This window comes from Sinohyriopsis cumingii, chromosome 1 (genome assembly GCF_028554795.1).
Source record: "Sinohyriopsis cumingii isolate HCF-2022 chromosome 1, ASM2855479v2, whole genome shotgun sequence".
NCBI lineage: Eukaryota > Metazoa > Mollusca > Bivalvia > Unionida > Unionidae > Sinohyriopsis > Sinohyriopsis cumingii.
The window spans coordinates 46,556,080-47,016,624 of NC_142961.1; the positions used below are offsets into that span (position 1 = coordinate 46,556,080).

The following is a 460,545-nucleotide window of genomic DNA, read 5'->3' on the forward strand; positions in this document are numbered from 1 at the left end:
TTATGTTGGGGTGTAGAGTCAGAGCGCATTCCATATCAAAAAGTTGGAATTTGCCGACACCATTTGGTGTTGGCATGGGGTAGCCGCTTTCTAGCCGACCCAGCACACTTTAACGACCTTTCATCGAGATATACCTGCATGAAATCGATAGGAATATGATTTATTTTCCCAAAAATCGCGAGCCTAGCATTCGTCATGTCTTTAATCCCCTGATACACGAGACGAAAGCACGTCGTTGCTAAAATTTGACCTGGATCTGGCCATTTGTATTCCTAGTCACATGACTACACAACTCTCGCAGCCGACATCTGAATGACATCAGAGGTCATCAGTCACGTGATATCAACAACAGATCTTTTCTAGTGTTGCTGTAGGAAAACAAATCGAACATATAAATAAAAGTAATGTAATTTTTATAGAAAAATTAAAAAACAAACTTCTCAAAATATTTATTGTGAAAACAACGACGAAAATCTGTAAATGTTGCATAAATTTTGAAGAAAACCAGATTCACTATGAAGAGCACGTGTCAATGTGATAGTCACGTGACACCGACAAAAACATCGCTGACACGTGTTGGGTACTTCTTGAAAACGGTTTTCTCCACCCTGCTGCGATTCCGACAGGTTTCTGTTCGTTGCTCTCAGAATAAATATGTTGAGAATTAAGTGTGCATTATATTTATTTACAAATATTAAGTGACTTCTATATAATATGTCCAAATTCTATGTACAACAACTTGGGAAATTTGTTTATTTCGATATCACGTGACTATATGACCTCTGATGTCATTGACATGTAGGTTCCGAGATTTGTATAGTCATGTGACTCGGAATGCAAATGACCAGATCCAGGTCAAATTTCAGCAACGACGTACTTTCGACTAGTCTGTCAGCGGATTAAAGACATGACGACTGCTATGCTCACGATTTTTGAGAAAATAAATCATATTCCTATCGATTTCATGCAGGTATATCTCGATGAAAGGTCGTTAAAGTGTGCTGGGTCGGCTAGAAAGCGGCTTCCCCATGCCGACACCAAATGGTGTCGGCGAATTCCAACTTTTCAATAGGGAATGCGCTCTGACCCTACACCCCAACATAAATGTCCAAATATCAAAAAATGGGGTGGCAAGGGTCAGAGGAAACTCGGACTACAAGCGAGCCAGCTGTTAGTACCATTTTTTGAAGTTTTTGGATGCTCTAACCACTAGGCCACCAGAGCGGTCACCTGTATATTATATAATAATGTATGTACTGGTAAATCTTGTGATAATGACACGATTAGTTCATTCTGTCACTTTATTTTTTCTGTGACACTAAATAGTCGTGCATAAAGTATGTATTCACTGAGTGGAGGTGGGAGGTGTTGAAAAAAATTCAAAAAGCATTAGCCAGTGTATGTGGCAGGGTAACTGCCAAGTACGTTCTGCAGTGGTAGGGTCAATATTCCTTGATAACTGTGATGTTTATGAAGAGTAGTCAAGTCAGAAACATAACTAGCAGATGAGTTAGATGCAAAGTGGCTGGTATGCCATGTCAGGCAGAACCAATATCTGCTTAGAATGATGAAGTGTGATATGTTGTAGTTTTATTGCACATGGTGCACTTTGCAGAAGACAATTTTTCCTCTTCATTTTCTGACTTGACCAGTTATTTTATCTCATGATTCCAACAGATTATGCATTCCAGACCCTGGTGCATCATGCGAATTTGTGAAGCCATACCTTGCCAGATTGGGACATTATTGTATTTGGATAGACACATGGATTGCCTTTATGACACCTATTGTCCTTTACTTTTATAAGAGTGAAATTCAGAAGCGTGTCTTAAATTTATTACTCATCCTAAGCCAACATGAAATGTCACATGAACGCACACACCTTACAAAAATTGTCACCTGAGAAAAGAACTGTTATGGTTCATGATTTGGATGATATCGAAGCTTATGATAAAAATTTGATGATAAGGCTGATAATATTCCAATTTTCCACAGTTGATATCAAAATTTTAGTCACTGGCTGATATTTGACGATTAAAGTTAAGGTCTACTAAATATTAGCTGCTGTCACTTGTTTAAAACTAGTATTAGAGATAAATATTTATATTTGCCTTAGAAAAGCATTGGTTACGATTTCTGTAAAATTCAGCCTATGTATCACTATTATAGTTGATGTTAATACTTTCCTACTTTCATTTTCAAAGTTTGTTTTACATGGTATTAATTTAAACCTCTGCTTATTTTTAATGACTGTACTAATAACTTCATCTTTTAAAATTCAATTCTCCCAGCTTATCTTGGAAAGGGGGTGGTGACTCAGCAATGTACATACACAAGGGTGGGATACAAAAATGTATGCTTTGCAATGACTAATCGGAATGGGGGTAAAAAATCACCAATTGTTTGCATATGTGCTTTATGGACAACCCCTAACATCACAAGTAGAACAAACTTTTACCAGAAGTTCGGAGTGAAAGCAATTTTACGTTGTAGGTAATAAGTACAGAGAGAGAGAGAGTTCACAGGCACTGGCCAAACTGAAAAACAGCTTAATATGATGTGTCTCAAAAGATTACCATCTAGCAGAGAATCTTGCAATTGCCAGTCACGAAAATATATAATGTGTTAATTCTACCAGAGTCAAAGAACTCTTTCGTCCTATGTCCAGAAAGCTTAGAAATAGACAATATTGTAATAAGTCCCAGATGAAATCAAAGCACAAAGTATTGTGATGAAACTTAATGTAGCAACACAGTTTTGATTCAAAAAGATGCTTTATCACTGATTGTGCACAGCTTCTAACTTACAGACAATTGTACCAAAGCGACATTGTTACAAAGTGTAACCAAAATACCTTCCAGTCAATAAACAAACAATATGATTACACTGTTGAGCCAGCAGCAGGTGGGGTATATGTTAAGAAAGGTAGGGACTAAATTCTGAGTACTGACTTAATGTTAACTCAGATGTAAATATTAATCACCTAGATTTTCTGATAGTTACAAATAGACTTGCAATTAAATGTGACCTCTGCTTTATGTTGGTGAAATAAATTATGTAAGATGGGTATGTTTTGATTCCTTTTTGTTTCCACCAATGGTATGCAAGGTGTACAGATATCTAATGCAAAATGTTTCTTTTTTTTTCATTTGTTCAGTGATCCAATAAAGGCAGTGTGCAGTTCCAGAAGGATTACATCATCAAAGGTAAAGGGAAATGCTGCGTTACCAGATTACATTCGATTTTTTGGGTAAGTTAATCAGCATGATGAATGTTGATTTGGATGTTAAGATTTTTGTTTGTTGAACACACTGGATACAGCACTTTGACTGCAATCATTCCGGTTCAATTGTATGGATAACACTCCAATTTCATGTATTTGAATGCAGTTAAAGCAAGTTTTGATCTAAGTTTAGATTATGCAAGTTACAGGCAACATTTGTCTCAGTAGCAATGTAATGAGCATTGTTGACAGCACTTTGATTTTAGTTTACTTTTTTAACATCAATTTTTATAATTTAAACTGCAGAAAAAAATTAGTTAAGTTTATCAGTGTTCAATGTTGCTTCATTACAAGGTATATATTTATGAGATACTTTTTGTCTCTGTATTATATAATCAAAAAATTAAACTAACATGAACAATCTACTACATTTCACAGCATTTTAGAGAGAAAATTTTGGTGGTTCTAATAAATGGATGATCTATTTTGAACATATACATTATTGTTTTTGCAGAGGCTTCATTGTCTATCAATATTACTATAAATTAGTGCTACTTGACTTTTAATAATAACTGTATATTGGATACAATAAAATAATTATTTTTTCCTGTACTAGAACTTATGTTGAAACTTTTTGACACCTAGGTCATATGTTCCAAGACTTAAAAAATGAAATAAATTTGTGTTTAATTTGTACCCCCATGTTGCATTAAAATTGATAAACAAAATGCTTATTTGATAATAAAATGAAAGAAATTAACATTGTATTGTTATCAATTAACATTGTATTGTTTTCACTTATTCCTCTCTTTTTTCCATCATGAGCATTAAAGAAAATGTATCCACAAATTCCATATATGCAGCATAGACATCTATACTGTAGCATGTTTCACTTACATCATATTATACAAGACACAATGTTTACTGACATGAACATAGAGAAACAAATCGTATTTGGTTGTACTCAGAGGTTTGAATGTATTATCTGATTGGAAACTGGATCCATCAAAATCACAAACGAGAGTGAAAAAGTGAAATGATTGCTTGAAGGTATGTGCCATTCACACATGACGTAGTGTTATGTGCAAAATAACCAAGATTGTGTTATATCCAGTTCAATTATATGACAGTATCTTGCAAATAAAAAACATTATTTGTCATTTTGCCAGCAGGATATTGAAGACAAAGGTTATTTTTTATTGCAAAGCAAGCTGACCTTGGAAGCCGACTTTGGATACTTTTAAGTCGATTATTTTTTAAAGGATATCAATAAAAAGGTTATTTTTTTCAAAGTAATCCGACTTTGGATTATTTTAAGTGTGCTGATTTTTTTATATGGGGAGACATATAATGTAACCCCGCGACTGGGATTTCCTTGTCTCAGTCCAAACCCAACGTAGATTATTTTTCTCACCCAATATTTTCCTTTAAAGTAAAAAGAACTCTTCACTAGTGTAAAATAGTTCATGTGCAAATGTTTACATGTGGCTCATTAATAAATAATATGTTAATGAGGGCTGTGGTGTGACCATTGCATCCGAAGTACACAGGTTATACGCGTGAGCAAAGAAAAATAACAACATAAAACGTCACATAGTAATCAGGTATTATTACATTTAATATATGGATGTTATATGAAATTGACAATAAATAATTAATATTTATTACAAAAAACTTTCATTTTCATCAGTTTTAATTTTGGAAAGTTATATTGTAAATAATGATATGATACTGGCTACTCAGCTCTACTGTAGTTATACTTAGTACAAGCTGTAACGAAGAGTAACATCTTGCTTTAGATTATTCATGGGTACTTAGAGATCTGTGTCACTACTGTATTTAAATCTTCCTTTTCTTTGTAGGAGTGAAACTGATTGTGACATACTTATGTTGTCCTTAGTATTAATTGTAAAATTACCCCTATATATAAAAGACCCTCCAAATACGGACCCTAGCAGATAAACATGTGCTAAAACTTTCAAGTTCACAGATTCTTTGAAAGTTTATTCTTTTGTCTTGGAAATATGGCAAGTGATACAGTGAAAGTTGCTTTTGGATTAATGATTCCTTCTGGCTGCTAAGTGCATTATTTGTCATTAAATATTGTAGGTTTATCTTTCAGATCCAGTGCTGAATGTCATTCTCATGATTGAGAGGAACAAAGTTATGCTCCACTGAAATCCATGTACCTGCTACAGATTGCAGATTTACACAGAGAATGCGACCTCTGCTATGTCTGTCAGAGCAGAAGCAGAATTCATCAGTCTTCAACAGCACAAATTTTCAAGAATCACCAATTATTAGTACTAAACATGTTATTTGTATTGCTAATTCAATATACAGTAATACATTTCTGACCACACTTTCTGCTGTTCCCATGATTTCACTATTAACAAAGCAGTGCTGGTTTACTAATGGTATAATGTTGCTCTGTTGCAAGAGCAAGTAATAGAGTTCCATTTTTCATCATTGTTTACCTTTCTTGTTTAGCAAAGGCATCTGCTCCAATTGTGTTTTACATGATTGTGTTATTGAGTAATGGTCAAGATGTTGCTTATTATTTCAGCTTGGTAAAAAATGTAAGGGAAATGTAAAAACATAATACAGATTACTTCTGATTGCTGATTAAACTTAAATGATGGCAGCCAGATTAATTGCTATTCCATTAAAACATACGTGGGACACAGGAAGGCACTTTCAAAGTAGGATACTCACCCATTGATGCAGTTTAGAATTTTCTTATCATTTTAATATGAAATCTGTGAAATCAGTGACATATATTTTTATTAAACTGCCTTCCCTGGGTACTATGTATGTTTAAATGGAACAGCCCTAAAAGCAAAGCTTACAAATATGGAACATACAGTGAATATGCTAAATTTGAAAGAATCTTGGGGGGGGGGGGAGCTCCTCTATTTAAAAAATTAGATTATCATATGTGCATGCTTTATATCTTGTACTTGTGTCAGTAATTGGCTTAAAGCACTAAATATGTATATATGTTCATAAATATATGAAACATGAACAGGCATCAAACCATGGGCAATAATTGTTGTCCAAAGAGTATTCACATAAAATATTTTGGTGGCTATCTGGGTAGAAAGTAGTTGCCTATGGGCACGAAATGGTGGGTAGCGGATGTGTTCCTCCTTTCAAGTAACAAAGTGAACAATATGTACATGCATGATAGAATGTTGCCTTTGCAACAATAAACCACTTTTGGATACCATAAATTTCATTTTGATTTTCTAGAAAAATGACATCCAAATTACCAATGTTTCGTTTTGAAAATTTAGTCCGATGAATTTCCCAGAAAAATTATTCTTTTGGTAACAAAAATCAGTTGTGTATAAAACATGTACACTGTTGTCTCATAATTTACTTAACCTAGTTTAACATGTTTTGAAATGTATATATTTCTGTATTCAGTCCAAACATTGTCCTTGAGATTTTCTAATCATGACTGCAGGCCATTTGCAATTGCAAATTGTACAGTTCTTTAATGTAAGAGTACAGTATATGTGTTAAGTATTTCGCCTGAACTTTTTAAATAATGGTACAATGTACGTCTGCAAACAAAAAACGTAGGTGCAGATTAAAATTATTGAGATACATTCCTTGTTAGTGTAAATTTTCTTTTCAGTATGTATACAGTATTTGGCTTTTAATTGCTTTATAGACTTTAAATCTCTACAGAGTAATGCAGTGAAAGTTACACTGAGTGTTTGCAAATCAATAAATGAGGAATTAAGGTTAAAAAATTTATGCCCAATAAATGCAGAAGCTGTACGCCAATTTTACCATTAGAAATATTTAGAATTGGCTTTTTGTCACAGCCACCATTATATGGCTTCCCTGGACACTATGAAAGGCTTTATCCCAGCCTACAAATGCATACCATGTCTGTCCTTTAGGTCTACAACAGTGATTTAAATGAATGGCAAGTTGTACTACGTTCTTCATAATCTGCTACCATTTCATTCAGTGTATGCTTTAATACTGTTTTCAAGTAGATAAGATGCTGTACATAAAAGATGTCCTGCTTTTCAAAAACTTTTTACGTCTCCCACCTCCATTGACCCCCATTGTGTTCCAAATGTTTTTCAAGAATTTACGCATCTGGACAGCCTCTGACTAAAATATGAGTTATATTATGATTTGTAAACACCATTAATTTCATTGTAACCATAATTAAAATTTATATACTAAGAAGTTGCATTTTTGGTGCTTGAGTTTTTGCATTTAAATAAAAACTTGTTTTATATGTTAAGAGGTCTTGTAATAAGTATTAAGAAAAGAAATGAAAAAATAGCAATGTCTGTCTTAGTTATATTTGAAATCTTTTTCATTGCATGATTTCAAATTCATTTTGTATTCAGATGTTGTGGTCTTTAATGTTTCTGTGTGAAATATATATATTAGCCAAAATGCGACCTTTGGTAGACATACGAGCAACCTTTAGACGACCACAGTTGCCTAAAGGATATATCTAGTGTCGCCCAAATGTCAGACAAGATTTTCTACGGTTTCTGTGAAAATAAAACTGTACTAGTCACTTGGTATATATAAATGAGATAGTAATAAGGTTAAAACTTAGCCAACTTTATTTAAAAGGATATTAGATGTTTAAATTTTAATTTTTTCATATATATTTGCGGTGCAACCTTTTGGTGACATCATGTATATTACGTATATCTTTGTTGGTAGCGTGTATGTTTATATCACTAAAATAGATTTTAAGTTTATTTTTTTGATCATCATTGATTTATGTATCGCACCGTTAGCATATATAATGAAATACCATAGCCCCACATATTAGCTAAATATTTTGCCCACTTCTAGGTTTAATCTCTGAAGTGATACCTTCGAGCGTAATGCGCATGCTTTTATATTGGCCTAGTCAGCTTCCAGAAAAGCCGTCTCTGTATTTTAAAAAATAATTGCGGGTTTGCAGTTACTTTACAGAAAGCACATTGTAATTACTGCAAATGTAATGCAGGGATTTGTAGGCGTAACACGGATCTAGCAGTGTATCCAGTAGGAAGAATATTCCAAAGTCTGGAAGAGGTTGATTGATCATGCAGTTTGACAGAATGTGACTGTTGATTGTTTATTCCGTCAAGAACTCCTGTTGCAAACTGGGCCAAAATAGCTCGCAGTGACTTGCATCATTCCTAGATATAGTGAATAATGTAGATTAAAGATTGGCTTTTGATTTAATCTACATGCAATTTAGGTGCTGGAGATACTACACAATGCTACACCATTATAGGGGTGGGGTGTGTCTCGTATCGTTGCTTAGGGTAGTTTACCTATAAATGACTGACTATTTGGATTAACATCGTTTTCACCTGTCAGGACATGCACGACGATTACCTATAAAGAATATTGGGTTCAGATAACTACTCCCAGGACAACACCCACCTCCCACCTCTTAAAAATAAAAGACAAGACATAATTCCCTCCCCCAGTACAAGTTTATCCCCTTCTAAACTTTTTTTTAACCAACACAATATATATATATATATACATCTTTTTGTGTCACCATGCACCATTTGATTCTGAAACTTAGTGTGGGCCTCCCTTGAGTAGATAAATGAAATTTGTTGTGCCTATTAGATGTTTGATCATAACTGTAATAGGTAAGGAGATTAAGATGCCTAATGATATAAGGACTTGTTGCACGCACTTTTGTTTTTCACCTCACTTTTATAAGCATCATTGCACACTCTTTTAATCCATTGCATTAAATCCTTCAGCTGTTCTTTAACACTTGCATTTTTAAAGTATACCATATCCATTGGAAATAGAGCATTCCTAGCACAGAGATAGACTAAGAATTGATTGTACTGTATTTGACTATTATTTTGTGAATTACATAAAATCTGAGCCATAATATTATTGTATTATCATGAAATTCCTTAATTAAATTAAATATTAATATTTCTGATTTTTTTTTCTTCCTCCTATCCCATTTTAAAATAGGCTAGTGTATTTCTGATGGTTTAAAAAGTTAAAACTTGTTCTGGCAGAGGGATTATGTCCTATCCTTCATTTCTTTGTGTGGATTTCATCCTACACGAAATAACATATGGGTTATTAAATATAATTTGTCGGTATATCATAAGCAACGAATATGTGTCTGTGGTGCCAGGAATGATAAGGTTTCTCACATATCAGAAAAATGGCAGTACAATTTTAGTTGTAAGTAGTAGGAATTTTTTACACTTAATCCCAATAATACAATGTAAGGTGTACAGCCTGATATTGATGTTGTATGGGTCTTTCTTACAAAATAAACAGTGTTGGGTAGCATGTTCCCTGATTGATAGATAATGAAATACCATAGCCCGACATATTAGCTAGATATTTTGCCCACTTCTAGGTTTAACCTCCAAAGTGATACTTTCAAGTGTGATGCACATGCTTATATATTGGCCTAATCAGCTTCCGAAAAAGCCGTCTCAATATTTTCAAAAATAATTGCGGGTTTGCAATTGCCTTACCGAAAGCACATTGTAATTATTGCAAATGTAATGCAGGGATTTGGATTTGTAGAAGTAACAGGGATCTAGCAGTGTATCCAGTCGGAAGAATATTCCAAAATATGGAAGAGGTTGGTTGATCATGCAGTTTGCTGAATGTGACTGTTACTTGTTTATTCCGTCAGTAACAAAAATTCAGTCGTATCTACCTGAGATACCCATTTCACAACTAAGCTTGCATAACAGTAGGCATTTCAGTTGAAATGCAAATTGATGATATCACATATGATGGATGTCCAGGAGGAATTACAAATACCTGCAGTTACAATATGAATTTTTTTTATATAAAAATGCCCACTATATGCACATACTGACTGGCCCCAACCTTGTTTCTATCTTGTTTACATGCATATCTTCAGGCTTTTAACCTTTGATTATTACCGTTTTTAATTGAACTTTTACTTTACAAAGTAATGATCACATTAGTTATAAAAATGTTGATCCACAATTTCAGTTCGCTACATAAAAGATGGTATGGTTTGACTGTTGAATATTTGTGACCATCTTTGAAGTCCAGCAAGGAACCAGCCAGTAGTGGGGGGAGGGTGCTTTCAATAGGATGTTTTGTTTTCTTTTAACTCAAGATAAATTTGTTTTTAAAATAATTAAATTTGTTTTTAAACTGATAGATACATGTATTATGTTGTTGTTGTTTTTAGCTCTGCTGGTCATAGACCAGATGTGAGTTTGGATGGTCTGTTGACTGTCTTCAGTAGTCTATTATTTGTGTGTGTTAACACAAGTTTGTTGTTGCTGCTTCTCCTAAGCTACTTATAGGGTTGACCTGAAACTTTACAGTCACATTCATCCCAGGGTCTAAAAAATGGTGCTACTCTGACATCCAATATGGCGACCACAGTGGCCATCTTAAAAATATTGTTATCACTATTCCTAAATGGATGGTCTTATCACCATTCTGTTTTCACATGGCATCTAGCTGGTCCCTAATGAAAATGGTACCACCAGTATGGCTGCCACTGACCATCTTGAAATTCTTGTTACTGGCCCAAATGACAGCCATCATGGAAATCTTGTTATTGCTACTTCTTCTGATTGTATGTCCATATCAACATAGCGTTTTCACTAAGAGACTTTGTATAATGTCTAGTTGGTCCTAGCTAAAATGGTGCTGATCTGATATCCAATATGGCCACTACATTAGACATCTTGAAAGTCTTGTCATTGCTACTTTTGAATGGATGGTCATATCATCATGGAGCTTTAACTAAAAAACCTCTTGGGCTTAAATGACAGTGGTACTGATAATAAGTTCAGTATGGCAACTACTGTGGCCATTTTTAAAATATTGTTATTTCTAATCATCCATTATGAATGGTTGTGTCAATATGGGGTATTCACCAAAAGACTACTTAAGATGTCTAGCTGATCTTAAATAAAAATGGTTCCAATCTGACATCCAATATGGCCACCACGGCAGCCATATTAAAACTTTTGTTATTGCATCTCTACTTAAACAGAAAGTAATAATGAATTGGGGTTTTCACCATATGCCTTTGTATGATGTCCAGTTGGTCTTAAATGAAAGCTGTGCTAATCTGATGACCAAAATGTCCATCACAGCAGGGCTTATCATTGGAAAAGTACAGTAAATTTATTTGCTTGATATATTTAACAGTTGAAAGTACTGTGTATTCTCACTGGGCCCAAAATTGTGGTAGCTTTCCTACTGCGCTATCATTTTAGCCATGTGACACTTTAGAACCCACTGTTATACTTTATTTGTCCTGACATCCATTAAAAAGTACTCAGTTAATTAAACACCCTATCACCAAATACTAAATCCCCATCATTCAAATAACACCTGTTCTTTTCTTTTCTTATAGGGGCCCCGAGTGGTCTAAAGTAAAGTGCTCTCCGTTGCAGATCACTGCCATCTCACTTCTGTCTGCGTAGGTTCGAGTCTCGGATTCGGCCAATGTGGGTATGTGAGAAAGCTTGCCAGTAGCTTCTCGAGGGTCGGTGGTTTTATCCTTGTATTTCCTGGATTCTTCCTCCACCATTAATACTGGCCGTCATGTATAGCCTATCGTGTGCTGAAAAATATCGTTAAACCCTACAACAACAACAACTTTTCTTATATGTGTGATTATTAATATAATCCTGGATAATTACTGGCTCACTTGGCCACTACATGTATCTGTTGTACCTGACTTGACCATGCTTCAGGTGCATGACCTTGTGTTTGGATTTGCACTGACATGGTCACATGATTGGCCTGCCATGATGGAGTCCACTGGTATCGTGTGTTATATATTTCAGTGATTTCCATTATCAACTCGTAATGTGTGACACATATTTTCAAATTAAACAAATGATGAATGATCATTCTGAAAAATGAACACTGCACCTTCAGAACAAGCATACAATTACCTAGCTAGCCCCATCTAGATCTGTCATTGATGATCAAACATTGGTGATTCCAAATCAGATAGTGGAAATTACCTGAAGAAAGATCGTACGAAAGAGAAGACAGTTTTCAGTAGGGAATGGGAGATTTAATTTACTTCAGTGAAAATCAGTGGATCACATAAATTTTCTTTACTGCTAAACTTTTGTTTAGATCTGCTTAGTTACAAATGGGTGATAGGGTGTGGGTTGCCATGGTTTACACTACCTTAGGCACTATTAAAACTTGTTATTAGCTTTACTTGTCATACAACAGAAGAGGTTATATGATTGTCTATGATGCATCACTTGTTATCCATCCATTTGTCTGTTACTGCTAATTTGTTATCACATCTCCTAAACTACATTGATGATGGCAGTGATCCTTTTCTTATACACACATTCATCTCATGGTCTAGTTGGTCCTAAATGAAGACGCTGCTGCTCAGACATTCAATATGACAACAGAGTTTTCACCAGAAGTTTTTACAGGTATCATTTAGTTTAAAATCTTGTCATTACTTCTCAATGGATGGTGATATAATGTTTTAACTAAAAGTCTTCTCATGATGTCTAGTTAGTCTTAAATTAAAAGGGTGCTGATCTGAGTTCCATTATAGCTGTCACAGCCTTGATCGATCTTATAAGCTTTTTATCATTACTCTTCCATAGCAAATAGTTTTGTAACAATGATGCTGTTCACAAATCCAATATGGCTATCATAGTGGCCATTTTGAGAACTTTGTCATCATTTCTTGTGCTAAATGGATTTTTTATTAACATGTGGATTTTACTAAAAACTTAAGATGTCTAATGAAAATGGTGCCACTCAGGCCACCAAAGTGACCAATTTAATGGTCATACCAGCATGGTGTTTTAACTGAAAGACTTGTGTGATGTCTAGTTGGTCATAAATGACAATGATGCTAAACTGATGACCCAAATGGTCATTTGGAAATTCTTGCTCTACTCTTCAATGGAAAGTCATTTTGAGATGGTTGTTCGTCAGAAGAGTTCCTCTGATGTCTATTTAGTCCTGAATGAAAACAATGCAAACTGACTCACAGTATGACCACCATGCTGGCCATGTTGAAAGTGTTGTTATCTCTGCCCCTCCTAAATGTATGCCTATATCAACATAGGTTTCTACCAACAGACTTCTTACGATACCTGTTTTTAAGTGCAAATGTTGCCATTGGTAGGTCCAATATTGACGTTACTTGATGGTCTTGAAAATGTTGCTGTCACTACCCTCCCCCAAGCATGGATGGTTATTTTGTCATCAGGATTTCACTAAAAGACTTTTAATGTTGTCTTGTTACAACTCTATGGTCTTCAACTAAGTAAAAGAAAAGATAAAAAAATCACCAAGTTTTGTAAAATTCAGCAGATAATTTATTTCCTTTTAAGAAAAAGAACTTAACAGTATTGTGAATTAAATCCCAAATAGTCCTATAAATTCTATCACATTTCCAAAAGTGTGATGTTCCAAATGAAATTTAGTGGTGTTCTAAATAAATTCTAATCTTGCATTTTCTGATATGTGAATGGTCTTGAATTTGCAAATGGTCTTGCTGTTTCAAATTGATGTAACCTAGAATATGCCCTTGAATTAATTCACAATAATCCTTAAAGAGTAATTTTATCCTAAAGTCAATGAAAACTTTGTAATTCCAATGAATGTGGTAATTAAAATAAATAAATCTCCTCAGATAATAATTGAACACTTATAAAAGACCAATTCCACTACAAATAATAGTAATTCTGATTTAAACAACATTACATGTATGATGTATATACCTTTCTTCTTGAGCTATGTTGCAATAAATCATTTTTGGGAAATAGTCTGTCATCTTAGTAGAATTTTCATCAAATTTCTGAGAGAAAAATGTCAGGTCTGTTTACATAAATATTTGCAAGCTCTTAAGAAAAGGCAGATAGATCCTGTTTTTGTGGCGGGAATACCAATGTCCCGAATTAACATCCAAGTTAACATGTTTACAAACAAAATTAACATTATCTTAAAGTAAAAGCCCACAATAACGGACAAAATGGCCCATAACAGTGTATAATCATTAAAAAATTAATATAGTACAGTGCAACCCCGCTATAACGCGCAAAGCTATAACGCAAATTCGGATATAACGCGGTCGTGGCGTGGCTACCGAAATTGTGTATATTCATTCGCACATGAAAAACTATTTTTATTCAAAAAACATTAAATAGTGAATACAAAATTTATTATCATTATGGCGAAGAGATCGCGTATGAATTTGAATTTAATATGATCGTGGCGTGGTTAATGAAATTTTAAATACATGTATGTGCATTATTCTCGTACCGGGACAATTTTTTTTTTTTTTTAAGTACGAGAAATAGTATGTAAAACGTTTATTATCGTTTTGGGGATTAGTTCTCGGATGAATTTTAATATAATACGATCGTGACGTTGCTTCGAAAATGTAACATTATCACCAGGTTCTTGAAGTGTTATGCCAAAATCAACATTATCGGACATGTTACCAGTAAATAATGTCCGCTTTTTTATTTTTTATAAAAGTGTCTCGTGATTATTGCAGGCCTACTGCACTTAGTTCTCGGGTTTTACATGTGTATGGGGTTTACTTATGAACTCGTTATAAATTTTCTATTTTTTTATAAAAATAATTTACCGTTGGTAACCCAAGTTCACAGACGCAATTAGTTCTCTGCACTTTGCGCAAAAAAATATCATTTTGGGGAAGAGATCGTGTATGAATTCGAGTATAGTGCGATATATATATATATATATATATATATATATATATATATATATATATATATATATATATAATACGATCGTGGCTTGGTAACTGAAATTTTAAATACATGTTCGTGTATTTTTCTCGTACTCGGAAAAATACTTTTACGAGAAATAGTGTGTAAAGCGTTTATTATCATTTTGGGGAAGAGTTCTAGTATGAATTCGAATTATTCTCGTGGCTTGGCTTCTGAAATTTAACAATTTCAAATGGTTCTTGAAGTGTTATGCCAAAATAAACATTATCGGAAATGTTACTTGTTACTGATTAATGAGTAAAGCCAGTAAGTCATCTTTGTGATTGTCTTCAATAAATTCTGTATATCATCGTTGCTCGAACAATAGCCGACATGTGTTTCTTTAACTGCATACACAAACAAGCATCAGACAATGCGGTGCTTGATAAAAGATTCTTACAATTTAATAAATATCAAAAAACGAAAGCTGCCAACATGTTTGCTGGGCTTGGCGGTGTTATTAGACGCAATCAGTTGACCAGTAAATAATGTCCACTTTATTAGCTGGAAATTGAAAGGGTATGAAATTGTACATGCGTTCAGCTTTACATTTTTTTTTAAAAAGTGACTCGTGACCATTGCAGGCCTACTGCACTTAGTTCTCGCGTTTTAAATGGGTATAGTGTTTGTTTTCGAACTCGTTATTAATTTCCTATTTTTTATAAAAATACTTTACCGTTATGGAAAAGCAAGTTCATAAACGCAAATAGTTCTCAGGACTTTGCGCCATGATTAGTATAGTAGTTTTCACACGTTTCTTTCTATATTCACAAAATCTGAAGTAAAAGTTATATGCATGCTGAAAGCATGTGTTGATTTTTAATTATTCTTATTGTAGTCGTTCAAACGAATAGGCGTACTAGCTTTAGTTATTGGAAATTTGCAATGGTTAAATGTACACGGAAACGCATAAGAGAAAATTTTAGCAGTATGAAATTTGTACAGACACCGTTCGTAGACCCTGGAACGTAATGAACCGTACCGTGCTTCATCTTTCTTTACCTAATTTTGCTGTTAATTTTTCCCACTGAATTCAGACACATAATGATGTGTGAAAAAATGATTGAATAGTTTAAATATAGCAGCAGAGAGGCTGAGCCCACCAAGTTTTCGGACAAAAAGTACCCCCTATCGAAAACATTTTTGATAGAAGATCTTATTTCACAAAATAAACCCTCTATTCAGAAAACTATGATAAATAACTTCTCTGACGACTAGATGAGTTATTTCATGAAAAATAACTCACTATAAAAATATTTCTTGACCGGGGTGGGGTCGACGAACTTCTCGTGGGGCTCAGTCTCTCTGCTGCTAGCTATGTAAATATTTTTAATCTTAAAGGATTTCTATTTAAAAATTGTATCTAATCCTATTCGATACCGTGTCCGAGGATCATGTATGTTTATCGTCACAAAACCGTGTGGTTTTCGTTGAGCATGACTAAAGAAATTTCTGAATTTATTAAAGTCCATGTCACCGCCGCACCAGGTTCGATGAATATTTTGTAACGTGTGTGCGTCAACACCGTTAAACACTGCAAGAACGTTACAGTTATCTCTGATCACTTTCGGAATTTGTGTATACCGTTGAGTTACATAAATCACATCAACGTTTTTTTTTGTGCCTGCCGCGGGAAAATATCTTGGCAGGATTTAATTGTTTGTCCAACATGATGTCGTCATACACGACTAAATTATTAATCGATCCATCGATATCATCGATACTCGGTGCTTCATCGATATCGGTTATAAAATTATTAACATCTTCGTTGTTTATCGATTTTGCACTTTCGTTAAAATCTTTTAGCACTTGATAACATCGCTGATCATCCACAGACGGGGCTATCAAATATAATTTATCCCACTTCATCCACTTCATTATTAAATTAAGTAACAACTGCGTCTTACCCGACCCAGATGGACCTATGATAATCATTCGGATTGAATTTGGTAGCACTGAGTTATGTTTGATTGGCTCTCGTCGCTTTGTCGCAGAAAAGTCAGTAATCTCCATTAGATATATCATAAAATAAATATGAATTTATATTGTGTGAAATGCCGAGCACATACCCCAACTGGGGATACAACAACAATTACAACAAAAAATAATCGACAAGCGCTCACGGGCAAGTGTGAACGATGCGGTATAAAAAGTTTTAGATTTATAAAAAAAAAAACGAGGCAGTGACATCGCAGCCAAGTTAACAAAATTACCAGGAACACCGTGGGCTAAATACCCAGGAGAAAAACATCTTCCAGGATATAATTACTGTGGTCCAGGAACCCGACTTGATATCAGACTTAATGCTCAGGATCAACCAAAACCCGGTGAGTATCCGATAAACGCTATTGATAAGGCGTGTCATGCTCATGATGTAGCTTACCGAAGCAAGGATTTGCAACAGCGCCATCTCGCGGACGTGAAATTAATTCACGCGTTAAATGCCATCCCTGATATATCTTTCAAAGAAAAGTTAGCATCCTGGTTAGTAAAATCCGCAATGAAATTGAAACTTGTATTAGGCGCTGGGTAATTAATAGAAATGCAAGCATTTCCAATGGAGTCGATTTATTATTCCCCAAGCGGATACTGGAGAGGTAACGCAGCAATTAGTAAACTTGCCAGTGCAGCAAAAGTTACGGCGGTTACTGCCAAAAATTGGTTATCCCGACAGGCAATATGGCAAATTTATCTACCACGCCCTAAACAAATCAACTTTGCACATTTCGATGTTAGTGTACCAAATGAGGTTCATCAAGCTGATATATTATTTCTACCACATGGCACTATCCGAAGACGCACATACAAGTACGCGTTAACCATAGTTGATGTTGCCAGTAGATACAAAGATGCTGAACCGTTAACGACTAAAACAGCATCTGAGGTTGCTTCTGCGTTTGAAAGAATTTATCGGCGAGGACCTCTGCGATGGCCAAATTTATTACAAGTTGATCCTGGCAAAGAATTTCAAGGTGCAGTATCATCGTTGATGAAACTACATAACGTCACCATACGACGAGGACACACTGAAATTCACCGTGATCAGGCAATTGTTGAGCGATTCAATCGAACACTTGCTGAGCGGTTATTTGGATATCAATACGCGAAGGAATTTATTCAGGATACGAGATCGCGCGAATGGGTTGCAAGATTACCAAGTGCGATAACTGCGCTAAATAATGAAATAACTCGAACAACCAACATGAAACCTTTCATCGCGATCACGAAAAAAAAATATACCATTACAACGAAAGAAAGAAAAACAGCAAATACTGGGTAATGTTACTGTAAGATATTTATATGAACCAGGTGAACTTGAAGGTGGTAAACGAAGAGCGACTGATCCCATTTGGAGTGTTACCACACATAAGATATCCACCGTGACAAGATCCACTGGCAGACCAGCAATCTATAGATTAGATTCAACTGCTCCTCAACGCGGATTCACCCGTAAGCAACTTCAGGTAATTCCCGAGGACACACAATTGCCGCCAAAATCACTGAAGTGACTTAACTAGCGCTGGCACCCCGACGTCGATTACACTCAAGACAGGTCAACATGATATTATCACGTGTATGACCGCGACTGTTATCTTTTCTATCTACGGTAAATTGTCTTGAATTTTTATTCGAATACTGCCATAGTATTATACAATTACAGCTCGCACAGTGATTATTCTGCTGTTGTTTCAACGCGTTAATAAATTCAACATCAAGATCAAAATCGCGATTATTTTTTTTTTCACTCTGTTTGTAACCGGCGAGTTTTTTTCTTATTACATCACCATCGCTGTTGTTTTCATTGTTTTTATCAGCGTTTGATTCATTCAAGACAATTCTTCGCAGTTGAGATATTCTTCTGACTCTGGACACAGCCAAGTAAACTAAATTTGACCATTCGATTCGATCATCAATGATCCAGACAGTTGTATCAGAGATAGTCAGTCCTTGAGAACAATGAATGGTCATAGCGTATCCTAGCGTCCACGGGGATTTGTTCATCGCTAGTGCATCCTCGACAGCATCGATGTCAACTAGCACAATATCATTCAATACTAAATTCTGTTTCTCTGTCTTTCCTGGAATATCAACATCTATATTTTGTAACCGCGTATCAGCTGGTGTATAACATAACGGCGTTGGCAACATTGGAAACTTTTTTTTTTGCAACCGAAATAGCTGTTGTTGAAGTGTGTCTCTGACTATCTATTTACTTGCCACTATCAAATCGTCTGGTTTCCACACTCGTAAAAAGTCACTCATCGAAGTTTCAGGAATCATCTCGCGCATAATTTCACATTGAATTTTATTCGGTTGTAGCCTGATTAGTGTTTTAAATTCTTTCAACGTTGCATCAAGTGCTCGGTAATCATCAGACACTTCCTGGTAATAGTCAACAAATTCATCTTTCAGCCATTCGTGTGGAGACTGACCTGCAAACGGAGGTGGTTGACCGTGATCGCCGCACATAATCACTGCAGTATTTTTCGTTAGCAGCCAATCAAGAAATGTTTTTAACGTTTCCAGCGGTACCGTACATATCTCATCCCAAATTATTATATCATTGATATATTTTGTTCCCATTCGCTCTGGCGTCCACACACCGCCGCTGTATTTGAAAAAGCTGTGATAAGTACAAGAATTGACTCCTCCCTGTTTCATCTCTCTGGCAAGTCTGTGTGTAGGTGTTAGCATAATCATATCTGATTTTCCAAATAATTCAATCGCTCGAGTTGTCTTACCAGACCCGCCCGGCCCGTTTAAATAAACAGTTTTATGTCTGGTGATTGGATCATCCACAGACGGTGCGTAAGATATTTCTGGCATTGTTGATTTACAATAATCATCCTCGATTGCAACATCAGCGGATTCACAATACTCGTGTAACATCTCCGCTTTTATTCTCCACGAACTCCATTCATCTCCGCCGCAGAATTTCATTATACCGGTCAGTGATTCTGAATATTTTTTATCGATATAAAATGAATCCGTGGCAACTCTGACTGCCATACCAGTATGGTATGGGTCAGGAAATCGATTTACCATCGATAACAAATTTATAGAAACATAAGCCAGCATTGAAGATCTCAAATGTGTGTATTGAGGCGATTCTCCGTCGATATGACTTACAATTGTGCCCAACTTTTTCCCGTCGGACAAGAACACATCCTCCCTGTTACAAAATATGTCTCTGGCAACCGCGTCGGCGATTATAAAATCCAATTCAGCTTCATCGATAATCAACCGCGAGTGATGCATTTTATGATCAAATGCTGCACCCTGAGTAAATTTACCGATTATTCTTCGTCCGAGATCTTTCGCTGTGCTTTCACTGTTTTTGATTCTAATCTTGAGAATTTCAGGAGCTCCTTCGCGGATAGCATCAATAGGAGTTTCTGGACGTGATTGTGTCCATTCTTCGATAACTTCATCGAGGGTAATACGCTCCGGTGTTGGTAACCAAACTGAGGTCTGCGGTTGATAACATATGATTGCTTCACTGACGGTCAATGATACCAGTATTCCGCTGTCAAGCATAAAGCACAATAACACTATTGGTACCCAGCGCTTTTCGACGAAGTGTCTGCCAAACCAAACATAACCAATCGGATGAAGTCCCGTGGCAAATTCAAACGAAGTCACACGAGCAAATCCTGTCAAATCAAAATCGGGTAAAACGCCGTTTACGGCGACTCGTGTCATCGAGTTCGTGGGATGTCCGAATCGCTTAAAGTATTCGCGGAACTCGCCGTTCCCGAGAAAGCTTCCTGGGTAGCAGACAATCATATCCACGGAAATCATATCCCGGTAGTCATATCGGGTATTCCACAACCCGCCATGACCATACTCGACACAACTTAATTGTATATCTGAAAGAAACTGACTTCGGGTTGGTCTCCACGAATTTCTTTCTCTGGCGGCGTGAGCGGCAACACTTGGAACTGTAAAACAATTAACCAATAATTGCTCATCGCTAGCATTTCTCATATACGTTTTTGCGAGTTTTTTCATTTCGTGGTGCACCGATTCCGTTCTGTATAATTCTCCGTTTGGTCTCACAAATTGATCATAGTCGCCATCTTCAGAGCTCCTAAATAACCACACTGACACAGGATCGGTTTTACTCAGCGCGTAAATAACCTCGTATATGTTTTCGCGATAAAACTTGACAACACGATCTCGTGGGAATATTGTAACCGCATCAGTCCACGCGTGCGAATTATGATCAATAATTTCAATCGGTGATCCTGACTTTTTATAATGCTTCGAATAATATAATATTTCTCCGGTTAGTGTTTTTACTGTTATTGAACATTTTAATTTACTTGATAGCACAGCAACATCATTTATTGTTGCCCCAGTATCCTTAACCGATTCACCCCATGATGTTATTTTTTCACGTCGCAGGTCGGTTAAACCGTTTCCTCGTTTTGCGTTTTTAAAATGTTCCATTACTCGCTCTGCTACACAATTCAACACCGTCGAAGTTTTCATCGGAGCGAGTTTATCAATTTTTGTTTTTTTTACCGGATATATTCCATAAACGACTGCGGTCACAGGATACGCTCGAGCGTAATATGGTTTATCAATCCCGGTCAGCATTCCTGGTTTGGAATTGCTACTTAACAGAATTGTCTTTCCGTTAGCAAGAACAGGGTCAAGTTTGTCACGGATAATCCACTCATCGGAATCTACCTTCACGATAAATTTTATTCTGTAAAAATATTTCATTTTACCCTGATGAAAATCAATATAATCAATAATTGTTTTTGCTCGGGCATCAGTCATTGTAGCATCGATGATGACCTCATCACCGAAGAAGAGTTCGTCAATGATATTGACCTTGTTAATATCGCGGATAATTTTAAATGTCGACCATACATGAGATGCGCCGTCGTCGTGGAATTCCTTTTTACCCTCGTTGATAATATTAAACAGATCAGTTAGATGCCGTCGTCGTGGACCCCTTTTTAGCCTGTCAAGATCGAATCTCCCAGCGCCAACTGCGGATAATTTCGAAAACTCTTCCATATTATATTTAAGACAAATATTTAAATAAGAAAATATTATATATAATGAACAACTGCAAGTGGTTAAAGGTTGGATCTGTAACAGTCTGTGGTAAGTCCTGCAGGAAGGAATTCTGCGGTGAACACATACAGAGCATCAAACGAGGAAGCACAGGACCTATTCCCTGCCTGCGATGTGGCATTGGTGTCAGGGGTAAAACATAATTATGTGCAGGGTGCGGGGGGAAACGATACCGTGAACTCAAGCGATATTACAATAAAAAAAAATAACGGAGACGCGCTGCAATCCGAGAGTGATTATATAACTAGGTTTTCAGACAAATTATAAATTAGACAAATATATTATATAATGAGCCAAGAATTTGTCCCACATCCAACCATTAAAAATTATGAAGCATCACGTGAGGGAATAGTGAGACACTGCAGGTTGAAAAAACCAGTTGGTACTGTTAGTAATTCTGGTTACCTCCGATTTAAGGTTGCTGGTGGAAAGAAACATTATTATAATCACAGGATCGTGTTCGAGTGTTTCTTTGGGATAATCAAAAAAGGTCTTGTAATTGATCATGTTGATGCACAGAAACTTAATAATAATTTATCCAATTTGAGAGCTGTGACGCAGAGTGAAAATTGCAAGGCTGGTAATACTGGCCATAACAATAAAAGAGCCAAGAACGTTGTTTCCATAAACTTAAATACAAATGAAGAAATAATATTTCAATCGATATATGCAGCTGGCAAGTATTTTGATATTTGTGCGCCCTCAGTACAAAAAGTTGCAGAAAATATTACCAAATCAGCTCTGGCAAAAAAGTATAATAATCAGAAAATTATATTTCGTTATTGTTAGGTAATTTACTGTAATCGAGAGAGAATTTTTCAGCGGAGATAACTCTGCAGCGACTGTGTGAAAGTCAATGATACAATTATTTCCCCGTTGTTACCTTGACGCTATCAAGATGACAGCGCGCAATAACACTTTACAGGTGCAAGCAGACGATTTTCTGCGCAAGGAAGTAAATAACTACTTGTATAAATTTCACAGGTAGATCAGTAATTTTTAACCTTGTATTATCAGATTGGAAAGTGGCACAATGGTAACGCGTTTGACTTTCGTCCCGATGCTATCAAACGCCATTGTTCGAATCCTCGTTACCGACATATTGTTCGACGGGCCCGATTTATAGGGTTTTTATAATAGTTGGGGGCTCCAAGCAGGGGCCTTGTGTGCATATCCTCCTCCACGTCTAATCGTGGAGGTACGTTTTACCCCTGGGATTCGATTTGGGGGGGTATGCACACAGGCAGTTTCACTTTCGCTTGGAGATGCCCCCAGTGCTAGGCATCACTATAAACTGCCACACTTCACTACTGTAAATAATATAAATACTATGTGTTTGTACCGTCCTAGGATAAGTTATATATACAATTGTAAATACAATCGCTGTAAATAGCTTCTACTGCTGTAAATAGCTTTTACTGCTGTAAATAGCTTCTACTGTAAATATTGTAAATACTATATGTTTGTGCCGTCTTAAGATAAGTTAGAATTAAGTTATACTACTGTGTAAGCTTGCTAAAATGCGGTGGCAATTTAGAAGCTTTACAGATCTAAATACTACATGTTATGTGTTGTCCCCATATGAACCTTGCTAGCATATCAAATGGTAAGCTAGGAGGTTCACAAACTGGGAATGTCTCGTCGTTTCGCAAACACATCTTCTGGGCTTTCTAGACTGTTATTTGGCAGTTTAGGAGTTCATATGGGGGTAGTGTTTCCGCTCCCTCCTGAGTTTGGTAGCCTATCATATGATAAGCTAGAAGCTCAAGGAGATGTGATGTTTTTTTATTTTAAATATATAAAAATATATATAAATATGAATCGAGAAAATATCAATAATGTGATTGATGCTATTTAAAATTAGAAAAACAAGGATTTAAAATATTACTAAATGTTGAAACTATTCTGTCAGATTTTGAATCATTATACGAAGCTAAATGCGCAGGGCGTTATATTCTTCCTGCTCAATATCGATTATAAAGATGATCCAAAATAATTTGTATAAATCGCTGGCCAGCGTAGCGGAGACACAAATAAATGAATTTGTTCCACTGTCTCGTGCAATCGAAAAGATCAGGCTGGCACTGGCAGCCGAGTATGAAACAAAGAAGATAATTAATAATCGGGTCAGAAAATTGAAACATTGTATGTCCGCTGAAAATCCAGAGAATTTTTAAGTCAATGATAGCTTCGTCACTGACGAGGAAGTCATTCACGAGGAAGTAAATACCTCACTTTGATTGCATTACTTGGAAGTGAAATCGAAAGTAAAAAAAAATATTACTTTTTTTTTTACTGTCCAAATTGTGCAATTGTCCGATTTCACTGATTGCTACTAGCAAATACCCTGTCAGGATCAGTGAAATGGTCAGTGTTAAAAAAATATATATATAATAAAATTATGCAATTGTCCGATTTCGTTGATTTTTACTAGCAATTACCCTATCAAATCAAGGAAAATGGACGATTTCGTTGATTTTTACTAGCAAATACCCCTATGAATCTGTGACTTTGGACAATTTCTCTGATTTTTACTAGCAATTACCCCTATCAAAATCAGCGAAATGGACAATTTCTCTGGTTTTTACTAGCAAATACCCTATAAAAATCAGCGAAATTGTCAGTGGTAAAAAAAAATATATAAAGTAAAATATTTTCAAAGACTTTTTTAAAAATCCTAAAGGATGGAAATATCGAAGATATTTTTAAAAATCCTAAAGGATTTTCACTGCAGTATTTTATCGAGATGATCCCGTGAAATGCACGAGTGAGCATAATTAAGGATTTGGTCTGCGTCACAATTAATCATCGTGATATTGTTTTCGCGGAATTGCTTCAGCTGAAAATCTGTCAGTAAAAAATCATCACTGCCGTACTTATCGATGATTATTTTAACATAACCCGGTAAATGGTTTCCGGTAAATAATTTTCGGATGAATTCTTCAAGCGCGCGCTTGTCAACGATGGAACATTTCACGTGCTGATACATACTATATTTTTTTTAATCATTTGATGTAATTTATTACGACAGTGCTGCCGCTGATGGCGATATCTCTGGAAACGCTAGCGTTTCCCACCGGGCTATCATCGTCGTCGCTGTCAGAGACATCTTCATCACTGACAACAAAATCACTGTCGTCGGAAACATATTGTGTTTCTACGCTAGCGTCAGAACTGTCAGAGAGATTTTCATCATCCTCATCATGCTTCTGGTAATTCGAAGATTTTTTGGACATTATTATGATATGATATTATTAATTGAAAGTCTTAAGATGGAAATCGTTTCACGATGAAAGTCCTTAGGACGAAAATCCTTTAGGATTTCACCAGCAAATTAATACTAACCGTCTCGCCACGTAGGTCCAAAAGTCTGCCCTGTTGGTCAGTGACTTTAAAATTCATCCTTGTCAGCGTCGGGTTATGACACCGCAGAAATACTGGATTGATTGGCTCTTGCACAATCAAAAACCCAGGTGGTTCTTTAGGAGTAAATGAATACAGTATAAACCCTTGCTGGGCTTGATTCGATGTTGTCGTGTCTATGTTGTAACTGCCATCGATGACATCACACACAAGATTGACCGCGACGACATCAGTGATATTTACTACGCCTGGAGAAATATGTCTGCCATCGCTCGCTGTGGAATTATTGTGTGTTAAGATAGCGGGTTCTGGTAGTATTTTTTTCCATTGTGCAAGTATGTCATCGAAGTAATCATCGACGATATTAGTGACGTATTTTCGTAAGATGACCGGGGAAACATATCCTGGTAATTTAAAATTCGGTAGTTCAGCTTCGGTCAGCGAGTACTTATTTAGAAATATTCGTTTATAGCTGGGTTTACTGTCAATTACTACCTGAATCATTCGCTGGTTATAATATTCCATATCTGCGGCAATCTGATTTAATATCTCAATTCGTTTAATAATTTCTTCACGCGAACCTGTTACATCGGAAAGATGTTCTTGGAAGCGTTGCCGTAGATGCGCCAGTTGTGCTCGGTGCGACACATTAATAATTTTAAAAAATTCAGTAATTTCGCTTGGACGAACAATAATTGTCAAACCTTCCCCCCGCCCCCGTCTTGGGTTTAAAATATTCCACTCAATATCACTGCCATCTTTAGAGGAGGAAATCCAGATACCAACCGCCCCTACACTTTTTAGAACATCCAGTTGTTCTTTGTATAACGGTGTAATTCCGTGATATGACTGCGCGTCAGTGATATAATCAGACTTCGCTGGTTCTGGTGGTGTAGGTGGTGCCGGCGGTGGGTTTTCAGGCCATCCTAATACTGCTCTGATTGAGCTGTTATAAATGTCTACGGCGTAATCCGGTGTTGAGATTTCGATGATCGTGGACAACGTTGGCTCGTGTGCTGATATATTGATCTTTGATTCTTTTTCGGTGACACGCCTCATTTGACGCTGTATTTCTTTGTTGATTTCTTCTATCTGATAACTCGCAGTGGGAAGTGTGATAGTATTCCAATCTGGAGTACCGTCAGCGCTATTCTGATACGAAAAAACAAATGAGTTATTCGGCGATTGTATGTGAAATGATGTCGACCTGATGTTGGGCCAACTGTGATATACTCCTAATTGTGCCAGCGCGATTTCTTTTGCTGGAATTGCAGTTGGAAAATCAATATTGAATTCTGGCTGCGTCGAAGATATTGTTATCATTGATGTATTTACCGAAGCTGTATTCGCGGCTATTTCTTGAAGTATCTCCGTCATTATTTATCTTCACCGTTTTCAAATTAAAATTCCTTGTGCGCTCGTAATCGTTGTATGCGCTGGACATCAGCGTGAATTCGGAATCGGATATAACTGTATCGTCAAGGCTGGATGATATCAACGAGGACAATTTCGAGTAGGTGCTCATGGCCGGGTTGATTAACTTTTCATATTCGTGTAATTTTGTTATCGCGCACGAGGATATTTTTTTTGCAATTATATTAGCAACTCCTGCAATCGTCGTTGATGCTGAAATTGTGATTGTAATCGCGATTGCAGTTGTCACTGGTGTCAGCGCTGATAATAGCACCCCAGTAGATGCAACTACCGCGGATACCGAATACACTATTGTGTCTAATACAGTTACACGCCGCTTGTATTTTTTTATTTTTGTTGTGCATTTGTCAATAGTGTTTTTTTAGCGTTGATTGCCATTCGCGTACCTGATCGTATCTATATTGCTGAGCATCTAATGTTGTCGTTGATGCTGATTTCATTTTATTAATTTACGCGGTAACCAATTGAGGTGTTTCTGCGACGAATTCCAAACACCACCAGTAAGATGTTGCGGTTAATTTCCTCTCTGCGGCTTCCAGTATAAATATTTCTTCGGTCCCGCTGTTTAGTATTACAGTTACAACCCCGGAATATTTGTCAGTGGAATGTCTCCAAGGATATGTTATGAATATTTCAAATTTAGCGGCGGAAAACACAGACAACCTGTACACGCCAGTGGCTGTTGCTGTATATTTGATAGTATTATTTTGTTGGGACCATGTTGCGAATCCAGATGATACCGTGAATACGATGTTGGTGATATGCCCGGGGGTAACTCCAGTGGGGACTTTAATCAGACTGGTTTTGTTAACGATCTCAGGAATTCCCGATACGATATCCTGCTGTGTTTGTTTGATCGTGTCAATGTCGGTCCTGATTTCAGAAAGTGTCATGTCGATTTTAAATGGCGTTTTGCCAAAGAATTTTTCTATGGCATTTTTGCGAACGCTTCTAAAAGTATTTACGTGATCATCATACTCGTCCCGCAACGTGGTTAGTTTACTGTCAATGGCGCTAGTGCTTGTGTGGACACTAGTGTCTACATATTGTTTGTTCGCGGCATCTTCCGACGATGTTGGATCCGCTAAAACGGTTATTTTGTTACCGTTCATACTGAGTTCACCTGTCATTGTATCACCGGTCTTCGCTACACGTCTTTCTGCAGCTTTCTGTGCATCATCTCGAAGCGCCGCGATTGATATCAACGAATCTCTGATTCGGCCGCTGTCAGTGAATACAACTATGTTGTCCGCGGTAGCTCCAAGGACCCTGCGAATTATGTCATTCCACTTAATGTTACTGGCTTTTAGTTTGCCGTGCCTGTCCTGAAAAATAACAACCTCATCTGGGTCTATCCCGGTTAACGTTAAAAGATTATCAATTTCATCTTTGGTCGCATACTTTGATAAATCGATATCTTTTTTTTCTTCCTTGGTTCTGCTTGATCTTCCGTAAATATCTACCATTATTAGTTATGGGGTTGTTTAAATTTGGAAATCACATCTGTGGTGTATTCATGCACGACTTTATGTGGAGGAATTTTTGGGTGTTTTGTTATCGCGTCAAGAACGTTTAAAACCTCCTGACCACAAATGGGTGGATCAATCAGTGTTTGTGTTGGTAACGTTGACTGCCATAGGAGTCTTCGTCGCTGTGAAGTATTATTTGCGTACCTGAGAAACTCAACTGGCGGTGCTAGCCCGTACGAATCAAAATATACATTTCCACGTGGATCGATCGCGTAAGCAACCCAGTGAGTTCCAGGACCTTCCTTGTTGTCGAGATTAATAATACCGGTTTCTGTGCTATTCGGTCGTGCTGGCAATTCATCTCGCATAAATACACCTCTGAAATTCTTTATACGTAATTGTTTAACAGCATCAAGCAAATCAAAATTTGACATCGGAGTGAAAACGCTAGCGTTTTTCAAAACACTTAGAACTTTTTTGGGTACCATGACGCTGGAGTTCCCGGTAGTCTTAACCCGGATCCCTTCTTTTTTTTTGTATCCTCGCCCAGTGGCTTTCTTTAGTGCCATTCCAGCAGCGGTTCCAACTGCACCAAGTGCTGCAGCTTTTGCGACTGCGGGAGCAGCAGCAGCTATTAGTGCTGGTATCGCGGCGAGAAGAGGAAATATACCACCGGTTTTAACCATATCTTTGACCGCGGCTGGAGAGAGATCAAGTCGAACTCCAGTCGTTGCTTGCTTCGCTTTATTGAAATGTTTTAGTTGGGTTTAAGTTAATGACAGTTTGTTTGAACCACCCGCTCTCTGATCGTGTTTTAGTGTTATTGATGTCCCACATGTGCTCGCGTTTCTCGATTGTAATTTCTTCACCTGACCAGGAGTCACAGTGACATTAACATGACTGTATGACATTTTATTTAATATGAGATTGATCTAATTGCGTTACTTTCAGTAATGTTACAGGTTTTCCACGGGAGCGTCGACGAGTATCATTCGGCCGTCAGCACCTTCAAGCAACATTGCTTTATCGGAAAGTATGACCGCGACGGCTCTGTAATTAGCTATAGCTCCTACTTCTCTATTCACGGTAGCTCGAAAGTGAATATCAACGACAGACTGTCTGGTTAAATCAAGATGTTCCAGCGAGAAGTAATAGATTGGATAATGAGATATAAAATCCAACTGTGATATTTGCAAACCAGTATCGATATTTAGATCACGCGCTAGATATTTTGTCAATCGTTGATATGCACGTGCAACATGGTTGTTAGCAAAATTTAACATTATGTCCTCAGATGGTTCCTGATGTCCGTTTATTCTCAGAGAAACGTTGGTGATACCAAGTTGATCAAATATCATATGCGAACGTGTTTCATTACCCACCCGTGCAGCATCCTGAAGAGCAATGAAAATATGTCGCGGCGCTGCTACTTCCTGCTGTGTTGCTATATTCCATGTAAATAAACCATTGATGTTACTTTGAATACTATCTGTGGTTGTTGTAAGCCACGATAGCAACGTTTTACCACCTTGATCCATAAAAGAAAGCAGTCGTGGTTCTTCAGTAATTGCAGGAGTCATTACCGGCATCCACAGTGATAGTTTTGTTATGTTTACCTTACCAGCGTCACCTAGAGGTCGCCATAGCGCATCATTGTCGTTGGCTTTTCTAACAAGCACGACTGTGTGTTTTGCTCCGAAAATTACCTTTCTGACATCTCTGCAAAATCCAAAGATGTGCGACAGCGGAATGGCACATGAAAAATTTCTACGATTATCTTTTAGCATTTGTCTACGTGCAGCGAAACCTAAATTAAATTCTGTATTAGCGCTAATAATCATGTCTTCCACATCGATATCAACAGGATTAGGAGCAGCACGGTTTTGTGGTCGTCTAACAATAAACTGAACACTGTTAGGAAAATTAGAAGTGTCCTTTTGCTTTGCGGCGTCATTTATTACTTTACTGACATTTGCTGGCATGTCTGCGGTGGCTGGTAATTTTACCGGAGGAGGTTTTCTACGTATCAGTCGTGCTAGGCTATCCTTGACTGTCGTGAATGCTTTACCGGCAGCGCTACCAGCAGCGCCAATAGCTTTATCTTTAATAACATCAATGGCTTTCATCGATAATTGTTTTGCGATCGGTATTGCTTTAGGTGCCATTCTCGCAAATAAACCCTGAACAACATCACCTAATTCGTTTCTATAAGACATTTTGTATACAGGTACTCGTGAATTTACAACCCTGACCATGACTGGTCTACGATGAGAATTGTGTACTATCATTTATTTAATTGTTATTTCTCTAATCGCTGTCGACGAGTTCATCAATAAGTTCCCGATAGATGTGAGTATCCATGATACCGCCGCGAAATAATCGCTGACAGATATCAGCTGCTTCATTAATTATTTCTGGTGAGTTATTTCCAGCTAGTTTTCCTCCGATGAGAACTTCTAGCCGTGATACATTATTGATGATATTATCAGGACAAACAGCTAGACCAGATCCGGTTTTTGGTTGTTGTCTTACAATTCTTGGGGCTAAAACATCTTGCGGTAAACTTTCAGGAGATGTTGTTAAACCAATTATCGGCGACCTAGTTTGCTCGGATTTTTGACGACGTGGACTTTGTTCAGATGCAACCTCATATTCACCTAACGGGACTAGGTCAGTATCTATTATCCTCCGCCGTTGTAAAGGTGTAGAATGTTTCTGCTGGAAGGATTCAAGTTGTTTTACATGTTCGTTATAAACTCCTCTTACTTCTTCAAGGAGACCTCTGTATTCTAAATCATCGTCTCTGGCTTGTTTTTTGTTTATATATACAAGATATATCCATTTAATAAAATTATCATCATTCACGTTTTCAAAACCGGGTTTTAATATACTAGATTTATTAAACATACCAATTAATATTTTTCTGGGCAATTCTTCTCTTGTAGTATTTTTAATATCTTCAGCAAAACCCTCCCTAAATTTTGCAATCAGTCCAGTATTTTCCTTTATTGGTTTGGACGCGAGTTCAGTACGAATTTGCCCAATACCTTCAAGTATTTCTTCGCCGACGGGTGGAGGTTGAGCTGCAGCTATATCATTTGGAAGATCTCGTAAAATCTTTTGTGTTTGTTTGGTAGTAGTGAATGGGGATACCCTAGCCTCAATGGGAATTAGCATTACAGGACCCCCCTGGGACAATCTAGCCTCAATGGAAATTTAACATGGAGAAAAATCGTGGGACAATCTAGCCTCAAGGGGAATTTAACATGGGAAAAAGTCTTGGGTCACTCTAGCCTCAAGGGGAATTGAACATGGGAAAAAGTCTTGGGTCACTCTAGCCTCAAGGAGAATTGAACATGGGATTTTTTTCTTTTTAAATTTTTTTTAAATTTAAATTTAAATTTAAATTTTAAAAAGGGGTAGGCAATTGAAAAGTCATTCTCTTTTCGAGAAATATGGCTGGCCCTGAAAAGGGCCTTTGGGTTTGTGTTAATGTATCCTTTAACATAAAGGGCACCGCATTGGTCTTCTTCTTGTCCTTAGGCTGCGTCTCACTGTTGGTCCGTAAATCAGCACTCTTTTCAGGCATCCTTGTCTTTCAACGTAGATCCTACGTATCCACAGACTGGTGTTTGTCCTGTGGACAACGGTTCACTTGGATCGGACATACATGGGTATGTCCGTCCTAAACATCATGGAAGACACAAGTGTAGAAGATTGCACATCGGTCCACATCTTGAAGCGACGAGAACAGGTGAATCAATGCAGTGAACTGCGTTTATTTATAGGTAGAGGTAGGATTGAAACGGATTGAGTTCATTCACCAATCCGAACACGCGTTACAAAATTCAGTCAGCCCGCATCCAATTCGAAGAGAGCAGTCTGTGACGTCACGTAGTCTATATAGATTCGCTAGCGCTTGTGTGAAGTCAATCTATGCGACAGTGATTCAACATGATGGAAACTCAGAAAACGATCCATTGGGGTGCACCAACAGGGGAGACTGCCCAAGGGAACCCGGACTTACTTTCAGAAGAGGTGAATTGGAATTTTGTGGATTTTCTCTCCTCGCAAGAATTTGTTCCGGAACTTTCGTTACCTTCTTCATTACCGCAAGTGGAGAATTTTAGACAGAGACAGAAAGAAGAATTGGAGAAATTTATACAACGACAAAAGGAAGCGGAACAAGCTTTTCTCCTACAGCAACAGCAGCAAGAAGAAGAGGTAAGAAAAAAACAACAGCAAGAAGAAGTAGCAGCAAAGAAACAGGAGGGTGAAAATCAAACGGTCACGGTACTGTTGGACATTTTAGCGGAGTTAAGAAGTCTGAAACAAATGTATCAGACTTCTTTATTACGACCGAAGAGAATACGACCTTCCCGAGCTAAACACGTCAACCCTGTGACTAAGCCTACCGTACCACCCTTAGTGATTTCAATCGATTCATCATCAACATTACGCAGTCCAGAAGTAGGCCTTGGCCGTGGCAAAGGCTTAAGGCAGTTAAAGTTGATTGCTTAAACTCACCCCTACACCGAAATAAAAAGGCCCTTTTCAGGGCCACCCACATTTCTCGAAAAGAGATAGCCCTTCAATTTTGCCAATAACTCAAAAAAATAACCCACCCATTTTACCCTTATAGTACGTGTCTTTTTGCATGAGTGCGTGAGTGTACGTTCTTATTTTAAAATCAAAACTCAAAGACACTTACCTTATATCATTAATTTATTCTTTTCTCCATTGTTACAATCCAATTCACAATTCACAACAGAACACTTTAATAAAAAGTTCATTGACTTCTTCTTTCTCCTTGTTTAGTCTCTCTGTTTTTTAAATTTCTTCACCCTCTTTTCCTCATTTTCTTCCCTTCTTCTTTTCTTCTCCTGTTTCTTTGCCTCTTGTAAATAGAATTGTCTTCTTTCTTCCTCTTCTTCCTCTGAAGAATCCCTCTCTTCTTCCTCTGAAGAATCCCTCTCTTCTTCTGAAGAATCCTTCTTTTCTTCTGACTCCTCTTGTTTCTTTTTTGGGCAATCTGGAGACCAATGTCCTTTTTCTTTACAATAATAACAGGTATCTTGACTTTTGTCTTTTTTAGCCCCTGTTTTTTTTCTTTTTTGACGGTCTGGACACTCTGAAGACCAATGCCCTTTCTTCTGACAGATATAGCAAGTATCCTGACTTTTATCTCGAAAGGAAGGAGAGTAATCCGTAGGCTGGTCTGAAGAGAATTTTCTAATGACCCCTCGCAAAGCTCTGACGAAACGTTCGATTTGGTTAGTCTCTTCCACCGTTGTGCTCGGCTTGAGAGTGAAATGAATAGTGAAAGGACAAGACACACACCCTTTTATATACGCTGGTCTGCCATGACTATAAATTAGTCTATGGTGTTTAAACTTGAGTCATTTGACGTTTTCACTCAAGATGAAACGATCCTATTCATTCGAGAAGAAATAAGAAGAAGAAGAAAGTAAGAGGCAGAAACGTGATCTATCGCCTCGAACCAGGGCTGAAATCTTCGCACAAATTCATGCCAGTGATTTTGAAGAGGACATGAGTGAACCAGAATTTGAAACCTCTAAACCAAGTTCACCACCCTTAGTCAACCCTGAAAAGTACTATTCCATTCGAGAGACGGAAAAGCGCTCCTCTAGAAAATTTAGAACCACGGCTTACAAATTCACGGTGAAGTTTAAAGATTTCAAGGCTGAAGTGCCGTTAGAGAAAGCAGAAGTGTTTATCACTGGGGTGTGGGATTCTTTGCTCACTGCACTCAAGCGACAATGTCAACCCAAAGAAGACGATCGCTTGAGACTTTCCATACAACACGACGGTTTGAAATCCCCTGTTTGGATCGAGTTTAGCACCCCTGCAGAATTGACCGCTTCCAAAGTCATGGACAAGATTCAACACGTGCAACAATCTAATGACCAGTTTGACATCACCGATGGAAAAGCCACATTGGACATGACCCACGTCTCTCCTCCTCAAGGGACTGGACGCAAAAAGATGTTATTGGTGAACGAGCTTCGCAGCATTAAGCGTAGCCTTGTCCAAATTCACAATACTCATGACCAGATGTGTTTAGCCCGTGCCATCGTGATGGGACGAACCTATGCCAACAAGAACGACACGGTAGAATGGAAAAGAACGTGGAACACTATTCAACGTTCTTATCGAGCCAAACAACGAAACGAAGCAGAACTCCTGTTGCAACAAGCTGGCCTGTGCAAAGACACACCCTGTGGCATTCCTGAAATGCAAAAATTGTAAGATGTCCTAGCTCCACGCTACACCTTGAAAGTGCACCCTCAAGAAGTGCGTGGGCCTCTGTTGTTTCGAGGCCAAGATTTTAAGGACGGAAAATACATTCATGTTTATTATCACGATGACCATTTCGATACCATTACCACCATACGGTTATTATTGTGAGAAATGTGATTATGGTTATAACAATCGAGAGCAACACAAGCATTGTGGCATGAAATGTCCAGGATGTTTGGCCTCTCCACCCTGTCTGAGCGAAGAACCAGTGCCTTGTTCAACTTGTCTGCGCACGTTTGTCAGCCCTACCTGTTACCAACAACATTTGAAAACACAAGGTTCACAGCAGAAATGTGCTTGTCAACTGCTGAGATTATGCCCTACCTGTGGACAAGGCCTACGTTCCAATAGTACCAAGGCACACGTATGTTCAGGAAAAACAAATGTCACATTTGTCACCACATCGTGGACTTGGAACACCAAAGCTACGTGCAAAACTACCAACCCCCACCAGAGATAGAGGACGGTCACAAGAAGAAAGGCAATTTCATCTTTTTCGATTTCGAATGCATGCAAGAGACCGACATTCACATTCCTAATTTCTGCGTGGCTCATCGAGCGTGCGAGAAGTGCATTCAAGAACCTATCTTCAATCATTGCCCTCACTGCAGCAAGATTCCTGGAGGGCGTGAAAAAATCTTTCGGGGACCGAACACGTTAGCCGATTTTGCCCAATGGGTCTTAGACCCCATCGACAAGACGTGGAGCCAAGAGGACATCGAACGTTACGGAGATTGTCATCGTCATGCCACAGTGATGGCTCACAATTTCTCCGGATACGATGGACAGTTTCTTCTCAGATACTATACGGAACAAGGCACCGAGCGTCCTAAAGTGACTTTGAACGGAGCCAAAATCATTTTCATGCAAGTGGGACAAGTACAGTTTAAAGATTCGATGAGCTATTTGGCCATGCCTTTGAGTCGAATGCCTAAAACGTTTGGAATGACAGAAATGGCTAAAGGGTACTTTCCACACTTTTTCAATACGGAAGCCAATCAACATGCCGTTCTACCCCATTTGCCTGAGGCTCACTATTACGACCCCGACAACATGCGTACCGAACAACGAGAAGCTTTCTACGCTTGGTACCAGGCTCACGCCTCGGACCCTTTCGACTTTCAGGAAGAAATGCTAAAGTATTGTCGTTCCGACGTGGACATTTTACGACGTTGCTGTGGAAAATTTCGAGAACTGTTCATGGAACACGGAGGGGTCGATCCTTTGAAAGAAGCTTGCACCATTGCCAAAGCGTGTTCCTTAGTGTATCGACAACGATTCATGCCTGAAAACACCGTGGCTGTCATCAGCCCTCAAACGACCCACTTTGTCAAACGTCAATACTCGGTCAAAGCCCTACGTTGGTTACATTACTTGTGCGACAAGGAAGACAAGTGGATTCAGCATGCCCGCAACGGAGGGGGTGAAAAGACCATCGGAACGTATTCGGTCGATGGCTGGGACTTCGTGTACGAGTTTAACGGTTGCTTATTTCACGGATGTCCCGTCTGTTACCCTGACCGTGACACTAAAAATCAGTTTTTACAACGGACCATGGAAGACTTGTACCAGGACACTTGTCAGCGACGCCTAAAGTTAGAACAGCAAGGATACCAAGTGGTTGAAATGTGGGAACACGAATACGATCACCGTATGAAATCCGATCCCGAGTTTAAACGCCTCGTGGAAAGTTACCAGTTCATGGACCCGTTGAACCCGAGGGATAGTTTGTACGGAGGAAGGACCAATGCCACCTGTTTGCTGTACCAAGCCGACGAAGAGAAAGGAGAAAAAATCAAATACTTGGACGTGTGTTCGCTTTATCCCTACGTGTGCAAATATTGTCGCTTTCCTGTAGGGCACCCGGAATTGCTGACGGAACACATCGACCTGAAAAACATTCGACAATACGAAGGCTTGATCAAGTGTAAAGTTTTGCCTCCCACGAACCTATACCATTCCGTCTTACCTCACCATTGTCAAGGCAAACTGATGTTTCCCTTGTGCCGTACTTGTGCCGAAACGTGCAACCAAGATCAGCCTTGCCATCACAGCCAGGAAGAACGTGCCTTGACGGGAACCTGGGTCAGCGTAGAATTGTTCAAAGCTCTGGACATGGGATACCAACTGTTAGAAGTGTACGAAATTTGCCACTTTCCCAAGACAGAACAATACCACAAGGGTGGCCCTACTCAGAAAGGCATTTTCGCCGACTACGTGGATGCCTTTTTGAAACTGAAACAAGAAGCCAGTGGCTATCCGTCCTGGTGTCACACTCCCGAAGACCAAATACAATTCAAAGAGAAATACTATGAACAAGAAGGCATCTCTTTAGACCACATCGAGAAAAACGAAGGCAGGCGATCGTTTGCCAAACTGATGTTAAATTGCTTGTGGGGTAAAATGGCACAACGACCGTGTTTACCCAAGACGGAATATTTGACAGAACCTTCCCGCTACTTCCAGATGATTCACGACAAAACCAAATACATGAAACACGTTGACGTCGTTCGAGAGGATTTGATCTTGGTCAATTACGAAGAAGATCTGTACTTTGTACAAGACGACCCTTTTGGAAATGTCATCATTGCAGCTTACTTGACAGCCCATGCTCGCTTAAAATTGTACGAAGCTTTAGAACTGTTAGGGGAACGCGTCCTGTACTTTGACACGGACAGTTGCATTTACATCCATCACCCGATTCAAGATCACCCTGACATCGAAGGAGACCGTTTATGAGCCTGGAGAGACAAGCATCCCGACGACAAGATTCTAAGTTTCGTCAGTGGCGGTCCCAAAAATTACGGCTACGAATACCGTGACAAACAAGGAGAAGTGCACACGACGTGCAAAGTGAAAGGACTGAATCTGAATTATCGTACCAGTCGAGTGGTCAACTTTGGGGTATTGAAAGAAGCCTTGCAATCGGGAGAGGATGGAAACTTTAAAGTGACCACCTACCAACCGAACAAGATTGTACGTTTACCCACTCACCACATCGTCAGTCGACCCTTGGAGAAAGTCTATCAAATCGTGTACCAGAAGCGAGTGCGACTACCCAACCACTTCACTTTACCGTATGGACACGTTGGTATAAAACATTGGTTGTAAGAAGATAGTCACCCACCAGAAAGATGACTTCGCCACAGCAAGAATCGAGTGAGAAACCCGATGAGAACTCCAAGTTCAAACCCTACCATTTTCCAGTCTTCTTACCTAACTATTGTGATTGTGCCCGTCGATTGGACACGTTTCAGAAATGGCCTACGGATAGGGAAGGATTACCTTCTTCGCATGTTTTAGCTAGAACAGGATTTGTCTCCTTGGGACCTGAGTCAGGATTGGGATACGAGGTACAGTGTTTCGCTTGCGGACTGAAGTTACGAATGGATCTATGTATCTATAAAGATTCAGCTATTCTGGAACATACTCGATGATGTCCGCACTGCCCTTACCTTTCTATGGCCTTTCCACCCATCACACTACGGTACAATGTTGACGGTACCTTAGAGACGGTACCTTCCAGAACAAGACATAAAAAACGTAAAAAAGGAAAGATGTACAAGCTGGAGACTGCATTGCGACTAGTATAAAAAGGGGGCTATGGTCAGGATCGATAGTTCATTGCGACTACCAAGATCGAGCAAACAAGATGAATACTTTCAGAGAAACACAGAACAAGTTGTTTAGAAAGGCACAATTCAAGTGTGAGGCTTTTGAAGTGGAATGCGATTGTGAGCCTTGCGATGGGTACGATGCTGTACGTTGTGACCTTAGCGATGCCGTAAAGCATCATGGGAACTTTGTTCTCACTGCCCCTATCATGGAAAGTGATGCTGTGCGAGTCAAACCTGAGGGATGCGAAAGTGATGCCGCTCGTCCTCTTGGACATTTTACTGGGTTTCGTTTTAAAGGGGAATGTTCACCTTCACGTCTACCCCCCTACGGATGTCATCCAGCCCTGAGCAAACTCCTGCCCATGTCACTCAACCCTCATCGAAACGAACCTGTGAAAGACGAATATTCGTTCCCTATGCGTTTGTCGGAATACTGCGACTTTGAAAATCGTCTTCAATCGTTCAAAGGAAAATGGCCTAAATATCTGGGAGGACCGACCCCCGAAGAATTAGCCAGAGCCGCATTTTTCTACTTAGGCGAAGGAGATAAAGTCAAGTGCTTCAGTTGCGTTGTGTCACTTCACCACTGGGAACCGCAAGATTCGGCCTACGTAGAACATGCTCGATGGTCACTGAATTGTCATTACTTACCCTTAGTGGGACCGAGACATTGAAGTAACTTACCATAATCTGTTCATGGATACTTTACAAGAGAACATTCGTGCTTTGCCTGTGGAGTTGAGAGAACGCATTTACCGAGAGCTGGTCAAAATACAAGTGAAACGTAAAGAACAATTGCATCCGTTACGTCACCGGTGTTTGAACCACTGGTACCTGAAGGCTATACAAGGATTGATTCAATTGAAAGTGTTCCATCGGACAGACATTGATCAACGATCCTCTAGTTTTAAAAAGGATTGGTTTGTTATGGACGATTCTATCTACATCATTGTAAACTTACTGCATCGAATTCCAGAGGAAGAGTTAACGAATTACCAACATCTTGAACACAATGTCAGTTTAGTGAAAGAGGAAACTTCTGAACGAATTGTAATGTGCAAATTAGTGACTAAACGATTTAAATTCGACACTGAAGTAAAACCATGTTTGTGCAAAGAGTACATTTCTTGTGTCAGACCAAAGAGGATTTAGTATGACCTATTCATGGATACTTTGCTAGAGAACATTCGTGCTTTGACTGTGGAGTTGAGAGAACGCATTTACCGAGAACTGATCAAAATACAAGTGAAACGCAAACGCAAAGTTATTCATCCGTTTTTAAATTATGCTCTGTTCCAAAGTACAAGAAGACTGATTATGAATGGATATTACATTAGGCACAAAGTTAAACGAGGCTATTGGCCACCACCCAAGGATTCCAAAAACGGTGTATATACTTATGGATACTTTACAAGAGAACATTTTGGGCTTGCCTGAGGAGTTGAGAGAAAGGATTTACCGAGAGCTGTATTGCTTCCGAAACAAAGAGACTATAAAATCAGGCTGCCATGCCACGGCTTATGTCACATGTCATTGAACAGATTCCGTGGAAGGAACTCAATGACCATATTCAAACCGTGGATCATTACCATCGATTATTACAAGAACTGTATCCATTCAATTTGGGACGACAAGTGGTGTGTGTCTTAGTGACTTGTTTTCTGGGATTTCGTTTACCAGCCGATTCCTTGTGGACTCTTTACGATCAGTACTTACCACCTCAATGGCCTTAAATGGTCACGAAAAACTCCTTTTGCTCAAAGCCTTGCGTTTTCATCTGGATACTTATCGACCTCAACAGGAAAAAAAGATTCGTCAACTTTTAGCTACCCAAGACGTGTATGACGATGTGTGTGTAGCTTGTGACTTACATCCCCATTGGACAGATGTCCGTGCCTGGAAAGAATGGGGTTTTGAGGCTTGGACCCAAGAAGTGGCCCAGTATGCACGAGAGTTGTTCAAGGAAAAAAGTTACTTTTCAACCCGTGTTAGTGACGGTGCCAGAAGAACCCGTCACCCAGGACGGGACTGTCGTGGACAGGCCTGAAAGACCCTTTCGGGAGGACACTTGTGTAACCTTACCCCCTACTATAGAACTGGTCAGAATATTACCCAAAACATGTTGTACAGACACTTGTTTTTATTCCACGTTAATGGTTATCATGTGCCTTTTATCCTTGTACTTAAGCCTTTGGCTTTTATGTATTTTTGTCTTTCGTATTCATGTTTGAAAAAAACATTCAATAAACATGTTCTGAAAAAAGTATATAAACTCTTGTCTTGTTTGTTTTCATGTCACAAGTGACATTTCTCACACAATGGCTACCTCTGCTGTCTCTGCTCCCTCTTTCTCTACTGTCAAAGCCATCGACGAACACTTAGATCGTGCCAATTGGGAGGCTTTGTATCTTCGCCATCCCTTTAACATGCTCATTGCTGGACCTAGCGGTTCAGGCAAAACCGAATTCGTCAAACGTTTGATCGAACATAAACATCATTTGATCGATCGGCCACCTCAACGGATCGTGTGGTGTTACAAAGAGTGGCAATCGGCGTACAGCCTCTTGCGAGAAAGTCAAGGCGATTTCATCGTGTTTGTGGAAGGCATTCCTAAAGAAGACGATGGCATCGTCTCTGACTCCCGTCAAACCCATTTGGTCATTTTCGACGACATGTTAGGAGAAGACGAAGAAGAAATTAAACTGTGGTTCACGCGTAAACGGCATCACCGTAATGCCAGTGTCGTTTACATCACCCAAAATTTGTTTCAACAAAGTAAAGCCCATCGCACCATCAGTCTCAATACGCATTACGTGGTCTTGTTTAAAAGCCCTCGAGATAAATCGCAAGTGCAAGTCTTAGCTAAACAGTTAGGAACGCCTTTGCTGACTCAGGCGTACGACGATGCCACTCAAACGAAACACGCCTATTTACTCGTCGATTTGAAACCTACGACCCCCGAGGATTTGCGATTTCGTACCCACTTGTTTCACCACTGGTGCCAAGACGGAGGGCCTGTCCTGTACACGTCTCCGTCCTCGACTTTATTTCACTCCACATAAAAAAATCTATTAAAACCTCAGACCCTTTTTCGTCTGTCTCACACAGTGTGAACATGACGTCCCTTCAGTCGCATCTTCCCGTCAAATTGATTCGTGTCTTGTACCGCATCAGTCGAGAAAAAAAATCCACAAACACGAGCTCGTGTCTTAGAAGCTAGTCTCAAAGAAGTCTTACGATGGTTCACGGTGACGGCACGTCAATTACTCCAAGGAATCATTCAGATTCCTCATCAAACCAAACGCTTTTTCGATCGAAACAAAGTCGCTTTGGTCCAACTGGCCGATGCCCGTATCGACACTCAAACCAAAAAACAAATCATTTTGAAACCTGGAGGGAGCGGTACTCTAGGAGGGGTCATCATTCGCTCACTCTTAAGATGGGATCCTAATGCCCCCAAAGTTATACCCAAGAAAAAGTCCAACGAAGCCCCAAGAAGAAAAAGAAAAAGACCAGGTCCCCAAGGAGAACTTCTCCAGTGGCGGGACCCTCCTCTGATCAGACACCACCACCCCGGAAAAAGAAAAGAAGCCCCCAGAAAAAGAAACAGAGAAAAAGTCCCCAGAAAAAGAAAAGCCCACAGAAGAAAACTAGTCGCAAGAGAGGCACTACGGCCAGGACGCAACTTTACACTCGCAAAACACGACCTGCCACGGCAGTGACACGGTCACCGGCAGCCTCACGTTCATCCACTTCTCCGTTGATGACACCAAGAACTGAAGAGTACTTGGAGACGTTGATCACACCAAGAACTTCTCCGTTAATGACCCCAAAAAGAACTTCCCCAGTGGCAGGACCCTCCAATTTAGTGGCAGTGGCTGCTGCTCACAAAGTACCTTCTCCCAAAATCAAAGTCCAAGAAAGATCGGGCATGTTACAAAGTTTACTGGATTTGTCCAAGCAAGAACTGGCTCGATTTAGTCCGTTACGTACCCCTGCACGACGTGTCATGCCTGTCTTCAAACTGATACGACGTAAAGACAATCAGTGGCGACGCGTTCCAGTATAAAAAAGGCGTGTGACCAAGTAGGGTATCAGTGTTTTTTGGTGCTCCTGAAGACTCAAAGATGTCACCCTCCAGAAAACCCCAAGGAAAGAAAAGGAAAGGACTATCACCACGTTTAGTCAAACATGGGGACATGTTATCTGTCCTGTCCAAAACTTCTCCACCTCTACGAAAAAAGCTCATTCAATCGGCCTCCAAAGAGGTCATCGATACCGTGTGCGAATGTTGTTTGAACGTCTTGAAAGGCACGATCCCTTTGTCCAAACACCAGAAACAATGCTTAGGAAAACATCGTCACGTTCTTCGCCAAATGGTTCAAAAGAAAATTCCCATTCGTCAAAAAAGAAGATGTTGGTCCAACGTGGAGGCATTTTACCCCTCTTGTTAGGTCCCATACTGAAAGGAGTCTTGGGAACCATGTTGGGAGGACTGGTGGGAGCAAGATAAAAAGGCCCTCGGAAGTCCCAAGATCTCAGAATCGACCCCTGACAACCCCATGGAAGGACGAAAACTAGCTTTAGTGCCTTACAAACGATGGATGGAATACCATCGGTGGCAAGAACAACGCACCCCGCATTTACCTCCTAATCCCCATTTGAGCGAGATGTCCCAGTTACAACACGAATTGCAGTCCTTGATGGATCGCCAAGATTTGTCCGAAACAGAAAAATCGCAAAAGTACGGTCAACTCTTGCAACGACTGCAACTCTTTCACCAGAAAGCTTTAGACGAAACAGCTCTACCCACTCTGAAAGATTTTAAGACCTTGAAGAAAAGTCCAGCACCATCACCAGTACCAGTACCAGTACCAGAGCAGCAGAGGGGGCGAATCCGACATTTTGTCCAATGGTTATTTTGCTTAATTATTACTTTCTGCACTCAGCGGATCCGGTGTAGTCAGCGCTGGTAAAAAAAAAACGACGACGTCGTTGGGGGATCGTCGCGTCGTCATTTGGTTTAATTAACACCTTCTGCGCGTCGATCCCCAGCGTCGTCAGCGTCCGGTAAGCACATCGACGACCGCGTCGATGTCATTGCCCCCTCTGCTGCTAAGTGGTTATTTACAATGAGGGTCTTTATGATCTTACAAACAGAGTGATCACTAACTCCTCTTCCTGTAGATCAATTAGGTTATTTGACTGATCGGTGAGTTTAAAATTAATTCTCGTTAAAAACCGATCATGGCATCGCATATAGACCGGATTAATCGGACTCTCAACGATTAAAAATCCGGGAGGGGCTGTTGGTGAAAATGAATAAAGGATATATCCCTGTTGAGCTTGATTTGATTGATTGGTATCTACCTGGTAACTCCCTTCGATAACATCACACACTAGATTGATTGCTATCACCGATGCGATATTTACGTTGTACGGGGCAATATGCCTACCATCATCCCCGTTATCGTGTCTGAGGATATGAGTTGATGGACTGAGAAAATCATTAAGAGACTTTCTTAGTTCTGGCGCGTTGTATCCTGGAAACTTGAAATCGGGTAAATCGGCTTCTGTGATATTATACTCGGTTAGGAATTTTTGTTTATTATCATCGCTGCTATCGGATATTGCTTTAACGATTCGTTCATTGATATATTCCATGTCTGATATAAGTTGATTTAATGCCTCAACGTGTTTTTGTGCTTTTGTTGCCCGTAGCCGTCCTAGTTGTAATTGGTAATCACGATTAATCTCGGCAAAATAACTATTAATATCACTTAAACTAATTATGGCCGCGTCGGACAATTTAGGAGTTTCCTTATACGAAAATATCCATTGCATGGTATTCCTGTCTTGAAATGTAAACCTACTGGGTAATAATAACACGCTTTTTATAATAGGCAAATCAAATTGATAAGTGGAATCAATCTTATGATACGATTGCGCATTCGTGTGTGAGTCCGTGGGGATTTCATGAGGTGGATTCTCAGGCCATCCTAGTATGGTTCTTATTGAACTGTTATAAATATCAACCATATACCCCGGTGTGCTTATTTCAATCGTCGACGATAACGTCGGTTCATGAACCGTAATAGAGATTTTTGATTCTTTTCCTGTGATCGATTTTATTCTGCGTTGAAATTCTTTATTGATTTGTTCTATTTGGTATGACCCAGTTGGTATTGTAACCTCCTCCCAGTCTGGGGTCCCATCGGGTTTATTTGTCCGTGCAAAAACCAGCGAGTTATTAGGTTGTTGTCCGTTAAATGCGTCCGCTCGGATATTAGGCCAACTGTGATATACTCGCAATTTTGCCAGCGCTATTTCCTTCACTGGAACTGGCGATGGGAAGTTCACACTGAATTCGGGTTTCGTTGACGTTATTGATATCATATTTGTTTGTACCGGAGTGGTGTTCTCCGCGATCCGCTGAAGTAATTGAAACCCTTCGGGGTTCAGCGACATTATTATTATTCGTTGTCTTTAGTGTCTAATTTCAGCAACCAGGTGGTTCCGGCTTCCAGTTGAAAATCCTCGATTTTTGACATCGCGGAGCTATACAACTGGACCATTGTGGAGAATTCAACATCGGATACGAACAAATTATCAATCGATAACGAGATCAACCCGGATAATTTCGAGTATGCGTCGGATACTATTTGATGTTTTACTGTGTACTCGTTGAGTTTTTTCTGAAAACACGATGATATCTTCCTAGTGATTGCGTTGGCGACTCCAGCAATTGTTGTCATCGCGGAGACGGCGATTGGAACAGCGATCGGGGCTATCGTGGTTACCGTGGATAAAATAACACCGGCGCCAGCTACTATACCCGACACCGAGTACACGACCGCGTCGATGGCGGTTATTTTACGACGGTATTTTTTTATTTTTGCACGGTATTGTTCGGAAAGCGTTTTTAAGTTCGCGGAGAATTCTTTTGCGGTATCGAATCGATATTGATGTGACGTCGGTGATACCTCTGATTCAATTTCCTTGGTGGTCATTTTTATTTTAAAAGAGCTAGTGTTTTTAATTACTTAGATTCGCTGCAAATTCCACATACCATGTAATGTTTGCCCCGGCTAGATTTCTATCAACGGCATAAATTGTAAACTGTTCAGTTGCGTTCTTGTCTATAATTGTTGATATTGTATTGTTAAACCCGGATGAACTCGACGATAATATATTAAACTGCATCATTGAAACCAGTGTCAATCGATAAATACCCTTAACAGTTGCGGTGATATTTACTGTATTCTGTGTAGGAGTCCAATCGAATGATCCATGCCGAATTGTGTATACTGTGTTGATGATGTTTTCATGAAGGGTTTTTATTTTTTCGAGTTGCTCTGCCATTCTCGGTAGTCTGTCTTTAATCGCTTCAACATCAGTTATAACTATTCCTACTCCCCGCCAACTCGCGTCTATATTATTCTTGTTCGCTGCAACATTAGTTTTGATTGTTTCTATTTCCCGTGTATTCTCGGTCATACTTTTTTTGTTCGCTGCAACATCAAGTTTGATTGTTCCTATTTCATATGTATGCACGTCTATACCTTTTTTGTTCGCTGCAACATCAGTTTTGATTATTCCTATTCCCCGCCAATACGCGTCTATATTTTTTTTGTTCGCTTCAATATCAGTTTTGATTGTTCCTATTTCCTGTGTATGCGCGTCTACACCCTTTTTGTTCGCTTCAACATCAGTTTTGATTATTCCTATTTCCTGTGTATGCGTGTCCACACTCTTTTTGTTCGCTTCAATATCAGTTTTGATTGTTCCTATTTCCTGTGTATGCGCGTCCATATTATTTATGATCGTTGTAACATCAGTTTTGATTGTTTCTATTTTCCGTCCATGCGCGTCCACATTATTTATGATCGTTGTAACATTAGTAATGAGTGTATTTATTTCCCGTTCATGCACGTCTATACTCCTTTTGTTCGTTGCAACATTAGTTTTGATTGTTTCTATTTCCTGTCTATACGCAATGATATCATTTATAGTTATTGTGATTTCATCCGGCCTGGTATTTTTTTTACCAAAGAATTTATCAAAGTTGTCATCGATCCTGTTAACATTTTTTCGTAACGTGTAAAATTGGCCCGACAGCGTCGTAAACTCCGAAATAGTATTCTTTATTGTTGCAAGATTTGGTTCGGTTACCGTCGGGGTCCCAAAAAAACTAGCGGTAGTGAGTTGTATATCGGTGACAGATTTTTTCACCCGCGCGTCGAATTCGATCATAGATATATTCAACGATGTAAGTCTGTCTCGAACGGATGTTATCTCATTCGTCACCTCCGATATATGTTTACCCGGTTTGAGTCGTCCGTCGCCGGTATACAACGCGATAGTGCCATTGGCGACATTAGGATGTCGCATTAAAACGTCATCCAGCGACACATTACTGGATTTCAATTTACCCTGGCGGTCTTGAAATACAACTATTTCACCTGGGTCAACACTTGTTAAATTCAACGTATCAGCGATTTCATCCTCGATTAGTTTTTTTATGTCATCGGTGGCGGCCGTTTCCGTGGGCTTTTTCAGCGCCGAAACCGGTCGTCCCCAAATATCAATCATTATTATCTAATGTAATTGTCTCTAAATTTCCCACTAGTGTATTCGTTTACAACCATATGAGGTGGTTTTCGCGATGATGAAATCGCCGCGAGTACGTTCAATACCTCACGGCCACATATCGGTGGGTCACTTAATTGCTGTGTTGGCAGCGTGGAATAAAAAACCGGGGCTGAACACGCCCGGGTTGAACACGCCCGGACATACCGCATGAACTCTTTCGGCGGGGCTAACCCGTATGAATCAAAATAGACGATCGCACGCGGATCAATCGCGTACGCAACCCAATGAGTTCCCGCTCCGGAGGATCCATCGAGGTTAATTATACCGGTTTCAATATTCCTTGGTTTTGTCGGTAATTGATCCCTCATAAAAACACCTCTGAAGTTTTTTATCGCTAACGCGTTTGCGGCATCTATTAAATCAAAATTAGACATAGGAGTCATAGACTCGGGAGTCAATGACTCCTGAGTCAATAAACGGTTCCCGGTAGTCTTAGACCCTTCCCCGAGTACCATGAATACGGGGTCCCCGGTAGTCTTAGACCCTTTCCGGCCACGGGTCGTTTTTTTTTTGTAGCCTTTCCCGGTTGCCTTCTTTAATGCCATTCCCGCCGCGGTACCAACGGCCCCCAACGCCGCCGCCTTAGCCACTGCTGGTGCGGCCGCGGCAATCAACGCTGGAATCGCAGCTAACAGCGGAAATATCCCACCGGTCTTTTCCATGTTTTTAATTGCTGCGGCTGAAAAATCTATTTGAACACCTTTTTTATTCTTCATCGCGTCATTGAAATGTTTTATTTGACGCGCCGTCAACGATATCTTATGATTACCACCTGCCATCTGTGACGGCTTCAGCGTTATTGTGGTCCCGCATTGTTTAGCCGACTTTGATCGTAATTTCTTGACTTGACCATCAGTCAACTCTACACTGACGACACTATACGACATTTTATTGTAAACGCGTTTGTGTTTTCAATTACATGTTTTCCACTGGCGCATCAACGATTCTCATTCGTCCACCAACACCTTCTAGCAGCATTGATTTATCGCTGAGAATGACAGCAACCGCTCTGTAATTAACACCACCCGGGGGGGCTATACGAGCTCGGAAGTGTATATCAACGACGGATTGTCTCGTTAAATCAAGATGTTCCAACGAAAAATAATAAATCGGATACAGCTTTTTAAAATCAAGTTGTGATATTTGCAAACCAGTGTCGACGTTATGATCACGACCCATATATGACAGCAATCGATGGTACACACGTGCGATATGGTTGTCGTCGTAATTAAGCTGTATATCCTCGGATGGTTCCTGTTGTCCGTTTATTCTCAGCGAAACATCCCTGACTCCTAATTGATCAAATATCATATGGCTGTGTTCTTGACTGCCCAATCGTTCCCTATTCTGTAGCGCTATGAATATATGACGCGGGGCTGAAACGCCTTGTTTTGATGCTAGGTGCCATGTAAACGTATCGGCGACGTTATCCTCTTTAGCATCAGTTGTTACCGCTAGCCAACTCAACAACGATTTCCCTCCCTGTTCCATAAATGCTAACAATCGTGCTTCCGTGGTAACTGATGGAGTCAGCACCGGCATCCACAATGCCATTTTAGTTAAAACGACTTTACCGGCAGCGACGCCAGCAGCATGCCATATTGCATTGTTATCATCGCCCCTTCGCGTCAGCGCGATTGTATGCTTAGCCCCATAGATAACCTTCCTGACATTTCTGCAGAATCCAAATATGTGATGGAGTGGAATCGCGCATGAAAACTTTCGGCGTGGTCTTTTTAGCATCGACATTCGTGCTGCGAATCCCATATTGTAATTATCGTTAAGACTTTTTATAACAGTGAACTCAGCGCCCGGTCTTGCTCTGCGGTCTGGATTGGCTGCTTCAGCTTGATTAGCAATTGCGGTATCTCTTTCCACCAGCACGTTGATGTACTGAAAATGGTCAGCATTATTGGTGGTGTCCTTCGCAAACATCATAGATGGGCCCGCCGATCTCGTGTAATCGTCCGAGTATCTCGCTAACCCAATTATCGTCGTTGCAACATCAACCTCGCGTTCTATTGATTCAATTTCTCGCCCGTCAATAAGATATCTGGCGCTCTCAAATAACGCCATGATACCGTTGTTGACGAAACCAACTCGAACATGATCGTCATCTGCGTATGGTGCATTATCGGCAGCATTTGTCACGAGTTCTCCCTCGATTTCGATAAACGCTTCACACGGCAGAAAGTATTTACTGGTATCTTGGACTTGAAGTTCAATTCGCGATCGTAGGTCGGGTTGCGCTGCATAATAAGAATAATATTGATAATCACGGACAGAATCATCCCTGCGCACTGGGGCATCCATATCAAACGCGGGATCAGCGGTACGCGCAAACATTCTATTATTTATCATGTTGATGTTTTCAATTGCGATTTTTTCGTCGTAAATTCTTTGAATTTAAACCACTTCCCGCTATCGCGTTCATGAGCGCGTTGGTTGCCGCATCGGCGGATGGCGAAGTCGCCAACGACGGAGTCGTCGCCAACGACTGAGTCGTCGCCAATGACTCTAATTTTTCTTCCACGGCGTTATTTATTACTTTACTGACATTTGCAGGCATCACTGTCGTTGATGGCATTACCGGTGGTTTCTGTTTTCTTTTTGAGAATCTCTTAGATTTCACCAACGACATTAGTTTGTCCCGCGCGGCTGAAAGCGCCTTTCCGGCAACATCTCCAATGGCACTAATACCCTTATCACGAATAACATCAATAGCCTTCATTCCTAATTGTTTGGCTAACGGCGCTACTTTTGGAGCCATTCTTGTAAATAACCCCGCAATGGTGCTACCGAGACCATCTCCATAGTACGCGCGGTAAACAGGCAATCGCGAGTTTACCACGTAGACGAGTACTGGTTTATCGTGGTTGTAGTGTATGATCATCTTTATTATAAAAACACCGGTTTTTCAATTAATCATCCACGAGTTCGTCTATGAGCGTTCGATATGCATTAATGTCCATAATACCGCCTGCAAATAACCGCTTGCAAATATCAGCGGCTTCATTGATTATTTCCGGAGAGTTATTTCCGGCTCGTTTTCCTCCAATTAGTACCTCTAGCCGTGATATATCACTGAGAACACTACCAGGACAGGTAACGCCGTAGGATTCTTTACCAACAGAGTATCCTTTTCCTTTTTTTGGTGTTATACTCTTAACTTCCTTGTGGAATTCATCGTAATCGGGATCACCACGATGTGGTAATGCTTCTTTATGTTTACTCGCTAAATACACTATTCTTGCCCAGTCCTTTAACGACTTTATATTTTTCTCGTAACCGCTATTGATATGCTTCTTATCTCGTATGCTCTTAGCAAAATTGTTGGCAGCAAAATTAATTAATTCTTCCCTGCTGCTGAAGCCTCTAATTTCATCTATTGTGCTCTTCTTGAGTACAATACGGGGTATATTCCCCTCTTTTTCTTCCGGTATTTCTTCTTCTGGTATTTCTTCTTCCGGTTCTTTCGCAGTAGCACCTAGTTCTTCTTCATCGGCCATTGTAACATAGGGTTCTTGTGGTTCGGTTATAGCGAGTGGTGGCGGCCTCCGTGTTGTAGCAGCCGCTATTTTTGCAGGAAGTGTTTCTAAAGACCTTTTTGTTTGTTCGGTCTGAGCCGCTATCTTTTCAAGCGCACCAAGAACGGGTACAGTTGCCGCCGTAACATCTTTGGTCGCTTTAGTTACCGGGGCAAAGAGTTGCTCGCTTCCAACAGTAAAATCGGTTTGTAGTTGCTGCCGCGTTTGAAGTTGTTCTCGGACCCTATCTCGTAACGGTATAAACTTTTTAAGCGCTGCTAGCCGCTCTCTGGCTAGCCGAGTAGTAAGTGATTCGCCTACCATTATTGCAATTGCGAAGCAATTTCTAATTTCTCGCCGGAGTTTTCGTCTATAATCCTTCTAATGTTTTTGATCTTGCTAGAAATCTCCCGGCGTCGTTCATAAACACGTCCGAGTTTTTTTCGTATTATTTCAACGGCAGTAAATAGTCCAATGAATGCATTTGCGTCATTGTGGTACAAGTTTTCATTAATCGTATGTTGTAATCGTTTTATAAAAAAATACTCGCGGGCCAGGGTAAAACGCCCCCGTTTCGACTGTTCGTTAATAATCTCATAATCGGATAATATTTTTTCACTGTCGAGACCATCAGATAATTCAATTCCTTGATTTTTTAATTTTGAAATCTCGGCTAATATATTATTGATGTCTTCGATATTCATTATTCTTATAGAACATCTTATTTCTAATATCAAAAATTTTAATAAAATTTAAGTTAAAATTTAATAAAATTATTGGGGTCATTTTTGACCCCGTTTTTTGTATGGACAGTACAATGCCGTAAATCTCCACTCGAGTGTTGTGGCAGATTACAGGCATACACATATACTTAATTAAGGACATTCACATCTTGGAACCCTAAACATACATCTCCGGGGGGGAGGCCTAGGGTGACAAACGTCATCGTAGACCTCCCAGAAGATATGTTTAGGGACATCACTACATGGATGAATATATTTACAATGAAATGATTGATGGATGATGGGACGGCACAAGACAGCACAAACATAAAACGACGGGGCGGAACTCTACGGCCAATTCAACCAATCAAAAGCAACCCAATTAAATTAACCCGGTTGCATGATTGTAAACAAAAGACAACCACACGCCCGGGTTAAGAGCGTGGGTTAGTTTTGATTAGTTGAATTGGCTTTCGAAAGCCCCAGGCTTATAACGAGTCATCTTATATATAAAGTGACTAATACAGCGGCGTCAGTCACAAGGTGTGTGTTAATTTGAATTCCCTTGAATCGTTAAATCCTTAAATACTTATTAATGGTGTTTCACGGCATTTAAATGAAACCAAATACTCAAATAAAACATTAAAAAAAAGAATACAGCTGTTAGATAATAGCGTGTATTTCATTAGTTTTCATCGTAAAATGATTAATTAATCGCAACATTAATTGGACTTCAAGGGACATAACTCTTGTCATGAGACGCTATCACAAAACGAGTTATCTCCCTTTGATGTTATATATGAAAATCGAATTCTGTGACCCGTCTTTTTTGAGATCGCTGTTTTAATTATATTCTCCGCAACATCTAGAACTGATTTACTACAAATATCGAAGTATTTACCAGCCGCATTCATAGAGCGAAATATTTTTTCCTCGTGCGTTATTGTATCAAATGACTTTACGGGTTTTGCCTTTCTCATCCCTCCTGTTTTTCCAAATTTGGAATTTTGACTCGGTGTAACAGCTCTTAGATTACACAGTCTGTTATTTTGAGGACATCCATCAATGTGATCAATAACGAGACCGTCGTTGATCAGTCCGTTAAACGCTTCATACACCATCCTGTGAATAAGACAGATTTTTTTCCCAGCATTAAATCGCAAGTATCCGTGATTATTTACGGTACCAACCGGCTTCTTCAGTCTGCGGTTTCTAACAATACCGTCGCGAGATGCCTCGTAATTAACAAACACAGGGTGAGGTCTGAACTCTTGGTCCATTTGTATAATAATACTACTTGTCTAATTTATTATTTGGTTTAATTATAAACCTTGCAATGTAGTCCTGAGGAGTTTTGATGACGAAGTCTGCGGTGGGGTCAATGACGGCGTTTTTAATTCGCTTGTCATAATAGCGTTTTAGTTCCCTGTATCGCTTTCCGCCACAATTGATACACAACTGCGATTTTCCTCTTACACCGACGTGGCAAACCAAGCACGGTAGGGGGCCAAGAGAGCCATTACGAACGCTTTGTAAATGATATCCGCAGAATTCACCTCTACATGATTTATTGCACGGGGTTGTCGACCCAATCATCAACCATTTGCATTTATTCATTATACTATATTCTTTCATTTAAATACTTGTTTTAATTATATGGATGAGTTCGAGAGATTAGCAGTAATTAAGCCCCGGAAAAATATTAAGTTCAATCTCGATAGAGTCCTCAAGGACACACCAAAAGCGTTAATAAACGATAGAACCCTGTTGAATAAAATACGCGATTGTATCGATGAATTCAAACGTGATGGTGCATCTCATAGTTGGTCAACATTTCGAATTGATGGCGTTGTTGATGCTACCATGAACGACAACCGCGCAGCAATGATAATATCACAACTTGACGGTAAAAGGTATTTCTTCAGAGTAAAATTCATTGTCCGGGTGAAATCAGGCGATTGGATCATACGTGATAAATTTGAACCAGTTCTCAGCGACAAGAAAACAGTCACTGTCAGCCGCGACTCCAAGCCGGGGTTGTTAACCGGAATTGACAGACCATACTATGAACGAGCGTATCCTGAAACAGCAGTTGTTTATGGAATATACCCGTTAAATAAGAAACCTGATATCGGAAAACTGAAACCGATGAAACAGTCAACGGGGATAAATTGTGTAGCAGAACGAATAATAGAGCATTTTACAAATGCATGTCGAGGAAACAAATTGACTGATTTACGACGTAGCAAAATCAACCAGTGGGAACTAACCGTAAAAGAGCGTGGAGCAACCATCAGCGACATAGCGAGATTAGAAACGTCGTTGAGATTTCCAATAACCGTTACAACGATAACCGGTGAAGTATTATACGAATCAAAGTACAAATCAAATGGGGCCCCAATCAAAATTATTGATCATAACGAACACGCATGGACGCCCGCGATCACAATATTTCCACGGGATAGAACAGTAAAGTATATCCCGGGGGAATTTTTAGGAGAGGACGGTTTTCTCGCGGAGAGGAAACTATTTGATTCTATTGCTTGCTTGTGTAAAAATGACCCTGTATCAGTGTGGTTACTTCGCAGCGCTGAAAACGACATGGATACCTTTGATCAGTTTGTAAGACCAAACGGCGAATTATATCGCACTGAAGCATTTCACAACAGGATGAAAAAAACCGCCATGGAATTTGAAGAGCATGATGAACAACTGCTAACAAATTGTTTTACGATTCCATCGGTTGTAGCTCATGTTGCAGCAAGGAAAAATGCGTGGAGACCAACGCGCAAGGAATTTCTACCGGATGTACAATCCAGTTGTTTGGAATACTATCACGGTGGACTATGGAACACTGAATACAACCGCGACGCTATGATCTCGGTTGATATGGTTGCCTGTTATCCAGCGAGTTTTCTCGGGTATGGATCCGCCGCTGAATATTTCAAACGATTTGGACACCCCAGTCATGAAATGACTCGTGTTGCTATTAATGGACCACTGCCTAATTTTGATTTAACCGGATTCGCTCGCATAGTATCATTTGAATTCGCGACAGGACTCCATCGCTGTTGCTATATTTGGATCGGTAGACACATAGCTGAAAAGAAGTGGCTGCCAATAGCGCTGCTACGGTATATGATTGATTGTAGCATGCTAGTTTCGTTGATTGTCAGTGACGCGATTATATCATACCGGGCGCAGACTGAAGTCTGGTTACCAGAACCGGAGCGTCTAGATAGCATAATTGACGAATCCAGAAAAAACATTGATGCCGACGAGGAATATATCATCGAATGGTCCAGGAGGATATTTAACCAACGAAACCGCGAGGCAAAAGATCTCGGTAGAAGAATAATTGGTAAGTTCACACAAGGTGGAAAAAACCACGACTACAAACGATATTGCTCACGGCTGATTATAGATGACGCAGAATATGATTTCGTAATCAAGGACGCAGTGGCAAAAAATAGATACGTGAACTGCAAAACAGCTTTCTTGTCCAATGGAACAAAGTTGGGTACAGTTGTTACCTACGGCGATGGAGACAGCCCCGCGTATCCGCATTTGAGGGCGTCTATGCTGGGTTATGCCGCTATCAATTTATTCTCGATGATAAATAGATTCCCCGATACCGCGGTTAGAGTAGCCGTTGATTCATTTTATGTTGACGTAGCGTATAAGGAAAACGTAGCCGGGTTTACTAATCCGGACGAGAGTTGGGGTACATGGAGAATTAAAAATGAAATACGACGCGATTATTCCCCGTCAGCAGATGTCACCGTTGAGAACAACTACTTACGCGGTGATAAATTGTCAGAATGGTCTAATGCACCATCGTGTTCTGATCCAATTTGTAGACACAAAACAGTTTATTTAAGTGGCTGTGGCGGGTCAGGAAAGACGACTCGGACAATTGAATTATTTCGAACGCGGGCAAGTATAATCGTGCTTACACCGACTCATAGACTAGCGCGAGAGATAAAACAACGAAATGTTGACGCCGTTACTTATCACAGCTTTTTTCGATACAGCGGCGGTGAGTGGACTCCTGATCGAATGGGTGAAAAATTTATTCCCGACATTATCATCTGGGACGAAATATGTACTGTTTCGTTAGATACTTTACAAATGTTTCTTGATTGGTTGCTGCGCGCGAATACAGCGGTAATCATGTGTGGGGACCATGGCCAACCACCACCATTTGTCGGCGAGGGTCCACATGATTGGTTAAGAGGTTTTGTGGACTATTATGAAGAAACCGATACTGATTACCGAGCACTTGATGAACAACTGCGCGAGGTTAAAAAACTAATCAGATTACAGCCGGATAAAATTCAATGTGAAATAATCCGCGAGGTGATTCCGGAAACGCCGTTGAATGAATTCTGGGAAACATGGAGACCAAACGATTTGATTGTAGCGAGTAGAAAGATAGTCAGAGACACACTTCAGCGGAAGTTGTTTGCGTTGCATAAGGAAAAGTTTCCAACGCGTCCAGTGCCGTTATGTTATAGACCCGCGGACACACGGCAGCAGAACATTGAAGTTGAAATCCCGGGCCCGACAGCGTCAGGGACAAAAAAACAAATTCTCGTGCTGAATGATATCGTGCTCGTTGATATCAGCGTCGTCGAGGACGCGCTACGTGCTAATAAATCCCCGTGGACGCTAGGATACGCAACAACAATACATTCCTCGCAGGGACTAACCATCACGGACACAATTGTTTGGATGGTTGATAATCGCATCGAATGGTCGAATCTAGTCTATCTTGCAGTGTCCCGAGTACGAAGGATAAATCAGCTTCGAAGAATTGTTATTGACGGAGTCAGTGACGAAGCCAGTGACGGAGTCATCGATGCAAGCGTCATTGATAGAAAACTCTCGGGTTACCGCCAACAGGATAAAAAAAAAACAGCGGCGTTTTGATATTGATGCCGAATTAATAATTGCGTTACGACAACAACAGAATAATCACTGCGCGAGTTGTAATTGTGTAATGCGCTGGCGTTATTCGGATAAAGACGCTCGCCAATTTACCGTGGACAGGATCGATAACAGTCTCGGTCATGTCAAAAACAATGTGAGGTTGACATGTCTTGAGTGCAATAGACGCAACGGCGCTAGTTAAGACCACGCGGGGGTAATTGAGTATCGTCAGGTATCACTTGTAGTTGCTCGCGTGTAAATCCGCGCTGAGGAGCAGTTGAATCCAGTCTGTAGATCGGTGGTCTACCAGTTGATCGTGTTATCGTTGATATGTTATGTGTGGTAACACTCCAAATAGGATCAGTAGCTCTTTTTTTACCGCCTTCAAGCTCTCCTGGTTCATATAGATATCTCACGGTGACATTGCCGAGAATCGGCTTGGAAACGCTATTTATTTTTGATTTTCCGGGTATATACTCGTATTTAATCGCGTCGCTGGGTTTAATGTTGATTGCTCGGGTAATCTCGTTATTTAACGCTGCAATTACACCTGGCAACCTTTTAACCCATTCACGAGATCGTTTTTCCTGAATGAATTCCTTCGCGTATTGATATCCAAATAACCGTTCAGCGAGAGTCCGATTGAATCGTTCAACAATTGCCTGATCACGATGTAGCGCAGTATGACCTCGTCGTACCGCGACGCTATGATGTTTCAGCGTTGATAAAACAGCGCCGCGAAATTCACTACCGGGATCAACTTGTAATAGATTTGGCCAGCGCAGAGGGCCTCTTCGATAAATTCTTTCAAACGCAGCGGCTACTTCAGTTGCCGACTTTGTTTTTAACGGTTCCGCTTGTTTGTATCGACTCGCAACATCAACTACGGTTAGCGCGTATTTGTTACCGTTGTCATGCGGCAAAAATAGTATATCAGCCTGATGAACTTCATTAGGTACGCTGACATCAAAGCGCGAAAAGTTGATTTGTTTAGGCGGTGGTAGATAAATTTGCCATATAGCCTGTTTGGATAACCAATTAGCCGCAGTGGCCTTTGTTACCTTTGCAGCGCTTGCGAGTTTACCAATTGCGGCCTTCCCCTTCCAGTATCCTCTCGGAGAATAATAGATGGATTCCATGTTGTTATTATAAACGCTAGCGTTTTCAATTACCAGCGCGAGAAGCTCCGCTTCCAATCATTAATTTACCTTTCATAGCCGATTTTACCAACCATGAGGCCAATTTTTCTTTGACGGATTTATCAGGAATAGCATTTAATGCGTGAATTAATTTTACATCCGCGATATGACGCTGTTGCAGATCGCTACTTTTGTAAGCAACATCATGAACATGACACGCCTTATCGATAGCGTTTATTGGATACTCACCGGGTTTGGGCTGATTTTGATCATCGAGTCTGATATCTAATCGTGTTCCGGGGCCACAGTAGCTATATCCTGGGAGGTGTTTTTCTCCTGGATACTTTGCCCACGGTGTTCCGGGGAGGTTTGCCAATTTGGCTGCAATATCACCTCCTCGCTTTTTTTTAAAGCGTCCCCGGGTTTAATAGAAATAAATCTAAATTTCTTTGTACCGCATTGTACACACTTACCAGTAAGCGCCGATCTGTTATTTCTTGTTGTAGCGGTTGTCATATCATTTGTGCCAGTACGCACTCTACACTTCACACAATATAGATCCATAATTTATGTATAGAGATATGGATATAATTGATTTTTCGGCGACTAAAACAAGAGAACCAGTTAAGCATGTTGCAGCGTTACCAAACTCGATCCGGATGATTATCATCGGACCATCTGGATCCGGTAAGACGCAATTGTTACTCAATTTAATAATGAGATGGATGAAGTGGGATAAGTTGTATTTGGTTGCTCCTAGCGTAGATGATCAACGATGCTACGAGGTGTTGAAAGATTTCAACGAGAATGCATCAGCGATCGCTAAAAAAAATGTCATCGAGTTTATTACAGATATCAATGATGCACCGGGTATTGATGATATTGATGGCGACGTTAACAATCTAGTCGTGTACGATGATGTTATGTTAGACAATCAAAAAAACCCAGCTAGGATATTTTCCAGAGGCAGGCATAAAAACACTGACGTGATATATGTCACTCAACGATACACTCAGATTCCAAAAGTAATTAGAGACAACTGTAATATTCTTGCTGTATTCAACGGCGTTGATACACACACGCTACGAAATATTTGGCAGACATGGTGCGGCGGTGACATGGACTTTAATACTTTTCGAAACTTTTTTAGTCATGCTCAGTCAACCCCACATGGATTCGTAACGATAAATTTACACGATCCTCGGACACGATATCGTATCGGACTTGACCAAATATTCGGTTAGTTGTAACTAATTTTCATTGTAAATAACTTCTTAGCAGCAGAGGGGGCGATGACATCGACGCGGTCGTCGATGTGCTTACCGGACGCTGACGACGCTGGGGATCGACGCGCAGAAGGTGTTAATTAAACCAAATGACGACGCGACGATCCCCCAACGACGTCGTCGTTTTTTTTTTACCAGCGCTGACTACACCGGATCCGCTGAGTGCAGAAAGTAATAATTAAGCAAAATAACGATTGGACAAAATGTCGGATCCGCCCCCTCTGCTGCTACCAGTACCATCACTACCAGTGACCAAGACAGAAAAAGGAAAAGAAGAAGAAGATGAATTGTTTCAAACTCCACCAGAAAAAGTACGCAAGTTAACAACACCACCTACCTCCAGAATTGGATGGATTAAAAAGATGATGGCCACCCCTTCTTCATCACAGGAGAAAAAGAAAGTGAAGACAGAAGTGAAACAAGAACCGATATCCCCCGCTCAGACATGCTCCTCTTCAACACCTTTTGCCGGGCGCACACGCAAAGCATTGCAATCCAAGAAAATACCCCAAGAGAAAAAGAGTAGCATCCTCCAAGAGTGGGTGTCTTATTAACACACCAACCAACGCATCAAAAATGGAAAAAGTCTTAGCTAGCATTTACTACGATCCCTCGCATCCTGCAGGTTACGCAGGAGTTCAAAAATTGTATCGTGCTGCCAAAACGCGACTGAAAAGTCTCCGTTTACCTCAAGTGCAACGATGGTTACAAGAATAAGCTACCTACACTTTACACAAACCCATTCGACGCAAGTTTGCCAGAAGTCGCACCCGAGTGGAAGGCATCGATCATCAATGGCAAGCCGATTTAGCCGATGTCTCTCATTTAGCCAGCTACAATCGTGGCTACAAATATTTGTTTTGTGTCATCGACGTCTTTACCAAATTTTCCTGGGTCGTGCCCTTGACTTCCAAATCCAGCAGCGAGTTAGTGCGAGCCCTGCAACGGGTGTTGAAACAAAGCGGTCGTCACCCTCTTCGATGGCAAACGGACAAAGGTACCGAATTTCTGAACCAAGCTTTCCAAAAAGAATTAAAGAAACGTGACATTCATTTTTTTACCACCGAGAATCCCGAAACCAAAGCCAGCATCGTGGAACGTTTTCAACGCACTTTGAAAGAACGCATGTGGAAATATTTTACGCATCACCACACTCTGAAGTACATCGACATCTTACCGCACCTGGTGCAAGCGTACAACCAATCTTACCATCGAAGCATCGGACGTGCCCCGCAAGACGTGACTCCCGAGAACGAAGTGTTGGTGTTTGAGCGTCTGTTTGGTACGTCCCCGACGAGGGCTGTCCCCAAGAAAAGTGGAATGTTGGCCGTAGGAGATTGGGTGCGCATTGGCAAAACCAAACGCACTTTCGACAAAGGTTACTTACCTAACTGGACAACCGAATTGTTTCGCGTCACTGGACGAGTGCATGGCCGTCATCCTGCCGTCTATAAATTGGAAGACATGAACGGAGAAGTGTTCAAAGGAACGTTTTATTTGCCCGAGTTACAACGTGTGACCAAAAAAGAAGACGACGTGTACGACATCGAAAGCATTCTCGAACGCAGAACCCGTAAAGTGGGCAAACGACGTGTCAAAGAAGTCAAAGTACGTTGGAAAGGATATCCAGCCAGTTTTGATTCTTGGATCGACGCTTCGCAAGTCATCGACTATAAAAAGAGTGACCATCATGCCCTTTCACACAGCAGACGCAGCTACGTCGACCACTCCTCCTTCACCCAGTTCTTCTGTGCAAGATTTACAAAAACAACCTTTGTGGGTGTGGTGCGGAGAACGTGTGCCTAAAACGCAAATCGTCTTTTTCTGCCAAATCTTCGTGGTGTATTGTGTCATCGGGGCAGCCATCGCCAATTTGAGTTTGCAACAAGGAGACAAACAATTGTGGACCATTTTATTGAGCAGTTGCATCGGTTACCTGCTTCCCAATCCCTCCCTGAAATTCTCTTCCAACGGGAACCTTGTGTCCAGTGCCAGTCACCACTCCAACAACAACCACAACAACAACAACAACCCCATTTTGGGCGGAGACACACCTCTGACGCCCAGTAACCCCTGGGACAGCCACAGAACTCTGGAATTATGAGTCACCAAAACCAATTTTACTTAACCTTACCCAATTACAGTTCCATGGAGGTGTTTCCCAACAACACGTTGTGCTGTTACACGGCCAAATTACCTCAGGCCATCCCCTTAGATCACGAAGCCCATTGGGAAGTGGCTTTAGTAGAAATGATTCACCCGACCCAAGTCCTCAATGTCCTTTCCAATCAAAATATTTCATGACGAGCAAGTAAAAAAGCACTTGAATGATGTCAAATATGATCACAAAAAATATAATGAAACAACTCGAACGTGGACCTACCAGTTGTTGATTCCCCCAGGCTATTAATTTAGTTGTCAACATTTGGTCAGCACCATAAGCTCCAGGTTTAATGCCGTGTTTCTGAAAGCGTTGGAGCTTGCCCAAAAAAGGTCACCATGGAGTACTACAAAGCAGCTCGTCTCTTCTTGATGAAATTTGAGCTGAGTAAAATCGTGTCCATTGTATTTTGTCCTGAATTGTTTGACATGTTGGGCGGAGACATGGAGCTGAGGAAGAAAGTAGAAAAAGAAAAAAACGAATTACCAATCATTTACGACAACGAGACTTTTGCCCAGTATTTTTGTACCCCGGTAGAACTGAACCAAGGACTGAATTTGATGTTTGTGTACTCCGATGTGGTGGAGTACAACGTGGTGGGACACACCTCCGTGCCGTTACTGCGTGTCATTCCTTTCAAAGTAAATTCTGCCACGATCACTGACGAGGAAGGTGGAAACACTTACCACGTCCACCGCGAATTTGTACATCCTCACTATTTGCCGGTCAGCAAGTCGTATTTGGACACGATCAACATTACTATAAAAGGAGATTTGGGACAAAATATTCTATTCACCAAAGGAAAAGTCACGGTGAAACTCCATTTTCGAAAACGGTTTTCTCACGACTCGTAAGTCATGTATCCAGTGTACCGAGGGGTTGCACGACAGCGAGGAAACGGTTTAGGAGATATGTTAAAATCGGCCTTTCGTTCGGTGGCCCCGGTGTTAAAACCGATGGTGACACGCGGATTGCACGCTTTGAAAGATGCGGCACTGACGAAAGGCAAAGAATTTCTCCAAAATGTCATCCTCGACAAACAAAACCCTAAAGAAGCCTTCATGAGGGCAGGCAAAAATGTCTTGCTGCAAACGGGTAAAGACATTTTAGTCCGACGAGACACACCTGTAAATGCCCTGCACGCTACCGAGTCAGGCATTCAGCAAGGACAAGGCAGAAAGAGACGACGAAGAAAACACCCTTTCACCAGACTTCAAGCTAGAAAGGCCAAGAAAAGAAGAACCGTTCGAGACTTAGACGTTTTCGATTATTGAGAAAGAACAGAACAAAATGATGCACCGAGAGTCTTGCGCTTGTTCCAAGACGGAACTGGATCTGTTTGCCATGCCCCCCACCATGATGACGATGCAAGAATCCCAGTGGGTGGAATTTCACCCCGTCTCCTCATTGACCGATTCCGCTCCCATCGAGTTTGAAATCAAAGGACAGCCCGAAGATTACATCGATCTGAATAGCAGTTACTTGTACTTGAAAGTCCAAGTTCTAGATAAGGATAATGATAAAATAGAGGACAGTGACAATATAGCTCCCGTCAACAATTTCATGCATTCCTTGTTCAGCTCAGTGGATTTGTACTTGAATAACAAACTAGTTAGCAGCAGCATGGATACATACCTTAACCGTGCCTACCTGGAAAATCTCTTGACGTACGGAATAGATGCCAAGGTTACTCATCTCAATGCCTGTGTGCTGTGGGAACCTGACGAAGCGACCAAGTTCGACGCATTGGATGGAACCAATTCCGACTTTGAGCAAAGAGAAAGCAAAATCTTAGATAAGAAGAGTTTAGAACTGATGGATCGTTTGCATTTGGACATGTGGTTGCAAGAGAAATATTTGCTGAACGGTGTCAATGTCCGCTTGAGACTGAATCGCAGCAGTACCGCTTTCCATTTGTTGGCTGATCCTACTAAGCCTCCTAAAAGCAAAATCGAAGAGGCCAAACTCTACGTACGACGCGTGGAAGTGTTACCCAAAGTAGGTAACGAAATCAGTCAAACGTTGAGCAGAGCGACCGCCAAGTATCCCATACGACGTGTGGAAGTGAAAACGTTCACCATTCCCAAGGGACAGCATTCTATGATCGAAGATCATCTGTTTCAAGGACAGTTACCCAAGCGTTTAATCCTTGGCATGGTCTCGAATTCAGCCTTCAACGGACACTTCGCTGAAAATCCATTCAACTTTCAACACTTCGACGTGAAGAAAATCGAAGTCAGTCGCGATGGCAAGACCTTGTGTACCCGACCTTTCGAACCTGACTTTACCAAGATGAATTACTTGAGATCGTACTTGTCCCTGTACGAAGCCACCGGCCAGTTAGGAACCAACACCAGTCACGGCATTACGTACGAAGATTACGCAGGAGGCTATGCTGTGTGTGCTTTCGATTTTACTCCAGACCAAGGCAGCGACGAGGGACATTTCCACCCTATAAAATCCGGCCAGATTCGTGTGGAACTTCAGTTTGCAAAAGAACTACCAGCAACAGTGAACGTCATCCTGTATGCCGAATTCGATAATACCATAGAAATCAACAGATTGAGAGAAGTCATTCTAGATTTTTAGAAACCATGGAAGACTGTTATCCCTCTTTACCTAGTGGAGAAACTTTGGAGATGGAATGTGAGGAGACCGTGGAAAAAGAAGAAGAAGTGATCATGATGAAATCGAGATGGCCAGAACAAGAAGCCCATTTAGTCTCCTGTTTTGCCAAACACTTGGTCGAAAAAATGACGGAATTGATCAAGAAAAATTGTTATGGATGTCAAAACAATCATCCCAGTCAAATTCAACACGATAAATGCCTGATGTTGAGTCAAGACGAAAAATTGGACGAGTATCTGGACGAAGCTTGGAGTCTCATCTCGGACAAAGACGTGTTGCACCAGTGGTATAAAGACTTGCGTGAACATTCTTGTCCACCATTAACCACTCAAGAGATCCATCGTATCGAAGCTCTCCTGAATCAAAGTGAGGAGACGAAACGAAGAAACGGTTATTTGTCAGACATTTTCAAGCAAAAAGTCAGGATCGAATTGACGACTTATTATTATCTGTGAAGAAGAAAACAACACACACACACACACACACACACACACACACACACACACACACACACACACACACACAAATCAATGGATACCTGGGAACTTTGTTACCTTTTGAACCACAGTTCGTATACGTCTTCTTGGAATCCTGTCGTCTGTGCTAAAGATGAACTCCCTCATCGCAAACCTAAAGACCATCTAGCTTACGTGATCAACACGGACGACAGTCATCTCCCAGGAACCCACTGGGTAGCCGTCTACTTTCCTCAAGAAGGATGTGTGGAATATTTCGATTCGTACGGATTGCCCCCTTTGGAAGACGATATCATTGACTTTATGAGAAGAAATGCTCAGACCACCCGATTCAATAATGTGAAATTACAAGGCACAGATTCCTTGGTGTGTGGACAGTACTGTGTGTATTTTCTGCATCATCGCAGCCTAGGTTATTCCTTAGAACATTTAGTGACTCATTTTGATCCTCGTTCTTCTTCTAGAAACGATGTGAAAGTAGATCGATGGTTTTGTGACCATTATGCTTATCTTTTGTCTCAAGCTAGGAAACGTAGTGTCAATCAATGGCCTAATGACTTCCAACAGTGGAAATCACAATTTCATTCACAACGTTGTCAGCCCTGTTTAAAGTAGACTGTGAATTGAGAAAAAATGTTTGTCATATTTGAAACAATTGTTTGATGTTATATTGTTGGATTATTGTTAAAAATGTTAGAGTTGTTGTTTAGTGTTAAGTGGTTTTTGAATAAAAAATGTTGTGTTTTGAAAAAAACGCCTTTGTCTTTTGTTTAGCTATAAGAATGTTTGATTGATGCTCTTTAATGTCTTACTATCCCTCTCATAACACTCATTGAACGTTGCTACTCGAAATCCGTGTGGGGATGTTTTCCTTTACGTCCGCGCTTTGACTTTAAGAACCGGGGTTGTTTCCAGTCTAACCATCCATTGTCGACTCATCCTCCTACGAAGATGTGCTCCAAACTAGCTAAGCTAAACGAAGCCTACGTGAATTTGCATAGGGTCAGACACAGTCTGATACCGAAGCCAGAAGAAATAGAGAATGTGAGAATGTTAAAAGTCACTGAAGACCTGATAGAAGAGCTCTTCAGAGAAGAAGTGAACAGGGAGAAAGAAGAATGGACAGAGAAGTACAGACTTCAGAGACAGCAGCAACTGCAGCAACAGCAGCAGCAACAACAGCAGCAGCAGCAGCAGCAGCAGCAACCTGAACCTGACAGAGGCTTTGTCGATTGTCGTATCGACACCAAAGAGTTCTTCTTCTCTTTCCGAAGAAGCAGACCTATCGCCAGAAAGTCTATCCTCAGAGGACATCGCATTCTTAGAAAACTAAAAAGATTGCCATAACAAACAAAAAAACCAAAAAAAAAAAACAGTCCTTCTCAGGGCTACCCAATACTCTAGAAAAGAAATAACGATAAATTTGCCAATGTGTGTAGGTAGAGTAGTGTGAATATAAACACTAACTCTTTTTTAAAAAATGTGAGGGAATGTGTTTGTGTGTTTGTAAGTGCTCACGTACGTTGGTGTGGATATTAGATTAAAATGATGTCTTTTTTATGGTGTTAGAGGTGTAGATTTGGGGTTAGATTGGATTGCTTTGCGTATGTGAATAGTCTATTGAAGTGATTAATAAAAATTTTTTTACAATAGTAATGGGTAGCATAAAAAAGTGAGTGAGTGTTTCTTTTAGGTCCGCGCGTTTTTGTTTTTGGTCATGATCTAGGTAAGATCAATTTTATGTTTTTTAGGGGGATGTTTTCCTTCACGTCCGCGCTTTCACTATAAATTGAAACTCGTTCGGCAGTCTAGCTACCCTTGTTGATTGATCAACACCAAAAATGAACACGAGACTGGAGAAACTGTTGGAACTTCATGTGCATCTGGAATATGCCAGGCGCCTGTTGAACGAACTGGCCGCGGAGGCCATTGTGGAAGAGGGAAGGATAAGAGAGAAGGAGGAAAGAAGAAACAAAGAAAAGGAGGAGAGAAAATACAAAGAAGAGGAGGAGGAGAGAAGAAACAAAGAAGAGGAGGAGGAAAAGGAGAGAAGAAGAAGAAGAAATTTCAGAATCCCAGAAACCGAAAATTGGGATTCTGAAGCCACATATCCTGCCTCTGCTCTCTCCACCCAAAAGGTAAAAAGTAACTGGGGGACAAGATGTGTATGTGGCGCCAGGCCTGGAAGGTGCCACCATTAACCAGGTGTCCATGAAGTTCCAAAAAAAAAACCCAGCCCTTTTCAGGGCTACCCAATACTCTAGAAAAGAAATAACCATCCATTTGCCAATGTGTGTAGGTAGAGTAGTGTGAATATAAACACTAACTCTTTATTCATAGTGTGAGTGTATGTGTTTGTGTTTGTAACGGCTCGCGTACGTTTGTGTGAATAGTAGATTATGGGTTTCTTTATTGTTTCTTAGCGTATGTGGAGAGTATAGTTTGGGTTTTATTATATGAAATGAGAAAGTAGGGGATGTTTTCCTTCACGTCCGCGCGATGTTTGGTCATGATCTAGGTAAGATCAATTTTATGTTTTGGGGGATGTTTTCCATCACGTCCGCGCTTTCACTATAAGAACCCACCACGTTCGTCGTTGGAACCATTCTACGGAATAAAGACAAGGAAGATGGTAGCTGTAACAGAATTGTTTAACCAGTTGAAAGACATTTGGTATTGGATGGTGGATGGAGCTTATGCAGTGGAAAGGATTGAACGAGAATGGAAGCATGAACTTACCCGAGATTTTGTCAGAAGACAAGTGACCAACCTAAAATTAGCTATGGATCTGGTGAAAGAGATGATAGAAGAAGTAAAAAGACTAAGAGGCTTTACAGATCCAGAGTATGTAAAGATTGGTCACTTAAAGGAAGCCATGGATAATGTGATAGAAGTCAGGTGCTTTTTGGAAGACGTAATGGAATGGACAGAGTGGTCCTTTGTCAAAAAAGGCCTAGACCAGCTGAAGAAATCAGAACAACTTATGAGAAAAGTAATGGAGGAAGAAGTGAAAAAGATCAAAGACAAGTGGAATAAAGAACGAAAGGAGAAAGAAAACTTAAGGAAAAAAGAGGCATTTGACAAACTCAACAACAATTGGATCAAGATACAAGAGAAGTTCAGGGCTATGGGTCACTCAGACTGGTTACCTGAAAAAGAAAAAAGGAAGAACAAAGGAATTTGGGGAAAGATTAGGGGATGGATGAGGAAATGGAGGAAATAGAAGAAGAAGCAGAAGAAAGCCAAAGGCCCTTTTCAGGGCCAGCCATATTTCTCGAAAAGAGAATGACCTTTCAATTGCCTACCCCTTTTTTTTAAAAAAATTTTTAAAAAAAATAAATAATCCCATATTCAATTCCCCTTGTCCCTAAACAAGCCCAAACTCTATTCCCCATGTTAAATTCCCCTTGTACGTATGTTGACCCACGATTTATTCCCATGTTAAATTCCCCTTGTACGTATATTGACCCACGATTTATTCCCATGTTAAATTCCCCTTGTACGTATATTGACCCACGATTTTTCGCCATGTTAAATTCCCCTTGTACGTATATTGACCCGGGGGTGGGTGGGTCTGTAATGCTAATTCCCATTGTACGTATAGTATCCCCATATACTACTACCGTATCTTGTCATATTGCCCATAAAATGCGAAAGAACTCTCTAACAAAGGTTTAGTAAGACCTATTTTAGAATACGCGTGTACAGTACGGGACCCCAATTCCCAGGGATTAGAAGATGAAATTGAAAAGAATACAGAAAACGAGCAGCCAGGTTTGTTACATCCAATTATGACTATATGCCAGGAAGTATGACCTCGATATTGGATAAGTTGTCTTGGAAACCGTTATAAATACGTAGATTGAAAAATGGATTAGTATTTTACTACAAAGGTCTAAAAGCAAAGCAAATATACCCTTCCATAATTTAATGAAGCCTAAAGGAACCAGAGAATAAATCAAGACAATATACATATATGATATCATGCGCACGAACTGAGAGTTACAAATTCAGCTTTATACCCCCCCCCCCATATTAATCACAACTGCCGAATCCTCAGAAAACCCAATTAAGAAAGTTTGTGGGGACACTTTTTTTTTTTTTAAAGTAAGTTTTTTTTTTGCTGTTGTTGTAGGGTTTAACGCCATTTTTCAGCACACGATAGGCTATACGTGGCGGTCAGTACTAATGGTGGAGGAAGAACCCGGGAAAACCCCAGACCCACGAGAAGCTACTGGCAAGCTTTCTCACATACCAACATTGGCTGAATCCGAGACTCAAACCTACGCAGACAGAGGTGAGATGGCAGTGATCCGTAACGGAGAGCGCTTTAGACCACTCGGCCACTCGGGGCCCCCAGTTCTTTTTGTAATGAAGCAAAAACAACATTATGATGTATGATGTAGCAACGAACGAATCATGATACACGAAGAACGAGCTTATAAGACTCAGTTTTGTACATCCTACTCTGCGACCGCTCCGGTGGTCTAGTGGTTAGAGATGCAGGAGGTAGCGGGTTCAAACCCCGGCCGAATCATATCAAAGACATAAAAATGGTACAAACGACTGCCTCGCTATACACTAAGCATTACGAGGTTAGTGTTAGGACTGGTCGGCCTGGTGTCAGGATAATGTGACTGGGTGGGACATCATGCTACATGTCTGCCATATGATTCCTCAGTGCTAGACATCACTATAAACGACCACACATCGTAGCGATATGACTGAATAATTGTTAAAGCTACGTTAAAAATCCAAATCACACACACACACACACACACACACACACACACACACCATAATCTGCGACCCTATCACTTTTCATTTCAAGAGACATGAACTGATTGTTTACATAAAATTATAAGTAGTCATAAAGCTGCTTTTAGATACTGTTAAGACGTTTTCTTGTTCATGTAAAACTTAATGAGATCCAAACTGAATCTATACTTTACAGTCACTATCAAACTTAAATTCAATTTCTACCAATTGACATTATGTCGATTAGCCGGTTTACAGGTATATTGGATTCGCGGTACTAATTATATGCGCAACTATGGACCAATCTAGAAATGGACGACCATAACATAGAGTATATTAGTTTTAATGGCCATTAATTAATTCTGAAATGTAAAGTTTTAGCGAAAGAAAGTGACAATATACTTTTGATGTAAATTTAGTATTTGTATAGACTTGACTTAGGGACTAGCACCTGATTCGTTGGGCACGGTATGTATAAAGCATTTCATGCGCATGAAGATGACAAAAATATCGTTTTCACCACAGGGGCTCGTATCGTTGCTTACAATTGACTACAAGGGAGGACCCTTGTCTCCTTGCTTGCGCGACCTATTTAAGAATAAACGCTGATATTTCAAGCTACGCATTGCGTAGCTTGATAAATTGGGTAACGATATTTAGCTATCAAACGTTCGACTTAATATCATAATGTCAAATCATTTTCCCACGCTACTGCTCGACATGGCCGTGATCGCGCCCGCTTTATATGTGAGATCCCGCTGAATGGAATACTGTCCTCTCATTGGTTAAAAAAAAATGACGTCCTGTATTTATCTATAACTGATTTTCAGTTGGCCAATGAGTCGGTAGTATTCCATTCAGCGCGTTGCTATTGTGTTGGTTTTGCTTCTTTCTGTTACTTATTTTAAGACCAATTAGTTCTAACAAGCCAGATAACTTTGAAAATATGAGCAGCAGAGAGACTGAGCCCACCAACTATTCCGTCCAACAGAACCCTCTATCGAGAACACTTTTGATAGAGGATCTTATTTCACAAAATAAACCCTCTATTCAGAAAACTATGATAAATAAGCCTTCTCTGCTGACTAGAAGAGTTATTTCATGAAAAATAACTAACTATAAAAATACTTCTTGACTCCGGGGTCTACTAGACGAAACACTTGGTGGCTCAGTCTCTCTGCTGCTATTGATTTAAAAATTCTAGGATTTCTGCTGTGAATTAAAAATTTAAGTTAACAATAATGGCCAACATTGGAGAAGCACATTCTGCTAGACTAGCTCGAGAGCGACTTCAAGCAATAAAAAAATTTCTTCCTGTGAGAGATTCTGTAAGACAAAAATTACAAGCGCGGCAGCAAGCACAAGTTGAATTTGCAACAGGTGCAGACGAATTATTTAAACCCGTTACAACAGCTACTGAAAGGGCTGCGGCGGTCACCAAAGAAGCTTTACTGGGAGATCCAGGTGATATAACAAAACCGGGTATTCTTCCAGTGCTAAAACAAACCGCTACGCAGGCTGAAAAGATTACAAAAAGAACCAAACAAACAAAAAAGATTTTACGAGATCTTCCAACTGATATAGCTGCAGCTCAACCTCCGCCCGTCGGCGAAGAAATACTTAAAAATGTCAGTGAAATTCGTACTGAAGTAGCTGGAGCAAAAGAAAAACTTACACCTAAACCAATAAAAGAAAATGTTGCAATGATTAAAAAATTTAGAGAAGGGTTTGTCGAAGATATTAGAAATAATGAAAGTGAAGAATTACCTGAAAAAACATTAATTAGTATATTTAATAAATCCAGTATCTTAAAGCCTGGCTTTGAAAAAATAAACGATGATAGTCTTATCAAATGGATATATCGTATATATATAAATAAAAAGCAAGCCAGAGATGATGATTTAGAATTCAGAGGGGTTTTTTTTTGAGAAAGTAGAGAGACTTTATAATGACAAAGTGAAACAAGTAGAACAACAACTTTCCACTCAGTCACCTCCGCCATCAGTAGAAAGACAGCTACCGCCTTCACTTCAACGTATTCCATAGCTGCAGCCTTTACATCAGCTTGATACATCTCTACCGTCTTTATATCAACTTACTACACCTCGGCCACCATTAGAAAAACGACGGCGGGAGTTAGCTAAGGAATTTGAAGAAGAGGGACCTCCCGGTGCTACAGGTAGTGGTCTTGGTGGTCACATTACTTGTCCTGATAATATCATCAATGATGTATCACTGCTAGAAGTTCTCATCGGAGGAAAACGAGCTGGAAATAACTCACCAGAAATAATTAATGAAGCAGCTGATATCTGTCAGCGACTATTTCGCGGCGGCATCATGGATGCTCACATCTATCGAGAACTTATTTATGAACTCGTGGACAGCGATTAGAGAAATAACTAATTAAATAAAATGATAGTACACAATTCTCATCGTAGACCAGTCATGGTCAGGGTGGTAAAGTCACGAGTCCCCGTATACAGGATGACTTATGGAAACTCATTAGGCGATGTTGTCAAGGGTTTATTTGCGAGGATGGCACCTAAAGCAATACCGATCGCAAAACAATTATCGATGAAAGCCATTGATGTTATTAAAGATAAAGCTATTGGCGCTGTTGGTAGCGCTGCCGGTAAAGCATTCATGGCAATCAAGGACAGACTAGCACGACTGATACGTAGAAAACCTCCGCCGGTAAAATTACCAGCCACCGCAGACATGCCAGAAAATGTCAGGAAAGTAATAAATGAAGCCGCAAATCAAAAACTAGCAGCGCTGATAAATCCTGAACAAATAAATACAAGTTTGATTGCGGGAAGTGGTCTTCGTTTTAGACGATAACTTCTATAATAAAATGTTTAAACAGGAATCCGACCCAGCATTCGACATAGACGAACCGGTTCTTAAAAATGAATCAGTGCGTGATTATCAGTATTATTCTTATGACGCACGAGAACCAAATAAACGAGGACGAATTGAACTTCAGGTTCAGGATACCAGTAGATATTTCCTGCCCGCTGAAGCATTTATTGAGGTAGAAGGTGAAATTATAAAAGCCGATGACACAGAATACGGACCCAATGTTAAAATCGGTTTTGTCAATAACGGAATTATGGCCTTGTTTGATAGTGCTATCTACATGATTGATGGAAAAAATATTGAATCAATTCAGAAGGATGTCGATGTTGCTACAACAATAATTGGTCTGGCAAGATATTCTGATGATTATACAAGATCAGCCAGTCCATCAATGGTGTTTGCCAAGGACACTTCTAATTTTCCTAAAAGTGATCAGTACGATATTAGACGACCACGAAACTTTGCCGATAACGCTGACCCTGATGTGTGGCCGGTGGTTCGTGGTGTTAATGCAGAATTTAATTTAGGTTTCGCTGTCCGTAGACAAATGCTAAAAGGTAATGTAGAAATTTTTCATGTGCCATTCCGCTGTCGCACATCTTTGGATTTTGCAGAGATGTCAGAAAGGTGATTTTTGGAGCAAAACATACAGTCGTGCTTGTTAGAAAAGCCAACGACAATGATGCTATATGGCGACCTCTAGGTGACGCTGGTAAGGTAAACATAACAAAACTATCACTGTGGATGCCGGTAATGACTCCTGCAATTATTGAAGAACAGCGACCGCTTTCTTTTATGGATCAAGGTGGCACAAATGCTGCTATCGTGGCTTACAACAAACACAGATAGTATTCAAAGTGCCATCAATGGTTTATTCACATGGCATATAGCATCACAGCAGGGGGTTGCCGCGCCGCGACATATTTTCATTGCTCTTCAGGATGCTGCACGGGTGGGTAATGAAACATGTTCGCATATGATATTTGATCAACTTGGTATCACTGACGTTTCTCTGAGAATAAACGGACATCAGGAACCATCCGAGAACATAATGCTAAATTTTGCTAACAACCATGTTGCACGTGCATATCAACGATTGACAAAATATCTAGCGCGTGATCTAAATATCGACACTGGTTTGCAAATATCACAATTGGATTTTATATCTCATTATCCAATCTATTACTTCTCGCTGGAGCATCTTGATTTAACCAGACAGTCTGTCGTTGATATTCACTTTCGGGCTACCGTAAATAGAGACGCAGGAGTTATAGCTAATTACAGAGCAATCGCGGTTATACTTTCCGATAAAGCAATGTTGCTTGAAGGTGCTGGCGGCCGAATGATACTCGTTGATGCCCCAGTGGAAAATATGTAATATTTTCCGAAGATACGTAACAATTAGATCAATCGCTAGCAAAATAATGTCATATAATCAAGTGAATGTTACTCTGACTCCTGGTCAGATCAAGAAATTAAAATCAAAGCAAGCAAATGCCACAGGGATATCAATAACACTCAAACATGGACAATTAAGTGGTGGTCAAAATAAGATATCGGTTACTCAAACACAGCTTAATCAAATCAACCACGCTAAATCGACAGGAAGAGGAATCAGACTTGATTTTAGTGCCGCAGCTGTCCATGATATGATCAAATCCGGTGGAATATTTCCGCTTCTTGCAGCAATACCAGCGATGATTGCCACAGCAGCACCAGCAGTAGCAAAAGCTGCAGCGTTAGGCGCAGTTGGAACCTCAGCTGGAATGGCACTAAAGAAAGCAACTGGAGGAAAATATAAGAAACAAGGAGGAAATATGCCAGCAGCAGCACTCATGGGTGCTTAGCTCTGCCAGTGGTACAAAAATTACTTTCCCATCCTGAAGCAGCGGCAAGAGTGCCACCCCTTGCTCTCTTCACAAGATTACAAAGAGCTCAAACAGGATCCGGATATAAAAAAAAACGGGCCGAGGGCTAAGACTTCCAGGAACTCCGCCATCATGGTACCCAAAAAGGTTTTGAAAACACAAGGTGTTTCTGTTTCACTTCCAGCGTCCAACTTTGATTTACTTGAAGCCGCTAAACGATTACGCATAAAACATTTCAGAGGTGTCTTTATGCGAGATCAATTACCGAAACAACCGCGCAATCCAGAAAAAGGAATTATTAATCTTGATAACAGCGATGGTACAGGAACTCACTGGGTTGCTTACACGATCGATCCACGTGGGATTATCTATTTTGATTCGTACGGGCTAGCACCGCCAATTGAGTTTCTTCGATATGTATCCCCGCTGACTTCGTCAGCAGCGGTTTGGTATTCAACGTTACCAACACAAACACTAACCGATCCTCCGATATGTGGCCGTGAAGTATTAAATGTTCTTGATGCGATCTCGAAATCAGCAAATTCTCCTCATAAAGTCGTGCATGAATACACGTTGAAATCACAGATGTGATTTCCAAATTTAAACAACCCCATTACTAATAATGGTTGATATTAACGGAAGATGAAGCAGAACAAAGGAAGAAAATAAAGATATCGATTTATCAAAGTATGCGACCAAAGATGAAATTGATAATCTTTTAACGTTAACCGGAATAGACCCAGATGAGGTTGTAATTTTTCAAGATCGACATGGCAAGCTAAAAACCAGTAACATTAGGTGGAATGACATAATTCGCAGGGTCCTTGGAGCTACCGCGGACAACATCGTTGTATTCACTGACAGCGGCAGAATCAGAGATTCGTTGATATCAATTGCGATGCTGCGAGATGATGCACGAAAAGCCGCAGGGGAACGTGTAGCGAAGACCGGTGATACAATGACAGGTGAACTCAGCATGAACGGTAACAAAATAACCGTTTTAAGAGATCCAACATCCCCGGAAGATGCCGCAAACAAACAATATGTAGACACGAGTGTCCAAACAAGCACTAGCGCCACTGACGGTAAACTAGCCACGTTGCGGGCAGAGTATGATGTTCACGTGAGCGCGTTTACAAGACTTCGAAGAAACTTCGCAAAAGCTGATGAGTCCATTGATAAGTTCTTTGGGGTTCCTCCAGTCATCGACATGAAACGTTCTGAAATCATACCAAATCTTACTAATAACGCCAACGATATCAACAAGATTAATACCCGGTTAGGTGTAGTCAGAACAGATAGCAGTTTTTCAGATCAAATCCAGATAATAGAAAATAACATTAACACGATCAAACAAACACAGCAGGATATCGTATCGGGAATTCCTGATATCGTTAACAAAACCAGCTTGATTAAAGTCCCCACTGGAGTTACCCCCGGGCATATCACCAACATCGTATACACGGTATCATCGGGATTCGCAACATGGTCCCGAAAAAATAATACTATCAAATATACAGCAACAGCCACTGGCGTGTACAGGTTGTCTGTATTCAGTGCTGCAAAATTTGAAATCTTCACAACATATCCCTGGAGACATTCCACTGACAAATATTCCAGGGTTGTGACTATCATACTAAACAAGGAAACCGAAGAAACATTTATACTTGAAGCCGCAGACAAAAAATTAACCGCAACATCTTACTAGTGGTGTTTGGAATTTGTAGCTGAAACGCCTGAATTGGTTACCGCGTAAAATAATAAATGCAAGGTGTTTCGGCATCAACGACAACACTAAATGCTCAGCAATATAGGTATGATCAAGTACGCGAATGGCAGTCAGAGTTAAAAACCACTATTGACAATTATGCAACAAAGATAAAAAAATACAAACGGCGTATAACTGTATTAGACACAATAGTGTATTCGGTATCCGCGGTAGTTGCATCCACGGGTGTGCTATTATCAGCGCTGACACCAGTGACAACTGCAATCGCGATTACAATCACAATTTCAGCATCAACGACGATTGCAGGAGTTGCTAATATAATTGCAAAAAAATATCCTCGTGCGCGCTAAAAAAACTGCACGAATATGAAAAGTTAAACAGCGCGGCCACAAGCACCTACTCGAAATTGTCCTCGTTGATATCATCCAGCATTGACGATACAACAATATCTGATTCCGAATTCACGTTGATGTCCAGCGCATACAACGATTACAAAAACAAAAAGTACTTTGATTTGAAAACGATGAAGATAAATAATGACGGAATTATTTCAGCAGATAGCCGCAAACACAGCTCCGGTAAAAACATCAATGATAACAATATCTTCAACGCAACCAGAGTTTAATATTAATTTTCCAACTGCGATTCCAGTAAGCGAAATCGCGTTGGCACAATTACGAGTCTATCACAGTTGGCCCAAGATCAGGTCGACATCATTTCACGGACAGATGCCAGATAATTCATTTGTATTTTCGTATCAGAATAAACCTGACGGTACCCCCGACTGGAACGTTGTCACGTTACCAACAGGGTCTTATCAGATAGAAGAAATCACCAAAGAAATACAGCGTCAAATAAAGCGTATCACCGGAAAAGAAGCAAAAATATCAATAGCCGCCCACGAGCCAACGTTGTCAGCGACCATCGAAGTCGCTTCACCGGGTTACGCCGTAGACATTTATAACAATTCAATCAGAACAGTATTAGGATGGCCTGAAAATCCACCACCGACACCACCGATACCACCTGAACCTAAAAAGTCTGATTATATCACTGACGCGCAGTCATATCACGAAATTACCCTGACATACAAACAACATCTTGATAATATAAAACGTACAGCGGACGAAGGCATGAATATCTATAAAGATGACAGCGATATTGAGTGGTGGTTCGGTGGCCCCCCACCCTCTCCAAGTGTGGGATATTATATATTTCATTTTCGCCTGAGTGAATTTACTGAATATTTTAAACTTATCAATGTGGCGTATCAATCGCAACTAGCGCATCTACGGCAACGCTTCCAAGAACATCTTGGAAATGTACACATTTCCGATATGAGTTCACGTGGAGAAATCATCAAACAAATTGAGATATTAAATCAACTTGCCGCAGATATGGAATATATTAACCAGCGAGTAATTCAAGCAACAATTAACAGTGAACCCCATTTTAAACAACTATTTTTGGATAAGTACTCGCTGAAAGAAGCTGATCTACCGAATTTTAAATTACCAGGATACGTTTCCCCGGTCATCTTGAGAAAATACGTCACTGATATCATCGATGAATACTTCGATGACATACTTGAACAGCACAAGCGAATACTGCCATCACCAACTATCCTCAGACATGATAATTCCACAGCGGGCAATGGCAAACATATTTCTCCGGGCATCGTAAATATCACTGATGTCGTCGCGGTCAATCTTGTGTGTGACGTAATCGATGGCAGTTACAACATAGACACAACAGTATCAAATCAAGCCCAGCAAGGGTTTATACTATACTCATTTACTCCTGAAGAACCACCTGGGTTTTTGATTGTACAAGAGCCAATCAATCCATTATTTCTGCAGTGTTTGAGTCCAACGCTGACAAGGATAAATTTTAAAGTCACTGACCAACAGGGTAGACTTTTGGACTATTAGTATTAATTTGCTGGTGAAATCGTAGACTTTCAATTAATAATATCATATCATAATAATGTCCCAAAAATCTTCGACTTACAAGAAATGCAAAGCGTTTCCGAGAAATTCGAAGAATTACCAGAAGTATGATGATGATGATAGAAATCTCTCTGACAGTGATTTTATTGTTAGTGACAGTGAACCACAAAGTGTTTCCACTGACAGTGATTTTATTGTTAGTGATGAAGATGTCTCTTACAGTGATTTTATTGTTAGTGACAGCGACGACGATGATGTCACTGTTGGTAACATCACCATCAATGACAGCACTGTCACAATAAATTATATTAAATGATTAAAAAATATAGCATGTATCAGCACGTGAAATGTTTCATATACGACAAACAAACACTTGAAGAATATATCAGGAAAATATTCAGCGGAACGTCGTCTATTTCATCAATGATGAAATTAGGTGAAGTTAAAATAGTTATTGATAAATACGGCAATGATAATTTTTTACTGACAGAATCGCAGTTGAAACAACTACAAGAAAATCATATCATAGCGATTACATGTTTTCCAGACCAAATCATGAATTATGCTCACTCGTGCATTTCACGGGATCATCTTGATAAGATACTGCAGTGAAAGTCAACGGGGGAAAAATCACAGAAATCGGATGATAATTTTATTTTTTTGTGCAGTAAAAATATTTGAAAATTCTAAAGAATTTTTACTTTTTACTTTGTATATATGATTTTTACACCACTGATCTTTTCGATTGCACGAGACAGTGGAACAAATTCATTTATTTGTGCCTCCGCTACGCTGGCCAGTGATTTATACAAATTATTTTGGATCATCTTTATGAATTGATATTGAGCAGGAAGAATATAACGCCCTGCGCATTTAGATTCATATAACGATTCAAAATCGGACAGAATTGTTTCAGGATTTAGTAATATATTAAATCCTTGTTTTTCTAATTTTTTAATAGCATCAATCACATTATTGATATTTTAGTGATTCATATTTATATATATTTTTATATATTTAAAATAAAAAAATAAACAGCAGTCATTGATGAGCGGTTAGTCTTATATTGGCTTATGGGTCTCCACGAGGTCCTTTCAGAATAGATTTTTTACTTCCTTGATTTTGTCAAGGTGATTTTGTCACTTTGTGTTTTGAAACACTTCGTGTTTTAGGTGACCTTTTTATTTTTCAGATTTTTTTATCTCAGTCTTACAGAGCTTTTCTTATAGCTTCTCGGCATCCTCGTTGTCGGTTCTTTTAGCCATTTTGTTTTTGACCGTAGAGCTTATACATCCAATGACTGCTGTTTATTTTTGGGAGCTCCAAGCGAACTGTCTGTGTGCATACCCCCTCAAATCGAATCCCAGGGGTAAAACGTACCCCCACGATTCGACGTGGAGGAGATATGCACACAAGGCCCTGCTGGAGCCCCCACTATTATAAAAAAACCCACATGGGCCCGTCGACAATATGTCCGTAACGAGGATTCGAGGATTTGGTAGCGTCGGGACGAAACGTGTTACCATTGTCCCACTGTCTAATCTGATAATACAGGGTTTAAAAATTATTATATACCGATCTACCTGTTGTGAAATTTATACAGGTAGGTTATTTGCAGAGAATCGTCTGCTCGTTACCTGTGAATGCGGAAGTGTTATAGCGTGACAAGGGGGAAATAATTGTATCATTGACTTCAAAAATCCTTCGGATTTTCACACAGTCGCTGCAGAGTTATCTCCGTTTGGAAAATCCTCGGATTATAGTAAATTACCTAACAATAACGAAAAATAATTTTCTGCTTATTATATGTTTCTGACAACGCGGATTTATATACATTTTCTGCGACTTTTCGTACTGAGGGTGCACAAATACCGAAATACTTGCCAGCTGCATTCATCGATTGAAATATTATTTGTTCATTCGTGTCTAAATTTATGGAAACAACTGCCCTAGACTCTCTCTTTCCCCCAGTATTACCAGCTTTGCAATTTTCGCTCTGCGTCACAGCTCTCAAATTGGATAAATTATTATTAAGTTTCTGTCCGTCAATATGATCAATTACAAGACCGTCTTTGATCTCTCCGCGGAAACACTCGAACACGAACTTGTGATTATAATAATGTTTCTTTCCAACAGTAAATCGGAAATAACCAGTATTACTAACAACACCAACTGGGTTTTTCAATCTGCTATTTCTGACTATTCCCTCGCGAGATGCTTCATAATTTTTAACGGTTGGATGTCGGACAAATTCTTGATTCATTTATGTAATAATATATTTGTCTAATTTATAATTTGTCTGAAAACTTAGTTATATAATCGCTCTCGGATTTCAACGCATCTCCGTTATTTTTTTTTATTGTAATATCGCTTGAGTTTCCGGTATCGTTTCCCCTCGCATCCGGCACATAATTGTGTTTTACCCCTGACACCAATGCCACATCGCAGACATGGGATAGGTCATGTGCTTCCTCGTTTGATGCTTTGTGTATGTTCACCGCAGAATTCCTTCCTGCAGGGCTTATTACAGACTGTTACAGATCCAACTTTTAACCACTTGCAGTTATTCATTTATATATAAATATTTCTTATTTAAATATTTGTCTTAAATATATTATGAAGGGTTTATTTGGCGCTGGGAGATTTGATCTTGACAGGCTAAACAGAGACTCACGACGACGGAATCTAACTAATCTGTTTAATATTATCAGGGAGGGTAAAAAAGAATTCCGCGACGACGGCGCATCTCATGTATGGTCGTCATTTAAAATTATCCGCGACACTGACTTTGTTGACACCGACGAAGTCATCGATGCTACAATGACTGATGCCCGAGCAAAAACAATTATTGATTACCTCGCTGATGGATATGAAAGCGATGGACACAGTAAGACATATTTTCTCAGAATAAAATTTATCGTCAGCGTTGAAGACGTGACAAACTCGACCCCGTTCTTGCTAACGGAAAGACCATTCTGTTAAGTAAAGATTCCAAACCAGGAACGCTGACCGGGATTGATAAACCATATTACGCTCGAGCGTATCCTGTAATCGCAGTCGTTTATGGAATCTATCTGGTAAAAAAAAAAAAAAAAATTGATAAACTCACCCCGATGAAGACGTCATCAATGACTACGTTACATTGTGTAGCCGAGCGAGTAATGGAACATTTTAAAAATGCAAAACGAGGAAACGGTTTAACCGATCTGCCACATGAAAAAATAACAGCATGGGCTGAGCAAGTCAAAGATACTGGGGCAACAATAAATGATGTTGCTGTGCTATCAAGTAAATTAAAATGTTCAATAACAGTAAAAACACTAACCGGGGAAATATTATATAATTCAAAACATTATAAAAAGTCAGGACCACCGATTGAAATTATTGATCATAACTCTTATGCCTGGACTGATGCAGTTACAATATTTCCACGAGATCGTGTTGTCAAACTTTATTCCGGAAACATATTTGATGCTATTTACACACTGAGTAAAACCGACCCTGTGTCGGTGTGGTTATTTAAGAGTTCCGAAGATTCCGAGTATGATCAATTTGTAAAACCCAACGGTAAATTATACCGGCCAGAGTCGTTGCAGCAACAAATGAAAAAACTCGCAGAGAAATATGTGAAAGAAAACACTGAGCAGTTATTGGTTAATTGTTTTACAGTTCCAAGTGTTGCCGCTCACGCCGCCAGAGAAAGAAATTCGTGGAGACCAACCCGAAGTCAGTTTCTTTCGGATACACAATTAAGTTGTGTCGAGTATGGGCATGGCGGGTGGTGGAATACCCGGTATGACTACCGGGATATGATTTCCATGGATATGATTGCTTGCTACCCAGGAAGCTTTCTCGGGAACGGCGAGCGCAACGAATATTTTAAGCGATATGGACATTCCACGAACTCGATGACACGAGTTGCTATAAACGGCGTTTTACCCGACTTTGACCTGACAGGATTTGCTCGTGTGACTTCGTTTGAATTCGCCGTGGGACTTCATCCGTGCTGTTATGTTTGGTTTGGCAGACACTTCAGTGAAAAGCGCTGGGTACCAATAGTGTTATTGCGATATATGCTTGACAGCCGAATAATGGTATCGTTGATTGTCAGTGAAGCAATCATATCATATCGACCGCAGACCTCAGTTTGGTTGCCAACACCGGAGCGTGTCAGTGTAGATGAAGTTATCGGCGAGTATGCACGAGAGAGTCCAAATACCCCGATGGATGTCATTGTCAGTGAGGCTTCTAAAGTTCTCAAGATCAAACTCAGCAATAGTGAAAAAGCAGCAAAAGATCTTGGACGAAGAATAATCGGTAAATTTACTCAGGGTGCAGCATTTGATCATAAAATGCATCACTCGCGACTGATTATCGATGATGCTGAATTGGATTTTATAATTGCTGACGCTGTTGCGAGAAATATATTTTGTAATCGGGAGGATGTGTTTTTGTCCGACGGAAGAAAGTTGGGCACAATTGTAAGTTATATCGACGGAGAATCGCCTCAATACACACATTTAAGATCTTCATTGCTGGGTTATGTTTCTATAAATTTACAATCAATGATAAATCGATTTCCTGACACCGCAGTTAGAGTTGCAACGGATTCATTTTACATCAATAAAAGATATTCAGAATCATTGGCTCGTTTTACAAAGAGCGTCGAAGACTTTTACGATGAATCATGGAGTTCGTGGAGAATAAAAGCGGAGATGTTACACGAATATTGTGAATCCGCTAATGTTGCAATTAAAGATGATTATTGTAAATCAGAAATGTCAGAAATATCTTCCGCACCATCTGTGTATGATCCAATCACTAGACACAAAACCGTTTATTTGAACGGACCGGGCGGGTCTGGTAAAACAACTCGAGCGATTGAATTATTTGGAAAATCGGATATGATTGTGCTAACACCTACACACAGGCTTGCCAGGGAGATGAAACAGCGAGGAGTCAATTCTTGTACTTATCACAGCTTTTTCAAATACAGCGGCGGTGTGTGGACTCCTGACCGAATGGGAACAAAATATATTCCCGAGAAAATAATTTGGGATGAGATATGTACGGTACCGCTGGAAACATTGAAAACATTTCTTGATTGGCTGCTAACGAAAAATACTGCAGTGATAATGTGCGGCGATCACGGTCAACCACCTCCGTTTGTCGTCGCATCTCCGCATGATTGGCTGAGGGATTTTGTTGATTATTACGAAGAAGTGTCTGATGATCATAGAGCACTTGATGCAACGTTGAAAGAATTTAAAACATTAATCAGATTACAACCGAATAAAATTCAATGTGAAATTATGCGCGAGATGATTCCTGAAACTTCAATGAGTGACTTTTTACGCGTATGGAAACCAGACGATTTGATAGTAGCAAGTAGAAAGATAGTCAGAGACACACTTCAACAGCAGCTATTTCAATTACAACAAGAACAGTTTCCAATGCTGCCAACGCCGTTATGTTATAGACCAGCTGATACGCGGTTGCAGAATATAGATGTTGATATACCAGGGAAAACAGAGAAACAGAATTTAGTACTGAATGATATTGTGTTAGTTGATATTAATGCTGTCAAAGATGCACTAAAAATAAATAAATCCCCGTGGACGCTAGGATACGCAATGACCATTCATTCGTCTCAAGGACTGACTATTTCAGATACAACTGTCTGGATCGTTGATGATCGAATCGAATGGTCAAACTTAGTTTACTTGGCTGTGTCCAGAGTCAGAAGAATATCTCAACTGCGAAGAATTGTCTTGGAAGATTCAAACGCTGATAAAATTAATAATGAAAACAACAGCGATGATGATGTAATAAGAAAAAAACTCGCCGGTTACAAACAGAGTGACAAAAAAAAATAATCGCGATTTTGATCTTGATGTTGAATTTATCAGAGCGCAAAAACAACAGCAGAATAATCACTGCGCGAGCTGTGATTGTATAATGCTATGGCAGTATTCGAATAAAAATTCAAAACAATTTACCGTAGACAGAAAAGATAACAATCGCTGTCATACACGTGATAATATCATGTTGACCTGTCTTGAGTGCAATCGACGTAGAGGCGCCAGCGCTAGTTAAGTGATCGAAATCACTGAAGTGATTTTGGCGGTAATTTCGTATCCTCGGGAATTACCTGTATTTGCTCACGTGTGAATCCACGCTGAGGAGCAGTTGAATCCAACCTGTAGATTGCTGGTCTACCAGTGGATCTTGTCACGGTGGTTATCTTGGTTGTGGTAACACTCCAGAGAGGATCAGTCGCTCTTTTTTTACCACCTTCAAGTTCACCTGGTTCATATAAATATCTTACAGTGACATTACCCAGTATTGGCTGCGCTGAAGAATCACGTCGTACGGGTATATGTTTTTTTTGTGATCGCGATGGCAGGTTTCATGTTGGTTGTTCGTGTGATCTCGTTATTTAGTGCAGTTATCACACTTGGTAATCTTGCAACCCATTCGCGAGATCTCGTATCCTGAATGAATTCCTTCGCGTATTGATATCCAAATAACCGCTCAGCAAGAGTTCGATTAAATCGCTCAACAATTGCCTGATCACGGTGAATTTCAGTATGTCCTCATCTGATGGTGACGTTATGCTGTTACACCTTGAAATTCTTTGCCAGGATCAACTTGTAATAGATTTGGCCAACGTAGACCACGTTGATAAATTCGTTTAAACTCAGAAGAAACCTCAGATGCTGTTTTAGTCGTTAACGGTTCAGCATCTTTGTATCTACTTGCAACATCAACTACAGTTAACGCGTACTTGTATGTGCGTCTTCGGATAGTATCATGTGGCAGAAATAATATATCAGCCTGATGAATCTCATTTGGCACACTAACATTGAAATGTGCAAAGTGAATTTGTTTTGGGCGCGGTAGATAAATTTGCCATATTGCCTGTCGGGATAACCAATTTTTAGCAGCAACTTTTGTAACTTTTGCTGCTTCAGCGAGTTTACTAATTGCTGCGTTACCTCTCCAGTATCCGCGTGGGGAATAATAAATCGACTCCATTATAATTAATTACCAGCGCCTAATACAAGCTTAGATTTCATTGCAGTTTTTATTAACCAGGATGCTAACTTTTCTTTGAAAGATTTATCAGTGATGGCATCCAACGCATGAATTAATTTCACGTCCGCGAGATGGAGCTGTTGCAAATCCTTGCTTCGGTAAGCTACATCATGAGCATGACACGCCTTATCAATAGCATTTATCGGATACTCACCTGGATTGGGCTGATCCTGAGCATCAAGTCTGATATCAAGTCGGGTTCCAGGACCACAATAATTATATCCTGGAAGATGTTTTTCTCCTGGGTATTTAGCCCACGGTGTTCCTGGTAATTTGGCTAACTTGGCTGCGACATCACCTCCCTTTTTTTTAATAAATCTAAACTTCGCTATACCGCATCGTTCACACTTGCCTGTAAGCGCTTGTCGATTATTTTTTGTTGTAATTGTTGTCATATCCGCAGTTGGGTTATGTGCTCGGCATTTCACACAATATAAATTCATATTTATTTTATGATATATCTAATGGAGATCACTGACTTCTCTGCGTCAAAGCGACGAGAGCCAATTAAACATAACTCAGTGCTACCAAATTCAATTCGAATGATTATTATAGGCCCATCTGGGTCGGGTAAGACACAGTTGTTACTTAATTTAATAATGAAGTGGATGAAGTGGGATAAATTATATTTGATAGCACCATCAGTGGACGATCAGCGATGTTATCAGGTATTAAAAGATTTTAACGAAAGTGTAAACTCGATAAGTGAAGATGTTGTTGATTTTATAACTGATATTGATGAAGCACCAAGTATCGATGATATTGATGGGAGCATTAATAATTTAGTCGTGTACGATGATATCATGCTGGACAAACAATCAAACCCTGCCAGGATATTCTCACGCGGCAGGCATAAAAACACCGATGTGATTTATGTAACTCAACGGTATACACAAATACCAAAAGTGATCAGAGATAACTGTAACGTTCTCGCGGTATTTAACGGCGTTGACGCACACACATTACAAAATATTCATCGAACTTGCTGCAGCGGTGACATGGACATAAATAGATTCAGAAATTTCTTTAGTCATGCTCAACGAAAACCATACGGATTTGTAACGATAAATTTACATGATCCTCGGACACGGTATCGAGTTGGGTTAGATGCAATTTTTAATTAGAAATCCTAGAACTTTTAAATCAAAAGCAGCAGAGAGACTGAGCACCAAGTGTTTCGTCTAGTAGACCCCGGAGTCTAGAAGTATTTTTATAGTTAGTTATTTTTCATGAAATAACTCTTCTAGTCAGCAGAGAAGGCTTATTTATCATAGTTTTCTGAATAGAGGGTTTATTTTGTGAAATAAGACCCTCTATCAAAAGTGTTCTCGATAGAGGGTTCTGTTGGACGGAATAGTTGGTGGGCTCAGTCCCTCTGCTGCTATATGACTCTTAATTTTGACCTGAGTAGCAATAACAAGAACAACAATATGTTGTTGCTATAGATATATAATATATTCAATCTTAAATGATAACTAATATTTTCAGTTTAATGTTCATTTATAAGAAGTGAATTGATTCAGTTTTCGGATCCTTGGGGAAATGCATCCAGGATCACTCGTAGATAGTCGTATTGCATCATAGCGATTGCCGAAATGAAGGAAACCATCGGGGTATGTTTATTATTGTTGTTGGTGGTGGTGGTGTTGTTGTAGGGTTTAACATCATTTTTCAGCACAAGGGAGGCTATACATGGCGGCCAGTATTAATGGAAGAGGAAGAATCCGGGAGAACCCGGCAAAGAATCACCGACCCACGAGATGCTACTGGCAAGCTTTCTCACATACCCACATTGGCCGAACCCGAGACTCGAACCCACGCAGACAGAGGTGGTATTGCAGTGATCCATAATGGTTAGCGCTTTAGACCGCTCGGGGCCCCTGAGTATGTTTGAAAAGTACACTCCCATAGCTACATATATAAAGGGAAACATCTTGTGTCTGTTGTTTTTTTTTTTGTTTTGTGCGTGGAGGTGCTGTGTATAGTTTATATACATGAAACTATTTTTTTATGCAACTATGAAACTTTTTTGTCATGTACCTAACTCGATGCCTAATGCAAAATCTCTTAATGGAGGAAATAAAAGATTAATAGTAGTAAGGTTGGACACCCTACGAACAATGGAAATTAGGATTACAGGGACCTCTGGGCAAATCTACGTACAATGGAAATTTAACATGGCGAAAAATCGTGGGCAAATCTACGTACAAGGGGAATTAACATGGGAATAAATCGTGGGCCACTTTACGTACAAGGGGAATTTAACATGGGGAATAGAGTTTGGGCTTGTTTAGGGACAAGGGGAATTGAACATGGGATTTTTTTATTAAAAAAATTGAAAAAAAGGGGTAGGCAGTTGAAAAGTCATTCTCTTTTCGAGAAATATGGCTGGCCCTGAAAAGGGCCTTTGGGTTTCTTCTTCTTTTAACACTTCCACTTCTTCAACCATCTTCTCACTTTTGTCACTATTCCTGTCTTCTTTTTCTCCTTTTCTGGCATCCAGTCTGGATGGCCCAAGGCTCTAAACTTTTCCTGGACTTTCATCCAATTCTGATTTAGCCTCTCGAACTCTTCCTTTTTCTTTTTGTTTTCTTTTTCTTTTCTTTCTACAGTCCAAATGTCTTTTATTATCTTGACTTGTTCGCTCATCACTTTCCTCATCATCTCCTCTGCTTTCATCATTTGGTTTAAACCCCATTTCACATAGGACCACTCAGTCCACTCCAAAATATCTTTTAAAAAACACCTCACTTCAATAGCATAATCAAGGGCCTCTTTCAGTTTACCTACTTTCACATAGTCAAGTTTTATGAAGCCTCTTAACTTTTTAACCTCCTCTTCAATCATGTCCTCAATCAGATCCCTGGCAAGTTTTAGACTCGTCACTTGACGTTTTGCAAAGTCCTTAGTAACTTCATGCATCCACTCCTTCTCTAGCCTTTCCACCACATAGGCTGCATCTGTCATCCAGTACCAACTATCCTTTAGCTCATTAAATAGTTCAATACTCATTTTCTTGGGTCTTCCGTAGAATGGTTCCAACGACGAACGTGGTGGGTTCTTATAGTGAAAGCGCGGACGTGATGGAAAACATCCCCCTAAAAACATAAAATTGATCTTACCTAGATCATGACCTAACAACGCGCGGAGGTGAAGGAAAACATCCCCCTACTTTTCTCATTTCATTTAATAAAACCCTAACTATACACTCCACATACGCTAAGAAACAAAAAAGGAACCCATAATCTACTATTCACACAAACTTACGTGAACTGTTACAAACACAAACACAAACACACAAACACATACACTCTCACTATCAATAAAGAGTTAGTGTTTATATTCACACTACTCTACCTACACACATTGGCAAATTGATGGTTATTTCTTTTCTAGAGTATTGGGTAGCCCTGAAAAGGGCTGTTTTTTGGAACTTCATGGACACCTGGTTAATGGTGGCACCTTCCAGGCCTGGCGCCACATACACATCTTGTCCCCCAGTTACTTTTTACCTTTTGGGGGGAGAGAGCAGAGGCAGGATATGTGGCTTCAGAATCCCAATTTTCGCTCTCTGTGATTCTGAAATTTCTTCTTCTTCTCTCCTTTTCCTCTTCCTCTTCTTTGTTTATTCTCTCCTCCTCCTCTTCTTTGTATTTTCTCTCCTCCTCTTCTTTGTTTCTTCTTTCCTCCTCCTCTCTCATCCTTCCGTCTTCCACAATGGCTTCCGCGGCCAGTTCATTTAACAGTCTCCTGGCATATTCCAGATGCACATGAAGTTTCAACAGTTTCGCCAGTCTCGTGTTCATTTTTGGTGTTGATCAATCAACAAGGGTAGTTGGACTGCCGAACGAGTTTCAATTTATACTGAAAGCGCGGACGTGAAGGAAAACATCCCCTAAAAAGATAAAATTGATCTTACCTAGATTATGGCCAAAAAAAACAACGCGCGGACCTAAAAGAAACACTCAATCACTTTTTTATGCTACCCATTACTATTCTAAAAATTTTTTTCATAAATCACTTCAATCGACTATCCACATACGCAAAGCAATCCAATCTAACCCAAAATCTACACCTCAAACAGCCAAAAAACAAACATCATTTTAATCTACTATCCATACCAACTTACGTGAGCACTTACAAACACAAACACACAAGCACACAAACACATACCCTCACATTTTTAAAAAAGAGTTAGTGTTTATATTCACACTACTCTATCTACACACATTGGCAAATGGATCGTTATTTCCTTTCTAGTGTATTGGGGTAGCCCTGAAAAGGGCTGTTCATTTTGTTTTTTTGTTTGCTATGGCAATCTTTTTTTAGTTTCTAAGAATGCGATGTCCTCTGAGGATAGACTTTCTGGCGATAGGTCTGCTTCTTCGGAAAGAGAAGAAGAACTCTTTGGTGTCGATACGGCAATCGACAAAGCCTCTGTCAGGTTCAGGTTGCTGCTGTTGTTGTTGCTGCTGTTGCTGCTGTTGCTGCTGTCTCTGAAGTCTGTACTTCTCTGTCCATTCTTCTTTCTCCCTGTTCACTTCTTCTCTGAAGAGCTCTTCTATCAGGTCTTCAGTGACTTTTAGCATTCTCACATTCTCTATCTCTTCTGGCTTCGGTATCAGACTGTGTCTGACCCTATGCAAATTCACGTAGGCTTCGTTGAGCTTAGCTAGTTTGGAGCACATCTTCGTAGGAGGATGAGTCGACAATGGATGGTTAGACTGGAAACAACCCGGTTCTTAAAGTCAAAGCGCGGACGTGAAGGAAAACATCCCCCACACGGATTTCGAGTCGCAACGTTCAGTGATTGTCATGAGAGGGATAGTAAGAAATGAAAGAGCATGAATCCAACATTCTTATAGCTAAACAAACCACAAAGGCATTTTTTCAAAACACAACATTTTTTATTCAAAAATCACTTAACACTAACCAACAACAACTCTAACATATTTTAAACAATAATCCAACATGATAACATCAAACATTTTTTCTTCAAATACATTCTACTTTAAACAGGGCTGACAACGTTGTGAATGAAATTGTGATTTCCACTGTTGGAAGTCATTAGGCCATTGATTGACACTACGTTTCCTAGCATGAGACAAAAGATAAGCATAATGGTCACAAAACCATCGATCTACTTTCACATCGTTTCTAGAAGAAGAACGAGGATCAAAATGAGTCACTAAATGTTCTAAGGAATAACCTAGGCTGCGATGATGCAGAAAATACACACAGTACTGTCCACACAAAAAGGAATCTGTGCCTTGTAATTTCACATTATTGAATCGGGTGGTCTGAGCATTTCTTCTCATAAAGTCAATGATATCGTCTTCCAAAGGAGGCAATCCGTACGAATCGAAATATTCCACACATCCTTCTTGAGGAAAGTAGACGGCTACCCAGTGGGTTCCTGGGAGATGACTGTCGTCCGTGTTGATCACATAAGCTAGATGGTCTTTAGGTTTGCGATGAGGGAGTTCATCTTTAGCACAGACAACAGGATTCCAGGAAGACGTATACGAACTGTGGTTCAAACGGTAATAAAGTTCCCAGGTATCCATTTGTGTTGTTTTTTCTTCTTCACAGGTAATAATAAGTCGTCAATTCGATCATGACTTTTTTGCTTGAAAATATCTGACAAATAACCGTTTCTTCTTTTCGTCTCCTCACTCTGATTCAGGAGAGCTTCGATACGATGGATCTCTTGAGTGGTTAATGGTGGACAAGAATGTTCACGCAAGTCTTTATACCACTGGTGTAACACGTCTTCGTCCGACATGAGACTCCAAGCCTCGTCCAGATACTCGTCCAATTTTTCTTCTTGACTCAACATCAGGCATTTATCGTGTTGAATTTGACTGGGATGAGCGTTTTGACATCCATAGCAATTTTTCTTGATCAATTCTGTCATTTTTTCGACCAAGTGTTTGGCAAAACAGGAGACTAAATGGGCTTCTTGTTCTGGCCATCTCGATTTCATCATGATCACTTCTTCTTCTTTTTCCACGGTCTCCTCACATTCCATCTTTAAAGTTTCTCCACTAGGTAAAGAGGGATAACAGTCTTCCATGGCTTCTAAAAATCTAGAATGACTTCTCTCAAACTGTTGATTTCTATGGTATTATCGAATTCGGCATACAGGATGACGTTCACTGTTGCTGGTAGTTCTTTTGCAAACTGAAGTTCCACACGAATCTGGCCAGATTTTATAGGGTGGAAATGTCCCTCGTCGCTGCCTTGGTCTGGAGTGAAATCGAAAGCCCACAAAGCATAGCCTCCTGCGTAATCGTCGTACGTAATGCCGTGACTGGTGTTGGTTCCTAACTGGCCGGTGGCTTCGTACAGGGACAAGTACGATCTCAAGTAATTAATCTTTGTGGGATCAAAGTCAAGTTCGAAAGGTCTGGTACACAAGGTCTTGCCATCGCGACTGACTTCGATTTTCTTCACGTCGAAATGTTTAAAGTTGAAAGGATTTTCAGCTAAGGCTCCGTTGAAGGCTGAATTCGAGACCATACCAAGGATTAAACGCTTGGGTAACTGTCCTTGAAACAGATGATCTTCGATCATAGAATGCTGTCCCTTGGGAATGGTGAACGTTTTCACTTCCACACGTCGTATGGGATACTTGGCGGTCGTTCTGCTCAACGTTTGACTGATTTCGTTACCTACTTTGGGTAACACTTCCACGCGTCCTACGTAGAGTTTGGCCTCCTCGATTTTGCTTTTAGGATTGCCAGCAGCAGTAACAGCCAACAAATGGAAAGCGGCACTGCTACGATTCAGTCTCAAGCGGACATTGACCCCGTTCAGCAAATATTTCTCTTGCAACCACATGTCCAAATGCAAACGATCCATCAGTTCTAAACTCTTTCCACCTAGGATTTTGCTTCGTCTTTCCACAAAGCCGTCATTGTCTTTATCTGTTTCCTCAAACGCCTTCGCTTCGTCAGGTTCCCATAGCACACAGGCATTGAGATGAGTATTCTTGGCATCTATTCCGTACGTCAAGAGATTTTCCAGGTAGGCACGGTAAGGGTAAGTATCCATGCTGCTGCTAACCAGTTTGTTGTTCAAGTAAAAGTCCACTGAGCTGAACAAGGAATGCATGAAATTGTTGACGGGAGCTATATTCTCAGTGTCTGCTACATCACCATTATCCTTATCTAGAACTTTGACTTTCAAGTACAAGTAACTGCTATTCAGATCGATGTAATCTTCGGGTTGTCCTTTGATTTCAAACTCGATGGGAGCGGAATCGGTCAATGAGGAGACGGGGTGAAATTCCACCCACTGGGATTCTTGCATCGTCATCATGGTGGGGGGCATGGCAAACAGATCCAGTTCCGTCTTGGAACAAGCGCAAGACTCTCGGTGCATCATTTTGTTCTGTTCTTTCTCAATAATCGAAAACGTCTAAGTCTCGAACCGTTCTTCTTTTCTTGGCCTTTCTAGCTTGAAGTCTGGTGAAAGGGTGTTTTCTTCGTCGTCTCTTTCTGCCTTGTCCTTGCTGAATGCCTGACTCGGTAGCGTGCAGGGCATTTATAGGTGTGTCTCGGCGACCCAAAAGGTCTTTACCTGTTTGCAGCAAGACATTTTTGCCAGCCCTCATGAAGGCTTCTTTAGGGTTTTGTTTGTCGAGGATGACATTTTGGAGAAATTCTTTGCCTTGCGTCAGTGCCGCTTCTTTCAAAGCGTGCAGTCCGCGTGTCACCATCGGTTTTAACACCGGGGCCACCGAACGAAAGGCCGATTTTAACATATCTCCTAAACCGTGTCCTCGCTGTCGAGCAACCCCTCGGTACACTGGATACATGACTTACGAGTCGTGAGAAAACCGTTTTCGAAAATGGAGTTTCACCGTGACTTTTCCTTTGGTGAATGAAATATTTTGTCCCAGATCTCCTTTTATAGCAATGTTGACCGTGTCCAAATACGACTTGCTGACGGGTAAATAATGAGGATGGACAAATTCGCGGTGGACGTGGTAAGTGTTCCCACCTTCCTCGTCAGTGGCCGTGGCAGAATTTACTTTGAAAGGAATGACACGCAGTAATGGTACGGAGGTGTGTCCCACCACGTTGTACTCCAGCACATCGGAGTACACGAAGATGAAATTCAGTCCTTGGTTCAGTTCTACCGGGTAACGAAAATACCTTGCAAAATGCATGTCGTTGTCAATGTCTGCCATTTTAATTTTTTTGGTGTCCGTATCCGTGACCATTTTGAGGTCTCCACCCAAAATGTCATACAATTCAGGGTAAAATTTAAGACGTGTACTTCTTTCCTCACTTTCAAATTTGATGAGTAGACGGTGAGACAGTTTGTGGTACTCGATGGTGACACGTTTACCTTCTTTGGTCAGAACTTTGTCAAAGGTTGCATAGAATTTGTCAGCGATGGCTTCCACCAGATGTTGACCACTAAAATAATGGCCTGGGTTAATTTTAAAGTGATAAACAAAAAGAGGAGGAGAAGAAGAGTCACTGCTGCGGGGTAATAGGTCCTTTGCAAGATGTGAGTTATGTTGAGGACTGCCCGTCATCTTTTGCTGCAGTGCTGGGTCCAGAATTTCGACGTCAAAAGTGTTTTGAGTTTCAGTGATGTTTTTGATTTGTGTTGGGTGAATCATTTCTACCAAAGCCACTTCCCAATGGGCTTCGTGATCTAAGGGGATGGCCTGAGGTAATTTGGCCGTGTAACAGCACAACGTGTTGTTGGGAAACACCTCCATGGAACTGTCACTGGGTAAGGTTAAGTAAAATTGGTTTTGGTGACTCATAATTCCAGAGTTCTGTGGCTGTCCGAGGGGTTACTGGACGTCAGAGGCGTGTCTCCGCCCAAAATGGGGTTCTGGTTGTGATTGTGGCTGGAGTGGTGACTGGCACTGGCACTGGACACAAGGTTCCCGTGGTTCCCGTTCGAGAAGAATTTCAGGGAGGGATTGGGAAGTAGGTAACCCATGCAACTGCTCAATAAAATGGTCCACAATTGTTTGTCTCCTTGTTGCAAACTCAAATTGGCAATGGCTGCCCCGATGACACAATACACCACCAAGATTTGGCAGAAAAAGACGATTTGCGTTTTAGGCACACGTTCTCCACACCACACCCACAAGGGTTGTTTTTGTAAATCTTGCACAGAAGAACTAGGTGAAGCAGTGGTCGACGTAGCTGCGTCTGTGTGAAAGGGCATGATGGTCACTTCTTTTTATAGTCGATGACTTGCGAAGCGTCGATCCAAGAATCAAAACTGGGTGGATATCCTTTCCAACGTACTTTGACTTCTTTGACACGTCGTTTGCCTACTTTACGGGTTCTGCGTTCGAGAATGCTTTCGATGTCGTACACGTCGTCTTCTTTTTTGGTCACACGTTGTAACTCGGGCCAATAAAACGTTCCTTTGAGCACTTCTCCGTTCATGTCTTCCAATTTATAGACGGCAGGATGACGGCCATGCACTCGTCCAGTGACGCGAAACAATTCGGTCGTCCAATTAGGTAAGTAACCTTTGTCGAAAGTGCGTTTGGTTTTGCCAATGCGCACCCAGTCTCCTACGGCCAACTCTCCACTTTTCTTGGGGACAGCCCTCGTCGGGGACGTACCAAACAGGCGCTCAAACACCAACACTTCGTTCTCGGGAGTCACGTCTTGCGGGGCACGTCCGATGCTTCGATGGTAAGATTGGTTGTACGCTTGCACCAGGTGTGGTAAGATGTCGATGTACTTCAGAGTGTGGTGATGCATAAAATATTTCCACATGCGTTCTTTCAAAGTGCGTTGAAAACGTTCCACCATGCTGGCTTTGGTTTCGGGATTCTCGGTGGTAAAAAATGAATGTCACGTTTCTTTAATTCTTTCTGGAAAGCTTGGTTCAGAAATTCGGTGCCTTTGTCCGTTTGCCATCGAAGAGGGTGACGACCGCTTTGTTTCAACACCCGTTGCAGGGCTCGCACTAACTCGCTGCTGGATTTGGAAGTCAAGGGCACGACCCAGGAAAATTTGGTAAAGACGTCGATGACACAAAACAAATATTTGTAGCCACGACTGTAGCTGGCCAAATGAGAGACATCGGCTAAATCGGCTTGCCATTGATGATCGATGCCTTCCACTCGGGTGCGACTTCTGGCAAACTTGCGTCGAATGGGTTTGTGTAAAGTGTAGGTAGCTTGTTCTTGTAACCATCGTTGCACTTGAGGTAAACGGAGACTTTTCAGTCGCGTTTTGGCAGCACGATACAATTTTTGAACTCCTGCGTAACCTGCAGGATGCGAGGGATCGTAGTAAATGCTGGACTTTTTCCATTTTTTATTTATTTTTTTTGTGTTGAGTGGTGTGTTAATAAGACACACACTCTTGGAGGATGCTACTCTTTTTCTCTTGGGGTATTTTTTTGGATTACAATGCTTTGCGTGTGCGACCGGCAATAGGTGTTGAAGAGGAGGATGTCTGAGCGGGGGATATCGGTTCTTGTTTCACTTCTGTCTTCACTTCTGTCTTCACTTTCTTTTTCTCTTGTGATGAAGAAGGGGTGGCCATCATCTTTTTAATCCATCCAATTCTGGAGGTACTTGGTGTTGTTAACTTGCGTACTTTTTCTGGTGGAGTTTGAAACCCTTCTTCTTCTTCTTCTTTTCCTTTTTCTGTCTTGGTCACTGGTACTGGTGGTACTGGTACTGGTACTGGTACTGGTGATGGTGCTGGACTTTTCTTCAAGGTCTTAAAATCTTTCAAAGTGGGTAGAGCTGTTTCGTCTAAAGCTTTCTGGTGAAAGAGTTGCAGTCGTTGCAAGAGTTGACCGTACTTTTGCGATTTTTCTGTTTCGGACAAATCTTGGCGATTCATCAAGGACTGCAATTCGTGTTGTAAGTGGGACATCTCGCTCAAATGGGGATTGGGAGGTAAATGCGGTGTGCGTTGTTCTTGCCACCGATGGTATTCCATCCATCGTTTGTAAGGCACTAAAGCTAGTTTTCGTCCTTCCATGGGGTTGTCAGGGGTTGATTCTGAGATCTTGGGACTTCCGAGGGCCTTTTTATCTTGCTCCCACCAGTCCTCCAAACATGGTTCCCAAGACTCCTTTCAGTATGGGGCCTAACAAGAGAGGCAAAATGCCTCCACGTTGGACCAACATCTTCTTCTTTTGACGAATGGGAATTTTCTTTTGAACCATTTGGCGAAGAACGTGACGATGTTTGCTTAAGCATTGTTTCTGGTGTTTGGACAAAGGGATTGTGCCTTTCAAAACGTTCAAACAACATTCGCACACGGTATTGATGACCTCTTTGGAGGCCGATTGAATGAGTTTTTTTCGTAGAGGTGGAGAAGCTTTGGACAGGACAGATAACATGTCCCCATGTTTGACTAAACGTGGTGGTAGTCCTTTTCTTTTCTTTCCTTGGGGTTTTCTGGAGGGTTACATCTTTGAGTCTTCAGGAGCACCAAAAAAACACTGATACCCCCGACTTATTCACACACCTTTTTTATACTGGAACGCGTCGCCACTGATTGTCTTTACGTCGTATCAGTTTGAGGACAGGCATGACACGTCGCACAGAGGTACGCAACGGACTAAATCGAGCCAGTTCTTGCTTGGACAAATCCAGTAAACTTTGTAACATGCCCGATCTTTCTTGAACTTTGATTTTGGGAGAAGGTACTTTGTGAGCAGCAGCCACTGCCACTAAATTGTAGGATCCTGCTACTGGGGAAGTTCTTCTTAGGGTCATCAACGGAGAAGTTCTTGGTGTGATCAACGTCTCCAAGTACTCTTCAGTTCTTGGTGTCATCAACGGAGAAGTGGATGAACGTGAGGCTGCCGGTGACCGTGTCACTACCGTGGCAGGTCGTGTTTTGCGAGTGTAAAGTTGCGTCCTGGCCGAAGTGCCTCTCTTGCGACTAGTTTTCTTCTGTGGGCTTTTCTTTTTCTGGGGACTTTTTCTCTGTTTCTTTTTCTGGGGGCTTCTTTTCTTTTCCCGAGGTGGTGTCTGGTAAGAGGAGGGTCTTGCCACTAGAGAAGTTCTCCTTGGGGACCTGGTCTTTTTCTTTTTCTTCTTGGGGCTTCGTTGGACTTTTTTCTTGGGTATAGCTTTGGGGGCATTAGGATCCCATCTTAAGAGCGAGCGAATGATGACCCCTCCTAGAGTACCGCTCCCTCCAGGTTTCAAAATGATTTGTTTTTTGGTTTGAGTGTCGACGCGGGGATCGTCCAGTTGGACCAAAGCGACTTTGTTTCGATCGAAAAAGCGTTTGGTTTGATGAGAAATCTGAATGATTCATTGGACTATTTTATGTGCCCTCACTGTGAACCATCGTAAGACTTCTTTGAGACTAGCTTCTAAGACACGAGCTCGTGTTTGTGGATTTTTTTCTCGACTGATGCCATACAAGGCACGAATCAATTTGACGGGAAGATGCGACTGAAGGGACGTCATGTTCACACTGTGTGTGAGACAGACAAAAAGGGTCTGAGGTTTTTATAGATTTTTTGATGTGGAGTGAAATGAAGTCGAGGAAGGAGACGTGTACAGGACAGGCCCTCCGTCTTGGCACCAGTGGTGAAACAAGTGGGTACGAAATCGCAAATCCTCGGGGGTGGTAGGTTTCAAATCGACGAGTAAATATGCATGTGGCGTTTGAGTGGCATCGTCGTACGCTTGAGTCAGCCAAGGCGTTCCTAACTGTTTGGCTAAGACTTGCACTTGCGATTTATCTCGAGGGCTTTTAAACAAGACCACGTAATGCGCATTGAGACTGATGGTGCGATGAGCTTTACTTTGTTGAAACAAATTTTGGGTGATGTAAACGACACTGGCATTACGATGATGCCCTTTGCGCGTGAACCACAGTTTAATTTCTTCTTCGTCTTCTCCTAACATGTCGTCAAAAATGACCAAATGGGTTTGACGGGAGTCAGAGACGATGCCGTCGTCTTCTTTAGGAATGCCTTCCACAAACACGATGGAATCGCCTTGACTTTCTCGCAAGAGGCTGTACGCCGATTGCCACTCTTTGTAACACCACACGATCCGTTGAGGTGGTCGATCGATCAAATGATGTTTATGTTCGATCAAACGTTTGACGAATTCGGTTTTGCCTGAACCGCTAGGTCCAGCAATGAGCATGTTAAAGGGATGGCAAAGATACAAAGCCTCCCAACTGGCACGATCTAAGTGTTCGTCGATGACTTTGACAGTGGAGGAAGAGGGAGCAGAGACAGCAGAGGTAGCCATTGTGTGAGAAATGTCACTTGTGACACGAAAACAAACAAGACAAGAGTTTATATACTTTTTTCAGAACACGTTTATTGAATGTTTTTTTCAAACATGAATACGAAAGACAAAAATACATAAAAGCCAAAGGCTTAAGTACAAGGATAAAAGGCACATGATAACCATTAACGTGGAATAAACACAAGTGTCTGTACAACATGTTTTGGGTAATGTTCTAACCAGTTCTATAGTAGGGGGTAGTAAGGTCACACAAGTGTCCTCCCGAAAGGGTCTTTCAGGCCTGTCCACGACAGTCCCGTCCTGGGTGATGGGTTCTTCTGGCACCGTCACTAACACGGGTTGAAAAGTAACTTTTTTCCTTGAACAACTCTCGTGCATACTGGGCCACTTCTTGGGTCCAAGCCTGAAAATCCCATTCTTTCCAGGCACGGACATCAGTCCAATGGGGATGTAAGTCACAAGCTACACACACATCGTCATGCACGTCTTGGGTAGCTAAAAGTTGACGAATATTTTTTTCCCGTAGTGGTCGAGAAGTATCCAGATGAAACCGCAAGGCTTTGAGCAAAAGTTTCCTCTTCCGCTAAGTAGATTCCACGTAAAATATGTCTGTAATCCTTTACCTTGTCTTCCTTAATGTGTTGTAATAGGTAAATCTCGAAGTAACCAAATTGATCAACACGTGGATCATCGGGGGCCTGGAAGTATTGAACAAGGTCTGACCACTGAAACAATTTCTGACGAATCAGTTCTCTTATACCGTTCAGGTACCAGTGCTTAAAGATCTGGTGACGTAACGGATGCAATTGTTCTTTACGTTTCACTTGTATTTTGACCAGCTCTCGGTAAATGCGTTCTCTCAACTCCACAGGCAAAGCACGAATGTTCTCTAGCAAAGTATCCATGAATAGGTCATACTAAATCCTCTTTGGTCTGACACAAGAAATGTACTGTTTGCACAAACATGGTTTTAATTCATTGTCGAATCTAAATCGTTTCACCACTAATCTACACATTACAATTCGTTCAGAAGTTTCACCAAGTTGACATTGCCTGAAAGATGTTGGTAATTCGTTAACTCTTCCTCTGGAATTCGATGCAGTACGTTTACAATGTAGTAGATAGAATCGTCAATACCAAACCATTCCTTTTATAACCAGGAGGTCGTTGATCAATGTCTGTCCAATGGAACAGTTTCAACTCAATCAGTCCTTGTATAGCATTCAGGTACCAGTGGTTCAAACACCGGTGACGTAACGGATGCAATTGTTCTTTACGTTTCACTTGTATTTTGACCAGCTCTCGGTAAATGCGTTCTCTCAACTCCACAGGCAAAGCACGAATGTTCTCTTGTAAAGTATCCATGAACAGATTATGGTAAGAAGTTACTTCAATGTCTCGGTCCCACTAAGGGTAAGTAATGACAATTCGGTGACCATCGAGCATGTTCTACGTAGGCCGAATCTTGCGGTTCCCAGTGGTGAAGTGATACACCGCAACTGAAGCACTTGACTTTATCTCCTTCGCCCAAGTAGAAAAATCCTGCTGTGGCTAATTCTTCGGGGGTCGGTCCTCCCAGATACTTAGGCCATTTTCCTTTGAACGATTGAAGACGATTTTGAAAGTCGCAGTATTCCGACAAACGCACAGGGAACGAATATTCATCTTTCACAGGTTCGTTTCGATGAGGGTTGGGTGACATGAACAGGAGTTTGCTCAGGGCTGGACGACATCCGTAGGGGGGTAGACGTGAAGGTGAACATTCCCATTTAAAACGAAACCCAGTAAACTGTCCAAGAGGACGAGTGGCATCGCTTTCGCATCCCTCAGGTTTGACACGCACAGCATCACTTTCCATGATAGGGGTAGTGACACTAAAGTTCCCATGATGCTTTACGGCATCGCTAAGGTCACAACGTACAGCATCGTACCCATCGCAAGGCTCACAATCGCATTCCACTTCCGAAGCCTCACACTTGAATTGTGCCTTTCTAAACAACTTGTTCTGTGTTTCTCTGAAAGTATTCATCTTGTTTGCTCGGTCTTGGTAGTCACAATGAACTATCGATCTTAATCATAGCCCCCTTTTTATACTAGTCGCAATGCAGTCTCCAGCTTGTACATCTTTCCTTTTTTACGTTTTTTATGTCTTGTTTCGGAAGGTACCGTCTCTAAGGTACCGTCAACATTGTACCGTAGTGTGATGGGTGGAAAGGCGATAGAAAGGTAAGGGCAATGCGGACACCATCGAGTATGTTCCAGAATAGCTGAATCTTTATAGATACATAGATCCATTCGTAACTTCAGTCCGCAAGCGAAACACTGTACCTCGTATCCCAATCCTGAATCAGGTCCCAAGTAGACAAATCCTGTTCTAGCTAAAACATGCGAAGAAGGTAATCCTTCCCTATCCGTAGGCCATTTCTGAAACGTGTCCAATCGACGGGCACAATCACAATAGTCAGGTAAGAAGACTGGAAAATGGTAGGGTTAGAACTTGGAGTTCTCATCGGGTTTCTCACTCGATTCTTGCTGTGGCGAAGTCATCCTTCTAGCGTGTGACTATCCTCTTACAACCAATGTTTTATACTAACGTGTCCATACGGCAAAGTAAAGTGGTTGGGTAGTCGCACTCGCTTCTGGTACACGATTTGATAGACTTTTTCCAAGGGTCCACTGACGATGTGGTGAGTGGGTAAACGTACAATCTTGTTCGGTTGAAAGGTGGTCACTTTAAAGTTTCCATCCTCTCCCGATTGCAAGGCTTCTTTCAATGCCCCAAAGTTGACCACACGACTGGTACGATGATTCAGAGTCAGTCCTTTCACTTTGCACGTCGTGTGCACTTCTCCTTGTTTGTCACGGTATTCGTAGCCGTAACTTTTGGGACCGCCACTGACGAAACTTAGAATCTTGTCGTCGGGATGCTCGTCTGTCCAGGCTCCTAAACGGTCTCCTTCGATGTCAGGGTGCTGTTGACTCGGGTGATGGATGTAAATGCAACTGTCCGTGTCAAAGTACAGGACGCGTTCTCCTAACAGTTCTAAAGCTTCGTACAATTTTAAGCGAGCATGAGCTGTCACGTAGGCCGCAATGATGACATTTCCAAAAGGGTCGTCTTGTACAAAGTCCAGATCATCTTCGTAACTGACCAAGATCAAATCCTCTCGAACGACGTCCACGTGTTTCATGTATTTGGTTTTGTCGTGAATCATGTGGAAGTAGCGGGAAGGTTCTGTCAAATATTCCGTCTTGGGTAAACACGGGCGTTGTGCCATTTTACCCCACAAGCAATTTAACATCACTTTGGCAAACGATCGCCTGCCTTCGTTTTTTTCGATGTGGTCTAAAGTGATGCCGTCTTGTTCATAGTATTTCTCTTTGAATTGTATTAGGTCTTGGGGAGTGTGACACCAGGAAGGATAGCCGCTGGCTTCTTGTTTCAGTTTCAAAAAGGCATCCACGTAGTCAGCGAAAATGTCTTTCTGACTGGGATCACCCTTGTGGTACTGTTGTGTCTTGGGAAAGTGGCAAGTTTCGTACACTTCTAACAGTTGGTATCCCATGTGCAGAGCTTTGAACAATTCTACGCTGACCCAGGTTCCCGTCAAGGCCCGTTCTTCCTGGGTGCGCTGACAAGGCTGGTCTTGGTTGCACGTTTCGGCACAAGTACGGCACAAGGGAAACATCAGTTTGTCTTGGCAATGGTGAGGTAACACGGGATTGTACAGGTTCGTGGGAGGCAACACTTTATACTTGATCAAGCCTTCGTATTGTCGAATGTTTTCAGGTCGATGTGTTCCGTCAGCAATTGCGGGTGCCCTGTAGGAAAGTGACAATATTTGCACACGTAGGGATACAGCGAACACACGTCCAAGTATTTGATTTCTTCTCCTTTCTCTTCGTCGGCTTGGTACAGCAAACAGGTGGCATTGGTCCTTCCTCCGTACAAACTATCCCTCGGGTTCAACGGGTCCATGAACTGGTAACTTTCCACGAGGCGTTTAAACTCGGGATCGGTTTTCATACGGTGATCGTACTCGTGTTCCCACATTTCCACCACTTGGTATCCTTGCTGTTCTAACTTTAGGCGTCGCTGACAAGTGTCCTGGTACAAGTCTTCCATGGTTCGTTGCAAAAACTGATTTTTAGTGCTACGATCAGGGTAACAGACGGGACATCCATGAAATAAGCAACCGTTAAACTCGTACACGATCTTGGGGTTTTCTAAGTCCCAGCCATCGATGGTCTTTTCACCCCCTCCGTTGCGGGCATGCTGAATCCACTTGTCTTCCTTGTCGCACAAGTAATGTAACCAACGTAGGGCTTTGACCGTGTATTGACGTTTGACAAAGTGGGTCGTTTGAGGGCTGATGACAGCCACGGTGTTTTCAGGCATGAATCGTTGTCGATCCACTAAGGAACACGCTTTGGCAATGGTGCAAGCTTCTTTCAAAGGATCGACCCCTCCGTGTTCCATGAACAGTTCTCGAAATTTTCCACAGCAACGCCGTAAAATGTCCACGTCGGAACGACAATACTTTAGCATTTCTTCCTGAAAGTCGAAAGGGTCCGAGGCGTGAGCCTGGTACCAAGCGTAGAAAGCTTCTCGTTGTTCGGTACGCATGTTGTCGGGGTCGTAATAGTGAGCCTCAGGTAAATGGGGTAGAACGGCGTGTTGATTGGCTTCCGTATTGAAAAAGTGTGGAAAGTACCCTTTAGCCATTTCTGTCATTCCAAACGATTTAGGCATTCGACTCAAAGGCATGGCCAAATAGCTCATCGAATCTTTAAACTGTACTTGTCCCACTTGCATAAAAATGATTTTGGCTCCGTTCAAAGTCACTTTAGGACGCTCGGTGCCTTGTTCCGTATAGTATCTGAGAAGAAACTGTCCATCGTATCCGGAGAAATTGTGAGCCATCACCGTGGCATGACGATGACAATCTCCGTAACGTTCGATGTCCTCTTGGTTCCACGTCTTGTCGATGGGGTCTAAAACCCATTGGGCAAAATCGGCTAACGTGTTCGGTCCCCGAAAGATTTTTTCACGCCCTCCAGGAATCTTGCTGCAGTGAGGGAAATGATTCAAGATAGGTTCTTGAATGCACTTCTCGCACGCTCGATGAGCCACGCAGAAATTAGGAATGTGAATGCCAGTCTCTTGCATGCATTCGAAATCGAAAAAGATGAAATTGCCTTTCTTCTTGTAACCGTCCTTTTTCTCTGGTGGGGCTTGGTATTTTTGCACGTAGCATTGGTGTTCCAAGTCCACGATGTAGTGACAAATGTGACATTTTTTCTTTCCTCGACATACGTGTCCCTTGGCATTATTGGTAAGTATGTCTTGTCCACAGGTAGGGCACAATTTCAGGAGTTGACAAGCACATTTCTTCTGTGAACCTTGCGTTTTCAAATGTTGTTGGTAACAGGTAGGGCTGACAAACGTGCGCAGACAAGTTGAACAAGGCACTGGTTCTTCGCTCATACAGGGTGGAGAGGCCAAACATCCTGGCATTTCATTCCACAATGCTTGTGTTGCTCTCGATTGCTATAACCATAATCACATTTCATACAATAAAAAGTGTATGCCAGGAATCCGGTGATACTGGTAATGGTATCGAAATGGTCATCGTGATAATAAACATGAATGTATTTTCCGTCCTTAAAATCGTGGCCTCGAAACAACAGAGGCCCGCGCATTTCTTGAGGGTGCACTTTCAAGGTGTAGCGTGGAGCTAGGACATCTTGCAATTTTTGCATCTCAGGAATGCCACAGGGTGTGTCTTTGGACAGGCCGGCTTGTTGCAACAGGAGTTCTGCTTCGTTTCGTTGTTTGGCTCGATAGGAACGTTGAATACTGTTCCAGGTTCTTTTCCATTCTACCGTGTCGTTCTTGTTGGCATAGGTTCGTCCCACCACGATGGCACGGGCTAAACACATCTGGTCATGAGTGTTGTTAATTCGGACGAGACTTGTTTTGGTGTTGCGAAGGTCGTCCACCAATAACATCTTTTTGCGTCCAGTCCCTTGAGGAGGAGAGACGTGGGCCATTTTCAGTGCGGCTTTACCATCGGTGATGTCAAACTGATCATTAGATTGTTGTTCGTGTTGAATCTTGTCCATGACTTTGGAATTGGTTAGTTCTGCGGGTCTGCTAAACTCGATCCAAACAGGGGATTTCAAGCTGTCGTGATCTATGGATAGTGTCAAGCGATCGTCTTCTTTGGGTTGACATTGTCGCTTGAGTGCGGTGAGCAAAGAATCCCGCATCTCGTTGATAAACCCTTCTGCTTTCTCCAATGGTACGTCAGCCTTGAAATCTTTAAACTTCACTGTGTAGGTGTAAGCCGTGGTTCTAAATTTTCTAGAGGAGCGCTTTTCCGTCTCTCGAATGGAATAGTACTTTTCAGGGTTGACTAAGGTTGGTGAACTTGGTTTAGAGGGTTCGGATTCTGGTTCAATCATGTCCTCTTCAAAATCACTGGCATGGATTTGTGCCAAGATTTCAGCTCTGGTACGAGGCGATAGATCACGTTTCTGCCTCTTACTTTCTTCTTTCTTCTCGAATGAATAGGATCGTTTCATCTTGAGTGCAAAACGTCAAATGACTCAAGTTTAAACACCATAGACTAATTTATAGTCATGGCAGACCAGCGTATATAAAAGGGTGTGTGTCTTGTCCTTTCACTGTTCATTTCACTCTCAAGCCGAGCACAACGATGGAAGAGACTAACCAAATCGAACGTTTCGTCAGAGCTTTGCGAGGGGTCATTAGAAAATTCTCTTCAGACCAGCCGACGGACTACTCTCCTCCCTTTCGAGATAAAAGTCAAGATACTTGCTACATCTGTCAGAAGAAAGTACATTGGTCTTCAGAGTGTCCAGACCATCAAAAAAGAACAAAAACAGGGGCTAAAAAAGACAAAAGTCAAGATACCTGTTATTATTGTAAAGAAAAAGGACATTGGTCTCCAGATTGCCCAAAAAAGAAACAAGAGGAGTCAGAAGAAAAGAAGAATTCTTCAGAAGAAGAGAGGGATTCTTCGGAAGAAGAGAGGGATTATTCAGAGGAAGAAAGCAGACAGGTGAAGAAAAAGAAACAGGAGAAGAAAAAGAAGAAGAGAAGAAAGCGAGGAGGAAGAAGAGGAAAAGAGTGTGACGGTGAAGAAATTTAAAAAACAGAGAGACTAAACAAGGAGAAAGAAGAAGTCAATGAACTTTTTATTAAAGTGTTGTGTTGTGAATTGTGAATTGGATTGTAACAATGGATAAAAGAATAAATTAATGATATAAGGTAAGTGTCTTTGAGTTTTGATTTTAAAATAAGAAGCTACACTCACGCACTCATACAAAGACACGTACTATAGGGGCTAAAATGGGTTGGTTTATTTTTTTTTTCTGAGTTATTGGCAAATTGAAAGGCTATCTCTTTTCGAGAAATGTGGGTGGCCCTGAAAAGGGTCTTTTTATTTTGGTGTGGGGGTGAGTTTAAGCAATCAACTTTAACTGCCTTAAGCCTTTGCCACGGCCAAGGCCTACTTCTGGACTGCGTAACGTTGATGATGATGATGATTGGGTTGAAATCACTAAGGGTGGTACGGTAGGCTTAGTCACAGGGTTGACGTGTTTAGCTCGGGAAGGTCGTATTCTCTTCGGTCGTGATAAAGAAGTCTGATACATTTGTTTCAGACTTCTTAACTCCGCTAAAATGTCCAACAGTACCGTGACCGTTTGATTTTCACCCTCTTGTTTCTTTGCTGCTACTTCTTCTTGCTGTTGTTGCTGTTGTTTTTTTCTTACCTCTTCTTCTTGCTGCTGCTGCTGTAGGAGAAAAGCTTGTTCCGCTTCCTTTTGTCGTTGTATAAATTTCTCCAATTCTTCTTTCTGTCTTTGTCTAAAATTCTCAACTTGCGGTAATGAAGAAGGTAACGAAGGTTCCGGAACAAATTCTTGCGAGGAAAGAAAATCCACAAAATCCCAATTCACCTCTTCTGAAAGTAAGTCCGGGTTCCCTTGGGCAGTCTCCCCTGTTGGTGCACCCCAATGGATCGTTTTCTGAATTTCCGTCATGTTGAATCACTGTCGCATAGATTGACTGCACACAAGCGCTAGCGAATCTATATAGACGAACTGACGTCACAGACTACTCTCTTCGGATTGGATGCGGGCTGACTGAATTTTGTAACGCGTGTTTGGATTGGTGAATGAACTCAATCCGTTTCAATCCTACCTCTACCTATAAATAAGCGCAGTTCAGTGCATTGATTCACCTGTTCTCGTCGCTTCAAGATGTGGACCGATGTGCAATCTTCTACGCTTTTGTCTTCCATGATGTTCCGGACGGACATACCCATGTATGTCCGATCCAAGTGAACCGTTGTCCACAGGACAAACACCAGTCTGTGGATACGTAGGATCTACGTAGAAAGACAAGGATGCCCCAAAAGAGTCCTGATTTACGGTCCTACAGTGAGACGCAGCCTAAGGACAAGAAGAAGACCAATGCGGTGCCCTTTATGTTAATGGATACATTAACATAAACCCAAAGGCCCTTTTCAGGGCCAGCCATATTTCTCGAAAAGAGAATGACTGTTCAATTGCCTACCCCTTTTTTTTCAAAATTTTTAATAAAAAAAAAATCCCATGTTCAATTCCCCTTGTCCCTAAACAAGCCCAAACTCTATTCCCCATGTTAAATTCCCCTTGTACGTAAAGTGGCCAACGATTTATTCCCATGTTAATTCCCCTTGTACGTAGATTTGCCCACGATTTTTCGCCATGTTAAATTTCCATTGTACGTAGATTTGCCCAGAGGTCCCTGTAATGCTAATTTCCATTGTACGTAGGGTGCCCCACCTTACTACTATTAATGAGCGAAGAAATAATCTATACCTAAATATTGTTAATGTCAGCCGTGTTAGAAAGAAACATGTCGATACGACTATTATCTTCGGATGGTAGAGACAATATAATTTCCAAAATATCGTCCCTAGTGACCATATACAATGGATATTATTTCTATATAGAAGTACATAGACATCAAGACAAACATTGCATATAATTTCATTACGTTTTAACATATATATTTGATGCTGGTGAAATGGCCATTTTTGTTTGCTCCGGTTTGATTGGGGTTTAGTGAAATGTGATTGTGTACGAGTTAGGGATTGAGTTTAGGTATAATCGATTTTTATAATCACGTCCCCCCCAACACAAAACCTTCCAACCCCATAACCTTCTGTCCGAGTCTGAGTTGAATCTCTTTTGACGGAAGTCCTTCCAGTTTACCAACTGGATTGTTTTATAGTAAAGTTTACATATAACATATAATCCAACCCCCACCGCACACCCCGACCTCCCCATTATATTTTGGTCATAAGAGTTAACGTTGGTGTAGTATAAACATGAGAAACACCATGGCCAAGTGTGTTAATCAACAACATTCGTAATTTCAGAATGGTTGATTATTAGAAATTTACACACAATGAGGTTACCTCTACTGATGTCAAAACTCTGCTGATAACCCTTCATACCATTTCTATATTTCTTCAAAGTTACAAATCGGAGATCACGTCTGAGTGGTATGGTATTTTGACGTAACAATAGTTTCTCTCATACATAATGCACAAGTCAATTAGGAAAGGAACCCCGAGCATTAACGCATGTTAAAGCACTTTGTTTCTTTGTTTGTGTTGTTGTTGTTATTATTATTGTTTATCTGATTCGACGCGTTGGTGGTCGTAACGATGGATATGATTTCTTAAATTCGTGATGGTCTCTTGCGTAAAGAAATCCATTTACAATATTGTGTGGTTATGGTGAAGGCCATTTTAAGTTTTAAATTATATTTTAGTCAAATTTGAGATTATATGAGGACAATATATAGAACAGTATCAAAGCTTTACTCGGACAGTAAACTTGCAAAGGACATTATACATAAATGATAGAAAATGGCATGTTGATCCAACGTGAAATTCGATTTGTTTCTTCGAAGAATCAGTGTTCATGACCCCAAGAAAAAAAATGAATTTTATGTTCCCTCAAAATCAATTCGATATAAGTGCAGATAGCACCACCAAATTTGAAAGCTATGTCGCATTTCCGACCATTTCCTTATATTACACTCTCCATCTCAAATGGAAAAAGAATTCATGCAAACCGTGTCCTAAGAGAAATTAAGGAATATATGCTCAGCAATTGGTCTGATTCCTTTTCATACCAGCAGATGGTGTGTCTCCAAAAGATCAAGTTCAAGCCTTAGGTAAGATTAGAGAAGAAAACAAAACAATCTGTAAATTCAATTTCAACTAATTTAATATTAGTTTGTCAACTATACTGCAGCTTTAAAACATTAAACCTGACTCCACCCATTGTGTTGTATTTCGGGTTTTATTCGTGTGCAGCAAATTGAGAACCCTGTTTCCATTCTGTATAAATCGCTTCTTTTATTTTTGGTTTTTGTGAGATTTATTCTTCTTCTGTTTCCTCCCACAGAATTATAAAAAACTCCACAGAGTCGTCGAATCAATTATGAAACTATCAGTCATACATTTGCTCACTCTCAATGAAATCCAAAGATACATTTTTGACTCCGTTTGCTCGCTCTTATTACAAAATCACAAAAGTCCAACATGAAATTATGCAAACATTTTCATATCTATCTATCTATCTATCTATCTATCTATCTATCTATCTATCTATCTATCTATCTATCTATCTATCTATCTATCTATCTATCTATCACAGTCTTCGTAAAGCATATACCTTAACATGTTTCAGCCTTTATTTGCTTTTCAAAATGGGCTGTACATAGTACATATTTAAATTTTAGTCGGGGGGGGGGGGGACAACGCAGGACTGGATGTATGAAAGTTGGGAGGAACTGAGAGGATAGTGGAGGGATGATAAAATATGCTTAACTCATATACAGGTTGACAGTGATTATATCCCGGGTCTTTTGTTTAAACCAGGCAATGGACAGTTTGCAGACCTTTTCGAGATGTTGGACTCGTAATTCCCACTCAACCTGCAACCTCCCGCATCCTAGGCGGACGCTCTACCACTAGGCCACCGTAGCGGTTTGAATGAGTTCAAAATAATCCCAACCTGTTTCTTTAGTCCTTACATTAATTTGACAATAAGTAATTCAAATAAATGATTCCTCTCAAATAAATCTAAACACAACATTAAATAGATCTGCATATTGATATTAACAATAATAGGAATAGATATAATTGTTCGCATCTGTCTTCATATACATCTCCACGATTCTATTATGACACTTTATTGCAATATATCAATACGTGAAATCCCCTGAATGGAATATTGTCCTCTCATTCGTTAAAAGAAAACGTCCTACGTTTATTTATAACTTATTTTCAGTTGGCCAATGAGAAGACAGAATTTCATTCAGCGTTCTGTTCTTGTATGTTATGAGGGCGCGATCATGGTTATATCAAGCAGTAGCGTGGGAAAATGGTCTGGCATTCCTTAAAATTATGATAGCAAGCCAAACTGTGGAGCAGCAGAGAGGGTGAACAGACCATAAAATTCCGACAAAACAAATAAAACAAACAAATAAAATCATCTCGTAGAAAGGTCAAGATTTTACAAATAAACTTTTCCTTGAGATGTTTTATTTCTGTAATGACCGATTGTACTAATAAAACCTCAGTTCGAAATAGTAGCTGAAAAAATAAAGTACTCTACGTGTTTATTTATTCTTGTTTATTTTTTTGACGACCAACGTTGGTAGGTACCCTCTCTGCTGCTCCCCTTCTGCTGATATTAATTAAATTATTATGTTATAATAAAATGATACATCCAGAATCTCATACTGCAAGAACAGCTCGAGAACGATTAGAAGCAATTAAAAAATTTCTTCCTGTCAGAGACTCATTCAGAAAAAATCTACAAGCGCAGCAAGAAGCACAAGTTGAGTATGAAGAAGAAACTAAAAAACTATTTAAACCCGTCACTGCAGCTACTGAGAAAGTTACAACTGTCATCAAAGAAGATCTTCTTCCGGTATCAGAAAAAATAGCAAGAAGAACTAAACAGGCAAAGAAGATTTTACGAGACCTTCCAACTGACATAGCTGCAGCTCAACCTCCACCTGTTGGTGAGGAAATACTTGAAGGTATTGGAGAACTTCGTACTGAAGTCGCCGATGTGAGAAAAAAAACTTGCATCTAAATCCAAATCAGCAGGAGAAAGCTTAAAATTAATTGCAAGATTTAACGAAGGAGTTGTTGAGGAAATTAGAAAAACTGAAAGAGAGAAATTACCTAAGATGATATTAGATAATATATCTGATAAATCTAATTTTTTAAAACCCTTTTATGGAAAAACAGGTGATGATGATTTCATTAAATGGATATATCGCGTATATTACAATAGAAAACAAGCTAGAGGTCAAGAATTTAAAAGATTTAATGAAGAAGTAAATAGACTTAGAGGGAGACGGGAACAACTAGGACAAGGAGAGTCCTCCCAGTATCAGCTTCCTCCACCTCTGCAACAAATAGAACAACAGCAATCTTCTTCGCCGCAGCAAAGGTTGAAGTCGGAAATTAAAAGGGCTAAAGAGTCACTTAAATCACCCTCCTCGAAGAAAATTTCTTCACCTTTACGTAAAATTTCTGCACCGGATATAACATTTACACCGATAGATTCACCACATGGATTTCGAGAAGGTGACTCACCCCCGGCCACCACTGAAGTACTTACTCCGGTAATGCAACCACCAGTATTTAAAACACCTCAAGATCAACCTAAAACAGGATCTGGTTTATGTCCTGATAATATCATCAATGACGTGTCACGGTTAGAAGTTCTCATAGGAGGAAAACGTGCCGGAAATAATTCACCAGAAATAACCAATGAAGCAGCTGATATTTGTCGGCGACTATTTCAAGGTGGTATCATGGATATTGGCGTTTACCGAGAACTTATTGATGAGCTCGTTGATGATTAGTCACCGCGATTAGATAAATGGTAAATAAAATAAGATGATTGTGCATGATAATCATCGTAAACCCACACAGGTTAGAGCGGTAAACTCACGATTACCAATCTATAGTGTTATTTACGGAAATGGACTTGGTGATGTCATTCGGGGATTATTCACGAGGATAGCTCCAAAAGTAGCACCTGTTGCAAAACAATTATCGATGAAGGCTATTGATATTGTTCGTGATAAAGCTCCTGGTGCAATTGTCAATGTTGCTGGTAAGGCGTTCTCGGCGATCAAGGAAAGATTAGCACGATTATTGCGACGAAAACAACAACCACCGGTGAAACTGGCAAGTACTGAGGTGATGCCCGCGAACGTAAGTAAAATAATAAATCAGGCTGCAAATCAAAAACTAGCGGCGATATCTGAAGAAGCGGAAAAAAATATAACAGCAAATTTAATAGCAGGAAGCGGTCTTCGTCGACGGTGATCATCATTTGAAAAATGGTAACTATAATAAAAATGTTCAGGCGCGAATCAGACCCAGCATTTGATATGTAGGCACCTGTCCTTAAGTATGAATCTATACGTGATTATCAATTTTATTCTTATGACGCAAGACTACCAAATCAGCGGAGGAGAATCGAATTACAGGTTCATGATACAAGTAGATATTTCTTGCCCGCTGAGGCGTTTATTGAAGTAGAAGGTAGACTTGTAACGAATGTTGTAGCTAATACGCCATATGCTGCTAATTTACGTGTTGGTTTTGTCAACAACGGGATTATGGCATTTTTTAGTGGCGCCACATACATGATTGATGGAAAAAATATTGAATCAATTCAGAATGATGTCGACGTTGCTACAACAATAATTGGTCTAGCGAGATATTCTGACGACTTTACAAGATCGGCTGGTCCAACAATGATGTTTGCTAAGGATATTACCAACAACGCTGATCATGTTCAGTATACCAAAGTACTAGCACCACAAAATACTGCAGTTAATCCACAACCAGTTGATTTTGAGCACGCAGACAGACCAGGTGCTGATTTTGATATTAAAAAAAGTGTTAATGCGACTTACAACCTAGGATTTGCAACACGCCGAGCGGCGCTGTTAGGAAATGATAGAAATTTTTCGTGTGCAATTCCATTATCTCACATCTTTGGATTTTGCAGAAATGTTAGAAAGGTCATCTTTGGAGCTAAACACACAATTGTGCTCGTAAGAAAAGGTGATGATAATGATGCAAACTGGCGAGGTGATGGTGTTGCTGAAGGTAAAGTAAATATATCAAAACTTTCATTGTGGATGCCAGTAATGACTCCATCTATTACTGAGGAACAAAAATTACTATCTTTTATGGATCAAGGCGGTAAATCATTGCTATCATGGTTAACAGTAACCAGCAATATTAATGGTTTATTTACATGGCATATAGCATCACAACAGGGTGTTTCTGCACCACGACATATTTTTATTGCACTGCAAAATATTGACCGGATAAATAATCAACAACTTTCACATATAATATTTGATAACCTTGGAGTTAATGAAGTTTCCTTACGGATAAATGGACATCAAGAACCAGCCGAGGATATATTGTTAAATTTTAATCAAAATCATGTAGCGCGCGCATATCATCGTTTAATGTCATTCATGGGACGTGATCAAAATATAGATACCGGTTTGCAAATATCACAATTAGATTTTACAGGTCTATATCCGATTTATTATTTTTCACTAGAACATCTTGATTTATCCAAACAATCTGTTGTTGATATACACTTTCGAGCTCATGTTACTAACCCACCACCTGGTGGTGCCTTCTACAGAGCGATCGCGGTCATACTTAGTGACAAAGCCATGTTACTTGAAGGTGGTAGTGGTCGAATGAGGGTCGTTGATGCACCAGTGGAAAATATTTAATCGTGTTATTTAGAAAAATATTATTTATATAAAAAATGTCGTATAGTCATGTTAATGTTACTCTGACCCCCGGTCAGGTAAAAAAGCTTCAATCAAAAACCGCCAACAAATGCGGAACTAAAATATCACTAAAACGAGATCATATTAGTGGTGGTCCAAACAAATTATCGTTGACAAATAATCAGATTAAACATTTCAATAAAGCCCTAGAATCAAAAACTGGAGTTCAATTCCATCTCTCCCCGATCGCCATCAAAGACATGTTTAAAACCGGTGGTATATTCCCACTTCTTGCGGCCATTCCGGCATTAATAGCTGCAGCTGCTCCAGCCGTAGCAAAAGCAGCCGCGTTAGGTGCTGTTGGAACAGCTGCTGGAATGGCACTAAAGAAAGCAACAGGGCGAGGATACAAAAAAAAGGGACGCGGTCTAAGATTGCCAGGATCTCGTTGGGGGAGAGGCCTAAGGCTTCCAGGATCATTTCGTTAGACGTTCCAGCATCAAATTTTGATTTACTTGATGCTGCTAAAAAATTAAAAATATCTGCCTTTAGAGGTGTTTTTATGCGAGATCAATTACCGAAACAACCAAACAAACTAGAAACAGGTATTATTAATCTCGATGAACGTTCTGGACCTGGTACTCATTGGGTATCATACGCGGTTGATCCACGTGGAATCGTTTATTTTGATTCGTACGGGTTAGCTCCACCTGTTGAATTTATCAAGTATGTCGCACCACTTCACGCAACAACCAGAGTTTGGTATTCAACGCTACCCACACAAACAATGACAGATCCGCCAATATGCGGCCGTGAAGTAATTAATGTACTCGACGCTATATCAAAATCATCCAGGCCGCCACATAAAGTCGTGCACGATTATACAAGCAACCGATCTGTTGCGCGTAAGGCGTTTTAAACAGATCTTAGATTTTTATATAATGGTTGATATTTACGGAAGATCTTCTTCACGCGTTAAGAAAAAGCCCGGTGACGTTGATCTGTCGAAGTATGTGACTAAGGATGACCTCGCTGATATTATGAACCTGGCTGGAGTTGACCCAGATGAAGTTGTTATTTTTCAGGATCGATATGGTAAACTAAAAACCAGCAATATCAAATGGAATGATATAGTCCGGCGAGTACTTGGTGCAGTTACGGATAATATTCCCGTGTTTACTGACGGTGGTAGAATCAGAGATTCAAGTATGTCACTTAAAACCATCAGAGATGAAATTGCAAAAAGTGTTGCTAATCGCGTGAGAAACACCGGTGACACAATGATGGGTGAACTTAGCATGAACGGGAACAAAATAGTAGTTTTAAGAGATCCAACATCTGACGAAGACGCAGCAACAAAAAAATACGTCGACGTCAACTATGGCACCGTAGACGGTACATTATCCACGTTACGGGCTGAATATGATGTTCACGTAACCGGTTTTTTAAGGCTTCGAAGAAATTTTCAAAAAACCGATGATTCCATTGATAAGTTCTTTGGCACTCCTCCAGTCATCAATATGAAACTTTCTGATATCAAAACTGACCTAGACACGATCAAACAAACACAGCAAGACATCGTAGCGGGAATTCCTGAGATTATCAATAAAACCAATTTGATTAAAATTCCAGCTGGAATAACTCCCGGGCATATCACAAACATCGTATGCACGGTATCATCGGGATTTGCAACATGGTCGCAGCAAAATAATACTATCAAATATACCGCAACAGTCACTGGCGTGTACAGGCTGTCTGTGTTTAGTGCTGCAAAATTTGAAATATTTACAACGTTTCCATGGCGTCATTCCACCGACAGGTTTTCCGGGGTTGTATCTGTTATATTAAATAACGGAACCGAAGAAATTTTTATTCTGGAAGCAGCTGATAAGAAATTAACCGCAACATCCTTCTCGTGGTGTTTGGAATTTGTAGCTGAAACACCTCAATTGGTTACTGCATAAAAATATATATGGACGGTGCACAATACAGGTACAATCAAGCACGTGAATGGCAGGCGGCGCTAAAAGATCAAGTCGATCAATATACAGTAAAAGTAAAAAAATATCGACGACGATTGGTTATCGTTGATGTGATTGTTTATTCAGTATCCGCTGTTGTTGCTGGAACCGGTGTAATATTATCAGCGTTGACAACGATGGCACCAGTAGCTGTAACTATTTGTATTTCAGCAGCAACAACTATTGCAGGTGTGCTTAATATCATCACAAAAAAAATATGTACTTGCACGAACGAAAAATTATCCGATTACAAAATAAAATTACATACAGCGACGGTAGCATACTCGAAATTATCCTCGTTGTTATCAGCGAGTCTCAGTGATGGAATTATATCTGATTTCGAATTTTCAATGATAACCAATATAAACGACGAAGGTATCGGTATTAAAGATACAAGTATCAATAATGACAGAATTACTCTAGCAGATCGTGACCAACACAACTCCGCCAAAGATAACGATGATCTCGGTAAGTTCAATTAATTGTGAATTTAGTGTTAATTTTCCCACTGCAATTCCAGTAAAAGAAATAGCACTAGCACAATTACGAGTATATTACAGCTGGCCAAATATCAGATCAAAATCATTTAATGGTACACCAGCAAATAATTCGCTTATATTTGCTAACAACAACAAACCCGATGGAACACCTGACTGGGTTGTTGTTGGAATACCAACTGGCAGTTATGAGATTGAAGAGATCAGTGAGGAATTTGCGCGTAGAATAAAATCAATAACGGGAAAAGAAGCAAAAATATCAATTAATGTTCATGAACCCACCCTGTCCTCGACGATTGAAATAAACTCGCCTGATTATGCCGTTGATATTTATCAATCCACGATAAGATCCGTGCTAGGATGGCCTGAAATATCACCACCGATAACACCGATACCACCAGAACCGAAAAAGTCTGATTATGTCACGGATAGGCAATCATATCATGAAATTAATCCATCATACGGGGAAGAACTACGTATTTTAAAAAATAAATCAATGCTTAGCAGTTTTATCTTTCTCAGTTATGATGAGGCATGGACTTTTAGAAATTCGGGGGAAAGAGGATGTACTTTTGGTCTTTATCGGAGTGATATTATTGAATATTTTCAGGAAATCAATCAAGAATGTAACAAACAACTAGATCAACTGAATCAATATTTTAACGAACATATTTTTGACATATCAGCGTCATCACGTGAAAAAATCATCACGCGTGTGGAAATATTAAATCAGCTTATATCAGATATGGAATATATTAATAACCGAATAGTTCAAGCGATGCTTAGTTTAGAATCATTTAAAAAATTTGGTGCAGATGGATGGTTAGAAAGATATAAATTAACAGAAGCAGATGTACCAAATTTTAAATTTTCCGGGTATAGTGTAACCGAGTTAAGAAAATCTGTCAATGATGTCATTGATGAGTTTTTTCCTAAAATACTCGATGCATGGAGAAAATTAATTCCACCAGCAGCTGTTCTTAGACATGATCCACATGGCGGCGGAAGACACATATCTCCGGGAATCGTTAATATAACACCGACGGTCGCGGTCAATCTGGTTTGTGACGTAATCGATGGCAGCTATCAAATAGATCTCGGAAGATCAAATCAAGCTCAACAAGGATACATCCTGTACACGTTCACACCACAAGTCCCCCCTGGAAGTTTAATCGTGCAAGAACCAACTAATCCCGTGTATCTGCGGTGTCACAATAATATGTTAACACGAATCAATTTTAAGCTCACAGACCACCTTAATCGCTTAATTGACATACGTGGAGAAGAACTTGTGATAAATCTGTATGTAAAGTCGTAAGACTTTATCGTAGATCTTTGATTTTAAAGATCCAGTAATGTACCAGCACATGAGGGTTTTATACACTTGAAAACGCGCGTTTTCACAATTTAGTCATTGATGAACACGGAAACAAGGATTTCTTATTAACACAAGAACAGTTAGATGAACTCCGGCACACTCCTGCATCAAAGTCGAATAAATATATCTGATGAGGTAATTCATCTTTTTTAAAATGTTTTATTTTTTCTGAAAATTTGATCATTTTACATAAATAAGAATCTTCGATTCTAAGTACCAACTCACCCATCAAAATTGCAAATTGCATAAATCTGAGTACCAACTCACCCATCAGAGTTATAAATAAATAATAATTCAGAAATAAAATAATAATTCAGAAATAAATAATTTGTAAAATTAAGAAATTTGTACAATTTTATGTTTTTGATGGGGTAAATGGTACTCAAATTAAGAAATTTGTACAATTTGTAAATTTGATGGGGTAAATGGTACTCAAATTAAGAAATTTGTACAATTTTATGTTTTTGATGGGGTAAATGGTAGTCAAAATTAAGAAATTTGTACAATTTTGTTAAATTTCAGTAAAAAAAACAAATTAATTTAGTAAATAAATAAATTAATTCAGTAAATAAATAAATTAATTCAGTAAATAAATAATTTGTAAAATTAAGAAATTTGTACAATTTTGTAAATTTGATGGGGTAAATGGTAGTCAAAATTAAGAAATTTGTACAATTTTATGTTTTTGATGGGGTAAATGGTACTCAAATTAAGAAATTTGTACAATTTTGTAAATTTGATGGGGTAAATGGTAGTCAAAATTAAGAAATTTGCACAATTTTGTTAAATTTCAGTAAAAAAAAAACAAAATTGATTCAGTAAATAAATACATTAATTCAGAAATAAATAATAAATAAGAATCTTCGATTCTAAGTACCAACTCACCCATCAAAATTGCAAATTGCATGAATCTAAGTACCAACTAACCCATCAAATTCAGAATAATATTTCTGATCAAAGATCTCAGTCATCTTCAAAATTACTACTTTGGACGAAGTTACTCTGGATCGTTTCACCAGTAACGAAGTTACTTTCTGAGATAATTTTTCTTAATTGTCTTATACGGGTACTAATCGTTTTCTTTTCCTCGTACTCGTGGGATAATAACGATTTAATTCTTTCTACGGCGGCAGAGAGAGGAACGAACTCCTTCACATGATCATCTTCTACGGTAGCTAGCGACTGAAACATTGCCGACTGAATCCGTTTCATGAGCTTGTATTCAGATGATAGTGTGTGTGTCCCCTGGGTTTTACGTTCTTGTAAAATCTCAAAGTCAGAAACTATTTTTTCAGGATTAAGTTCATCAGATATATTAATTCCATCTGTTTTCAATTTTTTAATGGCAACAATTACATCATTGATATTTTCATGGTTCATTATATAATATATAAATCTTTAAAATAAAAAAAAATCCCTAGAACCCCTATCGAGTGTTTAGCGAGTTCGTCGGTATGTTTCAGGGACAGCACAACCAAGAACTCGTAGCTTGCCACCGCAATCTACCAAGTTCATTAGGCAAATATTCCCTCTACGAGAGCCCCTAACCCGCCAAACAACGGTCTAGAAGGCCCAAGAGGGAGGACGGCACAATCCTCATTAAACTCGTAGCTTGCCACCGCAATCTACCAAGTTAAGAGGATATACACATAGCATATAACTAACTAAGGACGGCACAAGGACAGCACAATCCTCATTAAACTCGTAGCTTGCCAGCGCAATCTACCAAGTTTAGAGGATATACACATAACATATAACTAACTAAGGACGGCACAATCCTCATTAAACTCGTAGCTTGCCACCGCAATCTACCAAGTTTAGAGGATATACACATAACATATATACAATGAAATGGATATATACAATGAAATGGATATATACAATGAAATGGTTATATACAATGAATGAAGAGCCCCTATCGAGTGTATTAGCGAGCTCAGATTATGAATGAAGAGCCCCTATCGAGTGTATTAGCGAGCTCAGATTATGCATGGACGGCACAAACATATAACTAACTAAGGACAGTACAAACATATACGCTCAGCAAAAATCCCACCCACAATAATTAATCCAGTGGGTGATACGAAAATATGTATCAACCACAAGTCAATATTGTGGTTGAATTTTGCTGAGCGGGGGGTTTTTCGGTTCCCCCACTATTATAAAAATCGCAATTATGCGCGCACCACCGACAAATTGTCAGCCATGGGGGTTCGATCCTGGACCGCGAGCGTCACAGTCCAATACCATACTGATTGAGCTATCAAACCTTGTTACGAACATATATTTCGGAAGTTAATATATAGTTAAGCTATATAGCTAAGGAACCAATATTTACACTAAAACAGCGGTTTCTGAATTATAACAGTTTCTGAATATAAAACAGCGGTTTTCCTAAGCAGACTGCGAATCAATAATAACAGTGGCATGAACACACCTGCAGATCGATTACCATGACAACGGTTTCTGTTCTGTACCTACACAGCTTCCTTGCGGATCAATAACATTATCATGATTTCTCGTAATGTTGTATGATGGGAAATATTTAAAAACCATAAATAATACTTCTACGAGTAATTAATTACGATGTAATTAGTTAAACTGACTAATTACGATCATAAAAAAATCAAAAATCTACGAAGAAAACTATATATTACAAAGTAATCTCCCTTTTATATAATCAAAATTCAGTAGTGTATGGAGGACCTACTGTGACATAAATTAAAAAAATTAATTCAATGTGGTGATGATAGTTATTGATACTGAAAGGTAATTTTCTGTTTATATTTTTTCGAGAAAGCGGTTTTATATATATTTTCTGCCACTCTTTGTACTGATTGTGGGTGAATATCAAAATATTTCGCAGCAGAAGATATTGAACGAAATATAACTTTTTCGCCAGTTTCTATGTTTGTGGAAATTACCGCCCTCTTTCCGATTGTCTTACATCTTCCAGTATTACCACATGCAGAGTTCACGCTTCGTGTGACAACTCGAAGGTTGTGTAGGGAGTTATTTTGAGGATCCCCGTCAATATGATCAATAACAAGACCGTCATTGATCATCCCATTATGACATTCATACGTAAATCTATGACATAGATAATGTTTTCTCTCCCCAGCAGTAAACCTTAGATAACCATGATTATTAATACAACCAACTTGTCTCTTCAACTTGCAGTGTCTGATGATACCATTAATATTTGATTCATAGTTTGTTATGACAGGATGTGGGACAAATATATTTTGCTCCATTATAATACTATTATTTGTTTAAATCATTGTTTGTCTGAAATCTTGATATATAATCCTCCACGGATTTTATAGCGTTTTCACCGCTATTATTTTTTTTGTCATAATATCTTTTAAGTTCTCTGAACCGTTTTCCGCCGCACTTTCCACATAATTCTGTTTTTCTCGCACTCCAATACCACACCGCAGACACGGTATTGGTCCTAGACTTCCTCGTCGTATGTTTTGTGAGTGTATCCAACAAAATTCCTTTCTGCAGGATTTGTTGCATCGATTTACTGAGCCGATCATCAACCATCTGCATTGAGACATTGTATATATATATATGTATAATATTTTTTATTTTAAATATTTGTTTTAATTATATGAACGAGTTTGAGAGATTATCCCAAACTAGGCCTGTTAAATATAAATTCAACCTCGACAGATTATCTTCTGACTTGCCAGTGCGAGATTTGGTTGATCCGAAAAATAAAAGTTTGATCTCGAAAATTCACGACGCCAAGAAGGAATTTTACACAGATGGTGCATCTCATACATGGTCAACGTTCAAGATTATACGCCTTGACAAAGTCACGGTTGCCACAATGAACGACAAGTGAGCGGCAACTATCATTAACTACATCGCTGAATACGAGGGCAATCAAAAATATTTCTTCAGAGTAAAATTTATTGTATTAACAGAAACAGGTAGTTGGATTATCCGTGACAAATATGATCCTGTCCTTGGCAATAATAAAACTGTCATATTAAGTAAAAATTCCAGTCCGGGTCTACTGACGGGTATTGACAAACCGTATTATGAGCGAGCATATCCTGTAACAGCGGTTATTTATGGAATTTATGAGATAAATAAAAAACCCAACGTTGATAAACTAGCGCCGATGAAATTTTCAAGGTTAAATTGTGTAGCCGAACGAGTAATAGAACACTTTACAAACGCGATGCGTGGAAATGGATTAACTGATTTAAGGCGTGAAAAAATAAACTCGTGGGCTGATACAGTTAAGGATACCGGTGCTACAATAAAAGATGTTGCTGAGTTAGGAAAAATATTAAAATTTCCAATAACCGTAGCGACAATAACGGGAGAAGTACTGTACCAATCGAAATATAAATCGAAAGGAGCTCCAATAAATATTATCGATCATAACGCGCACGCATGGACTAACGCGGTAACAATATTTCCACGAGATCGAACTGTTAGATTTTACCCCACAGATAATTCTGGGGCAGATAATTCTGATGGAGGCATGTTTGATTTTATCAACGAAATAAGTAAAAATGATCCTGTATCGGTGTGGTTATTTAAAAGTAATGAGGAAGGTGAATTTGATCAGTTTGTCAAACCAAACGGTGAAATATATCGCACAGAATCCCTCCATGACGAGATGAAAAATCTCGCGAAGTTTTTACAGTGCAAGCACGCGGAAAATACTGACAAATTGCTAACTAATTGTTTTACCGTTCCATCTGTTGCGGCTCATTTCGCCAGAGAGAGAAATTCATGGAAACCAACACGATTTGATTTACTCGAGGACGTACGCGCAAGTTGCGTCGAATATGGACATGGCGGATTATGGAATACCAAATATAATTACAATGATGTTATTTCGGTTGATATGGTTGCATGTTATCCAGGAAGTTTTCTGGGATACGGAGATTGTTCTGTGTACTTTGAAAGATTTGGTCACCCAACAAACGAGATGACGCGAGTGGCAATTAATGGACCATTACCTGATTTTGATCTGACTGGATTCGCCTGTATTGAATCATTCGAGTTTAACGAAAATCTTCACAAGATTTGTTATGTTTGGTTTGGTAGACATTTTTGTGAAAAACTTTGGGCACCTATAGTTTGGTTACGATATATGCTAGATTGTATGATACTGACATCGTTGGTGGTCAGTGAGGCAATTATATCATATCATGCACAGACCAAAGTTTGGTTGCCCATGTCAGATTCTGAAGTTATTAGCGAGTTTAAGGAAAAATGTCCTGATGTTTCCGAAGATGATATTCCTAATAAACTCAAAACCGCAAAAGATCTCGGTAGAAAAATTATAGGTAAATTTACTCAAGGTGGTGCATATGATTATAAAAGACATCACGCACGATTAATTCTAGATGATGCCGAGTACGATTTTATAATCGCTGACACAACAGCGAAAAATATATTTGTAAATCAAGAAAGTGTTTATTTATCCGACGGAACAAAATTGGGTACGATCGTTAGTTACATAAATGATGTATCCCCGCAATATACTCATCTAAGATCTTCCATGTTGGCTTATGTTTCTATAAATTTATTATCGATGATTAATAGATTTCCTGAGACCGCAGTCAGAGTCGCAACCGATTCGTTTTATATTTCGAGTAAATATTTAGAACCTGTTATGAAATTTACAAGTAATGATGAACGATGGGGTTCGTGGAGAATAAAAAAGGAACTATTACACAATTATGCAGAATCAGCAGATGTTACAATGAGATATTTTTATCGTAGGGGTAATAAAATATCAGAAATGTCGAAAGCACCATCGTTGAGTGATCCAATAACCAGATATAAGACAGTATATCTCAATGGACCTGGTGGATGCGGCAAAACAACTCGAACGATTAATGTTTTTAGAAATTCAGATATAATCGTGCTGACACCCACACATAGACTTGCACGTGAGATGAAACAGCGGCAAGTACAATCGTGTACGTATCATAGTTTCTTTCGGTGGCGCGGAGATACATGGACTCCTGAACGGATGGGAGAAAAATATATACCTAAAATAATTATTTGGGATGAGATATGCACGGTCTCATTGGATACATTAAAAACGTTTCTTGATTGGTTGTTGACGAAAAATACCGCTATAATAATGTGTGGCGATCATGGTCAACCGCCGCCCTTTGTTGGACCATCTCCACATGATTGGTTAAAAAATTTCGTTGATTATTACGAAGAAATAGATGATGATCACAGAGCTCGTTATGCAAATTTGAAGGAATTTAAAAAATTAATCAGATTACAATCAAACAAAATTCAGTGTGAAATAATACGTGGAGTGATCTCAGAGACCTCAATGAGTGATTTTTTGAAATTATGGAGACCCACCGATTTGATCGTAGCAAGTAGAAAAATAATCAGAGACGCTTTACAACAACAGTTATTTCAACTACATAAAGAAAAACACTCAGAATTACCCGTACCGTTGTGTTATAGACCATCAGATACACGAAAACAGAATATTAATGTCGATATTCCAGGACCCTTGACAGAGTCAAGGAAACAGAATCTCGTATTAAATGATATTGTCGCTGTTGATATCAGTGTGGTCGAAGATGCAATACACGCTGACAAATCTCCATGGGTGTTGGGATACGCTATGACGATCCACTCGTCTCAGGGATTAACTATTTCTGATACACGAGTCTGGATTGTAGACGATCGCATCGAGTGGTCAAATTTAGTTTATTTAGCGGTATCGAGGGTCAGAAATATATCTCAATTACGTAGAATTATAATTCCTGAAATCGTTGATAAATTTAACATCATCGATGATGATATAATAAGAAAAATATTAATCTGATACAAACAATCTGACAAAAAAAATAAACACGACTTTGATCTTGATGTTGAATTTATTATTGAGTTAAAACAGCAGCAGAACAATCATTGCGCCAGTTGTAATTGTATAATGTTATGGCGATATTCGAGTAATGATTCAAGACAATTTACCGTAGATAGAAAAGATAATAGTCGAGGTCATACACGAGAAAATACCATGTTAACCTGTCTCGAATGTAATCGACTTAGAGGCGCTAGCGCCTTGAGTGCAGGCACCGTTAGCGCTAGCGCCTTGGGTGCTAGTTAAGTGATCGCGGTGGTAGTTGTGTATCCGCGGGAATTATTTGTAGTTGTTCACGTGTAAATCCACGCTGAGGAGCAGCTGAATCTAATCTGTAGATTGCAGGTCTGGAAACGCCTGCGTTTCTCCCAGTGGATCTTGTCACGGTAGATATTTTGTGTGTGGTAACACTCCAAATAGGATCAGTCGCTCTTCGTTTAAAACCTTCAAGTTCACCAGGCTCATATAAATATCTGACTGTAACATCACCTAATATTTTTTGTTTTTCAACATCTTTTCGTTGTGTTGGTATATTTTTTTTTGTAATTGCATTAATGGGTTTCATGTTGGTTGTTCGTGTGATCTCATTATTTAATGCAGCTATCACGTTTGGTAATCTTGCCACCCATTCGCGAGATCTTTTATCCTGAATAAATTCCCTCGCGTATTGATATCCAAATAACCGCTCAGCAAGTGTTCGATTAAATCGCTCAACAATTGCCTGATCACGATGAATTGCAGTATGACCTCGTCGTATTTTGGTATTATGTCGTTTCATCAGCGATGATACTGGACCAAGAAATTCCTTACCAGGATCAACCTGTAGTAGCTGTGGCCATCGCAGACCACCTTGTGGTCCGAGTCCTCGTTGATAAATTCGTTCAAACGCATCGGCTACTTCAGATGATGTTTTCGCTGATAGCGGCTCTGCTTCTTTGTATCTACTTGCAACATCAACTACGGTTAGCGCGTATTTGTACGTTTTTCCACGCACAGTATCATGCGGTAAAAACAGAATATCTGCTTGATGAACTTCATTAGGAACACTGACATCGAAATACGCTTACTGAATTTGTTTAGGACGTGGTAGATAAATTTGCCATATTGCCTGCCTGGACAACCACGCTTTAGCAGTAGAATGTTTAACGGCTGCTGCATCAGCGAGTTTACCAATTGCTGCTTTGCCTCTCCAGTATCCTCTTGGTGAATAATAAATTAATTCCATTATTAATTACCAGCTCCAAGCGCTAATTTACCTTTCATCGAGGATCTTACTAACCAATTAGCTAATGATTCTCTAATATTTTTATTTTTTATAGAATTTAATGCATGAATTAATTTCACATCTGCAATATGCCTATGTTGTAGATTTTGACTTTTATAAGCTACATCATGAGCATGACAAGCTCGATCAGTAGCGTTTATTGGTTCCTCGCCTGGTTTTGGTTGATCTTGATTATCGAGCCTGATATCGAGTCGAGTACCAGGACCGCAATAATTATATCCTGGTAGATGTTTTTCTCCGCTGTATTTAGCCCATGGAGCACCTGGAAACTTTGACATCAAATTAGCAATATCACCACCGCGCTTATTAGGTAAAAATGAAAATTTCTTTCTACCGCATATAGAACATTTTCCACCGTACGCTATTTTTTTATTTTTTGTTGTAACCGTAGCTAAATCAGTAGTTGGAGTTTTAACTTTACAGCGTAAACAATATAGATTCATGTTATAACATATATGGATATAATTGATTTCTCAGCAACTCGGCAACGAGAGCCAGTTAAACACCACCCTGCGTTACCGAACTCCATCAGAATGATTATCATAGGACCATCTGGATCGGGTAAGACGCAGTTATTACTTAATCTGATAATGAGATGGTTGAAATGGGATAAATTATATTTAGTAGCACCATCCGTTGATGATCAACGATGCTATGATGTACTTAAAGATTTCAATGAAAACGCGCGATTACTGGATGAAGATAATGATGTTATAGAGTTTATAACCGATATTGATGAAGCACCATCCGTAGATTCCATAGACGGATTTATTAATAATTTAGTTGTATACGACGATGTGATGCTAGATAAACAATCAAATCCAGCCAGAATATTTTCCCGAGGGAGACATAAAAATACAGACGTGATCTATGTTACTCAACGATACACACAAATTCCGAAGGTGATCAGAGACAACTGCAACATTTTAGTTTTGTTTAATGGCGTAGACACACACACGTTGCGAAATATTCATCAAACTTGGTGTGGTGGTGACATGGATATAATTAAATTCAAAAATTTCTTCGCACGAGCGCAAGCTACTCCGCATGGATTTATAACAATAAATTTACATGATCCAAGAACAAGATATCGTGTGGGTCTTGATAAAATATTTGGGTAACAGGGGTGATGATAAAATTAAATTGAATTAAACAGATATCATTAATATAATGAACAACTGTGCGTGGTTACGTCAAGGAACAACAGATAAATGCAACAAAAGGTGCCGTGGAGAATATTGCAAGAAACATAATTATCTTATAAAGAAAAATTCTCATGCTGGTCCACGAAGTTGTGTTGGATGTAACAACGGCGTTAGAGGATTAGATCAGATTTGCAAAAATTGCGGTGGAGATCGATACAGAAGTTTGATGAACTATTACAGAAAAAGAAAGAACATAAATCCAAAAATAGAAAAACCACCATCAGAACTTGAATATTACTTGAAACATAGAACAAATTCCGAAGATTCAGATGAAGATGAAACAGATGAGGAAAAACGACAGCGAGAACGCGTTGAAAAATATTCATCAAACTTGGTATGGTGGTAAATTAATAGCAGCAGAGAGGGTACCTACCAACGTTGGTCGTCAAAAAAATAAACAAGAATAAATAAACACGTAGAGTACTTCATTTTTTCAGCTACTATTTCGAACTGAGGTTTTATTAGTACAATCGGTCATTACAGAAATAAAACATCTCAAGGAAAAGTTTATTTGTAAAATCTTGACCTTTCTACGAGATGATTTTATTTGTTTGTTTTATTTGTTTTGTCGGAATTTTATGGTCTGTTCACCCTCTCTGCTGCTTGTGGATACACATACAAAGTCGAATGCCCGAGCTAAACATGGGTACCAACTTTATTACGCTACGCGAAATATAGCTTGAAATATCAGCGTTTATTCTGATAAATCGCGCGATTAAGGAAAGAAGTGTCCTCTCTTCCCTTGTAGTTATTATATAGTACATGTATGACAGGTAAATTGTAAGGAACGATACCAGACTGTGTGGTTTGGCCCGTACTACCGCGCGTTAGCCAGTAGCATTGGCATAACACCATCATTTCTTACTGAAAGGGGCACTTCTGTTGTTACATAGTTTATTGTATATAGCGCTCGTATTAATTAATGCTGGGATCTGCAATTTTCCTATTCTTGTCGTTGTTGTTGGTGTTCTTGATGTGGCCTTAACGCAATTTTCAGCACAGGATAAGCTAAACATAGCGGCCAGTATATATGGTGATGGAAGAACCGGGTAAACCCATGGGAAGGTCCACTGAACAACTGGAAATTGCTGTCAACCTTCCTCAAATACACACTTTCGCCGAGCCCGAAATTCGAGTCACCCGAAGCGAGCGAGATGAGAATATTTTGTGATTTCAAAAGCGAGCATCTTAGAACACTCGGGTACCTGAGCCCATGATTTTCCTTTTTTTATTTGTTAAATTGTTATTCAAAATGTTTCTTTCCTCACATTCCGGAGGAGGGGGGAGCCGTGCAGTTCCTATCTTAGGGCCCCTCTCTTCTACTGGAACAGGTATGTCTGACTGCCCTTTCTGGAAATGCACCAACCCAACCATCATCCACCCCCTCTGTGTTTCGGCGAACAGGACCACTCTGATTTAATTTACTAGGTAAATTGCCCGTCCTTGGACGGGAATAAAAAAAAGTAAAATATTTTGGGATCAGTGACTTTAAAAGAAAGTTTGAACATACAAATACAAATAAAGTTTTAAAAGAATTGTGATGCCGCCGCTCGTTTCGAACTCGCGACCTCTTGTTTGGCAGCCTGGATTTCACAGAAGAGCAAATGTGGGTGTTTATATATGACTAGGTTGATTGCCCGTCCTAGGACGGGAATTAAAAAAGTAAAATAAATAAATAAATAAACTCGGGGAGAGAGTTTAAAAGAAGTTTGAAGATAAATATAAAAAGTAATTAAAGAAATATATTGCGAATGCCACTACGAGTTTCAAACTCGTAACCTCTTGTTTGGCAGCCGGAACATATAGAAAGACAAATATGGTTGTTTATATATAAGATATACCAGGGTTTCTACAATGGCGTGGTGTTTTTTTTTCTTTCAAGTCGGAAAAGATGTTCTACCACATCTGATCATGACATCTGTAATGCAATTTATTATTTCTTTGTATAGGTCTTTGCTATTTTTATCCGTTGTGTATAGTAGGCTTTCTATCTGAAAGGTACGATGCTGAGTTTTTATTTTTGCAGTTAATTTCTTTCTCTCCCTTATTTGTTTTTTCAGTTCAATATCGAATGATTTTTTTGTGTATAAACTTTGTTTTACAAAAAGTGATATACTGGTAATTTTTTAAAATATCTTCTAAATGCTACATCTCCAGTTAGCCAAACAAATATTTTTCCTCAGTCCATATTTTCTTGATCTGACTATATATGTAAGAACTATAGTTTTGATATATCTCATTTTTGTTGGTGGTTCTATTAATTTCCTTATATTGTTGTTTCTGCATATCCCATGCATTTGTTTCAACGTATACACAAAGAAATATATATTTTTTACACAGACTCCCTTTTATCTAATTTGTTTTTAATGCTTTTTCAAATATTTTCTAATTTACAATGTCAATGATGTTGGATTACTTAGTCATCCCTCCATCATTATTTTATGAGTTCGCTGCGGAGGTAATGTAACTTCCCTCCTAAATGAACAGGATTATTTCTTTGTCAAACGTATCTATCATACTGTCTTTTAAATCTACCTAGTTAAACATATACCATATGTTAATATACATATGTCTGAGCGACCTGCATTCGATCCATTATATTCAAATTTGCATGTGCCTAGATTTGTAAGTTAGTTCGTAGTTTTTCTCAATTGTGTTGAATTTGTATACTCTTAGATTCCCCACCCCCTCCCACGCACACACACACACACACACACACACACACACACACACACACACAAAAGTCACTCCTAAACCTTTTACACATGTTGTTACAAGTTCTGGTTCGAGTCCAGGGTTGTTACATCGCCAGTTACTTATTAACAGAATTTCAGTTTTTGCATGCTTAATTTTAGATCTTATTGCTTTCCCGGAGTCCATAAATTATTTTTCTAAATGTTTGAAGCTGTAGGCATCGGATGTACAATTTGTATTAGTGACGAACATGCTGTACCATTTTTAGTTTCTTTCTGAGGTTTGGGAGTTAAATTCCCTTCATATTTTTATTGTTATGTATTTTTTTTTGAGGGCTTCTATTACTAATTCATATAATATCATCGATAAGGAACAATCCTGTGTCGCGGAACGTTCTATATTAAATTTCATCGTGCATATATAAGAAACTATATCTATGTAACTATATTATATTCTGTCAAAAGCCTTTTCTTGACATATAAAATCAAGGCCCCCTCCTCTCCTTTAGTTTCCAAAAAATCAATCGCTGTTTTTAAGGTTAGAATTTGGTTATGAATATTATGGTAATTATGTTTCCGACACATGTTTTAATTCTGTTAGCAAGGATCTTACTACGTATTTTATAGTCTGTATTTAAAAACGATATCGATATCCAACTCTTTATGTCTTTTACATCTCCTTTCCCATATACATACATGTTTCTATCCCTTCTTTCATCGTGGACGTCATTTCATTATTCAATACAATATTAACATATGATATCTTTAATACTGAAATTAAGAGATATTTTAAGGTAATATAAAAATATGTCTTTAATTCACCAGAACCAATTGATTTTCCTTTATGGAGTTGCTTGAATGCTGCAATCATTTCATTTGATATTATAAGTTTTTCGCATTGAGACCTAGAGTCATGTGAGATGTGCGACAATTCCCAGCGTATACTTCTGTCACCCCCTCAGTGATATATTTGTGTAATGTTTAGTTCTTTTAAAAGCTGTATATTTCTTCCATTATGTATGTTGGTTTAGTTATGCTAACTTTATCTTGTTTAGTTTTTCCATATGCCTGCTATTTCCTTTGCTTATTTCTTCCATGATTTGCATCTTTCTTGCTTTAATATATAAACTGGAGAATTCTCCTGCCATTATTTTGTGCCAGTTAATTGGTAATCTTATAAAGCTTCGTACTTTCATCACTTTAATTTTATCCTCTTCCTTTGTATTTAAATATTTATTATCGTATTGCATTCTCTTTGCCTTCTCCGTCTTATGTTTTGTTTGACTTGACAATATGTTTTGGTTATTGATTTAATTTTCTTCTTAATTCCACTCCCCAACTCTTCCATCATGTTGTAATATTCCCTATTTAGAAAGGATTATAAGTAGTTTAAGTATGGTTTTGTATTCTTAGTCTTCTACAACAGAGTTGTTTAATTACTATAGGTTCTGATCCAATCATGTCCAGCTTCACTTGGCAACAAGTAAATTGTAGCTAAATTAACGGTCGAATAATTCAGTTTTCTTGTATTTCTTTGCAGTTTTGACTGCATTATACAAATCTGTATTTCAGGATGCCTGAAACGACTGCGATCAGTACACGTACTGATGAAAATAAAATTCAAACTTTCACTTGTTATTATTGTGTATTTTTGTAACAGCTATACAAACTGTATGTGAATTGGACGGTGACGACTACATTTGAAACTATGGAAGTCAGCCAAGTCTAAAACTTTCATCAAACGTTTAAGAAAATCATTTATTTATCAGTAAATTGTTTTAAGATTGTATATATCCTTTGGGTTGTCCCCTTGCCACACAACTTTGGAAATAGTTCAGAGAGCTTCTCCATTTACCATCATGGATATAAAATAAAGGTATGCTGTTTATCGATAGAGGGTATTTGTTTCTATCGAGTGAATAATGGATATATTTCATTCATTTCCAGCTGTATTTTTCTTGATATTTGTATAGAGAATAGTAGTATTAACAGAGCCTGCTTTTTGGCTAATTGGACCGATGTGGCCCAATTGGGCCCCGCATTCAAGGTGCCCGGCGCGTTAGTAATTTTTAAAAATATATTTACAGAGAGAAAGTAACTTTAAATCGATGGAAGAAATGTTAAGTTAGATATTGCATAAAACTTGTTTAAAAGTTTATTTCCAAATGCAGTGCTCACAGGAGGCCCCTCGCGTAAATCCAGGGGTCCCGCCAAAATAATCCAAATCCAGCCCCGCGTTTGCCGAGGCCACTGCTTAGGAATAACATAGTTCTCTTTCATAACTCATCGTTGAATACACATAATCAAAAGGAAAAATGAAAAGTAGGTTGCTGGATTTCAACCTGGTACACCTGCGTGATATGTGGATATGTTTACAATTAAATTAATAATATTACGATGTTCTTGGTCATAATGTTATCAACGTTTATCGATTACATTAGGACATACACCAGTTTAATTTGATTGGTTGGTTGGTTGGTATGTGTACGTTTATAACACCAATTTATGTGGCTCTACATAGCGGCCAGTATTTGTGGTGGAAGAAGAACCCGGGAAGAACCACTGACCCACATGAAGCTACTGGCAAGTTTTCTCGAAAGCCCACGTAGGAAGAGTCGAGACTCGAACCCATGCGGACGTAGGGTAGTGTCAGTGATATAATAAAGGTGAGCGCATTAGACCACTCGGCCACGCGTGACCCGATTCATAACTGACTCCAGAGAATTATGAAAAATATTTTTTAAATGGAAAATCCACTGATTCGCAGACCTGCATATAATAAAAAATATGTATAATCATCTGAAATTCATGAACATAATGATTGCTATATACAGTAAAAAAAATAAATAAAAAAAATAAAAAACAATCTCTCCTACAAAATATTTGCAAAATCGATCTATATCTAAATAGCCAAGCCTATCTTTAAGATTAAAACTTTATACAGTCCGAATTAAAACCATTACGCTATTCCGGATTACGGCCAGTTATTCCAGTCCCGTTTAATAAGTATACTAAAACAGTCGCCTAATTACAAGAAGTGATCACATCAGCCAATATTGTATGGATGCCGACAGCAGAACCCCGATATTCAGACCGTCCAACGCATGCGATCACTTTATTTCCGTTTCGCTGGTAATCGTAATACTTAAATACACTGTATATAACACTGTTAGGTGACACATATAAATTATACCTGAGCGAGATATATACTAAACCTCTGGGCGACACATGAACCATTCGGCGACCGGTCGCCCAAAGGTTGGTTTTTTGCATGAGCGTACATAGTTTTACCTTTCGGCGACAGTAAATAGGCGACAAAATATCTATGTTTGTCATTTATTTTATTTTACCACTTTTTCGTGTATTTTCATATTCCTTTCAGTATTCTATACAGTATTCACTATATAGGCACAATCATGACTCACAAATATTCAGTATACAACGATGTCGCCGAAACGTTGCAATTCAGACGCTGTCGCCTATATGCTGACATTGACCAGTAATGTCAGAAAGGAACAAAAAGAAAGGAAATCCTGTTGTTGGTCTACGCTCGATCCCACCAATTATATTTTATTAGCAAAAAAAAATTGTATTTTTACCTTGCAATGTTGTTGATTCATCACAACAGTGTAACATGAGGGTCCAGAATGCATAGAACAAATATAAGTTTTTCAGCATAGCGTTTATCATTTATGTAGCAATTAGTGTATTGTAGTCCAGGGTCTAGTTTAGCAGCAGAGAGACTGAGCCCACCAACTGTTTCGTTCCAACAGAACCCTTTATCGAAAACACTCTTGATAGAGGGTCTTATTTCACAAAATAAACCCTCTATTCAGAAAACTATGATAAATAACTCTTCTCTGCTGACCAAAGAAGTTATTTCAACAAATATAACTCACTATAAAAATATTTCTTGACCGGGGGGACGGTCGACGAAACACTTGGGCTCAGTCTCTCTGCTGCTTCATGTAAATATTTTTAATCCTAAAGGATTTCTGCTGTGAATTAAAAATTTAAGTTAACAATAATGGCTAACATTGGAGAAGCACATTCCGCTAGACTAGCTCGAGAACGACTCGAAGCAATTAAAAAATTTCTTCCTGTCCGTGATAGTGTCAGAGAAAAATTACAAGCGCAACAGCAAGCAAAAGTTGAATTCATGGAAGGTACAACATAATTATTTAAACCCATTACAGCAGCTACTGAAACAATAAAAACCGCTATCGTAGGAAAACCTGATCCTGATAAACCGCAACAAAGTCTTCTTCAGGCAAAAGAAGAACTTAAGCGGACTCAACCGAAACCGATTAAAGGATTTAATATAAAACAGACTTTATTGAAGATTTTGTGGATCAAATCAAAAATCGTCCAGTCAGAAACAAAGATGAAATAATTGCTTTTGGTGTTGACGCTGCTAGGGCTTATCACTCTCGAGAAAAGTTTATAAAAGATCCTAATCAAAACGTATCTAAACAACAATTTCTCGATGGAATTTATAAAATAAAACAGGGTATCGAACGGTTAGATACCAGTGATGTATTTTATCGAGAGTATATGTCAGGATCAGATCGATTTGATGTCCAAATGCGACAGACAAAGCGACATAAAAAACCAACTCCGAAAAAAATAGCTGAACCGCAAGTCGTCATAGATCCAACAGGAAAAGAATCAAAAGAATTATATCGACTTCCTCCTCCGTTGCAGCAGACCCAATAAGAAACTCCTCGAGGTTTGTTTACGAAATTCGGTCTTGATAAAATGGAAAAGACTATGTCTCTTCCCGCTTTTACTTTTAATAATTTTGATAACAGAGAAAAATTTTTAAGAAAAAACAGTAAACAAAAAATTAACGCCTTCGAGGAATGGGTAAGTGGGGTATATTTTGGTAGACATGATTTACTGTTGATCCAAACCATCCTGGTTATGCAAGATTTAATGAGAGACTGGCAGAGTTAGCAGAGATAGAACAACGACAACGATCACCCCCCAAGGAGGAAATCATTCCAGAGGAATTTTTCGATGAACCTAAAACTGGATCGGGTTTTATTCCCTGCCCTGATAATGTTCTCAATGATGTATCACGGCTAGAAGTTCTCTTAGGAGGAAAACGAGCTGGAAATAACTCACCAGAAATAATTAATGAAGCGGCTGATATCTGTCAGCGATTATTTCGCGGCGGCATCATGGATACTCACATCTATCGAGAACTTATTGATAAGCTCATCGACGATTAGAGAAATAACAATTAAATTGCATGATATTACACAATTCTCATCGTCAAGGTGGTAAATTCACGACTACCAGTATACCGGATGACTTATGGAAACGGATTCGGCGATGTTGTTCAGGGTTTGTTCGCAAGGATGGCACCTAAAGCAATACCGATCGCAAAACAATTAGGCATGAAAGCCATTGATGTTATTAAAGATAAAGATATTGGCGCTGTTGGTAGCGTTGCCGGTAAAGCATTCGTGGCAATCAAGGACAGACTAGCACGACTGATACGTAGAAAACCGCCGCCGGTAAAGTTACCAGCCACCGCAGACATGCCAGCAAATGTCGGCAAAGTAATAAATGAAGCCGCAAATCAAAAACTAGCAGCGCTGATAAATCCTGAACAAATAAATACAAGTTTGATTGCGGGAAGTGGTCTTCGCTTTAGACGATAACTTCTATAATAAAATGTTTAAACGGGAATCCGACCCTGCATTCGACATAGACGAACCGGTTCTCAAAAATGAATCAGTGCGTGATCATCAGTATTATTCTTATGATGCACGAGAACCAAACAGACCAGGACGAATTGAACTTCAGGTTCAGGATACACTGGACAACAAATTTTTACAAAAGTCATGTTACTGAAATAAAATTAGTCAATTCTTATCAATTTTTATGTGCTGAACACGAATATGACAGTCAAATTGCAAAATTGGCTCTAGTTTTTTTGTAATCTGCAAGAAATTAATGTTTACATAACGAAATGCATTCCAATAGTTAAAGGTCAACTGTAATAGCCTACCTATAAAAAATCAAGTCATTGACTACATCTTAGATTTCTTCGCCTGTCTCTTGTACAGCTGTTCGGGAGTATCTCTGAGGAGTGTCCAGCAGTAGTCAGCCAGCATTGTAGTGGACCATTTTCCCTGGTATCTTTGTTCCATTGTTGCGATATCTTGATGAAAACGTTCGCCGTGTTCATCACTAACAATACCACAGTTGCTAGGAAAGAAATCCAAATGGGAATGAAGGAAGTGAATCTTTAGAGACATATTGCAGCCAAGTTTCTTATACTTCATCAACATGTCTTCTACTAGTTCCTTATAGTTTTCTGCCCTAACATTTCCGAGGAAGTTTGTAGAAACTAGGCGAAAAGCATTCCATGCTTGTTTCGCGTCACCTTCCAGCAAGTTGTTGAACCGGTCATCTTTGAAAAGCTCTCGAATCTGAGGACCCACAAAAACTCCCTCTTTAATATTTGCTTCGCTGAGTCGAGGGAATTTTTCATGCAGGTATCGGAATGCTGGCAAAGTCCGGTCAATGGCTTTCACGAAGTTCTTCATCAAACCTAGTTTGATGTGAAGGGGTGGTAGCAAGATTTTCTGAGCCTCAACCAGAGCTGGGTGTTGGATATTCTTCTCTCCAATGGCTACATTCTGCCTGTGAGTCCATTCCTTCCTCATGTAGTGCATTTCCCTTTGCCGGCTATCCCACTCGCATAAGAAACACATGTATTTTGTATATCCTTGCTGCAGTCCCATTAAAAGGGCAACTACCTTCAAATCACCACAGAGGTGCCAGCTGTACTTGTTATACTCAATGGAATTCAGTAGCTGCCTTAAGTTATCGTATGTCTCTTTCATGTGGACAGCATACGCTACTGGAATAGATGGAAGAATGTTTCCATTGTGCAAAAGCACAGCCTTGAGACTCAGTTTCGAAGAGTCCACAAATAGTCTCCATTCTTGAGTGATTTTTAAAGCATTCATGAGGCCCTCAATATCGGAACAGAATATCAGATTACTTTCCTTTCTGAAGAAAGGCTCCAATTGCTGGTGGCGCTTTCGATATGCAGTAATTGTGACATCTTCTTCTAGAAGATTCCATTGTTGGAGTCTTGATCCTAGCAATTCTGCCTTGTTCTTTGATAAGTCCAAATCACGAATCAGGTCATTTAGTTCTTCCTGTGTTATTCTGTGTGGGGTTGATGATGCACCACAGTGAAAATCTGGATCACTGCATGCTGATGGACCAGGAGAAGAACAGGTCGACTCGCCTTTGTCTTCGTCAGATGAATCAAGAGAATATTCTGCTGGAGGTTCTGGAATAGGAAGTCCCTCACCATGTGGAACTGGTCTCAATGCAGACGGAATGTTTGGGTAGACTATGACGGAAAGAGGAGGAACCAAGCAGAAGTAACAGTCATTTAGGTGGTTGCTTGGCTCTCTCCACACCATTGGGACTGCAAACGGCATTGATGACCTTTTGCAATTCAACCACTGTGAAAGCTGTGTTGTACATGTAGCACAGCATATATGCGGAGCCCAAGGCTTGTCTTGGTCACCAACCTTGCATCCGAAGTAAAGATGATATGCCTTCTTCACTTGAGAATTGATACTTTTCTTCTGGTTGGCAAATGTCACTTCCCCACAAATATAGCAAAAATTGTCCGCGGTATTAACACACTTTCGAGGCATTACTGTTCTTTATTGTACGTAAATGGATAAAATAATAAGTTTTATGTAACAGTAGCTTGAACTGTCTCGCACAACGTCTAAAATATTTTAAATGCTGACCCTATCTGATTGGGCTTTATATAGTACACTGCTTACGTCAGCTTCAGCAGCCGCCTGGCATTAGTATAATAGGCCTACACATGTATAGTACACTGCTGACGTCAACTTACTTCAGCAGCCGCATGGCATTAGTATTGCATTGCATCAGAAAATGATGCAATCAACTGTGGATGATGTGAGCATGATGGTATTATGCAATGTTACATCATTATTCCGGATGTTGCTGCAGTCCTACTGGAGAAATTTGCACAGTGAAACATAGAAAATGAGGTATATGAATATCTTCAAAACGAGAGCCAATACAAATTTTTCACGGTTATATTCGTGTTCGGCACACCAAAATACTACAGATTAGGGCCTTTTCAAGTCAGTAATGATTTCACTGTTGACCAGTGATACAGGTAGATATTTCCTGCCTGCTGAAGCATTTATTGAAATAGAAGGTGAAATTAAAAAAAAACAGATAACACAGACTACGATGCTGCATTTAAAATCGGTTTTGTCAATAACGGAATTATGGCCTTGTTTGATAGTGCTATCTACATGATTGATGGAAAAAAATATTGAATCAGTTCAGAAGGATGTCGATGTTGCTACAACAATAATTGGTCTGGCAAGATATTCTGATGATTATACAAGATCAGCCGGTCCATCAATGATGTTTGCCAAGGATAATTCTAATCATCCTGACAGTGATCAGTACAATATTAGACGACCAAGAAACATTGCCGGCAATGCCGACGCTGATGTGAATCCGGTGGTTCATGGTGCTAATGAAAATTACAATTTAGGTTTTCATACGCGTAAATTAATGTTGAGCGGAGATAGCAGAAAATTTTCTTGTGCGATTCCGCTGTCTCATATCTTTGGATTTTGCCGGGATGTCAGAAAGGTAAATTTCGGAGCAAAACATACAGTCGTGCTTGTTAGAAAAGGCGACGACAATGATGCGCTATGGCGAGAAGCTGGTGGTGCTGGTGATGCTGGTAAAGTATTAATAACAAAACTATCACCGTGGATGCCGGTAATGATTCCTGCAATTGCCGAAGAACAGCGACTGCTTTCTTTTATGGATCAAGGTGGTAAAACGCTGCTATCGTGGCTTACAACAACCACAGATAGTACTCAAAGTACCGTCAATGATTTATTCACATGGCATATAGCATCACAGCAGGGAGTTGCAGCGCCGCGACATATTTTCATTGCTCTTCAAAATACTGCACGAGTAAACTCACAAACACATTCGCATATGATATTTGATCAACTTGGTATCACTGACGTTTCTCTGAGAATAAACGGACATCAGGAACCATCCGAGAACATAATGCTAAATTTTGGTAATAATCATGTTGCACGTGCATATCAACGATTGACAAAATGTCTAGCGCACGATCTAAATATCGATACTGGTTTGCAAATATCACAATTGGATTTTACAACTCGTTATCCAATCTATTATTTCTCGCTGGAACACCTTGATCTAACCAGACAGTCTGTCGTTGATATTCACTTCAGGGCTACCGTAAATAGACCCGTAGTATGAGCAGCAGCTATAGCTAATTACAGAGCAATCGCGGTTATACTTTCCGATAAAGCAATGTTGCTTGAAGGTGCTGGCGGCCGAATGAGAGTCATCGATGCCCCAGTGGAAAATATGTAGTTTCAAAAACATGTCAATTAGATCAATCTCTGATAAATAAAATGTCATATCATCACGCTAACGTCGCTCTGTCCCCTGGTCAGATCAACAAACTAAAATCAAAGAAAGCATCAGCGTCAGGGACGTCAATAACACTTAAACACGGACAACTTAGTGGTGGTCAAAATAAATTATCGGTTACTCAAACACAGCTTAATCAAATCAACAAAGCCAGAACATCAGGAAAAGGAATCAGACTTGATTTTACTTCCACAGCTGTCCGTGACATGGTTAAGTCCGGTGGAATATTTCCACTTCTTGCAGCAATACCAGGAATAATCGCCGCAGCGGGACCAGCCGTAGCAAAAGCCGCAGCACTTGGTGCAGTTGGAACCGCAGCAGGAATGACACTTAAGAAAGCGGTCGGAAAAGGATATACAAAACGAGGAGGAAATATATCACAAATAGCACCACTCCTAGCGGGACCGTTGCTTGCTGCTAGAGGAGGTCAAAAAGCACTTTTCCCAATACTCAGTGCTGCTGCTGATGCAGCAAGTCGGCATCCACTTGGTATGAAGTTTGCTTCTTTGATGCAATGAATACCTAAATCAGGATCAGGATATAAAAAAAACAGGCCGCGGTCTAAGACTTCCAGGAACTCCGGCGTCATGGTACCCAAAAAGGTTTTAAAAACGCTTCCAGCAAGCAATTTTGATTTACTTGATGCTGTTAAGCAATTACGTATACACAATTTCAGAGGTGTATTTATGCGGGATGAATTACCAGCACGACCGAATAGCACAGAAACCGGAATTATTAATCTCGACAACAAAGAAGGTCCTGGAACTCACTGGGTTGCTTACGCGATAGATCCACGTGGAATTATCTATTTTGACTCGTACGGTTTAGCACCGCCAATTGAGTTTTTCAGGTATATTCGCAGATTTTCCAACATTCCAGTTTGGCAGTCAACGTTACCAACACAAACACTGATTGATCCTCCCATTTGTGGTCAACAGGTATTGAACCTTCTTGATGCGATAACAAAACACCCAAAAATTCCTCCTCACAAAGTCGTGCATGAATACACCACAGATGTGATTTCCAAATTTAAACAACCCCATAACTAATAATGGTTGATATTTACGGAAGATCAAGCAGAACAAAGGAAGAAAAAAAAGATATCGATTTATCAAAGTATGCGACCAAAGATGAAATTGATAATCTTTTAACGTTAACCGGGATAGACCCAGATGAGGTTGCTATTTTTCAGGACAGGCACGGCAAGCTAAAAACCAGTAACATTAGGTGGAATGACATAATTCGCAGGGTTATTGGAGCTACCACGGACAACATCGTTGTATTCACTGACAGCGGCAGAATCAGAGATTCACTGATATCAATCGCGGCGCTTCGAGATGATGCACGAAAAATCGCAGAAGGACGTGTAGCGAAGACCGGTGATACAATGACAGGTGAACGCAGCATGAACGGTAACAAAATAACCGTTTTAAGAGATCCAACCTCGATATAACAGGCCCCCGTGATGATATCATCAGCGAAATCAAAAAATTAAATAAAATCGCAAATTACATGAACACTTTGAACAGCAGAGCAGTTGAAAGCAAAGTCGATGCGATCAAGTACGAAAAAGCCCAAATAGAGAGAGATGAAGAAGAGGTAAGAGCACTGACGTCGTTCCTTGAACAGCATGGATTCGAAAGAGAACCTAATAAATTAGCATATCTTGTGGAAAAAATAAAAAACGAAAAAAATCTACGTGCTCTCCGAGAAGCATTAGATAAACTTAAAATCAGCGAAGCTGAACTTGCAAATTATAAGTTTCCCGGATACGTTTCCCCGGTCATCTTACGAAAACACGTCACTGATGTCATCGATGAATACTTCCCGGATATTCTTGCCGCGTACAACAAGCGAACATTACCACAACCCGTTATCTTCAGCGTTGACAATTCCACCAGCGGTGATGGCAGACATATTTCTCCAGGCGTAGTAAATATCACTGATGGCGTCGCGGTCAATCTTGTATGTGATGTCATCGATGGCAGTTACAGCACAGACACAACAATATCAAATCAAGCCCAGCAAGGGTTTATATTGTATTCATTTACTCCTAAAGAACCACCTGGGTTTTTGATTGTGCAAGAGCCAATCAATCCAGTATTTCTGCGGTGTCATAACCCGACGCTGACAAGGATGAATTTTAAACTTACTAACCTATTCAGGAAATTTACTAGATATACGTGGCGAGACTGTTAGTATAAACTTGCTGGTGAAATCGTGAAACGATTTTCAAGTCGTAAAAATCGAAGATTTTTTCAAGGACTTTCAATTAATAATATCATATCATAATAATGTCCAAACAATCTTCAAATTACCAGAAGTATGATGATGACGAAGATGTCTCTGACAGTGAAACACAGTGTTTCCGACGACAGTGATTTTATTGTTAGTGATGATGATGAAGATCTCTCTGACTGTGATTTTATTGACAGTGACAGTGAAACACAAAGTGTTTCCGACGATGATAGCACTGTCAGCGACATCACCATCAGCGACAGCACTGTCGTAATAAATTGTATTAAATGAACGCGAATAACATAGCAAATGTATCAGCACGTGAAATGTTCCACCGTTGACAAGCGCGCGCTTGAAGAATTCATCCGAAAATTATTTACCGGAAATCATTTCCCGGGTTATGTTAAAATAATCATCGATAAGTACGGCAATGATAGTTTTTGACTGACAGATTTTCAGCTGAAGCAGCTCAGCGAAAACAATATCACGATGATTACTTGTGACGCAGACCAAATCTTCAGTTATGTTCACTCGTGCATTTCACGGGATCATCTTGATAAGATACTGCAGTAGAAATGTCTTTGACATTTCCATTCTTTGAAAATATTTTACTTTATATATATTTTTTTTACCACTGACAATTTCGCTGATTTCATAGGGGTATTTGCTAGTAAAAATTAACAAAACAGACCAAAGTCACAGATTTGATAGGGTAATTGCTAGTAAAAATTAACAAAACAGACCAAAGTCACAGATTTGATAGGGTATTTTGCTATGAAAATCAACGAAATCATCCAAAGTCGCAGATTTGATAGGGTAATTGCTATGAAAACCAGTGAAAATCATGCAGTTTATATAAATTTCATATAATAATTATTTCCTCTGCGGGATTTTATTTTTTATTATAGTATTTTTCTGCAACAGACCAAAGTCACGGATTTGATAGGGTAATTAATAGTAAAAATTAACAAAACAGACCAAAGTCACAAATTTGATAGGTTAATTGCTAGTAAAAATTAACAAAACAGACCAAAGTCACAAATTTGATAGGGTAATTGCTAGTAAAAATTAACAAAACAGACCAAAGTCACGGATTTGATAGGGTATTTTGCTGTGAAAATCAACAACCGCGGACAGTTGCAGAATTTTATTATAATATAATTTTTTTCACTGACAATTTTCGCTGGTATTTGCTAGTAGCAACCAGAAAAATCGGACAATTGCATATTTTGGACGGTAAAAAAAGTAATATTATTTTTTTTACTTTCGATTTCACTTCCAAGTATTTCACTTCCAAGTATTTGACGAAGTCAAGGTGAGGTATTTACTTCCTCGTGAATGACTTCGTCATTCGTGACAAAGTTATCATTGACTTCAAAATTCTCTGGATTTTCATCCTTGACTTCATCAGCGGACATACAATGCTTTAATTTTCTGACCCGATTATTTATTATCTTCTTTGTTTCATACTCAGCTGCCAGTGCCAGCCTGATCTTTTCGATTGCACGAGACAGTGGGACAAATTCATTTATTTGTGCCTCCGCTACGCTGGCCAGCGATTTATACAAATTATTTTGAATCATCATTATGAATCGATATTGAGCAGGAAGAATATAACGCCCAACACATTTGGCCTCGTATAATGATTCAAAATCAGACAGAATAGTTTCAACATTTAGTAATATATTAAATCCTTGTTTTTCTAATTTTTTAATAGCATCAATCACATTATTGATATTTTCTTGATTCATATTTATATATATTTTTATATATTTAAAACAAAAAAACATCACATCTCCTTGAGCTTCTAGCTTATATATATGATAACCTACCAAACTCAGGAGGGAGCGGAAACACTACCCCCATATGAGCTCCTAAACTGCCAAATAACAGTCTAGAAAGCCCAGATGGTGTGTTTGTGAACGACGAGACATTCCCCATTTGTGAACCTCCTAGCTTACCATTTGATATGCTAGCAAGGCTCATATGGGGACAACACATAACATTAACTTATCCTAGTACATAATTCTAACTTATCCTAGTGACGGCACAAACATATAACTTAATTCTAACTTATCTTAAAACGGCACAAACACATAGTATTTACAATATTTACAGTAGAAGCATATTTACAGCAGTTGTATACAGTAGAAGCATATTTACAGCAGTAGAAGCTATTTACAGCAGTTGTATTTACAATTGTATATATAACTTATCCTAGGACGGTACAACCATATAACTTAATTCTAACTTATCTTAAGACGGCACAAACATCGATGCGGGGTTATACTCTACGTCCAACAAGTTGCACACCCACCCGGAAATCAACCCTGTTTTGGGGTAAAAGATTACCCCGGAACGGGGCGATAACGGAGAAAGTTGTGCAACTTCGTTGGGTTTCGAAACCCCAATATGGTATCGGGACGATATTGTATATAAACCGACTGATACCTGAAAGTTCAGAAATAGCTCAGCGTGATTTGTTTAAAACGTATTTTCTTAAATATGATCGTGTGGAAACCACAGATGAGCCATAAACCCGAACAAGTGTAATAAAATAGCGATATTGTCTGTGAAAAAAAAAGATAAATACACGTTTGCTTTGATAAAATCAAAGGGATAAAATCATTCTTGCGCTGTCACCTTGACGCAGTCAAGGGGAAATAAAGGAAAGTTATTTACTTCCTTGTGCAGAAAATCGTCTGCTGTTACCTGTCGGTGACAACGGGGAAATAATTGTATCATTGACTTTCACGCAGTCGCTGCAGAGTTATCTCCGTTTGGAAAATTCTCTGATTACAGTAAATTACCTAACAATAACGAAATATAATTTTCTGATTATTATACTTTTTTGCCAGAGCTGATTTGGTAATATTTTCTGCAACTTTTTGAACTGAGGGCGCACAAATATCAAAATACTTGCCAGCTGCATATATCGATTGAAATATTATTTGTTCATTCGTACCTAAATTTATTGAAACAACTGCCCTAGACTCTCTCCCCCCCCCCCAGTATTACCAGCCCTACAATTTTCACTCTGCGTCACAGCTCTCAGATTGGATAAATTATTATTAAGTTTCTGTCCATCAATGTGATCAATTACAAGACCTTTTTGATCTCTCCGCGGAAACACACTCGAACACAAACCTATGAATATAATAGTTTTTACCGCCAGCAACCCTAAATCGGAGATAACCAGCATTAGTAACAACACCAACTGGTTTTTTCAACCTGCTATTTCTAACTATTCCCTCGCAAGATGCTTCGTAATTCTTGATGGTTGGATGTGAGACAAATTCTTGATTCATTTATATAATAATATATTTGTCTAATTTATAATTTGTCTGAAAACTTAGTTATATAATCACTTTCGGATTTTAGCGCGTCTCCGTTATTTTTTTTTTATTGTAATATCGCTTGAGTTCCCGGTATCGTTTTCCCCGCATCCCGCACATAATTGTGTTTTACCCCTGACACCAATGCCACATCGCAGACAGGGAGTAGGTCCTGTGCTTCCTCGTTGATGCTCTGTATGTGTTCACCGCAGAATTCCTTTCTGCAGGACTTACCACAGACTGTTACGGATCCAACTTTTAACCACTTGCAGTTGTTCATTGTATATATAATATTTCTTATTTAAATATTTGTCTTAAATATAATATGGTGGTGTTTTCGAAATTATCCGCAGTTGACGCCGGGAGATTCGATCTTGACAGGCTAAACCCGGATCCACGACGACGGTATCTAACTGATCTGTTTAATATTATCAACGAGGGTAAAAAAGAATTCCGCGACGACGGCGCCTCTCATGTATGGTCGTCATTTAAAATTATCCGCGACGTTGACTCAGTCAATATCATTGACGAACTCTTCTTCTTTGATGAGGTCATCATCGATGCTACAATGACTGATGCCCGAGCAAAAACAATTATTGATTATATTGATTTTCATCAGGGTAAAAAGAAATATTTTTTCAGAATAAAATTTATTGTGCAAATAGATTCCGATGAGTGGATTATCCGTGACAAACTTGACCCTGTTCTTGCTAACGGAAAGACAATTCTGTTAAGTAGCAATTCCAAACCAGAAATGCTGACCGGGATTGATATGCCATATTACGCTCAATCGTATCCTGTAACCGCAGTCATTTATGAAATATATCCTGTAAAAAAACCAAAAATTGATAAACTCACCCCGATGAAAACTTCGACGATGTTGAATTGTGTAGCCGAGCGAGTAATGGGACATTTTAAAAACGCAAAACAAGGGAACGGTTTAACCGACCTGCGACGTAAAAAAATAACAGCGTGGACTTAATCGGTTAAAGATACCGGGGCAACAATAAATGATGTTGCTGTGCTATCAAGTAAATTAAAATGCTCAATAACAGTAAAAACACTAACCGGAGAAATATTATACAGTTCGAATCATTATAAAAAGTCAGGAAAATCGATTGAAATTATTGATCATAATTCGCACGCGTGGACTGATGCAGTTACAATATTTCCACGAGACCGTGTTGTCAAGTTTTATTCTGGAAACATATACGATGTTATTTACGCGCTGAGTAAAACCGACCCTGTGTCAGTGTGGTTATTTAGGAGCTCTGAAGATGGCGACTATGATCAATTTGTGAGACCCAACGGAGAATTATACAGAACAGAATCGTTGCACCAGGAAAAGAAAAAGCTCGCAAAAACGTATATGAGAAGTGCTAGCGATGAGCAGTTATTGGTTAATTGTTTTACAGTTCCAAGTGTTGCCGCTCACGCCGCAAGAGAAAGAAATTCGTGGAGACCAACCCGAAGTCAGTTTCTTTCAGATATACAATTAAGTTGTGTCGAGTATGGTCATGGCGGGTTGTGGAATACCCGATATGACCATCGGGATATGATTTCCGTGGATATGATTGTTTGCTACCCAGGAAGCTTTCTCGGGAACGGCGAGTGCCGCGAATACTTTGCGCGGTTTGGACATCCCACGAACTCGATGACACGAGTCGCCGTAAACGGCAGTTTACCCGACGCTGATTTGACAGGATTTGCTCGTGTGACTTCGTTTGAATTTGCTACGGGGCTTCATCAGATTTGTTATGTTTGGTTTGGCAGACACTTCGTCGAAAAGCGCTGGGTACCAATAGTGTTATTGCGATATATGCTTGACATCGGAATACTGGTATCGTTGACTGTCAGTGAAGCAATCATATGTTATCGACCGCAGACCTCAGTTCGGTTGCCAACACCTGAGCGTATTACCCTCGATGAAGTTATCGAAGAATGGACACAAGCACGTCCAGAAACTCCTCTTGATGCTATCCGCGAAGGAGCTCCTGAAATTCTCAAGATTAGACTCAAAAACAGTGAAAGTACAGCGAAAGATCTTGGACGAAGAATAATCGGTAAATTTACTCAGGGCGCAGCATTTGATCATAAAATGCATCACTCACGGTTGATAATCGATGAAGCTGAACTAGATTTTATAATCGCCGACGCGGTTGCCAGAGACATATTTTGTAACAGGGAGGATGTGTTCTTGTCCGACGGAAAAAAGTTGGGCACAATTGTAAGTTATATCGACGGAGAATCGCCTCAATACACACATTTGAGATCTTCAATGCTGGCTTATGTTTCTATAAATTTGTCATCGATGGTAAATCGATTTCCTGACACCGCAGTTAGAGTTGCCACGGATTCATTTTATACCGATAAAAAATATTCAGAATCACTGACCGATATAATGAAATTCTGCGGCGGAAATGAATGGAGTTCGTGGAGAATAAAAGCGGAGATGTTACACGAGTATTGTGAATCCGCTGATGTTGCAATAGAGGATAATTATTATAAATCCAAGATGCCAGAAATATCGTCCGCACCGTCTGTATATGATCCAATCACCAGACACAAAACTGTTTATCTGAACGGACCGGGCGGGTCTGGTAAGACAACTCGAGCGATCGAATTATTTGGAAAATCGGATATGATTGTGCTAACACCTACACACAGGCTTGCCAGGGAGATGAAACAGCGAGGAGTCAATTCTTGTACTTATCACAGTTTTTCAAATATAGCGGCGGTGTGTGGACGTCAGATCGAATGGGAGCAAAATATATCAATGATATAATAATTTGGGATGAGATATGTACGGTACCGTTAGATACATTAAAAACATTTCTTGATTGGCTGCTAACGAAAAATACTGCGGTGATTATGTGCGGCGATCACGGTCAACCACCTCCGTTTGTCGGCGCATCTCCGCATGATTGGCTGAGGAATTTTGTTGATTATTACGAAGAAGTGTCTGATGATTACCGAGCACTTGATGCAACATTGAAATAATTTAAAACATTAATCAGGCTACAACCGAATAAAATTCAATGTGAAATTATGCGCGAGATGATTACTGAAACTTCGATGAGTGACTTTTTACGCGTGTGGAAACCAGACGATTTGATAGTGGCGAGTAGAAAGATAGTCAGAGACACACTTCAACAACAGCTATTTCAATTACAACAAGAAAAGTTTCCAATGCTGCCAACGTCGTTATGTTATAGACCAGCTGACACGCGGTTACAAAATATAGATGTTGATATCCCTGGAAAAACAGAAACAGAATTTAGTATTGAATGATATTGTGTTAGTTGACATCGATACTGTCGAGGATGCACTAGCGATGAATAAATCCCCGTGGACGCTAGGATACGCTATGACCATTCATTGTTCTCAAGGACTGACTATCTCTGATACAACTGTCTGGATCATTGATAATCGAATCGAATGGTCAAACTTAGTTTGCTTAGCTGTGTCCAGAGTCAGAAGAATATCTCAACTGCGAAGAATTGTCTTGGAAGATTCAAACGCTGATAAAATTAATAATAAAAACAACAGCGATGGTGATGTAATAAGAAAAAAACTCGCCGGTTACAAACAGAATGACAAAAAAAAAATAATCGCGATTTTGATCTTGATGTTGAATTTATTAACGCGTTGAAACAACAGCAGAATAATCACTGTGCGAGCTATAATTGTATAATGCTATGGCAGTATTCGAATAAAAATTCAAGACAATTTACCGTAGACAGAAAAGATAACAATCGCTGTCATACACGTGATAATGTCATGTTGACCTGTCTTGAGTGTAATTGACGTCGGGGTGCCAGCGCTAGTTGTCATTGAAATCACTTCAGTGATTTTGGCGGCAATTGTGTATCCTCGGGAATTACCTGAAATTGTTCACAGGTGAATCCACGTTGAGGAGCAGTTGAATTTAATCTATAGATTGCTGGTCTGCCAGTGGATCTTGTCACGGTGGATATCTTATGTGTGGTAACACTCCAAATGGGATCAGTAGCTCTTCGTTTACCACCTTCAAGTTCACCTGGTTCATATAAATATCTTACAGTAACATTACCCAGTATTTGCTGTTTTTCTTTCTTTCGTTGTGGTGGTATATTTTTTTTCGTGATCGCGATGGCAGGTTTCATGTTGGTTGTTCGAGTTATTTCATTATTTAGCGCAGTTATCACACTTGGTAATCTTGCAACCCATTCGCGCGATCTCGTATCCTGAATAAATTCCTTCGCGTATTGATATCCAAATAACCGCTCAGCAAGTGTTCTGTTGAATCGCTCAACAATTGCCTGATCACGGTGAATTTCAGTATGCCCACGTCTGATGGTGACGTTATGTTGCTTCATCAACGATGATACTACACCTTGAAATTCTTTGCCAGGATCAACTTGTAATAAATTTGGCCATCGTAGAGGTCCTCGCCGATAAATTCTTTCAAACGCAGAAGCAACCTCAAATGCTGTTTTAGTCGTTAACGGTTCCGCATCTTTGTATCTACTGGCAACATCAACTATGGTTAACGCGTACTTGTATGTGCGTCTTCGGATAGTATCATGTGGCAGAAATAATATATCAGCTTGATGAACCTCATTTGGTACACTAACATCGAAATGCGCGAAGTGAATTTGTTTAGGGCGCGGTAGATAAATTTGCCATATTGCCTGTCGGGATAACCAATTTTTGGCAGTAACTGCTGTAACTTTTGCTGCTTCAGCGAGTTTACTAATCGCTGCGTTACCTCTCCAGTATCCGCTTGGGGAATAATAAATCGACTCCATTATAATTAATTACCAGCGCCTAATACAAGCTTAGATTTCATTGCAGTTTTTATTAACCAGGATGCTAACTATTCTTGAAAGATTTATCAGGGATGGCATCCAACGCATGAATTAATTTCACGTCCGCGAGATGACGCTGTTGCAAATCCTTGCTTCGGTAAGCTACATCATGAGCATGACACGCCTTATCAATAGCGTTTATCGGATACTCACCTGGTTTTGGCTGATCCTGGTCGTCAAGTCTGATATCAAGTCGGGTTCCAGGACCACAGTAATTATATCCTGGAAGATGTTTTTCTCCTGGATATTTAGCCCACGGAGCCCCTGGTAATTTTCCTAACTTGGCTGCGATATCACCTCCGTTTTTTTTTTTAATAAATCTAAATTTTTTTGTGCCACATCGTTCACACCTGCCTGTAAGCGCTTATCGATTATATTTTGTTGTAATTGTTGTTGTATCTGTAGTTGGGGTATGTGCTCGACATTTCACACAATATAAATTCATATTTATTTTATGATATATCTAATGGAGATCACTGACTTTTCTGCGTCAAAGCGACGAGAGCCAATCAAACATGACTCAGTGCTACCAAATTCTATTCGAATGATTATTATAGGTCCATCTGGGTCGGGTAAGACACAGTTGTTACTTAATTTAATAATGAAGTGGATGAAGTGGGATAAATTATATTTGATAGCCCCGTCTGTGGACGATCAGCGGTGTTATCAGGTGTTAAAAGATTTTAAGGAAAGTGCAAAATCGATAATGGAAAATCAAAGTGATTTTCACGAAGATGTTATTGATTTTATAACCGATATCAATGAAGCACCGAGTATCGATGATATTGATGGGAGTATTAATAATTTAGTCGTGTACGATGATATCATGCTGGACAAACAATCAAACCCTGCCAGGATATTTTCACGCGGCAGGCACAAAAACGTTGACGTGATTTATGTAACTCAACGGTATACACAAATTCCGAAAGTGATCAGAGATAACTGTAACATTCTCGCGGTATTTAACGGCGTTGACGCAGATACGTTACAAAATATTCATCGAACATGGTGCAGCGGTGACATGGACATCAATAAATTCAGAAATTTCTTTAGTCGTGCTCAGGCAAAACCACACGGATTTGTAACAATAAATTTACATGATCCTCGGACACGCTATCGAGTTGGGTTAGAAACAATTTTTAACTAGAAATCCTAGAATATTTACATGAAGCAGCAGAGAGACTGAGCCCAAGAGTGTTTCGTCGACCGTCCCCCCGGTCAAGAAATATTTTTATAGTGAGTTATATTTGTTGAAATAACTTCTTTGGTCAGCAGAGAAGAGTTATTTATCATAGTTTTCTGAATAGAGGGTTTATTTTGTGAAATAAGACCCTCTATCAAGAGTGTTTTCGATAAAGGGTTCTGTTGGAACGAAATAGTTGGTGGGCTCAGTCTCTCTGCTGCTAGTTTTCAAGCTCCTTTTGCGACCTGTCTTAATTGTAACTTTGCCGTGTTTCGATGATGAATTTGCCAAATCGGAGAAAACATCATTAGGTGGTAATTTACACTTAGTACATGTATAGTTTTTGCTTCTTTTTTATTCTTGTTTAATTTCTTTTTGTTTATTTTGTTTGTTTAATTTCTTTTTCTTCGCGAATACAGGGCCCAGTACTCTAACCGGCGGGTTAAGCAACCAGAATATTCTTTGCTTTTGTTATTGCATTCTAGAAACAATGTATCTTTTTATACGAAGGTTAGATTTGTCTTTTGGCATATGGGTATTTTGGGGCCGTAAGTAGTGAATGGGGATACCCTAGCGACAATGGGAATTAGCATTACAGCCCCCCCCCCCGGACAATCTGGCGACAATGGAAAATTAACATGGAGAAAAATCGTGGGACAATCTGGCGACAAGGGAAATTAACATGGAGAAAAATCGTGGGACTGTTTAGCGACAAAGGAATTTAAACAGGGTGGGACTGTATAGCGTCAAGGGAAATTGAACATGGGATTTTATTTTTTAATTTTTTTTTTAAAAAAAGGGAAAGGCAATCGAAAGTCATTCTCTTTTCGAGACCTATGAGTGGCCCTGAAAAGGGCCTTTGGGTTTCTTCTGCTTCTAATTTCTTCTTTTTCTCCACCAACTTCTTATTTTCTCTCCTACACTCTTTCTCTTCTTTTCTTCCTTTTTTCTCTTCTTTCTTCTTCTCCTCTTCTTCTTTCTTCCTCTTCTCATTTTCTTCTTCTTTTTCAATTTTTTCATTCCATGTTCTTATCCTTATCCTTTCCACTTCATCCTCCTTCTCCTCCTTTATTTCTTTCATCACACCACTTATCATGTCCTTTACTTTTCTTAAGTTATTAATCTCCATCTTTACTCGATGGGGACTATAAGAATAGTGGTCTTCATTTAGTCTCACTAGCATTTGTTCCATCATGCCCAAATTGTCCAGGACGTCTTGCAATGTTTGCATTTTATCCAGGTGGTTTGAAGCCATCTTCTCTGTAGAATGGTTTGAACGACGAATACTGTGGGTTCTTATACGAAAAGCGCGGACGTGATGGAAAACATCCCCCTAAGACATAAAATTGATCTTACCTAGATCATGACCAAACAACGCGCGGACGTGAAGGAAAACATCCCCTACTTTTCTCATTTCATATGATCTACTATCCACATACGTGAACCATCAATAAACAATCCCCAAATCTACTATTTACACACGCAAATCATTAAAACTAAATCCATAATCTACTATCCACACAATCGTACGTGAGCGGTTACAAAACCCAAACTATACTCTCCACATACGCTAAGAAACAATAAACTAACCCATAATCTACTATTCACACAAACGTACGTGAGCACTTACAAACACAAACACACAAACACATACCCTCACACTAAAAAAGAGTCAGTGTTTATATTCACACTACTCTACCTACACACATTGGCAAATTGATTGTTATTTCTTTTCTAGAGTATTGGGGTAGCCCTGAAAAGGGCTGTTTTTTTTGTTTTTTTTTTTAGTTCCAGATGCACCTATCTAATGCTGACACCATCCTGGCCTGGCGCCACACAGGCATCTTCTTCCCCAGTCTCCTTTCACCTTTCTTCTTGGGAGTGCAGAGGCGGGATATGTGGCTTCAGAATCCCAATTTTCTGACGCTGGGATTCTGAAATTTCCTCTCTCCTCTTCTTTGTTTCTTCTCTCCTCCTCTTCTTGTTTTCTTCTTTCCTCCTCCTCTTTCATCCTTGCCTCTTCGACAATGGCCTCCGCGGCCAGTTCATTTAGTATTCGCCTGGCATATTCCAGGTGCATCTGGAGTTCTAGCAGTTTCACAATTCTGGTATTCATTGTTTTGTCAACGAATGAACAGGGTAGCTAGACTGCCCAGCGAGTTTCAAGTTATAGTAAAAGCGCGGACGTGAAGGAAAGCATCCCCCTAAAAAAACATAAAATTGATCTTACCTACATCATAGCCAAACAAACGTGCGGACCTAAAAGAAACACTCACTCACTTTTTATACTGCCCATCACTATTCTAAAAATATTTTTCATTAATCACTTCAATATACTATCCACATACTCAAAGCAATCAAACCCCAAATCTACTCTCCTCACACCTCAAACAGCAAAAAAACCATGATCTTAATCTACTATCCACACCAACGTACGTGAGCACTTACAAACACACAATCCTATACACAAATACATACACTCACACTATAAAAAAGAGTCAATGTTTATATTCACACTACTCTACCCACACATATTGGCAAATCGATTGTTATTTCTTTTCTAGAGTATTGGGTAGCCCTGAAAAGGGCTGTTTTTTTTTGTTTGCTATGGCAATCTTTTAGTTTCTAGGAATGCGATGTCCTCTGAGGATAGACTTTCTGGCGATAGGTCTGCTTCTTCGGAAAGAGAAGAAGAACTCTTTGGTGTCGATACGACAATCGACAAAGCCTCTGTCAGGTTCAGGTTGCTGCTGCTGCTGTTGTTGTTGTTGTTGTTGTTGTTGCTGTTGCTGCTGTCTCTGAAGTCTGTACTTCTCTGTCCATTCTTCTTTCTCCCTGTTCACTTCTTCTCTGAAGAGCTCTTCTATCAGGTCTTCAGTGACTTTTAACATTCTCACATTCTCTATCTCTTCAGCTTTTGGTATCAGACTGTGTCTGACCCTATGCAAATTCACGTAGGCTTCGTTTAGCTTAGCTAGTTTGGAGCACGTCTTCGTAGGAGGATGAGTCGAGAATGGATGGTTAGACTGGAAACTCCCCCCGGTTCTTAAAGTCAAAGCGCGGACGTGAAGGAAAAATCCCTCCACGGTTTTCGAGCCGCAACGTTCAATGAGTGTCATGAGAGGGATAGTAAGAAGTCAAAGAGCATCAATCAACATTCTTATAGCCAAACAAAAGACAAAGGCATTTGTTTCAAAATACAAAATTTTTTATTCAAAAATCACTTAACACTAACCATCAACTCTAACATTTTTTTAACAATAATCCAACAATATAACATCAAACATTTTTTTTCAAAACACAACATTTTTTTATTCAAAAATCACTTAACACTAACCATCAACTCTAACATTTTTTTAACAATAATCCAACACTATAACAACAAACATTTTTTTTCAAATCACAAATATTTTTTTCAATTTACACTCTACTTTAAACAGGGCTGACAACGTTGTGAATGAAATTGTGATTTAAACTGTTGGAAATCATTAGGCCATTGATGGACACTACGTTTCCTAGCTTGAGACAAAAGATAAGCATAATGGTCACAAAACCAATGATCTACTTTCACATCGTTTCTAGAAGATGAACGAGGATCAAAATGAGTCACTAAATGTTCTAAGGAATAGCCCAGGCTGCGATGATGCAGAAAATACACACAATATTGTCCACACACCAAGGAATCTGTGCCTTGTAATTTCACATTATTGAATCGGGTGGTCTGAGCATTTCTTCTCATAAAGTCGATGATATCGTCTTCCAAAGGGGGCAATCCGTACGAATCGAAATATTCCACAAATCCTTCTTGAGGAAAGTAAACGGCTACCCAGTGGGTTCCTGGGAGATGACTGTCGTCCGTGTTGATCACATAAGCTAGATGGTCTTGAGGTTTGCGATGAGGGAGTTCATCTTTAGCACAGACGACAGGATTCCAAGAAGACGTGTACGATCTGTGGTTCAAAAGGTAATAAAGTTCCCAGGTATCCATTGATTTGTGTGTGTTTTTTTTTTTTCTTCTTCTTCACAGGTAATAATATGTCATCAATTCGATCCTGACTTTTTGCTTGAAAATGACTGACAAATAACCGTTTCTTCGTTTCGTCTCCTCACTCTGATTCAGGAGAGCTTCGATACGATGGATCTCTTGAGTGGCTAATGGTGGACAAGAATGTTCATGCAAGTCTTTATACCACTGATGCAACACGACTTCGTCCGAGATGAGACTCCAAGCTTCGTCCAGATACTCGTCCAATTTTTCTTCTTGACTCAGCATCAGGCATTGAATTTGACTGGGATGATCGTTTTGACATCCATAGCAATCTTTCTTGATCAATTCCGTCATTTTTTCGACCAAGTGTTTGGCAAAACAGGAGACTAAGTGCGCTTCTTGTTCTGGCCATCTTGACTTCATCATAACTTCGTCGTCTTTGTCTTGAGATTCTTTTTCCACGGTCTCCTCACATTCCATCTCCAAAGTTTCTCCACTAGGTAAGGAGGGATAACAGTCTTCCATAGCTTCTAATAATCTAGAATGAGTTCTCCCAAACTGTTGATTTCTATGGTATTATCGAATTCGGCATACAGGATGACGTTCACTGTCTCTGGCAGCTCTTTTGCAAACTGAAGTTCCACACGAATCTGGCCTGATTTTAAAGGGTGAAAATGTCCCCCGTCACTGCCTTAGTCTGGAGTGAAATCGAAAGCCCACAAAGCATAACCTCCTGCGTAATCTTCGTACGTAATGCCGTGACTGGTGTTGGTTCCTAACTGACCGGTGGCTTCGTACAGGGACAAGTACGATCTCAAGTAATTCATCTTCTCGTCACTAAAGTCAGGTTCGAAAGGTCGGGTACACAAGGTCTTGCCATCGCGACTGACCTCGATTTTCTTCACCTTGAAGTGTTGAAAGTTGAAAGGATTTTTATTGAAGGCTCCGTTGAAGGCTGAATTCTCGACCATACCAAGGATTAAACGCTTTGGTAACTGTCCTTGAAACAGATGATCTTGGATCATGGAATGATGGTTGGCGGAAATGGTGAACGTTTTCACTTCCACGTGTCGTATGGGATACTTGGCGGTCGTTCTGCTCAACGTCTGATTGATGCCATTTCCCACTTTAGGTAATACTTCCACGCGTCGTACGTAGAGTTTGGCCTCCTCGATTTTGCTTTTAGGATTGCCACCAGTAGTAGCATCAGCATAAGCCAACAAATGGAAAGCGGTACTGCTCCGATTCAGTCTCAAGCGAACATCCACCCCATTCAGCAAATATTTCTCTTGCAACCACATGTCCAAATGCAAACCATCCATCGGTTCTAAACTCTTTCCACCTAGGATTTTGTTTTGTCTTTCCACAAAGCCGTCATTGTCTTTATCTGTTTCCTCAAACGCCTTCGCTTCGTCAGGTTCCCATAGCACACAGGCATTGAGATGAGTATTCTTGGCATCTATTCCGTATGTCAAGAGATTTTCCAGGTAGGCACGGTAAGGGTAAGTATCCATGCTGCTGCTGACCAGTTTGTTATTCAAGTACAAATCCACTGAGCTGAACAAGGAATGCATGAAATTGTTGACGGGAGCTACTTTCTCGTCACCGTCTATAGCACTTCCATTCTTATCTAGAACTTTGACTTTCAAGTACAAGTAACTGCTATTCAGATCGATGTAATCTTCGGGCTGTCTTTTGATTTCAAACTCGATGGGAGCGGAATCTGTCAATTAGGAGACGGGGTTAAATTCCACCCACTGGGATTCTTGCATGGTCATCATCGTCGGGGGCATGGCAAACAGATCCAGTTCCGACTTGAAACAGGCGCAAGACTCTCGGTGCATCATTTTTTGTTGCTGTGTTTCAATAACCGAAAATGTCTAAGTTTCGAACGGTTCATCTTTTCTTTGTCTTTCTCGCTTTAGACGTGTGAAGTCTGGTGAAAGGGTGTTTTCTTCGTCGTCTCTTTCTGCCTTGTCCTTGCTGAATGCCTGACTCGGTAGTGTGCAGGGCATTTATAGGTGTTTCTCGGCGACCCAAAAGGTCTTTGCCCGTTTGCAGCAAGACATTTTTGCCTGCCCTCAGGAAAGCTTCTTTAGGGTTTTGTTTGTCGATGATGACATTTTGGAGAAATTCTTTGCCAAGTGTCAGTGCTGCATCTTTCAAGGCGTGCAATCCGCGTGTCACCATCGGTTTCAACACCGGAGCCACCGAACGAAAGGCCGATTTCAACATATCTCCTAAACCGTGTCCTCGCTGTCGAGCAACCCCTCGGTACACTGGATACATGACTTACGAGTCGTGAGAGAACCGTTTTCGAAAATGGAGTTTCACCGTGACTTTTCCTTTGGTGAATGGAATATTTTGTCCCAAATCTCCTTTTATAGCAATGTTGACCGTGTCCAAATACGACTTGCTGACAGGCAAATAATGAGGATGTACAAATTCGCGGTGGACGTGGTAAGTGTTTCCACCTTCCTCGTCAGTGGCCGTGGCAGAATTTACTTGGAAAGGAATGACACGCAGTAACGGCACAGAAGTGTGTCCCACCACGTTGTACTCCACCACATCGGAGTACACAAAGATCAAATTCAGTCCCTGGTTCAGTTCTACCGGGAAACGAAAGTACCTTGCAAAATGCCCGTTGTTGTCAATCTCTCCTTTCTCATTTTTTTGACCATATTGAGGTCTCCGCCCAAAATGTCATACAATCCATTGCTAAATTTAATACGTATATTTCCTCACTTTCAAATTTAATGAGTAGACGGTGAGACAGTTTGTGGTACTCAATGGTGACACGTTTATTTAGTTTGGTGAGAACTTTGTCAAAGGCTGCATATAATTTGTCAGCGATGGCCTCCACCAGATGTTGACCACTAAAATAATGGCCTGAGTTAATTTTAAATTCATAAACGTAAAAAGGAGGAGAAGTGTCACTGCTGCTGCTACGGTGTATTAGGGTCTTCGCAAGTGATTTATGTTGAGGAGTGGTGATCATGGTTTGCTGCAATGTTGGGTCCAGAATTTCGACGTCAAAAGTGTTTTGAGTTTCAGTGATGGTTTTGATTTGTGTTGGGTGAATCATTTCTACCAAAGCCACTTCCCAATGGGCTTCGTGATCTAAGGGGATGGCCTGAGGTAATTTGGCCGTGTAACAGCACAACTTGTTGTGGGGAAACACCTGCATGGAACTGTCACTGGGTAAGGTTAAGTAAAATTGGTTTTGGTGACTCATAATTCCAGAGTTCTGTGGCTGTCCGAGGGGTTACTGGACGTCAGAGGTGTGTCTCCGCCCAAAATGGGGTTCTGGTTGTGGTTGTTGTTGGAGTGGTGACTGGCACTGGCACTGGACACAAGGTTCCCGTTCGAGCAGAATTTCAGGGAGGGATTGGGAAGCAGGTAACCGATGCAACTGCTCAATAAAATGGTCCACAATTGTTTGTCTCCTTGTTGCAAACTCAAATTGGCGATGGCTGCCCCGATGACACAATACACCATGAAGATTTGGCAGAAAAAGACGATTTGCGTTTTAGGCACACGTTCTCCGTACCACACCCACAAGGGTTGTTTTTGTAAATCTTGCACAGAAGAACTAGGTGAAGGAGTGGTCGACGTAGCTGCGTCTGTGTGAAAGGGCATGATGGTCACTTCTTTTTATAGTCGATGACTTGCGAAGCGTCGATCCAAGAATCAAAACTGGGTGGATATCCTTTCCAACGTACTTTGACTTCTTTGACACGTCGTTTGCCTACTTTACGGGTTCTGCGTTCGAGAATGCTTTCGATGTCGTACACGTCGTCTTCTTTTTTGGTCACACGTTGTAACTCGGGCGAATAAAACGTTCCTTTGAGCACTTCTCCGTTCATGTCTTCCAATTTATAGACGGCAGGATGACGGCCATGCACTCGTCCAGTGACACGAAACAATTCGGTGGTCCATTTAGGTAAGTAACCTTTGTCGAAAGTGCGTTTGGTTTTGCCAATGCGTACCCAATCTCCTACGGTCAACTCTCCACTTTTCTTGGGGACAGCCCTCGTCGGGGACGTTCAAAACAGGCGCTCAAACACCAGCACTTCGTTGTCGGGAGTGACGTCTTGCGGGGCACGTCCGATGCTTCGATGGTAAGATTGGTTGTACGCTTGCACCAGGTGCGGTAAGATGTCGATGTACTTCAGAGTGTGGTGATGCGTAAAATATTTCCACATGCGTTCTTTCAAAGTGCGTTGAAAACGTTCCACGATGCTGGCTTTGGTTTCGGGATTCTCGGTGGTAAAAAAATGAATGTCACGTTTCTTTAATTCTTTTTGGAAAGCTTGGTTCAGAAATTCGGTGCCTTTGTCCGTTTGCCATCGAAGAGGGTGACGACCGCTTTGTTTCAACACCACTTCACTTCTGTCTTCACTTTCTTTTTCTCTTGTGATAAAGAAGGGGTGGTCATCATCTTTTTAATCCATCCAATTCTGGAGGTAGGTGGTGTTGTTAACTTGCTTACTTTTTCTGGTGGAGTTTGAAACCCTTCTTCTTCTTCTTCTTCTTCTTCTTCTCCTTTTTCTGTCTTGGTCACTGGTACTGGTACTGGTACTGGTGATGGTGCTGGACTTTTCATCAAGGTCTTAAAATCTTTCAGAGTGGGTAGAGCTGTTTCGTCTAAAGATTTCTGGTGAAAGAGTTGCAGTCGTTGCAAGAGTTGACCGTACTTTTGCGATTTTTCTGTTTCGGACAAATCTTGGCGATCCATCAAGGACTGCAATTCGTGTTGTAACTGGGACATCTCGCTCAAATGGTGATTGGGAGGTAAATGCGGGGTGCGTTGTTCTTGCCAACGATGGTATTCCATCCATCGTTTGTAAGGTACCAAAGCTAGTTTTCGTCCTTCCATAGGGTTGTCAGGGGTCGATTCTGAGATCTTGGGACTTCCGAGGGCCTTTTTATCTTGCTCCCACCAGTCCTCCCAACATGGCTCCCAAGACTCCTTTCAGCAAGGGACCTAACAAGAGAGGTAAAACGCCTCCACGTTGGACCAACATCTTCATCTTTTGACGAATGGGAATTTTCTTTTGAACCATTTGGCGAAGAACGTGACGAAGTTTGCTTAAGCATTGTTTCTGGTGTTTGAACAAAGGGATCGTGCCTTTCAAGATGTTCAAACAACATTCGCACACGGATCGATGACCTCTTTGGAGGCTGATTGAATGGGTTTTCTCGTAGAGGTGGAGAAGCTTTGGACAGGACAGATAACATGTCCCCATTTTTGACTAAACGAGGAGGCAGTCCTTTCCTTTTCTTTCCTTGGGGATGTTTAGAAGGGGGATGTTTTCTTGAGGGTGACATCTTTGAGTGTTCAGGAGCACCAGAAAACACTGATACCCTACTTGGTCACACACCTTTTTTATGCTGGAACGCGTCGCCACTGATTGTTTTTACGTCGTATCAATTTGAGGACAGGCATGACACGTCGTGCAGGGGTACGCAACGGACTAAATCGAGCCAGTTCTTGCTTGGACAATTCCAGTAAACTTTGTAACATGCCCGATCTTTCTTGGACTTTGATTTTGGGAGAAGGTACTTTGTGAGCAGCAGCCACTGCCACTAAATTGGAGGGTCCTGCCACTGGGGAAGTTCTTCTTGGGGTCATCAACGAAGAAGTTCTTGGTGTGATCAACTTCTCTAAGTACTCTTCAGTTCTTGGTGTCATCAACGGAGAAGTGGATGAACGTGAGGCTGCCGGTGACCGTGTCACTGCCGTGGCAGGTCGTGCTTTGCGAGTGTAAAGTTGCGTCCTGGCCGAAGTGCCTCTCTTGCGACTAGTTTTCTTCTGTGGACTTTTCTTTTTCTGGGGATTTTTTCTCTGTTTCTTTTTTTGAGGGCTTCTTTTCTTTTTCCGGGGTGGTGGTGTCTGGTAAGAGGAGGGTCCCGCCACTGGAGAAGTTCTCCTTGGGGTCCTGGTCTTTTTCTTCTTCTTGGGGCTTCGTTTGACTTTTTTCTTGGGGAGAAGTTTGGGGGCATTAGGATCCCATCTTAAGAGAAAGCTAATGATGACCCCTCCTAGAGTACCGCTCCCTCCAGGTTTCAAAATGATTTGTTTTTTGGTTTGAGTGTCGATGCGAGAATCGGCCAGTTGGACCAAAGCAACTTTGTTTCGATCGAAAAAGCGTTTGGTTTGATGAGGAATCTGAATGATTCCTTGGAGAATCACCGTGAACCATCGTAAGACTTCTTTGAGACTAGCTTCTAAGACACGAACTCGTATTTGTGGATTTTTTTCTCGACTGATGCCATACAAGGCACGAATCAATTTGATGGGAAGATGCGACTGAAGGGACGTCATGTTGACGTTGTGTGAGACAGACGAAAAGGGTTTGAGGTTTTTATAGATTTTTGTTGTGGAGTGAAATTAAGTCGAGGACGGAAACGTGTACAGGACAGGCCCTCCGTCTTGGCCCTAGTGGTGAAACAAGTGGGTACGAAATCGTAAATCCTCGGGGGTCGTAGGTCTCAAATCGACGAGTAAATAGGCGTGTGGAGTTTGAGTGGCATCGTCGTACGTCTGCGTCAGCCAAGGCGTTCCTAACTATTTGGCTTTTAAACAAGACCACCTAATGCGCATTGAGACAGATGGTGCGATGGGCTTTACTTTGTTGAAACAAATTTTGAGTGATGTAAACGACACTGGCATTACGGTGATGCCCTTTGCGCGTGAACCACAGTTTAATTTCTTCTTCGTCTTCTCCTAACATGTCGTCGAAAATGACCAAATGGGTTTGACGGGAGTCAGAGACGATGCCATCGTCTTCTTTAGGAATGCCTTCCACAAACACGATGGAATCGCCTTGACTTTCTCGCAAGAGGCTGTACGCCGATTGCCACTCTTTGTAACACCACACGATCCGTTGAGGTTGTCGATCGATCAAATGATGTTTATGTTCGATCAAACGTTTGACGAATTCTGTTTTGCCTGAACCGCTAGGTCCAGCAATCAGCATGTCAAAGGGATGACGAAGATACAAAGCCTCCCAACTGGCACGATCTAAGTGTTCGTCGATGACTTTGACAGTAGAGGAAGAGGGAGCAGAGACAGCAGAGGTACCCATAGTGTGAGGAATGTCACTTGTGACACGAAAACAAACAAGACGAGAGTTTATATACTTTTTTTCAGAACACGTTTATTGAATGTTTTAAACATGAATACGAAAGACAAAAATACATAAAAGCCAAAGGCTTAAGTACAAGGATAAAAGGCACATGATAACCATTAACGTGGAATAAACACAAGTGTCTGTACAACATGTTTTGGGTAAAGTTCTGACCAGTTCTATAGGGGATAAGGTCACACAAGTGTCCTCCCGAAAGGGTCTTTCAGGCCTGTCCACGACAGTCCTGTCCTGGGTGACGGGTTCTTCTGGCACCGTCACTAACACGGGTTGAAAAGTAACTTTTTTCCTTGAACAACTCTCGTGCATACTGGGCCACTTCTTGGGTCCAAGCCTCAAAATCCCATTCTTTCCATGCACGGACATCTGTCCAATGGGGGTGTAAGTCACAAGCTACACACACATCGTCATACACGTCTTGGGTAGCTAAAAGTTGACGAATCTTTTTTTCCCGTAGAGGTCGAGAAGTATCCAAATGAAACCGCAAGGCTTTGAGCAAAAGGAGTTTTTCGTGACCATTTAAGGCCATGGGGGATGTGGTAAGTACTGATCGTAATGAGTCCAGAAAGAATCGGCTGGTAAACGAAATCCCAGAAAACAAGTCACTAAGGACACACACCACTTGTCGACCCAAATTGAATGGATACAGTTCTTGTAATAATCGATGGTAATGATCCACGGTTTGAATATGGTCATTGAGTTCCTTCCACGGAATCTGTTCAATAATATGTGACATGATCCGAGGCATGGCAGCCTGATTTTATAGTCTCTTTGTTTCGGAAGCAATAAAGGTAATTTCTAACTAGACATGTTCGTTCTCCAGTAGGGAATTTAAATGTTACATACTGTAACCGAAACGTCAAAGTTTGTCTAGATGTTTCGTCTTTCGCTATGCAGATTCCACATAACAAATGTTGGTAATCCTTTAACTCGTCTTCCTCAATACGTTGCAGTAGGTGAATTTCGAAGTAACCAAAATTACGAACGTCTAGTTCATCATTCACAAACTGAAAGTGTTCAACAAGGTCTGACCACTGAAAGAATTTCTGACGAATCAGTCCTCTTATACCATTCAGGTACCAGTGGTTAAAGATCTGGTGACGTAACGGATGCAATTGTTCTTTACGTTTGACTTGTATTTTCACCAGCTCTCGGTAAATCCTTTCTCTCAACTCCACAGGCAAGCCCAAAATGTTCTCTTGTAAAGTATCCATAAGTATGTACACTGTTTTTGGAATCCATGGGTGGTGGCCAATAGCCTCGTTTACCTTTGTGCCTGATGTAATATCCACTCATAATCAGTCTTGTTATACTTTGAAACAGCGCATAATTTAAAAACGGTTGAATAACTTTGCGTTTGCGTTTCACATGTATTTTGATCAGTTCTCGGTAAATGCGTTTTCTCAACTCCACAGGCAAGGCACGAATGTTCTCTAGGAAAGTATCCATGAATAGGTCATACTAAATCCTCTTTTGTCTGACACAAGAAATGTACCGTTTGCACAGACATGGTTTTACTTCAGTGTCGAATTTAAATCGTTTAGTCACTAATTTACACATTACAATTCGTTCAGAAGTTTCCTCTTTCACCAAGTTGACATTGTGAACAAGATGTTGGTAATTCGTTAACTCTTCCTCTGGAATTCGATGCTGTAAGTTTACAATGTAGTAGATAGAATCATTCATAGCAAACCAATCCTTTTTAAAACTAGGCGATCGTTGATCAATGTCTGTCCAATGGAACACTTTCAACTGAATCAGTCCTTGTATAGCATTCAGGTACCAGTGGTTCAAACACCGGTGACGTAACGGATGCAATTGTTCTTTACGTTTCGCTTGTATTTTCACCAGCTCTCGGTAAATGCGTTCTCTCAACTCCACAGGCAAAGCACGAATGTTCTCGTGTAAAGTATCCATGAACAGATTATGGTAAGTTACTTCAATGTCTCGGTCCCACTAAGGGTAAGTAATGACAATTCGGTGACCATCGAGCATGTTCTACGTAGGCCGAATCTTGCGGTTCCCAGTGGTGAAGTGACACACCGCAACTGAAGCACTTGACTTTATCTCCTTCGCCCAAGTAGAACAATCCGGCTCTGGCTAATTCTTCGGGGGTCGGTCCTCACAGATACTTAGGCCATTTTCCTTTGAACGATTGAAGACGATTTTCAAAGTCGCAGTATTCCGATAAACGCACAGGAAACGAATATTCGTCTTTCACAGGTTCGTTTCGATGAGGGTTGGGTGACATGGACAGGAGTTTGCTCAGAGTTGCATGACATCCGTAGGGGGTAGACGTGCAGGTGAACATTCCCCTTTAAAACGAAACCCAGTAAAATGTCCAAGAGGACGAGCGGTATCGCTTTCGCATCCCTCAGGTTTGACAGGCATAGCATCACTTTCCATGATAGGGGTAGTGAGAACAAAGTTCCCACGATGCTTTACGGCATCGCTAAGGCCACAACGTACAGCATCGTACCCATCGCAAGGCTCACAATCGCATTCCACTTCAGAAGCCTCACACTTGAATTGTGCCTGTCTAAACTTCTTTTGTGTTTCTCTGAAAGTATTCATCTTGTTCGTTTGGTCTTGGTAGTCACAATGAACTATCGATCTTGCCTAGGGTTCCTTTTTATATACAGACCAATACCGACGGGTCCATACGGTAAGGTGAAATGATTGGGAAGTCGCACTCGCTTCTGGTACACGATTTGATAGACTTTTTCCAAGGGTCGACTGACGATGTGGTGAGTGGGTAAACGTACAATCTTGTTCGGTTGATAGGTGATCATTTTAAAGTTTCCATCCTCTCCCGATTGCAAGGCATCTTTCAATACCCCAAAGTTGACCACACGACTGGTACGATAATTCAGAGTCAGTCCTTTTACTTTGCACGTCGTGTGCACTTCTCCTTGTGGGTCCCGGTATTCGTAGCCGTAATTTTTGGGACCGCCACTGACGAAACTTAGAATCTTGTCGTCGGGATGCTCGTCTGTCCAGGCTCCTAAACGGTCCCCTTCGATGTCAGGGTGCTGTTGACTCCGGTGATCGATGTAAATGCAATTGTCCGTGTCAAAGTACAGGACGCGTTCCCCTAACAGTTCTAAAGCTTCGTACAATTTTAAGCGAGCATGAGCTGTCACGTAAGCCGCAATGATGACATTTCCAAAAGGGTCGTCTTGTACAAAGTCCAGATCTTCTTCGTAATTCACTAAGATCAAATCCTCTCGAACGACGTCCACGTGTTTCATGAATTTGGTTTTGTCGTGAATCATCTGAAAGTAGCGAGAAGGTTCAGTCAAATACTCCGTCTTGGGTAAACATGGCCGCTGTGCCATTTTACCCCACAAGCAATTTAACATCACTTTGGCAAACGACCGCCTGCCTTCGTTTTTCTCGATGTTGTCTAAAGAGATGCCTTCTTGTGCCCAGTATTTCTCTTTGAATGGCTTTTCGTCTTCGGAAGTGTGACACTAGGAAGGATAGCCGCTGGCTTCTTGCTTCAGTTTCAAAAAGGCATCCACGTAGTCGGCGAAAATGCCTTTCTGACTGGGGTCACCCTTGTGGTATTGTTGTGTCTTGGGAAAGTGGCAAATTTCGTACACTTCTAACAGTTGGTATCCCATGTCCAGAGCTTTGAACAATTCTACGCTGACCCAGGTTCCCGTCAAGTCCCGTTCTTCCTGGGTGTGCTGACAGGGTTGGTCTTGGTTGCACGTTTCGGCACAAGTACGGCACAAAGGAAACATCAGTTTGTCTTGGCAATGGTGAGGTAGGACGGGATGGTACAAGTCCGTGGGAGGCAAAACTTTACACTTGATCAGACCTTCGTATTGTCGAATGTTTTTCAGGTCGATGTGTTCCGTGAACAATTGTGGGTGCCCTGCAGGAAAGCGACAATATTTGCACACGTAGGGATACAGTGAACACACGTCCAAGTATTTGATTTCTTCTCCTTTCTCTTCGTCGGCTTGGTACAGCAAACAGGTGGCATTGGTCCTTCATCCGTACAAACTATCCCTCTAGTTCAGGGGGTCCATAAACTGGTAACTTTCCACGAGGCGTTTAAACTCGGGATCGGTTTTCAAACGGTGATCGTATGCGTGTTCCGACATTTCCACCACTTGGTATCCTTCCTGTTCTAACTTTAGGCGCCGCTGACAAGTGTACTGGTACAAGTCTTCCATGGTTCGTTGCAAAAACTGATTTTTAGTGCCACGGCCAGGGTAACAGACGGGACATCCGTGAAATAAGCAACCGTTAAACTCGTACACGATCTTGGGGTTTTCTAAGTCCAAGCCATCGACCGAATGCGTTCCGATGGTCTTTTCGCCCCCTCCGTTGCGGGCATGCTGAATCCACTTGTCTTCCTTGTCGCACAAGTAATGCAACCAGCGTAGGGCTTTGACCGAGTATTGACGTTTGACATAGTTGGTCGTTTGAGGACTGATGACAGCCACGGTGTTTTCAGGCATGAATCGTTGTCGATACACTAAGGAACACGCTTTGGCAATGGTGCAAGCTTCTTTCAAAGGATCGACCCCTCCGTGTTCCATGAACAGTTCTCGAAATTTTCCACATCAACGTCGTAAAATGTCCACGTCGGAACGACAATACTTTAACATTTCTTCCTGAAGGTCGAAAGGGTCGGAGGCGTGAGCCTGGTACCAAGCGTAGAAAGCTTCTCGTTGTACGCATATTGTCGGGGTCGTAATAGTGAGCCTCAGGTAAATGGGGTAGAACGGCGTGTTGATTGGAAAGTACCCTTTAGCCATTTCTGTCATTCCAAACCTTTTAGACATTCGGCTCAAAGGCATGGCCAAATAGCTCATCGAATCTTTAAACTGTACTTGTCCCACTTGCATAAAAATGATTTTGGCTCCGTTCAAAGTCACTTTAGGACGCTCGGTGCCTTGTTCTGTATAGTATCTCAAAAGAAACTGTCCATCGTATCCGGAGAAATTGTGAGCCATCACCGTGGCATGACGATGAAAATCTCCGTAACGTTCGATGTCCTCTTGGCTCCACGTCTTGTCGATGGGGTCTAAAACCCATTGGGCAAAATCGGCTAACGTGTTCGGTCCCCGAAAGATTTTTTCACGCCCTCCAGGAATCTTGCTGCAGTGAGGGCAATGACTGAAGATAGGTTCCTGAATGCACTTCTCGCACGCTTGATGAGCCACGCAGAAATTAGGAATGTGAATGCCAGTCTCTTGCATGCATTCGAAATCGAAAAAGATGAAATTGCCTTTCTTCTTGTGACCGTCCTCTTTCTCTGGTGGGGGTTGGTATATTTGCACGTAGCATTGGTGTTCCAAGTCCACGATGTCATGACAAATGTGACATTTTTTCTTTCTTGAACATACGTGTGCCTTGGCACTGTTGGTACGTATGCCTTGTCCACACGTAGGGCACAATCTCAGGAGTTGACAAGCACATTTCTGCTGTGAACCTTGCGTCTTCAAATGTTGTTGGTAACAAGTAGGGCTGACAAACGTGCGCAGACAAGTTGAACAAGGCACTGGTCTTTCGCTCAGACAGGGAGGCGAGGCCAAACATCCTGAGCATTTCCATCCGCAATGCTTGTGTTGCTCTCGATTGTTATAACCATGGTCACATTTCTCACAGTAATAACCGTATCCTAGGAATCCGGTGATACTGGTAATGGTATCGAAATGGTCATCGTGATAAAAGACATGAAGGTATTTTCCGTCCTTAAAGTCTTGCCCTCGAAACAACAGAGGTCCGCGCATTTCTTGAGGGTACACTTTCAAGGTGTATCGTGGAGCTAGGGCATCTTGGAAGTTTTGCATCTCAGGAATGCCACAGGGTGTGTCTTTGGACAGTCTGGCTTGTTGTAACAGGAGTTCTGCTTCATTCCGTTGTTTGGCTCGGTCGGATCGTTGAATAGTTTTCCAGGTTCTTTTCCATTCTACCGTGTCGTTCTTGTTGGCATAGGTTCGTCCCACCACGATGGCACGGGCTAAACAGATATGGTCTTGAGGGTTGTTAATTCGGACGAGACTTGTTTTGGTGTTGCGAAGGTCGTCCACCAATAACATCTTTTTGCGTCCAGTCCCTTGAGGAGGAGAGACGTGGGTCGTGTCCAGTGTGGCTTTTCCATCGGTGATGTCAAACTGGTCATTAGATTGTTGCACGTGTTGAATCTTGTCCATGACTTTGGAAGCGGTCAATTCTGCAGGGGTGCTAAACTCGATCCAAACAGGGGATTTCAAACCGTCGTGTTGTATGGAAAGTCTCAAGCGATCGTCTTCTTTGGGTTGACATTGTCCCTTGAGTGAGGTGAGCAAAGAATCCCACACCCAAGTGATGAACCCTTCTGCTTTCTCTAACGGTACTTCAGCCTTGAAATCTTTAAACTTCACCGTGTATTTGTAAGCCGTGGTTCTAAATTTTCTAGAGGAGCGCTTTTCCGTCTCTCGAATGGTATAGTACTTTTCAGGATTGACTAAGGGTGGTGAACTTGGTTTAGAGGGTTCGGATTCTGGTTCACTCATGTCCTCTTCAAAATCACTGGCATGAATTTGTGCCAAGACTTCAGCCCTGGTACGAGGCGATAGATCACGTTTCTGCCTCTTACTTTCTTCTTCTTCTTCTTTCTTCTCGAATGAATAGGATCGTTTCATTTTGAGTAAAAAACGTCAAATGACTCAAGTTTAAACACCATAAACTAATTTATAGTCATGGCAGACCAGCGTATATAAAAGGGTGTGTGTCTTGTCCTTTCACTATTCATTTCACTCTCAAACCGAGCACAACGATGGAAGAGACTAGCCAAATCGAACGTTTCATCAGAGCTTTGCGAGGGGTCATTAGAAAATTCTTTTCAGACCAGCCCACGGACTACTCTCCTTCCTTTCGAGATAAAAGTCAAGATACTTGCTATATCTGTCAGAAGAAAGGACATTGGTCTTCAGAGTGTCCAGACCGTCAAAAAAGAAAAAAAAGGGCTAAAAAGACAGAAGTCAAGATACCTGTTATTATTGTCAAGAAAAAGGACATTGGTCTCCAGATTGCCCAAAAAAGAAACAAGAGGAGTCAGAAGAAAAGAGGGATTCTTCAGAAGAAGAGAGGGATTTTTCAGAGGAAGAATCAGACAGGTGAAGAAAAAGAAACAGGAGAAGAAAAGAAGAAGGGAAGAAAGCGAGGAGGAAGAAGAGGAAAAGAGTGTGACGGTGAAGAAATTAAAAAAAAACAGAGAGACTAAACAAGGAGACAGAAGGAGTGTATGAACTTTTTAAAGTGATCTGTTGTGAATTGTGAATTGGATTGTAACTATGGATAAAAGAATAAATTAATTATATAAGGTAAGTGTCTTTGAGTTTTGATTTTAAAATAAGAAGCTACACTCACGCACTCATATACACGTACTATAGGGGTAAAATGGTTTTTTTTTTTTTTTTTTTAGTTATTGGCAATTGAAATTGTATTTCTTTTCGAGAAATGTGGGTGGCCCTGAAAAGGGCCTTTTTTTGGTGTAGGAGTGAGTTTAAGCAATCAACTTTAACTGCCTTAAGCCTTTGCCACGGCCAAGGCCTACTTCTGGACTGCGTACTGTTGATGATGATGATGATGATTTGGTTGAAATCACTAAGGGTGGTACGACAGGCTTAGCCACAGGATTGACTTGTTTAGCTCGGGAAGGTCGTATTCTCTTCGGTCGTAATAAAGAAGTCTGATACATTTGTTTCAGACTCCTTAACTCCGATAAAATGTCCAACAGTACCGTGACCGTTTGATTTTCACCCTCTTGTTTCTTTGCTGCTACTTCTTCTTGTTGTTGTTGTTTTTTTTCTTACCTCTTCTTCTTGCTGCTGTTGCTGTAGGAGAAAAGCTTGTTCCGCTTCCTTTTGTCGTTGTATAAATTTCTCCAATTCTTCTTTCTGCTCTGTCTAAAATTCTCCACTTGCGGTAATGAAGAAGGTAACGAAGGTTCCGGAACAAATTCTTGCGAGATAAGAAAATTCACAAAATCCCAATTTACCTCTTCTGAAAGTATGTCCGGGTTCCCTTGGGCGGTCTCCACTGCTGGTGCACCCCAATGGATCGTTTTCTGAGTTTCCGTCATGTTGAATCACTGTCGCATAGATTGACAGCACACAAGCGCTAGCGAATCTATATAGACCACGTGACGTCACAGACTACTCTCTTCGGATTGGATGCGGGCTGACTGAATTTTGTAACGCGTGTTCGGATTGGTGAATGAACTCAATCCGTTTCAATCCTTCCTGTACCTATAAATAAGCGCAGTTCACTGCATTGATTCACCTGTTCTCGTTGCCTCAAGATGTGGACCACAGTTGAATCATCCACCCTTGTGTCTTCAATGATGTTTAGGACGGACATGCTCATGTATATCCGGTCCAAGTGGACTGTTGTTGATAGGACAGATACTAGTCTATGGATGAGAAGAGTTTACATACAAAGACAAGGATGTCTCAAGAGGGTACTTGTGTATGGACCTGCAGTTAGAAGGAGTTTAAGAAGAAGAAGAAGATGTGACAGATGCCATCTATATTAATATTAACATAAATCCAAAGGCCCTTTTCAGGGCCACTCATAGGTCTCGAAAAGAGAATGACTTTCGATTGCCTACCCCTTTTTTTAAAAATTATTTTTTTTTAAAAAAAATCCCATGTTTAATTTCCCTTTACGCTATACAGTCCCACCCTGTTTAAATTCCTTTGTCGCTCAACAGTCCCACGATTTTTCTCCATGTTAATTTCCCTTGTCGCCACATTGTCCCACGATTTTTCTCCATGTTAATTTTCCATTGTCGCCAGATTGTCCCGGGGGGGGGGGTCTGTAATTCTAATTCCGATTGTCGCTAGGGTATCCCCATTCACTACTGCCGTATTTATTTATACAGTAGATTACTTCTTGTAGAGTTCAAAACGGCCATTATTTACAACTAAATATTTTTAGCATTCAATGTAAAAAGGCCAAAGATATTCCGATTTAGCACAACAGAAAAGTTAGGTTTCATTTAATTAACTCGTAGTTTGACCCCAACTCCACGTTATTTCAGGTACAGAGTTTGAGCCTAAATATGATATTAAAGCCTTGCCTTTATGAATTCATCCAGAACACAAAAATCTGCAAGTTGGATTAGATTAGTTTGAGTTCGGTTTGAAAATGGATCGATTCATTTGGTGACTACCATTTGAAGTTTTGACAGTTCGATTAGAGCATGAGATCACCTGCATAACTTTGGCTTAAAATAAACGGCCAATCTGGTTTACGTATTTATGAATGTCTACTACAAGTGTAAATATCTAAAAATAGAATGACTGAGAGGATAATTCGATCCAAGAAAATCTGTGACAATGACTGAACTTCATGCATAAGGCAGATGTTTGTTTCAGAAACTTTTGTCAGATGAAAATTCGTTCCCTTGATTTTGGAAGTTAACAATGTCTTTAAATAGTATAATTGCAGTTAATTAACAATAATACCTTAATTAAAATCTGACAAGCACGCTTTTCGCAAAATCATTGGAAAATTGTTATTTATGGATTTAATGTAGATTTATTCTCGCTGTTTTTCTGCAATCTTAGTAGGATGAAAATTAGCACCAAAAAAAAAGAAAACCTAATCAGTGAGACAATTGGCGTAAGGCTAGAACAAGGAACTACGTGATCTGCAGATATAATTAATGTTATTTTTGGATTTTGTTTGAGTGATGCTTCTTAAAAAGTGTTCATACGACTAAGGAAACATTTCAGGACTATTTGTACATTTGTTCAAAGACGTTGTGGACAATGTCATTGTGATATTTCAAGATTGTTGGTGTTACATATATCTGATTTAATTCATATTTATTTAACTGTTTGACAGTTTTAATTTTTTAAAATTCTATTACATGCTATTAGAGCCTTGCTTTTTTATAGACTTGAATTCCTCTAGTCTTTTAAATCTTTAGTGAGATCGACAAGCTTGCTCTAAAATATCATCAAAAGTAGAGAATTTTTAATATTTTTACTCAGGAGTGGTTGGAAATTTTGAAAATGGAAGTACAGCTAAAAAAGTTGGAATTAGAGATAAGACAGGTTCAGTTTCAGATCGAAAAGATACAAATTAATAGAGAGATGGAAATAAGACGAATGGAGTCTCAGAAAGAGAGAGAGATGAAAGACATGCCGTTTCAGAAGTGATGGAAGTAAGACGAATGGAGTTGCAAAAAGAGAGTGAAGAGCGAGAAAGAAAATGGCAAATGCAGAGAGAGAAGAATGAAAGAGAATTTGAAATTGGTTTAATAGAATTAGAGCTGGCAAATGGAAATCACTCCCCTACTTTTGATGTTTTAAAACATATCAAGTTAGTTCCTCCTTTTTTGGAGAAGAAGTAAACAGATATTTTGTTCGTTTTGAAAGAATTGCTGAGGGTTTTAAGTTTCCAAGAGAGTACTGGACTTTATTATTGCAATATGTGCTCACTGGTAGAGCTAGTGATATTTACAATTCAATGTCATTAGAGCAGAGCGCTGACTACGATACAGTATAGGACTATATCTTAATGGATTATGAGCAAGTCCCTGAGACTTATCGGCAAAAATTCAGAAACTATAAAAAAAGAAGCTGACCAAACCTATGTTGAATTTGCTTGGGAAAAAGCACGACAATTTGATAGATGGTGCACTTCTATAAAGGTTAATAGAGATTACAAAAGTCTCAGATAATTCATATTGGTTGAAGAGTATAAGAACTGTGTTCATAGTGTCATTAGAGTCTATCTTGACGAGCATAGGATCGAAATCTAGGAAAAAGCTGCTCGTGCCACTGACAATTATGCTTTGGCCCATAATGTTTCTTTTGTAAATAAGACTTCTACTCAATGTTCTTATGACAGATAGGTATTTTAGCCTAATACAAACCCTTCTAAATCTCAAACTGGCACAGCTTCTAAAGATCAAACTTCGGAGAAGCTCGATTCAATATCATTGTCTCTTCCTACGCGTACCTACTGCACGAATTTCTGATTGCTACAAATTGTAAAATAGGCGTCAGAATCAAGACAGACCTCTTCCAACTGCTATCATTTCTATGAGGTCAAGGTCACGGTCATGTATTGAAAACAATACATTCGTTGGGTCTAACAAACCCAAGTCTGATTTGATTATGGAGAATTATGAACCAGTCATATCTAAGGGTTCTATATCAGTCTAGGGTGATTCGGCGAATCCTATACCTATTAAAATTTTAAGAGACAAAGGAGCTTCTCAGAGTCTTTTATTGTCAGGTACTTTGCCTTTTTCTGAGAAGTCTTCTTCTAATGAGAGTGTTCTTATTCAGGGAGTAGAGTGCGGCTTTGTTAATGTTCCTCTCCATTGTGTGAATTTGTCATCAGACTTAGTTTCAGGACCCTTGACAGTCTGAATGGTCTCTGTTTTGCCCCTTGAGGCCATTCATTTATTACTAAGCAACGACCTAGCTGGAGACAAGGTTGTGGTTAATCCACTTGTAACTGACAAGCCTTGCTTGGTTCACAAAGTCGATCCAATTGAAAAAAGAATTCCCTGATTTATACACAGCTTGTGCCGTTACTAGAGCTATGGCAAAGAAAGCTCTTGAGAATGATGTTCATAAAGAAACAATTCCTTTAGCTGACACATTTATTGGTCAGGCTTTTAATGTGGTCACTTTCGCTCCATATTTGGATCAATCAGAAGGTATTGATCACAGTGATCCTCTTTTAACGACTGATTCTCTTTATTCTAATCAGGGTGATAAACGACAATCACTTGTCGTTGAACAGGAAAAAGATCCTGAGATCTCCTCTTTGTTTCAGACGGCCATTAGTGAAACTGAAGCCACTGAAGTTCCTGTCTGTTATTTTATCAAAAATGCAATTCTTATGAGAAAACGAAGACCTCACGAGGTACCTGCTGATGACGAATGGTCGGTGAACTATCAAATTGTAGTTCCAAAACCTTACAGGCAGGAAATACTTAGTCTGGCCCATGAAACTCCATTGGCTGTTCATTTAGGAATCAATAAAACTTAGCGCAAGATCGTAACTCACTTTTATTGGCCAAAAATCAAGTGTGATATTTGTAAATACTGTAGATCTTGTCATATCTGTCAAATGGTAGGAAAACCAAATCAGAACATTACCAAGGCTCATCTACCACCTATTACTGCCTTTGACGAACAATTCAGTAGAATTATGGTAGATTGTGTTGGTCCCTTATCTAAGACCATGTCAGGTAACTAATATCTGTTGACCATCATGTGTGCGTCAACACGGTCTCCAGAGGCATTTCCCTTGAGGAATATAAAATCTAAAATAATAGCAAAAGCATTGATAAAGTCTTTTACTCAATTCGGCCTTTCTAACTCTATCCACTTGGGTCAAGGGTGAAATTTTAGGCCTGGAACTTTCCAACCTATATTGCTTGAATTAGGCTTTCAGCAATTCAAGTCAGAAGTGAAGTTATGGTTTGACATAAATGTAGTGGAGAGAACGTTTGAGTTTGATAATAATGGGGTTATGTCTCTCTTGCTCATTCTTCAAATTTTTCTTCAGTTTAGATACTATAGCACTTACAAGGTTAAGAAGACAATGAATGAGCTAAATTATAATATTAGTGCTCCTGGGATCTAAATAAATTATAAGAGTACCAGTATATTTTGAAAGGGATAGCCAGGTTAAACATGCAATTAATTTAGCAAAACCTGTCCCACTCAGTGAAGATTTAAGTGAAGGAATATCATCAGATTCTATTAATATTGGAGTGACAAATCTTCGAAATTCAGAAATTATGAAAGATCTGGACCAGAACCTTTCACATTTGCAAGAGCAAGAAAGAAATGAACTTAGTTATTATTTGAATATGAGGACAAACACAATTTTCCACGACGTTGAAATTGTAAATTCCAAACCTGTCAAAAACAGGATGAACCCTCTCAAACAGGAATACTTGAAAAAGGAAATTCAATATTTGCTGGATAATGATTTTATAGAGCCCAGTGAAAGTCACCATGCATAATTGTTCCAAAACCAGATAAAACTTTCCGTATTTGTACTGATTATAGGAAGGTGAATAGTGTGACAAAAACATATTCATTCCCATAACAACGAGTCGATGACTGTATTTATAAGATCAGGAATGCAATTATGTCACCAAATTTGACCTTCTGAAAGGATTTTGGCAGATTCCACTAACGGAAAGAGCAATGGAAATTTCGGCATTCTTGACACCAGATGGACTTACCAATATAAAGTAATGCCATTTGGGATGAAAGGGTCGCCAAGTACATTTCAACCATTCATGAATATGATTGCCTCTGGTCTAGACAATTGTGATGCTTACATCGATGATGTCATCATCTACAACGACACCTGGAAAGAACATTTAGCAACAATTCGGAAATTCTTTGACAGACTCACAGATGCATGTTTCAAAATTAATTTATCTAAATGTGAGTTTTGCCGTGTTAGTGTAACTTTCCTAGGACACATCGTGGGACATGGAAAAGTTAAACCTTTAGATGCTAAGGTCAAGGCTATCTCTGAATTTCCCGTGCCTGTAAATAAAAAGCAACTGATGCGATTTTGGAGTATGGCCGGATACTATCGAAACATTTGTTCCAATTTTTCTATAATTGCTGAACCCCTGACAAATTTACTGAGTAAGAAAAACAAGTTCCTTTGGGCTAAAAATGTTAGGAGGCTTTTTACAAGCTGAAAGCCATACTTAAGAGTGCGCCGGTTCTTACAGCTACAAATTTCAACCAATCATTTAAATTGTCTGTTGATGCAAGTGATGTTGGGGTTGGAGCAGTTTTGATTCAAGAAGAAGTAAGTGGTATTGCTTATCCAGTGTGCTGTTTTTCCAAGAAATTAAATAAACACCAAGGGAATTATTCAACAATCGAGTAGAAATGTTTGGCTTTGATATTGGCATTACAACATTTTGAAGTTTACCTTGGATCAGCTCCGTCTTCGATTGTTGTATTTAGTGACCACAACCCCCTTACTTTCATCGGCAAGATGAAAAATAAAAATCAAAGACTACTAAGGTGAAGTCTGTTGTTACAGGAATATAACATTGACGTCAGGCACGTCAAGGGAAATAATAATAAATAGCAGATGCACTTTCTTGTGTATATAAATGTATTATTTCATGTACACTGTTTGTAATTCACAAGAGTACTTCATATGTTTTTCTTAAAACTCAGGTAGTATTAATCTATGGTAAAAATAAAACTTAATCATATCTTTATTTCTTATGGGGAAGGATTTAATCCATATTTATGTAATTGTTTGCCAATTTAATTTTTTTTATTCTATTATATGCTTTTATAATTTAAATTTATTCACTGGAGATGATATTTTTCCAGAAAATCAGTTGACCTGAATCATTCTTTTGTAAACACCAGGTGTTGATCTAATTCCTGACCTTGTTTCAGAATTTGTAGCAACCTTCGTAAACAAGTTCTATTTTATTTTAAAATTATTGGTTTTCGTCAGGGTCATTTTTGGTGTACGTGACATAAACACAATCACGTGACCACTCTTTCGATTTCGCAATTCTGGTTTTTCCATTAATGCGCATTTGTTAGTTTTAATAAAGATGCGTAGAAAGAGATTTCTCAGTTTTGGGCTTTTTACACTGATGTCCAGTTATTTCGTTGTAGCCAGATTTTGAGTTAAAATTTTCATCATATCGATTGGATTTCAAAAGGATTAATTCTTTTTTCGCTGGAAATATTTTGAGGAGTGGTCACACAGACATTTTGGAAAGACATTGCTTACAAATTTAATTTGGATTTCTAACACCGGAGTGTCATTATTTGTATTTCTACAATGAACTGTAGATAAGCACAGTATTGACTACAGCATACGTCGTCGTCATCCATCTTAGATTTTCCATCAGGAGTCGAACTTGAAATTATTAGAACATTTATTACTAGGACTTTTGCAATTTAATTCGTGGCTTATTCGTGGATTATTTTTGGATTAGTTTCTTGAAACCGTAAGTTCTTCTCCTTTATTCATTTTAACAGAATTTGTCCAGGGAAATAAATTATTTGTTAAATTAAAACAAGCTTGTTGTTTTCACTCTTTCTGTGTTGCTGTTTATTCGAGCCTAAACACGTAACAGTTGGTACTTCAACACGTTCATGGCTGTTAGCACTTACTTTGAACTTTTGATAGAACTTCAGCATATTCAAGGATATTGGTACATCAGCACATTCAGAACATCTAATTCATTCGGAACACTCTATTCTTTTGTACTTGTGATATAACTTTTATGATCATTTTAGATTTGCTTCATACTGATGTAAGTTCCTCTTAAATTTTCATTTTATAACTTAGAGAATTAAATTTTATCTTCAGTTTTAAAAACATTTGTTGGTTTTGCTTCTTTCTGTTACTTAGTTTATGACTATAAAGCCGTAACATTAGTACTTTTCTATACACGTGAAAGTGTATCTGCAATCAAACTATCGTTTCCCTTGATGTGCCTAATGACGATTTTGTATTCTTGTAACATCAAACATTACATCAAAAGTCTTATTTTGCTTTTCTTTTGTTAGTAAAAGTAAGGAGGTTGTTATAATTGCATACAATATAAGATAAACAGCTGAATTAAGTTACACTTCAAACTGTTTTAAAGATAAAATTAAAGCTATGCACACCTTGATGATGGAATAATTTCTCTGGTGCTTGTTTAATTTTCTAGAGAAATAGCACATTGGATGATCCACATCATGTGTGCCTTCTTGAATTAATACGCCACCAGGGTCTACAGCACTTGCATCAACATACATTTTAAATGAATGGTTGAAATATGGAGCTGAAAGAATTTGTGCAGTCTTAAGTATGGCCTTTCACTTATAGAAAGTCTTCTGATATTGGTTTCTTACTCAACAAATTTGTCAGGGTTTCAGGAATGATAGAAAGATTGGAGCAAACTGTCCAAGTAATATTCAGACCATAGCTATCCAGTGCCCGATACTGGGAATTCAGAGATAGCCTTAACCTTTAACGCCTCCAGATTTAACTTTACCATGCCCCATGATATATCATATAATTGTAACACAAGAATTGCACAATAATGGCAGAATTCACTTTTACTATACGTAACTGTCACATCTGCATAACTCAGTCGATCAAAAATCTCGCAAGTGGTTTCGAGGCGATCTATAAAATGCTGGAATGCTGAGGCATAATATTACATGCCAATGTCAAAAGTTCTTTTGCTTTCGCCGTGTTATGTATATTTAATTTGTAATATTTGTTTCTTTTTGTCCATTGATTATATGTTATTTACAATTTTATTAAATATTTGACCTTGTCCAAAACCAGGTTGATGTTATCCCTGACTAAAGACACTAATGTTTTTTGGGGTTTTTTTTGTAAACAAATAATGCACAGTTAATGTTACTCTAGGAGTATCTGTTAAATATTACGAACAATTTCTTAGTCTGAGTCAAGGACATTATGTTTACAACGCAAAATGTTCTACAATGAAAAATTGCACTAAGCAGACATAATATATCGAGAAATATTAATTCTCACCTAGGTCAGGAAGAAGGGTTTATGATCTCGTTTTTTGGAGAAACGAGTCATTCCAGGGTGTACATCTTGAAGCAAAATGATTTGCATTATTGTGGTCAGTTTTAATTTGGATTTAATTATTTATTGAAATTATTATTCACTGGAAATACAAAGTGCTCTTTGGACTTGGAATTATAGTGAATTCAGACGAGGACATAATCGATTATATTATTGTTATTCAAGTAAAGAATGTTTGTACATTTCCACGTTACAGGCCACTACAGACACATCAACATATTCAGTGCTGGATCTTAATAAGAAAAAACTACTCTCAGGCACCTTTTATGCCATCCAGCACCCCATACACACACTACCCCAAACTCAATATGTTAGCGTAGACTGTAAGAGCAGGAGATGAAACCACACAAATATACAATCACGTACAACCTAATTCATCCCACATCTCGTACATATACTATCCAAAACGCCTCGTGTTAGTTTAGAATTAAAAAAATCAAAATCTCACAAACTTATTATCCAGCACACCACCGATACCAGCCAACATCCATACACACTACCCAAAATTCCTTGTATTAGCTTAGAGTTAAAAGAATTCTCAAACATACTATTTATCATGCCACACATATTATTCATCAAGCCTCCTATACCATCCCATAAACCATACACACACGATCTAAAGCACTTGTTAGCATTTGGTGTAAGAGTATGAGATGAAATCTTGCAAACATACAATTACACATCACTTATATAATCTAACATCCCATTCACGCACTATCCAGAACACAAAGGGTTAGCTTAGAGAGTAAAAGAAGGAGATGAAATCTCACAAACAATTACACACCACCTATACCATCCCAAACCCCATTCAAGCACTATCCAAAGCACCTTGGCGTTAGCATCGACTATAAATAAAGGAGAAGAAATCTCACGAACACACTATCCAGCACACCATCTATACAATCCATTACCCATGCATACAATCCTAAACTCCTTGTGTTGTCTCCTAAATGGAAATGAAATCTCACAAACATGCTATCCATCATGCCATCTATACCATCCAAAACATACACACACATACGTGCACGCACACACACATACATGTGCGCACACACACATACACACATGCAAGCACACACACAGACACACACACACGCACACACACACACACACACACACACACACACACACACATGGTGTGTGTGTGTGTGTTTATCCGTACTATAAAAAATGAAGACATAGAACCACTTATTTTTCTTTGGTATATTCGTGTTTGAAAATCGGAATTAAATTTCACAACACATCATTAAAGTCCATTTTCTTCTTCTTTCACTCTGTCTCTCCATTTAAATGTCTTCAGCAACAGGGATTCTTCCTCATAACTTTCTTCTCACAGTCTGGACTTTTGGGATTTCTTGAAGGGGAGGGGTTCTTGATCCTCTCAGACCTCTTCTCTTCCTCCTCTTGCTTCATTTGTTTGCTATCTTTTTCTTAGAGCACTCTGAAGACCAGTATCCTTTCTCCTCACAAGGATAACACGTATCTTGACCCTGGCGTCTATTTTCTCCTATTGTTCCTTTGCTTTGACATTGTGGGCATTCTGGGGCCCAATGTCCTTTCTCCTGATAGATATAGCAAGTATCTTTTATCTCAAGAACAGGAGTTATCCATCTTCTCTGAAGTAAAATTTTGAATGATTTATTTTTGAAATTTTTTATGGCAACAGCTATTTCTTGTGCTAAATCCCTAACCAGAAGGGTAGGCTGTTTACTCTTCCATCTAGATCATTTGGGAGATTAATAAATACTCTGACTCTATTACACTTCCCTTATATACAGGGACCTGCTGCATATAAAACAAAATTTTGCACCCAAGATGAAATAATTCCAGTCAACATGTTGTATGTCAATCTATTTTATCAATTTTGTTCCCATTTAATAACCTGTGTTATTATCTATCCACATTTATGAAACTTTGAATGGCTTGAACTTGAGGTAAGTATGAACTAAACTGATATTGGGGTAGAAAGTCAAGATGTTTGAAACTGAAAGAAGATAACTAATTTTATGCACAATAACTTTAATTTGAGACTGTGTATATTAATTAAGGTTGAATATTAAGGAAGTGGCATGCTGATTGTAGGGATAAAAGATCAACAGTCATGTTGACGAGAAAAAAAATGTGTTTTTCAGAATAGCTTTGGTTCTAAATGTAAGATTCTTGACCAAACTCTCTAGATGGACATGCAGTAGGTTAATAAAAAAAAGAGTCTGGGTATAATGGTCAAAGATCAAAGGTATGGTATCATGAGAAGCCTCAAGCCAATTTCTCCTAAATTCACCAGGTTGCTCTCCGCAGACACTGTATCATAGGGTACTAAAATAATAATCAGCAGGGGTAGGTGTGTGAACTCATATACTGATTGCTCCTGAAACTCTGCCCTGGCTGAGGTCTAATAACCTTTATAAACATTACTAATTTAATATAGTCAAACCTGTCTCAGGCAGTCATCTATGTGATGTAAGAAAAGTATCCACTGAAGACAGGTGACATCCAATTCCCAAATTTTGTTGAAACTGATGATAGATTTGTGAGTATGATGTCCTCCATGAAAATCTTTCTGGAACACACATGTGTACAGTTGAGATACCTACCAATATTTGGTAACAGCTATATCTAGCATGAAATTCAAAAAGGCCACATGACATAGGCTAGAATTATAAAAAGTGGATTCGCAAGTTGCCAAACATAGAATTTCATTTGGAAATATAGTGTACATATTGCCAAAGAACCATTCAACCAACGGTAACTCAACAATTGTGTGAAATCCTGGTAAGTATAAAATGTACACTGATGTGTAAAGATGAGAATGTCCGCAAATATCTGCATGTTTTAATAAATAGATGAGATATTCCCATAAAACTTCAGTTAAAATCATTACAGAAGTGGGCTGATATATCTGATTGTGTAATAGAGGTGACCACTATAAACATGGATATCTTAATTCAATACAGTCTGTCTTAAGCATCAACCTTTGGAAAGTAAGAAAAGTATCCACTGAAAATGGGTGACTGCTTTAAATATAGGTGTTCTTTAGGGCACGTTTGCCTTCACTATTGACAAGATTTTCATTTTTGTCTTGTTGATATTGGTTTTTAAAGGATATCCTAATTTAAAGCAAATAACACACAAGAGCAGATTCACATTATGAAGTGAGGTTTCATTGGATACGACACTAAAACTTCTTAAAAAGTGAAATCTTATTGGACAGAGTGCTGCGTCTTTGTAAATGAGATCTTGTTGGACAAAGTGCTGCATCTTTGTAAGTGAGCTTGTATTGGGCACTGTACTAAATCTTAAGAATTTAAATTTTATTGAATATCATGTCATTTGCCATAAAAAATCATAATATCTACATATGTACATGTACCTGTTTTTTATATTTTGACGTACAATGCCCCGACAGTTAACAGAGACTGACGGTTGATTGGGTGACAAATAACTGAAGTTCTACTGTACTTGAGTAGAAAAATATCAAACATAACACACACAGAACCCATACATACAGGAATTATAATTATCTAGAATAATGAGAGTATGATGAATTAATTTATCACAGAACATAATCATTATAATGAATCTCTGAGTGATTTATACCAATAGATGCCTTTTTCTTAATGTTGGTAGTGATGTGTACATCTTTGTGGGAGGTCATTCCAGACCCTTGACTCATGTCCCTTGAGAAATTAATATGAGTTCTAACAGTACATACATCCAGATTTGGGACTGATCTAGTACCAGGGTGTAAAATAACAAGACAATTTAATGTGAATTAGTCTGTTATGTGTCTAGGAGCCAAGTCATGCACGACATTCCACATTAATTAGTAAAGTGTCTGGAAGAAAAGTCATGTATGACATTCCACAGTAAATAGTAAAGTGTCTAGAAGCATGGCATTCCACATTGATTAGTAAAGTGTCTGGAAGCCAAGTCATGCATGACATTCCACATTAATTAATAAAGTATCTGGAAGCCAAGTCATGAATGACATTCCACATTGATTAGTAAAGTGCCTGGAAGCCAAGCCATCCATGACATTCCACATTAAGCAGCATCTGTTGCAGTTACTTTATTCAGAAATAAATTGAATATTTAGCTGGTGTGCATAATTGTAGTGCGAGTGTGGATATCTTTTTAATTCTATCCATTTTTTTCTTTAGCAGACTACGTTGAATATTAAAACAATAATGAGAATGAGTGTTATGTACGTTTAAGGATGAAAGAAGCGGTCTATTTAAAATTCTAAGTAGATTTATTTAATTTGCTAAAATTTTTATATAATTTTTGCTTGAAAGTTAAGTTTTGTCTAAATTAAAACCCAAGTAGTCACATTTCACAGCTCTTGATATGTTCAAATTTGTTCAGGTTAAGAGATGTGTTAGTGTCAAGTGTGTTGGTGTCAGGTGTGTTAGTGCCAGGTGTGTCCTGGCAAACCACAGTGTCCTTAATGTAATAATGCTGGAATTAATGCAAAAGAATGGAGTGATTAGCATTGTCATAATCTATCTTTAAATCAAAGGCAACCAATTCCAACATCATGCCAATCTTGAATTTGTCTAAACATACTCAGTCACACCAAGAAGTCCAGACTCAGTTGAATGTCCCTTTCTAAAACGTGACTGAATATAGGAAAAGAGTTCATTATATATAAAAAAGATTATAGCTGTGAATGAACAACTATCTCTAAACCTCTGGAACAAAATTTGTAATTTACATAACTGATGTTAGTTGACTGGATCTGATGTACTACCTTTCTTACAGATGCCTGAAACTCATTTTCCACACTGTAAATATTTTACACTTTATTCATGAAAGGTTAATTATCTATGTAAGACTATCAGAAATAGCAGAGGCAGTTATTTTCAGTAGTTCAGATATGGAGTTATAAATTCCTGCAGCATTATTGTCAAGGACATTTTTCAATATTTTAGAAATGTCAAATGCCATGAAATGTATGTTTCAAAATACATTTTACAGTTTATGCATTGACCTATTTGCATATTTTTAATGAATTAATTAACTGTACATAATCCTAAAATGGTTTAACCCCTCAACCAAATACCTTGAATGACAGTAACATAAAGTGCTCTACAGGATAAGAATTTAATTCCAAACACATAGTATTATAGTATTTAAAGCTACCTAGTCAAAATTTGCATTTAAAGACAGGGCTGACCTTGTATTAAAGTGGTGCATTCCATTTAGTCACGTGCCTTTTTTGCAGCAACTCTAAATGTAGATGGTTTTAAAATTTTGCATTATTACTGTTATCAAGCAAACAGGTGGTTGGTGATTAGGGAACCTTCTAGCAAGTTTGATGTTGCACTCTCCATTTTCTTGCTTATATTTGTACAAATCCTTTTGTTCTTTCTACTCCATTGAAGGGAAATAGACTGCAATTAACCATTAGGTAGCTCTTCTTAGTGTCTTATCACTATCTACCCCTACCCTTCCAAAGGTGAAATTTTATCATACACACTCTGTTCTGTGTTTCCTTTATTCAGTTCCTCATAAATTGGTTTTACAGTCTGTTGATTCATTTCAGTATTTGAATATGGATGCATTTCTTCATTTGTCTTTCCTCTGCTGAAGGAAAAAATATGCCTGCATCAGTAAAATTAGTAACTGAACATACAGAAGCGTGTTCATTTCATATTTATATTTTTAATTAATTTTCATTTCATTTTGAAATTCCGTTTGAGCATCAGGTTGAAATTGTCAGGTGAACTTAAATAGCTTAAACTCAGTTGAAATGCAAGCATGAAATGGTCATTTATGAAAGATGTTGATTTCTTCCTGGAATAAACAGCAAGTACTGTTACCAATTGACCATGAATCATATTTTAAACCTTGAACCTTATATCATGTACTAGCATCATATAAAAAACAACATTGGTATACATCATTTCAAGCATTTTAGAATTACAGACTGTTCCTATGGATATGGGTTATGGTGTCAATTAGTTTTGGATATATTTTACTGTGTTAAATATTTGTTTTACTTTTCAAACTTCAAAATTATATTATGGTGTATGTAAGTTCAGTCTATGAGGATATGTGTCTAATAGTTATTAGTAGACATGATTTGTCTCCCTTTGTCCTCAAGGGTATATTGTAAAAAAAAATGATTCACTTCCACATGCTCTTAAGGGCAATTTCCTTTCATATAAGGATATGAAAGCAAAGCAAAATGAGACATCATTTGCCTCCTTGCCAGAATAGATACTTCGTTTTCATATAAAGATATGAAAAGTTACTCAATAAATTTTATCAACTTGTGATACACTAAAATTAGTGGAACAGTCTATTTAAGCTATGTTTGCTTGCCCAAGGCTGATGGATTATTTTATAACCCAGAGAATTAAATTATTTCTTGAGTTTTCAAAACTTATTGGTTTTGCTACTTTCTGTTACTTAATTTAAGACCATAGAGTTGTAATTAACACACAGTTTCTCCATTTCACTATAATTCATGTTGATTAACCTGTCCTCTTGTCCTGTGGAAGGAATCCTGAATTTTACACATACTATACTCATCTAAACAAATCTTCTATTATCTGATCCAACTGACGTGCAGAAGGAACCGTGTAGCAGTAATCCTGATTATTATACATACTACGATCATATATTATGCTAAACTGTTGTTTGTACCCTGATTGCTACACATGACATACCCGTATGATCTAAGTTTTCTATACAACAGTTGTATTACATTATCCTGTTCCCGTTGGCATGCAGAAGGAATCCTACCACAGTATACAATCCCTGGCAATGATGTATATAGTATACAGTCACTGACAATGATATTTACAGTATAAGGTCACCAGTAATGAAGTTTACAGTATACAGACCCTGGTAATTATGACAGCATTTTAGCTGAAACATTGTTACATTTTCAAACTGATAATTAGAAAACATTGACATAATCCAAAAATATATCAGTCTAGCTATTTTGAAGTTGACATAGGTAATTACACTCATGTTATCTACTCACACTCACCTCCTGAAGCAGGAGTTTGTAGGTCCTGAAAATGAACAACATTTAAGTGAGGCAACATTATACCAAGTATATATACATATATATGTTTGTGCGTGTGTGTGTGTGTATTAGCAGCAGTAGATTGAATTGATACTCAAATGCAAAATATAAAGATTTTTTAACTTTTATTGATTTGAAATTAAAATAAAATGCACAATGTATCTTTCATTCTCTTTATATTCTGACATGCACATTGTCAATGATGATTAAATAGGCATTTTGAGTCAGAGTTTATATGCCATATTTAGGTTGTCCCACTCTTTATCAGAAATGTAAGATACAATTGTTAGGAGAAAACACATTTTTTAGAGCATAGGAATTTCACTAGACAAAATGCCACTTTATTTCCTATAGGTGTTTTGATATATTTTTAAAAAAAAAAGGCTTCTGTGAGGTGTCGAATTCTGAATTGCAGCGAACTTTAAAGTTGGATGCATTGAGCATTTAATTGTATCGCATTTAAGAATGAAAAGTCTTTGTGAAGGGTCACTTTTACCTTACTTCATTCATCTACCCCCATATCAGTGTAAACTTCAAACGGGCAATATTCCAACTCAGTGAAATTGACCGGGGTATCTTAGCATGGTCCTTAGAAAGTAAACGTTTGAGCTACCAACCCTAACGGCTTGGTAGGAACCTATGTCCGCTTATCATTTTTTCAAAGGGAAATTGTCACGCACTGTCGTTCACAGATTCTCAGCTGTCTAAACCTGATGAAAAGAATTATTTCTTTGGGAAAAATTAGGGACTGCAGCCTACAATTGGGCAGAATAAATTAAGGCATACACTTTAGAGCAATCATAGTTTAAAGTGACAACCTTAGTCAAAATTCTTTAGTCTGAAAATTTCCTAGTAGAGGAAACTTAGTCTCGACTCCGGGGATGCATAAAGAGATTAGTGCAAGAAAGGGACCAGATGGTCGTCTTGTAAAAAGAAAGACAGGGTTTAGTGCTAGGACGCACAAGTTCTGAAAGAGAACAGCAATAAGGTACGCAATTTTAGTTTCAAGTAATATTCTACTTTAAATGGAATAAAACCATCCATAGAGTCATGATAGGTTTTCTTCAGGTGTCAACATGGCAATATGAAAATAGAAACAATGCAAAAGTGCTAGACTTTGAAAATGGAAACAATTTAAAATACTAGACTTTGAAAATGGAAACAATGCATGAGTTTCTTTGATTCTATATATCTATATATTGAATGGCTTAAAACTTTCCTATCACTGAATTTAAAATGTCATCAAAATTAGCAGCTTTGATGTAACAAAAAACCTTGGAGTTATACAAACGTTTTGAAAGGTCATTTCAAAATATTGTTTTCTTATGAAAGAGCCAAGTTATCTTACTCCGCACAGTAACATTCATTAGCAATCCATACTGACATTTCATGTTAAGCAAATGCTTTCAAATATTATCCTCAATAGACTCCTTATACTTACCATTTAACTGTCTTCTAATTGTGAAGGCAATGGTAGCACCAATTAATCCAAGAACAATTCCACCGACACCAATTCCAGCTGATGCTCCGACCTCTAATGAAGATGGGCATGAAGATTCTATCAAGTAGATTATTTGCATCCATGTATGAGCATATGCCTGATTCAATATTACAATGGGTGCAACATATTTCGAGTCAAAGATTTTACTATATTTGTTTCCTACTGATGACTGTAAGATTAAAATTGTTTTCTTTTCCAAAAGATATTTCTTTTTAAATAAGCAGCAGAGAGGGTGAACATACCACTTGCAGGAAGGTCCATTTTTGAAAAAAAAAGCTTCCTACGAAAAATGAAAATAAAAGGTCAATAACGTCAAACCGAAGCCTCTAACTAAAACCAAGATTTTCTCTAATGGGGTAGTTTATTTTGTTACTTTATCTTTGTCGTTTGTGTTTTTCAAACTTTTGTGACACTCATTTGTAGTCGCACCCTATCTGCTGCTATAAATGTGTGAGTAATTAAATCATTATTATATCAATAATGGAATCTTATACTAGTAGATTAGCTAGAGAAAGATTAGAAGCAATCAGAAGATATCTTGTGATGCTCTCAAAGAAAAACTGCTAGAACAACAAGAAGCACAAGTTGAATATGCAGAAGATAAAGAACAATATTTTAAACTTATTACAAAGGTTACTGAACTAGTTGCAGAAGCTACTGAAGGTTTTCTTCCAGCATTAAAACAAACTGCTGAGCAAACTAAAAACATAGCAAGAGGAACCCAACAGACAAAAAAGATTTTAAGAGATCTTCCAACTGAAATAGTTGTGGCTCAACCTAAAGAAGAAATACTTGTATGTGATGAACTGAGAACAAAAAAAGATAAAAAGGAAAGGAAAGAAAAAATTAAATTGTTTAATAGATTTACCCAAGGAACTATAGATGAAGTAGTAGGATATCTAAAATCAAAATATTTAGCTGCATTTGCCACTGCAAGTTATAGTAAAAGAGATAGATAATTAAAACATGAATATGCACATAAATTGGTGTTAAAAGATGCTTGGTATAATTGGATATATAAAATAAATCAGGGAGGTTATCAAGTCAGAGAGAAAGAAGATCTTAATTACCGGTATATTGCATACAGAGATGAAATAGATAAATATTTTTCAGATGTGCAACAATATGTTAAATCTAAATGACGAACCAAGAAAACCCAAAATCAACCTAAAGATCAATCTCCTCAGCAACAATTAGATGAACTTAGAAGTAAATTTAAAAATAAGGGTTTACAAACTATAGTGAATGTAAGATATGAAAAATTATTAGATATTGCTGCAAGTTATGATAAAATGAAACAATAGCTAAGAAAAACACATGCCAAATCTTGGACAAAAGATGATTTGATTGAAAATGTATATCTTGTTCTATCACTGGTGATGCAGATCTTTCAAGATTTAAGGATGATGTAAGGCAACAAGAAGAACCTCAACCTCAACCACAATCTCATCCTTCTCAACCACAATCTCCTGAACCTACACAAAAACAACAACTTTCTGAAGATGAAGTTAGAAGTAAATTTACACCTGGGGCTTTAGACAATTTAAAACATAAGTTCTCTCATATGAAATTAATAAACCTTGCGGTAAATTATGAATAAAGCAATACATATGTAAAATCTGAATATGTTGGATCTTTGTCAGATAATAATTGGATTAACAGTCTAGTTTTCATCAGAACCGGTTACAGACCTGATGATACACGTGAATATATTCAAAAGTATTTTAATCTGGTTAAAAATGATACAAAAGAAAGAAAACAAGAATTACAATAAGAAGAAGAAATACTTGGTGAAGTGCTTAAAGAGACACAAAGTCCTGAACCAAAAACTGGAAGTGGTTTAGGAACTTGTCCTGACAGTTTTCTTGCCGATGTTAATCGATTAGACATATTGATCGGAGGAAAACACGCATGAAATAACTCTCCATAAATTATTAATGAAATATCTGATATTTGCCAAATATTATTTACAGGCGGTTTCATGGATCGTAGTGTTTATCATTCTCTCATTAATGAAATTATTGATGATTATCACAGTGACTGAAATTGACTCAATTAATTCATCAACTTGTAATTTAAAAAATGATAATACTCAATGCTCAACGTAATAGTTAGGGTAATAAATTCACAACTACCAACATACAAAGCGATTTATGGAGATGGACATGGAGATGTTGTTATTGGTTTATTTAGAAGGAAGGCTCTAAAAGCAGCACCAATTGAGAAACAATTAGGCATGAAAGCTATTGAAGCCATTGGTGACAAAGCATTAAGTTCTGTTTGTAATCTTGGTGGTAAAGAATTTTTATCACTCGAAGAAAGATTAGCACGACTAGTACGAAGAAAACCACCCAGCACTGAAATTATGCCTGCAAATATTAGTAAAATAATAAATCAAGCTGCAAATCAAAAACTAGCAGAGCTGGCTGTTAATGAAGTCGTTCCTGCAAAGTTGACTAATGAAATTATGTCGAAAAATATGTTTTATTTTAGGAACTGGATGATAACACTTATAATAAAATGTTTAAGCGTATATCTGATCCAGCGTTTGATATGGACGCACCAGTTCTTAAAGAGGAATCTATACGCGATTATCAATATTATTCTTAAGAAGCATGTGTACCAAATCAGTGTAGTCTAATCAGACTATAGGTTCAAGATACCAGCATATATTTGTTACCTGCTGAAGAGTTTATTAAAGTAGAAGGAGAAATTGTAACATACTTTGTCGCTAGTACACCCTATGGTGATAATATTAAAATTGGTTTTGTTATTAATGGTATTGTGGCCTTGTTTGATAGCACTGCATACAAAACTGACGGAAGAAACATTGAAATAATTCAAAAAGATATTGACGTTGCCACAACGATATTAAATCTTGCAAGATATTTAGATGATTATATAAGATCAGATGGTCTGTCAATGATTTTTGTAAAAGATAACGCTGATCGTCATGAACACATAAACGTAACACTAAATGCAGCTTGAACTGAAGTTGCATCAATGAACGCAAATTTTAACTTAGGATTTGCCGCACGTAAATCAATGTTAAATGGTTAGCGTAGAAAAGTTTCATGTGCAATTCCACTGTCTCATATCTTTGGATTTTGTAGAAATGTAGAAAAGTTATCTTTGGGGCAAAACATACAGTTGTACTTGTGAGAAAGGGTAATGATGATGATGAAATCTGGCGTGACGGTGGTACTGTTGCTGTTGGTAAAGTAATATTATTTAAATTTTCACTATGGATGCCAATAATGACTCCATCGCTTGCTCAAGATGAAACATTAATTACTTTTATGAATTCAGGCAGAAAATCATTGTTATCATGGTTGGCAATGACCACATATAGCATTCAGAGTAGTATCGCTGGTTTATTTACATGGCATATTTCGTTTCAACAAGGTGTTTCTGCACCGAGGCATATTTGTATTGCTTTAGAAAATGCTGCACGACTAAATTCACAAACAGTCATATGATATTTTACAAGTTTAATTTTTGTGAAGTTTCTTAAAGGATAAATGGACATGAGGAACCATCTGAAGATATAACATTAAATTTTGAAAATAGCCATGTAGCACATGTATACCATCGTTTAATGACGTTTATGGTACGTTATCAAAAACTATACACAAGTTTACAAATATTACAGTTAGATTTAACAACACTGTATCTGATCTATTACTTTCATTGGAGCATATAGATTTATTTAAACAATCTGTCGTTGATATTCACTTTCGAGCTCGTGTAAACCCAGCAGGTGGTGTTGATTAAGAGCAAATCCAGTTATAATCAGCGATAAAGCAATGATACTTGAAGGTACTGGTGGGCAAATGCGAGTTATTAACGCTCCAGTAGAAAACATGAAATTAAATTGCGCACAATATTTATAATGTCATATCATCATGTTAGTATCAGTCTGACTCCTGGTCAGATTAAAAAGCTTCAATCAAATTCAGCAAAGAACTGTGGAATAAAAATATCACTAATAAAGATCAGACCACAGGTGGTCAAAATAAACTATCATTGTCAGAACGTCAACTAAGGCATGTCAAGGATGCCAAACAATCAAAAACAGGCATTAAACTCAATCTTTATATGTGACAGCCATTAAAGATTCAATCAAGACTGGTGATATATTTCCACTTCTTGCAGATATACCAGGTTTAATAGCCGCTGCTGCCCCAACTGTTGCAAAAGCAGTTGCACTTGGTGCTGCTGGAGCCGCTGCAGGTAAATTTGCTAACCTAGCAATAGATAAAGTAACAGGAAAAGGATTTAAAAAAGAGGAAGAGGACTAAGACTTCCAGAAACCCCATATCGATACGGAAAGGTCTAAGACTTCCTGGAACACTTCGTTAATTCGTCCGATGTCAAATATTGATTTACTTAATGCTGCCTAAAAATTAAATATATCAAATTTCAGAGGTGCTTTTATGTGTGACCAATTACCAAAACAACCAAACAATATTGAAACAGGCATTATTAATCTTGATAAAAGTTCTGGTCCTAGCACTCATTGGGTTGGATATGCAACTGATCCACATGGGATTTTTTATTTTGATTCGTATAAACTGGCTCCACCAGAAGAATTTTTAAATTACAATAAAATCTCCAGTCTGGTATTCAACATTACCAACACAAACAATAACCGATCCGCAAATATGTGGCTCTGAAGTAATTTCTGTACTCGACGCTATATCATCATCAACATTCAACATAAAGTCGTGAATCATTATACAAGGAGGCGCGTCATTTTAAACGGGTCTTAAAGTATAATGGTTGATATTTACGGAAGAGCTTCCTCTAAACAAAAAACCAAAACCTGACCGAATAACTTATGAGAATTAAGTAAACGGATTAGTGATGAAATATCTGAATTATTAAATCTTGCAAATGTAGATCCAAAAGAAGTGGTTGCATTTTAAAATAACCAATGAAAATTAGAAACCAGCAATCTTTGAAAGATATTATCGTTAAAATTAGTTAAGTAACTGAAAATATTATAGCTGTGTTTGATAATAATGCAAAATTAAACCCGGTGTTATTATGTCAACGATATTAAATGATATTCGAGGTCGAGTATAAAAATATAGTAATACAATGACTGGCCCTCTCAATATGTCTAATAAGAAAATTACTGATCTTGGAGAACCAGAATCAGACAATGACGTTGTAACGAAGAAATAGACCCTTCCAATGATGAACTCGTTAGTGTCAGTTAAGAATGAAATGGCTTCATTAAAACTGATTATTCTAATCAAGTACAATTGTACATGATATTTCATAGAACATAAATCGATCCATTAAGGAATATTTTGGAAGTCCACCAGCCATCAATATTAAACTCTGTGATATAAAAATGTTACCGACAGTGTATTAAATACAGTAGCTTATGGACAAGCATTATGGTCACCACTTAATAAATCTATCACACATCGCGCTGAGGTTACCAGTATATGCAGGCTCTCAGTACTTGGTTTTATACCATTTACTGTATCTAGCACAATTTCACATAGTTATCCGTCTGGTGGATCTCCTGGATTTACATTATCGATGTTGGAACAAAACGTCGAGGAAACATTTACTATGGAACCCGAAGCAGAAGAAAAAAACTCGGCTTAATTTATTATTGGTGTCTTGAATTAGTAGCGAAATTCCCACCAACCTAAAATATAATAAGCATTCTGATCAACGTTCAACGTTTTAGATATAATCAAGCACGTGAATGGCACAAAAACTAAAATCGTTGACGAATATTCATTAAAAGTAAAAAAATATCACAGACGTGTAGTAGTTGTTCACATAATTGTGTATTCAGTGACTGATCTTATTGCTGGAACCGGTGTATTATTATCAACAATAACACCATCGTTAGAGATGACACCAGTAGTTGTAACAAGGTGTGATTTTTTTAGCTGCAATAACAATTCCTGGTCTTCTTAATATTATTGCACAAAAAAAAAATATGTACATGCGCAAATGCAAAATTGCATGATTATATAATATAATTACACAAAGCGACGCTAGCATACTCCAAATTATCATCGTTAATATCATCAAGTCTTAGTGATGGAAAAATATCAGATGTTGAGTTCACGGACACGATTAAAATTTACAAGGAAGTAATGACTATGCTAGGATTCATGCCGATTTAGAAAATCAGGATTTAAAAAATAATAATAATAATAATGTCAACTCCGAACGAACTACTTAAACAAATTGTTAATACAACTCCGTCAAAAACAACGATATCAATAAGCTCAACTAACCCTGAATTTAGCGTTAAATTTCCAACTGCAATTGCAGCGAAAGAAATAACGCTGACACAATTACGAGTTTATTCCAGCTGGACAAATATCAGATCAAAATCGTTTGGTTGATTGCCAGCAAATAATTCACTTGTATTTTTCGTATGAAAAATAAAGATGATGGAACTCCTGATTGGCAATTTGTCAGAATTCCCATAGGTACTTATCAAATCGAACAATTCAACGATGAATTTCAGTGCAGAATTAAGTCTATAAGAATAAGAGAATCAAAACTAGCTATTACTGTTGATGAAGCAACATATCAGCTGCGATTGAAATAAATTCGCAAGATTACGCTGTAGATATTGATCAATCATCAATCAGGTCATTTTTAGACTGGTCTGAAATAGCACCAGAGTATAAAGGACCACCAGAACCAAAGTTAAATGAATTTCTCACAGAAAAAATATGTATAACAACTCCAGAATAACGAAAAAGATATCCATGGCGTGATATAGGAAAACCAACTTTAAATCTTTTATCTTCTCCTGGAATGCGTAACTATACGTTATCTGATGGTACAAAACCTGCTGAATTATTAACGTCAATATCTAGAAGAGATGATAGAACTTATATTTCATATATCGATGAACAAGTTAGCAAAGCATTTCCTGACAACATTAAGCCTGAATACACACACGTACTTGATAATCTACGAAATTTACTTTCCAGTATCACACAATACTATAATAACGACGTAAAACAACAGATCACTGAAAAATACATTTAAATCAGGTTATATCTGAAGTTGAGTTTACAAATTTGGTTTGCAATTGAAAAATGTTAACAGACGAATAACTATGAGAATACAAAAGTGGAAATAAACTGAGTACAGACTAAAAAGATTATTTCTCATTCATTATAAAATAACTGAAGCAGAATTACCAACATTTGCAATACCAGAATTTAGAACCGATGAAATAACAAAAATCAGATCAAGAATACATTTCAAACTTACTGACCAGACTGGACACATTCTTGATTTAAGACAAGAAATTCTTAATATTAATTTATATGTAAAATCATGGATCTTCATGTTCGTGAGATTATAATATAACATAAATTTTTATATACTGGTTCTCGGTAAATAGTACATAAAGTAAGGAAAATCAGATTTTGTAATTTCTTTGGGTAGTAGGTACTCAAAATTGTGAAAATCTGTCAGATTTTGTAATTTGATGGGGGTAATAGGTACTTGAAATTGTAAAAATCTCATCAAAAACAGAAAAAATAAAAAAATCAAATAACAGAATAATAAAAAAATCGACAAAGTCAAGGATAAATATTAACTTTCACAATCGCTCGCCACGATAGGGACCCCAGTGGACATACATTTCATTGTCACTACTTTCACTTTCACAATCCACCTTAGTGAAGTTGTTACTACAGTCACTGACAGTACTTTCACTTTCAAAATCTGACAACCTTTTTCAACTGCCTCACGCGCGTGTTAATAATCGTTTTCTTCTTGTAATCATCAGCTAATTCTGATCTAATTTCTTCAATCGCGCGAGAGGGATACTATTTTTTTAACTTCTGTATCTTTAACTGTAGGAAAGGATTGAAACATAGACTGCAAGTTCAATTTTTATACCGTCATGCAGAAATAATAACATTAATATTTTCGTAGTTCATTATATATATATATATATATATATATATATATATATATATATGTGTGTAATTTTTAACAAAAAATTAAACCGTAGCATGATGAGCGGTTATCATTCATGGGTCTCCTCATATTTGCATTTGTGCCTTTCCATAGGGTCCTTTTTCTTATGGTTTTCTAGGCACCCCACGAGACTTTTCTTTTTGGCTGACATTCCTTGTGAATGTTTTTGTTAAGGTACCCTTCAGTGAGATTGAGAGCTGACATCACGCTACGGTTTATTTTTGGAGGCTCTAACTGCATAGACACCCACCCAAGTAAATCTCTAAACGAAACGAAATTTTAGAGATTCAGATTCAAAGCCTTTTAATTTCAAGCACACACACCCCATAACAAACCCCGGGGAAAGTGCATGAAATGTACAGGAGGTGTACATTAAATGTTTTTGGGGCTTGGAGCCCCCACTTTTTAATGAAAAATCGCGAAATATAGCCAACGTCGACAGTTTGCCAGTCACGGGATTAGATCACCAATCCTCGAGCATGAGAATCAGTCAAGCTACCACTGCTCTATGTTCTAACCTTACAGACGTAAATTTCAGAAATTATCTTGAAGTTACTTATGCTGGATTTCCTACAAATGATTATTATAATAACTACAGCATGGATTTATTTTCCATTTTCCAGAACACCTCTTTTAAAATAATCGTATATTGTATTTATTTCTGCCTTTGAAAAGGTTTAAAATACATGTATTTCTGTATAACAGAGAGATCTAAAAATAACTCTTGCATTACAAAGCGGGTGATTGTCTTTGTCAACGGAAATTAAATTAAGATGTAAATATCCTTTCACTAATTTGAACTATTACAAAATTACATTACTTCACTGATATTAATTATCACACAGATGGTTGAATTACTGAATATTTCTATATAATTAGATATGATCACAAAATAAATTGTGATCAATTACAAAGTAACAAGGAAGATAACTACTTAATAACTTTCCATTATTGCTGAAGGGAGATAACTCTGTCAAGCTAAGTTCTCTCCTGTAAACTACTTAATTATTCTACAGGAGAGAACACAGAGTTATCAACCTTCAGCAATAATGGAAAGTTATTCTTTGTTTACATTTCTTTGAAAAAGCCAATCTGGTAATATTATCTGCAACATATTTTACTGAACGCACTGAGATTTTAAAATATTTGCCAGTTGCATTCATTGATTGAAATTATTCTTTGCCAGTTAATGTATTTACAGACTTAGTATTGATCATGATATTACCAGTATTAATGATATTACCAACTGATTTTTTTAGTCGACAGCTCATGATTTTACCATCACGAGATGCTTCATAATTCTTGACGATAGATGTTTTACGAATTCTTTTTGTACAATTTAAACAATAATATCATTTGTCTAAATGATTATTTGTGTAAATGATTATTTTTGAAAATCTCGCGAGATAATCTTCAGCGCTTTTTATAACTTTGTCATTGTTACCAGTATTTTTTTATCATATCGTTTCAGTTCTCTGTATTTTTTACCACCACATTGCACACATAATTGGGTTTTTCCTCTAACACCAACACCACACTTCAAACACAGTTTAGGTCCTAAACTCCCTCCCTGTATGCTTTGTAAGTGAAGTCCACGCAAATCGTTTACGCAAGCTTTGTTACAGGGAGTTGTAGAACCTATCATAAGCCATTTGCAGTTATTCTTCGTTTGAATCATTATATATATATATATATATATATATATATATATATATATATATATATATATATATATATATATATATATATATATATATATATGTCATAATAATAATAAGGATGAATTTAACATATCATCAGTAATTAGGATTAAACCTTCTGAATATAGATTCGATCTTGAGAGAAGAAACCCTGACCCACGAATATGTGTTCTGGTTGATCTGATGGAAACTCTGATTGAAAGTATTTGTAATGCTAAAAAATAATTTTGTGATGATGATGCATCTCATGTGTGGTCAACATTAAAATCATACTCAACACCAATGTTATCAATGCTAGAATGAACAACCAATGAGTGTCAACAATTATTAATTATCTTGACAAGAAATGTTTTCAGTGTAAAGTTTATTAATGATGTAGAGAGTATTTGTTATATCAGTGACAAACGTGACCCTGTACTTCATAATGAAAAAATCGCTATATTAAGTAAAAATTCCAAACCAGGAATGCTGATTGGCATTGACAGACTGTATTATGAAAGAGTGAATCCTGTAACTGCGGTTGTTTATGCAATATATCCTCTGAATGATAAACCCAGCATTCATGATCTGAAACTATGAAATTGTCAAGGCTAAATTATGAAGCCAAACGAGTAATGGAACATTTTACAATTTCGACTCGTGGAATTGGTTAACAGATAAAAGACATAAAATAATAAATGATTGGGCAGAAATAGTTAAAGATACTGGAGCATCTATCAAGGACGTCGCTGACCTAGAAACAAAAATTTCTAATAATGGTAAAAACTATACATGGAGGAAATTTGTACAAATGAAGTATAATGCGCATGCATGGACTAAGGCATCAAAAATATTTCAACGAAATCGAATTGTTAAATTTTACCAAGGAGATATATTTGATTTTATTAATGAAATATGTAAGAATGATCCTGGATCTGCATGGTTATTTCAGAGTTCTGATAAACTTGCTATATTGCCTGTCATGCTAGCTAATTTGCAGCCACAGAACGTGTAACAATTGCTGCATCAACAAGTTTACTAGTAGCTGCTCTACCTTTCCAATATCCTCTTGGGCTATAATAAATTGAGTCCATTATTTTATAATAATCGGTTGATTAGTTACCGGCTTCTAATAATAATTTATATTTCATCACAGATCTTACCAACCAATTAGCTAATGATTATCTGAGAGCTTTATTTTTTATGGAATTTAAAGAGTGAATCAACTTCACATCTGCATTATGTCAGTGTGGTAAATCATTACTTTTATAAGCTACATATGAACATGGCATGCTTGATCAATCGCATTTATTGGATACTCTCCACGTCTTGGTTGATCTCATTTGTCAAGTCTGATATCATGTCGAGTTCCAGGACCACAATAATTATATCCTGGAAGATGTTTTTCTCCTGGGTATTTAGCCCATTGAGTTACTGGTAATTTTCCTAATGAAGTAACGATATAACCACCTATTTTCTTAGGAGACAAAATAAATTTATACTTATTTGTACCACATTTCACACACTTGCCTGTAAGTGCAAATCTTTTATTTTTTGTTATTATTGTTGTTAATCCACTTGTGGGGTGATGCTCTAAATTGAACATAATATAAATCCATATTTTGTATTATATTTGTATAACATGGATGTCACTGATTTCTCAGTAACACAAAAACAAGAGCCAGTCAAACATCATCCAGGTTACCAAATTCTGTCAGAGCAATTATCATAGGTCCATCTGGATCTGTTAAGATGCCCTGATTATTTAATCTGATAATGAGATGGCTCAAGTGAGATAAGTTGTATTTAGTAGATAATAAGAGATGTTGCGATGTAAAGATTTAAATGAAAATGCAAAATTGTTGGACGAAGATGGTAATGATAGTATTGATTTTATCACTGATATTGATGAAGAGCCATCTGTAGATGACCTCGATGGATTTATTAATGCTCTCTTAGTATATGATGACATAAGGCAGGACAAACAAGCAAATCCAGCTTGGATATTTTCTCAAGACAGGCATAAAAACAGACGTGATTTATGTTACTCAGCAATATACACAAATACCTAAAGTGATCGGAGATAACTGTAATATTTTGGTTGTGTTTAATGGAGTCGATACACATACTCTGCGAAATTTTCATCAGACTTGGTGTAGTGGGAACATGGGCATGATTAAGTTCAAAAGCTTCTCTTCAAAAGTACAATCTGTCCCATACAGATTTATCACGATAAATTTACATGATCCTCGATCACAATATCATATAGGTCTTGATAAAATATTTCGATGAGCAAATGCCATAATATTTAGGTGTGTACAACATTTGATTGTAGCAAATGCCATAATATTTAGGTGTGTACAATATTTGATTGTAGCAAATGCCATAATATTTAGGTGTGTACAAGATGGATAATTTAGAATATTCATCAATATTTATGTTCCATTTAATGGTAGATTTTCTTTAACCTCACGGGAATATAAATAAGAAAATACACTTAAGGAATGGAAATATGCAAGACAGTACAACCTTTCAACATCCTTATGACAAGTTTTACATCAGCAAAGCCTCCTCTTCCATTTACGTTGTATGCATACAATCTCAAATAATATTCAGATCCTGGGATAAGGTCCTCAATGACTGTAGTAAACCATCCATCCCTGTTTCCAGCATTGACTTCAGACACATTATTCCATGTGATATTATCAAGACTTATCTCAACCACGAAAGTCTGAGTGAATCCACCATCACATACAGATTGCCACCTCAGTGAGAGTTGCTTTTCTTGTATGTTGGTACTATGGAAATTTAATGGCTTCCCTGGTGTACCTGAAATACAATGCTGTATAAATTTAAAATGTATCTAATTCTTGTTGGCAGTATTTAATGAGTCTGATTGAGATTACTGAGGCATTTTGAAGAATAATCTGGTCATTTATCTACCCATATTAAGCAATCACTTTAAAACTTATTTTTAAATTACAATACTTTTCCAAGATTCAAGGAAGAAATGGAGTTATATTTGGTGAAAATGGACACTTTTGGCACTGGGGATAATTTTTGTTCCGGATCAGAAGCTACAAGTAGCAAGGGCAGTTTATGCGCATTTCACTGTATCTAGGCAGAGAAATCAGACTTCATTGAGATGGACAACAATATCTTGGAATGTTTGACAATGAGTTCTCAGTTGCTAGTGTGCAAAGTGACAATAAATTTGTATGAGAGAAAGACTCTCATGAAGTCTCAAAAAGATTCATGGCATCATCTGAAATGCCCCATGTTTGGACAAAACGTTACCCCATGTTTAATTCCCAAGAGACATTCCACAATTTAAATCATCTAAAATACCAAACATACCAAATCTGTTTCATCTTCAGAGTTTCAAAAATATAGTCTACTGGTTTACATATTTAATGAGCAAGTTAAGTGATGGACTTATCATTTGTCCGTTAAAATTACCAAGGAATCAAATTTGTTTAGTAAATCTCAGGAAACAAAAAGGGACAAACATTTGTAAAATAAAGGTAAACATATCGCTGACAGCAGCAACTATTTTGATTGTGATCCATATTAGAATTATTTTATCTGTTATGTACAGCCTTAGCAAAATCACAGGGGCACATTGAGGGAAATGTATTTTTACATTTAAATTCTTGTGATTGTTCAAATAGATAATAAAGAGATAAAAACACATAATTACTGTAATATTATTTAAAATTTTCTTGTCAAAATATGTCCAACTGAACATTACAAATCTAGTCTGCCTTTATGAGACTCAATTTTTGATTACTTTATTTAATGCTTAAACTATCACTTTTGTTCAAAACTTCAATAATTTCTTGTCTAAATTGAAAACATAAAAATAGAGTTTGAATGTTTTGTAAATGAATGAGCTTTCTTTTAAACTTCAATGTATTTAATTACTGTCGGTCTGTAAACTTTGCCCTGAAATTCATTTTGAAGGAGAGTGTCTGTTCAGTAAGTAGAATTTAACAAAAAGGGGCCACTTATTGGTCCAAAATCTATGTTCCATTTGAGAAGTAAGGAAAACATTTGTTTCCATGTGACTACAGTTTAAACCCATTCATATGTCCCACACAATACTTTAAACATTTCTAAGCTAAATAGCAAATATCTGTTATGCAGACATGTGACTGCCACAGTATGTATTTAAGCTTAGGCCTGGCTACATAAATGTATGTGTTGATGGCTATACAACATTTGTAATAAAATGCCAACTGCTTAATTCATTTCTTTTAAATATACATTACAATTTGTAAAACGAATGTGTGAATAAAAAGGGGATATGTAATAAATACAAAACCACATAAGTGTTTTATGCTGAGACAGGGGAAATAACTCATTTGATATGGCATAGGAACATAGTCTTGGCCTAATGGTCATGTCATTACTACGCCATATCAAACTGGTTCTTTCCAATCGCTTAGAACAAAACACATACATATTTTTGTCTATATGTTATGAATCTATGGTCATTGAGTGCTTAGATCCAGTATCACTAACTGATGTTATTAATACCTCTCTCATCCGGGGAATTCCCATCATTTTTCAAAACTGCCATTGTAAAGCCTCTACTGAAGAAACCAAACTTGACCATAATGACTTAAAGAACTACCGCCCAATGTATAATCTACCATTCATTTAAAAAATCTTAGAAAAGGTTGTTCTATCCCAGCTTGTATCTCATCTGAATTCAAACAGTCTTTTTAGCAATGTACAATCTGCATATCGCCCTTGCCACAGTACTGAAACTACTCTTCTAAAAGAAGTTAATGACATTCTCTCTGCATTGGATAGCGGAAAGATTACAGTCCTCACCCTCCTTGATCTGTCTGCAGCATTTGACACAATAGACGATGATATATTACTTCACCATCTCCAGCAGGTATTTGGCATTCATGATACAGCCTTAGTGTGGTTCAAGTCCTACATGCTCAATAGGACACAAATTGTATCTGCAAATGGAATACACTCCAGCCCAGTTGATCTATGTTGTGGTGTTTCACAGGGGTCTGTTCTTGGACCTGTTCTCTTCATTCTATACACTCAGTCGCTCTCAAGTGTCACAGATCATCATCTAGTGTCTCACCAATTGTACGCTGATGACACCCAAATATACAAATCTAGCCACCCAATTGAAGTTGATGCTACCATCCAAGGTGTAGAGAGGTGCATTTCGGATGTGAAATCATGGATGACATGTAACAAGCAGCAGATAAATGATGATAAAGCTGAGGCCATTCTGATCACAACACAAAGACTTTCTCATTCACATCCTTTTCCTCAAACAAAATAAATATCAGCAACACCAACATTAAATTCACACAATCAGTACAAAACCTAGGTGTTACTCTGGATAGTACTCTCACATTGCACCAACATGTCATGAACATATGCAAGGCTGCATACCTTGAGCTGAGACGCATCAGCTCCATTCGCAAATATCTTTCAGCTAATGCTACTAAAATGCTTGTGTGTTCATTAGTACTTTGAAGACTCGACTATTTTAACTCAATTCTGTTTGATTCAATATCTGCTCCAGAAACTTCAAAAGGCTCAAAACACAGCTGCTCGGATCATACTTAGAGTACGACAATCAGAGCACACCTCCCCACTGCTCTGTACCCTACACTGGCTATCCATTCATTCCAGAATCAAACACAAAATTTGTTCTCTGTGCTACGTTTCACTGTCGGACTCTAGTCCAACATACCTATCTGACGTCACCCTTGTGTACACACCAGCAAGATACTTACGCTCCTCTTCTGACAATTGTATACTCATTATTCCCACTATGAAAACAAAGTGATATGGACAGCATTCTTTTGCATACCAGGGCCCAGCAACATGGAATAAATTGCCCACTGAACTTAGAAACAAACACACAGTGATCCAGTTCAAGAGTGCTTAAAGACCTAATAATTTTTCCTACCTTAAATATTCTCAGCATTTTTTTATGGTTTTTAATTTCATGGTGTTTGTTTTTGTAATCATATTATTATATATGTTTTTTTATCTAATAGGTGTTGTCTAATGGTGTAAAGTGCTTAGAGCTTCTAAAGATTAGGCGCTATACAAAGTCCTCATTATTATTATTATTATTATTATTATTATTATTATTATTATTATTATTATTATTATTATCATTATTATTATTATTATTATTATTATTATCATTATAACAGAAAGAAACAAAATAGAAGTTCCAGAAATATTTCGAATTAGCAAATGTACTGGTCCTCCAAGACCTGCGACATCTAGATGGCGTTGTCTAGAACTCCTATAAATAATACACAATAGCTCCAGAATAATATTATAGTCTTAAGTAAAGAGCGCTTTTTATTTCCAGTCCAAACAAATGTTTTTCCTCTTGAATATTATCTAAGTACAACATAAACGAAATAAGCAGACTTACAACAGGAACACAAGAAATGATGCTGACTCCAAAATAGGAATGAATCTGACTGCTCAGTTAGCTCTTTATATACCCCTTCTATTACAACGACATTTCACAACACTTGATAGATCTTACTACTTAGTTTATGTTGAAACTGTAGTGACCGAGATCAACCAATTGGAAGTTACTGAATTCTTTTAGAACCATTCAAACACCATAAACCAATGAGAAATTGACCTAAAGTTGTCATAAAGGCTTATTATTAGTATTATTATTAGTAATTCTCTATACATACGTAAGCATCTGTGTGTAGATCGTATGCAATTGTATGCTCTTAACAGACCCTAGTCACTTACAACTTAGTCATGAATAAAAGTAACAGAATAAAAAATAAAATCATGTACCAGGAGTTTTAAAAAAACGCTGACATACATGTACATAAAATAATATATCATACTGTAACATTCCGAGAGATCATCATTTACCTGCTGGTATAATTTCAAAAACTTCTCTGGCAGAAGGAGGCACTGAGTTGTCAGCAATGACAGAATAATACCCAAAGTCATCGATGTTCAGACTGGTAAATCGGAGTTCTGAAAGTCGTCCAATGACATAAGGACTTGCAGAACCAGGCAAATGTTTGCTCTCACTGCCATTTCCAAGGAACATCCATGTAAACTTTGGAAGCGGGTATGCTATCACTGTGTACCTAAGAAAAGCTGCTTCATGGAGTTTTTTGTAAACTTTGGTCTCTAGAGGTACTTCAGAATCTGTCCGTGGATGACCTGTCATATGAAAATAATAATATGAATTGAAGCAACTTTACTTGAAGAACATAATTCAATTAATTTTAGGAATCAATCTTCCCTATGGGCTTCTGCTATGTACAATATATACAGTATATACTATACAATGTGATAAATTTGACTCGTCGTAAAATATGGAGTTATTCGAAACATACGTAAAACTTTCAAGTGCATAACATATGCAAATGCTTCAATCAACAAATAATGACATATAAAATATCATATTGTATTGAAAATTCATCTGTGAGTAAAATATTTAAGTAGAGAAAAGTAGGAGCTATTTATATTAGGTAGAACTGTTTCACTGTCTTAAATGTAATACTATATCTATTCAATATATTGATTATGGAAAGAAGAAAAGCTAGTAACCCATCTTAGATTGCAATGAATGTTGTACTATTCCAGTAGATCAGTTTGATATAAGTTCTTTTTAAACAATTCCTTCTTTTGCATTGGTGTGATGTAATACACAGTTCTTGGGGAGGAAAACTAATTTTAATTATGTAATAATTGTCTCTATTATAAAGCTGTTTCCTTTCAGCATGATATAACATTGCCCGTCTTAAAAGCACCAACTCTCTGTTCCAGATATTTCTTAGAACACATTCATCAACCCAGTAGGATGCAAATAATCAGCCCCATGCTCTATTAGAGCATCCTCATTCTTTTCTGGATGTGTGGCTAATGATGGACATAAGTGTGGGGTGGGAGAAGGGTATACAGTAGCGATAGGTAAGTAATACATAATTAAATCTGTAAACAAAAACACCAAATGCAACATTTAAATGTCAGTAATAGCTTATTTATCACTATTATTAAGCTGAATATGTCAGTAAGGAGGGTGGCTGATGAACTTTGAGAAGAGTGAAAATGCGGGAAACTTACTAAGCTTCTGGTACAAGTAGTCAACTGCAGCTATATGTGGCAGTTGTCTGGGTAGCAGATTGTGAAGAGATGATCGGGCCCAGAGAGAAAATAGATTGGCTATGGTATGCTAATGACTGATGGTAAATGGAAGAGATATAATCAAAAAAACGAATGGACAAAATATGCCCAGGGAGTAACAATTGCCCTGACTTCGTGGGCTTTGATTTTTATGAACGATAAGCCCTTCATGATGGTGAGCAAAATCCATAGAGAGATAGTGAGCAAAGAAGTCTATCACAATCATCACCAACACAGGTGCAACTCAAACTGGGGATCTGAATCGGGGAAGGAAATACTAATGGAAGTTGGTTTTTGCTAAGGAAACCAAGGTGATATAACAGGGAAACAGAGTCATAATTTCCTCTGAAGTGTAAACATCCTTCCTCAAATAATAAAGCATGTAGTTTGCTTCTTCTCAGAGCTTGCACAATGGTCAAAAGGAAAATGGTTTTAAGCATAATATTTTCATTTGAACAATCACTCAAAGATTCATAAGGTGTTTTTGTCAATAAACACTAAAAAAATGCAAGGTTCCATTATGATTGCAATGAGTTTCTGTAGCTCAAAATACATGATAAGATCCGATAAATGCAGAACTGGATCCATGGACTGATTTTTAGGAAGTTTATGAGTGCTTGAAAGAGCTACCATGTAACCATTGATTGTAGTGATAAACAAGATCTCTCCTCAAATGGAAGAAAATAAAATCAGCTACTGCAAGGAAGAGAGGGTCAGCAAGGAATAAGACATTTCCTAGCACACCAATCACAGACGATTTTTCACTTGCATCATAGATCTTGGATGTAGAACATCGCTGGGCATGTAAAATGCAGTCAGCAACATGTTCAAAAACTTTGATGGATCAATCATTTGAAATGAGCCAAGCATAAAGTTGCAGAATCTGGGGATTGGTGTGAAACAGAGTACCTCTCTGTTGAGAGAGAAGACTGTCTCAAAGAGGTAATACACTTGGTGTGGCGATCAATAGGTTGAACTATAGCCTTTGAGGCCATAGAAGTACAATCAGGATGTACCTTATGGTGGAAACCCTGATCCTGTGCAAAACGTGTGGAATCAACCTTAATGGTGGGTAGGTATCGGTATACGCAGAGAGTCAATCCCAATTTAAACTGAAGGTACCCATTGCCAAGAGTACCTGGTCTGTCACTGGGGAGATACACAATGAGTACATATTGTTGTGTTTTATCACAAAAATAATCCACTAGAGGGAGCTCCCATAGACTGAACAGAAACTCTGCAACTGCTTTATGAAGTAACTTTTCTGTTAGGCTTACCATGCCTGTTCTAGACAAACTGCCTGTCAGAATGTTTTACTTCCCTGGAATCTGATGAACTTTGAATGTAATCCCTTCTGACTGTGTCTGACCAAGGATCCAGATCACCATGCAGACAGAAGGAGCATGAATACCTGCGGGGCTTACAAACTGCCAACAGAAGAAAGTGAGGAGGATGTATTGAAGCTACTCTTGGGAAACCAGATCAAATGTGGAATTCATAGTTCCCATAATTATTTTTATCCACTCTGGTAGAACATGAATCTGGCCCAGGAAGGTAAGGGAATTCATTCCAATGCACATGAAATCTTGAGAGGGAACACATTCTTATTCCTCCAAATTTGAAATCAGTCCCAATTGTGTTGCTACAGACCAACAGCAGGTTGCGTGGCTGCATAGGAACTGTTTGTTTGTATTGTTTGGCAGCCAGACATCAAAATACTGGATTAATGGAATTCCCAAGTATCTCAGGTGTGCATCTATTTCTTTCATGACTCTGGCAAAGATCTTGTGCACTGAGGCAGGACGAAATAGCACGGGTTGGAATTTGAATACTTACTGTCCAATCAAGATTCGAAAATATTTGTTGTGCAGAGCAAACATTTGGATGTGTAAGTAAGCTTCCCGAAGCTCGATGGAAACTGCCCATTCATCAGGTTTAATAGAGTTTTGAATTGAAATTGCAATTTCCATCATGAAAGTTTCCACTTGCAGAAATCTGTTTAGAGGGATAGGTTGATAATAAACCTCAGTTTTCCTCCTTTTTGGAAACCAAAATATCCAGAGGTAGAAAGCTGGTGACTGGATGTTTTGAACCCTCTCCACTATGTACTTCTTCCTTTAATTTGAAACGTTTGACTGATGGAAGAAGATGGGTATATATGAGAGAGAAATGAGTCCTATGAATCACAGACATGAACCTCTTATTCACAATAGAAAGGACCCATTGATATGTGATGTTTGAACAGGCCTCCAAAATTAGTGCCAATCGAGTACCTATCAGTATTATAGGAAGACATATGTACTGCAGGATAGCTCACCTATCCCTAGGGACAAGCTCTCTTTCCCCCTTTTGCCTCTTTGGGGAAAGAAGAGGCAAAAGTACATCGCTTGCTCCTGCCCTTGCCTCTCCACCTATTTTGTCACCTTTGTGGAGCAGATTTACACAAGGGCTGGCTACTTTGTTGCTGTGGTTATGCACTAAATTTTGGTACAAATTCGGGCTGACACATAGCTCATTCAGCATGAAAATATGGGGGGAGTAGAACAAAATGGAGGGAGGAGAAAACTGCCATAGTTCACTATTTACCTATCACTTCAATATCTCTCTTTCTTTTTTCCAGCTACACTCTGTTGGAGTCCTATTGAAATCAAAATCTTTAAAAGTTGTTGCCTCTGTTGATTTTTCAGATTAATCTGTTCGTCACCAGTGTCTGAAAATTGTTCTGTGCTGTGATGGGGCATATATAAAGCCCAGGCTTAACCGGCTGGAACAAGTTTGGAAACTGTTCCTTATGGTTATCATGTACAATTCTTCACAGCTCACGGGTAGTGTCCTTTAGATACTTTACTGGAATATAAGATTTTTTATCAACATAAGCTCATCTGCCAAAGTTTTGCTTTCTTGAACCAGTCCTTTACTGACTACAAATCCAGATTTTCTACCTGTTCTATGATGCTGTATTAGGGTTTTTAAAAAGTCCATTAATGCCATAGACTGCTTGTGCAGAGCAAGATATTTTGATCAAACAAATATATTTACTTCCTCATTTTAATTTTAATTTATTTATTAAATTTATCTGAACTCTTATATGGCTATATGCAGCTATGCTCAAGGTATTTTGAATAATGAATTTGTGTGAAGAACTATTAATATTTTTTGTATTTACCGTGGTCTCATTTTTACAATTTTTTTCCATGTATAAATCTTAAGATATTATGCCAAAAGTTAATTATAAATTGAAATCTAAAAGCAGCAAGTAGTAAAAATTTCTGGACTTTGGAGATCAGCAGTTTTCTTGTCAACAAATGGGAAGCAAGTGTACACTTATTATTGTACCCTAAACCAAATAAATGTGTGATATTCCTAGATTTCTTCAACTTAATAAAAAAAAAAGCATTGAAAACATGCAATCATCTAATGAACACTCCAGAAGATTATATCTCTTAAGCTGGTGATTAGACCGATCAAAGTTTGAAAAGTTTTGAATTTGTTACATGGTGTGCCGAATTTGGCCATAAAAGGTGACATGCATTTGCAGCGTAATGTTTTCAAGCTTTCAAAATGATATCAGTTCCGGTTCTAATTACATACACAACCCACTTAATTCAAAGCTCAATTTCAGTCAAGATGCATTGACTAAAATTGTCACTTTTAACACTTTTTTCAGCTCTGATATTCTGATGTAACTTATAACTTTAAACTTAAATTACAATTATTATCATCAGCCAGTATTTTCTGAACTGAATCATCAAATATGAACCACACTCAGATTCAGCCCACTTGGATTATCTAGGTAGCATGTATTTTAAACACTCATTTATAAACCTTCCGTGATGCATGATTCAAGCTATGACAGAATGTCTTGTCCAGGACACAATGTGCCAATTAAACTTTGTGATGTGAAAGATTGTTAATGATATCATGTGAAAGGGGCACTATGCATGATATCTGAATACTTGATGCGATTATGATAATAGTGGAATTGCAAGCATATATGGCAGAAAATCAAACCGTACTTCAAATCACAAAACAATCAAAAACAAACTACTTGAAAGTAAAATTTTCAACCATAATTTATTTTTTAGGCAAAAAATTTAATGACTTTCAATGACCTAGGTAAAATATCAATGATTTTCAAGGCCTTGAATTGAGGTGTTCATTTCTCAGTGACTTGCAATGACCTTTGATGGACATGAGACCCCTGCATAGAGGGAGGGAGATTAACCCTCACCTCTCCCCCCTTGACGATCTTTCCGTCAGAACTTATGATGATCGTCGGACCTCATCACTGAAAGATGGAGGTATCCATATAGATGACATCCATGGAAGAGGTTGTTTTCCCCCTTGAGGAGGTGAGTTCCACATACCAAAGGGATTGTAAGGTAACATGGGGAAATGAAGAAACATTGGTAAGATTTCCTAGCTCGAAAGCGTGGCTAAATGTATACTCTGTCCCGGTGATGTGATAAATAGGTAATGTAGCGAAACATGGTTATTCGCACCTATCCTTAGCACTAGACCTAGATTCAGCATGTCTTGCAGACGTATATCCAGTATCTGGTCTACCTGTTTCTGGTGATTAGCGGCTATTACTTACAATCAATTGCGATCTAGATTTGAGAAAACTTCCCACAGAACTAGGAGAGTTCAAAGAAAGGGTAAACCTTTTGGGTTTGTTTGATTTACATTTCGCCTGACCTAGGATACAGTGGAGATCCTGATCTGTCGCTGAAGAGGAGATTCTCCATATTTAGGCTCTTTGTAACCTCTACCGGGAGCAACACCGTTTTGATTTTGGGACAATGCGATGCCACCCTCCCATGATTGGGGAGTACACTTGGTCTTGGGAAGTTGATGACCCTTACTGATAGAAGCTGCCTTCTTTTTACAAGACTCACTGTCATGTCTAGGGAAGGTGCTGCTACTCCCTCTTTTATTCTGGGGAGGGCATGAAAACCCTTGAGAAATATCAGTTACTTCTCTCCTGGAAGATGCTATCCCTCCCTATTTTATTAAGGTTTATGCAGTAAACTCTATCCTGTCTAGGGAAGCTGCTGCTCCTCCCTTGTATGTTAGGGGGTGCTCAATCAATCCCTTTAAAAATATGTTACTACCTCATAGATAGCACCAATATTGCTTCGTATGTGATATTTGATTGATCCAGAAGGATACAACATTCTTCCTTCCACCACAGATATGTGTGACTGTTTTCAGCAAGGTCCCAACTGTCGACTGATCATGCGCTACACATTGGATAACCATCCATTCATTTTGTACATGATGAACATGGTCAGAGAGTGTTGCATGGCCCCTACTATCCCCATACTTACCAACTGTTTGAGACATCAGAAAATTTAAAGGTCTGACAATAACAAAAGAGAAATGATGATAATAATAACAAGGTGTACGTCAGTCTTTACCGTTGTTTATTATTTTCATACTTATAATCACCAGGACGTCATCGTTCTGTCGGAGTAATGCTAGCATGATATAGTTCCTTGAGATACAATGAGGCCATATTGTTTGAAACATTATGCATATAATTAGCCTTTCTCAAACATATTTGTTCACTCACTGTTAACAGTAGTGATAGATATGGCCTTATCCTACTAAATAGCCACAGGTTTGGATTGACTTGATGATATATGACTTGAATCTGTTCATTCCATTCCAAATTTTTCTCAACCATAACCCTAAGGATTTTGTCAAAGGTAACCATTTGTAGGCATATTTCATTCAATTTAAGATTCCAATTTTTATTTTCCAATTTTTCTCTCTTTTGCTTGGTAGTAATCATTAACTCATTAGTCTTTTCTGCATTTACTTTTTGTGTCATTTTCTATACACCATGAATCTAAGGTCTGATTTTAGCTGCTTGAAATATAGTACCATGCATCTGCATGTACATTGGTCGATGAAATATGGTTGCCTATTTTCAGTGGCAGATCATTTATGAAAATGAGAAAAAATAAGTGGGCCTAAGATTGATCCCTGTGGTACTGCATATGTGCATATGTAATTGGTTCTTCTTTAGAAAATCTACCATTTATTTTGACAATGTTTTGACGTTGTTAGATATGAGATAAACCAATCAATCGCTGAATTGTCACATTGATAAATGCTCACTTTGTTGACAGGAATAAAGTCAGAAGCTTGTCTAAAGCTTTTATGGATATAACTAATTTTCTTTGATCTGAGGCAGTAATCCATGTATCTATATTGGAGACCAAGGCTTTCTCACAGGAGTGGTTTTCTCTGAAGTTTGATTGGCTTTTATCAATTAAATTATAGTTTGATAGGGATATCAAAAGATTGTCATGAACATGTTTTTTCAAGTACTATGGAAATAGATGGTAAGATAGATATGGGTCTGTAATTAATGGCATTTTCTTTTAGACCAGACTTCTGACAATTTCTATGTCTGGGGAAACACTGAGGTGGATATGCTAAGATTACATATGTAAGCTATGCTGTTAAACATTATATATGCAGCAGCCCTCGTGAGATGTCGAGCAATATTATATAGACCTGTTGATTTCCTTCCTGCAATAGTTTGCAAAAAGCTCAAAACCATTTCATTTGGTACTGCATAGATAAAAGATTTTGTATCAGGTGTTTTTTTTTTTCTGAACACAAATTTCTTAGTTCATTTTGATTAGAGTTGACAATAGGTTCCCTAATTTTGGAGGCTATGCCGACAGAGCATTCGATGAATGTATTTGCTATTTCAACATCCACATCAATAATCTGACCTTCCTGGCTCAGTTGTTGTATTATGGGTGGCATTGTGGAATGCTTACCTGCAGCGTTTGTTCAAAACTTTCCACACATACTTCTTGTTGCAATTATTTTCTAAAGCTGACTGATAGTAATTCTTCTTTGCCCTTTTGATCATTTTGGTTAATTTATTTCTCCATGTTTTTTAATGTGCTTGTTAAGCAACATGTTTGAAATAATCATGGCGTTTCATGACAGCTAAAATGCACAGAGGCAACCAATAAGGAGGGAAGTCCAGTTTTATTGTATATGTTTTCAAAGGTATATGAATCATCCACCTGTACAGAAAGGTGGATTCAAATATTAAGAGGAGCATCCCCATCGCAAAGATCTTCCAGAAATTTTCCTTAATCATAATGCTTAAATGACCTGTATGTTATGATTTTGTGAGCTTGGATTTTTACATTTTTTTTAAGCCGGATTTTCTGGTTAGGAAAGTAGGGATGTAATCATTGAGACGTATGGTATCTAGAAGATGTATTTTTGTCACATTTTCTTCCATATTTGTATAGGTATATCAATTAGAGTTTGTGAGTAATCCTTTTCTTGTTTCGTCCACTAATTGGGTAAGACCAAAAGTTTCTGCGAAATTCAACCAATTTCTGGTAATCTTATTGCTCATAACATCTCTGTTTAAGTCACCTAAAATGTATAGTTCACTTTGGTCATGAGTCTCTATTATCTTGTTCTTTTCTACAATGCTCATTCCATTCAAGCTCCACTGAATAATACATGTAGACAGAGTCCACTATGAACACCAATGATCAATGAAATAGCTCGTATTTCCATAGCCTAAATCTTCGTGAGACATACATGAGAATGCTGGCTGAATGACTACCTTTTGCCAAGAAGACACCTCTTATGGAGTTATATCTTGTTTTCCAGCACGAGTGAGAGGAAATGACTCTTGCATCTGGACCAGGTAGTCTTTTTGTGTTTGAGATAGATTCAGAGATCAAATACCAAGTTTCGCAAAATCACATACCAGGTTTTGCAACCTAGCTTCTCCAAAGAACTGATCAATGAGAAGAATTGTAAAATTATTTTCTCGTTGCCAGTACTAGAAGTCTAACTATATAAATCAAATCAGGCTGCATTATTAAAATGACTGAACCATCGGAACAAAATTCAAAAAGTTAATTTGGATCATAGGACAGAACATAGAGTTTGGTTGCTATCAATAATGAGGCTAAGGCTATGGACGAGCAAGTAGAACAGTGGCAAATGGCTTGAACTCAGAAGATTTGAGCCATGTAAAAATCCATAAGAAACTCAAATTATGGAACAAGGTCAGTAAACAAGGTCAAGGAAAAGAAAGAAATTAGCCAGCTGGGAAATTGGGCTAACAGTGGTATAATGTCATGTGCACATCACCGATCACAAAAAGTGCACCATTTCCCCTTGTATACTGTCAGCAGGGAGGGGTGTCAAACTGTTGTGATCCTCTCCACAAATGAAGATTTGTAGTCTTTTTTCAGTGCAAGACATACTGGAAAAGAGCCATTTATGAACTTGAAATTTCTTTGGACATGGATGAAAGATTAGTGATCAGTACAGTTCGAGAAGTTTGGGGTTGCTATGAATTTCCTGGGCATGCCTGTCGCTAAATCAGGTAGATCAGTGACCCATGACTTATCTCATTGGAGAGGGGTAATTGGCATATCTACTCAACAATGACCATCGCGGAGTATAGTAGCAAGTTAGCAAGCCAATCTGACAAACTTGCATCTTTGCAGATTCTAACCTTTGGCTACAGTGCCTCAAACAGAATTCCCGATGCTAACAATTCTGATCTGCTATTGAATCAGGAAGTGTCTGCTTTTTGCTGATATCCTTATCTACTAATCTTGCAGGTGTATAGTCTGTCAGCACGGAGAGAGAAGAACCATGTGCAAAGGGTGCATGAAGATGCAGTCAACATTCAAAAGAACATCTGCCACACTGAAGAGGGGGAGGAGATGAAGAAATTCCCTTGCCATGTTAAACGTCTTGAAGAAGCTTTCCCAAGTGCTAGAACATTACAGTCTGTGTATTTGAGAGGAAGATGAGCTAGGTTAATATGGGCAAGAAACTCACACCCAAATGAATCAAATGTTGTGAAGGGACAAGGGCTGACTTCTCCACACTGACTTTAGAATGGGGCAAAGAAGGTTGTGCATATCATGAAGGAAAACCACCTTTACTAATTTTATCAGTAGGATATCATTTCTATATGTTATCATACAGGTGAGTAGGTCACGCAGAAGATGGCAACGACAGAATTTAATGTTCTGGTGAAAACCCAGTCGATGAAGTTGAGGACGAAATTAACAGCACCTAAGCGATACACTACTCATGTGTAGGAGAAATGCATGTATCTTCTTGATGTTACATGGATGTTACTGTGTACAAGTTGTATAAAATGAACAAACATATGGTCCTTGCCATTCCCATTTTAAACCTTTGTTCTTTTATGAACTCCCTGAATGTGCTTAAAAGCATAATTGGACACAACTTCCTGTTGGTTTTCTTAACCAAGAACGGCCTTAAATAGAAGCAGAGGATGCCTTTTTTTAAAATGAATCCATTTGTGTAGTAATGCCTTTATCTAATGCAATATATTAGTCTTCCTCTAGTCAGTTGAATCCACATTCATGATGGGACTGAAGGTAATGGGGTGAGGACTGGATGAATGAATTTGGGTGCCCCAACAAAGTCTGAGTTACTAAAAATATGTATGATCCACTTATTTTACTAACAGTGACCTTGACCTTCTGGCATCAAAATTAACAGCTTTATCCTTACTTCATGTGCAAACTATCCATAAAGCTTAGTGGTTGAAAATGGTGAAGAATTGGAAATTGTTTGGAGAAACTATTTTTCTTCTTTCAGTCACAGTGACATGAACATTCGTTATTTTGACACTAAAATCAATAGGTTCTTTTTTATTTTAAGTGCAAACTATCCAATCTTATAACTGCAGGTGGTGTGAAACTGGTTGTCTTTGTTCAATCAATGACCTTGACCTTGGAGATTTGACCCAAATTCAATAAGCTTTTTTCCTTTCACAATTTGTAAGCATGTATTTGATGGTAGCTGGTTAAAATTTAATATAGTTTTCTCTTCAACAACCCAATCTGAACCAGTCTGAATATTTTCATCGTTTCAAAAATGTCCAAATGTCCACACATTTTAAAATGCAACATATAATTAATATCAGTATTTTTTTCATATCACAGAAATAGGTTATGATGACTTTCAAGAACTACAATGGAATGTCTGAAGGATGTTGACAAGAACTATAAAGTCTACAAATGCTGACATTCGTATAAACCATCAAAGGAAGGTGTTAGCTATGTATTGCTATATGCTAATACTGGCAACAGCAAAAAAAAATTTCTTTACGATATCATCATTCTACTTACATTTTACAAAAAATTGTAATGTCCTACTGGCTTGTGTCCAGATTCCATTATATGCAAAACAAGTATAGTTGTTGGTATCCTGACACTGGGCAGACTCAATCCTAAACTGACTTTGTACAACTCCAGATTCGGTCTTAAGAACAGTGTTGGTGCCTTCTTTCCTCCATGTTATGGTGGGTAGTGGGTTGCTGTCAACACTGCACTGGAAAATGGCTGATGAATTTTCATTGACAGTGTTAACATCTAGCACTGACAGGCTCAAATTTTCCACTCCATCTGAAAGTATGTTCATACATATACACTATATGCATTTTAACAACATAATAATGTAATGGTAATGATACATATCATGCATATTTATCAATTTTAAGTCCAATAAGATACTAATGTACGAGTCAGTGGCAGCTAAAGAAATATCAGTTTAGGAAAATAATTAGTGGTATAATACAAATTACAATAGAAAGTTATGTTTGCTTTCTTTTATGTGGTTCATGTGCTAATGATTCACTTAAAGCATCCACAAGTCATATTTCTGTGTTACAGAAACTATTTAAAGATTTTTTCTAATCATAGTCATGGTGGGCATAGTTATTATCAGATCGGCATCATTTGAACAAATCTGAAAAATCCAAACTTGTGCTGCTTATAGCTAGCAAGCCTTACTGTTTCTTACCTAGGTAAAAGTGTTAGAATTTGTTTGACCCAGTTAAGACATTCAAGGTCTTTTATTATGTGCTGCTGTCCTTCCTGATAGATCACATCCTGGTGACCTAGATGACCTATAACAGTATCCTAAAATGTCTCAACATTTTTCAGATACAAATATTGCTATCCTGTCCATTCATGCATGTATCTTGAAATATCTGATGCCCCAGTGCTTTACACCACTATGAACTGCAATACTGCAGACATCGTAGCGATATAACTGAAAAAATTGTTAAAGCTATATTAAAAATCCAAATCATAAACAACACACACACAAAATTCAACATTTAAATAGAATCCAAAATATTGATTTGGATTTCACCCATGCATATCAGTTTGGTCAGTCCTTCCATAAATTAACCAGTCCACAACAACCACACTGCAGTAGTATTAATATCTGTCAAATGAATCACATTCCAACTTTTTTTGGTGATATATCAATATGTTCTTTAATTAGTTCACACTAAACAAATTCTCTCCTTCCTTCAACAGCACATGTATAGCAACTGAACCACCTAATAACACAATAAATGCGATGGACTTCAAACGCTGGGAACAAAGACAGAAATGCTTGATGACAAAATAGGAATCTGTTCTTCATTCTCACATAATTCTAACTTTTGTTTGACAAAATGTCCAGTTATCAATGTTTTCAATGATACAAGACTGCTTACTGTCATGTCAACCATAGCATTGGGAATACTGTGAAATCAAAAAATGTAAAAATAGCTGTTATAACTACTGTACACAAGTTGTAAGACTTTGCCTTGGCTAATCTGTGGGTTATTTTTCCAAAATCCACTGTGATATATTATAATAAATCTTACAAGTTCAGAAACAATGCACACATTTGTATTATTTGGTAAAGTTCAGGTTTGATTGCCAAACGCAAACTGTGTTTATTCATTGATACAAAATGGAATTGTAATCAATCATTGCCATATGCTACTGACAGTAAACATGCAACCTTGAGAAAGAAACCAGTGGAAGAATATTTTATGAATTCAGATGCCGTGGATTATTAATGTAATTTTAACCATGATGCTTTAGTTTATTCAGGTTTGCGAATGATGGCTGCATGTGTTATGACCTTACAAGGGATATAACTCCAAATTTATGGACACAAGAGCTGAAAGTGAATTGTATTTACATTTCAAATTTCTTGCCTTGTTATGAAAGTGTAGCGGGTACTTGGCTTTTTGCAGAGGAAACCTTAGCATTCAGTAGTTCACAAATTTCTCTAATTTTAGTTGATTGTGGAAGCAGCTTGTAGGATGGAGTCTTTTCCTCCTTGTTGAGATCTACTCACACTTTAATTCTGTAGTAATCCGAGGCAGTAGCAGGTGGATGTGTTCTGGCTCAGTTTGAATACCTGGATAGACCATACCAGCTGTCATAGATGATGCAATGCTGTGATCTATGTACACGTCATGGTTCCCCCTCCCTGTGCATAAGCACAAACATGTGGTAAGCAGGGTCTGCTGACCGAATGTGTCAGGCAAGTACAGCCAGCTGGTTCGGCAGGAGTAATGCTAGCATGGTTTCTGGCCTTGTGAACATTGGCTCAGCTGTAGCTGATACTGACTGCACCATGTGCATGCATGGACGGAGACATAAATCCCCATCATAATATGAATTGTGTCGCCCAAGGTGGGCCGAGACGATCCCCAAAATTAATCATAGCTGGCAGGACAGATGTATGAATCAAGTCCCCAAACTGGGTCAAACAGGTGGCTTGGCTGGTTCTGGATGGTAAAATCTTAGTAAAAGATGGATCCAATGAATCTGACAAAAACCCTAACATCTAGAAATATGACCCAGAAGGTCATGCTTGGACATGCGGGAAGACTTGCGCCACTGGGCTGAACAAAACTGGGGGAACATACCTCAAATGTATCGGGAAAGCCTTATTAGCAAAATATGGAAACAAGAGTAAAATCTGACCAGACTGTAATAACTGCATTGTCTCCTGAACTAGACAAAGCATATATTCCATGGTGGTTTGCAAAATGTGAACATTTTGTTTCCCCATTTCCGCTGAAGTAACTGTATCTAATTGTTGTAACATTACATTAGTAGGCTGGTGGACACGGGCAGCATCCACAAGAAAGATCACAAGAGATCCTGACTATGGATTAATGCTTATAATACCAACGTTATCTTTGCAAAATGTATTTATTTTGTTTCTCCCTTTGACTGCCTTTTGGAGGACTACAGGCCAAACTTCTAACCATGTAGCAAACACGCTGCATAGAAGAGATGATATATATTTTGTACATACTAGACAGAACTCGTGAGTGTTTTCCATACTTTAAATTTCTTGTCTTTTATTTGCTTGGTTGACACGTTATACTCAAATGAAACAGGAAGAGCAAAAGTATAAATTAACTATTCAGCTTGTCAATTAATTATTAATACTACACACGTCACGCTCAAACATAAGTGAAAACACCAATAGCATGTTATACAAATGGTTGAAATAGACAAAGTCCATAGAGTGAGTCAAATTCACCCACAATTTGTAAAAACAAATGTATAAAAAAGGTATACAACTTATAGAGGAATGACACCTACACACCATAAATCCAAATTGTGAGGTGGATGGCTATTATTTTTCATTTATAATGGCTGTTGATTGATGCAGAAGTGTCCAAATGATGTTGACTTCATTGAAGCAAACCTAAAAATTGGCGACACCTGGTGGTGGAAAGGGGATATAATGGGCAAGAGTTATTTTCCTTATTCTATATAAGATAGACAGAAAGATAAAGTTTCATCTGTTTTGTTGGGTTGGATTCATGAGGCATCTGGCTTATATCCTTAACATTAATGCAACCGGAGAACGTATTTTAGGGAGAAAAGGAAATACTTTCCTGATGTTGCACTGAATTACACAATTATGTTTCGACAACATGTTACATTTGGGATAAAAATATAAATGTATAGTAACTATTTATAGAATGTAACTAGAATGGCAAACATACTATGTGAACTGTGGAAGTGATTTTCAAATTCCTTTCACATAACCTATGGTATGAGGTAAGGACATGTTATTTTACATTTATTATTTAAGATATGCAGAGACAAATTTTGTGGTTGTTGTTGTAGGGTTTAACGCCATTTTTCAGCACATGATAGGCTATACATGGCGGCCTATATTAATGGTAGAGGAAGAACCCGAAAAAAAAAAACACGAAAGAACGGCCAACCCATGAGAAGCTACTGGCAAGCTTTCTCACATACCCACATTAGCCGAATCCGAGACTTGAATCCACGCAGACAGAGGTGAGATGGCAGTGATCCGTAATGGAGAGCACTTAAGACCAGTCAGCCACTTGGGTTCCCTGCATAGACAATTTAAATTGTAAGTTGTGTCAGTGTTACATTAAATTAAATTTGCCACCAACTGTTTCAGTTTTTAACAACTTTTAATTTTTGCTGAACATGTATTATTGATAAATCTTTCTTTCACACATTTAAGGATGTTATTTAAGTCATTCTTAATATTCAGTCTGTTTAATGAAGATATGATAAAACATTACAAATTTTTATTTACTCTTACGAAGCATGTTTTCATATCAAATATTGTTGACTGGTCTCTAAATATACAACAGAGAGCACACTGGAGATGTCTGAAAGATTACTGTACTTACATATTACTAACAGTGTTGCCTGAAGACTCTGAGATCTACGAGTTATGCCATTGGACACAATACATGTATAGTTGTCTGCATCACTCTTGCCAACACTGTCTATCATCAAGGTCTGGTTGGTTTTGAGATATTCAGGAAATGACCCTCTCCTCCACTGAAAACTGCATGTAGGGTTACAGTCTGCTATACACTGTATAATGACTGAGTGGTATTCTATGGCCTTGATAATCCCGCCAGAGGGATTAAGCTGAACATTGTCTGGACCATCTGAAAACATAGAATAAATCATCAGTCCTAACACTGAACCCAAAAGAAAAAATTTAAATGCAACATATCTTTAACTACTTTTTGCATTAAGGCAAAAATATTACATATGAAGCAGTCTCCTTGGATTTTTTAATGTGCACAAAAAAGTGTATTAGTTTTAAGCAATCTTTGTTTACCTAACCACAGAGTCCATAGTATCAAAATACAACCATAGAAATATATTGTGTGTCAACTGAGTAATTTATTATTCAATTTAATTTTAAACTTAAAAGTCTCATCCTTAGTAACAACTGAAGCTAAATAATAGCTAAAGACATTGTGAGCCATTTACTCATATGAATATACCTCCCACCTCAACTGCCATAAAATGGAGACAATCAAAACTCACAAACAAGAGCTGTCAAGGTCATTAACCAGTGGAATTAAAAATCACAGGAACACAACTTTTTGTTAATATGTGCATCTTGAGACAATTCACAATACCTACCAAGGTTAAGGCAATCCATAAAACAAGAGACCCAATTTATGTAAATTATATATATATATATATATATATATATATATATATATATATATATATATATATATATATATATATATATATATATATATATATATATATATATATATGTAAATTATATATATATAACCTTGTGAATGCAAATTTATAAATTTGCTCAAACTGTAAAGTGGAAAGAAAAGTTTAAAGTCCATTGCCGACATAATGTATATTAGGCCACTAAAAGCATGATGTACATGCTATGATGCATATCTATATTATGGGTATTGTTTTTAAAATAATCGTTTTTGTTAGGATCATTTAGTTAATGTCATTTTTAATACTAATATCCTATAATTGTAACTTCACATCGTAAGATGAGTCGTGTATCAAGTATGTAAACTGACTCATTCAAAGGATTTTAATGTTGAGTTGTACTATAATTCTTCAAGTAAACATGTTCACATGGTTTTGAACCCAAAAGTCACATGCTTTCTTGAAAGGCCAGACTAATTTAGTTCTTGACTGACTGGCTTGTACAGTGTTTGACATTGATTACAAGCTTCAGTGCACCGCAAATGAGTCATTGAACCTCTTTCTGATTCTAATACTATGTCTTAGCACCTCAAAATTAACCATGGCAAACACAATATTGACACTATAGAAAATTTTGCTCATGCAAAAGAATCAAATGTCGGATAAGACTAATCAGAAGTCCTTATCTCTTCCTATCTGCACTTATTGCATGAAAATAGGGCACCTTATTTCTGATTGCTTCAAGATGAGAAAGAAGCAATGGAATAAAGACAGAGCAGTTTCAGTGATCGTGTTTCTCATAAGTCATGTATTGGAAGCAATATATTGGGTTTAAAATATTTATTATGGAAAATTATGAACCACTGATGTTGAAAGGTTCTATAGCACTTATTGGTGATTCAACCAATCCTATCCCTATTAAAAATTAAAGGATAAAGGGCCTTCTCATAGTCTTTTACTATCAGGCATTTTCTGTTCTCTGATAAGTCTTTTCTTCTGAAAGTGTTCTTGTTCAGGAAATAGAGTGCAGTTTGATTCAAATTCCTCTCCATAATGTTAATTTAACATCAGACTAAGTTTCAGGACCAGTCAATATCAGTGCTGTGAATTCTTGGCCCATTGAGAGTGTTCACTTATTGCTGTTCAATTACTTAGCTGCAGAGATATGTGTGTTTTTGATTTTTAACATAGCTTTAACAATTTTTCAGTCATAGCATTACTATGTCTTCAGTGTGGCAGTTTATAGTGATGTCTAGCACTGAGGCATCATACCGCAGACATGTAGCATGATGTCCCACCCAGTCACCTTCCTGTTTAATTACATTATGCTTCTCATTTGTGTCCGATTACAATGGAAAAGGGAAGCTTGATTACATAAATCTGTCATTTCCTTATGAGTTTAGGTGTTTACTAACAAACTAATGTCAAGGAACAAATGGACACCACTTCCAACTACCGCCTCTTGAGTCGACCTTTCGGATCACCCTCCTTGATTTATCTGCAGCATTTTACACAATAGAGCATGATATTACTTCATTGTCTCCAGCATGTATTTGGCATTCACGATACAGCCTTACTGTGGTTCAAGGCCTACATGCTCAACAGGCCACAATTGTGTCCGCAAATGGAATACACTCCAGCCCAGTTGATCTATGTTGTGGTGTTCCATAGGGGTCTGTTCTTGGACCTGTTTTCTTCATTCTATACACTCAGCCGCTATTGAGTGTTATAGATCATCATCCAGTGTCTCACCAATTTTATGCTGATGACACCCAAATATACAAATCTAGCCACCCAAATGAAGTTGATGCTACCATCCAAGGCGTAGAGAGGTGCATTTCTGATGTGAAATCATGGATGACATGTAACAAGCTGCAGATAAATAATGATAAAACTGAGGCCATTCTGATTACAACACAAAGACTTTCTCATTCACATCCTTTACCTCAAACAATAAATATTAGCAACACCAACATTAAATTCACACAGTCAGTATGAAACCTAGGTGTTACTCTGGACAGTACTCTCACACTGCACCAATGTCACAAACATATGCAAGACTGGATATCTTGAGCTGAGACACATCAGTTCCATTCGCAAATATCATTCGGTTGATGCCACTAAAACACTTGTGTGTTCATTAATACTTTCAAGACTGGACTATTGTAACTCAATTATGTCTGGTTCATCTCAATATCTACTTCAGAAACTTCAAAAAGTTCAAAACACAGCTGCTCAGATCATCCTTAGAGTACCATGATCAGAGCACACCTCCCCGCTGCTTTGTACCCTACACTGGCTATCCATTCAATCCAGAATCAAACACAAAATTTGTTCTTTGTGCTACGTTTCACTGTCGGACTCTAGTCCAACATACCTATCTGACCTCACCCATGTGTACACAACAGCAAGATACCTACGCTCCTCTTCTGACAATCATATACTCATTATTCCCACTATGAAAAGGAAGTCATATGGACAATGTTCTTTTGCATACCAGGACCCAGCAATGTGGAATGAATTGCCTGCTGAACTTTGACACAAAGAAACAGTGATTCCATTCAAGAATGCTCTTAAAACTCACTTATTTTGACTGCACAAACAAACGTAAAGGCCTAATAATGTTTCCTACCTTAAATATTTTTCAGCATGTTAGCATGTTATGTTTTCTAAATTCATGGTGTTTTTTCTTTTTGTAATCATGTCAGCATTCAGAATGGTCTGGATGTTCAGAGTTATTACATTTATTAGTGCTTCAGGAGAAAAGCATATTGTTCTATTATTTTCTTCTTTTATTTAATAAATTCAAAGGACAAAATGTAAATTAAAAATGAGTTTGGAATAATGGCATTTAATATATGCTATATTTTAATGCACAGACAAGTGAGAATATGGAATTAAGTAAAATGTCACACATTTAATATGGCAATACATGTACCATCTTCATGTAATTAGTAGTTCTGGTTAGTTTTGTTGAATCATAAGAATATGGTCTTGTACGCATCCATCTCCCAGTTTATTGGACAAGGCCTGAATTAAGTTCGGAGCTTTTCCAAATCCCCACTGCATAAGTTCATCTAACTTCAGTTCTGCCTATCTATCTATCTATCTACCTACCTATCTAACTATATATCTATCTACCTACCTACCTACCTAACTATCTAGCTATCTAATTATCTGCCCTTTCTTTCTCAACTCTTTAGTGTATGGAGACTGGGCTAGAAGCATTTCCAGTAGGTATTGCAGCTATCTGACATTCACTGATTGCAACACAGAATTGTTATGAGTCTATGCTCTTAAAGAAAGTAATAGAAAAGAGTAAAAGACAACAAGCTTTGTAAAATTTAACAAATACAATGTATTTCCTAGAATACAAAGTGAAAATGAGAAAAAAATGAGAAAAAAGAACTTACGGTTTTGCGAATTAAATCCCAAAATATCCTAGAATTACAGACACAAATCATAATAATTTTAAGTCATGAATAAAACTCAGTACAAGTCCTGAAGAAATCCAAAAAATGAAGGTGTTGACGTGTCTGTTACAGCTTACAGAGTGTTGATGTCTCAACAATCTTTTATTGAATCACAGTAGTATAATTCCAGGTTTGAATAAATAAATAAATTCCAGTGAATGTCTTTATCCAAGAATTTTATCAGAGCACTTTTGTATTTCCAGAGAAAATAATCACTTGAATTTAATAATTTGAAGAAAAAGATTCCAGCCCGAAGGAAAAAAAAATACTAGTCAAAACATATAATACAACTTGATTGTGCAAAGATTTAAAGCATGAATGACCATGTCCTCACAGTTACAATGTTTATAGTTCTCTACTTGACCTCATGTCACAATCAGCATTTTCTGTAAGAAAACATTACCTGATGGAAAATAACCTTCTACAATAACTTGGATTGTGCATAATTCACTTAGGAAATTCCAAATCTTTGACCCAAATAAACATATTTACTTCTTTTATTAATAATAATACTGATTTTAAACCCATGCATATAGAGAATAATTTAGCTATGTATTAATTGTTTATAATGAATAAATTAAAAAAGACAACTTGGGTCAAGCAGAAATGAACTCAATTTTGGACAAGGTCAAGGTCAAGTCCAACATACAATGATAAGTTACAATAGCATGTAATAAAAAAAAATTATTTACAAACAATTAAATTGAAGATACATAACAGAATGAAGTGAATGAAATTATATCTCGCCATAGACAAACTTTCCAATTAAACGTTCTAAATAAATGTGTGATAAAATAATTAATGGATAATTGTTAGACATAAAGGATATACTAATATATAAAAGGTTATGTGTATAACATCTGCTGATACGTGTAATTGAAATATTTTTAAAAAATGGAGAAGAATAAGATAATTTGGAAATAATAAAATAGTGAAATGCAATTTCTTGGCTTATCAACAATAACAATAATAAAATCAAATTAAACAATATTAAAATTAAACTGAATGTTAAAAAGTAGCATTTTATTTAAGTCAGTTTTGAACCTTCATTCATGATTATGTTCTATAGTATGCATAATGCTTAGCATGTGCATTGGATGATGGAATCCTTTTGTAACATTCTTTTATTTTAAAAAATCACTCAGAAATAAAATAAATAATTTCCACTGCATACATTGTTTAAATCCCACTGAAGCTATATACTATAAAAAATTCAGCAATGAACATTTTTCTGTGAGCGATCATTTCCATTTGCATATGGCAATTGCGCAGTTTCTCAAATGTGCATGTTTCATACAATTATTAGCATCAGTTTTGAAAATTAATTATATTTTCTATTTGCAATACAAACATATATGCATTAGTTGATTAAAAATAAAACTTATTTTGATTTCATTAATGAAAAAATTAAAAATGAAAAATAATAATTTTCATTTCTTTGTTTTATTTCCATTGCCTTCCATTTTTCCATTGCGTATTTCCTTTAATTCCATTTCTGCATTGCATATGTTAGTCCTACCGATCTATAATCAAACCGATCATGTTCCAGAACCATTTATCAAACTCCTTTTACAAGCAGTGAACTGTATACTGTTTTATTTGCAGGAATTTATCCATCTTTTAGCTATATTAAGCTATTGGCCTTTGAAGTGTCCCTTGTAAAATTTTAATGGCTTGTATGTCTTTATGTATCCCCTGCAGGGAAGGTGTTTGTTTTTCATTTTAAAAAATCAAAAAGAATTTGGAAGAAGAAAGGATTTATTATTTTTAGTCAAGGGTTGTTCTTTGCTATTTGTATTTTATTATGTTATAGTTGGTGGTATCCACCAGGTCCCTGGACCTTGACCCTTCTTTTCGTTTCTAATATAGTTTTGACATATTCTTCCTTCTTCAGTCACTAGGTCTTCTGGCTGGTTCCTATAGCATGGTCACTAAATTTTAGTGATTTTGGTCAAGGATCAATCTAATGTCCTGTATGTGTTATATGTGTATGTTAGATTGTTTAAATCGTGCTATATCATGTTTCTGTTAGGACTGGCCTTTTATATATTTTAATTTGTATTTAATTTTTTTAATTTATTTAATTTTTTATGAACATACAAAAAAAAAATGTTGTAACGTATAATTTTTGTAAAGTAACTCTTTTCTACGTAGTGATGAGACCAGAATTTTGTGTGTGTGTATCTCTCTCTCTCTCTCTCTCTCTCTCTCTCTCTCTCTCTCTCTCTATATATATATATATATATATATATATATAGTGTCTAATTCTTCTCCATGATTGTGGATTGTAGAGATCATTTGTAAACATAGTACCTAGCTAATTGGGGCCCCGAGTGGCCGACTGGTCTAAAGCGCTCTCCATTACGGATCACTGCTATCTCACCTCTGTCTGCATGGCTTCGAGTCTCGGACTCAGCTAATGTGGGTATGTGAGAAAGCTTGCCAGTAGCTTCTCGTGGGTCGGTGGTTCTTTCTGGGGTTTTCCTTGGTTCTTCCTCCACCATTAATACCGGCCGCCATGTATAGCCTATCGTGTGCTGAAAACTGGCATCAAACCCTACAACAACAACAACAACAACAAAGCTAATTGTTGTCCCTGACTGAATACTGTAATTATGATGAGTAGTTATACAAAGAATGTTTAAAGGGCTTGAGTTCTAGATAAAGCATAGATTATAACCTTAGACAGATTTTAAAAAAATAACCAGTTTACAGTTTCAGAATATTTTCCATTGACATGAACGAGTTATTTTCATGCAGGTTTTCATTGGGTGGGGTTGTATTGTGATGTAGGTGAGGTGGGGTTGTATTGCAACATAGGTCCAGTTGGAATGTATTGCCAAATGAAGTCATGGGGATGTCTATAAGAAGGAAAACATCAACAGTCATTAGTTTATATTCCATCTTAATATCAATCCTTTACTTTGGACTCGTGATTGCAATTTTACCATTATTTGGTACTTAATTCACAATTCTGTTACGTTTCCCTTAAATTTTTATTTTATAACCAAGAGAATTAAAAGGAAAATAGAATTTAACATGAAACATTTTGATTTAAGGTCGCTGTTTTTAATGTTAACAGTTAGATACTGACCTACATTCCCATCTCAATCTCCATTCTGTGTCTCCATGGTCAAAAACTAATTTTGTTTTGGAATTTGGTCGTGCAAGTACAGCAAAGTCCTGAGACTGGCTTTATACATTTAAATTACAGCCATATCATTATAATCAATCCTTCAAGTGTTTGCATATTTTATAAATAATCATTGTTTATTCAATTAACGTGTATATGCATATTTGTTTAGGACTGGCCTTTCCATTATAAAAATATCTGAGTTGTACAGAAAAATAAATGTATCTTAAATATAACATCCAAAGACAAAGTGAAAGGAATTGTTGTTATACTGTACAACTGCATGATATGTATACATCTGGCTGACGCACACACACACACACACACACACACACACACACACGCACACACACACACACACACACACACACACACATATATATATATATATATAAATATATATATATATATATATATATATATATATATATATATATATATATATATATATATATATATATATATATATATATATATATATATATATGGGTGGGTAAGTGGGTGGGTGTGCAAAATATGGATGTTGAGTTTGTGGTCTTCTAGATGGTGCTCTTTGAGCACATTTTAATTTTAAAATGTCTGTATAAAAGGCTGCAAAAGCTATGAACGAGGCAGTACATAAGCTTACATTATTTTCTGAGCAGAGTAAACACCATTGAGACCTATGCAAATGACATCAGAGCTCTTGGTGTCACAATCGTTAGCAACAACCACAGGGTAATATCATGGATGATGGAGTGATAAAAACCGGAGGTAACCTTATTCCATTTGTTATTAAACAAATCATTGTTCTTAAAATATGTTTCAGAAGCTAATAATAGTGTCCACCTCTAGAAGAAAGAAAGTCACAGGCTTTATGTAATCCAGAATTGACAACCAGCATGAGTATTAACCGAAGAAGACTTCATGAATCAATGACTATCTTGATTATCCACTATGGATGAGGCCTGTTATGAAATGCATGCAGTCCATTCATCTGATTTCTATATTAATTTACATACACAATATATACTTACTATGTTTTAGAAAATAATATAGAACATATAGTCATTTGAACATCAAGGTTGCTGCTGAAATAAACATTTATTATTACCATACATGCAATAAAGATTACTGAAACTCTACATTTTCATAGTGAAATTGATCTACCCAGACTGTTGTCAATTATGGACCAGGTATAGTGGTTATTGTGGATGCCCACATCATGGCTCATAATGGACAGACTAAGTTGAATTGCCCCAAGAGGAAAATCACAGCAATTTTATTATTTAACAGTTGCATTGTGTGGAACATACCTGTCGGCTGAGCTACAGTACACAGTGCGGCATGTTCATTTTAAGTTGTACACAGAGCCATTTGGTATTCAAAGAATCAAAAGCGTGACAATTAAAATGCAATTACATGTGTATTGTGAAAGATGAATGATAAATTTCCAAGCAAAGTATCTCATCAGAATATTTGGGCCCTACACAAAAAGTAAAACCTTCTTGCATGAACTCAGTACAATGACACAATGATTGTAATTATCATGTGAGAGAGGCTGAGAGATTCTGCTTGTAAACAAACAAAAATAAAAAAAATCACATATACATATTAGCAAGTTCATGTAAGAAGAAAGACAATACGAGCAATATGTAATATGACAATCATAGCAAAATCGCGGGTGTCAGTCATTTCCTGTTCTAGCTCACAACTCTTTTCAACAAATGCACAAAATCAGACCAGGTCCTATGAAACAACATCACTTCTCTGGTATTGGGGAACATATCCTAAAACACAATGTGTTAGTATCCTTGCTCAAACTATTTTCTATTTAAAATTTAAGGTATTCTCTGTTAATCAACACTGGCTACACATCAGCAAATCCCACAATGCAACCCTAAATGGTAAACATCTGCTTTGTTTTCTTTTCTTTTTTGGAGTTGATAAATATAAGTTAAAACATGTTACACCCCATTAGCTTATCTCTTATCACCCTTACCCTCATCATACACAAAATATTTACCCTGACGTTCCCAGCAGATGACAGTAATAATACACAACCAGTACTGACTCGGGATTGTCCAAAATTATCACTCTCTGCCCATCTCATTACCACTCTAAAAATAACAATGTTGAAGGTCAAAGGACCAGTCTATAGGAACAAACTTGTTCTCCTCTATCTATGCAGCCTTTAATTAGCTGAATCATATGCACCAGAGCCAAATCCAGGCCCAAGAATCATCAAGTTTACTTGCGGGGTCTGCAACAAAGCCTGTCAACAAACAATACATTGTGTGTGTGCTGTGACTCATGCGAAGTATGGTATCATCAAGATTGTATGGGTATGCCAGATGCCATGTTCAAAACCCTCCACAATGCAAGCTGGGATTGTATTCAGTGTGGTTTGCCAAACTTCTCCACTGGAATATTTGACACTTTTATCTTCAATACCAGTAACAGTTACCAATGCCTTAGTGACAGTACCCAAGCAGACAGTGAGATAAGTTTTAACAACCTAATTGTTACTTCATCTCCACACAAGCATAGAAGCATGTCAACAACACATGGTCCCACTGGAATTAGAACTGACTTACCCATGAGAATCCTAGTAATTAATTGTCAGTCTATAAAGGGGCCTGTAAAGAAGGGATTACTAAGCAATATGATCTCCTCTATCAAAGCCACCATTGTTATTGGTACAGAATCATGGCTTGACAGCAACATAAATTCATCTGAAGTATTCCCAGCAAATTTCAGGTCCTACCGCAAAGATCGTCCAGAGGGATCTCATGGGAGTGGTGTATTTGTCCTAGTATCAGACCAATATCCAAATGTGATCAAGAAGAACTTTAGGCAGATAATAGCTTAACTTAGTATGGGCCAAAATCAAGGTTCTGACCTATATGTTGGTGCCTTCTACAAACCTCCATCCTTAACGGAACCAAACTACCTAGATCAGCTTCACTCATGCCTTACAAGAATCCCATGAGGTGCACACGTATGGCTAGAAGGAGACTTCAACCTGGCAAATATTGACTGGGAGAATCAGTGTCCACTACCACATGCCACAAACAATGCCCAGTGCCAAAAGCTACCGAATTTCATCAAGGACTCATTCCTGGAACAGGTTGTAGATGCAGCAACAAGTGTAACTGAATTTACTTCAAATCTGCTTGATCTGCTCTTCACAAACAACAAAACACTAATCAACAAGCATGATGTCATACCAGGAATTGCTGACCACGAAGCAGTCTATATAGAGTCCAGCCTAAGAAAGTGAAGAAAGCAGTTCATAAAGTTTTCCAATAGAGGAATGCAGACTACGGCCAAATATGTGAAGAATTGATGTAAACACAAGAATCGTTCACACATGAAACAGATAACCTTTCTGCAAAAATGACACGTGGAAAATGTTTGAGGGAGAACATCAAATGGTTAATGAAAAAATTTATACCATCGAAGACCTTATCTGGAAGCAAAACAAACAAGCCTTGGATAGACAAACCCAATAAAGCCAAACACAGAAGACGGAACAAATTGTTTGCAAGACAGAAAACAACAGGAAAAACAAGTAATCGGAAACTATACAAAGAAGCAAAAGCAAGATGACAGGCCTACTGGAGATACATTGAAAACTTATTTGAAGTCGGTAACCCAAATCAAGAAAACCAAACAAGCAGAACAGATTTTGGAACTAAATTAAGTCCTTAAGTAGAGACAGCTGTGGTGTGGCACCACTCAAGGAACACGGGAAACTACATTCAGAGGCATCTGACAAGGCTAACAAAATGAATCATCATGGAGATCGTTACCCACCAATGCCTGACATCCAAGTTACTGAAAAAGGTGTATACAGCTTGTTGTGGAAAATTAACCCATATAAATCCACCGGACCAGACATGATTCCAGCAAGGATCCTGAAAGATCTAGCAGAAGAGTGTACACCAATATACTTGAGTTGTATTTACCAGAAGTGCCTTTCAACAGGTTATGTCCCTGATGTGTGGAAAACAGCAAACGTTACAGCTATCTTCAAAATCGGAGAAAGATTCAAGGCCAGCAATTGTATGCCCGTCTCCCTTACATGCATCTGCTGCAAATTGCTTGAACACATCATAGTCAGTAACATGATGCAACATCTAGATCACTTCAACATTCTAACAGACTGCGAGCATGGTTTCCATGCCAGACAAAGCTGTGAAACACAGATCATAACCCTAGTGGATGAGCTCGCCAAATTTTTGACAGAGGGAAGCAGTATGACCTTGCTATCCTTGACTTTAGTAAGGCTTTCTATCGTGTCTCCCATTAAAGACTCTTCAGTAAGTTGGACCACTATGGCATCAGGGGTAACACCCAGAAATGGAGATCCTTCAAGAAGACCTGAACTAACTGACCCTTTGAGAAAGAACTTCCACCCAGAAAAATGCAGCATCCTAAGAGTATACAGGAAGAAATCACCAATCTTGTCCAAATATACTCTTATGGGACACAAATTAGCCAATGAGCAGGCAACAAAATATCTCGGGGTTAAATTGTCCAGAGACCTCTCTTGGAAAAGGCACATAGACAAGGTAGTGAAAAAAGGGAACAGTAATCTTGGTTTCCTTCACCACAACCTCCAAATCAACAATGAAACAGTAAAAAGTGCAGCATATTTCACTTAGTTTCAACCAGGTCTTGAGTATTGCTCAACTGTGTGGAACCCACATTGTAAAGATCTAAGAAATAAGATAGAGATGGTTCAAAGGAGAGCGGCTAGGTTTACAACAAATAAATATCGTAACACTAACAGTGTCAGTGCAATGTTGAACCATCTCCAGTGGGAATCACTTGAATCCAGGTGAACCAAGGCCAAGCTGACCATGTTGTACAAGATTGTGAACAACCTAGTGGACATACCAGTGAACCAATTCCTGACCCTGGCGTATAGTCAAACTAGGGCAAACCAGGAAAAAGTTCCAATTAAAGTCAGCATCAACAAATTGTTTCAAGTTCAGCTTCTTCCCATGTGCAATCGGGACTTGGAACAAATTACCGTCAATAATCGCAGAAGCTCCTGACTTGGTATTCACAAGCAGGAGCTTTCCGAAATCACATTCTAATGAACTAGTCAGCAACAAGTAAGACCTAGTGATTATCAGGGCTATGCCAGTTGAGGTTCTCTATCTCATGCCACTACGGTAGCCGGATTGGTCTGAGTATGATGGGACGAAAATGAACACTGACACTCTTTTACTTATTTCTGCCTTTCCTATCATTACTCTTTTAACTGTCCTATCATTTCTGTCTTTACTTTATCTTTGACCACGCAACACCTGTTGCTTAATAGTCAAGTGTGACTACCTCAACGTATTTGCAGACATAGACATAGACTGCATACTCTATTCATTTTTTATGAAAATAACAAACGCATTAAATAATTAATTATCTTTTGGTCATTTCCCCTGTCACTTTTATATTATTTAATGATGTTTCAGAAGTTAAGACTATGGTTACCCCTGATAGACAAGGTTTTACTGGGTGAAAGGCACAGGCTTTGATTACACTTAGAGTGACATCCAATGGAACCCTTAATTAAAGCATAGTTCATGCATCAGTGGTTATCTTAATTAGCCACTACAGCTGATGCCTAAGGTCTAATTTCCATATTTTTTCACATCCACCTTAACAATATGTAAAATATATAATGTATTGTCATTAACATGGAATGTTTACCACTGAACTACCAAAAAAACAGTTATTCACACTCCCAATTTCAATGATCAGAAGAGACCTTTTGTGAAGGCAAGAATGTATAAAGCATCAAAAATTTTATGTGGTCAGAAACTAAATACAAATAATTAACACTTTACATTCTGTGCAATTTAGCAATATTTAAAGTCCATATTTAGTCAGATTTTGCATAAATAAATATCTTCATATATACTCTATGGAAATTAAAACATTATTAATGGTCATCACTCTACTAAGCTTAACATTATAACTCTGCTAAAACGTGAGCTCTCTGATTGAGTTATAGAACTAACCAATTAACTATATAACATATTGATCTAATACTGATTTCAATTTTGAGTATCATATTGATATTCCTTGATATTAGAGCTCCATACGTGTACATGAGGTACTTAGCTTGGTGTGACAATTTTATTTGTATGTCCTCGTCACATGGCCTCTACTTAGAAATGTCCAATTTCTTGCCAAAAACAGGCCACTACTTATATCACTCGCCTGCATGTTCTTTATCTAATATGGCACACATTTAACACTGCTTCTTTAGTCAGGTATAATTATGTACCAACTCATGGAAGACAGATCAAAGTGTTTTGTAAGCCTTGGCAAGAACTGTAACATTAACAACATTTAATACATTGTTATGCATATTTGATTTAATTTATATTTAATTTAGTTGTTTGTTAGTTTTAAATCTCTTTTATTCCATTACATGCTAATGTAATGTAACTGGATTTGATATTTTCCAGAAATTAAGTTCAGTTTTACGAAAACCTAATATTAGAACTTTGTATCTAATGCTGACCTAGTTCCTGACCTGGATTCAGAATTAGTAAGAGTAAGTAAACAACTTTGTTTTATTTTTTCTTTATTCTTTATTGGTGTGGGATTTATAGAGTGAAATCGAGGTTGTACTGGGAGTACGTGACTTTATACATACAAATAGCCTCTATTTCAAAATTCTGGTTTTACCACAATTGCGCAATAGTCAGATTTAATAGTGGTATTTTGAGAAATAATTTCAGTTGGGTTTTTAAACACTTAGACATCAAGGTGTTAATTTTGTTGTGACCAGTTGAGTTGAGATTCTATTTTATGGAATCATTAATTCTTTTCCCTGGGAATATTTAAGTGCTCATACAGAATTCTTGGACAAAGACATTTATTGCAATTTTATTTGGAATTAAAATATGGAATATTATTTTCTGTGGTTCAACAAGGAACTTTTGACACACCAGTACGACACTGACTACAGCATACATCATCGCCTTCCATCTTGTATTTTGTATCAGGACTCCAGCTCAGATTCATATAGGACTTTTTGTTTCTAGGACTTCTATTTTGTAATTCTTGGATTATTTTTTATATGATTCGTAAAACCGGAAGTTCTTTTTCTTATTTTTACCTTGTTTTTCTAGGGTAATGAATTATTTGTTAAATTTTACAAAGCTTGTTATCTTCACTTTTTTCTTGTTACTGTTTAAAAGAGCCTAAACACATAACAATATTCAAAACTATCATCTCATTTTTCTATAAAACCTGTATAATACAATTTATTAAAATAACATCTTTTGAATTATTACATACCTAGCTTAATTAAGTGTAAACAATTTACAAATAAGGCCACTATCACGAGAACCCATGAAGGTCTTGCTCAATAGAAGTGTGACAGGCAGATGATAAATATAAAACCAATGCAACTCCCTCACCTTTTTAGGGGAGGGAGGGGGAACGTAACTAGGGTTAACAAATTTGCAAAAAATGTACACGCTTACTCAGTCGTGAGTACACGAGACAACCCATACCAAAAGTATGGGCGTATTACACCTGTACAGGAGCATTAGAAGAGGTGTAGGATGCTTTATTTATAGGCGTAAACTAAATTTTACAGGTGCATATTCTACCAGGAAGCATAATTTTAGCACGAAACATGTGTCTTTTTCTAAGACTTTGAAAATTACAGGTACATTTAAAAAACAATGCTGTCATACTGGGCAAGAAAAGGCATATTTTGAAACTTGGCAAAATACAACTCACAAACTAAGGCATATATTGGGAGTTATAAAATTGCAGTGTGGTAGATGTGGTGTAAATAGGACTTTGAAAGAAAGCAAGTATTTCAGAAAATGTGCTCTATCAGTCTACTGAGAAGTCTCACATAAATGTAAGTCTTTCAGATCCAGTGTGTATACAAAATCAAGTCAAGAAAAACAAAAACTTAAGTGATAACTGGTGCTTTCACTCTTTTACATTGTTTGCTTAAACGATATGATTCTAAATTTGGTGGCATGATACAGGAGTGTCTGCTTTTAAAGAATGGCACAAATTGGTTGAATTCACAAAGCTCTTTAAGTGAATAAATAAGTGCACATAAATCACATTTGAAAACTTGTGAAACATGTAATCACTTTAATTAATAATGGCTTCTAAAGACAACTGAATGCCACAAAGAAACCATTACATTTTTGAATATCCAAATCAGTTTTGTTACACCATCCCCACTACCCAATCCATTGGCAAGCCAAAAATCAAAGCATTTTATTTGAAAAAGACTGAATATTTAAAAAATATAAATATCCTGATATGATTTGCTAAGTTATAATATCTCTAACATATGTCTAAATAGTTTCTAAAAGAATATATTATACTTTTTAAGTGTTATCAGTTATTTCTGAAAGTTTGTTGTTCATATTTTTTTACAATTCTTTGGCAATTTTTAGAAAACAAAACTCCTTGGAAAGCATCAACCTGAAGCATGCATTGAATATGCCAAGAAAGCCAATCATCCAGGGTATGCCCTCATAAGAAAGCTGCTACCACTTAAGTCTTTACTGACAAGGAAATGGCCCTTTCAAATCAATTCTTACTTGAATCAAATGAAGGAAATCTAATGTCTCCCTTAGAGAGAACATGCAGAGCAGCATGTAGAAGTGAGATACAAGCATATTTACCCACAATATATAAAGGTTCCTCTTTCAGGTTATATTTTCTATACATTGTTTCTGCTTTTATTAGACATATTTATATGATGGGAATGATATTTGGCAGCAAATTCGTTTAATAAACCAAACTGACATTTCAATAATATCTTTTTTCTTCACATATATTAATAATATTCAAAGTAATACATTATTTAAGTGATTATTTTCCTTTTCTCTGAATCACCATGGCTTATTATTTGAGATGTTGGGCTCATGACCAGTAGAGTTGGGGTTTTGATCACACTACTGGATCAGCCCGGATCAGCTACTGTGATGTGTCTTTGGCCAAGGCAATTTTGATTCCTTCAACACAATACAACCTTAAACATGTTGCTGTACTTTGCAGAAAAAGTAACAGACTAAAAAAGAACTCTTTTCAATTTAATAATTGTCAGAACTGATGTGCAGAAAAATACTTCGTTTTGAAAAGGGAGCATATTTTAGCTTGGTTGGTAGAGTGTCCGACTTGTTATCCAAGGGTCATTGGTTAGGTTCCCACCTATGTTAGCTGCCTCTGTGTATCCTTGGGAAAAGTATGTGTGTGTGTGTGTGTGTGTGATTTGGATTTTTAACGTAGCTTTAACAATTTTTCAGTCATATCGCTATGTCTGCAGTTTGACAGTTTATAGTGATGTAAAGCACTGGGTAATCATGCCAGTAGTAAAGGGGGCCACTATAGCCTCAGTGGAAATTAGCATTACATGACCCCCCTGGGCCACTATAGCCTCAATGGAAATTTAACATGGAGAAAAATCCTGGGCCACTATAGACTCAATGGGAAATTTAACATGGAGAAAAGTCTTGGGCCACTCTAGCCTCAAGGGGATTGAACATGGGGAAAAAAGCATGGGCAACTCTAGCGACAAGGGAAATTGAACATGGGGAATTGTAACAGGGTCCAGACCTGATGGGTCTATGGAAAGGGAACAGGGGGAGAGGGACATAACACACACACACACACACATATATAAAATAATAATTCGGGGGTAGGCAATTGAAAGTCATTCTCTTTTCGAGAAATAGGAGTGGCCCTGAAAAGGGCCTTTGTGTTTCTTCTTCTTCTATTTCCTCCACTTCTTCCACCAAGATCTCACTTTTTCCATTATTCCTTTCTTCTTCTTCTTCTTCTTCTTCTTCTTCTTCTTCTTCTTCTTCTTCTTCTTCTTCTTCTTCTTCTTCTTCTCTGTTATCCAGTCAGGATGACCCATGGCTTTGAACTTTTCCTGGACTTTGATCCAGCAGCAGAGGGGGCGAATCCGACATTTTGTCCAATCGTTATTTTGCTTAATTATTACTTTCTGCACTCAACGGATCCGGTGTAGTCAGCGCTGGTAAAAAAAAAATGACGACGTCGTTGGGGGATCGTCGCGTCGTCATTTGGTTTAATTAACACCTTCTGCGCGTCGATCCCTAGCGTTGTCAGCGTCCGGTAAGCACATCGACGACCGCGTCGATGTCATCGCCCCCCTCTGCTGCTAAGTGGTTATTTACAATGAAAATTATTTACAACTAACCGAATATTTGGTCAAGTCCGATACGATATCGTGTCCGAGGATCATGTAAATTTATCGTTACGAATCCATGTGGGGTCGACTGAGCATGACTAAAAAAGTTTCGAAAAACATTAAAGTCCATGTCACCGCCGCACCATGTCTGCCAAATATTTCGTAGCGTGTGTGTATCAACGCCGTTGAACACAGCAAGAATATTACAGTTGTCTCTAATTACTTTTGGAATCTGAGTGTATCGTTGAGTGACATATATCACGTCAGTGTTTTTATGCCTGCCTCTGGAAAATATCCTAGCTGGGTTTTTTTGATTGTCTAACATAACATCATCGTACACGACTAGATTGTTAACGTCGCCATCAATATCATCAATACCCGGTGCATCATTGATATCCGTAATAAACTCAATAACATTTTTTTTAGCGATCGCTGATGCATTCTCGTTGAAATCTTTCAACACCTCGTAGCATCGTTGATCATCCACGCTAGGAGCAACCAAATACAACTTATCCCACTTCATCCATCTCATTATTAAATTGAGTAACAATTGCGTCTTGCCGGATCCAGATGGTCCGATGATAATCATCCGGATCGAGTTTGGTAACGCTGCAACATGCTTAACTGGTTCTCTTGTTTTAGTCGCCGAAAAATCAATTATATTCATATCTCTATACATAAATTATGGATCTATATTGTGTGAAGTGTAGAGTACGTACTGGCACAAATGATATGACAACCGCTACAACAAGAAATAACAGATCGGCGCTTACTGGCAAGTGTGTACAATGCGGTACAAAGAAATTTAGATTTATTTCTATTAGACCCGGAGATGTTTTAAAAAAAAGCGAGGAGGTGACATCGCAGCCAAATTGGCAAAACTCCCCGGAACACCGTGGGCAAAGTATCCAGGAGAAAAACACCTCCCAGGATATAACTACTGTGGCCCCGGAACACGATTAGATATCAGACTCGATGATCAAAATCAGCCCAAACCCGGTGAGTATCCAATAAACGCTATCGACGAAGCATGTCGGATACATGATATAGCTTATCGTAGCGGTGATCTGCAACAGCGTCATATCGCGGATGTAAAATTAATTCACGCGTTAAATGCCATTCCTGATAAATCATTCAAAGAAAAATTGGCTTCATGGTTGGTAAAATCGGCTATGAAAGGTAAATTAATGATTGGAAGCGGAGCTTCTCGCGCTGGTAATTGAAAACGCTAGCGTTTATAATAACAACATGGAATCCATCTATTATTCTCCGAGAGGATACTGGAAGGGGAAGGCCGCAATTGGTAAACTCGCAAGCGCTGCAAAGGTAACAAAGGCCGTTGCGGCTAATTGGTTATCCAAACAGGCTATATGGCAAATTTATCTACCACCGCCTAAACAAATCAACTTTTCGCGCTTTGATGTCAGCGTACCTAATGAAGTTCATCAGGCTGATATACTATTTCTGCCGCATGACAACGGTTACAAATACGCGCTAACCGTAGTTGATGTTGCGAGTCGATACAAACAAGCGGAGCCGTTAAAAACAAAGTCGGCAACTGAAGTAGCCGCTGCGTTTGAAAGAATTTATCGAAGAGGCCCTCTGCGCTGGCCAAATCTATTACAAGTTGATCCCGGTAGTGAATTTCGCGGCGCTGTTTTATCAACGCTGAAACATCATAGCGTCGCGATACGACGAGGTCATACTGCGCTACATCGTGATCAGGCAATTGTTGAACGATTCAATCGGACTCTTGCTGAACGGTTATTTGGATATCAATACGCGAAGGAATTCATCCAAGAAAAACGATCTCGTGAATGGGTTAAAAGGTTGCCAGGTGTAATTGCAGCGTTAAATAACGAGATTACCCGAGCAATCAACATGAAGCCCAGCGACGCGATTAAATACGAGTATATACCCGGAAAATCAAAAATAAATAGCGTTTCCAAGCCGATTCTCGGCGATGTCACTGTTAGATATCTGTATGAACCAGGAGAGCTTGAAGGCGGTAAAAAAAGGGCTACTGATCCTATTTGGAGTGTTACCACACATAACATATCAACGATAACACGATCAACTGGTAGATCACCGATCTATAGACTGGATTCAACTGCTCCTCAGCGCGGATTTACACGCGAGCAACTACAAGTGATACCTAACGATACTCAATTGCCACCACGTGGTCTTAACTAGCGCCGTTGCGTCTATTGCACTCAAGACAGGTCAACCTCACATTGTTTTTGACATGACCGAGACTGTTATCGATCCTATCCACGGTAAATTGGCGAGTGTCTTTATCCGAATAACGCCAACTCATTATACAATTGCAACTCGCGCAGTGATTATTCTGTTGTTGTCGTAGCGAGATTATTAATTCGGCATCAATATCAAAACGCCGCTGTTTTTTTTTATCCTGTTGGCGGTAACCCGAGAGTTTTCTATCAATGACGCTTGCATCGATGGTGACTTTGTCGCCGGCTTCGTCAGTGACTCCGTCACCGGCTCCGTCAATAACAATTCTTCGAAGCTGATTTATCCTTCGTACTCTGGACACTGCAAGATAGACTAGATTCGACCATTCGATGCGATTATCAACTATCCAAACAATTGTGTCCGTGATGGTTAGTCCCTGCGAGGAATGTATTGTTGTTGCGTATCCTAGCGTCCACGGGGATTTATCAGCACGTAGCGCGTCCTCGACGACACCGATATCAACGAGCACGATATCATTCAGCACAAGAATTTGTTTTTTTATCCCTGACTCTGTCGGGCCCGGGATTTCAACTTCAATGTTTTGCCGCCGTGTGTCCGCGGGTCTATAACATAACGGCACTGGGCGCGTTGGAAACTTTTCCTTATGCAACGTAAACAACTTCCGCTGAAGTGTGTCTCTGACTATCTTTCTACTCGCTACAATCAAATCGTTTGGTCTCCATGTTTCCCAGAATTCATTTAACGGCGTTTCCGGAATCACCTCGCGGATTATTTCACATTGAACTCTATCCGGCTGTAATCTGATTAATTTTTTAACCTCGCGCAGTTGTTCATCAAGTGCTCGGTAATCAGTATCGGTTTCTTCATAATAGTCCACAAAATTCTTTAACCAATCATGCGGACCCTCGCCGACAAATGGTGGTGGTTGGCCATGGTCGCCACACATGATTACCGCTGTATTCGCGCGCAGCAACCACTCAAGAAACATTTGTAAAGTATCTAACGAAACAGTACATATCTCATCCCAGATGATAATGTCGGGAATAAATTTTTCACCCATTCGATCAGGAGTCCACTCACCGCCGCTGTATCGAAAAAAGCTGTGATAAGTAACGGCGTCAACATTTCGTTGTTTTATCTCTCGCGCTAGTCTATGGGTCGGTGTAAGCACGATTATACTTGCCCGCGTTCGAAATAATTCAATTGCCCGAGTCGTCTTTCCTGACCCGCCACAGCCGCTTAAATAAACCGTCTTGTGTCTACAAATTGGATCAGAACACGATGGTGCATTAGACCATTCTGACAATTTATCACCGCGTAAGTAGTTGTTCTCAACGGTGACATCTGCTGACGGGGAATAATCGCGTCGTATTTCATTTTTAATTCTCCATGTACCCCAACTCTCGTCCGGACTAGTAAACTCGGCTACGTTTCCCTTATACGCTACGTCTATATAAAATGAATCAACAGCTACTCTAACCGCGGTGTCGGGAAATCTATTTATCATCGAGAATAAATTGATAGCGGCGTAACCCAGCATAGACGCCCTCAAATGTGGATACGCCGGGCTGTCTCCATCGCTGTAGGTAACAACTGTACCCAACCTCGTTCCATTGGACAAGAAAGCTGTTTTGCAGTTCACGTATCTATTTTTTGCCACTGCGTCCTTGATTACGAAATCATATTCTGCGTCATCTATAATCAGCCGTGAGCAATATCGTTTGTAGTCGTGGTTTTTTCCACCTTGTGTGAACTTACCAATTATTCTTCTACCGAGATCTTTTGCCTCGCGGTTTCGTTGGTTAAATATCCTCCTGGACCATTCGATGATATATTCCTCGTCGGCATCAATGTTTTTTCTGGACTCGTCAATTATGCTATCTAGACGCTCCGGTTCTGGTAACCAGACTTCAGTCTGCGCCCGGTATGATATAATCGCGTCACTGACAATCAACGAAACTAGCATGCTACAATCAATCATATACCGTAGCAGCGCTATTGGCAACCACTTCTTTTCAGCCATGTGTCTACCGATCCAAATATAACAACAGCGATGAAGTCCTGCCGCGAACTCAAATGATACTATGCGAGCGAATCCGGTTAAATCAAAATCAGGCAGTGGTCCATTAATAGCAACACGAATCATTTCATGTCTGGGGTGTCCAAATCGTTTGAAATACTCAGCGGCGGATCCATACCCGAGAAAACTCGCTGGATAACAGGCAACCATATCAACCGAAATCATAGCGTCGCGGTTGTATTCAGTGTTCCATAGTCCACCGTGATAGTATTCCAAACAACTGGATTGTACATCCGGTAGAAATTCCTTGCGCGTTGGTCTCCACGCATTTTTCCTTGCTGCAACATGAGCTACAACCGATGGAATCGTAAAACAATTTGTTAGCAGTTGTTCATCATGCTCTTCAAATTCCATGGCGGTTTTTTTCATCTTGTTGTGAAACGCTTCAGTGCGATATAATTCACCGTTTGGTCTTACAAACTGATCAAAGGTATCCATGTCGTTTTCAGCGCTGCGAAGTAACCACACTGATACAGGGTCATTTTTACACAAGCAAGCAATAGCATCAAATAGTTTCCTCTCCGCGAGAAAACCGTCCTCTTCCAGGAATTCCCCCGGGATATACTTTACTGTTCTATCCCGTGGAAATATTGTGATCGCGGGCGTCCATGCGTGTTCGTTATGATCAATAATTTTGATTGGGGCCCCATTTGATTTGTACTTTGATTCGTATAATACTTCACCGGTTATCGTTGTAACGGTTATTGGAAATCTCAACGACGTTTCTAATCTCGCTATGTCGCTGATGGTCGCTCCACGCTCTTTTACGGTTAGTTCCCACTGGTTGATTTTGCTACGTCGTAAATCAGTCAATTTGTTTCCTCGACATGCATTTGTAAAATGTTCTATTATTCGTTCTGCTACACAATTTATCCCCGTTGACTGTTTCATCGGTTTCAGTTTTCCGATATCAGGTTTCTTATTTAACGGGTATATTCCATAAACAACTGCTGTTTCAGGATACGCTCGTTCATAGTATGGTCTGTCAATTCCGGTTAACAACCCCGGCTTGGAGTCGCGGCTGACAGTGACTGTTTTCTTGTCGCTGAGAACTGGTTCAAATTTATCACGTATGATCCAATCGCCTGATTCCACCCGGACAATGAATTTTACTCTGAAGAAATACCTTTTACCGTCAAGTTGTGATATTATCGTTGCTGCGCGGTTGTCGTTCATGGTAGCATCAACAACGCCATCAATTCGAAATGTTGACCAACTATGAGATGCACCATCACGTTTGAATTCATCGATACAATCGCGTATTTTATTTAACAGGGTTCTATCGTTTATTAACGCTTTTGGTGTGTCCTTGAGGACTCTATCGAGATTGAACTTAATATTTTTCCGGGGTTTAATTGCTGCTAATCTCTCGAACTCATCCATATAATTAAAACAAGTATTTAAATGAAAGAATATAGTATAATGAATCACTGCAAATGGTTGATGATTGGGTCGACAACCCCGTGCAATAAATCATGTAGAGGTGAATTCTGCGGATATCATTTACAAAGCGTTCGTAATGGTTCTCTTGGCCCCCTACCGTGCTTGGTTTGCCACGTCGGTGTAAGAGGAAAATCGCAGTTGTGTATCAATTGTGGCGGAAAGCGATACAGGGAACTAAAACGCTATTATGACAAGCGAATTAAAAACGCCGTCATTGACCCCACCGCAGACTTCGTCATCAAAACTCCTCAGGACTACATTGCAAGGTTTATAATTAAACCAAATAATAAATTAGACAAGTAGTATTATTATACAAATGGACCAAGAGTTCAGACCTCACCCTGTGTTTGTTAATTACGAGGCATCTCGCGACGGCATTGTTAGAAACCGCAGACTGAAGAAGCCGGTTGGTACCGTAAATAATCACGGATACTTGCGATTTAATGCTGGGAAAAAAATCTGTCTTATTCACAGGATGGTGTATGAAGCGTTTAACGGACTGATCAACGACGGTCTCGTTATTGATCACATTGATGGATGTCCTCAAAATAACAGACTGTGTAATCTAAGAGCTGTTACACCGAGTCAAAATTCCAAATTTGGAAAAACAGGAGGGATGAGAAAGGCAAAACCCGTAAAGTCATTTGATACAATAACGCACGAAGAAAAAATATTTCGCTCTATGAATGCGGCTGGTAAATACTACGATATTTGTAGTAAATCAGTTCTAGATGTTGCGGAGAATATAACTAAAACAGCGATCTCAAAAAAGACGGGTCACAGAATTCGATTTTCATATATAACATCAAAGGGAGATAACTCGTTTTGTGATAGCGTCGCATGACAAGAGTTATGTCCCTTGAAGTCCAATTAATGTTGCGATTAATTAATCATTTTACGATGAAAACTAATGAAATACACGCTATTATCTAACAGCTGTATTCTTTTTTTTAATGTTTTATTTGAGTATTTGGTTTCATTTAAATGCCGTGAAACACCATTAATAAGTATTTAAGGGTTTAACGATTCAAGGGAATTCAAATTAACACACACCTTGTGACTGACGCCGCTGTATTAGTCACTTTATATACAAGATGACTCGTTATAAGCCTGGGGCTTTCGAAAGCCAATTCAACTAATCAAAACTAACCCACGCTCTTGACCCGGGCGTGTGGTTGTCTTTTGTTCACAATCATGCAACCGGGTTAATTTAATTGGGTTGCTTTTGATTGGTTGAATTGGCCGTAGAGTTCCGCCCCGCCGTTTTATGTTTGTGCTGTCTTGTGCCGTCCCATCATCCATCAATCATTTCATCCTTAATTAAGTACATGTAGTGATGTCCCCCAAGCATATCTTCTGGGCGGTCTACGATGACGTTTGTCACCCTAGGCCTCCCTCCCGGAGATGTATGCTTTGGGGTTCCAAGATGTGAATGTCCTTAATTAAGTATATGTATATGCCTGTAATCTGCCACAACACTCGAGTGGAGATTTACGGCATTGTACTGTCCATGTATGCCTGTAATCTGCCACAACACTCGAGTGGAGATTTAAGGCATTGTACTGTCCATACAAAAAACGGGGTCAAAAATGACCCCCAATAATTTTATTAAATTTTATTAAAATTTTTGATATTAGAAATAAGATGTTTTATAAGAATAATGAATATCGAAGACATCAATAATATATTAACTGAGATTTCAAAATTAAAAAATCAAGGAATTGAATTATCTGATGGTCTCGACAGTGAAAAAATATTATCCGATTATGAGATTATTAACGAACAGTCGAAACGGGGGCGTTTTACCCTGGCCCGCGAGTACTTTTTTATAAAACGATTACAACATACGATTAATGAGAACCTGTACCACAATGACGCAAATGCATTCATTGGACTATTCACTGCCGTTGAAATAATACGAAAAAAACTCGGACGTGTTTATGAACGACGCCGGGAGATTTCTAGTAAGATCAAAAACATTAGAAGGATTATAGACGAAAACTCCGTGGAGCCCCCGATGGTACACTCGGCGGAAAATTAGAAAATTGCGGATCAATTTACAATAATGGTAGGTGAATCACTTACTACTCGGCTAGCCAGAGAGCGGCTAGCAGCGCTTAAAAAGTTCATACCGTTACGAGACAGAGTGAGAGAGAAACTTCAAACGCGACAACAAATGCAAACCGATTTTACTGTTGGAAGCGAACAACTCTTTGCCCCGGTAACTAAAGCGACTAAGGATGTTACAGCTGCAACAGAACGAGCAATATACGGGGATATTCCTAAGGAGGGCGAACGGAAAGAGGCGCCTCTTCTTCCTGTACTTGAAAAGATAGCAGCAGAGACAGAACAAACACAGCAACGGATAAAACAACTTTCCAGTGATATAAAAACCCAACGAGAGTATGAACGATTAGCTGATATTGATGATTCTGAACAGGGTGATGTTGGTGAACTTCAAAAAATTTCCACTCAAAAAGGAGTCCCCTTTATAGATAAACTCACTGAAGGGGCTATAGCACAAATAAAACGACCTCAATTACTGAAATCCGACGAGTATAGGGTTTTTGGTAATTTTGCCGCTCAAAGCTATCATTCAAGAAAAAACTTTTTAAAAGACGAGTATAAAAACAGTAATATAAAACGAGATGACTGGGTTAATTGGTTGTATAAAACGAATAAAGAGATTGATCGCTTGGATACAAAAGAATTGGGATATAAAGAATTTAAAAAAGGAATTGATGATTATGATATACGACAACAACAAGAAATACTACAACAGCAAAAAGAAGAAGTCCGAGAAAAACGTCAAAAAAAAGCTGGTTCTAAAAAAACAAGCGGAGAGGGGTATCCAAGTGGTAGTGGTCTAGTTGAAAACGCTAGTGTTACCTGCCCTAATAGTGTTCTCAGTGATATATCACGGCTAGAGGTATTAATTGGAGGAAAACGAGCCGGAAATAACTCTACGGAAATAATCAATGAGGCTGCTGATATTTGCAAGCGGTTATTTGCAGGCGGTATCATAGACATTAATACATATCGAACGCTCATAGACGAACTCGTGGATGATTAATTGGAAAACTGGTGTTTTTAATAAGGATGATCATACACTACAACCATGATAAACCAGTACTCGTCTACGTGGTAAACTCGCGATTGCCTATTTACCGCGCGTACTATGGAGATGGTCTCGGTAGCACCATTGCGGGGTTATTTACAAGAATGGCTCCAAAAGTAGCGCCGTTAGCCAAACAATTAGGAATGAAGGCTATTGATGTTATTCGTGATAAGGGTATTAGTGCCATTGGAGATGTTGCCGGAAGGGCGTTTTCTGCCGCACGAGACAAACTAATGTCGTTGGTAAAATCCAGGAGAAAAAAACAGAAACCACCGGTAATGCCATCAACGACAGTGATGCCTGCAAATGTCAGTAAAGTAATAAATAACGCCGTGGAAGAAAAATTAGAGTCGTTGGCGACGACTCAGTCGTTGGCGACGACTCCGTCGTTGGTGACTTCGCCATCCGCCGATGCGGCAACCAACGCGCTCATGAACGCGATAGCGGGAAGTGGTTTAAATTCTTTGAATTTACGACGAAAAAATCGCAATTGAAAACATCAACATGATAAATAATAGAATGTTTGCGCGTACCGCTGATCCCGCGTTTGATATGGACGCCCCAGTACGCAGGGATGATTCTGTCCGTGATTATCAATATTATTCTTATTATGAAGCGCAACCCGACCTACGATCGCGAATTGAACTTCAAGTCCAAGATACCAGTAAATACTTTCTGCCGTGTGAAGCGTTTATCGAAATTGAGGGAGAACTCGTGACAAATGCCGCCGATAATGCACCATACGCAGACGACCATCGTGTTCGAGTTGGCTTCGTCAACAACGGTATCATGGCGTTATTTGAGAACGCCAGATATCTTATTGACGGGCGAGAAATTGAATCAATAGAACGTGAGGTTGATGTTGCAACGACGATAATTGGGTTGGCGAGATACTCGGATGATTATACAAGATCGGCGGGTCCATCTATAATGTTCGCAAAGGACTCCACCGATAACGCTGATCATATTCAGTACATTAACGTGCTGGTGGAAAGAGATACTTCAGTTGCTAATCAAGCTGAAGCAGCCAACCCAGACCGCAGAGCATGACCGGGTGCTGAGTTCAATATCATAAAAAGTACTAACGATAATTTTAATCTAGGGTTTGCAACACGAGTAGGAATGTTGCAAGGACCACGCCGAAAGTTTTCATGCGCGATTCCACTCCATCACATATTTGGATTCTGCAGAAATGTCAGAAAAGTTGTCTATGGGGCTAAGCATACAATCGCGCTGACGCGAAGGGGCGATGATAACAATGCAATATGGCATGCTGCTGGCGTCGCTGCCGGTAAAGTCATTTTAACTAAAATGGCATTGTGGATGCCGGTGCTGACTCCATCAGTTACCACGGAAGCACGATTGTTAGCATTTATGGAACAGGGAGGGAAATCGCTGTTGAGTTGGCTAACGGTAACAACTGATGCTAAAGAGGATAACGTCGCCGATACGTTTACATGGCACCTAGCATCAAAACAGGGTGTTTCAGCCCCGCGTCATATATTCATAGCGCTACAGAATAGGGAACGATTGGGTAATCAAGAACGCAGCCATATGATATTTGATCGATTAGGAGTCATGGAGGTTTCGCTGAGAATAAACGGACAACAGGAACCATCCGAGGATATACAGCTTAATTACGGTGACAACCATGTCGCACGTGTGTATCATAGATTGCTGTCATATATGGGTCGTGATCAAAACGTCGACACTGGTTTGCAAATATCACAACTTGATTTTAAAAACCTGTATCCGATTTATTACTTTTCGTTGGAACATCTTGATTTAACGAGACAATCCGTCGTTGATATACACTTCCGAGCTCGTATAGCCCCGGCTGGTGTTAATTACAGAGCGGTCGCTGTCATTCTCAGCGATAAATCAATGCTGCTAGAAGGTGTTGGTGGACGAATGAGAATCGTTGATGCGCCAGTGGAAAACATGTAATTGAAAGCACAAAACGCGTTTACAATAAAATGTCGTATAGTGTCGTCAGTGTAGAGTTGACTGATGGTCAAGTCAAGAAATTACGATCAAAGTCGGCTAAACAATGCGGGACCACAATAACGCTGAAGCCGTCACAGATGGCGGGTGGTAATCATAAGATATCGTTGACGGCGCGTCAAATAAAACATTTCAATGATGCGATGAAGAATAAAAAGGGTGTTCAAATAGATTTTTCAGCCGTAGCAATTAAAAACATGGAAAAGACCGGTGGGATATTTCCGCTGTTAGCTGCGATTCCAGCGTTGATTGCCGCGGCCGCACCAGCAGTGGCTAAGGCGGCGGCGTTAGGAGCCGTTGGTACCGCGGCGGGGATGGCATTGAAGAAGGCAACCGGGAAAGGCTACAAAAAAAAACGACCCGTGGCCGGAAAGGGTCTAAGACTACCTGGAACCCCGTATTCATGGTATTCGGGAAAGGGTCTAAGACTACCGGGAACCGTTTATTGACTCGGGAGTCAATGACTCCTGAGTCTATGACTCCAATGTCTAATTTTGATTTAATAGATGCCGCAAACGCGCTAGCGATAAAAAACTTCAGAGGTGTTTTTATGAGGGATCAATTACCGGCGGCCCCAAGGAATACTGAAACCGGTATAATTAACCTCGATGGGTCCTCCGGAGCGGGAACTCATTGGGTTGCATACGCGATTGATCCGCGTGCAATCGTCTATTTTGATTCATACGGGTTAGCCCCGCCGAAAGAGTTCATGCGGTATATCCGGGCGTGTTCAGCCCGGGTTTTTTATTCCACGCTGCCAACACAGCAATTAAGTGACCCACCGATATGTGGCCGTGAAGTATTGAACGTACTCGCGGCGATTTCATCATCGCGGAAACCACCTCATGTGGTTGTAAACGAATACACTAGTGGGGTCGTAGAAGCTCAACGGATTTTAGAGAATAACATTTACAATAATAATGATTGATATTTGGGGACGATCGGTTTCGGCGCTGAAAGAATCCACGGAAACAGCCGCCACCGATGACATAAAAAAACTAATTGAGGATGAAATCGCTGATACGTTGAACTTAACCAGTGTTGACCCAGATGAAATAGTTGTATTTCAAGACCGCCAGGGTAAATTGAAATCCGGTAATGTGTCACTGAATGATGTTTTAATACGACAGCGTGATGCCGACGAGAACACTATCGCGCTGTATACCAGCGACGGACGACTCAGACCGGGTCGAAATATAGTGGAGATAGAGAGAATGATAGAATTAATCCGAGACGGTGGTATAAGGTTGAATAGATCAATAATCGAACTCGAAGGGCATGTGAAAACAACTATCGATAGATTTTTTGGGTACCCGATAGTATTCGAACCAAATCTTGCAACAATAAAAAATACTATTTTGGAGTTTACGACGCTGTCGGGCCAATTTTACACGTTACGAAAAAATGTTAACAGGATCGATGACAACTTTGATAAATTCCTTGGTAAAAAAAATACCAAGCCGGATGAAATCACAATAACTATAAATGATATCACTGCGTATGGACAGGAAATAGAAACAATCAAAACTGATGTTGCAACAAACAAAAAGGGTGTAGACGCGCATGAACGGGAAATAGAAATAATCGGCGCTAATGTTGCAAAGATCATAAATAATGTAGACTCGCATGGACGGAAAATAGAAACAATCAAAACTGATGTTACAACGATCATAAATAATATAGACGCGCATACACAGGAAATAGGAATAATCAAAACTGATATTGAAGCGAACAAAAAGGGTGTGGACGCGCATACACAGGAAATAGGAACAATCAACACTGATGTTGAAGCGAACAAAAAAAATGTAGACGCGTATTGGCGGGGAATAGGATTAATCAAAACTGATGTTGCAGCGAACAAAAAAGGTATAGACGTGCATACATATTTAATAGGAACAATCAAACTTGATGTTGCAGCAAACAAAAAAAGTATGACCGAGAATACACGGGAAATAGAAACAATCAAAACTAATGTTGCAGCGAACAAGAATAATATAGACGTGCATTGGCAGGAAGTAGGAATAATCAGAACTGATGTTGAAGCGATTAAAGACGGGCTACCGAGAGTAGCAGAGCAATTTGAAAAAATAAAAATCCCTCATGAGAACATCATCAACACAGTATACACAATTCGGCATGGATCATTCGATTGGACTCCTACACAGAATACAGTAAATATCACCGCAACTGTTAAGGGTATTTATCAATTGACACTGATTTCAATGATGCAGTTTAATATATTATCGTCGAGTTCATCCGGGTTTAACAATACAATATCAACAATTATAGACAAGAACGCAACTGAAAAGTTTACAATTTATGCCGTTGATAGAAATCTAGCCGGGGCAAACATTACATGGTATGTGGAATTTGTAGCGAATCTAAGTAATTAAAAACACTAGTTCTTTTAAAATAAAAATGACCACCAAGGAAATTGAATCAGAGGTATCACCGACGTCGCATCAATATCGATTCGATACCGCAAAAGAATTATCCGCGAATTTGAAAACGCTTTCCGAACAATACCGTATAAAAATAAAAAAATACCGCAGAAAAATAACCGCCATCGACGCGGTCGTGTACTCGGTATCGGGTATAGTAGCTGGCGCCGGTGTTATTTTATCCACGGCGACCACGATGACCACGATAGCCCCGATCGCTGTTCCAATCGCTGTCTCCGCGATGACAACAGTTGCTGGAGTCGCCAACGCAATCACTAAGAAGATATCATCGTGTTTTCAAAAAAAACTCAACGAGTATACAGTAAAACATCAAATAGTGTCCGACGCATACTCGAAATTATCCGGGTTGATCTCGTTGTCAATTGATAATTTGTTCGTATCCGATGTTGAATTCTCCACAATGGTCCAGTTGTATAGCTCCGCGATGTCAAAAATCGAGGATTTTCAACTGGAAGCCGGAACCACCTGGTTGCTGAAATTAGACACTAAAGACAACGAATAATAATAATGTCGCTGAACCCCGAAGGGTTTCAATTACTTCAGCGGATCGCGGAGAACACCACTCCGGTACAAACAAATATGATATCAATAACGTCAACGAAACCCGAATTCAGTGTGAACTTCCCGTCGCCGGTTCCAGTGAAGGAAATAGCGCTGGCAAAATTGCGAGTATATCACAGTTGGCCTAATATTCGAGCGGACGCATTTAACGGACAACAACCTAATAACTCGCTGGTTTTTGCACGGAAAAATAAACCCGATGGGACCCCAGACTGGGAGGAGGTTACAATACCAACTGGGTCATACCAAATAGAGCAAATCAATAAAGAATTTCAACGCAGAATAAAATCGATCACAGGAAAGGAATCAAAAATCGCTATTACGGTTCATGAACCGACGTTATCATCGACGATTGAAATAAGCACACCGGGGTATATGGTTGATATTTATAACAGTTCAATAAGAACCATACTAGGATGGCCTAAGAATCCACCCGCGGATTTGCACACAAATGTGCAATCGTATCATGAGATTAATCCCAGTTATCTGAATGATTTGTCTATTATAAGAAACACGTTATTACCCAGCGAGTTTATATTTCAAGACAGGAATACCATGCAATGGTTTTTTCCGTATAAGAAAACTCCTGAATTGTCAGCCAAGGTCACAGTTCGTTTAGATGATATCACTGGTGCGTTTGCCGAGATTAATCGTAATTACCAATCACAACTAGAACAGCTACGGAAAACAAAAGCACGAAAACACGTTGAGGTGTTAAATCAACTTATATCAGACATGGAATATATTAATGAGCGAATCGTTAAGACAATATCCGATAGCAGCGATGATAATAAACAAAAATTCCTAACCGGGTATAATATCACAGAAGCCGATTTACCCGATTTCAAGTTTCCAGGATACAACGCGCCAGAACTAAGAAAGTCTCTTAATGATTTTCTCGGTCCATCAACTTATATCCTCAGACACGATAACGGAGATGGTGGTAGGCATATTGCTCCATACAACGTAAATATCGCATCGGTGATAGCAATCAATCTAGTGTGTGATGTTATCGAAGGGAGTTACCAGGTAGATATCAATCAATCAAATCAAGCTCAACAGGGGTATATCCTTTATTCATTTTCACCAACAGCCCCTCCGCGATTTTTAATCGTTGAGAATCCGATTAATCCGGTCTATATGCGATGCCATGATCGGTTTTTAACGAGAATTAATTTTAAACTCACCGATCAGTCAAACAACCTAATTGATCTACAGGAGGAGGAGTTAGTGATCACTCTGTTTGTAAGATCATTGTAAATAACCACTTAGCAGCAGAGGGGGGCGATGACATCGACGCGGTCGTCGATGTGCTTACCGGACGCTGACGACGCTGGGGATCGACGCGCAGAAGGTGTTAATTAAACCAAATGACGACGCGACGATCCCCCAACGACGTCGTCATTTTTTTTTTACCAGCGCTGACTACACCGGATCCGTTGAGTGCAGAAAGTAATAATTAAGCAAAATAACGATTGGACAAAATGTCGGATTCGCCCCCTCTGCTGCTGATCCAATTGTTGTTTAGCCGCTCAAACTCTGCCTCTTTCTTTTTGTTTTCCTGATCTTTTCTTTCTTTATTCCATCTCTCTTTAATCTTCTTGACCTCTACCTCCATCACTTTTCTCATCAACTCCTCTCCTTTCTTCAGTCTGTCCAGACCTCTCTCCACAAAAGAGCACTCTGTCCCATGTGACATATTTTCAAGAAAGCACCTGACTTTGCTTGCATTGTCAAGTGCTTCCTTTAGGCTTCCCACTCTAACATAGGTGGGATTTATCATACCTCTCAATCTCTTTTCCTCCTCTTCTATCATTCCTGCTATCACTTCTTTTGCTACGTTTAGGCATTTAGCGTAGTACAGGTACTCTGCTATCTTCCATTCTTTTTCTAGTCTCTCCACTACATAGATACCATCCATTATCCAATAGTATATATGTACCAAGTTGTCAAACAACTGACTTGCAACCACCATCTTCGTTTTTATTATTCCGTAGAATGGTTCGAACATCAAACTCTGTGGGTTCTTATACTGAAAGCGCGGACGTGATGGAAAACATCCCCCTAAGACTTAAAATTGATATTACCTAGATCATCACTTAAAACGCGCGGCCGTGAAGGAAAACATCCCCTACTTTTCTCATTTCATATAATATACTATCCACATAAGTTAAATCAGCAATAAACTAACCCCAAATCTACTATACACACACACACACAAACACACACACACACACACACGCAAAGCAATCAAATTAAACCCAAATTTACTATCCCCACAAACGTACTTGAGCGCTTACAAACACACACACACACACACACACACACACACACACACAAAGAGTCAGTGTTTATATACACACTACTCTACCTACACACATTGGCAAATCGATGGTTATTTCTTTTCTAGAGTATTGTGTAGCCCTGAAAAGGGCTGTTTGTTTTAGAACTTCAGATGCACCTATCTAATGCTGGCACCTTCCTGGTCTGGCACCACACACACATCTTCGACTCCAGTCTCTTTTTACTTTTTGTCTTGAGAGTGCAGAGGCGGGATGATTCGCTTCAGCACCCCAATCCTCTGTCTCTGGTATCTTGTAAGTCATCATCTCTCCTATTTTCTTTTCCCCCTCTTCCCTCTCTCTTCTCTCCTCCTCTTCCTTCTTTATTCTTGCTTCTTCTACGATAGCCTCCGCGGACAATTCATTTAGTATACGCCTGGCATATTCCAGGTGCATCTGGAGTTCTAGCAGTTTCACAATCCTTGTATTCATTGTCTTGCTGTTAACAGGTCGACGATGGGTAGCCCAACTGACGATTAGTTTTTAAGTTATACTAAAAGCGCGGACGTGAAGGAAAACATCCCCTAAGACACAAAATTGATATTACCTAGATCATAACCCAACAACGCGCGGACCTAAAAGAAACACTCACTCACTTTTTTATACTACCCACCGCTATTCTAAAAATGTTCATTAATCACTTCAATATACTATCCACATACTCAAAGCAATCTAACCCTAAATCTACTCTCCCCACACGTCAAGCAGCAAAAAAAAACAAAAAAAAACAAAAAAAAAAAAACTTGATCTTACAATACTATCCACACCAACGTACTTGAGCACTTACAAGCACACAATCATATATACAAACACAAACACTCACACTATAAAAGAGTCAGTGTTTATATACACACTACTCTACCTACACATATTGGCAATTGGATTGTTATTTCTTTTCTAGAGAATTGGGTAGCCCTGAAAAGGGCTGTTTTTTTGTTTGCTATGGCAATCTTTTAGTTTCTAAGAATGCTACGTCCTCTCAGGATGGACTTTCTGGCGATAGGTCTGCTTCTTCGGAAAGAGAAGAAGAACTCTTTGGTGTCGATACGACAATCGACAAAGCCTTTGTCAGGTTCAGGTTGCTGCTGCTGCTGCTGCTGTTGCTGCTGTCTCTGAAGTCTGTACTTCTCTGTCTATTCTTCTTTCTCCCTGTTCACTTCTTCTCTGAAGAGCTCTTCGATCAGGTCTTCAGTGACTTTTAGCATTCTCACGTTCTCTATTTCTTCTGGCTTCGGTATCAGACTGTGTCTGACCCTATGCAAATTCACGTAGGCTTCGTTTAGCTTAGCTAGTTTGGAGCACATCTTTGTAGGAGGATGAGTCAACAATGGATGGTTAGACTGGAGGCTACCCCGGTTCTTAAAGTCAAAGCGCGGACGTGAAGGAAAACATCCCTCCACGGTTTTCGATCCGCAACGTTTAATGAGTGTCATGAGAAAGATAGAGAGAAGTCAAAGTGCATGAATCAACATTCTTATAGTCAAACGAAAGACAAAGGCATTTTTTTTTCAAAACACAACATTTTTTATTCAAAATCACTTAACACTAACCAACAACTCTAACAATTTTTAACAATAATCCAACAATATAACATCAAACATTTTTTCAAATGACAAACATTTTTTCAATTTACACTCTACTTTAAACAGGGTTGGCAACGTTGTGAATGAAATTGTGATTTCCACTGTTGCAAGTCATTGAGTCATGGATGGACACTACGTTTCCTAGCTGAAGACAACAACATATACATACTAGTCACAAAATCAACGATTTACTTTCTCATCGTTTCTAGAAAAACCATGATCAAAATAAGTCACTAAATGTTCTTTTGCTGATAACAAGTGATCAATTTCGATCTCGACTTTCTCTTTGAATTTGTCAAAGAGGGCTTTGATGTAATGGATTTCTTGAGTCGTTAATGGAGGACAGAAATGTTCACGCAAGTCTTTATACCACCAACGTAACACGTCTTTTTTAAACAGACTCCAAGCTTCGTCCAGATATTCTTTGAATTTTTCTTCTTGACTGATGTTTTGACATTCATAGTCATCATGCTTCATCCATATCGTAACTGTGTCTGCCATGTATGTAGCACAGTAGGAGACCAATTGCTGTTCTTGTTCTGGACATCTCGACTTGATCATGATGTCCTTTTCGTCTTTGTCTTGGGATTCTCCTTCCACGGTCTCCTCACATTTCATGTCTAAAGTTTCTCCACTAGGCAAAGAGGGATAACAGTCTTCCATGGCTTTTAATAGTCTAGAATGACTTCTCTCAAACTGTTGATTTCTATGGTATTGTCGAATTCTGCATACAGGAGGACGTTCACTGTGTGATCTGGAGGTGGATTTGCAAACTGAAGTTCCACACGAATCTGGCCCGATTTTATAGGGTGGAAATGTCCCTCGTCGCTGCCTTGGTCTGGAGTGAAATCAAAACCCCACAAAGCATAGCCTCCTGCATAATCGTCGTACGAAATACCGTGACTGGTGTTGGTTCCTAACTGTCCCGTGGCTTCGTACAGGGACAAGTACGATCTCAAATAATTCTTTGTGACACCAAAGTTGGGCTCAAAGGGTCGGGTACACAAGGTCTTGCCGTCGCGACTGACTTCGATCTTGGACACATTGTAATGTTGAAACTCAAAAGGATTTTGATCGTGGCTTCCGTTGAAGGCTGAATTCCTGACGATACCAACAATCAAACGCTTGGGTAACTGTCCTTGGAACAGATGATCTTCGATCATAGATCGCTGTCCAGCGGGAATGGTGAACGTTTTCACTTCTACGCGTCGTATCGAATACTTGGCGGTCGTTCTGCTCAACGTCTGACTGACGTCGTTTCCCACTTTAGGTAACACTTCCACACGACGCACGTAAAGTCGGGCTTCTTGAATGATAGTTGTATTCGTTGGCATGGGCCATCAAATGGAAAGCGGCACTGCTACGATTCAGTCTCAGACGGATATCCACCCCGTTCAGCAAATACTTTTCTTGTAACCACATGTCCAAATGCAAACGATCCATCAGTTCTAAACTTCGCCCTTGCAGAATTTTCTTACGACGGTCGTTAAACCCCACATTGTGAGGATTGTCATCTTCTGTCAGGACTGTGTCGCTAAACGTGCCTTCACCTGCCGTGTCAGGTTTCCATACCACGCAAGCATCCAGATGAGTATTCTTGGCTTCTTTTCCGTACGTCAAGAGATTTTCCAATTTGGCACGATATGGGTAAGTATCCATGCTGCTGCTGACCAGTTTGTTATTCAAGTACAAGTCCACTTCGCTGAACAAGGAATGCATGAAATTGTTGACAGGAGCTACTCTAGCATCGCCTCCTGGATTGGTGTTGTCCGTTTTGATCACTTTCACTTTCAAATAGAGGTAACTGCTATTCAGATAGATGTAATCTTCGGGTAACTGCTTTTCAGATCGGTGTAATCTTCGGGTTGTCCTTTGATTTCAAACTCGATGGGAGCGGAATCCGTCAAAGAGGAGACGGGATGAAATTCCACCCATTGGGATTCTTGCATCGTCATCATGGTAGGGGGCATGGCAAAGAGATCCAGTTCCGACTTGGAACAAGCGCAAGACTCTCGGTGCATCATTTTTTTGTCTCTTTCTCAATAATCGAAAACGTCTAAGTCTCGAACGGTTCTTCTTTTCTTTGCCTTTCTAGCTTGAAATCTGGTGAAAGGGTGTTTTCTTCTTCGTCTCTTTCTGCCTTGTCCTTGCTGAATGCCTGACTCGGTAGCGTACAGGGCATTTATAGGTGTGTCTCGTCGGTCCAAAAGGTCTTTGCCCGTTTGCAGCAAGACATTTTTGCCTGCCCTCAAGAAAGCTTCTTTAGGGTTTTGTTTGTCGATGATGACATTTTGGAGAAATTCTTTGCCTTGTGTCAGTGCCGCATCTTTCAAGGCGTGCAATCCGCGTGTCATCATCGGTTTCAACACCGGGGCCACCGAACGAAAGGCTGATTTCAACATATCTCCTAAACCGTGTCCTCGCTGTCGAGCAACCCCTCGGTACACTGGATACATGACTTACGAGTCGTGAGAGAACCGTTTTCGAAAATGGAGTTTCACCGTGACTTTTCCTTTGGTGAATGGAATATTTTGTCCCAAATCTCCTTTTATAGCAATGTTGACCGTGTCCAAATAAGACTTGCTGACAGGCAAATAGTGAGGATGTACAAATTCGCGGTGGACGTGGTAAGTGTTTCCACCTTCTTCGTCAGTGGCCGTGGCAGAATCCACTTTGAAAGGAATGACACGTAGTAACGGTGCGGAGGTGTGTCCCACCACGTTGTACTCCACCACATCGGAGTACACAAACATCAAATTCAGTCCTTGGTTCAGTTCTACCGGGGCACGAAATAACTTGCTAAAAGACTCGTTGTCGTAAACGATTGATAATTCGTTTTTCTTGAGCATGGCCATTCTCATGTCCATGTCTCCGCCCAACATGTCAAACAATTCAGGACAAAATAAAATGGACATGATTTTACTCCCCTCAAATTTCATCAAGAAGCGACGAGCTGCTTTGTGGTATTCCATGGTGACACTTTTTTTGACACTCTCCAAAGGTTTCAGAAACACGACATTAAATCTGGAGGTTATGGTGCTCACCAAATGATGACCACTAAAATAATAGCCTGGAGGAATGAACAAGTGATAGGTGGTGTACTTTTGATTTTTTGTGCCAGGGGTTTTCTTGTCATATTTGCCATAGGTATCCAAGTACTGTTGCAAATGTTCGTCATGAACTTCTACATCAAAAAAAATTTGATTGGGAAGGACATTGAGGACTTGGGTCGGGTGAATGATTTCTACTAAAGCCACTTCCCAATGGGAATCGTGATCTAAGGGAATGGCCTGAGGTAATTTTGCCGTGTAACAGCACAACGTGTTCCTGGGAAACACCTCCATGGAAATGTCACTGGGTAAGGTTAAGTAAAATTGGTTTTGGTGACTCATAATTCCAGAGTTCTGTGGCTGTCCGAGGGGTTGCTGGACGTCAGAGGCGTGTCTCCGCTTAAAATGGGGTTGTTGTTGGAGTAGTGGCTGGCACTGGCATTGGACGCAAGGTTTCCGTGGTTCCCGTTCGAGGTGAATTTCCGGGAGGGATTAGGAAGCAGGTAACCGATGCAACTGCTCAATAAAATGGTCCACAATTGTTTGTCTCCTTGTTGCAAACTCAAATTGGCAACGGCTGCCCCGATGACACAATACACCACGAAGATTTGGCAGAAAAAGACGATTTGCGTTTTAGGCACTCGTTCTCCGCACCACACCCACAAGGGTTGTTTTTGTAAATCTTGCAGAGAAGAACTGGGTGAAGGAGTGGTCGACGTAGCTGCGTCTGTGTGAAAGGGCATGATGGTCACTTCTTTTTATAGTCGATGACTTGCGAAGCGTCGATCCAAGAATCAAAACTGGGTGGATATCCTTTCCAACGTACTTTGACTTCTTTGACACGTCGTTTGTCTACTTTACGGGTTCTGCGTTCGAGAATGCGTTCGATGTCGTACACGTCGTCTTCTTTTTTGGTGACACGTTGTAACTCGGGCAAATAAAACGTTCCTTTGAGCACTTCTCCGTTCATGTCTTCCAATTTATAGACGGCAGGATGACGACCATGCACTCGTCCAGTGACACGAAACAATTCGGTTGTCCAGTTAGGTCAGTAACCTTTGTCGAAAGTGCGTTTGGTTTTGCCAATTCGCACCCAATCTCCTACGGTCAACTCTCCACTTTTCTTGGGGACAGCCGTCGTCGGGGACGTACCAAACAGGCGCTCAAACACCAGCACTTCGTTTTCGGGAGTCACGTCTTGCGGGGCACGTCTGATGCTTCGATGGTAAGATTGGTTGTACGCTTGCACCAGGTGCGGTAAGATGTCGATGTACTTCAGAGTGTGGTGATGCGTAAAATATTTCCACATGCGTTCTTTCAAAGTGCGTTGAAAACGTCCCACGATGCTGACTTTGGTTTCGGGATTCTCGGTGGTAACAAAATGAATGTCACGTTTCTTTAATTCTTTTTGGAAAGCTTGGTTCAGAAATTCGGTACCTTTGTCCGTTTGCCATCGAAGAGGGTGACGACCACTTTGTTTCAACACTCGTTGCAGGGCTCGCACGACCCAGGCAAATTTGGAAAAGACGTCGATGACACAAAACAAATATTTGTAGCCACGATTGTAGCTGGCCAAATGAGAGACATCGGCTAAATCTGCTTGCCATTGATGATCGATGCCTTCTACTCGGGTGCGACTTCTGGAAAACTTGCGTCGAATGGGTTTGTGTAAAGTGTAGGTAGCTTGTTCTTGTAACCATCGTTGCACTTGAGGTAAACGGAGACTTTTCAATCGAGTTTTGGCAGCACGATACAATTTTTGAACTCCTGCGTAACCTGCAGGATGAGAGGGATCGTAGTAAATGCTGGCTAAGACTTTTTCCATTTTTTTCTGTTTGTGTGTTAATAAGACACCCACTCTTGGAGGATGCTACTCTTTTTCTCTTGGGGTACTTTCTTGGATTGCAATGCTTTGCGTGTGCGACCGGCAATAGGTGTTGAAGAGGAGGATGTCTGAGTGGGGGATATCGGTTCTTGTTTCACTTCTGTCTTCACTTCTGTCTTCACTTTCTTTTTCTCTTGTGATGAAGAAGGGGAGGCCATCATCTTTATAATCCATCCAATTCTGGAGGTAGGTGGTGTTGTTAACTTGCGTACTTTTTCTGGTGGAGTTTGAAACCCTTCCTCTTCTTCTCCTTTTTCTGTCTTGGTCACGGGTACTGGTGGTACTGGTGATGGTGCTGGACTTTTCATCAAGGTCTTAAAATCTTTCAAAGTTGGTAGAGCTGTTTCGTCTAAAGCTTTCTGGTGAAAGAGTTGCAGTCGTTGCAAGAGTTGACCGTACTTTTGAGATTTTTCTGTTTCGGACAATTCTTGGCGATCCATCAAGGACTGCAATTCGTGTTGCTACTGGGTCATCTCGCTCAAATGGGGATTGGGAGGTAAATGCGGAGTGCGTTGTTCTTGCCAACGATGGTATTCCATCCATCGTTTGTAAGGTACTAAAGCTAGTTTTCGTCCTTCCATGGGGTTGTCAGGGGTCAATTCTGAGATCTTGGGACTTCCGAGGGCCTTTTTATCTTGCTCCCACCAGTCCTCCCAACATGGTTCCCAAGACTCCTTTCAGCAAGGGACCTAACAAGAGGGGTAAAATGCCTCCACGTTGGACCAACATCTTCTTCTTTTGACGAATGGGAATTTTCTTTTGAACCATTTGGCGAAGAACGTGACGATGTTTACCTAAGCATTGTTTCTGGTGTTTGGACAAAGGGATCGTGCCTTTCAAGACATTCAAACAACATTCGCACACGGTATCGATGACCTCTTTGGAGGCTGTTTGAATGAGTTTTTTTCTTAGGGGTGGAGAAGCTTTGGACAGGACAGATAACATGTCCCCATGTTTGACTAAACGAGGAGGCAGTCCTTTCCTTTTCTTTCCTTGGGGTTTAGAAGAGGGATGCTTTCTGGAGGGTGACATCTTTGAGTCTTCAGCACCAAAAACACTGATACCCCTACTTAGTCACAGACCTTTTTTATACTGGAACGCGTCGCCACTGATTGTCTTGACGTCGTATCAACTTGAGGACAGGCATGACACGTCGTGGAGGGGTACGCAACGGACTAAATCGAGCCAGTTCTTTCTTGGACAAATCCAGTAAACTTTGTAACATGCCCGATCTTTCTTGGACTTTGACTTTGGGAGCAGGTACTTTGTGAGTCGCAGCCACTGTTGCGAAACTGGAGGGTCCTGCCACTGGGGAAGTTCTTGTGGTCATCAACGGAGAAGTTCTTGGTGTGATCAACGTCTCCAAGTACTGTTCGGTTCTTGGTGACATCAACGGAGAAGTGATGGAACCTGAGGCTACCGGAGACGCAGTCACTGCCGTGGCAGGTCGTGGTTTGCGAGTGTAAGGTTGCGTCCTGGCCGAAGTGCCTCTCTTGCGACTAGTTTTCTTCTGTGGGCTTTTCTTTTTCTGGGGACTTTTTCTCTGTTTCTTTTTCTGAGGGCTTCTTTTCTTTTTCCGGGGTGGTGTCTGGTAAGAGGAGGGTCCCGCCACTGGAGAAGTTCTTGCAGACACGGGTCTTTTTAGGGACCTGGTCTTTTTCTTTTTCTTCTTGGAGCTTCGTTTGACTGCTTTTTTTGTCTTGGGGAAAATTTTGGGAGCATTAGGATCCCATCTTAAGAGAGAGCGAATGATGACCCCTCCTAGAGTACCGCTCCCTCCAGGTTTCAAAATGATTTGTTTTTTGGTTTGAGTGTCAATGCGGGGATCGGCCAGTTGGGTTAAAGCGACTTTGTTTCGATCGAAAAAGCGTTTGGCTTGATGAGGAATCTGATTGATCCCTTGGAGTAATTGACGTGCCGTCACCGTGAACCATCGTAAGACTTCTTTGGGACTAGCTTCTAAGACACGAGCTCGTGTTTGTGGATTTTTTTCTCGACTGATGCCGTACAAGGCACGAATCAATTTGACGGGAAGATGCGACTGAAGGGACGTCATGTTCACACTGTGTGTGAGGCAGACGAAAAGGGTCTGAGGTTTTTATAGATTTTTTGTGGAATGAAGTTAAGTCGAGGACGGAGACGTGTACAGGACAGACCCTCCATCTTGGCACCAGTGGTGAAACAAGTGGTTACGAAATCGCAAATCCTCGGGGGTCGTAGGTTTCAAATCGACGAGTAAATATGCGTGTGGAGTGTGAGTGGCATCGTCGTACGCCTGAGTCAGCCAAGGCGTTCCTAACTGTTTGGCTAAGACTTGCACTTGCGATTTATCTCGAGGGCTTTTAAACAAAACCACGTAATGCGCATTGAGACTGATGGTGCGATGGGCTTTACTTTGTTGAAACAAATTTTGAGTGATGTAAACGACACTGGCATTACGGTGATGCCCTTTCCGCGTGAACCACAGTTTAATTTCTTCTTCGTCTTCTCCTAACATGTCGTCAAAAATGACCAAATGGGTTTGACGGGAGTCAGAGACGATGCCGTCGTCTTCTTTAGGAATGCCTTCCACAAACACGATGGAATCGCCTTGACTTTCTCGCAAGAGGCTGTACGCCGATTGCCACTCTTTGTAACACCACACGATGCGTTGAGGTGGTCGATCGATCAAATGATGTTTATGTTCGATCAAACGTTTGACAAATTCGGTTTTGCCTGAACCGCTAGGTCCAGCAATGAGCATGTTAAAGGGATGACGAAGATACAAAGCCTCCCAACTGGTACGATCTAAGTGTTCGTCGATGACTTTGACAGTGGAGGAAGAGGGAGCAGAGACAGTAGAAGTAGCCATAGTGTTAGGAATGTCACTTGTGACACGAAAAAAACAAGACGAGAGTTTATATACTTTTTTCAGGACACGTTTATTGAATGTTTCAAATATGAACAACACGAAAGACAAAAATACATAAAGCCAAATAGTGATGTACAGGAATAAAAAACACATCAAAACGATCAAAGTGGAATATAAACAAGTCTCTGTGCAACATGTTCTGGGTAAGCAAGATGTCCTAGGGACAGTGTGTAATGTTCTTACAGTCTCTACATGAGGTACGGTCACACAAGTGTCCTTCCGGAATGACCTTTCAGGAATGTCCACGACAGTCCTGTCCTGGGTGACGGGTTCTTCTGGTACTGTCACTAACACAGGTTGAAAAGTTGCAAGGCTCACAAGCGCATTCCACTTCAGAAACCCCACACTTTAATTCTGCCTTTCTAAACTTGTTTTGTGTTTCTCTGAAAGTATTCATCTTGTTCACTTGGTCCTGGTAGTCACAATGAACTATCGATCTTGCCTAGGGTTCCGTTTTATATACAGACCAATACCGACGTGTCCATACGGTAAGGTGAAATGATTGGGAAGTCGCACTCGCTTCTGGTACACGATTTGATAGACTTTTTGCAAAGGTCGACTGACGATGTGATGAGTGGGTAAACGTACAATCTTGTTGGGTTGATAGGTGGTCACTTTAAAGTGTTCGCCCTATCCAGACTGCAAGGCTTCTTTCAATACCTCAAAGTTCAAAACTCGACTGGTACGATAATTCAGAGTCAATCCTTTCACTTTGCACTGCGTGTGCACTTCTCCTTGTTTGTCCCGATATTCGTAACCGTAATTTTTAGGACCACCACTGGCGAAACTTAGAATCTTGTCGTCGGGATGCTCGTCTGTCCAGGCTCCTAAACGGTCTCCTTCGATGTCAGGGTGCTGTTGACTCGGGTGATGGATGTAAATGCAACTGTCCGTGTCAAAGTACAGGACGCGTTCCACTAACAGATCTAAAGCTTCGTACAATTTTAAGCGAGCATGAGCTGTCACGTAAGCCGCAATGATGACATTTCCAAAAGGGTCGTCTTGTACAAAGTCCAGATCTTCTTCGTAATTGACCAAGATCAAATCCTCGCGAATGACGTCCACGTGTTTCATGTATTTGGTTTTGTCGTGAATCATCTGAAAGTAGCGGGAAGGTTCAGTCAAATACTCCGTCTTGGGTAAACACGGACGTTGTGCCATTTTGCCCCACAAACAATTGAACATGACTTTGGCAAACGATCGCCTGCCTTCGTTTTTCTCGATGTGGTCTAAAGAGATACCTTCTTGTGCATAGTATTTCTCTTTGAATGTCTTTTGGTCTTCGGGAGTGTGACACCAGGACGGATAGCCACTGGCTTCTTGTTTCAGTTTCAAAAAAGGCATCCACGTAGTCTGCGAAAATCCCTTTCTGCGTGGGGTCACCCTTGTGGTATTGTTGTGTCTTGGGAAAGTGACAAATTTCGTACACTTCTAACAGTTGGTATCCCTTGTCCAGAGCTTTGAACAACTCTACGCTGACCCAGGTTTCCGTCAAGGCCCGTTCTTCCTGGGTGTGCTGACAAGGCTGGTCTTGGTTGCACGTTTCGGCACAAGTTCGGCACAAAGGAAACATCAGTTTGCCTTGACAGTGGTGAGGTAAGACGGGATGGCACAAGTCCGTGGGAAGCAAAACTTTGCACTTGATCAAGTCTTCGTATTGTCGAATGTTTTTCAGGTCGATGTGTTCCGTGAACAATTGTGGGTGCCCTGCAGGAAAGCGACAATATTTGCACACGTAGGGATACAGCGAACACACGTCCAAATAGTTCATTTCTTCTCCTTTCTCTTCGTCGGCTTGGTACATCAAACAGGTGGCACTGGTCCTTCCTCCGTACAAACTATCTCTCGGGTTCAGGGGGTCCACCAGCTTGTAACTTTCCACGAGACATTTAAACTCGGAATCGGTTTTCAAACGGTGATCGTACTCGTGTTCCCACATTTCCAACACTTGGTATCCTTCCTGTTCTAACTTTAGGGGTCGCTGACAAGTGGCCTGGTACAAGTCTTCCATGGTTCGTTGTAGAAACTGATTTTTAGTTTTACGGTCAGGTTAACAGACGGGACATCCGTGAAATAAGCAGCCGTTAAACTCGTACAGGATCTTGGGGTTTTCTAAGTCCCAGCCATCTACCGAATGCGTTTCAATGGTCTTTTCACCCCCTCCATTGCGGGCATGCTGAATCCATTTGTCTTCCTTGTCGCACAAGTAATGTAACCAAAGTAGGGCTTTGACCGAGTATTGACGTTTGACATAGTTGGTCGTTTGAAGACTGATGACCGCCACGGTGTTTTCAGGCATGAATCTTTGTCTGTACACTAAGGAACATGCTTTGACAATGGTGCAAGCTTCTTTCAAAGGATCGACCCCTCCGTGTTCCATGAACAGTTCTCGAAATTTTCCACAGCAACGCCGTAAAATGTCCACGTCGGAACGACAATACTTTAGCATTTCTTCCTGAAAGTCGAATGGGACCGAGGCGTCAGCCTGGTACCAAGCGTAGAAAGCTTCTCGTTGTTCGGTACCCATGTTGTCGGGGTCGTAATCTTTAGCCTCAGGCAAATGGGGTAGAACGGCGTGTTGGTTGGCTTCCGTATTGAAAAAGTGTGGAAAGTACCCTTTAGCCATTTCTGTCATTCCAAACGTTTTGGGCATTCGACTCAAAGGCATGGCCAAGTAACTCATGGAATCTTTAAACTGTACTTGTCCCACTTGCATGGAAATGATTTTGGCTCCGTTCAAAGTCACTTTAGGTCGTTCGGTGCCTTGTTCCGTATAATACCTCAAAAGAAACTGTCCATCGTATCCGGAGAAATTGTGAGCCATCACCGTGGCATGACGATGACAATCTCCGTAACGTTCGATGTCCTCTTGGCTCCACGTCTTGTCGATGGGGTCTAAGACCCATTGGGCAAAATCGGCTAGCGTGTTCGGTCCCCGAAAGATTTTTTCACGCCCTCCAGGAATCTTGCTGCAGTGAGGGCAATGACTGAAAATAGGTTCTTGAATGCACTTGTCGCACGCTCGACGAGCCACACAGAAATTAGGAATGTGAATGCCGGTCTCTTGCATGCATTCGAAATCGAAAAAGATGAAATTGCCTTTTTCATTTTTGTGACCATCCTCTTTCTCTGGTTGGTATTTTTGCACGTAGCATTGATGTTCCAAGACCACGATGTGGTGACAAATGTGACATTTTTTTCTTTCCTGAACATACGTGTGCCTTGGCATTATTGGTACATATGCCTTGTCAACACGTAGGGCACAATCTCAGCAGTTGACAAGCACATTTCTGCTGTGAACCTTGCGTCTTCAAATGTTGTTGGTAACAGGTAGGGCTGACAAACGTGCGCAGACAAGTTGAACAAGGCACTGGTCCTTCGCTCAGACAGGGTGGAGAGGCCAAACATCCTGAGCATTTCCATCCGCAATGTTTGTGTTGCTCTCGATTATTATAACCACGGTCACATTTGTCACAGTAATATCTGTATCCAGGAATCCAGTGATATTGGTAATGGTATCGAAATGGTCATCGTGATGATAAAGGTGAATGTATTTTCCATCCTTAAAATCTTGGCCTCGAAACAACAGAGGTCCGCGCACTTCTTGAGGGTGCACTTTCAAGGTGTAGCGTGGAGCTGGGACATCTTGCAATGTTTGCATTTCAGGAATGCCACAGGGTGTGTCCTTGGACAGGCCCGCTTGTTGTAACAGGAGTTCTGCTTCGTTTCGTTGTTTGGCTCGGTCCGATTGTCGAATAGTTTTCCAGGCTCTTTTCCATTCTGCCGTGTCGTTCTTGTTGGCATAGGTTCGCCCCACCACGATAGCCCGGGCTAAACACATCTGGTCATGAGGGTTGTAAATTTGGACGAGGCTACGCTTATTGCTGCGAAGATCGTTCACCAATAACATCTTTTTGCCTCCAGTCCCTTGAGGAAGAGAGACGTGAACCATTTTCAGTGTGGCTTTTCCATCGGTGATGTCAAACTGGTCATTGGATTGTTGCACCTGTTGTATCTTGTCCATGACTTTGGAAGGGGTCAGTTCTGTGGGTCTGCTAAACTCGATCCAAACAGGGGGCTTCAAACCATCGTGTTGTATGGATAGTGTCAAGCGATCGTCTTCTTTGGGTTGACATTGTCGCTTGAGTGCGGTGAGTAAAGAATCCCACATCTCGGTGATGAACCCTTCTGCTTTCTCTAAGGGTACTTCGGACTTGAAATCTTTAAACTTCACCGTGTAGGTGTAAGCCGTGGTTCTAAATTTTCTAGAGGAGCGCTTTTCTGTCTCTCGAATGGAATAGTATTTGTCAGGGTTAACTAAGGGCGGTGAACTTGGTTGAGAGGGCTTCGATTCTGGTTCACTCATGTCGTCTTCAAAATCACTGGCATGAATTTGTGCCAAGACTTCAGCTCTGGTACGAGGCGATAGATCACGTTTCTGCCTCTTACTTTCTTCTTCTTCTTTCTTCTCAAATGAATTAGATCGTTTCATCTTGAAAGCAAAAAGTCAAATGACTCAAGTTTAAACACCAGGAGCTACTTTATAGTCCTGGCAGACCAGCGTATATAAACGTGTACGTGTTTTGTCCTTTCACTATTCATTTCACTCTCTACCTGATCACAACGATGGAAGAGACTAGCCAGATGGAACGTTTCATCAGAGCGTTGCGAGGGGTCAATAGAAAATTCTCTTCAGACCAGCCTTCGGGCTACTCTCCTTCCTTTCGAGATAAAAGTGAAGATACTTGCTATATCTGTCAAAAGAAAGGGCATTGGTCTTCAGAGTGTCCAGACCGTCAAAAAAGAAAAACATGGGTTAAAAGAGACAAAAGTCAAGATACCTGTTATTATTGTAAAGAAAAAGGACATTGGTCTCCAGATTGCCCCAAAAAGAAACAAGAGGAGTCAGAAGAAGAGAGGGATTCGTCAGAGAAAGAAGAGGAAGAAGAAGAGGAAGAAAGCAGACAGGTGAAGAAAAAGAAGCAGGAAACGAAAAGAAGAAGGGAAAAAAGTCAGGAGGAAGAAGAGGAAAAGCCTGTGAAGAAATCTAAAAAACAGAGAGAGTAAATAATGACACAAAATAAGTGAATGAACTTTTTTAAGAGTGTTTATGTTGTGAATTGAATTGTAACTATGGATAACAGAATACATTAATGATAAAAGGTAAGTGACTTTGGGTTATGATTTTAAAATAAGAACCTACACTCACGCACTCATACACAGACACGTACTATAAGGGTAAAATGGGTTGTTATTTTGAGTTATTGGCAATTGAAATGGTATCTCTTTTCGAGAGAAGTGGGTGGCCCTGAAAAGGGCCGTTATTTTCTTGGTGTAGGGGTGAGTTTAAGCAATCAACTTTAACTGTCTTAAGCCTTTGCCACGTCCGAGGCCTACTTTTGATGATGATGATTGGGTTGAAATCACTAAGGGTGGTAAGGTAGGCTTAGTCTCAGGGTTGGCGTGTTTAGCTCGGGAAGGTCGTATTCTCTTCGGTCGTGATAAAGAAGTCTGATACATTTGTTTCAGACTTCTTAACTCCGCTAAAATGTCCAACAGTACCGTGACGGTGTGACTTTCACCCTCTTGTTTCTTTGTTGCTTCTTCTTCTTCTTGCTGTTTTTTTCTTCTTACCTCTTCTTCTTGCTGCTGTTGCTGTAGCAGAAAAGCTTGTTCTGCTTCCTTTTGTCTCTGTATAAATTTCTCCAATTCTTCTTTCTGTCTCTGTCGAAAATTCTCCACGTGCGGTAAACATGGTAACGAAGGTTCTGGAACAAATTTTTGCGAGGTCAGAAAATCCACAAAATCCCAGTTTACGGCTTCTGAAAGTAAGTCCGGGTTCCCTTGGGTAGTATCCACCGTCGGTGCACCCCCATGGATCGTTTTCTGAGTTTCCGTCAAGTTGAATCACTGTCGCATAGATTGACAGCGCACAGGCGCTAGCGAATGTATATAGGCCACGTGACGTCACAGACTGCTCTCTTCCGATTGGATGCGGACTGACTGAATTTCGTCACGCGTGTTTGGTTGGTCAACGAACTCAATCCGTTTCGATCCTTCCTCTCCCTATAAATAAGCGCAGTTCAGTGCAATCACTCACTCACCTATTCTCGTAGCCGCAAGAAGTGGACTGACGTTGAATCTTCCACCCTCGTGTCTTCAATGATGTTCAGGACGGACATGCTCATGTATGTCCGATCCAAGTGGACCGTTGTCCACAGGACCACCAGCAGTCTGTGGATACGAAGAGTCTACATAGAGAGACATGGTTGCCTCAAGAGGACTCTGATGTATGGCCCTGCTGTAAGACGCAGCTTGAGGACAAGAAGATGCCACAGATGCCCTTTATGTTAAGGGCATATTAACATAAATCCAAAGGCCCTTTTCAGGGCCACTCCTATTTCTCGAAAAGAGATTGACTTTGAATTGCCTAACCCCGAATTATGATTTTATATGTGTGTGTGTGTGTGTGTGTTATGTCCCTCTCCCCCTGTTCCCTTTCCATAGACCCATCAGGTCTGGACCCTGTTACAATTCCCCATGTTCAATTTCCCTTGTCGCTAGAGTTGCCCATGCTTTTTCCCCCATGTTCAATCCCCTTGAGGCTAGAGTGGCCCAAGACTTTTCTCCATGTTAAATTTCCCTTGAGGCTATAGTGGCCCAGGGTTTTTCTCCATGTTAAATTTCCATTGAGGCTATAGTGGCCCAGGGCGGTCTTGTAATGCTAATTTCCATTGAGGCTATAGTGGCCCCCTTTACTACTCATGCCACTGACACTTAGCATGATGTTCCACCCAGTCACATTATCCTGACACCAGGCTGACCAGTCCTAACATTAACCTCTTAATTCTGAGCCATGCAAGACAGCTGCTAGTACCATTTTTATAAATCTTTGGTATGACTTGGTGTGGGTTTGAACCTGCGACCTCCCTCATCTGAGGTGGATGCTCTGACCACTTGGTAACCAGAGCGGTCTTGGGAAAAGTACTGAATGCCCATTTCCTAGGCATGATATAACCTATAACATATTTTAAGTGTTACTAAAACAAACCAAAACCCCTCAATATATGCCCTGCAAATTGAAAACAAATTAAAACTTAAAATGTATGTTTTCTTCACTGAATGAATGGATGTGCCAGAGCATTACTGAAAAGCAACCGCTAATTTAGGAAATTCTGTGTATTTTAATTCATCATCCACACAATATTTTTGACCAGGCTGCATTGTTTCTTTTTATGAATCTTTGACAATATTTTTTCTGTTTCGATGATATGCAGGAATCATTTTGTGATGTGGATATTTGTTCATCCAGCAGCCAGATTCAATATGGCAGATTGTGATACCTTTGTTCTATGGATATTCAAGACAACAGTTTTACTCAACAGTTGATGTGTATTCATTCCAAATTTCAAGAAGCAATCATACCTTCTATGTCTCAAATACTCAGCTTCAATGATTGTTAGTATTATTTTTTTTTTTTAAAGCAATGTTAACATTAAAGTGCCATACCAGTGTAGATAAAGTAAATAAAATTCAATATTATTTGAATAGAAAATAAAATTTAGAAGCGATATAAAAAAAAAAAAACCGATGGAAAAATTTGTCATAATAACTGAGAAATACGCTCAGGTGTGTTTTTTAAAATAATACACAACGGACCAATTTTATCGCTCGGTAATTTCCGGAGTGTGTAAATCGCCTGACGTCATATTTTGAACACACACCTTACTTCCGTTTCTATCGAAACATAAACAAAGCACTTGTTCCGTACCATATTAGTTTTATCATCACAATCATGCTAAGAGGAGATCGTGGAGATTCAAGCAAGTGCAGCGGGGTCAGGTGTGTTGCAGTGAATTGTGGGAATACAAATGCTGATGGATTTTCCATGCATTCCTTCCCGAAAAACCAAGCACTTCGTCCTAGGTGGACAAATTATGTAAAAATCAAAAGAGCAAACTGGGATGGTCCGACTGAGTTTTCTGCCATCTAGGCTCTACTCCTTTCAGTTCACACCAGAATACTTCCCATTTAGGTATACATTTGATGTTGAGCATATGGGTAGGGCACCAAAAGAAAGTCAAACTCAGTGATGCTGCTGCTCCGTCATTCCACTGAGTGAAGGAAACTGACAACCAAGCCAAGGTAACTGCAAATGTATCAGAAACTTCAACACCAAAGCATCAACTGTGTAGGCTTGAAATGCTGTCACCATCAGAGTTAGTAACTTGTTAAGTGTCACCACCAAAGAAAGCAAGAAGGGGCTATTCAAATAGAGAAGCACCAAGGGTGAGTTTTAATAACAAGTACCATATTATTATATATATGATATTCAACAGATCAATCACCAAATCATTTCCATTTGTACCCTGTAGAGCGTTCTTTCATGGTTTCCAAAACAAATGCAGTAAATATCTAATAAATCAAGAACTTATATATAAACATTTGATAAATATTGTCAAAATGTTCATGTTGCCTTCAACTTTGTTTGACCATGTGAATAGGAAAATCTTTCTGCTGGTAGATTTAGGAGGCCTACATATATTGTCGGACTAATGTGTGAATCAGTTTACATTTAGATATTTACAAACAAGATGTGGTTAATTCCCATCCCCAATTATTAAAAATCTGTATTAAAAAAATGTAGTAGAAATTGTACAATATTGTATTATGATTTTTTGGGTGGTGGTGGTGGTGTTGTCATGATCAACAATTTTTCAGTCATATCGTGATTAATTATTTGTAAGAAGTCAGTTAATAGACATCAGCATGTGACTTATAAATGTTCTCTAACAAGGTACGTTTTCTTGTAGATAATTGCTGCACATGAGGAACAATGTTCACAACAAATAATGAGACAACTTGGGATCAAGGATTAGAAAATTCATTTGATGTTCTGAAATAGGTACATACAATTTAGCTTAATTGTGTGTGTGTGTGTGTGTGTGTGTGTTTGTGTGTGTATATATATATATATATATATATATATATATATATATTTATGAGTGACATTTCTGAAAACAACATGCTTTAACAAAATGCATGTCATATTTCTAGAAATAAATTAAAGGAAGAACTACATCTTAAACGTTTGGAGAAAGGGATTGCTCATCATAAGGAAAAAATGTCTATATTTAAAAATACATTTTTATAAATGTTTCAAACACATTCTGTTATGGTGGATAGGGGCTTTTATTGAATTCATCATAGGAAATATGGGAACTATTTTCTTTGTCCCAAAAATAATTTCATCTTCTTAAAATTTCTAATTGCAAATATAACTTGCCGAAACAAAGTACAGTATTCAAAAGTAATAACACTGATGCAGCTGACCATTTTCAGGTAGATGAATATGAAATTGATAGAGTGAGGCCTCTGACTGCATCCATTAGTTGTCAAGTCAACAAAATGATAAAACAGCGGTCTAAGAAATTCCAAACTTATATCAAGGCGCCAAAACCAATGACTCAACCTGCAGTGAAGATGATAAGTACAGGTACTCATATACCTTCAAGATAATCACTTTGGGTTATCATTTTTTCCAGGCAATAGTTAAAAACAGAAAATCAAAGCTATTTTGTTTGTTCAATTAGTAGATCTATTTCTTATTGATCAATGATATTTGTGATGCAAAAGCATCTTATGGAGTGCAAGTCATATAAGAATGTGACTTTGACTAGTTGCTATTGGTCTAGTAATTTATGAATTTAGATACATTTTTGTTAGTGCACGCTTTAATTTTCATGCAAGATAGCATGAAACCAAGCTTTGATGAATATATTTTATAAGTTAGAGTATCTGAAGTATTTGAAAAGCTTGAAGAGATTGTGACCAGCAGACAAATGAGAAAAGATGTACCGATGCTGTCATCTGGACAACAAACTTTAGCACTGGCGGGATACCACTCCGTGATCAATCATTTTGCACCAAAGATGATTGGTTTCACCTGTCATGGAATGTTTCAAGGTAAATCTTAAATTATTGCACACAAAAAAATACCGATTCAGGTTTTTCAGTGTTTTATTTATAGTCCAGTACATTCATATTCAAATTAAATTATAGATATCAAGATCTGATCTTTTGATATCCTGCAATGTAAAATCGCATAACAGTTTTTAGTGTTTTGGAATGTTTGCAAATAAAATATGTATACAAATTATCTGGTTTTTAAAAAAATCATATATCATATTTTGCATCTTTATTTACTTTGAAATAAGCTTTGGCTAGCTACAGTGCATTTTAATGAAAACAACCAAAGAGAGCAAGCATGCACTAAGGATGGGAGAGCCAGATATAAAATAGTGTATTGAAAGCACTAGAAAGGAGAATACACTGTCATGGAAATCCTTGCTGACTCATCATATGGTAAGAATATACATTAGTAATTAATGAACAGAAAGGAATATATCACTTAGAGATATAAATACTGTTGTACCAAGGGTAAGTACCTACTTTATTTTTTATATTAAATTCAAACACTAAAGGCAAAATATTTGTTAAAGTTGACACTCCTTTAATTTTAAAGGTCATGATTTTGCCCTGTGGTAAAATAATAAAAATATGCTAACAATTGTAAAGACCAATACTTTTTATTCGTGTATTAACTTCAACAAAAGGTTGCAATTTTTTGCTTGTAGAATACAATGCATACTAAATTTACTTTAATTTACAGACTACATTGAATGTCTGATGAAAACAGCATTTCACAATGGACAGGTGTCTCACATGAATGATGAAGAGTAAAACTTCTCGTAGATGTACCACCACCATTATGTAGTCTGCATGAGATGCCTAACAAGAATATTGCTACTCAGAATCTTCTTCGCAGGTTTAATTGCTGTCAGCCTCACGAAAGCCAGTGTACCCGTATTTACCGCATATGTTGGGACACGTTAAAATAATTATTTTTTTTTCCTGTCCCAGAACTTATGGTGAAATTTTTTCACTTTGGTCATATGTCCCAAGACTTAAGAAATGAAATAAAATTGTATTGCATTTGTGCTTCCCCCCACCCCACTGCACGTTGCAATAAAATTGATAAATAAAACGCTGAATTGATAATAAAAAGAAAGAAACTAACCTTGTGTTGTTATCATTTATTCCTTTTTTCAACATGAGCATTTAAGAATAAAATATTTCCACTAAATCCGTAAACGTAGGATTCCATACTGTAGCGTGTATCAGTTCTGTCTGATACCACACACTACGTTGTTCACATGAACATTGAGAAGCAATTGTGTGTGTTTGTGCTCCAAAGTTTGAACATGTTATCCGACTGAAAATGGAGCCAACAAAATCGCAAACAAGAGGGAAATATTCAACCGATATCTCGAAGATGCCATTCACGCATGACACGATGTTGGGTGCAAAATAATCAAGACTGAATTATATCCAAGTCTACTGTATGACAGTATGTCGCAAATAAAAATGATCATTTGAAAACACATTCACTTAAGTGTAATTGACAATCTTTTCACCAGCTCGGGTTACAAAATTATCCTTACTATTTACCCGCAGACGTCAATGATCATTTGTATTAATTGTAACCACAGATGCCAAACACATAGAACATAGAAGCCCTGGTGGTGAATAAACACGACTGGCAGCAATCAGTTAACTCCTTCTTTGAACCTACTGACAGGACATCAAAGACAAAAGGTGCTTTTTATTACAAAGCAAGCCGATCTCAGAAGGCGACTTTGGTTCCTTTTTTTTTTTTTTTTAGGTAAAGGATATCAATACAAAGGTTATTTTATTGCAACGCAAGCCGACATCGGAAGCTGACTGGATTTTGTAAAGTGAGCCGATTTAAAAAATTTTTTTTTTTGTTTAATATACAAAGACGGCCGAGATATGGAAGCAAACTTGGGTTCCTTATCAATTATATTCACGGGAATTTTGAAAATAAACTGAAACAATGGAACAAATTTTGACGCAATATAGTGCTTTGTGCACAGATGTCGATGAATTCGTAAACAAGAGGGAAATAATCAACCAATATATTGAAGACAACTGCCATTCATGCATGGCACGGTGTTAGGTTCAAAATGGCCAAGAATAATTTTTATCCAGGTCTACTGTATGACAGTATGTCGCAAAAAAATTCATTATTTAAAAACACATTCACTTCAGTACAAGTGAAAATCTTTTCGCCGGCGCTTGTTACAAAAGTATCATTACTATTTATCCGCAGACATCAGTGCACCTTTGTAATAATTACTACAAAAAATGTCAAGCACATATAAGCCCTGGTGGTAAATAAACGCAGCTGGCAGCCAACAGTAAACTTCTTCTTTGAACTTACCGACAGGACATCAAAGACAAAGGTTATTTTTATCAGAAAGCAAGCCGACTTTGGACTCGAAAGCCGATTTTTTTATAGGATATCAATACAAAGATTATTTTATTGCAAAGCAAGCTGACCTCAGAAGCCGACTTGGATTTTTTTACATGTGCCGATTTTTTATATTTTAGCTTCGAATAAACAAAGACGGCCGAGATATGGAAGCTAACTTGGGTTTCTTTTCACCAGTATTCACGATTTTTTTTTAAAATAAAGTGAAACAATGGAACAGTTTTTAAAGTTTACAATATAATGCTTCGTGCGTGAACATCGATGACCCAGCATCATCCAGAAGATTTGGAGCAAAATAAAATCACGTGATGAATAGATCATTTCGTCGACAATATGATCATTAACATGGATAAAACTCTAGTGTACTTTGATCGCATTCCTGGATAGACTGACTTTAAGATGGGCGTCAAAAGTGTGAGAATTAGAAAGACTAGTGCAGATTTGAAAACATCTGACTTTTGTCCTTGCAGTTTCCGCTTCAGGTGGTGTGTTGTCTCTAACATTTTTTCACGGTATGAGAAAGCTAAACATTTATTCATGTACGAAAAGAATAGATCGTACGTGTGCAGGAGAAGGGTTGTGTTGATGAGATGCAGCTGCAGTGGATTGAAGAGTTTTATGCCGAGTATACAGTTTTATATTTTTTAAATAAAATTACAGTTGGAGTACTATTTCCGACATGTAATTTTCGAATGATTTAAATGGTGTCCCACAACTTACGATTCGAAAAAAAACGATGTGTCCCAGAACATACAGTGCACAAAAAAATTACTTTTAAAATTAATTTATGGTGTCCCAACAAATACGGTGCCCCAACATGTACGGTAAATATGGTAGTTCAGGTTTTGATCAGGAAAGGCAGTATGGAGCCTCTGAACAACACATGATGGAATGATGACCCTCACTTCCTTGCCCAAGATGTGCCAACACCACCAAGCAAATTGTCTATATGCTGTTTACCGATGTCTTCTGAAATAATAATTTGAAAATTAAGTTGAAATAAAATATGCTTTATGCATTAGATCAAATTAGGAAATCAAAAGTTTTAGTAGATAGCGGTACTAGTGGCCAGTGTGATTTATTATTATTTTGTATATCAAAAAAGTTAAATGATTCCAATATAATCTGTGCATATATATATATATATATATATATAAACCATTTTATTTTCCGACACAAAAAAATGATATAAAACAGTATTTGTACATGTATATGTGTTGTTTTGGTATAAAGGTTAGGCAGTGTAGGCCTCCGGAACAAGGGTTCAACCCACAAAGGTGTCATAAAATGACTGAAAAAGTGGTTTATTTATTTACTGTATTAATAACTCCAATAATATGCTTTCATGCATAGGTCATGAAAACAAAATTCATGAAAACAAAAGAACATGATAAATTACTCAGATATTTTACTTACTCATTTCCTTGTTCTGGACGTTTTCCAAATTGTTGTCTATACTGGTAGTAAGCAACTTTTAAAACATGTCTAACTGGACTGAACCCTGGATGGTGTGTTATACATTGTATCCCCTGGTATTCATTGCAGACACTTGTGACCTTCTCTATGTCACAACAACATACACATTCCCTTGCTGTGGGCATTACCAAACAATGTCCACAATTACACCGAAAATAGAGTTTTCTTCTTTAATGCATAGTGGTGTGCTTATTAAATTTAATCTCATATTTATTAACACATCAGTAGCACAGTACAATGATACAAACTGACTAGAGTTATGAACAGGTGAAACATTTAGTACAGCACTGTAAAATTAAATTAGATATGAAAGAAAACAGAAGTTGCAAGTAGATGTTTCCCACAGAAAGAAGGGTTTACTTCATAGTGTCTAAAAATCAACTATTAGCATACATATGAGACATTCGAAATTTTAAGTTATAATACAGTGTACAGAATATGAATTCAATTTTGCTGTCTTGAGGGTAATAACCTGCCTATTTCAACATTTGTACAAAAGAGGACCCCGTCTCCTAGGAATCTTAAGTACATCTAAATCGTATTAATTTGTTCACAGGTTTTCAAAGTTTATAACTGTGATCCGATGTACCTTTTACTTATCAACGTATAAATACGTCTCTACCCGTGAAATGCAATACACTTGAACAGTCTTTAATACAGATGATACAAAATCCATTTCTAAACAAATTCTTGGGGAAAGGACCACTCTGAGCAAGACACTCTTAAAAAAGGGGATGAGGAATTAACTGGGAAAGTAATAAAAAGCTTCTACAGATAGGAAATATCTCAGCTGAACATTTGTGTTGATTTGTGTAGATAAGAATTTAATAGATTGCATATTATAACGTGTGGCTATTTTATTAGGACATGGAACATAACACATCATAGAATTATTAGAGAATATTACCTCCTAGTATATAGTTGAATCGATAAGAAAATTGAATTTGGATGTGTTTGTATTTATCAGTAAGTAGGCAACATAACATTTAGGTGATGTGTGTGTTACGGAGTGTCCTAAGTAATATTTTTGTATGTAGAGCAAGGCGTGTATAGAATGAGAGGCGCTGGTGTGTGAGAAGGTCCTAGTAATGTGTTCACCATTCGTCTGATGAGAAGTATGTGTGAGAGTGATTACAAGGCGATTATATAGCGAGAACAGGACTTATGCCCCTTATATTTTCTTCAAGAAGCTCCCGGGGTGCACATAAGAGATGGCATTAAATAAGGAGTAGTGGATTACAAGGAGCAGCACAGGACGAGTGCAGGAGGGATGGTGATGGGAGAATTGGAGAAGAGAGAATGAATACAGATGAGTACAAGGGTTAGGAGACTCTCTCCAATTAAGACGTTAACTCTCATATGATGCAATAAAGAAGGCATTTGTTAACATGCCAATTAATGTATTAATTATGAATAAAGTGTAATTGAAATAGTTATATCCAGAAATTACTTGAATAGTTTATTTATTATTATATTGATTACATTTTTGTTTATTTACCTTAAGTTTTTCATGTACTGAAGCTGTCAGCCATGCTGACTGGGGGCTCTTGAATCATTCAAAATATTAATGTTAACCATTCTGCCGTATTAGCCCTAATACTGTAGAGGGGTTGTGACATTTGGGCAAAAATCTAGTCATTACTTGGGATGAGAACTGTTCATATACTTCATGTGATCAGAGAAATAGATCATTCACAATTTGATAACATTATCAGTGTGCGAGGTAATGAGTCTAACACTGAGACCGAACAAACAGAAGAAAATATTTTTACCATATGATAAATAACATTTACTTGGACAACCCAGATTGTATTCATTTGCACAGTTGCTCCAAGAATTGACACTGAAGTTCGAAAACTGAATGCCTTAATAGAGCATATATGCAGTGAATGGAACACAAACCGATTGAAATTGAAAATGTGTTTGTTACAAAGTCAGGCCTGGTGCTTGAATACCTCATGGCTAAGGAAAGAACCTATTTAAACCAAAAGGGACTCAAACTTTCTGCATGCAATACATGAACATGTTCCAATACTCAAAGGCAAATACATTAATCAAAGATATAACAGGTACAAAGACAACACTTTCAGAGAACCAGACAATCTAGGATTGTGTTATAATTGCTTAGAAACCATGGTTCTGATGCATGCATACATACCATGAAAATTCAATGCTATGACTGTTTCAGAATCTGGAAATAAGGCCAAACACTGTGATATTCTTCACCCTAGCAATAGGTGCTTGGCTTAGGCTATCAAGATATTATCCAATTAATTAGACATAATTTCTATAATGTTTCAAGACAAACATTAGGAACTGTCCTGGGTGATGATGCCCATGTTGATTCCTTTGGGACCTTTGCTAATACTTGTATCTCTCCAACTGACAACTGGGATGGACATATTGCAAGTGGAAGTATATTAAAGTTTGTAAATGTTCTAACAAAGACTACATGCATGCTTCAAGAAATTGTCATGGTGGAAATAATCTCCCCGTCTGAACCTGCAAGTAATATTCACTTTAAGGACATTTTTGATTTAGGATTTAAAGGCCAAGGTCTACACACTGGACACATCAACATACAAAGTATGAATAATAAGTTAGACCAATTGAATTTATTATTATCATCTAAAACCAATTAATGTCCACATTCTGGGTTTAAGAGAAAGTTATATGGTAATCATGAAAGTGATTTCTTCTTTATTGATGATTATGGCATACCAATCAGATGTGATAGAGGTTCAGGGGATGGAGGTGTTGTTTATGGTAGCAAGAGTTTATTAGCTGAGAGGAGAAATGATCTATACTCATATGAAATTGAAACATAATGAATCAAAATAAATCAATAAAATACGAAGCCATTCTTAGTGGGCTTTCTCTCTAGGTCCCCTTCCACAAAGGTTGAATCGAATTAGCATTTTGAAAAGCAAGTACACAAAGTGACAGATGAACAGAATGAAATGAACATTATGGGTGACTTCAAAAGAGATCATATGAATAATAATCAGAATAACAAAAACTGGTTAAATTTCACAAAATTTTTTGATCTAATCCAATTAGTGGACAAACCAACATGAGAAACTGACCACTCAAAAACTCTAATAAATCATATCTATAAAATATGAGACAAAGTTGACAAAAATACATCTTCCAAGGAAAGGACTTAGTGATCATTTTCCGATTTTCCTAACCAGAAAGTCGGGCTTAGAAACAGCTGCAAAATCCAAAATTCATAAAATCGTAACAATAAATCAATTAAGCATTATGATGAAGGCAAATTTCTGGAAGACCTCATAAATGTTCCTTGGGGTATAGTATCTGTGTTTGATGATACAAGTGTTCCTCATGATATATGGATCCAACATTTCATGCAGGTGGTTGATAAACATATACCTCATAAACAGAGTAAAACTGGAATTCCATCTCAACTGGTTGCCTCTGGGTATTCTAGATGCTAATGAAAACCCATAATTATTTCAAATCAGTTGGTTGGCAAGCACATTATATGACATAGAGAAATAAAGTAAACAAAGTCATTAATCAGGCAAAGAAGAATTTCTATCAGTTGACTTTAGAAAAAAATTGCAATACAAATTCTATATGGAAAGTTTTTAACAAACTAGGTGCAGGTAAGCGTTCCAGAAGTCATCCAAAATCCAACAACTTAGCCAGGAAGGCCAAATTATTGATGAGGATCTTGAAAAAGCAAATATATTTATTGAATTCTTTGTCAGCACAGCGTCAAGAATTAGGGAACCCATTGTCCACTCTAATCACAATGAACGTGGTTCCCACACTTTTCTAAATATAAATTTCCAGGTCTTTTTGAGGTTTTTTCCAGGATGAAATTAATTTTTTCAAGGATAACATATGACCATTACTGAATGGAATTAAAGAACATTTTGGATTATAAAACATGCATTTTCCAAATCAGACGATGTTTCTCTTTCAAGACTCTCGAAAACATATATGTCAGAAAAGATGATCATGTACAAAACCACAAAATGAGTTACACAAAACAAATCTGACTATATTCCTATAAAATGGCATTTAAAGCCATTTCAATGTACAGAATACAAATCCTAACTTTACTTTGCTGACCTGCATTATGTTGCTATGTATAGACAACATAATGAGCATACATTATTTTGTTTCCTTTCAAACCTTTAATGCAAGAAAACAAGGCAACACCCCTAATTTAAGATCAAGTTCAGCTAACCAAATTTCCATCCCAAAACCAAATAAAGAATGCTTTAAGAAAAGTTGTCAATAATAATGATTACTAATTTGGAACAGAATCCCAAAGGAAATCAAGAAAGTACAAGTATATTTTTGTTAATTATAATCTAATTCAATGAATGAAAAGCTGATTATGCTCAATTTGACAGACAACTTAAAAGTAAAAATTCATTAACCTTCCACTTTGTTGCCTCAATACTTTTGTGCTGTATATACACAATGGACCTAGTTGAGCATATTCATTTAAAATTTCTTTTTATTATGTCCATATGTAAATATAGCTTTATTATCAATGTTTTGTGCGTGCATATGTGTGTGTGTAATGGACTCTGAATGTAATATGCATATAATAAGGGCCACAGGAGGATTAGTTATATGAAACAACTCTGTCATCCTCTTTAAATAAAGTCATTATTATTCTTATTAGTAGAAGTATTATTTCTGAATTACGTCAATGCATGGTGTTTGACATGTGGACTGACAAGCAATTGAACGACCAATTTAAATCATGTCACTGAAAATGAGCTATTCAAAATGAAAATGTAGAAAAACATTGTAGAATACAGAATCGCAATGAAATATAACATTCTTCAGCAGACAAGGAACATGGCTGAAATGTTGTGAATGATTCTGCCAGCAAATTTATTTATGAAATGTGTTATGAGGTTATTAAATCAATTACACTGTTCATCCTTTTTGTCTGTATTCATTGAACCATGAGTAAATTAGCCGGGTGTACATTTTCCAGATAATATGCCTCTTGCATAATATGCTAGTATCATATTTGCATTTGAAATATGTCTCAGTCTTAAGAAACCAAAAGCATTTGTATCTTACCTGTAGAATATGCCTGTAGTACACCTATGATACGGGTGATTTATTACATACGGGAAGCTAATTTACACATTGTTATACTTAATCATACATATTTACAAAAATGTGACTGGATGCTCAATAATATGAGAAAATGTATCATTTGGACATGTATCTTTGAGGTCATTTGTGCAGTTTCCAAAATATAAATGATTACGCTTATTGAACATGGTACCAACAAAGACTTTCTTGCAACTGGCTGAAAAATTCATTAACTTCTGAAAGATTATGTAATTTCATCCTGGATACTAATTTTTCAATTAGTTAAGCTAAAAGCATAAATATGGGGATTTTAGTGGTTGGGAACAAACCTATTCTACTCCCTGACATTTTTCACATTTCCCTACGTAGTCTGGGAAACCCAAACCATTAAAATATCCCCAATTAATGAAATGTTTTGGTATGATTTACTAACTGGAGGATAGTTTGTAAATTTAAATTTGTCATATTATTGATTTATGTTCACAGAACAGTTGTATGAACTGGGATCATAAATGAAAATAACTGATGTTGTTCGTGATTTTATTGGGTACCTATGCTTTAATCTGAGAAAGATAATTACAAAGTTCATGCGTTTATGATCCATACAATCAAATTTTCTCTAGTAAAATTCCCTTTGCTTACAGACATGGTAAAATCCAATGCATAAACATAAGTCAGAAAAACTGATGCAAAGATTAATTTTAACCAGCAGCTATCATATTCAGCAATTTTAATGATCTGAAAATATGTAAGACAAATTTTGAGTACTTACACTTCACATCGATGACATATTCAGTGCTTGGAACTGACTTTGCAAGTAAATCCTCATATGCAACACATATTAATTTAGTCCCATTGTCTTGTCTTGATATACTGGCAATGGTCAATTCTGTTCTGTTGACTTGATACTGTCCTCCTGATGTAATAAGCTGGTCATTTACTTTCCACTCTGACATCATAAACAGGCCATGGTCAGGAGGTGCACTGTTTGACACAGAGGAACAATTCAGGCGGTAGTCAGACCCCAATACAGCAGAACCATTGAGTGCAATTATCTGAGGCTTGGATGGAGAGGCTAAATGAAAGTGAACATATTTTTATAAACTGGAACAGAACTCTTTGCATCCTGAATTTAATTCAACTTACAAACAAGAGTTCTTAGAAGGGACTGATGCTATACTGACTGAAAGGAATAACTAGAAATTCAAGATATGAACATTTGATCCTTTTAACTGCATTGTGCTAAAATGCAGACACGAATATCATGATGATGCTGAGCTGAACTATAATTGTTATTTTTATTTTGTTCAGTATACCATTCAAGACCTAGTGTGTGATCATGGGTGTGCAATTACTGTGGGTTCAGCTATATTGTATAATGTTAATAACTCTTCTAACCCATCTTGGCCTAAGTTGTACACTTCTTAGTATAAAGAGTAAAGCTGGGTACTGCGAACAATTTTGAACCATGGCATACGGCGGGATTTCTTAATGTACCACGATACGTACCATGGTATACAGCAATACATTAAGGACTAACAATTCAATGTTCTGTCTCAGAGGCCTGATACCTTTTTGTTTAATTTATGTTTATCAATAGCTGGAAAATTATTTTTCTGTGATTTGTAGCAAAATGACACATATTATCTCCATGATATAATTAGGAAAACAACAGCAATTATCTTGAGAAAAATTAAAGAAAATATTACAGCTCAAAAGAAAATTACATCCTGTCCCTCGACCTCAACCCCCCAATTAAATCAACAGTACCTTACAGTAGATGAATTTGATATGTGCATGATAAATGTTGTATATGATACAATCCAAAAGCTGTAACTAAAGTTACACTACAGCTGATACCGTGAAGTACATCTTGCTGTCATTAGAGACCCTATTGATAAAATTGGGAAGTTTTGGTACTGAATCCCATAATTTTCTAGCAACACTAATTGCATAATACACTGTAGTCAAGGAAACTTTGAGTCAAATTTTTTTCAAAACTAATGATTAAATTAAATCAAATATACATAACTATATATATATATATATATATATATATATATATATATATATATATGCCATACTTGTCAGCAAAATTAAGTTTCTTGTGCTTGAAATATCATAAAGGTGCATCAATGCATTGATACGATGTAAAGTACAAATTAAAATCATTGAAAAGTTATTAAGTCATTATGATGTGACAATGTATTGATACAATTAATATTACAATGAATCATATTGTTTATTTACATACCTTTCACAACTAATGTTTGCTCTCCTCCAGGTGAAATACCTGTTTCAGTGGCAGTATATGTCCCAGCATCTCCAAGTGTAACATTTCTCAAGAAGAAAGAGATCCGGTTTTCAGTTGTGTTTCCTGTGAACTCAAACCGTTCTGCTGTAATATGAGAAGTTGTGCCCCTAATCACCATTATTAAGTTACCATTCTTCCTTATTCTAATTATAGAATCCTGATCAGGATAAGGATCTAGCTGCATGTTAAAACTGGCATTCGATCCCACAAATGTCTGTACTGAAGAAGTGGCTATAAAAAATGAAACATAAACACAATTAAACACAATGCAAACAACATAAATATTAACAACAAATATCTTCAAGCTAACGCATTATTGGTTTCCAAAAGGAACCACTTACCAATAAAGGGACTCAGTCCAATAATTGCAACTATCTCATCTTTTCTTCATTTCTTTATCATGGTTGCATCATGGATATCACTATTTCAAGCCATTGTTTAAATGAACCAAGTTTTGCAATGTTGTGTGCCTTGAGAACAAGTTATTATCAACTGTGAGACAAAATCATTAAAGCAGACACAAGTTAAAGATAATTAATGTACTGGCAATTTACTGTTTACATTTTGATGTCCTAATTGTACAAAACCTTAAAATACTAGTGTTGACAATCTTCAAATAGATAAAGTTATAAGATATAACAACAATAGTGTCAGTGATGGTCGTTCTGGGGAGAATTGATTCCAACTCATCCCACACAGTATATCAAGCCACTTAACACAGGCACAAAATGAGTGTGAAAAAAAAAAAAAATGCTTGCCTCCTATGATTACCAAACCCTAGCATAAATGTGGTACAAACATTTGACAGAAAAAAATCAAAATGTTGAAGGAGAACAAAACCCTTATGTTATGCCGGGTATCTACTATTAAAGAAAATGGGATATTTGCACATAGTGCAAAATAAAAGACTATCAGAAGTACTGTATATATGTGTGCTTAGATTTTGTACAATTTTCATTGGAGAGAAGTGGTTTAAAAAAGTCTTCCATAAGCACTGCGGTGACAACGGACCCCAGCTATTTATTCACTGCACTTTCCCTATTTTAATAACTTATAAAGATATTATATTTTGGACTAAATCTGGCTGAGTTAACGAACACATGAGAGCACGCATTTTGGTTAGCAGTGTAATTTTATCAATTAAGACTGTCCAAATTTCCCTTCACTGATTTCACATTTAAACTTCGAACATTATATTTTCTTAAATTAATTTTATAGGATTCTATGCGTTTGTTCAGCTCTCATTTTAACAGTTAATGCCTGTTTATTTTATCCCCTAATATGTCAAAAGAATGAAAATAACATTATATTGCATAAATGAATGATGAGTTTGCCAAAGTATTTGTTGAAAGGAGATGTTGGAATAGAGAATAAACTCGTGAATCTGTCCGTGTGCAGGAAGCTTCACAGTTATATGAACTGAATTGTTCTTCGTATAGAGTTGCAAAATGTACACACTTTTAATTCTGATGTAAATTGCCATTTTCAAAACCTTGATTTCATATAGACCGATGGAGATTATTCAACAGATTTGGAAAAGTGAAATACCAAGCATCATCTATGTTGCGAGCAGATTGGCAGAAGTGATACAAATTGTAATCATGTTTTCTAGATATATTGCTGCCTTTTCTCTTCTGGCATTTAGGATTAAATTTGAAACATATCTTTGATTCCATCATTATTTTTTCTAAAAGATACAATTATTTAATGGGATAGAAACTGAGATAACTTTATAAGACATCATGGAAATTCATACTGTCACCGTCAGTGATTCACAAAATAGAATGAACCTTTTTATTTAAAAAGTGCCTTTTATCATTACTTTTTTAATGCACAACTTTTTTTCATAACTATCTACTCTGGCCAATTATGTATCAGGCAAGTCTGAACCAAGCTTACCCTGTTTGCAACCTGACCGTTCCTCGTGAGATTGAAAACAAGATAGCAGAGAATGATAAATGAGCCACTGGAGACAAATGGTTTAAAGAAGTCTTCCATAAGCACCGTGGCGACAACCGACCCCAGCTATTGATCTAGAATGGCCATTCATTCGCGAGTCGTTGACGATCGTTCAAGGAAAATACTGATATACTGTCTCTACTATCCCATATCACTCATTATCTGTAACTCTTATAGCAAACAATATTTAGTCGATGTAACCACTGCTAAAACTAAGAGTGCTCCTCTTACCTAGCAGAAAATCCAAGGAATATGGTCACAAAGTGATCCTTTCCAGAGCTTATCAAGTAGGCATGGGACCAAGGAGTCACGGAAAAAAATATTTGGAATGGTTTTAAAGTTTGCAGGGTTTTTCATTATCAATCCCATGGCCATACCTGAGGATACCGCCAATGTTTTCTTTGCAAGCACTATAGTTGCTTTATGAAACTCCAAGCCCCACTCCAGGGTCAATAGTACAAACAACTTATTGGGATTAAAGACTTTGATCTTGCTTCTCCTCCCCTTGGTCAAGCGATGGAGACTCTACCATCATCCATAGAGGACGAAATGAACATAAATCATTGCTGGCCTATGAGGAATCCAGCTTCACATTAGAATTAGAGACTGTTTCTGTTGAGGATCCACGCATACTGCTTCAACCGATCCTAGATGGTAGTATCCAAATAGTGGCCACTGCTGGCAGCAATGGCATTACAAAGCTATGTGATGATATGCTGTTCAGCAATGCAACAACATCCGCTTGATACTTTAATCTTTAACTTCATTTGTATTAAGGATATATTAATAAACAATAGATTTTGTATGTGTAACTTTTGGAATTGTATAGATCCATTCACAACAGAAGAATATTCATATAAAACTTAAGACTTTTGCTTGAATTTGACATAAAACTAATATACTGCATACACAAAGTATACCAACAAGATAATAAATATTAAAGCAATATTCATGCAGAGAATACCAACAAGGTTTGAAATATTAGGTAAGGTAAAGGTAAACGCCTCTCTTTTTCTATCTCTCTCTACCTCTAAGAAGTATGTCAGATTCAAGGGATGTATGTTCGATTCACAAACAGGCTCGCCCCAGGACTAGTAAACAACTTTGGCATATCCACGGGCACGTTTCTTTGCGCCCATCAATTCGTTATGGTTTGACTTTTATATGCTAATGTGCCATAAACAGTAAACAACAAATTCTTTTTTTCTCTTTCTTTCTTTCAATATTTTTTTAAAGAGAGAGATATTATATGTTTAGAATTCAAATATGCTATAATTGCTCTTCTTCATTCTCGCAATCATCATCCTTATTGCCACCTCTGTGACAATTATCACCATTATCATCATCATTATGATTGTTATTGTTATAATTAGTAGCAGTAATGGCATGATTATTCTCTCCCCGAAATGCTGGTACAAGCTGTACGTTGACAACCAGAACACAAAAGTACAAACGACGTGGAGGTAGAAAAAATGTGTCAATTATTAAATTGCAGCTGCAAATATATATGCCTATGACCCAGATGTCGATCCAAAACCACACCTTGATCCCAAGATTGGATAAATTAGTTGCAATAAATTATGCCCTCCAGTTGGTTAAAGCGGGTGATAATAATATATATCCCTTGGTTATGACCTTGAATAAAATTGCACCAATAATAATAATAATAATAATGCTTTATTTATAGAGTGTGACTCATTAGTCAAGGACTATTCTCCCTTGAGGCCCTCTTAAGGAGAGTATAACAATGCACATTATATAGCCAAAACTAGTGATACCAAGTGAGGTCACCTGAATATGAACCATAGCATGATCATGTGCATGTTGTCCCAAATGATCATGTTACCAAATCATACGCTGACAGGTTTTGTATCTCAGCTTCACTGGGTGATGAAAACTCTTCAATAAATATAAATGCGACAATATATTAGTGGATGTGGAGGGTCTACCGATCCCCCAAGACACGGCCGCTAAAGCATATGTCACCATGCGGCAGTGAGTCCTATTAACATTCATATCATTTTATCAGGTTGATAACTTTCACATCATTTTATCAGGTTTGGCTAGTTTTTCCTTTACGTCAGAAGCAGTTACGTCTCATCTCACTTATTCCAGAGGAAACCCGAGAATTGCAGTGGTAAATGGTCTATTCACAAGGAATATGAGGCGGCTGATCCTTCACTATATTGTTGGAATAAATGACGATAGTGAGTGTGATGATTACTTATCAGCGAGCAATGAGGACCCTATCTGAGACGTACCTGTTATAACTCTTTCTTCTATGAATAAACGGTCTGTTGGTAATAAATATATATTTCTTCTTTCTCCATTTTCTTGATCAATCTAATCAAATGCAACAAATTTTTTTCCGCATGACACATTTCTTCTGGAATGAAGATATTTGTCACCAACTGAAAGAGAATATTTTCAGCTTCTACGGTAACCGCCGTAGTGGTTCAAACATAAATCCAGATTCTTTGTGCACTATTTATAAAAATCAAAAATGACGTCAACTCTGTTAAAAGCTGAAAGTTTGACTTTGCCATAAATTTCTCCCCAAAAGAGAAACCACAATCAATTTGGACGTCAGCTATTTCAATGATTGAATTGTCTCTGTCATCGACTGAGAAGTTAAGAATGACAAAAATAGTCCAATGCATTCACAACTTCTCAGCTATTTTCGTTTTAAAGTGCTCTGAATGGACGTTATCGGCATACATTCGAGGTATGAGCCATAAGAATGACCTCGAGTTGCGAATAGTGTGGCTGTTCATTTGGAAAGAAGGATATAGTTCATTCATATATTGAATTTCAAGCTTCATTTTAATATCGATGAATAGTTAAAGGTAATGTTTCCTCATCAACAATGAAATTAAACACTAAAGTTCTTATATTAAATGGTCGACCTCTTAATGTTTATGTGGCCATCTTAGTCTCCACGCAGTGTATTTTGGCTATATCACTTTACACGAGCACAGTGAAAGTTATATGTTGTAATTGATATGAGTACCTAGATTACATCATTGTAATTGCACATTGGTGTAAATAGTTCAGCAGCTGCCACCCAAAAAAGAAGTTTAATGTTAAAACGTTTCAAAAACTGACAGTCCAAAACACATATTTTGAATGAATTCCCTAAACATGTTGCTGTAAAGTTCACGTTATTCTGTCTATCGCAAGAAAGAGTAGCTGAAGTTGGCAAACCCACTTTATGTTGGCGCGTTGGTGTTGGACTTGTCAAAGCTCTTGATGTATGAATTCTTCTTTGATCAGATGAACACAAAGTACTGTGACATGATCTACACGGATCGAGACTTGACATAAATAACAACCGATGACGTATACGCCGACATGGCTGAACCAAGTTTGGTAAACGGATTTGATGTGGAAGTTGTGCTACCTACTCGCTAGACTGCTCTGGAGTGCAAGCATTCAGAGTCGGAGACCTCATTAATAATTCATTCACTTACTGATATCACAAAACCGTTCCGCAAGTGTACGGATAAACCATTCCACAGTAGCTTGGTTGCGATGATTATTAACGTGACCAACATGAACTCGCATTTTAGTTTGAAGCCATTTAAGTCTAGGACATCAAGTTACCTTGTGAGGTAAGGAATTTTTTTTTCCTTCCATTCATTCTTATTTAAGTTGTCAAATTCTATATTACATTTTGCAATTGAGACTGGCTTCTGATTATTATAGCTGAGAGCTTTGTAAATTCTTTTACAGCCCTTTTTGTCCATTATTATAAGCAAAACAGATGAGTGCATACATGGGTGCTGTAAATTAGAACTGATACATCACAGAATCTGTAGATTTTTATGGCATCCAATAGCCAGTTGGATTCAAGGAAATTTACATGGAATCAAAATGTATTACAAAACTTGTCGAGATTGACCAACAAACCATCTTTCTATACAAAGTCATTTATAAAGAAGATTATCTTTTCAATCCAGTGTTCGCACATTACAGTAGAATTTCCATTAATGATATTAAGATATATCCTTATTTATGTTAGAAGGAGCTGAAATACATCTATCCAAAATATTTTCAGGCATTAATTAGGTCTTAAAAAGAAAGTCTAATCCAAATAGGAACATTTTTCCATGTTTGAAAGAAAAGTTAGAATGTTTTATCCATGTGGGTTCATGAGCAGCCATTCTTCTGATCAGTGTTATTTAATAGAATACAATAGTATTGATGTCAACAACTGTAAGACCGCCCACGTGAAAATCTTTGTCTCTTGCCCCATTCCAAAAAAATCCTTATAAAAATGAGATTCCAGTTATTTGATTATACTATGGAAAAGGGGATTTGGTAAATTCATTAGTAGGTAAGTACATTTTTAATAGTGCCAAACTTTCAGTAACTGTAATCTTACTAAAACAGGTTAATGATTTCTTTTTAACACTGCTGAAGTAAATGTTTAATTTCCCTAATTCTGTTTTCATAGTTTCATTTACCATATTGTTTGCTCAGGGGAAAATCTTATGCCCCAATCAAAATGGTATTCTGAGCAATATTTAATATTACCACATGCTTTATTTCCAATACAGGCTGCTTTTCGTTTTTTTGTTTTTTTTTCGTTTTTCTATGTTTATCCTAAGGTTTAAAAATTTAGAGTATTGATCAATAAGATCCAGTGCTGATTTTTAACTTTTCAGAGCCATCAAGAGTGACTCGTGTCATCTGAATTATGTAGGATAATATATTATATAAAATTTATTTGCATTCCTTTAATATTTGGATTTTCACTGATTATGTGGGCTAATATCTCTGCACACAGAAGGAAAATGTATGGGGACAGGGGATTACCTTCTATGCAGCCCCCTAATGTCAAACCACGATGAACAATGTCCATTTACAATAAAGCATTGTTTTAATATTTTTGTAAAACAACTTTATCAAATTTTTTAAGTCTCCACCAAAGTTAGAAAGGATAAAACTTTATCAATGAAAGGCCATGAGACGGTGTCAAACAAGTTTGAAAGTCAATGAAGAAATTTCCAGGACTTAAAGAACCAGCATGGCAGCAAAGCTTTCACAATCAAATATGGTTTGCATCTTAATTACCTGATAAAGAGCAACTAAAAGAGTATATGGTGGAACATAAACAACCGGCAAATAAAGGGCCATGATAACATCAAAAATAACTGGCCACATCGGTATACAAGGATGGGGTTGAAGAGAAGAACCAAATGTGAAAAAGCAAGTTTGAGATAGTATAATGGCTATTGTGACTCCTGGGCCAAGAATATATTGAGGTACACTAATGAGTACTCGTTTGCGATTGTAAATGCTTCCTTCAAAGTATAGATACATCCATGTTCCAAAAATAATTGTTGAAATTGTCCATAGCAATGGTATAAAAGGTCCATATCGGATTGGCAATAATTTAACATTACTTCCTGCAAGTCTAAGGGGTTGGAAGCATGAGATTGTTACTAAGCGTAAAAGGCTTCCTGTTGTTCAGTGTACATATTGTCAGGGACGTAATAGTGAGCATCTGGCAAAAGCGAGAGGACAGCATGTTGATTGTCTCCGGTATTGAAAAGGTGTAGAAAATACCATATGGCAATTTATGTCATTCATACATTAGTAGTAAATGGGGCCACCCTACGTACAATGGGAATTAGCTTTACAGGGACCCCTGGGCCACTCTACGTACAAGGGAAATTTAACATGGCGAAAAATCGTGGGCCACTCTACGTACAAGGGGAATTGAACATGGTGAAAAATCGTGGGTCACTCTACGTACAAGGGGGAATTTAACATGGGGGAATAGAGTTTGGGTTTGTCTAGGGACAAGGGGAATTGAATATGGGATTTTTTTTTTTGTTTAAATTTAAATTTAAATTTAAATTTAAATTTAAAAAAAGGGGTAGGCAATGGAAAGGCTATCTCTTTTCGAGAAATATGGCTGGCCCTGAAAAGGGCCTTTGGGTTTATGTTAATGTATCCATTAACATAAAGGGCACCGCATTGGTCTTCTTCTTCTTGTTCTTAGGCTGCGTCTCACTGTTGGTCCGTAAATCAGCACTCTTTTCAGGCATCCTTGTCTTTCAACATAGATCCTACGTATCCACAGACTGGTGTTTGTCCTGTGGACAACGGTCCATTTGGATCGGACATACATGGGTATGTCCGTCCTAAACATCATGGAAGACACAAGGGTGGATGATTCAACTGTGGTCCACATCTTGAAGCGACGAGAACAGGTGAATCAATGTAGTGAACTGCGCTTATTTATAGGCAGAGGTAGGATTGGAACGGATTGAGTTCATTCACCAATCCGAACACGCGTTACAAAATTCAGTCAGCTCGCATCCAATCCGAAGAGAACAGTTTGTGACGTCACGTGGTCTATATAGATTCGCTAGCGCTTGTGTGCAGTCAATCTATGCGACAGTGATTCAACATGACGGAAACTCAGAAAACGATCCATTGGGGTGCACCAGCAGGGGAGACTGCCCAAGGGAACCCGGACTTACTTTCAGAAGAGGTACATTGGGATTTTGTGGATTTTCTTACCTCGCAAGAATTTGTTCCGGAAACTTCGTTACCTTCTTCATTACCGCAAGTGGAGAATTTTAGACAGAGACAGAAAGAAGAATTGGAGAAATTTATACAACGACAAAAGGAAGCGGAACAAGCTTTTTTCTCCTACAGCAGCAGCAGCAGCAAGAAGAAGAGGTAAGAAAAAAACAACAGCAACAACAGCAAGAAGAAGTAGCAGCAAAGAAACAAGAGGGTGAAAATCAAACGGTCACGGTACTGTTGGACATTTTAGCGGAGTTAAGAAGTCTGAAACAAATGTATCAGACTTCTTTATCACGACCGAAGAGAATACGACCTTCCCGAGCTAAACACGTCAACACTGTGACTAAGCCTGCCGTACCACCCTTAGTGATTTCAACTCAATCATCATCATCAACATTACGCAGTTCAGAAGTAGGCCTTGGCCGTGGCAAAGGCTTAAGGCAGTTAAAGTTGATTGGTTAAACTCACCCCTACACCAAAAAAGGCCCTTTTCAGGGCCACCCACATTTCTCGAAAAGAAATACAATTTCAATTTGCCAATAACTCAAAAAAAAAAAAAAAAACCTCATTTTACCCTTATAGTACGTGTCTGTGTATGAGTGCGTGAGTATAGCTTCTTATTTTAAAATCAAAACTCAAAGACACTTACCTTATATCATTAATGTATTCTTTTCTCCATTTTTTACAAGCCAATTCACAATTCACAACACAACACTTTAATTAAAAGTTCATTGACTTCTTCTTTCTCCTTATTTAGCCTTTCTGCTTTTTAATTTCTTCACCGTCTTTTCCTCATTTTCTTCCCTTCTTCTTTTCTTCTCCTGTTTCTTTGCCTCTTGTAAATAGAATTGTCTTCTTTCTTCCTCTTCTTCCTCTGAAGAATCCCTCTCTTCTTCCGAAGAATCCCTCTCTTCTTCTGAAGAATCCTTCTTTTCTTCTGACTCCTCTTGTTTCTTTTTTGGGCAATCTGGAGACCAATGTCCTTTTTCTTTACAATAATAACAGGTATCTTGACTTTTGTCTTTTTTAGCCCCTGTTTTTTTTTCTTTTTTGACGGTCTGGACACTCTGAAGACCAATGCCCTTTCTTCTGACAGATATAGCAAGTATCTTGACTTTTATCTCGAAAGGAAGGAGAGTAGTCCGTCGGCTGGTCTGAAGAGAATTTTCTAATGACCCCTCGCAAAGCTCTGACGAAACGTTCGATTTGGTTAGTCTCTTCCATCGTTGTGCTCGGCTTGAGAGTGAAATGAATAGTGAAAAGGACAAGACACACACCCTTTTATATACGCTGGTCTGCCATGACTATAAATTAGTCTATGGTGTTTAAACTTGAGTCATTTGACGTTTTGCACTCAAGATGAAACGATCCTATTCATTCGAGAAGAAAGAAGAAGAAGAAAGTAAGAGGCAGAAACGTGATCTATCGCCTCGTCCCAGGGCTGAATTCTTGGCACAAATTCATGCCAGTGATTTTGAAGAGGACATGAGTGAACCAGAATCCGAACCCTATAAACCAAGTTCACCACCCTTAGTCAACCCTGAAAAGTACTATTCCATTCGAGAGACGGAAAAGCGCTCCTCTAGAAAATTTAGAACTACGGCTTACACCTACACGGTGAAGTTTAAAGATTTCAAGTCCGACGTACCCTTAGAGAAAGCAGAAGGGTTTATCACCGAGATGTGGGATTCTTTGCTCACCGCACTCAAGCAACAATGTCAACCCAAAGAAGACGATCGCTTGACACTATCCATAGATCACGACAGCTTGAAATCCCCTGTTTGGATCGAGTTTAGCAGACCCGCAGAACTAACCCCTTCCAAAGTCATGGACAAGATTCAACACGTACAACAATCTAATGACCAGTTTGACATCACCGATGGTAAAGCCACACTGAAAATGGCCCACGTCTTTCCTCCCAAAGGGACTGGACGCAAAAAGATGTTATTGGTGGACGACCTTCGCAACACCAAAACAAGTCTCGTCCGAATTAACAACCCTCAAGACCAGATGTGTTTACCTCGAGCCATCATGGTGGGACGAACTTATGCCAACAAGAACGACACGACAGAATGGAAAAGAGCCTGGAACACTATTCAACGTTCCCATCGAGCCAAACAACGAAATGAAGCAGAACTCCTGTTGCAACAAGCTGGTCTGTCCAAAGACACACCCTGTGGCATTCCTGAGATGCAAAAATTGCAAGATGCCCTAGCTCCACGCTACACCTTGAAAGTGCACCCTCAAGAAATGCGCGGAACTCTGTTGTTTCGAGGCCAAGACTTTAAGGACGGAAAATACATTCATGTTTATTATCACGATGGCCATTTCGATACCATCACCACTATCACCGGATTCCTGGGATACAGATATTACTGTGAGAAATGTGATTATGGTTATAACAATCGAGAGCAACACAAGCATTGTGGATGGAAATGCTCAGGATGTTTGGCCTCTCCACCCTGTCTGAGCGAAGAACCAGTGCCTTGTTCGACTTGTCTCCGCACGTTTGTCAGCCCTACCATTTGAAAACACAAGGTTCACAGAAGAAATGTGCTTGTCAACTCCTGATATTGTGCCCTACCTGTGGACAAGGCATACGTACCAATAGTGCCAAGGCACACGTATGTCGAGGAAAGAAAAAATGTCACATTTGTCACCACATCGTGGACTTGGAACACGAATGTTACGTGCAAAAATACCAACCCCCACCAGAAAAAGAGGACGGTCACAAGAAGAAAGGCAATTTCATCTTTTTCGATTTCGAATGCATGCAAGAGACCGGCATTCACATTCCTAATTTCTGCGTGGCTCATCGAGCGTGCGAGAAGTGCATTCAAGAACCTATCTTCAGTCATTGCCCTCACTGCAGCAAGATTCCTGGAGGGCGTGAAAAAATCTTTCGAGGACCGAACACGTTAGCCGATTTTGCCCAATGGGTCTTAGACCCCATCGACAAGACGTGGAGCCAAGAGGACAGTGAACGTTACGGAGATTGTCATCGTCATGCCACAGTGATGGCTCACAATTTCTCCGGATACGATGGACAGTTTCTTCTCAGATACTATACGGAACAAGGCACCGAGCGTCCTAAAGTGACTTTGAACGGAGCCAAAATCATTTTCATGCAAGTGGAACAAGTGCAGTTTAAAGATTCCATGAGTTACTTGGCCATGCCTTTGAGCCGAATGCCTAAAACGTTTGGAATGACAGAAATGGCTAAAGGGTACTTTCCACACTTTTTCAATACGGAAGCCAATCAACATGCCGTTCTACCCCATTTGCCTGAGGCTAAAGACTACGACCCCGACAACATGCGTACCGAACAACGAGAAGCTTTCTACGCTTGGTACCAGGCTCACGCCTCGGACCCTTTCGACTTTCAGGAAGAAATGCTAACGTATTGTCGTTCCGACGTGGACATTTTACGGCGTTGCTGTGGAAAATTTCGAGAACTGTTCATGGAACACGGAGGGGTCGATCCTTTGAAAGAAGCTTGCACCATTGCCAAAGCGTGTTCCTTAGTGTATCGACAACGATTCATGCCTGAAAACACCGTGGCTGTCATCAGTCCTCAAACGACCCACTTTGTCAAACGTCAATACTCGGTCAAAGCCCTACGTTGGTTACATTACTTGTGCGACAAGGAAGACAAATGGATTCAGCGGGTGAAAAGACCATCGGATCGTATTCGGTCGATGGCTGGGACTTACAAAACCCCAAGATCGTGTACGAGTTTAACGGTTGCTTATTTCACGGATGTCCAGTCTGTTACCCTGACCGTGACACTAAAAATCAGTTTTTACAACGGACCATGGAAGACTTGCACCAGGACACTTGTCAGCGACGCCTAAAGTTAGAACAGCAAGGATACCAAGTGGTGGAAATGTGGGAACACAAGTACGATCACCGTATGAAAACCGATCCCGAGTTCAAACGCCTCGTGGAAAGTTACCAGTTCATGGACCCACTGAACCCGAGGGATAGTTTGTACGGAGGAAGGACCAATGCCACCTGTTTGCTGTACCAAGCCGACGAAGAGAAAGGAGAAGAAATCAGATACTTGGACGTGTGTTCGCTGTATCCCTTTGACACGGACAGTTACATTTACATCCATCACCCCATTCAACATCACCCTGACATCGAAGGAGACCGTTTAGGAACCTGGACAGACGAGCATCCCGACGACAAGATTCTAAGTTTCGTCAGTGGCGGCCCCAAAAATTACGGCTACGAATACCGGGACAAACAAGGAGAAGTGCACACGACGTGCAAAGTGAAAGGACTGACTCTGAATCATCGTACCAGTCGAGTGGTCAACTTTGGGGTATTGAAAGAAGCCTTGCAATCGGGAGAGGATGGAAACTTTAAAGTGACCACCTATCAACCGAACAAAATTGTACGTTTACCCACTCACCACATCGTCAGTCGACCCTTGGAAAAAGTCTATCAAATTGTATACCAGAAGCGAGTGCGACTTCCCAATCACTTTACGTTGCCGTACGGTCACGTCGGTATTGGTCTGTATATAAAAAGGAACCCTAGGCAAGATCGATAGTTCATTGTTCATTGAAGTAACTTACCATGTCGTTGACGAAGAAGAAACCAGATTGGTTTGGCTTGGACTCAAGAGGTGGCCCAGTATGCACGAGAGTTATTCAAGGAAAAAAGTTACTTTTCAACCCGTGTTAGTGATGGTGCCAGAAGAACCCGTCACCCAGGACGGGACTGTCGTGGACAGGCCTGAAAGACCCTTTCGGGAGGACACTTGTGTGACCTTACCCCCTACTATAGAACTGGTTAGAACTTTACCCAAAACATGTGGTTGTTGTACAGACACTTGTTTTTATTCCACCTTCATGGTTATCATGTGCCTTTTATTCTTGTACTTAAGCCTTTGGCTTTTATGTATTTTTGTCTTTCGTATTCATGTTTGAAAAAAAAACATTCAATAAACGTGTTCTGAAAAAAGTATATAAACTCTTGTCTTGTCTATTTTCGTGTCACAAGTGACATTTCTCACACTATGGCTACCTCTGCTGTCTCTGCTCCCTCTTCGTCTACTGTCAAAGCCATCGACGAACACTTAGATCGTGCCAGTTGGGAGGCTTTGTATCTTCGCCATCCCTTTAACATGCTCATTGCTGGACCTAGCGGTTCAGGCAAAATCGAATTCGTCAAATGTTTGATCGAACATAAACATCATCTGATCGATCGGCCACCTCAACGGATCGTGTGGTGTTACAAAGTGTGGCAATCGGCGTACAACCTCTTGCGAGAAAGTCAAGGCGATTCCATCGTGTTTGTGGAAGGCATTCCTAAAGACGACGACGGCATCGTCTCTGACTCCCGTCAAATCCATTTGGTCATTTTCGATGACATGTTAGGAGAAGACGAAGAAGAAATTAAACTGTGGTTCACGCGCAAAGGGCATCACTGTAATGCCAGTGTCGTTTACATCACCCAAAATTTGTTTCAACAAAGTAAAGCCCATCGCACCATCAGTCTCAATGCGCATTACGTGGTCTTGTTTAAAAGCCCTCGAGATAAATCGCAAGTGCAAGTCTTAGCCAAACAGTTAGGAACGCCTAGGCTGACTCAGGCGTACGACGATAACACTCAAACGCCACACGCCTATTTACTCGTCGATTTGAAACCTACCACCCCCGAGGATTTGCGATTTCGTACCCACTTGTTTCACCACTGGTGCCAAGACGGAGGGCCTGTCCTGTACACGTCTCCGTCCTCGACTTCATTTCACTCCCCATCAAAAAATCTATAAAAACCTCAGACCCTTTTTCGTCTGTCTCACACAGTGTGAACATGACGTCCCTTGAGTCGCATCTTCCCGTCAAATTGATTCGTGCCTTGTATGGCATCAGTCGAGAAAAAAATCCACAAACACGAGCTCGTGTCTTAGAAGCTAGTCTCAAAGAAGTCTTACGATGGATCACGGTGACGGCACGCCAATTACTCCAAGGAATCATTCAGATTCCTCATCAAACCAAACGCTTTTTCGATCGAAACAAAGTCGCTTTGGTCCAACTGGCCGATCCCCGCATCGACACTCAAACCAAAAAACAAATCATTTTGAAACCTGGAGGGAGCGGTACTCTAGGAGGGGTCATCATTCGCTCACTCTTAAGATGGGATCCTAATGCCCCCAAAGTTATCCCCAAGACAAAAGTCCAACGAAGCCCCAAGAAGAAAAAGACCAGGTCCCCAAGGAGAACTTCTCCAGTGGCAGGACCCTCCTCTTACCAGACACCACCACCCCAGAAAAAGAAAAGAAGCCCCCAGAAAAAGAAACAGAGAAAAAGTCCCCAGAAAAAGAAAAGTCCACAGAAGAAAATTAGTCGCAAGAGAGGCACTTCGGCCAGGACGCAACCTTACACTCGCAAACCACGATCTGCCACGGCAGCGACTGCGTCTCCGGCATCCTCACGTTTGTCCACTTCTCCGTTGATGACACCAGGAACTGAAGAGTACTTGGAGACGTTGATCATACCAAGAACTTCTCCGTTGATGACCCCCAAAAGAACTTCCCCAGTGGCAGGACCCTCCAATTTAGCGGCAGTGGCTGCTGCTCACAAAGTACCTTCTCCCAAAATCAAAGTCCAAGAAAGATCGGGCATGTTACAAAGTTTACTGGATTTGTCCAAGCAAGAACTGGCTCGATTTAGTCCGTTGCGTACCCCTGCACGACGTGTCATGCCTGTCCTCAAACTGATACGACGTAAAGACAATCAGTGGCGACGCGTTCCAGCATAAAAAAGGCCTGTGACCAAGTAGGGTATCAGTGTTTTTTTGGTGCTCCTGAAGACTCAAAGATGTCACCCTCCAGAAAACCCCAAGGAAAGAAAAGGAAAGGACTGCCACCACGTTTAGTCAAACATGGGGACATGTTATCTGTCCTGTCCAAAGCTTCTCCACCCCTACGAAAAAAACTCATTCAAACAGCCTCCAAAGAGGTCATCGATACCGTGTGCGAATGTTGTTTGAACGTTTTGAAAGGCACGATCTCTTTGTCCAAACACCAGAAACAATGCTTAGGCAAACATCGTCACGTTCTTCGCCAAATGGTTCAAAAGAAAATTCCCATTCGTCAAAAAAAGAAGATGTTGGTCCAACGTGGAGGCATTTTGCCTCTCTTGTTAGGCCCCATACTGAAAGGAGTCTTGGGAACCATGTTGGGAGGACTGGTGGGAGCAAGATGAAAAGGCCCTCCGAAGTCCCAAGATCTCAGAATCGACCCCTGACAACCCCATGGAAGGACGAAAACTAGCTTTAGTGCCTTACAAACGATGGATGGAATACCATCGGTGGCAAGAACAATGCACCCCGCATTTACCTCCGAATCCCAATTTGAGCGAAATGTCCCAGTTACAACACGAATTGCAGTCCTTGATGGATCGCCAAGATTTGTCCGAAACAGAAAAATCGCAAAAGTACGGTCAACTCTTGCAACGACTGCAACTCTTTCACCAGAAAGCTTTAGACGAAACAGCTCTACCCCCTCTGAAAGATTTTAAGACCTTGATGAAAAGTCCAGCACCATCACCAGTACCAGTACCAGTACCACCACTACCCGTGACCAAGACAGAAAAAGGAGAAGAAGAAGAAGGGTTTCAAACTCCACCAGAAAAAGTACGCAAGTTAACAACACCACCTACCTCCAGAATTGGATGGATTAAAAAGATGATGGCCACCCCTTCTTCATCACAAGAGAAAAAGAAAGTGAAGACAGAAGTGAAACAAGAACCGATATCCCCCGCTCAGACATCCTCCTCTTCGACACCTATTGCCGGCCGCACACGCAAAGCATTGCAATCCAAGAAAGTACCCCAAGAGAAAAAGAGTAACATCCTCCAAGAGTGGGTGTCTTATTAACACACCAACCAACACAAAAAAATGGAAAAAGTCTTAGCCAGCATTTACTACGATCCCTCCCATCCTGCAGGTTACGCAGGAGTTCAAAAATTGTATCGTGCTGCCAAAACGCGACTGAAAAGTCTCCGTTTACCTCAAGTGCAACGATGGTTACAAGAACAAGCTACCTACACTTTACACAAACCCATTCGACGCAAGTTTCCCAGAAGTCGCACCCGAGTGGAAGCCATCGATCATCAATGGCAAGCCGATTTAGCCGATGTCTCTCATTTGGCCAGCTACAATCGTGGCTACAAATATTTGTTTTGTGTCATCGACGTCTTTTCCAAATTAGCCTGGGTCGTGCCCTTGACTTCCAAATCGAGCAGCGAGTTAGTGTGAGCCCTGCAACGGGTGTTGAAACAAAGCAGTCGTCACCCTCTTCGATGGCAAACGGACAAAGGCACCGAATTTCTAAACCAAGCTTTCCAAAAAGAATTAAAGAAACGTGACATTCATTTTTTACCACCGAGAATCCCGAAACCAAAGCCAGCATCGTGGAACGTTTTCAACGCACTTTGAAAGAACGCATGTGGAAATATTGTACGCATCACCACACTCTGAAGTACATCGACATCTTACCACACCTGGTGCAAGCGTACAACCAATCTTACCATCGAAGCATCGGACGTGCCCCGCAAGACGTGACTCCCGACAACGAAGTGCTGGTGTTTGAGCGTCTGTTTGGTACGTCCCCGACGAGGGCTGTCCCCGAGAAAAGTGGAATGTTGGCTGTAGGAGATTGGGTGCGCATTGGCAAAACCAAACGCACTTTCGACAAAGGTTACTTACCTAACTGGACGACCGAATTGTTTCGTGTCACTGGACGAGTGCATGGCCGTCATCCTGCCGTCTATAAATTGGAAGACATGAACGGAGAAGTGCTCAAAGGAACGTTTTATTTGCCCGAGTTACAACGTGTCACCAAAAAAGAAGACGACGTGTACGACATCGAAAGCATTCTCGAACGCAGAACCCTTAGAGTGGGCAAACGACGTGTCAAAGAAGTCAAAGTACGTTGGAAAGGATATCCGCCCAGTTTTGATTCTTGGATCGACGCTTCGCAAGTCATCGACTATAAAAAGAAGTGACCATCATGCCCTTTCACATAGCAGACGCAGCTACGTCGACCACTCCTTCTTCACCCAGTTCTTCTGTGCAAGATTTACAAAAACAACCCTTGTGGGTGTGGTGTGGAGAACGTGTGCCTAAAACGCAAATCGTCTTTTTCTGCCAAATCTTCGTGGTGTATTGTGTCATCGGGGCAGCCATTGCCAATTTGAGTTTGCAACAAGGAGACAAACAATTGTGGACCATTTTATTGAGCAGTTGCATCGGTTACCTGCTTCCTAATCCCTCCCTGAAATTCTCCTCGAACGGGAACCCCGGGAACCTTGTGTCCAGTGCCAGTGCCAGTCACCACTTCAACCACAATCAGAACCCCATTTTAGACGGAGACACGCCTCTGACGTCCAGTAACCCCTCGGACAGCCACAGAACTCTGGAATTATGAGTCACCAAAACCAATTTTACTTAACCTTACCCAGTGACAGTTCCATGGAGGTGTTTCCCCACAACACGTTGTGCTGTTACACGGCCAAATTACCTCAGGCCATCCCCTTAGATCACGAAGCCCATTGGGAAGTGGCTTTGGTAGAAATGATTCACCCTACACAAATCCAAAACATCACCGAAAAACAAAACACTTTTGAGGTCGAAATCCTGAACCAACAATTACAAGAAGCCATGAATGACATCGGGTTTTCAGGGGACACAAAACCATCCAACAATTCACCCTTCAATATCTACACCTTGAAAATTCCGGCAGGGTTTTATTTTAGTGGCCAACATTTGGTGGACACCATTGCTTCCAGGTTCGAGTTAGCCTTTGGCGAAGCCCTGAACAGAATCAAAAAAAGTGTCACCCTGGAGTACCATAAAGTGGCTCGTCGCTTACTGATGAAATTTCCGGATACCCAAACGATGTCCATCAGTTTTAATTGTGACTTGTTTGATATTTTAGGTGGAGACACAAAAATGGCTCCAAATTTTAAACCAAAGATCAACAGCAATATGGAATTTTACAAGTTTTTTCGATTCCCTGTAGAACTGAACCAAGTACTGAATTTGATGTTTGTGTACTCCGATGTGGTGGAGTACAACGTGGTGGGACACACCTCCGTACCGTTACTGTGTGTCATTCCTTTCAAAGTGGATAGTACCACGACCAGTGACCAGGAAGGTGGAAACACTTACCACGTTCACCGCGAATTTGTCCATCCTCACTATTTGCCTGTCAGCAAGTCGTATTTGGACACGGTCAACATTGCTATAAAAGGAGATCTGGGACAAAATATTCCATTCACCAAAGGAAAAGTCACGGTGAAACTCCATTTTCGAAAACGGTTCTCTCACGACTCGTAAGTAAGTCATGTATCCAGTGTACCGAGGGGTTGCTCGACAGCGAGGACACGGTTTAGGAGATATGTTAAAATCGGCCTTTCGTTCGGTGGCCCCGGTGTTGAAACCGATGGTGACACGCGGATTGCACGCCTTGAAAGATGCGGCACTGACGCAAGGCAAAGAATTTCTCCAAAATGTCATCATCGACAAACAAAACCCTAAAGAAGCCTTCATGAGGGCAGGCAAAAATGTCTTGCTACAAACGGGCAAAGACATTTTGGGCCGACAAGACACACCTATAAATGCCCTGCACGCTACCGAGTCAGGCATTCAGCAAGGACAAGGCAAAAAGAGACGACGCAGAAAACACCCTTTCACCAGACTTCAAGCGAGAAAGGCCAAGAAAAGAAGAACCGTTCGAGACTTAGACGTTTTCGATTATTGAGAAAGAACAAAAAAATGATGCACCGAGAGTCTTGCGCTTGTTCCAAGACGGAACTGGATCTGTTTGCCATGCCCCCCACCATGATGACCATGCAAGAATCCCAATGGGTGGAATTTCATCCCGTCTCCTCATTGGCTGATTCCGCTCCCATCGAGTTTGAAATCAAAGGACAGCCCGAAGATTACATCGATCTGAATAGCAGTTACTTGTACCTGAAAGTCAAAATTCTAGATAAGACTGGAGGTCCTATAGACGATGAAGCAGTAGCTCCCATCAACAATTTCATGCATTCCTTGTTCAGTGGAGTGGACTTGTACTTGAGTAACAAACTGGTCAGTAGCAGCATGGATACTTACCCTTATCGTGCCTACCTGGAAAATCTCTTGACGTACGGAATAGATGCCAAGAACACTCATCTCAATGCCTGTGTGCTATGGGAAGCTGAAGAACCTACCAAGTTTGAAAATTTGGAAACTGATGAAAAGAAAGACAACAATGACTGATTTGTAGAACGAAGAAAGAGAATCACGGGAGTCAACACAAGTTTAGAACTGATGGATCGTTTGCATTTGGACATGTGGTTGCAAGAAAAGTATTTGCTGAACGGGGTGGATGTCCGTTTGAGACTGAATCGTAGCAATGCCGCTTTCCATTTGATGGCTGATAGTGACGGTTACAAAACCAAAATCCTAGAAGCCAGACTACGTACGCCATGTGGAAGTGTTACCTAAAGTGGGAAACGACATCAATCAGACGTTGAGCAGAACGACCGCCAAGTATCCCATACGACGCGTGGAAGTGAAAACCTTCACCATTCCCAAGGGACAGCGATCCATGATCGAAGATCATCTGTTCCAAGGACAGTTACCCAAACGTTTGATCGTTGGTATCATCGAGAATACAGCCTTCAACGGAGCTGCCGAAAAAAATCCTTTCTACGTTCAACACTTTGGCGTGTCCAAAATCGAAGTCAGTTGCGATGGCAAAACCTTGTGTACCCGACCTTTCGAACCTGACTTTACCAAGAAGAATTACTTGAGATCGTACTTGTCCTTGTACGAAGCCACCGGACAGTTAGGAACCAATATCAGTCACAGTATTACGTACGAGGATTATGCAGGAGGCTACGCTTTGTGGGCTTTTGATTTCACTCCAGACCATGGCAGCGACGAGGGACATTTCCACCCTATAAAATCCGGCCAGATTCGTGTGGAAATTCAGTTTAAAGACCGAAACCCTGATGAAACGGTGAACGTCATCCTGTATGCAGAATTCGATAATACCATAGAAATCAACAGTTTGAGAGAAGTCATCCTAGATTACTAGAAACCATGGAAGACTGTTGTCCCTCTTTACCTAGTGAAGAAACTTTGGACATGAAATGTGAGGAGGCCGTGGAAAAAGAAGAAGTGATCATGATGAAGTCGAGATGGCCAGAACAAGAAGCCCATTTAGTCTCCTGTTTTGCCAAACACTTGGTCGAAAAAATGACGGAATTGATCAAGAAAAATTGCTATATATGTCAAAACGATCATCCCAGTCAAATTCAACACGATAAATGCCTGATGTTAAGTCAAGAAGAAAAATTGAACGAGTATCTGGACGAAGCTTGGAGTCTCATCTCGGACAAAGACGTGTTGCACCAGTGGTATAAAGACTTGCGTGAACATTCTTGTCCACCATTAACCACTCAAGAGATCCATCGTATCGAAGCTCTCCGGAATCAGAGTGAGGAAACAGAACGAATAACCGTTTATTCGTCAGACATTTTCAAGCAAAAAGTCAGGATCGAATTGACGACTTATTATTACCTGAGAAGAAGAAGAAAACACACACACAAATCAATGGATACCTGGGAACTTTATTACCTTTTGAACCACAGTTCGTATACGGCTTCTTGGAATCCTGTCGTCTGTGCTAAAGATGAACTCCCTCATCGCAAACCTAAAGACCATCAAGCTTACGTGATCAACACGGACGACAGTCATCTCCCAGGAACCCACTGGGTAGCCGTCTACTTTCTTCAAGAAGGATATGTGGAATATTTCGATTCGTACGGATTGCCCCTCTTTGGAAGACGATATCATCAACTTTATGAGAAGAAATGCTCAGACCACCCGATTCAATAACGTGAAATTACAAGGCACAGATTCCTTGGTGTGTGGACAGTACTGTGTGTATTTTCTGCATCATCGCAGCCTGGGCTTTTCATTAGAACATTTAGTGACTCATTTTGATCCTCGTCATTCTTCTAGAAACGATGTGAAAGTAGATGGATGGTTTTGTGACCATTATGCTTATCTTTTGTCTCAAGCTAGGAAACGTAGTGTCTATCAATGGCCTAATGACTTCCAACAGTGGAAATCACAATTTCATTCACAACGTTGTCAGCCCTGTTTAAAGTAGATTGTCAATTGAGAAAAAAAATGTTGGTGATTTGAAAAAAATTGTTTGATGTTATATTGTTGGATTATTGTTAAAAATGTTAGAGTTGTTGTTTAGTGTTAAGTGATTTTTGAATAAAAAATATTGTGTTTTGAAAAAAAATGCCTTTGTGGTTTGTTTAGCTATAAGAATCTTGGATTGATGCTCTTTCATTTCTTACTATCCCTCTCATGACACTCACTGAACGTTGCGGCTCGAAAACCGTTTGGGGATGTTTTCCTTCACGTCCGCGCTTTGACTTTAAGAACCGCGGTTGTTTCCAGTCTAACCATCCATTGTCGACTCATCCTCCTAAGAAGATGTGCTCCAAACTAGCTAAGCTCAACGAAGCCTACGTGAATTTGCATAGGGTCAGACACAGTCTGATACCGAAGCCAGAAGAAATAGAGAATGTGAGAATGTTAAAAATCACTGAAGACTTGATAGAAGAGCTCTTTAGAGAAGAAATGAACAGGGAAAAAGAAGAATGGACAGAGAAGTACAGACTTCAGAGACAGCAGCAACAGCAGCAACAACAACAGCAGCAGCAGCAACCTGAAGCTGACAGAGGCTTTGTCGATTGTCGTATCGACACCAAAGAGTTCTTCTTCTCTTTCCGAAGAAGCAGACCTATCGCCAGAAAGTCTATCCTCAGAGGTCATCGCATTCTTAGAAACTAAAAACAGATTGCCATAGCAAACAAAAAAACAGCCCTTTTCAGGGCTACCCAATACTCTAGAAAAGAAATAACAATTGATTTGCCAATGTGTGTAGGTAGAATAGTGTGAATATAAACACTAACTCTTTCTTAAAAAATGTGAGGGTATGTGTTTGTGTGTCTGTGTGTTTGTGTTTGTAAGTGCTAACGTAAGTTGGTGTGAATAGTAGATTAAAATATTGTTTTTTTGGTGTTTGAGGTGTATATTTGGGGTTATATTGGATTGCTTTGCGTATGTGGATAGTCTATTGAAGTGATTTATAAAAAAATTTAAAATAGTGATGGGTAGCATAAAAAGTGAGTGAGTGTTTCTTTTAGGTCCGCGCGTTGTTGTTTTTGGTCATGATGTAGGTAAGATCAATTTTATGTTTTTAGGGGGATGTTTTCCTTCACGTCCGCGCTTTCACTATAAATTGAAACTCGTTCAGCAGTCCAACTACCCTTGTTGATTGATCAACACCAAAAATGAACAGGAGACTGACGAAACTGTTGGAACTTCATGTGCATCTGGAATATGCCAGGTGCATATTAAATGAACTGGCCGCGGAAGCCATTGTGGAGGAGGGAAGGATAAGAGAGGAAGAGGAAAGAAGAAACAAAGAAGAGGAGGAGAGAAGATATAAAGAAGAAGAAGAAGAAGAAGAAGAAAGAAGATACAAAAAGGAGGAGAGAAGAAACAAAGAAGAGGAGGAGGAGGAAAAGGAGAGAAGAAAAAATTTCAGAATCCCAGAAACCGAAAATTGGGATTCTGAAGCCACATATCCTGCCTCTGCTCTCTCCCCCAAAAAAGGTAAAAAGTAACTGGGGGACAAGATGTGTATGCTACGCCAGGCCTGGAAGGTGCCACCATTAACCAGGTGTCCATGAAGTTAAAAAAAACAGCCCTTTTCAGGGCTACCCAATACTCTAGAAAAGAAATAACGATCGATTTGCCAATGTGTGTATGTAGAGTAGTGTGAATATAAACACTAACTCTTTATTAATAGTGAGAGTGTATGTGTTTGTCTGTTTGTGTTTGTGTTTGTAACTGTTAACGTAGGTTGGTGTAAATAGTAGATTATGGGTTTCTTTATTGTTTATTTTGTGTGTTTGTGTTTGTGTTTGTAACCGCTCATGTAAGTTTGTGTAAATAGTAGATTATGGGTTTGTTTATTGTTTATTAGCGTATGTGAAGAGTATAGTTTTAGTTTTATTATATGAAATGAGAAAGTAGGGGATGTTTTCCTTCACGTCCGCGCGTTGTTTGGTCATGATCTAGGCAAGATCAATTTTATGTTTTTAGAGGGATGTTTTCCTTCACGTCCGCGCTTTTCGTATAAGAACCCACAGTATTCGTCGTTCAAACCATTCTACGGAATAAGATACAAGATGGAAGTGTCGGCGTTGTTTAATGACTTAAGAAATGTTTACTTTTGGATGATGGATGGAGAGTATACTATTGAAAGGATAGAAAGAGAATGGAGGTTGAGAAAAAGTCTTGACTATGTCAGTGAACTACAATTAGCGAGGAAGATGGTAGAGGAGGTGATAGAGGAAGAAGTTAAGAGATTGAGAGGATTGATTCAACCAGAGTATGTAAGAGTAGGGACTATAAAAGAGTCTATGGACAAGGTAAAAGCAGTGAGATGCTATTTAGAAGAGCTAAAGAAATGGTCAGAGTGGAAGTTCGTGAAAAGGGGCATTGAACAACTAAAGAAAGCGGAAGAAAAGATGAAAAAGACAATAGAGGAAGAAGTGCAGAAAATTAAGGACAGGTGGGCAAAAGATAGAAAAGAACAAGAGAATAGAAAGAAAAAAGAAGAATATGAGAGACTGAACAATAACTGGATAAAAATCCAACAGAAGTTCCGAGCCATGGGGCACCCAGACTGGATACCAGAAAATGAAAAGAAGAAGAAAAAAGGAATTTGGGGAAAGATTAGGGGCTGGATGAGTAAATGGAGGAAATAGAAGAAAGCCAAAGGCCCTTTTCAGGGCCACGCATATTTCTCGAAAAGAGATAGCCTTTCCATTGCCTACCCCTTTTTTTAAATTTAAATTTAAATTTAAATTTAAATTTAAAAAAAAAAAAATCCCATATTCAATTCCCCTTGTCCCTAGACAAACCCAAACTCTATTCCCCCATGTTAAATTCCCCCTTGTACGTAGAGAGACCCACGATTTTTCACCATGTTCAATTCCCCTTGTACGTAGAGTGGCCCACGATTTTTCGCCATGTTAAATTTCCCTTGTACGTAGAGTGGCCCAGGGGTCCCTGTAATGCTAATTCCCATTGTACGTAGGGTGGCCCCATTTACTACTTACATTTTAGGCATTCGACTTAAAGGCATGGCAAAGTAACTCATGAAATCTTTAAACTCTACTTGATGATTTTGCCTCTGTTCATGGTGATGCAGGTGCCTTATTTCAAAAGAAATTATACATTGTATCCCAAGAAATCGTGAGCCATCATTATGTCATACTGATGACAGTCTCCGTAACGTTGGAAGTCCTCTTTGCTTTATGTGTTGTCAGTAAGGTCTAAGAACCATTTTTCAAAATCGGGAAGAGTGCCGAGTCCTCAAATGATTTTTTAATGACCTCCTGGAATCTTGTTACAATGAGTATAAAGGAAAAAAACATAGATTCTTGGATGCAATTCTCACAAGCCCGATGAATGACGCAGATATTAGGAATGTGAGTGCCGGTGTCTTGCATACATTCGAAATAAGAAAAGATGAAATCCACTTGTGTATTTTTCTTCTTGGTCTTCAAGGCTTTCACCTGTTGAGCGTTGTTTGTTTGGATGCATGCAACATTGCCGTTCAAAGTCTACTATTTGGTCATCAAAAAACGACATCCTGGATAAATGTGTATCTCAGAAACATATTGGTATGAATGTGATGTTTAAAGGTAGAACACAATCTTAACAATTGGCAACCATTATTCATTGTTGACCCTGCATCATGCGATATTTCGCAGCAAGTAGGACTGATATAGGTTTGCTTGCAGTGAATTGGTTCTTTTCTTCCAGGAATACAAGTTTTGACATTAAACAGCACTGGCATCTCTCTCTACAATGAACCTGTTGCTCCAGTATTTTATATTTGGTCACATTTCTCACAGTAATAATTATATCTGAGAAATCCAGTGATACTCGTAATGGCATTGAAATGTTCTTCATGATGATAGACATAAAGTATTTTCCGTCTGGGAAATCAGGTTCTCGACACAACAGAGGTCTACAAACCACCTTAGGATACAGTTTTAAAGTGCAGGGTAGAGCAAATATGTCTTAAAGTTTGTGCATTTCAGAAATGTCACATGCGATCTCTTTCTATATGCCTGTCTGCTACAACAGGAGTCATGCTTCTTTTCTTTGTTTGGATAGGTCTGATTGTCAGATGCTTTTCTAGGCTCTTTTCCATTCTTTGGTTTCGTTCCTGTCGGCATATGTTCGACCCACGGCGAAGGCACAGCTAAACATGTCTGGTCTTAATTTGGATGATCATGCATTTGGTACTGCGAATGTTGTCCATCAGCAACACTTTCTGCATCCGCTCCCTTTATGAGTGGAAATGTGGGTCATATAAAGTGTTGTTTTTCTTCCATTGGTGATATGAAACTTGTCATTAGATTATTGAACGTGTTGAATTGTGTCAAAGAATTTAGAGGGCAACAATTCTGCTGGGGAAATTTACAGGATCCAGATGGGCGACTTCAAACTGTCACGATGAATGGAGAGTATCATCTTAATTTGCTTGGTATTATCGTTTCACTTTCTCTAGAATCCCACAAATCGGCTATGAATCCTTCTACTTTCTGGGGCTGCACTTAAGAATTAAACTCTATAAATTTAACAGTGCAAGTCTAAGCAGTGGTTAAAATTGTTCTGGAAGAGCGTTTTTGCGTTGGCTGAATGTGGTAATTCTTTTGGGGAGCTGCAGAATTACCTTCTTTTGGGGTGGTCTCTCTTGGTCTTGGGGTAGAAGTGGAGGGTACTGATTCAGGTTTGCGCATGTAGTCTTCAAAATCAGTCACATGGATTTGAATTAACACTTCAGCTTGTGTGTAAGGCGATACGACACATCGTTGCCTCTCACTTTCTTCTGCTTTAATACTGTGATTGTTTCATCTTGATTCCAAACTTCATTTCACTCGGTTTTACACGCAGCTGATCCTTATATATAGGATCATCGTCTTAGCCTAAAAAGCATTCACTCAGCTCACAAACGGTCGAAAAACAACCCACCCATCTAATCAGAGATTTGTATACAGAGAGTCAGACCAAAGTTTACGTCAGAGATGAGGACGGACTACTCCTCTCGAAATAAAAATCAAGATGCTTGCTATATTTGTTAGGACAAAGGGCATTTGGCTCCGGAATACCCACAATGTCAAAGCAGAACAACAGTAGAAAAGAAAGACAACGGATAATATACCTGTTATCATTGTCAGCAGAACGCACATATTTTTTCAGAATTCTCTACGATAAAGAGAACAAACAAAAGAAGTGAAAAGAATAGAAGACGACTTCAGAAAATAAAGAACCCATTCCCGTCAATAAAGGCAAGAAATCATAACCATGAGAAGAAGGTGACAATGAGGAAGAACCGTGGCCGCTGAAGAAATTAAAAAAAAGAGACAGACAGTGAAAGAAGAAAATGGACTTTTGTGAAGTGTTGGGAAATTTTTATTGTGTTTTCAAAAGAGACTATTCCAAAAAGAAAATGTGTCTTTTTGTCTTGATGTTTTTTTTTTTTTATACTCGGTGACTTAAACACATACTCACTCACGCACACCATTCCATAATGGGAAAGGGGGTTAATGTTTTACCTGATTTGAAAATATTTGAGTAGTTTATCTCTTTCTTAGAAATGACTACTTTTGAGGCTTGGAAAAGTCCATTTTTAAGTTATACGGGAAAGGTAATAAGTGTGGTGTCTGCATCCAATATATGCAATGTGCAGCTTTAATATTTCTCGACACAAATTGAACAAAATAAAAATGGGCAATTGATGTAACCCTTATGTAACTGTATTTAAAGGGCTGTAACGCTTTAAGTTAAGGATCATACTGTTCTTGTCGTGCCTTGGTGCCTACCCATGCAATTTCTGGCGTGCGACCCACCTGCGCCAAGGATGTATCACCCTCACTGCTGTTCCTTGCAGAGGGGTACAATATCCCGAAATACACAATCTCATATGCGTATAAAACCTGTATCATTGCACGGTACGGTGAAGTCTTGCCGAGCAATGACTTTGCAAATATTAAATTGTGGGTAAATTAATCAGGTTTCAAAAACATTATCAAAACCAATGCCATACTGTCTTGTTGGAACAGCAAGATTGATTGTAATAATCCACGTGGGTGTTGTTGCACGTGTGAAAATAAATTTCGAAATCGGTTGTGGTCCATGCCTCCAGAGCACAAGGTTAATTGAATATTTCACAGCATATGATCATCAACTCTCTTAAAAAATACCAAAATATTACAATTGTCTTTCTGGTCGTATTAAGTACTTGAGTGTATCGTTGTGTCACATAGATGATATTAGTGTTTTTTATGCATTCCACGTGAACAATTTATTGCTGGATTTTTCTGACGTGTTAGCAAGACGTCATTGTGAGCCATCAAGTTGAGATTCCCATCAATGTCATCAAGCGATGGGGCTTCAACGATATTTGTGATAAGTTCAAGTGTACGACATGTCGCTTGGGTTGACAAATGTTTTCATTTATCGCTTTATTCAAATCCTTGATAAAATCGTAACGTTGCTGATCGTCTGTAGATGGTACAAACGAATAAAGCTTATCCCATTGCAACCATCTCATTATCAGGTTTAGCATCAGCTGCGTGTTACCAGATACCGACGGTCCAATGATATTCTCATGGATAGAATTTGGCAACATTGGATAATGTTTAACTGTAGGTCATTCTTGTATCACTTTAAAGTCAATCACTACCATGTTGGACTCTGACACTATACAATAATGATTTGAGTTCACATTGCATTTGATGTAAAACTATCAATGAGACTAACAATCCCACCGAGATATGTAATCACACGTACAAGGGTGCGTTGTGCACGAAAAAATATAAATTTTATCTATGCAGACAGTAAGCTGTGGCATGCAACGTTAATCTCGTTGGCGAGTCTTGGTGGCGATATTCCTGCGTTTCTTGGTAAGTTGCTAAGGGTGCCATGGGCAAAATATCCTGGTGAAAAACATGTTACAGGATGTAATTATTGTGGTCTGTGGTTTGAAATGATGCGCCAACATTGCGTGTATTCTAAAGCATCCTTGGTTCGGTCCTTCTCCTCTAAGTATACTCAATGAATAAGCATATATATCTATTAATTATTAACCTAGTCTTTGCTTAGGACTCAGGAAATTGTTATACCTACAAGTAGTGAAGTGGGATGCTATACGTACAATGGAAATTAGCATTACAGACCCCCCTGGGTCAATATACGTACAATGGAAATTTAACATGGCGAAAAATCGTGGGTCAATATACGTACAAGGGGAATTAACATGGCGAAAAATCGTGGGTCAATATACGTACAAGGGGAATTTAACATGGGGAATAGAGTTTGGGCTTGTTTAGGGACAAGGGGATTTTTTTTTTTTTTTTAAAATTTAAAAAAGGGGTAGGCAATTGAAAAGTCATTCTCTTTTCGAGAAATATGGCTGGCCCTGAAAAGGGCCTTTGGTTTTCTTCTAATTTCTTCTATTTCTCCACCAGCTTCTTATTTTCTGTCCTACACTTTTTCTCTTCTTTTCTTTCTTTCTTTTCTCCTCCTCTTCTTTCTTCTCCTCCTCTTCTTTCTTCCTCTTCTCATTTTCTTCTTCTTTTTCAATTTTTTCGTTCCATGCTCTCATCCTTATCCTTTCCTCTCCATCCTCCTTCTCCTCCTTTATTTCTTTCAACAGATCACTGATGATTACCTTCATTTTTCGTAAGTTGTTTATCTCCATCTTCACTCGATGGGGACTATAAGAATAGTGATCCTCGTTTAGGTTAACCAACATTTGCTCCATCATTCCTAAATTGTCCAGGACGTTTTGCAATTTTTCCATTTTGTCAAGGTGGTTCGAAGCCATCTTCTTTTTTATTCTTTGCAGAATGGTTTGAACGACGAATACTGTGGGTTCTTATACGAAAAGCGCGGACGTGATCGAAAACATCCCCCTAAGACATAAAATTGATATTACCTAGATCACAACCAAACAACGCGCGGACGTGAAGGAAAACATCCCCTTACTTTCTCATTTCTTATAATAAAACCCCAACTATACTATTCACATACGCTAAGAAACAATAAACAAACCCATAATCTACTATTCACACAAACTTACGTGAGCAGTTACAAACACAAACACACATACACTCACACTATGAAAAAAGAGTTAGTGTTTATATTCACACTACTCTACCTACACACATTGGCAAATCGATTGTTATTTCTTTTCTAGAGTATTGGGTAGCCCTGAAAAGGGCTGTTGGTTTTTGTTTTGTTTTTTTGAACTCCAGATGCACCTATCTAATGGTTGCACCTTCCTGGCCTGGCGCCACACACGCATCTTCTTCCCCAGTCTCCTTTCACCTTTCTTCTTGGGAGTGCAGAGGCAGGATATGTGGCTTCAGAATCCCAATTTTCGGTTTCTGGGATTCTGAAATTTCTTCTTCTCTCCTTTTCCTCCTCCTCCTCTTCTTTGTTTCTTCTCTCCTCCTCTTCTTTTCTTCTTCTTTCCTCCTCCTCTTTCATTCTTGCTTCTTCGACAATGGCCTCCGCGGCCAGTTCATTTAGTATGCGCCTGGCATATTCCGGGTGCATCTGGAGTTCTAACAGTTTCACAATTCTGGTGTTCATTCTTCTAGTGGTGTTGATCAATCAACAAGGGTAGCTAGACTGCCGAGCGAGTTTCAATTTATACTGAAAGCATGGACGTGATGGAAAACATCCCCCTAAAAACATAAAATTGATCTTATCTGGATCATGACCAAAAAAACAACAACGCGCTGACCTAAAAGAAACACTCACTCACTTTTTTATACTGCCCATCACTATTCTAAAAAATTTTATTAAACAAATAATATACTATTCACATACGCAAAGTAATCCAATCCAACCCCAAATCTACTCTCCCCACGCCTCTAACAACCAAAAAAAAAACCACATCATTTTAATCTACTATCCACACCAACCTACATTAGCACTTACAAACACAAACACACAAACACAAACCCTCACATTTTTTAAAAAAAGGGTTAGTGTTTATATTCACACTATTCTACCTACACATACACACACATTGGCAAATTGATAGTTATTTCTTTTCTAGAGTATTGGGTAGCCCTGAAAAGGGCTGTTTTTTGTTTGCTATGGCAATCTTTATGTTTCTAAGAATGCGATGTCCTCTGAGGATAGACTTTCTGGCGATAGGTCTGCTTCTTCGGAAAGAGAAGAAGAACTCTTTGGTGTCGATAAGACAATCGACAAAGCCTCTGTCAGCTTCAGGTTGCTGCTGCTGTTGTTGTTGCTGCTGTTGCTGCTGTCTCTGAAGTCTGTACTTCTCTGTCCATTCTTCTTTCTCCCTGTTCATTTCTTCTCTGAAGAGCTCTTCTATCAGGTCTTCAGTGACTTTTAACATTCTCACATTCTCTATTTCTTCTGGCTTCGGTAACAGACTGTGTCTGACCCTATGCAAATTCACGTAGGCTTCGTTGAGCTTAGCTAGTTTGGAGCACATCTTCGTAGGAGGATGAGTAAACAATGGATGGTTAGACTGGAAACAACCCCGGTTCTTAAATTCAAAGCGCGGACGTGAAGGAAAACATCCCACACACGGTTTTCGAGTCGCAACGTTCAATGAGTGTCATGAGAGGGATAGTAAGAAATGAAAGAGCATCAATCCAACATTCTTATAGCTAAACAAAAGACAAAGGCATTTTTTTCAAAACACATTTTTTATTCAAAAATCACTTAACACTAAACAACAACTCTAACATTTTTAACAATAATCCAACAATATAACATCAAACAATTTTTTCAAATCACAAACATTTTTTTCTCAATTGACAGTCTACTTTAAACAGGGCTGACAACGTTGTGAATGAAATTGTGATTTCCACTGTTTGAAACCATTAGGCCATTGATGGACACTACGTTTCCTAGCTTGAGACAAAAGATAAGCATAATGGTCACAGAACCATCGATCTACTTTCACATCGTTTCTAGAAGAAGAACGAGGATCAAAATGAGTCACTAAATGTTCTAAGGAATAGCCCAGGCTGCGATGATGCAGAAAATACTCACAGTACTGTCCACACACCAAGGAATCTGTGCCTTGTAATTTCACATTATTGAATCGGGTGGTTTGAGCATTTCTTCTCATAAAGTCGATGATATCGTCTTCCAAAGGGGGCAATCCGTACGAATCGAAATATTCCACACATCCTTCTTGAAGAAAGTAGACGGCTACCCAGTGGGTTCCTGGGAGATGACTGTCGTCCGTGTTGATCACGTAAGCTTGATGGTCTTTAGGTTTGCGATGAGGGAGTTCATCTTTAGCACAGACGACAGGATTCCAAGAAGCCGTATACGAACTGTGGTTCAAAAGGTAATAAAGTTCCCAGGTATCCATTTGTGTGGTATTTTTCTTCACAGGTAATAATAAGTCGTCAATTCGATCCTGACTTTTTGCTTGAAAATGTCTGACAAATAACCGTTTCTTCGTTTCGTCTCCTCACTTTGATTCAGGTGAGCTTCGATACGATGGATCTCTTGAGTGGTTAATGGTGGACAAGAATGTTCACGCAAGTCTTTATACCACTGGTGCAACACGTCTTTGTCCGAGATGAGACTCCAAGCATCGTCCAGATACTCGTCCAATTTTTCTTCTTGACTCAGCATTAGGCATTTATCGTGTTGAATTTGACTGGGATGATCGTTTTGACATCCATAGCAATTTTTCTTTATCAATTCCGTCATTTTTTCGACCAAGTGTTTGGCAAAACAGGAGACTAAATGGGCTTCTTGTTCTGGCCATCTCGATTTCATTATGACAACTTCTTCGTCTTTGTCTTGAGATTCTCCTTCCATGGTCTCCTCACATTTCATGTCCAAAGTTTCTCCACTAGGTAAAGAGGGATAACAGTCTTCCATGACTTCTAGTAATCTAGAATGACTTCTCTCAAACTGTTGATTTCTATGGTATTATCGAATTCGGCATACAGGATGACGTTCACTGTGTTCCCTGCATCCAGTGGACTCACAAACTGAATTTCCACACGAATCTGGCTGGATTTTATAGGGTGGAAATGTCCCTCGTCGCTGCCTTGGTCTGGAGTGAAATCGAAAGCCCACAAAGCATATCCTCCTGCATAATCGTCGTACGTAATGCCGTGACTGGTGTTGGTTCCTAACTGTCCTGTAGCTTCGTACAGGGACAAGTACGATCTCAAGTAATTCTTCGCGGCACCAAAGTTAGCCTCAAAAGGTCGGGTACACAAGGTCTTGCCATCGCGACTGACTTCAATCTTGGACACATTGTAATGCTTAAACTCAAAAGGATTTTCGTTGCAGACTCCATTGAAAGCTGAATTCTTGACGATACCAACAATCAAACGTTTGGGTAACTGTCCTTGGAACAGATGATCTTCGATCATGGATCGCTGTCCAGCAGGAATGGTGAAGGTTTTCACTTCTACGCGTCGTATCGGATACTTGGCGGTCGTTCTGCTCAACGTCTGACTGATGTCGTTTCCCACTTTAGGCAACACTTCCACGCGACGCACGTAGAGGCTGGCTTCTTGGATGATGGCTTTGTAAGTGGCATCAGCAGCAGCCATCAAATGGAAAGCAGCACTACTGCGATTCAGTCTCAGGCGGATATCCACCCCGTTCAACAAATACTTTTCTTGTAACCACATGTCCAAATGCAAGCGATCCATCAGTTCTAAACTACGACTTCCAGCAATTTTCTTTTGTCGTTCTACAAATCCCGTTGGATTTGAAGCATCCCCAGCAAGTGTAATGCCGTTGAACTTAGTCGCTTGGTCAGGTTTCCATACCACGCAAGCATCCAGATGAGTGTTCTTGGCTTCTTTTCCGTACGTCAAGAGATTTTCCAGGTACGCTCGATAAGGGTAAGTATCCATGCTGCTGCTGACCAGTTTGTTATTCAAGTACAAGTCCACTTCGCTGAACAAGGAATGCATGAATTTATTGACGGGAGCTACTGCTTCATCAGCGTCTATGATAGCGGGGGGTGTTCCTTCCATCACTTTCACTTTCAAGTACAAGTAACTGCTATTCAGATCGATGTAATCTTCGGGCTGTCCTTTGATTTCAAACTCGATGGGAGCGGAATCGGTCAATGAGGAGACGGGATGAAATTCCACCCACTGGATTCTTGCATCGTCGTCATGGTGGGGGGCATGGCAAACATATCCAGTTCCGTCTTGGAACAAGCGCAAGACTCTCGGTGCATCATTTTGTTCTGTTCTTTCTCAATAATCGGAAACGTCTAAGTCTCGAACGGTTCTTCTTTTCTTGGCCTTTCTAGCTTGAAGTCTGGTGAAAGGGTGTTTTCTTCGTCGCCTCTTTCTACCTTGTCCTTGCTGAATGCCTGACTCGGTAGCGTGCAGGGCATTTATAGGTGTGTCTCGTCGGCCTAAAATGTCTTTACCCGTTTGCAGCAAGACATTTTTGCCTGCCCTCATGAAGGCTTCTTTAGGGTTTTGTTTGTCGATGATGACATTTTTGAGAAATTCTTTGCCTTGCGTCAGTGTCGCATCTTTCAAGGCGTGCAATCCGCGTGTCACCATCGGTTTCAACACCGGGGCCACCGAACGAAAGGCCGATTTTAACATATCTCCTAAACCGTGTCCTCGCTGTCGTGCAACCCCTCGGTACACTGGATACATGACTTACGAGTCGTGAGAGAACCGTTTTCGAAAATGGAGTTTCACCGTGACTTTTCCTTTGGTGAATGGAATATTTTGTCCCAGATCTCTTTTTATAGTAATGTTGACCGTGTCCAAATACGACTTGCTGACAGGTAAATAATGAGGATGTACAAATTCCCGGTGGACGTGGTAAGTGTTTCCACCTTCCTCGTCAGCGTTTATGGCAGAGTCCACTTTGAAAGGAATGACAGGCAGTAACGGCACGGAGGTGTGTCCCACCACGTTGTACTCCACCACATCGGAGTACACAAACATCAAATTCAGTCCTTGGTTCAGTTCTACCGGGGTACGAAAATACTGGGCAAAAGTCTCGTTGTCGTAAATGATGGGTAATTCGGGATTTTGTTCTACTTTCTTCCTCAGCTCCATGTCTCCGCCCAACATGTCAAACAATTCAGGACAAAATACAATGGACACGATTTTACTCGGCTCAAATTTCATCAAGAAGCGACGAGATGCTTTGTGGTACTCCATGGTGACCTTTTTTTGGGCAAGCTCCAACGCTTTCCCAAACACGGCATTAAACCTGGAGCTTATGGTGCTGACCAAATGTTGACCACTAAAATAATAGCCTGGGGGAATGAAGAACTGGTAGGTCCACATTGGAGTTGTTTCATTATATTTTTTGTGATCATATTTAACATTACTCAAGTGCTTTTGCACTTGCTCGTCATGAACTTCCACGTCAAATTTATTTTGATTGGGAAGGACATTGAGGACTTGGGTCGGGTGAATCATTTCTACTAAAGCCACTTCCCAATGGGCTTCGTGATCTAAGGGGATGGCCTGAGATAATTTGGCCGTGTAACAGCACAACGTGTTGTTGGGAAACCCCTCCATGGAACTGTCGCTAGGTAAGGTTAAGTAAAATTGGTTTTCGTGACTCATAATTCCAGAGTTCTGTGGCTCTCCGAGGGGTTACTGGACGTCAGAGGCGTGTCTCCGCCCAAAATGGGGTTCTGATTGTGGTTGGAGTGGTGACTGGCACTGGCACTGGACACAAGGTTCCCGATCGAGGAGAATTTCAGAGCGGGATTGGGAAGCAGGTAACCGATGCAACTGCTCAATAAAATGGTCCACAATTGTTTGTCTCCTTGTTGCAAACTCAAATTGGCAATGGCTGCCCCAATGACACAATACACCACGAAGATTTGGCAGAAAAAGACGATTTGCGTTTTAGGCACACGTTCTCCACACCACACCCACAAGGGTTGTTTTTGTAAATCTTGCACAGAAGAACTGGGTGAAGAAGGAGTGGTCGACGTAGCTGCGTCTGCTGTGTGAAAGGGCATGATGGTCACTTCTTTTTATAGTCGATGACTTGCGAAGCGTCGATCCAAGAATCAAAACTGGGTGGATATCCTTTCCAACGTACTTTGACTTCTTTGACACGTCGTTTGCCCACTTTACGGGGACAGCCCTCGTCGGGGACGTACCAAACAGACGCTCAAACACCAGCACTTCGTTGTCGGGAGTCACGTCTTGCGGGGCACGTCCGATGCTTCGATGGTAAGATTGGTTGTACGCTTGCACCAGGTGCGGTAAGATGTCGATATACTTCAGAGTGTGGTGATGCGTAAAATATTTCCACATGCGTTCTTTCAAAGTGCGTTGGAAACGTTCCACGATGCTGGCTTTGGTTTCGGGATTCTCGGTAGTAAAAAAATGAATGTCACGTTTCTTTAATTCTTTTTGGAAAGCTTGGTTCAGAAATTCGATGCCTTTGTCCGTTTGCCATCGAAGAGGGTGACGACCGCTTTGTTTCAACACCCGTTGCAGGGCTCGCACTAACTCGCTGCTCGATTTGGAAGTCAAGGGCACGACCCAGGCAAATTTGGAAAAGACGTCGATGACACAAAACAAATATTTGTAGCCACGATTGTAGCTGGCCAAATGAGAGACATCGGCTAAATCGGCTTGCCACTGATGATCGATGCCTTCCACTCGGGTGCGACTTCTGGAAAACTTGCGTCGAATGGGTTTGTGTAAAGTGTAGGTAGCTTGTTCTTGTAACCATCGTTGCACTTGAGGTAAACGGAGACTTTTTAGTCGAGTTTTGGCAGCACGATACAATTTTTGAACTCCTGCGTAACCTGCAGGATGAGAGGGATCGTAGTAAATGCTAGCTAAGAATTTTTCCATTTTTTGTGTTTGTGTGTTAATAAGACACCCACTCTTGGAGGATGCTACTCTTTTTCTCTTGGGGTATTTTCTTGGATTGCAATGCTTTGCGTGTGCGACCGGCAATAGGTGCTGAAGAGGAGGATGTCTGAGCGGGGGATATCGGTTCTTGTTTCACTTCTGTCTTCACTTTCTTTTTCTCTTGTGATGAAGAAGGGGTGGCCATCATCTTTTTAATCCATCCAATTCTGGAGGTAGGTGGTGTTGTTAACTTGCGTACTTTTTCTGGTGGAGTTTGAAACCCTTCTTCTTCTTCTCCTTTTTCTGTCTTGGTCACTGGTAATGGTACTGGTACTGGTGATGGTGCTGGACTTTTCATCAAGGTCTTAAAATCTTTCAGAGTGGGTAGAGCTGTTTCGTCTAAAGCTTTCTGGTGAAAGATTTGCTGTCGTTGCAAGAGTTGACCGTACTTTTGCGATTTTTCTGTTTCATACAAATCTTGGCGATCCATCAAGGACTGCAATTCGTGTTGTAACTGGGACATCTCGCTCAAATTGGGATTGGGAGGTAAATGCGGGGTGCATTGTTCTTGCCACCGATGGTATTCCATCCATCGTTTGTAAGGCACTAAAGCTAGTTTTCGTCCTTCCATGGGGTTGTCAGGGGTCGAATCTGAGATCTTGGGACTTCCGAGGGTCTTTTAATCTTGCTCCCACCAGTCCTCCCAACTTGGTTCCCAAGACTCCTTACAGTATGGGGCCTAACAAGAGAGGCAAAATGCCTCCACGTTGGACCAACATCTTCTTCTTTTGACGAATGGGAATTTTCTTTTGAACCATTTGGCGAAGAACGTGATGATGCTTGCATAAGCGTTGTTTCTGGTGTTTGGACAAAGGGATCGTGCCTTTCAAAACGTTCAAACAACATTCGCACACGGTATCGATGACCTCTTTGGAGACCGTTTGAATGAGTTTTTTTCGTAGGGGTGGAGAAGCTTTGGACAGGACAGATAACATGTCCCCATGTTTGGCTAAACGTGGTGGCAGTCCTTTCCTTTTCTTTCCTTGGGGTTTTCTGGAGGGTGACATCTTTGAGTCTTCAGGAGCACGAAAAAAACACTGATACCCCGACTTGGTCACAGGCCTTTTTTATACTGGAACTCGTCGCCACTGATTGTCTTTACGTCGTATCAGTTTGAGGACAGGCATGACACGTCGTGCAGGGGTACGTAACGGACTAAATCGAGCCAGTTCTTGCTTGGACAAATCCAGTAAACTTTGTAACATGCCCGATCTTTCTTGGACTTTGATTTTGGGAGAAGGTACTTTGTGAGCAGCAGCCACTGCCACTAAATTGGAGGGTCCTGCCACTGGGGAAGTTCTTTTGGGGGTCATCAACGGAGAAGTTCTTGGTGTGATCAACGTCTCCAAGTACTCTTCAGTTCTGGGTGTCATTAACGGAGAAGTGGATAAACGTGAGGCTGCCGGAGACGCAGTCACCGCTGTGACAGGACGTGGTTTGCGAGTGTAAGGTTGCGTCCTGGCCGAAGTGCCTCTCTTGCGACTAGTTTTCTTCTGTGGACTTTTATTTTTCTGGGAACTTTTTTTCTGTTTCTTTTTCTGGGGGCTTCTTTTCTTTTTCCGGGGTGGTGTCTGGTAAGAGGAGGGTCCCGCCACTGGAGAAGTTCTTCTTCTTGGGGACCTGGTCTTTTTCTTTTTTTTCTTGGGGCTTTGTTGGACTTTTTTCTTGGGTATAACTTTGGGGGCATTAGCATCCCATCTTAAGAGAGAGCGAATGATGACCCCTCCTAGAGTACCGCTCCCTCCAGGTTTCAAAATGATTTGTTTTTTGGTTTGAGTGTCGATGCGGGGATCGGCCAGTTGGACCAAAGCGACTTTGTTTCGATCGAAAAAGCGTTTGGTTTGATGACGAATCTGAATGATTCCTTGGAGTATTTGACGTGCCGTCACCGTGAACCATCGTAAGACTTCTTTGAGACTAGCTTCTAAGACACGAGCTCGTGTTTGTGGATTTTTTTCTCGACTGATGCCATACAAGGCACGAATCAATTTGACGGGAAGATGCGACTCAAGGGACGTCATGTTCACACTGTGTGAGACAGACGAAAAAAGGTCTGAGGTTTTTATAGATTTTTTTATGGAGAGTGAAATGAAGTCGAGGACGGAGACGTGTACAGGACAGGCCCTCCGTCTTGGCACCAGTGGTGAAACAAGTGGGTACGAAATCGCAAATCCTCGGGGGTTGTAGGTTTCAAATCGACGAGTAAATAGGCGTGTGGCGTTTGAGTGGCATCGTCGTACGCCTGAGTCAGCCAAGGCGTTCCTAACTGTTTGGCTAAGACTTGCACTTGCGATTTATCTCTAGGGCTTTTAAACAAGACCACGTAATGCGCATTGAGACTAATGGTGCGATGGGCTTTACTTTGTTGAAACAAATTTTGGGTGATGTAAACGACACTGGCATTACGGTGATGCCCTTTCCGCGTGAACCACAGTTTAATTTCTTCTTCGTCTTCTCCTAACATGTCGTCGAAAATGACCAAATGGGTTTGACGGGAGTCAGAGACGATGCCGTCGTCTTCTTTAGGAATGCCTTCCACAAACACGATGGAATCGCCTTGACTTTCTCGCAAAAGGCTGTACGCCGATTGCCACTCTTTGTAACACCACACGATCCGCTGAGGTGGCCGATCGATCAAATGATGTTTATGTTCGATCAAACGTTTGACGAATTCGGTTTTGCCTGAACCGCTAGTCCAGCAATGAGCATGTTAAAGGGATGGCGAAGATACAAAGCCTCCCAACTGGCACGATCTAAGTGTTCGTCGATGACTTTGACAGTAGAGGAAGAGGGAGCAGAGACAGCAGAGGTAGCCATTGTGTGAGAAATGTCACTTGTGACACGAAAACAAACAAGACAAGAGTTTATAAACTTTTTCAGAACACGTTTATTGAATGTTTTTTGTTTCAAACATGAATACGAAAGACAAAAATACATAAAAGCCAAAGGCTTAAGTACAAGAATAAAAGGCACATGATAACCAATAACGTGGAATAAAAACAAGTGTCTGTACAACATGTTTTGGGTAATGTTCTAACCAGTTCTATAGTAGGGGGTAAGGTCACACAAGTGTACTCCCGAAAGGGTCTTTCAGGCCTGTCCACGACAGTCCCGTCCTGGGTGACGGGTTCTTCTGGCACCGCCACTAACACGGGTTGAAAAGTAACCTTTTTCCTTGAACAACTGTCGTGCATACTGGGCCACTTCTTATGTCCAAGCCTCAAAACCCCATTCTTTCCAGGCACGGACATCTGTCCAATGGGGATGTAAGTCACAAGCTACACACACATCGTCATACACGTCTTGGGTAGCTAAAAGTTGACGAATCTTTTTTTCCCGTTGAGGTCGAGAAGTATCCAGATGAAAACGCAAGGCTTTGAGCAAAAGGAGTTTTTCGTGACCATTTAAGGCCATTGAGGTGGTAAGTACTGATCGTAAAGAGTCCACAAAGAATCTGCTGCTAAACGAAATCCCAGAAAACAAGTCACTAAGACACACACCATTTGTCGACCCAAATTGAATGGATACAGTTCTTGTAATAATCGATGGTAATGATCCACGGTTTGAATATGGTCATTGAGTTCCTTCCACGGAATCTGTTCAATAATATGTGACATAATCCGTGGCATGGCAACTTGATTTTATAGTGTCTTTGTTTCGGAAGCAATAAAGGTAATTTCTAACCAAACATGTTCGTTCTCCAGTAGGGAATTTAAATGTTACACACTGTAACTGAAACGTCAGAGTTTGTCTAGATTTTTCGTCTTTTTCTAAGCAGATTCCATGTAACAAATGTTGGTAATCCTGTAACTCGACTTCCTCAATACGTTGCAGTAAGTGAATCTCGAAGTAACCAAAATTATGAACGTCTAGTCTATCATCATCCCCAAACTGAAAGTGTTCAACAAGGTCTGACCACTGAAAAAATTTCTGACGAATCAGTCCTCTTATTACATTCAGGTACCAGTGGTTAAAGATCTGGTGACGTAACGGATGCAATTGTTCTTTATGTTTCACTTGTATTTTCACCAGCTCTCGGTAAATCCTTTCTCTCAACTCCTTAGGCAAGCCCAAAATGTTCTCTTGTAAAGTATCCATAAGTATATACACTGTTTTTGGAATCGTTGGGTGGTGGCCAATAGCCTCGTTTAATTTTGTGCCTGATGTAATATCCACTCATAATCAGTCTTCTTGTACTTTGGAACAGAGCATAATTTAAAAACGGATGAATAACTTTGAGTTTGCGTTTCACTTGTATTTTGATCAGTTCTCGGTAAATGCGTTCTCTCAACTCCACAGGCAAAGCACGAATGTTCTCTAGCAAAGTATCCATGAATAGGTCATACTAAATCCTCTTTGGTCTGACACAAGAAATGTACTCTTTGCACAAACATGGATTTACTTCAGTGTCGAATTTAAATCGTTTAGTCACTAATTTGCACATTACAATTTGTTCAGAAGTTTCCTCTTTCACTAAGTTGACATTGTGTTCAAGATGTTGGTAATTCGTTAACTCTTCCTCTGAATTCGATGCAGTAAGTTTACAATGATGTAGGTAGAATCGTCCATACCAAACCAATCCTTTTTAAAACTAGAGGATCGTTCATCAATGTCTGTCTGATGGAACACTTTCAATTGAATCAATCCTTGTATAGCCTTCAGGTACCAGTGGTTCAAACACCGGTGACGTAACGGATGCAATTGTTCTTTACGTTTCACTTGTATTTTGACCAGCTCTCGGTAAATGCGTTCTCTCAACTCCACAGGCAAAGCACGAATGTTCTCTTGTAAAGTATCCATGAACAGATTATGGTAAGTTACTTCAATGTCTCGGTCCCACTAAGGGTAAGTAATGACAATTCGGTGACCATCGAGCATGTTCTACGTAGGCCGAATCTTGCGGTTCCCAGTGGTGAAGTGACACACCGCAACTGAAGCACTTGACTTTATCTCCTTCGCCCAAGTAGAAAAATCCGGCTCTGGCTAATTCTTCGGGGGTCGGTCCTCCCAGACACTTAGGCCATTTTCCTTTGAACGATTGAAGACGATTTTCAAAGTCGCAGTATTCCGACAAACGCACAGGGAACGAATATTCGTCTTTCACAGGTTCGTTTCGATGAGGGTTGAGTGACATGGGCAGGAGTTTGCTCAGGGCTGGATGACATCCGTAGGGGGGTAGACGTGAAGGTGAACATTCCCCTTTAAACCCAGTAAAGTGTCCAAGAGGACGAGCGGCATCACTTTCGCATCCCACAGGTTTGACACGCACAGCATCCCTTTCCATGATAGGGGTAGTGACACTAAAGTTCCCATGATGCTTTACGGCATCGCTAAGGTCACAGCGTACAGCATCGTACCCATCGCAAGGCTCGCAATCGCATTCCACTTCCGAAGCCTCACACTTGAATTGTGCCTTTCTAAACAACTTGTTCTGTGTTTCTCTGAAAGTATTCATCTTGTTCGCTTGGTCTTGGTAGTCACAATGAACTATCGATCTTGACCATAGCCCCTTTTTATACTAGTCGCAATGCAGTCTCTGGCTTGTACATCTTTCCTTTTTTACGTTTTTTATGTCCTGTTCTGGAAGGTACCGTCTCTAAGGTACCGTCAACATTGTACCGTAGTGTGATGGGTGGAAAGGCCATAGAAAGGTAAGGGCAGTGCGGAGACCATCGAGTATGTTCCAGAATAGCTGAATCTTTATAGATACATAGATCCATTCATAACTTCAGTCCGCAAGCGAAACACTGTACCTCGTATCCCAATCATGACTCAGGTCCCAAGTAGACAAATCCTGTTCTAGCTAAAACATGCGAAGAAGGTAATCCTTCCCTATCCGTAGGCCATTTCTGAAACGTGTCCAATCGACGGGCACAATCACAATAGTCAGGTAAGAAGACTGGAAAATGGTAGGGTTTGAACTTGGAGTTCTCATCGGGTTTCTCACTCGATTCTTGCTGTGGCGAAGTCATCTTTCTGGTGGGGTAACTATCCTCTTACAACCAATGTTTTATACCAACGTGTCCATACGGTAAGGTGAAATGATTGGGAAGTCGTACTCGCTTCTGGTACACGATTTGATAGACTTTTTCCAAGGGTCGACTGACAATGTGATGAGTGGGTAAACGTTCAATCTTGTTCGGTTGATAGGTGGTCACTTTAAAGTTTCCATCCTCTCCCGATTGCAAGGCTTCTTTCAATACCCCAAAACTGACCACTCGACTGGTACGATAATTCAGAGTCAGTCCTTTCACTTTGCACGTCGTGTGCACTTCTCCTTGTTTGTCCCGGTATTCGTAGCCGTAATTGTTGGGGCCGCCACTGACGAAACTTAGAATCTTGTCGTCGGGTTGCTCGTCTGTCCAGGTTCCTAAACGGTCTCCTTCGATGTCAGGGTGCTGTTGACTCGGGTGATGGATGTAAATGCAACTGTCCGTGTCAAAGTACAGGACGCGTTCCCCTAACAGTTCTAAAGCTTCGTACAATTTTAAGCGAGCATGAGCTGTCACGTAAGCCGCAATGATGACATTTCCAAAAGGGTCGTCTTGTACAAAGTCCAGATCTTCTTCGTAATTGACCAAGATTAAATTCTCTCGAACGACGTCCACGTGTTTCATGTATTTGGTTTTGTCGTGAATCATCTGGAAGTAGCGGGAAGGTTCTGTCAAATATTCCGTCTTGGGTAAACACGGTCGTTGTGCCATTTTACCCCACAAGCAATTTAACATCACTTTGGCAAACGATCGCCTGCCTTCGTTTTTCTCGATGTGGTCTAAAGTGATGCCTTCTTGTTCATAGTATTTCTCTTTGAATTGTATTTGGTCTTCGGGAGTGTGACACCAGGACGGATAGCAGCTGGCTTCTTGCTTCAGTTTCAAAAAGGCATCCACGTAGTCGGCGAAAATGCCTTTCTGACTGGGATCACCTTTGTGGTATTGTTGTGTCTTGGGAAAGTGGCAAATTTCGTACACTTCTAACAGTTGGTATCCCATGTCCAGAGCTTTGAACAATTCTACGCTGACCCAGGTTCCCGTCAAGGCACGTTCTTCCTGGGTGTGATGGCAAGGCTGGTCTTGGTTGCACGTTTCGGCACAAGTACGGCACAAGGGAAACATCAATTTGCCTTGACAATGGTGAGGTAAGACGGGATGGTACAAGTCCGTGGGAGGCAAAACTTTACATTTGATCAAGCCTTCGTATTGTCGAATGTTTTTCAGGTCGATGTGTTCCGTCAGCAACTGTGGGTGCCCTACAGGAAAGCGACAATATTTGCACACGTAGGGATACAGAGAACACACGTCCAAGTATTTGATTTCTTCTCTATTCTCTTCGTCGGCTTGGTACAGCAAACAGGTGGCATTGGTCCTTCCTCCGTACAAACTATCCCTCGGGTTCAGCGGGTCCATGAACTGGTAACTTTCCACGAGGCGTTTAAACTCGGGATCGGTTTTCATTCGGTGATCGTACTCGTGTTCCCACATTTCCACCACTTGGTATCCTTGCTGTTCTAACTTTAGGAGCCGCTGACAAGTGGCCTGGTCCAAGTCTTCCATGGTTCGTTGTAAAAACTGATTTTTAGTGCTACGGTCAGGGTAACAGACGGGACATCCGTGAAATAAGCAACCGTTAAACTCGTACACGATCTTGGGGTTTTCTAAGTCCCAGCCATGGACCGAATACGTTCCGATGGTCTTTTCGCCCCCTCCGTTGCGGGCATGCTGAATCCACTTGTCTTCCTTGTCGCACAAGTAATGTAACCAACGTAGGGCTTTGACCGAGTATTGACGTTTGACAAAGTGGGTCGTTTGAGGACTGATGACAGCCACGGTGTTTTCAGGCATGAATCGTTGTCGATACACTAAGGAACACGCTTTGGCAATGGTGCAAGCTTCTTTCAAAGGATCGACCCCTCCGTGTTCCATGAACAGTTCTCGAAATTTTCCACAGCAACGCCGTAAAATGTCCACGTCGGAACGACAATACTTTAGCATTTCTTCCTGAAAGTCGAATGGGTCCGAGGCGTGAGCCTGGTACCAAGCGTAGAAAGCTTCTCGTTGTTCGGTACGCATGTTGTCGGGGTCGTAATAGTGAGCCTCGGGTAAATGGGGTAGAACGGCGTGTTGATTGGCTTCTGTATTGAAAAAGTGTGGAAAGTACCCTTTAGCCATTTCTGTCATTCCAAACGTTTTAGGCATTCGACTCAAAGGCATGGCCAAATAGCTGATCGAATCTTTAAACTGTACTTGTCCCACTTGCACGAAAATGATTTTGGCTCCATTCAAAGTCACTTTAGGATGCTCGGTGCCTTGTTCCGTATAGTATCTGAGAAGAAACTGTCCATCGTATCCGGAAAAATTGTGAGCCATCACCGTGGCATGACGATGACAATCTCCGTAACGTTCGATGTCCTCTTGGCTCCACGTCTTGTCGATGGGGTCTAAGACCGATCGAGCGAAATCGGCTAACGTGTTCGGTCCCCGAAAGATTTTTTCACGCCCTCCAGGAATCTTGCTGCAGTGAGGGCAATGACTGAAGATAGGTTCTTGAATGCACTTCTCGCACGCTCGATGAGCCACACAGAAATTAGGAATGTGAATGCCGGTCTCTTGCATGCATTCGAAATCGAAAAAGATGAAATTGCCTTTCTTCTTGTGACCGTGCTCTTTCTATGGTGGGGGTTGGTATTTTTGCACGTAGCATTGGTGTTCCAAGTCCACGATGTGGTGACAAATGTGACATTTTTTCTTTCCTCGACATACGTGTGCCTTGGCATTATTAGTAAGAATGCCTTGTCCACAGGTAGGGCACAATTTCAGCAGTTGACAAGCACATTTCTGCTGTGAACCTTGTTTTCAAATGTTGTTGATAACAGGTAGGGCTGACAAACGTGCGCAGACAAGTTGAACAAGGCACTGGTTCTTCGCTCAGACAGGGTGGAGAGGCCAAACATCCTGGACATTTCATTCCACAATGCTTGTGTTGCTCTCGATTGTTATAACCATAATCACATTTCTCACAATAATAACCGTATCCCAGGAATCCGGTGATGGTGGTAATGGTATCGAAATGGTCATCGTGATAATAAACATGAATGTATTTTCCGTCCTTAAAATCTTGGCCTCGAAACAACAGAGGCCCGCGCATTTCTTGAGGGTGCACTTTGAAGGTGTACCGTGGAGCTAGGACATCTTGCAATTTTTGCATCTCAGGAATGCCACAGGGTGTGTCTTTGGACAGGCCAGATTGTTGCAACAGGAGGTCCGCTTCGTTTCGTTGTTTGGCTCGATAGGAACGTTGAATAGTGTTCCAGGTTCTTTTCCATTCTACCGTGTCGTTCTTGTTGGCATAGGTTCGTCCCACCACGATGGCACGGGCTAAACACATCTGGTCATGAGGATTGTGAATTTGGACAAGGCTACGCTTAATGCTGCGAAGCTCGTTCACCAATAACATCTTTTTGCGTCCGGTCCCTTGAGGAGGAGAGACGTGGGTCATGTCCAATGTGGCTTTTCCATCGGTGATGTCAAACTGGTCATTAGATTGTTGCACGTGTTGAATCTTGTCCATGACTTTGGAAGCGGTCAATTCTGCAGGGGTGCTAAACTCGATCCAAACAGGGGATTTCAAACCGTCGTGTTGTATGGAAAGTCTCAAGCGATCGTCTTCTTTGGGTTGACATTGTCGCTTGAGTGCAGTGAGCAGAGAATCCCACACCCCAGTGATAAACACTTCTGCTTTCTCTAATGGCACTTCAGCCTTGAAATCTTTAAACTTCACCGTGTATTTGTAAGCCGTGGTTCTAAATTTTCTAGAGGAGCGCTTTTCCGTCTCTCGAATGAAATAGTATTTTTCAGGGTTGACTAAGGGTGGTGAACTTGGTTTAGAGGTTTCAAATTCTGGTTCACTCATGTCCTCTTCAAAATCACTGGCATGAATTTGTGCCAAGATTTCAGCCCTGGTACGGGGCGATAGATCACGTTTCTGCCTCTTACTTTCTTCTTCTTCTTTCTTCTTGAATGAATAGGATCGTTTCATATTGAGTGCAAAACGTCAAATGACTCAAGTTTAAACACCATAGACTAATTTATAGTCATGGCAGACCAGCGTATATAAAAGGGTGTGTGCCTTGTCCTTTCACTATTCATTTCACTCTCAAGCCGAGCACAACGATGGAAGAGACTAACCAAATCGAACGTTTCGTCAGAGCTTTGCGAGGGGTCATTAGAAAATCCTCTTCAGACCAACCCACGGACTACTCTCCTTCCTTTCGAGATAAAAGTCAAGATACTTGCTATATCTGTAAGAAGAAAGGGCATTGGTCTTCAGAGTGTCCAGACCGTCAAAAAAGAAAAAAAAAAACAGGGGATAAAAAAGACAAAAGTAAAGATACCTGTTATTATTGTAAAGAAAAAGGACATTGGTCTCCAGATTGCCCAAAAAAGAAACAAGAGGAGTCAGAAGAAGAGAGGGATTCTTCAGAGGAAGAGAGGGATTCTTCTGAGGAAGAAAGAAGACAGGTGAAGAAAAAGAAACAGGAGAAAAAAAGAAGAAGGGAAGAAAGTGAGGAGGAAGAAGAAGAAGAGGAAAAGAGTGTGACGGTGAAAAAATTCAAAAATCAGAGAGACTAAACAAGGAGACAGAAGAAGTCAATGAACTTTTAATTAAAGTGTTATGTTGTGAATTCTGAATTGTAACAATGGAGAAAAGAATAAATTAATGATACAAGGTAAGTGTCTTTGAGTTTTGATTTTAAAATAAGAAGCTACACTCACGCACTCATACAAAGACACGTACTATAAGGCTAAAATGGGTGGGGTTTTTTTGAGTTATTGGCAAATTGAAATTGTATTTCTTTTCAAGAAATGTGGGTGGCCCTGAAAAGGGCCCTTTTATTTTGGTGTAGGGGTGAGTTCAAGCAATCAACTTTAACTGCCTTAAGCCTTTGCCACGGCCAAGGTCTACTTCTGGACTGCGTAATGTTGATGATGATTGGGTTGAAATCACTAAGGGTGGTACGGTAGGCTTAGTCACAGGGTTAACGTGTTTAGCTCGGGAAGGTCGTATTCTCTTCGGTCGTAATAAAGAAGTCTGATACATTTGTTTCAGACTTCTTGACTCCGCTAAAATGTCCAACAGTACCGTGACCGTTTGATTTTCACCCTCTTGTTTCTTTGCTGCTACTTCTTCTTGCTGTTGTTTTTTTCTTACCTCTTCTTCTTGCTGCTGTTGCTGTAGGAGAAAAGCTTGTTCCGCTTCCTTTTGTCGTTGCATAAATTTCTCCAATTCTTCTTTCTGTCTCTGTCTAAAATTCTCCACTTGCGGTAATGAAGAAGGTAACGAAGGTTCCGGAACAAATTCTTGCGAGGTAAGAAAATCCACAAAATCCCAATTCACCTCTTCTGAAAGTAAGTCCGGGTTCCCTTGGGCAGTCTCCCCTGCTGATGCACCCCAATGGATCGTTTTCTGAGTTTCCGTCATGTTGAATCACTGTCGCATAGATTGACTGCACACAGGCGCTAGCGAATCTATATAGACTACGTGACGTCACAGACTGCTCTCTTCGGATTGGATGCGGGGTGACTGAATTTTGTAACGCGTGTTCGGATTGGTGAATGAACTCAATCCGTTTCAATCCTACCTCTACCTATAAATAAGCGCAGTTCACTGCATTGATTCACCTGTTCTCGTCGCTTCAAGATGTGGACCGATGTGCAATCTTCTACGCTTGTGTCTTCCATGATGTTCAGGACGGACATGCTCATGTATGTCCGATCCAAGTGGACCATTGTCCACAGGACAAACACCAGTCTGTGGATACGTAGGATCTACGTCGAAAGACAAGGATGCCTCAAAAGAGTGCTGATTTACGGGCCAACAGTGAGACGCAGCCTAAGGACAAGAAGAAGACCAATGCGGTGCCCTTTATGTTAATGGAAACATTAACATAAACCCAAAGGCCCTTTTCAGGGCCAGCCATATTTCTCGAAAAGAGAATGACTTTTCAATTGCCTACCCCTTTTTTTAAATTTAAAAAAAAAAAAAAATCCCCTTGTCCCTAAACAAGCCCAAACTCTATTCCCCATGTTAAATTCCCCTTGTACGTATATTGACCCACGATTTTTCGCCATGTTAATTCCCCTTGTACGTATATTGACCCACGATTTTTCCCCATGTTAAATTTCAATTGTACGTATATTGACCCAGGGGGGTCTGTAATGCTAATTTCCATTGTACGTATAGTATCCCACTTCACTACTCCTACAGTACAGCTTCTACCTTAGGTCCTTGTCTCTACCGTTGCTTAATGAATAACGATATATTTGAATTGATAATTATCATAGGTCCCGGTACATGACTTGGGTGCATGCACGACACTTGTGCTTTTACTATAGTGACGTCCCTCAGGTTCTTGTCCTTCAATTATACTGATACTATCGCAAAGAAATGTATGTATATATCTTTCATAACTGTTTCAAATAGTTCAAATTGATATCCCGACCATAAAACTATTATAAACAACCTACCTTACGTTCTTGTCCTGTACCTGTACTCGGTCAATAAGCGTATATTTATATTAATAATTATCCAAAGTCCCTGTTCATGACTTGGGCTCTTAGAAAAGAGTTAAACCTATAGTATAGCATCTACCTTAGGTCATTGTCCACTACCGATACTCAGTGAATAACGATCTGTTTCTAATAATAATTATCCTAGGTCCCTGTAGATGACTTGCACTCATGCACAAACATTATGCTTATTCTATGGCAACTTCTTTCAGGTCTTTGTCCTCTAATTATACTATCGCAAAGAAGCTTAGCATATATCCATAGCTGCCAACCTTCCAGGCTCAAAATTAGTGAAAATAGGGAAAAAAAGTCGTGAATTTGGACACGAATTCGTGAAAAATACCATGACAATAACTCCATCCACTCTGACTACTCCGACCGTCAATACTACACTATATCAAGTTCGCAAAATAAAAATAAAACACTACATATATGCAGAAATATTTATTTATCAAGACATGATACTGTGGCAGACTTGAACTTCCTCAACTGCTTGATCGTAAATTTGTTTTCTAAACAGTTCCGACTTCTTGCCTGCTGGTTGATCTTGTGGACTAAACTTGCTGACAAATTTTCTGCAGCTAAGGAGGCCCTAAAGTCTGTCTTATTTTTCGTCACTAAAGAAAATACTCTTTCACTGTTGCTGTGAGAAATGCACAGGAGCTGCAGCATTTTTGGTTCTTCCACAGGAAAATTTGGAAGCGATTTTCGAGTCCGGGAACATATGTCAGAACAAATGTTTAGCATGGCATGGTCTACAGCTGATAAAAGTCGATTGTATTTGACACAAGAAAACTCACAAATAATGCTTAAGCGTTGGAAGCCTGCGGGTCTTCCGCCAATGGTTTAAAATATTCCAGAGCTGAAATCTGCGAATTCTTAATTTTCCCAACTTCTACGTGTTTTTTGCAACCGACATTCTTCCTCACATCGTCTCTGCGATGGCACACTTGAGTGCAAAAAGCTTGAATGAATATCGATGTTTAGTGGCAGAATGCACGGCCAATTTTTGATATATTCCAAATTAAACTTCACTTTTTGATTAATACATTTCTTTTTCCCTGGTGGTGAAGACATTTTCAAAATCTTACATGCGATGCTCAACGGTAACGCAAATCCGTGTTTTGACGCATGCATGCGGAGCAAATTTCTCAAAAGCATTTGTAAAACTACTCTTATACATATAGATTAAAATAGGCTAAAATGTTTGCGACCGGGCCAACTGTACTAATCGGCTGTAGATCTACTAATATCGTGACCAGCGGTACCGGACCGTTTCGGCAACTGCGAATATCATGACTAGCGCTTAACAGGAAATCGATTATTTTATTAAAGATTTAAAATAATTGAGGATCGGAAAATTCGTGAATTTTTGTCTTACGGCGTGAATCCGTGAATCGCTGAAAAAGTTGTGAAATTCACACCAAATTCGTGAGGGTTGGCAGCTATGTATATCTATGATAATTGCTTCCATGGTTGGAAATGATGTCCCACTTTAGGCCTACCTTAGGCCCTTGTCCTCTATTGGTACTGCATGAATAACCATATGTTTCTATTAATATTTATCCCAGGTCCGTATACACGACCGGGACTCTTTATAAATGTTATACCTACAGTATAGCATCCTACCTTAAGTCCTTGTCCTCTATTTCTACTCAAAGAATAAACATATATGCATGTTAATAATTGTCCTAGGTCCCTTGGTCTATGCATGACTTGGTCTCATAGAATCATTATGCCTATTCTATAAGAACCTCCCTCAGGTCCTTGTCCTCTACATAACTGATACAATAGGAACGAAATAATGTTTGTTTCGATCATAAATGTTTTCCATTTTTCGAAATGGTGCGCCAATGTTATGTCTATTCTAAAACAGCTTACATTAGGTCCTTGCTCTCTACCGATATTCAGTGAATAAGCTATTATATTTCTATTATTATTATATGCTCATTTTTGTCTTCGTTAACTTTACATTGTCAGAATCGTGTAATAATTTATGATATTGCACACCTTCATATTGCACTCACGTGCACGACATGTGTGCCCAGTAGTGTATTAGGAACTACTTTGTAAACAAATCATGAACATTCATGTAGTTGACGTTTTACGTTTTGGTTGATTAAATTTGTTTCTGAATGAACTAAAGTAGATGTTTCGTGGACTGCCACATATCAAGCTGCTTTGCAATATTCCGCGTTAACTTTTTTGATACAATCTTTTGGATTTAGGTTAGTGATAGACACCAGACAGGTCATACAATTGCTGGATCCCTACAAATAACATGCAAGTGACATGGCAGACACGTGTCTTCTTTAGATGGTAATAAGAATGGCAAAAAATATACCTACGGTTTTACATCCTGAATTTCCTCAAAATGTACTTTCTTAGTTCTGCAAATCCTAATTACATGAGCCATGTCACGGGTTCTAAAGCTTGATTACACATTTCGAAATTGTACTGTAATTTCGACTACATTCCAAGTGCAATTACATCGACCTTACTGCACTCAAAATGAAATGAACATCATATTCCAAAGCATCTTTTTGATAATTACAATTGAAAGACTTCATCTATTTCCCATATTATGATTCCAAATATTCAATGACAGAAAAGAAACACACTTGCAGATGTCAATACACTGCTCCCTCGCTGCTGCAATCAGATGTACTTCATGTAGAACTGACACAGATAAATCCAGTCCATAATCACGAAATTTAGTAAAATCGACAAAAATATCAAAATCTATTCATTCCAGACCAAATGGAAAAGTTGTTGCAATGCGCACTCATTCACAACATGACTCTAAATTTCAATTTTAAGTAGACCAAAATGCCATTTTCTTTCGAAAGTGATGTCTAGCGACTAAGTTCAAATTTATCTTGGCAGAGTTATGTGCACGTTAATAATGCGGTTGTTGTGTACTGATGAATCTGCGCTTGTGTATTTAGTTTGGGATACAGCATTAATTCAGTTACTTTGTTTCTTGTAGTGTATTTTTGTTTGTATAATAAAGCCTTAAGTAGAATAAGAAAATGAGCATATAATAAAACGGTTACTGCATTTGTATGGGACAATATAAACTCGTTTTGTCGGATGGATATACTGCACTCCCAAGGTCGTGCAGTATATTCTTCCGAAAAACTCGTTCATATTTTTTCATACAAATGCAGTAACCTATAAATACTTATTCTAGGTCCCTTTACATGATTTGGATTAATACACAAACCATATACTTATTCTATAACAACCTCAGTCAGGTCTTTGTCCTCTATTTTACTGACACTATCGCAAAGAAGCTATGTATATACGTATCATAAATGTTTTAGATGATTATACAGGATGCACCAGCATCAGAGCTGTTCTAATGCTTATTATATGGCAACTCCCCTCGGGTCCTAGGCCTCTAATTATTGTAGTCCTATCGCAAAGAAATGATGCATATATGTATCATAAATGTTTTACATAGTTCAAAGTAATGCGCCAACCTTACGCCAGTTCCAAAGCATCCTACCTTAGGTACAGGGGCGTATTAACCATTAAGCAGACTAAGCAAATGCTTAGGACACCACAAAGTTTAGAAAAGGGTGAAAAGAAAGAAAAAAATGAATGAAGATTTGTAAAAAAAAATGATAAACTAGTGCAAATTGATCATAATGTTCTGTTTCTTGATCATGGTGCACCCTAGGGTTATCTTCCCAGGTGTACATAGAAAGGAGGAGCCACCAAGATTTGTCAGTGCTTAGGGCACCAGTGAGCCTTAATCCATCCCTGCTTAGGTAGTTGCCCTCTACCTGTACTCAGTGAAGCAGCATACATCTCTATAAATTTATATTCTAAGTTTTTGTCTGTGACAGCGTTTCGTCCTATATCCCTGTACATTACTGGGTCTCATACACAAAGATTATGCATTTTGAAAGGCGACATTATAACTATGAATAGTGTTTTGTTTTTATTTCACATAAGAGGCACGAATAAGTTCATAAAATGACACAAACATATATATTTCTTATGGTGATTACAGGCCGGTGGCTTGATGATTATGTACAGTATATTAATGTATTCTGCATGCTGTGTCATCCAAAGTTGCCAACGGAAAAAGTCCGGCAGCATGACTCACCCAAAACCACCCAAAACCACCCAAAACCACTAAAAACATGATGCTAATCATGCTCATAACCACAAGAAAACATTGGATACAGTATTACTTTGTTGAAACTGACGACACGATCGACTGCCTTTATTTTTTCGAGTGGAAGTAAACAATGAAGCAAGGGAGACAAATGTTACTATATTCATCACCAGTCATAACTAAACACTATTCTGGACAAAATCAAATACAGTAATCAAAATTACATCAAATGCGATTAACACAACATTACAATACAACGAACAACTGTAAGTACCAAATAATTTCTTTATAATAGATTTTAGATTTCTATCAAATATGGCATGTCTCACTGCCGATTAAAAATTTATAAATATGTACTCCGATTATGGTGCATAGAAACACCGGAACGCACCGAAACGCCGGAATGCAGTAGAAAAAACGGAACACAATATCGTATATACCGTAGCTGAAAATTGTGAAATTTTGCAAGAAATTAACATCTGCTATTAATAGTGTCTAATACAATTGTTACATAATTCTAATAAACAAGATAGTACTATTTCCAATGTTTTCTTGTGGTTTTGATTATATTTCATTTGATTTACATACTGTTTGTGGTGGATTGGGGCAGGTTTTGGGTGGTTTTGCAAGTTTTGGGTGGTTTTGGGTGAACCATGCGGCCCGAAAAAGACATTCTGTAAAACTGTTTAAAACCTTTTATTTTGTTTTTTAATCAGTGACATGAGCAAATAGGTTTTGCCGAGTTGGATTATAGTGCACAAGTGAAACAGCACCCTGATCTTTAAAACGGACAGCAAAATTTCATATTAGAAAAATAAAGAAAGCTATTGCTAAAGCAACATGTGTAAAAACCATTAAGAATAGAAAGGGAAGTAATGTTTATGTTGCGTAGAATATGTCCCTATCCATTGCTGGAGCATATTCGTATGTGGAATGAAGTTTAGTTTGTGAAATAAAACATTAGTGTACCAGAAAAGATTTCCCAGCCCAAAATCATGAATATTCATACCGACTCCAGGTCCTTGTCCAAGTATACCTACCACCGGTTCCTGCCATCTAGTGCCGGCCGCAATTTCAACCTTGCGTGCCTAATATTGTGTGCGGAGCATTATGGTGGCAGGGTCTAGTTTCGTAATTTGGCCCCTGGCAAATTTCTTAACTTAAGGCTATGGTGTGACTTTTTCAGCTATTATTGTTTACTATTTATAGATATGGATATATTTGTGAACTAGGTGTTTTGGGCTTGTGTTGTTCTTGAAATTGATGTCAGTCATGTACACCTTCCATAGTTGCTCTGCAGTATGTTGATAGTGAAATACCAATAGTTGGCTAGGAAGAAGAGCTAGCTTCCCATAGCAGTAGACACGTGGGTTCAAGGCAAGCCGAGTATCTCAAAAACGGCTTGGATGACAACTATTCTGAATTGCATCAAACTATTTAGTAGACAATGTTTTTCAAAAGTTTCATCCAGGGAAAGGGCTTGCTTACTATTCTTATGCTCTGTTTTAATACAGGTATCTAAAAATATGGACCTTTTTGACCTCACTTGTGTATTTGACTTTTTATGATTTTTTATACTAGGTCACTGATTGCGGCATTAAATTTGTACATAAAAACTGGACCCTGCCCCCATAGGAGGCCAATGTACCAGGCTATTCAGTGTATGGGCTGTGTGACGGGTACAGTATAATAAGAAACAAAAATCATCAGTGAAGTAGCAGAGCACCAAGCCAACCGACTCACTCAGTATTATCACTGAATATTTCTTCGTATGTCCAATACATATTATGCAGTAAAAAAATAGAATTAATTTTACCTTGTACTCTTTTTGAATCATCAAGACAGTGTAAAATGAGGATCCAAAATGCATTAAACTGATAAAGGTTTATCAACATTGCGTTTATGTGGCAACCAGCATTATCCAAGCTTCGTTTCTTGATATCTTGTAATGTTTCTACGATGAATTTAGACTGGTCCCATATCATACTATCCCATGTTCTAGTGGTGGCGTTCACCAGTTTCGTATTTTGCATTAGAATTTGAAAGAAAATGAATTTTCCAGGTTTCTTCACTGGTTATACTGGCTACTTAAATAAAAAAAAACTTAAATATCTTAGATATTGTTCAAAAAACTTTTAATTCCCTTTATTTTGGTGTATGATTGATGGGTGTAATATGGGTCATAGAGTATACAGCTTGGCCTAGTCTGGTTCCCTATTTAGCACTTGGGATAATGGAGATATCCTGCCAGTCATTAAATATTCATTCATGCAAATATGCAAATGACTTTAGTTGAAACGATGGTTTTCATTGGACATTGTGGTTTTTTAAAAATAACATTGACATTGAGACTTGTGCTGCTAGAAATTTAGTATTATGTTATCAGACCGGTAGTGTATATACTTTAACCGTTACTAATAATTCATTGTACGTTTCATTTAAGCGCTGGTATACACATTTTATTTTGCTTTTATTACAGTTTTTAAAGTATTATTTGAGATTAGACCGCCATTGGTGGCGTTATCAATTTTCATGGATTGGATGAATTGTAAGGTTATTTCGCTAGTAGTTTTAGTTTTATTATTATTATTATTTTAATCTTATCTATGAATTCTTTGTACGTTTATATTTTTTAATAGACACGTTTTTAAATTAGAATTGAAATTAAACGATACGCCTCATACCCATTTATGACCGTTATCAGTTTTCGTGGTTTAGTAATAAGATCGCATTCTTTTATCTGCACGGCAGTACTCATAGTATTATGTATACTGACACCGTTACTAAGAAATAAGTTACATTTTATTTGGGTACTGGCAATTACATTTCTTTCCGATTAGTCCACTTTAAGTTTATTACCGTTATTAATTTTCGAGGACTGGTATAAAAAAACATCATTGAAAAACCCACAGGGGCTAGTATCGTTGTTTACAATAGCCCTGTCATACATGTGCTATATAGTAGTTCTTATATAGTACATTAGTCCGAGTTTCCTCTGACCCTTGCCACCCCATTTTTGATATTTGGACAACATAAATATCCAAATATCAAAAATGGGGTGACAAGGGTCAGAGGAAATTCTGACTAATAGTACATGTATGACGGGTCAATTGTAAGTAACGATACAAGCCCCTGTGGAAAAACCAATATGGTGTGGCCTAGCTTCCGACGATATTGGTTCTGTGGTATCTCGATATTTGAACTTTTTGGTATTTATTTTATCTATTGCACCATATATCGTGTACTTATATATCCCACATGACCATAAGTTACTAGTTATAAATCACCAGTTTATTTTGGGAAAATGTCAGGATTGCTGATGAGTACACAATTTAATAAATAAACCCATGAATATTACTGTTTCAAAATAATATCCTTAACCTATGTTCTCAGACAGAATCAATATCTTCTTAAAATTTCTATCACTTTAACAAATTGTTTAGCCAGTTTGTTGTCTGATAATGTCCAGTGATGTTATGCAAGAGTTAGATCACATGATTACTGTGATGGTCCGGGACTAGGAAATCGAGTCTATGGTAGCAAATAAGAATCAAAATGTAAAGCATGTTAATGTTGTTTTTTGGTGGCTTTCGCAGTTAACAGGTGTTGACTTGAAAGCTGCATTGTACACGACTTATTTCTTTTCATTGGAACACCGGTTGTTGTTCAAACAGTCTTAGGTTGATATTTACTTTCATCCTCATGTTGATTGTTCATTCTCAGCAACAATCACAGAGCAACTCCAATCATCATGGGTGGTTATTTACAAATGCATTTCTTTAATTCTGTCTTATAAGTTTCTGTTGCTGTAGGGCACAGGTGGCATAATGAGTGCCATAGATGTAGCATCCATTTTTCAAGTTGATTACACTTTGTGCAACACATACATTAAATTTCCAACATTAATGCAAGTATATGCCATTATCAGATTATTTTTTTGTTGTTGGTCTTACTGCGATAACAGAGTAACTCCCCTTTCATAACTAGAACTGTACATAACGTCTGTTTATTGTTTGTTTCCCACAGCCATCTGATTTATAGTGGAAAATAAATTCATTTTAATACAGACAACAAACAGATTTAAATTATATCTTGAGGGTCATTGTTTTTGTTAACTTATTTGCTGATTGCAGACTTTATGAGCTGAAATATCATAACACTCATGTATAGTAGAGAACAGAAAATCAAAACAAAAGGAAAGAAATAATTCGAATTTTGAATCATTTTAAATCAAAAACTGAATTGAATGAATCTCATAAATTCTGTGGCATAACTACACAAGTTTTAAGACCCTTTTTGGTCTGTTTAAATGATAAATATACATTATACAGCTACGTCACTCAAATGTGTTACCGTCGTAGTTGTAAAGACTTTGCTGGGTCTGTATACTGGTCCAAATCTTCCCATATCCTATATGTACCAAAATCCATCCAAAAATCTCCTAAAACAAACATTTTACAACCTTGATGGTAATCATATTAATATTTTACAGTCAGCTGATCATTAACATCAAAGGTCTGTTCGGCAGATGCATTAAGTTGAATGATAACTTTGTCAGTGCTCATCCATATCTGATGACAGTAACAATCAGTACTGTTCGAGATTTACGAATAACATGGCCATATAAATGTACATTTGCTTGGATATTATAGTATGTGTTTTAGATTTTTAACATAGCTTTAACAATTTTTAAGTCATATCGCAATGATGTCTGCAGTGGCAGTTCATAGTGATGTCTAGCACTGGTGCATCATTCTCCAGACATGTAGCATCATCTTTCACCCAGTCACATTATCCTGACACAAGGCCGACCAGTCCTAACACTAACCTCTTGATACTGAGCGCCAAGCAAGGCAGCTGTTAGTACCATTTTTTTTGAAGTCTTTGGTATGATTCAGTCGGGGTTTGAATCCACGACCTTCCACATCCGAGGCGGACTCTTTAACCACTAGGCCACCAGAGCGGTCACCTGTATATTATATAATAGTGTATGTACTGGTAAATCTTGTGATAATGACATGATTAGTTCATTCTGTCACTTTATTTTTTCTGTGACACTAAATAGTCTTGCATGAAGTATGTATTCATTGAGTGGAGGTGGGAGGTGTTGCAACAAATTAAAAAAGCAGTAGCCTGTGTATGTGGCAGGGTAACTGCCAAGTATGTTCTGCAGTGGTAGGGGTCAATATTCCTTGATAACTGTGATGCTTATGAAGAGTAGTCAAGTCAGAAACATAACTAGCAGATGAGTTAGATGCAAAGTGGCTGGTATGCCATGTCAGGCAGAGCCAATATCTGCTTAAAATTATGAAGTGTGATATGTTGTAGTTTTATTGCACATGGTGCACTTTGCAGAAGACAATTTTTCCTCTTCATTTTCTGACTTGACCAGTTATTTTATCTCATGATTCGAACAGATTATGCATTCCAGACCCTGGTGCCTCATGCGAATTTGTGAAGCCATACCTTGCCAGACTGGGACAGTATTGTATTTGGATAGACACATGGATTGCCTTTTTGACACCTATTGTCCTTTACTTTTATGAGAGTGAAATTCAGAAGCATGTCTTAAATTTATTACTCATCCTAAGCCAACATGAAATGTCACATGATCGCACACACCTTAAAAAAATTGTCACCTGAGAAAAGAACTGTTATGGTTCATGATTTGGATGATATCGAAGCTGATGATAAAAATTTGAGGTCCAGTCATTCCAAATGATGATAAGGCTGATAATATTTTTCCAATTTTCCACAGTTGATATCAAAATTTTAGTCACTGGCTGATATTTGACTATTAAAGTTAAGGTCTACTAAATATTAGCTGCTGTCACCTGTTTAAAACTATTATTAGAGATATATATTTACATTTTCCTTACAAAAGCATTGGTTACGATTTCTGTAAAATTCAGCCTATGTGTCACTATTATAGTTGATGTTAATACTTTCCTACTTTCATTTTCAAAGTTTGTTTCACATGGTATTAATTTAAACCTCTGCTTATTTTTAATGACTGTACTAATAACTTCATCTTTTAAAATTCAATTCTCCCAGTTATTCTTGGAAAGGGGGTGGTGACTCAGCAATGTACATACACAAGGGTGGGATACAAAAATGTATGCTTTGCAATGATTAATCAGAAAGGGGGTAAAAAAATCACCAGTTGTTTACATATGTGCTTTATGGACAACCCCTAACATCACAAGTAGAGCAAACTTTTACCAGATGTTCGGAGTGAAAGCAGTTTTACATTGTAGGTAATAAGTACAGAGAGAGAGAGAGAGAGTACACAGGCACTGGCCAAACTGAAAAACAGCTTAATATGATGTATCCCAAAAGATTACCATCTAGCAAACAATCTTGCAATTGCCAGTCATGAAAATATATAATGTGTTAATTCTCCCAGAGACAAAGAACTCTTTCGTCCTATGTCCAGAAAGCTTAGAAATAGACAATATTGTAACAAGTCCCAGATGAAATCAAAGCACAAAGTATTGTGATAAAACTTATGTAGCAACACAATTTTGATTCAAAAAGATTCTTTATCACTGACTGTGCACAGCTTCTAACTTACAGACAACTGTACCAAAGCGACACTGTTACTAAAATACCTTCCAGTTAATAAACAAACAATATGATTACACTGTTGAGCCAGCAGCAGGTGGGGTATGTGTTAAGAAAGGTAGGGACTAAATTCTGAGTACTGACTTAATGTTAACTCAGATGTAAATATTAATCACCTAGATTTTCTAATAGTTACAAATAGACTTGCAATTAAATGTGACCTCTGCTTTATATTGGTGGAATAAATTATGTAGGATGGTGTTCAGACATCTAATACAAAATGTTTCTTTTTATTTCATTTGTTCAGTGATCCAATAAAGGCAGTGTGCAGTTCCAGAAGGATTACATCATCAAAGGTAAAGTGAAATGCTGCATTACCAGATTACATTCGATTTTTGGGGTAAGTTAATCAGAATGATGAATATTGATTTGGATGTTAAGATTTTTGTTTCTTGAGCACACTGGATACTACACACTTTCACTGTAATCATTCCGGTTCAATTGTATGGATAACACTCCAATTTCATGTATTTGAATGCAGTTAAAGCAAGTTTTGGTCTGAATTTAGATTATGCAAGTTAGAGGCATTATTTGTCTCAATAGCAATATAATGAGCACTGTTGACAGCACTTTGATTTTAGTTTACATCAATTTGTATAGTTTAAACTGCAGAAAAAAAATAATTCAGTTTATCAGTGTTCAATATTGCTTCATTACAAGGTATATATGAGATACTTTTTGTCTCTGTATTATATAATCAAAAAATTAAACTAACATATGAACAATCTACTACATTTCACAGCATTTTAGAGAGAAAATTTTGTGGTTCTAATAAACGGATATCTATTTTGAACATGTACATTATTGTTATTGCAGAGGCTTCATTGTCTATCAATATTACTCTAAATTAGTGCTACTTGACTTTTAATAATAACTATATATTGGACACAATAAAATAATTATTTTTTCCTGTACTAGAACTTATGGTGAAACTTTTTGACACCTAGGTCATATGTTCCAAGACTTAAAAAAAGAAATAAATTTGTATTTAATTTCTACTCCCATGTTGCATTAAAATTGATAAACAAAATGCTTATTTGATAATACAATGAAAGAAATTAACATTGTATTGTTATCAATTAACATTGTATTGTTATCACTTATTCCTCTCTTTTTTCCTTCAGGACACACAGTACTAATTATACGGAAGAACTGTTAACCAGTCTAGAAATGGGTGAAGAAATAATAGAGTATTTACAGGTTTGGTGGTCCATAATTGGTTAATAATGAAAATAAAAATTTTAGGAAAAATATCTTTTGAGAGCTTATCCTATATGTAATGTAAAAAAAAAATTGACAAATTTCTACTGATGCAATTTCAGCATTTTTACAGGCTTGACTCAGGAGTACTCAATACTGAAAGTAGCACCTGATTCATTTGGTGCAGAATCAATAACACGTGTTTCATGCACATGTATGTAAACAAATTGCCGCAGGTCATATGGTGTTCTCCACACATAAGCTTGCACCAAGGTTAGATGTGCACGAAAAATTATAGGTGTCATTATCAGCACCCATAAATTTTAAGTTATTGAATTTTGAATATGATAGTGTTTCCATATGTTTACCATTAGAGTGGAATTAGTACCGTGAGTCCTATATGTGACCTATACCATAATAGGAGTTTGTTGTTTCCATGGTTACCATGTGCATACAGGGTATCAATTTGGTGTTTTTTTACATATGACAAGCATAATGGAGTCTTTTTATCATGGCTTGCATGTGATTTTGGAGAAAAATTCTATATAAAAGACAGATGGGGATGGTTTTATACACTGGAGAGTGGAAGCAGATAGCTCAGGCCATAGGGAAAAGAGCATAATATGGCCTGATGGCAGAATTTCATATGATGGTACCCATTAATTGGCCTATATGGTTAAATACCATTTAACACATGCAACAATTCCCCAAAAGGGGGTGGGGGGAGATTTTATATGTAAGCCACTTACGTCACAATCACTTATGTATCAGTACTGATCATTTAGCTTTAGAGACACACTCAGCAGATAAAAGCAGAGAACATTGTAAAAATAAGGACTGTGCACAAAACTGCACATGCTGCATTGCCTCAACCTGTAAATTGAATTATTATATGTCGAGTCACATTGAATATCAATTATACCGGTCTTATTTCTTATCCTAGAATTAAACTCCTTGACACCTATTCTATGGTCAGCATGTTTTTCATATATTTTACATTACATTTTTGGGCAAACAGTATTGGAACTTTTCTGCATCCCTTTTGTTGAGGGAGCAGGGACGGATAGTTTCACTTAAAATAATAGTTTTCAACCTTTCGTTCCCAATATAAGTCTGCAAAAGTCCTATCTGTATTGCATTCTTTACACAGGCAGTTTTTCTTCCCCAACCTCTCTTCATACAGTTGAAACATTCTTGATGTATAACTGCATGGTGAACATACTGCTCTCTCCCACCAAACCAGATCTCTCTTTTCTTCATGTACCAAGTCCCTTGATAGAAAACCTTTATACTCAGGGTGTTGCAACTTGTGGTCTCACAACACATTATTCCAAATCTCAGCATTTGATTACTGCGTGCACTAAGCGATATGTGTTTTGTTCACCATATATGTTGTTGTGAATAAATGAAAACAAGCTTCATGTCAGAAATATGGTTTCATATTTGAAACAAAAGCTATTTATAAAACCTACATTGCTCTATTCTTACCATCAAGTAATAGTAAGGAATCATTTAGCTGTAAATTAGAGCTTGCTATTTGGTTTGCCAAATCAAGGTGTATTACCTCCCCTTTGACTGTAATTGAGTGATTGCAATGTTTGCTTTGTTTCTCTTTTGTTCAATAATGTATGCATTTGTTCAGCTTTATATTAAAAAGTAAGTAATTTAACACTGCTTTTAGTGGAAAGTAGCCACAGTAATGATTTTGAGACTTTTTCTTAACTTTTTATGAGCTTTGGGTAAATATAGGTATATATTTATGTATTAGACAACTTCAATTTGCAATTCAGTTCTATTACTTAAATTTAACAAGTAGTGTATTCAGTGACAATTTTTATCAGTGTCTGCATATTGCATAGAGACATGAACTTGTCTTGGCATAGCAAAGTTTTTCACACATTTCTCCACCTCCAGAATACTTAATAGCTTGAGTCATAACAGTTTGTGCATACACTTTCTGTCTCCAACATCAATGTCACTATTATAGGAACTTTGGATAGCTTTTTCAAATTTGTCTCTTGATGTCCATATGTAACATACCTCATGTTGATGTGTTATTTGGGTTGATACACATTTCCCCCACCCCCTTGTTGTGGGGAACATTACCAGGCTTGAAGAAATTACTCTGTCTATTCTTTGCTTATTCACCCTTCCCCATAGTTTTATACTAAAAAGTAGCACTATGTTATTTAATTATTCAGAATAATAAAACTTATGGAACTCTTCCTTGGCTTTTATACCTTTTTATTAACATTGGGGGGTCATGAAACACATGTGATGATAGTTTAAATAAGTTTGGAATATCAGCATCTCTTGATGCTTCATGGGTGTGTGTATTTGTTTTAGTCACAAAAGGGCAATGGCCTCTTATCATTTTGACCTGTCATGTGGCACACTTATTTGTTTTGTTTGATTGATGTGAATAGGGATGCACTGTATCTTATTTATGTGAGAGCCAGCAAGAAAAGAAATGCAATTTTGAAATTTAAAACATTTAAAACTTGTCTTATAGCCAGTGAGAGATAAAAATACAATGCGTCATGTAATTTGAAACCATGTGATGTCATACTTGCTGATGTCAGCATGCTTGTGTTTCTTTTGTGTAGCATGCATGCCATAGAAAGATAACATGAAGATACAAAGGCAGAAAACAATTATTTTAATAACAAGAATAAGCCATTAATAAGTACAATACAACACAGCAACATGTAATGTGGATGCAATTTAACTATAGATATTGGTATCACATAAAATGTTATTGCACTATTATCCATGCACAAGCATGGCCAATTCTTTCTTACAGTTATGCTCTAATATCAAGGAGTAAAATACAACTTTTTCAAAAAAATTAAATCTGGTTATAGGACACACGGTACTAATTATACGGAAGAACTGTTAACCAGTCTAGAAATGGGTGAAGAAATAATAGAGTATTTACAGGTTTGGTGGTCCATAATTGGTTAATAATGAAAATAAAAATTTTTGGAAAAATATCTTTTGAGAGCTTATCCTATATGTAATGTAAAAAAAAAATATTGACAAATTTCTACTGATGCAATTATAGCATTTTTACAGGCTTGACTCAGGAGTACTCAATACTGAAAGTAGCACCTGATTCATTTGGTGCAGAATCAATAACACGTGTTTCATGCACATGTATGTAAACAAATTGCCGCGGGTCATTTGGTGTTCTCCACACATAAGCTTGAACCAAGGTTAGATGTGCACGAAAAATTATAGGTGTCATTATCAGCACCCAGAAATTTTAAGTTATTGAATTTTGAATATGATAGTGTTTCCATATGTTTACCATTAGAGTGGAATTAGTACCGTGAGTCCTTCATGAGCATTAAAGAAAATGTATCCACAAACTCCATATATGCAGCATAGACATCTATACTGTAGCATGTTTCACTTACATCATATTACACAAGACACAATGTTTACTGACATGAACATAGAGAAACAAATCGTGTTTGGTCGAACTCAGAGGTTTGAATGTGTTAACTGATTGAAAACTGGATCCAACAAAATCACAAACGAGAGTGAAAAAGTTGAATGATTGCTTGAAGGTATGTGCCATTCACACATGACACAGTGTTATGTGCAAAATAACCAAGATTGTATTTTATCCAGTTCCTGCCTCACTTGGCGCTCAGCATTAAGATGTTAGTGTTAGGACTGGTCAGCCTGACCTTGGAAGCCGACTTTGGATACTTTTAAGCCGATTATTTTTTAAAGGATATCAATAAAAAAGTTATTTTTTTCAAAGAAAGCCAACTTTGGATTCTTTTAAGTGTGCTGATTTTTTATATGGGGAGACATATACTGTAACCCCGCGACTGGGATTTCCTTGTCTTGGTCAAAACCCCAACGTAGATTATTTTTCTCACCCAATATTTTCCTTTAAAGTAAAAAGAACTCTTCACTAGTGTAATATAGTTCATGTGCAAATGTTTACATGTGGCTCATTAATATAAATATGTTAATGAGGCCTGTGGTGTGACCATTGCATCCGAAGTACACAGGTTATACGCGTGAGCAAAGAAAAATAACAACATAAAACGTCACATGGTAGTCAGGTATTATCACATTTAATATATGGATGTTATATGAAACTGACAATAAATAATTAATATTTATTACAAGAAACTTTCATTTTCATCAGTTTCAATTTTGAAAAGTTATATTGTAAATAATGAAACGATACTGGCTACTCAGCTCTACTGTAGTTGTACTTAGTACAAGCTGTAACGAAGAGTAACATCTTGCTTTAGATTATTCATGGGTAATTAGAGATCTGTGTCACTATCGTATTTAACTCTTCCTTTTATTTGTAGGAGGTGAACTGTTTGTGACATACTTATGTTGTCCTTAGTATTAATTGTAAAATTACCCCTATATATAAAAGACCCTCCAAATACGGACCCTAGCGGATAAACATGTGCTAAAACTTTCAAGTTCATGGATTATTTTAAAGTTTATTCTTCTGTCTTGGAAATATGGCAAGTGATACAGTGAAAGTTGCTTTTGGATTAATGATTCCTTCTGGCTGCTAAGTGCATTATTTGTCATTAAATGTTGTAGGTTTATCTTTCAGAACCAGTGCTGAATATCATTCTCATGACTGAGAGGAACAAGGTTATGCTCCACTGAAATCCATGTACCTGCTACAGATTGCAGATTTACACAGAGAATGCGACCTCTGCTATGTCTGTCAGAGCAGAAGCAGAATTCACCAGTCTTCAACAGCACAAATTTTCAAGAATCACCAATTATTAGTACTAAATATGTTATTTGTATTGCTAATTCAATATACAGTAATACATTTCTGACCACACTTTCTGCTGTTCCCATGATTTCACTCTTAACAAAGCAGTACTGGTTTACTCATGTTATAATGTTGCTTTGTTGCAAGAGCAATTAATAGAGCTCCATTTTTCATTATTGTTTACCTTTCTTGTTTAGCAAAGACATCTGCTCCAATTGTATTTTACACGATTGTGTTATTGAATAATGGTTAAGATGTTGCTTATTATTTCAGCTTGGTAAAAAATGTAAGGGAAATGTAAAAAGCATATTACAGATTGCTTCTGATTGCTGATTAAGCTTAAATGATGGCAGCCAGATTAATGACTATTCCATTAAAACATACATGGGACCCAGAAAGGCACATTCAAAGTGGGATACTCGCCCATTGATGCAATACTCGCCCATTGATGCAGTTTAGAATTTTCTTGTCATTTTAATATGAAATCTGTGAAATCAATGTACATATATTTTTTATTAAACTGTCTTCCCTGGGTACTATGTATGTTTAAATGGAACAGCCCTAAAAGCAAAGCTTACAAATATGGAACATACTGTGAATATGCTAAATTTGAAAGAATCTTGGGGGGGGGGAAGCTCCACTATTTAAAATCTTAGATTATCATATGTGCATGCTTTATATCTTGTACTTCTGTCAGTAATTGGCTTAAAGCACTAAATATGTATATATGTTCATAAATATATGAAACATGAACAGGCATCAAACCATGGGCAATAATTGTTGTCCAAAGAGTATTCACATAAAATATTTTGGTGGCTATCTGGGTAGAAAGTAGTTGCCTATGGGCACGAAATGGTGAGTAGTGGATGTGTTCCTCCTGTCAAGTAACAAAGTGAACAATATGTGCATGCATGATAGAATGTTGCCTTTGCAACAGTAAACCACTTTTGGATACCATAAATTTCATTTATTGATTTTCTAGAAAAATTACATCCAAATGACCAATGTTTCGTGGTGAAAATTTAGTCCGATGAATTTCCCAGAAAAATTGTTATTTTGGTAACAAAAATCAGTTGTGTATAAAACATGTACACTGTTATTTCATAATTTACTTAACCTAGTTTAACATGTTTTGAAATCTATATATTTTCTGTATTCAGTCCAAACATTGTCATTGAGATTTTCTAATCGTGACTGCAGGCCATTTTCAATTGCAAATTGTACAGTTCTTTAATGTAAGAGTACAGTATACATGTTACGTGTTTCACCTGAACTTTTTAAATAATGGTGCAATGTACGTCTGCAAGCAAAAAACGTGGGTGCAGATTAAAATTATTGATGTACATTCCTTGTAAGTGTAAAAAAAAATTCAGTAAGTATACAGTATTTGGCTAATAATTGCTTTATAGACTTTAAATCTCTACACAGTAATGCAGTGAAAGTTACACTGAGTGTTTGCAAATCAGTAATTGAGGAATTAAGCTTAAAAAATGTATACCCAATAAATGCAGAAGCTGTACACCAATTTTACCATTAGAAATATTTAGAATTGGCTTTTTGTCACAGCCACCATTATATGGCTTCCCTGGACACTATGAAAGGCTTTTTCCCAGCCTACAAATGCATACCATGTCTGTCCTTTAGGTCTACAACAGTGATTTAAATGAATGGCACGTTGTACTACATTCTTCATAATCTGCTACCATTTCATTCAGTATATGCTTTAATACTGTTTTCAAGTAGATAAGATGCTGTACATAAAAGATGTCCTGCTTTTCAAAACCTTTTTACCAGTCTCCCACCTCCATTGACCCCCATTGTGTCCCAAATGTTTTTCAGTAATTTACACACCTGGACAGCCTCTGACGAGTGTATGAGTTATATTGTGATTTGTAAACACCATTAATTTCGTTGTAACTATAATTAAAATTTATATACTAAGAAGTTGCATTTTTGGTGCTTCAGTTATTGCATTTAAAGAAAGACTTGTTTCACATGTTAAGAGGTCTTGTAATAAGTATTAAGGAAAGAAATGAGAAAAAAAAATAGCAATGTCTGTCTTAGTTATATTTGAAATCTTTTTCATTGCATGATTTCAAATTCATTTTGTATTCAGATGTTGGGGTCTTTAATGTTTCTGTGTAAAATAAAAAAAATTAATAAAACATTTAACATCATACAATATTTCTTTTATTACTTGCATGTACATAAGACCATACTTATAGGCCACACATTGTCATAATTCTAAGCATCCACAATATCTTTCTTCAAACAGGGAAATAATTGAATCAAAAGAAATTATTTTCTTTGACTTATCTGTTTTCGTCCTAGATTGTATATCTACTGTCTTCTCACAATTACCTTCTCACACTTATCAAATGTATTTTTATCATCAAAATTAAAATCAGTATTAGTTACTGTATATAGAGTGCACAGGCCAAGACATAAAATTAATGATGGGAAATGATAATTACGGCAAAATAATTTCCTTTCGTTAAATTATTTTCCATTTCAGAAGGTGTGTGTGTATGTATATATGTATATATATATGTGTGTATATATGTGTATATATATATATATATATATATATATATATATATATATATATATATATATATATATATATATATATATATATATATATATATATATATATATTATTATTATTATTATTAGCCAAAATGCGACCTTTGGTAGACATACGAGCAACCTTTACGAGACCGCAGTTTCCTAAAAGATATATCTAGTGTCGTCCAAAAGTCAGACAAGATTTTCTACTGTTTCTGTGAAAATAAAACTGTATTAGTCACTTGATTTATATAAATGAGATAGTAATAAGGTCAAAACTTATTTTTAAGTCAACTTTATTTAAAAGGATATTAGATGTTTAAATTTTAATTTTTTCATATATATTTGCGGTGTAACCTTTCGGCGACATCATGTATATTACGTATATCTTTGTTGGTAACGTGTATGTTTATATCACTAAAATAGATTTTAAGTTTATTTTTGATCATCATCGTTTTATGTATCGCACTGTTAGCATATATAATGAAAGCGCATTGCAATTACTGCAAATGTAAAGCAGGGATTTGTAGATGTAACAGGGATCTAGCAGTGTAGCCTGTAGGATGAATATTCCAAAGTATGGAAGAGGATGGTTGATCATGCAGTTTGATTGAATGTGACTGTTGCTTGTTTATTCCGTCAAGAACTGTTGCAAACTGGGCCGAAATAGCTCGCAGTGACTTGCATCATTCCTAGATATAGTGAATACTGTAGATTAAAGATTGGCTTTTGATTTAATCTACATGCAATTTAGGTGCTGGAGATATTATAGGTGCTGGAGATATTACACAATGCCACACCATTATAGGGGTGGGGTGTGTCTCATATTGTTGCTTAGGGTAGTTTACCTATAAATGACTATTTGGATTAACATCGTTTTCACCCGTCAGGACATGCACGACAATTACCTATAAAGAATATTGGGTACAGATAAAATACCCCCAGGACAACACCCACTCCCACCTCTTAAAAATAAAAGACAAGACATCATAATTCCCTCCCCCAGTACAAGTTTATCCCCTTCTAAACTTTTTTTTAACCAACACAATATATATATATATATATATATATATATATATATATATATATATATATATATATATATATATATATATATATATATACACATACATCTTTTTGTTTCACCATGGACCATTTGATTCTGAAACTTAGTGTGGGCCTCCTTTGAGTAGATAAATGAAATTTTTTGTGCCAATTAGATGTTTGATAATAACTGTAATAGATAAGGAGATTAAGATGCCTAATGATATAAGGACTTATTGCACACACTTTTGTTTTTCACCTCACTTGTATAAGCATCAATACATACACTTTTAATACATTACATTAAATCCTTCAGCTGTTCTGTAACACTTGCATTTTTAAAGTAGACCATATCCATTGGAAACAGAGCATTCTTACCACAGAGATACACTAAGAATTGAGTGTACTGTATTTGACTATTATTTTGTGAATAACATAAAATCTGAGCCATAATATTATTGTAATATCATGAAATTCCTTAATTAAATTAAATATTAATATTTCTAATTTTTTTCTTTCTTCCACCTATCCCATTTTAAAATAGGCTGGTATATTTCTGATGGTTTAAAAAGTTAAAATTTGTTCTGGCAGAGGGATTATGTCCTATCCTTCATTTCTTTGTGTGGATTTTATCCTACACCCAATAACATATGAGTTATTAAATATAATTTGTCGGTATATCATAAGCAACGAATATGTGTCTGTGGTGCCAGGAATGATAAGGTTTCTCACATGTCAGAAAAATGGCAGTACAATTTTAGTTGTAAGTAGTGGGAATTTTTTTACACTTAATCCCAATAATACAATGTAAGGTGTACAGCCTGATATTGATGTTGTATGGGTCTTTCTTACAAAATAAACAGTGTTGAGTAGCATGTTCCCTGATTGATAGATAATGAAATACCATAGCCCGACATATTAGCTAGATAGTTTGCCCACTTTTAGGTTTAACCTCCGAAGTGAAACCTTCAAGCGTGATGCACATAATTATATATTGGCCTAATCAGCTTCCGAAAAAGCCATCTCAGTATTTTCAAAAATAATTGTGGGTTTGCAATTGCCTTACCGAAAGCACATTGTAATTATTGCAAATGTAATGCAGGGATTTGTAGACGTAACAGGGATCTAGCAGTGTATCCAGTCGGAAGAATATTCCAAAGTATGGAAGAGGTTGGTTGATCATGCAGTTTGACTGAATGTGACTGTTACTTGTTTATTCCATCAATAACAAAAATACAATCGTATCTACCTGAGATACCCATTTCACAACTAAGCTTGCATAATAGTAGGCATTTCAGTTGAAATGCAAAAGTGATGATATCACATATGATGGATGTCCAGGAGGAATTACAAGTACCTGCAGTTACAATATGAATTTTTTTAATATAAAAATGCCCACTATATGCACATACTGACTGGCCCCCACCTTGTTTCTATGTTGTTTGCATGCATATCTTCAGGCTTTTAACCTTTGATTATTACCGTTTTTAATTTAACTTTTACTTTACAAAGTAATGATCACATTAGTTATAAAAATGTTGATCCACAATTTCAGTTCATTACATAAAAGATGGTATGGTTTGGCTGTTGAATATTTGTGACCATCTTTGAAGTTCAGCAAGGAACCAGCCAGTAGTGGGGGAATGGTGCTTTCAATAGGATATTTTGTTTTCTTTTAACTCAAGATAAATTTGTTTTTAAAATAATTTGTTTTTAAACTAATAGATACATGTATTATGTTGTTGTTTCTTTTAGCTCTGCTGGTCATATACCAGAAGTGATTTTGGATGGTCTGTTGACTGTCTTCAGTAGTCTATTGTTTGTGTGTGTTAAGACAAGTTTGTTGTTGCTGCTTCTCCTAAACTACTTATTGGGTTGACCTGAAACTTTACAGTCACATTCATCCCAGGGTCTAAAAGATGGTGCTGCTCTGACATCCAATATGGCAACCACAGTGGCCATCTTAAAAATATTGTTATCACTATTCCTAAATGGATGGTCTTATCACCATTCTGTTTTCACATAACGCCTAGCTGGTCCCTAATAAAAATGGTACCACCAGTATGGCTGCCACTGACGATCTTGAAATTCTTGTTACTGTTACTTTTCCTGAATGAATTGTCATATCAACATTTGGTTTTCACTAAAGAATTCTGCTGCTGGCAAGTTGGTTCTTGATAAAATGATGCCAGTCTGACTTCCGGTATGGCCCAAACGACAGCCATCGTGGAAATCTTGTTATTGCTACTTCTTCTGATTGTATGTCCATATCAACATGGGGTTTTCACTAAGAGACTTTGTATAATGTCTAGTTGGTCCTAACTAACGTGGTGCTGATCTGATATCCAATATGGCCACTACATTAGACATCTTGAAAGTTTTGTCATTGCTACTTTTGAATGGATGGTCATATCATCATGGAGCTTTAGCTAAAATACCTCTTGGGCTTAAATGACAGTGGTACTGATAATAAGTTTAGTATGGCAACTACAGTGGCCATTTTTAAAATATTGTTATTTCTAATCATCCATTATGGATGGGTGTGTCAGCATGGGGTATTCATCAAAAGACTACTTAAGATGTCTAGCTGATCTTAAATAAAACTGGTTCCGATCTGACATCCAATATGGCCACCATGGCAGCCATCTTAAAACTTTTGTTATTGCATCTCTACTTAAACAGAAAGTAATAATGAATTGGGGTTTTCACCATATGCCTTTGTATGATGTCCAGTTGGTCTTAAATGAAAGCTGTGCTAATCTGATGACCAAAATGTCCATCACAGCAGGGCTTATCATTGGAAAAGTACAGTAAATTTATTTGCTTGATATATTTAACAGTTGAAAGTATTGTGTATTCTCATTGGGCCCAAAATTATAGTAGCTTTCCTACTGCGCTATCATTTTAGCCATGTGACACTGTAGAACCCACTGTTATACTTTATTTTTCCTGAAATCTATTAAAAGGTACTCAGTTAATTAAACACCCTATCACCAGATACTAAAACCCCATCATTCAAATAACACCTGTTCTTTTCTTTTCTTATAGGGGCCACGAGTGGTCTAAAGTAAAGTGCTCTCCATTACAGATCACTGCCATCTCACTTCTGTCTGCGTAGGTTCGAGTCTCGGATTCGGCCAATGTGGGTATGAGAAAGCTTGCCAGTAGCTTCTCAAGGGTCGGTGGTTCTATCCTTGTATTTCCTGGATTCTTCCTCCACCATTAATACTGGCCACCATGTATAGCCTATCGTGTGCTGAAAAATATCGTTAAACCCAACAACTTTTCTTATATGTGTGATTATTAATATAATCCAGGATAATTACTGGCTCACTTGGCCACTACATGTATCTGTGTACCTGACTTGACCATGCTTCAGGTGCATGACCTTGTGTTTTTATTTGCACTGACATAGTCACATGATTGGCCTGCCATGATGGAGTCCACTGGTATCGTGTATTATATATTTCAGTGATTTCCATTATCAACTCGTAATGTGTGACACATATTTTCAAATTAAACAAATGATGAATGATCATTCTGAAAAATGAACACTGCACCTTCAGAACAAGCATAACATTACCCAGCTAGCCCCATCTAGATCTGTCATTGATGATCAAACACTGGTGATTCCAAATCAGATAGTAGAAATTACCTGAAGAAAGATCATAAGAAAGAAAAGACAGTTTTCAGTAGTAAATGGGAGATTTAATTTACTTCAGTGAAAATCAGTGGATCATGTAAATTTTCTACACTGCTAAACTTTTGTTTAGATCTGCTTAGTTACATATGGGTGATAGGGGCTGGGTTGGCATGGTTTACACTACTTTAGGCACTATTAAAACTTGTTATTAGTTTTACTTGTCATAGAACAGAAGAGGATATATGATTGTCTATCATGCATCACTTGTTATCCATCCATTTGTCTGTTACTGTTAATTTGTTATCAAATCTCCTAAACTACATTGAAGATGGCAGTGAACCTTTTCTTATACACACATTCATCTCAAGGTCTAGTTGGTCCTAAATGAAGACGCTGCTGCTCCGACATCCAATATGAAAACAGAGTTTTCACCAGAAGTCTTTACAGGTATTGTCTAGTGGAAAATCTTGCCATTCTTTCTTACTGGATGGTGATATAATGTTTTAACTAAAAGTCTTCTCATGATGTCTAGTTGGTCTTAAATGAAAAGGGCGCTGATCTGAGTTCATTATAGCTGTCACAGCATTGATCGATCTTAAAAGCTTTTTATCATTACTCCTCCATAGCAAATAGTTTTGTGACAATGATGCTGTTCACAAATCCAATATGGCTATCATAATGGCCATTTTGAGAACTTTGTCATCATTTCTTGTGCTAAATGGGTTTTTTATTAACGTGTATTTTACTGAAAACTTAAGATGTCTAATGAAAATGGTGCCCCTCAGGCCACCACAGTGACCAATTTAATGGTCATATCAGCATGGTGTTTTAACTGAAAGACTTTGGTCATAAATGACAATGATGCTAAACTTATGACCCAAATGGTCATTTGGAAATTCTTGCTCTACTCTTCAATGGAAAGTCATTTTGAGATGGTTATTCGTCAGAAGAGTTCCTCTGATGTATATTTAGTCCTGAATGAAAACAATGCAAACAGACTCACAGTATGACAACTTGCTGGCCATGTTGAAAGTGTTGTTATCTCTGCTCCTCCTAAATGTATGCCTATATCAACATAGGGTTCTACCAACAGACTTCTTATGATACATGTTTTTAAGTGCAACTGTTGCCATTGGTAGATCCAATATTAATGTTACATTGGCTGTCTTGAAAATGTTGCTGTCACTACCCCCCTCCCACCAAGCATGGATGATTATATTGTCATCAGGATTTCACTAAAAGACTTTTAATGTTGTCTTGTTACAACTCTATGGTCTTCAGCTAAGTAAAAGAAAAGATTAAAAAAATCACCAAGTTTTGTAAAATTCAGCAGATAATTTATTTCCTTTTAATAAAAGGAACTTAACAGTATTGTGAATTAAATCCCAAATAGTCTTATAAATTCTATCACATTTCCAAAAGTGTAATGTTCCAAATGAATTTCAGTGGTGTTCCAAATAAATTCCAATATTGCATGTTCTGATATGTGAATGGTCTTGAATTTGTAAATGGCCTTGCTGTTTCAAATTGATGTAACCTAGAATATGTCCTTGAATAAATTCAGAATAATCATTATTTGTATCCTAAAGTCAATGAAAACATTGTAATTCCAATGAATACTGGTAATTAAAATAAATCTCCTCAGATAATAATTGAACACTTATAAAAGACCAATTCCGCTACAAATGTTAAGATAGGAATAGTTATTCTGATTTAAACAACATTACATGTATGACGTATATACCATTCTTCTTGACCTATGTTGCAATAAACCATTTTTGGGAAATAGTCTGTCATCTTAGTAGAATTTCCATCAAATTTGTGAGAGAGAAAGGTCAGGTCTGTTTACATAAATATTTGCAAGCTGTTAAGAAATTGCAGGTAGATCGTGTTTTTCTGAGGGGAATATCAATGTCCTGAATTCACATCCAAGTTAACATGTTTACAAACAAAATTAACATTATCTTAAAGTAAAGGCACACAATAATGGACAAAATTACTATTTCATATGTTCTTTACAAAATGGCCCATAACAGTGTATAATCATTAAAAAAGATTAATATAAGTAGTGAATGGGGATAAATTAGCGTCAATGGGAATTAGCATTAAAAACACCCCTGGGAACGATTAGCGTCAAGGGAAATTTAACATGGAGAAAAATCGTGGGTCAGATTAGCGTCAAGGGAAATTAACATGGAGAAAAATCGTGGGACAGTTTAGCGTCAAAGGAATTTAAACAGGATGGGACTTTATAGCGTCAAGGGAAATTGAACATGGGATTTTTTTTTTTTTAAATTTTTTTAAAAAAGGGGTAGGCAATTGAAAGGCTATCTCTTTTCGAGAAATATGGCTGGCCCTGAAAAGGGCCTTTGGGTTTATGTTAATATTAATATTAACATAGATGGCATCTGTCACATCTTCTTCTTCTTCTTAAACTCCTTCTAACTGCCGGTCCATACACAAGTACCCTCTTGAGACATCCTTGTCTTTCTATGTAAACTCTCCTCATCCATTGACTAGTATCTGTCCTATCAACAACAGTCCACTTGGACCTGACATACATGAGCATGTCCGTCCTAAACATCATGGAAGACACAAGGGTGGATGACTCAACTGTGGTCCACATCTTGAAGCGACGAGAATAGGTGAATCAATGCAGTGAACTGCGCTTATTTATAGGTACAGGAAGGATTGAAACGGATTGAATTCATTCACCAATCCGAACACGCGTTACAAAATTCAGTCAGCTCGCATCCAATCCGAAGAGAGCAGTCTGTGACGTCACGTAGTCTATATAGATTCGTTAGCGCTTGTGTGAAGTCAATCTATCGACAGTGATTCAACATGACGGAAACTCAAAAAACGATCCATTGGGGTGCACCAGCAGGGGAGACTGCCCAAGGGAACCCGGACTTACTTTCAGAAGAGGTACATTGGGATTTTGTGGATTTTCTTACCTTGCAAGAATTTGTTCCGGAACCTTCGTTACCTTCTTCATTACCGCAAGTGGAGAATTTTAGACAGAGACAGAAAGAAGAATTGGAGAAATTTATGCAACGACAAAAGGAAGCGGAACAAGCTTTTCTCCTACAGCAATAGCAACAGCAACAAGAAGAGGTAAGAAAAAAACAACAGCAACAACAGCAAGAAGAAGTAGCAGCAAAGAAACAAGAGGGTGAAAATCAAACGGTCACGGTACTGTTGGACATTTTAGCGGAGTTAAGAAGTCTGAAACAAATGTATCAGACTTCTTTATCACGACCGAAGAGAATACGACCTTCCCGAGCTAAACACGCCAACCCTGTGACTAAGCCTATCGTACCACCCTTAGTGATTTCAACCCAATCATCAGAAGTAGGCCTCGGCCGTGGCAAAGGCTTAAGGCAGTTAAAGTTGATTGGTTAAACTCACTCCTACACCATAAAGAAAAAAGGCCCTTTTCAGGGCCACCCACATTTCTCGAAAAGAAATACAATTTCAATTTGCCAATAACTCAAAAAATAAACCCCACCCATTTTACCCTTATAGTACGTGTCTGTGTATTAGTGCGTGAGTGTAGCTTCTTATTTTAAAATCAAAACTCAAAGACACTTACCTTATATCATTCATGTATTCTTTTCTCCATAGTTACAATCCAATTCACAATTCACCACAGAACACTTTAATTGAAAGTTCATTGACTTCTTCTTTCTCCTTCTTTAGTCTCTCTGTTTTTTGAATTTCTTCACCGTTTTTTCCTCATTTTCTTCCCATCTTCTTTTCTTCTCCTGTTTCTTTGCATCTTTTAAATAGAATTGTCTTCTTTCTTCCTCTTCATCCTCTGAAGAATCCGTCTCTTCTTCCGAAGAATCCCTCTCTTCTTCTGAAGAATCCTTCTTTTCTTCTGACTCCTCTTGTTTCTTTTTTGGGCAATCTGGAGACCAATGTCCTTTTTCTTTACAATAATAACAGGTATCTTGACTTCTGCCTTTTTTAGCCCCTGTTTTTTTTTTTTTTTTGACGGTCTGGACACTCTGAAGACCAATGCCCTTTCTTCTGACAGATATAGCAAGTATCTTGACTTTTATCTCGAAAGGAAGGAGAGTAGTCCGTCGGCTGGTCTGAAGAGAATTTTCTAATGACCCCTCGCAAAGCTCTGACGAAACGTTCCATCTGGGTAGTCTCTTCCATCGTTGTGCTCGGCTTGAGAGTGAAATGAATAGTGAAAGGACAAGACACACACCCTTTTTATATACGCTGGTTTGCCATGACTATAAATTAGTCTATGGTGTTTGAACTTGAGTCATTTGACGTTTTTCACTCAAGATGAAACGATCCTATTCATTTGAGAAGAAAGAAGAAGAAGAAAGTAAGAGGCAGAAACGTGATCTATCGCCTCGTACCAGGGCTGAAATCTTGGCACAGATTCATGCCAGTGATTTTGAAGAGGACATGAGTGAACCAGAATTTGAAACCTCTAAACCAAGTTCACCACCCTTAGTCAATCCTGAAAAATACTATTCCATTCGAGAGACGGAAAAGCGCTCCTCTAGAAAATTTAGAACCACGGCTTACACCTACACGGTGAAGTTTAAAGATTTCAAGGCCGACGTACCCTTGGAGAAAGCAGAAGGGTTTATCACCGAGATGTGGGATTCTTTGCTCACCGCACTCAAGAGACAATGTCAAGCCAAAGAAGACGATCGCTTGACACTATCCATAGATCACGACGGTTTGAAATCCCCTGTTTGGATCGAGTTTAGCAGACCCGCAGAACTAACCCCTTCCAAAGTCATGGACAAGATTCAATACGTACAACAATCTAGTGACCAGTTTGACATCACCGATGGTAAAGCCACACTGAAAATGGCCCACGTCTCTCCTCCTCAAGGGACTGGACGCAAAAAGATGTTATTGGTGGACGACGTTCGCAACACCAAAAAGAGTATCGTCCGAATTAACAACCCTCAAGACCAGATGTGTTTAGCCCGTGCCATCGTGGTGGGACGAACCTATGCCAACAAGAACGACACGACAGAATGGAAAAGAACCTGGAAAACTATTCAACAATCCGACCGAGCCAAACAACGAAATGAAGCAGAACTCCTGTTACAACAAGCCGGACTGTCCAAAGACACACCCTGTGGCATTCCTGAGATGCAAAAATTGCAAGATGCCCTAGCTCCACGCTACACCTTGAAAGTGCACCCTCAGGAAATGCGTGGAACTCTGTTGTTTCGAGGTCAAGATTTTAAGGACGGAAAATACATTCATGTCTATTATCACGATGAACATTTCGATATCATTACCAGTATCACTGGATTCCTGGGATAAGGTTATTATTGTGAGAAATGTGACTATGGTTATAACAATCGAGAGCAACACAAACATTGTGGATGGAAATGCTCAGGATGTTTGGCCTCTCCACCCTGTCTGAGCGAAGAACCAGTGCCTTGTTCAACTTGTCTGCGCACGTTTGTCAGCCCTACCTGTTACCAACAACACTTGAAAACACAAGGTTCACAGAAGAAATGCGCTTGTCAACTGCTGAGATTGTGCCCTGCGTGTAGACAAGGCATACGTACCAATAGTACTAAGGCACACGTATGTTCAGGAAAGAAAAAATGTCACATTTGTCACCACATCGTGGACTTAGAACACCAATGCTACGTGCAAAAATACCAACCCCCACCAGAGAAAGAGGACGGTCACAAGAAGAAAGGCAATTTCATCTTTTTCGATTTCGAATGCATGCAAGAGACCGGCATTCACATTCCTAATTTCTGCGTGGCTCATCGAGCGTGCGAGAAGTGCATTCAAGAACCTATCTTCAGTTATTGCCCTCACTGCAGCAAGATTCCTGGAGGGCGTGAAAAAATCTTTCGGGGACCGAACACGTTAGCCGATTTTGCCCGATGGGTCTTAGACCCCATCGACAAGACGTGGAGCCAAGATGACATCGAACGTTACGGAGATTGTCATCGTCATGCCACGGTGATGGCTCACAATTTCTCCGGATACGATGGACAGTTTCTTTTGAGATACTATACGGAACAAGGCACCGAGCGTCCTAAAGTGACTTTGAACGGAGCCAAAATCATTTTCATGCAAGTGGGACAAGTACAGTTTAAAGATTCGATGAGCTATTTGGCCATGCCTTTGAGCCGAATGCCTAAAACGTTTGGAATGACAGAAATGGCTAAAGGGTACTTTCCATACTTTTTCAATACGGAAGCCAATCAACACGCCGTTCTACCCCATTTGACTGAGGCTCACTATTACGACCCCGACAACATGCGTACCGAACAACGAGAAGCTTTCTACGCTTGGTACCAGGCTCACGCCTCCGACCCTTTCGACTTTCAGGAAGAAATGCTAAAGTATTGTCGTTCCGACGTGGACATTTTACGACGTTGCTGTGGAAAATTTCGAGAACTGTTCATGGAACACGGAGGGGTCGATCCTTTGAAAGAAGCTTGCACCATTGCCAAAGCGTGTTCCTTAGTGTACCGCCAACGATTCATGCCTGAAAACACCGTGGCTGTCATCAGTCCTCAAACGACCCACTTTGTCAAACGTCAATACTCGGTCAGAGCCCTACGCTGGTTACATTACTTGTGCGATAAGGAGACAAATGGATTCAGCATGCCCGCAACGGAGGAGGCGAAAAGACCATCGGAACGTATTCGGTCGATGGCTGGGACTTAGAAAACCCCAAGATCGTGTACGAGTTTAACGGTTGCTTATTTCATGGATGTCCCGTCTGTTACCCTGACCGTGACACTAAAAATGAGTTTTTACAACGAACCATGGAAGACTTGTACCAGGACACTTGTCAGCGGCGCCTAAAGTTAGAACAGCAAGGATACCAAGTGGTGGAAATGTGGGAACACGAGGACGATCACCGTATGAAAACCGATCCCGAGTTTAAACGCCTCGTAGAAAGTTACCAGTTCATGGACCCGTTGAACCCGAGGGATATTTTATACGGAGGAAGGACAAATGCCACCTGTTTGCTGTACCAAGCCGACGAAGAGAACGGAGAAGAAATCAAATACTTGGACGTGTGTTCGCTGTATCCCTACGTGTGCAAATATTGTCGCTTTCCCGTATTGTCGTTTTCCTGCAGGGCACCCGCAATTGCTGACGGAACACATCGACCTGAAAAACATTCGACAATACGAAGGCTTGATCAAGTGCAAAGTTTTGCCTCCCACGAACCTATACCATCCCGTCTTACCTCACCATTGTCAAGGCAAACGGATGTTTCCCTTGTGCCGTACTTGTGCCGAAACGTGCAACCACGACCATCCTTGCCATCACAGCCAGGAAGAACGTGCCTTGACGGGAACCTGGGTCAGCGTGGAATTGTTCAAAGCTCTGGACATGGGATACCAACTGTTAGAAGTGTACGAAATTTGCCACTTTCCCAAGACACAACAGTACCACAAGGGTGACCCTACTCAGAAAGGCATTTTCGCCGACTACGTGGATGCCTTTTTGAAACTGAAACAAGAAGCCAGCGGCTATCCTTCCTGGTGTCACACTCCCGAAGACCAAATACAATTCAAAGAGAAATACTACGAACAAGAAGGCATCTCTTTAGACCACATCGAAAAAAAAGAAGGCAGGCGATCGTTTGCCAAAGTGATGTTAAATTGCTTGTGGGGTAAAATGGCACAATGACCGTGTTTACCCAAGACGGAATATTTGACAGAACCTTCCCGCTACTTCCAGATGATTCACGACAAAACCAAATACATGAAACACGTGGACGTCGTTCGAGAGGATTTGATCTTGGTCAATTACGAAGAAGATCTGGACTTTGTACAAGACGACCCTTTTGGAAATGTCATCATTGCGGCTTACGTGACAGCTCATGCTCGCTTAAAATTGTACGAAGCTTTAGAACTGTTAGAAGAACGCGTCCTGTACTTTGACACGGACAGTTGCATTTACATCCATCACCCGATTCAACATCACCCTGACATCGAAGGAGACCGTTTAGGAGCCTGGACAGACGAGCATCCCGACGACAAGGTTCTAAGTTTCGTCAGTGGCGGCCCCAAAAATTACGGCTACGAATACCGGGACAAACAAGGAGAAGTGCACACGACGTGCAAAGTGAAAGGACTGACTCTGAATCATCGTACCAGTCGAGTGGTCAACTTTGGGGTATTGAAAGAAGCCTTGCAATCGGGAGAGGATGGAAACTTTAAAGTGACCACCTATCAACCGAACAAGATTGTACGTTTACCCACTCACCACATCGTCAGTCGACCCTTGGAAAAAGTCTATCAAATTGTATACCAGAAGCGAATGCGACTTCCCAATCACTTTACGTTACCGTACGGTCACCTCGGTATTGGTCTGTATATAAAAAGGAACCCTAGGCAAGATCGATAGTTCATTGTTCATTGAAGAAACTTACCATGTCGTTGACGAAGAAGAAACCAGATTGGTTTGGCTTGGACCCAAGAGGTGGCCCAGTATGAACGAGAGTTATTCAAGGAAAAAGTTACTTTTCAACCAGTGTTAGTGACGGTGCCAGAAGAACCCGTCACCCAGGACGGGACTGTCGTGGACAGGCCTGAAAGACCCTTTCGGGAGGACACTTGTGTGACCTTATCCCCTACTATAGAACTGGTTAGAACTTTACCAAAAACATGTGGTTGTTGTACAGACACTTGTGTTTATTCCACGTTCATGGTTATCATGTGCCTTTTATTCTTGTACTTAAGCCTTTGGCTTTTATGTATTTTTGTCTTTCGTATTCATGTTTAAAAAAAACATTCAATAAACGTGTTCTGAAAAAGTATATAAACTCTTGTCTTGTTTGTTTTTCGTGTCACAAGTGACATTTCTCACACAATGGCTACCTCTGCTGTCTCTGCTCCCTCTTCCTCTACTGTCAAAGTCATCGACGAACACTTAGATCGTGCCAGTTGGGAGGCTTTGTATCTTCGCCATCCCTTTAACATGCTCATTGCTGGACCTAGCGGTTCAGGCAAAACCGAATTCGTCAAACGTTTGATCGAACATAAACATCATCTGATCGATCGGCCACCTCAACGGATCGTGTGGTGTTACAAAGAGTGGCAATAGGCATACAACCTCTTGCGAGAAAGTCAAGGCGATTCCATCGTGTTTGTGGAAGGCATTCCTAAAGAAGACGACGGCATCGTCTCTGACTCCCGTCAAACCCATTTGGTCATTTTCGACGACATGTTAGGAGAAGACGAAGAAGAAATTAAACTGTGGTTCACGCGCAAAGGGCATCACCGTAATGCCAGTGTCGTTTACATCACCCAAGATTTGTTTCAACAAAGTAAAGCCCATCGCACCATCAGTCTCAATGCGCATTACGTGGTCTTGTTTAAAAGCCCTCGAGATAAATCGCAAGTGCAAGTCTTAGCCAAACAGTTAGGAACGCCTTGGCTGACTCAGGCGTACGACGATGCCACTCAAACGCCACACGCCTATTTACTCGTCGATTTGAAACCTACGACTCCCTAGGATTTGCGATTTCGTACCCACTTGTTTCACCACTGGTGCCAAGACGGAGGGCCTGTCATGTACACGTCTCCGTCCTCGACTTCATTTCACTCCCCATAAAAAAAATCTATAAAAACCTCAGACCCTTTTTCGTCTATCTCACACAGTACGAACATGACGTCCCTTCAGTCGCATCTTCCCGTCAAATTGATTCGTGCCTTGTATGGCATCAGTCGAGAAAAAGATCCACAAACACGAGCTCGTGTCTTAGAAGCTAGTCTCAAAGAAGTCTTACGATGGTTCACAGTGACGGCACGTCAATTACTCCAAGGAATCATTCAGATTCCTCATCAAACCAAACGCTTTTTCGATCGAAACAAAGTCGCTTTGGTCCAACTGGCCGATCCCCGCATCGACACTCAAACCAAAAAAACAAATCATTTTGAAACCTGGAGGGAGCGGTACTCTAGGAGGGGTCATCATTCGCTCTCTCTTAAGATGGGATCCTAATGCCCCCAAAGTTATCCCCAAGACAAAAGTCCAACGAAGCCCCAAGAAGAAAAAGACCAGGTCCCCAAGGAGAACTTCTCCAGTGGCAGGACCCTCCTCTTACCAGACACCACCACCCCGGAAAAAAAAAAGAAGCCACCAGAAAAAGGAACACAGAAAAAGTCCCCAGAAAAAGAAAAGTCCACAGAAGAAAACTAGTCGCAAGAGAGGCACTTCGGCCAGGACGCAACCTTACACTCGCAAACCACGATCTGCCACGGCAGCGACTGCGTCTCCGGCATCCTCACGTTTGTCCACTTCTCCGTTGATGACACCAGGAACTGAAGAGTACTTGGAGACGTTGATCACACCAAGAACTTCTCCGTTGATGACCCCCAAAAGAACTTCCCCAGTGGCTTGACCCTCCAATTTAGTGGCAGTGGCTGCTGCTCACAAAATACCTTCTCCCAAAATCAAAGTCCATGAAAGATCGGGCATGTTACAAAGTTTACTGGATTTGTCCAAGCAAGGACTGGCTCGATTTAGTCCGTTGCGTACCCCTGCACGAAGTGTCATGCCTGTCCTCAAACTGATACGACGTAAAGACAATCAGTGGCGACGCGTTCCAGTATAAAAAAGGCCTGTGACCGAGTAGGGTGTCAGTGTTTTTTTGGTGCTCCTGAAGACTCAAAGATGTCACCCTCCAGAAAACCCCAAGGAAAGAAAAGGAAAGGACTGCCACCACGTTTAGCCAAACATGGGGACATGTTATCTGTCCTGTCCAAAGCTTCTCCACCCCTACGAAAAAAACTCGTTCGAACAGCCTCCAAAGAGGTCATCGATACCGTGTGCGAATGTTGTTTGAACGTTTTGAAAGGCACGATCCCTTTGTCCAAACACCAGAAACAATGCTTAGGCAAACATCGTCACGTTCTTCGCCAAATGGTTCAAAAGAAATTTCCCATTCGTCAAAAAAAGAAGATGTTGGTCCAACGTGGCGGCATTTTGCCTCTCTTGTTAGGCCCCATACTGAAAGGAGTCTTGGGAACCATGTTGGGAGGACTGGTGGGGGCAAGATAAAAAGGCCCTTGGAAGTCCCAAGATCTCAGAATCGACCACTGACAACCCCATGGAAGGACGAAAACTAGCTTTAGTGCCTTACAAACGATGGATGGAATACCATCGGTGGCAAGAACAACGCACCCCGCATTTACCTCCCAATCCCAATTTGAGCGAGATGTCCCAATTACAACACGAATTGCAGTCCTTGATGGATCGCCAAGATTTGTCCGAAACAGAAAAATCGCAAAAGTACGGTCAACTCTTGCAACGACTGCAACTCTTTCACCAGAATGCTTTAGACGAAACAGCTCTACCCACTCTGAAAGATTTTAAGACCTTGATGAAAAGTCCAGCACCATCACCAGTACCAGTACCAGTACCAGTGACCAAGACAGAAAAAGGAAAAGAAGAAGAAGAAGAAGGGTTTCAAACTCCACCAGAAAAAGTGCGCAAGTTAACAACATCACCTACCTCCAGAATTGGATGGATTAAAAAGATGATGGCCACCCCTTCTTCATCACAAGAGAAAAAGAAAGTGAAGACAGAAGTGAAAACAGAAGTGAAACAAGAACCGATATCCCCCGCTCAGACATCCTCCTCCTCTTCAACACCTATTGCCGGTCGCACACGCAAAGCATTGCAATCCAAGAAAATACCCCAAGAGAAAAAGAGTAGCATCCTCCAAGAGTGGGTGCCTGATTAACACACCAACCAACACAAAAAAAAATGGAAAAAGTCTTAGCCAGCATTTACTACGATCCCTCCCATCCTGCAGGTTACGCAGGAGTTCAAAAATTGTATCGTGCTGCTAAAACGCGACTGAAAAGTCTCCGTTTACCTCAAGTGCAACGATGGTTACAAGAACAAGCTACCTACACTTTACACAAACCCATTCGACGCAAGTTTGCCAGAAGTCGCACCGGAGTGGAAGGCATCGATCATCAATGGCAAGCCGATTTAGCCGATGTCTCTCATTTGGCCAGCTACAATCGTGGCTACAAATATTTGTTTTGTGTCATCGACGTCTTTTCCAAATTTGCTTGGGTCGTACCCTTGACTTCCAAATCGAGCAGCGAGTTAGTGCGACCCCTGCAACGGGTGTTGAAACAAAGCGGTCGTCACCCTCTTCGATGGCAAACGGACAAAGGTACCGAATTTCTGAACCAAGCTTTCCAAAAAGAATTAAAGAAACGTGACATTCATTTTTTTACCACCGAGAATCCCGAAACCAAACCAGCATCGTGGAACGTTTTCAATGCACTTTGAAAGAACGCATGTGGAAATATTTTACGCATCACCACACTCTGAAGTACATCGACATCTTACCGGACCTGGTGCAAGCGTACAACCAATCTTACCATCGAAGCATCGGACGTGCCCCGCAAGACGTGACTCCCGACAACGAAGTGCTGGTGTTTGAGCGTCTGTTTGGTACGTCCCCGACGAGGGCTGTCCCCAAGAAAAGTGGAGAGTTGGCCGTAGGAGATTGGGTGCGCATTGGCAAAACCAAACGCACTTTTGACAAAGGTTACTTACCTAACTGGACGACCGAATTGTTTCGCGTCACTGGACGAGTGCATGGCCGTCATCCTGCCGTCTATAAATTGGAAGACATGAACGGAGAAGTGCTCAAAGGAACGTTTTATTTGACCGAGTTACAACGTGTCACCAAAAAAGAAGACGACGTGTACGACATCGAAAGCATTCTCGAACGCAGAACCCGTAAAGTGGCAAACGACGTGTCAAAGAAGTCAAAGTACGTTGGAAAGGATATCCGCCCAGTTTTGATTCATGGATCGACGCTTCGCAAGTCATCGACTATAAAAAGAAGTGACCATCATGCCTTTTCACACAGCAGACGCAGCTACGTCGACGACTCCTCCTTCACCTAGTTCTTCTGTGCAAGATTTACAAAAACAACCCTTGTGGGTGTGGTGTGGAGAACGTGTGCCTAAAACGCAAATCGTCTTTTTCTGCCAAATCTTCGTGGTGTATTGTGTCATCGGGGCAGCCATCGCCAATTTGAGTTTCAACAAGGAGACAAACAATTGTGGACCATTTTATTGAGCAGTTGCATCTGTTACCTGCTTCCTAATCCCTCCCTGAAATTCACCTCGAACGGGAACCACGGGAACCTTGTGTCCAGTGCCAGTGCCAGTCACCACTTCAACCACAACCAGAACCCCATTTTGGGCGGAGACACGCCTCTGACGTCCAGTAACCCCTCGGACAGCCACAGAACTCTGGAATTATGAGTCACCAAAACCAATTTTACTTAACTTTACCCAGTGACAGTTCCATGGAGCTGTTTCCCAAGAACACGTTGTGCTGTTACACGGCCAAATTACCTCAAGCCATCCAGTTAGATCACGAAGCCCATTTGAAAGTGGCTTTAGTAGAAATGATTCACCCGACCCAAGTCCTCAATGTCCTTCCCAATCAAAATTTTTTTGATGTGGAAGTTCATGACGAGCAAATGCAACAGTGGATGGATAGCAATGTCAAATATGACAAGAAAACCCGTACACAAAAGTACACCACCTATCACTTGTTCATTCCCCCAGGCTATTATTTCAGTGGTCAACATTTGGTCAGCACCATAACCTCCAGGTTTAGTGTCGTGTTTCTGAAAGCTTTGGAGCATGTCAACAAAAGTGTCACCATGGAGTACCACAAAGCAGCTCGTCGCTTCTTGATGAAATTTGAACGAAGTAAAATCATGTCCATTTTATTTTGTCCTGAATTGTTTGACATGTTGGGCGGAGACATGGACATGAGAAAGACCATGATCAAGAAAAACGAATTACCCATCGTTTACGACAACGAGTCTTTTAGCAAGTTATTTCGTGCCCCGGTAGAACTGAACCAAGGACTGAATTTGATGTTTGTGTATTCCGATGTGGTGGAGTAGAACGTGGTGGGACACACCTCCGTACCGTTACTGCGTGTCATTCCTTTCAAAGTGGATTCTGCCACGAACGCTGACGAGGAAGGTGGAAACACTTACCACGCCCTCCGCGAATTTGTCCATCCTCACTAGTTGTCTGTCAGTAAGTCGTATTTGGACACGGTCAACATTGCTCAAAAAGGAGATCTGGGACAAAATATTCCATTCACCAAAGGAAAAGTCACGGTGAAACTCCATTTTCGAAAACGGTTCTCTCACGACTCGTAAGTAAGTCATGTATCCAGTGTACCGAGGGGTTGCTCGACAGCGAGGACACGGCTTAGGAGATATGTTAAAATCGGCCTTTCGTTCGGTGGCCCCGGTGTTGAAACCGATGGTGACACGCGGATTGCACGCCTTGAAAGATGCGGCACTGACGCAAGGCAAAGAATTTCTCCAAAATGTCATCATCGACAAACAAAACCCTAAAGAAGCCTTCATGAGGGCAGGCAAAAATGTCTTGCTCAAAACGGGCAAAGACATTTTAGGCCAACAAGAGACACCTATAAATGCCCTGCACGCTACCGATTCAGGCATTCAGCAAGGACAAGGCAGAAAGAGACGACGCAGAAAACACCCTTTCACCAGACTTCAAGCGAGAAAGGCCAAGAAAAGAAGAACCGTTCGAGACTTAGACGTTTTCGATTATTGAGAAAGAACAAAAAAAAAAATGATGCACCGAGAGTCTTGCGCTTGTTCCAAGTCGGAACTGGATCTGTTTGCCATGCCCCCTACCATGATGACCATGCAAGAATCCCAGTGGGTGGAATTTCACCCCGTCTCCTCTTTGACGGATTCCGCTCCCATCGAGTTTGAAATCAAAGGACAGCCCGAAGATTACATCGATCTGAATAGCAGTTACTTGTACCTGAAAGTCAAAATTCTAGATAAGACTGGAGGTCCTATAGACGATGAAGCAGTAGCTCCCATCAACAATTTCATGCATTCCTTGTTCAGTGGAGTGGACTTGTACTTGAGTAACAAACTGGTCAGTAGCAGCATGGATACTTACCCTTATCGTGCCTACCTGGAAAATCTCTTGACGTACGGAATAGATGCCAAGAACACTCATCTCAATGCCTGTGTGCTATGGGAAGCTGACGAACCTACCAAGTTTGAAAATTTGGAAACTGATGAAAAGAAAGACAACAATGACTGATTTGTAGAACGAAGAAAGAGAATCACGGGAGCCGACACAAGTTTAGAACTGATGGATCGTTTGCATTTGGACATGTGGTTGCAAGAAAAGTATTTGCTAAACGGGGTGGATGTCCGCCTGAGACTGAATCGTAGCAGTGCCGCTTTCCATTTGATGGCTGATAGTGACGGTTACAAAACCAAAATCCTAGAAGCCAGACTCTACGTACGCCGTGTGGAAGTGTTACCTAAAGTGGGAAACGACATCAGTCAGACGTTGAGCAGAACGACCGCCAAGTATCCCATACGACGCGTGGAAGTGAAAACCTTCACCATTCCCAAGGGACAGCGATCCATGATCGAAGATCATCTGTTCCAAGGACAGTTACCCAAACGTTTGATCGTTGGTATCGTCGAGAATACAGCCTTCAACGGAGCTGCCGAAAAAAATCCTTTCTACTTTCAACACTTTGGCGTGTCCAAGATCGAAGTCAGTCGCGATGGCAAGACCTTTCGAACCTGACTTTGCCAAGAAGAATTACTTGAGATCGTACTTGTCCCTGTACGAAGCCACCGGACAATTAGGAACCAATAACAGTCACGGTATTACGTACGAGGATTATGCAGGAGGCTACGCTTTGTGGGCTTTCGATTTCACTCCAGACCAAGGCAGCGACGAGGGACATTTCCACCCTATAAAATCCGGCCAGATTCGTGTGGAAATTCAGTTTAAAGACCGAGACCCTGATGAAACGGTGAACGTCATCCTGTATGCAGAATTCGATAATACCATAGAAATCAACAGTTTGAGAGAAGTCATCCTAGATTACTAGAAACCATGGAGGACTGTTGTCCCTCTTTACCTAGTGGAGAAACTTTGGACATGAAATGTGAGGAGACTGTGGAAGAAGAAGTGATCATGATGAAATCGAGATGGCCAGAACAAGAAGCCCATTTAGTCTGCTGTTTTGCCAAACACTTGGTCGACAAAATGACGGAATTGATCAAGAATAATTTTTATGGATGTCAAAACGATCATCTCAGTCAAATTCAACACGATAAATGCCTGATGTTGAGTCAAGAAGAAAAATTGGACGAGTATCTGGACGACGCTTGGAGTCTCATCTCGGACGAAGACGTGTTGCACCAGTGGTATAAAGACTTTCGTGAACATTCTTGTCCACCATTAACCACTCAAGAGATCCATCGTATCGAAGCTCTCCTGAATCAGAGTGAGGAGACGAAACGAAGAAACGGTTATTTGTCAGACATTTTCAAGCAAAAAGTCAGGATCGAATTGACGACTTATTATTATCTGTGAAGAAGAAGAAGAAGAAGACAACACACAAATCAATGGATACCTGGGAACTTTATTACCTTTTGAACTACAGTTCGTATACGGCTTCTTGGAATCCTGTCGTCTGTGCTAAAGATGAACTCCCTCATCGCAAACCTAAAGACCATCAAGCTTACGTGATCAACACGGACGACAGTCATCTCCCAGGAACCCACTGGGTAGCCGTCTACTTTCCTCCAGAAGGATGTGTGGAATATTTCGATTCGTATGGATTGCCACCTTTGGAAGACGATATCATCGACTTTATGAGAAGAAATGCTCAAACCACCCGATTCAATAATGTGAAATTACAAGGCACAGATTCCTTGGTGTGCGGACAGTACTGTGTGTATTTTCTGCATCATCGCAGCCTGTGCTATTCCTTAGAACATTTAGTGACTCATTTTGATCCTCGTTCTTCTTCAAGAAACGATGTGAAAGTAGATCGATGGTTTTGTGACCATTATGCTTATCTTTTGTCTCAAGCTAGGAAACGTAGTGTCCATCAATGGCCTAATGATTTCCAAAAGTGGAAATCACAATTGCATTCACAACGTTGTCAGCCCTGTTTAAAGTAGACTGTCAATTGAGAAAAAATTGTTTGATGTGATATTGTTGGATTATTGTTAAAAATGTTAGAGTTGTTGTTTAGTGTTAAGTGATTTTTGAATAAAAAATGTTGTGTTTTGAAAAAATGCCTTTGTCTTTTGTTTAGCTATAAGAATGTTGGATTGATGCTCTTTCATTTCTTACTATCCCTCTCATGACACTTACTGAACGTTGCGGCTCGAAAACCGTGTGGGGGATGTTTTCCTTCACGTCCGCGCTTTGACTTTAAGAACCGGGGTTGTTTCCAGTCTAACCATCCATTGTTTACTCATCCTCCTACGAAGATGTGCTCCAAACTAGCTAAGCTCAACGAAGCCTATGTGAATTTGCATAGGGTCAGACACAGTCTGATACCGAAGCCAGAAGAAATAGAGAATGTGAGAATGTTAAAAATCACTGAAGACCTGATAGAAGAGCTCTTCAGAGAAGAAATGAACAGGGAGAATGAAGAATGGACAGAGAAGTACAGATTTCAGAGACAGCAGCAACTGCAGCAACAACAACAACAGCAGCAGCAACCTGAAGCTGACAGAGGCTTTGTCGATTGTCGTATCGACACCAAAGAGTTCTTCTTCTCTTTTCGAAGAAGCAGACCTATCGCCAGAAAGTCTATCCTCAGAGGACATCGCATTCTTAGAAACTAAAAAAGAATGCCATAGCAAACAAAAAAAACCCAGCCCTTTTCAGGGCTACCCAATACTCTAGAAAAGAAATAACAATCCATTTGCCAATGTGTGTAGGTAGAGTAGTGTGAATATAAACACTAACTCTTTTTTAAAAAAAATGTGAGGGTATGTGTTTGTGTGTTTGTGTTTGTAAGTGGTTAAGTAAGTTGGTATGGATAGTAGATTAAAATGATGTCTTTTTTTTGGTGTTTGAGGTGTAAATTTGGGGTTAGATTGGATTGCTTTGCGTATGTGGATAGTCTATTGAAGTGATTTATAAAAAAAAATTTAAAATAGTGATGGGTAGCATAACAAAGTGAGTGAGTGTTTCTTTTAGGTCCGCGCGTTGTTGTTTTTTGGTTATGATCTAGGTAAGATCAATTTTATGTTTTTAGGGGGATGTTTTCCATCACGTCCGCGCTTTCCCTATAAATTGAAACTCGCTGGGCAGTCTAGCTACCCTTGTTGATTGATCAACACAAAAATGAATAGCAGAATAAGCAAACTTCTTGAACTCCAGATACATCTGGAATATGTCAGGCGCCTGTTAAATGAACTGGCCGTGGAGGCTATAGTAGAAGAGGAAAGAATGAAGAACGAAGAGGAGGAGAGAAGACAGAGGGAAGAGGAGGAAAAGAAACTAGAAGAGAGGATGTCGTACAATATTCCCGAGACAGAGGATTGGGGTGTTGAAGCGAATCATCCTCCCTCTGCGCTCCCCAGAAGAAAGGTGAAAGGAGACTGGGGAAGAAGATGCGTGTGTGGCGCCAGGCCAGGAAGGTGCAACCATTAGGTAGGTGCATCTGGAGTTAAAAAAAAAACAGCCCTTTTAAGGGATACCCAATACTCTAGAAAATAAAAATCTATCGATTTGCCAATGTGTGTGTGTGTGTGTGTGTAGGTAGAGTAGTGTGATTATAAACACTAACTCTTTTTTCATAGTGCAAGGGTATGTGTTTGTGTGTTTGTGTTTGTAACTGCTCACGTACGATTGTGTGGATTGTAGATTATGGATTTTGTTTATTGTTTCTTAGCGTATGTGGAGAGTATAGTTTGGGTTTTGTAACCGCTCACGTACGATTGTGTGGATAGTAGATTATGGATTTTGTTTATTGTTTCTTAGCGAATGTGGAGAGTATAGTTTGGGTTTTGTAACCGCTCACGTACGATTGTGTGGATAGTAGATTATGGATTTTGTTTATTGTTTCTTAGCGTATGTGGAGAGTATAGTTTGGGTTTTGTAACCGCTCACGTACGATTGTGTGGATAGTAGATTATGAATTTTGTTTATTGTTTCTTAGCGTATGTGGAGAGTATAGTTTGGGTTTTGTAACCGCTCACGTACGATTGTGTGGATAGTAGATTATGGATTTTGTTTATTGTTTCTTAGCGTATATGGAGAGTATAGTTTGGGTTTTGTAACTGCTCACGTACGATTGTGTGGATAGTAGATTATGGATTTTGTTTATTGTTTCTTAGCGTATGTGGAGAGTATAGTTTGGGTTTGATTATATGAAATGAGAAAAGTGGGGGATGTTTTCCTTCACGTCCGCGCGATGTTTGGTCATGATCTAGGTAAGATCAATTTTATGTTTTAGGGGGATGTTTTCCATCACGTCCGCGCTTTCACTATAAGAACCCACCGGAACCATTGGAACCATTCTACGGAATAAAGACAAGGAAGATGGTAGCTGTAACAGAATTGTTTAACCAGTTGAAAGACATTTGGTATTGGATGGTGGATGGAGCTTATGCAGTGGAAAGGATTGAACGAGAATGGAAGCATGAACTTACCCGAGATTTTGTCAGAAGACAAGTGACCAACCTAAAATTATCTATAGATCTGGTGAAAGAGATGATAGAAGAAGAAGTAAAAAGACTAAGAGGCTTTACAGATCCAGAGTATGTAAAGATTGGTCCCTTAAAGGAAGCCATGGATAATGTGATAGAAGTCAGGTGCTTTTTGGAAGACGTAATGGAATGGACAGAGTGGTCCTTTGTCAAAAAAGGCCTAGACCATCTTAAGAAATCGGAACAACTTATGAGAAAAGTAATGGAGGAAGAAGTGAAAAAGATCAAAGACAAGTGGAATAAAGAACGAAAGGATAAGGAAAACTTAAAGGAAAAAGAGGCCTTTGACAAACTCAACAACAATTGGATCAAGATACAAGAGAAGTCCAGGGCTATGGGTCACCCAGGCTGGTTACCTGAAAAAGAAAAAAGGAAGAACAAAGGAATTTGGGGAAAGATTAGGGGATGGATGAGGAAATGGAGGAAATAGAAGAAGAAGCAGAAGAAAGCCAAAGGCCCTTTTCAGGGCCAGCCATATTTCTCGAAAAGAGATAGCCTTTCAATTGCCTACCCCTTTTTTAAAAAAAAATTTAAAAAAAAAATCCCATGTTCAATTTCCCTTTACGCTATAAAGTCCCACCCTGTTTAAATTCCTTTGACGCTAAACCGTCCCACGATTTTTCTCCATGTTAATTTCCCTTGACGCTAATCTGACCCACGAGTTTTCTCCATGTTAAATTTCCCTTGACGCTAATCGTTCCCAAGGGTGTTTTTAATGCTAATTTCCATTGACTCTAATCTATCCCCATTCACTACTAATATAGTACATGTATACATAACAGTCTACTTAGTCTTAAACCAAAAAAAAAATGGTATTGTATTAAATTCCTAGAAATTCTTCTCACTCAGAAAAGTATCAATCCATTAAAGGGACTCTTGTTATTTCTATTGTAGTAAAAGTAGTATTTGTTATAGTTGGGAGATTGTTGTTATTTTCTGGAATATGACAATAAATTTTGTGCATGAAAATTAGACGTTACTCAGGAGTTGCTCTTATTTTTGCATAATATACTCCCAGCAAGAGAAAGAAAATACGTAGATAAAATAACATAACTGAAACGTGTGCTGCACTATGAATTTTTCTTTTGTATATCCAAGTAGGACAAGGTGCAGTTTGAATCTTCCAATTCACCTGTTTTGAAAACGCAAATAAAAAGTGAGGGATTGTTCCTTAATTTATATTGAAATATTTTTCCAGTGATAAACTAGTTGCAATTGGAATTTGTTACATGATAATTAAGTGTTTGTAGTTTTTAGTCAGTATATTGCTGCATTAATTGGCATCATCCTTTCATTTGTTAGAATCACAAATGTGAGCACGAAAACCTCAACCGTTGAGCTGTTTTTACAATTTTAATTTTATAAATGCCATAGCTGAACTTAAAACTACATTATGTCTGACGTTTGGAATAAATATAACTTGGATAGTTTCAGCATTTAAATTCAAACACTAATGAGTTTCGACATTTATTGAAATACAAAGTTTAATGTGATGTGTGATGTGATGTGATATGATTTTGATTTTTAACGTAGCTTTAACAATTTTTCAGTCATATCGCTATGATGTCTGCAGTGTGGTAGTTTATAGTGATGTCTAGCACTGGGGCATCATGCCGCAGACATGTAGCATGATGTCCCACCCAGTCACATTATCCTGACACCAGGCCGACCAGTCCTAAGGCTAACCTCTTAATGTTGATTGAACCCACGACCTCCCGCATCCGAGGCGGACGCTCTAACCACTAGGCCACTGGAGCGGTCAAAGATTAATAAGTTTTGACATGTCAAAAGTGGTTCATCTAAAAAAAAATGGTAGCTAAGTGAAATTTTGGAAATAAAAAGTAAATGATGTAACAATCCAATTTGGATCAAACTGGTTGACTGTATAAAAAAAATGCATTATTAATTATTGTACAAATTCCTTATGGCCCAAAGTGGCAGAGTAGTCTGAAGCGCTCACTGTTATGGATCACTGCCATCTCACCTCTGTCTGGGTGAGTTTGAGTCTCAGGTTCGGCTAGTGGGGGTATGTGAGGAAGCTTGCTGGTAGCTTCTCGTGGATTGGTGGTTCTTTCTGGGGTTTTTCCAGGTTCTTCCTCCACCATTTATACTGGCTGCCATGTATATCCTATCTTGCGTTGAAAAATGGCATTAAACGCTATAACAACAACAACAAATTCCATATGTCGTTGAAGGCTGCAGGAAATAATTCCATGGGCCATCAGTTTGAGACCTCTGGACTAGATACATGTAAGCTGTAGCTTCTTTTAATGCATGGCAACCTTAATGTTTCTTCTTACAGTTTTTATACAACAATCATGTAATAATATTATATGTGCACCTGTTTTCCAGATGTCAGTCTGCTTGTTCTTTATTTTCTTTGGAATAAGTTAGGCTCCCTAAAATCTGTGGTTACCAAACTATTTGATCAGCATGCCTTTGGGAAGAATCCGATTAATTTTAGGTATCAAAAGTCAGGGTGACTAGGACTAAAAGACTGAAGATGGTTATGTACATGCATACTCACTGCTTTGACCAAACCATGTAAATGGCCCAATTAGGAGAAGAGAAAGACACTAATTGATTGAGAGAGAATGCCCCACTTGTTACATGGCGCTTTTGTTGGTTATTGTTATCTAGGAGATGATTGACTGTGGTGTTATTGCCAAGACTGAGTAAATAACAATGTCAAATTTGAAATTAATGGATGGAATAACAGAGATCTGAGCAGAGATAAAAAATAGAATAACACAAGCCCCCTACCCCACCCCGTTTTTAAAAAATAACAATTTAATCAATTACATTAACAATATGAAATTGAACATGGCATTTGAATGATACACTTTCTCTTAGAAATAGAATTTCAAAATTTATACGAAATGCAGTTATCCATTCTGTTATACCGATAAAACAAATTTGATCATAGAGTCGAGTGAACAATAAAACTCATTGCTCAGCATGCCGGCGTAATCTGTTTGTGTCTCCTTCCAAATTCAGTGTTTGTGAGAGGTCAGAGTTGTTGTATTCCTTTTCCTCTTTCTTCTCTCTCTAGCCTCAATTGGGTCTTCCGCCATAACCTGGTTGTCTGTTCTCTTTCCCCACTGGTTTATATATAGAGCTCTTTTCCCCTTATGCTTTCCAAGACACGCTCTCTTTTCTATGACTGAATGTCTTCGTGTCCCTCACTTCCAGACATCCATCCGATGGACAATGTTTTAATGAGAAAAGATACTTGCTCTTTCTCTTGGAGTGGGGCATCCACTTCCTCAGAAAAACTTTGACTGCCAAAACGTTTGGGGAAGAATATTTAAAACATTGAATTTTGTCATGGAAGCACACTCCTCATTTAACTTAGAATAATTCTCCCTGGTCCGCCTTTATTAATAACTCTTCAGGAAAAACTAATTTTAGACACTTTTTTCCAAATGGCACTAGACTGCTCCAGTGGCCTAGTGGTTAGAGTGTCCGCCTCAGATGCAGGAGTTTGAGGGATTGAACCTCAGCAGAGTCATACCAAAGGTTTATAAAAATGGTTCTAACAGCTGTATTGCTAGGCACTTAGCATTAAGAGGTTAGTAGCAGTTAAGTGGGACGATATAGCGCCAATGGGACTTACCATTAAAAACCACGCTGGGACGATATAGCGTGATTGGGAAATATAACATTACGGAAACCCCTGGGACGATATAGCGTCAAGGGGAATTTAACATCGGAATATGGGACTGTGTAGCGTCAAGGGAAATTGAACAGAGTGGGACTGTTTAGCGTCAAGGGGAAATGGAACAGGGTCGGGACCCTATTTTAATAAGGTCCCGACCTTATGGGTCTATGGAAATGGAACAAGGGAGAGGGATAGAACACACACACACACACACACACACACACACACACACACACACACACAAATAAAATAAAAAACGGGTAGGCAATGAAAGTCAAGGTCTTTTCGAGATATAGAAGTGGCCCTGAAAAGGGCCTTTGGGTTTATGTTAATATACCCTTAATATAAATGCCATCTGTGACATCTTCTTCTTCTTAAGCTTCGCCTCACTGCAGGAACGTAAATGAGTACTCTCTTGAGGCATTCTTTCGTCTCCAGATATACTCTTCGCATCCACAGGCTGGTGTCTGTCTTGTGAACAGCTGTCCACTTGGATCGGACATACATCGGTATGTCTATCTGGAACATCATGGAAGACACAAGAGTCGACGATTCAACTGTGGTCCACGTGTTGCGGGTGCCGAGAACAGGTGAATACATGCAGTGAACTGCATTTATTTATAGGGAGAGGAAAGATTGAAACGGATTGAGTTCATTGACCAATTATAACACGCGTTACAAAATTCAGTCAGCCCACGTCCAATCCGAAGAGACCAGTCTGTGACATCACGTGGTCTATATAGATTCGCTAGCGCCTGTGTGCAGTCAATCCATGTGACAGTTTTTCAACATGACAGAAACTCAGAAAACGATAAATTGGGGTGTACCAGGCGTTGAGACTACCGAAGGGAACCCGGACTTAATTTCAGAAGAGGTGAATTGGGATCATGTGGATTTTCTTACCTCGCAAGAATTTGTTCCGGAACCTTCGTCACCTTCTCCTTCATTACCACACGTGGAGAATTTTAGAAAGAGACAGAAAGAAGAATTGGAGAAATTTATACAGCAGCAAAAGGAAGCAGAACAAGCTTTTCTCCTACAGCAGCATCAGCAAGAAGAAGAGGTAAGAAAAAAGCAAGAAGAAGAAGAAGCAGCAAAGAAACAGGAGGGTGAAAGTCAAACCGTCACGGTATTGTTAGACATTTTAGTGGAGTTAAGAAGTCTGAAACAAATGTATCAGACTTCTTTATCACGACCGAAGAGAATACAACCTTCCCGAGCTAAACACTCCAGCCCTGTGACTAAGCCTACCGTACCACCCTTAGTGATTTCAACCAAATCATCAGAAGTAGGCCTCGGCCGTGTCAAAGGCTTAAGGCAGTTAAAGTTGATTGCTTAAACTCATTCCTGCACCAAAAAGGCCCTTTTCAGGGCCACCCATGTCTCTCGAAAAGAGATAGACTTTCAATTTCCAATAACTCAAACAAAAAACAAAAAAAACCAAAACAAACCATTTTACCCTATAGTACAACTCTTTGTATGAATGCGTGAGTATAGGTTCTTATTTTAAAATCAAAACCCAAAGACACTTACCTTTTATACCTAATTTATTCTTTTATAAATATCTACAATCCAATTCATAATTCACAACAAATCACTTTGAAAAGTTCATAAGACTTCTTCTGTCTCTTTGTTTACTCTCTTTATTTTTTCAATTTCTTCACCCTCACAGTCTTTTCCTCCTCTTCCTCCTTACTTTCTTCCCTTCTTCTTTTCTTCTCTTGTTTCTTTTTCTTCACCTGTCTGCTTTCTTCCTCTTCTTCCTCTTTATCAATCTTCTCTTCTTCTTGCTCCTCTTGTTTCTTAGGGCAATCTGGAGACCAGTGTCCTTTTTCTTGACAATGATAACAGGTATCTTGACTTTTGTCTCTTTTAATCCCTCTTTTTCTTTTTTGACGGTCTGGACACTCTGAAGACCAATGCCCTTTCTTCTGACAGATATAGCAAGTATCTTGACTTTTATCTCGAAAGGATGGAGAGTAGTCCGACGGCTGGTCTGACGAAAATTTTCGGATGATCCCTCGCAAAGCTCTGATGAAACGTTCGATCTGGCTAGTCTCTTCCATCGTTGTGCTCGGTTTGAGAGTGAAATAAATAGTGAAAGGACAAGACACATACCCTTTATATACGCTGGTCTGTCATGACTATAAATTAGTCCATGGTGTTTAAATTTTAATCATTTGACGTTTTGCTATCAAGATGAAACGATTCAGTTCATTTGAGAAGAAAGAAAAAGAAAGAGGCAGAAACGTGATCTATCGCCTCGTACCACGGCTGAAGTCTTGGCACAAATTCATGCCAGTGATTTTGAAGAGGACATGAGTGAACCAGAATCCAAGCCCAGAGAGTTTTCCTCTAAACAAAGTTCACCACCCTTAGTAAACCCTGAAAAATACTATTCCATTCGAGAGACAGAGCGTCCCTCTAGAAAATTTAGAACCACGGCTTACAAATACACGGTGAAGTTTAAAGATTTCAAGTCCGAAGTACCCTTGGAGAAAGCAGAAGGGTTCATCACCGAAATGTGGGATTCTTTGCTCACCACACTCAAGCGACAATGTCAACCCAAAGAAGACGATCGCTTGAGACTTTCCATACAACACGACGGCTTGAAATCCCCTGTTTGGATCGAGTTTAGCACCCCTGCAGAATTGACCGATTCCAAAGGCATGGACAAGATTCAACACATGCAACAATCTAATGACCAGTTTGACATCACCGATGGAAAAGCCACACTGTCCATGACCCACGTCTCTCCTCCTCAAGGGACCGGACAACACAAAAAAACGTTATTGGTGAACGGTCTTCGCAGCATTAAGCGTAGCCTCGTCCAAATTCACAATTCTCAAGACCAGATGTGTTTAGCCAGGGCTATCGTGGTGGGACGAACCTATGTCGACAAAAACGACAAGGCAAAATGGAAAAGAGCCTGGAAAACTATTCAACAATCGGACCGAGCCTAACAACGAAACGAAGCAGAACTCCTGTTGCAACAAGCTGGCCTGTCCAAAGACACACCCTTTGGCATTCCTGACATGCAAAACTTGCTAGATGTCCTAGCTCCACGCTACACCTTGAAAGTGCACCCTCAAAAAGTGCGTGGCTCTCTGTTGTCTCGAGGGAAAGACTTTAAGGATGGAAAATACATTCACCTCTATCATCACGATGACCATTTCGATACCATTACCACTATCACTGGATTCCTGGGATGCTGTTATTACTGTGAGAAATGTGACTATGGTTATAATAATCGAGAGCAACAGAAACATTGTGGATCGAAATGCTCAGCATGTTTGGCCTCTCCACCCTGTCTGAGCGAAGGACAAGAACGAGTACATTGTCCAGCTTGTCTGCGCACGTTTGTCAGCCCTGCCTGTTACCAACAACATCTGAAGACGCAAGGTTCACAGAAGAAATGCGCTTGTCAACTGCTGAGATTGTGCCACGCGTGTGAACAAGGCATACGTGCCAATAATACCAAGGCACACGTATGTTCAGGAAAGAACAAATGTCACATTTGTCACCACATCGTGGACTTGGAACACCAATGATACGTGCAAAAATACCAACCCCAACCAGAGAAAAAGGACGGTCACAAGAAGAAAGGAAATTTCATCTTTTTCGATTTTGAATGCATGCAAGAGACCGGCATTCACATTCCTAATTTCTGTGTGGCTGATCGAGCGTGTGAGAAGTGCATTCAAGAACCTATCTTCAGTTATTGCCCTCACTGCAGTAAGATTCCTGGAAGACGTGAAAAAAATCTTTCGAGGATCGAACACGCTAGCCGATTTCGCCGAATGGGTCTTAGATCCCATCGACAAGACGTGGAGCGAAGAGGACATCGAACGTTACGGAGATTGTCATCGTCATGCCACAGTCATGGCCCACAATTTCTCGGGATATGATCGACAGTTTCTTTTGAGGTACTATACAAAACATGGTTCCGAACGTCCTAAAGTGACTTTGAACGGATCCAAAATCATTTTCATGCAAGTGGGATAAGTGCAGTTTAAAGATTCGACGAGCTAGTTGGCCATGCCTTTGAGTCGAATGCCTAAAACGTTTGGAACGACAGAAATGGCTAAAGGGTATTTTCCTCACTTTTTCAATACCGAAGCCAATTAACATGCCGTTCTACCCCATTTGCCTGAGGCTAAAGACTACGACCCCGACAACATGCGTACCGAACAACGAGAAGCTTTCTACGCTTGGTACCAGACCCATGCCTCTGACCCTTTCGACTTTCAGGAAGAAATGCTAAAGTATTGTCGTTCCGACGTGGACATTTTACCACGTTGCTGTGGAAAATTTCGAGAACTACTCATGGAACACGGAGGGGTCGATCCTTTGAAAGAAGCTTGCACCATTGCCAAAGCGTGTTCCTTAGTGTACCGGCAACGATTCATGCCTGAAAACACCGTGGCTGTGATCAGTGCTCAGACGACCAACTATGTCAAACGTCAATACTCGGTCAAAGCCCTACGCTGGTTACATTACTTGTGCGACAAGGAAGACAAATAGATTCAGCATGTCCGCAACGGAGGGGGTGAAAAGACCATCGGAACGCATTCGGTCGATGGCTGAGACTTAGAAAACCCCAAGATCGTGTACGAGTTTAACGGTTTCTTATTTCACGGTTGTCCCGTCTGTTACCCTGAGCGTGGTACTAAAAGTCAGTTTTTACAACGAACCATGGAAGACTTGTACCAGGACACTTGTCAGCGACGCCTAAAGTTAGAACAGCAAGGATACCAATTGGTGGAAATGTGGGAACATGAGTACGATCACCGTATGAAAACCGATCCCTAGTTTAAACATCTCGTGGAAAGTTACCAGTTCCTGGACCCGCTGCACCCGAGGGATAGTTTGTACGGAGGAAGAACCAATGCCACCTGTTTGCTGTACCAAGCCAACGAAGAGAAAGGAGAAGAAATGAAATACTTGGACGTGTGATCGCTGTATCCCTACGTGTGCAAATATTGTCGTTTTCCTGCAGGGCACCCACAATTGTTGACGGAGCACATCGACCTGAAAAACATTCGACAATACGAAGGTCTGATCAAGTGTAAAGTTTTGCCTCCCACGGACTTGTACCATCCCTTCTTACCTCACCATTGCCAAGGCAAACTAATGTTTCCTTTGTGCCGTACTTGTGCCGAAACGTACAACCAAGTCCAGACTTGTCAGCACACCCAGGAAGAACGGGTCTTGACGGGAACCTGGGTCAGCGTAGAATTGTTCAAAACTCTGGACATGGGATACCAACTGTTAGAAGTGTACGAAATTTGTCACTTTCCCAAGACACAACAATGCCACAAGGGTGACCCCACGCAGAAAGGCATTTTCGCAGACTACGTGGATGCCTTTTTGAAACTGAAACAAGAAGCCAGCGGCTATCCGTCCTGGTGTCAAACTCCCGAAGACCAAAAGACATTCAAAGAGAAAAACTGGGTACAAGCAGGCATCACTTTAGATCACATCGAGTAAAACGAAGGCAGGCGATCGTTTGCCAAAGTGATGTTAAATTGTTTGTGGGGCAAAATGGCACAACGACCGTGTTTACCCAAGACGGAATATTTGACAGAACCTTCCCGCTACTTTCAGATGATTCACGACAAAACCAAATTCATGAAACACGTGGACGTCGTTCACGAGAATTTGATCTTAGTCAATTACGAAGAAGATCTGGACTTTGTACAAGACGACCCCTTTGGAAATGTCATCATTGCGGCTTACTTGACAGCTCATGCTCGCTTAAAATTGTACGAAGCTTTAGAACTGTTAGAGGAACGTGTCCTGTACTTTGACACGGACAGTTGCATTTACATCGATCACCCGAGTCAACATCACCCTGACATTGAAGGAGACCGTTTAGGAGTCTGGACAGACGAACATCCCGACGACAAGATTCTAAGTTTTGCCAGTGGTAGTCCTAAAATTACGGCTACGAATACCGGGACAAACAAGGAGAAGTGCACACGAAGTGTAAAGTAAAAGGACTGACTCTGAATTATCGTACCAGTCGAGTGGTGAACTTTGGGGTATTGAAATTTGCCTTGCAGTCTAGAGAAGATGAACACTTTAAAGTGACCACTTATCAACCCAACAAGATTGTACGTTTACCCACTCACCACATCGTCAGTCGACCCTTGGAAAAAAGTCTATCAAAGTGTGTACCAGAAGCGAGTGCGACTTCCCAACCACTTTACTTTGCCGTATGGACACGTTGGTATAAAACATTGGTTGTAAGAGGATAGTCACCCACCAGAAGCATGACTTCGGCACAGCAAGAATCGAGTGAGAAACCCGATGAGAACTCCAAGTTCAAACCCTACCATTTTCCAGTCTTCTTACTTGACTATTGTGATTGTGTCCGTCGATTGGAAACGATTCAGAAATGGCCTACGGCTAGGGAAGGATTACCTTCTTCGCATGTTTTAGCTAGAACAGGATTTGTCTACTTGGGACCTGAGTCAGGATTTGGATACGAAGTACAGTGTTTCGCTTGCGGACTAAAGTTACGAATGGATCTATGCATCTATAAAGATTCAGCTATTCTGGAATATACTAGATGGTCTCCGCACTGTCCTTACCTTTCTATAGCCTTCCCACCCATTACACTACGGTACAATTATGACGGCACCTTAGAGACGGTACCTTCCAAAACTAGACATAAAAAAGGAACGGTGTACAAGCTTGAGACTGCATTGCGCCTAGTATAAAAAGGGGCTATGGTCAAGATCGATAGTTCATTGTGACTACCAAGACCAAGCGAACAAGATGAATACTTTCAGAGAAACACAAAACAAGTTCAGACAGGTACAATTCAATTTTGGGGACTCTAAAGTAGAACGCGATTGTGAGCCTTGCGATGGAAACGATGCTGTACGCTATGACCTTACCGATGCCGTAAAGCATCATGAGAACTTTGTTCTCACTACCCCATCATGGAAAGTGATGCTGTGCGTGCCAAACCTGAAGGATGCGAAAGCGAATCCACTCGTCCTCTTGGATACTTTACTGGGTTTCGTTTTAAAGGTGGATGTTCACCTTCACGTCTACCCCCCTACGGATGTCATCCAGCCCTGAGCAAACTCCTGTCCATGTCACCCAACCCTCATCGAAATGAACCTGTGAAAGACGAATATTCGTTCCCTGTGCGTTTGTCGTAATACCGCGACTTTGAAAATCGTCTTCAATCGTTCAAAGGAAAATGACCGAAGTATCTGGGAGGCCCGACCCCCGAAGAATTAGCCAGAGCCGGATTTTTCTACTTGGGCGAAGGAGACAAAGTCAAGTGCTTCAGTTGCAATGTGTCACTTCACCACTGGGAACCAAAAGATTCGGCCTACCTGGAACATGCTCGATGGTCACCGAATTGTCATTACTTACCCTTAGTGGGACCGAGACATTGAAGCAACTTACCATAACCTGTTTATGGATACTTTACAAGAGAACATTCGTGCTTTGCCTGTGGAGTTAAGAGAAAGGATTTACCGAGAGCTGGTCAAAATACAAGTCAAACGTAAAGAACAATTGCATCCGTTACGTCAACAATTTTTAAATCACTGGTACCTGAATGCTATACAAGGACTGATTCAGCTGAAAGTGTTCCATTGGACAGACATTGATCAACAACCCCCTGGTTTTAAAAAGGATTGGTTTGCTATTGATGATTGTATCTACTACATTGTAAACTTACTGCATCGAATTCCAGAGGAAGAGTTAACGAATTACCAACATCTTTTACACAATGTCAACTTAGTGAAACTTCTGAACGAATTGTAATGTGTAAATTAGTGACTAAACGATTTGAATTTGACACTGAAGTAAAACAATGTCTGTGCAAACAGTACATTTCTTGTATCAGACAAAAGAGGATTTAGTATGACCTATTCATGGATACTTTACAAAGAGAACATTCGTGCTTTGCCTGTGGAGTTGAGAGAACGCATTTACCGAGAGCTGGTCAAAAATACAAGTCAAACGTAAAGAACAGTTGCATCCGTTACGTCACCAGATATTTAACCACTGGTACCTGAATGGTATAAGAGAACTGATTCGTCAGAAATTGTTTCAATGATCAGACCTTGTTCAATACTTTCAGGCCACCGATGATCCACGTGTTTATAATTTTGGTTACTTCGAGATTCACCTAGTGCAACGCATTGAAGAAGACGAGTTAAAGGATTACCAATATATATTACGTGAAATCTACTTAGCGGAAGAGGAAACTTCTAAATGAACTCTGACGTTTAGGTCACAGTATGCAAGATTTAGATTCCCCACTGAAGAACGAAGATCTCTGGGTAGAAAGTACGTCTATTGTTTCCGAAACAAAGAGAGTATAAAAACAGGCTGCCATGCCACGACTTTTATCACATGTGATTGAACAAATTCCGTGGAAGGAACTCAATGACCATATTCAAACCGTGGGTCATTACCATCAATTATTACAAGAACTGTATCCATTTAATTTGGGTCGATAAGCGGTGTGTGTCTTAGTGACTTGTTTTCTGGGATTTCGTTTACTAGCCGATTCCTTGTGGACTCTTTACGATCAGTACTTACCACCACAATGGCCTTAAATGATCACGAAAGACTCATTTTGCTCAAAGCCTTGCGTTTTCATTTGGATACTTCTCGACTTCTACGGGAAAAAAGATTCGTCAACATTTAGCTACCGAAGACGTGTATGACGATGTGTGTGTAGCTTGTGACTTACACCCCCATTGGACAGATGTCCGTGCCTGCAAAGAATGTGATTTTGAGGCTTGGACCCAAGAAGTGGCCCAGTATGCACGAGAGTTGTTCAAGGAAAAAAGTCACTTTTCAACCTGTGTTAGTGACAGTGCCAGAAGAACCCGTCACTCAGGACAGGACTGTCGTGAACATCCCTGAAAGACCCTTTCGGGAGGACAGTTGTTTGACCTTTCCCACTATAGAGCTGGTCAGAACATTACCCAAAACATGTTGTCAAGACACTTGTTTCTATTCTACGTTGATAATTTCGATGTGCCTTTTCTGTTGTACGTAAGCCTTTGGCTTTTATGTATTTTTGTCTTTCGTGTTCATGTTTGAAACATTCAATAAACATGTTCTGAAAAAAGTATATAAACTCTCCTTTTGTCCGTTTTCGTGTCACAAATGACATTCCTAACATTATGGCTACATCTGCTGTCTCTGCTTCCTCTTCCTCTACTGTCAAAGTCATCGACAAACACTTAGATCGTGCCAGTTTGGAGGCTTTGTATCTTCGCCATCCCTTTAACATGCTCATTACTGGACCCAGCGGTTCAGTCAAAACCGAATTCGTCAAACGTTTGATCGAACATAAACATCATTTGATCGATCGGCCACCTCAACGTGTCGTGTGGTGTTACAAAGAGTGGCAATCGGCGTACAGCCTCTTGCGAGAAAGTCAAGGCGATTCCATCGTGTTTGTGGAAGGCATTCCTAAAGAAGACGACGGCATCGTCTCTGACTCCCGTCAAACCCATTTGGTCATTTTCGACGACATGTTAGAAGAAGACGAAGAAGAAATTAAACTGTGGTTCACGCGCAAAGGGCATCACCGTAATGCCAGTGTCGTTTACATCACCCAAACTTTGTTTCAACAAAGTAAAGCCCATCGCACCATCAGTCTCAATGCGCATTACGTGGTCTTGTTTAAAAGCCCTCGAGATAAATCGCAAGTGCAAGTCTTAGCCAAACAGCAACGCATTGGCTGACTCAGGCGTACGACGATGCCACTCACACTCCACACGCCTATTTATTCGTCGATTTGAAGCCTACGACCCCCGATGATTTGCGATTTCGTACCCAATTGTTTCACCACTGGTGCTAAGACGGAGGGCCTGTCCTGTACACGTCTCCGTCTTCGACTTAACTTCACTGAAAAAAATCTATAAAAACCTCAGACACTTTTCGTCTGTCTCGCACAGTTAGAACATGACGTCCCTTCAATTACATCTTCCCGTCAAATTGATTCGTGCCTTGTATGGCATCAGTCGAGAAAAAAAATCTACAAATACGGGCTCGTATCTTAGAAGCTAGTCTCAAAGAAGTCTTACGATGGTTCACAGTGACAGCACGTCAATTACTCCATGGGATCATTCAGATTCCTCATCAAGCCAAACGCTTTTTCTATCGAAACAAAGTCGCTTTGACCCAACTGGCCGATCCCCGCATCGACACACCAAAAAACAAATCATTTTGAAACCTGGTGCTCTAGGAGGGTTATCGTTCGCTCTCTATTAAGATTTGATCCTAATGCTCCCAAAGTTCTCCACAAAGAAAAAAGAAGTCAAACGAAGCTCCAAGAAGAAGAAAAAGAGCCACAGTGTCAAGACCTTTGTCCCCACGGAGATCCGTGTCTCCAAGAACTTCTCCAGTGGCGGGACCCTCCTCTTACCAGACACCACCCCGGAAAAAAGAAAAGCCCCCAGAAAAAGAAACAGAAAAAGACCCCAGAAAAAGAAAAGCCTTCAGAAAACTAGTCGTAAGAGAGGCACTTCGGCCAGGAGGCAACCTTACACACGCAAACCACCACCTTCCACGGCGGTGACTGTGTCTCAGGTAGCCTCAGGTTCAGTCACTTCTCCGTTGATGACACCAAGAACTGAAAAGTACTTGGAGACGTTGATCACACCAAGAACTTCTCCGTTGATGACCCCAAGAACTTCCCCAGTGGCAGGACCCTCCCATTTAGCGACAGTGTTCGCGGCTCACAAAGTACCTGCTCCCAAAATCAAAGTCCAAGAGATATCGGGCATGTTACAAAGTTTACTGGATTTGTCCAAGCAAGAACTGCCTCGATTTAGTCCGTAGCGTACCCCTACACGACGTGTCATGCCTGTCCTCAAGTTGATACGCCATAAAGACAATCAGTGTCGACGCGTTCCAGTATAAAAAAGGCCTGCTACCAAGTAGGGGTATTAGTGAACTTCCAAAAGATGTCACCTCCAAGAAGTCAAGAAAGAAAGAGACAAAGGCAGGCTCGTCATCCGACAAAGCGCTTAACCAAGCATCGACGTTACCGTAAGAAAAGACACAGTCGTTCCAAGAAAAAGAGGCGTCAACAAAGGGGAGGATTCCTTGGCGATTTTGGAAAAAACGTTGTCATCTTTATGACAAAGCGATAGTCCCCCCCAACAAAGATAAACGGGCGTGTGTTAAGTCATCGATGTTAGTGCCTGTTTGGTGAATGTCCCGGAACCCACAAGCAAAGATGTCACCCTCCAGAAAATATTCCTCTTCTAAGCCCCAAGGAAAGAAAAGGAAAGGACTGCCTCCACGTTTAGTCAAACATGGCGACATGTTATCTGTCCTGTCCAAAGCTTCTCCACCCCTGCGAAAAAAAACTCATTCAATCAGCCTCCAAAGAGGTCATCGATACCGTGTGCGAATGTTGTTTGAACGTGTTGAAAGGCACGATCCCTTTCTCCAAACACCACAAACAATGTTTAGACAAACATCGTCACGTTCTGCGCCAAATGGTTCAAAAGAAAATCCCCTTTTGACAAAAGAAGAAGATGTTCGTCCAACGTGGAGGAATTGTACCCCTCTTGCTAGGCCCGTTGCTGAAAGGAGTCTTGGGAACCGTGTTGGGAGGACTGATGGGAGGAAGATAGAAAGGACCTCTGAAGTCCTAAAATCTCAGAATCGACCCTTGACATCCTATGGAAGGACGAAAGCTAGCTTTAGTGTCTTACAAATGATGGATGGAATACCATCGTTGGCAAGAACAAAGCAAACCGCATTTACCTCCCAATCCCCATTTGAGCGAGATGTCCCAGATACAACACGAATTGCAGTCCTTTATGGATCGCCAAGATTTGTCCGAAACAGAAAAGTCGCAAAAGTACGGTCAACTCGTGCAACGACTGCAACTCTTTCACCAAAAAGCTTTAGACGAAACAGCTCTTCCCACTCTGAAAGATTTTAAGACCTTAATGAAAAGTCCAGCACCATCACCGCCACTACTACTACCAGTGACCAAGACAGAAAAAGGAGAAGAAGAAGAGGAAGGGTTTCAAACGCCACCAGAAAAGTACGCAAGTTAACAACAACACCTACCTCCAGAACTGGATGGATTAAAAAGATGATTACCACCCCTTCTTCATCAGAAGAGAAAAAGAAGGTGAAGACAGAAGGGAAACAAGAAAAAATATCCCCTGTTCAGGCATTCTCGTCCTCGACACCTTTTGCCGGTCGCACACGCAAAGCATTACAATCCAAGAAAATACCCCAAGAGAAAAAGAGTAGCATCTTCCAAGAGTGGGTGCCTTATTAACACACAAACCAACAAATGGAAAAAGTCTTAGCCAGCATTTATTACGATCCCTCCCATCCTGCAGGTTACGCAGGAGTTCAAAAATTGTATCGTGCTGCCAAAACGCGACTGAAAAGTCTCCGTTTACCTCAAGTGCAACGATGGTTACAAGAACAAGCTACTTACACTTTACACAAACCCATTCGACGCAAGTTTGCCAGAAGTCGCACCCCGAGTGGAAGGCATCGATCATCAATGGCAAGCCGATTTAGCCGATGTCTCTCATTTTGCCAGCTACAATCGCGGCTACAAATATTTGTTTTGTGTCATCGACGTCTTTTCCAAATTTGCATGGGTCGTGCCCTTGACTTCCAAATCGAGCAGCGAGTTGGTGCGAGCCTTGCAACGAGTGTTGAAACAAAGCGGTCGTCACCCTCTTCGATGGCAAACGGACAAAGGTACCGAATTACTGAACCAAGCTTTCCAAAAAGAATTAAAGAAACGTGACATTCATTTTTTTACCACCGAGAATCCCGAAACCAAACCAGCATCGTGGAACGTTTTCAATGCACTTTGAAAGAACGCATGTGGAAATATTTTACGCATCACCACACTCTGAAGTACATCGACATCTTACCGGACCTGGTGCAAGCGTACAACCAATCTTACCATCGAAGCATCGGACGTGCCCCGCAAGACGTGACTCCCGACAACGAAGTGCTGGTGTTTGAGCGTCTGTTTGGTACGTCCCCGACGAGGGCTGTCCCCAAGAAAAGTGGAGAGTTGGCCGTAGGAGATTGGGTGCGCATTGGCAAAACCAAACGCACTTTTGACAAAGGTTACTTACCTAACTGGACGACCGAATTGTTTCGCGTCACTGGACGAGTGCATGGCCGTCATCCTGCCGTCTATAAATTGGAAGACATGAACGGAGAAGTGCTCAAAGGAACGTTTTATTTGACCGAGTTACAACGTGTCACCAAAAAAGAAGACGACGTGTACGACATCGAAAGCATTCTCGAACGCAGAACCCGTAAAGTGGCAAACGACGTGTCAAAGAAGTCAAAGTACGTTGGAAAGGATATCCGCCCAGTTTTGATTCATGGATCGACGCTTCGCAAGTCATCGACTATAAAAAGAAGTGACCATCATGCCTTTTCACACAGCAGACGCAGCTACGTCGACGACTCCTCCTTCACCTAGTTCTTCTGTGCAAGATTTACAAAAACAACCCTTGTGGGTGTGGTGTGGAGAACGTGTGCCTAAAACGCAAATCGTCTTTTTCTGCCAAATCTTCGTGGTGTATTGTGTCATCGGGGCAGCCATCGCCAATTTGAGTTTCAACAAGGAGACAAACAATTGTGGACCATTTTATTGAGCAGTTGCATCTGTTACCTGCTTCCTAATCCCTCCCTGAAATTCACCTCGACCGGGAACCACGGGAACCTTGTGTCCAGTGCCAGTGCCAGTCACCACTTCAACCACAACCAGAACCCCATTTTGGGCGGAGACACGCCTCTGACGTCCAGTAACCCCTCGGACAGCCACAGAACTCTGGAATTATGAGTCACCAAAACCAATTTTACTTAACTTTACCCAGTGACAGTTCCATGGAGCTGTTTCCCAAGAACACGTTGTGCTGTTACACGGCCAAATTACCTCAAGCCATCCAGTTAGATCACGAAGCCCATTTGAAAGTGGCTTTAGTAGAAATGATTCACCCGACCCAAGTCCTCAATGTCCTTCCCAATCAAAATTTTTTTGATGTGGAAGTTCATGACGAGCAAATGCAACAGTGGATGGATAGCAATGTCAAATATGACAAGAAAACCCGTACACAAAAGTACACCACCTATCACTTGTTCATTCCCCCAGGCTATTATTTCAGTGGTCAACATTTGGTCAGCACCATAACCTCCAGGTTTAATGTCGTGTTTCTGAAAGCTTTGGAGCATGTCAACAAAAGTGTCACCATGGAGTACCACAAAGCAGCTCGTCGCTTCTTGATGAAATTTGAACGAAGTAAAATCATGTCCATTTTATTTTGTCCTGAATTGTTTGACATGTTGGGCGGAGACATGGACATGAGAAAGACCATGATCAAGAAAAACGAATTACCCATCGTTTACGACAACGAGTCTTTTAGCAAGTTATTTCGTGCCCCGGTAGAACTGAACCAAGGACTGAATTTGATGTTTGTGTATTCCGATGTGGTGGAGTAGAACGTGGTGGGACACACCTCCGTACCGTTACTGCGTGTCATTCCTTTCAAAGTGGATTCTGCCACGAACGCTGACGAGGAAGGTGGAAACACTTACCACGCCCTCCGCGAATTTGTCCATCCTCACTAGTTGTCTGTCAGTAAGTCGTATTTGGACACGGTCAACATTGCTAAAAAAGGAGATCTGGGACAAAATATTCCATTCACCAAAGGAAAAGTCACGGTGAAACTCCATTTTCTAAAACGGTTCTCTCACGACTCGTAAGTAAGTCATGTATCCAGTGTACCGAGGGGTTGCTCGACAGCGAGGACACGGCTTAGGAGATATGTTAAAATCGGCCTTTCGTTCGGTGGCCCCGGTGTTGAAACCGATGGTGACACGCGGATTGCACGCCTTGAAAGATGCGGCACTGACGCAAGGCAAAGAATTTCTCCAAAATGTCATCATCGACAAACAAAACCCTAAAGAAGCCTTCATGAGGGCAGGCAAAAATGTCTTGCTCAAAACGGGCAAAGACATTTTAGGCCAACAAGAGACACCTATAAATGCCCTGCACGCTACCGATTCAGGCATTCAGCAAGGACAAGGCAGAAAGAGACGACGCAGAAAACACCCTTTCACCAGACTTCAAGCGAGAAAGGCCAAGAAAAGAAGAACCGTTCGAGACTTAGACGTTTTCGATTATTGAGAAAGAACAAAAAAAAAATGATGCACCGAGAGTCTTGCACTTGTTCCAAGTCGGAACTGGATCTGTTTGCCATGCCCCCTACCATGATGACCATGCAAGAATCCCAGTGGGTGGAATTTCACCCCGTCTCCTCTTTGACGGATTCCGCTCCCATCGAGTTTGAAATCAAAGGACAGCCCGAAGATTACATCGATCTGAATAGCAGTTACTTGTACCTGAAAGTCAAAATTCTAGATAAGACTGGAGGTCCTATAGACGATGAAGCAGTAGCTCCCATCAACAATTTCATGCATTCCTTGTTCAGTGGAGTGGACTTGTACTTGAGTAACAAACTGGTCAGTAGCAGCATGGATACTTACCCTTATCGTGCCTACCTGGAAAATCTCTTGACGTACGGAATAGATGCCAAGAACACTCATCTCAATGCCTGTGTGCTATGGGAAGCTGACGAACCTACCAAGTTTGAAAATTTGGAAACTGATGAAAAGAAAGACAACAATGACTGATTTGTAGAACGAAGAAAGAGAATCACGGGAGCCGACACAAGTTTAGAACTGATGGATCGTTTGCATTTGGACATGTGGTTGCAAGAAAAGTATTTGCTAAACGGGGTGGATGTCCGCCTGAGACTGAATCGTAGCAGTGCCGCTTTCCATTTGATGGCTGATAGTGACGGTTACAAAACCAAAATCCTAGAAGCCAGACTCTACGTACGCCGTGTGGAAGTGTTACCTAAAGTGGGAAACGACATCAGTCAGACGTTGAGCAGAACGACCGCCAAGTATCCCATACGACGCGTGGAAGTGAAAACCTTCACCATTCCCAAGGGACAGCGATCCATGATCGAAGATCATCTGTTCCAAGGACAGTTACCCAAACGTTTGATCGTTGGTATCGTCGAGAATACAGCCTTCAACGGAGCTGCCGAAAAAAATCCTTTCTACTTTCAACACTTTGGCGTGTCCAAGATCGAAGTCAGTCGCGATGGCAAGACCTTTCGAACCTGACTTTGCCAAGAAGAATTACTTGAGATCGTACTTGTCCCTGTACGAAGCCACCGGACAATTAGGAACCAATACCAGTCACGGTATTACGTACGAGGATTATGCAGGAGGCTACGCTTTGTGGGCTTTCGATTTCACTCCAGACCAAGGCAGCGACGAGGGACATTTCCACCCTATAAAATCCGGCCAGATTCGTGTGGAAATTCAGTTTAAAGACCGAGACCCTGATGAAACGGTGAACGTCATCCTGTATGCAGAATTCGATAATACCATAGAAATCAACAGTTTGAGAGAAGTCATCCTAGATTACTAGAAACCATGGAGGACTGTTGTCCCTCTTTACCTAGTGGAGAAACTTTGGACATGAAATGTGAGGAGACTGTGGAAGAAGAAGTGATCATGATGAAATCGAGATGGCCAGAACAAGAAGCCCATTTAGTCTGCTGTTTTGCCAAACACTTGGTCGACAAAATGACGGAATTGATCAAGAATAATTTTTATGGATGTCAAAACGATCATCTCAGTCAAATTCAACACGATAAATGCCTGATGTTGAGTCAAGAAGAAAAATTGGACGAGTATCTGGACGACGCTTGGAGTCTCATCTCGGACGAAGACGTGTTGCACCAGTGGTATAAAGACTTTCGTGAACATTCTTGTCCACCATTAACCACTCAAGAGATCCATCGTATCGAAGCTCTCCTGAATCAGAGTGAGGAGACGAAACGAAGAAACGGTTATTTGTCAGACATTTTCAAGCAAAAAGTCAGGATCGAATTGACGACTTATTATTATCTGTGAAGAAGAAGAAGAAGAAGACAACACACAAATCAATGGATACCTGGGAACTTTATTACCTTTTGAACTACAGTTCGTATACGGCTTCTTGGAATCCTGTCGTCTGTGCTAAAGATGAACTCCCTCATCGCAAACCTAAAGACCATCAAGCTTACGTGATCAACACGGACGACAGTCATCTCCCAGGAACCCACTGGGTAGCCGTCTACTTTCCTCCAGAAGGATGTGTGGAATATTTCGATTCGTATGGATTGCCACCTTTGGAAGACGATATCATCGACTTTATGAGAAGAAATGCTCAAACCACCCGATTCAATAATGTGAAATTACAAGGCACAGATTCCTTGGTGTGCGGACAGTACTGTGTGTATTTTCTGCATCATCGCAGCCTGTGCTATTCCTTAGAACATTTAGTGACTCATTTTGATCCTCGTTCTTCTTCAAGAAACGATGTGAAAGTAGATCGATGGTTTTGTGACCATTATGCTTATCTTTTGTCTCAAGCTAGGAAACGTAGTGTCTATCAATGGCCTAATGATTTCCAAAAGTGGAAATCACAATTTCATTCACAACGTTGTCAGCCCTGTTTAAAGTAGACTGTCAATTGAGAAAAAATTGTTTGATGTGATATTGTTGGATTATTGTTAAAAATGTTAGAGTTGTTGTTTAGTGTTAAGTGATTTTTGAATAAAAAATGTTGTGTTTTGAAAAAATGCCTTTGTCTTTTGTTTAGCTATAAGAATGTTAAATTGATGCTCTTTCATTTCTTACTATCCCTCTCATGACACTTACTGAACGTTGCGGCTCGAAAACCGTGTGGGGGATGTTTTCCTTCACGTCCGCGCTTTGACCTTAAGAACCGGGGTTGTTTCCAGTCTAACCATCCATTGTTTACTCATCCTCCTACGAAGATGTGCTCCAAACTAGCTAAGCTCAACGAAGCCTATGTGAATTTGCATAGGGTCAGACACAGTCTGATACCGAAGCCAGAAGAAATAGAGAATGTGAGAATGTTAAAAATCACTGAAGACCTGATAGAAGAGCTCTTCAGAGAAGAAATGAACAGGGAGAATGAAGAATGGACAGAGAAGTACAGACTTCAGAGACAGCAGCAACTGCAGCAACAACAACAACAGCAGCAGCAACCTGAAGCTGACAGAGGCTTTGTCGATTGTCGTATCGACACCAAAGAGTTCTTCTTCTCTTTTCGAAGAAGCAGACCTATCGCCAGAAAGTCTATCCTCAGAGGACATCGCATTCTTAGAAACTAAAAAAGAATGCCATAGCAAACAAAAAAAACCCAGCCCTTTTCAGGGCTACCCAATACTCTAGAAAAGAAATAACAATCCATTTGCCAATGTGTGTAGGTAGAGTAGTGTGAATATAAACACAAACTCTTTTTCAAAAAAAATGTGAGGGTATGTGTTTGTGTGTTTGTGTTTGTAAGTGGTTAAGTAAGTTGGTATGGATAGTAGATTAAAATGATGTCTTTTTTTTTGGTGTTTGAGGTGTAAATTTGGGGTTAGATTGGATTGCTTTGCGTATGTGGATAGTCTATTGAAGTGATTTATAAAAAAAATTTAAAATAGTGATGGGTAGCATAAAAAAGTGAGTGAGTGTTTCTTTTAGGTCCGCGCGTTGTTGTTTTTTGGTTATGATCTAGGTAAGATCAATTTTATGTTTTTAGGGGGATGTTTTCCATCACGTCCGCGCTTTCCCTATAAATTGAAACTCGCTGGGCAGTCTAGCTACCCTTGTTGATTGATCAACACAAAAATGAATAGCAGAATAAGCAAACTTCTTGAACTCCAGATACATCTGGAATATGTCAGGCGCCTGTTAAATGAACTGGCCGTGGAGGCTATAGTAGAAGAGGAAAGAATGAAGAACGAAGAGGAGGAGAGAAGACAGAGGGAAGAGGAGGAAAAGAAACTAGAAGAGAGGATGTCGTACAATATTCCCGAGACAGAGGATTGGGGTGTTGAAGCGAATCATCCTCCCTCTGCGCTCCCCAGAAGAAAGGTGAAAGGAGACTGGGGAAGAAGATGCGTGTGTGGCGCCAGGCCAGGAAGGTGCAACCATTAGGTAGGTGCATCTGGAGTTAAAAAAAAAAACAGCCCTTTTAAGGGATACCCAATACTCTAGAAAATAAAAATCTATCGATTTGCCAATGTGTGTGTGTGTGTGTGTAGGTAGAGTAGTGTGATTATAAACACTAACTCTTTTTTCATAGTGCAAGGGTATGTGTTTGTGTGTTTGTGTTTGTAACTGCTCACGTACGATTGTGTGGATTGTAGATTATGGATTTTGTTTATTGTTTCTTAGCGTATGTGGAGAGTATAGTTTGGGTTTTGTAACCGCTCACGTACGATTGTGTGGATAGTAGATTATGGATTTTGTTTATTGTTTCTTAGCGAATGTGGAGAGTATAGTTTGGGTTTTGTAACCGCTCACGTACGATTGTGTGGATAGTAGATTATGGATTTTGTTTATTGTTTCTTAGCGTATGTGGAGAGTATAGTTTGGGTTTTGTAACCGCTCACGTACGATTGTGTGGATAGTAGATTATGAATTTTGTTTATTGTTTCTTAGCGTATGTGGAGAGTATAGTTTGGGTTTTGTAACCGCTCACGTACGATTGTGTGGATAGTAGATTATGGATTTTGTTTATTGTTTCTTAGCGTATATGGAGAGTATAGTTTGGGTTTTGTAACTGCTCACGTACGATTGTGTGGATAGTAGATTATGGATTTTGTTTATTGTTTCTTAGCGTATGTGGAGAGTATAGTTTGGGTTTGATTATATGAAATGAGAAAAGTGGGGGATGTTTTCCTTCACGTCCGCGCGATGTTTGGTCATGATCTAGGTAAGATCAATTTTATGTTTTAAGGGGATGTTTTCCATCACGTCCGCGCTTTCACTATAAGAACCCACCGGAACCATTGGAACCATTCTACGGAATAAAGACAAGGAAGATGGTAGCTGTAACAGAATTGTTTAACCAGTTGAAAGACATTTGGTATTGGATGGTGGATGGAGCTTATGCAGTGGAAAGGATTGAACGAGAATGGAAGCATGAACTTACCCGAGATTTTGTCAGAAGACAAGTGACCAACCTAAAATTATCTATAGATCTGGTGAAAGAGATGATAGAAGAAGAAGTAAAAAGACTAAGAGGCTTTACAGATCCAGAGTATGTAAAGATTGGTCCCTTAAAGGAAGCCATGGATAATGTGATAGAAGTCAGGTGCTTTTTGGAAGACGTAATGGAATGGACAGAGTGGTCCTTTGTCAAAAAAGGCCTAGACCATCTTAAGAAATCGGAACAACTTATGAGAAAAGTAATGGAGGAAGAAGTGAAAAAGATCAAAGACAAGTGGAATAAAGAACGAAAGGATAAGGAAAACTTAAAGGAAAAAGAGGCCTTTGACAAACTCAACAACAATTGGATCAAGATACAAGAGAAGTCCAGGGCTATGGGTCACCCAGGCTGGTTACCTGAAAAAGAAAAAAGGAAGAACAAAGGAATTTGGGGAAAGATTAGGGGATGGATGAGGAAATGGAGGAAATAGAAGAAGAAGCAGAAGAAAGCCAAAGGCCCTTTTCAGGGCCAGCCATATTTCTCGAAAAGAGATAGCCTTTCAATTGCCTACCCCTTTTTTAAAAAAAAATTTAAAAAAAAAATCCCATGTTCAATTTCCCTTTACGCTATAAAGTCCCACCCTGTTTAAATTCCTTTGACGCTAAACCGTCCCACGATTTTTCTCCATGTTAATTTCCCTTGACGCTAATCTGACCCACGAGTTTTCTCCATGTTAAATTTCCCTTGACGCTAATCGTTCCCAAGGGTGTTTTTAATGCTAATTTCCATTGACTCTAATCTATCCCCATTCACTACTAATATAGTACATGTATACATAACAGTCTACTTAGTCTTAAACCAAAAAAAAAATGGTATTGTATTAAATTCCTAGAAATTCTTCTCACTCAGAAAAGTATCAATCCATTAAAGGGACTCTTGTTATTTCTATTGTAGTAAAAGTAGTATTTGTTATAGTTGGGAGATTGTTGTTATTTTCTGGAATATGACAATAAATTTTGTGCATGAAAATTAGACGTTACTCAGGAGTTGCTCTTATTTTTGCATAATATACTCCCAGCAAGAGAAAGAAAATACGTAGATAAAATAACATAACTGAAACGTGTGCTGCACTATGAATTTTTCTTTTGTATATCCAAGTAGGACAAGGTGCAGTTTGAATCTTCCAATTCACCTGTTTTGAAAACGCAAATAAAAAGTGAGGGATTGTTCCTTAATTTATATTGAAATATTTTTCCAGTGATAAACTAGTTGCAATTGGAATTTGTTACATGATAATTAAGTGTTTGTAGTTTTTAGTCAGTATATTGCTGCATTAATTGGCATCATCCTTTCATTTGTTAGAATCACAAATGTGAGCACGAAAACCTCAACCGTTGAGCTGTTTTTACAATTTTAATTTTATAAATGCCATAGCTGAACTTAAAACTACATTATGTCTGACGTTTGGAATAAATATAACTTGGATAGTTTCAGCATTTAAATTCAAACACTAATGAGTTTCGACATTTATTGAAATACAAAGTTTAATGTGATGTGTGATGTGATGTGATATGATTTTGATTTTTAACGTAGCTTTAACAATTTTTCAGTCATATCGCTATGATGTCTGCAGTGTGGTAGTTTATAGTGATGTCTAGCACTGGGGCATCATGCCGCAGACATGTAGCATGATGTCCCACCCAGTCACATTATCCTGACACCAGGCCGACCAGTCCTAAGGCTAACCTCTTAATGTTGATTGAACCCACGACCTCCCGCATCCGAGGCGGACGCTCTAACCACTAGGCCACTGGAGCGGTCAAAGATTAATAAGTTTTGACATGTCAAAAGTGGTTCATCTAAAAAAAATGGTAGCTAAGTGAAATTTTGGAAATAAAAAGTAAATGATGTAACAATCCAATTTGGATCAAACTGGTTGACTGTATAAAAAAAATGCATTATTAATTATTGTACAAATTCCTTATGGCCCAAAGTGGCAGAGTAGTCTGAAGCGCTCACTGTTATGGATCACTGCCATCTCACCTCTGTCTGAGTGAGTTTGAGTCTCAGGTTCGGCTAGTGGGGGTATGTGAGGAAGCTTGCTGGTAGCTTCTCGTGGATTGGTGGTTCTTTCTGGGGTTTTTCCAGGTTCTTCCTCCACCATTTATACTGGCTGCCATGTATATCCTATCTTGCGTTGAAAAATGGCATTAAACGCTATAACAACAACAACAAATTCCATATGTCGTTGAAGGCTGCAGGAAATAATTCCATGGGCCATCAGTTTGAGACCTCTGGACTAGATACATGTAAGCTGTAGCTTCTTTTAATGCATGGCAACCTTAATGTTTCTTCTTACAGTTTTTATACAACAATCATGTAATAATATTATATGTGCACCTGTTTTCCAGATGTCAGTCTGCTTGTTCTTTATTTTCTTTGGAATAAGTTAGGCTCCCTAAAATCTGTGGTTACCAAACTATTTGATCAGCATGCCTTTGGGAAGAATCCGATTAATTTTAGGTATCAAAAGTCAGGGTGACTAGGACTAAAAGACTGAAGATGGTTATGTACATGCATACTCACTGCTTTGACCAAACCATGTAAATGGCCCAATTAGGAGAAGAGAAAGACACTAATTGATTGAGAGAGAATGCCCCACTTGTTACATGGCGCTTTTGTTGGTTATTGTTATCTAGGAGATGATTGACTGTGGTGTTATTGCCAAGACTGAGTAAATAACAATGTCAAATTTGAAATTAATGGATGGAATAACAGAGATCTGAGCAGAGATAAAAAATAGAATAACACAAGCCCCCTACCCCACCCCGTTTTTAAAAAATAACAATTTAATCAATTACATTAACAATATGAAATTGAACATGGCATTTGAATGATACACTTTCTCTTAGAAATAGAATTTCAAAATTTATACGAAATGCAGTTATCCATTCTGTTATACCGATAAAACAAATTTGATCATAGAGTCGAGTGAACAATAAAACTCATTGCTCAGCATGCCGGCGTAATCTGTTTGTGTCTCCTTCCAAATTCAGTGTTTGTGAGAGGTCAGAGTTGTTGTATTCCTTTTCCTCTTTCTTCTCTCTCTAGCCTCAATTGGGTCTTCCGCCATAACCTGGTTGTCTGTTCTCTTTCCCCACTGGTTTATATATAGAGCTCTTTTCCCCTTATGCTTTCCAAGACACGCTCTCTTTTCTATGACTGAATGTCTTCGTGTCCCTCACTTCCAGACATCCATCCGATGGACAATGTTTTAATGAGAAAAGATACTTGCTCTTTCTCTTGGAGTGGGGCATCCACTTCCTCAGAAAAACTTTGACTGCCAAAACGTTTGGGGAAGAATATTTAAAACATTGAATTTTGTCATGGAAGCACACTCCTCATTTAACTTAGAATAATTCTCCCTGGTCCGCCTTTATTAATAACTCTTCAGGAAAAACTAATTTTAGACACTTTTTTCCAAATGGCACTAGACTGCTCCAGTGGCCTAGTGGTTAGAGTGTCCGCCTCAGATGCAGGAGTTTGAGGGATTGAACCTCAGCAGAGTCATACCAAAGGTTTATAAAAATGGTTCTAACAGCTGTATTGCTAGGCACTTAGCATTAAGAGGTTAGTAGCAGATAAGTGGGACGATATAGCGCCAATGGGACTTACCATTAAAAACCACGCTGGGACGATATAGCGTGATTGGGAAATATAACATTACGGAAACCCCTGGGACGATATAGCGTCAAGGGGAATTTAACATCGGAATATGGGACTGTGTAGCGTCAAGGGAAATTGAACAGAGTGGGACTGTTTAGCGTCAAGGGGAAATGGAACAGGGTCGGGACCCTATTTTAATAAGGTCCCGACCTTATGGGTCTATGGAAATGGAACAAGGGAGAGGGATAGAACACACACACACACACACACACACACACACACACACACACACACACACACACAAATAAAATAAAAAACGGGTAGGCAATGAAAGTCAAGGTCTTTTCGAGATATAGAAGTGGCCCTGAAAAGGGCCTTTGGGTTTATGTTAATATACCCTTAATATAAATGCCATCTGTGACATCTTCTTCTTCTTAAGCTTCGCCTCACTGCAGGAGCGTAAATGAGTACTCTCTTGAGGCATTCTTTCGTCTCCAGATATACTCTTCGCATCCACAGGCTGGTGTCTGTCTTGTGAACAGCTGTCCACTTGGATCGGACATACATCGGTATGTCTATCTGGAACATCATGGAAGACACACGAGTCGACGATTCAACTGTGGTCCACGTGTTGCGGGTGCCGAGAACAGGTGAATACATGCAGTGAACTGCATTTATTTATAGGGAGAGGAAAGATTGAAACGGATTGAGTTCATTGACCAATTATAACACGCGTTACAAAATTCAGTCAGCCCACGTCCAATCCGAAGAGACCAGTCTGTGACATCACGTGGTCTATATAGATTCGCTAGCGCCTGTGTGCAGTCAATCCATGTGACAGTTTTTCAACATGACAGAAACTCAGAAAACGATAAATTGGGGTGTACCAGGCGTTGAGACTACCGAAGGGAACCCGGACTTAATTTCAGAAGAGGTGAATTGGGATCATGTGGATTTTCTTACCTCGCAAGAATTTGTTCCGGAACCTTCGTCACCTTCTCCTTCATTACCACACGTGGAGAATTTTAGAAAGAGACAGAAAGAAGAATTGGAGAAATTTATACAGCAGCAAAAGGAAGCAGAACAAGCTTTTCTCCTACAGCAGCATCAGCAAGAAGAAGAGGTAAGAAAAAAGCAAGAAGAAGAAGAAGCAGCAAAGAAACAGGAGGGTGAAAGTCAAACCGTCACGGTATTGTTAGACATTTTAGTGGAGTTAAGAAGTCTGAAACAAATGTATCAGACTTCTTTATCACGACCGAAGAGAATACAACCTTCCCGAGCTAAACACTCCAGCCCTGTGACTAAGCCTACCGTACCACCCTTAGTGATTTCAACCAAATCATCAGAAGTAGGCCTCGGCCGTGTCAAAGGCTTAAGGCAGTTAAAGTTGATTGCTTAAACTCATTCCTGCACCAAAAAGGCCCTTTTCAGGGCCACCCATGTCTCTCGAAAAGAGATAGACTTTCAATTTCCAAAAACTCAAACAAAAAACAAAAAAAACCAAAACAAACCATTTTACCCTATAGTACAACTCTTTGTATGAATGCGTGAGTATAGGTTCTTATTTTAAAATCAAAACCCAAAGACACTTACCTTTTATACCTAATTTATTCTTTTATAAATATTTACAATCCAATTCATAATTCACAACAAATCACTTTGAAAAGTTCATAAGACTTCTTCTGTCTCTTTGTTTACTCTCTTTATTTTTTCAATTTCTTCACCCTCACAGTCTTTTCCTCCTCTTCCTCCTTACTTTCTTCCCTTCTTCTTTTCTTCTCTTGTTTCTTTTTCTTCACCTGTCTGCTTTCTTCCTCTTCTTCCTCTTTATCAATCTTCTCTTCTTCTTGCTCCTCTTGTTTCTTAGGGCAATCTGGAGACCAGTGTCCTTTTTCTTGACAATGATAACAGGTATCTTGACTTTTGTCTCTTTTAATCCCTCTTTTTCTTTTTTGACGGTCTGGACACTCTGAAGACCAATGCCCTTTCTTCTGACAGATATAGCAAGTATCTTGACTTTTATCTCGAAAGGATGGAGAGTAGTCCGACGGCTGGTCTGACGAAAATTTTCGGATGATCCCTCGCAAAGCTCTGATGAAACGTTCGATCTGGCTAGTCTCTTCCATCGTTGTGCTCGGTTTGAGAGTGAAATAAATAGTGAAAGGACAAGACACATACCCTTTATATACGCTGGTCTGTCATGACTATAAATTAGTCCATGGTGTTTAAATTTTAATCATTTGACGTTTTGCTATCAAGATGAAACGATTCAGTTCATTTGAGAAGAAAGAAAAAGAAAGAGGCAGAAACGTGATCTATCGCCTCGTACCACGGCTGAAGTCTTGGCACAAATTCATGCCAGTGATTTTGAAGAGGACATGAGTGAACCAGAATCCAAGCCCAGAGAGTTTTCCTCTAAACAAAGTTCACCACCCTTAGTAAACCCTGAAAAATACTATTCCATTCGAGAGACAGAGCGTCCCTCTAGAAAATTTAGAACCACGGCTTACAAATACACGGTGAAGTTTAAAGATTTCAAGTCCGAAGTACCCTTGGAGAAAGCAGAAGGGTTCATCACCGAAATGTGGGATTCTTTGCTCACCACACTCAAGCGACAATGTCAACCCAAAGAAGACGATCGCTTGAGACTTTCCATACAACACGACGGCTTGAAATCCCCTGTTTGGATCGAGTTTAGCACCCCTGCAGAATTGACCGATTCCAAAGGCATGGACAAGATTCAACACATGCAACAATCTAATGACCAGTTTGACATCACCGATGGAAAAGCCACACTGTCCATGACCCACGTCTCTCCTCCTCAAGGGACCGGACAACACAAAAAAACGTTATTGGTGAACGGTCTTCGCAGCATTAAGCGTAGCCTCGTCCAAATTCACAATTCTCAAGACCAGATGTGTTTAGCCAGGGCTATCGTGGTGGGACGAACCTATGTCGACAAAAACGACAAGGCAAAATGGAAAAGAGCCTGGAAAACTATTCAACAATCGGACCGAGCCTAACAACGAAACGAAGCAGAACTCCTGTTGCAACAAGCTGGCCTGTCCAAAGACACACCCTTTGGCATTCCTGACATGCAAAACTTGCTAGATGTCCTAGCTCCACGCTACACCTTGAAAGTGCACCCTCAAAAAGTGCGTGGCTCTCTGTTGTCTCGAGGGAAAGACTTTAAGGATGGAAAATACATTCACCTCTATCATCACGATGACCATTTCGATACCATTACCACTATCACTGGATTCCTGGGATGCTGTTATTACTGTGAGAAATGTGACTATGGTTATAATAATCGAGAGCAACAGAAACATTGTGGATCGAAATGCTCAGCATGTTTGGCCTCTCCACCCTGTCTGAGCGAAGGACAAGAACGAGTACATTGTCCAGCTTGTCTGCGCACGTTTGTCAGCCCTGCCTGTTACCAACAACATCTGAAGACGCAAGGTTCACAGAAGAAATGCGCTTGTCAACTGCTGAGATTGTGCCACGCGTGTGAACAAGGCATACGTGCCAATAATACCAAGGCACACGTATGTTCAGGAAAGAACAAATGTCACATTTGTCACCACATCGTGGACTTGGAACACCAATGATACGTGCAAAAATACCAACCCCAACCAGAGAAAAAGGACGGTCACAAGAAGAAAGGAAATTTCATCTTTTTCGATTTTGAATGCATGCAAGAGACCGGCATTCACATTCCTAATTTCTGTGTGGCTGATCGAGCGTGTGAGAAGTGCATTCAAGAACCTATCTTCAATTATTGCCCTCACTGCAGTAAGATTCCTGGAAGACGTGAAAAAAATCTTTCGAGGATCGAACACGCTAGCCGATTTCGCCGAATGGGTCTTAGATCCCATCGACAAGACGTGGAGCGAAGAGGACATCGAACGTTACGGAGATTGTCATCGTCATGCCACAGTCATGGCCCACAATTTCTCGGGATATGATCGACAGTTTCTTTTGAGGTACTATACAAAACATGGTTCCGAACGTCCTAAAGTGACTTTGAACGGATCCAAAATCATTTTCATGCAAGTGGGATAAGTGCAGTTTAAAGATTCGACGAGCTAGTTGGCCATGCCTTTGAGTCGAATGCCTAAAACGTTTGGAACGACAGAAATGGCTAAAGGGTATTTTCCTCACTTTTTCAATACCGAAGCCAATTAACATGCCGTTCTACCCCATTTGCCTGAGGCTAAAGACTACGACCCCGACAACATGCGTACCGAACAACGAGAAGCTTTCTACGCTTGGTACCAGACCCATGCCTCTGACCCTTTCGACTTTCAGGAAGAAATGCTAAAGTATTGTCGTTCCGACGTGGACATTTTACCACGTTGCTGTGGAAAATTTCGAGAACTACTCATGGAACACGGAGGGGTCGATCCTTTGAAAGAAGCTTGCACCATTGCCAAAGCGTGTTCCTTAGTGTACCGGCAACGATTCATGCCTGAAAACACCGTGGCTGTGATCAGTGCTCAGACGACCAACTATGTCAAACGTCAATACTCGGTCAAAGCCCTACGCTGGTTACATTACTTGTGCGACAAGGAAGACAAATAGATTCAGCATGTCCGCAACGGAGGGGGTGAAAAGACCATCGGAACGCATTCGGTCGATGGCTGAGACTTAGAAAACCCCAAGATCGTGTACGAGTTTAACGGTTTCTTATTTCACGGTTGTCCCGTCTGTTACCCTGAGCGTGGTACTAAAAGTCAGTTTTTACAACGAACCATGGAAGACTTGTACCAGGACACTTGTCAGCGACGCCTAAAGTTAGAACAGCAAGGATACCAATTGGTGGAAATGTGGGAACATGAGTACGATCACCGTATGAAAACCGATCCCTAGTTTAAACATCTCGTGGAAAGTTACCAGTTCCTGGACCCGCTGCACCCGAGGGATAGTTTGTACGGAGGAAGAACCAATGCCACCTGTTTGCTGTACCAAGCCAACGAAGAGAAAGGAGAAGAAATGAAATACTTGGACGTGTGATCGCTGTATCCCTACGTGTGCAAATATTGTCGTTTTCCTGCAGGGCACCCACAATTGTTGACGGAGCACATCGACCTGAAAAACATTCGACAATACGAAGGTCTGATCAAGTGTAAAGTTTTGCCTCCCACGGACTTGTACCATCCCTTCTTACCTCACCATTGCCAAGGCAAACTGATGTTTCCTTTGTGCCGTACTTGTGCCGAAACGTACAACCAAGTCCAGACTTGTCAGCACACCCAGGAAGAACGGGTCTTGACGGGAACCTGGGTCAGCGTAGAATTGTTCAAAACTCTGGACATGGGATACCAACTGTTAGAAGTGTACGAAATTTGTCACTTTCCCAAGACACAACAATGCCACAAGGGTGACCCCACGCAGAAAGGCATTTTCGCAGACTACGTGGATGCCTTTTTGAAACTGAAACAAGAAGCCAGCGGCTATCCGTCCTGGTGTCAAACTCCCGAAGACCAAAAGACATTCAAAGAGAAAAACTGGGTACAAGCAGGCATCACTTTAGATCACATCGAGTAAAACGAAGGCAGGCGATCGTTTGCCAAAGTGATGTTAAATTGTTTGTGGGGCAAAATGGCACAACGACCGTGTTTACCCAAGACGGAATATTTGACAGAACCTTCCCGCTACTTTCAGATGATTCACGACAAAACCAAATTCATGAAACACGTGGACGTCGTTCACGAGAATTTGATCTTAGTCAATTACGAAGAAGATCTGGACTTTGTACAAGACGACCCCTTTGGAAATGTCATCATTGCGGCTTACTTGACAGCTCATGCTCGCTTAAAATTGTACGAAGCTTTAGAACTGTTAGAGGAACGTGTCCTGTACTTTGACACGGACAGTTGCATTTACATCGATCACCCGAGTCAACATCACCCTGACATTGAAGGAGACCGTTTAGGAGTCTGGACAGACGAACATCCCGACGACAAGATTCTAAGTTTTGCCAGTGGTAGTCCTAAAATTACGGCTACGAATACCGGGACAAACAAGGAGAAGTGCACACGAAGTGTAAAGTAAAAGGACTGACTCTGAATTATCGTACCAGTCGAGTGGTGAACTTTGGGGTATTGAAATTTGCCTTGCAGTCTAGAGAAGATGAACACTTTAAAGTGACCACTTATCAACCCAACAAGATTGTACGTTTACCCACTCACCACATCGTCAGTCGACCCTTGGAAAAAAGTCTATCAAAGTGTGTACCAGAAGCGAGTGCGACTTCCCAACCACTTTACTTTGCCGTATGGACACGTTGGTATAAAACATTGGTTGTAAGAGGATAGTCACCCACCAGAAGCATGACTTCGGCACAGCAAGAATCGAGTGAGAAACCCGATGAGAACTCCAAGTTCAAACCCTACCATTTTCCAGTCTTCTTACTTGACTATTGTGATTGTGTCCGTCGATTGGAAACGATTCAGAAATGGCCTACGGCTAGGGAAGGATTACCTTCTTCGCATGTTTTAGCTAGAACAGGATTTGTCTACTTGGGACCTGAGTCAGGATTTGGATACGAAGTACAGTGTTTCGCTTGCGGACTAAAGTTACGAATGGATCTATGCATCTATAAAGATTCAGCTATTCTGGAATATACTAGATGGTCTCCGCACTGTCCTTACCTTTCTATAGCCTTCCCACCCATTACACTACGGTACAATTATGACGGCACCTTAGAGACGGTACCTTCCAAAACTAGACATAAAAAAGGAACGGTGTACAAGCTTGAGACTGCATTGCGCCTAGTATAAAAAGGGGCTATGGTCAAGATCGATAGTTCATTGTGACTACCAAGACCAAGCGAACAAGATGAATACTTTCAGAGAAACACAAAACAAGTTCAGACAGGTACAATTCAATTTTGGGGACTCTAAAGTAGAACGCGATTGTGAGCCTTGCGATGGAAACGATGCTGTACGCTATGACCTTACCGATGCCGTAAAGCATCATGAGAACTTTGTTCTCACTACCCCATCATGGAAAGTGATGCTGTGCGTGCCAAACCTGAAGGATGCGAAAGCGAATCCACTCGTCCTCTTGGATACTTTACTGGGTTTCGTTTTAAAGGTGGATGTTCACCTTCACGTCTACCCCCCTACGGATGTCATCCAGCCCTGAGCAAACTCCTGTCCATGTCACCCAACCCTCATCGAAATGAACCTGTGAAAGACGAATATTCGTTCCCTGTGCGTTTGTCGTAATACCGCGACTTTGAAAATCGTCTTCAATCGTTCAAAGGAAAATGACCGAAGTATCTGGGAGGCCCGACCCCCGAAGAATTAGCCAGAGCCGGATTTTTCTACTTGGGCGAAGGAGACAAAGTCAAGTGCTTCAGTTGCAATGTGTCACTTCACCACTGGGAACCAAAAGATTCGGCCTACCTGGAACATGCTCGATGGTCACCGAATTGTCATTACTTACCCTTAGTGGGACCGAGACATTGAAGCAACTTACCATAACCTGTTTATGGATACTTTACAAGAGAACATTCGTGCTTTGCCTGTGGAGTTAAGAGAAAGGATTTACCGAGAGCTGGTCAAAATACAAGTCAAACGTAAAGAACAATTGCATCCGTTACGTCAACAATTTTTAAATCACTGGTACCTGAATGCTATACAAGGACTGATTCAGCTGAAAGTGTTCCATTGGACAGACATTGATCAACAACCCCCTGGTTTTAAAAAGGATTGGTTTGCTATTGATGATTGTATCTACTACATTGTAAACTTACTGCATCGAATTCCAGAGGAAGAGTTAACGAATTACCAACATCTTTTACACAATGTCAACTTAGTGAAACTTCTGAACGAATTGTAATGTGTAAATTAGTGACTAAACGATTTGAATTTGACACTGAAGTAAAACAATGTCTGTGCAAACAGTACATTTCTTGTATCAGACAAAAGAGGATTTAGTATGACCTATTCATGGATACTTTACAAAGAGAACATTCGTGCTTTGCCTGTGGAGTTGAGAGAACGCATTTACCGAGAGCTGGTCAAAAATACAAGTCAAACGTAAAGAACAGTTGCATCCGTTACGTCACCAGATATTTAACCACTGGTACCTGAATGGTATAAGAGAACTGATTCGTCAGAAATTGTTTCAATGATCAGACCTTGTTCAATACTTTCAGGCCACCGATGATCCACGTGTTTATAATTTTGGTTACTTCGAGATTCACCTAGTGCAACGCATTGAAGAAGACGAGTTAAAGGATTACCAATATATATTACGTGAAATCTACTTAGCGGAAGAGGAAACTTCTAAATGAACTCTGACGTTTAGGTCACAGTATGCAAGATTTAGATTCCCCACTGAAGAACGAAGATCTCTGGGTAGAAAGTACGTCTATTGTTTCCGAAACAAAGAGAGTATAAAAACAGGCTGCCATGCCACGACTTTTATCACATGTGATTGAACAAATTCCGTGGAAGGAACTCAATGACCATATTCAAACCGTGGGTCATTACCATCAATTATTACAAGAACTGTATCCATTTAATTTGGGTCGATAAGCGGTGTGTGTCTTAGTGACTTGTTTTCTGGGATTTCGTTTACTAGCCGATTCCTTGTGGACTCTTTACGATCAGTACTTACCACCACAATGGCCTTAAATGATCACGAAAGACTCATTTTGCTCAAAGCCTTGCGTTTTCATTTGGATACTTCTCGACTTCTACGGGAAAAAAGATTCGTCAACATTTAGCTACCGAAGACGTGTATGACGATGTGTGTGTAGCTTGTGACTTACACCCCCATTGGGCAGATGTCCGTGCCTGCAAAGAATGTGATTTTGAGGCTTGGACCCAAGAAGTGGCCCAGTATGCACGAGAGTTGTTCAAGGAAAAAAGTCACTTTTCAACCTGTGTTAGTGACAGTGCCAGAAGAACCCGTCACTCAGGACAGGACTGTCGTGAACATCCCTGAAAGACCCTTTCGGGAGGACAGTTGTTTGACCTTTCCCACTATAGAGCTGGTCAGAACATTACCCAAAACATGTTGTCAAGACACTTGTTTCTATTCTACGTTGATAATTTCGATGTGCCTTTTCTGTTGTACGTAAGCCTTTGGCTTTTATGTATTTTTGTCTTTCGTGTTCATGTTTGAAACATTCAATAAACATGTTCTGAAAAAAGTATATAAACTCTCCTTTTGTCCGTTTTCGTGTCACAAATGACATTCCTAACATTATGGCTACATCTGCTGTCTCTGCTTCCTCTTCCTCTACTGTCAAAGTCATCGACAAACACTTAGATCGTGCCAGTTTGGAGGCTTTGTATCTTCGCCATCCCTTTAACATGCTCATTACTGGACCCAGCGGTTCAGTCAAAACCGAATTCGTCAAACGTTTGATTGAACATAAACATCATTTGATCGATCGGCCACCTCAACGTGTCGTGTGGTGTTACAAAGAGTGGCAATCGGCGTACAGCCTCTTGCGAGAAAGTCAAGGCGATTCCATCGTGTTTGTGGAAGGCATTCCTAAAGAAGACGACGGCATCGTCTCTGACTCCCGTCAAACCCATTTGGTCATTTTCGACGACATGTTAGAAGAAGACGAAGAAGAAATTAAACTGTGGTTCACGCGCAAAGGGCATCACCGTAATGCCAGTGTCGTTTACATCACCCAAACTTTGTTTCAACAAAGTAAAGCCCATCGCACCATCAGTCTCAATGCGCATTACGTGGTCTTGTTTAAAAGCCCTCGAGATAAATCGCAAGTGCAAGTCTTAGCCAAACAGCAACGCATTGGCTGACTCAGGCGTACGACGATGCCACTCACACTCCACACGCCTATTTATTCGTCGATTTGAAGCCTACGACCCCCGATGATTTGCGATTTCGTACCCAATTGTTTCACCACTGGTGCTAAGACGGAGGGCCTGTCCTGTACACGTCTCCGTCTTCGACTTAACTTCACTGAAAAAAATCTATAAAAACCTCAGACACTTTTCGTCTGTCTCGCACAGTTAGAACATGACGTCCCTTCAATTACATCTTCCCGTCAAATTGATTCGTGCCTTGTATGGCATCAGTCGAGAAAAAAAATCTACAAATACGGGCTCGTATCTTAGAAGCTAGTCTCAAAGAAGTCTTACGATGGTTCACAGTGACAGCACGTCAATTACTCCATGGGATCATTCAGATTCCTCATCAAGCCAAACGCTTTTTCTATCGAAACAAAGTCGCTTTGACCCAACTGGCCGATCCCCGCATCGACACACCAAAAAACAAATCATTTTGAAACCTGGTGCTCTAGGAGGGTTATCGTTCGCTCTCTATTAAGATTTGATCCTAATGCTCCCAAAGTTCTCCCCAAAGAAAAAAGAAGTCAAACGAAGCTCCAAGAAGAAGAAAAAGAGCCACAGTGTCAAGACCTTTGTCCCCACGGAGATCCGTGTCTCCAAGAACTTCTCCAGTGGCGGGACCCTCCTCTTACCAGACACCACCCCGGAAAAAAGAAAAGCCCCCAGAAAAAGAAACAGAAAAAGACCCCAGAAAAAGAAAAGCCTTCAGAAAACTAGTCGTAAGAGAGGCACTTCGGCCAGGAGGCAACCTTACACACGCAAACCACGACCTTCCACGGCGGTGACTGCGTCTCAGGTAGCCTCAGGTTCAGTCACTTCTCCGTTGATGACACCAAGAACTGAAAAGTACTTGGAGACGTTGATCACACCAAGAACTTCTCCGTTGATGACCCCAAGAACTTCCCCAGTGGCAGGACCCTCCCATTTAGCGACAGTGTTCGCGGCTCACAAAGTACCTGCTCCCAAAATCAAAGTCCAAGAGATATCGGGCATGTTACAAAGTTTACTGGATTTGTCCAAGCAAGAACTGCCTCGATTTAGTCCGTAGCGTACCCCTACACGACGTGTCATGCCTGTCCTCAAGTTGATACGCCATAAAGACAATCAGTGTCGACGCGTTCCAGTATAAAAAAGGCCTGCTACCAAGTAGGGGTATTAGTGAACTTCCAAAAGATGTCACCTCCAAGAAGTCAAGAAAGAAAGAGACAAAGGCAGGCTCGTCATCCGACAAAGCGCTTAACCAAGCATCGACGTTACCGTAAGAAAAGACACAGTCGTTCCAAGAAAAAGAGGCGTCAACAAAGGGGAGGATTCCTTGGCGATTTTGGAAAAAACGTTGTCATCTTTATGACAAAGCGATAGTCCCCCCCAACAAAGATAAACGGGCGTGTGTTAAGTCATCGATGTTAGTGCCTGTTTGGTGAATGTCCCGGAACCCACAAGCAAAGATGTCACCCTCCAGAAAATATTCCTCTTCTAAGCCCCAAGGAAAGAAAAGGAAAGGACTGCCTCCACGTTTAGTCAAACATGGCGACATGTTATCTGTCCTGTCCAAAGCTTCTCCACCCCTGCGAAAAAAAACTCATTCAATCAGCCTCCAAAGAGGTCATCGATACCGTGTGCGAATGTTGTTTGAACGTGTTGAAAGGCACGATCCCTTTCTCCAAACACCACAAACAATGTTTAGACAAACATCGTCACGTTCTGCGCCAAATGGTTCAAAAGAAAATCCCCTTTTGACAAAAGAAGAAGATGTTCGTCCAACGTGGAGGAATTGTACCCCTCTTGCTAGGCCCGTTGCTGAAAGGAGTCTTGGGAACCGTGTTGGGAGGACTGATGGGAGGAAGATAGAAAGGACCTCTGAAGTCCTAAAATCTCAGAATCGACCCTTGACATCCTATGGAAGGACGAAAGCTAGCTTTAGTGTCTTACAAATGATGGATGGAATACCATCGTTGGCAAGAACAAAGCAAACCGCATTTACCTCCCAATCCCCATTTGAGCGAGATGTCCCAGATACAACACGAATTGCAGTCCTTTATGGATCGCCAAGATTTGTCCGAAACAGAAAAGTCGCAAAAGTACGGTCAACTCGTGCAACGACTGCAACTCTTTCACCAAAAAGCTTTAGACGAAACAGCTCTTCCCACTCTGAAAGATTTTAAGACCTTAATGAAAAGTCCAGCACCATCACCGCCACTACTACTACCAGTGACCAAGACAGAAAAAGGAGAAGAAGAAGAGGAAGGGTTTCAAACGCCACCAGAAAAGTACGCAAGTTAACAACAACACCTACCTCCAGAACTGGATGGATTAAAAAGATGATTACCACCCCTTCTTCATCAGAAGAGAAAAAGAAGGTGAAGACAGAAGGGAAACAAGAAAAAATATCCCCTGTTCAGGCATTCTCGTCCTCGACACCTTTTGCCGGTCGCACACGCAAAGCATTACAATCCAAGAAAATACCCCAAGAGAAAAAGAGTAGCATCTTCCAAGAGTGGGTGCCTTATTAACACACAAACCAACAAATGGAAAAAGTCTTAGCCAGCATTTATTACGATCCCTCCCATCCTGCAGGTTACGCAGGAGTTCAAAAATTGTATCGTGCTGCCAAAACGCGACTGAAAAGTCTCCGTTTACCTCAAGTGCAACGATGGTTACAAGAACAAGCTACTTACACTTTACACAAACCCATTCGACGCAAGTTTGCCAGAAGTCGCACCCCGAGTGGAAGGCATCGATCATCAATGGCAAGCCGATTTAGCCGATGTCTCTCATTTTGCCAGCTACAATCGCGGCTACAAATATTTGTTTTGTGTCATCGACGTCTTTTCCAAATTTGCATGGGTCGTGCCCTTGACTTCCAAATCGAGCAGCGAGTTGGTGCGAGCCTTGCAACGAGTGTTGAAACAAAGCGGTCGTCACCCTCTTCGATGGCAAACGGACAAAGGTACCGAATTTCTGAACCAAGCTTTCCAAAAAGAATTAAAGAAACGTGACATTCATTTTATTTTTACGACCGAGAATCCTGAAACCAAAGCCAGCATCGCGGAACGTTTTCAACGCACTTTGAAAGAACGCATGTGGAAATATTTTACGCATCACCACACTCTGAAGTACATCGACATCTTACCGGACCTGGTGCAAGCGTACAACCAATCTTACCATCGAAGCATTGGACGTGCCCCACAAGAGGTGATTCCCGAGAACGAAGTGCTGGTATTTGAGCGGCTGTTTGGTACGTCCCCAACCAGAGCTGTCCCCAAGAAAAGTGGAGTGTTGGTCGTAGGAGATTGGGTACGCATTAGCAAAACCAAACGCACTTTCGACAAAGGTTACTTACCTAACTGGACCAACGAATTGTCTCGAATCACTGGACGAGTGCATGGTCGTGATCTTGCCGTCTATAAATTGGAAGACATGAACGGAGAAGTGCTCAAAGGAACGTTTTATTTGCCCGAGTTACAACGTGTCACCAAAAAAGAAGACGACATGTACGACATCGAAAGCATTCTCGAACGCATAACCCGTAAAGTGGGCAAACGACGTGTCAAAGAAGTCAAAGTACGTTGGAAAGGATATCCACCCAGTTTTAATTCTTGGATCGACGCTTCGCAAGTCATCGACTATAAAAATAAGTGACCATCATGCCCTTTCACACAGACGCAGCTACGTTGACCACTCCTTCACCCAGTTCTTCTCTGCAAGATTTACAAAAACAACCCTTGTGGGTGTGGTGTGGAGAACGTGTGCCTAAAACGCAAATCGTCTGTTTCTGCCAAATCTTCGCGGAGTATTGTGTCATCGGGGCAGCCATTGCCAATTTGAGTTTGCAACAAGGAGACAAACAATTGTGGATCATTTTAATGAGCAGTTGCATCGGTTACCTGCTTCCTATTCCCTCTCTGAAATTCGCCTCGAACGGGAACAACGGGAACCTTGTGTCCAGTGCCAGTGTTAGTCACCACTCCAACAACAACAACCCTTTTTTGGGCGGAGATACGCCTCTGACTTCCAGTAACCCCTTGGACAACCACAGAACTCTGGAATTACGAGTCACCAAAACCAATTTTACTTAACCTTACCTAGTGACAGTTCTGTGGAGGTGTTTCCCCATGACACGTTGTGCTGTTACACGGCCAAATTACCTCAAGCCATCCAATTAGATCACGAAGCCCATTGGGAAGTGGCTTTAGTAGAAATCATTCACCCGACCCAAGTCCTCAATGTCCTTCCCAATCAAATTTGTTTTTACGGTGCAAGTTCATGACGAGCAAATGCAACAGTACTTGGATACCCACGTCAAATATGATAAGAAAACCCCTGGCACAAACAATCAAAAGTCGACTGCCTATCACTTGTTAGTTCCCCCAGGCTATTATTTTAGTAGCCAACATTTGGTCAGCACCATAACCTCTAGGTTTAATGTCGTGTTTCTTAAAGCTTTGGAGACTGTCAAAAAAAGTGTCACCCTCGAGTAGCACAAAATAGCTCGTCGCTTCCTGATGAAATTTCCTGAGGGGGTGAAATCGTGTCTTTCTGACTTTGTCCTGAATTGTTTGCCATGTTGGGCGGGGACATGGAGCTGAGGAAGAAAGAAGAACAACAAAAAGTCGAATTAGCAGTCATTTCCGACAACGATACTTTTGCCAAGTTTTTTCGTGCCCCCGGTAGAACTGAACCAAGGACTGAATTTGATCTTTGTGTACTCCGATGTGGTGGAGTACAACGTGGTGGGACACACCTCCGTACCGTTACTGTGTGTCATTCCTTTCAAAGTGGATTCTGCCACGTTCGCTGACGAGGAAGGTGGAAACTCTTATCACGTTCACCGCGAATTTGTACATCCTCACTATTTGCCTGTCAGCAAGTCTTATTTGGACACGGTCAACATTGCTATAAAAGGAGATCTGGGAAAAAATATTCCATTCACCAAAGGAAAAGTCATGGTGAAACTCCATTTTCGAAAACGGTTCTCTCACGACTCGTAAGTCATGTATCCAGTGTACCGAGGGATTGCTCGACAGCGAGGACACGGTTTAGGAGATATGTTGAAATCAGCCTTTCGTTCGGTGGCCCCGGTGTTGAAACCGATGGTGACACGCGGATTGCACGCCTTGAAAGATGCGGCATTGACACACGGCAAAGAATTTCTCCAAAATGTCATCATCGGCAAACAAAACCCCAAAGAAGCTTTCATGAGGGCAGGCAAAAATGTCTTGCTGCAAACGGGTAAAGACCTTTTTGGTCGACGAGAAACACCTATAAATGCCCTGCACGCTACCGAGTCAGGCATTCCTCCTTCCCTGACGCCACAGCAAGGACAAGGAAGAAAGAGACGACGAAGAAAACACCCTTTCACCAGACTTCACACGTCTAAGCTAGAAAGACTAAGAAAAGAAGAACCGTTCGAGACTTAGACGTTTTCGATTATTGAGAAAGAGAAAAAAAAATGATGCACCGAGAATCTTGCGCTTGTTCCAAGTCGGAACTGGATCTGTTTGCCATGCCACCCACCATGATGACCATGCAAGAATCCCAATGATTGGAATTTCACCCCGTCTCCTCTTTGACAGCCTCAGCCCCCATCGAGTTTGAAATCAAAGGACAGCCCGAAGATTACATCGATCTGAATAGCAGTTACTTGTACCTGAAAGACTAAGTTGTCGATGATGACAATAAGCCCCTACATGGTGATGAGGTAATAGCTCGCGTCAACAATTTCATGCATTCCTTGTTCAGCGGAGTGGACTTGTACTTGAATAACAAACTAGTCAGTAGCAGCATGGATACTTACCCTTATCGAGCGTACCTGGAAAATCTCTTGACGTACGGACTGGATGCCAAGAACACTCATGTCAATGCCTGTGTGGTATGGGAAGCTGACGATGCAGGCCAGTTTGAAATATTCGAAATTAATACAACCAAAGACCACAATGCGGGATTTGTAGAACGAAGAGACCGAATCAAAAGTGGAAATAGTTTAGAACTGATGGATCTTTTGCATTTGGACATGTGGTTACAAGAAAAGTATTTGCTGAACGGGGTGAATGTCCGCCTGAGACTGAATCGTAGTAGTGCCGCTTTCCATTTGATAGGTACTACTGCTTGCAAAACTGTCATGGAGGAAGCCAGGCTCTACGTACGACGCATGGAAGTGTTACCTAAAGTGGGTAACGACATCAGTAACACTTTGAGCAGAACGACCGCCAAGTATCCCATACGACGCGTGGAAGTGAAAACCTTCACCATTCCTACGGGACAGCGATCCATGATCGAAGTCATCTGTTTCAAGGACAGTTACCCAAACGTTTGATCGTTGGTATCGTCGAGAATGCAGCCTTCGACGGAGCTATCGCTAAAAATCCTTTCCACTTTCGGCACTTTAACGTGTCCAAGATCGAAGTCAGTCGCGATGGCAGGACCTTCTGTACCCGACCTTTCGAACCTAACTTTGACAAGAAGAATTACTTGAGATCGTACTTGTCCCTGTACGAAGCCACCGGTCAGTTAGGAACCAACACCAGTCACAGCATTACGTACGACGATTACGCAGGAGGCTGTGCTTTGTGAGCTTTTGATTTCACTCCAGACCAAGGCAGCGACGAGGGACATTTCCACCCTATAAAATCCGGCCAGATTCGTGTGGAAACTCAGTTTACTACAAATCTAACAGAGACGGCGAACGTCCTCCTGTATGCAGAATTTGATAATACCATAGAAATCAACAGTTTGAGAGAAGTCATTCTAGACTATTAGAAGCCATGGAAGACTGTTATCCCTCTTTACCTAGTGAATAAACTTTGGACATGAAATTTGAGGAGACCGTGAAAGAATCCCAAGACAAAGACGAAGAAGTTGACATGATGAAGTCGAGATGGCCAGAACAAGAAGCCCATTTAGTTTCCTGTTTTGCCAAACACTTGGTCGAACAAATTACGGAATTGATCAAGGAAGATTGCTCTGGATGTCAAAACGATCATCCCAGTCAAATTCAACACGACAAATGCCTGATGCTGAGTCAAGAAGAAAAACTGGACGAGTATCTGGACGAAGCTTGGAGTCTCATCTTGGACGAAGTCGTGTGTATAAAGACTTGCGTGAACATTCTTGTCCACCGTTAACCACTCAAGAGATCCATCGTATCGAAGCTCTCCTGAATCAGAGTGGGGAGACGAAGCGAAGAAACGGTTATTTGTCAGACATTTTCAAGCATAAAGTCAGGATCGAATTGATCACTTATTATTACCTGTGAAGAAGAAGAAAAAAAACCCACACAAAACATGGATACCTGGGAACTTTATTACCTTTTGAACCACAGTTCGTACACTGCTTCTTGGAATCCTGTCGTCTGTGCTAAAGATGAACTTCCTCATCGCAAACCTCAAGACCATCAAGCTTATGTGATCAACACGGACGACAGTCATCTCCCAGGAACCCACTGGGTAGCCGTCTACTTTCCTCAAGAAGGATGTGTGGAATATTTCGATTCGTATGGATTGCCTCCTTTGGAAGACGATATCATTAACTTTATGAGAAGAAATGCTCAGACCACCCGATTCAATAATGCGAAATTACAAGGCACAGATTCCTTGGTGTGTGGACAATATTGCGTGTATTTTCTGCATCATCGCAGGCTGGGCTATTCCTTAGAACATTTAGTGAATCAGTTTGATCCTCGTTCTTCTTCTAGAAACAATGTGAAAGTATATCGATGGTTTTGTGACCATTATACTGGTCTTTTATCTCAAGCTAGGAAACGTAGTGTCCATCAATGGCCTAATGACTTCCAATAGTGGAAATCACAATTTCATTCACAACGTTGTCAGCCCTATCCAAAATAATGTGTTAATTGAAAAAAAATGTTTGGTATTTAAAAAAAAATGTTTGATGTTATATTGTTGGATTATTGTTAAAAATGTTATAGTTGCTTGTTAGTGTTAAGTGATTTTTAATAAAAAATGTTGGGTTTTGAAAAAAATGCCTTTGTCTTTTGTTTGGCTATAGGAATCTTGATTCATGCTCTTTGACTTCTTACTATCTCTCTCATGACACTCATTGAACGTTCCGGCTCGAAAACCGTATAGGGAAGTTTTCCTTCACGTCCGCGCTTCGACTTTAAAAAACGGGTTAGTTTCCAGTCTAACCATTCATTGTCGACTCATCCTCCTACGAAGATGTCATATCATACTATCATACTATCATACTATCATAAAATCTATATCCATTATAGACCAACTTCTGACCAATAGCTAAAACACAATTATAAAGATAATTACGAAACTTTAAAATACAAACCATAAATAAATTTTTAAGGTATTTACCCTTTTAGACCAATAGCAGGGACTAGGATTCGGTTCTCCTGATTTCTCCATTTATGAGAAGCGAGTGTGATCGACGAGAGAACCTAATCCGACACCAGCTAAAACAACGAAATTCACTAGTTTACAATAAAAAAAATATTTACATAAAATCTATATCCAATTTAGACCAAGTACTGATCAGTAGCTATAACACAAGTTATAAAAACATATATAAACAAATCAAACCCACTGACTGATAAAACTTTACAAACAAAGAGATCAAATTAAATAACATCAACCATAAAAAAGGAAATAATTCAAACACCATTAAGGAATATATAGGGGGGTAGGTGGTGAAAAAAAACATCCCTTCTCCACTTCTCTTAACATACTACTCTCCTAACACTCCAACTAACAGACTCAGAAGATTAACATCTATACAAAGGTGACAGCTAAGCCAAAAACCAGATATAACCATAGAATCCCAAAATAGAACGTATAAGGTGGTCGCAAGAATAGACCATCAGGGATTCCCGTATTAAGACCCATAAACTTATACATATAAGGTAGTCGAAAAAACCCAACGACTATCAGGACCGGCGGCACAATGCTGCAAATAAAACAACTACATAGAATACCACCCCAAAATTACTCGTATAAGGTAGTCAAAAACCCAAGGACTATCAGGGCCAGCAGCACAAGGCTGCAACCAAAACTTATGACTAGAAAAATAGGACCCAACATAATTACTCAATAAGATGGAAAAAACACCAACTCCATCCAGGGCCAGCAGCACAATGCTGCAAAACAAACCGACCAAAATGCTGTCACCTAATAGAAAACACCGACCTCAATAGACTCTATCTCTCTTAAAAACAGCACATAGTTTTTTATTATACAAATTTCATAGACGGAAATTTAGAACTAAATATCCTGGATCGGAAAATCCATGCTAAGCTGTGGCAAGACAACCCCGCCCGAGCCTGACCACTTTCACCCTTTACCACGGACAGACATCAAAACCCATACGTGCAGTGCACGCATCATAAATTAAAAAGCGAACTAGATCGGGTCCAATCCCGCTAGTCGCTAATCAATGCAAATGAATGACAGAGTGCGTGCTGGGTCCAATCCCACTCAAACAAAAACATTGGCCTTACAATCAGATCGATGCGTACACAAAGTACCTCGACCTGACGGCCCAATCAATTAGTGTTCTGTGAACACATAAATGCCTGGAGGAAGTAGCTCCATTCCTTCCCTCCAGGAGTAATCAACTAGGTGCCTGTGGCATCATAAACCAGTGGTACATGCTCAATGCGTAGCGCACACCACTATAATTCAACTCAACAACAACAACAACAAGTCTAACCATTCATTGTCGACTCATCCTCCTACGAAGATGTGCTCCAGACTAGCTAAGCTAAACGAAGCCTACGTGAATTTGCATAGGGTCAGACACAGTCTGATACCGAAGCCTGAAGAGATAGAGAATGTGAGAATGTTAAAAGTCACTGAAGACCTGATAGAAGAGCTCTTCAGAGAAGAAATTAACAGGGAGAAATAAGAATGGACAGAGAAGTACAGACTTCAGAAACAGCAGAGAGAGCAGCAACAGCAACAACAACAACAACAGCAGCAGCAGCAGCAACCTGAACCTGACAGAGGCTTTGTCGATTGTCGTATCGATACAAAAGAGTTCTTCTTCTCTTTCCGAAGAAGCAGACCTATCGTCAGAAAGTCTATCGTCAGAGGACGTCGCATTCTTAGAAACTAAAAGATGGCCCTAGCTTCAACTTCACGCAAGCAAAAAAACAGCCCTTTTCAGGGCTACCCAAACTCTAGAAAAGAAATAACAATCGATTTGCCGATGTGTGTATGTAGAATAGTGTGAATATAAATACTGACTCTTTTCTGGTGTGATTGTATGTGTTTATGTGTGTGTGTGATTGTAAGCGCTCAAGTACGTTTGTGTGGATAGTAGATTATGATAATGTTTTTTTTTTTTTGCTGTTTGACGTGTGGGAATAGTAGATTTTGGGTTTGATTTGAGTGATTTGCGTATGTGGATAGTATATTATTTGCATAATGAAATTTTTTAGAATAGTGATAAGTAATATAAAAATGTGAGTGAGTGTTTCTTTTAGGTCCGCGCGTTGTTTGGTTATAATTTAGGTAATATAACTTTTGGGTTTTAGGATGTTGTTTTCCTTCACGTCCGCGCTTTTAGTATAAATTGAGAACTAATCGTCAGTTGGGCTACCCATTGTCGACCTGTTAACAGCAAGACAATGAATACAAGGATTGTGAAACTGCTAGAACTCCAGATGCACCTGGAATATGCCAGGCGCATAGTAAATGAACTGGCCGCGGAGGTCATATTAGAAGAGGAAAGAATAAAGAAGGAAGAGGAGGAGAGAAGAGAGAGGGAAGAGGAGGAAAATAAAATAGGAGAGAGGATGGCTTACAAGATACCAGAGACAGAGGATTGGGGTGATGAAACCAATCATCCTCCCTCTGCGCTCCCAGTCAAAAGAGTCAACTGGAAAGATTGGAGTAGAAGATGTGTGTGTGGTGCCAGGCCTGCAAGGTGCCATCATTAACCAGGTGCCCTGGAGTTTAAAAAACAAACAGCCCTTTTCAGGGCTACCCAAACCTTTAGAAAAGAAATAGTAATCCATTTGCCAATGTGTGTATATAGAGTAGTGTGAATATAAACACTGACTCTTTTTTCGTAGTGTGAGTGTATGTATTTGTGTTTGTAAGTGATGAAGTAGGTTTGTGTGAATGGTAGATTTTGGGGTTTTGTAAGCGCTCACGTACGTTTGTGTGGATAGTAGATTATGGATTTGTTTATTGTTGCTTCGCGTATGTGGATAGTAGATAATATGAGATGAGAAAAGTAGGGGATATTTTCCTTCACGTCCGCGCGTTTTAAGTGATGATCTAGGTAATATAAAGTTTGTTTTAGGGGGATGTTTTCCTTCACGTCCGCACTTTAACTATAAGAACCCTCAGTGTTCGTTATTCGCACCATTCCACGGAATAAACAAAACGAAGATGGAAGTGTCCCAATTGTTTAACTATTTAAGGAATGTTTATTTTTGGATGGTGGATGGGGAATATGGAGTTGAAAGGATTGTAAGAGATTGGAGGTTAAGAACAAGTCTGCACTATGTGAACGAACTAAAATTAGCCAGGGAGATGACAGAGGGATTAATTGAAGAAGAAGTGAAGAGATTGAGAGGGCTGATAAATCCCCCCCCCCCGTGTCAGAGTGGGGACAATAAAAGAGGCTATGGAGAAGGTACAAGAAGTAAGAAGATTTTTGGAAGAGAGAGAACAAAGGTGAGAGTGACCCTTTGTCAAAAGGGGTGTTGAACAATTGAAAAAAGGGGAAGAACAGATGAGAAAGGTGATAGATGAAGAAGTGAAGAAAATAAAGGAAAGGTGGAGAAAAGAGAGGAAAGAAGAAGAAAATAGAAAGAAAAAGGAAGAACTAGAGAAACTGAACGTTAACTGGATGAAAATCCAGAACAAGTTCCGAGCCATGGGTCACCCGAACTGGATACCGGAAAATGAAAAGAGAAAGAAGAAGGGAAATTTGGCAAAGATAAGGGGATGGATAAAGAAGTTAAGGAGTTAGAAGAAGAAAACCAAAGGTTCTTTTCAGGGTCACTCCTATCTCTGGAAAAGAGATAGACTTTCAATTGCCTACCCCATTTTTTATTTTATTTGTTTGTGTGTTTGTGTTTTATCGCTCTCCCCTGTTCCCTTTCCATAGATCCATCAGGTCGGGACCCTATTAAAATATGGTTCGACCCTGTTCCATTTTCCCTTGAGGCTCAACAGACCCAAGATTATTTTTTTTTTGCCTATGTTAAATTCTCTTGAGGCTCAACTCGCCCAAGATTTTTTCCCATGTTAAATTCCCTTGAGGCTCAACTTGCCCAAGAATTTTTCCCATGTTAAATTCCCATGAGGCTATATTACCCCACGGGTTTCCGTAATGTTACATTTCCCATTGAGGCTATATTACCCCAGGGTGTTTTTTAATGCTAATTCCCATTGAGCCTATACCGCCCAACTTCACTACTAACCCCGGACCCACGAGAAGCTACTGGCAAGCTTTCTCACATACCCACACTGGCTGAATCCGAGACTCGAATCTACGCAGACAGAGGTGAGATGGCAGTGATCCGTAACGGAGAGCGCTTTATACCACTCGGCCACTCGGGGACCCAGTTCTTTTTGTAATGAAGCAAACCCAACATTATGATGTAGCACCGAACGTATATACACGAAGAACGAGCTTATAAGGCTCAGTTTTGTACATCCTACTCTGCGACCGCTCCGGTGGCCTAGTGGTTAGAGATGCAGGAGGTCACGGGTTAAACCCCGGCCGAGTCATATCAAAGACATAAAAATGGTACAAACGGCTGCCTCGCTATACGCTCAGCATTACGAGGTTAGTGTCAGGACTGGTCGGCCTGGTATCAGGATAATGTGACTGGGTGGGACACCATGTTACATGTCTGCCTTATGATTCCTCAGTGCTAGACATCACTATAAACCACCACACATCGTAGCGATGTGACTGAATAATTGTTAAAGCTACCTTAAAAATCCAAATCACACACACACACACACACACACACACACACACACACACACACACTGATTCATAGGGCACGGTATATATAAAGCATTTCATGCGCATGAAGATGACAAAAATATCGTTTTCACCACAGGGGCTCGTATCGTTGCTTACCATTGACTACAAGGGAGGACACTTGTCTCCTTGCTCGTGCGACCTATTTAAGAATAAACGCTGATATTTCAAGCTACGCTTTGCGTAGCTTGATAAATTTGGTACCGATATTCAGCTATCAAACGTTCGACTTAATATCATACCATTAAGGAATGTCAAATCATTTTCCCACGCTACTGCTCGACATGGCCGTGATTGCGCCCGCTTTATATGTGAGATCTCGCTGGATGGAATAGTGTCCTCTCATTGGTTAACATAAAATGACGTCCTGTATTTATTTATAACTGATTTTCATTTGGCCAATGAGAAGGTAGTATTCCATTTAGCGCGTTGCTATTGTGTTGGCTTTGCTTCTTACTGTTACTTATTTTAAGACCAATTAGTCCTAACAAGCCAGATAACTTTGAAAATATGACTCTTAATTTTGACCTGAGTAGCAATAACAAGAAAAACAATATGTTGTTGTTATAGATATATAATATATTCAATCTTAAATGATAACTAATAATTTCAGCTTAATGTTCATTTATAAGAAGTGAATTGATTCAGCTTTCGGATCCTTGGGGAAATGCATCCAGGTCACTCGAAGATAGTCGTATTGCATCATAGCGATTGCCGAAATGAAGGAAACCATCGGGTTATGTTTGTTGTTGTTGTTGGTGGTGGTGGTGGTGGTGTTGTTGTAGGGTTTAACACCATTTTTCAGCACAAGGGAGGCTATACATGGCGGCCAGTATTAATGGTAGAGGAAGAATCCGGGAGAACCCGGCAAAGAATCACCGACCCACGAGATGCTACTGGCAAGCTTTCTCACATACCCACATTGGCCGAACCCGAGACTCGAACCCACGCAGACAGAGGTGGTATTGCAGTGATCCATAATGGTTAGCGCTTTAGACCACTCGGGGCCCCTGAGTATGTTTGAAAAGTACACTCCCATAGCCACATGTATAAAGGGAAACGCCTTGTGTCTGTTTTTTTGTTGTTGTTGTTTTGTGCGTGGAGGTGCTATGTATAGTTTATATACATGAAACTATTTTTTTATGCAGCTATGAAACTTTTTTGTCATGTACCTCACTCGATGCCTTATGCAAAATCTCTTCATGGAGGAAATACAAGATTAATGAGTGAAGAAATAATGTATACCTAAATATTGTTAATGTCAGCCGTGTTAGAAAGAAACATGTCGATACGACTATTATTTTCGGATGGTAGAGACAATGTAATTTTCAAAATATCTTCCCTCGTGACCATATCCAATGAATATTATTTCTATATAGAAGTACCTTGACATCAAGACAAACATTGCATATAATTTCATTACGTTTTACCAGATATATTTGATATTGGTGAAATGGCTTTTTTGTCTGCTCCGGTTTGGTTGGGGTGTAGTGAAATGTGATTGTGTACGAGTTAGGGATTGAGTTTAAGTATAATCGATTTTTATAATCACGTCAGTAGTAAATGGGGGCACCCTAGCGACAATGGGAATTAGCATTACAAGACCCCTTGGGCAACTCTAGCGACAATGGAAAATTAACATGGAGAAAAATCGTGGGACAATCTGGCGACAAGGGAAATTAACATGGAGAAAAATCGTGGGTCACTCTAGCGACAAGGAGAATTTAACATGGAACTATAGTGTGGGTCTGTCTAGCGACAAGGGGAAATTAACATGGGGATAGAGTTTGGGTCTGTCTAGAGACAAGGGGAATTGAACATATGGAAATTGAACATGGTGGGTCTGTATAGCGTCAAGGGGAATTGAACATGGTGGGATTGTCTAGGGACAATGATGGTAGAGGGTCAAACACAACAGAGACAGAAACATACATACACTAGTACAAGCGTGAGATTTATATATAAAGCATTACCAAGACCTGAAATCTTGCTGGGGTGTTCAAAAATTTGCATAATTGTAATAATGCTATAAATAGCTATAATCAAGGAAATGCTCAACGACAAAATGGATGTGACTAAAAGTAACGCTAAAATGACGAAATTGTCCCAGAATTTAAAGGAAAATAAACATATCCCCGAAAATTAAGTTACAATGGTTTAGACTAAACTGGATAAAATTAGTAACTACTTACAATATCAACTTCTGTGACGATCGTGAATAAATACCTATGTATCTATAATCAGCTGAAATTCCTATGAAATCCCACTATCTATTTATAGCTCCAACTTGTGGGTTTTTCCTTTGGAAAATCCCACTATCTTTTTATAGCCTCAGCTTGAGTGACGTTCCTGTTTATGAATTCTAGTATATATGTATAGCTACAAAATGTGGAAATCCCCAAGTCGATATTTATAGTCTCAAAATTTCCAGCGTCAGTGACGTCACTGTACTGAACACTAGGGGATAAATGTCAACAGTGTTGCAAGTGGCTGACCTGAATACACGCTACTGCAGGTAGGTAGGTAGAGTGTATCTGATAAGGATAAAGTGAGTTTTTATAGGGACAAACAGAGACCAATACACACACACACACACACACAACGTACGCGCGCAGACATACGCACACACACACACACACACACACACACACACACACACACACAGAGGGAAGAGGAAAAAACAAACCCCAAATATACTATCAATACAGAAGGGAGATAACACAAACCCCAAATAAACTATCAACACAAACGTACGCGAACGCATATAAACCCCAAATATACTATTCACACAACGTCGCTAACGCATACAAACCCCAAATATGCTATCCACACTCGGGAGGAAGAAGAAAAAAAACAACCAAATATACGATCTACACAACGTACGCGAACAAACACACACACACACACACACACATACACACACACAGAGGGAAGAGTCAAAAACAAACCCCAAATATACTATCAACACAGAAGGGAGATAATACAAACCCCAAATAATCTATCCACACAAACGTACGCGAACGCATACAAACCCCAAATATACTATTCACACAACGTCGCTAACGCATACAAACCCCAAATATGCTATCCACACTCGGGAGGAAGAAGAAAAAAAAACAACCAAATATACGATCTACACAACGTACGCGAACAAACACACACACACATACACACACACAGAGGGAAGAGGCAAAAACAAACCCAAAATATACTATCAACACAGAAGGGAGATAATACAAACCCCAAATAAACTATCCACACAAACGTACGCGAACGCATACAAACCCCAAATATACTATCAACACAGAGTGAAGAAGAAAAAGTTTTTTGAAAGCACCTAAGCCCTCACCTGCAATGACCAACTCTGCCAAACACCTACACCCCACCCCCACTCCCAACACTACAAAACCCATTTAACCCGTTATTTTATGGCATCAGTGTGTGATTTAGGAAACATCAAGACACAAAATGATGGATGAATAAACTGACTATTGTTTACCTACTTGCATGCCTAAAGAACGTGCGTGAAGGAAAACATCCTTCCATTTCAATTCTAACTAAAACATGATCCAGAGGGATAGAGAGAGGTGAAAGAGCACAATTTCATAAAGTGTGAGTAAAAACAAAACACGCCATCCTTATTATACAATGTCAAGACCAAGAGACACTTACGTTTTCTTTCTGGTCTATTCTCTTTTAGAAGGTAGTATGAAATTTCACATCAGGGCCAACGCATCGGCTCACATTGTCAATTTTTCCATTTCCATGTCTTTACTGGCACAAGTTCTTCATCATCTTCAATTTCTTTTTCTTCTGAATCCCTCTTCTCTGTTTCGTCTTGTTTTTGTTTCTTCTCTTTTCTCGTAGGGCACTCTGAATTCCAGTGTCCTTTCTCCTGACAACGATGTTAGGTATCTTGACTTTTGTCTCTCTTTCTTAGACGAAGCAGGTATTCTGGAGACAAATACCCATTTACCTTTGCAGATATAGCAAACTTCATTAGCACTTACACACTTTCGTATGACTCTCATCAAATCAACGATCAAAAGAGTAAGTTTTGTTGCCACTTTCGCATGTGAATTATGCTTTCGTATGACTTTTAGCAAATATTTGACCAGCAGGTCGATCTGTGCTGACTCTTCCATCTTCTTGATCGTTTGAGAGCGGAATGAATACTCTGACGCTAAGACACTCTCCTTATATACAGGGACCTGCTGCGTATGAAACCTAGTCAAATGTAATTTTGCAATAAGATGAAACGATTTCATTGAGGAAGTAAAAAGCAATGATGCACCGTATCGCCTCACACAAAACCTGAAGTGTTAGTTCAAATCCGTGTCAGCGATTTCGAAGACGACATAACTGAGCTTTAATCAATGCTCTCCAATTATGCCACAAAACCACGAGTCCTGATTCACGCCAAAAGAAATTTCGTTCGGTCCATAAAAAATAGTATCATATCTGAGAAACGCAAAAAGGAACTTCCAGAAAACCGAGAAAAACGGCTCACACCTACAACGTAAATGTATGAGTTCAAGTAGTGCGTAAAACTTAGACAAATTAAATTTTTATAGTCAAGACGAAACGATCTCTTTTCGAACAAGAAAGCAGACACCAAGCGACAATGGCGATCCGTGTCACACAACACTTTTCAAAATGTATATTATCAGAGGTTTGTTCTAGCGATCTGCACGGTTAAATTAAATGTTGATGTATTTTGCAATAAGACGGACACAATTTCCATGGGATCGCCCATGGTACGAATGTTCGTGCATTAGTTTAATTTTTAAAAATATTTTTTTTATATAAATCGCCTATAGGATAGACCCAGTAAAGCATGGCCATTCTCGTCACTGTCTGAATAGCTACTCAAGTCAATTCGAAGCGAACGCGGTAAGAAAATAAGTATAGCCAATGAAATGGCTTACAACGGGTGATGCATTGTTTTGTTCTAGGACTGTGTGGCATAATAACCCCTATGTTCTTGCGTTGTTACCATTACAGTGCAGACAGACTGAAATGTGAACTTACAAGCCCTCTTTGTGTGTGTTGTACCATTTCCTCTTACCACATCAAAATACTGAGCGTCACAGTATTGGTTCGCGTTTTCAAACTGACCATTTTTTTTATATCTCACTTAAACATTTCGACATAAACACTCACACTCACATCGGTAGAGTCAGAACAGACGTGTTACAGTATTGAGGGGCATATTATCTTTTCGTTTTCAAACTAATAAATTTGGGGCTTGTATGAAGTAAAGAACCGAAAGTACAGTGAAACTCAAGGATGATGACCCAATATGTCTGTCTATTGATGCGTGTATTTACTTAAGAAGAAATATGACCTCTAAAACACAAAGAGATACGGCAAGCATGATTAGATCAAACACAACGATGTTTTCCTTCACGCCCGTGTAATTTAGAGTTTCAATCGTCTTTGAAGACAAACTTGGTCTCCTTTTGTAGGGCTTGAAATAATAAAAGAAACTGAAAAATCTTAAGCACTTTGCTATAGATAATTTCATCAACAGACTAAACAACATAAATACCGTTACAACAATAGAAAGCCTTAAATCTTCTATCAAAAAGAAATGCATGAAAACAATTAAAGATTAACGATAACTAACCAATGAAACCGAATTTAACAAAGGCAATGACATGTGAAGAAATGCCTCTCACTTTGGAAAGGTAGGCGAATGTACTCTGTCATGCACCATCAACTTGAAAAAAATTATAAACAGAGAGAAACCTGAATTCAAAATTCAGTTGTTTCTTTTTCTTCAAAATTGTTTCGTTTCTTTTTTCTTTTTTTTTTGGAACAAATCTAAGCACTAATATAGAGTGGAAAAGGGAAAATGCACATACAAGCTTTGATATTTCTGAAAAAATGAGGGGATATTCCTAACGTTCATAACCACCTATATATGCTTGGACTTGTCTGTGACTTATCCACAAAACAAGATGTACATATTTCTGGTCAAGCTGCAAGTGTGTGCGTGTTTTTGAAAATGGTAAAAATGGGATATACAATTTTCTCGTGACACTTATAAAGTGAAGAGTCTGTGCAAGTGTCAAAAGCCAAAGTCATATAAGTTTTGTATTTTGTACGGCTTGTAAAGATTTCCACTTTAGAAAATGTGAAGCATCACAAGTTATTATCACAAACAGAAGTGGAACATAGGGGCTTGAAAGATAGAAAATAACCCAGACAGTTGGTGTCATCAAGAGTGCTAGAGAGGGTACCCGAATTTACTTGCTTGCTTACTTGAATTAAAGTGATTTTCGCTCTAATGGAGCATGTATCACTGGTTTAATAACGCACAGCGTGATTTTGAATTACTCCTGGGGAAGGAAAGAGAGCCTCATCCCCCCCCCCAGGCTTTTATGTACTCACAGACTACTTTTAAATTTAGCCAATCAGGTGTAGGACTAACTAGTCCTTAACAACCTGACTGAAAGGCTTTAAACATGAGTGGGAATTGTCTCACCACACACTCATTTTTCTGTCCGAGCGTGGTAAAGGAGGAAAAAGGTGCTCAGCAAGACAGCCATGGATGTTAAGTACTCACCAAAACGCTAGCCCGTACTTATTTCAAATCAAGTCGTGTCACCAAAAAAGACGACATGTACGACATCAAAGGCATTGTCAAACGCAGAATGCCTCAGTGCTAACTGGCTAGGTCTGCATTTCTTGCTCCCGCTGCTGTTGCGTATATTTCTTCCCTCCAAAACTGAGAAAGACGGCTTACACCTACAACGTAAATGTATGAGTTCAAGTAGTGCGTAAAACTTAGTCAAATTAAATTTTTATAGTCAAGACGAAACGATCTCTTTTCGAACAAGAAAGCAGACACCAAGCGACAATGGCGATCCGTGTCACACAACACTTTTCAAAATGTATATTATCAGAGGTTTGTTCTAGCGATCTGCACGGTTAAATTAAATGTTGATGTATTTTGCAATAAGACGGACACAATTTCCATGGGATCGCCCATGGTACGAATGTTCGTGCATTAGTTTAATTTTTAAAAATATTTTTTTTATATAAATCGCCTATAGGATAGACCCAGTAAAGCATGGCCATTCTCGTCACTGTCTGAATAGCTACTCAAGTCATTTCGAAGCGAACGCGGTAAGAAAATAAGTATAGCCAATGAAATGGCTTACAACGGGTGATGCATTGTTTTGTTCTAGGACTGTGTGGCATAATAATCCCTATGTTCTTGCGTTGTTACCATTACAGTGCAGACAGACTGAAATGTGAACTTACAAGCCCTCTTTGTGTGTGTTGTACCATTTCCTCTTACCACATCAAAATACTGAGCGTCACAGTATTGGTTCGCGTTTTCAAACTGACCATTTTTTTTATATCTCACTTAAACATTTCGACATAAACACTCACACTCACATCGGTAGAGTCAGAACAGACGTGTTACAGTATTGAGGGGCATATTATCTTTTCGTTTTCAAACTAATAAATTTGGGGCTTGTATGAAGTAAAGAACCGAAAGTACAGTGAAACTCAAGGATGATGACCCAATCTGTCTGTCTATTGATGCGTGTATTTACTTAAGAAGAAATATGACCTCTAAAACACAAAGAGATACGGCAAGCATGATTAGATCAAACACAACGATGTTTTCCTTCACGCCCGTGTAATTTAGAGTTTCAATCGTCTTTGAAGACAAACTTGGTCTCCTTTTGTAGGGCTTGAAATAAAAGAAACTGAAAAATCTTAAGCACTTTGCTATAGATAATTTCATCAACAGACTAAACAACATAAATACCGTTACAACAATAGAAAGCCTTAAATCTTCTATCAAAAAGAAATGCATGAAAACAATTAAAGATTAACGATAACTAACCAATGAAACCGAATTTAACAAAGGCAATGACATGTGAAGAAATGCCTCTCACTTTGGAAAGGTAGGCGAATGTACTCTGTCATGCACCATCAACTTGAAAAAAATTATAAACAGAGAGAAACCTGAATTCAAAATTCAGTTGTTTCTTTTTCTTCAAAATTGTTTCGTTTCTTTTTTCTTTTTTTTTTGGAACAAATCTAAGCACTAATATAGAGTGGAAAAGGGAAAATGCACATACAAGCTTTGATATTTCTGAAAAAATGAGGGGATATTCCTAACGTTCATAACCACCTATATATGCTTGGACTTGTCTGTGACTTATCCACAAAACAAGATGTACATATTTCTGGTCAAGCTGCAAGTGTGTGCGTGTTTTTGAAAATGGTAAAAATGGGATATACAATTTTCTCGTGACACTTATAAAGTGAAGAGTCTGTGCAAGTGTCAAAAGCCAAAGTCATATAAGTTTTGTATTTTGTACGGCTTGTAAAGATTTCCACTTTAGAAAATGTGAAGTATCACAAGTTATTATCACAAACAGAAGTGGAACATAGGGGCTTGAAAGAAAGAAAATAACCCAGACAGTTGGTGTCATCAAGAGTGCTAGAGACGGTACCCGAATTTGCTTGCTTGCTTACTTGAATTAAAGTGATTTTCGCTCTAATGGAGCATGTATCACTGGTTTAATAACGCACAGCGTGATTTTGAATTACTCCTGGGGAAGGAAAGAGAGCCTCATCCCCCCCAGGCTTTTATGTACTCACAGACTACTTTTAAATTTAGCCAATCAGGTGTAGGACTAACTAGTCCTTAACAACCTGACTGAAAGGCTTTAAACATGAGTGGGAATTGTCTCACCACACACTCATTTTTCTGTCCGAGCGTGGTAAAGGAGGAAAAAGGTGCTCAGCAAGACAGCCATGGATGTTAAGTACTCACCAAAACGCTAGCCCGTACTTATTTCAAATCAAGTCGTGTCACCAAAAAAGACGACATGTACGACATCAAAGGCATTGTCAAACGCAGAATGCCTCAGTGCTAACTGGCTAGGTCTGCATTTCTTGCTCCCGCTGCTGTTGCGTATATTTCTTCCCTCCAAAACTGAGAAAGACGGCTTACACCTACAACGTAAATGTATGAGTTCAAGTAGTGCGTAAAACTTAGTCAAATTAAATTTTTATAGTCAAGACGAAACGATCTCTTTTCGAACAAGAAAGCAGACACCAAGCGACAATGGCGATCCGTGTCACACAACACTTTTCAAAATGTATATTATCAGAGGTTTGTTCTAGCGATCTGCACGGTTAAATTAAATGTTGATGTATTTTGCAATAAGACGGACACAATTTCCATGGGATCGCCCATGGTACGAATGTTCGTGCATTAGTTTAATTTTTAAAAATATTTTTTTTATATAAATCGCCTATAGGATAGACCCAGTAAAGCATGGCCATTCTCGTCACTGTCTGAATAGCTACTCAAGTCATTTCGAAGCGAACGCGGTAAGAAAATAAGTATAGCCAATGAAATGGCTTACAACGGGTGATGCATTGTTTTGTTCTAGGACTGTGTGGCATAATAATCCCTATGTTCTTGCGTTGTTACCATTACAGTGCAGACAGACTGAAATGTGAACTTACAAGCCCTCTTTGTGTGTGTTGTACCATTTCCTCTTACCACATCAAAATACTGAGCGTCACAGTATTGGTTCGCGTTTTCAAACTGACCATTTTTTTTATATCTCACTTAAACATTTCGACATAAACACTCACACTCACATCGGTAGAGTCAGAACAGACGTGTTACAGTATTGAGGGGCATATTATCTTTTCGTTTTCAAACTAATCAATTTGGGGCTTGTATGAAGTAAAGAACCGAAAGTACAGTGAAACTCAAGGATGATGACCCAATCTGTCTGTCTATTGATGCGTGTATTTACTTAAGAAGAAATATGACCTCTAAAACACAAAGAGATACGGCAAGCATGATTAGATCAAACACAACGATGTTTTCCTTCACGCCCGTGTAATTTAGAGTTTCAATCGTCTTTGAAGACAAACTTGGTCTCCTTTTGTAGGGCTTGAAATAATAAAAGAAACTGAAAAATCTTAAGCACTTTGCTATAGATAATTTCATCAACAGACTAAACAACATAAATACCGTTACAACAATAGAAAGCCTTAAATCTTCTATCAAAAAGAAATGCATGAAAACAATTAAAGATTAACGATAACTAACCAATGAAACCGAATTTAACAAAGGCAATGACATGTGAAGAAATGCCTCTCACTTTGGAAAGGTAGGCGAATGTACTCTGTCATGCACCATCAACTTGAAAAAAATTATAAACAGAGAGAAACCTGAATTCAAAATTCAGTTGTTTCTTTTTCTTCAAAATTGTTTCGTTTCTTTTTTCTTTTTTTTTTTGGAACAAATCTAAGCACTAATATAGAGTGGAAAAGGGAAAATGCACATACAAGCTTTGATATTTCTGAAAAAATGAGGGGATATTCCTAACGTTCATAACCACCTATATATGCTTGGACTTGTCTGTGACTTATCCACAAAACAAGATGTACATATTTCTGGTCAAGCTGCAAGTGTGTGCGTGTTTTTGAAAATGGTAAAAATGGGATATACAATTTTCTCGTGACACTTATAAAGTGAAGAGTCTGTGCAAGTGTCAAAAGCCAAAGTCATATAAGTTTTGTATTTTGTACGGCTTGTAAAGATTTCCACTTTAGAAAATGTGAAGTATCACAAGTTATTATCACAAACAGAAGTGGAACATAGGGGCTTGAAAGAAAGAAAATAACCCAGACAGTTGGTGTCATCAAGAGTGCTAGAGACGGTACCCGAATTTGCTTGCTTGCTTACTTGAATTAAAGTGATTTTCGCTCTAATGGAGCATGTATCACTGGTTTAATAACGCACAGCGTGATTTTGAATTACTCCTGGGGAAGGAAAGAGAGCCTCATCCCCCCCCCAGGCTTTTATGTACTCACAGACTACTTTTAAATTTAGCCAATCAGGTGTAGGACTAACTAGTCCTTAACAACCTGACTGAAAGGCTTTAAACATGAGTGGGAATTGTCTCATCACACACTCATTTTTCTGTCCGAGCGTGGTAAAGGAGGAAAAAGGTGCTCAGCAAGACAGCCATGGATGTTAAGTACTCACCAAAACGCTAGCCCGTACTTATTTCAAATCAAGTCGTGTCACCAAAAAAGACGACATGTACGACATCAAAGGCATTGTCAAACGCAGAATGCCTCAGTGCTAACTGGCTAGGTCTGCATTTCTTGCTCCCGCTGCTGTTGCGTATATTTCTTCCCTCCAAAACTGAGAAAGACGGCTTACACCTACAACGTAAATGTATGAGTTCAAGTAGTGCGTAAAACTTAGTCAAATTAAATTTTTATAGTCAAGACGAAACGATCTCTTTTCGAACAAGAAAGCAGACACCAAGCGACAATGGCGATCCGTGTCACACAACACTTTTCAAAATGTATATTATCAGAGGTTTGTTCTAGCGATCTGCACGGTTAAATTAAATGTTGATGTATTTTGCAATAAGACGGACACAATTTCCATGGGATCGCCCATGGTACGAATGTTCGTGCATTAGTTTAATTTTTAAAAATATTTTTTTTATATAAATCGCCTATAGGATAGACCCAGTAAAGCATGGCCATTCTCGTCACTGTCTGAATAGCTACTCAAGTCATTTCGAAGCGAACGCGGTAAGAAAATAAGTATAGCCAATGAAATGGCTTACAACGGGTGATGCATTGTTTTGTTCTAGGACTGTGTGGCATAATAATCCCTATGTTCTTGCGTTGTTACCATTACAGTGCAGACAGACTGAAATGTGAACTTACAAGCCCTCTTTGTGTGTGTTGTACCATTTCCTCTTACCACATCAAAATACTGAGCGTCACAGTATTGGTTCGCGTTTTCAAACTGACCATTTTTTTTATATCTCACTTAAACATTTCGACATAAACACTCACACTCACATCGGTAGAGTCAGAACAGACGTGTTACAGTATTGAGGGGCATATTATCTTTTCGTTTTCAAACTAATAAATTTGGGGCTTGTATGAAGTAAAGAACCGAAAGTACAGTGAAACTCAAGGATGATGACCCAATCTGTCTGTCTATTGATGCGTGTATTTACTTAAGAAGAAATATGACCTCTAAAACACAAAGAGATACGGCAAGCATGATTAGATCAAACACAACGATGTTTTCCTTCACGCCCGTGTAATTTAGAGTTTCAATCGTCTTTGAAGACAAACTTGGTCTCCTTTTGTAGGGCTTGAAATAATAAAAGAAACTGAAAAATCTTAAGCACTTTGCTATAGATAATTTCATCAACAGACTAAACAACATAAATACCGTTACAACAATAGAAAGCCTTAAATCTTCTATCAAAAAGAAATGCATGAAAACAATTAAAGATTAACGATAACTAACCAATGAAACCGAATTTAACAAAGGCAATGACATGTGAAGAAATGCCTCTCACTTTGGAAAGGTAGGCGAATGTACTCTGTCATGCACCATCAACTTGAAAAAAATTATAAACAGAGAGAAACCTGAATTCAAAATTCAGTTGTTTCTTTTTCTTCAAAATTGTTTCGTTTCTTTTTTCTTTTTTTTTTGGAACAAATCTAAGCACTAATATAGAGTGGAAAAGGGAAAATGCACATACAAGCTTTGATATTTCTGAAAAAATGAGGGGATATTCCTAACGTTCATAACCACCTATATATGCTTGGACTTGTCTGTGACTTATCCACAAAACAAGATGTACATATTTCTGGTCAAGCTGCAAGTGTGTGCGTGTTTTTGAAAATGGTAAAAATGGGATATACAATTTTCTCGTGACACTTATAAAGTGAAGAGTCTGTGCAAGTGTCAAAAGCCAAAGTCATATAAGTTTTGTATTTTGTATGGCTTGTAAAGATTTCCACTTTAGAAAATGTGAAGTATCACAAGTTATTATCACAAACAGAAGTGGAACATAGGGGCTTGAAAGAAAGAAAATAACCCAGACAGTTGGTGTCATCAAGAGTGCTTGAGAGGGTACCCGAATTTACATGCTTGCTTACTTGAATTAAAGTGATTTTCGCTCTAATGGAGCATGTATCACTGGTTTAATAACGCACAGCGTGATTTTGAATTACTCCTGGGGAAGGAAAGAGAGCCTCATCCCCCCCAGGCTTTTATGTACTCACAGACTACTTTTAAATTTAGCCAATCAGGTGTAGGACTAACTAGTCCTTAACAACCTGACTGAAAGGCTTTAAACATGAGTGGGAATTGTCTCACCACACACTCATTTTTCTGTCCGAGCGTGGTAAAGGAAGAAAAAGGTGCTCAGCAAGACAGCCATGGATGTTAAGTACTCACCAAAACGCTAGCCCGTACTTATTTCAAATCAAGTCGTGTCACCAAAAAAGATGACATGTACGACATCAAAGGCATTGTCAAACGCAGAATGCCTCAGTGCTAACTGGCTAGGTCTGCATTTCTTGCTCCCGCTGCTGTTGCGTATATTTCTTCCCTCCAAAACTGAGAAAGACGGCTTACACCTACAACGTAAATGTATGAGTTCAAGTAGTGCGTAAAACTTAGTCAAATTAAATTTTTATAGTCAAGACGAAACGATCTCTTTTCGAACAAGAAAGCAGACACCAAGCGACAATGGCGATCCGTGTCACACAACACTTTTCAAAATGTATATTATCAGAGGTTTGTTCTAGCGATCTGCACGGTTAAATTAAATGTTGATGTATTTTGCAATAAGACGGACACAATTTCCATGGGATCGCCCATGGTACGAATGTTCGTGCATTAGTTTAATTTTTAAAAATATTTTTTTTATATAAATCGCCTATAGGATAGACCCAGTAAAGCATGGCCATTCTCGTCACTGTCTGAATAGCTACTCAAGTCATTTCGAAGCGAACGCGGTAAGAAAATAAGTATAGCCAATGAAATGGCTTACAACGGGTGATGCATTGTTTTGTTCTAGGACTGTGTGGCATAATAATCCCTATGTTCTTGCGTTGTTACCATTACAGTGCAGACAGACTGAAATGTGAACTTACAAGCCCTCTTTGTGTGTGTTGTACCATTTCCTCTTACCACATCAAAATACTGAGCGTCACAGTATTGGTTCGCGTTTTCAAACTGACCATTTTTTTTATATCTCACTTAAACATTTCGACATAAACACTCACACTCACATCGGTAGAGTCAGAACAGACGTGTTACAGTATTGAGGGGCATATTATCTTTTCGTTTTCAAACTAATAAATTTGGGGCTTGTATGAAGTAAAGAACCGAAAGTACAGTGAAACTCAAGGATGATGACCCAATCTGTCTGTCTATTGATGCGTGTATTTACTTAAGAAGAAATATGACCTCTAAAACACAAAGAGATACGGCAAGCATGATTAGATCAAACACAACGATGTTTTCCTTCACGCCCGTGTAATTTAGAGTTTCAATCGTCTTTGAAGACAAACTTGGTCTCCTTTTGTAGGGCTTGAAATAAAAGAAACTGAAAAATCTTAAGCACTTTGCTATAGATAATTTCATCAACAGACTAAACAACATAAATACCGTTACAACAATAGAAAGCCTTAAATCTTCTATCAAAAAGAAATGCATGAAAACAATTAAAGATTAACGATAACTAACCAATGAAACCGAATTTAACAAAGGCAATGACATGTGAAGAAATGCCTCTCACTTTGGAAAGGTAGGCGAATGTACTCTGTCATGCACCATCAACTTGAAAAAAATTATAAACAGAGAGAAACCTGAATTCAAAATTCAGTTGTTTCTTTTTCTTCAAAATTGTTTCGTTTCTTTTTTCTTTTTTTTTTGGAACAAATCTAAGCACTAATATAGAGTGGAAAAGGGAAAATGCACATACAAGCTTTGATATTTCTGAAAAAATGAGGGGATATTCCTAACGTTCATAACCACCTATATATGCTTGGACTTGTCTGTGACTTATCCACAAAACAAGATGTACATATTTCTGGTCAAGCTGCAAGTGTGTGCGTGTTTTTGAAAATGGTAAAAATGGGATATACAATTTTCTCGTGACACTTATAAAGTGAAGAGTCTGTGCAAGTGTCAAAAGCCAAAGTCATATAAGTTTTGTATTTTGTACGGCTTGTAAAGATTTCCACTTTAGAAAATGTGAAGTATCACAAGTTATTATCACAAACAGAAGTGGAACATAGGGGCTTGAAAGAAAGAAAATAACCCAGACAGTTGGTGTCATCAAGAGTGCTAGAGACGGTACCCGAATTTGCTTGCTTGCTTACTTGAATTAAAGTGATTTTCGCTCTAATGGAGCATGTATCACTGGTTTAATAACGCACAGCGTGATTTTGAATTACTCCTGGGGAAGGAAAGAGAGCCTCATCCCCCCCAGGCTTTTATGTACTCACAGACTACTTTTAAATTTAGCCAATCAGGTGTAGGACTAACTAGTCCTTAACAACCTGACTGAAAGGCTTTAAACATGAGTGGGAATTGTCTCACCACACACTCATTTTTCTGTCCGAGCGTGGTAAAGGAGGAAAAAGGTGCTCAGCAAGACAGCCATGGATGTTAAGTACTCACCAAAACGCTAGCCCGTACTTATTTCAAATCAAGTCGTGTCACCAAAAAAGACGACATGTACGACATCAAAGGCATTGTCAAACGCAGAATGCCTCAGTGCTAACTGGCTAGGTCTGCATTTCTTGCTCCCGCTGCTGTTGCGTATATTTCTTCCCTCCAAAACTGAGAAAGACGGCTTACACCTACAACGTAAATGTATGAGTTCAAGTAGTGCGTAAAACTTAGTCAAATTAAATTTTTATAGTCAAGACGAAACGATCTCTTTTCGAACAAGAAAGCAGACACCAAGCGACAATGGCGATCCGTGTCACACAACACTTTTCAAAATGTATATTATCAGAGGTTTGTTCTAGCGATCTGCACGGTTAAATTAAATGTTGATGTATTTTGCAATAAGACGGACACAATTTCCATGGGATCGCCCATGGTACGAATGTTCGTGCATTAGTTTAATTTTTAAAAATATTTTTTTTATATAAATCGCCTATAGGATAGACCCAGTAAAGCATGGCCATTCTCGTCACTGTCTGAATAGCTACTCAAGTCATTTCGAAGCGAACGCGGTAAGAAAATAAGTATAGCCAATGAAATGGCTTACAACGGGTGATGCATTGTTTTGTTCTAGGACTGTGTGGCATAATAATCCCTATGTTCTTGCGTTGTTACCATTACAGTGCAGACAGACTGAAATGTGAACTTACAAGCCCTCTTTGTGTGTGTTGTACCATTTCCTCTTACCACATCAAAATACTGAGCGTCACAGTATTGGTTCGCGTTTTCAAACTGACCATTTTTTTTATATCTCACTTAAACATTTCGACATAAACACTCACACTCACATCGGTAGAGTCAGAACAGACGTGTTACAGTATTGAGGGGCATATTATCTTTTCGTTTTCAAACTAATAAATTTGGGGCTTGTATGAAGTAAAGAACCGAAAGTACAGTGAAACTCAAGGATGATGACCCAATCTGTCTGTCTATTGATGCGTGTATTTACTTAAGAAGAAATATGACCTCTAAAACACAAAGAGATACGGCAAGCATGATTAGATCAAACACAACGATGTTTTCCTTCACGCCCGTGTAATTTAGAGTTTCAATCGTCTTTGAAGACAAACTTGGTCTCCTTTTGTAGGGCTTGAAATAATAAAAGAAACTGAAAAATCTTAAGCACTTTGCTATAGATAATTTCATCAACAGACTAAACAACATAAATACCGTTACAACAATAGAAAGCCTTAAATCTTCTATCAAAAAGAAATGCATGAAAACAATTAAAGATTAACGATAACTAACCAATGAAACCGAATTTAACAAAGGCAATGACATGTGAAGAAATGCCTCTCACTTTGGAAAGGTAGGCGAATGTACTCTGTCATGCACCATCAACTTGAAAAAAATTATAAACAGAGAGAAACCTGAATTCAAAATTCAGTTGTTTCTTTTTCTTCAAAATTGTTTCGTTTCTTTTTTCTTTTTTTTTTTGGAACAAATCTAAGCACTAATATAGAGTGGAAAAGGGAAAATGCACATACAAGCTTTGATATTTCTGAAAAAATGAGGGGATATTCCTAACGTTCATAACCACCTATATATGCTTGGACTTGTCTGTGACTTATCCACAAAACAAGATGTACATATTTCTGGTCAAGCTGCAAGTGTGTGCGTGTTTTTGAAAATGGTAAAAATGGGATATACAATTTTCTCGTGACACTTATAAAGTGAAGAGTCTGTGCAAGTGTCAAAAGCCAAAGTCATATAAGTTTTGTATTTTGTACGGCTTGTAAAGATTTCCACTTTAGAAAATGTGAAGTATCACAAGTTATTATCACAAACAGAAGTGGAACATAGGGGCTTGAAAGAAAGAAAATAACCCAGACAGTTGGTGTCATCAAGAGTGCTAGAGACGGTACCCGAATTTGCTTGCTTGCTTACTTGAATTAAAGTGATTTTCGCTCTAATGGAGCATGTATCACTGGTTTAATAACGCACAGCGTGATTTTGAATTACTCCTGGGGAAGGAAAGAGAGCCTCATCCCCCCCCCCCCAGGCTTTTATGTACTCACAGACTACTTTTAAATTTAGCCAATCAGGTGTAGGACTAACTAGTCCTTAACAACCTGACTGAAAGGCTTTAAACATGAGTGGGAATTGTCTCATCACACACTCATTTTTCTGTCCGAGCGTGGTAAAGGAGGAAAAAGGTGCTCAGCAAGACAGCCATGGATGTTAAGTACTCACCAAAACGCTAGCCCGTACTTATTTCAAATCAAGTCGTGTCACCAAAAAAGACGACATGTACGACATCAAAGGCATTGTCAAACGCAGAATGCCTCAGTGCTAACTGGCTAGGTCTGCATTTCTTGCTCCCGCTGCTGTTGCGTATATTTCTTCCCTCCAAAACTGAGAAAGACGGCTTACACCTACAACGTAAATGTATGAGTTCAAGTAGTGCGTAAAACTTAGTCAAATTAAATTTTTATAGTCAAGACGAAACGATCTCTTTTCGAACAAGAAAGCAGACACCAAGCGACAATGGCGATCCGTGTCACACAACACTTTTCAAAATGTATATTATCAGAGGTTTGTTCTAGCGATCTGCACGGTTAAATTAAATGTTGATGTATTTTGCAATAAGACGGACACAATTTCCATGGGATCGCCCATGGTACGAATGTTCGTGCATTAGTTTAATTTTTAAAAATATTTTTTTTATATAAATCGCCTATAGGATAGACCCAGTAAAGCATGGCCATTCTCGTCACTGTCTGAATAGCTACTCAAGTCATTTCGAAGCGAACGCGGTAAGAAAATAAGTATAGCCAATGAAATGGCTTACAACGGGTGATGCATTGTTTTGTTCTAGGACTGTGTGGCATAATAATCCCTATGTTCTTGCGTTGTTACCATTACAGTGCAGACAGACTGAAATGTGAACTTACAAGCCCTCTTTGTGTGTGTTGTACCATTTCCTCTTACCACATCAAAATACTGAGCGTCACAGTATTGGTTCGCGTTTTCAAACTGACCATTTTTTTTATATCTCACTTAAACATTTCGACATAAACACTCACACTCACATCGGTAGAGTCAGAACAGACGTGTTACAGTATTGAGGGGCATATTATCTTTTCGTTTTCAAACTAATAAATTTGGGGCTTGTATGAAGTAAAGAACCGAAAGTACAGTGAAACTCAAGGATGATGACCCAATCTGTCTGTCTATTGATGCGTGTATTTACTTAAGAAGAAATATGACCTCTAAAACACAAAGAGATACGGCAAGCATGATTAGATCAAACACAACGATGTTTTCCTTCACGCCCGTGTAATTTAGAGTTTCAATCGTCTTTGAAGACAAACTTGGTCTCCTTTTGTAGGGCTTGAAATAATAAAAGAAACTGAAAAATCTTAAGCACTTTGCTATAGATAATTTCATCAACAGACTAAACAACATAAATACCGTTACAACAATAGAAAGCCTTAAATCTTCTATCAAAAAGAAATGCATGAAAACAATTAAAGATTAACGATAACTAACCAATGAAACCGAATTTAACAAAGGCAATGACATGTGAAGAAATGCCTCTCACTTTGGAAAGGTAGGCGAATGTACTCTGTCATGCACCATCAACTTGAAAAAAATTATAAACAGAGAGAAACCTGAATTCAAAATTCAGTTGTTTCTTTTTCTTCAAAATTGTTTCGTTTCTTTTTTCTTTTTTTTTTGGAACAAATCTAAGCACTAATATAGAGTGGAAAAGGGAAAATGCACATACAAGCTTTGATATTTCTGAAAAAATGAGGGGATATTCCTAACGTTCATAACCACCTATATATGCTTGGACTTGTCTGTGACTTATCCACAAAACAAGATGTACATATTTCTGGTCAAGCTGCAAGTGTGTGCGTGTTTTTGAAAATGGTAAAAATGGGATATACAATTTTCTCGTGACACTTATAAAGTGAAGAGTCTGTGCAAGTGTCAAAAGCCAAAGTCATATAAGTTTTGTATTTTGTATGGCTTGTAAAGATTTCCACTTTAGAAAATGTGAAGTATCACAAGTTATTATCACAAACAGAAGTGGAACATAGGGGCTTGAAAGAAAGAAAATAACCCAGACAGTTGGTGTCATCAAGAGTGCTTGAGAGGGTACCCGAATTTACATGCTTGCTTACTTGAATTAAAGTGATTTTCGCTCTAATGGAGCATGTATCACTGGTTTAATAACGCACAGCGTGATTTTGAATTACTCCTGGGGAAGGAAAGAGAGCCTCATCCCCCCCAGGCTTTTATGTACTCACAGACTACTTTTACATTTAGCCAATCAGGTGTAGGACTAACTAGTCCTTAACAACCTGACTGAAAGGCTTTAAACATGAGTGGGAATTGTCTCACCACACACTCATTTTTCTGTCCGAGCGTGGTAAAGGAAGAAAAAGGTGCTCAGCAAGACAGCCATGGATGTTAAGTACTCACCAAAACGCTAGCCCGTACTTATTTCAAATCAAGTCGTGTCACCAAAAAAGATGACATGTACGACATCAAAGGCATTGTCAAACGCAGAATGCCTCAGTGCTAACTGGCTAGGTCTGCATTTCTTGCTCCCGCTGCTGTTGCGTATATTTCTTCCCTCCAAAACTGAGAAAGACGGCTTACACCTACAACGTAAATGTATGAGTTCAAGTAGTGCGTAAAACTTAGTCAAATTAAATTTTTATAGTCAAGACGAAACGATCTCTTTTCGAACAAGAAAGCAGACACCAAGCGACAATGGCGATCCGTGTCACACAACACTTTTCAAAATGTATATTATCAGAGGTTTGTTCTAGCGATCTGCACGGTTAAATTAAATGTTGATGTATTTTGCAATAAGACGGACACAATTTCCATGGGATCGCCCATGGTACGAATGTTCGTGCATTAGTTTAATTTTTAAAAATATTTTTTTTATATAAATCGCCTATAGGATAGACCCAGTAAAGCATGGCCATTCTCGTCACTGTCTGAATAGCTACTCAAGTCATTTCGAAGCGAACGCGGTAAGAAAATAAGTATAGCCAATGAAATGGCTTACAACGGGTGATGCATTGTTTTGTTCTAGGACTGTGTGGCATAATAATCCCTATGTTCTTGCGTTGTTACCATTACAGTGCAGACAGACTGAAATGTGAACTTACAAGCCCTCTTTGTGTGTGTTGTACCATTTCCTCTTACCACATCAAAATACTGAGCGTCACAGTATTGGTTCGCGTTTTCAAACTGACCATTTTTTTTATATCTCACTTAAACATTTCGACATAAACACTCACACTCACATCGGTAGAGTCAGAACAGACGTGTTACAGTATTGAGGGGCATATTATCTTTTCGTTTTCAAACTAATAAATTTGGGGCTTGTATGAAGTAAAGAACCGAAAGTACAGTGAAACTCAAGGATGATGACCCAATCTGTCTGTCTATTGATGCGTGTATTTACTTAAGAAGAAATATGACCTCTAAAACACAAAGAGATACGGCAAGCATGATTAGATCAAACACAACGATGTTTTCCTTCACGCCCGTGTAATTTAGAGTTTCAATCGTCTTTGAAGACAAACTTGGTCTCCTTTTGTAGGGCTTGAAATAATAAAAGAAACTGAAAAATCTTAAGCACTTTGCTATAGATAATTTCATCAACAGACTAAACAACATAAATACCGTTACAACAATAGAAAGCCTTAAATCTTCTATCAAAAAGAAATGCATGAAAACAATTAAAGATTAACGATAACTAACCAATGAAACCGAATTTAACAAAGGCAATGACATGTGAAGAAATGCCTCTCACTTTGGAAAGGTAGGCGAATGTACTCTGTCATGCACCATCAACTTGAAAAAAATTATAAACAGAGAGAAACCTGAATTCAAAATTCAGTTGTTTCTTTTTCTTCAAAATTGTTTCGTTTCTTTTTTCTTTTTTTTTTGGAACAAATCTAAGCACTAATATAGAGTGGAAAAGGGAAAATGCACATACAAGCTTTGATATTTCTGAAAAAATGAGGGGATATTCCTAACGTTCATAACCACCTATATATGCTTGGACTTGTCTGTGACTTATCCACAAAACAAGATGTACATATTTCTGGTCAAGCTGCAAGTGTGTGCGTGTTTTTGAAAATGGTAAAAATGGGATATACAATTTTCTCGTGACACTTATAAAGTGAAGAGTCTGTGCAAGTGTCAAAAGCCAAAGTCATATAAGTTTTGTATTTTGTACGGCTTGTAAAGATTTCCACTTTAGAAAATGTGAAGTATCACAAGTTATTATCACAAACAGAAGTGGAACATAGGGGCTTGAAAGAAAGAAAATAACCCAGACAGTTGGTGTCATCAAGAGTGCTAGAGACGGTACCCGAATTTGCTTGCTTGCTTACTTGAATTAAAGTGATTTTCGCTCTAATGGAGCATGTATCACTGGTTTAATAACGCACAGCGTGATTTTGAATTACTCCTGGGGAAGGAAAGAGAGCCTCATCCCCCCCCAGGCTTTTATGTACTCACAGACTACTTTTAAATTTAGCCAATCAGGTGTAGGACTAACTAGTCCTTAACAACCTGACTGAAAGGCTTTAAACATGAGTGGGAATTGTCTCACCACACACTCATTTTTCTGTCCGAGCGTGGTAAAGGAGGAAAAAGGTGCTCAGCAAGACAGCCATGGATGTTAAGTACTCACCAAAACGCTAGCCCGTACTTATTTCAAATCAAGTCGTGTCACCAAAAAAGACAACATGTACGACATCAAAGGCATTGTCAAACGCAGAATGCCTCAGTGCTAACTGGCTAGGTCTGCATTTCTTGCTCCCGCTGCTGTTGCGTATATTTCTTCCCTCCAAAACTGAGAAAGACGGCTTACACCTACAACGTAAATGTATGAGTTCAAGTAGTGCGTAAAACTTAGTCAAATTAAATTTTTATAGTCAAGACGAAACGATCTCTTTTCGAACAAGAAAGCAGACACCAAGCGACAATGGCGATCCGTGTCACACAACACTTTTCAAAATGTATATTATCAGAGGTTTGTTCTAGCGATCTGCACGGTTAAATTAAATGTTGATGTATTTTGCAATAAGACGGACACAATTTCCATGGGATCGCCCATGGTACGAATGTTCGTGCATTAGTTTAATTTTTAAAAATATTTTTTTTATATAAATCGCCTATAGGATAGACCCAGTAAAGCATGGCCATTCTCGTCACTGTCTGAATAGCTACTCAAGTCAATTCGAAGCGAACGCGGTAAGAAAATAAGTATAGCCAATGAAATGGCTTACAACGGGTGATGCATTGTTTTGTTCTAGGACTGTGTGGCATAATAACCCCTATGTTCTTGCGTTGTTACCATTACAGTGCAGACAGACTGAAATGTGAACTTACAAGCCCTCTTTCTGTGTGTTGTACCATTTCCTCTTACCACATCAAAATACTGAGCGTCACAGTATTGGTTCGCGTTTTCAAACTGACCATTTTTTTTATATCTCACTTAAACATTTCGACATAAACACTCACACTCACATCGGTAGAGTCAGAACAGACGTGTTACAGTATTGAGGGGCATATTATCTTTTCGTTTTCAAACTAATAAATTTGGGGCTTGTATGAAGTAAAGAACCGAAAGTACAGTGAAACTCAAGGATGATGACCCAATATGTCTGTCTATTGATGCGTGTATTTACTTAAGAAGAAATATGACCTCTAAAACACAAAGAGATACGGCAAGCATGATTAGATCAAACACAACGATGTTTTCCTTCACGCCCGTGTAATTTAGAGTTTCAATCGTCTTTGAAGACAAACTTGGTCTCCTTTTGTAGGGCTTGAAATAATAAAAGAAACTGAAAAATCTTAAGCACTTTGCTATAGATAATTTCATCAACAGACTAAACAACATAAATACCGTTACAACAATAGAAAGCCTTAAATCTTCTATCAAAAAGAAATGCATGAAAACAATTAAAGATTAACGATAACTAACCAATGAAACCGAATTTAACAAAGGCAATGACATGTGAAGAAATGCCTCTCACTTTGGAAAGGTAGGCGAATGTACTCTGTCATGCACCATCAACTTGAAAAAAATTATAAACAGAGAGAAACCTGAATTCAAAATTCAGTTGTTTCTTTTTCTTCAAAATTGTTTCGTTTCTTTTTTCTTTTTTTTTGGAACAAATCTAAGCACTAATATAGAGTGGAAAAGGGAAAATGCACATACAAGCTTTGATATTTCTGAAAAAATGAGGGGATATTCCTAACGTTCATAACCACCTATATATGCTTGGACTTGTCTGTGACTTATCCACAAAACAAGATGTACATATTTCTGGTCAAGCTGCAAGTGTGTGCGTGTTTTTGAAAATGGTAAAAATGGGATATACAATTTTCTCGTGACACTTATAAAGTGAAGAGTCTGTGCAAGTGTCAAAAGCCAAAGTCATATAAGTTTTGTATTTTGTACGGCTTGTAAAGATTTCCACTTTAGAAAATGTGAAGCATCACAAGTTATTATCACAAACAGAAGTGGAACATAGGGGCTTGAAAGATAGAAAATAACCCAGACAGTTGGTGTCATCAAGAGTGCTAGAGAGGGTACCCGAATTTACTTGCTTGCTTACTTGAATTAAAGTGATTTTCGCTCTAATGGAGCATGTATCACTGGTTTAATAACGCACAGCGTGATTTTGAATTACTCCTGGGGAAGGAAAGAGAGCCTCATCCCCCCCAGGCTTTTATGTACTCACAGACTACTTTTAAATTTAGCCAATCAGGTGTAGGACTAACTAGTCCTTAACAACCTGACTAAAAGGCTTTAAACATGAGTGGGAATTGTCTCACCACACACTCATTTTTCTGTCCGAGCGTGGTAAAGGAGGAAAAAGGTGCTCAGCAAGACAGCCATGGATGTTAAGTACTCACCAAAACGCTAGCCCGTACTTATTTCAAATCAAGTCGTGTCACCAAAAAAGACGACATGTACGACATCAAAGGCATTGTCAAACGCAGAATGCCTCAGTGCTAACTGGCTAGGTCTGCATTTCTTGCTCCCGCTGCTGTTGCGTATATTTCTTCCCTCCAAAACTGAGAAAGACGGCTTACACCTACAACGTAAATGTATGAGTTCAAGTAGTGCGTAAAACTTAGTCAAATCAAATTTTTATAGTCAAGACGAAACGATCTCTTTTCGAACAAGAAAGCAGACACCAAGCGACAATGGCGATCCGTGTCACACAACACTTTTCAAAATGTATATTATCAGAGGTTTGTTCTAGCGATCTGCACGGTTAAATTAAATGTTGATGTATTTTGCAATAAGACGGACACAATTTCCATGGGATCGCCCATGGTACGAATGTTCGTGCATTAGTTTAATTTTTAAAAATATTTTTTTATATAAATCGCCTATAGGATAGACCCAGTAAAGCATGGCCATTCTCGTCACTGTCTGAATAGCTACTCAAGTCATTTCGAAGCGAACGCGGTAAGAAAATAAGTATAGCCAATGAAATGGCTTACAACGGGTGATGCATTGTTTTGTTCTAGGACTGTGTGGCATAATAATCCCTATGTTCTTGCGTTGTTACCATTACAGTGCAGACAGACTGAAATGTGAACTTACAAGCCCTCTTTGTGTGTGTTGTACCATTTCCTCTTACCACATCAAAATACTGAGCGTCACAGTATTGGTTCGCGTTTTCAAACTGACCATTTTTTTTATATCTCACTTAAACATTTCGACATAAACACTCACACTCACATCGGTAGAGTCAGAACAGACGTGTTACAGTATTGAGGGGCATATTATCTTTTCGTTTTCAAACTAATAAATTTGGGGCTTGTATGAAGTAAAGAACCGAAAGTACAGTGAAACTCAAGGATGATGACCCAATCTGTCTGTCTATTGATGCGTGTATTTACTTAAGAAGAAATATGACCTCTAAAACACAAAGAGATACGGCAAGCATGATTAGATCAAACACAACGATGTTTTCCTTCACGCCCGTGTAATTTAGAGTTTCAATCGTCTTTGAAAACAAACTTGGTCTCCTTTTGTAGGGCTTGAAATAATAAAAGAAACTGAAAAATCTTAAGCACTTTGCTATAGATAATTTCATCAACAGACTAAACAACATAAATACCGTTACAACAATAGAAAGCCTTAAATCTTCTATCAAAAAGAAATGCATGAAAACAATTAAAGATTAACGATAACTAACCAATGAAACCGAATTTAACAAAGGCAATGACATGTGAAGAAATGCCTCTCACTTTGGAAAGGTAGGCGAATGTACTCTGTCATGCACCATCAACTTGAAAAAAATTATAAACAGAGAGAAACCTGAATTCAAAATTCAGTTGTTTCTTTTTCTTCAAAATTGTTTCGTTTCTTTTTTCTTTTTTTTTTGGAACAAATCTAAGCACTAATATAGAGTGGAAAAGGGAAAATGCACATACAAGCTTTGATATTTCTGAAAAAATGAGGGGATATTCCTAACGTTCATAACCACCTATATATGCTTGGACTTGTCTGTGACTTATCCACAAAACAAGATGTACATATTTCTGGTCAAGCTGCAAGTGTGTGCGTGTTTTTGAAAATGGTAAAAATGGGATATACAATTTTCTCGTGACACTTATAAAGTGAAGAGTCTGTGCAAGTGTCAAAAGCCAAAGTCATATAAGTTTTGTATTTTGTATGGCTTGTAAAGATTTCCACTTTAGAAAATGTGAAGTATCACAAGTTATTATCACAAACAGAAGTGGAACATAGGGGCTTGAAAGAAAGAAAATAACCCAGACAGTTGGTGTCATCAAGAGTGCTTGAGAGGGTACCCGAATTTACATGCTTGCTTACTTGAATTAAAGTGATTTTCGCTCTAATGGAGCATGTATCACTGGTTTAATAACGCACAGCGTGATTTTGAATTACTCCTGGGGAAGGAAAGAGAGCCTCATCCCCCCCAGGCTTTTATGTACTCACAGACTACTTTTAAATTTAGCCAATCAGGTGTAGGACTAACTAGTCCTTAACAACCTGACTGAAAGGCTTTAAACATGAGTGGGAATTGTCTCACCACACACTCATTTTTCTGTCCGAGCGTGGTAAAGGAGGAAAAAGGTGCTCAGCAAGACAGCCATGGATGTTAAGTACTCACCAAAACGCTAGCCCGTACTTATTTCAAATCAAGTCGTGTCACCAAAAAAGATGACATGTACGACATCAAAGGCATTGTCAAACGCAGAATGCCTCAGTGCTAACTGGCTAGGTCTGCATTTCTTGCTCCCGCTGCTGTTGCGTATATTTCTTCCCTCCAAAACTGAGAAAGACGGCTTACACCTACAACGTAAATGTATGAGTTCAAGTAGTGCGTAAAACTTAGTCAAATTAAATTTTTATAGTCAAGACGAAACGATCTCTTTTCGAACAAGAAAGCAGACACCAAGCGACAATGGCGATCCGTGTCACACAACACTTTTCAAAATGTATATTATCAGAGGTTTGTTCTAGCGATCTGCACGGTTAAATTAAATGTTGATGTATTTTGCAATAAGACGGACACAATTTCCATGGGATCGCCCATGGTACGAATGTTCGTGCATTAGTTTAATTTTTAAAAATATTTTTTTTATATAAATCGCCTATAGGATAGACCCAGTAAAGCATGGCCATTCTCGTCACTGTCTGAATAGCTACTCAAGTCATTTCGAAGCGAACGCGGTAAGAAAATAAGTATAGCCAATGAAATGGCTTACAACGGGTGATGCATTGTTTTGTTCTAGGACTGTGTGGCATAATAATCCCTATGTTCTTGCGTTGTTACCATTACAGTGCAGACAGACTGAAATGTGAACTTACAAGCCCTCTTTGTGTGTGTTGTACCATTTCCTCTTACCACATCAAAATACTGAGCGTCACAGTATTGGTTCGCGTTTTCAAACTGACCATTTTTTTTATATCTCACTTAAACATTTCGACATAAACACTCACACTCACATCGGTAGAGTCAGAACAGACGTGTTACAGTATTGAGGGGCATATTATCTTTTCGTTTTCAAACTAATAAATTTGGGGCTTGTATGAAGTAAAGAACCGAAAGTACAGTGAAACTCAAGGATGATGACCCAATCTGTCTGTCTATTGATGCGTGTATTTACTTAAGAAGAAATATGACCTCTAAAACACAAAGAGATACGGCAAGCATGATTAGATCAAACACAACGATGTTTTCCTTCACGCCCGTGTAATTTAGAGTTTCAATCGTCTTTGAAGACAAACTTGGTCTCCTTTTGTAGGGCTTGAAATAATAAAAGAAACTGAAAAATCTTAAGCACTTTGCTATAGATAATTTCATCAACAGACTAAACAACATAAATACCGTTACAACAATAGAAAGCCTTAAATCTTCTATCAAAAAGAAATGCATGAAAACAATTAAAGATTAACGATAACTAACCAATGAAACCGAATTTAACAAAGGCAATGACATGTGAAGAAATGCCTCTCACTTTGGAAAGGTAGGCGAATGTACTCTGTCATGCACCATCAACTTGAAAAAAATTATAAACAGAGAGAAACCTGAATTCAAAATTCAGTTGTTTCTTTTTCTTCAAAATTGTTTCGTTTCTTTTTTCTTTTTTTTTTGGAACAAATCTAAGCACTAATATAGAGTGGAAAAGGGAAAATGCACATACAAGCTTTGATATTTCTGAAAAAATGAGGGGATATTCCTAACGTTCATAACCACCTATATATGCTTGGACTTGTCTGTGACTTATCCACAAAACAAGATGTACATATTTCTGGTCAAGCTGCAAGTGTGTGCGTGTTTTTGAAAATGGTAAAAATGGGATATACAATTTTCTCGTGACACTTATAAAGTGAAGAGTCTGTGCAAGTGTCAAAAGCCAAAGTCATATAAGTTTTGTATTTTGTACGGCTTGTAAAGATTTCCACTTTAGAAAATGTGAAGTATCACAAGTTATTATCACAAACAGAAGTGGAACATAGGGGCTTGAAAGAAAGAAAATAACCCAGACAGTTGGTGTCATCAAGAGTGCTAGAGAGGGTACCCGAATTTGCTTGCTTGCTTACTTGAATTAAAGTGATTTTCGCTCTAATGGAGCATGTATCACTGGTTTAATAACGCACAGCGTGATTTTGAATTACTCCTGGGGAAGGAAAGAGAGCCTCATCCCCCCCCCCAGGCTTTTATGTACTCACAGACTACTTTTAAATTTAGCCAATCAGGTGTAGGACTAACTAGTCCTTAACAACCTGACTGAAAGGCTTTAAACATGAGTGGGAATTGTCTCACCACACACTCATTTTTCTGTCCGAGCGTGGTAAAGGAGGAAAAAGGTGCTCAGCAAGACAGCCATGGATGTTAAGTACTCACCAAAACGCTAGCCCGTACTTATTTCAAATCAAGTCGTGTCACCAAAAAAGACAACATGTACGACATCAAAGGCATTGTCAAACGCAGAATGCCTCAGTGCTAACTGGCTAGGTCTGCATTTCTTGCTCCCGCTGCTGTTGCGTATATTTCTTCCCTCCAAAACTGAGAAAGACGGCTTACACCTACAACGTAAATGTATGAGTTCAAGTAGTGCGTAAAACTTAGTCAAATTAAATTTTTATAGTCAAGACGAAACGATCTCTTTTCGAACAAGAAAGCAGACACCAAGCGACAATGGCGATCCGTGTCACACAACACTTTTCAAAATGTATATTATCAGAGGTTTGTTCTAGCGATCTGCACGGTTAAATTAAATGTTGATGTATTTTGCAATAAGACGGACACAATTTCCATGGGATCGCCCATGGTACGAATGTTCGTGCATTAGTTTAATTTTTAAAAATATTTTTTTTATATAAATCGCCTATAGGATAGACCCAGTAAAGCATGGCCATTCTCGTCACTGTCTGAATAGCTACTCAAGTCATTTCGAAGCGAACGCGGTAAGAAAATAAGTATAGCCAATGAAATGGCTTACAACGGGTGATGCATTGTTTTGTTCTAGGACTGTGTGGCATAATAATCCCTATGTTCTTGCGTTGTTACCATTACAGTGCAGACAGACTGAAATGTGAACTTACAAGCCCTCTTTGTGTGTGTTGTACCATTTCCTCTTACCACATCAAAATACTGAGCGTCACAGTATTGGTTCGCGTTTTCAAACTGACCATTTTTTTTATATCTCACTTAAACATTTCGACATAAACACTCACACTCACATCGGTAGAGTCAGAACAGACGTGTTACAGTATTGAGGGGCATATTATCTTTTCGTTTTCAAACTAATAAATTTGGGGCTTGTATGAAGTAAAGAACCGAAAGTACAGTGAAACTCAAGGATGATGACCCAATCTGTCTGTCTATTGATGCGTGTATTTACTTAAGAAGAAATATGACCTCTAAAACACAAAGAGATACGGCAAGCATGATTAGATCAAACACAACGATGTTTTCCTTCACGCCCGTGTAATTTAGAGTTTCAATCGTCTTTGAAGACAAACTTGGTCTCCTTTTGTAGGGCTTGAAATAATAAAAGAAACTGAAAAATCTTAAGCACTTTGCTATAGATAATTTCATCAACAGACTAAACAACATAAATACCGTTACAACAATAGAAAGCCTTAAATCTTCTATCAAAAAGAAATGCATGAAAACAATTAAAGATTAACGATAACTAACCAATGAAACCGAATTTAACAAAGGCAATGACATGTGAAGAAATGCCTCTCACTTTGGAAAGGTAGGCGAATGTACTCTGTCATGCACCATCAACTTGAAAAAAATTATAAACAGAGAGAAACCTGAATTCAAAATTCAGTTGTTTCTTTTTCTTCAAAATTGTTTCGTTTCTTTTTTCTTTTTTTTTTGGAACAAATCTAAGCACTAATATAGAGTGGAAAAGGGAAAATGCACATACAAGCTTTGATATTTCTGAAAAAATGAGGGGATATTCCTAACGTTCATAACCACCTATATATGCTTGGACTTGTCTGTGACTTATCCACAAAACAAGATGTACATATTTCTGGTCAAGCTGCAAGTGTGTGCGTGTTTTTGAAAATGGTAAAAATGGGATATACAATTTTCTCGTGACACTTATAAAGTGAAGAGTCTGTGCAAGTGTCAAAAGCCAAAGTCATATAAGTTTTGTATTTTGTACGGCTTGTAAAGATTTCCACTTTAGAAAATGTGAAGTATCACAAGTTATTATCACAAACAGAAGTGGAACATAGGGGCTTGAAAGAAAGAAAATAACCCAGACAGTTGGTGTCATCAAGAGTGCTAGAGACGGTACCCGAATTTGCTTGCTTGCTTACTTGAATTAAAGTGATTTTCGCTCTAATGGAGCATGTATCACTGGTTTAATAACGCACAGCGTGATTTTGAATTACTCCTGGGGAAGGAAAGAGAGCCTCATCCCCCCCAGGCTTTTATGTACTCACAGACTACTTTTAAATTTAGCCAATCAGGTGTAGGACTAACTAGTCCTTAACAACCTGACTAAAAGGCTTTAAACATGAGTGGGAATTGTCTCACCACACACTCATTTTTCTGTCCGAGCGTGGTAAAGGAGGAAAAAGGTGCTCAGCAAGACAGCCATGGATGTTAAGTACTCACCAAAACGCTAGCCCGTACTTATTTCAAATCAAGTCGTGTCACCAAAAAAGACGACATGTACGACATCAAAGGCATTGTCAAACGCAGAATGCCTCAGTGCTAACTGGCTAGGTCTGCATTTCTTGCTCCCGCTGCTGTTGCGTATATTTCTTCCCTCCAAAACTGAGAAAGACGGCTTACACCTACAACGTAAATGTATGAGTTCAAGTAGTGCGTAAAACTTAGTCAAATCAAATTTTTATAGTCAAGACGAAACGATCTCTTTTCGAACAAGAAAGCAGACACCAAGCGACAATGGCGATCCGTGTCACACAACACTTTTCAAAATGTATATTATCAGAGGTTTGTTCTAGCGATCTGCACGGTTAAATTAAATGTTGATGTATTTTGCAATAAGACGGACACAATTTCCATGGGATCGCCCATGGTACGAATGTTCGTGCATTAGTTTAATTTTTAAAAATATTTTTTTATATAAATCGCCTATAGGATAGACCCAGTAAAGCATGGCCATTCTCGTCACTGTCTGAATAGCTACTCAAGTCATTTCGAAGCGAACGCGGTAAGAAAATAAGTATAGCCAATGAAATGGCTTACAACGGGTGATGCATTGTTTTGTTCTAGGACTGTGTGGCATAATAATCCCTATGTTCTTGCGTTGTTACCATTACAGTGCAGACAGACTGAAATGTGAACTTACAAGCCCTCTTTGTGTGTGTTGTACCATTTCCTCTTACCACATCAAAATACTGAGCGTCACAGTATTGGTTCGCGTTTTCAAACTGACCATTTTTTTTATATCTCACTTAAACATTTCGACATAAACACTCACACTCACATCGGTAGAGTCAGAACAGACGTGTTACAGTATTGAGGGGCATATTATCTTTTCGTTTTCAAACTAATAAATTTGGGGCTTGTATGAAGTAAAGAACCGAAAGTACAGTGAAACTCAAGGATGATGACCCAATCTGTCTGTCTATTGATGCGTGTATTTACTTAAGAAGAAATATGACCTCTAAAACACAAAGAGATACGGCAAGCATGATTAGATCAAACACAACGATGTTTTCCTTCACGCCCGTGTAATTTAGAGTTTCAATCGTCTTTGAAGACAAACTTGGTCTCCTTTTGTAGGGCTTGAAATAATAAAAGAAACTGAAAAATCTTAAGCACTTTGCTATAGATAATTTCATCAACAGACTAAACAACATAAATACCGTTACAACAATAGAAAGCCTTAAATCTTCTATCAAAAAGAAATGCATGAAAACAATTAAAGATTAACGATAACTAACCAATGAAACCGAATTTAACAAAGGCAATGACATGTGAAGAAATGCCTCTCACTTTGGAAAGGTAGGCGAATGTACTCTGTCATGCACCATCAACTTGAAAAAAATTATAAACAGAGAGAAACCTGAATTCAAAATTCAGTTGTTTCTTTTTCTTCAAAATTGTTTCGTTTCTTTTTTCTTTTTTTTTTGGAACAAATCTAAGCACTAATATAGAGTGGAAAAGGGAAAATGCACATACAAGCTTTGATATTTCTGAAAAAATGAGGGGATATTCCTAACGTTCATAACCACCTATATATGCTTGGACTTGTCTGTGACTTATCCACAAAACAAGATGTACATATTTCTGGTCAAGCTGCAAGTGTGTGCGTGTTTTTGAAAATGGTAAAAATGGGATATACAATTTTCTCGTGACACTTATAAAGTGAAGAGTCTGTGCAAGTGTCAAAAGCCAAAGTCATATAAGTTTTGTATTTTGTATGGCTTGTAAAGATTTCCACTTTAGAAAATGTGAAGTATCACAAGTTATTATCACAAACAGAAGTGGAACATAGGGGCTTGAAAGAAAGAAAATAACCCAGACAGTTGGTGTCATCAAGAGTGCTTGAGAGGGTACCCGAATTTACATGCTTGCTTACTTGAATTAAAGTGATTTTCGCTCTAATGGAGCATGTATCACTGGTTTAATAACGCACAGCGTGATTTTGAATTACTCCTGGGGAAGGAAAGAGAGCCTCATCCCCCCCAGGCTTTTATGTACTCACAGACTACTTTTAAATTTAGCCAATCAGGTGTAGGACTAACTAGTCCTTAACAACCTGACTGAAAGGCTTTAAACATGAGTGGGAATTGTCTCACCACACACTCATTTTTCTGTCCGAGCGTGGTAAAGGAGGAAAAAGGTGCTCAGCAAGACAGCCATGGATGTTAAGTACTCACCAAAACGCTAGCCCGTACTTATTTCAAATCAAGTCGTGTCACCAAAAAAGATGACATGTACGACATCAAAGGCATTGTCAAACGCAGAATGCCTCAGTGCTAACTGGCTAGGTCTGCATTTCTTGCTCCCGCTGCTGTTGCGTATATTTCTTCCCTCCAAAACTGAGAAAGACGGCTTACACCTACAACGTAAATGTATGAGTTCAAGTAGTGCGTAAAACTTAGTCAAATTAAATTTTTATAGTCAAGACGAAACGATCTCTTTTCGAACAAGAAAGCAGACACCAAGCGACAATGGCGATCCGTGTCACACAACACTTTTCAAAATGTATATTATCAGAGGTTTGTTCTAGCGATCTGCACGGTTAAATTAAATGTTGATGTATTTTGCAATAAGACGGACACAATTTCCATGGGATCGCCCATGGTACGAATGTTCGTGCATTAGTTTAATTTTTAAAAATATTTTTTTTATATAAATCGCCTATAGGATAGACCCAGTAAAGCATGGCCATTCTCGTCACTGTCTGAATAGCTACTCAAGTCATTTCGAAGCGAACGCGGTAAGAAAATAAGTATAGCCAATGAAATGGCTTACAACGGGTGATGCATTGTTTTGTTCTAGGACTGTGTGGCATAATAATCCCTATGTTCTTGCGTTGTTACCATTACAGTGCAGACAGACTGAAATGTGAACTTACAAGCCCTCTTTGTGTGTGTTGTACCATTTCCTCTTACCACATCAAAATACTGAGCGTCACAGTATTGGTTCGCGTTTTCAAACTGACCATTTTTTTTATATCTCACTTAAACATTTCGACATAAACACTCACACTCACATCGGTAGAGTCAGAACAGACGTGTTACAGTATTGAGGGGCATATTATCTTTTCGTTTTCAAACTAATAAATTTGGGGCTTGTATGAAGTAAAGAACCGAAAGTACAGTGAAACTCAAGGATGATGACCCAATCTGTCTGTCTATTGATGCGTGTATTTACTTAAGAAGAAATATGACCTCTAAAACACAAAGAGATACGGCAAGCATGATTAGATCAAACACAACGATGTTTTCCTTCACGCCCGTGTAATTTAGAGTTTCAATCGTCTTTGAAGACAAACTTGGTCTCCTTTTGTAGGGCTTGAAATAATAAAAGAAACTGAAAAATCTTAAGCACTTTGCTATAGATAATTTCATCAACAGACTAAACAACATAAATACCGTTACAACAATAGAAAGCCTTAAATCTTCTATCAAAAAGAAATGCATGAAAACAATTAAAGATTAACGATAACTAACCAATGAAACCGAATTTAACAAAGGCAATGACATGTGAAGAAATGCCTCTCACTTTGGAAAGGTAGGCGAATGTACTCTGTCATGCCACCATCAACTTGAAAAAAATTATAAACAGAGAGAAACCTGAATTCAAAATTCAGTTGTTTCTTTTTCTTCAAAATTGTTTCGTTTCTTTTTTCTTTTTTTTTTGGAACAAATCTAAGCACTAATATAGAGTGGAAAAGGGAAAATGCACATACAAGCTTTGATATTTCTGAAAAAATGAGGGGATATTCCTAACGTTCATAACCACCTATATATGCTTGGACTTGTCTGTGACTTATCCACAAAACAAGATGTACATATTTCTGGTCAAGCTGCAAGTGTGTGCGTGTTTTTGAAAATGGTAAAAATGGGATATACAATTTTCTCGTGACACTTATAAAGTGAAGAGTCTGTGCAAGTGTCAAAAGCCAAAGTCATATAAGTTTTGA

General features: G+C 39.4%; 1 protein-coding gene across 1 annotated transcript; it reads right to left on the reverse strand.

Annotated features, from left to right (window-relative positions):
• Positions 1 to 73,006: 73,006 nt before the first annotated feature.
• LOC149806803 (protein turtle homolog B-like) lies at positions 73,007 to 337,652 on the reverse strand. Its single transcript, XM_089971057.1, has 11 exons — positions 337,521 to 337,652; positions 282,369 to 282,659; positions 280,887 to 281,189; positions 217,928 to 218,194; positions 213,570 to 213,845; positions 202,123 to 202,422; positions 197,749 to 198,048; positions 185,495 to 185,611; positions 184,015 to 184,039; positions 182,463 to 182,600; positions 73,007 to 73,199 (listed from the first exon to the last, which is right to left on the reverse strand). Exons 1-11 carry the CDS (start codon positions 337,597 to 337,599, stop codon positions 73,007 to 73,009), a joined length of 2,289 nt encoding a protein of 762 aa, XP_089827183.1. The 5' UTR covers positions 337,600 to 337,652.
• Between the last annotated feature and the right edge of the window lie 122,893 nt (positions 337,653 to 460,545).

Bases quoted from the DNA above. Each gene is read 5' to 3' on its own strand.
- LOC149806803 (XM_089971057.1), bottom strand. From the start codon at position 337,599: ATGTTGATAAACCTTTATCAGTTTAATGCATTTTGGATCCTCATTTTA. The intron at 185,612-197,748 runs GTTGTACTGTCT...TCTACTTGATAG, and splicing joins TGTCATAAGGATGTTGAAAG to AATCTTCATGCCCATCTTCA. The intron at 73,200-182,462 runs GTAGGGGTAGAT...TGCTTTCTTTAG, and splicing joins AAAATTTCACCTTTGGAAGG to TGCCATTCCAGCTGAGGTTC.